We start from the raw sequence: 499,177 nt of genomic DNA on the forward strand, positions 1-499,177 counted from the left end.
GGTCATATTATACAGCATATCTGTGCTTATTGCTATTATTTCAGACAGGCGAGCGCGCACGCATCCATGCACTGATATATCATCGATAAATTGGACAGCCCCAAGATGAACTCTGAGTTACACCTACGACAAGAACCATACAAATACAGTTATAAAATATTGCGCAAATGTTTTTAATTTCTTTATAACTAGCTTAAGAATTGCATGAAATGATTCCTGGTAATAATATGTTCAAACTTTGTGTTTTTGAATGTCATCTGTTGTGTTTTATCTAACAATTGATTAAATCAAGTACTGAACATTTTCGGAAAGCAATATTCGAAGCGTTAGACTGAAATGTTAACATTAAATACAAAAATCTATTTTCCATCTTTTCCTGCATTTAATATATTTTTTTCTTCTGAAATGTTCGGGAAGGGAGATGGAGATTAATCTGTGGAAACATCTACGAACAAATTGAATTAGACCGAACATTTTAAAAACGGTCCAAAATATGCGCTTAGCATCCCCAAACTTACACCCCCCAAAAGTTTCAAACATTCCCCCAAGGGAAAAATACTGGACAAAGCCCTGGCGCTGGGGTACATGTCAGCTGCTCTCTCTCCATGGCTACGGTCTTTCCACAGTGACTGCACATGACAAAAATGAATGAGGAGCCAGAGGAAGAGGGAATACTTTATAGGGGTCTCACTTATCGCACAACACTTTAGCAACCTTGTGTACTGACGTCACGGGAGAAGGCATTTTATTTTTAGGATACATGCCTACATTGTTAGGCTAGGCTAGCTAGGTTAAGTTCTCATAGCCTAAATAATAATTTTTAATTGCATTTATGTTAATGGAACCTAACCTAACCTCGTAGGCATTCCTCGTCTGACGTCAGAACACAAGGTTGCAGAAATGAAGTGCGAACGGGCAGACACACTTTTATAGATCCTCTGTGAGGGTTTGCTCACCTCACAACTCCTTTGATCCACACTAGTAATATTATACTAGTCCTTCACGTAAAGTTCATTTCGTGCTTATCTCTCATCGCCATCTCCTTCCTTCGTCATCCTTACCTTTACTCACCCCCTTATCATTCGTCGCCTTCATTCTTATATTTGTTCGCCCTCTGTCTCTCGTCGCCCCCTTATCATTTGTCGGCTCCTATCTTTTGTCGTCCCTATTTTCATTATTTTAATCTTTGTTCGGCCTCTGTCTGTCGTTGCGTCCTATCTATCGACATCGTCGCCCTTATCTTTCGTCATTCTTATCTTTGTTCACCACCTTATCATTCGTCGCCTCCATCCTTCGTCATTCTTATCTTTGTTCGCCACCTTGCTCTTTTCGTCGCCCCCTTATCTTTCAACGCCTCTCATAACGGTAGTTCTTCGTAAAATACCACAATATTTGCTTTATTGCATTTCAAGCATGCATATTATTAAAGAAATAAAAAGACCCTTGAGGGTCTGTCGCCCCTCGGGTAAGTGGGCTATCTCTCCGCCCCCTCTATTCCTCTCTTCTATGTTTCTTAATTGACACTGTGTGTCAGGCCTCAGGCCCGTACCCAAGGGGGCCATGAACTATTTTAATGCGAACCTATAAAAAACTAAAAATAAAAAGACACGGACGGTTTTTCACATTTTGCAAGAATTTCAATTTTGTTCTTGCATAAATGAATGGGTTGTTTCTGGAAAGAGGTAGACTCCAGAATTCTGCACTGTAGTATATTTAGCAATTTTAGTTCATTTATGCAAAGTTACCAAACATCCAAATTTGGTCGGGACAGTTCACTATTTTTAATCCCTGTCCTGATTTTTTCGAACTGCATACTTGATGAGAAAATGTCCTTTTTTTTTGTTAATACACATTCAGACATGTTCTTCATTATAAGAATCATTCCTAATACAAGTCATTTAACTTATAAATATATATTACTTTGTAATCATAGATTATCTTTATTACAAATCAAATCAAAACATGGCTGTTCAATGGTGATGGTATAAGAAAATTGAAAACATTGTAAATTTGTGAATATTGTATTATTCAAATACTTTTGAGAATGGAATGTAAGCAATAAGCACCGAGCTGTACGCCAGGTGACAGCCTTTCTCTGCAAGCAACTGTATTTTTGATTGTCCGGTCAGAGAGAGAGAGAGAGTTGTTTTTTCCCGTTACTTTGATCCATAATATTGCAACACTACAATTGTACGTGCATCCAGATGCGATACTACCTTGGCGTTGGTGGTCACATCCAGGGTACGAATTCCCATGGCGGAGGGTGGATCTCACACCTTCCCACCAACGATCCTCTTCTATTAAAATTCAACCCCCCAATCAAAATTTTCCGAAGAGAAGAATTTGTGTTATAACAATAAAAATAAGCAATTAGTTTAGACTTCATGCATACTTTACTAAGAATAATATCAGAAACACATACAAAAAGCAGGGCCACCGTTAGGGGTGTGCGACGTGTGCCACCGCACAGGGCCTCGCGCTTCCAAATCAGCAGTGACGTGCGGTGACGTCGACACTTGGGGTAGCAATGAGTGGCATGCCCAACGGGTCATAACGCCCCCCCCCCCTTTAGGGCCCAGTATTCCTATAAAAAGAACGTCAAATACAGGAAAAATTGCAAAGTTAGGAATGACTTCAAAAAATTGTATACATAACTTCCACCCACTTTCGAAAATCAAAAACGATTTGATTTGACTACTGAGCCAGAGATGCTGGGTTTGAATCACGGCTTGGCAAAGGGTGATCTTTGTGTGTCCCTTGCGCGCTGTGGTAACCACTCCCCCACGGTTGGTTGATTTGATGTTTTAAGTCCACTTTATACACAGAAAGGCTAATCGGGACTAGACCTATAGTTTAATGTGGGATCCGAACCACTATATGCCTCCATCGGGTACAGATCCGGGACCACTTCCACTCCCCCACGGAGGTCGGCCGACAACAAACATGTGAGGAAGGCGCTAACCATTCGGATACGTGGCTATCGGTAAAACAAACTGCATTTCTCCTGAGTAGTAATTTTCAATTGAATTTTTGAAATACCATCTTTATATATGATTAACGTTTTTTCAAAAATTTTGCATTGCTTGATTTCCATAATTTCCCCATCTCACGATCTCGTTACTGAAGGATCCGGGCTCGAGCCCTGGCCTTTGCATGAGTGTTTCTTTGCAACCACTCTTCACCCGTTTAATTTAATCAACGTTCATCGTCATGGCAGAAATTAGGTAAAGCGATGGAAGAGAGAAGAAAATACAAATAATTTCCTCCCAGTGCATCTGGAGGGCACTGTGAAATCAGGAGCCTAGAATTCTCTGTTCATGATTGTCCCTCACGACTTTCCAAGCTCTTAGCTACTTATTCCGATTAAATCTATACAGCTAGAAAAAGCGATGGGTAACAAAACACAACTTTAAACAAACCATTTTTCTACTTTCTTCAATGATATTCATTTGGCTTTTTGAGTTTTGGGATACCTTTTTCATTTCTAATTTTCTCATTATTCACTGCAGGCAGAGTATAACACATAAGAACAAGAATGCACGCTCGTTGCGAATCCCGGCCTGAATTGTTCATTGTGAGGTCCCTTCATCAGTTTCATCATATCATCACTCATCCTCATTTTCGCGATAACCAAATGTGGCAGAAAAGCGAAGTAAAATAAACCAAACCAACAACAAGAATTAGAACGCGTGTTCTCTTGCCCAAATAAGTACATCTGTATTTATGATTGTTTAGCTTATCCATTTTTTTATTGGAGGCCAAGAGATTAGTATATTTTAAAAAAAACACTACTAATACGAGATCAAGAGAGAACGTGAGCAAATATTTGTTATTTAATCATTATATATTCCATATTTTTTAAAAAAGCATAAAATTTTGTCTGCACATAAGACGTTCCAATTGCATAAATGATAAAAGTACATCCCATATTATACATACATATTGTACAACGTGTAAAAAGTAGTGTAAATACAGAGGACAGAAGTACTGCAGAAAAATTTCCCCTTAGTTCTTTAGAGGATTTACAAAGGAAGCGAAGGGAATCCAATCCTCTATCTGTCCTATAGGAGATAGACTGGAGGACCTGAAAGCACAGGCTTTCAACCATTGCAGCGGGGGCGAGGGGTCAAGGGAAGTAGAGGCAGAAATCTTCCCTTTCCCTGTGAGGCGGAGAAAGAGCGAGCTAGGCCGCTGAACGCACCGAGGGACGAGAAGCCCGTGAAAAAAAGTGTTGCATATGACCTGTGGCTTCAACAAAAAATAAATATTGTGATTTAAAAATAATTAGAGATTTGAGATTGATTGATCTATCTCTGCTAGACTAGCTACTCCTCAGTGCACGTCACTGCAAATCAGATATTTCCTCATATTTTGTGCAAGCGCGATTCCACTCGAATAGAAGGAACAAAAATATAATTGTTGTGAAAAGAAAAATTGCGTCATAACAAAGTTGTATTTCTGGTAACGGGCAACTATGTCCCTTCTTGTCAATCTACCAGTGAAAATTTGCCGACAAGAATCAACGACCCATTTGTGACTCCAACTTTCCCTGATTTCCTGCCTAAACTCATTAATATCTTGATTAATTTTTGTGTGCTTACTAAAATAAATAGTGTGCTTTCATGTGCTAACGATGTGCAACCGTCCGAGATAAAATTTCATAATTTATTAATATGTGTCGATTTCCACTTGTACGTCTAATGTTCGACTGAGGACAGGCATCATAAAATGGTTATTTGTCTGGAACCTGAGGCCCAACAAAAATGAGGATGTGCCGCTCCGCGAAAAGACGAAAACAAGAATCGGCATCAAAGCCTTGAAGCTGGGTTCTTTACTACAACCTCTCGTGTTTACAACCGCAGCGGCAAAAGGAAACCGTCTACCGAGTGTCTAATAAATACTCCATTAGTTCAAAGCATGTAACGCTCTTGTTTTCGAGAATAATGGGTAGGGGTGCGGATTTGTAGTCAGCAAGAACCTCTGAATCAAATAGGCAAATAGGCACCCAAAGGATAAAAAATGCATTTCTCTGTTTTCTGGTCTGATCGTGGCGACGATGATAAATGGTGATTAGATGAAATTAGGATAATGAATCCCGGGTTCGATTCCCAGTACGAACTCTCAAAATTTCGGTGTTAACCCAGCATCGTAAGAACAATTAAGGAGCTACTTGAAAAGAAGCAGTAGCGGGCTCCAGTCTTAAAAGCCAGAAAATAGCGGCGATGGGATTCGATGCGCTCACTACGGATCACCCAAAGAAAAGCTGATTGGCAGACTGCGCTTCTTGCGCCACGGAGTTGTTTGTAGCAGCATTACTGTGAAGAATTTCGAGATTAAAGATTAGTTGAGTTCTTTTGCTTCACTCATATCATCTCATTTTTAAATTCCTACTATTCAGATATCTAATTCTCAAAAAATGTACTCGCTCGAATCCTGACGTGAGCTTGGATGTTACTTTGTGAGTGTCCCTTCTTCAATTCTATATAGGCCTAAGCGTCATTCATGCTCATCGTTACGATTTAACTAAAGAGGAAGAAAAGTGACGTAAAATAAGAAACGTAGGCATAAATATAGTTTCAGAACAGTCCCATCTGGTCCCATTGCTGGCACAATCAATAGTTTGCCTATCACTTTTATGCACTGAAATGTGACTGCAGTATTTAAGCAAACCTCAGTTTACAAGAATTCATTTTCATTGTGTTTTCATTTTAGCTTTTCTGCATGTATAATAATTTCCAGATTTTTTAGGCAAGCAATTCGCAATACAGGATTGACGTCAATCTTTTGTCTCTTATTTGGTGATATTCAAAGCACTTCAATTTGTAAATAGCGCTTGTAAAAAATGAACGGCAAATTTAGAATTTGCCACGTCAAATTTGCCTTCTCAATAATTTTTCGAAACTCCTTGTCGGAAGGAAACTTGGAAAACAACATCAGTTTTTTTAATATTGCGTTTACTGTACTTGGCGACAGTATTTATGTCTCAAACTTAGATATGAAATGAGAATCCTACAAAAATAAATGATAAGGAACACACGAATACAAGAAAAATTACACAAGGTTATTTCACTTTTTAATCAGGGGTGTACTGTGTTTTCTTTCGAGGCCATCCCTTCCTCTGACGTCAAACTTTACAACTTCATCCATTTCCAAAAAGGGGCTTCAGAAACAGGCCTCTCAAGGCAAGCGGTGTGCAGGTCAAAGGACATTGGGTTGGCATATTGCCCCCGAAGATGAATGATCTGGAGATATGAGTACTTTATTTTCATTGCCTCTCAAACCCTCCCAGGGAAGGAACGTTTCCAGATTTTGCCAAATATTACAACCACGCCGAAGTGTCAACAAATTTCAAGTCATTCTTGTTTGGCACAGCAAGTAGTGCGTGCGCGTGTGTAAAGTCAGAAGGGTGTCTTCGAGAAAATCTTGCTGCCTGTAAATGCAGTTTCCATTTCAAATTTCGCCACGATAGACGGAAATAATGTAGATACACTAGAGGTCAAGTGTTTTAGTGTTAGTGTTGATGATGATGATGGTGGTGTTACTGTGTGTGTTCGCGATAGTCCAAGTCCAGTGTTGATGATGATGATGGTGGTGTTACTGTGTGTGTTCGCGATAGTCCAAGTCGTATGTACCAGAGGTGGTGGGCTCGTCTGTGAACCAGGTGCCAAATGTAGGAACTAATTGTGAGGAGGAATATGTTTCATGTTCATCTTCTGAGCCAGTTGACAGATAGCTTTTGCTGTTAGATCCAAGTGAGTGGCCGTCAGTTTTAAACAGTTCCGAATTTGATTCAATCATTCAAAATAGTTCTATTCGCATCATAAATCATGATTACCCAATTAATGGTGATAATCGATACTTTTCACCTGGACATTATAAGCGTGTTATGCAAAATGGGGAAACTGTCGACAGAAGGTGGTTGGTGTACTCGAAGAAGAAAGATAAGATTTTCTGTTTTTGTTGTAAGCTGTTTGGGAAGAAGGGTGGGTGCATGCTCGCTAATGAAGGCTGCGGTGATTGGAGGCATTTAAGCTATCGACTACAAAACCATGAAATATCAGAAAGTCATATTCAACGCCTTATAAAATGGACCGAATGTGATTTTACACTGCAGAAAAACATAACCATTGATGAGTAACAGGGACTGTTGATTTCACAGGAAAAGGAGCACTAGCGTGAGATCTTCAAAAGAATACTGCATGTACTTAAGTATTTGGCAGAGCATAATCTTGCATTACGGGGCCTGGGGCATAAATTATTTGCGAGAAGTATAATTATTATTTTTATTTTTTATTTTTTAAAATGTTTGTTCCTTAGTCTGAAGTACAGGTGTCCCACAAAATCATAATGTAAACAGTATTACATGTTCATTTCGTTTTGATTCTGATGTACGTCGTTGCCTTATAATCAAGGGGTCCCGGGTTTGATACCAGGTGGAGGCAAATGGCACAGTGGTTCGGATCCCACTTTAAACTGTAGGTCCAGTCCCAATTAGCATATCTGGGCATAAAGTGAACTTAAAGTAACAAATCGATCACTCAATCAATCTCATGTACCCCTAGTACATATTTAATTGCAAAACTGGGAATGTTCAACTTCATATTGTTACTTTAAATAAAAAAGTAGCAATATTTAATCATATCCAATAACATAATTGATTTCTTTACTATTCATTGAATTTTGACACTAGTGTATTTGCATTGTTTCCATAAAATAATTATTATTTGATTCCGTAAGTAAACAAACAATATATATTAAGTATTTTTGATACAAATATTTGGAACACTATCTTGATGTAGTAGCTACTTTGTTTATGATTTCAGTAATTTTGGATATGTTTAATTATGTCAAAATAAGATACGATTGCAGGCTAAATCAGGTTAGTTACTTATTTGGAAGCACCAGCATCCTATAAACTTGTAAAAAAAAAACTCACACAAACTATTATTTTTATCTAGCGCGGTGTCGCCTGGAGCGCGGGGCCACGGGTGGACGCCCGAGTTGCCACACCCTGGGGCCGGCTCTTGCTGTCATGATCACCTTTCCTATTTATAGTGCGTTTTCTGGCAGAAATAATACATATCAACATCAAGGGTAAATTTACAATACTGCGAACACACAGGATAACATATTTTCTCTAGGGCTTGTATCGTTAAAACAAGGTCTCAATGAGCAGTCATTAAGAAAAGCTGGTTGCTAAATTTTAAATTTTATTAGTGCTAAAGGGCGATACTGCGAACGCGCGTTGTACTTAAAAATAGGTAATAATCAGTGGCGTGCCAAGGATTCTTGAAAGGAGGGGGTTAGGTATACATTTTTCTAGTAGTCAGCCCTCATTTTGCCATCTTTTCCTGCATTTGATGGATGTTCTTTTTTTTAGGAATACTGGTCCAAAGGGGGTGGGGGTTATAAACTCCACCAGCCCCCCTCGACCATAAGGAAAAAAACCTTCCGTCGAAAGCGTTCGCGCATCTTCCCTGCCGATATCGGTGCTCGGGGCAGTGTTGCCAGGCCAGACTTGAAAAATCGGGAGATTGTTCTTTGGGAAACCAGAAGAACTGCTACAAAATCCGATGATCTAATAGTAGCGGATGAACGACGTTCTCGGGGGCGGCATAGGCGTGCGCACTGGGGGGCAAGGGGACGTCCTCAGATTTTTTTCAGCGAGGGGGAAACAATGTATTTTTATCAGGCGAGTTAATTGAGGCATAATATCCCGTAATAATGTTGCCCTCTCAGAAAACGCCACTTGAGTTTGAAATTAGCACGTTCATACATCCCTCTTATTATAAAAGTGGATGTAAATTACTGTGACTGAAATCAACTCATACATCTGAAATAATAGGTAATAGGTGTCGACCATCTTTGCACTTCCTTCTGGACGTCCATGCTGCTATATAATTTTGTAGAAAATTAAATATTTAAGTATAGAATAATATATTAAGGATAGAAAATCAAGTATTTTCAAGCCGATGAAATTTGGAAGCAACTACGGGGGAGGTGGTGCATTACTTCCTTTGTAATTGAACTATGCCGCTTCGTTCTCTAGCAAATTTCTTGTTATTAACACTCACATACTTTATTCGTCAGTTATGCTGCCTCTATGTTGCTGCATTCAATATATATATATATGTATATATACACACACATACACACACATACATGCATACACACACACATGGACGTCCGCAGGATTTTTTCCAGGGAGGGGCAAGGAAGGTATTTTTTTCCAGGGGGGGGCCAACATGGCATATTTTCCCCAATAATAGTGTTCATCCCTCAAAAAACATTGTTTAAATTTGAATTTATCATGTTCATGCAATAATTAACCCACATTATTGTGGCTGAAATTAAATTATATGTGTGAAATATGTAATTTTTGGTTGACTTTCGTTTTCCAGGGGGGGGCCACGGCCCCCCCTTGCCCCCCCTTCCGGACGCCCATGCACACACACACACACACACACTTGTATAAAATAATTTGCCCACGCTACGAAGTCAGTGTTTCTACCTAGTAAGGCAAGGACGTTTCACTGTGGCTGTGTCACTTCATCCATTTTTCATTCATCCATATTGTCGTACTTACTCGTAGAGGCACAAAAGCGACGTAAAATAACTAAAATACAAATACATTTTGGGGTGTGGGATAAAATACAACCATCTAAAAATAGTAATGTAGTAATAGTAATAAAATAATAATAATGTCCTAGCACAATTGACTATCGTTTAGCATAATTTCACAGTTCAAACAGCACTTTTCATGGCTTGGTGGAGTTCCAGTCTATCTCTCCCCTCCATGTTCAAGTAAGATGAGTAGTAAACGTGTTTTTGAGCAGGCCGTTGGAGGTGCCATAGCAATAGTTTATTAAGGAATTCTCCCGAGAAATCAATAGGTCTGGCAACACTGACAATTGCCACGCCGAAGGTTCCTTCCCCCTGTCCTTTTCCCTACCCGCCAGCGCGATGAGGTTCTGCGCAGGTTTCTTTCCTTGTGGTTCCACTATAGTAATAATTACACAATTCTAATAACCAGGTTGGCGCTAGAGAAGAATTTTACGAGACACGGACGTTATCGATATTTTAACATTACATAACACAAAGGCCTCGCGTTCCCTAACGGCGGCCCTGCAACGAAGGAATAACAAAGAATAATGTCTGTGCGTGTGTGAATGTTGCATACATCTCTTGTTCTCTCTCTCTCTCTTTGTCTGCCTCTTTCTTTCTTTAGATCTGGTAATAGCATGCGGTTAAAACGCACTTCTATAGTCATAGACAGTGGCGGCTATTAGGGGAGCGAGGGATGCAGTTGCCCCCCCCCCACTTTTTGCCCCTTTTGCTACCGCACTATGCTAAACTTTATCTACCAAGATAAACTGAACTGATAAACTGTCCTTACCGCCGCCCCCCCCCCAGTTTTGGCACCTTGCCCCCCTATTTTGGAACCCAATCGCCGCCACTGGTCATAGATAAGATTTTATAATTATGTCAAAATGGACTAGTGAGGAACGGAGCCGTAGCTGCGAAGGGGTTGTCATAGTCACCCTAGGCCCCTGGAACACAGAAATTAGACCGACCTGCTATTTCTCCTCCATTTCTCACCTCTCGTCGGAAATAAAACATAGCACTTACAAGATAATGTAATAGGAAACTATTATTTTTTAATGTCTTCTCAAAGTCTCAGATCTTTAATTTGCAATCGAATTTGCAGATGTGATCAATACTACACACTGCTTGAATGAAGATGAGATAGGATGCACAGCCGACTGTCTTTTATTAGCCACATAGCTTGAATGCTAAATTTTATTTTCGTCGGATTCAACGGAAAAGATTAGGTACATAAAATTTCTTCATTGTCTAAGTATGCGAGCCTGATCTAGGCATGGGGTGTGGGCAAATTCGGTGCAGGGGGTGCGAAAATCTATTCTCGCCCTGGGCGCTGAAATCTCTAGTTACAGCTCTGATAAGGAAATATTTCCTTTCGAGAGACCATTAGCAGATTTACACCATTATAGAAACATACCATAATAAAAGTATGAAATTTTATTGACCATTATTTATAGAAAGCAATAATTAAATAAAATCTAACATTTATTAAAAACATTTCACCTATTGTCTAATTTCTCGACATTTTGAACCAGTTGTTAAAGGAATTAATTTACTAGTTTATAAATGTACCAAATTAATTTATTCATATAGGTTTAAACATATTAATTAATTATTTAATAATTGACATATACTTCATGGCAATAATACACACACACACACACACACACACACACACACACACTCACCCCCCCCCCCACACACACACACACCAGGGACGTAGCTAGGTTGATCAGTTCGGAGGGGCCCAAAACTTAAGATTTTTTTTATACCAAACCATTAAAAACTAACAAACTATTAATATATATACTATATATATATAGGCCTACATAAGTATATGTACAGTATGTATATATATATATATAAAATCTTGTTAGAAGATAACATTATTTTCTCCTGTAGCCCCAAAAACTTCTAGACAGTCTTTAAAAATCCATGTATTTTCTCTTATGTCAGATTTTTGAGACACCAAGAACAATGTCATTAGTCGTTACTCCTTAGATTTGTAAATTTGCTCGAAGAAAATTGAGAAGTAGAGAAAACCCTCTTCCGTCAGTTTAAATATAAAAACATGCTGGAATCAGGTGCACAAGTATGACAACGGCGCGAAAATGAAATGTTTGAGTAAATAGTTCAAGATAGGCATCCCATGTATATTGTTTATACCAGAATAGAATCCGGCGGCCTTTAGTGCAAGGCGACACCCTTAACCACTATTCTATGGGACATGCACGAGTCTTTTGTGGCGTCGTACACGTTGGAGAATGATGACGACATATAAGAAATTTAATGAACACATGTAATTTCTTAAAAGTAATCTTCTTTGCGTGTGCAAAATTGAATATACGATGGCAATAGAAACAACAAAATTCCCGCACGCTCAAATTATTGCGATCTAGTCTTTCAAGGTTCGATCCCTGGTAGAAACTCCAAAATTTCTGCGATGACCTAACATCGTGAGGACAATTGAGAAGCTACTTGAAATCAATATGTAAGCGAATTCCACTCTCAAAACTAGACGGAACTCGATGTGATGACCACGCGTCAACGAATGGAAAAAACACTTCGGAGGCTTTGTCCTTCAAAATTAATTTTACTGAATAACTGTAGTTTTCTTTAGAGGACCTAAACATGGCTTTTTTGCACAGTACAATGTTGTTTTCTTTCACCCTACTTTTATAGTTTTTCATTCAAAATGATTCCACTCCCGAAGCATGAGCATGACGCACTACGAAACCAGAGGTCCAAGGTTTGGACCTTGGACAGGTGTGGTTGCATCATGTCTCTCGCATCGCTATTCCTTCGGATCATCATTCAATCTCATCGTCGCATTTAACCCAAGAGGTAGAAAAGCGGCGTAAAATAACGAAATAGAAATTAATGATTGACTTGGTTCACTTTACTTCACTTTTCTGACACTTTTTGACTAATCGTGAAGATGAGAATGAGTTAAGATTAACTTGATGAAAGGACCATCACAAAGAAGACACATTCTCAGGCCGGGAATCGAACCCGGGACATTCTGCTTCGTAGCGTAACCTGCTAACCACTCCACCACGGAGTTGTCGGCCCAAATAGAAATGAAAATTAGAAAATGCCGTCTTGGATTTGCAGGAACAGAGTTCACCAGCAAGGGCAAATAATTTTCGCTCCCACTAGGACAGGCAAATAACAGAAAATGCTTGATAAGTAATTTGGCTCTCCATATTTCATGATATTATTATGTAAGTAACTGTTATTTGCTATATAACTTTGGATTAATTTTATTTGTATGTCTAGTCAACTTTCCCGCCTAAGCAGCAGCCACAGCGTCTGTATTTGCGGGTGGAGGCCAGGGTTGTTAAAGGTTCAGGAATTTTAAATAAATTCAATTCCGGTCCAGGAGAGAAAGTTAGCAAGTGTAAATGGGTTCTGGACCGTAAGGAACCTCTTCGTCTGTAACGTTTTCAATTCGGTCCATGAATTTTTTTCTAGATGAATTTAATTTCGGTCCAGGAACCTTATTTCCTGAAGAATGTAAATACGGTCAACGAACATTTTTTTCCGGATCAGTTTAAATAGGGTCAAAGTTCCATGTTGAAATTAAATAATTCGCAACTTGGTACGAATTTAGATTGTGCGAGAGAAAAGGTTCCGGTCCTATAACGGAATCCTATAGATCAAATTCGAATGTATGCGATCCCTAATATTTAACAATCCCAGGGTTGTTAATGGTCCAGGTATTGTAAATAAATTCATTTCACATCCGGGAGAGAAAATCAGCAAGTGTAAATGGGTTCTAGGCCTCAATTCGGTTCAGGAAACTTTTCTCCGTATGAATTTAAATACGGTGCAGGAACTCTTTTTTCGGTAAAATTTAAATACGGTCCAGGAACCTTGTTTTGCGGCTGAATTTAAACACTGTCCAAGAACCTTTTTTCCAGGATCAATTAAAATTCGGTGCAGCAATATTTTCCGGATCAATATAAATACGATCCAGTAACCTTTTTTTAATGGAACAATACACTACTAGGACAGAATTTAAATTATGCGAGAAAAAAGGTTCCGGTCCTGCAACGGAACCCAATAAAACCCATGAAAGTTATGGATAGATGGACCTTTCACAACCCTGGTGGAGGCTAAATAAACAAAAATCAGAAAATATGCAGAATTTTGAAACATAATTATTTCTAGAGCATGCACACTACTATATAAAGTTGACTACATACCTCGTTTCCTTCCTTAATTGAAATGTGACTTGTTCTTCATCACATGTGAGATCAACCACCCTGGGAGTCAAACCCGGTCTCCTGTGTGGTGGTCGGACACCAATTTAGAAAGTCAATGTGTTGGACATTTGGTCGATCAGTCGATCCTACTTCAATGTTTTCGAGAGGAAAACGAACTGGCAGCTTTACACTCGAAATTTCACTTCGCCTACCCCCGTGGCGGAGTGGTTAGCACATCGTGCTACGATGCCAGGTGTGCCGGGTTCGAATTCCGGACTGAGCATGGGCGTTTGTTGTGTCCATTGATCAATTTAATCATACTCGTATCATCACTCATCCCCATCTTCGCAATTAGCCGAATGTGGCAGAAGAGCAAAGTAATATGAACCAAATCAATCGAAATTTCACTCGCAATGCATAAAAGTGAGATCTCAAGCACTCCGTGATCCTACCGGAATCTCACGTTTACAGAAGCTAACTATGAAACCATTTTTTGGATCAAACTGTTCTTCGAACTAGCTGACAGTCATCAATTGTCGACCAGTAGGGCAAAAAGAAGCAGATGTTTCTTGAAAATGAGTGGAAAGTTACCAAGGAAGGATATAAAGTCGATAGATTACAAAGGCTTATTATGGCCTTTCCCTTCATTGCAGGTTATGAGCACATATGTGGGAACCTGAAGGAACCGCGATATCTTTGTCATTCATCTCCCGCCAGAAAAGGGATAAACAGTAGAATTTTTCTCTTGCAATTTGAAAAACCTATGTCCATGTTGAACCATAAAGTAATTAACTCAGGAAGTCCTAGCTTCGGCGCGGCCGATAACCAGAGCCAGATGAAGAGAAGATTTTGTGGGAAGGGGTGACCTGGCTTAGGCCCCCTGGTGTGCATGGAGGGAAAATGTGTTTTCAAAATGTCCCCGACTTCCCAGAAAGGGGCGGACCATAAAATTACTGCATTTCCTACCAATGCATCCGTTTGTGTTCAACCAAAGTGTATGTCACCATAGGATCCGAGCTCTTCGAGTTCTGTCGGTTGCGGGACTTCTTGACTCTTTTGTCAACATGGTGCCAATCAGAGTTTCTTTCTGTGAAGGTCGTTGCACCTACGAATCGGCTCTTCAGCTTGAGTGGAAAAAGACATGTTGTACGGAGGAAATTTGCACCGGAAAAATTACCTTCTTAAATACGATGAAACCTGTAAAACATCCACAGATATTTATTCGAGGTGGTCGCTTTGACAAAACATCAATACTCTCAAAATTCTACGAACGGACTGTGTAAAACATTGCAATACTCCAAAAACTGAACCTGCTCTGCAACACAAGGAAAATGCCTCATTTAGCAATCAATGTGCCTTTGTTAAGTTGGTAAGTTCAGTATGGCACTACATTTTAAATAATGCTGATGGAATAAATCAATAAAGTTTGTTAAATGACAACGACTCCTTACCACAAGAATATAATTATTCTTTACGGATATCCCCTATAACGGTTGGGGGTTCGACGTGCTGACCCCACGTCACCCCATTACTGGTTAAAGATCTCCACACCTCTAGGTAGGATTGTGGGAGGGACTGGCAGTCTGGAGATAGACCAAGGCCCTTCCAAGTGTCACGTGCCAGTCCCGACGACACAATGAGAAATGCAAGGAAGAAATGTTTCCCGAGAGCGACGACAGATGGCAGAACGCCATATAAAGAAGAGCAGAGTTCATTGTAGAAACTTGGAGCGGAGAAGAGCGATTATACAGTGCGATCGAAAAGTCCCCGCACTCATACTTTGAAAATATGCTACGAGGTCAGTAGGCAACATGAGTTGGCAACGTTGTTAGTAGTGACTGGTATGACCTTGAAGAATGCGATAACGTCCCGGGAGAGCTGCACTGCTATTACAGTCAGTGGTGTGAGTCATTATTGTGCAGTCGGTCGACAATGCCTTTTAAGCGAGCGCAGCGAATCGCTTTGTTAGAAGCATATTTTGAGTGTAAGACATACAGAGGTTGTGTGGAGAAATGGAGACGTCTATTCCCTGATGATCCGGTGCCAGGAAAAAGTGCAGTGTATGATCTTGTTCGCCGATTTCGTGAAACAGGCTCAGTGCATGACCGACAACGAAGTGGAAGACCCAAGGTCGTCACACACGAATTCCTAGAGAACGTGAGTCAGCGAATGGTGCAATCTCCAAGAAAATCTATACGACGTTTGTCACAAGAAGTTGGAGTATCATATGGATCCACACAGAAGGCACTGAAAGTAGCCAAGTTTCACCCATATCGTGTGAAAGTCGTCCAGGAGCTGAAAGCGTTAGATAAAGATAAGCGTATCAAGTACTGCCGGTGGTTCCGTGCTCTCACACGCAACAATGTGGCCATTCTCGATAAAACTTTTTTTACCGACGAAGCATGGTTTCATTTCAGTGGATACATCAACTCACAAAACACCCGAATGTGGGCAACTGTAAACCCACATGCCCTGCATGAAGTACCGTTACACTCTGCAAAGGTCGGTGTCTGGCGTGCCATTTCGCGACGAAGGATTGTTGGACCCCTGTTCTTTGATGGATGGCGATGTGTACAGGGATTTGGTGCAACAATTTGTGGCTATGTTGGAAGAGGATGAGCGTGAATGTTGGTTCCAACAAGATGGGGCAACGTGCCATACTGCAAACGACACAATGGCTATGTTGCGCGAGTTTTTTGGGAACCGCATCATCTCCAAAAATTTGTGGCCCCCTCGTTCCCCCGATCTCACGTCCCCCGATTTCTTTCTTCGGGGGTTCCTGAAAGAAAGAGTATATACACACAACCCTCGCACATTGGATGAACTCCGACAAGCAATTTCTGACACTATTGCTGCAATTCCAGCGGAAACATTGAGGAAGGTGTGTAAGCGTGTAGACATGTGTTTACAGGAACATGGCGGCCATTTTCAACACTTCCTATGAACTGGAAACCAAACACTACTTTGCAATGTCCATAGAGAGTGCAGCATAACCTCCATTGTGTGTTTATGTGATTATGTTCTGTTTGTGTTGCGTTATGTTTGTGTTTTGGAAACTTTTTCCTCATGCGCTTAAAGTTATATGTCATCTTGTTTGTGTTTTACCGACCGTTGCCATTACAGTATAACAGTTGGGCTGAAAAGTTCGTAGGCTGACTCATAGATGGCGTTACTAGAATTAAATCCATGTGATTTTTAGTTAGTACTAACCTTCAAAAGATACGTGTATAAATTTCACAGTTGCCGGATAATTAGTTCGTGAGATATAGCATTGTGAGTGAAGCAGCTTTTGTTATTGTGAAAAAAAGGATAAAAAAGAATTTCGTGTGTTAATAAAGCATTGCTTTTTGGCGAAAAAAAATACAGTTGAAGCCAAGGCTTGGCTTGATAAACATTATTCGGACTCTGCACCAGGAAAATCAACCGTTGAGAAGTGGTTTGCTAAATTTAAACGAGGCGAAATGAGCATCGAAGACGATGCCCGCAGTGGACGCCCCAAAGAGGCTGTTACCAACGAAAACATAAAAAAAGTCCACAAAATAATTTTAAATGATCGTAAAGTGAAGTTGATCGAGATAGCTGAGACTTTAAAAATATCAAAGGAACGTGTTGGACATATTGTGCATGAATATTTGAACATGCGAAAGCTGTGTGCAAAATGGGTGCCGCGCGTGCTCACAATCGATCAAAAGCAACAACGTTTTGATGATTCGGAGCAATGTTTAGCGATATTCAACCGTAATAAACACGAATTTTTCCGTCAATATATTACAATGGATGAAACATGGCTCCATAACTACACTCCAGAGTCCAATCGACAGTCAGCCGAGTGGACTGAACGTGATGAACCGAATCCAAAGCGTGGAAAGACGCAACAGTCGGCTGGTTCATACGAACCAAAAATACCTAAAATAATAACAATAATAATAATAATAATTTACTTCAAAATTACAAAAATGTATTTACTTGTTCTTGTTTAAATTTTCGATTCTTCGAAAAGTTTGTTAAGTGATTGAGTTGAGTTAGTGTTTTTAAGTCCACTTTATGCACAGTAAGGCTAATCGGGACTGGACCTACAGTTTAAAGTAAGATCCGGACCACTGTGTACCTCCACCCATGTATCGAACCCGGGACCCCTCGATTACAAGGCATCAACGCTATCACTGCGCAATCGGGGAGGCATCGTTTGTTAAGGAGGATTCTCAAAATCGATCTTCACGATATCGAGAAAAATATGAGACTCGAGAAATCGTACAGTTTTTTAAGATAATTACTTTTAACACGTTGCGTGTTTTAGACTGTTTCAATAGTAGAATAGATATTTGGTGCGAATAATACTACTTACCCGGAGATATGAGGCATCCTGCCACCACTATATTTATTTAGCGTGTATTGTGCACTGATTCGGGACCAGTTGTAAGTGTTTGCATATATGTGGTTTATCGCTGCACAAGCGGTCGTTCTTCAATCTACTCAAGCTCGAAACATTCTTTGGACGCAACGGCAACACTCAACGCCCAACCCTGCCTGGTGTTGACCTGCGACTGCTAGGGGTGGAAAGACCGCTCCCTCAAAATTCCGAGAAACAAAGAAGTTCTAGGTTCCTACACTGACATCCACTATAGCTAGAACCAGGAAAACGAGAAAGAAATGTGGTTTTGGATTCGTGCCACTCAAATTAAGAACAGTGTTTCTAACTGAAAGGAAAAAAAATACTAAAAAACAATTTTGCAATATTTGTCATGAAAGTAAAATTTTCAGCAAATATAGAACAGTTTGCCTGGGCCAAGTGAACGTTTCGGGGGGCCAGTGCCCCCCGGCCCCCCTAACGACGTCCCTGACACAAACACACACACGGTTTCGGCTTGCCCCCCCCTCAAAAAAATCCTGGGTACGAGCCTGCTGTGTGTTATATTTATTTCCAACAGTGTAAATTATTTATCAATATATGAAAAAATAAAATAGGTCCTCGGTGAAAGTCGCCCCCTCAAGGGTCTTCCCTCTTTAATCTCCCCTTGCAGAGTGGCAGCTAGATGAGGGAGTGTTCCGGCGTCCCGTGAAAGTATTAAAAGCATTGTAAAATTAATATTATTTTAAGTTTGCAAAGAAACAGATATAACAAGTGTCTTGCTCGCTTCGCTAGCAATAGAGCGACGATTTGTATTTTGTATCTGCTATTTAGCGCCGCTTTTCTTCCGATTTCGGCTAATCGCGACGATGAGGATCAGGGAAGATTAATTTGCTGAAGGGACACTTTGAAAGAACACCCACGCACAGTGGGTGGTCCATTAATGGTCATTTGGACTCTCTAAATTTATCCTAACACCTCCTAAATACGACCTTGCGCTCCTCCCCCCCCCCGAAAATTCTGGATAAGCTATTGCCCCCATACCCACTTATATTTTTTTTCTCTCGACGCCACTACTGTCGGAAACATTTCCATCACTCTGGTCGATAACCCGAGAGCATCTCATCATTCGTAGCTAGAAAAGCGTCAAATTTATTTCATGTCAGCTGTTTATGTAATGTTATTCTGTCTGTAGTAAAGAGGTCAAAGTAGGAATTTTGGTTAAGAAGATGGTACACATTTCAAAGGTATTTCGAGTTCTTGGATATTAGAGTGTTCTTGAAGAGATGCAAGAAAAGAAATAGGAAAGATTCGAAGTAAAAGCGAGGCTTTAGGGTAGAACACCCTCATAAACAAAGAAAGAAAAAAATACTTTCGACAAATCAATCAATACAGTCTCTGAGCTCAGCAACCGGTGGTCCGTTAACTTCTCAAAACGTCCAACGGATGGCTCTGGGGTAGCATGTGTGTTTTGTGTACAGAAGCGTGGCGGACGGAAGTAGCTTTCAAATTTGTCCGTTTGTTGTGCCGAAGCGTACATCCAGTTTACGCTTGTCGCATTGTGAAGACGCGAAGTAGTGTAAGCGAGTGCTGAGTAATTTTTCGATGAATGTTACTTGCTTTGTTTTGTATTGTTGTGTAAGTAGTGTCGGTGAATTCGCAGTTTGATGTAAGAATGTCAAGTTCTATTATATGGTTCACAAGTCGTAGCTAGCGAGTACGTACAGGGGGAGTCGGGCGTCTCGAATATGGAAGTGGATATGAAATTCTCGCTTTTTTCTTCGTATGTTCCGTTCGTGGAAGCCATTATCGGGTAAACAACGCGCAGAGCAGAGTTGTGAAACTGAAACGCCTAAGATTTTGCGAAATGTTATGAACGTGCATCTGTTCGGCTCGTGTGTGTGTGTTTGTGAGAGAAACTTTTAAGTGAACAATATACATGTTCGGCGTGGAGTGAGGTATGGTATCACCATCAAAAAATCGAAAAGCGAAGCCGATAAGGAAAGCAACTAATGCAAGAAATGCTACGCGGCCGCAGAGAGGTAAAGCTCTTTTGTAGAACCTGTTGTTACCTCTGTATGTGTGTTAAAATGGACAAGGGGCGTGGACATTATATAGTCCACTACTACAATATCAAAGATGTTTACCTCTTATCCACTGGTAAACCTCTCTCACAGCAGGCTACACATACACTGCATCATTTAATAAGAATGCCCAGAATATGTGTTAGTCATAGCAAACAGGATAGGTATAATTTCAAGACATGTCGTAGTTACCATTTTACAGGCATGCATTCAATCATCAGATCGAAATGATTGTCCAGTTTACTATTATAGCCACACACAATGCTTTTTACCACATAAAATTATGCACATGAAAGTTAATATCATAAAAGGAATGTAGGGAAGCCACCAGGAATGTGATTGAACTTTGACAGCTTTACGAAGTATATTTAACCATTTACTGATTAACTGACAGTTTTTTATGTAACACAACATTTATTTCATGTGGTGGAAACCACAAATAACCCATGGTATTTGACTCAAAACTGTTACCATCGCTTTTCCAAATCCATGTATCCTGCAGCAGTTTCACTGGTTTTCTTAACAATATATTGTATGCGTACACGCATATCCCTCGTAAAAACATGCAGACATTCTAACAGTAACGGTTCCAATTGTTTTATGATTTTTTTCAAATTCTCCTAGCAGAAAGACTAATTATCGAAGAATTTGGGCAATCATTGTCACACGAAGTTTGAACCGTCCTTAAAGTTATGAGCACTCTTTGTATTTCGAAAAAAGTTATTTATGTTGAAAAAAACTTAAAAATTACCTTACGCATGGATGCACACTTCCCATGGACAATGAATTTTCTATTCATAGTGACTGTTAAGTATTGTAGACTAATGGGAATTAATGTAGAAGTAAATTGGAATCTTAGTAGAATGCATTTAAGGACTTTATTTTAATGCTAAGAGAACCAAACCTGGCCTGCCTAACCTAACTAGGAAAGCATATATTGAACAAAATCTTAAGTAATTGGGAAAACCCTGCAAACATGTTAAAATTGCATTCATAGCATGATGAAATTGCAATGAATCATAAGAAACTTGGCCCATTCTAACAGTATTGATCCTAACAACATGAAATTACTAAGAACACCAGTAAATGTAACACTTCTACCAAAATAAACCTGATCTCATTTAAGAGAAAATCATTGTCAAAAAATATACGTAATTACCTTGAAAATATGTATTTCCCGGTACGTAGTTGTAGGCATAGAAAGGATATTCATGATTGCGTTAATATCCTTGAGACCAGAGGTCATCAAATGAACTACAAATAACATATGATATGGCCACCATAAGTAAAAACCCTCCTATCTTGGACCACTTTCACCATTTTATTTGTAAAAATGGGTTGTACTGTGTGGCCAGAATTAAATTTGCCCTAGTCAGAGCCTGTTTGAAGCATCTAATTGTGGTAAAACATGGTAGAGAGGCACAGTGAACCACACCCTGGGAAAGGCTTCGTGAGACCATTGATAAGGCTGTCTTACACTTCCAAAGCTTCATTCACGTTGAAAGGGCGCACATTGAACTTCTGTACCGACATAAACTCAAATTACTGGTTACCTCCTGGTGGTGAAAATTAGAACTTTTTTTTCATCAGCATTCACTTCCCCATTGTCTCCATCACCTCTCTACCAAGTTTCGCTGCAATCTGATGCTTCCAAAGTGCGACTTTAATTGTGTCCACCCACAATTAATAAAATGGAAAATGCTAATGCCACCCTAACCTAAGAAAATCATTTAATATTGCCATCAGCATCAGAGTCAACACTCTCAATGAAATAAAGTTGGTCATATCTATAATAAAACCATAGTCAAGAAATATACATACATACCTAGAAAATGTGTACTACTTTAATACTTTTTTATTCATAAAACAATAAAAATATAAAAAACAATAGATTTCAATATTTTTTTGGGAACGACTGAAGATGACCGGGCCCCTCTCCGATTTTCTTCATATTTGGCATACTCACTAATTGAGGCCTCCTAATCACGAAACTGAAGTTAAAAGTAGTCGGAAACGTCTAGAAATTGCAAAATAAGGCGTTAGTTTTCGGAATGGAAACCGCCATTTTTCGTGAAATTTTTTGTTTCACAAGCAAATATATATATTCCTGATACTACCACGACACCAAATTTTAACTATGTTTGCCTAACCTAACCACATGTCAATGGTTCGCAATTATTTTGCAATTTCTATGCGTTTCCAACAAGTTTTAACTTCAGATTCGTCATTAGCAGGTCTCAATTAGTAAGTATGCAAAATATGAAGAAAATCGGAGAGGGGTCCGGTCATCTTAAGTCCTACCTTTTTTTGTAATATACAATTTGTTGTGGTACGTGGAAGCCACAAATTACCGTGATCACAATAGTACCACATGAGACCACACATTACATCACTATAACACATCTCTGCAAGCTAAAGGCCACAGAAAACATTCGTAAGCAAGGATAGATAATTACAGGATGCCTGGTTTTCATGGTACCCGAAAACTTTCACCTGGCACTTGAATTTTTAAATTCAGTTCTAAAAACATAAGAAAATTTCCATTACTATTTTCTTAAATGAGTACAGTGCATGTTTTTGTTATTTGTGTTTTTCGTGTATTATTAAATCATGCCATTATAAATTTTTCCACTGTTGCAAGCTGAGTTTTGATATATGCAGCGATATGGTTGAGTCGGCTATATAATAGAATAGTATTTTTATTTTCTACTAAGCGAGTTTCAGCCTAAGACTGCTCTCCCACCTAACTCAGGACTAGGTATTACAAAGTAGGATTACATGTGATGGGTATTAAACAAAATGGTTTAGAATAAATGAAATACATGAAAAACTTAATTTTTGGGGGTTTAGCCATATGAGGAGTGACTTAATCATTCTTTGAGTAAGTATGGTATGATATTTTTTCTTTGAAGTGTTTGATTGAGGTAGCATATTGTATAGTTATTCATACTGTTACTGGTAGAGCCATGTTTAGAGCTGTTTAGGCCACTGTTGTGCACAAATTAATTACTTTTAATCCAATTATGGATTCCCTCTTCATAAACAACATAATCTTAATGAACCATGCAAAATTTTCCACTTTCTAGGAGGTTCAAAAGGTCAAGGGTATCATAAATGGTACAATATAAAACCATTATTTTATTAAAACACATCACTGCAAGCTAAAAGCAACAGAAAACATTCATATTTAACGATCTTCATACATAACACTTTTAAAAAAAAAATCTCGCATGTGTACACAAGCACTGTTATGCTCACTTGATGAAAGGAGATTTCCACTCTCATCCATATTCTAAACACACGTTTTTCATGCTCATGAAAAACTTGTAAAACTCTATGCACAATCAGAACTTCTGTCTCATATGCATTTCATAGTGAGTGGCCATCTGTTGGCTGTTGCCTATAAAGTGGACTAGTTCTACCATCTGTTTGATTGTATTTTATAGAATGGAATTCAGTTCCCTTTACATAACATGATGTTTAGAATTCTAAATGTTCTTGAATTAGTACTGTACAAAAAGAGACAAGAGTGAAGAATGTGTAGACAACTAAAATTAACTGTTTAAATGCATTATAGGTAAATCATTTACTAACTTACAATAACACATCGCATGTGGCATAAAAGAACATAAATATTCCACAACACTATGGGCATCAAAGCAGTTTAGTATCGTAGTTGAGTTGTAAACATGGAAAGGTTACAGTTTTCTATCAAGATAAATATAATTTTCTTGTATGGTGACAATGAATTCCAACACTATCTTTAGCTTTTTATCATGCACTAGAGAGTAAAAGATTGAGCATGGCATATTGGTATCGCTGTTGCTTTGTAATCAAGAGGTCCTGAGATTGATTCCACTTCAAACTGTAGGTCTAGTCTCAATTAGCCTACTTGTACACAAAATGGACTTAAAACTAACTTTTGGTTTTGAGAGCAAACAAATGGGTAAATTTTTTATATCGGACAAATGGATTTCTTCAAATTTACAGGAGAAATTATTACCGAATGCAGTTTCTTTATAGTTGTGGAAGTTCAGGGAAGTGTTTTCTCTCATCGTTCATTGAATGTTGCCGGTAAATCATCTATTTTTCGATATAAATGTGTGACTGATGCATGAAAGCTGTTGCATCAATTTCCTTCCAGCCGGATGTTGCCTGTGTGTGACGTAATCACGGTCAATGCCGGTCAGTGTTTCCAAACATGTGTTTTTGTAACCGAAGAAGGTACGTTTCCGAAATGGTCTGGGGGCCTGTGTGTCAATGGTTCGTGGGGCTATGTGAGAATGGTGAGTGGGGTATGCATTTTTTTCTAAACCAATTTTTAACTATTGTAACCTAAATGTTACCCAACCTAACCTTACCGGAAATGGTTCGTGGGGCTACATAGGTATTTTTGGGTGCAGTGGGGTGGAAACACTGCATGCCGAGTACGGTAGTGAAACTGTGACTGCCATTTTGCATGTTACCGAAGGCAAAAAGAAACTAAGAAAACTTACTTGATATGTTGCAAATAGAGCTTATTTCCGTGAAATAAGCGAAATGCCACCTTCAACAATGTTTCTCAATGCAGAATACGTAAGTACGAATATTCAAATTAAATGAACTAGCAAATTTCAGCCTTTTGTCCGATATAAGAAATTTACCAAAAATTGGTTTCTAACATTATTATTGAAAGCTAGTCTTGACTCTCGGTGCATTTTTACACACAGGTGTCACTACTAATACTGCAAATGTATGTGTTTTTTTATTCTTTACAGGGAAGAATCTACATCTATTGGCCAATAAAAAGTTTTATTTGGATCTAAGAAGTTACAGTGTTTCTACCAAGCTTGCTGGAAGAATTGAGAATCTGGGAGGTGTAAGTAGAGTTTTTGACTGCCTAGTTTGCTGTTTTATTTGTGGTGGTTGTACATGTATTCAACATTATTTGTTGAGTACTATTATTTGAATAAAATTTAACATGTGTAGAAAAAAAAAATGACTGAAATGACTTTATCCAATATTTAACACAAGATCACTGGTGCCCGAGTTGGGTTTATTAGGGCAAAAGGGTTCTCGCCACTTTGTGCTGAGTTACGTGGGCACTGTTGCCAATACACCCATGTTGTCTGACCACGCAAGCTCTTTCCATGCTGCTGATGGAAATGGTGATGTTTTCATCCACCTTCTGCCAGTTAGGGACCTGCGTACCTATTTTTCTTTGTTCCCTTCTTGGCATGTGGTAGGAAGAATGGGTTGAGGTAACTGGAAAGAAGCCCACCGTTGGTGCATGACGCTCCTTGTCCCACCTTGCACATCATTTGCTGCAAGGTCCTGTAGCTTTGTTTAAAGTGTCAATTTCAATTTCTTCAGAGTGTTATCCTTCCCAAGGATTTATCGTCCATGTTTGGTGGTGATGACAATGTTTTTGCACATTCACCATCTCCCTTGTTTCTGATCAGAAACCGAAAACCTTCTAGAGGCACAAATAACACTAGTGCCACAACAAACAAATCTTCCACATCATACACTTATTCCATTTTGAGCCCTAACATACAGAGGCCATTGATCATTTCAATAGGGGTGCAGTGAGGTTTGTCAACAGCTGACACAGTCCCTTACTGTCATCTGTTATTTTGGTGGGAAGCTAGTAGAGTTGTACCTTTTGCCCTACAGTTTTCATTTCTTCACTCTTAAGTGATACAGGTGTTTTTTTCTTCTTTAAAGTGGAATTACTAATGTTGATTTTATATCTGATGTTATCACCTGCAACAGTAAATTGGGAATCTAGAATTTTGACAGTTTTTTTTAAAAAAAATAGAGCAGACTGTCTGGTCTTTCCACACAGGTAAGATCCAGACATAAATGAAACCTTTGGACAACTACATAAATGTAGCAGGGGATTACGTGCATGAAATAAATGTTTTTCCACTCCAATAAATGCACTCTTACTTCATATGCCAAAATTCCCAGTTTCATTTGACGTGACTTGTTTATTACTTAAGTCTTTCGCACACCTGCAGATAACATCGTGCCATTTCTAATGTATAGAGCCCGGAACTTTATCTATCTTCTATACATATATATATAAATGGACGTATGTGTGTGGGTGTGTGTATATGTTTGTTGCGGCATAACTGTCGAACGCCTGGAGCAATTTCAACCAAACTTGGTACACATATCACTTGCTATCTGGAAAGAATAATTTTGGGGTAAGACACCCCTGTCACCCCTATGGGTGGTATGGGAAGGGGTGACATGTAAAAATAATCCAAAACCACCGATATTAAATTCCGCACAATGCAGACCAGCACAACAATAGTGTTTCTCGGGTTGTCTAACATGCAGGCTGTGTTGTGAAAACGACCGATATTAGTGTGCAGTTCAACTTCAAGTTCATCACCTATCGGCATGGGGGGTGAGAGGGGGTGAAAAATAAAATGCCACAAATGACCTAGATTAGTGTCGAATCCATAGTCTCCAAGCTAATTGGTGACATTCACGATGAAATAAAATTAGTTACATTTTATACTATAGTTAGAATTCATTATTTTCCTGGCTAATAGAAGATTGGGATAAATAAATACCCGGGCAATGCCAGGTGATCAGCTAGTGTCCTATAAGACTATAAAATATGTATATAATTATGTCATAAAAAATTAAAATATGTCAGTAAAATGCAGAAATATTCCTCATAAAGCCAAAAATATGGACAAGAGTACTTTCGAATTTATTGTTATACAGGAAGTTAGTATCTTTCAAGGAAGATCAGCTATGGTGGGGTATTAAGGGAAGTCAGAATCCCTTTAACTGAAGAATGTAGGGGAAAATACTGAAAATATTGTAAGGTTCATTATAGGGGCTGTATGTACCGAATGTGGTTTAACTTATTTTGACTCATTGTTGTGAGAAGGGGAAAAGGCAAAGAAATGAAAACAATTGAAACTTGATTACGGTGATTGCTATGAAAGCACAATAATGTTTGCATGGCTATCATTGTCGGCGGGATAAAAGAAAGGGGGAGGGGTTTTATTGTTCTATATGAGGGTCACTATTTATATTTTGAGCCTTGGCAACACTGATTGAAGTTAGGCACGATTTGACGTTTGCATGGAATCGTCTGGCATTATTGACCATAACATACTTCAAATGATTTGTCAATAGCTTCATTTGTGTTGTTTATGTTGCCTTGGAGATTGCGCGACAACAATAAAATGGAATTAACTCGTGAACATTTTCGTGCGATGATTTTTTATGATTTTCGACGTGGATTATCAAGACAAGAGTGCATCAATCAACTTACTTCCACATTTGGCGATGAAGCCCCATCCTTTGCCACTGTGAAACGCTGGTATAACGAATTTAATCGTGGCCGCCATTCGGTCACCAATGAGATTCGCGAAGGTCATCCAAAATCAGTTGTTGTTCAAGAAAACATTGATGCTGAGCAAAACGTAATACTGCAAGATCGTCATGTGACATACTGTGAGATTGGGGCAACCATAGGCATTAGTTCCACCAGCATATATAAAATATTACATCATCATTTAGCTGTGAGAAAGGTATGTTCTCGTTGGATGCCACACAATTTGACAAAAACTCAAAAAGACGCTCACATCAATTGGTGCAAACAAATGCTCAATAAATACAATCGTGGTGCTTCAAAATACGTATATAAGATTGTAACAGGTGACGAATCATGGATATATGTATATGAGCCGGAAGGTAAACAGCAGTCGACTGTATGGGTGTTTCAAGATGAACCCAATCCAACAAAAGTTGTTCGCGCTCGAATCACATCGAAACAAATGGTCGCCTGTTTTTTCGGGAAAACTGGTCATGCGGCAACTGTGCCTTTAGAGGAATGTAGAACGGTCAAGTCTGAATGGTACACAACAATTTGTTTGCCAGAGGTCTTCAGTCAAATACGGAAAACAAACAAACGCCGTCGGATCATTCTTCATCAAGACAATGCCAACTGTCACACATCTCGTCTAACAACCGACTTTGTGAACAGTCAAAAAATCGAATTGATGGGTCATCTGCCGTACAGTCCTGATTGGCACCCAATGACTTCTTCTTGTTCCCGAATGTCAAGAATAAATTGCGTGGACAACGATTTTCGTCGGCGGAAGACGCCGTTGATGCGTTCAAAAACCATATTATGGAGGTGTCTCAAGAAGATTGGAAAAAATGCTTTGACAAATGGTTCGAACGAATGCAAAAGTGTATTGACCATAAAGGAGAATACTTCGAAAAACAATAAAGCAGTTTTCAATGCCAAATTCCTGTTTTTATATTGTAAGGCTCAAAATATAAATAGTGACCCTCGTACTAGTTGGTAAGAAAAAACTGCGTCTGATTTTAATTTCTTTGTCCATAATTTCCTTAACCTGCCATCGATAATATAAGATATCCATTGGGCTAAAGGTACAAAAAATAAATTATAAAATAACCAATTATATGCAAGACAATTACGAAATTGTACAGAAATATGTTGTAAAAACGTGAAATTGGTCAAAATATACCTATCTAGTTCGTCCATTTAGGCTGATTTTCATCAGATACGATATATTTTCGTACGTAAAGATCTCACCTCGGTGTTCCACCTGATGCCAAATAAAAAATATGTTATAACATACAGTGCACGGGCCCTACTGATGTAGTATTGTAGTATACAGTTTGTAGTATTTGCTGGGATACTTGAGATAATCCCAACCCTACTTTGGCTACAGAAAGTGCTAGTGCTGTTATTCTGATTGAAATAGATTTAATGTAACCAATGTTATATGTCCGTAAGACCTTTCTGGAAAATTAGTATGGCATGTCCAACGTTACTCTTGGGACCATCAGAGACAATTTTTCAATTGTCATAAAATTCACCACTCGAATACCATAAGACTTGAATAAATTTTATATATTCTCATTTAGCGTAGTTTTTTTCCCTCTAATATCAAAACACTTGTGCTAAAAAAAATCTTTGTGACCAGAAGTCCAACTTGAAATCCTGTGAATTTTACAGTGATATTTTAATGATATTTTATAGAAGCAACACTGATTTTTCTTGTATATAAAGATAGAAGGTGAAATCATTTGTAACTGTACGTTACTATTGTGGCAATTTGAGCACTTCCCTTGATGGTAAGTTTTAGGCTAATGTATTTTGAAAACAAAGCTAGCCATTGATGTGTTGCTTTGATAAGAATGTAACCATGGGAAGGGGATACAAAATTAAATATATGATGTGGCTATATGACCAACAGTGTTGTCATCTCAGTTTATTTTTCTTACAAATCTAACTTGGATAGTTTCATTTGCACTTTCAAATCTACATTCAGAACAACACTAATTTACACCAGAAACTGAAGAAAAAAGGTGTTGCATACATTGTCACCAAATACCATATATCTCCCAAGAGAATAGAAGTTGCAGATTTGTACAGAAGTAGATTTTACATAATGCATACATAAGGGAATGTAGATATAGTAGGGCCACTAAGTTTACTTTCCACTGTTAACTTCCTCATTTTCTTTTCTTTGTTCTCTGAATATTTTACCAATAGGAAACATGGTTGACCCATTACTTTCTTTTTCGTTATGTGCTTGCATATAAATACACTGGGAAACTGTTCAGAATGTTTATATTTATTTTTGCAAATTTCATAAGAGAAAGACGAATTATCGCAGAATATGGAAATGATTGTGAAAGTAAATTTGAAGCTTGGTGAAGTAATTAGTACTGTGTAGAGTTTGAAAAGTGTTATTTAAAATATACCTTATACAAGTATCCTCACTTTCCAATTGTTTATTGTCATCTTGATTAGATACAAGTTTGAAGGAGCATCTTGCTTGACACCATCAACAATGAGGTGAGCTGTTGAAAGCACTTTGGGATATTATTGCAGTACTAAGAGCCCTAAACCTGACCTGCCTCGTTTAGTACTAATGTTTAGTGATCCGAACTTATATTGGTCAAATCATCATTTGACTATATTTTGGATTCATGTTAGTCAAATCATTGACCATTAACATGGTGTATGATTAATTTATTACCAAGCAGGAAAAAAATGATGATTTTGAAAAGGCAAGAGTACACAAACCTTATTTAAGAGAGATGTGTCCAGCCTTTGTGATCTTATAAGGTCGCCACTCTAGGGTCATGATAAAATTCAAGTATAATTCCCGGTGTTCAAGGCGAACTTTCCAAATATCCAAGGGTACAAGCAGATGCTTTCTCTATTTCAACAACCCTTCTGAAATTTGAAGACTTCACACCTAGAAGCTGGCTAGTGCTAGAGGCCATCTGCCTTCTTGCATTGCTAGAACTCTAGCTTGAGCTACAAGAAACTGGAATAATCCCAAATTTGTTAGTGCCATTGATGTTCAATAGAGAATTATTCAAATGCCTGTACATACAATATGTAATATGTATTGTAATTTGTGTAAATACAAAGTGACTGGCCAATTCTGGAACAAACCCTCACGAATGAGAAATTGTTTTGGAATGTATAACAATGACACTTTGCATTTGCAATATGAGATATACCACATTAAAGTCTGCCCAGCCAGAGAACGGACATGAGGAAACCCAGACTTACCGCCTCCAGTTAAATGGGGGGGGGGGGGTAAGCAATGTTGCTACATGCCTGACTTTTGTCCAGGCGTACAAGACACCTCTTCCTGTCAACACGCCCCTTCACTCGCATTACTATTCTGCATTGCGGAACATTTCCTAAGGTGAAATAATGAATTTCTAACGGAAATAATGTCTATTTCTTACATTAACGAGTACTTACTGTTGTTGCCTAGTTCCCACAAACCATCCACGGGTAGCCCCCAAAACCATTGATGTTAGCCCAAAAATTCACGATAGCCTCACGGGGATGAGGTATGCCTACTAGGTTAGGTTAGGTTCTAGTAGCATTCCTTTTGTTCAATTTAGCATATATGGACAACATTGGCTTGTAGCAGCAGCAATATCGCGTATTGTGCTCTCGTGCAGAAAGCAAATGGCGGCAGCAGCAATAGCGCATCGGATATAGATTAAAATGGATCAAAACTACATTCCCGAACATCAACAACGCTACAGAAAATGATTTGCGTAAGTACTTTCTCCTGTAAATTTGAAGAAATCTGTTTCCCTTATACTATAATGTTACTGGGAAGTTTCGTAAGAAGGGGGAAAATTCAGAGAGAGAGAGACACATCTTGTGTTGCGGGGGAAGGGGGTTAGGTGTGTCAGTGTATGTGTGTGTACACACAACTCTATTTTGAGGTCTGAAAGATATTTTTATTGGCATTGTAAGGCAAATTTCAGTCAGTCAGAATCACTGAGGCTGCATAGTCTTCCTTCTGTGGTGTACTTTGCAGCATGCCAAAGCCAGCAGTGACTGCCTTAGTTTGCTTCTGAAAAACTTCATGCTTCAGACATAACTACATTAAGTGCAATGGCGAAATAGCATGGGAGAGGAAGAATTCCGCGATTAAGTACAATGGAAGTGAGAGGCACAAAGGGAAGAAAAGTAAAGCAGGTGAAACAAAATGGAAAGAAGACAATATCTTCCTTTAGAAGTGCATTTTGTGTAGGAAGTTTTGTGAGTGAATTCTGCGAACATTTACTACGATGTGTGGAAAACCATGTTATTGTAAATTGAAAGGAGTATTTATAAAACAGTTTTTGAAACTTTTATTTTGTTAAGAGTAAAAAGCTGGAAATATGATTGTGTTCAAAGATTTTGGGTGATATCCTTCAATAAACATTTCTAATTTTCTAAATGCAAGAAATTTGGTCATTTCTCAGAAATGTAAGTCTTAAATTTATATTTTTTTGTCATTAACACTAAAATTTGCTTCAAGTTTCCTGAACTAAAGCAATGTGAAAATTTTATGCATAGAAGGAACAATAAAAATGCATGTAAAATAACACCGATTTTCAATTAATAAAATCGAATTTTGCCTCGAACTGCAAAAAATAACAACGAAATTTAGGGAAAAATAAAACTAAAACTTCACGTCCCTACTAATTACTCATTGGTGTCACTTGGGATTTGCTTTTCCATATAGCTTCTGTAATGCTAATTTAGTTCTGACAGATAGCAACAAGGTGGACTGAAAGATATTGGTGGAAATTGTAACACTGTATCCCTGGTTTTTATAAGAATGTCAGCTGATAGCAAAATATGAGGTTGATTGTTTTTTAAAAAAATATGAAGAAGCTATATGAATTGAGGTCTCCAACAGAGATCATGTGGCTTGCCAACCATAGATCTGTGCATGCTCAGTTTGCAATCTTCTGTACTTACATTGTTGAATCACAGGTGACAGGCTATCCTCTTGGTGACATAAATTATTATTTTTGCTCAGTGGGTGGATTCTACTTTGAGCACGGTTTTTGCTCAATTTCAATATTTAAAGTTAACAAGAATTGATTGATTGATTGATTGATTTAGTTTATTTTACTTCGCGTTTTGTGCCTGTTGGCTAATTTGCGAAGATGGGGATGAGTGATGAAATTGATGAATAGACATTCACAAACAACCAAGCCCGACCAGGATTCGAACCCGGGACCCTTGGCGTCGCAGCGCGATATGCTAACCACTCGGCCACAGGGTCGGGCTTAACAAGAATTAATGTTGTCTTTTTCGATTTACACCAGTTGAATTGTAATATGCAAATGACTACGGTCTGAACTGCTTTCTAGGAATAGCAAATAAAATTTTGGTTTATTATGGTTTCAACGCAACTATAAAAGGGCAGGAGCATATAAGAAGTTGAGAAAGCAGGATGGTGTAGTCCAATCAGTGTAATAGCTGACCATCACATGAACTTTCTAGTTTGAATCCCGAACAGCTTTTAGAGAAGAAAAAAAAACACATTAGAATAGCAACTGTAGCTATCTCCACGAAAATAGTCCAGTCAAGGTCACACATTTTCGAAGTTTCTCCTTGCCACCTCCGGGGTTGCCCCACTTCATCTAAGCTGCTCAGTTGATACTTCGTGCTTTGTACGTATGCGGTTGATTGAATCTTTGTTGGTGTATTGTGTAAGGGTTATTTGGTTTTGAATTCATTATGAATGCCATTTAGGAGCAGCATGCTTGCTATATGTGGTGGAAGTGATGGTTGTGTATGTGCCTGCCGACATTAAAAGACAAAGTAAGATAACCATTGGAAACGTTTACAAGTTTTTCAGAAATCTTGCAAATAACGAAGAAGCAAGAAAGTACATCAACTTTGCACAAGTACAAAAACTGAGGCGGAAGCTTGCGGGATTTCTGAAAAGTCTGTACAACGTATCAGCAGTACTTTTACGGAGGCTCGAGGTGTGAACATTGTCCACCAAGGAAGAGTTAATAAACAGGAACAGAAAAACACCGAATTGGACGATTTTATCATGTTTTCTTTATTTTCAACATCATATCCTAACTGAACCGAACCTAACCTTGCGTGAATGGTTTGTGGATCAATTCTCGCTTAAAAACCTTCTGTGAATAGTTTGTTCGGCATTTTTCAGTTAATAAGTTTGGAAACACTGCATATCAGCTGACGATAGACAACGTGAGTCAAGATTTGCCCGCCATATTGTGTGTAACGAAAGTGAATTAGCAACGAACACTAAATACTTGTAATGTGAAAAATTACGTTTTTTTCAGTGTAAAAAGCAAAATCCCACGTTCAAAAATGTTCCGCTATGCGTAACAGGTAAGTACAAATGTAAATAATTAGGACATATACGAGTGAAATGTGTTTTCACTATACCATACTGTTACCCTATTTAAGTTTAAATTGCAGTGGTTAATAGGTTATGAATGTTGGTATTTCTTTCGAGATATCAACCTTTGGCTTGCAGCTAGATATTAGTATTATGGTTCCATTATATTTCTTCTGTACTTACTTATGTTAACGAATGGAGATATCAAAGTTCAAAAAATCCTTTGCAACATAATCAAGTGAAGCAGTCCCACTGAAAACAATCTTTATCAATCTTTATCATTACTGGTATTCAACAATGTTATCATCCTGATTAGGTGCCAATTAAGTAGCCCTTCCCCCATGCACACACACATATTGGGTTTTCACTCAATCAGTCAATGACCCCCGACCCCTTTAATCCATATTGTGGAACTCCAGGTTGGGCAACACTGATTAACTATGTACAGTCAGTGGCAAACATAATGGTCAGTAAATTGTCCACAGCTATTTTCACTACTTTTTAATACTACATCCTGTGTTGTTTTAAGGAATGAAACTACGTTGGTTCGTAGGAGACATTGTTCTCTGCTTATTGATGTCTTTATTTCAATTCATTGTCATCACATTGTGTAATTCAGACCGAATGAAAATGGTGGTGGACAATTCGCCTACTGTTTCTTTCGCCGTTGGGTGTACCTGGCACGTATTCAGGGCAATATTTGCTTACAAACAATTTGTTTAGAAGTTACGTTTGTATTTATTGCAAGTGGAAATTTACCTCTGCGTGGACGTTCACATGTTTATTGATTGGTAATTGATGACTGGGGAGAGTTGCGTGTAGTGATCTAGACAGGAAACATTAATTTGTGTCCGAGACGATGTAATCGGGAAGCGGCGAATAGTTACGTAATACAAACGCATGCACATTTTGAACTCTTTTTAATAACACGTGCACATTTTGAACTCTTTGAATAAGTTAAAACCGGAAGAAAACGAAGTTCGTAGGGCTAGTCAAGTCTATTCGATCCGTTTATTCACAATTTGTGCCGTGTTTTTCCCCTTGAAATGTTATGAGATACAAAGCTTGAGAAAGCAACTAAAGAAATATTTTCTCGCACAAGCAGAACTATTGCTTGTAATCGACTTTATTTGAAATTAATAATATATATTCATTTCTATTGTAATTACGAAGTTTGTGCATGTACATAACCTTAAAAAACATAGTAACTTGTTTTTTGACATGTTAAAGGAAATTTGTTTCAATTTTTTAACATAAATGGAGGAGCCTGTAATATAAATTTAATAAACCTTCTGTGCTATCTAGTTGTTTCTTCATTCTGACATGTTTGTGTTGTTGAATATCACTGTTATTGATTTCCTTGCACTGTACGTACATGATAGAAAAAGGGATCCGCAACAGGTTTTAATTTTATTAATAGTTTCCGTAATGCTCGAATGTTCATGATTAAATAAGTGGACGTTTTAAAAAGAGGATACTTGTTCACAATGCCAGCTTTAGCAAATAGCCTAGTACTATAAACAAACCTAGCGTTACATATAACTTGTTTGGGAGACGATATCGTGGCATGGAAAGGCACGAGCAGACGCCTCCCATCGGCGTTCCTTTCTTTCACCGCCATTAGTCGAGTCCACTACAAACGATTACCCTGCCCTCTTGAGTTAACTTTACGGTATTATTGGTGGGAGAATGAGCCATTTTGTCGGAGTTGTAGTGTAGTAAAACATAAAATTGATTAATTTGTAAGTAAATTGTTTGTGATGTGCGTGCTAATTTTACAGTTATGTGTTAGGAAATATATTTTTTTTTAGAAAGTGTATCATTCGCGCGGCCTTTTTCTGAATGTGTAGTGATTTAGAACGAGTGAGAACGAATTAGACATCGGTAAAGCCCTGCTGGTTTCTTACATGGCTGTAGTGAAAACGGTAGGAAGCGAAGCTTCAATTTCAGGGTGGTGATTAGTGTTTGTGAGTGTTCGTTATTAATGATGAGAGCTTTGCGTAATTTATTATTTGCCTTTTAGTCTGAAAGAACGAAGGTAAGTGTGACCAAGTAAGTGAAATAAATTACCCTGTAGCTGTGACATTTTAGGTCACTGGCCCAGATGTTTTGCTACGTGGGGAGTAACAGATATGAATCCAGCGAGAAAAGAAATTATTACGACGGTGTAGTCATTGTAATGCATACGAAGTGAAGTAGATGTATGGTTTAGGTTTTTTATTTCTAGATTGCTTTTGATTATCGTTAGTGTTGGAAGTTACTAGTCAATGAAGAGTGGACCATAAAGTGTAGTTGAAGAGGTACATGAAATGCCATATTTGATTTGTTGACGTTCTTGGTTTTATTTAAATGTTAGGTTATTTATTTTTAAAATTATGACTAAGAATTTATTTCTCTTTTGTCCAGTTCGATGAACATTTTTTTTATCATTGAGAATTACCGTGTGTTTTTAATACTATGGGGAACTTGTCATAAGTCAACCTTATTTTGATCAATTTATGCATAAAATTTGTATTTAGCAAATTAGTCTGTATTTACACCAGAGCTTTCCACACTCATACACACACTTGCTTTTACTATTTTTTCCTAAATTGATACGTTACTGTGAGATGTCCACTTGATACTCCGCCAGTTTGTTTCTGTATATAGGATGTTTGCAAGAGATATCTTATAGTTCAACCTACGCAATTGGGTTGCGTTAAGCCATAATTTCTATATCTTCATCCAATGCAATCTATATTTCATTCCTATCAATGAAGATGTAAACACTTCTAACCTGTATACAGAGTGTGAAAAATCTGTGTATCAATATACACTAAAATATGCAACATATTACTAAATTGATTGAACCTGAATGATTAAATGTTAAGTATCCCCGAAACTTCTGAAATTCCTTTATTTTTCTTCATTTTTACATTGGTACTTATGTATTTTGCATTCCTAAGGATTCTTGAAGGTGCCATTTCACTTTTTTCACGCAAATAATCTAAATTTTCGACATATCGAGTAATTCTTGTTTGTTTGTTTTCGCTTGCGTTACACGCAATAGGGTGGAAAAATCTTGACTAGTGTTGTCGATGATCAGTGGTTATGCAGTGTTGCAACCTTCTTCATCAAAAAATACCTACTTTCGTGTTACTGATTTTGTATTTTTTTCCAGGTTTGAAAACCCCACGAACCATGCACAGCCTGGTTAGGTTAGGCAAACATAGTTAAAATTGTCATCTTCAAAATTGTTAAAAACATTCATAAATAGCCCCACAAACCATGCACAGCAAGGTTCGGTTAGGTTAGACAAACACATTTAAAATTGTCGTCTTCAAAATTGTTAAAAACATTCATAAATATCCCCAAAAACCATGCACGGCAACGTTAGGTTCGGTTAGGTTAGGCAAACATAGTTAAAATTGTCATGTTCTTGCAAAAAAAAACTGATTGGGTGGAAACACTGACCGGGGGCTACATTATCGAGCGCATGCAGCATTTGGTTCATGTAGTAGAAGGACATAGATGCAACAGCTTTCGTGTATCGGAGACACATTAATCTTCTAAAATACATGATTTACCAGGCGATATAAATTAAGCGATGGGTAATAACACTTCCATGACCTTTCAAAAGTGTACGGAAAGTCAGTTCGGTAAGTACTTTCTCCTGTAAAATTGAAGAAATGCGTATCGGGGATACTTGAATTTTACCAACTTATATTTTGTTACAATATGTGCTCATTGGCAAAACATTTAACTGATATCCCCACGAACCATCTTCAGTAAGGTTAGGGTAAGAATGGATCTCGAATTTCGTTAATATTTGGTATATTAACTACTTTTGACCTTCTAATCAGTACATTATGCATGGGTAGCCCCACAAACAATTTTCAGTTAGGTTAGGCAAGCTTTGTTAAAATTTTGTTCTAAAACAATGTGATACAGCTGTAAAAAAATAATAGCATATTGGCTTCTTTCCCTATTTCCACATGATTTTTTTTAACATCAGATTCGTGATTAGAAGGCCAAATTTAGTTAGTATACCAAAAATTAATGAAATTGGAGACATTCTCTATATTCTTCATTCGCTCCCAAATTTCTACATGAAGTGAGATGTATTAGACATCAATGGATCTGTACACATGTAACAGTCATTTATACAGACTGCCTTTCACGATCAAATCGTCCGCAGAGCGGCGGCTAGTGCACCTGGCAACAAGAGCTCATCTGCTGGAAAACTTGGTGCAACATCCACCTAACTGGAAGCTGTATGTAATGAAATAAGATCGTACAATTACATTGACAGTTACAATTAAAATAAAAGGCGTTGGAAATGTTCTCCTCCTGTATCCACACATGTACGGTATCTTTTTAGGAAATTTTCACTAACACGTATCAGTTTCTCTTCCGAAATTGCTTCAACTTTTCTCCTGATATTTCTTTCAATTCTTCTTATGTATGGCTTCAGGTTTAAAAGCTTGGTAGCTCGTCACGCAGACGACTTAACAATGTCAGTTTCTCATGCAAGGCAGCGGGGACTTTTTTAGGATTATGTTCCAATTGTGCTCCAATGTCATCTTGTTTCTCCTCAGTAAGCACACGTAGTTTCACCCTTTGTTTCTAATCGAGAAAAAACCCTTCTTGTTCAATTTCTTTTTGTAATTATTTTACACCAAATGACTCAGTTGAGTGTCCAGTGGACATTATAGATAATTTATATTAGCTCTGTAAATGAAAGCAAAGAAGTAGGATGATCTAATACTACTAATACACCTCTACCAATGATTTTTGTCTGTAGCTGTAGTGCAAACACATTCCCCATCTGAAATGAATAATTTTATGACTTAAGAAGTAGGCAACATAGTGTTACAAATATTTTTGTTTTTCGCACATTACTTTTCTTTTTGAAGAACCCATTAAATAGTGATGGTTACTGCCTCCATATGAGGTTTATTAAATTGTTTTCCATGCTATATCATGAATATCTGCCATGCCTGTTTTTTGATTCAACATTCAGCTATATTTTCATTTGTTTATAAAAACATGGGCAATATCATTAATATGTAGTACAATGAGATAAATTTTATCGCATTACTCTTTCTACGGTATTTTTTTTATTAAAACAGAATAAATTGTTTATTCCTGTGTGTGATGTTTTGTCTTTCTGTTCGTTGTTAATGAATTTAACTTTTCATTTCTAATTTAAAGCTTGCATTGTATTTGTGATTCACTATGCATTGTTTTAGTATCAAAAATTAAAATTTCTTTTTCAGGTTATAGAAAATGCATTAAAGAAGGAAGTGAACTATTTTGTCACAGATCGTGTGAAATTGGAAGAGTGTAGTCAAAACTTAAAAGGGAATTCATTGCGATGCCGAGCATCTACATCCAGTTGCAGTGTGACATCTGCTGTTCCTCCATTGACTCTTGATATTCCAGGAGATCAATTGGAGGCAGCAAAAACTGTAAGTGTATTAGAATATGTTACTTTTTTTTACTAAGTTTCTAGTAAATTTTTTTTCATAGATCTTGTGTTTGTATATTTTTAAAGATATTCGAATGGTGTGTCCGAAAAGTAACTGTGCAGTGGAAATGTTGAAGTGAAATTTGAAGTTGTACTTACGGCAGTGCAGTTTTCTCTATATGAGGTGCTGGAAATGTCCTCCTCCGACCTACACGATGCTGCATATTGTTAAACACTTTATGGAGAGTTGCTGGAGTTATCTGTCCAATGTTCTGGGTAATGGCTCTCTGCAGCTCCGCTAGTGTGTGAGGATGGTTCTCGTATACCCGTCCCTTGAGTGAACCCCACAGGAAAAAATCAGGGGGAGTGAGGTTTGGAGACCTAGCAGACCAGAGTCCATGGGAAATTATGCACTGAAAAATTCTTCCAAAAAATGGAGTGATGCCCCAGCTGTGTGTGCAAATGCGGGCAGCAATATCCATCCTGAGTAACGCCATCTGGGACTCACATCATCGTACTAGTCTATCTCACTCTCCCAGTGCAATGTCTTTCCCAATCTATTACATGTTCTTCTTTTATTTTTATTCACTGCACAGTTACTTTTCGGAAATGCTGTACTATTGACCTTCAGTACTACTAACTTTGATTTGCTATGAACTATTTGTGTCGTCATTTATTTTACAAATAGATTACATAAGCTCACACTAAAAATTAATTTACAATGCTGTTAAGGGGGGGGGGGTGTACTTTTTTGATCATGTAAGATTATATTAAATTGCGAGAGAACATGTCGAAAATAACTATCAGTCGCAATCCTAACGTAATAACATAAAGTTATAGCTGCTGTTGTGGAATGTTTTGTTGATTGCTATATTCACTTGTGCGATGCCTTCGGGGTGTTCTGCTTTATGGTGAGGTAACAGACGTACTTTACTTCATACTAACACATTTTCGTGAGCTACAAGTAACTGAAAACCTTTATAAACACCCTAATAGTCATAAATCATGCAAAATATTTCCCTATCTTGAGGTGGTACAGAGGGTCAAGGGTACTTGTCCTGATTTTTAAAATTTTCCATGCTGACAAAAAGTTTTTAGATCTTGCACACCTCTGGAAGTATCAGATGAATGTTTTCCAGTTTGCATAGCAAAGCTGTTTTACAGCATAGAATGTTAATGTAGAGTAGCATTTGTAGCAATATAGTTTCCAGAGATCATTTGAATGCTTTAAAATTAAGGTAATGATGGTTATAAAGCTCATTATTATAATGGGATATGTAATCAGATCTCTCTCTCTCCTTCTCTTTTTAGCTGAAGGCTTCACCTGATGCAATGCTTGAAAGGACTTGTCAAAAGAAAGAGAAGAATAAGGTTGATGTTCTTGATCTAGCTAAACAGTGGGGCATACGTATCTGCCCTTTAGACAAGGTACGAATTGTGCATGGTGGATTTATCAGGAATGAAGTGTAAGGCATTGTCTAAATGTTATTTTGAAATGCTTTCGTGAGATATTAGTTTAGGTGTTGTTTTTTCTCATATGCATTATATTCTTCCTTTGAATTGCAATATGTTAACATCTTTGGAGAGAGGAAAGGAGCGGTGGAACTTCTTGTCTGAGTTTATTTAATCGTAGTTTTGCAACTGGATAATGCATATTTCTACAGCAGTGAGTGAAGTGATTGTAAGTTATATGATTTTTTTTGTGTTGCTCTTGAATTGTTGTTTAGATAAACAAAATAAAAAAAACACCTATGTATCTATGGAATTATTACAGTATATTATTTTTTGTCACTATGAACACAGTTTCTGTCTGATAACTCATAGTATTTAGATTTTAGTACTGAGAAAATTCATCACACTTCTTTCAGAGTTTTCTGATATACATTCCTTTGGAGAAAAGTTTTTATATTTTTTTTTTTACAAATAATCCAATTATTGCTTTTTCTGTCCACACACACTGTCCAACTTTTCTTTGATCATGTATAGTTGCAATTTCAATGCTTTCAAGATTTGCAGTAAGGATGCTGTTCAGCAACTTTAGTATAAGTTAAAAAACATATTTGAAAACGTCATATGATGCAATTTTTTTTAACAACATTTATTTGTTTTGTGATGCCGCAATGTAAGGTTTTGAGAAATAAGAAATGAAGTAAACTATTTGTTTGGGGGGAGGTGGTTTGGTGCATGAATGAACACCTCCCCGGGTGGAATTTTCAAATAGATTGTATTATTTTCTTTAGATGAAATTAAAACTGAAGTTCCTTTCATTTAGGTGCTGAAGTGGCTTGAAAAAGTGGAAGGTTTATGCTTCAAGAAATCTGCACACTCCAAGAACTCTACAAAAAGCACAAGTATAAAAGAGCCCTTCATCAAATTTGAGGCTTGTAACAAGTAAGTAAACACTCCTAGAAGCTTACTGTAGTGTTTGTTATAGTGAGGGCATTTCATTTGGATTGGGGGGGGGGGGGGTAAAAACATTAAAATGAATATACAATGTTCAAACTAACTTCACTTGATCTTTTCACATAAATGGAAAAAAAGCTCATTTCCTTTTATATTGGCTTTTCATCTTTTAAAATATATTTGTATATTCATATTACTAACAGATATTTTATTTCCAAAGGGAACAAACAAGTGATATGTTAATGAAAACTTTTTACATCATGTGTTGGAAACATTCTTGTTAAATAACACGCAAAACACATTAACAGCACAATACGAGACAATTTGAAAGTTTGAGCTTTCGACTTCATCTCGGAGTCATCATAAGGGCTGGTCTAGAGACTGCGTAGAAGATGCGGTTCAGATTCGGATAAAACTACTAGTTTTCTGCTGGAGGACACAGTGTTGCAACAACAACTTCAGGGAAAAACAACCAGTAGCTTCATCCGAATGTGAACTGCATCTTCTTCGTCATCTCTACCAACTCTTATGATAGACTCCGAGATGGAGTTGAAAGCTCTGACAATTTTTATATCGTGCTGTTAATGTGTTTTGTGTGTGGTTTAACAAGTAATATGTTGTTGAAAATTTACATATGTGCAGAGGGTATGTTTTTTAATTTGGGTTTTAACCATATGAGGCAATGTACTGTATCATTATTTGATCCACCTTCATATATACCAAACCATGCATGCTCTTATTTGTCAGTACTGCACTTTCGTTTATGCTAGACTATACTGCTTGTACTGATGTCAAATGTGTCTTAATATCCTCTGTTCCAAAAAGTGAGATGAGAGGAATGCTTGTGATGAACTTGACAATAAATGTTAGTTTAATCTCAAAAGGGTTGTTTTACAAGTGTTTTGGGGTCATCCATAACTTGTCATTGATTGAGTTGGATTATTTTATTTCGCTTTTCTGACACTTTTTGGCTAACCGTGAAGATGAACATGAGTGATATAATGAAATTGATGAAGGGACACTAACAAAGAACATGCATGTCCAGGCTGGGATTCGAAACCCTGCTGGTGTCGTAGTGCATTTTACTAACCACTCCGCACGGTGGTCAACCCCATATCTTTATCATGTCCAGGTGATAAAAGTGTTCTTAAAATCAATCTATAATGGAATACTCTATTGTAATTTTGGCAGCACATGTTCATTTATGTTCTACCTAGTTAAAGAGGCCAGAAAAACGTATGAGTAATTCTTATTTCTTTTCTAGGCATTACCAACCTGCATATAAGGAACTGCAGTGTTGGCCAACTATAAATCTGTACGGTTGTCCTGCTTCATCGCCATTTGCCACATCAAGGAACACTGCTGAAGGATCCCCTAAGGAAAAAAATGCCACCTCTCCTCCCTCTTCCAGAGTTCTCCAAAAACTTCATAAAACAAGGTTGGCACATTTTGCATGTGCATGACATGTTATCCAGATTAAATTGTTTGTATATTTAGCCCAATGATCGATCATGTGTTATGTGTAAGCCTCGTAAATTGATGAAAAATCACATTTTTTTCTGAGCCTTTTAGACTATACTAAACTGGACAGTAAACGATTTGCTTTCAGTTAGAACCAGAAAACATTTGTTTTATTGTGAATTTTCTGGCCTCGAGGTTATTTTCTTTTTTAAAATAATTTTTGATGTTTCTTTTTGCTCTTTCTCTGTTGATTCATGGATTTTAAATTCATTTTCTAGAATAACTTGCATATTTAAATTTGTTAACATGGACCTTTTAGCAAGTATGCCATTAATTGAAGAAATGGTCAATTCTGTGTGATCCTGCCTGTTGATAATTATTTGCAACTTCTGTAACATAGGCTTCTTTGAAGTTGCGCATTAAAAATGTTCAAATGCAGAAGATAAGTACTCTGCTTTTTTAAAAAAATCTTTTAGGCATTGCAGTTTTACACCATCTGCCATGCTGTCTGCAACTGCACACCAGGGTTGTCTTACCAATATGTGTTTGATTATATTGTCAAATTAGATCAGCCACAGCTGTTTTACTGCATGTGTTCTTGTACATCATCTGTTGCAGTGTTTCTTAAATAATGTATTTACCAGGGTTGAAGCAACACCACTTTCAACTGTTAACAATACCAATACTCGTGGGTTCCCATCACTGGGGGCCACTCTGTGACCTTATAATGGGATGTTTCATGGACATATGTTACACAGGGTGTTTCATTTGCCTTTTATGGAACAGTCTGGGAAATTGACTCTCTTGCTGAAAGAAATGTTTTTGTAGTAGTGCAGCAAAAGTAGGTTTTTGAACAAAAGAAAAAGGTCAAGGAAAAAAATTTAGCCAGCACCACCTTTTTATTTGTGTTAAATTAATTCATTGTTATAACTGTAGCATTATTCAAACTAAAAATAAATGTCTGATGAAGGGAGACTGTGTTCTTCCGAAACGTGACATGCAAGAAAAATTATGCACATATTTATGGTGAATGAATACAGGGGAACCTCGATTTTAGGACCAAGTTGAAAAAACTAAAATACGGTTTTGGTGGAGAATGAGTGTGCACCTACACAGGATTTGTAGCCTGAGAAATAAATGAAAATAATGCCTCACAATTAGTTTCCAACATAAAACTGTCATGAACAGGCATAGGCCAGGTGACCTACAAATTAAAATACTAGTTTAAAATCAGAATGAACATATTATTTTCCTGTAGTTTACGGTTATTACAAGCATAAGAAAACAGTTTTTCTTTGTGACGTTTCAGGAGAACACACGCTCCTTTCATCAGACATTTATTTTCATTTCAAAATGAAAATAAATGTCTGATGAAAGGAGCGTGTGTTCTCCTGAAACGTCACAAAGAAAAACTGTTTTCTTATGCTTGTAATAACCGTAAACTACAGGAAAATAATTCTATAATGCAAGCAATGCGTACATACAAGAAAAAGAAAAACCAGAATGAACATGTAATGTTAGGTATATTTGGCAGAAAAGTGTCCTAAAATAATAAAGCAAATTATGGGAACAAAATCACAGAAAAGAAAAATAACACCGAAAAATAGAAGTCCTTAAATATAGTGTATGCTACCAAAATACACCATTCAGTGGCCCTGTGTGAAGGGACCCCTGTTAATCCCCACTGATACCTGTAGTTGAATTTAACAGTTTACATTTGGCAACACTGATATTTTGTTGTTTTTCTTTTCAGAATGACACGGAAAGCTAAGGGAAGACTGAACAACTGTGAAGATAATTTAGCAGGACTCCAAAACAAGAGTGGATATTGTGAGATTTGCAAAACCAAATATTCTAATATAGATAAGCATGTAAAGAGTGATGTGCACTTGAATTTTGTTAGGAATGAGAAGAACTTCCTTTCAATTGATCATCTAATTAAAGAGGGACCAAATATTGAATCATTCATGAAAATGAATGGTGCAAAGGATTTCAGGTGAGTTGTTTTATTTTTAAATGACAAAGTCATTCCTGCATTTAATGAAAATTTTATTCAAGAATAAGAATGAAAAAGTGAAATTCTGTAAATCTGAAAATTTAAATGTATTTCAAACTTGTGAAATCTGATCTAAAAACACCAATTTGATGTAATCAAGGGGGTCCTGAATTCAGTACCTCGTGGAGGCACATTGCACAATAGTTCAGATCCCATTTTAAAGTGTACGTCTAGTCCCAATTAGCCTCTGTCTGCATAAAGTGGACTTAAGACAAACACTAATTTGAAGTGGAAATGTTTTAACTTTCCTCCCCTAAATGTGCAATAAAAATCACATATTTATTTAATCATTCAATTGGGGACACATTTTCGGAAAAACCTTTTTATACTGTTTGATGTGTTATAAACAATAGCCCAATTACATTGAGAATGCTTTGTCATAATCAATGTAATTGATGTTTGAAAGAAGCCAGTTTTGTTAACTTTGAGTTATATTTTGTTAAATGAATAGTTTTCGACATATATTTTGTTAAATGAATAGTTTTCGACATAATTCCAAGGCCCACAGGCTAGAATCGATTAGTCACAATATTTTGTCCTGTTATAAATTTTTCTGTCATTTAAAAAGTTTATCACAGGTGGGAATCTTACAAATGTAAGGAATGTAGATTTCCAAAGTGTTTGAACTGTGTTTTTCCTTTCAGGACTATGTTTATAGAAATGTAATATTTTGTATACCACAGGAACTGTATTTATTGAACGTTAAAGCTTGTATATGTAAACACTAAGGAGGCCAATTTTAGTCTTGCACTTAATATTCATTTGCACCTGCACTGTTTGATGTTTTAGTGCACACCTTGTGTGTTATAACATCATAAAGAAAAATGGTTATTATCAGTTCTTACTCTCCTCAGTGGGTGCCAGTTGTTTGGAACTAGACGCTCTCCTCGAGGGTCAAAAGTTAACAGAACTTGGTCCGTAGATAATTCATTGCTCTGGACTGATGCACGTCTCTTTGAGGAAAGCAATGAGGATTTATCCAAACGAGTTCTATCAGAAGGTCATACAAGACGGCCAAATTTGCGATACTCTGTAGACGAAAGACATATGAAGGGACGAAAATATAGCACTGAGGTAGTGTAAAATTTCTTACATGCTGCTTTGTTGTGTAACGAAAGCAGAGCTGCTTCCGCATTAATATTTGTCAGTTGGAATCCGGATGAGAATGGGAGGAAATGTGACTGATTTTTTTGCTGACATTCATGAAACAACTTATATTTGTGATGTATAAGTGTTTTGTGTGTTAATTTTGCCTTGGTGCTGAGCATACACACATTTTTTAAACTTCAGTTAAGTAGGCACACCTGGCAGACCATGCTAGAAATTTAAAGTATGGCCATTTTGAAAATTGAAAATAGAGGAAAATGTTTGTGACGTTTTAATCACATAGCGTACACAGTGATGATGTACATGGGAAACTGTTCCAAATGTCCAAATACACATTTGATGCACAAGTATCATTTTGTACTGATGCTCAATGCTAGTGGGAGATTGGCAAGTAGTACTATTGTATTACGGTCATCCATCCATCCATAGTTTTTTTTTCTGTCATACTTGATTTGAACTGAGTCAAACACTACCTGTGGAGCAGGAAAATGTATGAGGAGTCATCGAATTTCTTGGTATCTCCTGGTACTTGAAGATGTGGATTTGTTTGAAATGTTTGGTAAGGGAAGCAGTTGGTTAAAAAGTGTCGAACAATTCTTAATTTTTTCTTAAATTGGTACTTGATTCCAAGCAATCAATATTTACTGCAGACGAGGTTTCAACTATTCACTCTGAACTAGCATCAGTGTCATTAATAATGGTTGCAATGTACATGATAATGGTGATTTTTGTCCAACAATAATATCAATGGAATAACAAAACAGGCAAACTGATAAAAATTTCTCTCTGGATTTTTCCTGTAAACAATGCATTCCCAAACTTTATGTACTTGTATAAAAGTTTAGCCTTTGAAAGAAACATATGTAAATAAACTGCGAGCTTAATGTTTCTGCATATCAAAGCAAAGTGGTTGGAAAATCATCTATAGTAGTGCGAATAATTCCATAGTTCCATAGTATGCTTGCTCTTATTGATGCCACAATTCCATGTCATCTTATCTATCACATAAACATGAAGGAAAGAGGAAGACAAGATGCCATGGGTTTGCAGTATCAGTTTTAAGAAGTACAGGGAGTATGAAAGGACGTTTTTATCGCTTAAGTTCACATAGCATTATCATCTTTATCAGGGTGTCTACCAGCCAAGAAGAAATACAGAAATCAATGGGTAGGTCAAGAAGTAGAAGAATAATTTTTGCTATCATAATGATTGATTTAGTTTATTTTACTTTGCTTTTGCGCCACTTTTAGCTAATTGCGAACATGAGGATGAATGGCAATAAGAGGAAAGATCTCAAGCATATATGGGCAACACAACACAATCCCCACAGAATATTATAATGTCTGCTAGCCCAGACACCAGAGCTTCGCTAGTCCAGGGTGGACTATGTGGAAAGGAGGTTGATGTTTGGCTGCAAGGGTCACCCCTTAAAACTGGCTATCACAATAATGATGAGCTGAATTACTCTTATTCTTAATTTATGGTAATTCGAGCTGTTGAATGAGTCATAGCTCCTATCATATGCAAGTTTTCCCTGACAGTTTGACTTCTTGGAAACCTAAAATTGTATTGAGTTGTGGTTAGGATTTGTTCAGAAGAATTTCATTCTTGTATGTGTAACAGTTCGTAAAAATATTTTTAAAAATTGGTATAACGATTTCCCCATCCAGGATGAAGTCTGAAGCATTTATTTTTACATGCAGTAATAGATAAAGCAACTGTAATTCTCTTGTTAAAGTACAGCATACTGACGTTTTAGTAGGGTTTTACATTAATTAAAAAATATTTATTTTCTTAATTTACTAATTTCCAGCTTTACCTAAGTAGGGGCCGGTTAAATAAAGGTTAAGAAAAACTAAAAAGTCAAGAATTTGGGATTTGTTATTTTGGTAGACATCCTGTTTATATTTGATGTGAAAGTAAACATAATATTTACGTGAATTTCGTCAGTTTCCCTTTTCATGTGCCTTTGTTACAGTTGTTGTACAAAAACATCATTGTTATTTGTATTGTAACTATTGTTTATGAGATTTTGTGTGAGGATCTTGACACATTAGCAATAATAATGTTGCATACTGATTAATTTCAATTTTAAACTATTAAGAAGTGACCATGATAACATCCATAGTTTGAGCTAGGATCTCGTAAGGGAGTAGATGCTTTATCATTAAGTGTAAAATGAGCCTGAGCCAGTTTTACTACAAACTGGCAAAATTGTTTTTAGTGAACTGTTTGAATGAAAATTGAATTTTTTTTTTCGTCAGTGAAATTATTGAGTAGGCCTTCGGCTGTTCTGTATTGTTCAACTTTATGCAAAATAGTAGGAACTGCTATCAGTATGAAGTAGCGTATGAATATAGTCAGTAATTTTTTTTCATGCATCAGTTCTGTCATTCCTTTTATTTTTTAACATTCTTCTTATTCATTTTTTTCTAAGAATTGTTATTTATGCATCGTTGATTGGAGAACGACATCTGTATTTAACATGCTCTTTCTGTGCATTTAATTCAGTATATTCCTTTCTTGGTATTTAATGGTGTACTGCATTTATCAATCAATTTGTATTTGGAAGAAAACGTCACATCCATTTCCCTGTCAAAGAAAATTAACAGTAGCCTTTTGTCTTATACTGATTCACGTTGATGGAAATTTAATGACTACATTTTCGTGGCTTGTAGACTGTAGGAATGAGTACATTTCTTCCTATTCTGCGTCTTCTAGTTATTTTAACAGCGGTAATAGTAGAAATATTGATTTGCATGAGTAATGAACAACATTAATTTTTGGTGATCTTTCATTTTGCATGAATTTTGGAAGGAAACTGCTGTTTCTCTTATGCCTTCAAAGAGTCTAGTGTACTGCCATGTGAGTTGCAGATAAGTAATTTGAGTTCACAATGTGTGTGTTTAAGTAACATTAGCAGTGTAGTGAATTTTTACATTGTAGAATATCATAGTTTTAATTATAATGTAAGTTTTGTAATAATTATATCTTTATTGTTTATGAATGCATATTATTGCAACTTTATTTTTTTTCTGTCAGGTGAAATATGGTTGTTTTTTCCTGATTTTTTTTATCACTGCATTACTACAAAGTACAATGTATTGTATACCTGAACATTATGATTGTTTCAAATTAAATATTCAGTGCTGCATGTAAACAATCTTTTGAAAACTTGTAGCTCATGTTAGTGTACAGACGACACCTATACTGCAATTATGAGTTTCTGAACAGAGTAACGTGCCTTTCTGGATAAGAGGCAATTTTTTAATAGTACATGGAGCGATATTGTGACTATACTAGGTTGCTGTAACTGCCGGTGCTCACGCAGTATAGAAAAGACATTTTAAACTTAGTGCTAATAACATTGCATTTTAAAAAAATTGTGAAAGAAGAAATCATATGCTATTTTTTAAATTTAGGTAGTTAATACATGGAAAGCATTTTGCTGTTTGGTTGTCATATGCCTTCTGCTATCATCCTATGTGCCTGCATCCCAGAACACCATGGTGAGATTCGAACCTGGTGGGAAAAGTGGCAAGTGCAATGGGTTTCTCAATTGGTTTTGTACACAGCCTAAATTCGCATATACCGTATTTACTCGTGTATAATGCGCACTTTTTTTCCAAAATTTTTGCCCCCAAAAACTGTGGTGCGTATTATGCACGGAATAATTCAGACAGCCAACATGAAATCGTACAGGGTCGTTCCATGATTTTGGGGCACTTGCATTGATTTTTCATGTTTACGGAACCCTATCATGTTATATATCGTGGTAAAGTTTGAAACCTGCAGTTTCTGAATATGGAAACAGTATTCCACACAAGATAACACTAATGTGAAATGCAGTTGAAATAAGTTCATCAAAAAATTAAACGTTCTGATTTTTATGGTACTTTGGATGAAAGAAAAGATAAGGAGAAAGGTAATAAAAATTAAAATGTATTACTGCTCAAATAATATGACACATATGGAGTGTGTAAATTCCTTAATGGAAGAAATCTTGTGCTGCTAACTGCCTATTTGGAAGGTCCTGAATGTGCCTCGTATAAATGTTGCATTAGTCACGGAAAGAAAAAGTATATATTTTGAAAGAGAAAGAATGAGCAATTGAATAGGTATGACGTCATTCACTCTTGATCAGCATAGCAACAGCTTTACGACCTACAACTAAGAAAGCCATTTCTTGAAAATGGATTGTACCGTGCATTAAATTAGATATATAATTTTTTGTCACTTTACCCATGAAAAACCAGGGTGCGCATTATACACACGTAAATACGGTAAAAGCATAAAAATTTACAATGGAAACTTTGAACAAATATTCACTGATTGAATTTTAGGATTCATTATAATTCATATTTTATTACATTTAGGTAGTTAATACATGGAAAGCATTTTGCTGTTTGGTTGTCATATGCCTTCTGCTATCATCCTATGTGCCTGCATCCCAGAACACCATGGTGAGATTCGAACCTGGTGGGAAAAGTGGCAAGTGCAATGGGTTTCTCAATTGGTTTTGTACACAGCCTAAATTCGCATATACCGTATTTACTCGTGTATAATGCGCACTTTTTTTCCAAAATTTTTGCCCCCAAAAACTGTGGTGCGTATTATGCACGGAATAATTCAGACAGCCAACATGAAATCGTACAGGGTCGTTCCATGATTTTGGGGCACTTGCATTGATTTTTCATGTTTACGGAACCCTATCATGTTATATATCGTGGTAAAGTTTGAAACCTGCAGTTTCTGAATATGGAAACAGTATTCCACACAAGATAACACTAATGTGAAATGCAGTTGAAATAAGTTCATCAAAAAATTAAACGTTCTGATTTTTATGGTACTTTGGATGAAAGAAAAGATAAGGAGAAAGGTAATAAAAATTAAAATGTATTACTGCTCAAATAATATGACACATATGGAGTGTGTAAATTCCTTAATGGAAGAAATCTTGTGCTGCTAACTGCCTATTTGGAAGGTCCTGAATGTGCCTCGTATAAATGTTGCATTAGTCACGGAAAGAAAAAGTATATATTTTGAAAGAGAAAGAATGAGCAATTGAATAGGTATGACGTCATTCACTCTTGATCAGCATAGCAACAGCTTTACGACCTACAACTAAGAAAGCCATTTCTTGAAAATGGATTGTACCGTGCATTAAATTAGATATATAATTTTTTGTCACTTTACCCATGAAAAACCAGGGTGCGCATTATACACACGTAAATACGGTAAAAGCATAAAAATTTACAATGGAAACTTTGAACAAATATTCACTGATTGAATTTTAGGATTCATTATAATTCATATTTTATTACATTTAGGTAGTTAATACATGGAAAGCATTTTGCTGTTTGGTTGTCATATGCCTTCTGCTATCATCCTATGTGCCTGCATCCCAGAACACCATGGTGAGATTCGAACCTGGTGGGAAAAGTGGCAAGTGCAATGGGTTTCTCAATTGGTTTTGTACACAGCCTAAATTCGCATATACCGTATTTACTCGTGTATAATGCGCACTTTTTTTCCAAAATTTTTGCCCCCAAAAACTGTGGTGCGTATTATGCACGGAATAATTCAGACAGCCAACATGAAATCGTACAGGGTCGTTCCATGATTTTGGGGCACTTGCATTGATTTTTCATGTTTACGGAACCCTATCATGTTATATATCGTGGTAAAGTTTGAAACCTGCAGTTTCTGAATATGGAAACAGTATTCCACACAAGATAACACTAATGTGAAATGCAGTTGAAATAAGTTCATCAAAAAATTAAACGTTCTGATTTTTATGGTACTTTGGATGAAAGAAAAGATAAGGAGAAAGGTAATAAAAATTAAAATGTATTACTGCTCAAATAATATGACACATATGGAGTGTGTAAATTCCTTAATGGAAGAAATCTTGTGCTGCTAACTGCCTATTTGGAAGGTCCTGAATGTGCCTCGTATAAATGTTGCATTAGTCACGGAAAGAAAAAGTATATATTTTGAAAGAGAAAGAATGAGCAATTGAATAGGTATGACGTCATTCACTCTTGATCAGCATAGCAACAGCTTTACGACCTACAACTAAGAAAGCCATTTCTTGAAAATGGATTGTACCGTGCATTAAATTAGATATATAATTTTTTGTCACTTTACCCATGAAAAACCAGGGTGCGCATTATACACACGTAAATACGGTAAAAGCATAAAAATTTACAATGGAAACTTTGAACAAATATTCACTGATTGAATTTTAGGATTCATTATAATTCATATTTTATTACATTTTTCTACATCTCTACATTTTATTATTTTAAAAGCATAGCTTGAACATTACTGCATGAGAATCACCTTCAAGTTCTTCTGTACCCTTAAGGACATCTTATGATTATGTGCTGTCAATGCACACGTGTGTTTCTGAGGATAGTTTTGGACTATGCCAGGGGGATTCCCAAATCCCCTCTGTTTTTTGTATCAAGTATTTTGTAAAACCTTTTCTAATATTTTAACACCACATAGCATAGAGAGCCCAACTTCCAATTGAAAGATGTTAATCTCTTTGTTGTACGCGCTCTTATTGTGTATAGTATGAATTCACTGATTCAATTATCAAAATTACCGAAGGATTTTTGAATACCAACTTATTTGTTGGAAGAGAATCTATTTCTTACAAATCAAACATGACACTTGTACTTTCCTCCGAAACCATAAACATTGTGATTGACAACTAGGTGGGCATAACCATATTAATGTGTTGAGATGTGGTTATGTAAATATAGTTCTCGCACACACATGCAAGAGAATGCATTTGAAATTGATCTGTATCTAGTGTGTGTGAACTATAGTTTCAGTGATCAAATTTTACCCAATACTACTGATACTGAAACCTATGGTACCAGCTTATATTAATATTATAGCAGTACCAAAAACAATATTGAATAAGAAGAAAGTTACGTAATTTTTCACGAAAACAAATTTAGATTTGTAATTAATAAACATCATACATGAATTTTGTTTTTATAATTATGATGATAAACGAAGAAATGATGAGAATGTGAAAGTAAGTTGCGAACAATGTATAGAAATATCAAGTTTGTAATTTTATATGCAATTTTATTTGTCATTATTGATAGATTGATAATCTTCTGACGTCTTCTGTGATAGTGTAGTTGTAATAATATCACATTGTAATCAAGGGTCCCAAGTTCAATACCCAATAGAGGCACATACTACGTAGTTTGGATCCATCATCAAACTGTAGGACCAGTGCAAATTAGCCTATCTGTGCATAACTCTTATGTCATCATCATCCTTTGCAGTTTCCTGCCTCTGGCTGGATCAGCATAGAAGTCAAGCTTCTCCATTTTTTCCTTGTCTTCCACCACTCCTCTTTTTCCAGTGTGTTCCAACCTTGATCCCTTCTCCGTAACTCTGTGTATCTCATTAAGAGTTTGTCCAAGCTTTCGATTCCATCTCTGAATCATCATCAGGTCTGGTCGAGAAATGGCAAAGGGGACGTGGTTGAGGTTTTGCTGATGCTGCTCGAAGAATAGAAAGCTTTGACAAATTCTTAAAATGTCTTTTATCATGCTGTTTGTGTGTTTTGCGTTTTTAACAAGTATGTTGCCAGAGCATGACGTAAGAAGTTTTTACTGTCATATCTGTGTATCTCTTACCACAGTTTGTTGTATCAGGACCAGAGGAATGTAACTTCAAACGTGCCGTTTCCAGTTTTGTTTAAATAAGCTCCTCTTAAGAGCTTCTCTATTTGGATTCTAATCGTTAGCGGCAAGGTGGAGTCAAATACAGACTCCTTTAAGAATGGACATATTCCTAAGAATACATTATTTCCTCTCATGTAAGTTTGACAAATTGAACTAACATCCCTCTGGTTCTCACAATTTATCACGAGTCTTTTTGTGTAACAAACTTGTGTTTTTACGTTGAAATGTTCAGTGTAATAATTCGAATTAATGCATTTTTCGTTCATATAATTACACTGTGTATTCTGTTACAGATTCATTGCAATGGAGTTAGACATCATCAGCCCACTCAATTGAGACCAGAGAAAGAGGAGCCAGTATCAGAGCCAGTGTTGTGTAAAACTTTTCAGTCGACTGCCAAGGACGAAGAATTATCACGAAACGTTTGCATTTCTTCAGGTCATCAGCTGCGTTCCAGACACGTGTCTGCTAGGTTGGAACGTGAAGAAAATAATAGTACCATCACTGGTCATCGGCTACGACATGGCCGGTACTCGTTAGGTGCACTTTGTGAAAGGAATCTACAAAATTATCAGCTTAGAGAACCTGTTAAGTGTGAAATGGTGTTAAGAGATCGTTCCAAATACGAATACGTAATGGGTAGGAATGAGTCAAGCGAAGAGGAGAATTTTTCGGATGAAATAGAAGAAGGGAAGCAAATGGGAAGTAACAAGTTGCAGAACTGCAATTCTCACGAGAGAAATGGTACTCATTTGAAAACCAGCAGCCATACCATCAAGAAAAAACGATTGTCGGTAGAAGAAAAGTTTCTTGAAGACAATAAGGATTACTACAAGGTGGAGGTACTGGCAGCAAAGTTGCGTTCAAGTGGTTATTTTTTAAGCCAGAGGGAGAGAGAACTTGCAAGACAAGCTGAATGCGAGCAGGATGAGCTAAGCATAAACGATGACTCAAACCTGGTATCAAATATAAGATGCAACGGAGGATTCACGGAGGTGGACAAAGCTGAAGTGAAACCTAAAAGATCAAGGCGGTCAGAATTATCCGTGTTGAGCGATGAAGCTGAAAGTTTCATGTTTGGGGAACCAGTGAAAAGGGACACTTCATCAGACTCTTCAAATAGCGAGTGTGAATATTCCCAGTACGTAAGTAACAAAAAAGTCAGTGAAACTCTGAACAATTCTCCAATAGGTGATTGTGACAGAACAAAGCCAGTTAGAATCGTACACGACGAGGAGTCTTGTAGCTCAAGTAAGTGTCTTCGTGGAAACAAGTGTAACAACACCAACTGCGAATGTGATTCTTTGCACAATGATTCCTCTTGCGCCGATGATCACGGGGTCGAGAAGCAAGGCGATCGGCAGCAAACCGGAACCAAAAAGAGAAGAAGAACTCAAGCAGAAGCATTCATCCGTGATAACTTGGACTATTACAAATTTCAACTTTCAGAGTCCCGACTACGCTTCCACGATGGGGTTCAGGTTGAAGATAGATTTGAAAACATGCATCTGGATGGAAGTGATGCCCATCCTCTCGAAAGGAAAGATGTTCCAAATCCTATGGATATAAAGGAGGAAGAGGGGGAGAGGGAGGGGAACGACAGTGGTGAAATCTCAGCCAAGGTAGAAGAGTTGCAATTTTCTTTCGAAAGTATTCCACAGAGTGAACCATGGTATCAAACATATCAAAGACAGGATGAAGGTGAGGAATTCTACATTTCCCTGAGTGAGTCTTGTTTCTATAAACCCTTTTTGTTACCATATGAAATGCCAGTAGACACATTCCTAGTTCCCAACAGAGCAATGGGTAAGCGTTTAGCATTTCAAAAGAAGTCTAAACAAGATATATTTTCTAAAACTCCAAGGAAGTCTCCCCGATGTCATGCATCAACTTTGGCTATCTTGTCAAGCTTGATGAAGGATGAAAAGGAAATTCCTGCATGCACAAGTAAAAAAGATATTCCCAGGACTGCAACCAAAAAGGAAGCTTCCGAGTTAGCAGACGAGAATGAAATGTGCGATTCTACAGATTCTAAAGAAAGTAACTGTGTTGCGGAAAGTATGGAAGATGGAATGCTACTAATAAGTGCAGCCAAAACTGAAGTAAATTCTATTAACTCTGATTTCAGGTCAGATTCTGATAATGAAATAAATCAAATTGCTCACAGTATAGATACCCTGTTCAAGAATACGTGTGGAAGTGAAGATACCAATCCAGTATTTGCAAAGCCTGCAAGAGGAAGGGGTAGAAAAAGGAGGGAGAAGAAGAAATCTTCAGATAGCAATTCTGGGAGTGAATCAAAAATTGAAGACGTTGATCCCGAACTTTATGCCGAAGTGCAAAATGGCAATACATTAAATTCTGCAGATTTTCCTAAAATTGATAGAGTTCCATGTCCTGATGTTCTTTCATTGCTTAACTTTTCTCACTGCCAGTGTGTTGACAGAATTGCAAGTATGGTAGCATCAGGTTGTTCAAGCTGTGATACTAATTTAGAATCAAATTCAGAGTGTGCCTCAACGTGTGATACAGTTTCGGAAGCAGATTCAAGAAGATTTGGCAGAAGGAAGGATGGGAAGAAACGAAAAATAAATATGACAGGTTGGCCTCGCAACAAGCCAAAGAAAAAGAAAAAATGCGATGGCCATATTGAAGCTTCTTCAGTTCCAGAAAAGATTGCTAAGAAACCTGGGAGTGAAGGCGAGAATAGTGGTAAGAAGTGCGTCATAGATGGACCAAGTGAAAACTCGCCAGAAAGTCAGGGTAAAAGTTCACCTATTACTTTAAAGTACAGAGTAAGAAGTGGTGTTGTATACACCTCAAAAAAGAACATAAAGATTTCCCCAATATACCATGGTAGGTTTTCACCCCGTACGTCAGTGTGTGAAGGTTTGCCCCGCACCAAACTGAGGAGAAAGAAAAGTTGTGATAGTGTGGCGAGTACTTCCGTGAAGAAAAGTGAAACTGATAATATTTCAGAAAGTATTTTACGGAATAGATCTGTGAAGAAGGTTTGGTGTCGAAAGAAGTTAAGGAGACACAAATATTACACCAAAAGTTCCACAACTGGTAGTAGTAAGTGCAGTGACAATCTGTCGGTGGACGAGAGTAATAATACATCTAGTTCGTCAAAGTGTGCGATGAAGAGTGATCCTTCGAGTGCAGAAGTTGAGTGGAAGTCGAAGGGTAGTAGCGAAACCGAGGAAGCTTTACCTAAAACTCGTAGTTACAGAATGGTGTGTAGGTCTGAAAGTAAAAACAGTCTGAAACTTGTAATAAGGTCAACAACTGCTGATGTTAAAGATCAGAAGTGCAAGATTACCAAAAAGAAAATTGAAACGAGTGATAGCAGATCGAGTGAAGGAAACGAGCTTCAGTCAGAAATAAAATCTATCAAAGTGAGACTTAAATCGCATAAAAACTGTAGTGGAAAATCGGAATGTAGATCTAGTACAGGGGAGTGTAGATTAAACACAAGACAGAGTGACAGGTTTCTGAGGGATGGTAGAAGAACTAGTAGGGATTTGTATAGTGATTCACAGGGTAAGTATAGTGGTAAGTTCGATAGGACCTCAAGGACAAGTATCGACTCTGCATCAAGTTTAGAATATCAGCCATGTGTTCGTGTCGAAAAAATCCCCGACTTGGGAAGAGATTTATATTCCATGAAAGGTGTGCATTTAAGTAAAGGTCGCCGTGGTATTTCTAAGAATTCAGGCAATAAGAAGACTGGTAAAAGGTATACTAGTGCTTGCGGTGATATTAAAAAAAAATCTTCCATAAACAAATTGAAGAACTTCAAAAGAAGGGCTTCTCCTCGCAAAGGTAACTCTCAACTTATTGCAAGGTGGGAAGTTTGGCCAACAAGTCCAAGTTGATCTCGGCTCTCCTGTTCATTGTTAATACGTTTAAATTATATCCAATAGAGCATATGTTTTTGTATAATCATATCGTTTCCACCAGATTGTTTTTGTAGCATATATTTAATTTAGGTTATTATGAATAATCTTGAAAGGGTTGCTACGAATCTGCCTCAAGCTTATTGTCAAGATATGTTTATTTTCCTTCAAACACCATTTGATTTTGTATTCTGTCATGATTTTCTTCACTGTATATGAAAATAACTTTATAAAGAATATGGAAACAAGAAGTATTTATCCTATTTTTGAGAATGATTTACTTCCATTAACTTTTGCAAATCCATCTGTTCAAAGAATGAACCATCCATTATCATGTAAATAGTGTCTATTGTTTAAAACTAGCCTTGGAACTTGAAAAATAAAACTGAAATATTTGTATACTTTCATTATGTTTTCATTTATATATGGCAGACTATGAAAATGGCTAAAATATGGGATTAGATCTAGTAGTCACCTTGCTAATCATATTTGACAGTGATTGAATATTGCAAACTGTAAGAAATAGATTTATAGTGACAAGATTTTGTAAAGAACACTAACGATATGATTATCAGTGCATGTCATCAGAGGAATCTGATGGACTTTTTCAGGGTTGCTATAAATCTGGAAAACAGGGAATTTGTCTTCTCGGAAATGTCTGGGAATTTTGCATATCGTCTGCAATTTGCATGCATTTTGGTGTCTGCAAGAGAAAAGGTTTGGATTTGGGTCTTGTGATTCCACTCCCAAAAAAGATTCAGTTAAGAAACTTGTTTCTTTCATTCTTATGATTCTCAGTCTTGTGCAAAATTATCAGGGTGTGGCCCACTTGAAAAAATCTCATTTTAAAACCCAGTGGGTTTTTCATTAACTTTGGTATTTCAGTGATTTCTGAATGAATGTCATAGAGGTGTATACTAATGAAGATTGCATTTTAGATTCCTAGAATGCGATCAGAACTGTCATTATAACTGGAGATTAATTCTGCTATCTAAAATGCACAACACTTATAATATTGATATGAAGTAGAATGAAATATCAGAGCGAAGTACACCAATTACATAGGCCTATATAAAGCTGTAGATGTAAGCTGTAAATAAAAGTCACTGAAGTCAGTTTCTCTGTAACTACTATCGTTGAGGCTCTAGCGTGAATTGTTAAATGAAGAAAGCTAAGCAAATGAAAATATGTTGCTTTCAGTCGCCATATGAAATATAGTCTAATAAATAAAAGTCACTGAACTCAGATCTGAAGTCAGTTTCTTTGGATCTACTATCGGGGAATACTATCTATACTATTGCTATTTTATTGTGCTTGTGACTGAAGATAATAATAGTACACACGTGCAATTGATCTCTTGATGCTTCTGACAAAAGTCCTAATGTATCTTATATCGTAATGTATCTATTATTGATACAACATCTGCCAATATCAATTCAAACATACAAACTTGCTATCCACAGAGGTAACCAGGAAATCATAAGAGAATAGAGGATAAAAGATAAAAATTACTATGGTTTAGCAGTTTTTTGTGGTCTGCTAGTGGGTGTGCCGGGCGGAGAAGTGCAGTGGGTAGATTGAGCGGCAATTACAAATGTGAATTATATTACATGTATTCACATTTTATTTATAAAAGCTCGACTAAACCCAAAAACATTTTTTTTTTCAAACCCTGAAAATTAGTTTCACTTTTATAATACTAGATTGTAGAATGAATATCAAAGTAAAATATGAATCCATGATAAAGGTTGTGCGAATTACTCACAAGTTAAATATATATATAGTATTAACTTATGTTTTGCGAGTATCGAGGTAACTCCTGCGATGTTTCGGGGTGCAACTGCTCCCTTCCTCAGGCTGCTCACGTTAAGGTTATGTATAAATCATAACCACCTCGAACTCTCCATATGTTCAGGATATAGGATTGGTAAAAGGTGTATGGTTAAAAAACAGTAAAAATCTAAAACCCATAATAGGTACACATCAAACTATCATGCCGTTTTCCCAATTAGAAACTGCTCCTTGGAATGTTAAAACTGTGATTAGCCACGGTCCGCGCGTGGTGCAATACACCTATAATGGGTTTTAGATTTTTACTGTTTTTTTAACCATACACCTTTTACCAATCCTATATCCTGAACCTATGGCAAGTTGGACGTGGTTATGATTTATACATAACCTAAACGTGAGCAGCCTGAGGAAGGGAGCAGTTGCGCTCCGAAACGTCTCGGGAGTTCCCTCGATGCTCGCAAAACGTAAGTTAATATTATATATATAACAGTAAAACTTGCAGTCCAGATACTGTATTTACTCATGTATAATGCACACTTTTATCCAAAATGTTTGCCCCCAAAAACTGTGGTGCGTATTATGCACGGAATAATTCAGATAACCAACATGAAACCGTACAGGTTCATTTCACGATTTTGGGACACTTGCATTTATTTTTCATGTTTACGGAACCCTATCATGTTATATATCGTTGTAAAGCTTGAATCCTTCAGTTTATGAATATGGAAACAGTATTCCATACAAGATAACGACACTAATGTGAAATGCGGTTGAAGTAAGTTAATCGAAAAATGAAGAAACGTTCTGATTTTTATGGTACTTTGGATGAAAGAAAACATAAGGAACAGATGATAAAAATTAAATTGTATTACTGGCTAAATAATATGACATACATGGAGTGTGTAAATTCCTTAATGGAAGAAATCTTGTGCTGCTAACTGCTATTTGGAAGGTTCTGAATGTGCCTCGTATAAATGTTACATTAGTCACGGAAAGAAAAAGTATATATTTTGAAAAAGAAGAAATGAACAATTGAATATGTATGACGTCATTCACTCTTGATCAGCATAGCAACAGATTCACAACCTACAACTAAGAAAGCCATTTGAAACTGGATTGTACTGCACATTATACCGTGCGTCCATTTCGATCTGCAGCCGAGAGATCGGGAGAAGCGTGGCGGGCGGCACTGACGGAGATGCCGACATTTGCGGCCTGAAATGCCCGCTTATTTTTATGGACATATGCAGACATTTATATAAATATTGCAAAACGAGCACTAACCTGTGTTATAAGAGTATGGTTTTAATTTTAGTAGCTTAGTGACTGTATGTGCCGATGATTTTGACACGCCCACCTCTTGTGAAACACGGTGTAGAGGTTTGTTTGGAGAACGTTCTAACGCTGCACCAATATCATCGAGTTTTGCTTCGGTTAGAATCCGTCGTTTTTGCTTAGGTGTTTTAAAATTTAACGATACAGTTTCTCGTAATTTAAGGACAAGATGTCTAACCGTATCTCTGTGTGGAGTTGAAACGCATGGGAATTTCTGTACAAATTACCTACATACGTCTCGACACGAGTTTGTTTTCACGTAGGTACGTGTCATACATAAAAAAATCTTTGTTCTAACGTGAATCTTGCGGCTGGCATTCCAATCGTCTCACTGACACGTCACACACACACACTACAATAACACAAACAAGTAACTGCAAGTAACCAAGAATAACACTCTTGCGCACAGTACGAAATTAACACGCTCTTGGTTTACATTGCTCGCCACTATATTTACAACTCTGTCTTCATCTAGTCGCGAAGGAACAAAAAACTCGAGCTCGGAGATTTCGGATTGCAAGGAAGCTCACGAACACTATTGACTTTTAACGGTTTCTTCTACAGCGTAATCTTGATACAGTGTTGCACATTCAAAACCTCCAAACGATCCCCATCGGCACAAAACTCTTTCAAGGATATAAACTTAAGCAGGACGTTACTGGTCAAAACTATGATTAAAATGTTTTATTATCTGTGGCTCTTAACATCGTTTCTAAAGCGTATTTTTTTGTGTATATAAGAGCAGAACTTGGATGAATTACAGAAGAACTTTTGCGTGTTATAACACAGGTTAGTGATCGTTTTGCAATATTTATATAAATGTCTGCATATGTCTATAAAAATAAGCGGGCATTACGTGCCGCAAATGTCGGCATCTCCGTCAGCGCCGCCCGCCACGCTTCTCCCGATCTCTCGGCTGCAGATCGAAATGAACGCACAGTATAAGAGATATAATTTTTTGTCACTTTTACCTATCCAAAACCAGAGTGCGCATTATACACGCACGCGCACTGTACACACGTAAATACGGTATCTAATTGATAACTAAAGTACATTGACAGTATGATCATAATTATCGGAAAGGTTGGTGAAGATGATGTTACCGTCTACTATTTTATACATCTCAGCCTTGGCATTTCCTATAGAATTCCTACAAGCAACAAAAATTTCTCCAGATGCTTTGTACTTATAAATCTAAGCAAAGGAGCAGCATTTTCTAACACTATAAATCTGCTAGAAAATGAAAAATTGTGTTTGATTTATGAAGATTGTTGTTTATGAACTTTTCTGTTGTTTTTATATTGGAGAAATCTGTTATCGTGAAATAATGTACCTCCATTACATTAGCCTGAGGGCTAGATGCACGTGATTGTAGCACCCAATACATTTGAGGCCATTGTAATTTTACATTTTATTCTTCGAATTTTCACATTGTAGAATGAAATTTGTGAAAGTGAATATTCATACTAATTAATGGATTATATATTTAATTTTTTAAAAAAAACAAGGTTTAAAAGCAAAAATGATGATGATAAACATGTCTGGATAAAAAAATGAGAAATGAAGTCATTCTACAAATGAATTTTCTTGCAAGAAAAATGTGGAAAATTACAACACTGTGCAAGCAATCGGTCAGTTTATCCAACCATATTTAACACTGCACTCAGGCCTGTATGTGTAGTTGGCATGCATCAGGATGTATCTGAGTGAATGCCTATCATTCCATATAAAATAGTCTGAGAAAATTCTTGTTTGAGTTTGACTACTCTACTTAAATATGTACTTTTATTTTTTTGGTATGTTTTTCACCTGATATGGTGGTAGTTTAACCCACAATCGTTCACTTTCCATTTTAATTACCATTTTAACAGTATTTAAAATATTGGTGTGTGGTGCTCTCTAGCTGGCTTTCAGTGTGTCAAGTCACGAGTGATGTGATCAATTCTAATGAGATAATGTAAACAGCAGTATGGAAGGAGCGTTGTTGGAGAGAGCGCAGAGCTCACCTGTGACCGATGAAGTTACATTTTTTTATTTAAATTTCTGCATTATTTAGTCAATAAGTCTATGCTGTTTGTAGCGAGTTTACATACCTATATGTATTTGTCGTGTTAATATAATATGCGGAAAGTGTCCAAGTAATTTTATGTTGTATCAGATTTGTGAAGCACAGATGGAACTGCTCAAGAGTTCTTAAGGGTAGATTTGAAGAACATGCACATTATGTTAGCACTGGGAGTTTATTCACTTCGAGGATGTATTACGCTGTTTGGAAGCAATTGCATATTTTGAAACAAAAATGTAATAAAGAAGAAGGGATATAATAAACAGGCCATTAAAAGTAGTATAAAGAATACATTTCAAAAATGTAAAATGCAACGAAATATGTCTGAAAAGCAAGGGTGAGCTTTATGCTAAATGGAATTCGATTGTACAATCATCCATGCCACTGAACTGTTATGACCCTGTAAACTTTTAATGGTGTTTTTGCATGCCGTTGCCTTCTTAATAGTGCACTGTCTGTCACCTTCTAATCAAACGTCTTAGGTTTTATTGCCAGTGCAAGGACTTGACATGGTGGTTTGGCCCAATAATGATAATGAACAATTCAGAAGTATCAAGCCCCATATATACTTACGTTATTACATCACATTAATACATTAGTATTACATTCTACAGTGTGTCCCATTTGCTATTTGGTGATAACATTGACAAGACATCGTAACAATACATAATCTGTACAAAGCTCATTCTGTGAGGATGGGAGGGAATGGGTGTGTGGGGTCAGGCTGTTGGCAATGTGCCAAGCTTCCAAACAAACACATGTCCGAAATTCAGTCCTTTATCGGCGACACTCATTTCGAAGTGATTTTGGCCACTGCGATTGCCTGATCTTACACTGCAGATTACTACTTTTGGGGCTATCTGAAAGGGTGAGTGTACTGAAGCGAACCACATTCAGTGCAATTCAACATGTGCCCTGACCTTCCAAAAATCTGGGAGGTCATGTTCAGTGTGGAGGCGAATGGTGGCCATTGCCAGCACATATTGTGATATCACTTGAGTTTCTCACAGACTAAGTAATTTACAATGAACATTTCTTTGCCATGTGAAGTAGTAAGTGGGACACCCTCTATATACGAGGGACATTCCAAAAGTTAGTTTCGTCATTTTTTTTTCACAGGGAAGCTGTATTACAAAGCGAGAAAACACATTGCCATGACAAAAGACAATCTTCCCTGAATTCACGATGGAAGGAGCAAGAGCAGAGGAGCGATGGCTTATGCGCAGAGTGCCGAAGAATAGAGATAAGCAGCAGACTGACGTGCCCAAGCTCATTCGAGTGCAAACCAGTATGGCAGAATTACGTGTGCTGGAAACTTGGTCGCAAATGGAAGTATATGCTGTCGTGTTCTATGAATGGCCACATGGGACTAGTGTTTCAGATATTCATCGACGCCTACAGACCATCTATGGAGACTACGTCATGTCCCGTCAGATGGTTGCGTGCTGGTGTTCAATGTTCAATGAAGGAAGGCAGTGTGTGGAAGATGAAGACTGATCTGGGCACCCTTCCATGTCCACGACTGTAACAAACTTAGTTTTCTTTCAATATCTTTTTCTTTTCCACCTTTTTCCTGCGTTTGAAGTCGGCACTATCGGGATGTCACTTCGGAAGCAACAGGCTGTGAAGAACTTCCTTAAATCGCTGGGCACAGATTTTTACCAGGAGCGGTTTCTTGAAATTGATTTCACGGTACAACAAATGTATCAATGTCGGTGGCGACTATGTGGAAAAATAGCCAAAAGATTGTATTTTGTTATGACATTCTATACTTCTGTTTGTAATAAAGCTTCCCTGTGAAAAAAAAAAATGACGAAACTTACTTTCGGAACGTCCCTCGTAGATTGCTGGATTGATGTCTAAAATTCTACTTTGACTTGATTATGTAGCTCATAGTTTTGCTTATTCTCGGGGAATAGCGATGCAGAAGCTGTTAAAGCTCTAAAGGTTTTGCTGACTTCCATGGTCATAAAAGCCAATATTAAACAGCAATGTTTTTAATAGTTTGCATAACCACTGCTTTATATGACAAATTGATACAAGGTTACTTTTGAAGCAGTTTTGCTTCTTGATCACCAGATTTTTTCAAGTTTACACTACCAAGATATACAGTACATACATACACACAATATAACTTTGCCAGTTAATAATTTGTGTGTTTGTGATCTTGTTACTGTAAGCTTGAAGAATTTTGTGAGAAAAAGGGGAGAACCTCACTACAGGAATAAAAAAGAAAAATTAATAACATTTTAACCCATTTTTGCCCAAATTATTTTTTGTTTGAAATTTCTTATAGCCTTTAATTTTTTTGTAATTTGTATGAAATTATCAAAAAATCTTACTTTTTATTTTTTTAATTAACATAAATTATGTTATAGCATGTCAATAGTGGGCATGAACACCACCATTAATTTTTTATTACGTAACATGATAAAATTTTGCGAAGTTCGTATAGATATTTGGCAAAAATTATAGGTAAATGTAATATATTTTAGATTTTTACAGAGTTTACATTGACCTTCTATCATATTTAGGCATATTTCAGTGATTTAGAATAATATGTCTTACTTTTGTGGCAGGCATATCAAATCCATGACTCCCAGTTCTTGCATTGTATTTCCAGTTGATGCATCTTGATAAGGCTTTTGTTGAACAAGATATCTTGGACACGTTGATAATACTCATACAAATGGGTTTTCCATGGATATGCCGCTTGGCACCATGCCTACCATTTACCAGTGGCGTGCGGTGACATTTAAACGAGGGTACGCAACATGGGCCAACCGAAATGAATTATGGGAGCCAGAAACCCCCCCCCCCCCTTCCCTGGCCATCATGTTATTCAGAAAATAACTTTTTTCTACAATTTTATAATGGGAAATTTCTCATCCTTGTACCAATATCCAAATGTAATGAGGTAAAATATATGTATGATATTTTATATTCTCAAATATATTCTTATAGTAGAGTACAACAATTCAACTTCGATTATTTGCTTTATGCAGTGCGATGAACATTGAACGGGAAGGAAATGGCACAATCATTTTCCGTCCTTTCAAATTTCATGTAATAAATTTGATAAATCTCAGTATCCTCTACTATTTCACACCTTTCGCAGAGGAAACCAACGAATAAGGCCAACAATAAAGTTTCACTGTTTTTATACACAGTCAGTCACTCTGTAGAGATATTTTTTCTTCTTCTCAAAAATCAAAATGCCTAATATACTGCTTACCATCCTTCACAACTCCTGCCTGAAACAATCTTTCCAAATCAGGAACAGACTTCCATTTCGGATTGTTTACACTTTTTTTCGTAAATTCCGAAAATCCCTTCTCCAGTATGTCATCAATAACTCCCGGTCCCCCTATTTTATCACTTCACAGCACCGACAAACCTCCCACGGTACGTTGTGTCCGGTCCGCAATGCCCGAAAACCATGCGTTCTTGTGGACGAATGAATCGGAGTTGCCAGTCGCCAAAGTATTTTGTAGAAGGGAGATAATTAAGGACAAGTAGAAAATACGTTAGCATACATCCCAGAACACTTCAAAAGTTAAACTACCGTACATCACTTTGCAATGTCAGGTGGGAGGGGGGGGGGGGGGCTCATTCTAATCCCATTGTAAGCATTGTGTTTTATTATGTTTTTCTTTTATCATGCATTCATATCGTTGGGTCAACAATCAACACCCATGCTATGGAACTCAAAAGGAAATGTTGATCCCGAAAGGAGATAAACAGATACTCTCATACTCTGAGAATTGTGCGAAACTTGCAAATTGTTCACATATTTTCCCCTCGACACAGTGACAGTCCATTCTGGTCCTCACCTCCCTATACGAAAAAAAAAACCCTTGCTAGTGTAACTTTAACCTCACATAAATATTTTATATGTGATAGTTTACACGTATATTAAATATGATCTTCCACCACTACATATTCTTGCCCTCCTCTCTGATTCCTGTATCACTTTTTATAATGTATTTTTATTGCAACCCAACAGTGATCTATCTACGCGTGGCTGCTAAATGCTAGTAAGCTAAGCATTCCAGAAAAAAAATATGTTGACTACTGTCAACACTGCATACGCTGTCAAAATCTTGGGTACCCTCGATGCTTAGAACCAGGAAAGAAGTGGGAGAGAGGGTAAGCGCGGGCAGACCCAAACACGTGGTCGGGGCTGATATGAGCCAATGGGGTTACCTTCCGAATTTCTAGGGTACCAAGCAGAAGAAACAGCGTCTTTCTGCGGAAATCAGCAGGAACGCGGATTGGGTGGGTGCCGAAGTCACAATCGGGATCATTCGGGACTGCCTTCAGGAAGGCAGCAGCGTGTTCGTGCGGAAATCGGAATTTCTTGCAGTGGAACTGCTTTTGGAGCTATAATTGTTGAATTTTCATGTTCGGGGAAGACGAAAAAATGCTTATTTTTTCTTACTGTGTTGTGGGTACGCAGTGCGTACCTTGCGTATCCTGAATGCACGCCGCTGCCATTTACTCATCGATCGATGGTGCAGTTGTAGTGTCATTGCCTTGTTATCAAGGGGTCCCAGGGTTTGATACCTGGTGGAGGCACATAGTGGTAGGTCCAGTCCTGATTAGCCTTAGTGTGAATAAAGTGGACTTAAAAAAAACAACTTAATATGTATAACCTGGAAGAAACTGGAGCTAGCGCTTATTTATCATGGATCAAACTTGTCTTATCTTTCCAAAGCGATCAATGCCAAGCTTTGAATTATCACAGAAATATGTTTTGGAGAACTTATTCAAGGCAATACCTTTGCATTGCATTTGAAACGCCTATTGATACATATATTCCAACTTCAAATTGTGTCACATGAGACACTGAAGTAAATACAACAGTAGAATAGCTTCTAAGAAATGTCTGATTCACCATGTCTCAAATGCACTATTCCATCTTCAATAATTTTGTAGCAAATTAACACAGCACCTGTCCAAAATTGTTTTGCCAGATAGTTTGTTTACAATTCACAGGGATCATCGCACAGAACAACATTCTGTTCCACAGTCAATCTGAAAAAACCTATCGTAACACAGACAAGAACAAAAAGAATGCCCGTTCTTGCTTACTGTCAACTGACAGAATTTTGAAGTCTTACATGTAGGACATTACAAACTCTACAAGAAAGTAGCATAATTAAGTTCCAATAATAATAGGAAATGCAGCTGTAGCACACAATGGAAGCAAGTGGAGAATTAAATCACTGCTCAATTGTAGAGGTTGGTGCAGGTAAATCTTGGAAAGCCCCACGTCGTCATCAACGTGTCTACCATCTGTGAGGGGCCTTTTTTTTTTTTTTTTTTTTTTTTTTTTTTTTTTTTTTTGAGAGGGAGACAAGGCTATTTGCACCTTACAGCCTTGTGCTGGAGAACCAACATAATACGTATAAGCAGCATGTAACAGATCTCAGAATTAGTGAAAACTGTCACAAGTCAGGTGTAGGTTTGAATCCTGGGTATACATGTGCTTCATCCTCATTGTCATGATTAACCTAGTGTTATAAAAGGGACAAAAAATAATGAAAGCCCAAATGGCAACACACAGTAGTTGTGCGCATGTGTAGAAAGTCCGAACACAGAGATAATTGTTTATAAAATAGAAAAGTGAAGTAAAAAATACAATTTACTTGTGTGTTAAAGATATACGTGGAGGAAACTGGCAAGCTGGTTAAGAGTGGATTGGTCATGCCCAAGATAGGGATAGGCAGACAACATTTCACCCGAGGAATGCTGTTTTGTCGTATCTCCATTTTTCATCTGAGATGAGTTGATGACGTTATCGTGTTCCGAATCGACGTATCTGCTTGTCAGGTGGTGTGAATTATCAACAATAATACAACGTTTATGTAAATATTGTAGTGTATTCGAAATTCACATAAGTCTAGCATTAATTAGCTCTCTTGAGAATTTGGTTCAAATGGATATACGACAAAGTAGTATTTAGCCGGCAATGTTTAACTACAGGAATAAACCTTCGAGTTTAGGAATGCCAGGGCATGTCAGCTGCAATCGACAGAATCCTACAAAGTTCGTTGAAGTCCACTTAATAGGGTTCATTGGGATTCTGACTTTTAACTTCCCTGGAAATCGCACATAGGAACCCGTAATTATAAGAATATAATGTTAACCACAATGCTATTGCGAAGGGCGACAGAGTCCTGCCTTGAAGGGTGTATCAACAGCTGTAAATGTACTACCTAGAACTGCACTAAATGCAAAGGGTTGTAATAGTGACAATATTTAATAGAATGCAACTGTTGTGGGAAGTGGCGTGAAACATATATGTCGGATTTGCCATTGTACATCACTATTTTTAACAACTAGATATTTCAGGAAAGATACAGGAAACTGAGGAGGTGCAAGAATAGATACTACTTGTATTATACAGTCACAGACACGTATGGGTTGTAACTGCACCATTGATTGATTGTAAATGTCACATGTTTTAAAACTGCTTTTATCTACAAATGAAAGTTGTTAGCATTTGAGATGATATCCGAATTACAGAACAGTTGCAATTTTTTTATAATTATTCTTAAAAGCTAAATGAAATGGATGCGAATTATTCAGAAGGGACACAAGATTATTTTTGTTATGAACCTTTAGTAACCTTTCATTTGAAATCGAATTTTCTGTTTCTGTTCATACCAATCTAAATTGCTAGAATAGTTACAGGAATTCAATTGATAAGAACAGATAGAGAGAACTCAATTTGTCTTGAGACTGCTTGTACCATATTGGCCGTATTAGTGTTAGTATCGGAAAGTATCAGTAGCAATTTATTTACCGAAACCGACCGATACTTATACGGCCTTTTGATTTTTACCAGTTCTGCAAAAATGCCTTCTGGCAATTTTGCGAAGCCTAACTATCCTAGAAATTATGTAAAATTCTGAGTTTCTTTTAAATTTGCACCAGTTTTGGATGAAGATAGCTGAATATTGTGATAACATGTCATTTAATATTTTGACAATTTTAAAGCACAAATCTTGGCAAATTGATGCATATAATTAATTAGAGTGGAATACTTACAAATATTAATCAATATTCTGAACAACTGTTAATTATTACAATTGTTAAGTATCGGTTCAAAGTTGTATCGGATCAGCCATACACTCAGGAGTGTAAATGTCTTGAGCATTTTTGTGTGTCCTGATGAAGTAAATTTTCCGTTCACTTCATTTCGTACAGTTTTAAATTATGTAAGAATTATTGCGATTTTTAAAAACATGCTGTTTATTTTAAATCGTTTTCTGTTTGTTATGATAATAGGGTTTAATTTTAGAGTACGCATGTCTCAGGTAAGGTTTCTTTGATTTATGAACTTTTATTTCGATTTTGATTCCGTGTTCGATACGCGAACTATTTTTTTTTTTTCAGATCTTATTACTTAATCGTGATAAGTGGTAGACTTTCGATCTTGTTAGCCAAGTACCTACGTTCGAGTCCCGATCTGAGCATGGGTATTCTTGTCACTGTTCCTTCATCAATTTCAGCTAATCATCACTCATCATCATGATTAGCAAGAAATTACATAGTTGTTTAGGAGAGGATCATGTTTCATCCATTTCATTAGGATATAAATATATATTATGTTGCACATATTTCAGCATATTACTGGGAAACTCAACAAACATGATAGTGTTTGTTTCATGATCAGGGAAAATATGGGTTGTCACCCCTACCTCCCCCCCTGCAACTTTTTCACCCCCTAATTTTTGTCCTCTCATTACTAACCTTGTCTACAAAGGGGAAGTAAACTGTCTTGGCCCCCCAGTTCTCTCATCCAATTGCTTTTTCAGATGGCAGGTGTTGTGTGAAGTTGCATGAACCATATCTCAGATTTACTCTTTTACATAACTATTCTTAACAATTAGATGTTTGAGAAAAGATAGCAAACACAAAAGATGCAAGAATAGATCTGTATCTACAATTTGTATAATAGTCACGGCCACTTACAGGTTGTAACCGCACTATTGATTGATTGTCAATGCCTCATGATTCAAAAATGATATTATCTACAAAGAATAGTTGTTTGCAGTTGGAAGGATGTGTGAACTATGGAACAGAGTTGCTGTGTTTATGAAAAAGTTCTTGAAAACTAACTGAAACAAAGATGTGAATTATTCAGACTCAAAACTACTTTTGTTATGAACCTTAAGTACAAATCGAGTTCTCTGTTTCTGTTCATACCAATCTAATTTACTAGAATAGTTACAGGAATTAAATTGTTAAGTATTGCCGTACCAGTTCAGTATCGTAAAGTATCAGCAAGAATTAATTTACTGAAATTGGCCGGTACTTATACAGCCTTTTAATTTTTTACAGGCTCCGCAAAAATGTCACATGACAATTTCGCGAAGCCTAATTATTCTAGACATTATGCAAGATTCCAATATTTTTGTTTTAAATTGCACTAGTTTTGTTTGTAGAAAAGTGAATTTTGTGATACCATGTCATTTAATATTCTGACGTAATTTTAATACACAATTCTTGGTAAATTGATGCATATAATTAATTAGTGGAATACTTACAAATATTAATCATATTCTGATCAACTGTTAATTATTACAATTGTTAAGAATCGGCTCAGCTATACACTAAGGAGTGTAAATATCTGAGCATTTTGCAATGCATAACCGCTGTTAGAAAGAAGGAAAGAAAGGAAAAGCCTATTATTCCTCTCTCCCTCTATTATCGTCTCATTTCTTTCTCTCCATTCTCTTTCTTACTTTCTCTTTCTCTTTGCTGTCTTTTGATGAAGTAAATTTTCCGTTCGTCATCCAGTACAGTTTTAAATTATGTAAGAATTATGATTTTTTAAGATATGCTATTCTTAACAACTAGATATTTGAGAAAAGATACAGGAAACAGAGAAGATGCAAGAATAGATCTGTACTATTTGTATTACACATTCATGGATACCTATGTTTTGTAACCGCACCATTGATTGATTATCAATACCTCATGATTAAAAAATGATTTTATCTACAAACAATAGTGGTTTGCAATTTTAAGGATATGTGAATTATGGAACAGAATTGCTGTTTTTACATATTATTCTTAAAAAGTAACTTAAACAAAGATGCGAATTATTCAGACACAAAACTACTATTGTTATGAACCTTAAGTACAAATCGAGTTCTCTCTTTCTGTTAATATCAATCTATTTTAGTAGAATAGTTACAGGAATTAGATTGTTAAGAACAAATAAAGAGAACTCAATTAGACGTAAGACAGTTTGTACCATTTGGGCCGTACCAGTTCAGTATCTGAAAGTATCGGAAAGAATTAATTTACCGAAACCGACCGATACTTATATGGCCTTATAATCTTTTACCGGCACGTGACAATTTCGCGAAGCCTAATTATCCTAGAAATTATTCAAAATTAGGACAAATACGACAAAATAGTACTTAGCAGGCAATGTTTAGCTACTGCAATAAACCTTTCAGTTTAGGAATGCCAGGGAGTGTCTGCGGAATTTACAGAATCCTGGAAAGTTCGATTAAGTCCACTTGATAGGTCATAATTGTTCTTAAAAGCTAACTGAAAGGAATACAAATTATTCAGAAGGGACACAAGATTATTTTTTTATGAACCTTAAGTAACCTTTAATTTCAAATCTACTTCTCTGTTTCTCTTCATATCAATCTAATTTACCAGAATAGTTACAGGAATTAAATTGATAAGAACAGATAGAGAGAACTCAATTTGTCGGAAGATAATTTGTACAGCATCCGCTGTATCGGTTCAGTATCGGAAAGTATCGGTAGGAAACTATTCACCAATACTTATACGGCCTTTAAATCTTATACAGGCTCCGCAAAATTGCCACGTGACAATTTCACGGAGCCTAATTATTCTAGAAATTATGCAAAATTCCAAGTTTCTTTTTAATTTGCATCAGTTTTGTTTGTAGAAAAGTGAATTCTTTGATACTATGTCATTTAATATTCTGACGTAATTTTAATACACCATTCGTGGTAAATTGATGCATATAATTAATTAGTGGAATACTTAGATATTAATCATATTTTGAACAACTGTTAATTATTAGTATTGTTAAGTATCGACTCAGCCAAACACTAAGGAGTGTAAATAACTCATCATTTTCGCAATGCATATCCGCTGTGTCCTCATGAAATAAATTTTCCGTTCACATCATCCCTTACAGTGTTAAATTATGTAAAAATTATTATGATCTTTTTGAAAAATGCTATTTAGTTTAAATCGTTTTCTGTTTGTCATGCTAATAAGACCATAATTTTACTTTTAGAATGCACATATCTCAAGTAAAGTTCCTTTGATTTATCAAAGTTAATCTGATTTTGATTCCGTGTTGGGTTGGATACGTGAACTATTATTTTATCAGACCTTATTATTACTTAATCGTGATAAGTGATTTCGATTTCTTTACCCAAGTACCTGTGTTGGAGTCTCGGTCTGAGCATAGGCATTCTTTTGTCACGGTTCCTTCATCAATTTTAGCTAATCATCAATCATCCTCATCGTGAAGATCAGCAAAAAAATTACATGAATGTTTTAAAAGGAGAGAATCATGTTTTATCCAAATCATAAAGATATGATTATATATTTATGTGGCACATATTTCAACATACTAGTAGGAACCGCAACAAACATGATGGTATTTGTTTCATCATCAGGGAAAATGTGCGCAGTTGCACCCCTCCCACCGCCAATTTTCCCCTCACTATGTTCTCTTGGTTTGAGTTGGTGTTTTAAGTCCACTTTATGCACAGTAAGGATAATCGGGACTGGACCTACAGTTTAAAGTGGAATCCGAACCACTGTGTACCTCCACCGGGTATCGAACCCGGGACCCACTATGTTCTCTTATTAGTAACCTTGTCTACAAAGGGAACGGCCGCTCCCCCAGTTCTGATGACACAGAAAATTGCTATTTCAGATTGCATTTGTTGTGAGAAGTTTCATGAACCATGTCAGATTTACTCTTTATACAAAACTATTTTTAACAACTAGATATTTGAGAAAAGATACAGGAAACACAGAAGATGCAAGAATAGATCTGTACTATTTGTATTTACACATTCACAGACACTTATGGGTTGTAGCCGCACCTTTGATTGATTATCAAAACCGGTGAGGTGCGGTGATGTTGACACTTGGGGTAGCAATCAGTGGCGTGCCCAAGGGAGGTTCGTGTGGGTCATAATCCCCCTCCCCCCATTAGGGCCCAGTATTCCTAAAAATAGAACGTAAAGGAAAGGATGGCAAAATGAGGAAGGACTACTGAAGAGAAGCACGTGTTAATCCCACTCACTTTCGAAAATCCAAAACATGTTGATTTGACTATTAAGCCAGAGATCCCGGGTTCGAATCCCGACGTGGGCGTTATTTGTGTTTGTCCCTTCATCAATTTTATTGTACCATCTTGACGATTAGCCAAAAGTGTAGGAAATAAGAAGTAAAACAAACCAAATCAAACAATCAATCAATGATTTGATTTATGCTACTTAGCGTCGCTGTCACATTCGGTTAATCGCGAAGATGGAACAATACACTTAATGAAGAGAGAAACACAAAAAACACTCAAGTTCGGGGTTCGAACCCGGAACTCCTGGTGTCATAGCGTGCAGTGATAACCACTCCCCCACGGTTGGTTGATTTGGTGTTTAAGTCCACTTTATGTACATAAAAGGTAATCGGGACTGGACCCACAGTTTAAAGTGGGATCCGAACCACTATGTGCCTCCACCTGCTACCGATCCGGGACCACTTGCACTCCCCCACGAAGGTCGGCCGACAACAAAGATGAGTGGAAAGCTCTTAACTATTCGGATACGTGGGTATCGGTAAAGCAAAAACTGTGTATTTACTCTGTGGTACGTAAATTTCAATTGGATTTTTGATACACCATATTTGTATATGATTAACGTTTTTCCAAAAAAATTGCATTGCTTGATTTCCCTAATTTCTCCATCTCACGAACTCCTTACTGAAAGACCCGGGCTCGAGCCCTGGCCTGTGAAAGAGTGTTTCTTTGTAATCACTCTTCATCCGTTTAATTTAATCAATGTTCATCGTCATGGCAGAATTGAGGTAAAGTGATGGAAAAGCAACGCTAAGGAAAGGGGGGAAAATACAAATAATTTCCACCCCGTGCATCTGCAGGGCACTGTGCAATCAGGAGTCCAAGAGTTCTCTGTTTATGATTGTCCCTCGTGACTTCCATAAGCTCATTAGCTACTTATCGCGATTAAATCTATACAGTTAGTAAAAGCGAAGGGAGGTGGCAAAAAATCAATATATTAGAGGAGATAAACAGGTAACAAAACACACTTTTTTCTTCTTTCTTCAATAATATTCATTTGACTTTTGAGTTCTGGGATACATTTTTCATTCCAACTTATTTCATTATTCGCTGCAGAGTACAACACATATGAACAAGAATGCGCGCTCGTCACGGGTTCGTATCCCGACCTGAATTGTACTTTGTGAGGTCCCTTCATCAATTTAATTATATTATCACATCCTCATTTTCGCGATAACCAAATGTGGCAGAAAGGTGAAGTAAAATAAACCAAACCAACAACAACAATTAGAACGCACGTTTTCTTGCCCAAATTAATACATCCGTATTTATGACTGTTTAGCTTACCCATTTTTGTTATTGAAGGCCAAATTATTAGTATATTTAAATAAAACACTACTAAAACGAGAGCGAGAGATAGCGTGAGCAAATATTTGTTATTTAATCATTATATATTCCATATTTGAAAAAAAAAAAGGAAAGAAACCATAACATTTTTGTCTGCACATAATACAAGTACGTTCCCATTCATATACAAATAAAACTACATCCCATATTATACATACATATTGTACAAAGTTTAAAAGGTTGTGTAAATACAGAAAACATAGTACTCCAGACAATTTTCCCCTGAGTTCTTTAGAGGATTTACAAAGGAATCGAAGGGAAATCAATCAATCCCCTATCTGTCCTATAGGAGATAAACTGGAGGACCTGAAACCACGGGCGTTCAACCATTGGAGCGGGGGGCGAGGGGGCAAGGGAGGTACAAGCAGAAATCTTCCCTTTCCCTTCGGGGGGTTGTCTATACCTGGATCTGGTAAGGTGGAAGGACATCCAGCCTTGCCAGCTGATCACATCGAGGAACAAGAAGCGCGTGTAAATAAGTGTTGCATGTGAACTGAGGCTTTAAGATAATAAATATTGTGATTTGAAAATAATTAGAGACATGAGATTGATTGATCTATCTCTGCTAGACTAGCTACTCCGCAGTGCACGTCACTGATCAAAACGTCATGATTCAAAAATGATTTTATCTACAAACAATAATGGTTTGCAGTTGGAAGGGTAGCTATGTCAATTATGGAGCAGAGTTGCTGTTTTTACATAATAGTTTTTAAAAAGTAACTTAAACAAAGATGGGAATTATTCAGACACAAAACTATTTTTGTTATGAACCTTAAGTACAAATCGAGTTCTCTGTTTCTGTTCATAGCAATCTAATTTACTAGAATACTTACAGGAATTAGATTGTTAAGAACAAAAAGAGAGAACTCAATTAGACGTAAGACAGTTTGTACCGTTTGGGCCGTACCAGTTCAGTATCTGAAAGTATCGGCAGGAATTTATTTACCGAGACCGACCGATACTTATATGGCCTTATGATCTTTTACCGGCTTCGCAAAATTGTCACGTGATAATTTCGCGAAGCCTAATTATCCTAGAAATTATTCAAAATTCGGACAAATACGACAAAATAGTACTTAGCCGGCGATGTTTAGCTTCTGCAATAAACCTTCCAGTTTAGGAATGCCAGAAGAAATCTACAGAATCTTGCCAAGTTCGTTTAAGTGAAATTAATAGGACATAATTGTTCCTTAAAGCTAAATGAAAAGTATGTAAATTATTCTGAAGGGAGACAAGTTTATTTTGTTATGAACCTTAAGTAAAAAAATAAAATGTAAAGTGCTCCCCGGTGCTTAGCACCACGCCATGGAGGCGTATGCCGGGTGGGGGTTAACGCCCCACACTTTCTTGATCCAGTCGTGAGTGGAGGTGATGTGATCAGCATTACCCCCCAGGTCATTCGACACTGGGTCATAAGTAATCTTTAATTTCAAATCGAGTTCTCTGTTTCTGTTCATAGCAATCTAATTTACTAGAATACTTACAGGAATTAGATTGTTAAGAACAAAAAGAGAGAACTCAATTAGACGTAAGACAGTTTGTACCAATTTGGTCGTACCAGTTCAGTATCTGAAAGTATCGGCAGGAATTTATTTACCGAAACCGACTGATACTTATACGGCCTTATAATATTTTACCGGCTCCGCAAAATTGTCACGTGACAATTTCGCGAAGCCTAATTATCCTAGAAATTTTTCAAAATTCGGACAAATACGACAAAATAGTACTTAGCAGGCGATGTTTAGCTTCTGCAATAAACATTCCAGTTTAGGAATGCCAGAAGAAATCTACAGAATCCTGCCCAAGTTCGTTTAAGTCCACTTAATAGGACATAATTGTTCCTTAAAGCTAAATGAAACGTATGCAAATTATTCAGAAGGGAGACAAGTTTATTTTTTTTATGAACCTTAAGTAAAAGGAAGGTAAAGTGGTCCCCTGTGCTTAACACCACGCCATGGAGGCGAAGGGGGGAGGGGGGTAACACCCCACACTTTCTTGAACCGGTCGTGAGTCGGAATGATGTGATCAGCATCACGGCCCTGACCGCCTTTACCCCCATTGTTTCCCTCAGGTACCCATGTCAATCGGCGCTGGGTCATAAGTAATCTTTAATTTCAAATCGAGTTCTCTGTTTCTGTTCATATCAATCTAATTTACTAGAATAGTTACAGGAATTAGATTGTTAGGAACAAATAGAGAGTACTCAATTAGACGTAAGACAGTTTGTACCAATTTGGTCGTACCAGTTCAGTATCGGCAGGAATTTATTTACCGAAACAGACTGATACTTATACGGCCTTATATTCTTTTACCGGCTCCGCAAAAATATCACGTGACAACTTCGGGAAGCCAAATTATTCTAGAAATTATGCAAAATTACAAGTTTCTTTTTAATTTGCACCAGTTTTGTTTGTAGAAAAGTGAATTATTTGATACTATGTTATTTAATATTCTGACGTAATTTTAATACACCATTCGTGGTAAATTGATGCATATAATTAATTAGTGGAATACTTACAGATATTAATTATATTCTGAACAACTGTTAATTATTAGTATTGTTAAGTATCGACTCAGCCACACCCTAAGGAGTGTAAATAACTCATCATTTTCGCAATGCATATCCGCTGTGTCCTCATGAAATAAATTTTCCGTTCACATCATCCCATACAGTGTTAAATTATGTAAAAATTATTATGATCTTTTTGAAAAATGCTATTTAGTTTAAATCGTTTTCTGTTTGTCATGCTAATAAGACCATAATCTTTACTTTTAGAATGCACATATCTCAAGTAAAGTTCCTTTGATTTATCAAAGTTAATCTGATTTTGATTCCGTGTTGGGTTGGATACGTGAACTACTATTTTATCAGACCTTATTATTACTTAATTGTGATAAGTGATTTCGATTTCTTTACCCAAGTACCTGTGTTGGAGTCTCGGTCTGAGCATAGAAATTCTTTTGTCACGGTTCCTTCATCAATTTTAGCTAATCATCAATCATCCTCATCGTGAAGATCAGCAAAAAAATTACATGAATGTTTTAGAAGGAGAGAATCACGTTTTATCCAAATCATAAAGATATGATTATATATTTATGTGGCACATATTTCAACATACTAGTAGGAACCGCAACCAACATGATGGTATTTGTTTCATCATTCAGGGAAAATGTGCGCAGTTGTATCCCTCCCACCACCAATTTTCCCCTCACTATATTCTTTTATTAGTAACCTTGTCTACAAAGGGAACGGCCGCTCCCCCAGTTCTGATGACACAGAAAATTGCTATTTCAGATTGCATTTGTTGTGAGAAGTTTCATGAACCTTGTCAGATTTACTCTTTATACAAAACTATTTTTAACAACTAGATATTTGAAAAAAGATACAGGAAACACAGACGATGCAAGAATAGATCTGTACAATTTGTATTTACACATTCACAGACACTTATGGGTTGTAGCCGCACCTTTGATTGATTATCAATACCAGTGACGTGCGGTGGTGTTGACACTTGGGGTAGCAATCAGTGGCGTGCCCAAGGGAGGTTTGTGTGGGTCATAATCCCCTCCCCCCATTAGGGCCCAGTATTCCTAAAAATAGAACGTCAAAGAAAGGAAAGGATATCAAAATGAGGACGGACTACTGAAAAGAAGCACGTGTTAATCCCACTCACTTTCGAAAATCCAAAACATGTTGATTTGACTATTAATCCAGAGATCCCGGATTCAAATCCCGACGTGGGCGTGGGTGTTATTTGTGTTTGTCCCTTCATCAATTTTATTGTACCATCTTGACGATTAGCCAATAGTGTAGGAAATAAGAAGTAAAACAAACCAAATCAAACAATCAATCAATGATTTGATTTATGTTACTTAGCGTCGCTGTCACATTCGGTTAATCGCGAAGATGGAACAATACAATTAATGAAGAGACAAACACAAAAAACACCCAAAATCGGGGTTCGAACCCGGAATTCCTGGTGTCATAGCGTGCTGTGATAACCACTCCCCCGCGGTTGGTTGATTTGGTGTTTAAGTCCACTTTATGTACATAAAAGTTAATCGGGACTGGACCCACAGTTTAAAGTGGGATCCGAACCACTATGTGCCTCCACCTGGTACCGATCCGGGACCACTTGCACTCCCCCACGAAGGTCGGCCGACAACAAAGATAAGTGGAAAACTCTAACTATTCGGATACGTGGGTATCGGTAAAGCAAACTGTGTATTTACTCGGTGGTACGTAAATTTCAATTGGATTTTTGATACATCATATTTGTATATGATTAACGTTTTTCCAAAAAAATTGCATTGCTTGATTTCCCTAATTTCTCCATCTCACGATCTCGTTACTGAAAGACCCGGGCTCGAGCCCTGGCCTGTGAAAGAGTGTTTCTTTGTAATCACTCTTCATCCGTTTAATTTAATCAATGTTCATCGTCATGGCAGAATTGAGGTAAAGTGATGGAAAAGCAACGCTAAGGAAAGGGGGGAAAATACAAATAATTTCCACCCCGTGCATCTGCAGGGCACTGTGAAATCAGGAGTCCAAGAGTTCTCTGTTTATGATTGTCCCTCGTGACTTCCATAAGCTCATTAGCTACTTATCGCGATTAAATCTATACAGTTAGTAAAAGCGAAGGGAGGTGGCAAAAATCAATATATTAGAGGAGATAAACAGGTAACAAAACACACTTTTTTCTTCTTTCTTCAATAATATTCATTTGACTTTTGAGTTCTGCGATACATTTTTCATTCCAAATTATTTCATTATTCGCTGCAGAGTACAACACATATGAACAAGAATGCGCGCTCGTCATGGGTTCGAATCCCGACCTGAATTGTTCTTTGTGAGGTCCCTTCATCAATTTAATTATATTATCACTCATCCTCATTTTCGCGATAACCAAATGTGGCAGAAAGGTGAAGTAAAATAAACCAAACCAACAACAACAATTAGAACGCACGTTTTCTTGCCCAAATTAATACATCCGTATTTATGACTGTTTAGCTTACCCATTTTTGTTATTGGAGGCCAAATTATTAGTATATTTAAATAAAACACTACTAAAACGAGGGCGAGAGATAGCGTGAGCAAATATTTGTTATTTAATCATTATATATTCCATATTTGAAAAAAAAGGAAAGAAACCATAACATTTTTGTCTGCACATAATACAAGTACGTTCCCATTCATATACAAATAAAACCACATCCCATATTATACATACATATTGTACAAAGTTTAAAAGGTTGTGTAAATACAGAGGACATAGTACTCCAGAAAATTTTCCCCTGAGTTCTTTAGAGGATTTACAAAGGAATCTAAGGGAAACCAATCCCCTATCTGTCCTATAGGAGATAAACTGGAGGACCTGAAACCACGGGCGTTCAACCATTGGAGCGGGGGGCGAGGGGGCAAGGGAGGTACAAGCAGAAATCTTCCCTTTCCCTTCGGGGGGTTGTCTATACCTGGATCTGGTAAGGTGGAAGGACATCCAGCCTTGCCAGCTGATCACATCGAGGAACAAGAAGCGCGTGTAAATAAGTGTTGCATGTGAACTGAGGCTTTAAGATAATAAATATTGTGATTTGAAAATAATTAGAGACATGAGATTGATTGATCTATCTCTGCTAGACTAGCTACTCCGCAGTGCACGTCACTGATCAAAACGTCATGATTCAAAAATGATTTTATCTACAAACAATAATGGTTTGCAGTTGGAAGGGTAGCTATGTCAATTATGGAGCAGAGTTGCTGTTTTTACATAATAGTTTTTAAAAAGTAACTTAAACAAAGATGGGAATTATTCAGACACAAAACTATTTTTGTTATGAACCTTAAGTACAAATCGAGTTCTCTGTTTCTGTTCATAGCAATCTAATTTACTAGAATACTTACAGGAATTAGATTGTTAAGAACAAAAAGAGAGAACTCAATTAGACGTAAGACAGTTTGTACCGTTTGGGCCGTACCAGTTCAGTATCTGAAAGTATCGGCAGGAATTTATTTACCGAGACCGACCGATACTTATATGGCCTTATAATCTTTTACCGGCACGTGACAATTTCGCGAAGCCTAATTATCCTAGAAATTATTCAAAATTCGGACAAATACGACAAAATAGTACTTAGCCGGCGATGTTTAGCTTCTGCAATAAACCTTCCAGTTTAGGAATGCCAGAAGAAATCTACAGAATCTTGCCAAGTTCGTTTAAGTAAAATTAATAGGACATAATTGTTCCTTAAAGCTAAATGAAAAGTATGCAAATTATTCAGAAGGGAGACAAGATTATTTTTTTATGAACCTTAAGTAAAAAAAATGTAAAGTGTTCCCCTGTGCTTAGCACCACGCCATGGAAGCGTATGCCAGGTTGGGGTTAACGCCCCACACTTTCTTGATCCAGTCGTGACTGGAGGTGATGTGATCAGCATTACCCCCCAGGTCATTCGACACTGGGTCATAAGTAATCTTTAATTTCAAATCGAGTTCTCTGTTTCTGTTCATATGAATCTAATTTACTAGAATAGTTACAGGAATTGGATTGTTATGAACAAATAGAGAGAACTCAATTAGACGTAAGACAGTTTGTACCAATTTGGTCGTACCAGTTCAGTATCTGAAAGTATCGGCAGGAATTTATTTACCGAAACCGACCGATACTTATACGGCCTTATAATCTTTTACCGGCTCCGCAAAGTGTCACTTGACAATTTCGCGAAGCCTATTTATCCTGGAAATTATTCGAAATTCGGACAAATACGACAAAATAGTACTTAGCCGGCGATGTTTAGCTACTGCAATAAACCTTCGAGCATAGTGATGCGAGGACGTATCAGCGAAAATTACCGAATCCTGCAAATTTCGTTTAAGTCCACTTAATAGGATGTAATTGTTTTTAAAAGCTAAATGAAAGGAATACAAATTATTCAGAAGGGACACAAGTTATTTTTTTTATGAACCTTAATGAACCTTGCATTTCAAATTGAGTTCTCTGTTTCTGTTCATATCGATCTAATTTACTAGAAGAGTTACAGGATTTAAATTGATAAGAACGGATAGAGAGAACTTTGTCGCAAGATCATTTATACAGCATCCGCCGTACCATTTCCGTTTCGGTATGATATTATTTACCGAAACCGACCGATACTTAAACGGCCTTTAAATCTTTTACGTACTCCGCAAAAATGCAACGTGACATAATCGCGAAGTCTAATTTTTTAGCAGGCTATCGTACTTATTTAGAAAGTTGCCATCATGAATAAATGTGTGTATTGTATTTTACATTGACTATTTACTATTTTTTATTTACATTTTTTTGAAAATATTTTTGTATCGTACATTGTCTTTATTATTATTATTATTATTATTATTATTATTATTATTTGACCAAGTATGTGGCCTCCAGAATGTATTACATAAAAATATATAGCCAAATCAAGAAGGAACGTGGATCTCATCTCTTAATCTGCTTTCATCGTCAAGATTATGGAAATATACAGGAAAGAGAGAAGACGCGAGACAAACTCTCTATTGCGGACACTGTTACGAATTTTAATCACATTGTAAGAACAGCTGAGGCACACTCATATTGTGCATGTTTCTTCATATCGCTCTCTGTTGAAATTATAATACAATTTTCGAACTAGTGCAATTTGAAGCCATCATGCACGCGCGTTGTCTGCAGGCAGCAGATGATTCTCACCGAACAAACCAGCCTCCTGGCCCGTGCGTTTGGTGAATCTCGTTCTTGCACGAGACGCACGGAAAGAGACTTTTGGGGCAGCATAATGAACCTCACGAAAGCACTTATAGGACGGCCAGTTACCATAATTCGTTTAACACATTAAACTCGTGCGACTTTCGGAACGGGCTATTTGTTTGTAGACTCTGCTTCAAAATTGAATTTTGATGTAATGCTAATTTTGATGTAATAGGTATCACCGAATCGTGGCCAAAGCCCGGGATAAGTAGTAACGTTGTGGAACTTCATGGTTACGAAATAGTAAGGAAAGATCGAACTCGATGCAACAGGGGTGGAATCTGCTTTTATATCAAAGAAAATATTCGATGGAAAATAATAGAAATTGACAATTTTGTTAAAACTAGACGAACAAATCGAAATATTAGTAGTCGAAATTTGTTGCAATAAAGAGAAAGTAGCTGTTGTGTTGGTATACAGGCCGCCAAACATATCTTATACCACATTTAATAATTTGCACGATGTATTACAATTTACATTCGTAAACTACTACCATTATATTTGTATCGGCGATGTAAACGCAGATTTTTGAAAACCTAAAGAACCGGATACAAAATTACTGTCGGGTATAATTAAAGAACTAAACGGCATTCAAATTGTAAAAAGCCAAAGCGGAAAACTGCCACGTCGGAGTCCCCAATAGACGATATAATCTGTTCTAAAAAGACAAAGGTTTTATACATAAATCAACAGTCATTGCCAGGTATATCTGTTCATGATACAGTGTATGCAGTATTTGAAGTTTATAATAGTGTAAAAAAATCGAAAACGAAATTTGTCCGTTACCGTGACTTCAAACAACTAGATATCAGCAAATTCAATGAGGATGCAAAAAAATTCAGCCTGGGAGGATATAGAAGGATGTGAGGACGTAAACAGCCAGGTCGAAATGATAAACGATGAAATACTATTGCTGGCGAACAAACACATCCCTGTTAAAACGCGCAGAGTGACAAAGCCTCCCGCGCCATGGATGAACAATACCGTTCGTGAATTTTGGAAGCTTAGGGACTACTATCATTTGAAATACGTAAACACCGGCGATAACGATAGCCTTCTTAGCTACAAATACTTTAAAAACAAAGCTAAAAAGATAGTGCGAAATAGCAAGTTTCACTATTATAAATCTGCAATCGATAAGAACATAAATAATGCGAAAGAAATGTGGGCGAACCTGCGTAAACCTGGCCTAATAGGTAGCAAATATGTTAGTCAAGATATTCCCGAAAAAATACTAGATCCAAATAGCATTAATGATATTTTATACAAGCTTCGCAAAGTGAAGCGGACCAGGATGGCCTGGAAAAAATTTGCAAAACATTTTTGACCCTCAAACCCCTAAATTCATTTACCTTTACTAGAGTGACATCTCAAGACATACGGAAGGCATTCAGCAGGATACGTAGTAAAGCATGTGGAGACGATGGCATAAACTTAACCATTTTAAAATTATTACTTCCATTTTGCCTAAAAGCTATAACAGTCATAATAAATAACTCCCTAGCACAGGGTATCTTCCCAGAAGCGTGGAAAAAGGCAATCGTTTTACCGCTCGCAAAATGCAAGCCTGTTAGAAATGTGAATGACTTGCGCCCAATAAATATACTGCCCATAATGTCGAAAATTTTATAGCGTATTGTACACGAGCAGCTATTCACACACGTAACAGCTACATCTAGTTTTCCAAAGCATCAATCTGGTTTTCGGCGAAATCACAGCACCACAACAGCCATTCTGATGTACAGTGTCTCTCAAAAGTTTTAGGACAACGACATTTTAAACTAGGCAACCCAATTTACACAAGGCGTTGGTGGGTTGCGTGTAGAGTTAGGCTCAATTTCAGGGTTGCCACATGCACAATAGATATTTATAAAGTACGCGAAAGGAATAAAAACAAGTAATATTGTATAAAATTATGAAAAATATCACTATTATACCGCAAGTGGCAAAATTCTTTCTGAAAGAAAAGAAAAAGGTTTCTTAGTATTTCATCGCTGATGAGTCTACAGAAAGGAGAAAAGGTGAGAGAAAACGAAAGGTGACAAAGGAGAGGAGAAAGAGAAAGCGAAAGGAGAAGAGGAAAAGTAGAGGAGAGAAGAAAGAGAGGATAAACGAGGAGAGGAGATGTAGTGAGGAGAATGGAAAAAGATTCTAGGAGAGATGAGGAAAATGGAGCAAAGAAGAGAGAAGAGGAGACGAGAGGAGGAGAGTGGAGAGTAAAGTAAAGGAGAGAAAAAGATAAGAACGAAAAGAAGAGGAGAAGAGTGCAGTGGAGTCGGAAATCTAAGACAGGAGAGGAGATACGAGAAGTGGAGATGAGTGGGATGGAGATAAGATGCGAGAAAAGTAGGGAAGGCGATATGAGATAAAAGCAGAGCGAGCAGAAGGAGGGGAGAGGAGAAGGAGAAGAGAAGAACAGAAGGGACTGAAGAGAAGAGGTAGTTGCAGAAAATATCGTCTCAGCGCCAAGAATTGATGCATTGGTGAAATTATCGACATGAAACATTCAATAACATTTTGAAATGTATTGGAGAATGTTTTAGATCGGTTCGAAATGCATTTTGGCTTAGTGAAGAGCAAGGTAAAATGTTCCATGTAAGATCTTTGATTTTACCTGCGATTATACCACTAAAAACATGAATGTAATTTGAATATTTATAAGAATTATCCAATTTTTGTCCACTTCTCGGTTCGTTGAAATGGAGATTTTGTAATTTAATATTTCCCCTCCCCCATCGTTAATTCCAAACTGAATCATTCCGTTTCACACGGCGTGGACAATGAACACAATGGGATAGGTCTAAAACTTACGAAAATTTTCTGCCACCGGAAGGGTTTGAACCTACGACCATCAGATTGACAGTCCTGAACGGTAAACACTACCCTACAAGCTTTCGCTCCTGAAAGTGAGTAGAAGGAGCTGACCAATGTGAAATGTAGATGAAACTCTCCTCCTACATGTAATGTGCAAACAATACTTGTGAGTAACAAAGAAAACGAAGGTAGTACGACTCGGCGAAAACATTTAATGGAGAATTGCACATGATGAAAACTTTTCATTCGATATTTGCGGAGGTATCCTTGTATTGAACTCGAGTGGGAAAAGGGGTAAAATTAGTATGTCCTGGATTGCCACGAATTGTAACAAAGAAAAACGAAGGTAGTACGACTCGGCGAAAACATTTAATGGAGAATTGCACATGATGAAAACTTTTCATTCGATATTTGCGGAGGTATCCTTGCATTGAACTCGAGTGGGAAAAGGGGTAGAATTAGTATGTCCTGAATTGCCACAAATATAAATAGTTATTTCATTAATATTTTTTAATGTCTTTGAAGCAGTACACAATTATAGTTAGAGTATCATAATTCACGATCTTATACATGAAAATATCCCTTTGAATGTGTGTCAATTCATTTATTTGTTTATTTTTTTTATAAATTCCATATGCAGAACAATGTAGCCACTATACACTGCTATTACAAATAATGTTACCATGCTCTTGTTTATAATAAAAAGATAATTAAAAAAAAGAACACCTAGTATGGAGGATCGAATGCTTTCAACCAATACACTACGCCCTTTGTTTCCCTTGAAGCAACAATTCTTAATTATTCTGTCGCGTCAATATTGTAAACGTTATCCTGCAAAAAGAAGTTCAATACTCTGATATAGCTCTGTACATCTAGAATTACTCTATACACATGCATTTGAAATTTAACTCTGAATTTATTTCTTCGTTGTTAGTATATCTAAGCTTGTGAATATACTTTATTTGTAATTTTATAACGTTTACATGAACATCTACGAAATAGTTCCTTATAATAACCTCCGGTTGACCAAAAGGTAAAAAAAAAAAGGTAAAGTGTTCCCCTGTGCATAGCACCACCACGCCATGAAGGCGTATAGGGGGTGTGGGGGTAACGCCCCACACTTTCTTGATCCGGTCGTGAGTGGGGGTGATGTGATCAGCATCACGCCCCTGACCGCCTTTACCCCCCAGGTACCCATGTTATTCGACGCTGGGTGGGCGCCGGGGCCGCTTCCACCGTTAGAAAAGTTCCCGGATTTGAACCGGCCCGGGATCGAACCCGGGACCTTTAGCATGGTAGTCAGACGCGTTACCGACTGAGCCACCGCGACCTCCGGTTGACCAAGTTGCCAATATAAACAAATAGAATACAGATTGTCTTCGAGCTAACATTGTTAAAAACGAGCGGATACATGTATTACTATCCCAATACTTATTCAATAAGATTTCTTGTTTGTCAGAAATTATGACTTAAACTATTGCATGTTGAGCTAGTGCCCACCTCTGATGAAATCTATCATTCTTCAGATTCTCTTTCAAATTCGACTCTGGTCACTTGTAACTTGCTGGGTGCAGACACCAGAAGCACCAGACGCACAAGAAGCGGCCTTGAAGAGCGTGAGTGAGTCACTTTGAATGCGAGCAAGCTACGCTATCAAGCTTGTCTGCCTTTGAAAACCAAGTCATTTTTTTTCACCGTTTCCGAACGCGATTGCTATTGTAGAATTATATATTCTCTCCAAAGAGCACGAAAGCAAATTTGACCAATATTCTCCCGTCGTTTAAAACCAAATATTATCTATTAAACGAAAAGTTCACGATTGTCAATAAACGGTTTAACCTATCTCAGCATAGGTTCGATCCCGTGTTCAGTCTCCGGGAATATTCGGTCTGTGTATAGGGCCGGTGGCAACCCACTATCGTGAGGAAATTGGGAAATTCCTTTCGCGTACTTTATAAATATCTATTGTGCATGTGGCAACCCTGAAATTGAGCCTAACTCTACACGCAACCCACCAACGCCTTGTGTAAATTGGGTTGCCTAGTTTAAAATGTCGTTGTCCTAAAACTTTTGAGAGACACTGTACAAGAAGCTATCGATGAAAGCAAAATCACCTTACTTGTATGCCTTGATTTCTCAAAAGCATTCGATTGCTAAATTACACAGCGTTGGGGTTAACGGCATAACCCATGATTGGTTTGCATCGTACCTTTCTGGCAGGAAGCAGCGTGTACAAATCAGAGGCAAAAATAACTGTTCCTCTGGGTGGTTAAGCATTCGAAATGGAGTTCCCCAAGGCAGCATTCTTGGACCTCTCCTTTTCTCCATTTATGTAATGGACTTACATAAGAGCCTCTCGCATGCGCAGTATCACCAATATGCTGATGATACTCAGATATACATACATACAAGGATAGAAGAGTTCTCAAATGCTGCATCACAACTACAGAAAGACCTGAACGCCATAAGTGAATGGGCACAAACTAACTTACTAAAATTAAACCCAACCAAGTCAAAATTTGTCATAATGGGAACGAAATTTCTGGTAAAAAAAATAAATAGCTTCAATAAAGGCGATTTTATTATTATTATTATTATTATTATTATTATTATTATTATTATTATTATTATTATTATTGAAGTTATTAGCAATTGGAAAGTACGTTCCACATTTGGTTGCTCTACACATCGTTGTCTGACGACTGCTCGAGTACAAATTAAAACTCACTATTATCTAGTATGTATTTCCTGGCAGTTGCGATTAAAGCAATAGTACAAAAGATTATTATAAGTAGTGTCGTTTTATCCATGTTACCGTGTTTACCAACTTTTTCGTACATGTTTATAGTTTTAGCTCTAACATACGGATATTTGCTCATTATATGTTATACAAACTATTAAAAGAATTCAAGTAAATTATTTAAGGAACTTAAAGACTGGTTTATGTACGCCACTGGTCGTTTTCCATCGCATCCTTCTGACGACCGGGTATCCTCCCCGATTGTAGGTGTGAGGGCGAGGAAGCCGCTGCAAACAGCGTTGGCGAGAGAAAACTGCTTGTTCAACCTGGGGCGCGTCAAGTATCAGCGACGCTCGCTGAGCAAGATTTTCGATCGTTGAGCAGACAGAACACTTGACTTGACGCTGTGTGCTCATTGATAATCTGTGATCAATGTGGCTGCGTCGAGTGGACAACCTTGAAAAGCTGTTAATTATGGAAATACTGGTAGTTGATGTGGACACAAGACTGTCCCAATTTTCATTTTCACACCGTTGCACAACTTTCCAAAACTACTGTGCCTATTTAGAATAAACAACACTTTAATACAAATTACAAAAACTGGAATTACCTTCCGTTTCTGTTCCTTGAACTTCCTCTGTAATTACACTATATCGCAAGCAGTTCATCATAAATATTTCCTCATTGGCCACCAGCCCGCCATCCTCGCACAGTTTTCTTCTTCTTGCCTTTGCGTCACGAGATCGAAACACAAAAACGCTACATTCTGTGGCGAGTAAGGTTGAAGTTCGCTCAACCATCAAGTGAGCAGCGCTCGCGGAGCAACGCTTATTTGGCAGTCAAGTCGCTGAGCGCTCAGTTAGTTGATGCGTCTTTGCTGTACGTGCCGCGCTCGGCGAAGACAGTGTTGCTCCATGAAAGGAAATTTTCCTTGATACGGGAAATATAAGTCCAATTTTAGGTAAAAAAGAAAAAAAAAAGGGGTCGGGGGAGAAAATTTGAAGTTGTAGGACTTCTTTTTTTGTTTTACTTGTCTTCATTCTGTTTTATTGCTATTACATCTAATCAATCTGGATGGTAGTGTAATAAATATACACAACAAGAATTTCTGCGATAAACCGGGTCAAATTGTCAGAATACGCCACTAATTATTATTATTATATAATAATAACGCGTCTGACTACCATGCTAAAGATTCCGGGTTCGATCCCCGGCCGGTTCAAATCCGGGAACTTTTCTAACGGTGGAAGCGGCCCCGGCGCTCACCCAGCGTCGAATAACATGGGTACCTGGGGGAAACCCTGGGGTGTAAAGGCGGTCAGGGACGTGATGCTGATCACATCACCCCCCCTCACGACCGGATCAAGAAAGTGTGGGGCGTTACCCCCACACTCCCTATACGCCTTCATGGCGTGGTGCTATGCACAGGGGAACACTTTACCTTTTTTTACTTTTTTTTATTATTAAGTACATGCGGGACAGTCTCCGCCCGGCTTTTCCTCCCGAGTCAGTGTTGCCAACTTAGCTCTCTTGGAGCCAGATCTGACTTTTTCGTGCACTCGCGTGCCGGTGAACTGGGGCGCCCGCCCCCGTGCCTCTCTATGATACCATTACTGGTTCCGACCCACATAGACCAACTTATGCCATGGTTATACATTTTGCACGTCACGTGATATTGTTATATTGGCTGCGTCGCCCCATCCCCTCTTATATCCCCAGCTACTTTTTTTTTTATAGCGCCGTGTTGACGTGAAATTGGCTCGTATTGTTATCAGGGAATCCTTTATTTTCGATTTCGTACGACCATGAGATGGGTGATTCCGCCGGATCTAGATGGTGAAAACTAAGAATAAATTGTCATCAATTTAGAGTTAACCGTAGTAGCAGCAGGGTCGGCGCCAGAATTTTTCGACCGGGTGGGCAGAAGCTGCATATTGATAAATTAGGGTGGGCAGTACAAACGTAAGGCATTAGGTGAGTTTGACCAACACGTATGCCCCTCCCCCTTCTCTCAATCGAGATTTCCCTCTTACCTAGTGTAGAAAGCGATTTGGACACAAGGAATTCATCAAACCTAATCATCGTATCTTTTTTTACAGATCATTTGGGCTTTAAGTGTGACCTTTTCGAACACACTCTAATGTCAACCTCCCTCCTGAATAGTACACCTTGGACAGTGGCGTGCCCAAGGGGGTGGGGGTTATACCAGAAAAACTGTACATAACCCCTCCCTTTCAAACATCCTGGGCACGCCACTGACCCTGGAAACTGTATTCTTATAGGCATATGAATCTGACGCCTGTAACCGCAGTCTTTGTGTCTCCTTGCGTGTTTGTGTTCGTCCCTTCATGATGTTCATCTAATTACTATTCAACCTTACCGTCACCATTGGCCAAAACTAGCAGAAAATCGACTTGAAATATAACAGTGAGTCAAATCAGTCTTGATTACTTTCTACAAATAGAGTATCAACAGTTCATAGCACTTCGAAAGTTGAGGTAGTAATTTCAACTCCACAATGCTTCATTTTTTATCAAAACAGATAACTCCACGAACAACGACGTGGTTTTATCTAAATCTCAAATATTTTTGTCCGTACGTGAAAAAAGTATTTAAATCTCAGGCCAATTCATGGGTGTCCGGAAGGCACGGCCCCCTGGAAAATGGGTCTTACCATAAACTTATACATTGCACACATATATTTCATTTCATTCACAGTAATTTATGTTAATTATTGGAAAGGTGCTGCAGGAACATGATAACTTCCATTTTAATAAGTGCGTTTTTGAGGGCAGCACTATTATCGGGGGTAATATGTTTCGTTTGCCTCCCCTATAACAAGTTAACCATGTTTGTCCGTCCCTGGAAAAAAATACTGCGGACGTCCATGGGCCAGTCATAATAATAGTGTAATCCACTTCTTAAATGGACGCATCTTATGTTATGATAAAATGATACGGTTGACAGAGTTCTTTCTGTATATCGTCTCTCCGATCACATAATGCACACTCGTTAGGATTACAGTTTAAAATGAAGATCTAGTGAGAATTAGCCTATTTGAGCATGTGGACTTTTTTATTATTATTTAATTTGGCTGCCTCATTATAGGTGTCTCTGACACCCTCGAGTCAAGGTTTCTTTCCACCTCTTTCTTCATCTTCTTTGAAATTCATGCAAGGCAATCACAAGAACTGCATAACTGATAGTGAAAATGTATATGTTGGAGGAGAACTTGTAAATAGTGCTAGCCAGTTCAGTAATTCTATAGATTTTTTTCCAAACCTACAAAACTGTTACATTAAAAATTGGCCACCACGGTATGGTAGTGATTGTGATTACTCGTTATTAATTAGAACAAATTAAAAATTGTAATTTTAGAAAGATTGCATTATTTGAAAATGACAGTTATGTAAAGAAAGAACTGTGATAGAATATAGAAAGTGATCAAATTACCCACGGAGTCATTATCGCAGTTCGTTAGTGTTGCCCACGAGACGAGACGAGACGAGACTTTGGTCTGTCTCGTCCCGTCTCGTGAAAATGCCGTATCGTCTCGAAAACATACGTTTGTCTCGTCCCGTGTCTCGTCTCGAAGGGTTCTGTTCCGTTCCGTATCGTCTCGTCCCGTCTCGTTTTGTCTCGTCTCGTCTCGTAAAAGTAATGCAGGATATTATGCCAACAAAAGTAAAAACTGGAAGACTTCACAAAATATTATTCCCGAAAGTGGGTAAAACCTTAAAATATTTTGTTCACTGTATAGTGAGAATAAATAAGGTTCTTTCACCATAATGACGTTAATCTAATATATATAAATGGATGTATGTGTGCGTGTGTGTGTGTTTATGTTTGTGTTTGTTCCGGCATAACTCTCGAACGCCTGAAGCGATTTCAACCAAACTTGATACACGTATCACTTGCAATCTCGAAAGAAATACTGGGGGGGGGGGGGGGGGGGTTAAGACATCCCTGGAGGTAGGGGTGGGGCGGGGGTGACATGTAAAAATAATCGAAAACGACCGATATTAGTGTGGAATCCATAGTTTTCGGGGTCTCTAAGATGAATAGCGACACTCCTAATGTCGTTCAACTCCAAGTTCATCACCTATCGGGATGGAGGTTGAGAGGGGGTGAAAATTAAAATGTCAAAAATTACCAAGATTAGTGTCGAATCTATAGTTTTTGGAGTCTCTAAGCTAAGGTGACATTAACGATGACCAAACTTAGTACACATATGAACTATACTCTGGAAAGAAAAACTGTGGGGGTAAGACACCCCTGGTACCCCTAGGGTCGTGGGTGGGAAGGGGTGACATTTAAAAAGAATCGAAAACGGCCGATATTAGTGTGAAACCTATAGTTTCCGGGGTCGATAAGATGAATAGGGACACTCCCAATGCCGTACAACCCCAAGACACCCCTTCTACCCCTGGGGTGGGGGTGGGAAGGGGTGACATGTAAAAATAATCGAAAACGACCGATGTTAGTGTGGAATCCATAGTTTTCAGGGTCGCTAAGATGAATAGTGACACTCCCAATGCCGTTCAACCCCAAGACACCCCTGGTACCCCTAGGGGTGGCTGTGTGAAGGTGGTGACATGTAAAACGACCGATATTAGTGTGGAATTTATAGTTTTCGGGGTCACTAAGATGAATAGTGACACTCTCAATGTCGTTCAACTACAAGACACCCCTGGCGCTCCTAGGGGTGGGGTGGAAAGGGGGTGACATGTAAAAATAATAAAAAAACGGCCGATATTAGTGTGAAACCTATAGTTTCCGGGGTCGATAAGATGAATAGGGACACTCCCAATGCCGTACAACCCCAAGACACCCCTTCTACCCCTGGGGTGGGGGTGGGAAGGGGTGACATGTAAAAATAATCGAAAACGACCGATGTTAGTGTGGAATCCATAGTTTTCAGGGTCGCTAAGATGAATAGTGACACTCCCAATGCCGTTCAACCCCAAGACACCCCTGGTACCCCTAGGGGTGGCTGTGTGAAGGTGGTGACATGTAAAACGACCGATATTAGTGTGGAATTTATAGTTTTCGGGGTCACTAAGATGAATAGTGACACTCTCAATGTCGTTCAACTACAAGACACCCCTGGCGCTCCTAGGGGTGGGGTGGAAAGGGGGTGACATGTAAAAATAATAAAAAAACGACCGATATTAGTGTGGAATCAATAGTTTTCAGGGTCGCTAAGATGAATAGTGACACTCCCAATGCCGTTCAACTCTAAGTTCATTTTACACTATTGTTAGAATTCAATGTTTTCCTGTTTAATAGAAGATTGGGATAAATAAATACCCGAGCAACGACGGGCAATCAGCTAGTAGAGGAAAAGGTCTAAATATGGGCCCCCTTTTTATGTTGTCATTTTAGAAGGGAAAAAATAATATTTCAAGCACCTGCCTTTAAAATTCATCAGCATTAGACCTCAACATTAGACCTCATGCCATAGCCCATATTTAGACCATCACGCTGTTTTTCTTCTTCAATTTATTATCGATCTCTGTGGTACATATTTCACAAACAAATCATGGCATTATAAAAGCCCACATTTGTTTTATGTACCGCTAATATCTAACCTATACAAAGCGGATGAGAATTCAGAAAACGTTGAGTGAAAACATACCTGCAAAAAGTTTTCGGAGGTCGCAATTCTATAACAGCGTCCAAGGCCGAAACTAACCACCACTTTCTCTTGCGAATTGGCGCCGCAACATTTGTCTTTGACAGATAACCAGTTCCAACAGCCTCTGCCAGGCTGCAGCACCCGGGAGCGCTGATAACTCTAAAACCCATATTTAAATTTTCGCCCATACTTAGACCTTCTCCTCTATTTAATATAATGTTTGTTAATTACCAATAGGTAGAGAATGAAATCTACTTTGTTGTTTTTCTGCCTTCACTCAACTCTCTTATCCATCGTACACTAAGGGAGTTTTCAGAACGAAGCAACAAGCGACAGGCGACAAGCCGCATTGGGAGTTTGCACCGAAGTTATGATCAACACGGGCCCCTTCCTTATATAGGTAAATATTCACCCCATAGTATGCACTACCAACTTACCAACTAACAGACCGAGGCTACACTATGCACGATATTAAGTTTCAGCGATAAAGAACACGAACAGCTTGTCGGGTTACTTCGGTTCGGGAGGTCACATTTACTGAGTGTTCGATTCCAAGCGGTTGCTTGTTGCTTCTCGCCTGTCGCTTTGGTCTGCAAGCTCCCTTGAGGGAGCGTCCAGAACGAAGTGACAAGCGACATGCTAGTTCACACGTGACACAGGTAACTTCAGTTTATTAGCATTCACAGTCCGAGGCAACATGACGCACGGTATTCAGAAAACTGTCTAATCGACAATCGATCCCGAACAGTTTGTTGCGTCGCTTGGGTTGCAAAGTTTCATGTAAGGGAGAGTTCAAACCGAAGCGACACGCGACACATGCTGCTTGGGAACTAGCCCATCAACAGCAGTATTGCATCGTCTCGTCCCGTCCCGTGTCTCGTCTCGAAAACGAGACGAGACAGGTGGTCAGTCTCATCTCGTCTCGAATTTTGAAACGCCTGTCCCGTCTCGTGTCTCGTCTCGTGGGCAACACTACAGTTCGTTATGACGCCAGGGGTCCCGGGTTCGAATCCCAGTCTGAGCATGGGTGTTTTTGTGAGTGTACCTTCATCATCATCATTCATACTCATCATTGCGATTAAGGCAAAGAAGTTTTTTTTCTTGATTGTTTATTACTTTCATCAGGTCGAGATTTATGTGGAGGGCCGGTGCTGCTCCCATCTATGCACAGTTTCAGTTAGTCTATAGGCCTTTAGCTCAAGTCATGCCAGATGGTTAGTTATACTTTTTAAAATTCCACATTCCTAATATATTTTTCTTATATGGCTGATTTCAAAGCAATTTTTCTCCATTGAAAGCTGGGAGCTGTAACCCTCCAAATCCTCCTAAATCCTGATGAACTCTTGATCATATACACCCTACCTCATAATTGTGATTTATGAATATCCAATAAAACTTACTAAGCCTGTTGATTGCTTCTAGTCATAGCAGTGTTCATTAGATTACATTTTAAAAAAGAGTTATGAGAGTCCCTTTAGCTTTCCAATGTCAAAATTAAGGAAGTAGAAAGAAAATCTTAAATTAATTTCATTCAACAAAATATTTTCTCTAATATTCGTAAACTTACTTACTTAGAGAAAAGTTTGCCAGAGACAGCAAAGCTTGTTATGGGATGAATTGAAACTTGTGAACTTTCTAGTATGTACAATATTCGCAAGTAAAATATTCATTGAGTGAGGACCAGCCTATACTTACAGAACCGTTTACAATTCCCTAATTTTATATATGTATTGAATTTAATTGGCTGGGCACAGGAATTTTTGGGTGGGCGCTTGCCCACCCGTGCTCACCCCTGTCGTCGTTCCTGAAAAACAGCGCCCCACCCCTTTGACAACTAACATTACTCTAGGAAGCATTTCGTAAATCTAGCTCCTTGAAAGTCAGTTTTAACTCCCTTTGAGGTGAAATTTAGCTCTTCTATGCACACCAGGTTTGGCAACACTGCCAGGAGGCAAGGAGAAATGCAATGGGCATATGGGAGTATTTTTTGATTTGTTATCTTGGGAATATCAAACTTCCGATGGAATAGGAAATGATATCAGCGGGAAGAGGGCAGTTTGAAGAAGTGATTGCCCAGCAGAAAAGTCGAAACTCCCATTTGATTAGCCGTAACTTGATGTTGAAGTTGATTCCCCCAAAAGAATACATGGGATTCCGAAAATTCTTATTCGTCATATATTTTACAGGTCGTATCTAGCTTAATAATCAACTTTGAAAAACGCTTCGACCTGCCACATGTGGAGAAATTCATACTCTCTTGTACCCCAACGTTTTTCTTCAGTAGCATTGCCCATTCCGACGATATTCAAATAAATGCACACATGGTGCGTAACTGTATCTCCTCGCCTTAAGTTATTATTACAAACAAATCAACACAACCCAAATGAAGACATCACACCTCACTGTGCACTAAATCTAGGAAGAACATAACAATATCGATTAATCTTAAGTACAGTATGAGAACACGATTGTGCAAGAATTGAATGGATAATTGAATATTATCACACTTTTTCAAATAGTCTCATTACGTCTATGGAACTATGACTTACCTCGAAACGAGGAATAAACGTGTACACATTTCTTGGCCAATCTAACTGATACCATGGTAAGCCTTATTTGCTCTCAATATTGTTGTCATTCTTCCATTTAACTCGATTGTTGCTAATCTTCGAACAGCTGCGATGTAAAAATCAGTACTGGAGTTCTCAGGAAGGGTTGATGTGGTTAAGGCAGGGCTGGATTTGTAATGATGAATCAAAAAGTAACGGCAACTTTCAGTCCCATGAACTGGAATACAGGAAAGTTGATGGCTGCCCTAGGAATGCAGGGGACCCTGGGCGCGTATTTAACAAGCCCTGCAGAACCAGAGGTATATGCATGGGCGGAGTTTGAGCTTTTGCTTTGGGGGGGGGGGGGCAGACTCTGGGAGAAGCATATCATATTATAAACTAGCGGACATTCAATAACCCTCAGGTATTGAATATCCCCTAGTTTATAAGGGGTCCGGGGGCCTTTCGCCGGAAAAAAAACAACAACTTAAAAACACTGAGTTCTAGGCCTTTTAGATTTGAAAATGTTAAATTTCCTCGCTTAAGTAAACAAATATTAATTAGTATATTGGTTGTCAGTTTTAAAAGAAGCAAAATAGCACGATTATTTCATTTTGCATTTTATTAATTTTTTATTGATACAATACTCGTATTACTTTAAAAGAAGTTACGGTACAATAGTAAGCTTCAGAATTTTTAGAAAAAATCATTTTACATTTTTCTTTCTTCAAACTGTACACATCACTCAAATCTTCTAAGACCCGCTATTGCGGAGCAATTACCGCACATGCCATCATGCCAAACGTCAAGATTTGCGGTATGGCTTCATAACAAAAATGTAGGGTGACCATACATACTCTCTTTAAGAGTATTGTACTCTTTTTAGAGGTTCATATACTCTATACTCTTTTCAATTTGCAAAAATCTACAAATATATCTACTATTTTCCTTGCTATTTAATTTCATTCATTATTTTACGCGTGAAAATGCGTTAAAATCCACTGAAAGAAAGGAAACAATGGTGGGTAAATGGAGGTCAGTACAGGCTGAGTCAAATTTAAAAGTGATTGTGCCCCTTATAAAATTCTTGTTTACTCTGCCTGGTACAAATGTTGATTGTGAGAGACTCTTCAGTGTTATTAAAACTTATTGGCGAGAGGAAAAAGTACACTCCTGGTGTCAACACTTGAACAAGTAATGAAAGTGAAATTCAATGTGGACATGACCTGTAAAGAGTTTGGACTGGCAATAAAGGACGACTTGAACATACTGAAGACAGCAAAATCATCCCAGAAGTATGAATGATGGTGCCAATTGGTGAGGAAGTATTTGTAATTAGCTAATTACATTAGACCCATAAATAATTTGAATCTGTAGAGGTAGGCCTATTTTATAGGGGCTATAATAGAAGCAATAACAAATAGCCACCCTTATTTTAGTTTTCTTTTTATGTTTTGTGCATGCGCACCTTCAACCTATAGATTATACTCTTTTTGGTCAACAAATATCTGGTCACCCTACAAAAATGTAGTAACTGAACCAGTGGCGAAGGGTCCTAAGAGGCCCGGAGGCCGGGCCTACCCTAATATATTTGTCTATTACGGATTATTTTATTACTTATAAATTTCATTAATCGACGCTTGATAAAAGAAATCTGAAATTCTAGGTCTTCCGATAACTACAGCAAGTTTGCAATCCTGCCTGGAACCGTATCTGCGCATTCAGCGAGGCCTGCCTGAGAGTGCCTCAGCTGGTCCCATAACAACCTATGTGATTCGTGCGGGAAAACATAATTCCAGGGGCGCGTTCGCCTGTAACGTGAACTGAGAGGCCGGCCTCTTTTCTCTCTCTCACCCTCTCTCCCTGACTTCCGAAGAGTGCCGATCGTGTACGAGCGCGTGACGAAGCAGGCAGTGGACGCACCACAGAGCTTGTTGAAGCAGCGTTTCCATGGAAGATTAGAGCTGTGCCGGGAGGGGAGCACACTCAGCTGCTAACATGTAGCGAAAATGTGTTGCTAACACCTCGAAACTGGTCTCCTAACCTGTCAAAGTAGGCATTATTAGAATTCTATCTGCAAATAATGCATGAAAGTTGGTTACCAGTGTTAAGTTTGGTGGTTTCAGCTCTTTTGATGAACCGCTTTTCGCGAAGTGTTAGCTGCTGGATGTTCCCCACACCAATCTCGATTCAGAACGGGAAAGTATTTTATTTCTTTGAGGAAAGGGATATTGAAGCGAAATTTCCTTTCATGATTAGTGACATAACTGAAAACGCGCTACTTTTAAAATGGGGCCAAGTACAATGCAAACGCAGACCTATAGGGAAAATCCATGTTACTGACATTTTCTGGTCGGTGTGTTACACAGAAAGGTGTCCGTGTTCTCATTTAGCATTCCATCATTTTCTAAATCATATTATATTTTTTAAAAGAAGTCGCGTGTTGAAGAAGAATTATATGCATAAAAGAATTAAAAAGATATAATTGATTGATAGATTTAGTTTATGTTACTTGGCTTTCTGCCATTTTTATCTAATTGGGAAGATGAGAATGAGCGATAATATGATGACATTGACGAAGGGACACTCACAAAGAACACCTATGCCCAGGTGGGGATTCGAACCTGAGGCCCTTGTCGTAGCGCGGTGTTATAACCAATCCGCCGCGGAGGTCAGCATTAAAAAGAAATAAACGCTAAGTGACGATCAAGTGATCCATTTCTTTAGTGCGAGAAACATTTACAATACTGTTATTGAAGTAGCAAATAATTTTTACAAGCAGCTTTAATATAACAAATGTAAGAGGGCTAGGGCCTGACAGAACGGATTTTTCATTTGGTGACGCGTGGCCAGAACATCCGAGTCCCATCGTCATTGTTTTCTGACCTTCGAGAGAGAAGCGCCTTTATTCTCAGATATCTAATCGAGACTAGATTAAAGTAGAATCTGAACCAATGCCTCCAGGGGGAATCGAACCTTCTACTTCTTGATTATAAGGCGAGAGCGTTAAGCACTACATTATCTGTACAATCACTATCCCAACTTTTTCGAACAGCAGTAGACGAGATTCAGGCAATATGTTATATTTTATTTTCTAGGGGCTTTTCTTTAACATACTACTGTTAAAAAAAATTACATCTTCCACTCACCCCCCCCCCCAATCCCTGCTTCGTCCTGTGCCTACCCTTCCAGAGACAGCACGCTTCGCCACTGAACTGAACTTAATCATATGTTATTTTTTAAGTTGGAGGGGCAGCCCCCCCCCCTGGCCTCTCCAGAACTCCGCCTATAGGTATGTGCCGTCAACATTGTGTTTTCGAGCAACTCAACATTTTGAATTACTACGAAAACAGAATTTATTGCAGGTAGCTGGCGCTCTATGAACTTCAGTTGGCCAAAGGGTTACGCTCCTTTTCATTTCGTTATCATCCAGTTCATTACACCGCAAAAGAACTTCATTTTTCATCATATCTTTTCTGTCAACTGCGCAAAGAATTTGTACATATGAAAAATTACAGCTATTTCCAGATGACACAACATTGTCATTAAATTTATGCGACGTTACCCTCATTTTACACTATACTAACAACAAACGTACAGTTGTTGTAACGAAAGCTAAGTGGTGGGTATATCCTTGCAGACGACAAAGAACTTGGCCGCGAACTTGGCGGCGGTGCGAATCCTGACGTCACATGAAACCCACCTATTGGCTGTGCGCACCGGAAGTGTTTATGTTCTGTTTCCGTCGTTCCTTGCTTGTTTACAGCATAAGTAAAAAATCAGACTCGTGGTAATCAAATTGTCGAAATTATGTTATAATGATGCTATCATTGCTGGATCCTTATTAATTAATTTAATTAGACCGGGTAGCGTCGCCGCCTTGTAATCAAGGGGTCCCGGGTTAGATACCCGGTGGAGGCACAAGTGGTTCGGATCCCACTTTAAACTGTAGGTCCAGTCCCGATTAGCCTTACTGTGCATGAAGTGGACTTAAAACACCAATTCAACAACAACAATTAGACCGGGGTTTGAAGACGCAAGATGCGTCCAACCATTTGGGGAGGGGGAAGGGAAGATGTTTTTGTGATGGAAGTTTGACTGCATAAACAATAATAACCTAATACTACTAATGCTAATAGTGACTCATAGACAGGGCCGGCGGAAGGGGGAGGGGCGAAACATGACACTGCCCAGAGCGGCATATTTTCAGGGCGGCAAATTTGAAGAGAAGAAGAAAATAAGCCTATTGAATTGATTGATTGATTGATATGTTGTTTTAAGTCCACTTTATGCACAGTAAGGCTAATTGGGACTGGACCTACAGTTTAAAGTGGGATCCGAACCACGTGTGCCTCCACCGGGTATCGAACCCGGGACCCCTTGATTAAAAGGCGACGACGCTACCACTGCGCCATCGGGGAGGCCATAAGCCTATTGAAAACCTGAAAGTTGTAATGTATTATAATTATTACATAACTTGAAAGTTAATATATGTCAACCCACCGTTTCGAAGGAACATATCAGTAGTCACTTTAAAACCACCGAGTGCCACAAGGTGGGAGAGCAGATTTGATGCCTTAACTCCGGTGAGATATTAAGTGGAAGAGGTCTATGATGCGCTCCTTCAAATAATTGGCGACAATGAAAGTGTCCAAATGGTCGCATACGAGGCTCAGTGTATTGCAAACCAGTTGTGTGGCTTTACATTCCTTTGCTCACTAGTTGTCTGGTATGACTTTTTACTCCACGTAATGTAATGTGCAAATGTCTTCAAAACATTAATCTACGCTGTGTTAGATGCTGTTAGATGATTTCTTGCAAACATATCAGCGCTTTGAAAAAAAGCAGGAGTGATGAAAAATTTCAAAGTTTCTTAGACGCCACTTGGCAGTCTGGCAGGGGCTAAGCTTAGGGGGGCGGCGACCTGTGAGACCCGGTTGATGAGAAAGAATTGGCATCGAATATTGATATAGATGACCCAAAGATAGGCAACACTGTGCAGGGCTGAAATCGAAAGAAGCAGCAGTTTCGATGAAACTGTTGAAGATCCCCCAAAACGGTACAAAGTTGATTTTTATTACCAGGTCATAGACGATTATTTTAGCTCTAAGAGCAGCTAAGCTAAGCTATGAGCAGCTTAAACGTCATAGTGAATTTTTCAATTTCTTCTATGATATTAGTAAGCATAAAGACATGCTATCTTATCTTTTGTCTGAAAAGTGTAGAAAACTTGACGGAATGTTAACACATGAAGGCTACTGAATTAAAATACGAACTAAAAGTGTTTTCGGCTATAATAAATCATTTATACCAAAGGAGACCTTAAACTGATAAAGGGTCATGATTTTGCACCTAATGTGAGGTAGAACTTCGAATTTATGAACTTTGTCGGTAACCATGGCAAGTGGCGAAATTTTTTTTTCTCTTTTTTTAATTAAGGCTAATAAAAATAATATCTTTGGTCAATCATGTCTGAAACACGCATGTTTCCATTTTATGCAAGATAGCATTATACGAAAGAGAATATTACATGCAAAGGTAAAGTTTCCTGTGCATATAGCACCATGTCATGAAGACACATTTAGGGGATGTAGGGGTAGAGCCACACACATTCTCGATCTCTGCCATTTTGGAGGTGATGTGATCAGCACCACTCTCCGGCCACCTTTACCTCCCAAGGTTGCCCTCAGGTACCTATTAGATTGAGGCTGGGTGAAACCTAGAGCCGCTTTATGCAGGGACAACGCAGGAAAGAATTCAGACCTTAGATCATCCACGCGGGAGATCCGGGAATATTATATGTAATTCTTTTAAAAATCCAATCGTATATCACAGACCTAATATAAAATTAGTTTCGCATTTTTTAAAGTTTAACTGTGGTCGAGCGAGATCGGAACAAGTCTCATGATGGGGGGTGGGGGCGTTCGAAAGGGAGCGGCATCTGCCACCACCGCCCAGGGAGGCAAAATGACTAGCGCCGGCCCTCCTCATAGATTCAAGCAAACTTACGATTTCAGTGCTGGGGATTGAATGTTGGTATTGACCCAGCATCGCAAGGTCAATTGGAATCTACTAGAAATAAATTAAGCGGAGATGTGACTTGACTCATTAGAATAACTCAACCCTCAAAATATTATCTACTATTGCACAGCACGGAGTTTGCTTTTGGGGCTTTCCACGAGAAGTGGTTCCTACTCCACGTAAATAACAAAATTAATTACTATGGAAATTATTAGTCTTTAATTGCATTATGGTTGTTTGTGAATGCATATAATTTGCACATTTCACCAATAAAAGTTACTAGCGTCTGCAGCCTACATGCTTCACAGACAAATGGAGTCAAAATTTGCTACATTTTTAAACCGTCACACACGTAAAGCACTTTTGTCAATGCTTTTCATGTATTCAGCAAGCCATCATAATTTGTTAGCAGATACGACAAAGTACTTCATGATTCTATGAAATCCGTTCATTATGAATGTTTTAATACAATCTCATGTCTATACCCTGTCCCAGCTAACTGTGGAGCAAGGCAGCGCACATAGCGTCAGAGAAGCGAGGGAAATTGAGTGGCCAGAGCGAAGGAGTACACGCTGCTGGGAAGGCAGTCGCTTTCCCCCACTCCACGCAATTCCCGGGTTTCGGCACCATCTAAGATTACTAAGTTCCGTTCCCTCTCACGTGGAGCCGTCTCGCGTCACTACTTGCGCAGAGACTTTTTATCGTTTGCCTGCTCCACGGTTAGCTGGGACAGAGTATAGAACCTTAACGTTTGTGACACGTAACGCTGGAATGACCTTTATAATATCAGTGGACCTCAATAATATTAATCATAATTTTAACAATTCTATTTTCTTTCGCAGTGGTTGCTCAAGATAAAATTTTCACCTTGGCGAAGTGGAATTTTAGTTGCAACCCATGAGTTTCGACTCCGAGCCCTTACTTTTCACCACCCCTCAATAAAAAAATATGACCATGTTGTAGGAAGATTTACGGTTTTGACTAGAATATATGTTAGCCTGATTTTTTAAATACCGTATGTGTTATTGTTAAAGAATACGTGGTATATTGTATGTACGTATGTATTTATTTAATACCTGCATAAAACTTTAAAAAGAACATAGCGTAATAGGCCTCTAAGGGCAGGGGCCTGTCAGAGCGGCTTTTTCATTGGGGGACGAGTGGTCAGAGCATTGAGTTCTATCGCAGCTGTTTTCTGGCTTGCGATACCACCTCGCTACTTTTTATTTTCAAGTAGATCCCCAATTGCTCAATCAATCCTTAGTTCGCTATTATATGAATAGATTATGCAATCAATAATATGTGGTTTGCTTATATTCAATGTACATACATGATGTCAATGGGATGCGACATAAGATTGATTGATTGATTTGGTGTTTTAAGTCCACTTTATGCACACTAAGGCTAATTGGAACTGGACATACAGTTTAAAGTGGGATCCGAACCACAAAGGCCGACCACCGGGTATCGAACCCGGGACCCATTGATTACAAGGCAACGACGCTACCACTGCGCCATCGGGGAGGCCCTGCGAGATAATTACACATCAAGATAGATATAGTATGTCGAACTTTGGAGACGAAAGTATCTCTTTATTATTACATTATGGAAATATTATTTTCTTAAACTAATATTTTTCTATATATTAAGGCATTTATTTTTGTCATCCCCTTTATCACCTCATGGAATGATTTTTTTCTGGAGAGTGTTTTCTCATGTTAGTAATGCGTGTGTTATAAGCGAATGAAGCATTGTAAACATGTGCGCCTTTATTTCATATAGTCACTATTAGTGGAGGTGGACCGGTCCTGTGCCACCAATTGAGACTCATTTTGCCAAATGAGGCACGTAAGGCAACCAAATGAGGCTCGCAGTGTTGCCAACCCACCCCATGGAAATTTCACCTTACAATGTTTTACATGCTAATCTAACCTACAACTAGTGAATTGGCAACGCTGATACAATCTATGCTGTATATTCTAGTTTGCTGTAGCCTTCTATGCTGGGTATTCTAGCTTCTTGCAATCTTGTATGCTGTAGCTTTGCGAGGGATCCTGGTGGAGACTGGATGATGTCACATGTCGATGCCATTTTGATAATCTCACAAGCTTGATCCATCGAGACGACGCTTGGAGCCGATGTCGAGAGAGAAAGAAGGGCGAAAATGACAAACTACTTTGTCTGGTTACGGAGAAAGGGCTATTTTGAGTGATTAAAGTTTCGGGAGTTGGACCAAACACACCTCCCCGTTGAACTTGGGGCCACCAAACTTGGTATACGTACTCTACATTACCAAAATCGACAAGTTGTGCCTAACAGTACCCAAAGGGGAGATTATTCGATTTATTTCTCACTGTTTTCGAGATATTTGCAATTTTAGTTGTTTTTTTTAACACTGGACTTGGAAAATTTTCAGAAGGGGTAAATTTGGTTCCATGACGACCCATGCCAATTTTTTTTGGTAGGGGAGGACAGAGGACATCGATACAATACTAACGCACCAAACCTGAGCTCTTTGCGGCCACCCGTTCGAAAATTACGAGTGATTCAATTTTCGGGGGTTGGTCCAAATCCCCCTCCCCCTTGAACTTAGGACCACCAAACTTGGTATACGTACGCTACGTCACCAAAATCGACAAGTGGTACCATGTGGGGAGATTATTCGATTTATTTTCGCCCTATCTCTCACTGTTTTCGAGATATTTGCAATTTTAGTTTTTTTTAACACTGGACTCGGAAATTTTTCAGAGGAGATAAGTTTGGTTCTATGACAACCTATGCCAATTTAGTCAGGGGATGAAAAGGGATATTGAGACATGACCAACGTACCAAACCCGAGGTCTCTACGGTCATATGTTAGGAGGTTATGTTATGACTTATATAAAAAAAATTGACATGGAAAATTTTTGCAAAACACGCACACCGTTTCAGCTTACTATAATCCTATTACCATGAGACTAATCCTAGAAGCCACATGCATGGCTGTTCTTCGTATCGCATATATATCGAAGAGTGTGGATGTTCTGCGGCAGCGCTCTTCGTTGGATTACTTACAAGAGTAAGCTATTGCACATTTTGCAACAAGTTATGTGAGTCATCACACCTATTGCGAAACATTTTTCAACGTAACATGGTGAGTCATCACACCTATTGTGCAACAAGTTATTACGTAATGTGGTGAATCATACCTAATGTGGCGTCTTCTGATTGGCTGAAAAAATCCCACCATATTGCGCAACACATTGCAACTACAGAGTGTCCGAAAAGTCACGCAACCCGGTGTTTACGACCGTATAACGGAATAGCGAAATGGAATGAGAAGAAACACTTTCTGCCAAGAGATTGCCCTGTATATTTTGAAAATTTAGAAAGACAAACATATGTAAGAACATGCATGTTTTAATAACAAATAAGCAAAGTGTTGCCAAAGGCGGAATTTTTATTTTTGCAAATCGTGTGTATTGATGCACAGAACTCACTGAGGTAAATTATTGCAACATTTCACAATACCAACGAACAATTTGGATGGCCATCTATTGAATTTGACAGAAAAAGAACTTTGACGAAGTTTCAAAAACATTGCACAAGGGAATAAATGGGCTCTTCCAAAAATCGATGTTTTCACAATATTTCGAGGACACTGGCAATACTGTTGCTGTCAAGTGTTACTAACAGACGTGTTTCACCTTAGGCTATCACACTAAGGCACGTTTAACGACAAAGGAGAAAGTTGGTTATTCTCGAACATAAGCAATAAATTACATACACCTTGCAACCCTGAAATGTGGGTATCCCTACAAATTAAAGCAAATGTTCAAAGTGTCCACTTTTGTCTCAAAGAATAACAGTCCCACAATACGAAGTCGCGATATTCCACACCATACACCGATTTTTGGACAGTGCAAGGTAGTTCATGCAACTGATGTGAGTTTTCTGTCGCCCAATGCCTGGAATTTTGGTTGTTGACATACCCATCCAATTGAAACCAGGCTACGTCGCTAAAAAAAACTTTATTCAGTACATTGACACCATTTTGTCGAACGAATGATTGAAACCAATGACAGTAATCCAACCGTGTCGGGACATCCACCGCTTTCAATTCATGAACAACACGAACTCTATACGGGTAAAATGTCAATTTCCGTATAGCCTTGTGATCAGGTGACTTGCGTAAGTCCAATTCTGAGGCGAGCTTCCGAACAGACTTTTGTGGCGACTTCACCATTCTTTGTTCAACACCTGCAGAACATCAGCTCCTAACACAGAAGGGTGCCCTGAACGTTGCCTGTCATGTATTGACCCAGTTTGGCGAAACCTTTGCACAAGACGAAAGATTGACGACTTATCTGGAGAGGGGGTAGTCGGAAACTTGGCACTAAATGTTTCTCTTACGCCAGAATATGACGATGTTCGGATATATTCTTCAACAATAAACACTCTTTCCTGTGTAGAATATGGCATTTTGAAAACACACACACGACATCAGCATAAGTAGACACAATCTGGAATGCCGTTCGCGGCAAACAGCAACCACCTAAGGCACAGAAAACGTACGAAGGGTTGTACGCAACGCGGAAACCAGTTCACCCAGCGAGGTCTCTGCTGACGAGTCTCCCGAAAGCTGTGTGCTCCAACTTCCTGTCGGCATCGTGACGTGCATCGAGATCTGTGTATGCGTTGTAGGCGATGTTGTGAGCCTTGCATGCAGCATCCAGCGAATTCACACACCCTTGTCTCCTCTCTCCAGTCGCTGTTCGAGTGTGGTACCCGGACCGCAGTGCTGGTAACTGGGCAGGTGCTTCTCGAAGGGCAGCTTGTTGATAATGTCGTTCACGAGACCTCGACCACGTTCCAAAATTTCGGAGGCAGGGTGTTGATGATCTTGATGAGATACCCTATGCCTTTGCTGTCGTTTACAATGAAGTTGGCTAGCTTGGAGCTGCTCATGTCAACGATGCCCACCTTCTCGTTGTGGAAATTACGGTTGCCAGCATTCTCTTCGCCTGCAATGATCAGCAAACGGTGCACGAGCTTCCTCACATCCTCCACCCATACAAACTCCTTGGGCAGAGTATTGTAGAGTTTGACACCGCTGCCCGTTTTGATCTAGTTCCATATTGCCTTGATGAGGTTATTCTACTTTTCACCGCTGCTGGATTTGACGCGATTCTGCGTAGCGTCGTTGTTTTGGTACAGGGCGTCCGTCATGATCAAAATTGCCGTCTAACTTTCATAATCCTCGTCCGTGTAATCTTTGGGTTGCTTTTGAGTGATGAGCTTCCACTGTCCTACTGTGCCGGGATAACTGTTCCAGCTGTTCTTCTCGCTGAAATTGATTTCTACATCGTCACCCTCGAACGTGACTCGTTTTTTCGATCTTCCAAACTACGCCCTCGTTGGGTTCCACGCTCGGATACAATCTGAACACTTCGTCTTTGTCGAATTTCCTGGTGCTCAGGTAATCTCTCGCCAACGGATCCAGCTCGACTAGCTTTTCCGAAGAGGCTGCCTAGAGCCTGACATCTCACCGGCGGTGCGAGGTCGAACGGAGTAGTGTGAATGCTGGATATCGGCGTGGGTACGGTATAATTTTGAGCGGCAAGCGGTACAAGATCGTTGATCAACCCTTTGTTTTGCTCGGTGACATCTTTGATTTCTTTACCGAGTTCGCCGATGGCATCGATGATAGGTTGGTCCTGGCGTATTTTATCTTCGTAAATTCCACGATTCTCTGATTTCCACCCCTCGAAGCGTTCTGCCAGGTAGTCACGTAGCTTCAAGTTGTCGTCAGCAAGTTTTCGTTTCGTCATCGTTTGGACGTTACGTTATTTTATATGACGTTGCAACCTTCGTGAAGTCGTTGATTTTATTCCTGTATTTTTCATCGTTCGGTTTCCTCGTCATGTCGATCGTCACAAATCCAAAGTCGTCCCGGTTCCAGCACGACGCGCAGAATTTCGAATATTAATTGTAGCTCAAATCTCCACCCACGTAGTCGTCATGCACGTGCTTGGGGTTAGTGGCATTCTCACGAAACACGCACAGAACGTTGGCGTTGTCCCGAATTACTGTTTGGGAATCTTGTAGAAGGTCCGTACCCCTGTGGCGACCCTGGGTGAAGAAGGTGCGTATCTCGTTCTGGTTTTCCAGGATCACATCGTCAATAACCACTACCGAATTTTCGAGGCAGCAGTCCAGCGGTATCACTTCAGAAGCGAATGTGGCTATGCCCAGTCCCTCGTACAGTTTCGCTATCTGCCGGTACTTGGGTTGATCTAAACTTTTAGAGAAAATGTACAGGTGCCTGTTCTTCCAATCCAACCGGTTTGGCGCGAGCAGAAAGTTGTCCACATCTTCCCGCATCCCGAAGGTCCAAAGACGAAGCAGCAGATCGCCTTTTTTCCTAGAGCGTTCCGAGGAGGAATCGGGCAATCGCCTCACCACGTCCCACGCACTGGTCACACGATCACCTCATCCGCGTCGATCCAGCTTCTTTCCTCGAGTCCCAGCAACTTGTAACGACCCTGCTTGGTCGCCATTTACTCATTATTAGACCCTGCGTGGTCGCTATATTCTTTTTAATGTTATCAATTATTGTCATTTACATTGTTCAACGTGTTGTTTAGAATAGCAGAGTCCTGCGAGGCTCATTATTAATTGTATTGTCTGAATGCACACAGTTTTAGTTTATATTGTCACGTGCATCTAGTGATTTTCCCACTAGTGATTTCTCAAGGTCAAAACCTTGATATTCCTGAGTACGAAGGTTGCAATATGTAAAAAAATGAGTTAGCAACGCGTACTTGTAGTAAAAATTTTCACCACCCATGCGCCACCGCGACTATAAAACCCAGCGCAGCGAGGCCGGAGTTCAGTTGGCTCCCGGATGTCAACTGGCAAACATCTTGGGAAAAACCGGCCATCCAGCCAGAAGCCTAGCAGCCATCCCAGAAGGAAGGAAGGAAGGAGGAAGAAAGAAGAAGAAGAGCCTAGCAGCAACCTAACTACCCAGTCTAGGTGCCAGGTTCTACCTGCCTGGCTTGTCTAGGAGCACCTAGACCTCCTTCCTAACCTGCCGCCCTTGTACAGGAGACACCGGTCGGCTTGCCGATTCCTAGCTAACGCCGGGGGTGTCGCGGCATCCTTTAATCCTTTACCCAGCGCCCGCTTGTCGGAGGTGCCGGCTGGCTACGGCCAGTTCCTAGCTGTGGTTGGGGGTACCGCGCACATACTACTTTCTCTTACAGGGGAGCCCGTGACGTCAGCAGCGAACAGCGCCCTAAATAAAATTAGGTCCCTATACTCCCCCTGGCGCCTCACTGCGAGGAATAAATTGAATGATCCCTTCCCCCCTTTTGAATCCAGAAGTGGTGAATGCACGTGTATGGTAAATGTAAATGCACTTAAGTGATAAAGGTTAAAGACTAGTGTGCTAACAGACTTTCTTACGATAAGGTTATAATAAACATTTATATATATATAAAGCTGTTGTTCACGTTTTACCCAGCAAGCCCTGAGATATCTAGAATCTGTGTTCAACGACTGGTAAGAAGTTAGCATTGATGGGTAGACTTTTGCCGTCCTCCTAATTGAAGTGTTTAGAGTGTGGTGACTTTGTGTAGGTGGACGGGACGTTGCAAAAGTATTTGGCGCCCAACGTGGGGCTCGACAGAACTGTGCAATTAAGTGAAGTCAACCCAACCGTGCATTAAAGGGACTGTCCAGTGAAAGTGAAAGTGTGGACTGTATTAAACATGGACCAAGAATTTACTGGTATGAACCTGAGAAGTAGAGGGAGGAAGACCATGGATTCAGAGTCTGGATTTGGTTGCTGTGAAGAACTGGGAGAAGAGGCAGCGTATTTCCAGTGTTGCCAGTGTCAGCGCCAAATTCACTGGAGCTGTGATGGAAAAGAAGTGGCTACCTTCCCCGCTGTAGGAGTTAAATGCCAGACGTGTGAATCTGTTCCGCAGATTCAAGTAGCGGAGACCGCAACACAAGAACCAAGTCCGCTGACCAATCCTCCATCAGACCATTGGTTATTCGAATGGCTGACGAAAGATAGGGAAGACAGAAAGAAGGAGAGACTTGAAGAAGAAATACGCCGAGAGAAAGAGAGATTTGAAGACGAAGAGCGCAGAAAGAAAGAGAAACAGGAAGAAGAGAAAGTGCGCAAAAGAGAGGCAGTTCAGGCTGAAAAGCTGAGAAAAAAGGAACTGATAGAACTTAGATCCCTAATAGAGTTTCATGAAGAGAAAAGGGAGCTTGAGAAACGAGAGATTGAAGAGAAAAGGGAGCTAGAAAGAAGAGAAATTGAGGAGAAAAGGGAAAAAGACTTTGAAACTCTCCGAGCTTTAATTGAGAGCCTAGAGGAAATAAGAAAGAAAGAAAAAGAGGAAGAAGAAGCCAAAAGACAAAGAGAAAAAGAGGAAGAAGAAGAGAAGCGTAGGAATGAACTGCAAGCCCTCTTTGCCCAGCAGAGGACTGACATAGAAGGTCTTAAGGCCGGAGTAGAAAGTATTCAAATTACTTCTCAGCAAGATATAGTAAAGGTTGAGGAAAGATTAAAAGGAGTACTTCAGGAAAAACTGGAACCATTATCTCAGTGGCGCGGACAAGTAGAGATTACAGTGGAGTCCATTGAGAAAGCTGTCCAAAATTTGGGAGAGAAGACCGAATCCATCGAGAAAGTCGTGCAGGAACAGAAGGAAGTGATGGAGTCAATGACCTCAACTCTGCGGAAGGACGTAGAGCAGGCAGCTGAAGAGAAGGTGAATTCTCTTAGGGTAGAGACAAGGAAGCTTGAAGTATCTCTGCGAAGAGAAATGCAAGATCAGACAGGAACGTTTGTCCAGAGGGTAAGCGAACTTCAGGTTCAGTTCCAAAGATTGAATGTTCAGCCAGAACCCACTCCAGATGTTCATTCCAGCCCTTTTACTCCGGATAGAGATCTGAATCCGGATGCTACTCCTTATGAGCCGCCCAGGTTAGCTGAGAAACCTCTATTCGCTGCCAACAGAATGAAGGCTGACGGAAGAAAGAGGCCTCGATACGATGATACTTCAGATGGATCGCCACCTAGAAGAAGGCCAGATTTTAAGATGCCTAGAATGGCGGATATTGCCCACATTCCTAAATTTAAAGGCGACATTGAGGCTCAGTCCGCTGAAAAATATCTTCGGGAGCTCAACGTTAGCTTTGAACTTATGCAGGTACCCGAACATTATAGGCTAGAGTTGCTTCCTAGAGTCTTCACTGATAAAGCTGAACACTGGCTTGCAGGAAATATTGATAGTTTCGTGAATTATGCTGACTTCTGCGCCAGGTTCAAAGAAGAATTCGCTTCTGAGAAGGCGAGACAACGGCAGCTAACCGCTGTGAGAAACAGGAGATATTCCAGACTTGTCCACGAAAGTATGGAGAGCTTTGCCTGGAGCGTTTATGCGGCCTATAGAAACCTGAGTGATAACTTTAATGAGGGAGAAGTACTTAATTTGATCATCGGACAACTTCCTTATAGAATGCGAAACCTTTGTTTAGCACATGCGCCTAGAACGGTAGATGACCTAACTCATTTCCTGAAGGATTTTGAAATCTATGATGAGCCAGATGCATGGAGGAACAAAGATGAACCGAAGGGAAAAGAACAGAATCCCTCAAGGAATTATAAAGTCCGGAACATAGAAACGAGGTCAGAAGGTAATTATCAGCGCCCTCAACTTTTCACTAATGAAAGAGGAGGCAGGCGTGATTTTAGAAGAAACTCTTTCCGACCTTACCAAAACCAAAGACGTAGATCTCCTGACCCAATAAGTATCCGTGAGGGTAGAAGTAGCCCTGGTCCTCCGAGACGACGATTTACGGCTGAGCAGAATGAGATTCGCGGACCTCCATCTCCTAGACAAAACATTACATCGGAGCAGGAGGAGGCCGTAGAAACAGCGCGGGAGTTTCATCAAAATCAAAGGTCCCAGTCTAGCCAGACAAACTAGGACCTTGTTTAAATGCTTCGTTCCTGTTTAGGCAAGGGACTTCGATGGAGCGGCCCAAATTAATAGATAAAGATGTCCAAGAGTTACTAGTAAATTTCCAGCTAACAGAAACTGAAGAGACTATTTTACAAAAGGAATTGAAGTCTGCAAGGGAATCCAAAATTAGATACAGATCTCCAGTGGTGAAAGCTAAATTAATGGACTTTACAGTGACCTGTGTGATTGATACTGGAAGTGAATGCTCGATCCTTAATTATTCAATCTGGACTAAGTTAGTGGATAAGATACCTGGAATACAGATCCAGAAAGTACCAGAGGTGCGATTGGTAGATTTCTCTGGAAGTCATAAGAAGCGTGTATGTGGAAGCAGGCGTGTGGAATTAGAAATTGGTGGTTTAAATTTCAGTACTGAGGTTTTCATCTTAAAAGGATTTGGAACTGATCTTCTGTTAGGAATGCCTTTCTTGAAACAGCACGAGGCTGAAATCAACTTCAGGAAAAATATGGTAACGCTGTCGTTCGGAAAAACTTCTGAGCAGAGAGAGGGGAATCCTTTAAATATTGATATAGTGCGGTATATCCAAAGAATCCAAGATGAAGAAGTGGATTGGATGTATAAACCCACTGACCTCAGAGAGAAGGTCGAAACGATAAATATTTTGCTCGATTCCCAGAAGCAGGAGTTATTCAGTATGCTGCTGCAGTATCTAGAGGTATTCTCGGAGAAACCAGGAACCATGGAAAGTGCTGAATGCGAGATCGTACTGAAAAGTTCTGAACCAGTTTACCGCCACCCATACCCTGTACCGCTTTCTAAAAGAAAAGCTTTGGAAAAGGAATTAGATCTCTGGAAAGCTTGGAATATCATCCAACCATCTGTGTCTCCGTATCTGAACCCATTATTAGTGGTCGACAAGCCTGACGGAAGTGTACGGCCTTGTCTGGATTTTCGTCAACTGAATGCAATCATGGTGGTCCATAAGAGCTCCGTTCCACCAATTGACGAATCTTTACAACGATTCCGAGGATCACGATACTTCACTAGTTTGGATCTGGCCTCAGGTTACTTGCAGATTCCCCTAAGAGCAGAGTGTAGAAAATATACAGCCTTTTCCTACAAAGGTCGTCAATATGAATTCCTAAAAATGCCCTATGGCTTATCGAATGCAGTTTCTACTTTTGTATCTGTTATGCACCGTGTGTTTGGACCTGAGACTGAAAGTTATTTAACGGTGTATATTGATGATCTCCTTATTTTTGATTCGGATTTTCCAACTCATTTAACACACGTAGAAGAAGTTCTTCGCAGACTGGAAGAAGTCGGTCTCAAGGTGAAATTAAGAAAATGTAATTTTGTGAAAGGAGAGCTAGTGTATCTCGGACATTTAATCTCTGGTGATCAGATCAAGGTAGATCCAAAGAAGAATGAAGCCATTCTAAGGTTCCCTCGCCCTAATAGTAAAAAGGACGTTAGAAAATTTTTAGGACTAGCAAACTGGAGAAGAAAATTCATAAAGAACTTCTCTGTGAAGACTGAACCTCTGGTGCAGCTGCTTTCCAAAGCTACCAAATGGAATTGGAGTCCAGCTCAAGAAGAAGCTTTTTCTCAGTTAAAAGAAGAATTGGTAAGTACTCCAGCGTTAGTGCAGCCGGATCTAGATAAAGAGTTCTGTATTCAGAGCGATGCCTCAACTAAAGGTTTAGGATGCATCCTATTTCAAGAGCAAGGAGAAGATAAAGCTGTTGTTCAGTATGCTAGTCGAAAATTGAAGAACAATGAAAAGCATTATTCAATTCATGAGCTAGAATGTTTGGCCATTTTATTTGGAGTGAATAAGTTTGAAATTTATTTGAAGGGTAGACATTTCAAGATTTATACTGACCACCGTGGATTAGTATGGCTACAAAACTCTAAGAACTGGAATTGCCGTCTTACTAGATGGTCCCTCAGATTGCAGTCCTACTCTTTCGAGATTATTTACATCCAAGGAAAAGAAAACTTAGTACCTGACGTGCTTAGCAGATATCCAGCGGAAGATGAAGATGTGGAACCAGAAACCAGAAATTTCCATGTGAACTACATCTGGCAGGAGCGAGATGAAATAGAGGAGGTGGAAAGTTGGATAGAAGCTCAAGAAGCTGATGACTTTTGCCGGCCTGTCATCAAAATCCTAGAACAAAAGGAAGAGCAAGATTCGCCTGCAGAAACAAAAGTTAAGAAGTTGTACCAAAGGTATGGTAATCTTTTGTTTAGGAAGAGTTCTGGAGATGAAGTAACGTGGAAGTTGTGTGTTCCAGATAAGTTCAAGGAGAAAGTTAAGAAAGAAAATCACGACGAGCAGGGACATTTCGGCCTAGCCAAAACCTTAAGCCGAATTAAGACCCGTTATTTTTGGCCAAAATTGAAGGCAGATGTAGTTAAGCATGTCAGAGATTGCCTCACGTGTGCTAAGACTAAGATGGATAAATTAGGAATTCTTAAGGACAAGCTGCACATAAATCAGAAGGATCCTCACCAGCTGCTGTCCATAGATTTAATTGGAAAGTTACCTTCATCTCAGGGATACCAATACATCTTGTCCCTGGTAGACGTTGGTACAAAGTTTATCTCAGTTTATCCCTTACGGCGAGGGACTGCAAGAGAAATAATAAATATAATGGAGAGAGGATACTTTTCCCACTTTCCAAAAGTTAAGGCCATATTGTCAGACAGGGGTACCCAGTTTACTTCAGGACTATGGAAAGACTACCTTGACCAGAAAGGCATAAGATATTTCTTCACGACCGCCTACCACCCAAGCAGTAATACAATCGAAAGGATGAATCAAGAAATTGTAAGGTTACTCAGATTGTTCTGCCATCGTGAACATCAAAGTTGGTCTAAATTTTTAACTGAAATCTGTTGGCTACTCAATAATTCGGTATCTGAAGCCACCGGCTATGCTCCTTCAGAATTATTCTTCAACAGACCCGTTCCTAACGAAGTCCTTGATCATTTCAACTGGCCTATCAACGAAGTAGACCCGCAAATCTCCAACTGGAATCAAAAGCTGTTTCTAGCCAAGTCCAAAGAGCGCTCTAGAAATATCAAACGCAAATTTAAGACTAAAGGCCATGCGCTCGAGCTGCACGAAGACGACTTGGTTCTTGTTCGAAATCATAAGCTTAGTTCGAGGAAGAATAGAACAATAGCTAAGCTCTTCGAAGTGTATATTGGACCTTATTTAGCCACTGATCTTCGCAACAACACAGCAATGCTAGTTCACCCCAGGACCAGGCAACCCATCGACCGAGTCAACTTCGACAACCTTCGCCTCTACAGGTGTTCATCGGAGCGAAGAAGAGAAGTGGTAGGGGAAGAAGATGACCTAGTGACTAATGTGTAGGAGAAACAGATTCTTATTACTGTAATTTTTTCTATTGAATTTTAAATCAATGTTTCATGAAAATTTTTCATAAATTTTAAGATTTAAATTTCTTCAAAATTTTCGCCCGAGGAAGGGGCATATGTAACGACCCTGCTTGGTCGCCATTTACTCATTATTAGACCCTGCGTGGTCGCTATATTCTTTTTAATGTTATCAATTATTGTCATTTACATTGTTCAACGTGTTGTTTAGAATAGCAGAGTCCTGCGAGGCTCATTATTAATTGTATTGTCTGAATGCACACAGTTTTAGTTTATATTGTCACGTGCATCTAGTGATTTTCCCACTAGTGATTTCTCAAGGTCAAAACCTTGATATTCCTGAGTACGAAGGTTGCAATATGTAAAAAAATGAGTTAGCAACTCGTACTTGTAGTAAAAATTTTCACCACCCATGCGCCACCGCGACTATAAAACCCAGCGCAGCGAGGCCGGAGTTCAGTTGGCTCCCGGATGTCAACTGGCAAACATCTTGGGAAAAACCGGCCATCCAGCCAGAAGCCTAGCAGCCATCCCAGAAGGAAGGAAGGAAGGAGGAAGAAAGAAGAAGAAGAGCCTAGCAGCAACCTAACTACCCAGTCTAGGTGCCAGGTTCTACCTGCCTGGCTTGTCTAGGAGCACCTAGACCTCCTTCCTAACCTGCCGCCCTTGTACAGGAGACACCGGTCGGCTTGCCGATTCCTAGCTAACGCCGGGGGTGTCGCGGCATCCTTTAATCCTTTACCCAGCGCCCGCTTGTCGGAGGTGCCGGCTGGCTACGGCCAGTTCCTAGCTGTGGTTGGGGGTACCGCGCACATACTACTTTCTCTTACAGGGGAGCCCGTGACGTCAGCAGCGAACAGCGCCCTAAATAAAATTAGGTCCCTATACTCCCCCTGGCGCCTCACTGCGAGGAATAAATTGAATGATCCCTTCCCCCCTTTTGAATCCAGAAGTGGTGAATGCACGTGTATGGTAAATGTAAATGCACTTAAGTGATAAAGGTTAAAGACTAGTGTGCTAACAGACTTTCTTACGATAAGGTTATAATAAACATTTATATATATATAAAGCTGTTGTTCACGTTTTACCCAGCAAGCCCTGAGATATCTAGAATCTGTGTTCAACGACTGGTAAGAAGTTAGCATTGATGGGTAGACTTTTGCCGTCCTCCTAATTGAAGTGTTTAGAGTGTGGTGACTTTGTGTAGGTGGACGGGACGTTGCAAACTTCTCTCCTTTCCTGCGCAGGACCTGCCCGATGACGTACGCGTCCCGATGTCTCGTCTTCGAGAGCTGTTCCTCGTAGAATCGCTCTTTCAAGATTTCGTTGCGAGCATCCTTTATTAGATACGTGTGCCTTGTTCCCGGCATGACCCGAAACATGGTGACGAGTTCCGTGCTCCAGTTTCTGGTGAAGCCCTCTCAAACGTGTGCTTGAACTTGCTGATCCTCACCTGGTCTCCTACTTTGTATTTTGGTTTCTTGGTAGTAGGTCGGTACTTGGGACAGTAAACAGTGGAGATCAATCGCATCTCATCGGACTTGGTAACGTTGGCAGGTTTCATGCGTATCGTACGGTGGACCGAGTTGTAGTCGTTCACAAGTTCCTGCAGCACTTCGACCCACTTCTAGTTAACCTGAAGCGTGAATTGTTTCCACATGTGCTGTTTCAAAGTTCGATTGAAGCGTTCTACAATGCTGGCCTTTAGGTCGCTGAAGGTCGAATAATTCTGGATACCATGTTTTTGAACAAACTGTTGGAATATCGAGTTGTAAAATTCCTTTCCGTTGCCCGTTTGCAGGTAGCATGGTAATCTAGCACCTTGCTCAAAAAGAGATTTGAATGCTTCTGTAACGCACGCACCGGTTTTGGCTTTCAGCGGCAGAGCCCATGCGTATTTGCAAAATGTATCTATGACGGTCAGGAGGTACTTGTGACCCTTGTTGACTTTGTGCAAGTTCTTCAAATTACCTCTGCTCATTTCGACGAGGTCCGCCTGCCACAGGTCGTCGATGCCCTTGGTAACCACTGGCAAGCGTTCGTATTTGCGACTTGCAGGTTTGTGCAGCTCGTCCACGATAGCTTACCTAGACATTGAGTGAAAGATTTCGTCGGAAGGAAAATATTATGGACAACGGGTTATTCTCGGGGTACAATTGTTTGACTTCGAAGAATAGTCTGTCTCCACTTTCGACGTCAAAAACAGATAATTGTTCATCCTCGTGTATTTTATATTTGTTGGTCGCGTCGTCCCAATATGCAATGGGTATTTGGAGAGCTCTGAATACCCCATCCTTTCTTTGCATGGTGAAGTGCAGCACTTCTGGTTACTTTCCATTTTTCCAGTATCTAAATTTCAGAAACCGAAGAGTACCGTCGAGGAAAAATTCGTCAGATTGAGTGTGAGAGTAAAATTTGTAAATGTTACCGGCGCGTTCGAACGTCCAAGGCCCTCGAACATTCGGAACACTTTGAAGCCTAACAATCTCGACGGAGAACAATTGACGCGAGTCTGAATCGTCCAATATGTTCAGCACCGGTTCCAGGTGTTCCCCGATGGTGCGAACAACCTCGTCGTAACCGGGTTTGATCTTCACGTCGACGTACAGTTGCTTGAATTGTTCTTTCAAATCATGAAGCTTGGTGCCAAAGTCGGCCAAGGCCGATTCCTGGTTCGCTTCGACTGCACCAATCTGGAGCTTGACATTCGCGATAATCTGTTGCAAGTTTTCCACAAGCCTTAACTTGGAACTTTGGGTTGCGAGGTCGTGAACTTGGGTCCTGATCTCAGAAATATTGATTTGTTTATGTACTATGGAATAGCGTCTTTTGTTTCTTTTAATTTTTACTAAAAGTGTATTACAAATCATTTATGATTAACATTACTGATATCAAATACCAGAATGGAAATTTCGATTCTTCCACCAATGAATTTGTTAAATTCAAGTCAAACATTCCAGCCAAGTTTAAACAAACATGGCAAACAAGCGCCCTGATACGTTGTTTCCAAATAGTAAATCGCGTTTCCCAGCACATTTCATTCAATGCTTCATTTTGATTTAGTGCTCACACCATCGTGATCTTAAAGTCTAACTACAAAACAAGCTCAGATCAGTATTTACGTATATGGGAGGTGGAGGGACCGGGATAGCAAGATCGTAACCACCCCTTCTCTCTTTCCTGATACAATTATTCTAGTTAGATCAAGTCATGTCAGAAGGCTATTTATTTGTAATATCGTTCACCATATTTCAAATATATCGTTCGTGGTACTTTTATGAACCTTAAAGTTTAAACATCCAAAGCCCCTTCCAAGTGCGGACTTGAGCAAAATGCACAGCTTCATTTCCGTTCTGGTAACTTGATATCTGTGTACCTGTTAAACTGTATCATGGTGTATAATATCTATCAGATGTGAAAACTGTCGTTGAAAAAACGTACGTACATGAAAGCAGGGGTGCCCACAGGTGGATTTCATGACACGCCAGCGTCATGGGAATTTTTTTGGGGGACAAAATTTTATACCAATTCTATGTATCTTCACACAAAAATGGGGGGATCGTATCGTTTGCTTGACTTGTTATTGATTGTTAGTTTTGGTTATAATGTATAGTTTTTCTACCTACCTGTGGGTGATCGCGGCAATAGGGTTGAAATGAAACACCACCTCTTATGTTTTTAGAATCGGTTTGGATGGAAGGGGGGCGTGGTATTCGCATTAATACAAGGTTAGTCGAGCAGACAAACTGTGCACAATAAGGTTGACTAACAATGGCAGTGAGCCTAAAGTATCTAAATTAAACATATATTGCTTAAATATGTCTGTATTATACAGTGACGCAACTACAGGGGGGCAGGGGGTCATTCCCCCCTCCCCAACCTTCGACGGAAGTCAATTCTAGGGTATCAAGAGGGGACAAACATTGACGACCAAGGGCACCTGCAGGGGGCACAGAGGAGCAATTATCCCTTCGATTTCAAATTTTATGCAAATAAAAATTCATTTTGTAAAATTTTCTTCCTTGCTTCGCTCGCATTATCTGCTTTTTTCGTTTTCGACAAGTTCAGGGCTGTAGGCAACTAGGGGCTGCGGGAGTCGGCCATGGGCGCCGAGTGATCTAAAAAAAAAAAGTTGTAAAAGAGAGAATGCCATGACTTCCAGCGAAATTATTTGCGCCCTATTAAATAAATATTGTTTTCAATTGCAAAAATTGGATCTAAAAATTTTCTTGCTCTCTTCGCTCGCATTCTGCTTGTTTTCTGTAATGTAATGCATTTAAATAATATGTGTTGTATATTTGTATTGAATATAAGTTTTGAATATGTGCACAATTTAGTATTAGCTTGTTGCACATGTATTTTCTATTTTATGTCGCTCCATGTTGCATATGTTGTAGCTACATGAAAGTTACACATGTATCTTCGGAATGCATTTATGATTCATTTTCTGCCATTCAAAAATACAGTTTGTGTGCTTGATTTCCAATATTAGCTAATGTGAAATTGACGGTGTTAAAAAAAAATTTCAAATCGTTTGTTCCAAACAAATGCTTTAGCACAGACTTCTACCCCGTTCTTGCGTAATTTATGAGGATAATAACGTCTTTGATACTACTACTAGTACTACTACTACCACCACCACTAGTGTAGTAGTAGTAGTAGTAGTAGTAGTAGTAGTAGTAGTAGTAGTAGTAGTCGTCGTCGTCGTATGAAAGACGTTTTGTCCTCAGTAGTAGTAGTCGTAGTAATAATAAAGCCATTATTATTATTATTATTATTATTATTATTATTATTATTATTATTATTATAGGTACGTTTATCCTGGTACTTGTCCTGGTTTCAGATACAGTACTGAACGACGTTTTTATATTGAAACTGGAGAAACATCAACAATGAAACAAAATCAACACAAAATTACCCCAAAAAATAAAAAAGTTATACATAATTTGCTAGCGATTGTGGAAACCAAGGTTATTAGAATTATACAGGGTGTCCCACGAACGGCGCAACTGGGAATTAAGAGTGGCGTTACTTTGTAATCGAAACCTGTACATACATAAGTCATACACCAAATGTTAGCCCTGTCCAAGTAGATATTTTTAAACATAGAAACGACAAACGGGGTGCAGTGTTGTTCATGCAGTGTTGCCAAATGTAAGTGAAAGTGTAAATTTATTTTTCCACAAAGCATGGAAAATTGCATGTCAAACATTCGTACGGAAATTTGGACGTCAATTTCCACCTTGGGTAGGTGGACTATTTCGCCATCTATAGTTCAGAGAAGAAAACCGATCGTTTTCGCGTATAGCCAATCCTGAAATGCCTCGTAAAGGCGTACCGGTCCAAATGGGTGTTTTAAAAAAAATATGAGGTACAGTGGCAACACTGTTGATGTGTGAAGGCAACAAAAAGGTGTGTTTAGTGATGGTCTATGACATGGAAATACTGGAAACAGGAAAAAAAGAAAATGAAAATTATGGTGAAAAAAGTGTTACTTACCTACTCCTGGCAACCATGCAATGCGCGTAACAGCCAGTGTAGCTTTACAAAGATGTTGAAAATGACAACCATTTTCCCTGAGGCATTCATCAACACGTTTTATCATGTTGGAAGCAACTTTATGTAAGGTTGATTGGTTTATATTGTTAATGGCTGTGTAAATGTTTATTTTTAGATCATCAAGTGTTCTTGGGTCATTAATGTAAACTGTTTGTTTCAAATAACCCCACAGAAAAAATCTGGAGACGTCAGATCCGGGGAGCGACTGGGCCATAAGTTTTTGCTTATAATGTGATCGCCAAAAAACTCGGCCAACATGTCTAAAGTTTCATTAGACGTGTGACATGTTGCGGAGTCTTGTTGAAACCAACAATCACGTTCATCACGTTCCAACAGAGAAATAAACTGTGATAAGGTCACGATAAACTATTCCGTCAACTGTTGTGTTGAAAAAGAATGGACCGATTATTTTTTTTCCGCGAAATCGCGCACCACACACCGATCTTTTGTGGATGAAGTGATTGTTCATGTAACAAATGGGGATTGTTACTTGACCAGTGTCGAGAATTTTGACTGTGACATATCCATTAAGTGGAACCATGCTTCATCCGTGAAAAAAAACTTATCCAAAATATTCACACCATTGTCTCTAATAAAATTTCTAAACCACTGGCAGTATCTTACACGTTCACCTTTGTCTGCTTCCTTCAGTTCTTGCACAGCCTGTACCTTATATGCACGTAGGTGCAATTGTTTTAACGCTCGGTGAGTTGTTGTTTTTGATACAGCTGACTGTGCAGCAAGTTTACGAACAGATTTCCTGGGAGATTGTGATATTCTCTGCTCCACATCCTACAGCACACCTTGTGTCAAAACTGGTGGTTGTCTGTAGTAGGGTTTGTCATTAACTGATCCTGTTTCACGAAATCTGGAAACAAGTCGATATATCGTCGAATTTTCTGGAACACTGTTATTCGGATATTTCTCGCGAAACACAGTTTTTACACTAGCGTACGATTTTCAGGGGCAGAATTAAACGTGGGCCTAATTTTGAGGGGGCAGAATAAAGTTGGGCCTAATTTTGAGGGGCAGAATTAAACTTGGGCCAAATTTTCAGGGGCAGAATTAAACTTGGGCCTAATTTTGAGGAGGCAGAATTAAACTTGGGCCTAATTTTGAGGGGGCAAAGTCAAACCTGGTGCTTAACTTTGGGGAAAGAGACTCGAAAAGTTTTCCATCCGATAAAAACATCGTCCAGGATTACTTGTTAAATAACTGAGATGTTTGCAAAATCACAAATATTACTCTCTATTACTTTGCTCCTCAGGTCTCCTAACTTGTAAATTTTAATAAACACTAATTTTTTGGGGGGTGCAAGTGCCCCCTTGCCCCCGATAAGTTACACCTATGGTGGGGGCCATCTTTCCATAAACTTTTGATTATGTTCCTATTAAATGTATGGAGGAAATTATTGAACTTCTACTAAAAATGCCATAGATGGTAGAATACTGGTGATAATTATATAGCCTACTCAAAATTGCATAAACGAGGCTTGTTACAACATTCAAGGTATTTGTAAAATTAAAATAATATGAAACGTGCAATTTAATAATTGCAAGACTAAAGGCGAGAGTACAGTACCCTATATTATTGTATTTTATTTTCTTGTTGATATTGTTTGTGTTAATTGTCAATTGGTATACTCTTATAATAACTTTAATAATGCTGCTAATAAAGCTAAAAATGAAACATTTATGGAAAAGTGAATACCGCGCGGTTGATATTGAGCAATAAAGTCTTCTTCTGTAGCTGTTTATATCCACAGCAGCGGCGTAGTGTCCACGTAAGGCTTGTAAGTCCACCTTACAAGCTGAAATTATTGAAGAAAACGTATTTCATTCCCGTATTTATCGCTTGAATACACATAGCGATATCAGACTTCAAGTAGAACTTTTAACGAAACAATTGAGGACTTGTTTTGATTCGAGTTGTTTCTCTGTAAGGCCTCTTGAGAGGACTTACGTGCGGGTGAATGGAAGAAATGATTTGGACTCGCCCATGGCGGGTGTGTTTGCTTATCAACCAATGACAGGGCGCCCCGATTGTGACGCACTGTAATGCGCATTACGAGTGGATGCTATCTGGCGAGATTTCTGTCCCCGCTGCGTCTGTTTGCACGGTCAGAAGAGAACCAAGAAAATCGACTCCCGTGTTGTTTCAACAATGCTTGACGGGAGGTGTAGCTAACAAAACGGGTGTCATTTTAAATGTGTAAACTAACTATTAAGTTCACAAAGAGATGGTTTAATGTTGGATATTACCTTCATTAGAAGCAGCGAAGTTAAAGATAAAAGAGGAATGTCTGGCAATTCTAGATCCGGCAGCGCCCGCAAAGTTAGGCGCGTGCATCCCAGTTGCCCGTAATGTTAAAAGCATGCACGTAATACTTAGCGTTATGATTTACAGATATTTTTTTACCTTTTCCTTTGACTATGTTGCTTGATATGCTTTTCAAAATGTGCGCAAATATCGTAACCATGATAAGGAGTAATATTTTCGAATGCATTTGCATTTGCAAATTGTATCTTACGCATTTTCCACAAATGGCTTTTTAGTGAAAGAAAAAGCATAATAAGAATAAAAATATGACATGGCCTTTCCAGAAGAAGAGTTTGTGTGCTTAACTAAGCTGTATGCGAAATTTGTCAATTGCTACCAGTTGAAAGTTGAGCTACAGGTAATTTATTCTGAAGCCGAATATCGAGTAATGAGTGTGTTTGAACTTCATGAGTACCTGCGTACTACCCATTTGAATGAAGCTGTTGAACAAGTGTACAAACTAACAGAATTGTTCGTCACTGTTCCTGCCTCAAGCTCGTGGGTGGAAAAGTAGTTTTCTGCACTGAAGAGGATTCACACATTTCAACGCAGCACACAGACTCGGGGAAGGAAATCTGACTTGGGACTTATATCCATTGAAAAGGAGCTGCTAAAGACATTGACCAGAAACTCCCGATTCTAGGACGACGTGATGGAGGTGTTCAGACTAAAGGATCGTCGGATCGAGTTACAGTATAAATGAGAATTTTCATTAAGTAATACATACATATGCTATTATTGTTAACATAGAGTGTGTGCATTTTATGTTTGAAATTGAGTATGCCCATGCATGACTTACATTCAAATAGATTCTATTTAGTTAAGATATCTTTGGGTTTTCTTTATCCAATATTCAGATCAGGTTTATCTAAGGAAGCCTTACACCTTTCATAGAATCACGCTACGCCACTGATCCACAGTATGTGTGTGCTTCCAGTGGCGTATACTCTGGGTCATCTAGGTAATCGCAGATGACCGGCTATATTTCTTTTTTTAAAAAAATATACATTTCTTCGCAATATTCTTCCAAATAATTTCCATGCATACATTTCTTTACCTCCAGCGCGCGAATGCTTCCAACCGTTTGCCGCCGAATGTCCGGGAACCTTTCTCCAGCCTGTGGCATGACGTTAGGGAATCTCACCCTGACGTCATTCCACCCGCTTCATTTACAACCCTTGGCGAGGAGAGAGGAAAGAGGTGGAGGAAACATCAGGCGCGGTGATTCCTTGGCCAGGGTAACCTCCTTCTGGTGAGAGTCACCGGTCTCAACCCCCAGAGCCTTTACCTTTCCCTCCGCTTGCGACCATTGAGACCTCCTACAACCCGCCTCCACAATTCCCTTCCTAAGGCTTTTGTGTCGTCGCTAAACATAGAAGCTGTGTTTTTTATGGCAGGGACATTTCTCAGGAACGGGAATTTTGGGTTCACAAATTGCCTTCTGTAAGGGAAATAGGGAAAACATACCCGGTAGGGTGCGAAGAACAGGAAAATATGAATAACATGAGCAAACAAATTCTACGCTAATTTTCAATTTACATTTGCTTCTGTCTTGCTGATTTCTGTTACTTGAACATAAATTTATCAAAAGTAAAAAGCTTAAATATTGAAGATGAAGCAAACTAAATTAAAATTCAAAGCTTAAGCAATTAAAGCACCTATATGCTGACTCACCCCAATCTTGTATTTACAAAAACAGTGATTGTTTCTTCTCTCTAATCTTCAAAAGCAGCGAGAGTACTTCTTTCACGGAACTGAATATTTTTTAAAGTGAAAGATATCAGAAATAAATTATATATATATATATATATATATATATATATATATTAGTTAATTTAAGTTGCTATTCCGCCTCTTCAGATTAATAGTGATGAAGATGAACGAATTAAACATATAAGGAACAAAACACATGAGGCACGTAGCCAGGTGGAGAACTCGGGGGCTGAAACCCCCTTCCCCGAAATCCTACATACAACTAATTTAAAAAGTGTATAGTGGTAATAATATGAGCCTCCCCGATGGCACAGTGGTAGTGTCTTCGCCTTGTAATCAAGGGGTCCTGGGTTCGATAACCGGTGGAGGCTCATAGTGGTTTGGATCCCACTTTAAACTGTAGGTACAGTTCCGATTAGCCTTACTGTGCATAAAGTGGACTTAAAACAACAATTCAAGTATAGTGGTAATTAATTTTACTTCATTCGCAGGATTAAACACATTTCATACTACCCTGTAATAATCTAAGATTCATCTTCAGGACTTCTACCCCCACTTTTTCAACTTTATGTTGCGGCTACTAATAAGGGATGAATACCCTCCGTCCCCACCCCCACCCCGAAATAAAATTATGGCTCGGGCCTGCAACGATTCGAACTGTCATCGCAGGGAATTTCGAGCTCGGAAAGGGAATTGTTTTATCATTCATAGGGAATTTCATTCTGAGCCAGGAACACAACAACAGAAGTTTGGTGCGTGAAACTGAATGCGTGTGGTCGTTGGCTCTGTGCTGTGCTTGGTTTTTATTATTTATTTAGGTGTTAGTGTTTGTCGTGATAGTGCTGTGTTAAAGGATAGTTGATGTGATAGATGATTTGCTGGTGAAACCTTTTGAAACGAGATCATTTTATGAGAAGTTGCAAATTGTTAATACAGGTAGGCAAGCCAGTGCCATCGCTTTAACTTACTTCAATATACAAAGACAAAAATCGGGAATATGTGAGGCATTTTTCGCAAGCAAATTATGACAAAACACCATGGTTGACATGAAGTACAAGTGTTAATAAGCTTTTTGTTTGGCGTGCTTACTCTTCGGGGTTGAAAAGAATGTATGGACGCGTGGCGGATACTGTAACCTAAACAATCTTTGCAACGCATGTGCCAAACATGAAAAATCAAACAGCCACATAACTTCCATTGTTAAGCTGCAATCTTTCGCACGGTCCTGGAGTAAGTTGAATTTTGCACTTAAATTAATATTGAGGGCTTTCATTTCACTAGTGCACGTCATTCATTTTATATTTCACAGCCTGTTTTTTTATAGCTTTATAATACTGTCTTGTTTTATTATTTGAAATTCTACACGTATATTAAACTGCAATAACGAGAATTAATTGATGGTGGTCGCAGCAATAAGACAAACATTCCCAGGCAATATTCATAAATCCGATATAGATCCTGACATAAATTGCACAGAAACGTTTGGGGTTTGAAGATCAAGGGTTGGAGATTACCCACTCGTTAGAACCAGCATACGCCACTGTGTGCTTCATGATATCTAACTCCGCTCAGAGTTTTACTTCTTACTTAAATTGCGACAAGGTGCCTAATATCAGTGACGTGCACTGAGGAGTAGCTAGTCTAGCAGAGATAGATCAATAAATCTCACATCTCGAATTATATTCAATTCACAATATTTATTGTCTTGTTAAAACCACAGTTCATATGCAACACTTTCTTTTCCACGCGCTTCTCGTCTATCCGTCGGATCCGCGGGCAAAGCTGGCTGGATACCCTAGCTCGCTCTTCTTCCGCCTGACCAGTTTCCAGGTAGAAACGGCCGACCGAAGGAAAGAGGAAGATTTCTACCTCTACCTCCCTTGCCCCCTCGCCCCCCGCTAAAATGGTTGAAAGCCCAGGCTTTCAGGTCCCCTAGTCTATCTCCTATAGGACAGATAGGGGATTGGTTTCTCATAGAATTTTTTTGTAAATCCTCTAAAGAACTCGGGGTAAAATTTTGTGCAGTACTTATGTTCTCTGTATTTACACAACCTTTTACACGTTGTAGAATATGTACGTATGTATAATATGGGATGTAGTTTTATTATTTATGAAATGGGAACGTGTTATGTGCAGACAATAATGTTATGTTTTCTTTCTTTTTTTTCAAATATGGAACATATAATGATTAAATTACAAATATGTGCTCAGGCTCTCTCTCACTCGTTTTAGTAGTTTTATTTAAATATACTACTCTTGGCCTCCAACAGTCATAAGTACGGATGTATTTATTTGGGCAAGAGAACGCGTCTTCATATTATTGTTGGTTTGGTTTATTTTACCTCGCTTTTCTGACACATTTGGTTGTCGCGAAAATGAGGATGAGTGATGATATGATGAAATTGATGAAGGGACATCATATGAACAATCCAGGCCAGAATTCGAATCCGTGATGAGTGCGCATTCTTGTCCTTTGTGTTGCACTGAATAATGAAATAATTTGGAATGAAAAATGTATCTCAGAACTCAAAAAGTGAAATGAATATCATTGAAGAAACTGCAAAAAAGTGTGTTGTTTTGTTACCTGTTTTCAGTGGCGATTTCTCTGGGTGTGTAAGTCGTGTGTCAACGGCCAAAGGAAAATGAAATAAAGAAGAAAGTATCTGTACTTTTATAAATTACGATTTTGAGCGTTTTTCTTCAATTGTCAGTCACGAGCGCCCGGTAGATTTCGAACGCGGCGCAGCGCGCAGTGGTTTTCAGGCAGGCAGATCGGTCCGTGAAGGGCAGGGCGTTGCGAGGAAATCCAACGTCTTACCACTGCCAAAACATAGCATGACCGCGCATGCGCACCCTGCCACCCACCAGCATGGTTACCTTCTCAAGGCGTTGTATTTGTTCCCAACGATTTGGCTTTTATTCGCCCCGCGTTCCGCGTTGTTTTGCTCGTGATTGTTGTGCATTATTTTTTAAACGTGTTGTGTGAAGTGATGTGATTATTTTAAGATGGAGAATAGTGAAAGTGTTGTGCAAAAGTATTTAAATAATTTATTTTCTTCGCTTTCGTATTCAGAGAAGAAACAAGTGATTGACAATAGTCGACTATGTTCGAATCTCACGATGTCAACATGTGTTAAAGGAAAAAGTTGTGCTGGAAAAGGTTTTGAGAGACATTTTCGAAAAGAACTCGATGAAATTTCAGACTGGCTTTGCGGGTGTGATGTGGTGAATAAATTTTACTGTTGGACATGTTTATTATTCTAGACTAAAAAAGGTGTTGGGAATTATCAAGGGTATGCGGATTTGAATCATCTCAATACTGCAGTGAGAAAACACAGCGAGTCTGAATTGCATCTTTATAATAAAGTTTCTTTAAATTTAGTAGTTTTGTTGCCACCCCTACTAGAATTGACGTTCTTTTGGATACTCAACGAAAAGCTGAAATAGAGCTACACAATGAAAAAGTAAAAGAGAACAGGGAAATATTAAAGAGGTTGATTAACGCCGTCTGCTATTTAGCAAAGCAAGAACTGCCATTCCGAGGCCATGAGGAAAATGCAGCATCTCTAAATAAGGGCAATTACATGGAATTCCTTATTGCAAGTGCCGAGTTTGATCCCTCATTAAAATAACATTTATTAAATTCTACAGTTTTTCGCGGTACTTCGGCAGGCATTCAAAATGATTTAATAAATCTGAGAGATGAAATCTACAATGAAATTCAAAACACAGACTTTGTGGCTATCATGGTCGATGAAACATCAGACATTAGCAAAAAATCTCAGGTGTCAACAGTGTTACGTTTTTTCTCGGCCTCACAGAAAAAAGTCATTGAAAGATTTCTTGGATTTCATGACATGAGCGCCGATAAAACTGCAGGAGCTCTTTTTAGTCACGTGACTGAAATAATGGATAAATATAAGTGTGGGAATAAATTAATTGCCCAGACATACGATGGGTATTCTGTAATGAGTGGTCATTTGAATGGACTTTAAAGTAAATTTTTGGAAAATTATCCGAAAGCTTTTTATACGCATTGTTATGTTCATGTAATGAACTTGGTGCTGCAACAATCGTTAGAATGTAACGAAGAGCTTAAGGTGTTCTTTTGTGGTCTCAAATCACTTAAATCTCATTCTCCAAAGACAGTGACGTGCACTGAGGAGTAGCTAGTCTAGCAGAGATAGATCAATCAATCTCACATCTCGAATTATATTCAAATCACAATGTTTATTGTCTTGTTAAAGCCACCACAGCTCATACGCAACACTTTCTTTTCCACGCGCTTCTCGTCCATCGGTGTTCTCCGCGGGCAAATCAGGCTGGATACCCTAGCTCGCTCTTCTTCAGCCAGGCCAGTTTCCAGGTAGAAACGGCCGGCCCAAGGAAAAGGAAGATTTCTACCTCTAGTTCCCTTGCCCTCACGCCCCCCGCTGCAATGGTTGAAAGCCCAGGCTTTCAGGTCCCCCAGTCTATCTCCTATAGGACAGATAGGGGATTGGTTTCTCATAATTTTTTTGTAAATCCTCTAAAGAACACAGGGTAAAATTTTCTGCAGTACTTATGTTCTCTGTATTTACACAACCTTTTACACGTTGTACAATATGTGCGTATGTATAATATGGGATGTAGTTTTATTATTTATAAAATAGGAACGTGTTATGTGCAGACAATAATGTTATGCTTTCTTTCTTTTTTTCTTTTTCAAATATGGAATATATAATGATTAAATTACAAATATGTGCTCAGGCACTCTCTGACTCTCGTTTCAGTAGTGTTTTATTTAAATATACTAATATATTGGCCTGTAACAGTCATAAATACGGATGTATTTATTTGAGCAAGAGAACGCGTGTTCATATTGTTGTTGGTTTGGTTTATTTTACTTCGCTTTTCTGCCACATTTGGTTATCGCGAAAATGAGGATTGAGTGATGATATGATGAAATTGGTGAAGGGACCTCATATGAACAATCCAGGCCAGGATTCGAACCCGTGATGAGTGCGCATTCTTGTCCTATGTGTTGCAGTGAATAATGAAATAATTTGGAATGAAAAATGTATCTCAGAACTCAAAAAGTCAAATGAATATCATTGAAGAAACTACAAAAAAGTGTGTTGTGTTTTGTTTCCTGTCACCAAATCAACCAAGCGCGGGGGAGTGGTTATCACAGCGCGCTACGGCACCAGGCGTTCCGGGTTCGAACCCCGACCCTGGCATGGGTGTTCCCTGTGCTCGTCCCTTAATCAGTTTCATCGTATCATCTTCACAATTAACCAAATGTGACAAAAAAGCGACGCTAAGTAACAAAAATGAAATCAAATCATTGATTGATTGCTCAAATTGGTTTATTTTACTTCGCTTTTCCGCCACCTTTGGTACAGTGTCTCTCAAAAGTTTTAGGACAACGACATTTTAAACTAGGCAACCCAATTTACACAAGGCGTTGGTGGGTTGCGTGTAGAGTAAGGCTCAATTTCAGGGTTGCCACATGCACAATAGATATTTATAAAATACGCGAAAGAAATAAAAAACAAGTATTATTGTATAAAATTATTAAAAATATCACTATTATATCGCAAGTGACAGAATTCTTTCTCAAAGAAAAAAAATAGGTTCTCTAGTATTTCATCGTTGATGAGTCTACAGAAAGGAAATGAGGTGAGAGAAAACGAGAGGTGACAAAGAACAGGAGAAAGAGAAAGCGAAAGCAGAAGAGGAAAAGTAGAGGAGAGAAGAAAGAGAGGATGGACGAGGTGAGGAGATGTAGTGAGGAGAATGGAAAAAGATTATAGGAGAAATGAGGAAAATGGAGCAAAGAAGAGAAAAGAGGAGGAAAACGAGATGAGAGAAGAGGAGACGAGAAGAGGGGAGTGGAGAGTAGAGTAAAGGAGAGAAGAACGAAAAGAAGAGAAGAAGAGTGCAGTGGAGTCGGAAATCTAAGACAGGAAAAGAGATACGAGGAGTGGAGATGAGTGGGATGGAGATAAGATGTGAGAAAAGCAGGAAAGGCGATATCAGATAAAAGCAGAGCAGAAGGAGGGAAGAGAAGAAGGAGAAGAGAAGAGCAGAAGGGACTGAAGAGAAGAGGTAGTTGCAGAAAATATCGTCTCAGCGTCAAGAATTGATGCATTGGTCAAATTATCGACATGAAACATTCAATAACATTTTGTAATGTATTGGAGAATGTATTAGATCTTTTCGAAATGCCTTTTCGCTTAGTTCAGAGCAAGGTAAAATCTTCCATGTAAGATCTTTGATTTTATCTGCGATTACATCACTAAAAATATGAATGTAATTTATAAGAATTATCCAATTTTTGTCCACTTCTCGGTTCGTTGAAATTGAGATTTTGTAATTTAATATTCCCCCCCCCCCTCCATCGTTAATTCCTAACTGAATCATTCAGTTTCACACGGCGTGGACATTGAACACAATGGGATAGGTCTAAAACTTACGAAAATTTTCTGCCACCGGAAGGGTTTGAACCTACGACCATCAGATTGACAGTCCTGAACGGTAAGCACTACCCTACAAGCTTTCGCTCCTGAAAGTAAGTAGAAGGAGCTGACCAATGTGAAATGTAGATGCAACTCTCCTTCTACATGTAATGTGCAAACAATACTTGTTTGTAACAAAGAAAACGAAGGTAGTACGACTCGGCGAAAACATTTAATGGAGAATGACACATGATGAGAACTTTTCATTCGATATTTGCGGAGGTATCCTTGCATTAAACTCGAGTGGGAAAAGGGGTAAAATTAGTATGTCCTGAATTGCCACAAATATAAATAGTTATTTCATTAATATTTGTTAATGTCTTTGAAGCAGTACTCAATTATCGTTAGAGTATCATAATTCACGATCTTATACATAAAAATATCCCTTTGAACGTGTCAATTCATTTATTTGTTTATTCTTTTCATAAATTCCATGTGCCGAACAATGTAGCCACTATACACTGCTATTACAAATAATGTTACCATGCTCTTGTTTAATAGAAGGGGATTTAAGAAAAGGATGAGAAAATTACCTAGTATGGAGGATCGAACCTGGGACCGCAACCAATGCTTTCAAGAACTCTAACCAATACACTACGCCCTTTGTTTCCCTTGGAGCAACAGTTCTTAATTATTCTGTCGCGTCAATATTGTAAAGGTTATCCTGTAAAAAGAAGTCCAATACTCTGATATAGCTCTGTACTTCTAGAATTACTCTATACACATGCATTTGAAATTTAACTCTGAATTTATTTCTTCGTTGTTAGTATATCTAAGCTTGTGAATATACTTTATTTGTAATTTTATAACGGTTACATGAACATCTACGAAATAGTTCCTTATAGTAACCTCCCGTTGACCAAGTTGCCAATATAAACAAATGGAATACAGATTGTCTTCGAGCTTACATTGTTAAAAAGGAGCGGATACACGTATTACTACCCTAATACTTATTCAATAAGGTTTCTTGTTTGTTAGAAATTATCACTTAAACTATTGCATGTTGAGCTAGTGTCCATCTAGCCACCTCTGATGAAATCTATCATTCTTCAGATTCTCTTTAAAATTCGACTCTGGTCACTTGTAACATGCTTGGTGCAGACACTGTGCATCAACGCAAGTGTTTTGCGAAAAGAAGCGGCCTTGAATAGCGTGAGTGAGTCACTTTGAACGCGAGCAAGCTACGCTACCAAGCTTGTCTGCCTTTGAAAACCAAGTCATTTTTTTTTACCGTTTCCGAACGCGATTGCTATTGTAGAAGTATATATTCTCTCAAAAGAGCAAGAAAGGAAATTCGACCAATGTTCTCCCGTCGTTTAAAACCAAGTATTATCTATTAAACGAAAAGTTCAGGATTGTCAATAAACCTACCTGAGCATAAGGTGGATTTAAATAATACATTTAATAGAAAGATTCTCCAAAATTTCTCTCCCACTGTCTACGTCAGGCTAGTGCCAAGGGGGGGGGGGCATGGGAGCCATGCCCCCTTGAATCCTGAAATATTTAAATGTGAACCTATCAATAACTACGAAAATAACATCGTCGATTTTAGAAATGTGTAAAAATTTCAATTTTGTTCTTACATAAATGAATCTGTTTCTTGCTCAAAAGACTTCAGTCTGCAATATTGGATGGTTTTAGTTTTATAATGCAAGGCTAGCAGACGTCCGATTCACCGATTTAGTCAGGACAGTGCGTTACTTTCAATCCCTGTACCAACATTTTCGAACTGCAATCGTGATGCGAGAATGTCTCTTTATTATTGTTTTTTTCTTAACTCACAATTAGACATGTTCAATATTGTAATAATAATTCCTAGTACGCAACATTTAATTTATAAATATATTATTTTCTAAACATAGAATTATCATGACTTTTCAATGGCTTGCACTATTTGAACCATTTTGTAATCTCTCTTTCTCTTATATATATATATATATATATATATATATATATATATATATATATATATATATATAAATTTGGGTCTGGCCCCTCCCTCAAATGCTTCGTACGGGCCTGGTTTACGTCAATGACAGAAATGCAAGCAATATTTTTATTTATTTTTAACCCAATTAAAGGAACGTGGAAGAATTCAAAAGATATAAGAAAGAGCGGAACGACTGTTGCTCTACTTTAAAAATTGTTGTTCTTCGAGGAAGAAAAATAAGAAGGATTTAGTCCAGCACCTTAACACAGTGTCCCACGAGTCTCTCTTGATTAATACTGTCAAATGTGAAGTGATTTTATGAATAAAATGTTCCGCCTGTTTATGTCTAACGCGTAGATTTGGTAGTTCGCAAACGGTGTCATTATTTCGTGTTACCTTACGCAACAGCAAATACATTTTATAAGACTGTTCTGAACAAGATTGTAATCAAGGGGTCCCGGGTTCGATACCCGGTAGAGGCACAAGTGGTTCGGATCCCACTTTAAACTGTAGGTCCAGTCCCGATTAGCCTTACTGTGCATAAAGTGGACTTAAAACAACATATCAATCAATCAATGTTCTGAACAAGAGACTTGCGTCAGTAAACAAGCATTTCGTCTGTTGTAGTATCACAGGAAAAGAATATCGTTCTGCAATGTTAAAACCTCTAGATATTTTCCATTAATAATGTCTAATCACAATAATAAGTTAGAAGAAATATCTCGCATTTTTACAAGTACGTACCAAAATTCTCATTTTTCTTCATCACTTCGAAAATAATTTCTCGAACATATCTGCTATACTACAAGAAAGCAATTCAAAATTAAAGTAAAAGTTCAACTACATGTATACCCAACAACATTTACAATATTGGAGGGAAAGAATACTTAAAAAGTGTTATTTTAATCGAAGATAAGGGCGTGGTGTAGTGGTTACAGTTCTCGATTGGCCTGCTAGCGATCCCAGGTTCGATCCCCCTTCTAGGGGTGGAGAGCATATTAACATTATTTGTAATAGCAGTGTATAGTGGCTACATTGTTCTGCATATGGAATTTATAAAAAAATAAAAAAATAAATGAATTGACACACATTCAAAGGGATATTTTCATTTATAAGATCGTAAATTATGATACTCTAACGATAATTGTGTACTGATTCAAAGACATTGATAAATATTAATGAAATAACTATATATATTTGTGGCAATTCAGGACATACTAATTTTACCCCTTTTCCCACTCGAGTTTAATGCAAGGATACCTCCGCAAATATCGAATGAAAAGTTCTCATCATGTGTCATTCTCCATTAAATGTTTTCGCCGAGTCGTACTACCTTCGTTTTCTTTGTTACAAACAAGTATTGTTTGCACATTACATGTAGAAGGAGAGTTGCATCTACATTTCACATTGGTCAGCTCCTTCTACTTACTTTCAGTAGCGAAAGCTTGTAGGGTAGTGCTTACCGTTCAGGACTGTCAATCTGATGGTCGTAGGTTCAAACCCTTCCGGTGGCAGAAAATTTTCGTAAGTTTTAGACCTATCCCATTGTGTTCAATGTCCACGCCGTGTGAAACTGAATGATTCAGTTAGGAATTAACGATGGCGGGGGGAGGGGAAATATTAAATTACAAAAAATCTCCATTTCAATGAACCGAGAATTGGACAAAAATTGGATAATTGTTATAAATATGAAAATTACATTCATGTTTTTAGTGGTATAATCGCAGGTAAAATGAAAGATCTTACATGGAAGATTTTACCTTGCTCTGAACTAAGCGAAAAGGCATTTCGAAAAGATCTAATACATTCTCCAATACATTACAAAATGTTATTGAATGTTTCATGTCGATAATTTGACCAATGCATCAATTCTTGACGCTGAGACGATATTTTCTGCAACTACCTCTTCTCTTCGGTCCCTTCTGCTCTTCTCTTCTCCTTCTTCTCTTCCCTCCTTCTGTTCTGCTTTTATCTGATATCGTCTTCCCTGCTTTTCTCACATCTTATGGCCATCCCACTCATCTCCACTCCTCGTATCTCTTTTCCTGTCTTAGATTTCCGACTCCACTGCACTCTTCTTCTCTTCTTTCCGTTCTTCTCTCCTTTACTCTACTCCCCACTCCCCTCTTCTCGTCTCCTCTTCTCCTCTTCTCTCTTCTCGTTTTCCTTCTCTTTTCTCTTCTTTGCTCCATTTTCCTCATCTCTCCTATAATCTTTTTCCATTCTCCTCACTACATCTCCTCTCCTCGTCCATCCTCTCTTTCTTCTCTCCTCTACTTTTCCTCTTCTGCTTTCGCTTTCTCTTTGTCCTGTTCTTTGTCACCTCTCGTTTTCTCTCACCTCATTTCCTTTCTGTAGACTCATCAGCGATGAAATACTAGAGAACTTATTTTTTTTCTTTGAGAAAGAATTTTATCACTTGCGATATAATAGTGAAATTTTTAATAATTTTATACAATAATACTTGTTTTTTATTTCTTTCGCGTATTTTATAAATATCTATTGTGCATGTGGCAACCCTGAAATTGAGCCTAACTCTACACGCAACCCACCAACGCCTTGTGTAAATTGGGTTGCCTAGGTTAAAATGTCGTTGTCCTAAAACTTTTGAGAGACACTGTACAACAAAATAGATGAAGGAACACACACAAAGAACACAAATGGCCAATCCGAGATTCGAACCCAGGATCTCTGGCTTAGAGTCAAATCAAATAGTTTTTTATTTTCGAATGTGGGTGGGGGTTACGTGTACTTTTTTCTAGTACTCATTCATAATTTTGCAATCTTTTCCTGTTATTGACATTCTTCTTTTTTGAAGGAATACTGGCCCTAAAGGGAGGAGGGGTGTGACTCACACCAACCCCCCCCCCTTGAGCACGCCACTGACTGCTACCCCAAGTGTCGACGTCACCGCACGTCACTGTCCAAAGAGGTTACACGAACTTTCTGCTTTCATGTCCAGAAAGCTCCCGTTATTAGCTCCTACCAGATGAAATTTTACCTCTAGGCTAGTGTGGACAGTCAATGACAACAGAGAAGCACTGCTTATGTTTTTTTGAACATGTTAGTGAAAGTGGAGACTTCGATCATTTGACTGCAATGACTCCAGAGGATTTTCTAGCTTCTTGAAGGACTTCGAAAATATATTTTTAAAAAAGGCTTTATCCAACTTGCTTGCCTTTTCAGACGTATTATTTAGTATATTGCAGTCTAAAAATGTTGATATTTTGTATTGCAGTAATAAAATAACTGAATTTCAACAACAGCTGAAAAAGGAAAGGGAGAATTTCGAAACACTATGGAATTCTGTAACTGGTGCAGTAGAAGAGGAAGAGCTTGTTGAAATGAAAAGGAGGCGACTGAACAACGAATCACAGAAAGACCACTGCCGGAGGCTTTACTTTGAAATCATTGATAATATCAGCAACCAGATAACAATTAGATTCGCATCATTTGAAAAATTACAATATTTTGATTTACTAAATCCCACAAAACTTGAATAAAACTTGAAGAAAAGAGAAAACTTTCCTCATCATCTCGTACATCAATTGTAGGAAATTTATGGCAGTGTGTTTAATTTAACCATACTGCAGAAGAATGAACTTTATGTTTGGTATGCTTCCACTGAAGGATCAGAGAAAACACCAATTGAGATTGTAAATTATCACGAATCTAGTGGGTGAGTTTACATAAATATATAAATTACCAGTGTTGATCGCAACAATTCCTTCCACGACGTCATCTGTCGAGAGATCGTTCTCATCACTGAAGAGGATCCACACATTCTGCCGATCTACTCAACCGGATGACGAATTTAAGTCTTATCTCCATCCAGAAAGATTTACTTTCTAAGCTGCGAGAAGGGGATAAATCCAAATTTTATGAGGCGGTGATCAGCGCATTTCTCTCTAAAGAAAGAACAATAGACTGGAATTCAAGTAACTAAGTAATGAGCAGTTGACTTTTCAAATTTTACTTTTTGGAAAGATAAATGAAGGGTAAGGGGAAAAACCGGGAATGTGCATTTTAGCGATTTTTCAATGAACGGGTCATTCTTATGTCCACGGTGTTTTTTTAGGGGTGATAGGAGTTCCACCAACCCCTCTGGTTGCAAACTCGTGCTTTAAAAATTAATTGTATGGCGAAGTATTGAACATATTAATTTTCTCCTTACCCTTCAAATGTATTAATACTTTAAATGAAGTATTTACTTCATCTAAAATAATTTATGTAATTTAATGTTTTTCTAAATATTTATAAATTTACACCAAAAAGGTACGGAGAAAATTTGTAATATTGGTTCATAGAAGTGAGAGGGGGAGGGGTTAACATTCCTTCTTTGCCAACGCCTGAAGTTCAGGGTCAGGAGACGCCACTGCCTGTTTTGTATCTGTTCAAAAAAGTGTACTTAAAACACCAAATCAACCAACCGTGGGGGAGTGGTTATCACAGCGCGCTACGACACCAGGAGTTCTGGGTTCGAACCCCGACCTGGGCATGGGTGTTATTTGTGTTTGTCCCTTCATTAATTTTATCGCATCATCTTCGCAATTAACCAAATGTGACAAAAAAGCGACGCTAAGTAACAAAAATGAAATCAAATCATTGATTGTTCGATTTGGTTTATTTTACTTCGCTTTTCCGCCACTTTTGGCTAATCGCGAAGATAAGATAAAATTGATGAAGGCACACACACAAAGAATACCCATGGCCAAGCCGAGATTCGAACCCAGGATCTCGGAGTCAAATCAAATAGTTTTTTATTTTTGAATGTGGTTGGGGGGTTACGTTTTTTAGTACTCATTCATCATTTTGCAATCTTTTCCTGTTATTGACATTCTTATTTTTTAGGAATACTGGGCCCTAACGGGGGGAGGGATGTGACCCACACCAGCCCCTCCTTGAGCTACACCAAGTGTCGACGTCACCGCACGTCATTGCCTAATATTTATTTATTTATTTATTGCAATTCCCAGTACAGCTGAAGCAATTTTAACCGGAAAATCACAACAGTAAAACAGTACCCTATTAGTGTTAAAAAGAACACACGTAACAAGATAAAATAAGATAAAATAAAATAAACAAATATAAACATAAACATAAATATAAACAGAAACAAGCCAAGACAGTACCAAGGTAAACAGATTACTTTCACAATGCATTACTTATTAACAATTTTTTCTAAGTTGGTGATAAAAGACGAATATGAACTGAAAATATCTACTTGGTTTGAGATGATATTGAATTGGTTTGGTAGCCTATGGAATAATGAACATTGTATGGTAGTCTGGGAGTTGCAGTGATATGATTGGTTTTAAAGCGTTTCGGCACAAATGCAAATATTCGAAATTGAGCTGAGAACACCCAGCTTCTCCCCCTTTATGGCGCTATCACTGGATGCGACGTCCATACACCAAGAAGGAATTGATAATCCAAAAAAATCTTGCCCTGAATATGCATTTTGCACGTGTAATCCCTGTACCCCCCCCCTTATTGCCTTCCCAGACACTTTTTTTTTTACAGAGTCATGGCTGATTTGAAGATGACACGACATTGATGGCCGGGAATCCTTTATTTTCGATTTCATACGACCAGCTGTGGATTTGAGGGGAGGGGGGTGGTTACTGCCCGATCTGGGCGGTGAAAACTAAGATTAAACTGACATCACTTTAAAGTTAATGGTAAACCAGCCTTCCCCCCACCCCCCTTGATAACTTGATCTCTGTACCTTTTATCGCTCTTTCGAAAATCTGGCACATTGAAAAGTTCTCTTAGTTTCTTTTAAAGTGTAACTTAGCTCTTTTATGTGGATCCGATTTGGTAACACTGTGTAGATCCATCAGTCCACGAAATTTTGTCTAACTTGTATTCGCGATTAAAATTAACCGATATGCCATCTGCCGGGATTTTCAGGAAGTACTCTAAGTAGGATACGTTGTGTTGAAGTCGTTTAAAGCATGGTGAATATGCGAGAAAGTAAGGTCTACTGTTCAGGTTTTTTTTTTTTTTGCTCTAAATAGTTTTATGGGTCAGAGCAAATTAAAAGTTTTCATGTGTTTCCACCCCGTGGAATCAACAAAATGAAATTTGTAAATAAATCAGGGAAAACGTAATTGACAGAAGATTGGTATGGAGGATATAACACTGTAATTCGGCAAGGAAATTACGAAGAATGCACGAGTCTGCTTACTTTATTTATCGAGAGATAAATATATATTTCCATGAAAGTAAAGTTTTAAATTGTACTTTATAAATAAAGCTTTTTTTTTCGAAAAATCATGAAGCATCTTAACCAATGCGTCCATGTATTACCGGTGTTACGTATGTGTGAAATTTGGAACAGGTGCAAGTCGATTAAGAGGGAAGATGAAAATAGTTTGAGAATGAATTAATGTCAAATGTAACCAGAAGAAAAGTGAATATGCTAATGTTACTGTTTCATTCAGTACGATGTCCTTTTTCAGTGAGTATAGCCTGGTCATGAAATCGTGAATATTATTATTAAACCAGCCTTTCTCTTCCGAGAAAGAACTGCAACGATATGTTCGCAATTTTCTCCTGTCCCAGCTTTTCAAGTACAGGTCAATTTCAATTCCTTTATTTTCAAATAATTTCCGAGAACCCCAGTTACATGACGTGCAGATGATACAGCACTGCTTTGGACAACCAGTGCGTATACATAGTTTCGTCTGCATTTTCCGTGTTATTTTTGCCTATCATAATTAAATGCTTCGTTCTCAGTACAGCTTCACGTTTGTTAGAGTACCTGGAATTCACATCGCATTCGCAATATTTAAAAATAATGCGTAATTTAAACGTTTTCTACCATACCAGTCATGACAACACGCTGCTCTTTTGTACTACTGCTGAATGTAAACAAAGATCTATCCTACTTAGAGCGGCCATATTGGAAGCGACACTAGCGCTCAGGTGGTAATTTTAATCGCGAATTGCTGAGATATCGATATTTGGCACAGACGAACAGACAGGCATGAGCATCCCCCTTTTTTCAGCTCTTATTGATTAGTGCTCTAACATATCGAGACAAAAATAGCAAGCTATTAAAAACAGTTTTTAAAAGCTCGTACTGGACCACACTCTGGGTCCACCCTAGGTGGGTTCGGGGCCTGGGGCATACAGTATTCGCGGGACGTATAACCAATTTTTCGGGAAGTCTGAAGAAATCAGTTTCTTGTTCATTAGCCTTAAATACATGTATCCTATATAATCATAATGGAAACATTATTACATTTACTTTATATATTTCGCATTATTATCTAAGACCAATAAGCAGAACATTAGTGTTGCCCACGAGACGAGACTTTGGTCTGTCTCGTCTCGTCTCGTGAAAATGCTGTCTCGTCTCGAAAATATTCGTTTGTCCCGTCTCGTGTCCCGTCTCGAAGGGTTCTGTCCCGTCTCGTCTCGTCCCGTCTCGTTTTGTCTCGTCTCGTCTCGTAAAATTGATCCGGGATATCATGCCAACAAATGTCAAAAGTAGCAGAAACACAATATTTTTCCGGAAAGTGGGATAATGCTCCAAATAGTTTACCCATTGCGTGGTGAGAATAAATAAAGTTCATTAATCATGAAGACATTAATATTAAAAATGCAGATTTTTTGTTACTGATTGCTACGTATCTTATGAAATCTACCTTGTGTTTTTTCTCGCTTCCATACAACTGTCTATCCTTTTGAAATGTTTTCCCCTAGACCATCTTTCTATCTGAATGTCGAACTTTCGTGCACTATGAAAATTTACTTTCTTTCTTTAAATTCTAAATTATTATTATTATTACATGAAATGTTACAAAGACGGTACAAGAATGGTAATATAACAACACGAATATTAGCTAATATCTAGCTTACGTGTAGTTAAGATCGCCAAAATGTGCATAAAAACAGCTGTCCTGGCAAGAAAATTAATGTTAAAAAAAGGTGAGGAATTGAATATATGCTGAATAATTAAAAAAGGATGTTAAATCCAGTTGAAGAAAAAGAAAGTTCCTAATTAATATTTCTGTACATAAATCTTCATTGATACTGTCATGCAAAGCTGTGTGGTCGCAATAGAATCCTTGTTCGGCAGGAATAAGTAACCCTCGATTATGCTAAACAAATATATTTCTTGTTAAGCTAGAGCAAGACCCCAGGCGGATGCAAGAAGCCATTCCTGCAAAAGTGTATGTTTCACGAAGCGAAGAAACGTGACAAAACCACCACGTATGGAAGGCAAACCTGCATTTATTTTATATCGCACATTTTCAGATCCGTGTCTCCTGAAGTTATAAAAATCCAAACTTCAATGACTTTTTTAGACATGCTACAGTTGAAAAAAATATGTTTAGATGCACCAAAAGTGCATAATTATCAGATTATGCATATAACGTGTTATTGGAATCAACCTATTTGTGTAAATTGGATGCCTCCCCGATGGCGTAGTAATAACGCCGAGGTCTTGTAATTAAGGGTCCTCGCGTTCGATACCCAATGGAGGCACAAAGTGGATCGGATCGCACTTTAAACTGTAGGTCGGTTCGCAATTTAGCCTATTTGTAAATCAAGTGGACTTAAAAAAAAATACAATATCAACGTTAAGAATATTAGAATCGACTAATTCAACCGCAGGTAAGTCAAATTTCACATATCCCTCTTCATCCTTGTTCATAGACTTCCTTTAAAACTCTTGTGCATGTGTGTTGCATCCCACCAAATGTGAGAATTGTGAAGAGTTATTCTTTCCCTGTACTGCGTTCTTTCTTTTCATAAGAGTAAGGCTGAATTCTCGTTTTATCTGAACTTTTAAAAAACGTGCAAAATACTTCTCTATCTTTAAACAACCACCCTTTCTCATGTATGTGTAAAATAATCCCACTCTGTCTCAGAAAACCTCTTCCTATGATCAAATGACGGAAACAACTCTCAACTTTCAACAATTATACATTTATGCTTAAATTTCCTATCATTTATACAAACAGTAGCACATATCATGTTCTTTGGTGCAACACTGTCAACAGCTTATGTTACTTTACTCGTCCTTATAAATTTACTTCCAACCAGTGACGGCGCCAGGGAAATGTGCGGGAGGCAGGGGGGGGGGGCGGAAGGGGGCAACAAAATATTGTTGGGGTGCAGTCACATTAAAACGCCCGAAAACACTACATATATAACATATATAACATATATATACATATATAATAATAGTTATAATAATAATAATAATTATTATTATTATATGCATGTATGATGTTTTGTGTTTGTCCCTTGTTTAGAGTGGACGTTTACATTTTCTTGATTACGAGTTTATCTCCATATGATTCTATTTAATAAAGGCATTAATTCTTTTTTATTCGTAAGTTGCGTTGTCTCGAGTGGCCTATTTCAGTATTGGAAGACATTAATAATTTTATAATTCATCGTCTTTCATGAGATGAAACTACTGAAAATATTCAAGTTATAAAGATAATAATATAAATGACGAAAAAATGTGCTTCGAAGAGTTTAATTTCTTGCAAAATGAACGTGACCTTGGAAGAAATTAATCTTCTTAAGTATTAGAAACAATGAAAGTCATTTAGTGAAGTGCAATTCTCCTGTAGGAGAATTCTGCACTATGTGCTTCGGAGAACACATTGCCCACCTTTGGTACGTCCAGGACTTGACATTTCTTCTCAATGGCAAGGAGAGCCAAATGAGACAGTTTGCATCCAGCATCCTGTTTCGAGCAAGGCTTTCAAATATTTTAAGGACGAAACGGTTCTTTCACATCACACGCTGCATTGGAAACTGGAATTGTTACAGAGAATACAACTAGAGTGTGAACCTTGTGAAATTCCAATTTATATTTTCCTAGGATTTCAAAGAAATCCATTAAGTGGAGTATTTCAGTGCCATCTTCGTAACGCAGAAGAGTTTTGGGCAAAATTTGTGTTTCACATTTCAGGGAAATGTTATCACAGGATAAAAAATCTGAAAAAGAAATATTCTGACCCTGGCATTACTTTCTCTTGCTCTACCACTCCAACGTACGTCTGTGCTACACAATTACAGGCACCTATTGAGTTCTATGGAAGAAGTTCTTCGACTTTGATATGTACGAGAAAGAGCGAACCTGCCCGCGATGTGTTTTGAATCGAATTTTAAGTGTAATTTGCATTTTAAGGTTCAAGTTCAATACATTTCCGAATGATATCCCCTCATTTTGACTTCAAGAGTATCGAAGAAACTCCCTTTGTTAAGGTTTGCCTCAGGCTCATCATCTCGAAATTCAAGTCCCTGAATAGTAAGAAACCGCGATGAAAACACAACAACTGACATGTAGTGTCGGTTTTTCTCTGATCACCTTTGGTCCCGGGTTTAAAGTGGAGGCACTTTAAACTGTAGGCCCAGTCCCGATTAGCCATTATGTGCATAAAGTGGACTTAAAACACCAAATCAACCAACCAGCCAAATCTTGAATCAACATTGAATGTATTTTACTAATTAGCTTTGTCACTAACGATCCACGATTAGAATAATCTGCCCGTACTACAGATGACGTTTTGTGGTCCTCAAAATATCAGTTATGTTTTAAAACCATCCACATTCAACGCTTTCTCCTACTTCTTAAAACTGGTTAAAACTTAAGTTAATCGCGACGATTACAGGACGTAAATGAATGAGAAATCACCTATGCCCAGGTCAGCGCTGGAATCTTGAGCGAAAGTCGCACACACACATTCGAATATATACTAAGTCAAGTTGGTATTATAAGCAGGAAAGTGTTATCATGCAGAATACACCACTTTGAAAAGGTGAAAATTGTCATATTCTTATAAATGAACTCTCTTATTATTCGATATTTAATTATCTTCAGTTAGGGGGCACGGGGGGGCGAAGTGTCTGACTTGGGGCGCCCCCTGCCCCCAACCCTCTAATAACTTCACTGCTGATAACCCCAGCTTCGAAATGGAAGCTTTCGTGTCGGCGAATAATACAAAGGAATTGTTTATCTTACAAGGGGTTCACTGTCCTTCTTTCATTCAAAGTCTGCCGTTTTCCATTTCTCTCAGCTTTTCCTAGCAGCTGAAAAGAATCCTATATAAGTGTCCCTCGTATTATTGTTCCTGCAAAACTTCCTGTCGGCAAGCAAAGGAAATTACAGAATTTTTATTGCCCCTCCCTTGCATCAACCTTCTCCTAGGTCTGGATTTATGGCACTTACCCGCTACTGCAGGTCAACATCGCTCCTGAAGCAACGGTGTCCATTGTTCAAAGCGAAACCTCTGTCAGTGGCGAGCGGCGAAAAATAGTCTCGGAATACACCCTGGCCGTAACCAGGCAGGGGGTGCGCTGAGCTCCCCCCCCCTCCCTGACATTGCTGTCAGCTTCCCTCTGAAGTTTGATAAAAAACTACTTTGGGAAATTTGTTTGGTAACGAGTGAAAATGTAGACAGTAGATACTACATGTATTTTGCTCAAAAACTTGACTAAATTCACAGAATAAAAAGAACAGATACAACATTCGTTCATCTGATTTACAGAAAGGCTAATCAGGACTGGACCCACAGTTTAAAGTGGGGTCCAAATCACTATGTGCCTTCACCGGGTATCATACCCGGGACCCCTTGATTACAAGGCGACGACGCTATCACTGTACCATCAGGGAGTCCCCTCATAGAACAAAGTTTCCAAGGAATAGTATTCTCCTTAAATAAAAATAAAAGCATTGGAAATAATCTTCAAACGGACGTAAAATAATCGAATCCAACCACCTGTGGAATGCCTCAGGGAAACAACAAGAATTTTCTCAAAAAAGACATTTCCGAAATTTCCATAACATTCTAATAATTTCGCAACCCGTGCAAATAATCATGTGGTAAAATCTTGTCATGGTTCCCTGTAAACAATAAAATCACCAAATTAGTTCTTTCCAAATTTCCCGTATTTTCTCCTCCTCTTTAGCTCTCAGCTGCTCGGAGTGGGATAATGAAAGATTATTTGTTCCTAATTATCTCCTTCTCTTACTCTTGCTAATATCTTGGATTCCCTAATAACATTCCCAACAACTCCTCATCAATTTGTACTGCCATGTTTCGTACAATACTCGAAGGTAGAATTCTGTGTACGGTGTCAAGTGGATACAGTGACAGAGAAACGAAAATCGGAAGCGGAGGTAAAGCAAGGATATGTTCTCTCACCCCTGCTCTTCACTCTCTATATATATTATATAGTGGCGTATATAAAGAGTGAACAAGCCGACATCCCCAAAGTGGGGACGACAAGGGTACCGGCGCTCCTGTTCGCAGATGACATGGTTCTGATCTCGGAGACAAATACCGGCCTACAAAGGGCTCTGGACGGGTTGGAAAAATACAGCAGAATCCAAACTGCAAGTAAATCTCACAAAAACAAAAATTATGGTGTTCAAAAACGGATATGTATATGGAAAAGACGAAAGGTGGACTTTCAGAGGGCAAGAATTAGAAAGGGTAAAAGTAATGAAATACTTGGGACCAGTTCTCATTATGGCAGGGACATGGACAAGACATATGCAAACGGTACAAGGAAAGACTGGGGCAATAACAAATGAAATAATGCGGACAGTATGGAAATTGGAGAAATACGATATACATTTTGTGGAAAAACTGTATCGTACATTATTAATCGGGTCAATAGGGTACGGGAGGGAGATATGAGGAGCAAAGGGAGGCCATGTACTAAACAGAATCCAATGCACTTTTTTCAAGAGGGCTTTGCATATCAGCATGGGCACTGCAAACTGCGGCGTACTACGGGAACTTGGACTGGTCAGGGAGCATACGTGGGATATGTTGAGAAGGGTTAAATACTGGGCGACATAATATCGAGAAGGGAGAACTTGGTAAAATGGCAAGCGCTGATGCAACGGGTACAAGGGGAGGAAATGGGAACATGGGCGAAAGAGACCAGAGGCAAACTATGCGAAATTGGACTGGGATGGATATGGGAAGGGGGACACGTCGATCAGGGGACATTGCAATTAGTGAAACAAAGATTAGAGGATATAGATAGGCAGGAAATAATAGCGGAATGTGAAACTAAGAGATCGCTCGAACTCCAAAGAAGGGGAGTTCCGGGAATGGGGACAAGTAGCGTACATCAAGAAGGTGAGCATGGTGGCAAGAAAGTGGTTGACATGGATGAGGCTGGGGGATGGAGACACAATACAATAAAAAACGAGGAAGGGAGATATAAATGCGTATTACGCAATGGTAATGATAGGCCAGAACATTTATTCTTATGTCAGGACACGCGCGTTCTGCAGGAGGAGAAGCTACACAACATAAGCTTGGAGAGAGTGTTCGAATCAATTGTAGTGCAAAGGAGCATGGAACTATTGGAAAAAGTTAGGGTGTATTTACAAACATTTAGGGACAAAAGAAGTGCTGTAAAGAGACGGATAAGGAAGAGGAATAAGTGTTAATTTACCAGAACTGCTATGTTAACATCTATACGGAATGTAACGGATAGTGTAGTCTGTAGGGAATCATAGTTATGTAATAAGAATAGATGTAGTGCGCACAGCCTATGGCTCGCACACGAGATGAGAAATAAATACTTATACTATGTTTTTCCTACTTCCTAATAACATTCACTTCTGTATAACCTTTGATGTAAAAATTAAATAATAATAATAATAATAATAATAATAATAATAATAAACCCTATCAGTCGGTCCGTTTATCTCTCCAACCTATAGAGCTGAGACTATGTTTACAAGATAAATCTCGGACTCAGATACTCCACGATGTTTTGGCCCTTCTCTACCTGCCCTTTTACTTGATGTTATTCAGAATTGTTTTAGTATCTGGAGTGCCATCGTAACATAAAATTATTAATCTGGAATAACTTTTTTAAAAAATGGGTAGTTTTGCTGTGTTTCGAAAGAATATTGAAAATAAGTTTAGGTATTCAATTCATTCATTACTCTCTCTAGAATAGTTTTCTTTTGACTTAATACACGCTTATCAACGTTTCTAATTTAAATACTTTATTCCAAGCAAACAAGTATTTGCAAGTGATTAAATATTTTGCTTTTATTTTTTCGGGACATTCGAGACGAGACGAGACTTTTCAAAAGCTGTCCCGTCCCGTCTCGTGTCTCGTCTCGAAAACGAGACGAGACAGACATTCCGTCTCGTCCCGTCTCGAATTTCAAAAGGTTTATCCCGTCTCGTGTCTCGTCTCGTTTTCGAGACGAGACACGAGACGGGACGGGACATGTCCCGTCCCGTGAGCAACACTACAGAACATGTTCAAGTTTAAAATTGAGAATTATGGGAGGCTAAGAAAAGTTTCTAAGTTATTGTGTCTTTTCATTTCCGATGTGTCCTTGGTGCGATGTTAATTATATTTAATTTTAAAACTGTTTGTGTTCAATATCAAACTATTATTGACGCTGTAGTGAATTTACATTGTTTCATGTAAAATATTATTTTCACATCATGATTTAATTCTAAACGAACAGTTCATATTAATGACTTTTAATTGAAATATTTGAACACGATTTTCTGTAGGTAGTACTTCTTGTAGGATATGATTTCAGTAGTTTGGACATTTCTAAGTTTGTCTAACAATCCAAAAGTCAGGAAAAAGCAGCATATTTGCCTAATTGAAAGCATCAACTTCAAACTTGTAATAAACCATACACAATTATCTTTATCTGGCGCCCCCCCCCCCCAGAAGAGTGGAACCCCGTACGGCTGTCTGAGTTGCCCCTCCCCAGGGCCGGACTGGCAACACTGGAGGTGGTATGATCAGTACCACGCTTCGGCCACCTTTATCCTCGGGGTTGCCTCAAGGCCCTTATTGATTGGAGGCTGCCGAGCTGCTTTATACAGCGATATTATGTAAAAAGAATCGCATGAGATCGCCTACCCAGACAAGAATCGAGATCTCCTTATGGCAGTCTACAGACTGAACCAGCAATAATCACATTATTTAATGTCATTTTTCCGATGCTTCCCTCATTTCTTCAAACACAGCATTGTGGTATTTTTATCAAACTAATGTGACAAATCATTGGTCTCAATTCTTATACGCCGGCTTATTATGTCTTATTCATCTTAATATGATGCTTAGCTTTAATTAATTATCTGATATGGAATTAATGTTGAGTTTGTATTGCAAACAAGAAATAAATCAACTATAACTTAGAGTTCATGCGCGTGGTCCTCTTGTATTTTCTCCATCCTCCTCTATGAAAAATTAAGAGGTGAATAATGTGAGACGTTGAAAAAATTCTGATGGAAAGAAAGATACTCAATATCGATTCTTATCTTCTAAATGAAACTCTGATAAGGAAAATAATTGATTAAGCTTCAAATTATTTACTTTATAAGTTATAAGCACTTTTTCTCTACCACTTGCTATTCGTAATGGAATCGAAATGTTTCATATGCGTTCATAATCGCTGATCTGTTCCGTAACTACACCGAGAATCGAAACCAGGATGATTTACCTACGTGGTGACAACCGTAACCAACATCAGATCCTTGAACAAGGAAATAAAATGTGAATATTTTCATCTTGTCTCGTGTGTTTGAGTGGTATGGTGATTACTTTTTTCTTGTTATGTGTAAAATTTCCAAACAGGAAGTCAGTCCTGTATGCAACATAAATTAGTTTCTTACGAAACGGGTAGTACTGGATTGAAAGATCGAAGGTGCATAAAGTAAGTATTATGCTGAAATAAAGCTGTATCATCGAGTCGAACAGTTAACCTTGAAGAAGAGATTTTAATTAAAGTGATTGTGAATTGTGTAGAGGCAATTCAAATATATACATGTAAACATCTCAACCAACTAGGACCGTCATCTGCATTTACTTGCTCTGGACACGGTTCCTTCTTTTAACCAATAAGAAAACGAAACGATGAGCACGTGATATCAAGAGACCCGCTGAGAACAGCAGAAGATCGTAAGTGACAAGACGTGCGTGAAAGTATCTTGGCAGCACAAGCAGAGTAGTAGAGTAGTTGTGTAGAGACAAGAGTGCTCGTGTACGTTAATGGCTGTGTAATATTGTTTGAATGTGTCATTTTAACGACATATCATTCTGCATTTTTCGCGAAACATATTTCTGTACAACACATGACAAAATGTCGGGACAGGGATCACAACGGGTACGAAAATCCTCTCCCTGCCCTTCTAAGCAAGGCCCTATGAGAGCTACGCTTCCTATGTCTTCATTGATGAGACAAGGGAGTAATATAAGAAAGAGTAAAAGCAACAGCCCAACCATATCTCCGCCATCTGCTTGGAAATCAAGGACTTCTCCAGATGCTACTTTATCAGGTCAAAGGAGTCCGGGTTCTTTAAGCTATAGAGGTATGAGGGACATTTTTATCCTTAAATTTGTCGAATCTTGGTTTGGGGTTAGCTGACTGTCTATAGCAGTTTGTGATCCTGAAGAACAATAGAAGCCTTCACTTCAAGTTGTAAATAATGCAACTAAAATCCTTCTCGTCAAGTTTAATTGCATATTAAGAATGGGAGTTGAGAATGTAGTACATGACATCGAAAGTGGTAGGAAACCAAGGTCATGGCTACAAAAAATAGTCGTATGTAAAGTGCATGCATTTATATAGTTTTAAGTTGTATCAAAATACTGGGAGCTTCAAACGTAACTGTATTAGAATGATGGTGGTTTGTGAACTTTTGCTGTGCTGAATGCAAGAACCAATACTTGAATCGCTTGCTTGTCTCGACCGGTAAACTTCATCTCTTAATGACAGTTAATTGAAATAATTAACGATACACAGCTGATAACTGTAGCAGATAACGATATTTATCAGTGAACTATTATTTGGTATTTTGCGATCATAGAAGTAAAAGTAAAATAACATGTGAAGAAAAAGTCATGCTCCAACATGATCTCTTCGACTTGTATTACTGATTACCAAAGTAGGAAATTGACCCGAGAAGTCAAAAATGGTTTGGAAGTAATTGAATTCGCATATCTGGAATCAAGTAGGTCCGATCATTTTTTAAAGTCCATTTTTTTATACAGTAGTGTAGTTAGGGACTCAAAATTTTAAGCCAGTTTAAATGATAAAAATAGCAATTTAAATACTATCAATAATAAATGCTTGGGCCAAATTGCTGAAGCTACTTCAAATCTATAATAAATCATTCTTTGCATATTGACTCATTTGCCTTATTGTGCATTGTATTCTAATTTTATAATTTTCAGTATGTAATCTTAATTAAGGAAGTGAAATGAAAAGCAGCTTAAGGTGTTTAGAGTAACTCACATGACAGTAAATGCAAGGAAGTTCATAGCCTAGTAAGTTTTCTTCTATCAGATTGCATAAGATCTTTCAGACTTGAAATTTAGCATTGTGAATTCTACATAAATTGCTAATACATATCAAGCAAACATAGCAGGATTAGGAGCAAATTTACAATACCGGAAGTATCTCCAAATCTTTTCATATTTGGTATACTAAGTAATTTTGGCCTCGTAATCACGAATCTGGAGTTAAACTGTGAGGGTCACATCAGGAATTTGGAAAATAAGCCGAATTAATTGGTTTTCGGTTAAGTTTTTTGGAGCTATATGTGCATTGTTTTACGAACTAAATTTTAACTATGCTTGCCTAACCTAATCTAACCTTACCAAAAGTGGTTCCTGGGGATATCAGAGAATGGTTTGATGGCCAATTGCGGGCACATACATTAACGAAATGTTAGTTTTGTAGCACTAGAGCGGAACGTTATTTTACAACTTGTACACGTGCATGTACAATTTCTACATGTCACCCACAAATTTTAACAGCAGATACATCATCAGGACTCTATATTTAGTGAGTATAAGAAGTAGGAAAGAATTTGGAGATACTTCCGGTATTGTAAATTCTTACCCAGGATTTTTATGGATTTTAATATTTCTCAATAAAAATTTGGAAACAAAGTTCCATTTTTAAGACAGACTGATGACTGTAAATTTATAATAATAAATGCACTCTGTGGAGACTTAAAATGTTTTGAAAAAAATAATAAAAATTGTGCTTACAGTTATCACTAATGAGAATTCTGAATAATAGTAGTCAATAAGTATTAAGTAATGACCATGAATCAGTGAATAATAAACTAGGATTGTGAGGAAGTATTCTTGACTTCACATTTGATTTGTTCCATTCTGAATCCTATTGTTAGTGGTGGTTTAAAGTATATTTAAGGACTTCAAGCTTCATTGTAAACAATTCAGAAATCTGTTTCGAATAACCATATATCAGGTATTCAAAGTGGAAGTGTATTAATGAAATTTGAAATAACAACATGCTGCACTTCTTTGAACAAAGCACCTGATTATGGAGTGTCTAATGAATGTGTGTTGGAGCTTTGTGATTGTGGTGAATTTTAACTCTCAATGATCCTGTGGATAAATCACGTGTTTTCATTACAAAATTTTCACATGGTGGCAATTTTTCCGAAAGTAGAAAAATAGTAGGATGTTCCAATTGTGAAGTGTTTATCATCTGTAGTAATAATATCTATGTTAACAGAACAACCATGTTCTGTATTATCCTGCATCTGACAAATAATGTCTTTATCACCAATGTATACTGAATAATGAATATATTCTGTTGTGAGTGCTTTACAGTAAAAATAAATATTCTCCTTTGCAATTTGAACATTTAAACATTATAATAATTGTTTCCAGCGACTGGTATGCAAACATTTTTGGATGGAGGCCCAAAAAAAGTTTTTCTGTGGGATTGCTCGTGGAACTTGACTATGTTAATTCAGGCCTATCTGAAAACTGCCATGTTCATTGAATAAGGGTACAACATGAAGCTTATGATTCTTTATTTTGTTCATTGCTCTTTGATACTGAATTAAATAACACGCTTGTGTTGAAATATCTGGTTATGTCAAAGTACTACCAGCATTGGAATTTCAGAATTGAATTTAAATGCGGTCATACCCTATTTTTTATCATAAACTTAAAATTCAGGGTATTGCAGTTCTGAATTAGTCAGTGGCATTACAGTTCATATTTTATGGTTTCCTGCAAACATGGAATAGCAGATATCAAAATAGAACAAGTTAGAGATTCTTAATGTTTCTTCAGAATTGCAAGACCTTGTCGATAATTGACTACAAGTAAAGAATAATGCAACATGCATATGTATTGATTATGCTAGATGTGTGGACTGAAGTATAATGCTTAGCTAGTACCTCCTCCCCAGCCACAATGGACAAGAAAGTAACTTTTATCCTTCCCCAAATATGAAAACCCCCTCTTCATATTCACTTATTTAGTATGTGATCTTTCGTAATTTTACACAAACATTCAAAAAATACTATTAGGAGAAATTGTTTAAGGATAGTAAATGCTCCTGTGTTGGACTTTGAGGGGGGTGGGAACTCAACTCTTGACTGCACCATGCCAAGATTTAATGGAAAGTCACTCGCATTGACCTACTGACCCTTGCAGTGATGAATATATTGAAGCAAATGTTCATTTCAGTTGTGGGTGTTGAACTGCAGTTCAACCATGGTTCTGTTGACCTAGCATCTATTAGAAAGTAATAGCTGTGATGCAATTAGTTTCACTGATCATGTGTTATTCAATAGAACACCATTTGGAAGGATTGAATCCTCAAAAGGTTGGAATTTGCTTAGCCATTTTTTTCAGTATAACATGGAACATACTTTTTTTTTAGACTGACTGACTATCATGAAACAAAAAAAATATATATATATATCATATCAAAATACTAGTCATACACTGGAAAAGATAAACTGTTTCGACAAAAATGCCCACCGAGCTTCAAAATGGAAGAATAATGAACCACAAAATTGCCCAAATAATGGTGACACTAACTCGTGTACCCTATGAGACATGGTCATCTGCAAGTAAGTTAATTTGACCTTTCAGATGAGACTCGCATGCCAAGGAGCCAGTACCTCCCTATTTTATTTATATGTTTGGTTCCATGGTAGCTCAGTCGTTAGTGTCTGACTACCATGTGAGAAAGACTTGGGTTCGATCCTCGGTGGGGGAGAACTGGGATTTTTTCACCTCAAGTGGCTCTGGCACCCACCCAGCATTGTATAAAGTGGGTACCTGGAGGAAACTTGGGGGCAGCCAGGCGCATGAAAGTGTGGGGCCCAAACTCCACACCCCCTATACACCTTCATGGCATGGTGCAAAGCACAGGAGAGCACTTTACTTTACTGGGAATCCACTTGTCCTCCTGCCCACAATAATAATAATCACTGAGTTGTGAAGATCTTTGTGTCGCTCATTCACTCATACAATAGAGCTGTTACGTAGAAATTTTCAGCAAAAAATGCAGGGTCGACCAGGACTTAAATGGCACGGTATGCCAGAGACCCGGGTTCAAGTCCTGGTCGAGCCTGCATTTTTCGCTGAAAATTTCTACGTACTACTACTTCTGTGTGTGCCTAATCTACAATAGAGCTGCTGCTGTTTTGTTGACATGTCTTCCAGGTTCGCTGACAGTAAGCAACAAGAGTAAGGCTTTTTATTTAGTTTCTAAAATCATTTTTTTACATGAGTAGCACTATCTGTAGAATTTCTCGGATTGTATAAAATTTCAGGAACAAAGAGAGAACATTGCAAGGCTCGTACTCCTCTGGCCTCCCTTTAACTGCAGGGTGACAGCAACACCACTCTTGCATTGTAACAATACCTATGCTTCAGTTAGCCCTATTGTGCCTCTGCAAATGACCCATTAGCATTGTGTGGTGAAAGATAATACATTCAGTTGCGTCTGTATAATTGTACATGACATTGAAATATTAACCTGTTCTTGATTATTGCTATGTTATAATTAAGAGGCATTTTAAAGTTCAATATATGCCCAGGAAAGGTCAATTGAAACTTGACTCAGTTTAAAGTGTAATCCAAAATCACTGTGCCATGTCTCCAATAGAAGTTGAGCACCGGAGCTCTTGATGAATCATTACACCTTCAACATTGCGGAGGCCTTGGCTAAAGTAGTGTTTAAGCAGGCATCTTTAGTTTCTTTACTGTGTTTAAATGCCATTTCATACACTGCTTTTGATCCCAAAATGTGCTCAATTTCTGTACTTATATCTTGATCTCGTATTCACCATAACTATGTCACTGCTCATGTTTTCCCCAAGTTCGTCCACAACAAAATAAAACATGTCATTGATGTCTGCTTCAAACAGTATAGTCATGATGTTTCTGGTGGGGCCCAGTCTTCAACAACAACAACAAAATATAGTATGTTGGAAAATTGTTAGAGGAAATCAATTACAAAATAACTTTCAGTACACCTTCACTGTGTATATTAATTGTAGTTACTGTATTCATAATGTACTACTCGTGAACTAACCATTAATACAATTGGATTGTTTGAAATTATGCAGTTTAGGCCTCCTTTAGATGAATGCAGTTTCTTTGACATTCTTAAGTTATGATCTAATTCTACTGTGCAAAGTGAAGAAATCTTATAACATTTTGATGCCATGTAATATTTCATAGAATTGGTCCTAATTTTCTTATCATCTTGCATAACATAACTAATCGGTAGAGAGGCATGCATATTTCGTTTTTGACGGCAACACAAGATGTGAAGTAATACGCTGTAATGTTAGTTTTACATTTGTCTGAAATGTATGGGGGCATTTTCCTACCATGTTTTGTCATGAAGTGATGTAAGATAAACTCTTAAACATGAAATTTAGAGTTTATTTACTGAAGTGACACCTGAAGTCTAAATTATCCTGTGAGTTATGTAAATTACAGATAGTTGATTAATAATAAAAGTAAAGTAAAGTGCTCCCCTGTGCATAGCGCCAAGCCATGAAGGCGTATAGTGGGTGTGGGGGTAACGCCGCACACTTTCTTGATCTGGTCGTGAGTGGGGGTGATGTGATCAGCATCACGCCCCTGACTGCCTTTACCCCCCAGGGTTTCCCCCAGGTACCCATATTATTTGACGCTGGGGCCGCTTCCATCATTAGAAAAGTTCCCGGATTTGAACCGGCCGGGGATCAAACCCGGGACCTTTAGCATGGTAGTCAGACGCGTTACCGACTGAGCCACCGCGGCCACCTATGGAAAGGAAATGTTTATTTCGTGCAATGAATGTGGTTTTGAAAGTCAGATTGGAGACTTTATTCACCATTGAAACACCAAAGTGCCATTGTATATACTGCTTTTTATCCTGAAATGGGCCTAGTTTTTGTACCGAAATATTGATCTCTTATTTACCACAAATATGTGGCTCTGCTAATCAGAAGAGAGCTCCACTCTGGCCCCCGTGGTGGAGTGGTTAGTGCATCGTGCTACGATTCCAAGGGTCTCGGGTTCGAATCCCGACCTGGGCATGGATATTTACAAGTGTCCATTCATCAATTTCATTATATCATCACTCATCCCAATCTTCACCAAACTAGCCAAAAGTGGCACAAAAAAGCGAAGTAAAATAAACCAAATCAATCAATCAGAATAGAGCTCCACTTCACAGGAGTAGATATAATGACAGCTGAGTGTGATGTACACAGTATATCACATCACATTTTTGAAAGCCAATAACTATTCAACTGATGAGAAACATTTTCTACAAAATGGTTTCAGGTAGAAATTAATGGTACTGCTTAAGTATATACTTTATAGTGCATACAGTATGCATGTGGAAGAATACATTAGCTGTTTCAATTGAAAACCGTTAGAGTTTGAGTTTGCACAATATCTCACGAATTAAATAACCATTTACCCTTCTAAATTACATCTCTTCCTCTTTAAATTGATTAATTATTAGATGAAAACTGCATAACTTGGTATGCTTTTTGCGCTGTATATATTATTTATTATTTTCTGCATACCTTTCATCACAGTCACAAATGCTAACCGAATTGTTACATGAAATGCTTCCGTGTAGAGTATTGTCTGCTCTCAAAAATGCTGTAAGATTTTTGGAAACATTTATGCTATGAAAAATGTTTAAAGGAAATGCTTCTGTCTAAAGCAGCTCCTGCAGTGGTATGTCTTGGCTTTCTTGAAACACTCGGGACATTTCAGACCAGGTGGCAAGCCACATAGACCCTTACAACATGTAACATTCACTGTGACTGGAGACTACAAAACAGAGCGAATGTCGATGTCTGAAGCTTGTCATGTCAATTTGGTATGAAAGATTGCAAGTAAATGTTGTTGCTTGTTTCTTTAGTCTGAAAACTTCCAGACACTTCATCTGTTGTGGTCTAAGACCTCCTACACAGTTCTTACATTTAGCCCTTGAAGGCATTCTTCACCACAGTTTTAAATGACAAAGGGTGGATTTAAATCTCTTAATGGTGATCTGTAGTACACAGAATTGTGGTCTAAATTTATTTGTTGCAATGAAGAAGTTTTTGCATCAGATTAGTTGGCTACTCCAATTGTAATTCTTCCCCATTGTTGGTTACCCCCACACCCCCTATACGCCTTCATGGCGTGGTGCTATGCACAGGGGAGCACTTTACCTTTTTACCCCATTGTTGGTTGCTTGCAAATTGAAATTTTCCAGATGTGTGCTGTATGTTTCACAGTCTTTTGTAAATAACTTTAATTCCTTTATCCATATTTCTAACAATGTGGCAAAATTTTGAGAGAGGCAGTGGGTGAATTTAGCCAATGCTTTGCTATATCCATCTGATTCTTCATAATCAAACTGTTAGAGAGGAAGAAAACACACAGTAATCCAATATCTTCCAGTGTTTGCTTAAGAAAAACAGAATGAGAGAAATGTGCATTTTATCAAGTATTGGATCCCATTGATTCCTATAATATGTCGTACAAAACATCAGTGAAATACAATATATGTAAATGTGATAACTACACCTTAACATTTGTTTGTACAAAGTTGGTTTTATTTACCAAATTGTTGGACCCGAAGCTCAACATGCTGTCTAGATACTGGGAGTGAGTGTGTTCATTAATATTAGATAAATTTGCACTGAAATTTAAGTTAAAAATACAGGCTTGACAAGGACTCAAACATGGATCTCTGACATACAATGCCGTTGCTCTACCAACTGAGCTACCAAGCTAACTGTATTTTTGTATGCAACATTGTGGTACGACTGACAATTCCAACAGGAAAAGCAGTTAAAATTAAAAATCAGGTGAAACCGGGCAGCTTGTCAGCTGTGTTGATGGAGGGAAATTTCCCAGTATGCCAGACAGGTTCAAGTACTGGTCGAGCCTGCATTTTTCGTTAAATTTTCTATGTAGTACACCTCTTGTATCTGCCAAACCTTATGGTTGATACTTTAGTTTTGAATGTTAATACAAGTATTGTGCAAGGTTGACCAAGACTTTTATTTCTAGGAAATATAAAATATAGTACCACAAGCACCAGACTATACCAGTTTTTCAAAGTATTCCCCTGAGCATCCATGCACCAATGCCATCATTGTGGCAGTTCCTTGATTCCTGTGGCTAGATGGCAATTGACTGTTGTTGTAGCCACTGCATTACATCTTTTCTCTTTGCTCCATCTGTCTTCAATTTATTTCCTTTCATATGCTCTTTAATTAACTCAAACAAATATGATAATCACCAAGGGCTATGTACGTAGTGTATGAGCATGCAGCACAATTTCCCAGTGCATTTCGGCAAGAGTTGTTGCTGCCAAATTGTCTGTGTGGTGCCATGCATTGTCATGGTGAAGAATGACATTTGCTGACAACATGCCCGGTCTTTTCTTGAGAATGGCATTACGTATGACACCCTTCATAAATATGCAGTAATACTGGGCATTAATCATGACTTTTTCCCCCCCAAAAAATCCACGTAAATAACAAATAATACCTTGTATATCCCAGTTGGATGTGTCCATGTGGTTCATTCGTCAGCAACTATCCTTTACCAAACTGATGACAGCATTTGTACACTCTTGCCTGTGACATTGCCTGCTCCCCATATGGTGCTTGCAATATTCTCAAAATTTCAGTTGGCTTCAGGTTCTCCTTCACAAGGAATTTGATCATAACACCGCTGCTCTACAGCTACAGAGACAATACTTGCCACCATTTTTACTGGCACTACTTACAACTATATCGGGGCATGCAATAACATGAAGGTACATCCTCTGGCAATTTTATCCAGCTATTTACCACTTTTTTATTTGCAAATGTCTGTCAACATTGAACGACCCTTGTACATACATAAATACTGTGAAATCTCTGTTATACATTTTTAATGGCACTAGCTAAAGTGAAATCTGCAAGAAAATTATAATCTTTTGCCTCACTTGGACCAGAAAACTTAATTGTATCAAGTGGTAAACATGTAAAACCCAGGAACGTAAAATTGGGGTTTTACTTCAAAATATATTTTTATCCCAGGCCATTTTTCAAAAGAATTTGGAATATTTCTGCAATCATTACAGATATTTTTAGAATTTGGATTGTGAAAAAAAATTGTGCATTTTTGTTTTGTTTTTTATTACATATAATTCCAATCATTCTCATCAACAGTAAATAACATGGTAGATGTGAGTTCTCATTTATTACACTGTTTGTTAGACTTTTGTTAGACTTTTTGGAGCGAATGAAGAATATAGATTATATATAGAATATATTTTGTTAATTTTTGTATACTAAATAAATTAGGCCTTCTAATCATGAATCTGTTGTTAAAATGCGGGGGTCACGTGTGGAAATAGGGGGAAAAGCCGATGTAAGTGGAATTTTTTTTTACAGCTGTATCACATTGTTTTAGGAACAAAATTTTAACTAAGCTTATCTGACCTGACCTAACCTAACCTAAACTTACCGGAAATGGTTCTTGGGGCTATCCATGAATGGTTTGTGGGGCTATCTGTGAATGGTTTGTGGGGCTATCTGTGAATGGTTTGTGGGGCTATCTGTGAATGGTTTGTGGGGCTATCCGTGAATGGTTTGTGGGGCTATCTGTGAATGGTTTGTGGGGCTATCTGTGAATGGTTTGTGGGGCTATCCGTGAATGGTTTGTGGGGCTATCCGTGAATGGTTTGTGGGGCTATCCGTGAATGGTTTGTGGGGCTATCTATGAATGGTTTGTGGGGCTATCTATGAATGGTTTGTGGGGCTATCTGTGAATGGTTTGTGGGGCTATCCGTGAATGGTTTGTGGGGCTACCCATGCATAATGTACTGATTAGAAGGCCAAAAGTAGTTAATATACCAAATTTAAACAAAATTCGAGATCCTTTCTTACCCTAACGTTACTGAAAATGGTTTGTGGGGATATCAGTTAAATGTTTGCGAATGAGCACATATTGTAACAAAATATAAGTTTTGTAGCACTAACTTCCTCACTGTGCAAGATGCCATTTTTGTAGAAGAACACTCGAACACCGTTGCCAAACACCCCTAATCAAAGTTCGTCCTCTGTTCCGCCATGCTTCAACGATTAATGATCTTCAAGTAACAAAGCAACAATTAATGCTCTGCAAGTAACAAAGGAACAGTGTGGCAATGCTGTAGACAGTGCTACAAATGATGCAAAGATGGTTCCTATGTTTCTGTATGGAGGATGATCGCGGTAATGAAGAACGTAATTTTGCAACATATTTAGTTGTAAGTGTACAATTTTTTCACGTGACCCCCAAATCTTAACTCCAGATATGTTACCAGGACTGCATATTTAGTGAGTATAAGAAGTAGGGAAGAAATTGGAGACATTCTCTGTATTCTTCATTCTTACAGTCTTTTTTTGTTCTTGTATGCTAGAGTTGAACAATGATCAAAATAGATAAATGTACTTGTACTTAATTTTTCACTTGTACTTATATTTCTTTTTTTTTTATCTTGTAGCAAAGTCGAAAACGTTGAACTCGAGGCAAAGTAGCAGTTACAGCAGTGTGAGCTGCATTCGAAGAACTGCATCACTTGATACCATATATGTAAAAGGCCAGTGGCCAAGGGAAAGTTTTTACATGTACTGTGGTCAACTTTTGGTTGACAAATATACTCAGGTATGGCTTAGCAATCTTTAGGTATGCCTGCAGTAAATATTTATTTCAAATATATATGAACAAACTACTTACAAAGTTGTTTTACTGTAGTAAACGTAGAGTTTTACAGGTTTAAAGTTTTCAGAGTTTTACAAGTTACCTTAAAAGCAGCAGTTTGCTTCCGGAAAAATTGTGCCATTTTGTTATTTTTATGAATATAGAGCTGTTATAATATGCAGTTTCTCTTTCAAAGCTATACTTCAAATTCAAAGTCTTTATTTCTGTGCGCGAGGTTCATCCTGAGGCTGTTCTGCCACCTAGCCCGTGTCATGGAGCACTTTTAAGCTTAATTTCTGATGTAGTAATAGAGTACAATATAAAATTTACGATTTTGCAACAGATTCCTACTATTAATCATAGCCTATATTTGTTATGCATATAATATGGCTAAAATCATAGATATAAAAATAGTGAAAATTACATAAAAATGGTGGCCGCGGTGGCTCAGTTGGTAACGTGTCTGACTACCATGCTCAAGGTCCCGGGTTCGATCCCCGGCCTTTTCTAACGTTGAAAGTGGCTCCGGCGCCCACCCAGCATCAAATGACATGGGTACCTGGGGGAAACCCTGGGGGGTAAAGGCGGTCAGGGGCGTGATGCTGATCACATCACCCCCACTCACGACCGGATCAAGAAAGTGTGGGGCGTTACACCCACACCCCCTATATGCCTTCATGGCATGGTGCTAAGCACAGGGGAGCACTTTACCTTTTTTTTTACATAAAAATGAAGAAAATGAGTTCATGGAGTAATAATCGAGGTGAAATAACCATTCACGTTCTAATTTTATATTAGATAGGTAGAACATTAGTTACCTGGGTCAGCAAATTTTATATTGGTACTGTATACGATGTTGGCAAAAAATTTCATATTTGTCCATCCTTAGCTGCTTTATCATCTTAAGTGTCTGTCTGTGACTCGATTCATGAGCTTTTAGTGCATCAGTATGTATTGGGTGTACAACAACCACTGTACGTAAATTATTTTGAGCCTATTATCTTGTGAAGGAAGAGCAGTGCACTGCTGTTTGAGATTGTGAACCTATGTGTCAATTCCCATTATCATATGATAATAGATCAATTTTGACTGGCTGACCCCAGTGGCGGGGGGGGGTTAGCACATTGTGCTACAATGCCAGGGGTCCCAGATTCGAATCTCGGCCTGGCCATGGATGTTTGTGAGTATCCATTCATCAATTTCATGATGTCATCACTCATTCCCATCTTCGCAAATTAGCCAAAAGTGGGACAAAAAGCGAAGTAAAATAAAGCAAATCAATCAATCAATTTCGACTATGATGCTCTGGCAAGTAGAGGCCTGGACCTGGTCAGACGGACAGGTTTACCAGTTATACCTTCTTCACTTGAGTAAGTCACACTCACCCATGCCAAACTCATGCGCACTGTTCTCATGAATATTCTGGGACCATTTTCTACATCTATAATGTATATTTTTTTTACTTACGTTGCTTTGAGAGACAGAATCTTCTTTGCTGACTTTGTGTTAGTCATCCTCAGTGGTCGGGTTAGAAGGGAGACCCAGGTTCAATACTATCCTGATTAATGCTGTGTACATTTGTTTTAATTATAATATTTACTAATGAGATCAATTTAAGTTAATGATCTAAGATATAGTTACTCATTTACAACCAAGTTTATCTACTAATGTGACGTGATTAATACTTTCCTGATATGTTCTATTTGCTGATAGTATATGGATGACTTTTATTTCATTGTGCATGGTCTCAGTTAAGGTAGACGGACAGTAGTTGTTTTATAGTGTTATTTGTACTGGTCTAATTTACCTTGCAGACACCTGAAGAATGGTTAGCTGAGCCAAAGAAATCCCATAGGTACCTGGAATCATGTGGAACTGAAGATAAACTGGACAAGTACATAAGACATAGGTACGTTTTTTGCCTCACTCTTAATTGCCTTTTAGCAAACATCCATGGCAGAGTGTTTAGCACTTCATGCTATGATGCCAGGGGTCCCGGGGTTCGAATCTCAGCCTGCGTAGGTGTGTTCTTGAGTGTCCATTGACTTCATCATATCACCATTCATCCTCATCTTCACGATTAGCCAAAAGTGGGAGAAAAGCAATGCTAAATAACAAAAGAATTCAAATATGTCATATTGATCCCACCAAAAAAGAGTTGTGTGTCACAGAGCTTTCCCAGCAATGAATGATGATGATTGAATTGGTGAGCTAGGTTCAACCCTTTTCCAATTGGACATGCAGTTTGTTAGTCCTGGTTCCTTTTGAAGTGCATGTCTCTTGAGCAAAATTCTTAAAATTTTTACATTACCATATGCATACTTGTAGTGGCAACATATATGAGAAAGAGACATGAAAGAAGATACATACATGGAATCATTTACAATCCTTCAATGTAATCTCCTGCTGCTGTGTGAACATGTTTCCAAACATCTAGCAGTCGTTGGATGCCATTGATAGCTCCCGTTCGTGCCAGTGTGTGCAGAGACTGCCCTGTGGCTGTGATGATGCTCGGGACGTCTGAAAAGCGTTTCCTCCTCAGCGGTTCCTTCATCTTGGGAATCAAATCAAAGTCACAGGGACTGATGTCAGGAGAATAAGGTGGGTGCTCCAACACCTCCCAACCTCATTGTTGCAGTACGTACTGCACCACTTGTGCTGTATGACATCGTGGAGAATGATGGGTCCTGATTGCAGGAGATGTGGTCTTTTGCCCCTAAGAGCAGGGCGCAAATGGTCACGAAGCTAACTGACCTGATAGTCTGCATTCACTGTGACACCTTGTCTATATATCTCGTCAGTGGCAATAATGCGAGCAAGGAATGAGTTACCTTCCAATCACCAAGGTGCATGCTTGCCCATTCCCATCTGTGCCATTGCTGAACTGCAGAACTTCTGTGCCATTGCCATTCAGGATATGCAGTGCCAATTTTGCCGATAACTTACGCAGACCGAGGTCCTGAGTTAGCATCTGGTATATAGAGGATGGTGAAATCTTCAGTTTATTTGCTAATTCACTACATGTCCAATGCCGTTCATTCTCCAGCAATGTTCAAAGTGCATCAAGGTGGTGTGGATCTGTTGCCATGCGAGGATACCTGCCACCATGTTCTTTCGCAAGCGATTCACTACCACTTTCAAATTCCTTGGCCCATCTTGTAACGGTACATGGTCCCCATATGCCTCACGTAAGCCCTTGTGAATTTGCCATGCATTCCTTCCACATGCAACCTGAAATTTGATGAATATTCGCTGTTCTTCACGCGGGAACATTGTTCAGGGCGGTATTATACACTCGCTTCACTTTAATGTCTTCAAACTACCACACGACAGTACTATTCAGCACCAAACACCTAGACACGATCCGTAGTACAAGACTAAACAAGACCCGATCGTCATTTGTCCCAGCGACAACTGGCAAGTGTATACCAACAGTGTTGCCACTACAAGAAAAATGGCCCTCATATAATGATGGCAGTAGTAGAAGTGAAGGTTTTATGATCTTATTTTGGTCATCATGATGATTGTCAGCAGGTATTTTGAGAAGTGCTAGTTCAAAACATTCAGGGTTAAACAGGTTAAAAACTAGAATCCTGACTAACTTTTGTCATTCACATCATACTAACTGTTGATGGTCTGCATATTAGCCCACACCTCTATGCCAGGTAAATGTTCCTGAAGAAGATCATAGTATACATTAAATGAAAGCAATAAAGTTACACACACAGTAATCAAGCAGTTGGATTGTGGTGCTGATCACACACCTACACTATGGCTGATATCTACACAGGTGCCCCTTCATAGCACAGTAGATTGCTAGGAGATGATATCTTTTTAGTCTTTGTGCAGTTTTTAACAACTAACTTATATTACATGCCTTATTATGGTGAATAGATATTTGGTATGTCAGTAATTGCCATGGTTTGCCCCATTAATAGACAAATCATTTCATACTGTTGTGTGGTTTTTAGCATACCCAGCTGTGACATTGGAAAAAACCCTTTATAACATATATGTTGTAAATGTTCTGGCCAAGGTTGCTTTTTACTCTGTAGCCAAGAAGTCTAAGGTTAGTTTTCACTCAGTGGCTTTTTTCTTACAGTTCACAATAGGGCCTTCGCCCCAGTAGGGTGTGGGTGGATGAGTTTTAAATATCTGGGTTCCTACTCTTAAAGGGGAGAGTCAAGTTCAGCATACAGTTGGAGAGAGCAGTGTGGCTAGTTTTTGCTTGTTAGTGCCATTACTCCCGTATGATTAACTGTGGAAGAGGGTTAGTGCTATGTTAAATTCCCATAGCACTAATTAAACATACAACACTTGATGAGAGAGAGGACTGCATCCAGACTCCTGTGTGATAAATTGCGGGAGTGGGTTATCGCTATGATATATAGTGTGCTCGTAGAACAACATCCATAATAGTGCATTTCTTGTAATCTAGAAAGAGAGAACCTAGAGCATGATGTACTGGAAGTTTGTATAAATGGAGAAGGGGAGAAACATGTAAATAAATTGTTCGTTATACTCCGTGAACTGTCATTGTGTAATTCGGATAGGTTGTATGTGCATGCTAATCAGCAAGGCCTCCCCGATGCTGCAGTGGCGGCGTTATTGCCTTGTAATCAAGGTGTTCGATACCTGGTGTACTCACATAGTGGTTCAGATCCCACTTTAAACTGTAGGTCCAGTTCCGATTAGCCTTACTATGCATAAAATGGACTTCAAACACCAAATCAATCAATCATGCTAATCACTAAGGAGTGTAAAGTATGTTGATGGTTCGACTACATATTAGAAACCCCTAGATAAAAAATAAACTGCCAGCCTGGATCATGTAAATCAGATATAAAGTAGTGTTAAGCTGATACCAATGCTGATGTTTTGGTATCAGGGTATCGGTAACCATCAGCTGAACTTTTTCTACAGATACCATTGTTCTTGAGTCGCTAGATCTGCGGCCAAGAGCACCATTTGTTCTTTTCAAGAAAAGTTGGTTCACCCTTCCTTGTGACAAGTTGGAAGGCCAGCACAAGAAGTTCTGTAGTTTTCCGAACAAATCTCCCCCCCCCCCCCCCTCTCCTGGAAAGCAGATGATTGATAAGATCAAAGGCATAGACAAAGTGAAAGCTGTGACCAAATTTCTCGAAGGTATGCATGGAAATAAAAGAAATCATCCATTTCCAATTCCTGCTTGCACAAAAATAGAGATTGTGGTAGTTGGTAATACTATGGAGTCACCGTACGGCAGTATCTGGATGCAACTTTTCGAAGGATCTGGTTCAGTAGAGAAGGGCCAATCCCGTGGCCTGCAAGGTGTCCCGACTTATTTCCTGTCAGTTTTGATGTGTGGGGTACATGAAGGCCTTAGTTTACGCAACATCAGTGCTTTCCGTGGAAAATCTCAAACAAAGAATCATTGATGGGACTGAAGAAATGCGACGCTCTTTCACTTGAAGAGTAACTAGAACAGAAGTAAGGAAGAAGGTTCGGGCATGGATTCGACACAGAGGAAAACATTTTGAGAAAGACTTGTTAACTAAATCCATTATTGCCATACAAACGTTCTTTCATTTCATTGTTCTTTCAATTTCCACTTCCGCTCTACTTGTCCCGTTGTTATTAAACTTTTTTCCAGATTTTTTAATTTCTTGTGAACATTATAATATGTCGTCGGACAGCTGATAAAACAAGGAAGTTTTTCTCGTGGTTTGTACGCTTAGTGTCTTATTGATATTTTGAGATTTTTGCTGTTTTTTGGTAAGCAATTTCATTGAAAATTTAAACATCGAGTACGTTTTGACCTGCTCTTTGAAAATGTTCGGCGCTTTTGATTGTTTTACTGTTCATAAAACATTGTCAACATGTTGGCATGACATACAAATTAAAACAAGTTGAATTCGATCAGCACTTTTTTCTTATTTTAATTTTGAACCTGGAAATCGGGAGTTTTTCATCAAAATCTAATAAATGTGGAATATCTCGAAAATGGACCGACTTGATATAAGGTACATTAGTGTTAAATTTGTTGCAAATTCGCTATACTATCATGCCTTCAGAGGAATACGTCGAATTTGAGGTAACTGTGTATTTTTACGTCGCTTTTCTCCCTCTCCGGTTAACCCAAACAACAAGAATAAATAGTGTTTACATGAAATTAAAGAAGAGACACAATCCACCGATTTTTTGGTGTAATTGCAACATTTAAAAAGTCTTGCAACATTTCAAAAACCAATTTCTTTGCATCCTCTGGGTCTAGAGAGAAGTTCACATGAAAAAAAAAATAGCAAATACCACACGACATTGTAGTGTTATACTGCTACATAAGAATAATTTGGAAGTTATTTAAAGTCATTAAAGAAATGTGATGTAATGAGTTAACTCAGTTAACTAGCCTTTGTTGTTTTAAATTGGAATTATACAAGTATCGGCATCAGAATCGGTGAAAGTATCAGCATTGGTTCAAAGTTGTACCGGCTCAGCCCTAATATAAAGCAATACAATAAGAGTTAAAAGTAGTTTTACTGGTGGTAATTTTTCAGAATTATTTTTTTTATACCAGTTATCTTTAAAGTAGTCAATTGTTAGTACAGAGTTCTGATGAAAAATTATCTTTCCATATGCTACAGGTTAACTGGATTGCTTGAACAGTAATGGGCTACATAGCAATAATTTATTCTAATAACATAGCAATAATTTATTCTAATAACATAGCAATACTTTATTCTAACAACAAAACTACTTTCTAATGCTATTTGTTTCCCCTTCATTCCAGATTACAGAGAACAAACAAGGAAAATAGTAGGGAGCGTACAGCTTTAATGCAGCCAAATCCTGTGCATGGTGACCACTCAGTTTTATCTAGCTCACAAATTACTTCACTATGTACTCCCACGTCCTCACATCCAAAAGGTATTCCCATTCCCAACATTCCAAAGCCTTTAGTGCCTCGCATGAGGAATTCAATAGAAGGTTTGAATCAGGAAATCGAGAGGCTAGTTTTGAAAGGGGCCTCTTCACAGGATGTCGACAGAGAAGAAGAAAAGGTAATAGGGTACAAAAGTTACTTTTTTGTCTGTATATTAGATCTGTGTTACATGATATCTTACTCTTTTAGTAAAGGGTAAAGCTGAGCAGAATTTAAAATTTAGTCCCTGTAGTAAGAAGCTGTTCAATGAGGAATGTGGGTTAAATTTTGTTTTGAGTTGGGCAGTACCATATATAGGGCTTAGAAGTTGATAAAAAATCATTTTTTTTTTTCCTGAGCTTTGGAAACAATGCTAAACCTGGTATCAGTCAATTTCCCTTCATTTGAAACCAGAAAACATTTTGCATTTTTCAGTACTTTTTTCAGTTTTTATTGCATTTTTCTTCAGTTTTGAGGGCCTCCCCCATGGTGCAGTGGTTGCGTCATTGCTTTGTAATCAAGGGGTCCTGGGTTCGATACCCGGTGGAGGCACAAGTAGTTCGGATCCCACTTTAAACTGTAGGTCCAGTCCCGATTAGCCTTACTGTGCATAAAGTGGACTTAAAACACCAACTCAAACCAAACTCTTCAGTTTTGAGGTTTATGTTGCTCTTTCCCTGTTGTTTCGTGAATTTTAAATAATTTGGTGTAATAAGTTACATATATTTAAATTTCCTGGCATGATCTCTTTTAGCAAGTTTGCTATTATTCGAAAATATGTACAATGGTAAAGCACATTATTTTTAACTGGAATCTTTGTCAATGGATTAAATAATTATTTGTGGTAAATTTATTTTCCTGCAGCAAATTTAAAATAGTTTTTGTGAAGCCTACGTTGGGGTCTCCTTCGTGACCAGTATTATCGCTTTAATCTGTGGTTTTAAACAGAGATTGGTCAGAACAAAATAAAATATAAAAATATAATCTACTGTACTCGAAACACAACTGTATCGTTCAAGTCCCACTCTGAAAGGAGGTGGATGACTTGCACAGAAAAATCTCGTGATGTATTTTATGTAACCTTGAAGTAAAAAAAAAACACAGTAGCACTTATTTGTTTTCCCCCTTTGCTTCATTAGTTTGAACCACCAAACAAAGGATTTTGTAGAATTATTCAACCACTTTCTTGTAATTTATGAAATATTAATGTTTTGATTTTTAAGAGCGAATATTATTTTTAGGTCATTTTTTCAACATTTTTTACATCAACAACCTTCGTAACCATATATATGGGATAATATCAATTTAAATTTTTCAAATACCTGCAAGTGTCTGTGCATCTTGCAGGTTCCACAAAGTGCAATAAATCACTGCAAATTGCCTATTTTACATTTTGAATTAAGAGTGGATTTCATGAGAATATTACAGCCATTTCAAGCTATGTGAACCTGCATATTTTAAAGCCAAACTCTTGTAGATTGATGTGAAAAAGTTGCAGTGCCATTTTTTTATTGACATTTATGAATATTCTAAACCATAAATCTTTTCAGTGTTCAAGTATCAGTTGAAATCGGTAAGAGTATTGTCATTAATATTGTAGTAACCCTGGAAGCAATGTCTATGAAATCTTATCCATCCAGGAGGTACAGAGACGAGACTTTTGTTTGTTTCATCCAGGCACTATGTAACAAAGAGCACAAGTATTCTCCCCCCCTTCCCTCTCCATCCGTCTGTGCCAAAAACAAATTACATTCAGTGTTATGTAAAGGAAACTAGTTTTTAACATCTCTACCTCTTTTAGGTTATTTGTATCTGAATATGAATGAATGATAAAATGTGTGCCCATTTTGGTGTGTACCTCATTTTGTCTTTGTTGCTTATCTTTAATTTGTGAACCGGTGTGTGTATGTGGTGTCATTCTGATAGTGCCTTTTTTTGGGTTTTTACTTACAGGAAGCTTTCGAGTAGATCAACATTAGTGCATTTGGGGAAAAAAAGTTTCAACACTATAAATATACTGTATTTACTTGACCACCTTGTGAATAAGCTGCATCCTTGTATTGTAATCAAGATGTTATTGTTAATTGAGGCAGCTGTGAGTTTTGTCACTGCATTTCACATGCAACAATTCATACAATAAAATTTATTTCACTCATTTTATTAACTAATGTTAAATGGCATAAATACAAGCAAGGCTGATTCATGATATAAGATGATAATGTTTCTTCAGCACTTTGCCTTCAGTTGGCTATGCCCATGTAAGCTGCATAATCATTTTCTACCACATTTCCAGTAAAAAAAGTGCATGGGGTTCTAGAATAAATATGGCATGCCTGTTGAACTGTTATTCTGGTTACGGTTGTGATCTAGGAGAAATGCCTGTAGAGTGTCAAAATGTTGAGAAAATAAACATAAACATTTCAACTAAACTTGTGGGAACAACATTGCAGAGGTTAATATTTTTAGTGTATGTAGTTGTAATGTTCATGTTTTCTCTTTCATATTCTGATTTATATTTCTTTTCTCAGACATGTCAGCCAACTCCTGAGGGGCATAGGGCACCATTAGCGGATCTCCTCAGGTCAACTCGGTCAGTCAATACACAAACGCCAGGTGCTGGTCGGGACTTCACGGAAAGCTCACAATCCTCAGGTTTGTCACATATACCGAGTTAACATTTTAACGAATCAACATAATTATAGATGTACAGTCTGTACAGATGTACAGAGCTGTACGAATGTGAGAAAAATATTCCTATCTGAGACCACTGACAAACCCATGTCTCCAGTGTGGTTGAATGTACTACCAACTAGATCACCTGACTGTAGTCAAAAAAATTACAAATCATAATAAAAAAAGGGGAGGGTCTGGTTGAAGAATAGATGAGTAGTTTTCATTTTATGCCAGGATTAACACAAAAAGAAATAGAAGAATTTCAGAGGCATAGACGTCTGTCTGCCTGTTGAACCACATTATGACTTCTTCTTTCTTCGAAGCATTTCCCACCGAGATGTTTCTTTGGTGACATTTGTGGTGAGGACCCGAACATTGTTGTGAAGCAGACAGACACCATGTGCCAACATTCCCCTCCTTTTTGGCCTCTCAATGCCATTCCAAGGTCTGACAAAAAGCAGTAGCATTAATTGTTGTGCCAGGAGAATGCCTTGTATGTCCAAAAAAACAAGTCCTGTTTTTTTTTTTATTGAAGCATGTGGTGGTAATCCCAGTTCATTTCCATTAATAGTGGTTCAGACACTGATCTCAGTCCTCTGCATGGCACATGAGAAAGTTCAGTGCAGAGCCCATCCATTTCATTTTGTTTCTGTCCATTAACATTTTGGATACCCAGCATGCATTGTACCCTGTGGTCTTAAACACTTTGATAACGAGGTCCAATTCTCTTATTGTCAAATGCAGATTTGTGAAAATTTCTTCAATTTTGTGAAGGTTATCAGAGATAGCTGACCACCCCTTTCTTTATCTTGAACACCAGCCATGTCTCCTGAGAACTCGGTGCCAGTTCGTCACATTTTGTTGGTTCATAATGTACCCATAAACATCAACAATTTTTTATGTGAATTTCTACGGATGCTAGACTTTTGCATTGAGAAAGTGTATGATGGAATGCATCGTGCGTTTGGTAGGATTGTGGATTGGTGCTGCCATTTCAAACATACACTTGTTACTTGGTGTATAGATCGACCACAAGGAAAAAACCTTGGGATGAGAAGTCCCCGTGCAGCTTTCCCTTCTTTCCTCCACCTCGGGCCATAAGGAAGCATGGTCCACTCTACCCCTCTCCTACTTGCGGGGGTACGGTGCACAGGAGTCTCGGGTCTGCGCAGGTTATTTTGCTCGTGGTTCCACTATAGCATTGCCGAACAAACATGCAGAGAAAGTATAAGGGTTGAGGTCAAAGCCAGTGTGGCCACATTGGAAAACAAAAATTTCCCTTTGATCTACGTGGGATGTATCTACTTTTTGGATATGCCTCATAATGCTTACTCATTCATTTATTTACTCATTAATAAAACTGCAAACATTATTAATGGTAAATGTGGGAAGATTGCATAACTGTGTGACATGCATACTGTATGCATACCCAGTACTGTATGGTATTGCGATGACATACAGCATACCGGGACAAGCTTCAAGGAATTTTAGGGTGCCAATGAGTCTCTAACCTGTGTATATCTTGAACTGCACATGCTACGTTGAAAATCCAAGCACTTTAGATTGCAACTTGCCTATTTCCAACAATTTTCCCCCGTTTCTTTTTCGCTATGTGCACTAATAACAGAGTTGCTCATGGGAACGGACTTCGAATTACCTTATATTTCTAAGAACTATGAATATAAATATCGGCTTCATGTACGGTTCAAACAATATTGTGTGTATATTTAATTTTCCATTTCTGTTATACTTTTACTTTTGAATTATATTAATTTGACTATCAAAATATGTTAGCATGCTTTACCTAACCTACCATAACCAAACCTAAATCTATCGTAACTCCGGATCCCATTGGCATCCCTTTTTTAAATTTTACAGTTTTGGAGTAAAAATGTAGGTAGGACATAATTTTTTGAAAGAAATTAAGACTCATTTTTGAGAAAATGCCTACCAAAATTTTGATTACACCACCTGCAATTGTTTTTAACTCTGACAGATTGCCATCTGAATCACTTCTATAGATGCCCTGATTGCCCAAATATTGCAATTTAAAGTTAACAAGATGTTGAAAAAATTGTCAAAATCATACATTTTGCACCCCTGTAATTTCGGAAATACAAAATACCGTATATGGATCTGCAATTTTGCAAATTATCCTATCTCAGGTGGCCTGTTCAAATTCCAAACTAACCAAAATATGTGAGGTTGAAAAGTGCTTCTTCATTGGTTGACTTCACATGGAATGAGCCAAATGCATTACTCATGACTTCATGGAATGTTAACCATTTTGTATTTGAGTGAATCCTGCAATAACTTCATGTTGGTACATATTTATATTTTTTTATAGGACCCCCATCTCGTGAATCGGTTTCTCCACCTATACCTGGGATAATGGACACTTCACGACCTCCCAGTGATTTACAAGGTACAGTAGTGATATGCAGACTATGCATTTAATGTTTACAATGCAAGAGAACAAATGCAATGAGATAAATTTACTAGCTTTTATTTGTATTTTTGAATTTTTTTCAGCCACTGGATATATTATTCCAAATTTTAAAAAATCTTTAATTTACTGCACTTCTTAAACCAGTTGCATAGCCCACCAGCTGTAAATACGTGGCATGGGAAGAAGGTAAGAAGTGAACAGGGGAAGAATTTTTTTAAATGGAAAAAAATATCTTGAGCAAACCAACACGAGGTTTGAGCTCTTATGCTTTTACTTTATTGTATCACTTGTTTCATTCCTATCTTCATTTTGTCTGAAGTTTTCGCAATTCACATCTTAACAATTTATTTGATATACTCTGTCCTGGTATTGCCATTCTATTCTTCCTGGATGATCTATTTCTGCAGGCTTCTCTTGCAATGTGAATGTCTCAAAACATTTTAGTTTGTTTCTCTGTCCATTGGATTTTTAACATTCTCTTCTAGCATCAGATTTTGATGGCTACCTTTCAGCTGTCTTACGTTTTGCATCTCTATACTTTGCTCCAGGCAAATGCCTTTAGGAACCTCTTCGCTGTTTCTGTGTTCCTGGAGGTTGTCCTTTAGTGGATGGAGTCTCGCATGCTTGGAAAGCCTCTGCAGACGGGATTTTTTCAAGCGCATGCTATCAAACGTGCCACAAATTACAAAAAAATCGTAGTTTGGGAAGTAATGGTAGAGAGATGAAATTAGTTTTGTTTTCTTTCTTAAATACAAAGATTTTAGTGGAGGTAAAATTGTGCCTCCCAATAATTAGTGTTAAAAGAAGAAGAAAACTGACACTTAAAAAAATTGACAAATGGGTCATTCCACATCAAATCAATGCAAAAAACTAAGATTTTGACACCCACCAACTCAGATTTCAATCAGATTTATAGTTGAAAGAAACCCCTAAATTTTTTTCACTCTTATCTCAAACGGTTTTCATTTTACAGCACTTTGAAATGTCATTAAATCAGCGTTGTCTCACTCTTGAGACGCTCAACACAAGATACCCTTGCTTACATTTTATTTCTTTTCTCCTTAACCAATGATCAGATCTCTTTGAAATTTTACACGAAGTTCAATGAAATAATGAGGATTTCAGAAAAAAAAACATCAGCACTCAAATATTTTACAAATGCTTATAAAAAGACTAATAATGGACTTGTAGCCTAATTTTTGTAGTGGAAAAACTAGGTTACGAAATCCGAATTTTCATCATGTGGGTATGATGGAACCAAAACAGGGTGGTGAGAGACCTGGAAAACCGAGAAAAGTCGGGGAATTTGAGGTGTCAAAACAAGTCAGGGAAATGTCTGGGAATTTTGTCGTGACTAACTTTTTTTTTTTCTTCTTCCCTCCATCTTTCGTTATGGAACAGGAAATCTTATTGCTAAGTTTCGGCCTCACACTTTTAGGTCTCTTTTATGCACAACACAACCACGGTGCCAGAAACTAGTGTTGGCAGGAGGAGGGAGAGGGGGAGTGAGAGAGAGAGAGAGAGAGAGAGAGATAAATTTCCGGAGGGGCAGAAAAATGTGTCAAGCCTCTAAATATTACATGGAAAATGCATTGAATTATCATTTTTTCTTGTCCGTATGGGAGTAGTAAGGAGACAGAACTGTCAACAGATGGAGGGGATGGGAGCGGGTGGCGCCGTCCGATAGTTGTTGGACATCGTAGTAAGGCATTTTGTTGGACAAACTGAAGGAACATGGAAACAAATAGGCTCCATTGATACATACGATTTTTGTCGAATATCGCCACCCGACAAAGTATCTCACTACAACATGGTGACAGAAATTGCATGCATGGCACTGGTATGGAATTGATTCTTGTTGGATGTCTTCGGACTGCAACATCTAACAAAAATCGCATGCATAAAGAAGATGATCTTTAGACTTTGGACTGCAAATATGCTGCTGGAATTGTATTCCTCTTCTGGCTCGCTTCACCTTATTTAATGTAGCAGTGCTTACGAAGGTTTTCTTTTCATCATCCTGACGTATTACTAGTTTCGCACAAGTTAACATACGTTTACAATGACATTGCACTATTCTTAGATATCAAGAGCCTCCCCAATGGCGCAGTGGTAGCGTCGTCGCCTTGTAATCAAGGGGTCCCGGGTTCGATACCCGGTGGAGGTACAAGTGGTTCGGATCCCACTTTAAACTGTAGGTCCAGTCCCGATTAGCCTTACTGTGCATACAGTGGACTTAAAACACCAATTCAATCAATCAAACAATCTTAGATATCGAAGAATCCAACAAAACTGGATATATATATTGAATACTATCACGAAAAAATGAAACATAATTTTAAAAATGTTCAAGTGACCAGTGCTGGACTATTTGGTACGGATTGACCCTGAAATTTTACGCAATGTCCAAAAAACGTAAAATTTTTATTAGGAGTAAAAAAACCAAAAATTTTATTTTGTGTAGAGAAAGAGCATGTCTCTGCAATGATTTTCAGAATTGAAAGCTTTTCGTTCCATCATACCCACATGATGAAAATTCACATTTTCGTAACCTAGTTTTTCCACCACAAAAATTAGGCTACAAGTCCATTATTAGTTTTTTTATAGGCATTTGTAAAAAATTTTGAGTGCTGATGTATTTTTTCAATGAAATCCTCATTATTTCATTGAACTTTGTGTAAAATTTCAAAGAGATCTGATCATTGGTTAAGGAGAAAAGAAATAAAATGTAAGCAAGGGTATCTTGTGTCGAGCGTCTCAAGAATGACAGACAACACTGATTTATTGACATTTCAAAGTGCTGTAAGATGAAAACCGTTTGAGATAGAGTTTCATTGAACCATAAAGGAAGAGTGTGTATACCAAATTTCATCGAAATCGGAGTTTGTGGGTGACATGACCTCGTTGAAATGGCGTAGAATGACCCAAATGGCATGCCCCTGTGCCTTCCCCCCCACCTCCAATAGGCCAAAGTGAATGAAAAAATATACTATGTAGTAGTTGTACATTCCCGCAACCATGCAAAGTTTCGTTGAGAATAGACTGATTAATAATATATAAGAGTGGCAGTTTTGTTAGCTTTCAGAATAATTTCCAGAACTTTGCTTCTAGCATCTGCTCTATGGACCAAATTCAGAGGAAAGCACGACAAAAGATCACCCTTTGAGGAATGTAATGTCTGTGTCCCATAAACATATGGTGTTTGAAAATTTTGAACTTTGGGCCTTTGCCCCTGCATCCCTCCTTGACCATTATTTGTCACATATTGCTTAAATTGTTGCTTTTTACTCATTATTACATGTAAAATTTAAATTTTTAAAAAAAATACAGTGGTTGAGGAGTTATAGCCCTTTTCCTAAAATGTAAACCACAGTAAAAAAGTGGAAGAAAATGACTTTTTTAAACGCCCTTGTTAATAATAGTAACAATGGATATATTGTTTTGTCATTCAAATATGTAATACCTTTAGAGGTATGCACTCCAAACATTGCTAACACCGATTTTATCTGGCTGGTAACTTGAGAACACTTGTTCGAATCACATGGCCAGGATAGCTAAATTCCTATCCGAAAGGTTCGAAGTAAACAGTTTCCATAGCAGATATATCATATGCAATTGGAAGGTAGTTGCCGTCTGACCGGGCACCAAGCAGGCCGCCGACTGGCGCACAAGGGACAGAAAAATGCACTGTATAATTTTGATTTTTCTTATAAAAAAATAATTATTTGTTAATCATTAGTTAATGTAACCATTAGATAGTTAAAACTCAATTTCTTCAGTTTTCCTTTTCATAATTACTAGAGACCGGATGTTTAGGCACTAAAAACATATAAAATAGGCAGGCAAATAAGCACTTATAATTTTCAAAATAGGCAGTAAAATAGGCAATAAAAAGGCAATGAAATTTAACTCAAAATAATGAAGATAGACACAAAAAGAAATAGGTGTTTAAATAATATAAAGACGTACTTGTGCATTCTTTATAGTTGCTTAAAAGAAACCAGGAGCTCATCATTAGAGACAGAAGTCCAATGTTGTACTTAATAAATCACGCAAACAGGAGTCACGTCAGCCCAAATTTTTTATTGTATAATGGCTACACACAATAGTCTGACAAAAGAAATTGTTGCCTACTTCAAACCAGTACGCAAATTATTTAAATATACACTTTATCACTGCATACAGGGTTATTTCAGTTAAAAAATTTACACTGTATATTCCACACAGCAGTTCGAACTGAGAAACTGTTTAAATGCATTTCAAGTTTGTACTGTACGGTTTGGCAGTCTCTGAATAAGAAGCACTAATTGCGGTACAAGGTATTTCTTCAGGTGATCAACCGACAAGTTATGTCTGCGATCGGACAACACATTTTTTAGAATTGAAAAAGATCTTTCAACCTCCACAGATGTTACCGGAGCATACTTAAAGCACGCGAGAACATGTGGATCTAACTCAGTTTGTATATTTTCAGCTTTCAGAACTTGTTGAATTGCCCTTAATTTGTCCAAGTTCTTATTAGCTGCAAAATAACTCGCTAACTGTTATTTTTAAATTTCTTGGAAGCATCGGAAACTAATCCTGGGAACAGGAAATTGTATGCACAGAGTTCAGTCATGTCCCAATTTTAAAGAAGATGCTTAAAATAGGCAATATCTGGCATTTATGAAATAATATAGGCAATATCGTATGAAATAGGCAAAATAGGCAAAATTAAATTGGCTTTAAATGAAGCTAATCCCTCCCCCCTGGCCTTCGCAACATTCGTTTTCATCATATATCTAACAGGAAAGAATAGGCATTTTGCCTAACATCCGGTCTCTAATAATTACGTTTAACGTGTGAAGTGTACGTGGAACTCTAAGAATGGTGTTTTGGTAAAATACAGTGACCTTCTTACATTAATTGCCCAAATGATGGTCTGGAAAATTTTTGTTCTTTTTCTGGAAAAGTCAGGGAATTTTGTTTTATGAAATTGAAGACACCTTGTTGTAATAATATGCATTAAATATTAATCAGGAATTATACTTTTCGTCAATTGGATCTATCATCCCTTTTGTTATTCAGTAAATATTTAATTTATCTTTTTGACATTAATTTTCCCTGCCAGGACAGCTGTTTTTGTACAAATTTTGCTGACCTTAACTACATGTAAAATATATAATATATAATCTCTATTCTTATACTGTCTTTTTACCTATTCATGTAATAATAAGCATGCAGTATTAATTAATTTACATAATACAATGAATAGACTTGTTAACATATTAATTTAAACCTTTATATTATCATTTCTGATTCACTTGGTTCAGACCTTTCTCCTTCCTGAAATATATTTCTAGATATGTGCCTGGAGACCAACTATTATCAGTAAGCATATTTGAAACTATACTTTCTATTCATATTTTGGGAAATGAGAGATGTAGTAAATTATCACAGAGAAACTTAGTACTCATGTTTTCCACGAAGCTGTTTTAGTTTGTTCCATTCATTTCAGTGGCTATTGCCTCCATCCTTGTTAGAAGTTTTTTTGCTAGGTGCACTGTCGAGGCAATCTAGGAACAAAAAACAACAGAAACCTGCCAAGCAACAATGCAACAAAACAAACTAAAAGCAGCTTCGCGGAAAACATAAGTACTAAGTTTCTGTAATTATACTTTCTATTATTGATACTAGTGCGTTGGTACTTGCTTGAACCTAATATTGGGTGTTATGATTCTTCAGTAGGAAGCCGTAGTCCTTCACCAGACCAAGAACCAGGAAAACTAGGAACTTCTCCTCATATTAACAAATTTCTAGCCCGGGAACCTCCTGATGGATGCGAGAAAGTAAACCTAAAATTTGTGGAAGAGACAAGGTAATATGTTTTGCATAGTTTGATATTATTGAATTTATCCTGAATCGTGTTCGCCTTTCATATTTCCAGGAGAATGGAGAATGTGGCAAGCCAAGTATACCGGAAACACGTTCTTCTTTAGACAGTGGTGGATCCAGAAGTTTAACAGTTGGGAAGGGTGAATTTCAGTTGGGTACCTCATTTCACTGACAGTCAGGTGTAACATACACTTGCATTTTTTTGTGTGAACAATACTGTTGACAGGAACAAAGCTGACTTCCATTTTCCAGACATTACAATATTGTCTTCCAAGTTGGGAAGGGTGAATTTCAGTTGGGTACCTCATTTCACTGACAGTCAGGTGTAACATACACTTGCATTTTTTTGTGTGAACAATACTGTTGACAGGAACAAAGCTGACTTCCATTTTCCAGACATTACAATATTGTCTTCCAAGAATAGGGTTTCAGGGCTGGAATAGATATTTTATCACAGTTCCATTGCCACAGTAAACTGAACTGTAAGATGAAAAGTAATGTGAATAAATGGAGACAAAAACTTTTTCTCTCAAGGGGTCTCTGGTTCGATCCCCATTTGAGGCACATTGGTACGGATCCATATTTAGAGTGCAAGTCCAATTTCGATCAGCCTAATGTGAGCATAAAGTGGACTTTGATCAAACTTTAATTAATTGATTGATTGATTTAGTTTATTTCATTTTGCGTTTTGTGCCTCTTGGCTAATTTGCGAAGATGAGGATGAGTGATGAAATGATGAAATTGATGAATGGACATTCACAAACAACCAAGCCCGAGCAGGATTTGAACCCGGGACCCTTGGCATCGCAGCGTGATGTGCTAACCACTCGGCCACAGGATCCGGCTTGATCAAACTTTAAAAAAATATGTTCTATACATATTAAACTTGGTGATAAAAGACAAAAAACATTTGAGTCTTCAAAAATATTAGGCATAATAATATATCCAAATCGTGGCAGTTGGGAGGGGTGATCGCACCTATTGCCCACTCCATAGATCTGCATCTGTCTATAGGGTATATTGTTATATATTGATAAAAGCATTAGCTTATTGTTATAGAGCGATCGCAAACCAAAAAACCTTTGGGCATATACCTTCCTGAATCTGCCCCCCTCCTCCAGGTGCAAGTACAATGCACAGGACATGGGATTCTGCGCAGGTTCTTTTACTTGCGGTTCAAGTATAAGGTAAAGTGTGATTATTTGACAGCAAAGAGATGATGTCCGAAGCATTATCTCCAACATCACTCTGGACTTTGATACTGGTGTGCTCTGCAATTCTTGTATTATTTGGATGTTATTTTGCTGGATTTGTTGTCTGTTTATCATTCATTGTCATTGGTACAATTCATATTGAAAAATAGCAATATAAGATTTTTTTCAGTATTTTTCTTATATTACATCTCATTCATTTGCAGCCAATGTTGCATAAAAGCATAACAGCTCATTTTTCTTATTATTTATGATGATTATCTGACATTTGGATAATTGCATTAACATTAACAAAGAACATCCCTGCCCAGTCTGGGACCTTTGGTGGTGAGATTGAAAATCAGTCGTTTAATGTGCTTGTCAACGGAGATGGTATAATATAGGGTTTCAAAAAGCACTTGACAACATAATGGAAAAGCAGTAAATTAGATCTTCTTTGTATCTGATCAGTGCTGTGATTGATGCATATTGAATTGTTCGACTTTCAACCACTATTTTGTTTTTTTTGTTTCTGTTTGTACCGAAGTTTCAGTGACTCCATCCTCAGGGTGATGGATGTATTTGTCTCTAACTTGTCATCTCTCAGTAGTCCCCAAACACATCCAGTGTGTGTCAATATGAATGATTATAGTGTAAGCTGTAATATAACAGAGTGCCTGGGATGATTATTATTTATTTATGTCATCGTGTGGTTTTGGTAAGACTTGTTTTTTTATATAAACTGCCAGGGATGATTTTTTTTGCTGTGGCCCAGAGGTTTTTCACCTGAAGAAGTCGACTTAATAATACATATACTATAAACATTTTAATAAAATATGAAAGCTTGCAACTGAAACATATAGGGACAACTTTTATATAATTGCAGTTATGTTGTTAGCTGTAAGGGGGATTTCATACCGAAGCGCGACATGTTGTTTCGGAACGAGCCAGTCAACAACGTTTTTACACCGTAGCAGTGAGAGACCGCACAGGCCTGCGTTCAGGCAGTAAAATCCTCAACGACACATGTTATTTGTCGCTTCGGTGTGAAATCTTCCTAATAGAATTAGGAAAATGTTTCGGAATTCATAATGATTAATTGTAGGTGTAATTTTTTTAATTTGTTTTTGTAGGAGACCAATGATTGATCTGAGTAAGATAGACTACTGCCCCCTCAAGCCTTGTGTAAAATTTGAATTGAAACCAAGTCTAGGCTCTGCCTTTTATCCATTACCAAAGACTTTAGTAATAGAAGATGGAAGGACCAGTCCTGCCATCGATTCAGGTGAAACTAAAGACTTGCCTTTAATGGCAGGAACCTCATTTGGTGACGCTGTGGACCGCAGCAGTGAAGCAACAGATATGTAGTGTTTGTGTTACTTGCCTTAACTTTTTTTTTAAACAAATTAACCTACAGCTTTATTATTTTGATGTTTTAAAGAAAATGCTTATCTGATGTTCCCTTCTGTTCCATAGCATTTGTCATTTTGATAAGTTAGGTTATAGAAGTAAGCATTTGTATTTTATTTTCTTCTCCTGTCTTGTAAAATATATATTTTCCCCCTTTTTTGTTCATAGGATATGTAATCATAGGTGTATTATATAAGGTAAAGATGTGTTTTGACAGAAAAACCCACTTATAATTTGAAAACAAAAATAACTTGTTGAATATAAATGTTCTTACAGGAACTTTTGTTCCTAAATTACAGTGTGATCCACTTGAGATGTCGCAAAAAGAAACAGAAACATTGCAGACAAGAATCCACAGTTCTTGGTAATATGTAGGAGGGACACCACTTTTTCCGTAAATCAGTACACATTGCTGGTAACGCTTTGTCATTATCCATATGTGGCACAGTTCATATTTTGCAGACAAGTTGCTCCATTTCTGAGTGATCTGTGCACAGGCCACGGTGATCTTTTGTTGGATATCAGCTATATTCTGTGGTCTATGTCCGTACACAAAATTACAAAAATCCACACATGGAGAAGTTTCGAAGTGTCAAGTCCAGGGAATTTACTGCCATGTTTACCTCTCATGAGGTAGCATTGCAACACAGCAGAACCGACTATAGACCCTCTCTTCACCCTACAGGGACATCCTTCCAGCTCGGAGATAGTATATATGTTACCTGTTTGTATACAATTGGTTTTGTTTTTCTAATATCTCAAACAGATCACCTGATAGATCTTTATTATTGAGTCAAACATATAATGAAAGCTTCGTTGTTCAGAATCAGGTTTTAGAGTAACCTGAGGTTCCGAATGAATAGATAATGCTCAATTCAACAATGTGAACAATTAAATAATGTTAAGGCAGATGTTAAAATGGTACACATTTTGTTCCAACAGAATTTGCTAATTTGGAAACTATTTCTCAACTCTTATGAGAATATTCTGTTAAAGAAGCCTGCACTGCAAGGGAAGGCACATTCATTAGATACTATAGTATCCAAAAAGATAATTGAAGGAACAAAAATTAGGCACCAACAAAGTAGCCCATTGTAGCCTTTTGCAGGTGTAGTACAGGTGCACCTCAGTGGCAACCTAGTGCAAGGCATTTCCATTCAACCAAGTACACTCAGTGTTGGGTAGTTTTTTAGTAGAATAACATTACAGATTTGTCAGATTATGTTGTTGCAGATCTCCTGCTTTTACATAATTCATGAGAAATATTTCTGAAAATAAAAACATTCCTGTTCATGAAGAGTTATTTAAATAATAATAATTAGAATGGGCAGATTATAAATAATTTAAGAAACAAGAATAAAGATTTTGATCTTTATTTCACATTTTTTAAATCTTGTTTTCCTTCATGGTTTCCTTTTTCTGTTTTCTTCTTTTTTTATTTCATCATCTTGCATGTCATTTCATAAGCATGTAGTTTCCTTGAATCTGTAGCCATATTTTTTTACAAAAAAACTGCAGTACACCACACTGTACCATCTAGTTCTCTTCACTGTTTGGCTTTCTTTGCACACTCTTGTGTCTAATTGGTTACAGAGTGCAACACTGTTGTCTGCACCATTTGCACTATGTTCAGGAGCTTGCACAAACAGCCTGACACTGGGATGCACCTACACTACACATAGTGTCAGAAAGTGCAGCTAGATTGAGCTAATGTAGGCAACACAGTGTTGTTATCTCTGGAGCAAGTGAATGAAAACAAGTCTCTGTGCAAGTAGTGATGCAAGATGGCTCCACCAATTAACACGTGAGAGGGAATGGGATTGCATGGAGGGGGAAGTGACTGCTGTTACCAGCCTTCACAGCAGTGTATACTGCTCTGCTCTGCACTCTCGATCCCCCCCCCCCCCTCCTTTCTGCCACTATGCACTGCCTTGCTCCAGAGATAATAGGGACAGAGTATAGACACGTGATAGTCAAAGAGTACATCAAATTAAGAAGGACTAGCGAGTAGCATTGATCACATCACTGAATAAGCTCTGGTCAGAAGACATGCTCACCTCTATACTGCAATTTAAATAAAAGTTGATGCAACAAATGTGACATACATATAAACTGCCGGAGGCATCAGAGTTGAATCTGGATCCTCCGGAATCCTGAAAGTCTTGTTCAGTGCATCATTGCCGAAAGGCAAATTACCACATATTAAAGCTCCGGAATACAGCAGATCAGGGTATAGCTGTTTTCTGTCTTGCCTTATGAGAAGCAGTTTTTTTTTCCTCTTGACCTTTCTGCTGGTATAGATATTGGAAGACTCAATACTGATGACTCCTGACTCATTGCTACTTCAAAAGTAACTCAGAATTCAACTGAAGATCTTGCTGACTGAGCACATATTGCAAGAGCGGTTTGTTTTATCTGATCTGAAATTTCGGTTCTTTCAAGTCAGCTTCTTTCTGTGCAGCAACACAGCTCTGAATGACAGTCATGTTGAGCATCTTATCTATAAAATAGATATCTGGCTTCTTCAAACTCCAGGCCTTGTATCAATCCCTTCACGTCTACGTTGTCAGAAAGTCCTTCACCTCGTGAACTTAAACCATGTTTCGCTGGCACTCCATGATGGAAATAATTTATGGTGACCTGTAAAAATTATGAATACCAAGACATCACACCCCCTCGACCTGGGAAGAAGAAATATTAATGTAGAAGCAGATAACCTAACCTGTCCATGGTTAGTGTTAATGCTATGAGGGTCATCCAGAAAAAAATGAATATTTTGGTGTAAAATACAATCGACAAATAATGTTTGGTTTGATTTGGTTTGAGTTGGTGTTTTAAGTCCACTTTATGCACAGTAAGGCTAATCGGGACTGGACCTACATTTTAAAGTGGGATCCGAACCACTTGTGCCTCCACCGGGTATCGAACCCGGGACCCCTCGATTACAAGGCAATGACGCTGCCACTGTGCCATGGGGGGGAGGCCCGACAAATGATGTATCCAAACAATTTATGTCATTGTACTCAATCGTCGTTGAACTCGGTTTCCGCCAATATTTCAACCATGTAGTGACAGCAGCATCTTTGAGTTCATCTGCTGTGGCAAAGTGCTTTCCGGAAAAAGTTTGAGCCAACCATCAAGGTGATTCTGATGTGTATCCATACATGTATAGTATCTAGCTGTGAGCCTTAAACATGTGTGACAAAATTGAGAATCCTGCTAAGTGTGATAAGGTTTCTGAATGCGAGAAAAAGTTCGTACCAGTGACATTCATGAGCAAATAACGGAAGTATATGGTAATAACATGATGAATACCACTTTGCCACAGCTGATGAACTCAAAACACTATGTCACTACATGGTTGAATACATTGGCAGCAACCGAGTACAATGATGGTATCGTCAAACTAGTATCACGCTAAGATAAATACTTAAATGGTTATGGCAAATACTGTATTTACATGTGTGTAATGCACATGCTTGTAAAGGGTTTTCCAATAAGGGCGGGTCGATGTTGAAATGGAATAAAACAAGCTGTGTGTGAGGTATGAACGAAATTCTTTTTTTATTTGAAAGACCCATATATGCCATTATGTATGGAATATTACATCATTCAAATGTCCGCCGTGGCTTCTCACGGTGGCACGTATCCGAGTGGTCCAATTTTTAATGACTCTGACACATAGATATGGCTGAATTTGAGTGATGGCCTGGGTGATGTTGACTTTAAGGGCATCGGTCGATTGCAGCTTATTGGCATAAACTTGCGACTTCAGGAAACCCCACAAGAAAAAGTCTAGCAGGGTCAAATCGCACGATCTTGTTGGCCAATTCACGTCACCTCTGCGAGAGATAACCATACCCTCAAATCGTTCATGCAGAATGTCCATCGTGGCGTCCGCTGTGTGGCACGTAGCGCCGTCCTGTTGGAACCACATGTCGTCTACGTCCATATCTTTCAATTTGGGCCAAGAGAAATCGGTTATCATCGTTCTGTAGCGGTCGCCGTTGACGGTGATGGCCTCACCAACGTCGTTTTCAAAAAAGTACGGACCAATGATGCCGTAGGCCCAAAATCTGCACCAAACAGTAACTTTTTGTGGATGCAATGCCACCTGGTGAACCTGGTGTGGGTTGGCGTCGTCCCATATACGGCAATTTTGCTTATTAACATAGCCATTCATCCAAAAATGCACCTCGTCGCTAAACATGATTTTTCGGCCAAAATTGGGGTACTCTTCCAAACGCTCTGAAGCCCAGTCAGCGAACAAACGGCGTTGTCTATGGTCATTAACTTTGAGCTCCTGGGTCAGTTGGATCTTGTACGGGTGTAGGCCCAAGTCCCAACGCAAAATTTGCCAAGTTGAAATCTGCGAAAGGCCGAGTTCTTGTGCGAGGCGAGGAATTGACTGCCTCGGGTTCTCCTGCACACTTTCACAGACCGCGGCGATGTTCTCAGCCGATCTGGCATTCCTTTGACGTACGGGTGTTGGCTGATTGTTTACCGAACCGGTCGTCTTGAATTTGGCCACCAAATGTTGGAGAGTCAACTTTGAAGAGCCACCATGTCTGCCATAAAATGGGTGCAACGCACGCACTAACGAACACTCATTTTGATAATAAAGTTTTATAATTTGGATGCGCTGCTCAATCGTGTAACTTGTCATGGTGATTTGGCATCAGTGCCTGAAAAAGAAACAGCAGATTAGACAAACGCCACCAAAAAAACATGGCCGCCACAGGCTGCCAACATCGACCCACCCTTATTGGAAGACCCTTTATAATGTGCACCCTTGTTTTTTATTCGAAAAAGTGACAAAAAAAATATATCTCGTATATAATTTACAGTACGATCCCAGTTCAAGAAATTGCTTTTTTATTAGTAGTTTGTAAAGCTGTTGCTATACCGATCAAGAGTGAATGACGTCATCCCTATTCAATGAGTCACTTGTTGGTATGTGGACCAAGACGAGAATATCCTTTTGTGTAAAAGTCACCAACCCATGCCACTACCCCCCTCTCCCTCCCCTGTGTTTTGCATCCCAAAGTTTTCACTGTTTACCACCTTCGTTATTCTGTAATAGTAGAAAGTGAGATCAAAATTACCTTATGGATTTCCAGTACCCAGAAAGTTATTTTCTATTATTTATCGCCCAACAAATACTGCTGATGTCCATCCTATGTGATGGGAGGTGCATGCTCGAATTCTGCCAGAAGGGCACTACTTTTCTTGGTGTCACAGAAGATTGCATTACAAAGTGAAAAATCGTGGGAAATGGCCTTTAAACTTTTATATGTGGTTTTGCTCATTCCTTCTTTACTGTTTCTAAAACAACTTCAAAGTATATGCTTTTTCCATGATTAACGTAACATTTATATGAGGCACATTCAGGACCCTCAAAGTAGTAGTTAGCAGCACAAGAATTCTTCCATTAGGCATTTACACACTCCATATATGTCATATTATTTGGCCAGTAATACATTTTTTTTTTTTCTTATCTTTTGTTTTATCCAAAGTACCATAAAAAGCAGAACGTTCCTTCATTTTGTAATGAGCTTATTTCAACCGCATTGCACATTAGTGTCTCATCCATTCCATCTTGAATGGAATACTGTTGCCATATTCAGAAACTGCAGAATTTAAGGGTTCCAACGATATATAACATGATAGGGATTCGTAAACATGAAAAATCAATGCAAGTGTCATAAAATCATGAATGACCCTGTATGTTTTCATGTTGGCTGTTCGAATTATTCTGTGCATAATATGCACCACAGTTTTTGGGGACAAAAATTTTGAAAAAAAGTGTTCATTATACATGAGTAAATATGGTATGTAGTTTCTGTACCATTCATTTTTTGCACACATCATTTGTCATTTCCACCAAAACGTTCCCTTTTTTCTGGATAACCCTCGTATTTACACTAAGATTTGTAAAAATGTATTGTCCACTCCTGTTCACATAAAATGGCACATTTTAAAGGGATGAACTCTCTACTATGTGCCACTTTGTGAACAGGAGTGTACATCAAATACTAGATAGAATTGGATGTTATCCTCGACTGTGCATGATAAAATTCTGCTATTGTGAACATTTGCAGACAAGGAGGGGAGAGTCTCATTAGCTAGTGATAGATAACAATGAGCCCTAAGATTGATTCTTGTTTAGATTTGATTGTGTTGATTCTTGTTTGGATTTGATTGTGTATTTTTGATTCAATATCAGTTTCTGATCTGTGGAGGTTAATTCACTTTTCATGATTATCTGATATATATATATATTTTTGGTAACATTATCGTATGGGTAAAACGGATTCCTTCAAATTTCCTTCAAATTTACAGGAGAAAGTACTTACGGAAATCATTTTCTTGAACGTTTTGGAAGTTCCTGAATGTAGATTTGATCCATTTTAATGTGAATTCGTTTTGTTTTCTGCGAAAATCTCTGTCCGACACGCTGTTTCTGCTCCCGCCATTTGCTTTTTGCATGAGAGTGCAATGTTCCGTGTCTTAAGACGATGCAACCCCGTAGCCAGTGTTTCAGCCTCGCCGTGTTTTCACTGTCGAGTTCGGAACAAGCCATTTTACCGAATGGGTGTCACTTATCGCACAACATTGTAGCAACATTGTGTTTGGACGTCACAGGAGAGAGCTGTTTTTACAATTTTTCTTTGTATTTATGCTAATGGAACCTAACCTAACAGGCCTAACCTAACCACGTAGGCATTCCTCGTCTGACGTCAATATTCAAGGTTGCAAGATTGTTGTGCGTAAAGGAAGAGAATTAACGAATTACGAAAGAAAAATGGTTCCGACCCAAATGAGTGTCACTTATCGCACAACATTGTAGCAACATTGTGTTCTGACGTGACAGGAAATATCTTTTTCATGTTAGGCAATACAAGCTAATGCGTCTCTTAGCGAAAATAATAATTTTTCTTTGTATCTACGCTAATGGAACCTAACCTAACAGGCCTAACCTAACCACGTAGGCATTCCTCGTCTGACGTCAATATTCAAGGTTGCAAGATGGTTGTGCGTAAAGGAAGAGCATTAACAAATTTCGAAAGAAAGATGGTTCCAACCAGAATTGGTGTCACTTATCGCACAACACTCTAGCAACATTGTGTTCTGATGTCACAGGAGAGACCTTTTTCATGTTAGGCAATACAAAGGTAACGCGTCTGTTAGCGAAAATATTATTTTTTCTTCGTATTTATGCTAATGGAACCTAACCTAACAGGCCTAACCTAACCACGTAGGCATTCCTCGTCTGACGTCAATATTCAAGGTTGCAAGAGTGTTGTGCGTAAAGGAAGAGCATTAACGAATTGCGAAAGAAAGATGGTTCCGAATTGCTGTGTATGGACAATGAACGTGGTAAATCGCAAGGTTATTTTACAAGTTCTACACGTAAATGCGACGTATTAGCATAATTTCAAATAGGGGCACGAAAGTAGATATTTTCCGGTGAACGAGGTTGCACCACTGCATAAATCGACAAAACACTCTCAGAACGCCCCCTAAACCTGTATGCTATGACGGCCATAATGTGTTACAGATTCGAAACAACAAGTAACAGTAAGTACTCGTAAATAGAGAAAATAAACATTATCTTAGTTAGAAATGCATTATTTCGCCTTAAGAAATGTTCCGCAACACGTTAGCAATGTAAAGAAGTCCGAAATATATGATTCGTAGGTGTTTCACCCATACGATAATAGTACCATATTTTTTTCATTTTTTTATAATGTTATAGTACAGGTGATGGTTCTCTTGTAAGTGGGTTTTTCTGTATTTTTCACTTTTCTTTTAAACTTGGATGTACATCGGCTAATAGGAAAAGAATCATAGTACCTTTACTTGAGTTTTTAAAGGAAATGTGTAAATATATGAATATTTTAATACATATTAAGAGAATTTTGATTTCATTTTATGTCTGATTGTTCATGAGATAAGCCAGATAATGTGTAGGATCAATGGTGATAGTTTTAGCAGTTTATCAATATTGACATGATATTTGAAAAGTTCAAAACTTTAAGCTTCAGCCATGGTAGTTGTTCTGTTACATCTTTCCCAAACTGTATGTCAGATGTTATGGCAATATATGACTGCAGTGATCTCCCCTTTTTATATATAGCATAGCAACACTCCTGAAACATTTTATTTTTATTTTTCACTCTCCTTTACTGCAAATTGCAATGTGTGTTGATGTTTGTGTAGCAAGATGATTAGCAGAAAATGTCCAAGACTTATCGCACATGTTACTTATATGTGTATGTTTCAATTACAAATTAGGAAAGGCATATTTCAATTACAGAAAACTAAATTTCGAGTTGACATCTTTGATGTGTAATCATGAGCCATTTCGTTTTACTTCTAAAAAAAAAACATAGTTGGAACCTTGTGTGCATTTACATGAGCCAAGTTTTGTTTTAAATAAGTAAGCTATGTATAAGTTGCAGCCACAGTAGATGTACGATATATAAGCTACGGACATTACTTAAGAACCAAAATTTCAACTTAACATAGCACAAAGTAAGAAACAGGGAAACTTTTGAATGCTATGCATGTATGTGTATTATATGGGTTCATGTAAATTATGATACTTTCATTATTAGATGCAAAACCTAGAATTTCATGCTTTGAAAGAAATGTACAATTTTGAACTTAGGTGTGTTGTAATAGAAAAATATTGTAGGGTATGAATTTTTTTTCCACCACTGTGATCAATTCAGAATAATCTCTGCAACAATAAAATAAGCATTTCCCTTCCTCTTCCTAATGCTCAATACTTTTTTATACTTTTTCTCGTACAGGATATTATCTACGTACACTCCTTTTCACTTGCAAACATGTGACTTGTCACTTTATCTGAACAGGAGTGCACTAGTAATTGGTAAATAAACATTGAGTATATTTTTCTTTCCATCACTTTGAACAACATCTGTTTTATCATAAGGACAAATCGGTGCTTCCTGTTATAAGAACTGCTGTAATTTCTTGTTTACAATATGGATGGTGGATGATATTGTACAACTTAAAATTTGTTACCATATTTTTTGGCCCATAAGATGCATGCTTAATTTTGAGATCAAAATTTAGAATAAAAATTGTGTCGCACTTTATTCTCGACTAACTTAACGGACAAGGAATGTTATTTTCTGCATTGGTGGTGACGGATATCTCTTTCTGCTGCCCTATTTCTGTGCTCTTTTGGATATTGCATAACTTGTAATTTAGATGTGACCAATGGCATGCCCAGGATTTTTGAAAGGGGGTTACGCATTTTTATATTATTTACGTCTGGTTCGATCCCCGGCCGGTTCAAATCCGGGAACTTTTCTAAGGATGGAAGCGGCCCCGGCGCCCACCCAGCGTCGAATAACATTGGTACCTGGGGGGTAAAGGCGGTCAGGGGCGTAATGCTGATCACATCACCCCCACTCACGACCGGATCAAGAAAGTGTGGGGCGTTACACCCACACCCCCTATACACCTTCATGGTGTGGTGCTATGCACAGGGGAGCACTTTACCTTTTTTTTTTTTACCTTTTGTGCTATGGTGAAGCTGGTTGTAAACAGAGTAAAGAACCTTGAAAATTTATTTTTTAAAATATAGTGTCTTCAAAGGATAAATTTAAATCTTTCGAAAATGAAATTTGAAAATAAAATCTAGCTTGGTTATTAATGAGACTCAAAAATTCTATGATTATATTAAGTTGTGGCAGCATTTGTGGCAAATGTAACCTTGTCACCTGGTCAGTGAGAAAAGAGAAATTTTCTTGACGCATTAATTCTTTTCTCACGAGTTCACAAACACTTTATGCACATAAACACACCATTAATTTGTCTTTTGTATAGTGGGAATTTTCTTTTTGCCATTCATATTCTCTGTATTTTTATAACTTCAAATGTTTAGTTCCAGCTTTTTTTTTTTGGTCAGATTGCAATTTTTCTTTTAAGTCAAAATTTTATACTTTCACATTTTTCGCACAAATTTTCATTTACATCACAATATTTCAACTTGATCCACCACCTGTTGAAATTTGAGGTTTGCAATCATGTGTGGTTATTCATCATCAAATACAACCAAATGAATGCTCAATACAGTCAAAAATGTGATTATGAATGAGAATTTGTTGTGAGAATGTGATATTGCTACAGTTTGGAAAAGCAAATAATTGTTCTGAATCTAGTATCAACCTCTGAAGCTATTCAGAACTATTTACTCATTGTAACATTTTTTTTTCATTGAGAAAAGTTAATGGACTGGTTTCAAAGATAGGATATCTCGTATTTATAAAAAAATTAGTTATTCTTACATATGGAGTTTTCATATTACTCATCTAATTTCAATGCTGAACTAATGTATTGAAAGAAAATCGCTCATATTTGTTTTTGATATGATAGTTGAGGACATCATTCATGTCGCTGCTATGCCTTTAAGTAGTGTGGAACAAACATGGACGCACATGTGCATGGTCAAAGTTGTGCTTATTCTATTTCAAAGCTTGCATTCATACCTTATACTCACAAGCAAGTCTGAATAATGTGTCTCAGCGTAACATGTAGTGTATAAGTAGGAGATAGACAATATATTCTTTAATTTTGTAATGAGTGTCAAAGTTTGTCCTTTGAATTATTATGTTATGGCTGCATTGAACTTGTATACTGTTTACTCCCTTGCCAAGGTGTTCTGTTTCATATTTTCTTTCGTTTTAGCAAAAAGGAATGGAAGTGTGTGAAGGATAAATTATCTTAAATATCACATGTTCAACAACGTTGTATTTTCCATAGTTATATTCAGTGTGGTATTTGAAACAAAATCCATTGGGGGGAGCAGATTTGAATGACTCCTCTTGAAGCATTGAGATATTGTATAAAATGTGTATATACCGCCAGTACCAAACCTTAACACCTAGAGAGGAGGGGAACATCCCCTTCTTCAAATACCACCCTGGTTATATTCTTGTAATACAAGTTTAATTTTATTGTATTGATTAGTGACAATTTTGTATCTAGATTGTGCATTCTTAATAAAAAAACAACTTTACTAACGGTTATTAGTATAAAGAAGAGGTATGTTAGCTATCATTTAGGTAGCTATGTATACTGGTATTAGTTTATTGCCAATTTTAACAAAAAAGATGACATAGTCGAGTATACTATACAGTGTATTGATAATGCAAATAGATAAATGCATTGCTCTTGTTTAAAATTTACCTAGCCAGTCCTTCTATACATACATGTGTGCCATGTTTGTTAGTATTAAGTGGTTTAACTGCTATGTTTTGAATATTGTATGTCTTACGCAAAGACTAATGTACAGCTTAGAAAATATGCAGGGCATTTTTTAACGTGCAGAAGAATTTTAGCTCAAAATCTGATAAATTTTTACCCTCCTAAAACTTCTTCCTCGTTTTTTTAATGGTGTGAACAGGTCATACCGATTATGTAATGTTAACATTAGATCCCGTACAATGGTCGTATCTGATAGTGAAATGCAAAACATAAATCCCCATGTTCCCTCTTCCGTCCTAAGTAATGGTATAAAAAGAATTCATTTATTTTACTTTCTGTGAAAAGAAGCAGCAACAAATAGTTACTGTAACATTGATGCCACTTCTCGGAAGCAGATGAGGCATCCGTAATAGGTAAAGACTGATATTGTATCTGAACAAGGTGTACCTGCAGATGTTGGACTTTTTTTTTTTTTTTTCACATCCTTTTTTAAGAGTATGATGTTAAGTATGAATGAAGACAGAATTTTCTATTGTAAAAATGTATAATAAAGTCAAGAAATATGAATATAATAATCAGCCGTAATTTACTAGAGCATGGAAGGATTGGTAGCTAATATGGCCATGGATTGTTATAGAAATTGTCTATTTTTTGTTTTTTATGTCCGCATGTAAATTATAACAAGTACCGTATTTGCCAGTGTATAACACACCCCCCATTTTTTTACACATTTTTGAGCAAAAAGTTTTATCACTGAATTTATAATTAATTTACAGTATTTCAAATATAAAATAATATATAGGTCTACTTTCAACAGGTAACTTATATAATCTAACTAGGAAAGAATACATTCTAATCTTCGTCACACACACCACAAGGAAGCAAGAAAAATCATCTAACTAAAGGAAAATTTTATAGCATTTTGTATGTTGGGACCATCAAGATTGAATGTATAATGCAGGAAAATGTAATATCTGGGAACGTAAAATTGGGTTTTCACTAATAAAAAACTGAGTATCGGCATATAAGACGCACCCTGTTGTTCAGACCTATTTTTAAAGAGAAAAAGTGCATCTTACGGTATATTTTAATAATGTGGCATAGTTTGGGTAAAAGTCCTATTCATTTGTAAGAGGAAATAATTAGGATGTCCCCCTCAAAATAATTATCCTATACACAGCAGAAAAACTCTCAAATATTTTCTAAGCGCTCTTGGTACATGAAAATTTTCTTTAATATACTTTGAATAGAATCATATTCATGTGAGAATCAAGGACTTTAGTTCTGTTGTTCGCCAAGAAAATCAATATGATATAAATCACAGTTCACTGGTTATTTAAGATTGGTTGCTAGTTTTTAATTTACAAAAACAATATTTTTGATCAGTTGTGCGGATGTTATCTTCTAATGAAGATATAAAACCTAGCGCAGGCTTTTCCACTAGTGTATATTGTAGTGACTTGCAGGCATCCAGCCAACCAGCTTGGTTTCTATCAAAATATTACCCAGTGCCACAGTGCAATAATCACTTCAGCAGAGAAGTGCATTGTTGTTTCAAATGTGGCATTTCTCTTAAGTAATTAATTTTGATCATCTCTGGGAACAAAGTGCATGTTTATTACTTTCATTTTATTATAAATGTATTTGTAATAATACTGGTGTATCATTTTGGTACAGATAAGTCATTTTTCTCTATTTTATTATGTTTTATGCTGACCTGTGAGCATTAAAACATATTAACCCAGAAAATTTAGGTGGAATGTATATCATGAAGTTAATCTTGAGTTATGTTAAAGAATGGTTTTACGTTGTTATTTTATTGAATTTCATTTGACTGTAATATTAGCTACCAATACCTGTAAATATTGTACTAGTAATTTCCATATCAATGCAAACTCAGTTTTCCTTCCAAGAATTTATATTATCATATATTTTATGTTTAATCAATTATAATTATTAATAATATATGAATGAAAAATGCAGTGTGGTGAAGGAATTCATTAATATTTCCACTCTGTAATTGAAAATGCATTGAGCTTTTTTGAACATGTTTAATTTCAGTGCATAGGTGTAGTATAAATTTGCTAATTTTACTTGAATACCTCGTGAGTAATATATTTTATTACTATTTGTAACAGCCAACATTGCCATCAGCAGGAAAGTAGGAAACTAAGCAACTGGTGTAAATGAAAGTAAATAAGGTGCAAATTGATCCTTTTGGAATTTTGGGTATGTTACATAGTGGTTGCCATAAAATTGTACACAAAAATGATAAAATTAAATTTTTGCAGATCATTTCAATAGAATTCTGCCTTCATTTTGTGAGCACCAGTCAGATAGGGAAGTTTATACAAAGGAAATTATTGCATGAGAGAATACTAAAAGAAAAAAAAATGAATGAACACTGATCTCAAAGTATGTGAATGTGTGTGCATGTTGAATGTTAGTTACTATTTGTATGAAATGAAGCTTGAGCATATCCATAAATTAAAAAAAAAAAATAGAAAATATATTGGTGGTGTGATTTTTTTTTCATAGATTGAATGAATGACAATACAGTTACCTGTTTGGAATGCAGGTATTAAATTCTACATGAGGATCCTGTTGTAAGTTAGTTGGTATTTTATTCAAATTAATGCAATAATATGGAAACAAATGAATCTGCATTCCCAAAGTACTTTCTTTTGCAAAGTCATGAGGTGCAAAGAAAACATAGAACTATTTTCCTATTGTAATTTATTTTCAGTACTATATTCAAATGATGTAGATTGTGAATTGTAACTTCCTTACCAAAGCATTCTGTATTTCCATTGAGATTTTTCTGGATCCAAATTAACAGTTCATAAATAAATATTTCCTTTCTTGATGGTAAGTCTGATTTTTTAAATATCTCCTATTTTTTTTAATTCACTGGTGCAGAAAAGGATGATTCCCTTTTTCAAAGAGTTTGGGAGAATAAAAAATAGTTTAATTATTATTTTTATTACACATTACTTTCTGTACTTCTGTGGAATAGATTATTGTATAACCCCCTTTTTTTCCTCAAATTTAATTTTTGTGTTAAGAGAAAGATTGTACAATTAATGTTCTAACCTGGTTTAAACTCATTGTAAATGCCAAATAGAATACACACTATCTACCAAAAAGCATTTAACAGAGTGGCTACTCGCAGGGAATCCCATTGAATTTATACATATTTGATAATGCCCTGAGGCAAGTTTCTTACAGTTTAGCTTTAATTTTTATCGAAGGAAAAGAAAAAGCGGTGTGGAAAACAAAACAGATTTATCTCAATCGATTTGGTTTGTTAGTGTCTTTGCACTACAATCTATCCGACATTCGGAAGATTATTGAAAGATAAGATATCTTGAAGTAGATTAGGTAAATTTGAAAATCTTATACAATTAACAATTTAACGTAGATTACTACATCCTGTAACATTTGTGAAGTGTTTGTAGATGTATTTCTAATCTGAGTATGCCAAATGGCAAATTTAAACTGCACATCTTAAATTAAATATACAGTGTGTTTAAAAAGAATATCATTACAGATTTAAATATCTCTGTAACTACATAGTGAAGGTAAAGGAAACCAGACAGGTGTAATCCTCAACTCAATAAGATTTATGCCTAAAAAGGTTTGTGGATGTCACAAATGATTGTTCACAAGTGTTCAAAACACCGCCTCTGACATGGTACATGTCAAGTCTAGTCCTGCTCCTGTCAAACACACTCCAGCATGTCTGTGGTAACAGTCTGCAGTGCGGCGGTGATTGATTCTCTACTGGAGTTCCTCTAGGCTTGTAGGAAGAGGGGGAGACATAGAAGAGGCCTTTCACGTAGCCCCAAAGAAAAATTAGAAGGGGTCAGGTCTGGTGAGAGTGGCAGCCATTTCAAAAGCACGTTATTTTCATCTATAGCATGCCCAATCCATCACCCTGGCAGTCTCTCATTGAGATACGCCTGCACAGTGAGGAGGTGCCCTATCCTGTTACAAAATGAAGTGTTCATGTTCGTTTGCAATGAGTGTATTCATGAGCCAGGTCTGAAGCATTTGCAGATAATCATCGCAGGTCACATTTCCCGCAAAGAAAAACTGTTCATGAAGATGGTTCTTGGAGATTGCACAGAAGACTGCCAATTTTGGCGAGTCTCTCAGTTGCTAGTGTGTGGCATGAGGATTTTCTTAGCCCCAAATGCGAACATTATGCTTGTTGACTTTGCCTTTGTGTGGAATGTAGCCTCATCACTAAAAACAAGACATGTATCAAAGTTGTCTTCATACCACATTACACATTGACTTTTGAGGTGTTTGTACACATACTGTTAAATTTTCAGACCATTTGCACGAGAATTTGGTAATGTTATTAGATTACAAAATATCAAATTTTTTGAAACACCCGGTATATATATACTATTCAATTGAATTAGAATTTTTGGACACATTGAAATCACATAGACCCTTTGTATTGTTCATATATAGAGCATTCCCTGACATTCGCTATGAGACTTGGCGGCAAGCAGCCCAGCTTCAGCGCTTGTCTTTCCCGGTGAATGGGTCCGCGACAGTCTGTAGAGTCTGCTATTGAAATTAGTTTTCATATTGTGTACTAACCTTGACTTCAGATGATGTCCCTCTGCTGCAACACATTCCTGGCATCTCCGAAGGAAATTCGTATTTACATGCGCAAGTTCATCTACTGTAATTCTCCCGATTTCTCGACAATACTATCTTTTAACTCACGGATGGTGTGCGGATTGTCTTTTTTAGATTTCCCCATTTTTCTTTCCACTTTTATTTATTTATTCAGAACTGACCACGTTACTCTAAACTTTTTTACGAGGTTTAATATGTGGACGGGAGCACCAGGAAATTTCGTTGCAAAACGTCATCGCACTTCTCCGAATTCCTCTTTCCAAAGTAACACACTACAAGATAAATCCTTTGTTGTAATGTAAACTTTTGTGGTGCCATGTTAAGCCACAATCTTCAACACACGAACACAACACAACACAACTTCCAAGGGAGGATTATACTGGCGTCAGTCTGCAACGTCAACAGAAAGGGAAAGAGCGAAAAAAAACACTGTAGTGTGCATCTGCTGCGGACCCCGTTCGCCGGGAAAGACGAGCGCTGACACCGGGCTGCTTGCCGCCGAGTCTCGTATCGAATGTCAGGGAATGCTCTGTATTTGCATATGTGTGGGTGGTGAGAGGCAGTAATACGTAAGGTTGAAATAGAGAAAACAACTGCTTGTATACTCTTGAATTTTTAGAAAGTTCGCCTTGAAAACTACGAATTATACTTTAATTTTATGATGGTCCTAGAGTGGCCACCCTGATAGGCACCCTGTGACTGTAGGTTATTTGACTCATTTGGCTGTCATATGTCTGATATGTGTCGGTAATCAAGAGAACCAAATGGCATGTGGTTCAGAGCTGTCTGCACCACATACACAGTTTGACAAGTTTTTGGAGTAGGAATATCTAGACAACCACTACTTGCTGTTGCTGGCATCGTGGAGCAGGGAACAACTGCCCATTTCAGGATACTGAGGTCAGAAACAGTCTGTTCTTTCATAATCATTCAGATAGTAACATCCAATTACAGTTTCACCTTCTGGGACAAATATATGATGAATGATGACTTTGCTGTCATAAAAAATCACATTGTCTTCACCTTTGATTTTTTGTAGCTGCATTTTTTTTTGCCTCCTGGTAAATTTAGAAACTTCTTTTCTGCAATTTGTAGTTTCGTAACGAAAATACTTGTGTTTCACCCTCCACAACAATGGAACTCAAGAAATATTTTTCTTTAAACAGTTTTCAGAATGTCTTCATGATACTTGATGTTCACTTGCTACTCTATAATTCCCAGCATGCCCATCGCAAGTTCAGGAGATGCTGCCAGGTTGTAGATTATGGACCACACTACACCATGAATACATTACAGATAGAATACATGGGACAATATACAATGTCTCATTACTTAATTGCTAGACTGTGTAGGATTCCACCTTGGTGGATTATCCATCAGGGCAATAGCCACTAAGTTAAATGTGTCCATTTCCATTGGCACATTGCAAACAGAGGCCATATCACCTCTGATATTCAGGCAGAGCAGCTGCACAAAATCCCTATATCAAGATGATTAATAAAGCTCGGAGGCTCAAGTGGTGTTCGGACCGTCGGAACTGGATGCTAGCAGTGGCAGTCTGTTTTTTCGAGTGATGGGTCAAGGTTCACTCTCTTTCAGTGTGACGTATGAGCATGGAGGCTACCCAGAGTACATGATCTACTGGAGCGCATAGTGTCCACAAGAATTGTGTAGTGATGGCATTATGGCAAGGGGGGTTTTCACATACTGTGGTGTGGAACCACCGGTGGTTGATCATGGCAGTATAGACTCTCAGTTGTACTGTACAATTGTAAACAATGAGGTGTTCCCAACATTGTGGCATTTTTATGGAATGGAACCCTGTTCCAGGGTTGGCAATTTTTTTAAAGAGAAATAAAACTTTTTTTGTTTTAAATGTTTTAAACAAACCGAAAAAACAACTTTTAAAACATAATGCCAAGAAGACTTATTTTCTAAGAATAATGATTAATAAGGGATCTGTTAATCATCCAATGATTGACTGTGTTCCTATTATAAAGTAAACTCTTAAGCTTCTTAAAATGCACATTTATGTTAGTCCTAAATCTCGCATGTAGGCTGTTCAAGAAGCTTCAACTAATCCACAGTTGCCAGGTCCCAGCGAGTCCACGTGGTAGCTACTCTCGTTTTTTTTTTCTTTCTTTAATACAACATTTTATCGGAATGCATTGACATTAACAACAATGTGCACATTTTGCAGGATGTTAAGTGAGGAACAATATGGATTCATCCATGTAGTAGTCAATTTTAGAAATATTTTAAACACCTGTAAAAAAAAAAAAAAAAAAAAAAAAGCAGCCAAGTGTTTTAAACGTGACCCACGGGTATTCATTATGATATGTTTCTTTGTTAATCTTAATTCAATATACTGGGTGAGTCTGTTAAAAGATGCCTCGCGGAAAATGTGCTCCTTGCATGTAGGCAACCGTGGTACACCGAATCAAAGAGCGGGGTAGAGAACAGTCCAGGATATCGGCGCCAAGCAGTTTAGACAACTTGACGTAAACGTAAATGAATGTAATGAATGTAAATACATGTGTGACAACAACCTACCTAGAGGAGGTGCTGGAAATGTCCTCTGTTGACCTCGAGGCACGTGCAGACGTGTGTTCTGAAAAGCATGGGCAAGGACATCCTGCGGGATGGCCTGGATAGCTGTGATATAATGTTGTTCTGGAGTTCTTTGAGTGTGCGAGGGTTGTTGCTATACACCTGTCCCTTTAGAGCTCGCCACAAGAAGAAATCACAGGGTGATAAATCTGGAGAACGAGGTGGCCAAGGTTGGTTCGTGCCACGGCTGATGATGCAATCAGTCGGGAACACTGACTCAATGCACGTGATCGTTGTGCATACTGTATGCACCGTGGCTCCATCCTGCTCATCCTCAGTCAGTTGTTAACAAACACGTTGAATATGTTACTGATGTAACGAGCCGAGTTCACAGTCCCATGGAAGAACACGTGGATGATGCGGCGTGACGACACAACACACCAGAAACCAAGTTTCTGGGCGTGCTGTGGAACCTCCATGAACACTTGTGGATTGTTCGGTGTTCTGGGAGTTTATGTAGCCTGACAGATGGAACCATGCTTCATCGGAAATGAACAAGCACCTTCAGAGCAATATTGGACAGAAACCGCTCGCAAAACTGCATGCGAGCTGCCTTGTCCATATTCCACACCTGATGCATGCAAGTTCAAGTCCTGCTTCAGGATCCGCATAGCGGTTGTCTGGGACACCTGCAACTGTTGTGCCAAACGCCGAGATGATTTTCGTGGACTGCATATCATTAGCTGCGGTGCGTCGCCCACCTTTGCCTCAGAGCGGACAGTCTTTGGACGGACTTTTGGCCTATTCAGTACGGATCCGGTTTCCCGCCATTTTGCAATCAGTTTTGCATTACTGATTTGGTTGGGGCCTTCTCGGGAACTCCATTCACTGTGAACTCCGTCGTAAACAAATCTGCACACTGTTTCCAAGAATCGAAGCGTACATACATCTGAACAACAAAGATACGCTCCTGCACCGTTAACACCATGCTGACCCACCGAAGCACACTCACAACTTTCCTCGCCACTCAACTGCCTCTCGATCACTACTAGACACTTTCTTCTCAATCCCCCTCTATGTCATGTTGTCGAAACTGCTTGGCACCGATATCCTGGACTGTTCTCTACCCTGCTCTTCTCTTCGGTGTACCAGGGTTACCTACATGCAAGGAGCACATTTTCCACGGGGCCTCTTTTAACACACACCCAGTACATTTTCAGCCACTGAATTCAGATTTCTATGCACAGTAAACAAAATGACGCGCATTGAATGAAAAGGCAAAGTTACAAAACACTCAAATAACCACAAACTATTAATATCAAGTATCAAAATGTGTTTTAAACAAGTCTGAAAAAAACATGTTTAAAGCACTTTGTTTTAAACATTTGTTAAAAAAAGCCGTGTGTTTTAAATGTTTAAAACACTTGTTTTAAACACGCCTGCCAGGTGCCATGTTGCAGCTGCCACTTTGCGGTGGAATGAAGCTGCAATGTTCAACGCTTGGATTGGCCTACCCACTGCCCTGACCTCAATCCCATCAAACACCTTTGGGACGAGATGGACCGACGCGTGAGGTCTCTGGAGATGTTAATTGTCCACCTGTCTGAAATTTTGCAAGAGGAATGGCAGAACATTCCAGAGAACCTCCTCCACAAGGTAGTCAAGAGTATGTCTCGGAGGGTAACTTCTGTTATAGCAGCAAAGGTGTGACACACAAGTGATTTATTCATGTAGGGTCTTTTGTCCTTCATGGAGGGTGGGCGTTTAATGCCTAAATTTAATTCTTGATTTCAAGTTTATCTCCATACGATTAGTTTTACTAAAGGCATTAGTTCTTTTTATTCGTGGAAACTGCTGTAATTGTTTCTAGTGGACTATTTCAGTTAGTATTGGGAGACAGAAAATGTTCGAAAATAGTTTTCCTATTTATAATTTCATAATTCATTGTCTTTCTTGAGATGAAACAATTGATATAATAATTCAAATTACAAGATAATAATATAAATGACGAAAATCAAATGTTTCGAGGAGTAATTTTCTTGCAAATAAGCATCACGGAAGAAAATAATTTTCTTAAGTAGTAGAAGGAACGAACGTCTTAGTGGCGTGCAATTCTTCTATTCGTGTTTGATTCAGAGAATGCATTAACCACCTTTAGAGTATGCGTTCAAGACTTTACCTTGCCCAGGCCGAGATTCGAACCCAGGACCCCTGGATCTCTATAATGTTAACATACGAATAACCAGTAAAAGGAATGACAGCGATTCCAATTATGGATGCAGAACTGATTAAGTAAAATAATCAAGTCTCATCATTTTCTGCTGAGTGTTCAAATAAAATTCGCAAGATACTTCGCTAAAGCGTGGGTCTCAGATTATACCTCGGATCCTATTTGCTATAAAGTATACTCTTGCACCACTATAGACTTTGTGCTGGGATCTCCAAACCGTCGATCCACTGCTTGAGGAGTTTGGCTTAGACTGCAGATAAGAGTGGCGATATTTGAGTGAAACTTTATCAGAAATATCTGCTTTTGCCAATAGATGGTCACCTGCACAACTCGCTTCAATATCTGTGACAAACTATTCACCCAACCTAACAAATATTGTGGATGAAAGTGAGTGTCATCCTTCTCATTAACATGGTAAGAAGCAAGATGATAATGATGAGGGGCAAGTTATTAAATTTGGCTGTTTTTGTGAGAAAAGTATTTGCACGTTTTGAACTCTCTTTAAGAAATGACGGCCTCTGTATGTTACAGAGAAATTGAAATAATTATTTTAAAAGCTTTGGTTTAATTTTTATTTAGAGTTTCTATTCTGCAACTTTTGGCTAACGGCAACGATGAGGATGAGTGAGTGATATCCAGTGGCGTAGCATAGACATTTCGGGTGGGAACGCCAAGTCCGAAGGAAGAGTCGGCCCTTTCTTGCTTAATAATTTTCTTATGGTATTAGTCGCCACAGGTATTATTTGCCTTAATTAAGCTGGGTTTTCAATAAAACATCATCATTATATGTTCTAGCTAGAAAATTAGATGCCTCACTATGCCACAGATGTTTTGAACTCTGGTGTTCTATACCTTTTTTTATATCTTTCTGCATGACGCAAGTCATTAAAAACCTACCTGAATCACAAGCGTCTCTGCACAACAGTAGACGTCATTGTTGTGGGCGATCCAACTACTGATTGATTTGGTTTATTTTACTTCGCTTTTCTACCACTTTTGGTTAATTGCGAATATGAATATGAGTGATGATATTGATAAAGGGACACTGACAAAGAACACCCGTGCTCACGCCGGGATTCGAACCAGGGACCTCTGTCGTCTTGGCGCACTGTGAAAAGCCGAGTGGATGATCCAAATATCGTACACTCTACTGACGCAACAGTGCCGATTAGTAATTCAGACCGCATCTTGAGAATGCTGATAAACATTTTAAAATAATTTTCTCCAGAGACCATTCGATGTTAAGAGTTTTCAAATGAATGCTAAACATTTCCATTCACACAATATTAAGTAGTTAGATAATAACGAAAAAATACAATAAGAAAATAATAGTTTTGCGGGTTAAGTGGTAGAGCAGCCACAGGCTGAATTTCTACCACGAGGACTTCACCAACTTATTTGACAAAAACTGTGTTGATCTTTTAGTTTCTAATACACATCGCTGTTCGTGCGATAAATTATACAATGCAGTGGCCATTAAGAAGCAGTATATTTGAGATTGGTAAAGTTACGTCAGTCTATATTGCGTATTGTAGCATCACATAGCACGAGTTGCAGGAGCGCAAAGAGCGAAGAACCGGGTAGGAATTCTGCCGCTGTCGTCTGCTTCAGAAGGCAGGAAGGGTCACATGAACCAATCACGGTAGACCTCTCGTACGCTGGTGTAAGAGAGCCCATTTACGCGCGTGCTGTAGAAATAGAAGCTTTCCCTCCATAAAGGCAGTAAGAAATATAGGAGTCCTGTACGCCGAACCTGCTCGGCGTCCGGCCGGAAAAGGCATTGAAAAGAGATGCTAGAACGAGTGTTGAGAGTGGAGCGTTGCAAGCGGACCTCGAAAAATAACCATTATAATGCCATGAACGTCAAACATATATGAAATTAGTGACGTTTTACTTTATAATCACAGCATTTAAGCATTTTTGAAATTTTAAATCTGGGAACGCCGGGCGTACGGGCGTACTATAACGCTACGCCACTGGTGATATCATAAAACTGATGAAGGGTAACTCGCAAAGAAAACTGTTATAATTAATCCTTCCCTTTCTAATGCTCACAATCCCCCCAAAATAATATTCCTATTGACCCTAACAATAGGAACCCTCCTTTCTATTTCTGGAAAAGTTCGGTATATCGGAAACACATTAAAATCGGATATTTTGTGTTTCGCATGGTTCGTACTTACCAATTGTGTATTGCGGAACATAGTTCAAGGTGCCATTATGCTTTTTACACGAAAAACAAACGCAATTTTTCACATACAGAGTGATTTTTTGATTCCTTTCTTCGCTTCCGTAACACACTTATGGCGGCCACATCTTGACTCACGTTGTAGGTATGCAGTGTTTCCAACCTTCTTCACCGAAAAATACCTACTATCGTGTTCGTCACCGCTGGAAATTGTACATAAGCACGGGTAGCTGACGGATAGCCCCACGAACCATTATGCACGGTAGCTGACGGATATCCCCACAAACCATTTCCGATAAGGTTAGGTTAGCTTTGGTTAGGTTAGGCAAGCATAGTGAGAAAAAGGGGTTGGAAACACTGACAGGGGATTACGTCATGAAACGTACGCAGCATGCAGTTCACGTAGTGAAAGCAATGGTAATTGTGCGTCGGTGAGATATTTCTCTCGAAAAATACATGAATTCCCGGTCAAATATATTCCACGATGAAAGAAAATACCTCGACGAACGTTGGAAAGCTTGCAGAAACTCATTTCAGTAAGTAGTTTCTCCTGTAAAAATGAAGAAATGTGTTTCCGATAGCTATACCGAACTGTTACCAAATAAATTATAACCTCCAACCAAAAAAATAAAATATAGCCTAATAAAAATCTAAACTCATGTTCATGCCGGGATTCGAACTCGAGGTCCCTAGCGTCTTTGTGCTGTAACAAATCATTACATATATCTTAAAGTTTTTATAAACCAGCAGAGGATCGTAAAAACTCAATCCACACTTGGTAGCTCGTCGTGTATTTTCAAATGTGGGAAGTAGCTCAATGGGTCGGTGAGTTTTGAGACCTCTGCTCTACACAAATAGGAACACCTTCATTAAATGAATGATTTATTTTATTACAAAGAACAAAGGTTCCTTAATGACTAAATGTGGAATGAAACCAACTGGCTCCTTTACTTCCACCCCGTCTCCGCATCGCAGAATTTGCTGAACCCATTGATTTCGCATCTCTATTTTCAAATCGCAATATTTATTGTCTAGTCGAAGCCACAGTTCATAAGCGACAGCAAGCATTTTTTTTTATACTTGCACGCACGCCAGTAAGAAGGTTGTGCCAGACAGTCAGGCGGACTCTGAAGTTCGTACACTAACCTCACTTTGTACTCCGAAGCAGTTTGTTTCTTTATACAGCACATTTGCAGAAGATACAATTCAATCTACATGTATCAATATACGCTGTATAAAACACACCTTACTACTAACTTCGTTGACACTGTACAAAAGCAGCTCCAGTGTGCGAATTTTCTTTTTCCTGTCAACTTGTCAATGCGGTTTCATTTCTTGCTCTCTGATTGGCTGTTGGAAAGTTACGGTGCTGTGATTGTGAGAATGTCTTATTTCCTATTTTTAGCGCAAATTTGCTGCTTTCTAATCTAATCTAACCTTACGTAACCTACAGCGCAAACAAGATATTCTCACAATCACAGCACCGTAACTTTCCAACAGCCAATCAAAGAGCAATAAATGAAACCGCATTCACAAGTTGACTGGAAAAAGAAAATGCGCTAGGCGTGCATTGCTATCTTTTCAACATATTCTGTTATTTTTAGTGCTCGTGTTAGTAATAAAACATTATAATGAAAAACAGACGCTATTCTACGGGCTTCTAAGTTCTAACCCCTCTGTACGATCAGCAGTCAGGCCTGAAGGAGCTACTCTAGCGGGTTTCGGATAGTCTGACGTGGCAATGAAACGAAAGATTCCAGCTCGAAATGGGCCGGAGCAGACCCGAACAGCGTTCCGGTTCGTGAAAATCTGATACCTTCGCGTTTCGTCCCGTCAGAAATGGCAACGGACCATTTCGGTTCATTCCATTTATTTTAGACATTTCACTACATTTTTCTTTTCAGTGTGAACTAAATTGTTAATACTCTTTATACATGTTACAGCCATATAAACTTTCCTTCTTCGTGAAGATGGGTTGTCGCGAGAGGGCTTAGCAGATGGCGTCTATGTTGCCTTTTGTGCGTAGTGGTTCTAGTTTTTACTTTCTATTTTATTTGTTAATTGTTATTATTTGTCGTGTCTTGTGGATTGGATTGTTCTGACAGAGGTACTCATGCATAAGATCTTTACGAAAATTCGGGTTCTCTATTTTTAGATCATTCTTTTTTTATTTCATACTTTCGTCTATTATATTTGCCCTGTTTAAGGGGATGAGGACCAATTTCCCCGAGGTCTTTCTCTCTGCGGCACCTGGGGGCACTGTTGCCAACTTAGTTCTTTTGGAGCCAGATCTGGCTCTTTCGTGCGCACTCGTTTGGATATGAACTGTGGCGCCCGCCCCTGTGCCCCACTATGATGCCATCACTGGCTCGGTCCACGTATGCTAACTTTTTCCATGAGTATCCCCTCTTACCTTCCCAGCTACTTTTACATAGCGCCCTGGCTGAGGTGAAGATGACATAATATTGTTATCCGGGAATGTGATGGGTGATGCACCCAGATCTAGACGGTGAAAACTAAGAATAGATTGTCATCACTTTAAAGTTAATGGTAATAGCAGCGCCCCTACCCCTCTGACACCTAAAATTACCCTAGGAGGCACTTTATACGAGGGGATGCTGATAAGTCCTTAGCTTTCATAAAAAAAAAGACAAAGTTAAAGTTTTATGAAGGATTTATTCAACATACTCTCCCTTCAATTCGATGCATTTGTTACTGACACCCTGCAGTTTGTTTAGGTCGTCTACAAAAAATTCTTTAGGTTGGGTGTCAAACCATGCATTTACAGCTACAATTGCGTCAGAAATGTTGCTGAATTTTTGTCCCTTCAAGTGTTTCTTTAAATTTGGGAATAGGTGGTAGTCCGATGAGGCCAGGTCAGGTGAATAGGGTGGGTGATCCCAGGTTTCAAACCCTAATGTAACCAATTTTTGCATTGCAACATTGCTCTTGTGAGGGGATGCGTTGTCGTGAAGGTAGACAACTTTTCGAGACAACTTTCCACGGCGTTTTTTCTTCAGCTCTGAGTGAAACCTGTCTAGTAATGAAGCATAGTAAGCCCCATGAAAAATGCAAGGAACAAATGTTTTCCGAGAGCGACGATAGATGGCAGCACGCTATATAAGGCAGAGCAGAGTTCATTGTAGAAACTAGGAGCGGAGAAGAGTGATTATATATATATATATTATAGTAAATGCAAAATACATAAAGGAAGAGTATAAAAATTATAGAAGAAGTGAATAAAATGTTGTAAATAGCCAATTAAGATAATTAAGAATATGATCGTATATGAAACAATCAGGAAAGTTAATAAGCGAGCAAATGAATTCAGAGATGTATCTCCTTTTTGATCCTAGTGATTAAAATTTGATTTAATACCTCTGATGAGGAGAACATCGTCAGCTTTTGTGTTCGTCCGTCCCTCGGTGGCGCTGTGTCAAATTAGACGCCCGGAAGCACTTATGGTTGCGCTCCTTATTAGACGCACTGGGCCATAGGCTGCGCTTGCTGTTAGCGATCCTGGGCTATCCCCCTTTTGGTCGTTACATAGGAGGTGGCGCTACTGTCAGTTTAGACGCCCCTAATCTTTCTATAAGTATAGCTTGTGTCGTTTGTATAATGCCAAAGAAGCGGGGAAAGCGAGCGCATATATGTAATAAATAAGATTACTCTTTAAAAGGAAAGACAATAAATTAGAAGAAAGAAAATAAGAATAAGACTTTTCTATTTTCCCTAATCAAAGATAGAAAAGAAGAGGAAGCCTTTTCCCTAATCAAAGATAGGAAAGAAGAGAAGCCTTTTACCAAAATAGAAGGAAGAAAAGAAGAAGAAGCCTTTTCCCAAATCAAAGATAGGAAAGAAGAAGAAGCCTTTTACCAAAATAGAAGGAAGAAAAGAAGAAGAAGCCTTTTTCCCAAAATTGTGAGAAAAAAGAAGAAGAAGATTTCCTTTCAATTATACATACATATATATATATATATATATATATATATATATATATATATATATATAGAAATAGAAGCTTTCCCTCCATAAAGGCAGTAAGAAATATAGGAGTCCTGTACGCCGAACCTGCTCGGCGTCCGGCCGGAAAAGGCATTGAAAAGAGATGCTAGAACGAGTGTTGAGAGTGGAGCGTTGCAAGCGGATCTCGAAAAATAACCATTATAATGCCATGAACGTCAAACATATATGAAATTAGTCACGTTTTACTTTATAATCACAGCATTTAAGCATTTTTGAAATTTTAAATCTGGGAACGCCGGGCGTACGGGCGTACTATAACGCTACGCCACTGGTGATATCATAAAACTGATGAAGGGTAACTCGCAAAGAAAACTGTTATAATTAATCCTTCCCTTTCTAATGCTCACAATCCCCACAAAATAATATTCCTATTGACCCTAACAATAGGAACCCTCCTTTCTATTTCTGGAAAAGTTCGGTATATCGGAAACACATTAAAATCGGATATTTTGTGTTTCGCATGGTTAATACTTACCAATTGTGTATTGCGGAACATAGTTCAAGGTGCCATTATGCTTTTTACACGAAAAACAAACGCAATTTTTTCACATACGGAGTGATTTTTTGATTCCTTTCTTCGCTTCCGTAACACACTTATGGCGGCCACATCTTGACTCACGTTGTAGGTATGCAGTGTTTCCAACCTTCTTCACCGAAAAATACTTACTATCGTGTTCGTCACCGCTGGAAATTGTACATAAGCACGGGTAGCTGACGGATAGCCCCACGAACCATTATGCACGGTAGCTGACGGATATCCCCACAAACCATTTCCGATAAGGTTAGGTTAGATTTGGTTAGGTTAGGCAAGCATAGTGAGAAAAAGGGGTTGGAAACACTGACAGGGGATTACGTCATCAAACGTACGCAGCATGCAGTTCACGTAGTGAAAGCAATGGTAATTGTGCGTCGGTGAGATATTTCTCTCGAAAAATACATGAATTCCCGGTCAAATATATTCCACGATGAAAGAAAATACCTCGACGAACGTTGGAAAGCTTGCAGAAACTCATTTCAGTAAGTAGTTTCTCCTGTAAAAATGAAGAAATGTGTTTCCGATAGCTATACCGAACTGTTACCAAATAAATTATAACCTCCAACCAAAAAAATATAATATAGCCTAATAAAAATCTAAACTCATGTTCATGCCGAGATTCGAACTCGAGGTCCCTAGCGTCTTTGTGCTGTAACAAATCATTACATATATCTTAAAGTTTTTATAAACCAGCAGAGGATCGTAAAAACTCAATCCACACTTGGTAGCTCGTCGTGTATTTTCAAATGTGGGAAGTAGCTCAATGGGTCGGTGAGTTTTGAGACCTCTGCTCTACACAAATAGGAACACCTTCATTAAATGAATGATTTCTTTTATTACAAAGAACAAAGGTTCCTTAATGACTGAATGTGGAATGAAACCAACTGGCCCCTTTACTTCCACCCCGTCTCCGCATCGCAGAATTTGCTGAACCCAGTGATTTCACATCTCTATTTTCAAATCGCAATATTTATTGTCTAGTCGAAGCCACAGTTCATAAGCTACAGCAAGCATTTTTTTTTTGTATACTTGCACGCACGCCAGTAAGAAGGTTGTGTCAGACAGTCAGGCGGACTCTGAAGTTCGTACACTAACCTCACTTTGTACTCCGAAGCAGTTTGTTTCTTTATACAGCACATTTGCAGAAGATACAATTCAATCTACATGTATCAATATACGCTGTATAAAACACACCTTACTACTAACTTCGTTGACACTGTACAAAAGCAGCTCCAGTGTGCGAATTTTCTTTTTCCTGTCAACTTGTCAATGCGGTTTCATTTCTTGCTCTCTGATTGGCTGTTGGAAAGTTACGGTGCTGTGATTGTGAGAATGTCTTATTTCCTATTTTTAGCGCAAATTTGCTGCTTTCTAATCTAATCTAACCTTACGTAACCTACAGCGCAAACAAGATATTCTCACAATCACAGCACCGTAACTTTCCAACAGCCAATCAGAGAGCAATAAATGAAACCGCATTCACAAGTTGACTGGAAAAAGAAAATGCGCTAGGCGTGCATTGCTATCTTTTCAACATATTCTGTTATTTTTAGTGCTCGTGTTAGTAATAACATTATAATGAAAAACAGACGCTATTCTACGGGCTTCTAAGTTCTAACCCCTCTGTACGATCAGCAGTCAGGCCTGAAGGAGCTACTCTAGCGGGTTTCGGATAGTCTGACGTGGCAATGAAACGAAAGATTCCAGCTCGAAATGGGCCGGAGCAGACCCGAACAGCGTTCCGGTTCGTGAAAATCTGATACCTTCGCGTTTCGTCCCGTCAGAAATGGCAACGGACCATTTCGGTTCATTCCATTTATTTTAGACATTTCACTACATTTTTCTTTTCAGTGTGAACTAAATTGTTAATACTCTTTATACATATTACAGCCATATAAACTTTCCTTCTTCGTGAAGATGGGTTGTCGCGAGAGGGCTTAGCAGATGGCGTCTATGTTGCCTTTTGTGCGTAGTGGTTCTAGTTTTTACTTTCTATTTTATTTGTTAATTGTTATTATTTGTCGTGTCTTGTGGATTGGATTGTTCTGACAGAGGTACTCATGCATAAGATCTTTACGAAAATTCGGGTTCTCTATTTTTAGATCATTCTTTTTTTATTTCATACTTTCGTCTATTATATTTGCCCTGTTTAAGGGGATGAGGACCAATTTCCCCGAGGTCTTTCTCTCTGCGGCACCTGGGGGCACTGTTGCCAACTTAGTTCTTTTGGAGCCAGATCTGGCTCTTTCGTGCGCACTCGTTTGGATATGAACTGTGGCGCCCGCCCCTGTGCCCCACTATGATGCCATCACTGGCTCGGTCCACGTATGCTAACTTTTTCCATGAGTATCCCCTCTTACCTTCCCAGCTACTTTTACATAGCGCCCTGGCTGAGGTGAAGATGACATAATATTGTTATCCGGGAATGTGATGGGTGATGCACCCAGATCTAGACGGTGAAAACTAAGAATAGATTGTCATCACTTTAAAGTTAATGGTAATAGCAGCGCCCCTACCCCTCTGACACCTAAAATTACCCTAGGAGGCACTTTATACGAGGGGCTGCTGATAAGTCCTTAGCTTTCATAAAAAAAAAGACGAAGTTAAAGTTTTATGAAAGATTTATTCAACATACTCTCCCTTCAATTCGATGCATTTGTTACTGACGCCCTGCAGTTTTTTTAGGTCGTCTACAAAAAATTCTTTAGGTTGGGTGTCAAACCATGCATTTACAGCTACAATTGCGTCAGAAATGTTGCTGAATTTTTGTCCCTTCAAGTGTTTCTTTAAATTTGGGAATAGGTGGTAGTCCGATGAGGCCAGGTCAGGTGAATAGGGTGGGTGATCCCAGGTTTCAAACCCTAATGTAACCAATTTTTGCATTGCAACATTGCTCTTGTGAGGGGATGCGTTGTCGTGAAGGTAGACAACTTTTCGAGACAACTTTCCACGGCGTTTTTTCTTCAGCTCTGAGTGAAACCTGTCTAGTAATGAAGCATAGTAAGCCCCATGAAAAATGCAAGGAACAAATGTTTTCCGAGAGCGACGATACATGGCAGCACGCTATATAAGGAAGAGCAGAGTTCATTGTAGAAACTAGGAGCGGAGAAGAGTGATTATATATATATATTATAGTAAATGCAAAATACATAAAGGAAGAGTATAAAAATTATAGAAGAAGTGAATAAAATGTTGTAAATAGCCAATTAAGATAATTAAGAATATGATCGTATATGAAACAATCAGGAAAGTTAATAAGCGAGCAAATGAATTCAGAGATGTATCTCCTTTTTGATCCTAGTGATTAAAATTTGATTTAATACCTCTGATGAGGAGAACATCGTCAGCTTTTGTGTTCGTCCGTCCCTCGGTGGCGCTGTGTCAAATTAGACGCCCGGAAGCACTTATGGTTGCGCTCCTTATTAGACGCACTGGGCCATAGGCAGCGCTTGCTGTTAGCGATCCTGGGCTATCCCCCTTTTGGTCGTTACGTAGGAGGTGGCGCTACTGTCAGTTTAGACGCCCCTAATCTTTCTATAAGTATAGCTTGTGTCGTTTGTATAATGCCAAAGAAGCGGGGAAAGCGAGCGCATATATGTAATAAATAAGATTACTCTTTAAAAGGAAAGACAATAAATTAGAAGAAAGAAAATAAGAATAAGACTTTTCTATTTTCCCTAATCAAAGATAGAAAAGAAGAGGAAGCCTTTTCCCTAATCAAATATAGGAAAGAAGAGAAGCCTTTTACCAAAATAGAAGGAAGAAAAGAAGAAGAAGCCTTTTCCCAAATCAAAGATAGGAAAGAAGAAGAAGCCTTTTACCAAAATAGAAGGAAGAAAAGAAGAAGAAGCCTTTTTCCCAAAATTGTGAGAAAAAAGAAGAAGAAGATTTCCTTTCAATTATACATACATATATATATATATATATATATATATATATATATATATATATATATATATATATATATATATAGAAATAGAAGCTTTCCCTCCATAAAGGCAGTAAGAAATATAGGAGTCCTGTACGCCGAACCTGCTCGGCGTCCGGCCGGAAAAGGCATTGAAAAGAGATGCTAGAACGAGTGTTGAGAGTGGAGCGTTGCAAGCGGACCTCGAAAAATAACCATTATAATGCCATGAACGTCAAACATATATGAAATTAGTCACGTTTTACTTTATAATCACAGCATTTAAGCATTTTTGAAATTTTAAATCTGGGAACGCCGGGCGTACGGGCGTACTATAACGCTACGCTACTGGTGATATCATAAAACTGATGAAGGGTAACTCGCAAAGAAAACTGTTATAATTAATCCTTCCCTTTCTAATGCTCACAATCCCCCCAAAATAATATTCCTATTGACCCTAACAATAGGAACCCTCCTTTCTATTTCTGGAAAAGTTCGGTATATCGGAAACACATTAAAATCGGATATTTTGTGTTTCGCATGGTTCGTACTTACCAATTGTGTATTGCGGAACATAGTTCAAGGTGCCATTATGCTTTTTACACGAAAAACAAACGCAATTTTTCACATACAGAGTGATTTTTTGATTCCTTTCTTCGCTTCCGTAACACACTTATGGCGGCCACATCTTGACTCACGTTGTAGGTATGCAGTGTTTCCAACCTTCTTCACCGAAAAATACCTACTATCGTGTTCGTCACCGCTGGAAATTGTACATAAGCACGGGTAGCTGACGGATAGCCCCACGAACCATTATGCACGGTAGCTGACGGATATCCCCACAAACCATTTCCGATAAGGTTAGGTTAGATTTGGTTAGGTTAGGCAAGCATAGTGAGAAAAAGGGGTTGGAAACACTGACAGGGGATTACGTCATGAAACGTACGCAGCATGCAGTTCACGTAGTGAAAGCAATGGTAATTGTGCGTCGGTGAGATATTTCTCTCGAAAAATACATGAATTCCCGGTCAAATATATTCCACGATGAAAGAAAATACCTCGACGAACGTTGGAAAGCTTGCAGAAACTCATTTCAGTAAGTAGTTTCTCCTGTAAAAATGAAGAAATGTGTTTCCGATAGCTATACCGAACTGTTACCAAATAAATTATAACCTCCAACCAAAAAAATAAAATATAGCCTAATAAAAATCTAAACTCATGTTCATGCCGGGATTCGAACTCGAGGTCCCTAGCGTCTTTGTGCTGTAACAAATCATTACATATATCTTAAAGTTTTTATAAACCAGCAGAGGATCGTAAAAACTCAATCCACACTTGGTAGCTCGTCGTGTATTTTCAAATGTGGGAAGTAGCTCAATGGGTCGGTGAGTTTTGAGACCTCTGCTCTACACAAATAGGAACACCTTCATTAAATGAATGATTTATTTTATTACAAAGAACAAAGGTTCCTTAATGACTAAATGTGGAATGAAACCAACTGGCTCCTTTACTTCCACCCCGTCTCCGCATCGCAGAATTTGCTGAACCCAGTGATTTCGCATCTCTATTTTCAAATCGCAATATTTATTGTCTAGTCGAAGCCACAGTTCATAAGCGACAGCAAGCATTTTTTTTTATACTTGCACGCACGCCAGTAAGAAGGTTGTGCCAGACAGTCAGGCGGACTCTGAAGTTCGTACACTAACCTCACTTTGTACTCCGAAGCAGTTTGTTTCTTTATACAGCACATTTGCAGAAGATACAATTCAATCTACATGTATCAATATACGCTGTATAAAACACACCTTACTACTAACTTCGTTGACACTGTACAAAAGCAGCTCCAGTGTGCGAATTTTCTTTTTCCTGTCAACTTGTCAATGCGGTTTCATTTCTTGCTCTCTGATTGGCTGTTGGAAAGTTACGGTGCTGTGATTGTGAGAATGTCTTATTTCCTATTTTTAGCGCAAATTTGCTGCTTTCTAATCTAATCTAACCTTACGTAACCTACAGCGCAAACAAGATATTCTCACAATCACAGCACCGTAACTTTCCAACAGCCAATCAGAGAGCAATAAATGAAACCGCATTCACAAGTTGACTGGAAAAAGAAAATGCGCTAGGCGTGCATTGCTATCTTTTCAACATATTCTGTTATTTTTAGTGCTCGTGTTAGTAATAAAACATTATAATGAAAAACAGACGCTATTCTACGGGCTTCTAAGTTCTAACCCCTCTGTACGATCAGCAGTCAGGCCTGAAGGAGCTACTCTAGCGGGTTTCGGATAGTCTGACGTGGCAATGAAACGAAAGATTCCAGCTCGAAATGGGCCGAGCAGACCCGAACAGCGTTCCGGTTCGTGAAAATCTGATACCTTCGCGTTTCGTCCCGTCAGAAATGGCAACGGACCATTTCGGTTCATTCCATTTATTTTAGACATTTCACTACATTTTTCTTTTCAGTGTGAACTAAATTGTTAATACTCTTTATACATGTTACAGCCATATAAACTTTCCTTCTTCGTGAAGATGGGTTGTCGCGAGAGGGCTTAGCAGATGGCGTCTATGTTGCCTTTTGTGCGTAGTGGTTCTAGTTTTTACTTTCTATTTTATTTGTTAATTGTTATTATTTGTCGTGTCTTGTGGATTGGATTGTTCTGACAGAGGTACTCATGCATAAGATCTTTACGAAAATTCGGGTTCTCTTTTTTTAGATTATTCTTTTTTATTTCATACTTTCGTCTATTATATTTGCCCTGTTTAAGGGGATGAGGACCAATTTCCCCGAGGTCTTTCTCTCTGCGGCACCTGGGGGCACTGTTGCCAACTTAGTTCTTTTCGAGCCAGATCTGGCTCTTTCGTGCGCACTTGTTTGGATATGAACTGTGGCACCCGACCCTCTGCCCCACTATGATGCCATCACTGGCTCGGTCCACATATGCCAACTTTTGCCATGAGTATCCCCTCTTACCTTCCCAGCTACTTTTACATAGCGCCCTGGCTGAGGTGAAGATGACATAATATTGTTATCCGGGAATGTGATGGGTGATGCACCCAGATCTAGACGGTGAAAATTAAGAATAAATTGTCATCACGTTAAAGGTAATGGTAATAGCAGCGCCCCTACCCCTCTGACACCTAAAATTACCCTAGGAGGCACTTTATACGAGGGGCTGCTGATAAGTCCTTAGCTTTCATAAAAAAAAAGACAAAGTTAAAGTTTTATGAAGGATTTATTCAACATACTCTCCCTTCAATTCGATGCATTTGTTACTGACACCCTGCAGTTTGTTTAGGTCGTCTACAAAAAATTCTTTAGGTTGGGTGTCAAACCATGCATTTACAGCTACAATTGCGTCAGAAATGTTGCTGATTTTTTGTCCCTTCAAGTGTTTCTTTAAATTTGGGAATAGGTGGTAGTCCGATGAGGCCAGGTCAGGTGAATAGGGTGGGTGATCCCAGGTTTCAAACCCTAATGTAACCAATTTTTGCATTGCAACATTGCTCTTGTGAGGGGATGCGTTGTCGTGAAGGTAGACAACTTTTCGAGACAACTTTCCACGGCGTTTTTTCTTCAGCTCTGAGTGAAGCCTGTCTAGTAATGAAGCATAGTAAGCCCCATGAAAAATGCAAGGAACAAATGTCTACCGAGAGCGACGATAGATGGCAGCACGCTATATAAGGAAGAGCAGAGTTCATTGTAGAAACTAGGAGCGGAGAAGAGTGATTATATATATTATAGTAAATGCAAAATACATAAAGGAAGAGTATAAAAATTAGAGAAGAAGTGAATAAAATGTTGTAAATAGCCAATTAAGATAATTAAGAATATGATCGTATATGAAACAATCAGGAAAGTTAATAAGCGAGCAAATGAATTCAGAGATGTATCTCCTTTTTGATCCTAGTGATTAAAATTTGATTTAATACCTCTGATGAGGAGAACATCGTCAGCTTTTGTGTTCGTCCGTCCCTCGGTGGCGCTCTGTCAAATTAGACGCCCGGAAGCACTTATGGTTGCGCTCCTTATTAGACGCACTGGGCCATAGGCAGCGCTTGCTGTTAGCGATCCTGGGCTATCCCCCTTTTGGTCGTTACATAGGAGGTGGCGCTACTGTCAGTTTAGACGCCCCTAATCTTTCTCTCAGTATAGCTTGTGTCGTTTGTATAATGCCAAAGAAGCGGGGAAAGCGAGCGCATATATGTAATAAATAAGATTACTCTTTAAAAGGAAAGACAATAAATTAGAAGAAAGAAAATAAGAATAAGACTTTTCTATTTTCCCTAATCAAAGATAGAAAAGAAGAGGAAGCCTTTTCCCTAATCAAAGATAGAAAAGAAGAGAAGCCTTTTACCAAAATAGAAGGAAGAAAAGAAGAAGAAGCCTTTTCCCAAATCAAAGATAGGAAAGAAGAAGAAGCCTTTTACCAAAATAGAAGGAAGAAAAGAAGAAGAAGCCTTTTTCCCAAAATTGTGAGAAAAAAGAAGAAGAAGATTTCCTTTCAATTATACACTTATATATATATATATATAAGAAGAATATAACCGACGTAAATTTGGAATCAGCATATATATATATTTCAATGTATATACAAGCTTCGCTATATATTTTCTCTGTATTGTGTACAGTTTTCAGAATATAGATCCGCATTTAACTATATCCTCTTGGCTATAAAACGCTTTCTTATTTGGAATTCTCGAATAAAGAACCTATCCCCTCAGATTAAGATATATATCTGTAGCCGTGGTATAAGTTTATTTTAAGAAGTGCACTAGAGGGACGTTGCATAGTGTGGGTGATCCAAGGTTTCAAACCCTAACGTAGCCAATTTTTGCAAAATTGCAAAATTGCTCTTGTGAGGGGACGCGTTGTCGTGAAGGTAGACAACTTTCCGAGACAACTTTCAACGGCGTTTTTTCTTCGGCTCTGAGTGAAGCCTGTCCAGTAATGAAGCATAGTAAGCCCCGGAAATGGTGTGACCTGGTTGTAGATAACAAAGATTACCCCATCTGTATCCCAAAAAACACTGGCAAGAACCTTTGCACTTGATTTTTGAACACGGAACTTTTTTGGTCTCGGTGAACCACTTTTGATTGGTATTTTGTCTCTGAATCATACAAATAGATCCGTGTTTCATCCTCCGTGACCAAACGTTCCACAAAATTATTGCCGTCCTGCTCAAAACGTCTCTGGAAGCAAGCACCCTTGCATGCTTTTGGTCGGCATGCAAACATTTCGGCACCCACTTGGCCAACAGTTTTGTCATGTGAAGATGATGATGAATAGTAACTCCAACGCTTTCACGGGATATGCCTAGGTCCTCTGCTATCTTTTTAGCAGAAATTCGTCAATCTGCGAGAATCATTTCATGCACCTGTTCAATTGTTTGGGCGCAATCAGTATGGAACGTCTCCCACGGCGGGGTTCATCTTCAGTGACAAAATGCCCTGTCCTAAATTTGACAATCCAGTTCTTAACAGTAGTATAGCACGGGGCTTGGTTCCCCATTGTTTGTAGCATCTCATCATATATGTTTTTTGCAGACTTTCCCTGAAGAAAGAGGAACTTAGTCATCTCAGCTAATCACCTAAAAAAGAAATAGTTCCATTAGTACCACTGATTTGATTTTTGGTAACAAACATATAGAAACATGTAGATTTCAATCAAATAAAGAATTCTTAAAATTGTAAAAGAGAAGGGGGCAAATCTAAGGACTTATCAGCACCCCCTCGTACATGGACGTCCGCAGGATTTTTTCCAGGGAGGAGCAAAGTAGATATTTTTTTCCAGGGGGGCAAACAAGGCACATTTTCCCCAAAAATAGTGCTTTTTCCCTAAAACAACATTGCTTAATTTTGAATTTATGGTGTTCGTGCAATAATTAACACATATTATTGTGGCTAAAATTAAATTATATATATATTTATATATAAAATTTTTGGTTGACTTTCATTTTCCAGGAGGCCACGCCCCCCTTGCCCCCCCTTCGGGACGCCCATGCCCTCGTACACTCTTCGTTCACCTATACTAAACGCAACTTCAACTGGCGGCTGGAAAACAGCGATCAGTTGAATTTTCTTCGACTGAGATCGTTGGGTCCACCACATGTTGCCAAATGTACTGTAAAGCGAGAAAGAGCCTTCTCGGGCAACGGTATTGTCAGCACCAGAAATCAGCGGAGATTTATGGTACAACTGCACACGTGCTCCTGAACTATGAACTTTCCGGAAGAACCACCCACAGGTCGGAAAGCAGGCGGACACAGTCATTTAAAGACAACTGGCAAAATAGAAGTACGCTTGGCAACGTTGCTTCGGGAGAGCGATGTGATCCCTTCAGCTTTTACTTCGCAACTGACTTTGTTGACACCCACCGGACCACACGCCCCGAAAATTATTGGGGGAAAGAAAGCGCCAGAAATAACCATCACGGTCAACCGACAGTTGGAGTTGCGATCAGTATAGCTTCTTTTAAGGTGAAATGTAGCTCTTTTATGCCCATCAGGTTTGGCAACACTGCCAGGATGGCCGTTGGAGGCAAGGAGAAATGCATTACTCTTATGGGAGCATTATTTTATTCGTTCTCTCCGGAATATCAAACATTCAATGACGTAGAAAAGTTCATGGACGGAAAAAGGACACGTTGCACAATGTCTTAGTCGTCGGAAAAGTCGAAACTCCAATTTGATTAGTCCTAACTTGAAGTTGATTTCCCGTAAGGAATACATGTAAGTCTGTAAATACTTGCTGATCATGTTTTTCAAGCATCGTGTCTAGCTTAATAATCACCTTAAAAAACAGCTTCCGCTTGCAACATGGAGTGAAATTCAGACTCTCTTGCATAGTCAAGGGCTGTTTTAGAAGCAGTGCCCATTCCGACGATATTGAAATAAATGCACAAGTGGTGCGAAATTGTCACTCTTCCCCTTAACCTAAAGGTTTAACCTTTACTCGTATTATGGTAGATTTTTCGACCATGCAGCTGATTACAAAATTCCTGTTTTTTATTATCTTGATACTTTTCTGTTATGTCGGAAACACTTACAGTGGGTTAAACGAAGCTTTGGAACGTCATGTGGATGCACCCCCCCCCCCCACCGCGACTCCAAATTTACGTATGGAAGATGGCGCGAATTTTACATTTGTACACTTATTTGACAAAAAATGTTATAACTCGTAGACTATTTGACCAATCTACTTGGGTAACTTTCGATTTTCAGCTAAAACATCAGGGCATGCAACCGTGCAGAAATTAAAACGCCAAAGCCAATAAGAGGGGTTGGGTGGGCCGCGGCCCCCAACTTTCAATGAAAAAAACATTAAAATGGTGAGTTTGCCCCCTCTTCCCCCGCGATTTTGAGAAGAGGACGCAAACTTTAGCCTTATTTTCAAAGAATGGTCCTTTCTTAACCGAATGAAAGTCATTTCATGTTCCTAGGTGCATTACAGTATCGAATATGTGAAACAAACTCCCCATTTTTATGATTTTGTTCATTGAAAGTTGGGGGGCGCGAGCCTCCCAACCCCTCTTATTGACTTTGGCGTTTTGATTTCTGCACGGTTGCATGCCCTGATGTTTTAGCTGCAAAACAAAAGTTACCCGAAGTAGATTCGTCAAATAGTCTACGAATTATAATATTTTTTTGTCAAATAAGTGTACGAATTTAAATTTCGCGCCAAAGGCCTCGGCGTAACCGAAAAAATGTTATAACTCGTAGATTATTTGACCAATCTACTTGGGTAACTCTTGTTTTGCAGCTAAAACATCAGGGCATGCAACCGTGCAGAAATAAAAACGCCAAAGCCAATAAGAGGGGTTGGCTGGGCCGCGGTCCCAACTTTCAATGAAAAAATGGGGAGTTTGCCCCCTCTTCCACCGCTATTTTGGGAAGGGGACGCAAATTTAGCCTTATTTTAAAATAATGGTCCTTTCTTAACCGAATGAAAGTCATTTCATGTTCCTGGGTGCCTTATATTATCGAAAATGTGAAACAAACTCCCCATTTTTATAATTTTTTTCATTCAAAGTTGTGGGCCGCGGCCCACCCAATTCCTCTTATTGGCTTTGCCGTTTTGATTTCTGCACGGATGCATGCCCTGATGTTTTAGCTGCAAAACAAAAGTTACGCGAAGCAGATTGCTCAAATAGTCTACGAGTTATAACATTTTTTGTCAAATAAGTGTACGAATTTAAAATTCGCGTCAAAGGCCTCGGCGAAACCGGGGATATTTTCTGACGAACCACTCGGCAGAGTAAAGGATAATGTTGGCAAACATTTATCCGGCAGCTGATTACAATTCACGATTTACCTTTGTTTAAATTTTAACAAAGGTAGAAAATTCCAGAAGACTCGTGTCCAATGTATTTTATATTATTTGATGTTTATGTAAATGTTTTAATTATTATAATTGAATGGATGAGAGAAAGAAGGTAAAGTTTCCACATTTTGGTCATTTTTTGCTGAGATAGCCACTTTTTTAGCAGCAGCTAGTAGGAAATATCATTGAGGGGAGGAAGGAAAACATTCCTGGAATGTTTGCCTTTTAGCTCTCTCTCAGCACCGAAAAGGAGCAGCCAACATTTAAGTGTTGAAAATCAACAAATAAACAACTTTAACCAATGGTGGCCTACTCTGTTTAAGAAGAGCACTAAAAGCTATTTATGTATCCGGAATAACAAACAAAAAAAAATATGTATCATTGAAAATGGTTTTATTGTTTTTCAAAATATTCTCCATGATGATCGATGCACTTTTGCATACGTTTGAACCAATTCTCATAGCACTTTGTCCATTCCGATTGAGGTATCTCGAAAACATGCATTTTGAACGCATCAATCGCTTCTTCTGGCGTCGAAAATCGTTGATCACGTAGCTTATTCTTCACGTACGTGAACAAAAAGAAATCATTGGGTGCTAAATCAGGGCTATACGGCGGATGACCCATCAATTCAATGTTTTCACCGGTCAAATACTGAGTTGTGTGAACCGATGTGTGAGAACTCGCATTGTCATGATCCTGAGTCGCTGGTTGTTTTTTTTCTGATTTCCCCAAAGACTTCTGGCAAACAAATGGTTGTGCACCATTCAGAATTGACGGTTCTACGATTCTCTAGTGGCATTGAAGCCACATGTCCTTTTTTCCCAAGAAAACAGGCGACCATTTGCTTCAAAGTGCTTCTTGCAGGAACAACTTTTGTTGGGTTTGGCTCATCTTGGAACACCCACACCGTCGACTGCTGTTTGCTTTCGGGCTCATATGCATAAATCCAAGATTCGTCACCTGTGTTGATGTTATACACGGCTTTTGAAGCACCACGATTGTATTTTGTGAGTATTTGTTTGCACCAATCGACACGATCCATTTTTTGAGCGATTGTCAAATTATGCGGGATCCAACGCGAACAAATCTTCTTCAGGGCTAAATGTTCATGCAATATCTTATGTATGTTAGTCATACTAATGCCCAGGGATGCCTCAATCTCACGATATGTCACATGACGATCTTGCATTATCAGTGCTCGCACAGCATCAATGTTTTCTGGCACAACAACAGCTTTTGGACGGCCTTGTTTAGATTCATCCCTGAGCGAACGACGGCCACGATTGAATTCACTAAACCAGTGATATACAGCGCTTTTAGATGGTGCTTCATCGCCAAAAGTCGAAGTGAGTTGATCGATGCACTGTTGTTGAGATAATCCACGTCGAAAGTCGTAGAAAATCATTGCTCGAAAATGTTCTCGAGTTAATTCCATTGTTGGCCTCCGATGAAATTTTGAAGTCCCTGTAACAAAAAAAAAATGGCATCCGTAAGCACAACGTTCTGGGTACATACACCATAGAAATGTCCAACTTTACGATGGATATATTAGATGTTACCTAGCAACATTAGTGTCGCCAGTTCCGGATACATAAATAACAACCTATGTAAGTGTTTCAAATTAGCAAGTACAGACATCTCATGTAAAGAGAAGATGAAAAAGGATATGTGACAGCACATGAGTTTATAGACCACTAGGAGAAGTATTTAAGCCCTACATAGACGGTGAAATTTTGCTTCCTTATACTAATGTTAATGGTGGGAAAGTTCCAATAAACAGTAATAATTTTTAAAAAATGAGAATGTGGCTAAAATTGTGCATTAAGTACAAGACGACTGCAAAGAGTTGTATGACATCATTTTATCATGGCCTACATCCAGGCCCGTAGCTAGAATTGATCTCCAGGGGGGCTCAAGGGTTATCAGGGGGGCTTTGTAAACCAAGTCCATTTTTTTTTAAAAAAATATCAAATGAAGGTAAATTATGTGTGTGTGTGGGGGGGGGCGCTCATTCATTTATAAATATCATATACTACACAAATACTACATTTTTCTACATCTTTTAAAACATCTCTTGAAGTATTAATTGACTGATACTGAAATTATCCCTTACACACCCCATACTATTTTAGATGATACAGATATATATATATCACACACAAAAAACGCACAATATTTAATCACAGTGCCTACAGTATATTCCACCCCCGGCCGAAGCAATTAAACTCCCCTTCCTTCTCAAAACTTGGGAGCTGTTGTTGACCTTTGGCGCAGATGCTGAATGAGGGAACTTGCATGATGACATCAAAGTCACACATTTCTGTCTAAACGTGAGGTTGCAACAGGGTCAGTGAAGGTACAGAAAGAAGCTCCCCTATGAAAGAACTTTCTGAAGTCTAGAGAATATTCTAAATACTTGCAGCTACTTCTGCTCATAAACAAAATGAGCGAATGTAATAAGTTAGATACTGTTCATATTCTGTGGATTTATCCTTAAAGTTGTGAGTTGTCTACATTTTCACTCTTCAATGCAAACAAATTATGCAAAATAGTTTACCTAATGTAAAGGGAGGCTGATGGCAGTTCCAGGGGAAAGGCTGAGCATATGATGAACATTCTGATCAGTGGCGTAGTGGCCGCCCCCCGGGGGTGGGGGCGAGGTGTAGGGCCTCCACGGTGTTCTCCTTCTGATGCTGAAATTTTGATTAATCCCAAAAATTCAACCGATAATATCGCTTATAAAAAAATCGATTTATGAAAAACTTGTAGGACAACAATGACACAATTCAAATAGGAAAGTCTTTGAGACGAATACTGATTGTAAGGACGAGTTTTTTTTTCTTTCTTTCTGTCGGTGAACTTAGAACATGTATCAACAAAGTTCATTGTAATGTACGAGTGAAAGACACCACAAATAACTTCACGACTCAGTGTTCATCATCATTATTATTTTTAAAATTGTAGGATGTGATCGAGTTTCCGGTAGAATGTAGTAAGATGATGGCTGCGATGATAAGCATATGGGCCCGGGGAACTTGACATGAGGGTCCTCCGAAATGTTGAATAAACTTATTTGCTCGCAGATGTTCATCGATAGACAAAGATATACATTGTTTGTCGTAGGCTTGTAGAATGTAAATGGGTATCGTTACAATTATGATTAACCCCGTAGGAGAAGCACTTGCTCAACTTTTGCCACTTCTATTATTTTTGAGTGTGGAATTTAAAATAGAGCTTTCCGCCAATTATTTCGAAGGGGCCCCAAGCCTTTTCATTGTTCAAGTAAGGACCATAGGCGTGCGCAGACCCTCTGAGTAGGGGGGTGGGGGCAAAAGCCTTGATGAAAGTTCGGTCTGAGAAAGAAAAACCGCATTTCATTTCACTGCTTTTTTGTGTTGATGGGTATGGAATAGGGCCATATATGTATAGTATGTGTCCAGACCCGTAAAAAATCATATTAGAAGAATTCAAACTTCTGTGGCACCAATGTTCGTTGCCCCTTCTTTTATTTACCTTCTCTGTGGTTCAGACTATTTATTTTACATATAGCTAAACATGATTTCATACAGCAGATTACAAGCAATACAGAAAATTTATTAATTTCCAACAGTGACGACGATTAGGGCGACGTGGGGGCAGTTGCCCCCACATTGTTTTGTCTCTTAATGCTAAGCCTTGTCTACCAAGAAAAAGTGAACTGTCCTTGCTCCCCCTCCCCACTTTTGTCACCCAATCGCCGATACTCATTTCCAATGTATAGGAAATTTATTCTGCATAAACATAGAGTTAAGGAATAAAGTGTGTCGGGGTGTTAATAACAATATATTTGCTAGAGGACCAAGTCAGATAGTTCAATTTCACCTTCCTCCCCCTCCGTAGCTGCTTGGAACTTTCGTCGACTTCAAAATGCTTAATTTTGTAAAAAGCATAATATTGTTTAATAACGGTGATAAGATTCCTTTACACTAAATTTCAAAGTGAGAGTATTTGGGGGGCATCTGCCCCCTCTTGCCCCCTCTTGCGCACGCCTAGGCCTATGGTTGGAACTAAAAAAGATTCTCGCATAGTCCACACCTGACACACGTTATTCTCAATTTTTAGCTATAATTTGACAATGTAGTTGATTTTTCTTGTAACTGTTAAACACTTCAGAGGGTCCCAAAAACCCAGTAGAAAGTGAGACCCAGAGGGCAGTTATTACCTTGCCCTGAGGGCCAGTAGCCTTTCCTGTCGCAAAGGGTACATTATTTTGGGAGATTTTGTGAAATTCATTTTCTCCAGTTTTGAAAATTTTGTGGATATTTCTGTCGAACCAATTATTTACCAGTGTGGTATGATTTTATTATGATCTACAGTGCTCGAAGTGAAAATTCCATTTTAAAAACAGTTTTTTTCATGAAAAAAATCCAAGAAAGGCATGTTCAGAAGTATCGTTAAAAATATGATTAATAATATCGGAGTCCATTAACATTAAAATTAAACTCCGTGTCCCTGTGGCAGGGTTGGCGGAAGGGGGCGGGGGCGAACCGTGCCTATTGAAAACTTGAAAGTTATAATATTATATTATATTATATAACTTGGAAGTTAATATATGCCAACCCACCGTTTTCAAGGAACATATCAGCAGTCTCACTTTAAAACCACTGACTGCCACAAGGTGGGAAAGCAGATTCGATGCCTTAACTCCGTTGAGATATCCAGTGGGAGAGGTCTATGATGCGCTCTTTCAAATAATTGGCGACAATAAAACTGTCCAAATGGTCGCACACGCTCAGTGTATTGCAAACCAGTTGTGTGGCTTTACATTCCTTTGCTCACTAGTTATCTGGTATGACTTTTTACTCCACGTAATGTAATGTGCAAATGTCTTCAAAACATTACTCTACGATGTGCTAGATGCTGTTAGATGATTTCTTGCAAACATATCAGCGCTTTGAAAAAAGCAGTAGTGATGAAAAATTTCAAAGTTTCTTAGACGCCACTTGGCAGCCTGGCAAGGCCTCCCTTCATCCACTCGTGGAGGCGTCGGGGTGCGGCGACCTATGAGTCCCGGTCGATGAGAAAGAATTGGCATCCAATTTAGATATAGATGATCCAAAGATAGGCAACACTGTACAGGGCCGAAATCGAAAGAAGAAGCTGTTTCAGTATGATAAAACTGTTGAAGACCCACAAAAACGGTACAAAGTTGATTTTTATTTCCAGGTCGTACACGATTATTTTAGCTCTAAGAGAAAGATTTGAGCAGCTTAATCATCACAGTGAATTTTCAATTTATTTTATGAAATTAGTAAGCATAAAAAAATGCCATCTAATCTTTTCTCTGAAAAGTAACGAAAACTTGCCAGAATGTTAACACATGAAGGCTACTGAATTAAAAGATGAACTAAAAGTGATTTGGGCTATAATAAAACAATTACACCCATTGAGACCTTAAACTGATAAAGGGTCATGATTTTGCACCTAATGTGAGTGTAGAACTTCCGAATTTATTAATTTTGTTGGTAACCGTGGCAAGTGGCGAACGAAGTTTTCTTTTTTTAAAATTAATGCTAATAAAAATACTATCTTCGGTCAATCATGTCTGAATCATGCTTGTTTCCATTTTATGCAAGATAGAATTATACGAAAAAAAATATTACATGCAAAGGTAAAGTTCACCTTGCATGTAACGCAATGCCATGAAGGTACATTTAGAGGATGTGGGGAGTAGGGCCACACACATTCTCGATCTCGGCTATTTTGGAGGTAATGTGATCAGAAGAACTCTCCGACCGCATTTACTTCCCAGGGTTGCCTCCAGGTACCCATTAATTTGAGGCTGGCTGAACCCCAGAGCCGCTTTATGCGGGGACAACGCAGGAAAAAACTCATACTTTAGATCACCCACGCGGGAGATCCAGGGATATTACATGTAATTCTTTTAAAAATCCATTCATGTATCACAGATCTACAACGGCAAACATATGAAGTCAAGCCTTAATTTCTTTCCTAATACTTGTTACATTTAAGAGAGAGAGAGAGAGTTTTCATAAAATATAATAATTGTATGAAATTTGTGTCGCATTTTTTAAAGTTTAACTGTGGTCGAGCGAGATATCCTTTTGTGCTTAATAGTATCGAAATGGCGTAACAAGTATTATTATTTTATAATTTGATTCTTTAGTTAGGAATATATTGATTTCAATTTTACGTTGCTGCGTAATGACGATGGGGGGGGGGGTCGAATGGGAGTCCAGGGCGGCAAAATTACTAGCGCCGGCCCTGCCCTGTGGTAACTATATTTTGGGGGCCAAGTCCTTCCGCTCGCTCGGCAATTCATTGAGTGACCTTGTGATGCCGACTGAGCGACTTTTTTGTTGAATCTTTAGCTAGCGAAGCCAAGGATGGCCTTTTGGCGCTAAAGCCCTATCCACCTCAAAATCCCAAATAGGAGTGTTAATTATCATTTAAACAATTCCTCAAATAGTACTATTTTAAAAAATATATGTGTATGTGCATATGTAACCTATTTGTTTTCAAACGAAAAATACAAAAGATGATGCATTAAATATTTGGCCGCATGAAATTCCCCTCCTCCTGGAAGAGAAAATCCTGTCTGCGTCACTGCGGGGAAGCAAAGTAAATGTTTCCAATATCCTCTCCCAGTTATTTATCAGAGATTCATATCCTGATATAGTTTCCAGGAGCTACTACACTGATCTTTATGTCGATAACAAAAACTTGGAATGTAGGGTGTTCGGGGCATAAATTAATTTATTGTTCACCCAACGGCTAAAGAAACGGTAGGCAAATTGTTCATCACAATTTTATTTCAGTTCGAATTCATTGGAATTGAAATAAAAACGACAACAAGTAGAGGCTAAGACCTGCTTCGAATCAACAAAATTCCATTCCTTTAAGCAACGCAGGATGTAGAATAAAAAAAAAAAACAATAATGAAAATACCGATGGACAACTTGCCTACTATTATCTTTGCCGTTGACGGTACAACTCGGTTGGGGAAGGGGGAGCGACTATCTAACATCCGTCCGTCCATCAATCCAGCATTGCCAATGTTATATATATGTACATTATAGTATTGTCGTTAATTTTTTTCACTTAGGCCCCGAATATTTTACTTGCGGGGGAGGGGGGCACAAAAAGTTGCTTTACGCCACTGATTCTGATAGTGACTAGCAGTACTGTAGAGAATACTTTTCAATTCATTCCGTTCATGTTGCAGGGTCACCACTATTTGAAGAAAATGTTGCGTTCCTTAAAAATTTATTATCGAGAATTGTTAATGTAAATATATTATTTGTCAAAATACTTATCTTGCATTCATGGCAGTTACGGCGCTAGGGAAAAGTGACTGAGGGGGCGAGAAAATATTTTGGGGTTACATTAAAACGCCCGAAAACACTATATATGTGTGTAATAATAATAATTATTAATAATATTACATTCATGTGTGGTATTTTGTGTTTGTCCTTTATTCAGAGTGGACGTTTACTGCGTAAATTTAGTTCTTGATTACGAGTTTATCTCCATATGAATCGTTTCAATAAAGGGATTAATTATTTATTTATTCGTGGGAACTGCCGTAAGTTACGTTGTTTCTAGTAGCCTATTTCAGTATTGGAAGGCAGGTAGAAAATGGAATAAAATAGGTTCCCCATTTATAATTTTATAATTCATCGTCTTTCTTGAGATGAAACTATTGATATAAATATTCAAGTTATAAGATAATAATATAAATGACGAAAGAAATGTTTCGAAGAGTTTGATTTTCTTGAAAATAAACATGACGTTGGAAGAAATTAATTTTCTTAAGTATTAGAAACAACAAAAGTCACTTAATGAAGTGTAATTCTCCTACATAAGAGTTCTGCTATATGTGCTTTGGAGAACACATTGACCACCTTAGGTACAGTGGGATCCATAAGTATTACCAAGCAAATTGTCCATCACCACGTTTACTTCCTTTGTTTTATGAAATGAGAGCTTCAAGAACTGACACAACACACCAAACAATCTGCTTACAACCTCTGAACCAGTATACGTAAAATACATTCCTTAAAAATACGTAGGATGAAGATAAAAACCAACTAGAATAGTCATGGACAATTTGCTGAGCAATACTTATGGATCCCACTGTACGTCCAAGACTTGACATTCCTTCTTCGCAATAGCAAAGACAGCCAAATGACGCAGCTGGCATCCAGCATCCTGTTTCGAGCATGGCTTGTCAAAGGTTTCAAAGGTTCTTTCACATGCTGCATTGAAAATTGGGATTGTTACAGAGAATAGAGTGTGAACCTTGTGAAATGCCAATTTGTACTTCCCTAGGATATCGAAGAAATCCATTAAGTGGACTACTTTCGTTCCATCTTCGTAACGCTGAAGAATTTTGGGCAAAATCTGCATTTCACCTTTCAGGGAAATGATATCACAGGAATAAAAATCTGAAAAAGATTACAGTTGTTTCATAATTCAAGAAATATTCTGACCCTGGTGCACCTCTTACTCTACCACTCCACTCCAATACATGTTTGTGCTACACAATTACAGGCATGAGGCATCTATGGAGTTCTTGGAAATAAGTTCTTAGATTTTGACATGTGCAAAGAACGAACCTGCATCTAATGATTGAAGGACGGCAAATCCTAAAAAGTGTTCTTTTACCTGCCCGCGAGCGAATTCTTTTTCCAGTCAACTTGTGAATGCAGGTTTATTTCTTGCTCTCTGATTGGCTGTTGGAAAGTTACGGTGATCTAATTATGAGAATATCTTATTTCCTATTTTCAGCGCAAATTTTCTGCTAACCTAACCTAACCTAACCTGACGTACAGCGCAAATAAGATATTCTCACAATCAGAGCACCGTAACTTTACAACAGCCAATCAGAGAACAAAAAATGAACCTGCATTCACAAGTTGACTGGAAAGAGAAAAAGCGCCGCGATACAAATATCTGCCCTGTTCCTTTCTCGAAATGTCTTTTGTTTCATCTGACATCAGTGCGAATACCTTAATTTCTTCCACTTCTTGGCTTGTTTCGCTGAGAATAAGTGTGAACATTGCGCAGATTAATTTGCTTTGAATCAAATTTTGAGTGTCATTTGCATTTTTTAAGGTTCAAGTTCAATACATGTCCGAATAATATTGCCTCATTTCAAGAAATTCCATGTTAAGGCTTGCCTCAGACTCATCATCATCTCGAAAAGCAAGTCCCTGAATAGTAAGAAACAGTGATCCGTCCACAACAAGCCTCCCCAATGGCGCAGTGGTAGCGTCGTTGCCTTGTAATCAAGGGGTCCCGGGTTCGATACCCGGTGAAGGCACATAGTTGTTCGGATCCCACTATAAACTGTAGGTCCAATCCCGATTAGCCTTACTGTGCACAAAGTGGACTTAAAACACCAAACCAAACTAAACTATCCACATCAACTGACTTGTAGTGTCGGTTTTTTTGAATCACCTCTGAATCACTAATAAGCGTTCTCACTAACGATCCACTATTAGAATAATTTGTCCAATTTGCCTGGGCGCACCGCACCCTACCCTATCCTACAGGCCGATCGCCGTGATGGAGTGGTTAACACCTTATTTCGAATCCCTGCCTGGGCATGGGTGTTCTTTGTGAGTCTCCTTTCATGGATTTCATCATATCATCACTGAACTTCACCTCCGCGATTAGTCAAAAGTGGAAGAAAAGCGACGCTAAATAAAAATCAAATCAAATCAAACCCTACACACTGCACAAGCACGAAAACCTGTGCACGTAGCAGTTATCACGTTCTCCGCTAGATGGCTGGAACATCGAGGTTATTGAGAACCATTAGATATAATTTAAGCGGACCCTGTGCGAGGTTAGCTCGTCATTTTGCCGCTTGGGGTGTTGCAGTCAGTTGGCAGTCGAGCCGAGTGCGTGTTGTTGATTCTGCATGTGCACGAGTCGAGATGGTGGCGGAGGAGACTCTTGTCTAGCGAGTTCCTGCAGGCAAAGTTAGCAGGAGAGGAAACAAGGGGTTGAGAGTGAACAAAACAAACCATTACAGTCGGTGCCCTTTTAACGACACTGAGTGATATATGTAGTGCTGGAGAGTGATATTTTTATGTGTTTGGTGTGGGAGTGAAGGTGCGGACAGGTTACGAGCAAACCATTTTTTTACTCGTTGGGGCTGTAGTGTGTGGAGGCTTCATAAACATCCGAAGAAGTGGGTGATTTATAAAAGAAACGAGGTATGTACTCGTCGCGATGAGCTAGCTGTTGATGTGAGAAAGTGCTTTTCTGTGTGTTTCATAGAGGTCATTGTGTGTAGGCAGTAGGAAAAGTGGGCGTGTGAATGTGTGTATGTATGTAATTAGATTTTTTGACAAAGTGATTTTTCAACATTAATATCCAGGAGGAGCCTCATTGTGGATTAATTATAAGGTAAGTTGCAACATAACTTTTTGCATATTTCGTGTTATTAATTAATTATCTGTCTGATACGTTACAATTTCTTCCCCTTGCTAGCGAAAGTGCAATGTGCGTGAACTCCCGATTTGCAACATGTGAATGTTTGTTTCGTGGGAGGACGGAATACACTACTAATGGCGATATTGGCTGGATGTTTCAAGTGTGCGTCAAATAGAAACACATCTCCCCCACCCACCCTCTTTTCGGTCGGCTGCTTTTTTACCTCGAGGCAGCCTCGCCCCAACCGATCCGCGCATTGAGCCGGTTGGAAGGTGCCCGGAGCCTTGTCTTCATCACGCGCCCCTTGGGGGGGAAAAAAAAAAGTATAAATAATTGTTGAAGGGCGAAGCAGGAAAAAGAGAATTGAATATTGGCCGCATGCGTGAATCTCAAGTATCGCCTTGCGCATGGGAGCCCTTTCCTTTTTGTAGTGAGGGGTGAGAGTAGTGGAATAACTGCCAAGTTAGTTCTTAAACTTTCCGCTATTCGCTCATTGTCCCAAGTTTTTATTTATACATGCTTCATTGAAGTTCATTACGTACTAATATAAACAGTTACTGTAAACTACAGTATATCTACGTATAAGTTCACCACAGAGATAATGTTCAATTGCATAAATCTTGGTTCAACAAGGAATCGAACACGAGAATCAAGCTTTCTGTACGTCTGTTGTTCACCCCTTATCTTGAGTATGTTCAATGCGTTTCTCATATCTTTCAGTTGCCAGAAATTACAAATATGATAAGAGTAAACAAAACAACGTAAAAAATAGTTTTGATAGAAGATTGTTGCACAAATAAACCACCCCTTTCCTGCCAAACCGTAACCGATGTTCACGGTATATGTATGCATGAATGTCGCCAGAATATTTTGTCTGGGCAATCCATTGAACTGTATATAAACAAATAATATTTCAGTCATAGTGTTGTTTATTTTGTGTGACGTCTCACATAAAACTAATTTTTTGTGAATTGTGAAACCATTTATTTCATCCTTTGGTTTAAATGGTAGAATATGAAAACATAAACTGGTTTTTGCATTTTACACTATTTTTTTTTCAATTAAATACATTTTTCAATTCGTTATTCGGTTTCAATATTAGCTAACTGAACTTTATTTCCGTTACAAATAATAAAAATAACAAGCTTTCTGATTTTTGGAGGGGGGAGGGTCGATGGACCTTCTCGACCGCCCCTCCCGAAGCCCATCATAAGGAAAGTTAAATGGGTGAGACCTTTGAACGTTGATATAGTAGAAATGATGATAAAGATAAACAATTATTAAAAGTTCATAACTTACTTTATTGACAAAATATTACATTTGAGGGAGGCTACTACGTCATACACCAGATGAATATATGGCACAAATACTGCTATTATTTATTTCTTCGTAATGAAATGCGTAACTATTCTATTTTACTATTAACTTTTACGCCCCCTTCATTTAAGAAAAAAGTTTGGGAGTTGGGCAGGAATTTTAGTGATGAAGTTTTTTTTATCTGTGTCCTCATAAAAAAATCTAATTTTTGGAATTTCTGAAAACTCGTGACACCATTTCTTCCTGCGTCAATTTTTCGACTAAACTTGCTTTTTCCTTTGTTGGAATTCTGCTATCGTCTATCAAGATAGTAATAAGGTTTAAGCTTTTTTCTGATTTGAAATATGAGTAATGCTAATTTCTAAGGAGAACTACAACTGACCGGTTCGCTGGCACCCCCTCCAGCAGAAGGGGTGCCTATTGATCGCACCATATATTCTTTCCCTGAGCAATAACTTTTTACAGTAGTCTATATGTATTCCTATTTTTCTAGCGCCGATGTGGAAAACACTATGAATACCCCTTCCATCCTTCTGCCCTGACTGGCCCTTCTATACTTTCCATCTTCCTCTAAAAGTAATAGTAATAAACATGTTAGCCTATATATTTACGGTTTTCAGAATGAAAAATAAGTGCCTTGTTTTTTAAAATACTGTATGTTACTGTTGAAGAACACATTTATTGTAGGTATGTGTTTATTTAATACCTACATAATGACATCAAAATAACAGTAATCTCTTAGCTTAAATTGCTACATGATTTTGCAATACTGTTATGCGGCAGTAACTTCAATTTATTCTTGTCAACAATAAATCCAACACTAAACACAAATCTATACTTGAACGTTATTACCCATGTTTTCACGCGTCGCATTGTGCAATCTTTGCGGCAGTAGATACAGAAGATACATTGCAACAGTATGAATCACATTTTCGAATGTTGACGGGAGTGGCGCAACTACAAGGGGGGGGGGGCATTGCCCCCAACCTTCGACAGGTGTCAATTCTAGGGGGGCAATGTGATTATTTTCTGTAATGTATTTAAATAATATGTGTTGTATATATGTATTGAACAAAGTCTGAATACGTACACAATTTAGTGTTAGCATGTTGCATATGTATATTTTATGTCGCACCATGTTGCATATGTGTAAAACATATCTTGTACATTCAAGTTATACATGTTATGTACAAAAAGAACTATGTTCAGAATGCATTTATCATTCATTTTTTCATTTTCTGTCTTTCAAAAATACAGTTTGTGTACTTGTTTTCCATTATTAGCTAGTTAAATTGAACGTGTTAAAAAAATTCAAATCGTTTGTTCCAAACGAAATCTTTATTACCGACTTCTACCCTCTTTTTGCGTAATTTATCAGAATAATCACGTATTTGATACTACTACTACCACCACCACTAATAATAATAATAATAATAATGTCATTATTATTGTTTGGTACGTTTATCCTGGTACTCCCCCCCAGACAAAAATTCGTGGTTGCGCCTCTGGTGACTGCATGAGGGGAAAAAGCAGTTTGTAGTCTCAGCCTCCATATTGTCGAGTGTATAGGAATACGCAGTTGTCAATTTTGTTACAGACTTGCTGTACTCGTCGAATGACTATTGTCAAGAGGTATTTTAGGATGAAAATGGACAGTTCTCGACAATGCTGGTTCTCGGGTGAAAATCATAGATTCAAAGCAGCAATAAGTGAATCGAGTTATGGCACAAATATTTGCCGACGAAAGTACTCTTCTACACTTTATAATGGGTAATTTTCACGATACTGTTGCCGTGAAGTGCATCGAGGTCGTGTTGGTGCCACATCTGTGCAAATTTCCTGTCGGCATTTTCCCCGTCTTGCAGAATCAAAGACAGAACATTCAGGAAAAATCCAAGGATTGGCAAATGTCCCCCCCCCCCTTGCTCTTATGTGGCGGCGCCTGTGCCCCGTAAAGACGTTTTCTACAGCAGGTTACAAATGTAGGAGGTAAATAATGCTTGACTTCATTGGCGGGACAAAGGTCACTCAAGTATGTTTTGCAATGCCTGATCCTACAGGCAGTCTTCTAATACTAAAGGCAGCTGGGATTTTTTACATCCCACCTGTTCCACTGTCACCATGTTGAACCATGCAACCCTTCGTCCCACTTATCGCAAGTTTCAAGAAAGCTCAGGTAACAATATCCACCTCAATGCTGCCTGCAGGTAGTGCATTCAGGAAGTGAGTCAGGGTCTGCACGTGTGCTGGTGCAGATGGCATGTGTGTATATACCTGCAAGATTTATAGTTTCTCTGATACCAAAGCTTGAGTCCAAAGTTTTGCACTCCACCAACGCCGACATGCCGATTGTTGAGCTTTTTGCATTTTCGATTTTGCTGATTGGGGAAATTCTTATTCTTTTCGAAGGGATGAACTGTGAATTACACCGGGTAGAATAGAGAATCCACTGACCTGAAGAGCCAGGGAATTGTGTAAAGTATTAAAAAAAACCTGGAAAATGAAATTAGACAGGCTTTTTATTAGTGTAACTTTTGAAAATATTTTATTTTCCTTCATTTACTTACATTGTTGGTGTGGTTTGATTTAATTTTTGTTATTTAGCGTCGCTTTTCTGCCACTTTTGACATGGCGAAGATGAGGATGAGTGGTATGATAAGATTGATGAAGGGACCCATGAAGTTGTAGCGCAGTGTGCTAACCATTTCACTACGAAGGTCGGCTACAGAAATGCTGGACAAACCTTATCAATTTGATTAGCATGCGAAGTTGAATTTTAAGATTTATTTATTAGCAGGGTGCATAAAAATCATGATTTTTATGATTTAAATCGGATTTAAAATCATTTAAATCACAATTTGTGATTTTGAAAAAGAATCGAGCATAAAATTGCTTGTATGTTTTTCGGTACAGTGCATGCAGATATATGTTTCTTTCTATGTGAAAGGCGGATCAATTGATCGTCACAGGTGAATCTTGATATTCCACTGCGGTTTCTCCACATAAGAACTGAAAACTAAAGTTCTACCATATTTCAAAATTGTAAGCTTTGGTCAACTACAGAGCATTCCCTGACATTCGCTACGAGACTCGGCGGCAAGCGGCCCGGCGTCAGAGCTTGTCTTTCCCGGTGAACGGGGTCTGCGACAGTCGCACGCTACAGTCTGTTGTTTTTTTTCGCTCTCCCAGCCTTCGCTCTCTTTCCCTTTCTGTTGACGTTGCAGACTGACGCCAGTATAATCCTCCCTCGGAAGTTGTGTTGTGGTGTGTCGTGTCCGTGTGTTGAAGATTGTGGCTTAATATGGCACCACAAAAGTTTACATTACAATAAAGGATTTATCGAGTGTTACCTCGGAAAGACGAATTGTGGAGAAGTGCGACGACGTTTTGCAACGAAATTTTCGTACTGTTCCCGCTCCACACAGGACTACTATATTAGTAACAGGGTCAGTTCTGAATAAAAGTGGAAATAAAAATGGAGAAATCTAAAAAATAAAGTATACAAAGACAATCCGCACACCATCCGTGAGTTAAAAGAGAGTATTGTACGAGAAATCGGGAGAATTACAGTAGACGAACTTGGGAGATGCCAGAAATGTGTTGCAGCAGAGGGACACATCATTTTCAACACCTTCTGTAGTCAAGGTTAGTACACAATATGAAAACTAATTTTAATAGCCGACTCTAGCGACTGTCGCAGACCCGTTCACCGGGAAAGACAAGCGCTGATGCCGGGCAGCTTGCCGCCGAGTCTCGTAGCGAATGTCAGGGAATGCTATGTATACTGCATCAATGAATGCAAACGTTTTGTATAAAAAATTTAAAAAAAATTTCTTTTTGTTTCTTGGACGTAAATTCTAATTATTTCTGTTAAAAGTCCATTTATAACATAATTTAAGAAAGATTGCCTGAAAAAACCACTGACTTGCACTACATCCATTATTTTGACAGTGGCGCCCCCCCACTTTTCGCCACTTTTGCCCCCGTACTATGCTAAACCTTATCTACAAAGGAAAAGGTACTGTCTTTGTCCCCCCCCCCCAATTTTGGCACCTTGCCCCCCTGGTTTTGGAAGCCAATCGCCGCCACTGATTTTGAATATTATAAACTTTACTAATCCTTTTTTTTTTTTTTTCAAATTTTCTCAAACTGTATACAATCATAAAACCTTACAAGTGTTTAAAGTAATAATTTACATTTTCTGAAGAAAAAAAAAGCATTTTGACTTTTTGTTCGAGGTGGGATTTTCTGAGAAAACTCACGTGGGGAAAACTGGGCTGGACCCACCCGGGCCAACTCTGGCTTCAGTTTTCGTCTTGATCGGCCTTTTGGTAGTGGTTTTTCATTAAATAAAGAATATTTATTTTCTTAATTGCTAATTTTCAACTTTACCTAAGCAGAGGTCGCATAAATAAAGGTTAAGAACGAAAAAAAGGACAAAGAAATAGATTTTTTATTTTGTTAGACCCCTTTGAAAGATTTAGATATATCGAAGTCGATGTTGTCGATATCGACATTATCGGTATTGACGTCGATATTTTCCATACTCGATGTATCGACTCTGTATCGATTATTGCACAGACCTAATCTAACTGTATGAATGGGCGACGATAATGAAATGTGTATCAATAACACGGATGCATTTTGCTCTGTGTTTCTTTGGCTTGAAGCATGCACCTACTTTAGTTCGCAGACCAAATAAAGTTGCGGATAAGAGCAGAATAATTGTTAACGCAGCATGCTGAAACGCAACTCCTGTTTTCCTTTCGTGAATTGATTTTCCACGTTTGAAATCCGCAGGAGCTGTTTTTGTGAGAGAAGCAAATTGTGCCGTGTATGGCGTACGTGGTTGGAATGGGAAAAGAGGCGAATCGTGCAGCTGGGAGAGGCGAGGTCTTGTGTGGGAGAATGGACCAGCGCCACCGTGTCTCCACATCAGAACATGAGAAGTGGTAGGGGGAAGGAGAGCTATTGTTTACGAAGATGGTCCTCATCGCAATGGCTTGAGAGGACGCGTAAAGGTGGATCGGAAAGTTAAAGCAAGATTTCTTAGTTCCTGCCGGCAGGTATTATTTTGTATTAATCAATGTTTCTCAATCACGGTTGTTAAAAGGTCAAGGAATTTTAAATAAATTCAATTCCCGTCCGGGAAAGAGAATCAGCAAGTGTAAGTGGGTTCTAGGCCGTAAATAACCTTTTCATATTTAAGGTATTTCATTACGGTTCAGGAACCTTTTTAGCGGATGAATTTAAACACGGTCCACGAACATTTTTTTCCGGATGAATTTACACACGGTCCAGGAACATTTTTTCCGGACCAATTTAAATACGATCCAGGAACCTTTTTTTCCGAATGAATTTTTACACGGTCCAGGAACATTTTTCCGGATGAATTTACACAGGACCCAGGAACATTTTTTCCGGATGAATTTACACAGGGCTCAGGAACATTTTTTCCGGATGAATTTACACAGGGCTCAGGAACATTTTTTCCGGATGAATTTACACAGAGCCCAGGAACATTTTTTCCGGATGAATTTACACACGGTCCAGGAACATTTTTTCCGGATGAATTTACACAGGGTCCAGGAACATTTTTCCGGATGAATTTACACAGTGTCCAGGAAACTTTTTTTCTGGATGAATTTAAAGACTGCTCCGGATCAGTTTAAATACGGTCCAAGTTTCGTATTGAAATGAAACAATACGCAACTTGTACCGAATTTAAATTGTACGAGAAAAAAGGATCCTGTCCTGTCGTGGAACCAAATATAACTAATTAAAATATATGAGTTCCTGGATCTTGAACAACTCTCTTCTCAACGTTTGTGATCCCGCTGTTCGGTAAAATAGTTTTTTTTAAATCTCACCAATTTTACCCGTATATAGCTAATTTTTTTTTAACTTTACACGTTGATTACAGGTAGGTATCTAGAAATAGGTTTCGGGGGGAGGGGGGCGGTCTGAACCAAGTGTCTCAGGAATAATAATAATAATGTTTAAATTAAAATAATTATATTAAATATAATTAATACTAATTATAATACATAAATTAATATTATATTATTTTTACACGAAAAGGTAAAAAGACTGTATAAGAATAGAGATATAACAGCGCATATTCATTACGTAGCTTACCTGTAGTTAAGATCGGAATAATTTACATAAGAACAAGTGCCCTGGGAATGAAATTAATGTCAAATAGATGAAGAATTGAATATTTATCGAATAACAAAAATTATGTTGCATGTAGTTGGAGAAAAGTAAGTTTCTGATTAATATTTTATGCATATTGAGTAGTACTGTACACAAATCTTCTTTGTAATGTCATTCAAAGCCGTATGATCCCAATATAATCCTTACCTTCTAAAAAGTTCAGAGGAAATTAATAAACATCGTTTATGCAACAAATGCTAATATTTTCATTACTTAATTTTAGTACTTTTTTTGGGGGGGTCCACGTACATCATTCCTGTCCTTCAAAGCCGTATAATCCTTGTCTTCCAATAAGTTCAGACGAAATTATACAACAAAGGATAAAATAATATATTTTTCATTATTTAATTTTAGTACTTGATGAATCTTTCGGGGGGATGGGTTCGGACCCCCTGGCCCCCCTAAATACGTCCTTGGTTGATTACTATGTACCTTTGAAATTTAATATTAATAAATATATTATGGAGTAATCATAGAATGTAATAGTTCGATTATGTCGAAGGATGTTGACAAAATATAAAATTTGGTTTATTAAATTAGTTGACTATTAATGGATCTAATGGAATCTTTTAGTTTCCTCTGGCCAGGATCATTAAATTTATTTTGTAAGTGGTAATTTCATTGGCGTGTTCCATTACGAACACCAAAAAATTCCAATTAATAAGAATATTTGTACTTTACTAAATTTCTTAATGAAAATTGCCCGTCCGTCAACATCCAAATTTGGAGGCGGGAAACAACGCTCCCCGGTTAGAACGTTGGATTGCTCACCGCCACTGTCCTGTTATCGGAGTGGAATTCGAAACCTTGAAGAATGGACATGTTTCCAGGTGGCTACCAGCTCGGGCTGCAAGTCGCTCCACAATTGCCGCATTAACTCGAGGAGGTCCCCACGGTTGCAATTCACATTTGGAAATTGAACGGGCGACAGTCCCTTCTCAGTGGCTTTGATTTCTCACCCGACTTTCAAGTGGTTGCCAGCTCGGGCTGCAAGTCGCAAACTACAGAAGAAACTCTCGCTGCATGGTATAATTGACAGCAGGGCCCGGTACCGCTTAGGTCTGCCTATTTAATGTACACGAGAGGCTGCTTCTCACTGTAAAACTGGAATTTTTATGCCATACTGAAGGATTTAGATAGGTCGGAAACGATGATATCGATATTGTCGGTCATGTTTATGTCGATATTGTCGGTATCGATGCCAATATTTTCGATATTTGAAATATCGGCTTGATATCGATTATCGCATAGCCCTAATCTAACGGTATGCATTGCTTTGATTGATTTTACTTCGCTTTTCTGCCACTTGACTAATCGCGATGATGATAATGAGTGATGATATGATGAAATTGATGAAGGGACACTCAAGAAGAACACCCATGCTCAGACCGTTATTCGAACCCAGGCCCCTGGCGGACTCCTTATTGCTGGTGAACGAAAGGCTTTTTTCAGGGGTTGACAGCACTGGCTGCAAGTAGCAAACTCTCGCGGCCCTGTATTATTGACGCCAGGCCCGGCGGTTGAGAAACGCTGATATTAATATATGCAATCGAACAAGCATGCATCTTTTAACACTAGACTGATTTGTGGTACTGCTGAGAGCACTTTACTGTTTGGCACCCAGGAGATGTGCTATAGAGCGACCACAAACAAATGAACCGTCGGCTAAAATTCTTCGCACACCTTTCGATCCGTTCAGCTCGAGTCATAAGGAAGGCCAAATGCACTATGTGGGTCTATCAGGCGCCATCTTTGAATGTGTGTTATTCGAGAAACTCATGGGCCTCCCCGATGGTGCAGTGGTAGTGTAGTCGCATGATAATCAAGGTGTCCCGGGTTCGATTATCGGTGGAGGCACATAGTGGTTTGGATTCCACTTTAAACCGTAGGTCCATCCTGATTAGCCTTAATGTGCATAAAATGGACTTAAAACACCAACTCAGTCAATCAATCGAGACACTCATACCAGTGAGAATGCACAATTGGTTGGTCAAGATGGTAATTTTTATAATTAATGAACAACGACACCTCTATAAACGAAAGAGCATTAATTTAAAATTATTACGTTCTTTGTGAGTTTTAGTGATTGATAAAAATATTACGTGTGTGACACTCGTGCAATAACTGTTTACTTTTTCTTAATAATGATGATAATTTTTATGATTATTGTATAATCAACAAAGGAAGCAGTGATTCAATAAGAAAATTGTTTCTTGAATTTTTATGATAAGAAAAAGTGTGGGCTTATGAGGCTCCCATCAAGTAACTACGTTTCTCGTACGGCACGGGTAAGCTAGGGTTAAAACTTCAATGAACTTGGTGGACAACAAGAACAACAAAAGAAGCTCATAATATCCCTTCTTCTCTATCCCTTTTTTAGCGGCACACCCTGTCTAAAATGCATCACGTGGTATTGCAAGGCTGCTTCACAAGCAGTGACACTTTCGGCCGAACGGATGTCCCTTAGACATAGAGGAAGCGTGTGTCCTGAATGCAGACAAGGGATTTTATATCAAGCGTATTCCCTCGTTACGAATATTAAATGCAGGATTTGCGCATGCGCACGCATGTTAGATCGTGTGTAGGCGGTCGGGTTTCGTACACATTGAAATCTCACCTATAATGCAAAAAGCCAGATTAAAAGTACCATAAAACGGAAAGTTTTGCTTTATCGAAGAAGTATAAAGCTTCCATCTATATAGCTGTCTTGGAGAAGCGCCATCTTTATGTGTAATTGTAATTTATTCGATGAATGATGAGTAGGGGAAATTGCTGAGTGCCTGATCACTTAGAGGAGCACGCATTCTGAAGCGATCAGTGTTGCCACCTGAACAGAAATTTCCTTTCTGCAGAGAAATTCGGATCGAATTTTAAGCAAGAAGGGAAATTTGATGAAAAATGTCAAGATTTCATAGAAATTTAGACATCAGACTCTATATTTGCACTGTAACTTTCATACGTGTGAACAAGGGTGGGTCCAAAGAAAATAGCTACCACCACCACTAATGCTACTGCTGGTACTTTATTATTTTATGATTTTTTTTTCAAATGAAGAGAAAATTGTGTGAAAAACTGAAATTTTGCCCTTAGCTTGTGGCAACACTGAAACCTAGTTCGTGTGTGTACCACTGAACGTGCTGTCATGGAGGAGGCTGTTGATAAGCGCCGTCCAGTTCGAAGTATCCTTCATGTCATGTCACTGTCGACTGACGTACTCCGTGGGGAGCTCATGGGGCTACAGCCCCTCCTGAATTTTTTAGAAAAGCACAATTTTGCAATGAGAACAGTAAAGAACTCTGGTAAAACCAATGTGTAAATGTGAACTCCCCTTAAAATGACCTCCCATTACCATTTGTCCCCCCTTGAAAAAAATCCTGCGTAAGCCAGTGCCTCTCTCCACGACACCCCGAAATAGGCCGACCCCTGTTGCGGAGTGGTTAGCACATCACGCTACGACGCCGGGTTCGAATCCCTGCCTGGACATGGGTGATCTTTGTGAATGTTCCTTCATCAGTTTCACCATATTATCACTCATCCTCATCTTCACGACTAGTCAAAGTATCAGAAGAGCATATTAGCATAGTACAGTCAACGGCAAAGATAATGGTAGGCAAATTGTCCACCGCTATTTTTCATCACTTTTTTATTCTACATCCTGTGTTGTTTTAAGGAATGAAACTATGTTGGTTTGAAGCAGGCATTGTTCTCTGCTTATTGACGTCATTATTTCAATCATTGCCATCATCACATTGTGTAATTCAGACCGAATGAAAATGGTGATGGACAATTCGCCTACTGTTTCTTTTGCCGTTGGGTGTACTATTAGTATTGTAACACAAAAGATGGCGCTGGATGTTTTGGAACCCGAAAGATTCTTCTTAGCGAAGCACTCATGCTTTCTACACTAGTTGGCTAACAATCTATAACCAAACATTAGAATATAAAGTACCTCCAATCTTAGACTACATTAGCCAAACTGACATAGAAGATCAAAACTACTGAACTCGCACATACAATATTATTTTGTATGTCAATATAAAATAATGTTCTTACTAACCACTCGTAGCTATAGGTTAGTCAGTAACAATATTATCAAATTATATAATTGTGTCTAGAATTGACGTTGTGATTCAAAAACAGCATTCTACTCTTTTACATTTGCATTTTCATCGTCCTCAAATATACACAAGCGTAATAATCACATTTCTTTGGAACTTTTTTTTTGGGCAGAATCCTACAGCACTTTTAGCATACAAACATAAACGAACATATTCTGAACATTCAAAATATAACTTCGAAAACAAAATGCTCTTTTCTCTTGTTGCAAGCGGAAGTTTATCTCTTCTTCATGAAAGGGAAGGGCATTCTCTCAGTTTTTTTCAGAACATGATAAGCTCAATAACAAAGTTCAAACCTTCATGGTTATCTGTTTAATTTATTGAGATATTTCGGTATTTCCTCGGCAGATGGTACCACTAGTAAGAGCAATTTACTCTCTGGATATTTATATCTCTCTTTATAATTCCGCTTTCCATAAATACTTTTACTTTCGACTCCTGATTAGGACTATAAGAAATTTACTCTTCTGAGAATTCTGTGTGTAATGTATGTTATTAATCATCTTTTCAAGTATTGGCTCCCGATTATCGAGGAATGAGAGCATGTACTTTCTTATCGCATTAACTATATGGTTGATTGATGGAGTTGGTGTTTCAAGCCCACTTTATGCACAGCAAGGCTAATCGGGGCTGGAACTACAATTTAAAGTGAGATCCGAACCACTATGTGCCTCCACCGAGTATCAAACCCGGGACCCCTTGATTACAAGGCGACGACGCTACCACTGCGCCATCAGGCAGTTTACGAAGGGGAGGGAGTGGACACGCAAGGCATTTCCCCCTTAAAAACTGCGTCAAGTTGAAAATGTGTATGAAATTTATAATTTTAGCCTGATATTCATATTCAGGGAGGGTAACGCCCACCTTCCCCTCCTGAAGACGCCCATTACTGTGCTTGTACCAATGTGAAATTGGGTGATACATAAGAAGGGCATGGTTGAGATATCCGTACTTAAATCAGAAATTAGTGTTTTGAAAGATCTGTTTTCTTTGGCCAACGTTCTCTGTAATGTATTCAGGTATGGTTTATTCGTTCTAATATTTGTATGTTATTATTTTGGATAAGAGATACAAAAGTGTTCTGTTTCGAGAGTTCGGAGCGTCGAAGCGAGTAGAAGGGGTGAAAAGTGCCTAACAAGAAAACAAAATGACAGAAAATTGTTGTCCCCGTAGTTCCAAGACTTGAACGTGTGTCACAAAGAAGTGATACGGGCGACGTTTAAAAGTACTCAAGAGGGGTGGGCTCCAGTCCCAAGACGATTCATTTCACTGTTTTGACGTCGGATCCGATTGACCCATGCTCCACCTTTGGAGGTAATAACGTTTTGCTCGTAAGGGCCTGATTTAGAAGTTGCAAAGTTCGAGAAACTATAGGTATACAACCACGCAGCACAGATTCACTTTTAGGTTGCGACTGAAATTTATTTCATCTGTCGGAAAACTATTGCAATTTTAGTACTCTGGGAACAAACTGTACCCAATAATAGCAAGGGAGCCCTTTGGAGTGTGAAGACTCCTGGATGTAGAAATATAAGCCAGCGTATGATGCTGGCATGACAGTGTTTCCATACAGAACTATAAAATTTGGTATGTGTTCTAGAGAAATTAAATGACCGTGAATCTGTAGCACATGGCAACATACATACATTATAGAGAATGTCGTTATTCGATTAATTGTTTTTTTATATTATGGGTACATCAGCACGTGGGCTATTTTACCCGCCATTCAATGCGGTGAAAAGGGGATTTCCTTAAAGAAAACAAAATTTAGTACAGACCGCCCCCCACCCTAACAAAGAAATAAAACAACTGTTAAAATTTCCTTATTTAGTTTTTAAGACAAATTCATTCATTCATTACTTAACAAGAGATAAAATTTATACTATCTCTGAGGACTAAGTTAAAAACTGAGGCCTTAAAGAGACTGTCAGGCTCTGTCCGAAAGGTACAAAGTACAGACGTGAAGTATGGCCATGACGGAAGTAACGTCACTTAATACAGTTCGAAAGCGCCAAGAACAGAAGTACGCAAGTGCACAGCTCGCAGTACAGATGGTTGCTGACTAGGTCACGTGATTTCCACACTCTTTGTTCATTTGTTTAAAATCACTGAGTAGAAAGCCAGGTTAAATATATGTTATGGGCCAGCAAGTTGTTGGTTATAGTTCTTCTAATGTTTGGAAATGTATGTGTAAGAATATTTGAAAATGCTATGTGATTTCTGTGGTGAGAAACAAAGTGTTTAAAACGCAGCGAAAACAACGAGTACTCTACTGATCGTATTTGGCGCTGCAGTCGAAGTGCAATTCGAAAGACTTTCATTTCCAGTCCACGACTTCAAGACCGTGCTGCAAGACCGTACTCGGAGGATGCTCGCTTCAAGTATGGTCTGCACCTTTCGGACAAGGCCTCAGCACTCCTGAGGACAAACACAGGGCAACACAACTCCACAGAGGATTATCCTGGCCTTGGGTCTACGTGCCAGAGTCAGGTTGAATTGTAAATAAATTCAATTCCGGTCCGAGAGAGAAAATCAGCGAGCGTAAAGAACCTTTTTACGTTAAAAGTATTTCAATTAGGTCCCATAGCCTTTTTTTCTGGACCAAGTTCGGTTTTGAAATACAATTTGGTCCGAATTGAATTGTGCGTTACGGAACCCAATAGAACCCTTTAGAATTTATGGCTACTTGGACCTTTAAGAACCCTGACCCGAGATTCGGCCTGCAAGAAGGAGCCACCAGAGCGACGACGTGGAAGTGAGGTTGACTTTTCTGTACCTTACCAGAAGGTTGCTCCTTACACCCTCGTTTTTTTAAAAAAATAATTCGAGACATCCACAAGTTGGGAAAATTTGTCGGGTCTTTGGAGACACCCTGTAGAATATGTTCAGGTTTTTCAATATGCGTATGCAAGGGTGCCCATCCCCCCCAAAGCCTATGACGCACTCCCCCCAAAAGGTAGAACACTCCCCCCGCCCCTTTTATGCTGAACTACGAGTATTTACTCAAATTATTTTGGTCAGACTAGATTTGCGGAACAATATAATATAGACTTTTACTTTAGGTATTGTTTAGAACAGACAATTACTTGTGAAAGTTCGGCCCCCTGTCCTTTGTTTTATCCGGCCCTCTGGATTAATCCTTCAAATCTCTCCTTTCACCTCACCCTGGGCGCCAAGCGAGCAGATTATATTTGCGCCGGAATTACGAAAGGGGGGTTTCACATAACAATTTATATATTTTAGTCCCTGGTTCGTTTACACATGTACAGCAAGCGAATAAACAACTGGTTTTAAATGGACAGTACCGTAGTTCTTGGAATCATAACATTTCTAGTAGGATATATTGGTTTATTATACGTTGTTATATATATACATATTTACATACTGCTTCCATGTGTGCATTTACATAATCAACCAATTTCCTTAATTCAACATAATTGCGCACCTATGGCTTACACCATTGGCACTTCCTTTACCGCAGGTTAGCATAACTATCTCTGCGGGCCTACCCTCAGCTTAAACGATATTCCGTTCATTACAATGCGTTTCCTTATGCCTTCACTCTTTCTTTTGGGCATCAATTATTCAATACGGAAATATCCACATATTCAAAGCTTTTTCTAAAAGGGGACTTGGGACAGCAACAGGGGTTGGCTTACACCAAATCCTACATTATTAACTATATCCAGTCTAGCCACCATAAGTGGACTAAACTTGAGGAGACGTTCCTCTTTCGTCGATCAATGGGAAACACTGTTTTTTGCTAAAGCCCACTGGCCTTTTTTATAGTCGGGGTAAACGTCCGTGGACGTGGACCCCGTAGAGTTAGAAAATTCCACTGTACGGTCTTTTGAAAGACACGTGGTTCCCTCAACCGGGGAGATAAAAAACAGGGGAATCTAATATCCAGTAAAGCACAATCCAATAAGCACATACACTTACATGCAATAATAACAAAGTACACTCATGGGGACATATTACTTAACCCTACACCTTGTAGCTGGCCAGCAATTAATTAATACAATATACCAAAACCAGTAATGGTCAATCCGACCATTACATACTGTACATGTATATTGTATATTACTTTCACTTTGATTGAAATAATATTTTACATAAATGATAACTTCTGACGTAGCAAAGTAGTTGCAGCAAACTTATTGATAGTTTTCTCACTTTGCACCACTTTTAAATATCGGACTTACAGGATGGAATTAAGATAGACAATAACCAGTCATCAGCCATACACGAACGCAGTCTGCTACAGCTTATCTTTTTTTGTGTGTTTTTTTTTGTTGCCGGAAATGGATGAACTCGCGTACTAAATACCCACAGTGCAATGGGCAGATGACGTCGAATTAAATACCATCCATTTCTTCCATTCTTCTCAATCCCATCTTACCCGTCGCGATTAATCACAAGGTGGAAAAGCGACGTTAAATAACTGAAGATGATTAATGTTTCCCATTGCAAAGCTACAGAAACACTTTACAATCAAATCATCTGAACAGGAAGGATCTGAAATCATCCGATATTGAAAGTGAATTTCGCATGTCGGAAGTCCCGAGCCAACTCCGACTCGGTTACACCCCTCCCCCCCGTGCTCTTTCCAAACCGATTCTAAAGGCATAAGAGGTGCTGTTTCATTTCAACCCTATCGCCGCGATCACCCACAGGTAGGTAGAAAATCTGTACAGAATAACCATAACGAAAAATCAATAAGAAGTCAATCTAACGAAACGATCCCTCTCATTTTTGTGGGAAGATATATAGAATTGGTAGCTAAACTATAAAATTGTGGCGCAATGAATCCCCCCCTGTGCGTATGTGAGGTAGTGTATGGCAGGCGCGTGCATGCAGATGTGCGCAGGAACTTTGTATGGAGATTCAACTACTGAAAGAAAACCTTTTTAATGCACTTATGAATACGAAAATTAAAGGTAATAATTTCACAGCTGTTGCCCTATTTTCATTGCATTCTGACCTCGTAACCCACCCTCCTCATTGCGCCCATTGTGCGCACGTGCTCTATGTAATATATGCTTACTGTGAGAGTGCGCAACATATGACAGTCGTGTGGGTTACCCTTTCCATGTGACCTAATTTAATGTGGGATGAGCATCAAGAGAAGTAATCGCAGAGCCGACATGTAACAAAAAGGACAAAGCTTTTTTTAAATTATTATTATTCAACTGAAAATATCACGTTTCAAGCCGGAATGGTTCTGCACAGGCGTCCATTTGGCGAGTACACATTTGTGGTTAAATATGACTGATTGTTTGGACACAGCCTTTTTTATTTATACTCTCTTGCAGCTATGAGATTGGATTTACCCGTGCGTAAAGCTCACCTTTAATTTAACCGTGCAGAATGGATACCTGCGCAGGACGGAAAAAAGAGCACCTAGTCTGCTGAATACAAGTACAAAAATTCTGGAAAATTCGGACAGTCGTGTTATCACTAGGGAACGGAACTTTGTGCTAAAAAACCTCAGAAATATTTATTTTTTATGTGTCATAAATGTTGAAAATATGTGATAAAGACAGGAAAATATGTGACAAAAAAAAAAATTGGTAAAAAAAATATTACATGCATTTTAAACACCTGAAATCAGTTTCTAAATGCTTACCTCTTAGTGAGCTATTTCTTGGAAGAGTTGCAGTGGATGACCATAGTTTTTTATTTCTTCCAAATTCTCCATTGTAAATCTGTGACGATTATCTATAAAAAGCATCTTATATCCACATCAGAAGATACAATTCTTGCATATTTCAAGCACGAAATGTCAGTAACGCTGAAGTTTTACAAAACTTCCTCTTCATCTACTTAACCTTCCAAAACACTTGCAATTTGACACAAAGTTTGAAAACCTTGGTTTTTCCCAAAAATGTCTGTACATTTAGACATTAGCACTTGTGCGTTAGATCCAGTGTTGGTAATATTTTCTCCCAATAGGATCGTAGGCGAGGCACCAGAAGTTTGCCAGCGAGCGTGTTCAAAGACAAAACAAACCTAGCACTCTCGATATGAAAGATATGAAAGAATAAACATTTCGAGGATTTCGATGAGCAATTTTATGTATTTAAAATGAAAATTTGCAAAATATGTATTTACATACGGAAAACTGGAAAATGTGTGTTTTTATGTAAAATAAAATTTGCTGTGTTGACATATAAGGCTATGATCAGCATTTTGGCAAAAACGAGGGGTCTATCTTATCGCAGAAAAAAACATTTATGTACCTAAAGTTCCGTTCGCTAGTTATCACCACTCCAATGTTTTCATTGCATGTAGTTTTAACAAGGAAAGTGCACATGGTTGTGTACACGCCCATGTGCTTGTGTTGCGCGTCTGCCAAATAATATTATTTTGTGTACGTTGCATGATGTTATCACGTAGGAGAAATATTAGTGGAAGTAAAAATTTTGGGACTTATTTCGACTCTTTTTATGGTGGTCATTTCCTTATTTGGATTTTAAAGGGTTACCATTTTTCAAGACACCCAAATGTCAACCTCCCTTCCACATCCTACACCCTTGCAGGCTAGCGAGGCTTTGCCGTCTGGACTCACAGCCAGTGTATGTTGTTCCTCCATCCATCTCATCTTTTCACCATTCATCTTCATCTTCGCTATTCGCTAAAAGTGGCAGAAAAGCGAAGTAAAATGAATCTTATCCTTCCTTCCTTTCTTTATTTCCCTTGGAAAGAGGAGACAAAAGACGATGTTTGTGGTATGTGATAGCTCCAGGGATACACAAGAAAAAGATAGTGTGAGTGAAAGGGGGGAGAGGGATGGAGAGGAAAAATAAGATAAAGAGATAACTTAGTTGGTTGATTTAGTCCACTTTATGCACAGTAAGGCTAATCGGGACTGGACCTACAGTTTAAAGTGGAATCCGAACCACTATGTGCCTCCACCGGGTATCGAACCCGGGACCCCTTGATTACAAGGCGACGACGCTACCAAAGATATAACTTAAGAAGAGAGGGTAACAATAGAGTTAGTGCTAGAAAAGGTGAAGGTGCCAGTAAAAGGATAGGCACAACGGAAAGATTGGCAGAATAGAGGACAGAGAGAGAGAGACAAAATACAGACTAAGAAAGTCAAAACAAATATAGCCTACTCATATTTCAGAGTTGATTAAACTTACCTTAAAGTAAATTAAATTTAAGGCATTTTTGATATACCATCAGATTTTCTTTTGTTTGCCAAGTTACACTTAACACTTTCAGATACAACTAAAATGACTCGAAGAGTACCTGTAACTAACGAAACTAATACAAAAGCGTTAAGAAACCATAAGAAGTGAAAGTGAATGCAGAATGAGAGAGAGAGAGTGAGCACAAGAGAAAAGTAAGAAAATACAAAAGCGAGAAATTGCCAGCAAAGGAAGAAAGGGAGAGAGATCGCAATAGCAAATGAATAAGCCTACCAGAAGGAAGGGAATGTAGAAGGGAAAATAGGAAAATTCAAAGCGAAGCGAGAAAGAGCGAGGGAGAGATATCAATGACAGGGAAAAAGGATCACAATATAAATGAAGCAGAGTGCAAAAGAGTAAAATAGGTAAATACAAAGAGAGAGAGAGAGATTACAATGAATGCGAGTGCAAAGGAAGAGAGGAATACAAAAGAGAAAGATAGGAAATTGCAGCGATAGAGAGAGAGAGAGAGAGCAATATCAAATGAATAAGGCTACCAGACGGAAGAATGTAGTGTAAAAGAGAAAAACAGGAAAATACAAAGCGAGAAAGAAAGAGAGAGAAAGAGAGAGATGGGAATAGAAAATTAAAGAGACCTCAAAAGCAAAAAATATACAAGGTACATTCAATAAATAACCGGATATATATATATATATATATATATATATATATATATATATATATATATATATATATATTTACAGAATCTATGAATCGAATGGAATACAACACATGATAATTATTCAACGTAGTCCCCCTCTAGTTCAATGCACCTGCGTAACCAGTCATGCACTGCTGACTGGACTTCCTAATCATCCTCGAACCTTGAGCCACTAAGAGCGTCTTTAAGTGGGCCAAAAATGTGATAATCAGAAGGTGCCAGATCCGGGAAATGTGGGGGGTCGCAAAAACGTAGTCCCCCTCTAGTTCAATGCACCTGCGCCATCGCTTCACAAGCCTCCCAATTCCACGTGCAAAGAATTCTTTTGGGCATGTGCGTAACCAGTCATGCACTGCTGACTGGACTTCCTCATCATCCTCGAACCTTGAGCCACTAAGAGCGTCTTTAAGTGGGCCAAAAATGTGATAATCAGAAGGTGCCAGATCCGGGAAATATGGGGGGTCGCAAAAGCTCCCCGCACACATCCATTCGCCTGTCTTTCATTTCATTTCATTTCTGGTGTCAAATGTTTTGGAACCCACCTCGCACACACTTTCTTGAACATCAGTACGTCATGAACAGTATGGTTGGTTGATCCGACACTAACGTTCATCTTTGATGCAATCTTAGCTACTCACCGTAATACGCCTGTTTTCCCTTATCAACTCGTCAACTCTCGCAATGATTTATCCGTGACTGCAGAGACAGAGCGTCCTGGACGTAGCGAACCTTGAACACTTGTTACACCCTGTTTGAACTTCTCTGCCCACTCGTACACTTGTGTTCGACTCAAACAGCTTTCACCATATTGCATATTCGATTGGTTTCAACCCTTCAGCTAACAGAAATCTAATGACACTTCGCTGCTCCAAGTTGGTGCAAACCTGCAAGGGTGCCGCCATCTTGTTTAACTGATTCCCATCACCCTGTTCGCGAAGTAGGCGTGCCAAGCCCATCTGTTAATAGTTCTAGGACGCCACCACAAAATAACAAAAAAACACCAAACATGGTCGTATTTTCGATTTTTTTATACAACTTTTCCGATTATATATTGTATAAATACAAAGTAAGAGAGTGCAAGCCGAAGCGAAACGTAGATAGAAATGGTAACAAGAAACGAGAGAGAGAGAGGGAGAGAGAGAGAGAGAGAGAGAGAGAGAGAGAGAGAGAGAGAGAATAAACGAGCTAGCTATATTTGGTAAAAAGATGGATTTAGTTATTGGACGCAATCTCGACCTTCTACCTTGTATGGCATTGGGAGTTTCCTGAGCACCTTCAGGCGAAATATTAAAAACACAACACCTTACATAGCGGTAACTTACTCCTTCCGGTCTCACGCTGTAACCTCGAAATGTTAATACATGTTTTATCTCTCGTTCAGGGTACCTATTGACTCAGGGGAGAGTTGGTTAAGAACCGTTTATGCTGCTGTGCCTTTCTCCGCCCCGTCCTCAAGGGACGAGTAGAATGCTGGGAGAAATTGAAACGTACAACGGCGCATAAATATTTAAGTCTGGACCGAGGAGATTCCAGATTAAGGATCCAGGGAGGCCAGATGAAAACCGTTTCACAAGGATCTAGGCAATTGATTCCTGTTGCAAGGTACAGTAGCAGCCTGCAATAAAGGAAACTCACTTTTTTTCACTTTTGGCTAAAGATGAAAGTGAATGGTGATAAGTAGACCTCGGATAATTATGCAAATGCATATTTAAGAATTTTTAACTAAAAATGCATATTTCATATGCAGGTGCATATTTGTATGAAAATAAGTTGATGTGCATATTTTTGTACCCACAACCAACACCGAGCATATACTGTATTTATTTTTCTTCTCCTCAATTCTCTTCTCTTTTCTTTATCTTTTCTCTGTCATTCTTCTTTCCTTTTTCCTGGATTGTATGAAATGTATTGTTTCATTTAACGCAGAACCATATTAATTGAAAAAGATCTGTGTAGCGAATGAGCATTCAGAATAATGCATATTCATTGCCTGGCATGTAATCTTTCATAGTTTCTAATATAGAGCATAGCATTTATAAATTAAACAGGTTTTTAAAGTGCATATTTAAGTGCAATGCATTCCAGGGTGTACGAAGTGAGGGTAACATTTGGCTGCCTTCCGAAAGGGTCATCCCTTACACCCCTCGGTGTATCCGTGTGTGGGTGCGCGGGCGTGTGTGTAGAATATACAACAATATACGAACGTAAGATTCCGTGTAGCCGAATGATTAGCGATATCGCTTTTGGCACGAGGTGTCCCGAGTTCGATTCGCGATTGGAACTCCAAAATTTTGATGTTGACCAAGTATCGTGAGAATTGCCGTATACAGGGTGTTTTAAAAGTCCTTCAGGATTCTAAAAACCTATAACTTTTAAACTAATAGGTTTGTAATAACGGAATATTGTTTGTTACACAGAGGAAACTTGGAAATTAATGTTTGATGTGATTTGGTTCAGAGCCAGATCTCCAGCTGGGCACCGTTCACATCGGAACACTTGCAATCTTCGTTTGTATCAGAGAATTGCGTTCTGACGGTGCTCGTCTGGAATGTTGTGAATCACATCACATATATTGAAGTTCAGGTCGGTTTCTGTGCATACACCTGGGTCTTGACATGTCCCCACAGTCAGTAATCGCAAGGCGTGAGGTCTGGTGACCTTGCGGGCCAAGGTGTCGGTCCTCCGTATACAGAGAAATTACTTCATTTTTTTTAAAGAAAGAGAAATTGCGCAATGCAGCAACTATGTGATACTATATTTCTGCGCGCAAGATTGCTTCGCAGCTGCCATTCGAACAACCAATAGCATTTCTCACAAGCGCGTGTGTTTGTTTACATTTGCTTAGTTATTGCAGCGGACAGAGACTGTCTATTCCGTTTCGAAGGGACTGGACTCGATTTTTGCAAGGGCATCTGGAACTCCTCTCAAAATTCGTAACTCATACATACGATCATATTGTCTTGAAGTATATGGTTCACTACTTTTCCATTGTTTTTTTGTTTTAATTCCACTTTATGCATAAATAGTGTATTCGGGACTGGACCTACAGATTGAAGTAGGATCCGATCCACAATGCGCCACCACCGGGTATTGAACCCGGGACCCCTTGATTAAAATGTGCGAAGTTACCACTACGCCATCGGGGTTCCAGTGAAAAACGCAATTCGAATTTACTTCTTCTATACAAGGGGTCCCAGGTTCGATACCCGGGGGAAGCAGATAGTGGTTCGGATCCACTTTAAACTGTAGGTCCAGTCCCGATTAGCCTTACTGTGCATAAAGTGGACTTAAAACACAAACTCAATCAATCACTTCTTCTATATAGGCGCACCTTCACGCTTTCAAAGTAACTAAAAGCTGAACGAGAAAATTCCCTACCTACTTCCCCGCGATGGTCTATTTGGTAGGGCGTCTGACTGGCACGCGGGAGATCCGGGTTCGTTTCTCGCGGTGGGTGATCTAAGGGGATTACCCAGCCTCAAATCAATGGGTACCTGGGGGCAACCCTGGAGGGTAAAGGCGGCTGTAGCGTGGTGCTGATCACATCACCTCCTGATGGCGTAGTGGTAACGCCGTCGCCTTGTAATCAAAGGGTCCCGGGTTCGATACCCGGTGGAGGCACATAGCGGTTCGGATCCCACTTTAAACTGTAGGTCCGTCCAGTCCCGATTAGCCTTACTGTGCATAAAAGTGGACTTAAACAATACTCACAATAACCTACCTCCATATGCATTTTGTTCAATTGGAAAACTGGTCACATTATTGACCCACACCCAGATTTATCCTATCAACAATTGGGCTCTAGCAGTATGGCTACCGCGACCAAACTGACCACAAATAACAATGGAGCAGCTTTTCCAATATGCGTATGTTGCATTATCACCACGTGCAGCCTCTCTTGGGATTCTCTTTCTGCCTGTTCCCGTGTTACGCTCCTTGCATACCAAATCGTGGGTTCACAACATAAGACTTTCCAGTCACGGACGTTCCTTGAATGGCGGGTATTGCATAGCAATCAGAAAAGAGTTTCATGCCCGCTTTTCACGAATATCGCAGATGGCATCTCAACCGACAACTTCCTGACCCCGCTCTGTCTCTCCGTTCGGGGCGAAATGCAACAACCCTTTCTTCCTTGGGAAGGTGCATTCTTTCTTTGACGTCATTGTCGAACCTGACTGGTGATTGGTTTGATTTCGCATTTCTGCCACTTCTGACTAATCGCGAAGATGAGAATGAGTGATGATGTGATGGAATTGATGAAGGGACAAGCAAGGAACACCGATGCCTAGGCTGGAACCCGGAACCTTTGGTATCGTAGCGCGGTGTAATGAACATTCTGCCACGGACGCTGGCGTGACTGGTGGGTGAGAAGCAGTGCTCGGAAATTGCTATATATATACCGTATATACGAGGGCAGGTGTTTTTCAACCTCCGGTGGACCATAAAAATAAGACAAGTGTAAGTAACAAAATGAATTTATTACCAAAAGTTACGTACATACCTGGTTACTTTTCGACATAATCGTCAAGATATAGGCATTTGTCATATCGCGGGACGTGCTTTCCGATCCCCTCTGCGAAGAACGTTGACGTAATAGGAAGTGCTCCGCAGCGATCTGCGCATATCGGGACTTAACTTGTCGGGCTATATCAGGAACGGGGGAGGTACTGAAGTGCGCAGGTTACATTATCCCCTCCCTAGTGTGAAACGGTAGAATAAACGTCTTACGCCGAAAAGAAAGTGAATTTTTATCCTCAATTTAGCAAAAATGTACCGCCAGGATCACAGATATCCAGGTTGAGCGTTATTACCTTGCTAGGAAGAGAACGAACGCGACCGTCTCGTGAACTAGAATGGGCAGTCGTAAGTAAGACGTATTTTGATACACTTTGAAAGATGCATTTGCTCCGCTGGAAGAAAGACGTTAAGGATTTTTGACTTTCTTAATTCTTCCCCAAGGGTAAAAAGTCACGGCACGCCACGGCATGCCCTAGTGGGGCATCCCGACACAGCGGTTGGGAGTTACTGGTTTAAACTACCAAAATAGTGGTGTGCATTCGAATACTTTCACAAAAATCGTGATTATTTTGTCTTGTATTTAAAATTCAAGCGTATATTTTAAGATAGTAATCTTATAGGTCATTTTGAAAATGTTGGGATCATCAACTTCCGGGCTGTAGTGAGACGATGCCGTTAATCCTGATATTTTGCTTACCTCTTATATTCAAGGCGAGAGAGTATCTATTTTTCATCGGTGAAGCTATTGTAAACAAAACCACGTGACATTTGAGAAATAGTTCTGGTCTTCTGATGTTATTTTACTCATGAATATATTGGCCGTAGCTGTACTCATAAGGTCCCAACGTCGTTGACATGGCTTTATCACGCGTTAACTATTCCTACTCGGAAGATTACTGCACATCTGCCATTGGAATAACTAATGGACCACATCAGCGGCGACGTCACAGCAAACGACTGAGCAGGATCTCAGTCCAAACAAATGTGACACGTGGTTTTCTTCAAAATCATTGAATTTTTCCAGCAGTTATGAAACAAAATTGTGATGTGTACCGTACATCCATGTAAATTATATGATTTCGAAGCATACGTCGCTATATTTCATATACCTTACAGAGCATAAGGTAAAGAATAACTGAAGTAAGGAAATCATGCATTTTTAAAGAATATCAAGCTATTTTGTTTCCGAATACAGCCGAAGCTCAACCGAACCACACCGCGTTCACAGTCAGTGATATTGCCGATATGAAATCTTGGAGTTCATCAAGCTCACATGACTGTAGCGCCGACGCCTATTGGCTTCCGTTTCGGTTCTGAAGCCGGTTGGACCATTCACTGTACTCGATCCTAATTAATTTATTCTTTTTCATTCTCTTCTGTAAGGTATGTGTAATATATCGACGTATTCGTCGAAATCTCACCTTTACTTTGATGTACGATACGCATCACAACTTTGTTTCATAACTGCTGTCACAATCATTAAAGCTACCCCTTCCGATGGAAAATTCAATGCTTTTGAATATGCTATAACCACGTGACTACTTTGTTTGGACTCAATTTTGCAGCGTGACGTGTCACTAATATGGTCCATAGGATTTCTCACGAGCCACGTGTGTTTGTTCACATTGACTTTGTTCTTGCAATGGACAAGGTATACACCCTTTCCTTATTGACCGTCGTTAAAATACTGTAGTATTTGTTTAAAAATGGGAATATCTAACCAGGTTTAATTTTGTGATATAACCAATACATTTGTCACGGGTGTTACTTTTTTTAATTGTAATGTTAGTGTGACTTAATTTCCTTTCTCAATTGTAACAGAACTAGTACATCAGTATCTTCCTGCAGTCACATGAATTACACCTTGCTAGAGAAATTTAAAGAAATATCCTGTCACGGGTGTTACCGAATTTGTGAACTGTCTTTGCATGTAGGAAAGTTCGAAATAAAGGAAAACTCTGGTCCTTAAATTAACCTTACGCATTGGAATGTTATGTTATCTATAAAGAACAAAGTAAATCCTTAGCGTTTTATCAACGTTTTTACCTTTGATAATATTAAAAACAAAATATCCTTTGTGTTTTATACTTGCTTGTCACACTTTTTACTAAAGCTGAGCCGATACCGATACTTTCACCGATTCCCACCGATACCGATGCTTGAAAATTATAACATAAAATTTTTCAAAAACATTCTAATTATATGCATCAATTTTCCAAGATTTTTCCTTTAATATATTCAAGAATTACATCAGTATATTAAATTATATGTTATATCACATAAAACTGGCGCAAAATAAAAAGAAACCTCGAATTTTGCATAATTTCCAGGATAATTAGACTACTCGAAAATGTCGCTCAGCATTTTTGCGGAACACTTTGAAAGGCCAAAATGCCTGGAAAGTATCTATCGGTCGTTATCGGTAAGTAAATTGCAACCGATCCTTTCATCGGTATCGGCTCTGCCCTAGTTTTTACTAACGATCTACAAATTCAGGTTCGATACCAAATAGACATGGTAAAAACAAAAGTGAAACGGTAAACTCGTTGAATCCAATCCATACATGGTAAAAACAAAAGAGAAACTATAAACTCGTTGAATCCATACATGGTAAAAACAAAAGTGAAACTATAAATTCGTTGAATCCATACATGGTAAAAACAAAAGTAAAACTATATACTCGTTGAATCCATACATGTTAAAAATAAAAGTGAAACGATAAACTCGTTGAATCCAATCCATACATGGTAAAAACAAAAGAGAAACTATAAATTCGTTGAATCCATACATGGTAAAAACAAAAGTGAAACTATAAATTCGTTGAATCCATACATGGTAAAAACAAAAGTAAAACTATATACTCGTTGAATCCATACATGGTAAAAATAAAAGTGAAACGATAAACTCGTTGAATCCAATCCATACATGGTAAAAACAAAAGTAAAACTATATACTCGTTGAATCCATACATGGTAAAAACAAAAGTGATTGAATTCATACATGGTAAAAATAAAAGTGATACGATAAACTCGTTGAATTCATACATGGTAAAAACAAAAGTGAAACGATAAACTCGTTGAATCCAATTCATACATGGTATAAACAAAAGTGAAACGATAAACTCGTTGAATCCATACATTTTGATATCTTTTAAAGGTGTTAAACCTAAAACATCTGGTTAATTAAGAAATTTTTCCCACATTCGGACTTTTCCTGGATTTGCCGGACAGTGAAATTCGATGACAGTGAATTTCAGCGTCGGTGAAGGTGATTTAATCTTTCGGTAGTGGCTTAACCAGGGTTTCTGAATCCGCGCTTTCGATATTATGGGTCAGTGGGCCAGTGCCGTTCTTCCTTTCATGCTCTTACCTGGCCATGATTAAGTAATGGGGGACTGAGGCGACTGTTTTCTGCGATCGGAGCGTAGGAAGGAGAGGAAGTGCAACCGGGTCTTGGAGGCGCCACTGTCGGGTGTGGCGCTCCAACTCCGGTGTCGATATTTATCATTCCGAGCCGAGATGGCGTGGAAATTTCCAGAACCTGTTTTCCGAACAGGTATGCAAAAAAACCTACTCTGCATCCTTTTACACAGTCACGGATGAGAAACCTTTTTTTCTCTTTTTTTTTAATGCAAGCCTTTATGCTTTAGTGCCTACGTTTCTATTATTGTCCTCCTAATGGATGAGGTTATTAGTTGTTGTTGCTAACCCCATTTTGTTCTCAGATAGGCTAATCGAAAGTGGATAAACTGTTTAAAATGAGATGCACTGTATAGAGTATATCCACCAAGGATCGAACCCGGAACCCTTGATTGCAAGGGGTAATCTCTCTTAATACACCAACAGTATCTCTTAATATGTTCGCACTCCATTATCTTCATCATGGTGAAATCTTTCACCGTTCTACTCAGTTGTGTCATCAACCTTCACTAGAAAGTTGTCTAAATGGGAATGCAATATATGTAACTTGAGACTGATGTTGCATCCCAATTTTTGGAAGTTTGTGAAAATTGTTACAACCATTTCCCTGTTTTCGGAATGTTGTTGCTTTCCGGAAAATTTGTAACTATATATACATCCACGAAACTCACCCATGTCTGCTTTTCAACATGTTGTCATTCTAGATTAAATATGTTAATCTTTTGTTAACTTTCATACAAATACACCTTTCACATTGGCATATAGGATACTGTGTGAAATTTCTGCACTGGAAGTTCTGCCGACAGTTTAAATTGGGATTCGAACCAGTGTTCAAAGTGCTGAGGATCGAACCCGGGATCACTTGATTGCAAAGCGACAGCGTTGGTACGTCATCAGAGAGGCCCCGGTCTAACCGGGGCTGGACCTGCAGTTTGAAATAGGATCTGCATCACTGTGCAATGTGGCTCCACCACGGATCGAACCCGGAACCCCTTGATTACAAGGTGAAGACGTTACCACTAGGCCATTGGGAAGCACTTTTTACACCAATGAACATTCAATATCAACAATATTAACGTAAGTTCAATCGTTGTATTTGTATACTTCTTCAATCCGTGTTACTTCAAATAATCGGGACTGGGTGATGTGTCTATACCAGAAACCACATGTGTCTTCGATGTGCAAATTCTTGTAAGACAGTGGTGTATTCTCCATGTTGCCTCGTTTACCGCCTGTAAACACATACATATTTGTATACATTTAGCTTGAACATATCGATACATTTCTCATTATATATTATGCAAACTATTAAAACAAACTGTTAAACCCGAATTTAAGTAAATTATTTAAATAACTTACAAGGGAGGTTGTCTAAGTGTCCCCCTCCGATTTCCATGAAACTTGGCAGGTGTATAAAGGGGGCCCTATGCTCCCTGTTTCTTCCTATTTCATATTTACGTGGTTTCGGTGTCAGATCCCCACTTCAATTTTTCCTCATCTTGACATTTGAGGGGGGGGGGGAGTTGCCCCATAGAACAGTTTTTTAGCTGAAACACAAGAATACGTATTTCTTCCTTTGGGCCTCTCTATACACCTGCCAAGTTTCATGGAAATCGGAGGGGGACACTTAGATAACCTCCCTTGTTAGTCTGTTTATGTAGCCACTGATCATTCTCCATGTCACCCTTCATGACGACCGACTTTCCTACCTGATTGTACGCGGGGAGGGTGAGGAAGCCGAAGAAAAAGAGAGTGTGGCCTTTGTGGCCAGTTCCACTGCTGGAAACAGCGTTGGCGGGAGAAAACTGCTTGCCCTTCCTCTTTCTGTGCCGCGCTTGGCAGTCAGTGTTGCTACACAAAGGGAAATTTCCCTTGGCGACAGGAAATCAGGTGTAATTTTCTGTGAAAATGGAAATTTCATGAAAAATGTATAGAAATTGTCGAAAAATTCTCGGACTCCTCTTTTTGTTGTGCGTGCTTACCTGCGCCAGTGTTTTATTTCTATTATATCTAATTCATATAGATAAAGGTAAAAGGTAAAGTTCCCATTGCATACAGCACCGTGCCATGAAGGCACATTTAGGGAATGGGGGGGGGGGGGTAGGGCCTCGCACATCTCGACCTCGGCCATTTTGGAGGTGATGTGATCAGCACCACGCTCCGGGCGCCTTTATTTCCCAGGGTTGCCCCCAGGTACCTATTGATTTGAGGCTGGGTGAGCCCCGGAGCCGCTTAACGCTGGGACAAAGAAAATCGACCTTAGATCACCCACGCCGGGAATCGAACCCGTGCCTTTCGCGTGACAGTCAGACGTCGTACTGACTAGACCACCGAGGCTACAATTCATCTAGATAGGGGTGTGTATAATAAATAATATAAATAAAAATTGATCCGGTAAACTGGGTCAGGAAATGCCACTGTTTTAAGGACAACCAACCACGTGGACAGTGATCCTTGTCGAGATTGTAAACTTCGAGATTGTAAACTACACACGGTCCGAATTTCTGTAAAACTGTCCGAAACTATATATTGTCTTCTGGTATGAAAGAGGAAGCAATGCATAGAAACAGCTTGAGCAGTTGCGAAGGCTGCAACGTTACGTGTGAATTTCAACTCTCAACAAAGAGTACATGCACTTGTTCTTGTAATGTACAGGCACATCTACGTTTTTATTGCTGTGTTCTTGCGCAAGTCTTCCTCCACAAGAAAACACGCAGCTGCAACGTAATATTTAAACTTTCTTGTACCCAGGTACCTGGACTGACACGTATTGTTGGTCGTAGAAGTGAGTTACTGATTTACTGTTGTTCGTAGCATTGCATAAGTAGCTGATAATTCGCAGCTTCTAGCTTCTGGTGTTGCGATAGCAAGTATCACATTCAGGTACTCAAATCAAAATTCTAAAATAAAAAGTGTTGTCTTGCTGTTGTATGCTCAGGTTGATACAAATTATATTCCTTCTAGAGTCACCACTTTCGCTCCCTCGTTGTCGTTCGTGGACCTACACTTTAAAGTGGGATCCGAACCACTATGAGCCTACACCGGGAATCGAACCCGGGACCCCTTGATTACAAGGCGACGACGTACCACTACGCCCCGTGACAATAAACGTGGACACATATATCCGCCTTGGAAGTTTCAGCCCACAATCATCTGTTTCATTTTCATATATCATTGTGTATTAGCAAGATCGATTAGACTATATTTTAACATGGAGATAATGACTATTTTTATTTAAGTTTCAATTTCACGCGTCTTTCACTTCGCGGTCCATATTTGAGGGCCAACTACCTCAGACCAATTACGGTTGTCCACGTGTACTACCGGGTTTTGAATGTGTACCGCTTGTTTTGCTGGAGCGAATAAGCACTCAAATCCATACGCTACCTAGCGTCACCCATGAGAACTATTTGGCGCTCGAACGAAATCCTCTTGTCTCTGCAGTACTCTAATTTCTGCATTGCCACAGACATTCTATTCGAAAATTTAGTGATGAGACATGCTTCTCTACCCAAGAGAAAGAACCTCTGTAGCGCTGTCGTCGTATTTTCAATCCTAATCGAGCGATGGGAGCGTGTTCTTCCACACAACGTCGCCGGTCTGCGTGGAAACTTATACGGGCTTCGATTAAGGCACACTCGTGGTATCAATCTGTAGTGATCGAGGTGTGGGCTGGGGGACGAATCCTGTCAGAATGGGCAGCCGCCGGATGTAGGGGTTATTGCCATTTTTATTATTATTGTTTAACATGTATAAATTCAGGATGTTTGTACCATTTGGCTAACCATTTGAGGAGATGAGGGATGGAAAATAAGAGGGAATGTGCGTGGGCTTTGTCGAAGGTACCACCTCTGCATTCGCCACTAATGTCTGAGGAAATGAGCGGAACGACGGAGTATTTGCACTGTACCCACTGTTTGGTTATTTAACGCCTCTTTTATATATCTTTGGGTTAATATCAACGATAAAATATAATAATATTGGAGCATGACTTTTCATTGTTCAGGGCAGGGTTGTCCATAATTTCTAATGGGTTCCGTAACAGAACCAGGACCTTTTTTCTCGCACAATTTAAATTCGGTCCAAGTTGCGTATTGTTTTATTTCAATGCCGAACTTGGCCGGTATTTAAATTGATCTGGAAAAAAGGTCCCGGGACCGAATTGGAATACTTTCAAAATAAAAAAGGTCCTTTATGGTCCAGAACCAATTAATTTCCTCTGTTGATTTTCTCTCCGGACCGGAATGGAATTTGTTTACAAATCCTGGACCTTTATCAACCCTGGTACAGGGTGGCTCTATAAAAAAAGGCAATCAAAATACTGACCACTACATGCTTTCGGTTGCATTTTTTTTGGGCCACCTTATATTTGTTGCTTCATTTTTCCATCATTCATCCTCATACTTGCGTTAATCCAGAGATGAAGAAAAATGTCTCGAGAAGTCAAAGTTTAAGACCGTTTTATGCACAGACAAGCCATTCTGGCAGCACAAGCCTGCGTTCTATTGGTGAAATCCTCGACCGACATTTGTCGTGTGAATTCTCCCTTAGGCCAGCCGCACACCGGATCCGACAAGACGCGACGAGTAATTTTTGTTGCAAACCAACAATGGGAACGTTCAACATGGGCCTCGCATCGGACGAAACATTTGACTCGAGTCACGTTGCGACGGTTTGCGACAAAACAGTAAAGGCACGGAGAATTTGGTTTCGCGGGAGCGCAATACGACAAAACGCTCTGCGCATGTGTGAATCCAATCTCTTCAGCCCACCGACTGCATGTTACTCACCACTTTATCGTTTGACACAGGGCGTACACGGTCAAAAATGGAGCTTGATTACAAAATGTATAGTAAATTGTATAAGAAAAACAATCTTCAGGTTAATTTGATATTTATTGCTCGAATAACTGTGTGCTTGCAGTTCTCAAATTAAAGTCTTTCCTTTTTTTGCAGGGTGTTCATCTGCTGCTGGATTCATCTATTCTCTTTTGACAGGAGATAAATTAATATTATAACAAAAATAACTAGAAATGCAATGTGAGACAAAGTTACGCAATTGATTACTCATTTCCTGACAAAAAAAATGTGTTTCCAAAGTTTCAACGGCTTTACTGAAATTTCATGTTTTCACGTATATATGTAAGTGATTTTCTTCTTATGCAACATATTTAGATTTTGTACAATCAAAATATGAAAAGTAAATTATCATATTTACATATAAAGTGCGGTAGCTCAGTCGTTAGGGCGTCTGACTACCATGTGAGAGACCCCTGCAGGGGAGAACCGGGACTTTTTAACCTGTTCAAGCGGTTCCGGCGCCCACCCAGTGTCGTATAAAGTGGGTAGCTGGAGGAAACTGGGGGGTAAAGGCGGCCAGGGGCGTGGTGCTGATCACATCACCCCCAGCTCGGCCGAGATCAAGAAAGTGTGGGTCCCTAACCGGGGCGTGGTGCAAAGCACAGGGGAGCACTTTGCGTTTTTACATATAAATTGTCAAAACGGTAGGGGGATATAGATATCCCTGGTAGTAATGAAAATTAACTTGTTGCCAGGAATAATTAGCTCCTAGGGGGTTGGGTATCCCTGATCCCCCTTCCCCGTTAACTCTCACGCACTGTTGTGTTACACCCTTCCCAGCTTCATCTTTGTTAGCAATTTGTAAAGTTATATTGTCATGAAACACTGTCATCAAAGTAATCAAAACCTCTTTTTTCCTCTCGTTCTTGTATGAACAACACAAGACTCGTCGTGTCGCTTTGTGACTCGCCTCGTAGTGTTGCGTCGCATCGTGTCGTATCCGGTGTGCGGCTGGCCTTAGGGAGCTTTCAGACAGAAGCGACAGGCGAGAAACAAGAGACTGGTGTCCCTTGGAACGGAACCCTCAGTAATCAGTGCAAATTTTAGAACCGAAGTGAGACAAGCTGATCGGGCCGCTCGGACTAGGACGTTTTTCTCAATACCGTACATCGTGTCGCATTTGTGTATTGTTCGCGCATGCGGGATGAATGTTTTCCTTTATACTCTGTCGCGGGAATCTGTGGAGCAAGACCGCACATAATGGTAGAGAAGGGGAGACAGCGATTGGACGGGGCGAAGCAGTAGCTGCAGCCGCATTTTCCTCTTAATGCACTTATCTACCTTCTCACGTATTCATTGGTCGAGCACTCTTGAGTCACTACTTGCACAGAGACTTGTTTTCGTTCGCTTGCTCGAGAGGTTCCTGGGCACAGAACTGATCGAAACCCCCCCGTATCGCTTCGTCCGGAAAGCTCACCTAAACTCCCTTTAGACGAAAGCATTTTTCTTAACATTTGTGCCATGACCAAAAAGCTACCGTGTAAAGTAAGAAATCGTATGGCATTTCCATGGCATTTCTTAAGGATAGGCTCGGTGCGTATCATTTTTCGTAGCGTAACCAATCGGAAGCGACCTCTAGGCCACGAGCGCAGTTGTAATGGCGGCCGCGTGAGATGTAAGCAACGTATCAGTTCACATTTTTAAAACACGATAATTATTCAACCGAGAGGAATTACGCTTCGTATTAAATGATTTTAGGTAGAGAAGAATGGCGCTGATGAAATATATACTTTACAACGTTTACTGTACATGTATGGAATAATAGTTTAGTTTTTCAATTGTAAACATCGTGCACTCGCCATCTATGGTGTAACTCGATGGGCCTATCGTGCTGTATGTATCATACAATGTATTCTTAAGATTTTTGGAAGCATTTACATAGCATTTATGCTAGTAAAAATGTTAAAGGAAATGCTTTCGTCTAAAGCCGGCTTTAGGGATGAAGTTTTGCAAATACTTTCACATACTTTTGCAACAGTATTTCCCGGTCACGTACCTAACTCAGGAAAAACCAACAAATCGTTATTAAAACATCATAACTTGTAGAGATAGGAGGAGTGGCAGCGTGTCAGCCATGCGAAACTGCCGACTTTGGCCGTTTCTACCCGAGGCCAACAGAGCACAGCGTGGGCCTGTTGAGCTCTTCATTGATATATCAAAACTGATAACAGGAAGAGAAATCTATTCTGCTCTGAGCATATGAGTTCCCTTTCCCCGTTGTTCCGTGACGCAACGTCTCTCTTGAAGGAGTGGGAAGCAGTGTTATTGTTCCATTACTCTTAACGCGTTCCTACTCCAGACGAGTTTTCGTTTTCTGGCGCAACGGGCGTGTGGGCTGACACATTCAACTCTTGCCCTTTCAACTGACTGACTGACTAGGCTGCTCGTCCTTGCCTGGCACGCTGCCAGCCTTGCCTTGCCGCGATACAAGGCGAATGTATGTAATTAGTATAGGTATATTGGAACAAATTGTCTGTTTCGGGAGTTCGAGTATTGGAAAACTAATTTGCATCGGGACTTGTTGTACAGTGTGTTGGCGCATGAGGCGCAGAAGGCGAGAGTGATTTAGAGTGAGTTATCATGAGATTTTTTTTGCTTCATTTTTGCTACTCCAGTGGCGTAGTGAAAACGTCGTCGGATTACACAAACTGTACGTCCAGTCCCGATTAGCCTTCTGTGCATAAAGTAGACTTAATAACTCAAACTCAAGCTCCTTGATTTTTCTTTCCCCCCTTTCCTTTCTTTCGCAGTTATTTTTTGTATTTACTTTTATATTTATGTTATTTCCTCTTCACTCTCCTCTTCCCTTTCTTTTCTCTTTCCTTTTCTTCCTATTTCTGTTTGGTTCCTTTTCTTAATTTATCTTTTCTAATATTCTTTCTTTACCTCTCTTTCTGTAATTTTATTCCCCTTTGTTCTCTTTTGTTTTCCTTCATTTTCTTTCTTTCCGCTCGCTTTTATTTCCTCCCCCTTTCTATTTATTTTTGCTTCCTTCCTCTTTCTATTCCGTTTTGTTTGATTTTTACCTTCTATTTCTTTTGTTTCCTCCTTCTATGTATTCCCTTATGTTTCCTCTCTTTTTTATTGCCACAGCGACTTAATTGGGTCCGTTATATTCTTTCCTTTGAACAACAGTGCACTTATAATGCTTGAAATGGAAAACATTAGCGGCGGGAGGGGGGGGAATTGCTTTCATATATTTACATGTATTGTGGTCGGATTTTTTCCGCCCTTGTCCCCGCATAAAGCGGCGCTGGGGCTCACCCAGCCTCAAATCAATGGGTACCTGGGGGGTTAAAGGCGGCCGGAGCGTATTGCTGATCACATCACATCCAAAATGGCCGAGATCTAGAATATGTGGGGTCCTATCCCCATACACACTGCTATATGCACGGGAACTTTTACCTTTACCTTACGTCTGGGTATATGTGTGTATGTCTAGGAGCCGCGGTGTGAAGTCAGTACTGCGCCTAACTGCCACGCAAGAGACCTTGGTTCGATTTTTTGATAACTCAGCCGGTTCGTGACAATGAGGGTGAGTGGTGATAAGATGAAGATGATGAAACAGATAATCACATATGAACGACACAAAATAAACCTCCACAGGATTTTATTGGCTGTCGGTTCAGGCGCCAAAGCCTCGTTAGTCTACAAGTGCGCAGTCCACGGTGTACTAGACAGCAGTGGCGGCTGGCGGTCTGAACCTATGGGTGTGCACCAAACTGTATTCTCGATCATGGAGACTAAACGTGTTAAACAATTTTTATGCAAGAAAATCAACTATGAGGTAAGAATTAAAAAACAAATAAATAAAATAACACTGGCTGCATGTAGAAACGCTGGTGAATCATGCAAGCAAATGGAAGGTGAAGTGGCTTGAAAGCATTTGGTGTCTTGAAAGAGATGTCATTCATCGAATTAGTATAATAAAATTAATCGCATTACAGACTTGTTTGGGTGTGCACGCGAGACTGTGCAAATAGGCAGAGACCGCCACTGCTAGACAGACAACTAAATGCATCAAATTATTTGATGCACCAAAGCGTGTTTCGTTAGCCTTCGCCAAGAGTCAGGTTTACAGTTTGATGCATTCTGTATATTGTTTGTACAGGTGACACCAAAGTGCATAGATTTCTATGTCGAGCTTTAATGCATCAATGTATTTTTTTTGCATCTCCCTGCTCCTGATGCAATAAAACATTTGCTCTGAGCCTCAGACTTTATGCATTTTTTGTTTCAAAAACTCAGTTCTGTTCAAAACTGATGCATTTATTTGTACGCAGATGAGAGGTTAAAATCTTGGTGTTGCATTTCATAATAAATTGATGTGGATATAGAGTGAGTGTCTTGACATTTTGATGCCTGGATTTTTTGTGCTAGGTAATTTTGGTGCTAGTCCAATTTGGTGCAAGCAACACACATCTTTGTGTAAAAAAAATAATGAATAAAATTATGTTCTGATTTCTATTTATTACGTTCCTTACATACAGGCAATGTTACATGGTAAAATTATGGGCAACACACATAATCCGGTAACCATATGTGGAAAGTAGCATGGGTCGTGTAAAGAAAATGTCTGCGGGTTAAAAATAGAATGGAAATATATTTCGGGGCAGAAGAGGCATTGTATAATTTTAAAAATATGCCCACGAATTGGCGTTCTCCTGTGATGAGCTGTCGTTCTGACGTCAAATACCGAACCTATTTTCAAAGCGACAAAGAGGAAATTAATTATTCTGCTGTGACATTACTACCAGACATCGGAGGAAGTTCTACAGAGTTGCATGTGCCAATCTAAATTGAATTCTGTTTTTATTATTATTATTATTATTATTATTATTATTATTATTATTATTATTATTATTATTATTATTTCAGTTTTGCGTACTTTTATAAATTGGTGTAATGGTGTATACATCATTCGTCATATAAGTGTATGTGCGTGTATATGCATTTATACATACCTAGACTTTATATAAAACATATTCGTACACTTTGAATTTTCTAAATAATTGGATTGATTTGTTGTTTTAAGTCCATTTTATGCACAGTAAGGCTAATCGGGATTGGACCTACAGTTTAAAGTGGGATCCGAACCACTATGTGCCTCCACCGGAAATCGAACCCGGGACCCCTTGATTAAAAGACGACGACGCTACCACTGCGCCATCGGGGGGGGGGGCGAATTTTCTAAATAAATTAGCGTTCTAACAGTACCTTCGAGTTCAGTGACATTGAACACTATTAATATGGTTCAAACAGTATTGTGATGTTATAGTTTCAATTATTTGCCTAGTGAAAATTTCTGAATATCTGTAAAATTTCACATAAATGGGATGCAAAAAGTGTTCTTTTCACTTACTATGGATCTCATATATAGTGCAATGACTAGCACTGTCGTCTTGTAATAAAAGGGTTCCGGGTTCGATTGCTTGTGGAGGCACATTGCACCTTGGTTCGGATTCCACTTTAAATTGCAGGCCCAGTCCTGATTAATCTATATGAACATTATATTGATTAAGCCAACTTTTTTTTTTACACCCTGTCATTACGTATAGTAATGAATTGAAATATTTGTATCAGTACCATAATCTGTCCCGGGAATCTCTGGAGCAAGGGAATGAAAACGAGTCTGCGTGAGTAGTGACGCGAGACGGATCTACCAATGAACACGTGAGAGGGAATGGGATTTTGTGGAGGGGGAAAGCGACTGCAGTTACCAGCATTCGCAACAGTGTGTTCTCCTTCGCTCCACCCACGCAGTTTCCTCTCTTCTCTGCAGCAATGCGCGGCCATGCTCTATACATGCCTCGGATACAGTGCAATTACAGTGAACTCTCTCTAATTCGAACTCCATGGGAACACGAAAAACTCGAATTGTCCAAAATTTGAATTAACAAAAAATTAAAGATAATTTCAAGGAAAATAAACTTCTGTTCGAATTAACGTGTTGACACTCGCTATAGTTGAAGAGCCGTATCTTTGCGGGTGACTTTGGTTGCTCCACGCGGAGAGAGAGAGAGAGAGAGAGAGAGAGAGAGAGAGAGAGGAGGGGAGGTTGGGAATGGGGGGATTCTACTTCTGATGTCTGTGGAGGCGATTTTCCTCCTTTGTCTTTTAAGATATCGATGTTTCTCTTTTGAAACTTTGAATTGTAAGGAAGCGATGTTCCTCCTTTGTGTTCTGAGGGGGCGATGTTCCCCCTTTGTGTTCTGAGGAGGGGGATTTTCTACTTTGCTTACTAAACAGGCAAAGTTCCTCGTCTGTCTTCGAAGGAGACGAATTTTCTCCTTTGCGTTCTGACGAGGCGATGTTCCTCCTTTGTCTTCTAAGGATGCAATGTTCCTCCTTTGTTTCTAAGGACCCGATGTCTCTCCTTTGTGTTCTGAGGAGGCGATGTTCCTCATCTGTGTTCTAGGGAGGCGATGTTCCTCATCTGTGTTCTAGGGAGGCGATGTTCCTAATTTGTGTTGTATTGAGGCGATGTTCCTCCTTTGTGTTCTAAGGAGGCGATAATTCTCCTTTGTGTTCTAAGGAGACAATTGTCCTCCTTTGTGTTCTAAGGATGCGATGTTTCTCCTCTGTGTTTTAAGGATGCGATGTTTCTCCTCTGTGTTCTAAGGATACGATATTTCTCCTCTGTGTTCTAAGGAGGCAATGTTCCTCCTGTTTGCTTTAAGGAGGAGATGTTCTTCTTTTGTCGTCTAAGGCGATGTTCCTCCTTTGTATTCTAAGGAGGCGCTGTTCCTCCTTTGTGTTCTAAGGAGACGATGTTCCTCCTTTGTGTTCTAAGGAGGCAATGTTCCTCCTGTTTGCTTTAAGGAGGAGATGTTCTTCTTTTGTCGTTTATGGCGCTGTTCCTCTTGTGTGTTCTAAGGAGACGATGTTCCTCCTTTGTGTTCTAAGGAGGCAATGTTCCTCCTGTTTGCTTTAAGGAGGAGATGTTCTTTTTTTGTCGTCTAAGGCGATGTTCCTCCTTTGTATTCTAAGGAGGCGCTGTTCCTCCTTTGTGTTCTAAGGAGACGATGTTCCTCCTTTGTGTTCTAATGAGGCGCTGTTCCTCCTTTGTGTTCTAAGGAAGCAATGTTTCTCCTTTGTGCTTTTAGGATTCGATGTTTCTCTTCTGTGTTCTAATGATGCAATGTCTCTCCTCTGTGTTCTGAGAAGGCGATGTTCCTCCTTGGTGCTCTAAGGAGGCGGGCGATGTTCCTGCTTTGCGTTTTAGGAGGCGACGTTTCTCCTCTGCGTTCTAGGGATGCGATGTTCCTCCTACGCGTTCTATGGAGGCGATGTTTCTTCTTTCTTCTTTGAGTTCTAATGTTCCTCCTTCGTCTTCAGTGGAGGCGAAGTTCTTCCTTTGTCGTCTAAGGCGATGTTTCTCCTTTTTCGACATGTCTCTCCACTGATGTCCGAGGCGGCGATATTTTCCCGTGATATCGTTTCACAAAAACCTTCAACAAATCTATTATAACAGGTGACAGAAAAATAAGTTTCATGCGCCCCTACTAGAGACCGCCGTTAATCCGCCACTAGGAACAATGCAAGACACAAGCTCAATGACTCCGAAAGCTGTCTAGCCGAGGAAAGAATATCGGTCGATTTTGCTGCTTGCTTTTTCTCCCTTTTATCAGTTCAAGAGATTCACTAAGCTATTCCCCACCAATTGTGCGCCTACCGAGCGTCTCAAACACAACGCACCTACCTGCCCATCTATTGATCGTTACGGCGTTTGGCTCTCTGCCAAGAGTTGGGCGAGCACCCCACCGGCGTTGTTTTCCACCGGCTGAAACAGGGAGCTGAATCAAACATGTGTTTTGCAGGCAGTATAAGCCGAGCCGCGCATCAGATCCATCTACTCGGGGTGTGTTTGTGGGACAGATAATGCCCCGTCCCGGCTACAAAGGTGGCGAGATAGCAGCCAGTCAGGTGATAACAAGATAACACCGCTCCTGGTGACGTGAGTTTGCAAATTTTGTTTTGATACGCGATGAAAGGGGACTCCTCCACTTTGCGACTGCTTTTTGTAGGCAACGCGTTGATGGAATTAGAGGAATTGAAAGCAGAAGGTATTCTTCACCAACACTCGGGGTGCCTACCAGTCTGGAAAATCCGGGAGAAGCCAGGAAATGTATTTTTTCCTCGATAAGTCATGAAAATGTCACGGAAATTTACTGTGTTTCTGAGAATAAGCTAACTAACTCTCTAGCCTTCTTAAACCCGAAGGTTCATGGCTGCAGCAATACAGGCCTTCCATCTGTCCCTATCTTGAGCAAGATATACTCTTTTCCATATCTACCGATTTCCTTTAGATCCATCTCAACGTTGTCCCTCCATCTTCGTCCTGGCCTTCCTACAGGTCTCTTACCATCAGGTTTCATAACAAGAATCCTGTAAACCCCTCTTTCCTCTCCCATTCGTGCCACATGGCCTGAAAAGAAGAACAATTTTTAATTTGTTGTGGACAAACTGTAGTACAGTTTGATATGTAGAGTATTTCCGGCAGCTACAACAAAAATTGCATGTTAACTATGCCAGTGTCATGTTTTGAAGTATATTCAACTAGTTAATTGTCTGTCTTGACATTTACCAGTTTATTGTTACAATTTTTGGGTTGTTTTTCCTTGATATTAGGATTAATACATATATTTTCAAATTTTTCTATAATTATGATTTTTTATAGAAAGGATTTATTTGTTTGTAATTAGTCAATTTGCAGCAAGTATTACGTAAGAGTTCGCAATTGATGGCCTTATCCAGTAGTGAATTTCTGTTCAGTTTTCCTTGTTATTGGTTTTACATTAAGTTTAATTCCAAGTGTGTCGTTTAGCTAAAATGTAGTGCCCTTCTTACACAAAGGTGTAAATACATGAAATGCCCTAATGACTTGGTCTGTAAAGTTTTAGTTCTTGGGTCTGGAAAAGTCGGGGAATTTTGTTTTTACGAAATTGTAGACACCTTGACACTGTATGTGCATACATTATTAAAAATATCATGAAAGAAAATCGTATAAAATCCTCAAAAATGGCGTTTAATGTCTGAAGAATTTTAAAAATCCTCATTAAATCAGACATGTACACACAATTGCGATTTCACAGTATTGTGAGTAGCAAAATCACACCTCATTTTTAACTTAAGGCGACCAGATTTTAAAACAAGACGGGACATTTTGATATTTTCAAAATGTACTCATTTTAATACAAGAAAAAAGAAGTTTCGTCATACATACTTATGCTTGAAAACGAACTAAATATATAAATACTGTATAAGGAACTTACATAATACGGTGACATGCACTGCACTCCAATCAAGCAGTCCTTTAGAATTAGAAGTCATTCGTCGATACGTTGCCGAAGAATGGATCTTCTTCAGTACATCTTTCTTTTCAAATAACACTTTCTAAAAGTTTACATACTTGTGATTAAAGTTCACCTTATTAATCAACATTGCTTTCAAAGTTTGTACTGAAAGATCGTTCTTGCTACTTGTCCACAAACCATTCATGTTTGAAAACACTCATTGAGTGGGGGCATTAATTCCAGGTAAACAGAGAAGGAACTCCAATCTTTAAGACCATTTAGAGTATGGCACATTGTTGACATGGAAATGTGATATATATTTCTACTTAACAATACCATAGTTCATAGTAATAGTAGATAAGGTCTATTGTTGCAGTAAATCTATGCCGATAAGTCACTGTCACAAGAAAGGGATATTTTGGCGTCCCGTTGTACGTTAAAATAAATTGGGACAGACTCAAAAGTCCCGGCAAATACGGGACGTCTGGTTATCTTATTTTAACTTTACATTTATTTTTTATTAAATTTATTAATTTTCAAATTGCCAATTAAAAGCTTCCGATATTTAGCATTCCTTTTGTGACAAGAATCTTGTACTTACGGAGTACTGTAATACTTCCAACCTATTTAAATTGCTTCGATTTTCTGTGGAATTTGTTTGCATCACACATTGTTCTTATGTTACACAGTCTAAAATCAACGAGCTGGTACTTTCAGTTGTCATTATGTAGACTGTTGATTTTTGCAGCAGCACGCTAACGGATTTTGTTTCCAATTGAAAAGTTTTATTGGATAGTTTTTTTCCCCCTTGCACAGGGTTTCCCAAACTTTTTCGTTTCACGGCGCCCTTGGCGTTTCAAAATTTAGTTAAAAATAGTTAAAAAATAAACACACATTTCAAATTTAAAATCATTTTATTTGTAAAAAGTAGTAAATAAGCATATATTATTTGGAATGTGTCATTTTAGTGAAAATATTGGAACATTTCCTGGCGCCCCTCTAAGCCAACAACGCCACCCCAGGGCGCCGCGGCGCACACTTTGGGAACCACTGCAGCAGAAACTGTTGGGTCTCCTCCACCCTCTATTTTGCACATTTTGAATAAAGAAAGAGGACAACGTGTGATCATGTGACCCGTTTTTCTATCTCTTCAGAATTCGAACCCCGCTGCACAGTGCTTCGGACTCCTCTTAAATTTCAACCTCACTTCTACGTACAGACGGGATCAAATGAAATGTACTTCCCATTTCCTACCAACTCAGAAGCGAGTTGGAAACTCTTCATTGCTCCTGTATAGATAAGAAAGTGGGGGAGGGCAGTAGCAGACAAGGCCAGCACGCAAACTTGTTTCCAGCAAGCTTTCTGTTGGAGTCTTGGCAGTTTGTGGAAGGATTTTGTGTTCCTACCATCCCCCCCCCCCCTCGCCTCTCTCTCTCTCTCTTTGGATTGAGAAACAGGGTGCTACGATTATGCGATGAAATACGGTAATATATAACGATGAAGCTTTATTTGAAGATGATAATAATAATAATAACCCATGGCGCAACAGTCCGTGAGGGCCAGGTCCTACCTACCGACTGCCGGCCTCACTTCCACCTGCCGAGGTGGGAATTATGGGGTGACGTGTGGTCAGCAAGACAAGTCTTCAGTCGTTGTAGGTTTCCGTGACCGCGTCACGCTACTCATTTGTAGCTCCCCAATTTCCTCACGACGGTGGATGGCCACCGGTCCAATACACAAGACCAGGTGTCCCGGGTTTGAATCCCGGCCTGAGCATGGATGTTTCTGAGTGTCCATTCATCAATTTCATTATATCATCACTCTTCCCCATCTTCGCAAATTAGCCAAAAGTGGCACAAAAAGCGAAGTGAAATAAAAGCAAATCAATCAATCAATTGTTAGGGCAGAACCATATATCACACAATACAGGTGAAATTGTTGTTGGTTGACGTAAATTTTTAATATGCCTAAACTCTTAAAATACTCTAATATCAGGTTTTCTGTTGCAATTATTATTTCAATTTTGAGGGTCTTCATGACCGAGTGCTTTGCATACTGCTCTATGAAACCGGATACCCTATGTTCAATTGATTGATTGATTTGCTTTATTTTAATTCGCTTCTGGTGCCACTTTTGGTTAAACGCGACGATGAGGATGGTCGATGAAATGATGAAATTAATGAAGCGACACTCACAATGAACACAATGCCAAGGCCGGTCATTAAGCAAGCTGTGCTAACCACTCTACCACGGAGGCCGGAATCCTTTTTAATGTATAGGAAAAATCGTTCTTTGACATCGAACTAAGAACAGTTAATATGCGTCACCTCGGAGTTATTATATTTTAAATTTCGAACAATCAATTGAGATTTATTCCTAACCATTCTTTTGCCTACATCAAAACTTCCACACAATAAGATCAATTACACTAAGGACAACAGCGTTAGAGTCTATGCAAACGATGATGACGGAAAATAATTCACATGATTATAGTGGGGCGTAAGGGGGTGTTTCTTCCACGTAGTGCACCCAATAGTCAACCTCACTTCCACGTAGTACACCCTGGACTGCGGACTAACGAGGCTCTGGCGACTGGCCCCATAGCCAATATAATTTTGTTTGTGTTGTCTTGTGTTTTGTCCTTACTTGTGCTGAGTGCTCCTTTACAGCCTCAGCTTTTAACGAAAGTCAGAAGATTTTAATATTTTATGATTTTAGTTATGCAACGTTAGAGTTGTTATGTGTAACGATAAGGGGCTGGACCCCGTATAATGTGACGGGTGCAAAATAGCCTTGGTGCTGACGCACCCAAAATGTTAAATTCAAATCAAATCAAACATGATTATAGTGATGCATTACATCAGTGAAACATTAATTTTCGGTCATGGTGATAAATTGAAAAACGCAGGGACACAATGACCGATTTATTTATTTATTTTATTTCGCTTTTCTTCCACTTTTGGGTAATGAATGGTGTGTTAAGATGAAAGTTGTGAAAGGACAACTAAAAACGTAGATGGATAGCACACAGTCTAAACCCCACAGACCATTATACTGACCTTATATCTAGACGCCAGATCCTCGTTAGTGTGCAAAATGCACTCCATGGTCACAATGACGTAAGCATTCGTAAAATTGATTTGTATATTGTTTTTATTATTATCATTATTTTCGAAAAAAGCAAGCCAAACTATTGGGCATTATGTGATATGCTCATTACTTCTCAGGAACACTTGCGGCCTTCAGCCAGTTTTATCCTTAAACAAAATTGCGGGTTAGGATGTTAACCGACACTTCCAAGACAATATCCAAAGAATACTGTCACATACGCGAAATTTAAAACATTTTTATTTTCTCGTTTTTACTACATCCCTGGGGAGTAAAAACGGGTGGAGCGTGATGCTGATCATTGACCTCCAAAATGGCCGAACTCGAGAATTTGCGGCGCCCTACTGACACATCCCCTAAATGTGCCTTCATGGCACGGTTCTATACGGACGCGGAACTTTACCTTACCTTTACTACTACTAACTACTCATGCCATGAATTTTTGTATTTTTGATCCTTCAGTATGTCTCCATTGATAACCTGGTTCATACCCAGTCACAACAGCGATTAGTCAATGCAATAAAATACGTCAAACTTAAAATGAAACAGGTGTTGGCGCGCACACACACACACGCATACAAACACAAACACAAGGAGAGAGAGAGGCAGAGAGACAGGGGGGGGGGGGGGTAGGAACACAAAATCCTTCCACAAACTGCCAAGACTCCAACAGAAAGCTTGCTGGAAACAAGTTTGCGTGCTGGCCTTGTCTGCTACTGCCCTCCCCCACTTTCTTATCTATACAGGAGCAATGAAGAGTTTCCAACTCGCTTCTGAGTTGGTAGGAAATGGGAAGTACATTTCATTTGATCCCGTCTGTACTACACCCCGCGGTACCTACCTGTATATATACATATAGGCTAACAAGGTTCTGGCGGCTGGACCAACAGCCTTGAATAATCCTGTTATGAGTATTGTGTTGCTCTGTTATGTCCTTACCTCAGCTGAGCGCCCCTTTACAGCCTCAGCTTTTATTAAGGCCAGTGGCGTGCCCAAGATTTTCGAAAAGGGAGGGATGTGCTTATACTTATTTTTAGTAGTCTGACCAAATTTTGCCATCTCTTCCTGCCTTTGACGTTTTTTTAGTAGGAATATTGGGGCAAAGGGGGTTGTGGCACATACCAACCCCACCTTGGACACGTCACCGATCATGAGTATGGAGATTTGAGTCCTAAAACATATTGCTTTTAGTTATGTGAAGGGTGCAACTAGCCTAAAGGGCCTCCCCTATGGCGTAGTGGTAGCGTCGTCGCCTTGTAGTCTAGGAGTCCCGGGTTCGATACCCGATGGAAGCACACAGTGGTTCGGATCCCACTTTAAACTGTAGTCCAGTCCCGATTAGCCTTACTGTGCATAAAGTGGACTTAAAATACCAACTCAATCAATCAATCAATCAAACAACAAGCCTAAGTAGTGACGCAACCAAAATTTTTAATGTGAATCAATAAACCCACTTTAAACTGTAGGCCCAGTTCCGATTAGCCTATCTAAGCAAGCGATCGTTCTTTAGCATTATAGTGTTGCAAATAAGTAAATAAGAATTTAAAAATAAAGTATCATGCAATTGAGTATGCTGTCATTTTAAATGCCATGTGAATTCTTCCGTAAATCATTACTGTATCAATGAAGTTTGGATGTTAAAGTTTCTTACTTCGTATACCTGTTTGTGTTCAGCACACAAGTGCCTGTAATTGGCTCAAGAGGTCAATTAACCTTTTTGCACTTTAGCCTTTCATAATTAACGGAAATTATACGAGAAAATATTTGCAAAGTCAAACCCTTTGAAGTCTGCTGAACGACTTCTCTTTAAATTTGAACACTGGCGCTGCTCGTTCGACTCTCAGTGTCTTGTTACAATAAAGCGAAAAGGGCCGCCTCTTTGTGCGTCTCGTTGCCTTTTTGATGCCGCTTCTGCACCATTGTTCACTCGCGGGGGAGCGTGGGCCCCCGCACCTCTAAATGGATGTCGTGGGAGGGACAAATCGACGAGAAAATTCATTTGAATTATGTCCCGATGATTGAAGGAAAGGGGTAAATGAGATGTTGGGGCTAGCGCTGACAGCTGCAGTCAGACGCTGAAAATATCATGGCAGTGTATTTGTAAACAGAGAGGCCTGAAAGTGATAATGGCTACTGTAATGTTTTTTTTAAAGAGGATATCATGAAGCACACTGTAAAGCCCTGTTTCCATTACCACAAATTTGCCGCGCAACATTACGCGGGGCATGCGACGCGGCATGTGCCAAGCATTTGTTGAAATTGAAACTGGCTGCAACATGCCGCGGCGCAAGTGCCGGGGACAAAATTGCCCCAAACTATTTTGACGCACAACATGCACCGCGGACAATAGAAACAGCCTGCAGCAAGTTCCTGGACGACGCAACGACAAGCACGTGCTCGCTGTTCCGATTGAAGCAGTGTCACGACACAACGTCCTGTTATTTGAGTGTAGTTGTACGTGAGTGTTTGTTGTGTGGACAATATGGAGTGGTCGAAAGATATAGTGGTAAAACTTATAGAGGAATATGAACAGGAGTCAGTGTTGTGGAATGTCACCAATACGCGCCTGCCGTAACCACAAAACTCGCCATAGCTGTATTGTTCATCTATACACAAGTTAAATCACCATCAAATTATTACAATACAAGAGAAGATACACTGAACTGAACTACTCTAAAGCACTGCACACGCTACACTGCGATCCTGCACTCCAGTGTTGTTGCGGCAGAAGTAGTTTTGAATTGGAAACAGTGCACTAAATGACGCGCAACATGCGCCGGGGGAAGAGACTCGAAAAGTTTTCCATCCCATAAAACCAGCGTCCAGGATTATTTGCTAACGTTTGCGAAATAACAAATATTACTCTTTATTACTTTGCTCTTCAGGTACCCTTACTTGTAAATTTCTAATAAATCCGAAAATTTTGGTGGGGCGAGAGCCCCCTCCAAGTTACACCTATGATTCCAGCCATAGCATAGAGGCAACATGAATCCCCCTTCGCAGACGTCCAATTTTTAAAAAATAACAGACAGACTTAAATTTTAACTGCAGAATGTTATAACTTTTCGGTAATTAACATTGTACATAGTCTACAGCTTAATAAACATATTAAATGACCACACACTCATTTTCAAGTTTCTTCTGCTAGGCCAAGGTTGTTGTATAAAATAGAAAACTCCAGGTGTGCATGGTAGTGATTCACTTGTCCCAATAATTATTCTTCCATTTCTTACTCATATTTATAATTAAATTGTTTTGTACATTCTGAAACACTTTCTCTTGTTTCCCCAGTGTTCATTCACAGAAACTGGGTTTCGCGGTGGAAAGAATGGCAGTTTTGACAGTTGTACTTTACCGTGTGAAAAAAGACGCGACAATTCTTGTTAACAATCTCACAGGAAGGAGAAAATGTGAATCAACTTTCTAAATGAGTTTACCTTCGCTCCCATTACCACACGTAATCACTTAAGCTGAAAGTACTATATTTGCAACTTAAAAATATTCGTGTGTTTTTGTTCATTACTATTATTATCTGGAACGAAGGTTTTCATGTTCCCTATTCTATGCATCACTAATCCATCTATCATTCCCATTCATTTACTTCATAGAAAAGTAAATTCACACACAACCTATTGGATCAGAGTAATACATCCGTGTGTCTCCCGACAATATCATAAAATTGGACGACGTAAACACTCCCTCCCTTCCGACAGATAAGAAAATACAAAGTTTTATAACAATATGCATTCCGTATGTTTATCAGTGCCGGATCTACAAGCTACAAAACTCTGCAGTGGGGTGGGGGGCGGAGACGAAGTAAACCTTTAGGGGGCCCTCAGCCATTGACATAGTAGAGGGTTCGTATATCCGTATGTAGAAAATAAACGTAGGTACTCAAACTAAGGGGTACAGAAACGAATACAATATACTCAGATAAAGTTATAGTTCCCTGTGCATACAGCACCGTGCCATGAAGGCACATTTAGGGCATGAGAAGGGGGGGGGGGTAGGGCCCCACATATTTTCGATGTAGACCATCTTGGGAGGTGATGTGATCAGCACCACGCTGCGGCCGCCTTTAACAACCCCCCCCTCCCCCACGGTATCAAGGGATGGGATGCTCGCTTTAGACGAAAGCATTTTTCTTAACATACATGCCACGACCAAAATGCTACCGTGTTTTCTTATGACATTTCTCAAGGATAGGATCGGTTCTAATTCCGTAGCATAGCCAATCAGAAGCGACCTCTAGGTTACGAGTGCAGATGTAATGGCGGCAGCGTGAGATGTAAACAATATAGTATCACTTCACATTTTTAAAACCCAATAATTATTCAACCGAGAGGAATATGGTTTCCTATTAAAATGTTTTAGGTACAAGGCAATGGCGCTGCTTAAATACACACTGTGTAACGTATACACTGATTTTTCCAAAGCCGTTGGCACTGTAGATCATGATGTGCTACTAAGTAAATTGGGCACTTTCAACTTTTCCCTTCCCCTCAGGAAACATATGGCTTCATATTTAATGAATAGAAAACAATATGTTTCGTATATAGTCCACACATCCAGGGATATTTTTTTGTACGTTCCGGAATACCTCAAGGGTCCAACATAGGACCTCTTCTATTTCTTCTATTAATCAACGACTTAACAGAACATTTGATTAATTCTAGGAAACTGTTATTTGCGGACGACCTGAAATTCTTTCAAAGAATAAAAAAGTATTGAAGACTGTGTTTGTCTACAACAAGACATAAATAGATTGAGTGCGTGGTGCTTGTGCAACGGTCTTTCTTTGAATGCAGCAAAATGTTATTCCGTTACTTATTCTAAACAAAGAACGGTCTTAAATTTTCAATATAAACTTAATAATACCAATCTAAAAAAATCTGAAACGGCAAAGGATTATATTTTGACTCTGAGCTAACTTTCACTCACCATATTAACAAAGTAATAAGCGACGCTTACAAACTTATGGGGTTCATAATTAGAATGGGCATAGTTTTCCGAGACACCCAAACACTTAAGGTGTACGCTCAAAACTTGAATTCGGGTTTGTTGTATGTGCAGACTACAAAAATGAGCGAGTACAATAGGAAATGTTACGTTACATGAAGTATAAACTTCAAGGTACTTATCCCAGATTTGGTTCGTACAGTAATCTAATAGACGAGCTCCGAATACACAGGCTTGACGATCGAAGGACAGTCCGCGACGTGCTGCTGCTGTGGAAAATATATAATGGAAAACTTCGCTCTCCTCTTTGGATCTCACAATTTAAGTTACGCGTTCCTAACAATAAGACGCGACCTAATCATGAAACATTTTTTGTGAATCGAGCGCGAACAAACATTGTCAACAAATCCCCTATCTGGAGAATGAGTGTTCTCTACAATGACTTAGAAAAGCGTTAACAAAAATATTGATTTATTCTGTATGTCTTACATGCAATTTAAAAACGCTGTAATGAAAACACAATCAAATAGCGCTCACTGAAGCATGTATGAAAACCTGTATCTCTGATCCATTATGTAACATGAACTCTCTAACTGGGCGTCAGCCAGATAAATAAATAAATACAATACACGTATGGAAGAATATTTCAGTTTCAGTTGTAAACACCGTGCACTCATTATAGATGGTGTAATAACTCGACGTGCCTTTCGTGCTGTATATATTACACATTGTAATCGCAAGAGCTAACCGAAATGTTCCATGAAATGCTTCCGTGTAAAGTACTATCCCAAGATTTTTGGAAGCATTTATGCTATGTTAAAGGAAATGCTTCCGGTTTAAAGCGGGTCTTAAAATCCGAAATTATCTGAATCCAAATCCATAATTATTTATCTAAACGTAGGAACACCGGCAATAAAAATGATACACATACTTCCTGATATGCTGACTTCCCGCATGGCGTCATGGGCGTCCGGAAGGGGGGGGGGGCAAGGGTGGGGCCACGGCCCCCCCTGGAAAATGAATGTGTACCTAAAAATTATATAATTCACACATAATTTCATTTCAATCACAGTAATTTATGTTAATTATTATAAATTCGTTGAAGAAACATGATAATTTCAGACTGAAAGTGTTTTTTGAGGGGGCATCACTATTTTGGAGGGAAATATGTGTCCTTTGCCCCCCCTGGAAAAAAATTGCCTTGCTTGCCCCTCCCTGGAAAAATCCTCCGGACGTCCATGCATGGCCTTATGTGTGAAGTGAACTTTAACTCCCGCAAAGTTAGGCAACACGTGTATTTCGGGATGTAGTGGTCTCAGTTTTACTGCTGGTGACTGTACGTTGCTGGCTGTAGATTACGCAATCTATTTATAATTACAAGGTGCAGCCGCCTTGCCTTGTAGAAGATGGAAACTTGTGCTTCTTGAGCCAACAACAAAGACAATCGGCCACAGAGGAGCCGAAGGTCGTGCGCCAAACTCATTTTCCAGAGTCATCAAACTGTACGGAGCGACTACCGCTTCCCACGGCGTGGGCGAACCCCATTGTTGCTCCTAGTCATTAGCATTCCGGTTCCCACCCGGAGCTTATCTTTTTGCCAGCCAAGAAGATCCGGGCTCGGTGCTGCGCCGCAAGCCAATATGTTTGTCACGAAGGCGAAGTCCTCCCTTTTGCGTCCAGGAACTGAGGCAACTTTCTCCCGGTATAGCGTACAGGGTGGCTTCATTTCTCATGTCCCCGTCAGTGCGGGGAACCGGTGAATAGTTCCACCAATGCTGGCGAAATTTCAGTTCCAAGATCCTCAAGGGCAGGAGCGTATATTCCAGGCTAGCTAAGCTATTTTCGAAGCCTGAAGCCTAGAAAGTAAAATACTGAAGAAAAATCAATTAGAAACTGTGAATAAACTCGATTTCAATAAGATGATAATGGCGATTCTGAAGTTGGCAACCTGAATTCTTAAGAGTTGGCAACCTGAATTCTTAAGAGTTGGCAACCTGAATTCTTAAGAGTTGGCAACCTGAATCCTTAGGAGTTGGAAACCTGAATCCTTAGGGGTTGTAAACCTGAATCCCTAGAGGTTGGCAACCTGAATCCCTAGAGGTTGGCAACCTGACTACCGTTGGGATGGCAAAGTGGCTTCCTTGAAGACGTCAAGAATGAGCCTATAGTCTTCTCCCTTCCTCCATAGCCTAGGACCAGGTGTCATGCTGAGCTAGTCCAGGTTTTAGACTCAGCATACGCCACTGCCTGGTGGATACGTATCACACATCAGTGGTTCGGAACCCACTCAAACTGAAGGTCCAGTCCCCAATCAGATGTGTTCACCATCCGGAGGGCGAACCTCATGAGGACGTACACCACCCTCACCCTCCGGAAGATTTATAAGGGTGAGGGAGGTCGAGGGCTTGGACCGGGACATGAGGGTGAGGCGTGTGGGGGTAAGTGTGACACGTTCTTTTAAGCAAAGAACATGATTTAACTAAAAGAGCAAATAATAAGTTCATATAAAAGACTCGAAAGCATTCACGTGATGCCTCTCAGGGTATGGGTTAATATCTCTCTGTTAGTTCGTCAAATGAAAATCAAAGTTAAGTTTGCACTAAGAAAAAGGAAGTCTATTTTACTTCTTTGCAAACTAAATACTTATGTGCCTAACATATAATCCATTTCACTCAAAGAAATTAAACTTCTTATAATTCAACTTGATCACTGTATTCAAAAACCGAGCCCGAACTTCAAAGTCAAGACAAAACACACTCGTAATTTCCATGGCAACAGCTCTTAACAAGATAAGTATATACAGGTTAGTCACTATCCTGACATTATCAGTGATAGGTAAATTACAGAAATTAAGATTAAACAACAATAAACATTTGTACAAGAGAAAAGATAATTAATAACAATAAATATTAGTGCAATGGGAAAGGACGTGTCAAGTGCAAGGTCAAGTATTGAGGTGAAGTAGCTTGATTTAAAATTAACACCTCTAGTCCAGGAAATTTCTCCACAAATCTGTGTTTCAGTTCCATAGAAGAAAACCTTTAGTAGACATCTTGATTTTGGTGCGATTTTGTTTAGGCGCGGTTCTTAATCAATTCCATCGAATCAACTTTCATTCTGGAGTGTAAGGGGTGAAGACACCCAACTTCCCTCCAAAGTAGTACACCCTGAGCGTCCCCTATGACGTAACATCATCGCCTTGTAATCAAGGGGTTCCGGGTTCCATACTTGCAACTTTAAACTGTAGATCCAGTCTCGATTAGCCTACCTGTACGTAAAGTAGACTTGAAAACCACACACAAAACTTACTACATCCTGGACTGCATTTTGCGGACTAGTGAGGCTATGGCATATGTATTCACAGCGTTTGTATTACTCCGTGGGGCTCGCGTTGTGTCGTTATGTTTGTGATTGTCCATTCATCCATCTCATTAACATTCATTCTTATCTTTGCAATTAGTCAAAATTGGCAGAAAAGCGAAGTAAAATTAATTAAGTCCATCAGCTTGCATTCTCATCGACACGATTAGCAATGTGCTGGATGCAGCGCTAAATAAGACAAAAGACAAATACAATACAAATGTATAGTTTGGATGATCAAATTTTCCTGAAAAATTGGTATTTTCCGACAGCGTGTCTACCGAAAGTAACATCTCCTTAGCTTTACTGAACACTATATTGATATATATTGAAGTGCCAATCACTCAAGGCCACCCCTAAAATCGTTGATCATAATCGAGAATATCGCTTGCCTTGTAATGCAGCTATAGTATAAAAACTTCACATTTACCTCATTAAAGCGCCAAACACGCATCCTAGCAACGCATGATTGCGAGCGAAGCAAGCAAGAAAATTTTTACATCCTTTTCTTTGCAGGCTTTTAAGAATATTAATTTAATGGGGTGTCAATACTTTCTTACGATCCCGAGATATTTAGTTTTTTCCAGCTTCTCTTTTGGCACGTTCGGGGTCGAAAACGTATGAATAACATATCTTTAAATACAGTCTCCAAAATTTAATGTTCGAACTATCTCTCCCTTCACAATCTAAGATTTAACACTTCGTCAAGAGCTTCCTCTCTCCTCATTAAAATATAATACTCAATCCTACCACCAAAATTTCCATGCCAATTTTAGACTTACTGCTGATATTGAAGAATGGATATTGCCTCCTCCAAAATATTAATTCTCAGTCTCCACACCAGAATTTCCGCAACAATCTACGACAATACTAATACGCAAGAATTGGATACCCCCCTCAATTTAATTCTCAATCCCCTCTAACTAAAATACCCGCCATAATCTAAGACCTAGAGTTGGATACTGTCCGCCCCAACATTTAACTCATTCAGAATCCCCCCTTTCGAATCCACGTGTCAATTAAGGCCTAATGTTATGCAAAAGTTGAATATCCCTCCCTCCTTCCATAATACCCTTAAACACTTTCATTTCTTCATATAATACTTTAAATATGGTGCATTTAAGGAGTAAAATTTTTACATATATTTTGGAAAAATATAAAAATGTTGAATTTTATATTATTTGAAGGGAACAAATCCCCCCAAAAAATCTCGATAGCGCAATCTGCGCCATAATCCTCCCCTGTGGGCACCCCTGCATGCAGCAACACTTACAACACTGCTTTCACTGAAACATGAAAACTCTCGGTTGCAAGACGAGAAAACACGATCGCTCAGGTCAGATATTGGAAAGTCATTGCTTCTAAACTGGGTGTCAGGGTAGGAACAGAGCACTTCGATGTTTCTCGGAAATTTTAAGGAGTGGCCTTCTCCCCCGCTCGTAAGTCATCAGCATGAGGGTCGGGTGTCATTGGGACGGCCGCGTTGGTTGCAAGCAGTATATCCAGCTCAAGTAGTTTGTATCCAAATTAAAGAGCGACACTTTTACAACAGTAAACACACACATACAAGCAGTTACCACAGTACCAAATCAGACAGAGCGCAACACACCGCCAAATGAGGATAATAATGGCGGGGAAGCCTGTGCAGATTATCATATCTCCGAGCAAGTAGTAGTATTCGCACCAAATAACCACTGATTGATTGATTGGCTTTATTTTGAATTCGCTTTTTATGCAATTTTTGGCTAATTTGCGAAGATGGGATGAGTGATGACATGATGAAATTGATGAATGGACACTCACAAACATCCATACGCATGCCGGGATTTGGACCCGGTCCCTGGTGTCGTAGCGCGATGTGCTAACCACTCCGCCACGGGAACCGGCACCAAATAACCAAATAAAAATAGGAACGTACCACTATAGAACTCTCAACATGTTAATAGTAATTATCTTCATAAATTTTCCGATATGATTTCTTAGGTTCAGAGTCATTTTATCCGATTTCGTGAAGACCAACCATAAAAAAATTAAATTCTGAACATATGTAAATACAGTTTTTTATAACTTTTTTGTTATTGTTGCCATTTTTGGCTCCTACGTTTGTATACATCGTCCCTGAAATACGCCACTGAAAAGGCGTGTGGGGTTGCACATATATTCGAGCTTCTAAAGAATAATTATGTTCTTATGGCATGGAGTCGTTGTTATTTAAAGTCAGTGGCGTGTCCAAGGAAGGTAGGGTTGGTGGGGGTTATAACTCCCTCCCCCATTAGTCCAGTATTCCTAAAAGGAACGTCGGAAGCGGGAAAAGTCGTCAAAATGAGGGCTGAATACTAAACAAAGTATATCCCCCCCCCAACACACACACACACACACTTTAAGAAAAAACGGGACACGACACTGTTTAAAGTATCATTAATTTTATTCATTTAAAATAGGAAGAAAATATTATTATATTATAATACAATTATTGAAAAACTAGCGCCGTACTAAACTTATAAACTTAACAAAAGTACACTGATTACTTTCCTTAATTTAGCGAGGCATACGCGTATTATCTTCGTTGCAGAGCAGTTTCAGCTTTTGGAGTATTCTAATGTTTTACACAGTGCAGTCGAAGAAACTTGAGAATAGTGATGTTTATCATGGAGCGTCACACTCCGAATAAACATCTGTGGATGTTTTACAGTGAATATATTGGATATACTGCAAGTTTCTTCGTATTTGCGATGGTTATTGTCCTCCGTATAATGTGTCATTGCTATGTGTTGACGAGTCTTTGAGGATGGCGACAAAACTCCGTTCCAGAGGTGGCAATACTTGCAGGAAGGAACGAACTTTCCGCAGAGCTCTACAGAGTTGCCAATTGTCTAAGCAGCTTCGCCCATCGGTAGTCAGAGTGCGTTTTTGTGTAAAAATATTGGCTATTAATAAGTGCGGCTTGTTATAGCTAATTCTTGTGTAATTTTTCTGCAGAATTGTTTGGTGAAGGTGATATGCAATAAGAGGAACCGGCACATTTTTATTATTTGAGTGCGCGTGTTTGTTTGATTGTTTATGTTTGTGTTTGTGTACTGTGGCCTGGACTGAAATTTGTGTTCTCGTGTAATATAATATAGGCAATGGAGCCAACATCACCTGAGTGCTATAAACAGGGGACGAGGAAACGTGTGTTAAAGGGCGGGGAAAGAAACATAATCTTAAATGTATATTCTTATTTTCGCTCACAAATAACAAACAATTCACCTACTTCCGTAAGAACTGCAGTACAAATGACAGCTGATGCAACTGGTGTTAGCCCTTCCACAGTGTTTCAAATAAAAAAGGAATTTCTCGATAAGGAAGGCAAGTTAGACACCCCTAACAAGAAAAGACCAAGAGACCAGCGTAAAACACGGCTGGACAATTACGACAGTTTTGCTCGCGGAGCAATAAGAAGACATGTGCACGCTTTTTTCAAAGAAAATAAACTGCCAACACTGAATAAAATTCTCCATGTCCTAAAAAAAGACGACCAACTTCCGTCGATATCGAGAAGTACACTATATCGTCTCTTAAAAGACGTTGGCTTCAAATTTGTTAAGCACAAAAGGGAGTCAATGCTAATTGACAGGGAAGATATTATAGCGTGGAGGCACAGATATCTTCGTGCAATTAGGCGTTTCAGAAACGAAGGCCGAAAGATCATATACACCGATGAAACTTGGGCAAACAGAGGCCATACCAAATCCAAGAGGTGGGTGGACTCCAAAGTTACGTCTGCGGCCCAAGCATGGCGTGAAGGTCTCTCGGTAGGAGCAAAAGCGCCCACGGGGAAGGGCGAGAGGGTGATATTGGTCCATGCTGGATCCGAAGATGGTTTTGTTCCGGGGGCAAAGTTGATTTTCCGGGGGAAAAGGGGGAACAAAAACAGCGATTATCATTCCGAAATGGATTCGCATGTGTTCGAACGTTATTTCACGGAAAGGCTGTTACCTAATATCCCCCCCCAATTCTGTAATAGTGATGGATAATGCACCGTATCATAGTGTCAGGGCGGAGAAAATTCCCACAAAGAGCAGCACCAAAAAAGACATTCAAAATTGGTTTACCGAGAAAGGGATTTCGTGGGAAGCACACATGAACAAATTTGAATTGTGCGAAATTTTAGACAACGAGAAAATTAAATACATGAACAATTATAAATTGGACTTATTAGCTAAAGCTGCTGGTCACGAAGTTCTTCGCTTGCCCCCATACCACTGCGAGCTCAATCCCATAGAATACGTTTGGAGTTCCGTGAAGAACCACGTCGCCATGGAAAATGCTAAATTCAAATTGGACGAAGTAGAGCAGTTAATGGAAGAAGGAATAGAAAAAGTGAGCATTGAACAGTGGCGAAGAGATGTGGAGAAAGTAAAGCAAACCCCGAGGAAAGAATGTGGGAAGCTGATGGGCTGATTGAGCGTGTGCATGATACAGTTATCATTAATTTGGATACAGATAACGAAAGTAGTGAAGGAAGTGACAGTGACGACTTGGGAGTGTCAACATTAGCAGACGACGATTAAGAACTTCATTTTGGTGAGTACAATGTAGCTATTTATTTATATTCTGCACATTTCATAATATATAAATAATTATGTCAACCGATACGCTCGCTAATAATACGTGCTGCCGGACACTAAATTAATGCAAGCTATAAAAATTTACAAAACTCTCCCACATCGATAATATCGCAAAGTTTTGGCTCAAATCAATAGACGTAATAACAAAAAACGAGGGAGGGTGATGCACAAGTTATGAGTGGAAGCAATAGGTTGAGTCTGCTTTAACTATTTATCGTCGTCGATACGTATATATGTTTTAACAAAGATTTTTGTTTGTCGATGTTATTATATCGCTATGCTGATAATGATGAAATAGACAATAGGAAAGCATGAAAGTACTATTCACTGTTCTGTATTCATACACATCAGTGCAGGACCGAGGTGGGTGCGAGACCCAGGGCATGCAATATACGCAGGGCCTATAACCAAAATTTTCCAGGTCTGAGAAAATCAAACATTTTTTTCTCCCTAGTATGAAGTACAGGTGTCCTACATAATCGCAATACAAAAATTATCATAATTAATACAAAATTTATATATATTTCGTATTATTACCTAAGCTGCAATAAACAGAACTTGTTGGAGGTTTAACCCAAAAATTATAGTGGACTAATTAAAGTTTCTAAATTATTGTTTCTATTCCTTTCAAATGTTCCCCTGGGGCGCAAAACTGGATGTGTTCAATAGCAAACTATTATTTTAACTATCCAAGTGACAATTTTTAATCATATTCAATAATATTCTCCAGCATGATTCTCCTTTGTTTACTTCTCATTAAATTTTTATGCTGTTGTGAATTTACAGGGTCTTGTGTATAAAAAATATTTCCACTCCATGATTTCATTCGACGTATAATTAAACGAATTCTGTATATTAACTACTTTTAGCTGAAATATTTGAACATGATTTTCATACAGTACTTAGTTTAGAATGTGATTTCAGTAATTTGGGATATTTTTAAGTATGTCAAAAGCATGCACGTGAAGTTAGGAGAAATCGGGTTAATTTGTTAAATTGCAAGCACCAGTGTCCCATAAACTCGTAATAAACAGTGAGCAAACAAATATTTTACTTAGCGCGGGCCCCCATAAAGCGCGGAGCCTCGGGTGAGTGCCCGAGTTGCCCCTCCCAAGGGGTATCTCTTAATCATGTACCTTTACAATGCACCATACGGTACATGAAAGGGTATTGAAACTCTGCATTATAATCCTTAGACTCATTCTATTTATTATTATTTTAAATTGTAATAGCGCTTGATTTTAAAACGTGTTAATTACACTCTTATAAACAACAGATTGGGAGTTACACAAGATTACCATACGTTAGCATTGGTATTTAAACAAAATAAAGACGAGACTTTGAATGTTAGCAACTTGACTCGGTACTTGACGGCGGAATATAATCTTTCAAAAACTAATAAAGACATCAATCGACACTATAAATATTTACCGGTAACCTTCAGTAACTTTTTTCGTGTTGTTTGCATGTGTGTGCGTGCGCGCGAGAGAGAGACAGAGATGTACTGAGTATAACTGATCTGTACTTAGCCAACTCTGAACGAGCTGAGTTAGCGGTTAAAATTACTCTCTTAATCAAAGTTATAAATAAAGAAAAATAAATGTAAACAAATTACACGTGTCTTCCTTTTTTTCTTCTTTCGGAGTATTGACGGTAGAAGTAACCGCGCTGCGGCAAAGCGGTAGGCGATGACGGCAACGTCGCAACTCTGATTGGCACCGTGTTCGCAACTCCCCTCCAAGAAGCAGGATGCACGACGGAACTCGAAGTGCTCGGTTCCTACGCTGACACCAACTTTAAGCGAGCTCCCGATTGCTGGCAATTTAGTCGTGATGGATCAAGCGCTGTCATTTATCATTTGCCACCGGTGCCCGTGGCCCAGCCGCGGTTCGCCAACAATTCGAGCAGTTCCGCAACGATTCGGCGCTCTGCACGATCGTTACTCGCGATGAGCTGTCGAAAGACCGAAGATCCCTCGGGCGATTCTGCCACTTGGGAGCGTTCGAACCACGATCCAAGAACTTGTCGATGTTGGTCAGCATGCGAAAAACTGTACACACACTCAAGCCAAATGTGCCACTTTCACCATCGCAAATTGCAGCGAGTTTTAAGAGGATTGTGTAAATTGAAACGTTTATACTAGCTGAAGCGATAAGGAGTTTCGTTTTTCGGCACCAATCAGTAGCGGGTTTTGCCTATTCGCACGTGCACACCCAAATAAATCTGTAATGCATCTTGTTATTACGTGGGCTGTAAATTTAAAAGTGGCAACACTGTCAGGAAAAGGTGCATATGCTATCAGGCAGTGAGCATTGTCAGTTAGGACTCATGCCCATGTGTGGAGTACCAAAAGTGCTCGGTAGACCGAGTTCTGTTGTGTCTGTAGGAGATTGAAATGAGCACGATTTTGTGTACTGCCCTGAAACATGTTTACAAAGGTAGAACAGTGATTGTGGATCAAAATGAACGAGAACGTCATCAAGACTTGCACGAAGCTTGTAGCAACAATAGCTAGCCGTATCTGATGGTTATATATGGGTAAATGCATTTCTTGAGGAGGTTTGGTTGTGCCAGTGAGAACAACCTGAACAGGAGGAATATTGGTTCCCTACATTATCACCATTGTGCCAGGGTCCACTCTCCAGAGGGTCGTTTTCACGTTCAGAAGACACAATGGGCTCTTATGGGCAATACTTTTCTTATGGGAAATACGAGCGCGCTGTTGTGAAATTTCTCGATTTACAAATTTAGCTTACGTAAAATAGGTACCTGCAGTTTTTCAGGAAATTTTGTAGAGAATACGATGGTGAGCACAAAAAAGTGTTAACTTGTTTACATATTTTTAAATAAATTAAAAACGCAAATTTTCTGTGAAAACAAAATTTTTACATTGTTTTCATTCCTAACGTTGAAACATGCCGTAAAATTGAAGCATTCATTATGAAAAAAATTGACACGGTTTTCTAATTGTCATAGGTGATGGTGGTGCTCAGAATTTATCAATACTTTAAAGCATATTCGCATTAAAAAATATTCAAATAAAGTATGTGGAGATTTTTTATATTCGTGCAGTAGAAAATGTTGTCGCTGGCAATTTTTTATTCTGTAATTCCAAGTAAAAACTTCCAGCGACAAAGTTGTGAAGAAAATAATGAAATTATTTTTTATAAGCACTCAAAGGTTCCCAGAAATATTACTTCCATGCATTTGGAGTTTTTTTTTTTTTTTTTTTAACCCGAACCGCGCGCGAAGTAAGGGGACGTTGTCTGGCCATCTTGAGCCGACTCACCGCAGCATTCCGGCTAATCACCACCAAGTTTTCGAGTTATTTTATTTCCATTCAGTAAAAATATTAACTTCATTCAGTTTGTTATAATAGAATTGCAATTACTTTAATTTAATAATTGACAATTATTTTCAATGCTGCTGTTGTGAGCAACATTAGTGCTGTCGCAAATACACGTTGTTTTTGTTTACATTACTGTCGACATTAATACTGAAATGAAGATCACCTTTCAGTTTCCAACGTACACATAAATTCATAGACAATAATGAATTTATATATGTAACACATTACCATATCTCAATGTTATTCTATGAAATAATTATAGAGAAAGGCGAATGAATATTAAATGTGCCTGTGTATTAAATTAAATCTAATGGGAAAATGACATGCTAATGAACTGTAATGTTCACAGTATAATATTAATATTAATAATTACATATAATTATCATTTTATAAATTATGTAACACCTACATTGTGAAGGAAGCTCATCATTTCCCGGCGACATGAGCTAGCGCTGTATTGGCAACACTGTACGGTTTCTCCATAAGCGCCGTTGTGTCTTCTGAACGTGAAAACGACTCTAGATTGGGAATAATTTCACATATTGTAACTCAAGAAAAAGGTAAAAAAGAAACCTGGTAACGATAACTTTAATTCGTTTATTATTAAAATGTTAGTGTATTTTTTTATTTTATTTTAATTCCACTTTCGAGTGCCTATGCGTACAACACTTAACACAAATCTATTTTACACAGAAAAGCCTAGACTAGAGATTTAAAAAAAAATCGCTCTTCACAGACTTCTGACTCAATACAACGACCTCCCATCAAGTGCTGATGTATTTTCCACAGAGTACGTCTTTCAGTCTACCATCAGAACATAGGCTGCTATAGCTCTTTTCAGTTCTTACGGCGGGCGCTTTAGAAGCTGGCAGGGGAAATGGGGAGCGGGAAAGCGACCAATCCAGCGCGATGAGAAACGTAGCGGCCAGTAGAACGAGTTTCACGTAGTGCTTTCTCCGGCCGCGTCGTGTCTCTCGGCGCCACTGCTGTTGTCTGGTTGGTCTGTTGCGTAATCCCCGCTCCCCACTTCCCTTGGCAGAACTAGGACCGGCCGCCGTAAGAACTGAAAAGGGCTATAAATAATACTAAATTGTGCTATCTTGATTTATTTTTGTGTTATTTTTACTGTTGTTCTTTTCATTGTTGATGATTTCAGTGTAAAAAAGCCAAGAACCTCGTTAATCCGGACCCCGATAAGCCGGACTTCGCTTAATCCGGACAGACAAAAGGCTATTAAAAAAAAGCAGAATGCAAGGTTTTAAATGTGGCTACAAGTCAAAAAGATAACTTCCCAAAGAAAAGGCAGTCAACCACTGATGAAATTCTGTTTCCCGCAGACTTTGTACTGTACTGTATACAGGGTGGCGACAGACCTGGAAAACCGGGAAAAAGTCAGGGAATTTGAGGTGTCAAAAAAAGTCAGGGAAATGTCAGGGAATTTCGTCTTCATTGATTTTTTTTTGATTTTTTATTTTTTTTATTTAAAGATATCGGTATGGAACTCTGCACGGGAACAGGAAATCTCGTTCGTAAGTTTCGGCCTCAACTTTTAGGCCCCTTTTATGCGCAACACAATCACGGCGCCAGAAACCAGTGATGGCAGGAGGAGAGAGAGAGAGAGAGAGGGAAATTACTCTCGTTCGGTCTTCTCGGCGGGAATTTTAAATTCGAACACTCTTTGGAGGAAAATTGTTATAACTCGGGCACTATGGGAGCAATCTACTTCGGATAACTTTTGTTTTGCAGCTAAAACATCAGCGCATGCAACCGTGTACAATTCAATACGCCGGACCGAGGAAGGGGGCTTGGGGGCACGGCCCCCGAATTTCAATGAAAAAAAAACGTAAAAATCTGTACTTTGCCCCTTCTTGCCTCGCTATTTTGGGGAGAGGTCGCGAACTAGTATTCTTTTCAAAGAATGGACATTTCTCAAGAGAATGAAACATATTTCATGTTCTTGTGTGCCATACAAGTTGAATAATAAGTCAAAATGTGATTATTTTTTTTTACGAAAAATAGGTAATTTGCATTTTTGGAGGAAAATTGTTATAACTCGGGCACCATGGGAGCAATCTACTTCGGATAAGTTTTGTTTTTCGGATAAAACATCAGAGCATGCAACCGTGCAAAATTCAGAACGCCGGACCGAGGAAGGGGGCTTGGGTGCACGTCCCCCGAATTTCAATGAAAAAAAATCTGGAATTTGCCCCCTCTTCTCCCACTATTTTGGGGATAAGGCGCAAATTTTAGTATTCCTTTCAAAGAATGGACATTTCTCAAGAGAATGAAACATATTTTATGTTCTTTGGTGCCATACAAGTCGAATAATAAGCCAAAATGTTTTTGTTTTTTTTTGTTACGAAAAATAGGTAATTTGCATTTTTGGAGGAAAATTGTTACAACTTGGGCACTATCGGAGCAATCTACTTCGGATAAGTTTTGTTTTTCAGCTAAAACATCAGAGCATGCAACCGTGTACAATTCAGAACGCCGAACCGAGGAAGGGTTTGGGGGGCGCGACCACTGAATTTCAATTTTAAAAAAAAACATAAAAATCTGGAGTTGCCCCTCTTCTCCCGCTATTTTGGGGAGAAGGTGCAAACCTTAGTATTCTCTTCAAGGAATGGACGTTTCCAAAGAGATTGATTGAAACATGTTTCATGTTCCTGGGTGCCATACAAGTTGAATAATGAGCCAAAATGTGAAACTGTTCGGAAATGTGGCATTGATATGTTGTGGAGAGGGGGAGAGGTTGGTCATCAATATGAATTTCCCAGGCTTGCTCCAGACCTGTGTCAGAGTTCCACCCAAATATAAGAGTATGAAGGTCCAAAAAGCACATTCATTTCAAAATCAGCACGATGATACCATACGTTATAAAAATTGGCAAGTGCATGCACGCAACCTCAAATTTACTGCAACACTAGTATTGCAATGAAATTAACGTCACTCTCTGTCCTGTCTGTTTGAACTCGTGAGAGATGGTCATTAATCTCTCACTGAGTAAGGTTAATGTCCAATATTATGAAATAATATACTAATAATAAATACGTAAATATTTTAATATATTTACTCGAATCATTCAATCATAAAAGCAAATCACTTTCTTCAAGAATTGACTTTTCTCTGCCAGCCCTGCTAAATTTTCCCTTTCCATCTACTGCTTTATACAAGGGGTGGCCAGAAAGTAATTTCCGATTAGTAGGGAACCGTAAACGCCAAAACCGTGAAAACTGCTAATTTGCTGCAAAGTTACGTTGAGGAATGTGCAGTGATGTTTGGACACATTTTTGGCCTTTCGAAATATCGAAATAATGCGAATTTGGCATAAAATGCGAATTATTGGCGTTTTTAGCAATTTTTTTTAAAGAAATGTACTAAAACAACAAAACATTCTTGTCTTTTCTAGGCCATGTTTGTGTACATAGAACATGCAAGTTTTCCAACATTTTACTCAAGAGTAAACTATAGTTATACTTATACGTACATGAAATAATTCCGACAGCCACATTAAATCATGTATTTCCAACGATTTTTTCAACATCTATCAAAACCATTTGCATCACAGAGCAAAGTGGCAGGGTTCTAACAGGAGATCGAGTGCGTATCTACCGTCACACGAGAGCCACATCTTCGTATTTGTCGCACGAGATATGTTTTGAATTACCAAGCTAAGTGCGCACCATCGGCATTTGTCGAGCGAGTAATAATGGAGCTCAGTCATTAGGGCATCTGACTACTATGCGAGAGACCCGGGGTCGATCCCCTGCAAGGGAGAACCGGGATGTTTTCCACCTATTCAAACTGCTTCGGCACCCACCCAGCATCATATGAAGCTGGTACCTTGAGGATACTTTGAGGGATAAATGTAGCCAGGAGCGTGGTGCTGATCACATCACCCCCACCTTCGACCGTGATCAAGAAAGTGTGGGACCCTAACTCCACACCCCTATACACCTTCATGGAAAAGTGCAGGGGAGCACTTTACTTTTACTTCCTCAAAAATCTGTTCCAACATATCAAACTGTCACGAAAGTATGTAGACCATGTGACCTACAATTTGAAATAATAGTTTAAGAGCACAATGGAGTATTAAGTTTCGGTATATCTGGCAGATAAATGTTCTAAAACAAAAACGCGAATTTTGGGAAACGTAACACTAAGAAGTGAAAAAAAAAGATAATGCCAATTTTTGGTGCCATAATATATCGGTATCTGTCACGTGAGATTGATTGATTTTAATTTTTTGGGTGCGTCGCCACTTATGGTCATTATGCACCCTTCAGTATATACGGGGAAAATTCCATTATCTAAAATTCTTACCTTAAAATTTAAAAAGGGGTATGGAAAATAACTTTCCCAAAATAACTTTCAAGATATCAAACTCTCACGAAGAGACGTAAGCCATGTGACTTACAATTTGAAACAGTAGTTTCAAAACACCATGAAGGTATAATTTCAGATATTTGCCAGAAAATGCGCTAAAATGAAAATTTGAATTTTGGGAAAAATAACACCGTATAGTAAAGAGTAAAAAAATAAGAAAATACACCAATTTGAAAAAAAATAACAAAATATCAAAGAGTCTGCCGATTAGGTATAAATAAAACAAGAATATCAGTTGTAATTTATTGCATTAGTAACAGTGAGTCATAACCTAATTTTCGGCATAATCACCACCGTTTTTCTGGCATTTGTCGTAGCATGGCACTAAATTTTGTATGTCCATGGTATTTGTGTCTGACAGCAAAGATTGGAACTATCTCTACCGCAGTGTAGCTGTCAAATCCTTGCCCTGCCAGAAACCTCTTCACTTAAGCATATAGATGAAAGTCGGTACATTAAAGGCCAGGGCTGTTCTCTCACCTGAAGTGATGCAAAGTGCTGTGTATATACACCATTGGAGCTTTTTTCAGGATGCCCCTCGTATATGAACTTTCATAAACTTTTATGATTAGTGTTTTCCTGTTTAAATGTGTGGTTAGCTAAATCAGGTACCTATACATTGCAATTCTATAAATTCCTTGCGTTAAATTTCTAATACCTACATACCCTTTTCATCAGCATTAATGGTATAACTGCATGTTGTCAGTTTCACAGTACTTCACTTGGATATACTGTACTGAAGCAGAAATCCCATTGATAATGTAAGGAAATATGACACTTGAGTTTGATCGATTCAATTGTTTCACTTATATGCAAGAGTTAAGTTGTTTGCTTTACAGAGAAAAGAGAAGTATCTTTATGCATTGAAAAATGAGTCCGGACTCATGGTTTTTGCAAGCAGAGGGCTCCAAACCTCAGTGAAAATATTAATATATAATACCGAGAATGTATAAGGAGACTGATAAATTACAAATTGTATTTCTTAATCAATCTCTCTTCACTCTTATCTCATTTTGTCGTAACTTTAAAAATAATGAAGTATTTTGTTTTAAACTTACTGCGTATGACAAAATTCCGTAATCCTTCCGTAGCTTGTGAATTGTAATAATTTTTCAAATTCACTATTTTGCAGTTTGAATTCAAATCATAGAGAATAGAGAAAATAAGTCAATTTCATAGAAGATGATATTGGTACTTAACAAAACCATACGGGGATCTGTATGAGTTTATTATTTCCATTTGCAAAAACATCGATTTTGTTTAGTTTGTAATTGTCAGGGAAAAATGTAAATTTTGTCCTGGAAAACCTGGAAAAGTCAGGGAATTTCATTTCTGCTTGTTTGTAGCCACCCTGTGTATAGTGTATTTAGGCCTATGCCCTTTCAATACACCATAATACACGTGTTTTGTTGCTGTAAACGGAGTTTTAATGCACTTTCTACTGTTTTCTTAGGTTATTTCAGTTAATCCGGACTTTCGATAAACCGGTCAACTTATCCCCACCCACATTAGTCCGGATTACGAGGTTTTACTGTAGATGGGTAGAGGTCGGTATCAGAACGATTTCAACCAGAAAACATGAGTACACGCACAAGATCGCACAAAAACATTGTAGCCTGTCTACCTTGTGACGAAACATGAGATGCAGTGTTGCAGACACTTCTGGGTTGAAACAATCTCTCTGGAAACTAATGGTATCGTTACCCAGAAGTGTCCTTGACTATACCAGGAATTTCAGGAAATGTAAATCAAGCTGCTAAAGCAAATCTCCTCCTGTTGTTTTCATCAAAATTCAACGTGAAATTGCATAGAAATGAGGCGAGAGTTTGTTTTTAGCACATACAGACTCTAAATAGTTTACGAGATAACTGACAAGAACGCAACCCGAAGGAAGTAAAATAGACGGAGAACGTGTAGGCGGTGCATGCTAATATATTCATATATTTTTTTGATGTTCAGAAATTTCATTCTCTGAACTGGGAAACAGTTGACCCAACCAGGCTTCTTATGTAATCGCTAATTAAATATGCATGAGGCGGGCTGGGATTTGAAGATTTCGTTTTAGTTTTCCAGTTGGAAGTTTCGTGAGAGGTTGCCAACTCATTACGACTGTCAGTCAGTGTTGCCACAGTGCAGGAAACTTCAGGCTAAATGTTAGGTAAATTTTATGAAAAATATCAACTTTCAATTTAACCTCGGAGCTTGGCAACACATTAAGACTGTCAGTCCGTGGTGCTACATGAGGTGGAATTTCCCTCAGCACAGGAAAATACATGCCAAATTTTAGCTGAAAAGTACATTTTATGAATTACAGGAGAATCGAAAGTTTCAATTTGCTCTGGGAACTTGCCAACTCATTACAACTGTTAGTCAGTGTGGCCACATAAGGAAAATTTCCCCAGCGCAGGGAAATCCAGGTTAAATTTCAGGTGAAAAGGGAAGTTTTATGAAAAATATCAAAATTTCTAATTTGACTTGTGAGCAATCAACATCTTTGCATTATTCAACTTCTCAAAATTATTGTAATAACACAGTTAATGATAACCAAATGTTAACTGTTGTCGTTAAATTGTCGTAATTAGAGAGTGCAATTGGATATCATTAATGATAGAATGTGTATGCCCATGTCCTGCTGAAAGGACATTTGTATGCAGTCCGCCGTCCTGCTGTCAGAACGCACCTCTCTAATGGAAAAACGAAGAATCTGTCCTTTCGGAAGGACGCAAACCTTGCAGCATTACGTGATAAGATTGAGAGTGTGCTATACTCTTGTCTCTGTAAACTGTGGAGCAAGAACGCGCATAACAGCAGAGGAGTGGAGAAAGCGAGTGAGCGGAGTTGGTGGAGTTTCCCCTCCCCTTCATTGGTCGAGTCCCACTTGCGCAGATGACTTGTTTTGGTTGGCTTGCTCCACAGATTCCCGGGACAGAGGGTTGGTCGAAATGGAGAGAAATTGTACAAAAAAAGAGAAACTATTATTTTATTAACATGTGGAAGTGATTGCACCCTAACATAAATTTGTAGAAAATGTGAAAACCGTACAAGTAATGCAAACATTAAAAAATGCCAAAGAAGAAATTGAGCAGAAGGATGCATTTGTCAAGGTTTCAATACACTTTCATGCTGTCATAGGGGTACATGGTGTTCAATACAGTTTCTACCAGTTCGAGGATTGCACGAGACGGTTTTAACTGCCGTTTATGCACAGATAAACTAATTGGGACTGGGCCTATAGTTTAAAGTGGAATCCGAACCAATATGTGCCCCCACCGGGTATCGAACGCGGGACCCTTTGATTACAAGACGACGTCGTTACCATTCCGTCTCCGTGGCGGAGTGGTTGGCACAGCGCACTACGACGCCGGGAGTTCCCGGTGGGAATCCCGGCATCCTCATCTTCGCGATTAGCCAAAAGTGGCAGAAAAGCGAAGCAAAATAAATCATACACCATCGGAGAGGCACAAGCAAGACATCATGTATCAATGGGCGTTGCGAGAGGAGGGTAGAAGAGGTATCTAACTCCCCATGGAAAGTGATTATCAGGACTAAATTACATGTTCCATGCAAGGAATTTAATTTGAACTGCAAAATATTACCTTAATTGTCTATTACGTGGTACTGATTAGTACATAATCCTCTCTAAAGCAAGTCCAGAATTCCACATTAATCATTTTTTGGAAGAGCGAGAAAACGTTTTGGGAAAATTATTCCTCTCTTGCCTATTTCTGGTAAATATCATGCGGACGACTATGTATGTACCCAGATATTTTTTTGTGGATCCTGGAGTAAATCAATATTTTTCGTTGAAAGAGAATCCTTTGGAATATTCTCTTTTCGTCCCCTTTCTTTTTACTTAATTTAGGTTAAGGACCACCGACAAGGCGAATGGCGTTAGATGAATATTGACGAAGGGGAGAATGTCAAAGCAACATTCGCACCCTAACTATGACTATCCCCGATGGCGCAATGAGAGCGTCGGTCTCCTGTAATCAAGGGGTACCGGGTTCGATACCCGGTGGAGGCACATAGGGGTTCGGATCCCACATTGAACTGTAGGTCCAGTCCCGATTAGCCTTACTGTGCACAAAGTGGACTTAAAACCTCAACTCAACCAACCTAAGTGGGACTTGAATCCAGATTATTCTGTGACAATCGTCAGTCAAATGTTCGACCCACTCCCCCGCCGAGATGATTTGTTAATCTTTGCACATACTTATTTACATTCTCCTTTGTAACACAAATTATTTATTAGTTTTATTCCCAGCTAGGGGCCGGCTCCTGTGGCGGAGTGGTTAGCACATCGGGCTACGACGCCAGGGGTCCCGGGTTCGAATCCTGGCCTTAGCATGGATATTTGTGAGTGTCCATTTATCATATCATCACTCATCCCCATCTTCACAAATTAGCCAAAAGTGGCACAAAGAACGAAGTAAAATAAAGCAAGCAAATCAAATCAAAATCCCATCTAGGGAAAATGCTGCTGTGTGATGTACCTGTGTTTTTACTTGAGTTTTGTGCTCAGATACGCTAATCGGTACTGGACCTCCAGTCAGGAGCGTCTCAAGATAAAAGTTTCACCCTGGCGATATGGAATTTTTGGGATCCTCCCCCGATTTCTATCTTGTCACCACCTAACTTTCTACCCTGGTGCCCCTGCATTCCATCACCCCTTAAGAAATATGACCATGTTACATATATACTATTTTCTTTCTTTCAAGACAGAGCCCGCTACTTCTTTTCATGTAACTCCCAATTGTCCTCACGACGCTGGATCAACACCGAAATCTTGGGCAAAGGAACCGGGACCACTCGTACCAAAGGAGAGAACGCTAACCATTAGGCTATGGGGAGCCCCATACGTAATACCTACACTTAGTGACGCCAAAATAACAGTAATAGCTTATATTCCTACACTTTTTTTTTTGCTAGTTATGTTATGCAGTAGTAATTTCAATTAATCCAACCCTTTTAAAAACATATAAGTTTATATAATCAGAAGATGTTTTGCTGCTACTCAAGGGGAAGGCTCCGGTTTGGCGGCGCCCCGGGTGCCCAAAGTGCCCCTGCCTACAGTTTAACTTGGAATCCAAACTAACTACGTTCCCTCACAGGAAATCTAATCCTTAATTACGTAGCGACAGCGTTAGCTACAACCACTATCGTACACCAAATTGATGCACTACACTATTGGTACATCAATTGAAACAGTTAAACGTGCAATTTTGGTTCTCTCTCTCTCTCTCTCACACATACATACATATATATATATATAAGTGGGTACCTGGAGGAAATCTGGGGGTTAAAGGCGGCCAGGGGCCACATCACTCCAACGTCCGGCCGTGAACCAGAAATTGTGGGGCCCTAACCCCACACCCCCTATACGCCTTCATGGCGTGGTGCATAGCACAGTGGAGCACTTTACCATATATATATATATATATATATACAGGTTGTCATTTTAGTGGCGCCCACGGGCCACAGATTCGTATAGAGGAGATCAAAACAACTTTTCTCAGTAACATTTTTCTCGTTGGTGCGTCGATTCGAGGCTACAGCCGTTCAAAAAAGACCGTTTTGCCACCTGGATGCTGGCAACCAGACACAACATTTGATCGTATCTGTGACGTCATTTCCTGCGGCGAAACAGCGCACGGCAGTGTTGCAAGGAACACACAAATTTTGTGAAAAATGACAAACTACCAACCACATTATTAACTGTAAAACGAAGCGAGAAACGCGTCCAGTACACCGAACATCATAGCCTACCAGTCAGCAGTCATCTCGTGGAAGGGTAAGTTAACCAACGATATGAGAAATGGTAAAAAAACGTATTCATAATGAAGTGTCAATATCGGATTTTGTCTGAGCCTACATGTCAAATATCAACAATAATAAATTTTATTGGACTTACAGCTTGCATGTGGCTGTTTACGCCCAGCTACATGTCAATTACGAACGTATATTTGCAAATCTCGTTGCAAGGTTGATATCTACAGGTTTGTGTCAAGATGCCTTGTGGTACTTTTGTGCTGATAACGGAAGTATCGGAGGTTCACGTTGTTACATTACGGCTAAAACCCGTACAACCACAGTAACAATCTAATGATGAATCAGTAGCGAATATACTGCCCTGTTCACAGTTGCAAACTATTACATGTGTATCCGGTGCATAGATAAACACAGTCGTTGGAGAGCTTGTTTCACTACTACTTATATCCCTCTATTTTCGACCATTTTTGCCACTTGCCTCATAATGTCCTGAATATACATTATATTATTTGTTGCTTACCTTTTGAATTTTGAGTTCTTTCATTTCTATTTTGTCATCTGTTGAGCGTGTCACAGACAACTAGTATCAGAAGGACGAAGTGGATAGACTAAATTGTAGATGCCAACTTAGTAACTAGATTTGCAAATATTTGACATGTAAACTGAGACAAGATTCGATATGACCACTTCCATTTGAATTCCATTTAATTTCTACCATTTATCGTATCGTTTGTTTACTTCCTGTTAGGTTACAGAACGTGTTTTCTCGTTTTGTTTTACGATACATAATGTGGCTGATTATAGCCATGTCATTTTTCCCTGGAATACATCGCTTCAAGACGGGATATGGCGTCACAAATACAATCAAATATTATGTGTGGTTGCCAGGATTCAGGCGGCAAAACGGGCTTTTTTGAACGACTGTAGCGCCGAAATGATACACCAACGAGCAAAATGTTAATGAGAAAAGTTGTTTGTTTTGATGTCCTCTATACATTTCCGTGGTCTGTGTCGTTATCACACCCTGTATATATAGGTCCGCCCATAAAGAAACCGAACTGTCAAAGAAGAAGAACCAAACCAAATGAAGAGATACCTTATTCTGGCAACATTGCAAAGACCTATATCTAAACTTTCAGTCGTTTAGACGTTTAACCACGCAGCAACTGTCAGACATGCTTCATATCAGCAAATAAATCAATCAGTGGTATTACATGGAAGTGCTTGGTCGACTCAGAAACAGGGTGAAGCGGGCCTCTGTGATTCTGGCCAAAGGTTTTTGTTACACGATAATGATCGGCCTCATACCGCATGTCTGTACAACAATACCTTGCTAAAGAGTCAGTAACAGTGATCAATCACCCTCCATATTCTCCGGACTTATCGCCTGCTGATTTTTTCCTTTTTCCCAAGCTTAAGATGGCTATGTAAGGGCGAAGATTTGACGACGTCGCGGACATTAAATTGAATGTTGCGCGTATTTTACGAACACTTACTGTCAATGACTATCAACAATGTTTCCAAGACCTGTACAAACGCTGGTCAAAGTGTATTGCATCCTCTGGTGATTATTTTGAAGGTGATAAAGTCATTTGAAGGTAATTACTTGTTTTTTTTTTCCTAAAAAGGAAAAAGTAGATCGGTTTCTTTATGGGCGGACCTTGTACACGTGTATGTATGTATGTATGTATGTATGTATGTATGTATATATATATATATATATATATATATATATATATATATATATATATATATATAGGCAGAGTTGTAGAGTTATGCATTTTGTAATTGTAGAGAGCTTAATTATGTGCTATGTTTCCCATTATCAATAATTTAACACAATTTTTTTCTGCTTGCAGGTAAGCAAATGGCCATGACAAACACCTGGCTGATACTTATGCACACATGCATATACTAGAAGCATTATTGAAGGTAGGAAAATAGAATATTGTTCATCAAGGTTATTATTTGGGTTACCTGTTGCCTGGTTTGCTGGACATTTGCTTCAGTGCCTGCCATGTGTAGCAGTAAAATCATGTTTGTATTAAAATTGGTGGGTGCTTTGGCGCGTATGGTCCTTGTTGCACCCTACTAAGTGTACTAGGGAAACACTCACTTACCTAGAACCCTTACTTTAAAGTTAAAAAGGGTTGCAAAACAGCCCCTTGAGAAGGGTTAAGAGTACAGGATGTAAAGGGACCTACAGGAACAAACACAACAGATTAGGAAAGGTAAGGATATTCTAAAAAGTTCCTCAGAAACAGTGTAAAAAGGCGCTCTCATTTTCTAGAACACTGTCATTATCTCCCAACATGCATAACAAATCGTTGAGAAGGTTAAAAATCTGTCTGAGGTAAAATGATCCTGTCAGAAATGCTTCTTCATACGGAACATCAGCTGGAAAAGGTACCTTTGATGTCAAGAAATCAACAGGTAGGTCAAGAAAGTCAAGAAATTATGCTTGTGGTCAAGAATTTCTGCTATTTTTTTTACAGTACAGTACCCCCCCCCCCCGAGTTACCATAAACCTTTAAGTAACTTGAATTTTACGTAAATCGAATTTGTAAATTGCTTAAGTGTAACTTCGTAAGAAACTGCAATATTTATTATTATATGTATGTGTATTATTTACACAGTATTATTTTATAAATGAAACATCATACAACAGTATTTACTCGGATATAAACTATAAAATTATGAAAAATATATAAAAGAATATAAATACAAACTGAAATCATACTTTTGAAATAATGAAATGTATACTTACAGTTATTACGTAACTGCGAAATTACGTAAGTCGCGTATTACGTAAGCCGGGGAGTATATTGAATTTACATTGTTATATGAATGTACTGGGATTTGATAAAATTGAATATTTGGAAATCTAAAATTGTATTATTGAGTTGTGGTTAATGCGTCAATATATTAAAGTACTGTGGCCATTTCCCATCCAGAATGAAGTCTTGAGACATTCTTTTTTATACGAATTAATAATTAAAGCAACTCTAAATCTCTTGTTAAAGTACAGCTTCAATTTTCATCTTAACCGGCCTGTGATAGGGGTTTTACATTGAATAAAAATATATATTTTCTTAAATTGCAACATTACCTAAATAGGGGGCGATTAAATACATGTTAAGGAAAAAGGTCAAGAAAATGTCACGGAAAAGTCAAGAATTTTGGATTTGTTATTTTGGTAGACACCCTGAATTTCTTTCCGTGCAAGTTTATTTTGAGGCACATAAAACGCATCAATAGCACTTTATGCACATTAATATGAAATAAGATTTGGTATTTTTGCTCTGGTTATCATTCGAAGTGCAATACCACATACAGTTAAAATGCTTAATTAAATACCCGAGCACTACCAATATGCAAATGAAGTAAAGTAAGTATTTATATTGAGATCCGTAGATTGTGAAGCTGATCAGCTATAAGACTTTCTTGTGAAAATGTTGACCAAAATCGATATATTACATTTGAGAAAATTTACTGTAGTGATGCGAAGTACGCACTTAAAAATTTAATCATCTTTGTCCGAATATTCTACGCCGCTATCATTGATTTCGTTATCTGATGCGACGATTAAGCGATGAAAGGTTATAAACCAATTTTTTGTACTGGAAAAAAAACAACAGGGTACGACAATTATACTGTGAAATACTAGAACTTTTTTTTCCGCAATGTAAACTAAATTTGCACGCATCGGTGGAAAGTAGGAAGGGAACACACGTGCGTGGGAAAAAGGAGTGAAGCTTTCCAAAAGATAAGGTTGCGCGTGATATGTCGGAAGGTGCACGTGAATTCTGTCGCTTAACGGGTAATTTTCATCTGTGGCAATCTCCAGCAGGTTAAATGAGAGGAGACAGCTAGTTCCTGTGTTTGTATTTCGTACAGGACAATGTGTTTTGTTTTTTTCTCCAACATGTATTCCCACGCTGTGTTTAGAAAGGCTTTGTTCACGTTCTGGGTAAAAGGGGGATGTTTTTAATTTCGCGCACGCTATGTTTTCCATTAAGAGAAAGATCTTCACAGAAACATCATCAGCAAAAAAGTTTTAATTTGATTCTTACTTAGCGTCGCTTTCTGCTACTTGTATTAGCTAATCGCGACGATGAGGATGAGTGATGATTAGGGGGTGGGTTTTTGCATATTTGCATGTTTTTCCCGTTGGTAAAAATTCATATGCTTTCAATGATTTTATTCATTTCACTTGATTGGGATTGCGTATTATGTGCATATTGGAAGAAATTTATTGAAATCGTTTATTTCAAGTTTGTCTCTTCCATTTTGTTGTTTCCTATGTAAAGAATAACCTTTCTAGTTGGATCAAGGACATCCAGTAAATGGAAACTACAATTATTGCAAGGATAGAAAACTAGAGTGCGCGTCAAATCACCTGCATATGGCGATAGCTAGGGACATTGAATTTTCGCGATGCGCGAAATCGCGAAATGTGAAAAAAGATGCAATTTTGAACATTCTACACGTAACTACACCCCCAATGATGAAATATGCACGAGTTTTATTCGCGAAGTAATGCGAAATGTGTGCTTTTCCGCGAAATAACCGTGAAATATCGTCAAATTAAGTAGAAAACACGCAAAAACCGGCAATCGAGGCAAACTGTCGATTTGTAACGAAACGTTTGCCTAAAGTTTCCTACCACTTGGAGCTGAAGAACGTTTTATCTTCGATCACATCAGGAAGACGCTGCAAATTGGGATTTCCCATCCACATAATCTCAGTTCGAAAACTTCGCTCCCTGTCAAGCTGCATTCCTTTCTTCCCCCGAATATGCAATTTAGAAATGAAGTCATTTTGTGTTGATGTTTTATTTTTGGTTGGACAGCTAAGTACTTGTGTATGTGTACAGTATATAAAAATGAAGTAGTTTATCAATTTATAGCTCTTTTGTATGTTGTTTCCTCTCATGATGAAAAACTGTGTGCCAATTTTTTTTTTTTTCCATCGCTGGTATATAATGCTGATCTAACATTTTATTTACCGCTCTCCTCAGTTTTTATTTATCATAAATTTGTCTCCCTAGCGATAGCCAATCGTAGAGCACTGCAGCGGTGCCATGTCGAAATCTCACACAGAGATTATTTAGCGAGGTGAAACAGGTTCTGAACTAGGCAACGCCGCACGTCTGTGATTCGCTGGTGCTGTTCCACCGTTCAAGGCCATATGCAAGAGATTTGACGCACACTCTAGGCCCTCCATCCATAGTCTCATAGACGTACGTAGCCACGAAACTATTGAGAATATCCAGACAACCGAGAACGCTAACCACACGAAGATTCATGTGATTTCTCTAGGAGTCCCAAGCAATTGTAATTTTTCAGATTTTTATATCTTATAGCGGTTTTCGAAAGGAGAGGAAATTTGAAAACAACTGCCCTGGCGCGGGCCAAAGATCCAGCCAAGCCTTAAGTCAATTTATGCACAGATAGGCTAATCAAGACTGGACCTACAGTTTAAAGTGGGATCCGAACCACTATGGACCTTCACTATGATTAGTGATGATATGATGGAATTGTAGAAAGGAAACTCGCAAAGAACACCCATGCCCAAGCTGGGATTCAAACCCGTGACCCCTGGCGTCGAAGCGCGGTGTGATAACTAGACCTCGGATTTTTAGGTTCTAAAAAGTGTGCTTTTAGGTTCCTAAAATAGGTTCTAAAATCCTAAAATAGGTTCTAAAATCCTAAAATAGGTTCTAAAAATTCTAAAATAGGTCCTAAGAATCTAACGTTAGGCTCGGAAAATCCTGAAGCAGGTTAAAAAAAAACAACTTAGTTCACAATTCTTGAAAAATGCTGAATAGGTATAGTCAGAGACAATGAAAATCGGACACTTATATCCTGAAATACGCACTATCGTGCATAACGTTGTGTGTGTTGCCTAACAATACGGCGATGGCAGAACTTACCATTGGAAATTTGCTATTAAAATCCACTCTTCGCCGTATAGTTAGGCAACAATGTAGCCTCCCCGATGGCGTGCGGAGTGGTAGCGTCGTCGCCTGCAATCAAGGTGTTCCGGGTTCGATACCCGGTGGAGGCACATGGTGGTTCGGATCCCAATTTAAACTGTAGGTCCAGTCCCGATTAGCCTTACTGTGGATAAAGTGGACTTAAAACAACAACTCAATCAATCAATAGTTAGGCAACAATCTTTTTCCATGTTATCCACCGTCAAACTGCGCAATTTTGTGTGTGAGGATCATCTTTATCTGTGAGGATCATCTTATATGCTGAAAATAATCTTTTAACAAACTTCAATGCTGAAATGTTAGTCTGCAAGGCGTGAATGTCAAAAAGCACCAAAGTGACGAGAAACTGAGCAAGACCACACAGATCAGACCACTTTGGATTGTGCAGGTAACAGTGGTATCGGATATTTTGCTTTGTTTAGAGCTTTGAAAAATCACCATCCACTTGGAGGAAGGGAAATCGACAGAGAGTAAGTTTCAAACACGTTCGTCATTGAAATTTTTCGTGACCAAACAAGGCAAATGCATCTGTGTGACATAAAAATCCTGTAGAACCTTCCAAAATATATAGAAACCTAAAAAAAAGGCTTGATTTAGGCGCATAAACCTAAAATAGGTTCTAACAAGCAAAATAGTTTTTTAGGCGCTATAAAACTTCATCAGTTGTTGCGTTTTTTAACAAAACGCTGACATAACTTATTATTTCTTACATACCTGTAGAGGAAGAAATAGGTTAAAATCCTAAAATCCGAGGCACGTTATAACCACTCCGCCACGGAGGTCCGTTCATCAGCAAAAAGTGAATGCGGAGGAGGTGGTGTTTCGAGGATACTTTGAAGGGAACAGTCTTATCTACGATAATAACAATTCGTTGTCCAGCAGCCTGTGATGGCCAGTGATATCCCAATTCGGGAACTGCCCAATGAGGAACTGTGACGAAAGTCCTCATATTTGGGTGTTCCCAAACCAACCCTTTGACGAGAGCTCCTTTAACTCGTAGGGTTTCTAGAGTTCGATCGCCTGTGGAGGCACATTGCAAAGTTGGTTTTCTACCACAGTCACTAGAAACCTTTGTTTGAGTTTAACTTTTTAAGTACACTTTATGTACATATAGCCTAATCAGGACTGGACCTACAGTTTAAAGCTTCTTCACCGGACACAGATTAGAAGGCAATGACGTTACCACTGCGCCATCGGGGAGGACCTTTGTACAATCACGGACATTTCTGTGTTCTATTTATTTGAATAAAATTGTTTCAACCCAGAAGTGTCCGTGTGCCCGTGACTGCACTACCCATTGGTCCGTATATTACAAATAATGGATCTGATAAATAATTGTACTACTATATTTATATAGATCTGCAGCGGGACCTCGAAGTCTGTATAGCCACCAGCATGAAAACTGTATGTCTATTTGAACATAAAGTAGACTTAAACCAACTTTGAAATGTCATTGGAATATTTTACATCGGTATTATTTGTATATTATTATTATTATTATTATTATTATTATCATTATTCTAGGGCTGAGCAGATACCGATGTATCGGATCGGTATCGGAAAGTATCCGTTGAAATTTATTTACCGATACCAGCCGATACCTTTTGGTCTTTCATGGGGTCGGTAAAAATGCCGCGAGATACTTTTCGCGAAGTCTAATTTTACTGGAAATTATGGAAAATCCGAGGTTTTTGTTTTTATTTTTCACCAGTTTTGCATCGAAATCTGGATTTTATGATTACATAAAATTAATATTCTGATGTGATTATTGAATATTTTCAAGCAAAATTCTTGCTAAATGGGTGCATATATTTGGAATTCAACAAAAAATATTTTGTAAAGATTTAATTATTATAATTTTCGACTATCGGTATCGGTGGGAATCGGAAAGCGCGGTTGCACTCATACCGTTCTTTTGCCGGGGTAGTTTTTCGCCCACCCCGACAGCTTGGTTTTCACACGCACCGACACAATCGGTAAGAAAAAGCTGTTTAATCTGTGAAATTATGCTAAATCCAGGATCTAATTAATAATAACAATGAATTATTATTATTATTGATAATTAGTAATAGTAATTTATTATTATTTTAATTTTTAGGATGATTGTAATTTTAAGTTATGCATATATTTTTCGAGATGAGTTCAACATTGAAGCTAGAGGATGTTTGAGATTATTCGTCGACTAGAAAGCGGAACATTTGTTTCATTTGTGTCCCCAACAAAGAAAAGATGAAGAAGAGAGGCTGAGGTTGGAAAGGCATGTACCTAGACCGGAAACAAGACCTGGATGTCATTTTATTTTTAATTTCTCAAAATATCGTTCTTTGAAGCGAATTTCTCCTTCCCAGAGGAACAAGTTTGCAAATTATGTTAGATTTTCCCATTATGCAATCGCAGACTGGTAGGTGTGAACGAAACTCATATTGTGCTAGGTTTAGCATCATTATGCTAGTGTTGGCATCGTTGCCCTGCTTCAGAACAACTTCCAACTAAATTTTATGGCTTGGGTCTGTCTTCTCTTTTTCATTGCCCGAGGCGCAGGTGGCTGGTTCCGACTCTCGATGTGTCGAGGGGAGCTCCGGACGTAAAGTCGAATTACTTTCGGAACATCTCCAGCGGACTGCGCGAGTCTGTCTAGCGAGCCTAGTGGGCGTGTAGAACCTGAGCAAGGGGCTTAGCGATAGGTTCTGGGTTGAGATGACGTCAGCGGCTCGCATGGTTGATTGGCTGCTTCGAGAGTTGTGACTCGTTCCGAAGCTTCAAATGCATAACAGCCAAAGATGTTACGGAAATAATCTCCTACTGCACCCACCATTGAAAGGTCCCTCCAGGAAATTTGTCGTGTCGGGCTATATGTGCGCCTGTCCCATGTAGCCCCGTTGTTTCTTGGTGCACTCGATATCGAGGTAGGGGTTGGAGTCGATGTTATCGGTGTGTGTGCAAACGCGCTAAGAGTATCAGCATAGTAAGGGTATCGGTTAAAGGTGGTATCAGTTTAGCCTTATTAGTATTAACAATACACCATCTCTCAAGTGCATGCAAGTAAGTACGTGGATGGAAGCAAGGGGTGTGTGAACAAGATGTAGCCAAAATATCTTGTCGATGTATGGAACCAAGTCCTGTAAAAAAATCTTCCGAGATGATTTTGATCCCCTCATTTTGCAACCTCAGACGCCCTTAGGGTAATAACGATCCATAAAAACTGCTAAAAGCCTACTGCAACTCTTGGGAAGTGACGAAACACCACACCTTAATAGCCTCTGTGAATGACAAGTGGTTGTATCTTTAATGCTTGCCGCATAAATGCGTCTAATGGCGATAACTGGCCGGCGTAGGTTGCAGCCAGAGCAGACAATATAAGGCTCGTTATTGCTACGGAAGAACCAATCTAGGAGGAGAGTTAATACCACGGAAGATCGAATTAAGTGTCTGCACTCTGTTCCGGCTTCCCTTGAGGAAGCGAACGAAAGAAAGTCTCTGCGCAAGTTGTCGACCGATAAACGCGCGAGAGGGAAAGTGAGTGCATGGAGGGGAAAACGCGGCTGCAGTGAAAGAAAACAAGTCTCTGTGCAAGTAGTGGCTCGAAAGGGCTCGACCAATAAACGCGCGGGAGGGAATGTGAGTGCATGCAGGGGAAAACGCGGCTGCAACTACACCCGGTCTCGGGAATATTTGGAGCTAAGGAACTAGAGCAAGTCTGCGCAAGTAGTGACTCAAGAGGGCTCGGCCAATGAACAAGTGCGAGGGAACTTGATTGCATGTACAGGTCTTTGCAGTAGCGTGTACTTCTTCGCTCCGCTCACTCCCTTTCTCCCCTTTCTACCGTTAGGAATACAGTATACGACAGGAAACAAACGAAACCCGGTCAAGTTTATTCCGACCTAGGAGTCTGTGGAGCAAGGCAGCCAATCACGGCAGAGAAAGAAGAAAGCGAGTGGGTGGAGCAAAGCAGTGCACGCTGCCGCTGCAGCCGCATTCTCCCCTCCATGCACTCACTTATCCTCTCGCGCGTTCATTGGTCGAGCCCTTTCGAGCCACTACTTGCGCAGAGACTTGTCTTCTTTCACAGCAGTCGCGTTTTCCCCTCCTTGCACTCACTTCCTCCCTCACGCGTTCATTGATTGAGCCACTATTTGTGCAGATGTTTGTTTTTCATTCGCTTGCTTCACTCATTTCTGGAACGGAGTATAGTTGCCATGGGCAAAGGACTCTACCAATGAAAGCAAGAAAGGGGAGGTGTGTGCATGGAAGGGAAAACGCGGCTGCAACTTCACTCTGTCTCGGGAATCTCTGGAGCAAATGAACGCAAACAAGCGCAAGTAGTGACTCGAGAGAGCTCGACCACTGCTTTGCTCTGCGCAATCGTTTTCTCCCCTTCTCTACCGTTATGGGCGGCCTTGCTCCACAGATTCCCGAGACAGAGTACAGTTGCGGTGTTCAGCAAATCGGGGATCTTGGAGGAGGGACAATATTCGATTCCATGCGGTTTGTTACAAGACACCGTCGCGTTAATTACTTTCTGTTAGCGGCTTAATTGTCGGCGCTGTTCTTCCCAATTTGATTGCTTATGGGAGGAAACTGAAGAGTTTAGCGGCTTCTTGTTAATAATCATATGCAGCCACCACCTGTTAACTACACTAAAGGAAGGCCTTCTTTTGAGTCTTCTCCACCTTAGCTTAGCTAGCGAGCTGGGAGCACTTTCGGAAGATTGACGCGGTTGTAACGTTGTCACCTTGTAATCGAGAGGTCCCGGGTTCGATGGAGGCACATTGTAACGGTATCGAGACGAGACTTGGCAGTGTCTCGGTCTCGTTCCGAATTTTGAATGCCTGGCTCGTTTTCGATCACGTCTCTTGTCTCGAAGTGTCAGTCTCGATCTTGTCTATGCGTCGTTTTTTGTCTCGAAATACCGGGTGATCCGTTTGAGATGTCAGAAAAGTAAACCGTTGTGAACAATAGGTAAATGTACGTATCTCTGAGCAGTTTGTTGTAATATATGCAGAATGGTTGTAAGTTTTGAGTGAGTGCAGGTTTACAGACTTCAGTCATGTGGCTGTACTAGTGTGCATATAACACTCGAAAATTTCACATCCCATACAATACATTGTGCGCTGTTGTGGCGTGACCAATATCTTTATCTACCATGAACACTGGCGCCACGCGGCTGAAGTCTGTAAACCTGCACTCACTCAAAACCTACATCCTTTCTGCATACAATACAACAAACTGCTCAGAGATACGTACATTAACCTATTGTTCACAACGGTTTACTTTTCTGACATCTCAAACGGATCGCCCGATATATAGTATGAACAACATATACATCACCGCACAACATTCACTGAGTATATATTTTCTAGTTGAGCTGGTAATATTCGTGAATATTTATTATTAATTTTCCCATTAATTTTTTAAATTGTTTTTTTGTTCTCCGGGGATATTTAACCATCAAGGAAGAACATTAATATTTATTAGTACATTTTCAATAAAGGACTCGGCTGACCTATACCAGCGAAGCATTTTGAATAACCAATATATTCCAAATTCTAAAAAATTACATTCATTCTAGAGCATTCACGTGCAGGGGTGCCTATCCCCCCCAAATTAAAATTTTCGGAATACGGAATATTAATGGTTAAATAATGAAGTTAGTCTCAAATGTATTGCTCTCCGTAATGCATTATCAGACAGAGGTATAAGACTTGTCTTAATTGATTTTGTTTTAAATACAGGAACAATTGTTTTGAGGGAAGGGGACGAGCATATTTGAGAGACAATTTATGTAATTTTTGCTGTTTGTTTATTGTGAGATGGATGAATTGGATATGTAATGTATTTTAATAATATATGTTGTATATTATATGCATTAAATATACTTTGAATACGTACACAATCTAGTGTCCACGTCGCTCCACGTTGCATATTATGGGAAACGTATATCGTGCTTGAAAGTTATGTTAATGTAAAAAATAATTATATTTGGAATGCATTTATCAAGCATTTTCTGTCTCAAAAATAGTTTGTGCGTCCATTATTAATGTGAAAGTGAACGTGTTGAAAAAATAATTAAAATAGTTTGTTCGAACACAAATGCTTTAGCACCAACTTCTACCCCCTTTCGGCATAATTTACAAGGGTAGTAACGTCTTGGATACTACTACTACTACTAATAACAATGTTGGTACCAGGTTCAAATCCCTGCTTGTGCATGGATGTTTGTGAGTGTCCATTTATCAATTTCATCATATCACTCATCCCCATCTTCGCAAATTAGTCAAAATTGGCATAAGAAGCGAAGTAAAATAAAGCAAATCAATAATAATAATGTTATGATAATGACATTATTATTAACACTATTATTATTATTATTATTACTAGTATTAGTACGTTTATCCTGGCACTTTCTCCCCGCCCGCTCAGACAAAAATTCCTGGTTGCGCCTCTGATTGTAAATAGAAACTCGGCACCTTAAATTAAATATTTTAATTATATTACGTATACCGTTTAATTGAATTAGAATTTTTGGATGTTGGAATCACATAGATCTTTTATATTATTAAGATATTTGTGTGTGGATTTTGAGAGGCGGTAATACGTAAGGTTGAGAAAACATCTGCTTGAATTTTTGAAAACAGGGAATTATACTTGAATTTTATCAAGGTCCTAGAGTAGCCACCCTGCCTACACACATGTTCTGGCCCCGATAGCGTTCTTAGCTGCAGGTCCGGAAAATTGAAGGGAACGAAATTTAGGCCCTCTACCTTACTTTCACTAAACGATTTTCGAAGACTGATTTTTTTTTGTCCGTGGTTGGGCCTACATGAAAAAGTTCTGGCAGGCGCCACCGCTGCAGCGCTCTGGTTAGAGATATGGGAAAGTTTAATGGCGCTCCTGCCTCTACTGAACGGCACTGGGGTTCGATTTTCGATCACGATCCTGATTTTTGGTGTTGACTTAGGATCCTGAGGAGAATTGGATGGGAACTTTGGGAAAAGAAATGACAGAAATCGGTGTTGGAAGTTTGGAGCTGACGACACCGAGATTCGGTGTCCGTGTTTACTCCCAATGTTTCCAAAGTTACTTTTTGAAAGTGACTGTTCACAGTTACTTGGTTTAAAAAGTAAGAGTTACAGTTACTCAATTTAGAGAGTAATTCTTTTACAGTTACTTTCTGCTCGGAATTTTCTTGTAAACAAATTACATACAATCGGTGATCATTACTTCTAATAAAGTCAATTTATCACCGGCTGAATACTATTTTGTCGTATGTATTTGCACTAACTTCTCATGAGAACCGATTAAATTTTGACTTACGTGGATTTGAAATACTTACTACAAGATTTGCACAAACATTTTATTATAGTTGATAATTCATACCACCTGACAACCAGATATTATCTTGCCTCGGAACGTGATGCATCATCATGTACAGAACACAATAACGTGATCAACACCACTTGGACGAAAAGTGGATATACGACAAAGCAGCATTCAGCCGGTGATATGCAGACTTACGTTTGCTTTATTTCTTTCTGGAACATGTGTAGGGTGTCCCACTACAGCTACACTACAGCCACATTACTGAAACCTGCAACAAATAAACTTAGTTAGTTTTCCAACATTTTGGCACCACTTTCACAACTCTACATTGCGTATAGCGGATATGAATAAAGTTTGTAATCAGGGAAAGATTTCTGGGACACCCGGTATTATTAAAAAAAAACATAAAATGATGGGCCAAGGATAATATGTTGGAATCCCGGCATGTGCGTCCTTGACGAGTGTCCCCTTCATCAATTTCATCATGCTCATCGTCGCGATTAGTCAAAAGTGGCAGAGAACCAACGTAAAATAACCAAATTCAATCAATCCAGCTGGGTAGTACATATTTTTAGTCAATGGAATACGATAGTCAATCGAAAGGCAATTCCGACATCCGATCCTTGGTTTTTCGAGAACCAGAATAATTTTTGTTTTCTTTTTGCGAATTTTTATCACTGTAATGTTAGTGAATTAGGGAAACAAAGGACTTTGAAGGAAGCATCTTTGTGTTAATCTTCTTCGTGCCAAAGGAAAAGATTTTTTTGCATTGGTTAGTTTTTGGATCCCGCGGGGCATATGAAAAACGTCTGTTCCAGCAAACAATTATCGTTCGCTTAAGTCAGTTTTATTTTTTTCTCTTAACTTGTTACTTGTTAGTGACGTTGCTTTGCTTTGTGTTTCGTGACGAGTGGGCGTGGCCCTTTATTACTGGGATTTTTCTCTGCTGTTGGAAGTGGAACTGTGTGATGTTCATATTTTAAAGGCAAATTTGTTCGGTGTGCTTTCATAACAATGGACTCTTTTGTTTCTAAAAATAGTCTTATTTGCTCTGCTTGAGAGTAAGGGGAAAGGGGAGGATTGTGTGTGTGTGTGTAAGCAAAGTAAGTATATAATATAGTTGAGAAAGTAGCGCAGTCTTCCCTCCCGAAGCTGAAAAAAGAGGGTCGTGGGCGGTCCCAACTCTGACGTCACTCACGGGACAGAACTGACGCTGTCACTGACCTTTCTGCTTGTTATAGGATCTGCATTTGTGTGAGGGAACGTGAAAGTGCCTTGTGTTTCCTTTTTCTGTAGTTCTTGTGTGATAGTGGAGAATTTTTTTGCAACAACAATAACATTTCAGGAAAATGCCGCGCAATTGTGCTGTTGCTTTGTGCCCGAACAACGCAAGAAATACAGTAGGTGTAAGAGCAGGCACGAAAGTTTTCGGTTTAAACTAGATAAAATGAGGATTTTGGTTTCTTGTGGTGTGAAATAAGATAATGTGACGATAATTTAAGGAGAGAAATAATTATCGAGGCAAGACGGAGAATGTTCGTAATCCTGTTATTGATAATGGCACGCACCCAAAGTGGGGTATAGGGGGCTTGACCCCCCCCCTCTCCAGGATTTTTTTCAGTTTACATTAGATAAAATTAGGCTTTCGGTTTCTTCAATAATGTAACAATAATTTAAGCAGAGAAATAATTATCGAGGCAAGATGGAGAATGTTCTACAACATTTTTATTGTTAATAGCACGTATCCAAGGTGGGAATCCTCGAGCCCCCCCACCCCTTCAGGATTTTTTTTTCTGTTTACACTAGATAAAATTAGGATTTCGGCTTCTTGAATGTGATGATAATTTGAGAGAAATAATTATCGAGAAAAGACTGAGAATGTTCTATAATCCTGTTATTGTTACTAGCGCGTATCCAAGGTGGGGATCAGGTGGCTCGAGCCCCATCAGGAATTTTTTCAGTTTACACGATTAAAAATTAATTTTTATCTTCTTGAATAATATGACGATAATTTAAGGAGAGAAATACTTATCAAGGTAAGACGGAGAATGTTCTATAACCCTGTTGTTGATAATATTGCACGTAAACTTTTCTTGCGCTTTGTCGTAGCGAACTTGAGCTCTATGTAGAGACTTGTCAGCATTTGGAAGCAGCACAACAAAGGTAGCTCCACACGTATGGTGATTCGTTGTAATTTCTAATCTCTGGAAGACGCGAGAGGGAATGTTCTTGAATAAGAGGAGTCGAACTACTGGCAGTATTTATGAATCGTTTATCTGCGGAACATTCTAGAATATAATGAGGATATAAATATGCGTTCATTAGAACCATTCGTAAATAGATATTCTTTGACCGGACCGTGGATCCAATGAGAAAAATGGCGTTGTCTCTGACGTCATTTCCTTTTAAGCGTTCAATTCGAGGACTTGTTCATGATGTATTTGATCGTGTACAAGGCGCTTTACTTCAGTCTCCAATACGAAATGATAAAAACTTCTGGTGACTTGATTTTAAAAAATGTGTCCGAGATAACGAGTGGCGTTCCCAGGATTTTCGGAAAGGAGAGTGGTTACGCATACTATTTTTGGTGGTCAGTCCTCATTTTTCCATCTTTTCCTGTCTTTGACGTTCATTTTTTAAAAGGAATACTGGGTCAAATGGGGCTATGGCCCCACCAACCCTCCCTTGGGCACGTCACTGGAGATAAATGAGTAAGCATTTAATCATATTGGGAGACGAAACATTAGATGTGTTGGGAAAGGAAGAGTTTTCACTGTGCATTAATTATTTCGCGACCCAACTGTATTCTAGAAGACTTCCTTTGTTTCGTGCCGATGTGTGACAAGACTGCGGAAGCTGTGACAGACCATTTGAATACTTGCGAGTACTTAAGCCTGAATATAAACAATTTGGTGGGTTTCTGCTTTTAGAAGAGCTGCAGACATGGGAGGACAAGACATATTAGTGGTGTTCATGCTCGAATCAGAGAGAAATGTTCGAGAACTGTCTGTGTCCAGTTCGCAGCCCACGCCCACAGTTTGAATCTCGCGTTGTCGAGTGGATTGTCCATCTCGTGCATGTGTAACAGCTTCGTAAAAACACTTCTGGTACACAGATGGTTTGATGTCTGATCAGAAGAAATGGAAAAACACACATGCTGAGATGGTTCCTGCACACAAAGTTAGAGCATGGAAACAGAGGAGTCAAGTGGTAAAAAAAAGGCCCGATTTCACGTTCAAAGTGTAAGAGGTTAGATCCTGTTAACACCAAAACAGCGACAGTGTGCTCATCGCATTTTCTGGATGCCGATTACGAACGGAACTTAAAAGCAGAACTGCTGAGCATTACCTGTAGACCGCAGCTTAATAAAAACTCTGTACCATGTTTAAATTTGCCTGGTTGTGTGGTAAATTGTACTATTGTAGTAGTGTTCAACAGCCAAATGACATAATTGATCGAAGTGGACGTGCCAATAAACGTCAGATTCGAAAGCGAGCAGTGGAAAGACTTGAAGAGTTGTCTCCTCGCAAAAGAATTTGCATGGCCTATAAATCAAAGACTTTGAGTACTGGAAATATACCCAATATGCTATGCCCAATCTTCAACAAAATAGTGAGTTGGAAACTCTGAAAAAGAAATTAAAATGTGCTGAAGAACAAATGAAGAAACTGCAGACGCTACAGGAAAAGTGCTAACTTTTGCATTATGAAACATGAAGTTGTAATGTCTCGGCCCCAGTGATTTATCCTCCAACTTCGCTCTAACACCCAACACAATTTTTTAAAAAGGACAACTTTGTGGTCATTTTGGCTCTAAATATACATTTTCACCCCCATAAACACACGAACTTACACCAAACAAATAGAAAATTCTGAACAAACCTCTGCTCCACCTCCGAGCGGCTTTCCCGCTTTTTATTACATGTTAATTCTATTGATAGTTAACCTTCAGCGACACAGTTTACTAGATATAGTCTGCTCTATACATATACATTTACTTACACACACACACACACTCCAGAACATTCATTCGATTTTTAAAACAAATTTATTTCCGAAAACACGGAAGAAGTGTGAATTCCTATGCCGTTGCTGGTGCTCGTCTTTGAGATGTCCCGTGGCTGACGTCATCCGTGGAGGTTTACGAATGGTTCCGAACTTTTCCGAACGCCAGACTGCACCTCCCTGTGTGTAAGGGTAATAAATGTAAATTAGGTTGCATCAAACATAACTTTTGTTTTAATTTCAGTGTAGAATGTGATTGAATTAAGTATTTCAATTCATCCGAATAACTTACCTACCTATGTTTTTTTTTGTTTTTGTAAGATACACGATTTCGTATTTTAACCATTTTCTTTCACCTGGTCATTGGTTGACTAACATAGCCCTCCGGAATCGAACCTGGAGCTTAACTTTGAGGGGACAGAATCAGAAAGATTTTAAGGTCATAAAAATATCATCCAGGATAATTTTAATAAATAACTGTTACATTTGCAAAATCATAAGAAATACTCGTTACTTTGCTCCTCAGATTCCAACAGGTTACTCTCATAAACCTGAAAATTTGTGGAGGCAAATGCCCGCACCTCTTGCCCCCGGCAAGTTACGCCTATAACATTATCTACGAGATATTGTAGTTTAGAGAAAATGATGTTAATTTGTAAAATACCTGTTTTTGAGAGTATTGAACTGAACCATGTATGAAGGTGAAGCGAGCTGTGAGCCCAAACTGTACTTTGTGTGACGAATGTACTTTGATTCGATTTGATTTAGTTTATTTTACTTCGCGTTTTGTGCCTCTTGGCTAATTTGCGAAGATGGGGATGAGTGATGAAATGATGAAATTGATGAATTCACAAACAACCAAGCCCGACCGGGATTCGAACCCGGGACCCTTGGCGTCGCAGCGCGATGTGCTAACCACTCGGCCACAGGGTCGGGCGACGAATGTTCTGTAATGAGTTAACTAGAAATGACGATATAAGAAAATCTATACCCGCTTCATCCAACTACCGACATACACTATTCCATATTCATACTACATGTATTACTGCATTTGCCTTCTTGTGTTCAATATAGTCGACGCGCTAGCTTCGTTAACGACCGCCTGGCTTTGGAGTCCACGGAGCTGCAACAATCACATTCTATGCATCTACTCTACGCCACCTTGTCCCTTCCCCGCACTAGCACCTTTACACGATCTCCGCATTGAAGTTGCAAAGTACGGCAACAGCGTATCCGCAGTCATGTGACTGAGACTCCACGTGGAGTAGACGAGCAGAATGACAGCTGCGCCCATTGGCTGAAGGATGTGTGTGATTGGACGAAAACAACTCGCCCGCTGTTTATCCCCACCCACGTTCGTGGCGGCGGCTCTCTTCAGATCTTGGACGTTAAGCAAGTAAACGCGTGGACTATACCAATGGTTTTCCGTTCATTTGTATTCTGTTCGTTTTGTGCTCTTTATTTTTAAATCTTGACAATGCGTCTTTTATTCTAATATTCGGGTCAAGAATAGAGTATGCAAGCTAAAGGTTTCGTGGTGAAATCCATTGCATGTTTTAAATATACTCCCATCACTTCATGCGATCTTGAACGCAGTTTTTCAATATCAGTGGTGGCGATTAGGTGGGCGAGGGGGCAGTTGCCCCCCACCGGGGCGATTAGGGGGGCGAGGGGGGGCAGTTGCCCATCACTTTTCGCAACTTTTGCCCCTGCACTATGCTAAACCTTATCTACAAAGGGAAATATACTATCTTTGCCCCCCCCCTTTCAGTTTTGGCACCTTGCCTCCGGTTTTGGAGCACAATCGCCGCCACTGGTCAATATTAATCTGTCTTTATGGAGATTCACGTTTAGCCTATAATGTTATGTAAGCGTGATGCATTTTATTTAGCTAGGTGAGCAGTTTGATTAATGAAAATAGCCATTTTTCACAATTGTAAGTCCATATCTAATTCCAATTTTTGATTGAAATAACTAAATAGATTTTCATATCTAATACTCTTTTGGCACGTGTAAATTCGTTCGCAGATTCTAATGTTTAGAAAACAAACAAACAAGAACCTTCGTTTGCGAGAACGTGAGTCGAGGGCACTCAACGTCTTATCGTGTTTTTTTCCTGGTGTTCTTCGTCGTGTTTGTCTTCTTTCCCACTACGGGTCATCCGTTGGACCTCAACGGTTCTTGCTGCACCTTCGATGGTGCTCTATAAGGAAGAGGGGCAAAGTAGTGAAATGCTCCTGTACACACAACCCTACCATTAGTTCTAGAGAGCGTAGGTACAGTGTAAAACTTTAGTACGGCCTCACTGAGACCGCACCTTTTACAAACAAAACAAACAAAAACTGATATTGAATTGGAAACACTGCATCGTCAATGCCGAAACTCTATGCAAGATAAGGAAGAGCTGCACAGGTGTCAGTCGTGAACACCACACAGAAGAGAATGTTAACCATGAGTCATCAAGGAATTAGCACAGCGTTTCTTTCTGTGGTCATTCGGGCTCAGAAGAAATATTTGTTGTCCATTTTGAGCTCTCAAGAAATCAGATTCTGAGCTGGCGATTTATTTCCTTCATTAATGAAAATAGGTTGTTATTTTTCGTTTTTCTCTCTCTCTTTTGTTATTGTGGTTATCATTAGCTCTAAAACAAATAAAAAAAGAAAACGAGCAAAGAAGGTCGTTTCTTTCGGCACGTGACAGGCATGTGGTAACTTTGCTATTTTTACGACCATATTATTTTATATCCCTTTTGTTTAATTTCAACGATAAGCACGAATGTTGGAGTGACTAGAAAAAATGAACGACCACAATAAGCTCTTAAATATTACCCAAGGTTCGAACATAAGAGGCCGGCCTCAGTGGCAGAGTGGTTATCACATCGCGCTACTACGCCAGGGGTCCCGCATTCGGTTCCTGGCCTGGGCATGGATTTGTGAGTGTCCATTCATCAATTTCATCATATCTTCACTCATCCCCATATTTGCAACTTAGCCAAAAGTGGCACAAAAAGCGAAGTAAAATAAACAAATCAATCAATCGAACATAGGGTCTCCGGTTTCATAGAGCAGTATGCAAAGCACTCGGTCGACCCTCAAATTGAAATAATTCTTGCAACAGAAAACATGATATTTGAGTATTTTAAGAGTTTAAGCAAATCAACATACAATTGTTTCACCTGTATTGTGTGATATATGATTCTGCCCTAATAATTGAACGTGCTCTTGCCATAATAGTTACACATTTTCGTCTTGCAACACACAACCTCGACTCGGCACGGTATGTGCATTTCCTTGCCCCTTTTCTGTATTTTTTCTATTTAGGATATAATATGTCGCCTGTTTGCCTCTTGGTTAATCCGTGGCGATGAGGATGAATGACCAATTGATAACATGGATGTGATGATGCAAACATACATCCATGTTTTAATCATGGTTCGAACTTGAGATCTCTGTCTTCAAAGCACGTTACAATTTGCACTCAAGCAAATTGTATAAACAAAGACACAAAATATTTCTATGTCTAAGTTATAAGAAAATGAGGAAAAGTCAGTTTTACTCGTTCGTTTTAACTTTTACAGTAAGACATTACACGGAATGGACATATAGTCTGGTATTCTACAAAAACTACGCCAATAAATAATGCGTGTGCGCATCATCATACGTATATACATATTTTGTGTGAACTGAGCAATGTTGTGATCTCACCACTGAAGTTCCCAATTTCAAATCCCAGCCTCACATTAAGGGGGGAGGGAGGTTCTTTATCAGCATCGGTTCATCAATTGCATCTAATCATCACTCATCCTCATCGTCGTGACTAGCCATAAATATCAGAAAAGCGACGCTAAATGACAAAAATACAAACACAATACAGTGCATTGAGTCAGGATTTGCGCATTTTGTATTTATATTTGTTTCCTTCTATATGAAGTCACTTTTCTCTCATTTGCCTAATTGCAACAATCAGGATGAAGCATGATAAGATACATTTACGGTGGAACTGTCACAAAGTAACACGTATGCTCAAGTCGGAACTCAAATTCGGATTCCTGATGGCAAGATTGCTAATGGACCGCTCAAAGAACTCGGCCACCGAGGAGCTAATGTGACTATTTGCAATGTTCTTGGCATTTTGTTTCGCTTGGATTCATCACAAAATGATGCCGCAGGCATTGAAAGGGGTTAATCAATCAGAACGTTGACATATTCCATTCACAATAGACCAAAACTAGGTCAATAAAATGTAAACGTTTTCATCTCACAGCTAAAATTAAACCACAAGCAATGACAGCACCAGAGAAAAATGAGTGAAGAGGCAGAGATTTCGTGGATATTTTCTAAGGGCAGATACATTTAGTAGACATCTAATTAACACACACAAAATCACATTTATGCTAAAATTGCATTTATGTATCCAGCTTTCTTGTTTTTTAAGGGGTTGCTTGCTCTTTACTCCTGGTGCCTTGACTCACCACAGGCTCGTGATCTACCTGTCCTATGCAAGGATTACTTGCAAGTAAGTTGTGAAATCGTGGCCCTATTCAACGGGTTATAGCGATGCTGGCAAACGAGAGGCATCACTACACAGAGATCGCTCTGTGTATTTGTGAAGTCTTCACGAACAGTGCCGGTTGTGCTGCGTAGTTACTGCGAGAAAATGCCGTGCCGGTTGTGCTGCGTAGTTACTGCGAGAAAATGCCGTATACATCTGACGTAACCCGTGGCCGTATTATTGGAATGCACGAATGTGGACGAACAGTTGCACAAATCGCCGCATCCCTTGGACAAGACAAGAAATGCGTGAGACGCTGGATTCGGCGTTTTCAAGAGGAAGGGGAAGAAGGTTTGAAGACTCGAAAAAAATCAGGACGCCCAAAAGTTATTACAGCCGAGCAAGAAGCCGCTATGCTGGAGCTTCTTAGAAACAATCCGTTTACTCCCGCTACAACGGTCGCTCGCCAACTCCATCTCTCGTGCTCCGCTATAACAGTGAGAAGACGGTTACATTCCTTGGGAATTCATCACAGAGTTCCAGCTAGGAAAGAAGAGCTGAAAGAAGTCCATCGCGACGGTCGGCTTGGATTCGCACTACAATATTTGCCCATGCCCAGTGATTTTTGGAATACCGTGATATGGACGGATGAAAAGGTATTTTCCTCCGACGCAGATGGGCAACTTTATCTGTGGCGGCCACAGAAGATGCGGCACGATCCACGTTACGTTCTCACTCGCAGGAGAAGTGGAAGGGTGTCGGTGGCATTTTGGGCGTGGGTGAGTGCAGCGGGTGCGGGAGAAATGGTGCAAATCTCATCCCACATGAATTCCGAGGAATACGTCGATGTTCTTGAAGAATGCATGCTACCAACTGTGCGTGCTGTATATTCCCGCGAGGACATGCCAGTGATAAACTTTGTGCACGACAACAGCAGCATCCACACATCAAAGTTAACACGAAGTTGGCTTTCGGATCATCCTGACATCCATCCTATTGACTGGCCAGCTAAATCACCAGACTTGAACCCGATAGAAAATATTTGGGCAATCATGGTTCGAGAGTGGCAACCTGCAGGCGAACGCACAAGAGAACAGTTAGCTGCACATGTTCATGATGTATGGCGCAGCATCCAAAATCGGCCGTCCATCTGTCAAAGACTGGTGAATTCCATGCCAAGACGACTTCATGAAGTCATCGAGAATAATGGTTGGTGGACTCATTATTAAGCATAAATCAGTATGCGAGGGTTCTTATCCTGGCATTTTATATTGCTTGGAACGTGAAGAATTTTTAATGCTTCTCGGAGGAAAGAAAATATTTATTTTGTAAATTTCCATTGTGAACTACTTTCCGTGGCAAAAGCACAGGAAAGCTTAATTTTTTTGTAAAGTTTTGTTTGTCAAGTTTTGTTAAGTTTTGTAAAGTTCGAAAACAACGTTTGATTTTGTATGTTTTGTGAATAATTTTGCTCCTTAAAAGACAGGAAAAACTGTAAAATTTGTATTAACACTTGTTTTTGGAGATGAACGTTCTATTTGGAATATTTTTAATTTAACTACTGTTAACTAAGAGATAAAACGTTATTTGAAAACAACATTTGATTTTGCATATATTAATTATGATCTACTTCCCCTTTATACACACAAGAAAACTACGTTTTTACGTTTTCTTGTCTTTTGTTTTGGTTTTCTTTTGAGCAAGAAATTTTCTTGCACATTTTAACAATGAATCTGTTTAGGAATTTTAGCTTTGCTGGCGACGTATTTCGAACAGATATTCCCGTTTTGTTTGTTTGAGTTGGTGTTTTAAGTCCACTTCATGCACAGTAAGGCTAATTAGAACTGCACCTACAGTTTAAAGTAGGATCCGAACCACTATTTGCCTCCACGTGGTATCGAACCCGGGATCACTTGATTACAAGGCGACGACGTTAGCACTGCGCCATCGGGGAGGCCTCTCGTTTATCATCACGGTTAATTCTATGTTAGCGTCGTATCGAATTAACCTGGCTGATAATCCGAGAACACTTGTTGTTCAAATTTATCTCTTTCTCCATTACACACAGGAAATGTTATGATTATTACGTTATGGTTTGTTTAGAAAATCTAATCTTATATTTCTAAAGAGGGGTTGCTTTCCTATTGCCAGTCGATTATCAAACACCACGATATATAATCCTTGCGATCCTTACAAGCTTTTATCCCATATTCACTACGGTTCTGCCAATGAGTGAGAAAGGATTAGACCCATCCTCTGGAAAGTGAGTATTATGCGAATATTACGTATTTCATAAATACGTAGTTTTACTTTTAATAGAACTGCAATGAATTAATTATTACAAGACATGCACATACACTCACACAGAGCACGGGTATCGCCGCCTGCCTCAACAGGAAAATCATTTCCATGACCTTAAACATTTGTTACATTTGTTGAGAGAAATCCATACCCTGTTAGGTTATAAGTAAACGTCGACCTAGTTGATGTCCCAGGGACCCTTCTTTGCACGAAAATCACACCTGTGTCCACAGGATTTACGACCGAACGCTTACTAAAGTAATAGAAATGTGCATCCCCATTTCCATTAATCGTTCACTCTTCGTATATTTTGAGGTCAGCTAATTCAAACATACTACCCTAAGACAGCTACACTCTGAAAAAATGACTGCAATATCAACAAAGTAATTACTGTATTTTATATATTTTATATTGGGTAATGGAATATTTATCACTTCAGCTTCTTATTTATGTTTGATTTGGTTTATTTTACTTCGCTTTTCTGCCACTATAAACGCGACGATGAGGATGCGCGATGAAATGATGAAATTGATGAAGGGACACTCACAATGAACACCGAATGAACACAATGCCAAGGCCGGTGTTTAAGCAAAGTGTGCTAACCACTCTGCCGCAGAGGCCGGAATCCTTTTTAATTAGGAAAAATCGTTCCTTGACAGCGAACTCAGAACAGTTACTATACGTCACGTCGGAGTTATATTTTAAATTTCGGACAATCAATTGGGATTTACTCTTAACCATTATTTTGCCTACATCAAAACTTCCACACAGTTACGATCGATTACACTAAGGACAACAGCGTTATAGTCTATAATCTATGCTTTAAGGAATGATTAAGCACACTATAATAAAATAATATAACGGAAAATAATTCACATGACTATAGTGATGCATTACATTAATTTTCGATCAGGAAGAAATATTGCAAAAAGGCAGGGACACAATGACCAATTGATTTTTTTATTTTACTTCGCTTTTCTTTCACTTTTGAGTAATCATATAGATGAGGATGAAGGCGTGTTAAGATGAACTTTGTGAAAGAGCAATCACAAACGTGTGGATAGGACACAGCCCAAACCCCACAGACCATTACTGGCCTTGTGTCTAGACGCCAGATCCTCGTTAGTCTGCAAAATACAGTCCATGGTCACTATGACGTAAGCATTCGTAGAATATATTTGTAGGCCTTCCCGATGGCGCAGTGGTAGCGTTGTCGCCTTGTAATCAAGAGGTCTCGGGTTCGATTCCCGGTGGAGGAACATAGTGGTTCGGATCCCACTATAAACTGTAGGTCCAGTCCCGATTAGCCTTTCTGTTCATAAAGTGGACTTAAAACACCAAATCAATCAATACATAAATTTGTATATCTTTTTTTTCTTCTTCGAGAAACGCGAGCTAAGCTTTTGCGCATTCTGTGATATGTTCATCACTTGTCAGGAACCACTCGCAGCCTTCAACTTGTTTATCCTTAACAAAAACTGCTGGTTAGGATGTTAACAGATACTTCCAAGACAATATCCAAAGAATACTGTCACATACGCAGAATGTGAAAAATTTCTACTACAACCGTGACGAATAAAGGCGGCTGGAGCATGGTGCTGATCATATCACCTCCAAAATGGCCGAGGTCGAGAATATGCGGGGCTCTACTACTAAATGTGCCTTCATAGCTAATAGCAATTAGTCGATGCAATAATAATACGTCAAACTTAAAAAGAAACAGGTGTCGGCGTGTGCGTGTGCGCACGCACACAGAGAGAGAGAGAGAGAGAGAGAGAGAGAGAGAGAGGGGGGGGGGGGTAGAAACACAAAATTCTTCCACAAACTGCCCAGATAATGCCTGACAAGACTCCAACAGAAAGCTTTCCGGAAACAAGTTTACGTGCGCATAGGGTAGTGATGGCCTTGTCTGCAACTGCCTTCCCCCACTTTCTTATCCAATACAGGATTAATGAAGTGTTTCCAACTACCTTGCAATCTAACTAAGAGGAGGGAGATCTTTTTTAAAAGTTCGCCAGTGTACAAATCGTTCCAGGAGGCTCTTGCACTGAGCATTTAATTTGGACACAATGGTTTTCCATTTGCAAAAGACATTTTAACGCCGCCTCCTGCGTCTTCCAAGAGACGTCCGGTGCAATGTCCCAGCAAGATCGGGCTGTGTGTGTGCTGTTGTGGTAATTAGGGTTGTTAGTTCGGCTTGTTCCTGCGGACGTAATTTAATTACCGTCGTGCACAATGCTCTCTCTCTCCCCCCCCCCCACTCGCGACCTCTTCTTCACTATTTCTCAGCTGCCTCTGTGCCGTACCGTCTTCTATTTACCCAATTTCCACTTCACTAGTACATGAGCGCTTGATCTCATGGGAGCAGTACACAGAATCCAAAACGTGTCGTTGGATAAACATGCTCACTCCAGTATCACATTAATGTGTATAAACTTGACAGGTACCTCTCTCCGAAGGCCACTTTTCTGCCATAAATAACAAGGAGTCACCTATACGATGGCCGCTTCTCTCTGATAACAATCTTGACAAAATATGGAACAACGAAAATTAAATTTATTTTGCTTTTCAGACTACGATCCCAAAATAAAATAATATTCAGAGACGAGTTCTGTTAATTAAAGGATAAATTAGGATTCTTATTTACAAATTATAGAAAGCCGAAAGTGCAAATTTCCAAATTATTACCGTAGCAACGGATCAACAATCTCCAGGTATATAAAGAGCAAAATTTGCATTGTACGACCGAGACGTATCGGCTTTTCACACGTATGTTACCAGCCACTCGTCCCGCCGACTGGGGTTTTACTCATTAGTTAAAGAGAACGACGTCTGAGTATTTTTACGGAAACCCAACTAGGACCTTTCGTTTGGTCATCATCAGTACAGTCGGCAATTATGGTGACTCCGCTGATAAAAGATTCTGCTTAAATTACAGGATTCTGCTGCATCAGCATATAAGGTCATACACCCAGACAGTGATTTCCTGTTGAAGAGTGGTATTGCACAGCTGGTGACGTCGGAGATAAGAACACAGATTAGAAACTGCTGTAATGAAACACATTGATCTGTTCCGGCCTGTATCAAGTTTTGGCAACGGACAAGGTGTTAACCTTCAGCCTTCAAATCAAGTCCGTTATGAAAGATAACGAACGATACCTGTGGGTCGAAAGGAGCCAGACACGGGCACGTGAAAAAACTACTAACTATGCATTTTTGATGCAGTAAAATATGCATAGAAATGCAAGAAAGGAGCTAATACAGAAGGTCGTTTCACGTCCATGGTAACAAAGTTAGAACCCACCTCACCTTAAGAAAAACCGTGATGTCACGAGCGGTGGTGCTCCACGTGATAACCCTGTCTTGGAGCAATATCCCTGCAGTGGAGTTTCCATTGGAGGAGACTGCGTTGAAGAACACATTGGTCCAAATCATCATATTGCTCCTGACAAGCTTTCCAAAGACCCTCAATTTTGCGGGGCCGTCTGCTTCCCAAGGCTCGTTTCAGCAACGGAAACCCACAAAAATCCATGAAAGAGGCATCGTGGGATTTTACAGGGATGTCTGTAAAGGGGATTGCATGAATGCCCGTTTCACGTGCCATCAGATCCATGTATGCCTGCGTGGACTTTGCAGTATGACTGGAAGCCTTGTCCTGGTGGATGACAACACGAGATGTGTCGCTGCCATAGAGAGAAGGAATATCATGGCTGTAAAGTGGCTCCAAAATATTCGTCTGGTAATAGGCTGCATTTATTTTAGCCTTTTTTTCCACTTTGCGCAGTGAAAGTTTGCCGTTATGGCAGTAACCACCAACAACCATGAACCCGCGTGGAAAACATTCAGCACATTCACGTACCCACTCAGATCGACCTCTTGCATCACGTGGACGATAGTAGATGGCCCTTTTTTACCACAACCCGACAGATACACCTTTCTTCCTCTAGGGACACCACATACTTCCAGCGGTCCCCTGCCAGATGGAGTTCGTAGAGCTTCCGACTGTTGGTCTTTCTCTCCTGGACATGTGAGGCACGCAACTTATGAACTTGAGCCTAGTGCTTCCGCACAAGTTGTAAATCTTGGGCTATGATGCGATTTACAGTTGCAGGGAAACATTTCACTGCCTGTGCAATCACTCTTTGCGTTGCAGGGTGTTCACATCGCACCAAGGATCTCACTTTCCGCACAACATCGGAGGAACGCTTGGGCTTCCGATATATCCGAGGCCCACTTTGATTGGTTCCAGCAACAGGTACAGTGCAAGCTTTATGGCGATTCAACACTGCATTGATGCCCTTCTTTGACGCATGGAATGCTTTCATGTGGCACTGTTTAATTATCTGGCTATAACTATAACCAACGTCGGAAAGGGCACAGATGTACCCCTCCGAAAAGACTGGAATTTTTGGTGCCATATAAACACTCACTCGCACACCAACCATCGTCTTGGCAAGTCAACACACAGTACTTTCGTCCTACTGGCTCTGGCTGCTCTGTGTTGTGCCTACGTGCTGCTCCTTGGTGATCGAAATCGTTACCATCAACGTGAAACAACCTTCTGTATATTGGTGTGATGCATGAAAAATTCATCAGTTGAGAAGATTAACAATAGGAGTTGGAATAATGGAAATAGAAGTTTAAGCGTCACGGTGGTAAAAGTTATTTTTGTTTATGGAAAATACAGGTTAAAGATATGATTTGATCAATGAGAAACAGAGGTAGCCTACCAAATGGGCTATAGATGGCGCACTATTGCTAGATGTAACACGGCAACTTTCGGAAAAGTACCCAAACGAAGTTTTGCAACAATATAACTTTAAAAAATGGAAATAATTAAGGAACATAAAAATTAATATTGTTCGCTGTTATTTTCTTTTTTCATTTTGTAACAAATTGTTATAATCAAGTATTTTCCTGGAAAAAGTTCGATCCAGTATTTCAAATACGATTCGATAATTAAACTTTTATTGCCTGTTGTGTAGAAAGTTGCGACAGGATGATAAATTTTGAAATACGTATATATTATAATTGTACTCGTGGGTGGAAATGAAAATTGCATTTCAGATTCGAATAAGTTTGTAGTAAGTTAAATTTGCAGACCTGTGTAATTGATAGACTATGCTTGGTGAAGCGCCAGAAAACACACTCATACGTACTTATCCTTGCCCGGTCCAGCTACTGCGCTGTTGCGCGGTACGAAATAAGGATTCCTTGGTTCGAATCTTTGAGTAAGCTGTGGACATTTCAATATGTTTATTCCTACATCAATTTCTGCTCACCTTTCATCCTCGTCGTAGCGATTAACATGTGGTGGAAGAAGAGTGGGGTAAAGTAACAAAACTGTTAACTTGTTCCCAAAATGTTTTGATTTTTTTCAATTTTGGCGGCCTCCCCGGCAGCGTAGTGATAACGTTGTCGACTTGTAATCAAGGGTCCCGGGTTCAATATCCGGCGGAGAAAAAAAAGGGAAAGATATCCCCTGTGCAACGCACCGTGCCATGAAGGCACAGGTAAGTGCCCAAAAAATTGTCGTGCTTGGATCTCCATAAACTAATTCAATCAGTCAATAATGGATCTTGATCAACGCTACTCAACACCCCCCCCCCTTCCTTTTACCCTCCCAAGATTACTCCCAGACACTAGCATATGCAGGATTGTTTTTCGGGGGGTCTGGAATTGTAAAGGTGAATTTTACATAGCTCCATTCTAGCAAGGTTGAGATACGCTATAAAATATTTTTTAAGGACCATTTTTAACCTCCGTTTTAAAAAGCTGTTCAAAGGCGAAAAAATTATAATCGGTGGATATTTTAAGGCTAGTTTGCATTTACCACTGGTTTTTCACGAGTTCGTTACGATTTTCATTTGAAAATTTTAATTTTCTTAATTTCGGCCTCCTCGCCGATAGCGTAGTGGTAACGTCGTCGCCTTGTAATCAAAGGGTCCCGGATTCGTTACCTGGTGGAGGTTGGCTTCCCTGATGGCGTAGTGGTAACGTCATCGCATTGTAATGAAGGGCTCCCGGGTTCGACATCCGGTGGATCCACATGGCACAGTGGTTCGGATCCTATTGTAAAGTGTAGGTCTAGTCCCGATTAGCCTTTCTGTACATTAAGTAGACTTAAAACAACAATTGAAGCACGGTGGAGGCACAGTCATGGAAAAAAATTACTACCCCCCCAATGAAGCCTTAATACCAGTAGTCTTATGGGGAATGTATTTCTTTCCGTGACTGTACATAGTGGTTTGGATTCCACTTTAAATGTAGGTCCAGTCCCAATTAGCGTTTTTGTGCATAAAGTGGACTTCAAACTAAAACTCAAAATTTGAAGACGGGTTGTAGCCTTCTCAGCTCCCTCCTGCATACGCCAGTGCCCCCAGGAGTTCATTAATGAGAGGCTGGGTGAGCTTCAGAGCCGCTTTATTTGAGGATGTCGTCGGAAGAATTTCCACCCGGGAATCGGGTCTACCCGATGGCGAAGTGGTATCATCGTCGCCTTGTAATCAAGGGGTCCCGGGTTCGATATCCGGTGGAGGCACATAGTGATTCGGATTCCACTTTAAAACTGTAGGTTCAGTTCCGATTAGCCTTACTGTGCATAAAGTGAACTTAAAACACCAAATCAATCAAATCCACCCGGGAATCGAACTCGGGTCTCCCGCTTGGCAGCCAGACTTTCTACCGGCTGGACCTAACCGACTGCAAATAATCAAAATGCAAATATAATTTTGCATCCCACATAATTCTCTCAAATCCTTCATGATACTCTTAATCTTCAAGAGCATTTTCAGTGTCACGTGTTTCCTGCGTCGTGTCCTTAATACTTGCCGTGTCGTCACGAACTTCCCGTAATAGTAAGGTCGGTCTGTTAATAATCCGATTACAGCGCTTGTGTGTTCTGCGCACTTGTCGCTTGATGTGGTGTAATTTGCCGGGACGATCGCGGAGGGAATTAGTTTTTGGCCGTTGATTGGAGCAGCCCGCGGTCGGCAGGTGGGTTTGCGTGACGTCCGCTTGTAAAGAAGCCAGGCTGGGATGGTTTGAGGAAGGACGGGAGGGATGCCACACCCAACAATGCATACACTTTTATGCTCACTTTTTTTGGGCCAAGATTTAGTGTTCGAATTGAAGTAAAAGCAGGCAGGAAAATTGACCCCTCTGTGGACTGTGGCGTCGCCTTAGCATTTCGTTCGGGTGGACCGAAAAGTGTTCAGGTGACATTTGCTTCTTTTTGTTGTCATCGTGGCTAAGATCAGTGGACTTCCAGAAGGGGGGAGGCGAAGAAGAGGGCACGCCCAGTGTTGCCACAAGGCAAAGTGTTGTCCAAGTGGCAAAATTTCCCTTTTTGGATCAATTTTCCCTTTACCTAAGCAAATCATACAATAGTAGTACTAAGTATTAATAGTAGTAGTAGTAGTAGCAGTAGCTGTAATTATTATTATTATTATTATTAGTGCTGGTGGTGGAAGCAGTAGTAGTAACATTTCCGTTAGTCCATGTCCGTGTGAATAAAAAAAAATGTTAAATTTTTCACATACATGTCAGTTTCATCGCTTCCTGATCAGATGTCGCAGGTTTGGATCTTGATCAGGAATCTATATAATCCTTAATCCTCATCGTCACTATTATCCGAAGGTGCAGAAAAGCTATGTACTTAACAGAAATATAAATTGATACAGGCTATATTCAAGGGAGCAGAAAAAAGAACAGAAAAAATGAAAATGTGAATATGAAACTGGAACGTAACATATACTGTAATAATGTAGGCAGATGTCTTAAAATTTCCCCTGAAATTGTGGCATTTTTCATCGAAATTCCCTTTTCCCTTTTGGCTAAAATTTGGGTCGAATTTCCCTGCAAAAGGGAAGTTTCCCTACATGTGGCAACACTGGGCACGCCCCCCTGGAAAATGCATATATTTTACACATAATTTAATTTGTCACAGCGATTTCTGTTAATCATTATAAAGGCGTTGAAGAAACATGATAATTTGAGTCTAATGCAGTGTTTTTTTTGAGGGAGCATCATTATTATAGCGAAAAATATACCTCCATTGCCCCCCCCTGGGAAAAAATTACCTTGCTGCCCCCCCTTGGAAAAAAATCTTCCGGACGCCCATGCTAAGATCTATATTTACCCCCTTTGAGATTGTCCTTTCATCTTATCCCTACTCATCCTAATCTTCGCGATTAACCGAAACTATTCGAAATAAAATCAAATAAATTAATGTACCTTCTGTTTTTTGCCTTCTCTCTCTCTCTCTCCCTCTTCGCGCACACACGCACGCGCGCACACTCACACGCAAAAAACCTCTGTTTCTCTTTCTTTTCCTGTTTCCCTTTCTCACTTTTCTGAAAATTGATCTCTCTCCTTTTTTCTGTCTTTCTATCTACTTAGGTAAGGGTTCGTGAGTTCCCCATGAACATTGCATCGTGTCATTAGGGCACATTGGATGTTGAGGTTGGGCCCCACACATTCGCGATCTCGCCAATTTTTCATGTAATGTGATCAGCATCACGCTCCGGCACCTTTACCCCCAGGGTTGCTCCCAAGTTCCCATTTATGTGAGGCTGGGTGAACCCCAAAGCATCTTTTATGCAGGAAGAATTCAGACCTTAGATCACTCACTCCGGGAATCGAAGCCGGGTCCACCACGTGACAGTTACACGCCTTACAGACTGGACCCCGCTGCTTATTTCTTCCTTAATTTCTTTCTTTATACTTCGTTTCTCTACCTTCGTACTTTCTGTACAGTTATCGTATTTTGTCCATAAACCTCTCTCTCTGTCCTTATCCCCTCCACATACACTCTGTCTCGTCTATCACTGGAGCAAGGTCGCGCAGAGCAGCAGAGAGGGTTGAGTGGGCAGAGCGAAGCAGTGCTGCGAAGGCTGGTAACTGCAGTCGCTTCCCCCCTCCAAACAATCCCATTCCCTCTCACGAGTTCATTGGTCGAGCCCCTAGAAGTCACCACTTGCGCAGAGTTTTCGTTCGCTTGCTCCAGAGACACCCGGGACAGAGTATATATTGTTCTTGCCCTGCTCTAAATGATTCTGAAGATTTCCTCCGTAAACTATTTTGGTGTCTTGACTCGCATGATGCCGCGGTGCTTCAGTCGTTGTCGACATCCGTGGTGGAGTTGTCAGCACAGTGCGTTACGAGGCAAGGGGTCCTGGGTTTGAATTTAGGTCAAGATATGAACCAGTGAGCTATCGCACTTTGGTATACTTATTATCAATTATATTCAGCATCAGAAGTTAATTTTGAGATGGTATAACAACTGGTATATGAATTATATACATAAAAAAAATGCTTTGTGAAAACACGTAGGCGACATAAAAGAAAGGCCTCGGCCATATTTATCAGTACGATGTTCTGGCCACTTTTATTCCCATGGTTCTCCAGATACCTATTTATTGGATGCTGAGTGATCCCCATAATCTTTTCATGCAATCGCAGTGTTTAAAGAAAAATCACAGATGTTGGGAATCGTACCTAGTAGATCAACATCGTGACAGTCAGACGCCGTACCGACCTTTTTTTTTTATATAAACGTAAACAGTTAATATATAGGCTTTCTTATCACTGTATTTCAATTTTATGTGACTTATTTGCCTTGTTCGTTCTACTGTTTTTATCACGAACGACACAAACATCATGTTACCCTGAATTCGACACTATAGTCGAGAAGATTATGTCCAATGTTCTCCTTTTGTTTTCTGTTCTATTTTCTTATTCATTCTCTCTCTATCTCTTCCTCGTTTCTTTATTTCTTGTTCTCTTCATTTCCTTCTTGCTCTCTCGTTCCTTTGTTGTCCTCTTTTTTCTCTTTCTGTCTGTCATCTTTTTGCCTTTCATCTATCTTTCCCTTCTCTGTTACTTCATTATTACTTTTTCTCTCCTCTCTCTTTATTTCTCTTTCTCCTCTCTGTCACCTTTTTATTTCAATTTCTCTCCTATCTCTCTTTATTTCTTTTTCTCTTGTCACCTCTTTATTTCAATTTCTCTCCTCTCTCTCTTTTCTCTTTCTCTTCTGTCACCTCTTTATTTATATATTCTCCTGTCGCATCTTTATTTCTATTTCTCTTCTCATCCTTTACTTCTCTTTCCTCTGTTGCTTTTTATTTATATTTTTCTCCTGTCGCCTATTTATTTCTATTTCTCTTCCCACCCTCTACTTCTCTTTCACTTCTTTATTTCTATTCCTTTCCTATCTTTATTTCTATTTTTCTCTGTCACCTTCTTATTTCTATTTCTCTCCTCTCTATCTATTTCTCTTTCTCTGTTGCTTATTTTTTTCCTGTCGCTTCTTTATTTCAATTTCTCTTCTCACTCTCTACTTCTTTCACTTCTTTATTTTCCTTTCTCTTCGTTTTTTATTTTTCTCTCTCCCCTTCTTCCACTGTCTGTTTTCGTTGATTTTCTTCCTTTGTTTCATTCTCTGTCGTTTCTTTCATGCCTTTATTCTCTCCCCTCTTAAACCTTTTCCTTCTGATGTCTCCACATGTATATCTATCTCACTTGAGGACACTACTTTTTTGATTTTGACTCTACTTGCAAAATGTTCTGTGTGCAGTCAGTGAGTGAAGAAACTTGAGCCTCTGGGTTGGGTTAAGACTCTTAGGAAATGCAAACACCAACAAGGGCTAGGTAAGCATTCACGAACGCGGGATGTTGTCACAAGGACATTACAATAAGGAAAAACAAAACTTGGTGATGTGGACCAGGAAAATGGAGAAGCCATAAACACAAACAAGAGAGTGGGTGGACAGAGATAAGAGATAGTGGCCTTGATTGGACTACGTGCTGTTGTCGAAGAGCTGGAACGTGACAAGGCGAAAAAGCAAATGCGTTTATCTTTTGTTCTGCTTACAATTTTCGTGTTTGCGTTCGTGCCTTGCCCTGCACGCCAGCAAAGGCCCTTCCGAGAGTTTGAAGTAGGACAAGAAGTTTTCCAGTTGGGCAAGAAATTGCAGATGGGAACACGATAGAGGAATACATAGTTTAACTTGACGCAATCAAATGGCGTCATTTATATTGTTATGTATTGCTTTCCTTCGCTTATCGCCCACGTAACTCGAGACCCTTGACGTCGTAACGCGCTGTGCTAACCACTCCGTCGCAGAGATTGGCTGGTCGACTTCCTATCTTGACACCCAAGTTCCTTGGATCAAGTCCCTGCCTGGTTTTCTTTGCGACTGCCTTTTCATAAGTTTCACCTAATCATCACTCATCCTCATCTTCGCGATTAGCGATTAATGACAGAGAAATGGCAGGCAATGGACAATACTGCATATGCGACAGTTTGAGTTTGTTCTTAGTTCATTGAACATCTCAGGTTCGAATCCCAGCCTGAGCATGGGAGTTCTTTGTGAGTGTCCCTTCATCAAGTTTATCATATCATCACTCATCCTCGCGTTTAGCCAAAAGTGAGGGAACATCGACGTAAAATAGTAATTCAATCAGTCCATTGAACATAAATGTGAATTAATTACAATAGTTATTTATGGAATAATATACTGTGCTCATGATGTGAACGTACACAGCTCCTATTCTTTGGGGCACAGAGTCGCGTAGAAACAGTAAATGAGTGGAAATATTCCTTGTCCAGATCACCTGCCCCGGGATTCGAACTCGGGTCTTCCGTATGGTAGCCATATGCTCTACCAACTGATATGATAATACGAGTAATGATAATAATAATAATAATAAAAAAAAAGTGAAGTACTCCCCTGTGCTTTGCACCACGCCATGAAGGCGTATAGGGGATGTGGAGTTAGGGTCCCACACTTTGTTGACCACGGACCAAGGTGGGGGGGTGATGGGATTAGCACGACGGCCCTGGCCGCCTTTACCCTCCCCCCAGAGTTTCCTCCGGGTACCCACTTTATACGAGGCTGGGTGGGCGCTGGAGCCTCTTGAACAGATGGAAAAAATCCCGGTCACCCCTCGGAGATCGAACCCGGGTCTTTCTCATGGTAGTTAGACGCCCTAACGTCTGAGCTACCGCGGCTCAATAATAATAATAATAATACCAATAATATAGATTATCTAAATTTTGCAACACTGATCCAAGGTATTCCTATTTATGAGTTGCAAAACAATTATCTTAATTTATCTTACCCAGGATAAATCCCTGAAAACAGCCCAATCCATCTGTGTGGAGGAACTTGAAACCCTTTTGTTTTCTGACACTAAGTCTCTGAAGAAACCAGGCACTTCCATTTCTTCCACGGATCATTAAAGAATTTCACACTGTGAAGCTAAAGGATATAGTGTCCTTTCTTTATTTGAAAGAAAAGCATTTCACCGCCAAGCGGCAACTCCACAAGTAATTTTGTGAAGCAGCGACACCTGTTTTCTTCTCGTTGCACCTGCACGCCGTGAGATCTGATAGATCCTTTGATAAAAAAAATCACAGAAAGCAGTAAGACCGGGCAGGTGTTTTCGCCGGCTAAGAAAAGTGGCCTTCCTGATTATGTGTGGTCTCAACTATACCTGCAGGGCACATGTCGCGTGGGCCCAACAATGCTTTCTCATCCTGTCCATGTAGGGCGTATGGAATTGTAGAATTTGTGGCAACGTGAAGCGTAAACTTGAACAACCGCAATTGAAGGGTCAGAAGAACAAAGGCAGATAAGTCAACGCTCGTTAAACTCCAGAAAAATGTAATTTTAATCGCATAACGTAACATGTAAATGACAATGTAGAAAAGGCATACGCTTTGGTCAATGGAAGTGTCAGATGTATGCAGTGGCGCAGGAACGGGGGGTACTTGTACCGCCCAAATTTTTGAAGGTGGGTACAGTACCCCCCCCCCCCTAAACCGTGGATCTGAGTTGTACCCCATGTACAACCCTAAAATAGTTTGAAAGATTCAAGGTGCTGCTGTAAAGAGAACCTATTTTCTAATAGCTCTACAAAGTTTGTATTGTTTACAAACAAAAAGGAAAAAAATCGAACCACCTATTCTTGTATGTTGTAATACTATAAGTTAGTTCATTTCATCTGTGCTCTTTGAAACCATTTTGAGGAGATGAGAATTGTTTAAAATGAGTGCGAGAGAAGGAATAAGATAAAGTTTAGTTCAGGAAATCATGCTGCTGGTTAATGCCTATTTTTGTAGTCTGTTTTTTGATTTGATTTAGTTTATTTTACTTCGCGTTTTGTGCCTCTTGGCTAATTTGCGAAGATGTGGATGAGTGATGAAATGATGAAACTGATGAATGGACATTCACAAACAACCAAGCCCGACCGGGATTCGAACCCGGGACCCTTGGCGTCGCAGCGCGATGTGCTAACCACTCGGCCACAGGGTCGGGCTTTTTGCAGTCTGTGTATGTGAGTGTGGGGAGTACACTTTTCTAAAGTAGTACTCTCCTGATTTATAAGATATATATCTGCATCTTGACGAGAATAAATCGTGCCAACATTAATATACAAAGTAAGCATTTTACACTGTGGAGTGAACATTTCCTCTCATGTAAGTTCACATGTCACCTTTCTCTGTGACTTTTAGTACAAATGGATCTAACTGGTGTGGTTAATCATACCTGCAAGTAATGTTTCCTTGTTCTTTTTTTTTTTTTTTTTTTTTGTAGAAAGGTATTGAAACTTCCGATAAGTTTGACGATAAAAATGATAATATTCAAAGTTAAATTCATCTTGATAATTTTACGTTCGTATTTGATTTTTATATTTTGTTAATTAACACAAACTGTTATTATTTTTTCTCCGATCCATGAGAAAAGGTGGCGGTAGGAGAAGGTAGGAGAAGGTCTAAATATGGGCGAAGGTTTAAATATGGGTTTTGGAGTTATCAGCGGTCCCGGGTGCTGCAACCTGGTAGAAGCTATTGGAACTGGTTATCTGTCAAGGACAAAGGTTGCGGCGCCAATTCGCAAGAGAAAGTGGTGGTTAGTTTCGGCCTTGGACGCTGTTATAGAATTTTGACCTCCGAAAACTTTTTGCAGGTATTTTTTAACTCCGCGTTTTCTGAATTCTCATCTGCTTTGTATAGGTTTTGATATTAGCGGTACACAAAACAAATGTGGGCTTTTATAATGCCTTAATATGTACTACAGAAAGCGAAAATAAATTATAGAAGAAAAACAGCGTGATGGTCTAAATATGGGCTATGACATGAGATCAATGTTGAGATCACATTTTCAACAAATATTTGGATGTTTTTCTTAATTTCGATTTTTCCCATTCCGCGTGATTTTCAAAACAACGGATTATTTATAAATATGAGTTTTATAATGTTTTACGATAAATGACTATTTTTTTAAAAAAAATTAATTGCTTTTTGTGATATTGCCACTAGTAGCCCATATTTAGACCACAATTTTAAAATACATCATTTTACCATTTTTTGGAAATTGCTTTTTTTTTAAAAAAAAAATTTGAGACCTTCTATACTTTAGCATGCTATTACATTTTAGTATACAGGGTGACTGGTAATTAGATGTATTCCCTGAAAGGGATTAAAGTAGAGACAATTTGCAATAAATTTGACCATATGATACCCCATCCGAAAATTAGTAGTTTTCGAGATAATCGAATTTCTATTGTTTTTTTTTAAAATGACAATTTTCCACATAAAAAGATGAATTGAGAAAATACTTCTCATTGTATGGAACTTATTTCGGCGTTTTCTGATAGCTAACAAATAAGTGGTTCGTTGAAAAAAAAAGTTTTTCCCAAATAACAATCACATGTAAGTAACGGGTGGGTCTAAACTTACAAGTGGTGATAAAAAAATCCAATCTTAGTTTACTTGGCAACGTATTAATAACAAAAATGGTATGACACGAAGCGTACAAATTACTTAAATTACTTCCTCGTGACATCTGTTATCCAACAAGCTACAAATGTTGCTAACATTCACATTTGTGTACAAGAAATAATACTTCATTCATCTTCATGTAAATGGAATCAATGAACAATACAATTAAAGAACATTACACGTCTTGCGCAAAGTGGGCACCTCCGTTAGGAATGCAGACACGCAGGTTTTTGCGGACATTTGGTCTCTTAACTCGTGATGTGATGGTGTCCTTGATGTGTTGACCAGCTGTTAAGATCCTCTCCCTGAGCTCTTCTTGCGAGTTTACCGGTGTCTTGTCATGTGGCTCCAAATGTAAAAGTCGCAAGGCGTCAAATCGATCGGGGGATCGAGCTGGGAAGTCATCATGATGATAAATCATGTCACGTCATGTAGCTAGAGGCACATCCTCCAACAACATTGTCATCCCCGTTCCTCAAAAAATGTTCATAAGTAATGCCATTTAAGATTTGGGGTAGGAAAAATGGCTCGATCAAATGATTGTTGATGACGCCCATTCATACTTCTGCCTGGGCGTGCGACAGTGGCTGGATGAATATTACCCAAAGAAATGGATTGGCCGACACGGCCCGATTCCCTGGCCGGCTCGATCCCCCGATTTGTCGGATTGCGACTTTTACATTTGGAGCCACATGAAAGACTTAGTTTACAAGACACCGGTAAACTCGCAAGAAGAGCTCAGCGAGAGGATCTTAACAGCTGGTCAACTCATCAAGGACACCATCACATCACGAGTTAAGAGACCAAATGTCCGTAAAAACCTCCGTGCCTGCATTCGTAACGGAGGTGCCCACTTTGCGCAAGACGTGTAATGTTCTTTAATTTTATTGTTCATTGATTCCATTCACATGAAGATGAATGAAGTATTATTTCTTGTACACAAATGTGAATGTTAGCAACATTTGTACCTTGTTGGATAGCAGATGACACAAGGAAGTAATTTAAGTAATTTGTACGCTTCGTGTCATACCATTTTTGTTATTAATACGTTGCCAAGTAAACTAAGATTGGATTTTTTTATCACCACTTGTAAGTTTAGACCCACCCGTTACTTACATGTGATTGTTATTTGGGAAAAACTTTTTTTTTCAACGAACCACTTATTTGTTAGCTATCAGAAAACGCCGAAATAAGTTCCATACAATGAGAAGTATTTTCTCAATTCATCTTTTTATGTGGAAAATTGTCATTTTTTAAAAAAAAACAATAGAAATACGATTATCTCGAAAACTACTAATTTTCGGACGGGGTATCATATGGTCAAATTTATTGCAAATTGTCTCTACTTTAACCCCTTTCAGGGAATACATCTAATTACCAGTTACCCTATATATTTCATAGATATGCATTTTAAAGGCAGGTGCTTGATATATTAATTTTTTTCCTCCCAAAATGACAAAATAAAAAGGGGGGGGCGTATTTAGACCTTTTCCTCTATACTTTGGATACTGTCATTAAAAAAACACTGCTTGGTTAAAACTTATTAATGATATATGAAAGTATCCCAAATTGATTGATTCGTTTGGTTTATTTTACTTCGCTTTTCTGCCAGTTTTGGCTAATCGTGAGGATGAGTGATGATACGATGAAATTGATTAAGGGACACTCGCAAAGAACACTCATTCCCATGCCAGGATTCGAATCCGGGACCCCTGGCATCTCGTAGCGCTATGTGTTAACCACTCCGCCACAGAGGTCGGCATATCCGAAATTGTTAAAGCAAGGAGTAAAATTACTGTTTTCGAGCAACTCAACATTTTAAATTACAGCGCTTGAACAAACCTTAGAGGGAAACAGAGACGATAATGGCAGCGACTTAGAAATCTTAGTTAATCTGTATTGGATGTAAATATTTCAAGTAGAATCCGAACCACTACTAAATACGAAAACAAATTGATTCCAGGTAGCTGGGTCAAGTAAATAAACACATGTGAACTAGAGTTGGCCAAAGGTTTAGGCCCCTTTTCATTTCGCTATCGTCCAGTTTATATGGATCTACACCGCAAAACTTCGCTTTTTCTCCATATCTTTTTCTGTCGACTGCGCAAAGAGCTTGAGCACATGAAAATTATCGCTATTTCCAGATGGCACAACATATGCATTGTTACCGACATTTTACACAGTACTAACAACAAAGTTACAGTTGACGCGGATGTAACGAACGCTACTTGGTGGGTATTTCCTTGCAGACTGCAAAGAACTTGGCCGCGGACATGGCGCGGTGCGAATCCTGACGTCACATATAAGTGGACTATCTTACTTTGTTCTCCAGCAAATTACTTGTTATTAAGACTCGCACATTTTATTCGTTAGGTATTACATCTATGTGGTGCAGAATAAATTGGTCACACATTGAAAATGAATAAATTCTGTGTAGTTGTTTTGAATCTGCTGTATGAAATCATGTCTACATGCAAATTAGTCTGAATCACAGACAAGGAAAATAAAGGTGAAGGGGAACAGGGCTGTTTGTGCCGCAGAAGCTGGAATTCCTCTAACAGAGTGATTCCGGACACACTGTTTTGAACCCACCAATACAATAAAACAGTGAGCTGGAATGAGGTTTTTCTTTTTCCGACTGAACTTTCATCCAGGCTTTTGCCTTCCTTAACCCTTAACCAGGCGCACCTCTTTCATCACCTTAAGTAGGCCCGTGGGGGTAAATTTGACCCCCAAATATAAAATATTACAAGGGTTGGATAAAAAGTAATGGCAACACTGGCATAATTGCTACTTGACTGTATTGGCAGAGAAGCACGTGTTACATTCCTTCAATGTAATCGCCCCCCCCCCCATCTCTACGACCTTCTGCCACACGTACGGAAAGCGTCGTACACCGTCAGCGCGTCCATCTCTGTCGATGTCCCGCAGTGACCGCCCTATAGCACGTATGATGGCTTCGCGCGTGTCGTAGTGCTTCCCGCCCAGTGGTTCCTTCATTGTGGCAAAAAGGTCGTAATCACACGGTCTCATACCGGTGAATACGGCGGATGTTCCAGTACCTCCCACTACCAGTGATGCAGGAGCGCCGTCACAGTGTTCGCAGTGTGACACTTTGCATTGTCAAGCAGGAGATGGGACACCGTGCCAGAACGTGCCGTCGCTTCCTTCTTAATGCGAGACGAAGGTGGTGTTGCAAGAAGGTGCAGTAGTAGGCTGCGTTGATCGTCTGCCTAAGAGACGTTGTTCTTCTTGCCTAAACATATTGTTAGGGCGCTTGCACTCTCGTCCTCTGCTTCAGAGCACTGCTGTTTTTGACCGAATAACATACAATCGCACCCCACTCACTATACTTCCTCGTCTGACATTCCTTTATCAACCACGAAACGGATGTGGCGCTGTGACTCACCCCTTTCACGGGACAGCAGTGTTGCCATTACTTTTTATCCAACCCTTGTATTTGTAATCAAGTAAGATACATTTGCACCAAAAATACTTTTATACGATTAAATTGACTATTTTCAAGAACTTATAGTAGTTTTTGAATATAGAAAATTGGTGCAATTAATTAAAAAAAATGGACAGACATTGCATTTTCAACATTTCAAAACCCTTTCTTGCAATAGTTAAATCAAATGGTAATAATGAGGAAAGTATGGAATAATTTTTTGTAGGGTTTCAATAATATCAATTTTCAAAATCTCAATTGTTTTACTCAACTAACTAAACGAGACCATTGTATTATTTTTTTGATCATATATTATCTCAAATAAACTTGTCTTGTTTTTAAAAACTTCATCTTCATCGGCAAATTTGGCATTTCTTTCCCTTACAGAATATCCTCGTATAATTTCCTACGTACGTATTGGTATTTTCCACAATGATTCTCACAGTAGTGTCATCTATGAAAAGTAAAAATCCTCGATAGCAGATTTGGCAGTTTTTGCAGTTGGAAGTGATCCAAGAAGATGTAAAACAATGTTCATACTTCTTTTGTGAATATTCGAACATGAGCAGAGAGCTTCTTTCCATCGAGTTATTTTGTCTTTTCCCAGGAAATAAGTTTCATCTTTATCCGGGATATCATTCGCATCATCATAATTTGTCTTAGAATTAGTATAATGTTCTCACTCAGTAACATGATATTCTACATCATGATCTGATGTGGAGTCAATTATTCATCTTGAAGCACTTCAGATGAACTAGGTTCGAAATGTCCTCCAACAGCCCCAGCTATCTTTCATACTACGAGCTTTTGAACGATTTCTTAGAGAAATTAAACATTCACATTAAAACACGGTCACAACACAGGATCAAGTAAAAATTGTTAAAATATTTCACTCACGAAGCACAGTAAGCGAAAGTTCTAAAAAACATGAACAACAAAGGATCACATACGTAACTAGGTGCGTGGGGATAAATTTGACCCCCATCAACAAATATACCCCCGCGCGCCTAGTTAAGGGTTAATCAGAGGGTATGCGCACGCCTATGCGTGATACCAGCTCACGGCAGGGAAAGGTCGTGGGGGGGGGGGGTCCTAGGTATGGCTGGACAAAAACTGTTCCTTTAAAGATTTAAATTTCCTCTCCTTCACTAACAAAACAGGCAGTTTTCTAATTTTCCTCTTCTTTCGAAAAACTCTTATGATATTCCAAAATATGAACATTTTCTCTTCTTTCGAAAAACTGTTATGTTGTTCCAAAATATGAAAATTTTCTCTTCTTTCGAAAAACTGTTATGATATTCCAAAATATGAAAATTTTCTCTTTCGAAAAACTGTTATGATATTCCAAAATATGAAAATTTTCTCTTCTTTCGACAAACTGTTATGATATTCCAAAATATGAAAATTTTCTCTTCTTTCGAAAAACTGTTATGATATTCCAAAATATGAAAACTTTCTGTTCTCTCGAAAAACTGTTATATTCCAAAATATGAAAATTTTCCTCTTTCGAAAAACTGTTATGATATTCCAAAATATGAAAATTTTCTTTTCTTTCGAAAAACTGTTATGATATTCCAAAATATGAAAAATTACATGTGCTTGGAATTCCTTCTAGACTATTCACGTGAATGTTCGTGTGCTTCATTCGTGTCTAAGTTTATGATACTATTGAGAATATGTAGGCAACGGCGAAAGCAAACACACGATGCTTCACGTGAATTCTCTAGAAGCAATTCTAAGCATATGTCATTTCTCATAATTTGAAATACCGCAGCACCTTTTCGAAGGGAGAGACTATTTCGAAAAGAGCTGCCCTGGAGCCTGCCTAAGATCCAGCTGAGCTGTAAGTGTAGTATCTATACCCTACTTACAGGCATGTATCTATAAATATATTTAGGGATGGGGGGAGGGTCTGTACTAACTGTTTCAGAAATAACTGTTTCGAATCCCGGCCTGGGCATGGATGTTTGTGAGAGAGTGTCCATTCATCAATTTCATCATATCATCACTCATCCCCATCTTCGCAAATTAGCCAAAAGTGGCACAAAAGACGAAGTAAAATAAAGCAAGACAATCAATCAATCAAAAAAAAATGGTTCCACACTTGAAAGTTCCAAAATTTAACTTTTATATGAAAGGTCAACCAACAAAAACTTTATGACTAAAATTGCCCTCTAACTAACAAATCCAGGAAATTAAATTACAAATTTCTCCAGAGATGGCAACATCTTCATAAGATTTTTACATATACTTTACATATTCACACACAATTACTCGTAAATAAAAGTGTAACAAGTTCAACAATGCGTTCAGCATTTATATGCTACCTAAAATAAAATGACTCAAGTTTTCAAATTTTACGTTATTAAAAAATAACTTCTTGAAAGGTCCAATCTCCCGCGAGCATATTATGAAGATAATGTTTTATTACACGACCTTCGTTTTTTAATGTACTTTTAAAACACACTCATACTTGTACTCATTGGAAGAATAAAGTTTTTTCCCTTAATTCCAAATTACTAAGTTAAAACATTTATAAACAAATATCATATCAATGTGAAGTCACATGAAGTGACAGAACGACAGTGTTGAAATATGCAGATATTAAACAACAGAACAAGAACAATGTCTATATTAGGATGCGTAATGTAGGCTGTGGAAAAGCTAATTTGTAGTCACTAGAGTCATCAAACAGTTGGACTGAAACTGTAAGTTACAAGACTGTGGACAAGTAACAGGCGATTAGTCCGTGACAAACATGAAACTTATAAAATGATTTACTAAACTTCACAAAATTAAATGTAGAGTATTACATTTTGTGTTTATATTATAAAATATTGAAACAAAAAAATGTTATTGCTCGTTTTTAACATCGGGAAATTAATTTTTATTTCATGTTATGTTTAATATGTACCCGTCGGTGAATTAAATTTATCTGAAGCCAATAATTGTAAATGAGTTTCCGAAATATTACGATCCTCACACCAACACAGCGCACTGTAAAAGCGTAATATTTAGTTTTCTGACCTAATCGTCCTTTTTGTTATTAATTCAGAATGCTGACTTCACTTCCAAGAACATTTCAAAATACGTAAATAACATTGATAAACGTTAAATCCAAACTTTACAGTTCTACATAATCTACCTTTATTTTTCAAATTAGTTGAAATTGTATCAAACATTTGAATCTTTCTCTGAATCCTTGAAAAATTCTCAGTGTTCATATATAGTTAATTGCTATGTAATAAAACTTACGTGTTCGAGTTCCGTATTTAAGATAATTTTCGAAAATTTAACGTACAGGAGGATTGGATAAGAGAAAGATTGGAATTCATTTTAAATAATTATAATTGTTAATCTTACTATGAAATAATTTACACGACCTGTTTTTCGAATTACTTGCTCATTCGTCTATGTATTTCCCTAAAACATTTGACCTCACCAGCCTTTTTAGCATCGCAGATTCAGGCCTGTAGTATTTCGAAGGCTCGTTTATTGCTTATAAAGAAGAGAGCATCTTACATCAGGAAATGCTCATTGTGTACTCCATTTCGTGTGTTCAGTTTCTGGCATAGCTTCCTATCTGCATAGTGCAACACTAGCGCATAGATTTGGAATTCGTCTCATGGATAAATTCTCTTCATACCGTCGTTTCGTCATCACGAGTAAACAACGGATTGACCCAACCTTATACTTCTAATAACCTTGCTGGTAATGATCAGCAAAACATCCTATTAAAATGGATAATAAACCTTTATCAAGAATCGGATTACAGTTTCACGCATTTCTAAAGATTGATTTGGTTTATTTTACTTCGCTTTCCTTCCACTTGTGGCAAATGGCGAAGACGAAGGTGAGTGATGATATGATGAAAATGGTGAAGGGACATTCACAAGGAACACCAGGCCGGGATTCGAACTAGGGACACCTGGCGTCATAGCGCGCTCTGTGGTCTGTTGTCGCTGAAGGTAACGCAAGTGCCCGTGCTCTATTGTAATGCATCATCTGATGCATTTTTCGTCCAAATTTCTCTACAGTCTTGATGCATTTGTTTGTTTCAGGTTATGCAATTTCATGTGTGTGTGTATATTCTGGGCAACCTCAATCCACTGTTGACCAGCGTGACCTATTTCCTTTAGGTCCATCTTAATATTGTCATTCCATCGTCGTCTTGGCCTTCCCATAGGTCTCTTACCATCAGGTTACCCAACAACAATCTCCTCTCCCATCCGTGCCACATGCCCACCCCACCGAAGTCTTCTTGAGAAATTATTTTAATAATATCAGGAGATGAATATAGTTTATTCAGTTCAGTATTGTGAAAATATTCTCCACTCACCTATTTTTCCATTTCTCTCACGTGCGAATTCTTAAGATTTTATTTTCAAAAACTTTTCCTATAAGGGACCACGCTTCACATCCTCACAAAATAAGAGGCGTAATACATAAGTGCCTTGTTTATTTTAACCTTTCGATTCATTAATATTAGTTGAGAAGTTAAAGGTTTTGGCATTACAGAAAGGGAGCCACGCTCTAGACCCGGGTTCGAATTCCGGCTTGGGTGATCTAACGAGGAAATTTTCTGGCCTACATTAAGTGACTCTAGGGTTCACCCAACCTCAAACCTGGAGGGTAACGGAGGTCGGAGTGTCGTGTTGATCATGTCACCTCCAGAAATGACAGAGATCGAGAATGTGTGGTGCCCAAGGGGTGTTGGTGGGGTTCATAACCCTCCCTTTGGCCAAGTATTTGAAAAACAGAAAACATCAAAGCAGGAAAAGAATGGAAACATGAGGGTTGACTGCTAAAGAAAAACAAAGTATAATTATACGCCCCCCTTTCCAAAATCCTGGGAACGCCACTGGGCCCTCCCTACCTCCCCATCCACCGTATATGGGCCTTCATGAGTGACACGGTACAATATGCACGGGGAACAATACCTTAAGCCCCTATCACACGGAACTGGATTTCTAGTTGGAATGCCCTAGTTGGCGATGAACTGACTTTCTGGCTAGTAATCATGGCCGCCTGGCTGACTGCTTGACTGGTTTTGAGGAATAGAACATGTTCTAATTGCTACTAACTTCTTCGACTAGATTCTGTGGAACAGCCAATCAGAGCAAAGTTTGGCCATGTGAAGATATTCTGTGAATTTGTAAAGTAGCCTTTTTTTGTCTGTGGCTTCCGAGTGCATACAACACGAAAGGCATGTTTACAATTGAAAAAGCTAAAATATTCTTCCATACGTGTATAGTAAACGTTGTAAAGTATGTATTTTATCAGCGCCGTTCTTCTCTACCTAAAAGCATTTAATGCGATGCGATATTCCTCTCGGTTGGATAGTTATCGTATTTTAAAAGTGTGAAGTGATACGTTGTTTACATCTCGCGCGGCGCCATTATGGGAACGAAAGACTATCGACAAGTACGGTATAACAAGTACCGTGTGAGGCGAAAACTAGCAAATGGGTAGCCAGTCCAGCGTCAACTAGAGCATTCCAACTAGAAATCAAGTTCCGTGTGATAGGGGCTTTACTTTAAAAGAGAGAGAGAGAAAGAGAGAGTGTGTTCGCGCCCGTGATCCAACAAGAAACACTCTTCTTGTTTCGGACGCTGTTTGTAGCATTTCCAGGAAGGTTAATGATGCTGTAGATAGACTAGTATACAATAAGAACACTCAATTACATAGAACTGATGTATTCGTTGCCAAAAATACATTCTTTGCAGCCAGCCTGCAATACATCTTACATCGCGTCGCTTCTCTTCCTCACAGACTATTAACACCTTTTTAACTAGACACTATTGTCCAGAGAATATTCTGGCAGCCATCTTGGCTCCAAATGTACGCGCCCGTGATCCAACAGGAAGCACACTTCTGGTTTCGGACGCTGTTTGTAGCATTTCCAGGAAGTTTAATGATGCTGTAGGTAGACTAAAACACATAATAAAGACACTCAATTACATAGAACTGATGTATTCGTTGCATAATATACAGTACTTTCAGCCAGCCTGCAATACATCTTACATCGCGAGTAGTATAAAATATGATATTATAAACTCGAGAAAGTATGACCCCCCTCAGGCAGATTTGGCTACACTTAAAACTAGCTCAACATGCCCATATGAGTTTTTTGCTCAAGTGTGGCACCCTGTCTAATCCAAGATTTTTGTAAAAATGCCCTCGGGAATTTCCCGTGAAAGTATGACCCCCCTCAGATTGATTTGGCTACACTTACAAAAGCCACATCTGTGAGATTGTTGTCCATAAGCTTGTTAAAAATATGCCCCTCTTGATATTTTTTTTGGATACACTTAAAACTAAGCCGTTGCATCATGTTGTACAACAAATTATTACCCAATATTATGCAACAAATTATGATGCAAGAGTTTTTGCATTATGTTGTGCAACAAATTATGATGCAAGAGCTTTTGCATTATGTTGTGCAACAAATTATGATGCAAGAGTTTTTGCATCATGTTGTGCAACAAATTATGATGCAAGAGCTATTGCATTACATATCAGTTAATATTGTGAGAGTGGCTGAGGAGTACAGATGTGTTGTTGCATTGCTCCTCATACAGGTTTGATATTTGACACATTTTGCTTGTTTGTTGTAATCCACTCATATTTAGAGTCAGGTTTATATCTGCCCCAATTTGTTATATATGATATATGGTATTAGGTTATTGCTTTTCTAGGACATGCCTGTGTAGACATGTATTTGTGCTAGGGCAGTGCTTCTGTACTTATTCTATCTTTGTGCATGTAGGCTATCAGCTTTATACAACCTGTCATAGGTTTATTAAGTATAGAGTTTTGATTTGAATCCCAAGAAATTTTATATCAATACCAAAGCCAAAAATATTAATACACACACACACACACACACTAAATATACAAAACACACTGCTGAACCCAACTGATATTTTTTATTAAGCATAGAATTTTGATTTGAATCCCAAGAAATATATATAATAAACCAACAACAAAAATGCCAAATCAAAAACATTGTAATCAATGCAATAAGAATATATCCAGCCCCAATTGGGCTAAACACCAAAGGAATTGTAATCCAGACAAATATAGAACACCCACAAAAATATGCCCTAAATGCCATAGAAAATATAGCATGGAATATTTCACATATAAACATAAGGGTACTTGTTCTGCACAGTCATCAACATTGCCCCCCACAACCATCTACATCTGGTCTGAAAAGGAAGCATGAAACACCTGTTAATGCTAGACCGGCAAAGCAGCCACGCTATGCACCACCTATCCATAGCAGTTTTAATGGCCAATTAAGGGATCACTGTTTTAAATCAGAGCCAAGATGTGACATTAAGAATTTTTTGAACAGTATAAATCCTGATGTGCAGGCAATTCTAAATGCACAAACTGGCTCTTATAAGCTGTCCCTCAAATTGTTTACACAATATAAGAAGCCAAATGGCACAAAATTTACACAGCCCCACATAACAGAAACTGTACCTGTATACTCAAATACAAATTCAGACAAAATAATAAGCAGTTTGATAGATCAATTGAATATTAAACACACTGAATTTGCAACAAAAGAGTCAGGATGGAGCCTATGCGGTTCTTCACATAAGCTCTATGTTAATATTTCTGAATTCAGCCCATTACAAGGATCTACATATCTGCCATTACCTGCCAATATTAAAAACAAAATAGCCGTGGTTAATATAGAAAATAATAATGAGAAATGCTTTTTGTGGTGTATTTTAGCTGCTTTGTTTCCAGTTTTAAGGCATCCTGAGAGAATAAGTTATTATAAACAACATGAACATGATTTTGATGAAGCAATGGAGGGTTTAGAATATCCAATGTCTGTTCAGAATATTGATAAATTTGAAAAAAAGGCCAGGGATATCAATGATAAACAATTATCTATTAATGTTTTTATTTGTTCTACTGGCCGTGGCAATTGCTTGATAGCACCTCTCAGAATCAGTACACTTGATGATGATTCTGCTGTTACGATTGATCTGCTCTTAATTGAAGGGGATGACACATATCATTACACTCTGATACATAATCTTGAAGCTTTAGTCAGAAAACAATTAGACAAATCTAAGACAATATTAAAGTTGTGCAGAAGATGTTTAACTGTATTTGATGGTAAAAAAATAATAAATGGGGTTTGTAAAGTGAATACAGAAATTGCTAAAAACAAGTTAATTGAGCATCTGAAATACTGTGGCAATCATAAACCTGTTCATATGGTGATGCCAAATCCAAGTGAAAATGCCAAATTCAAAAAATTTGAAGCCTTGTTGGAACACCCAGCATATATAGTCTGTGATTTTGAATCATTCTGCAGCCCAGATCCTGATGAATCTTCAATTACACCATACCAGTTACATGAACCTTCTAGTTTTTATTATGTTGTTGTACAGGATGGTGTTGTTAGTAAAGAATATTTATACATGGGACCAGATGCCATCAAAGAATTTGCACATAGAATAGAAAATGAGTGCCATAACATAGCATCTAATGTCTTATTAAAATCAAAACCCATGTTGCCTTTAACAGAGAAACAGAATGAAGATTTCAACAATGCAGAAAAATGCCCGGTATGTGATTCTGAATTTTCAGATATAAATATCAAGGTACATCACCATTCCCATACAGATGGTAAATTCTTAATGGCCCTGTGTAATAGCTGTAATATTAAGATCCAGAGACCAAAATTTGTCCCCATATTTTGCCATGGAGCATCCAATTATGATTTCCATAATTTGATCAGGTACGAGGGGTTTGACAAGCAGAATTTAAATATAGTTATTAGAATTATTTAGCAAAATAATTAAAGTTAATGGTGTTTCTATTCACTTAAGATTTCTTGATTCCTACAGAATTTTATCGGCTAGCCTGGCTACACTGGCCACTCAATTATCTGATGATCAATTCAAAATCACTTGTGCTTTGTTTCCAAATCAGGACCTGAAATTAATTAGGCGGAAGGGTGTATATCCATATGATTATGGTACAGATTTTTCTAAATTTGATGAGTGTGCTCTGCCACCACAAGAAGAGTTTTACAGCAAAATCAGAGGATCTGGAATCACTGATGATGATTATCACCATGCCCAATTGATATGGAACAATTTAAAATGCAAGTCATTTGGTGATTATCACAAGGCATATTTAAAACTTGATGTGACCCTCTTAGCTGATATACTGCAGGCATTCGGAAAATCTTCCATGCAAAATTATAAGCTGGATCCAATATATTTTTACAGTGCGCCAGGCTTAGCATGGTCTGCAATGTTTTTGAACACTAAAATGCAATAGGATCTGATCCAAGATCAGGATATGTATCTGTTTATGGAGCAATGTATAAGAGGGGGCATGGTGCAATGCTCTCAGAGATATGCCAGAGCAAATAACAAATATATTCCTGATTATGATCCAGCACTGCCATCAAATTATATACTGTATGTAGATGCCAACAGCCTGTATGGTTATGCTATGATGGATAAACTGCCGTATGCAGGGCTTGAGTGGGTTGAAGATTTCAATATTGAAGATCTTAAGGATTTTGATGACAGTAACTATGCCCTGTTCTTAGAGGTCGATCTGACAATTCCTGATAATTTACACAACACATTTTCTGATCTGCCCCCAATTCCTGAGGTTCAGTGCTCACCTGGCTCTAAACAAAAGAAATTGATGATGACTCTGGAGCCAAAACAGGATTATGTCATATATTACAAAAACCTCCAGTTCCTGATGAATCATGGTGTTCAAGTGAGCAAAGTTGGAAAAGTTTTGAGGTTCAGGCACTCAAGATGGTTGAAGCCATATATTGATACAAACACAGAGCTTCGAACATCTGCAATGAGCCAATTTGATAAGACCTTGTTTAAATTGATGGTCAATTCTGTGTATGGCAAAAGAATAGAAAATGTCAGAAAACATATTGATGTTAAAATAATTACTGACCCCAGCCGGAGCAAAAAATTGATTGCAAAGCCTAATTTCAACTACAGAAGAATTTATGATGAAAATATGGCACTTTTTAATATGAAAAAAAAACAAAGATTAAGTTTGATAAGCCTATTTATGTAGGGGCTGTAATATTGGAATTGGCCAAATTACACATGTTAAAATTGTATTATGATGTGTTGAAGCCTTTTTATGGTGATTGTGTAAAATTGATGTACATGGACACAGATCGTTTTGTTCTTGATATTCAAACAGAAGATGTTTATCAAGATATAGCACAGCCTGAATTGTTTAAATATTTTGATACCAGTGAACATACAGAGATTCAACACCACAACAAAAAGATGCCTGGCAAGTTAAAAGATGAGACACTTGGTGATGTTATTGTGGCATTTGCTGGGTTAAGGGCCAGTTTTGAAACATGTAGTGGTGTTGTTGCGAAAAAAGCCAAGGGCATTGGCAGAGTGACTGTAGACAAAGAGCTTGAATTTGAAGATTACAAAAATTGCCTCAAATCATGTAGCACAATCAGAACATCAGAATCCAGAATTCAGAGTGTGGATCACTTGTTGACTAGCAATATTGTAAGAAAAGTGGCTCTGGACCCACATGATAATAAGAGATGCATTTTATCTTGTGGCATACATACTTTACCATGGGGTCATTGTGATTTGAAAAATGGCAATCAATGTCCAATTACAGAGCATGATTTGAAATAAATAAACATGCCTATGAACTTATTTGGGTTCAAAAAACAGGCTATTATGGACCTGCCAACACCACAAGCCTCTTCTGATATAATATCTAAACTAAGTGCTTTGTTAATTATTCATCTGAACAGCATACTTACAGATATTGATGATGAAACAGGTAAAACATTGTACATATTTAACAATAATTTAAATCATTACCAATTACCTGTAGGTGGTCAATTACAATTTATTACAACCCCTGAGGGTAATGTCAAGATTTCAATAGGGAAAAATATTTATAGAATTAAGCACTCAAACATGATTTCTGGCACTGTTTATACTGTTTCTGCTGGTGACTGCTTATATATTGAGGTCCCGGGATCCTATGACAAGCTTATACCTTTTTTTATAGAATTAAGAATTAGATATTCAATAATAAATAACCGCTAAAACAAAAATGCCTAATGATATATTTGGCCATACAAGACATGAAGATCACAGTGATGAGATTCTGATGCTTGATGTCAGAGTCAAGAAATTAAGAAGTGATTTACAAGCTTTAAAAACCACACTCAATGCCAGTCTTCAACTAGAAATTACAAATTTGCAATCACAATGCATTTACCCTCTTCTTAAAATTGATTCTGAACTCAAATTATTGCTTCAGAAATATACTGATTTGACCACATTGGATAATTTTCAAAGTTTAGAAGAAGCTGTAGCAGCTCTTCAAGCCAAATTTAAGACCCAGGCCACCAACTCTGAGCAATTGAAACAACAATTGGAAGAGCAGATTAATAATGTCCAGGCACAGCTCCAAACAATTGTCAAAAGCATAAAATCACAAGAAGATTTTGATCTAGTGATTTCCACTCTAAAAGAACAGATTCAATCATTACAGATACCTAATCTGGACTCCTTGAACAATGCCATAGCCGAGGTTAAAGAAAAAATTGAGACACTTGAAAATTTTATGAACAACTTGCCATCTTCTGATGCTTTGAGTGCAATAACTCGGAGTGTTGCCAACATTAAGCTGCAACTTGAAACATATGAAGATTTTGGAAATTATTCAAAGTACCATAACCCATCTTGAGGGTACAATAGCAGCAGTGCAAACTGATTTGACAAATGTACAAGAATCTCTAGAATCTCGCTTGCCTGGTATTGTAGACACACTTGTCAGTGTCCAGCAACAGATTACAAAGCTTGAAAACCTCATCACTGAATCTGAGCTATCTCATTTTCATCACTTGATCGATGATATCCAAACAAAGCTTGAAATTTTACAACAATCAACACCCACTCAGGCAGATATAGCCCTGCTCCAAAATGCTATGCAAAATGTGGCTGATGCTTCTGAATTAAATGATGTGAAATTGGCACTTGAATCTTTGCAAAATACTGTATCAAATCTGCCTACATCACAGGAACTTAAAAATATTAAGAGGGCAGTGAATCGCATATTGAAATCAGAAGATATTAAGAATATCCAGACAGAGATCAAACAACTTACTCAGACAGTGGCCACTCTACCAACCAATCAACATATTAATGAACTGCATGCCCTGTTTGAGGATATCAGAAGACAAGTCCATGATCTTACTGCTCAAAATTCAAAATTGGCAGTTGTTGAAAATTTACAGCAAATTGTAGCCAACAGCTAGGGACCATGGAATCCAATCAAGCAAATGCTCTGTCTGTTTTTGCCACGCAGCTACAAGAGATTGTGCAACAATACAAGAAACTTGTTGTGGACATAAAGATCAAGCCAGGCCATGATGATGTTGTTAGGACCATCAATGAGCACCTTGAATCTGTAACAAGTAGATTGCTTACAGCAGAAAAAGAAATAACAGGCATAATCGAGAATCCTAAACATACAGTAATTCTTGAATTGTACAGCATCCCCAACAAAGAATATGATTCACCATTTACACCAGGTGGCAAAATATATATGCTGTCCCCTGCACAATTTTATTACCAGTTTTTTGTTGACACACTGAGACCAATCAAGATCAAATATTGGCTACAACCACAGGCACACCACTACCCTACCTTATCAATAACAAATGCTGATTACAAAGCAAAAATCACCAGTGTAGAGTTAGAGGATTTTACAGATCCAAATACATTAGAAACATCTTATGCTGAAGATGATGGCACTCTGGAATTTTATATACAAATAGGAGACAAATTATATTTAGAAAATCCTGTAGTATCAGCTGCTGAACACCCTATAGTTGCAATATTCTTGTTTACATATTATGTCTAGACAAATTATTGTTGATGAATTACACAGACAAGCCAGACATAATTATAAGAGACTGCCAGTAGTTGCAAAAGGCATAGATGATTTATGGCAGTGCGACTTGGTGGAAATGGCAAGTGGACAGCTGAAAAACTTAGACAAAATCAACAAGGGCTACAAGTATCTACTCACTGTCATAGATACATTTTCAAAATTTGCCTGGGCTGTGCCACTCAAATCCAAGACTGGAGCATGTGTTACAGAAGCCTTCAGGACAATCATCAATCAGAGTGGAAGATCACCGCGCTATTTGCAAACAGATAATGGCAAAGAATTCTATAATTCTGTGTTCCAACAATTTATTAAAAGCCAGTCAATACAACATTACTCGATTTACAGTGATCTCAAGGCCTCAATTGTAGAGAGATTCAACAAAACCCTAAAAAATCATGTGTATAAACAATTTACCCTGCAAGGTAATTATAAATGGCTTAATATTCTTCCAGAACTTCTACATAAATATAACAACTCGGTCCATTCCACAATCAACATGAAACCCTCTGAAGTAACTTCATCTGATGAGCAAAAATTGATCAGGACTGTTTATTATCCTAGATACCAGCCAACAACAAGAAAAGCCAAATACAAGGTGGGTGATCAAGTAAGAATCAGCAAATATAAGCACTTATTCAAAAGAGGCTTTACAAGAAACTGGAGCACTGAATTATTTACAGTGGTTCAAATTAAACCTGGGACCCTTAACACATATATAATAAAGGACCACCGAGAAGAAATTCTCAAAGGCAGGTTATATGAAGAAGAACTCACCAAAACTAAACAGCCTGACACATATCTCATAGAAAAAATCATCCGCAGAAAAGGCAACAAGTTATTTGTCAAATGGCTAGGTCTCCCAGAACACAGCTGGATCGAGGCAAACAAAGTGATAATATGAGCACCTGGGATGTTATAAAAAGGCTGCCAGAACCTGAACAGCAGAATAAGAGAAATGGAAAATTGCTGCCTGATAATATTAGGTGTCTTATTGAGGCATTTGTGTTTGATTGATTTGGGAACTGATTGGAACTGGATTGTGGGAACTGATGACTAGGAAAAGGCCTGGCAGCTATACAGATCAAGATTATGAGCATTACAAAGAAATATTAATAAAATCAGATGCTCTATACCAGAACAATGATCCCACACAAAAAAGAGTCAAGTCTAGCAGTGGAGCAAAATACAACAACTTAATCAAGCCCATATGGTCACAGATCAAGACAGGCAGTGGAATCAAACAATACAACACCCTGCCTAAAGAATTTGTGTGGGTTGATGATGTCAGGAAACTTGTAGATAGGTTGTTGGTGATAGCTGGGGAGGAAAATGCTGGCAACCACAATTTTTGCAATGAAAAGGTTGGAATTATTGACATGATAAGCACCAAATTGTCTAATTTTATAGTGAATGACACTAAGGGGATTGGATATCTTATAAAAATTATTAATACTCTACCACCTAAATTTTGGAATATTTCTGAGGGTCGGGGGCTTGTTAATGATATTATAAACAAGCTGCCATTTGAACTACACATTCCAGGCTATCAGTATTGTGGTCCAGGCACAAAATTGGACCATAGATTAAACAGAGGTGATCCTGGTGTTAATCCTCTAGATGCTGCTTGTAGAGACCATGACATAGCATACAACACACATTCTGATCTTGACAAGAGACATGTTGCAGACAAGAAATTAGAAGAGGCTGCATTTGGTAGATTTGTAAGAAAGATGCTTCTTTAAGTGAAAAAATAGCAGCATTGGGGACTACCATAGCTATGAACACCAAACAAAAACTGGGGTGGGGTTTGTGAATATGTATATATAATAAACCTACAATGAAGGCCAAGGGTGTTATTTATCAGATACCTTATGCAGGTCTTAAATCTCTTAAAACTATTGATAGTCTTTTAACCAAAAAGCAGCGCAAGAAAAAAAGCTCTTGTCTTGGCAAGGGCCATGGTATGAAATTATTACTTAGTACCCCCCAATTAAAAAAATTACAGCAATCTAGAAAAAAATCACATGTGGGTGGATTTATATTTACTATCCCGGCCATCTTAGCAGCACTTGGGGCTGTTGGGAGCTTGGCTGGGGGATCAGCTGCCATAGCAAAAACAGTAATAGATGCCAAGAAGAATAGGGCAGAATTAGATGAAATAAAACGCCATAACCTGGCCATGGAGAAACAAGGCAAAGGTGTTAAGAGAGCCATGAATAAGTTTAAAAAAAACAAGAGCCGCTTACAAACCAAGATATTGAAGCTTTAATCAAGCCACTGGGCATCAAAAATTTTAGAGGTGTGTACATGTCTGATTCTTTGCCAGAGCAACCACTCAACAAAGAGTGTGGCATAGTTAATTTGGATAAGTACAAAAATCAGGGCACTCACTGGATCTGTTATCTTAAATATTTAAAAAATGAGGCATTTGTGTTTGATTGATTTGGAGGTATTCCACCTGAAAATTTAGTAAAATATCTAAAATCAGCTAATCTTTATTACAATAATGCCCGTGTTCAAAATTTCAAAGATGTTAATTGTGGACATTTGTGTTTATCTGTTCTTAGATATATGTCTCAAATAAATAAACCATCAGTTGAAAATTTTCAAAAGGCCCTGTGGTATCTGAAACATCATGGGGGTATTCCATCTCACCAGCCAAAATTCAATATTGAAACTTAGATTACATGATGATATAGTGTATCCCAAAACAATAGCTCTCAGAGCATTTTATGGCATGTACTTGATCCCTAATATTACACACCACAACAACACAATTGCAGTAGGGGATCAAAAAATTGTTATCACTCCAGGGCAATATAATCTATCTACTCTAAATGCTCAATTACCCAGAGGTATAGTATTAACTCAAAATTCTGTCACTCACAGAGTAGAGATTGTATCTGCTACAGAGACAGTGGATCTGGGTACTATAGGAGAGCTGTTAGGCTTTGAGAACAACACAAAACTTGAACCGGCCATCAAACACACTGCTATTAATATACCTAAATTCTTAGCCATAGAGACTCTGAATATTCACTGTAATGTGGCCGAGGGTATGATCACCAAATCAAATAGCATAGGCACTCACAAACAAACTGGCATTATTGCAACATTTAAACCTAATTCTGAATTTATGGAGCCCATCATCTACACTCCATCCCCAACATTATATTTTCCTGTGTGCCATAATAGAATAGATTACATTGAGTTGATGGTCACTAATGAAAAAGAAGAATTAGTTGATTTTGCTGGAGCCACAACAACTGCAATCATAGAAATTAATATTTAAATAAAAATACATACAAAAAAAATGGAAAATATTGAGAGTTATGAGCTACAATCATTCCCCCCAAACAGGAGGACCTTTGCAAATGTAAATCAACCCAACACAGAGATTGAGGTTGATCTTGATGTAGGGGATGGCTTTATACACCCCCACAGAGCAGATCTATACATCAAATTTGATGTTGTAAAGCTCGATGGTACAGATTATCCGGCAAATTCAAATATAAGATTGGTAGACAATTTTGTGCCCCATCTGTTCTCTGAAATTGAGATCAGAAAACATGGTGTTGTTATAAACAGAGTAGATTATCCCGGCATTACCTCCACAGCTTTGGCCACACTGAAATTATCCAAAACCGAGGCTTCTTACTACAAAATAGGTGGATTTGAGGCTGGTGATAAAATTATATCTAAGAGCCACACAGTGCTGTTCCCCATGCGCCTGTTGCCAGGATTCTTCTCAGATTACAAAGATATTATGTGGAAGGGTGGTTTAAGAATCACATTTAGAAGAGCTGCCAATGATAATAATGCTTTGATGAGGTACAGTACATTAAACTCTACAGGGGAAGCTCTGCCTAATACCCTACCTGATGAAGGCAAATGCATTATTCAGACTATGGAGCTAAGAATCCCGGTTGTTGAGTATGAAGCCAGTTATGCTCTTAAATACAAAGCTGATATCCTAAAAAATCCACAGGTTCCTTTACAATTTTATACATATCAATGTGTACAGAAACCTGCCACTGGTACTTATTATGAGTTTGATGCTACTAATTCATTCTCCAGTATACAATATGACATGCCGGATTTTGTGGTGGTACTGTTTCAGACTGGAAGACACAATAATCAGGAAAAAAATTCAATTAAATTTGATAACTGCAACATCAAGAACATATATCTTAAAAATGGCAGAAATGAGGTATTCCCCAGAGAAAATTATAATTTAGACATGTCCAAGGATGATTTCCTTAAATTATATGAAGCATTTACAGCATACAAAAGGGTCACTACTGGCAATACTGACATGTATTACACACCAGATGAATTCAAAGCACAGAGACCCATGTTTGTCATCAACACCTCAAAAAGGAAACAAGTTGTGGTTAATGACAGGACAAACATTAAAATTATCTGTGAATTCCACGATACACTCCCTGATGACACCATATGTAGTGTTATTCTCATAGGTGAAAAATCATATGTTTATGATGTAAGAAATGAGAGAGTCACAGAGCAATTCTAGAAGAATTATATTATCTTAATACTAAATATACAAGTTGAGCCTGGTGCCCAATTGAACTTAAACCGGAAGTGGACCGGAAGTAAATATGTGTGGCTGGGTGTGGGTGTGTGTGGGTGGGTGTATCTTAGCTTAGTTTTAGGTGTGGGCAAAAAAAATATCAAGAGGGGCATATTTTTGACAAGCTTATGGACAAAAATCTGGCAGATGCAGCTTTTGTAAGTGTAGGCAAATCAATCTGAGGGGGGTCATACTTTCACAGAAAATTCCCGAGGGCATTTTTACAAAAATCTTGGATTAGACAGGGTGCCACACTTGAGCAAAAAACTCATATGGGCATGTTGAGCTAGTTGTAAGTGTAGGCAAATCAATCTGAGGGGGGTCATACTTTCTCGAGTTTATAATATCATATTTTATATTACTATCGCGTCGCTTCTCTTCCTCACAGACTATTCACACCTTTTTAACTAGACACTATTGTCCAGAGAATATTCTGGCGACCATCTTGACTCCAAATGTGCAAGGTACTGAACAGAGAGAAAATAACCGACGTTCGTGGTGGAGCGGTTAGTTCAGATCGTTAGAACGACAGGGATCCCAGGTTCGAATACCGGCGTAGGCATGGATGTTCCTTATGAGTGTCCGTTCATCATATCATCACTTATCCTCATCTTCGCAATTAGCCAAAAGTGTCAGAAAAGAGAAGTAAAATGAACCAATCAATCTTCCGTCACTATCAATAGATACATACGATGAATTCTTATGCCTGTCCGGACCCTTGCTCTATGCCTGCACCTGTTCTGAATCCCAAAGGCCAATTTTCTGCAGACCGTTTCTAGTTAAGCCTTCTGTACTGAACATTGAGCACTCAATCTGGTGGAGGTTTCGTGTTATGCAGAGCTGGAATATATCATCGCACTGACAGGACGGTTATTGATCTAACACTGGGCTGTTAGGAGTTTCAATGCAAGCAGGCGGTGGACGAATTCAGCTACGTTATTAGAGTGAGCGCTGAGCACTAGTCTCGGTGGCGACGGGAAAACACAGAAGTGTCGAATCGTGCAACGTAATTGGATACTTATGTGATTAGAAAATCAATTGGTTCAAATTCGAGTCAGGTTGAGAACTAAAACCATTGTTGGAATTGCTGGTGCATTCCTATACAGGGTTGTTAAAGGTCCCAAGAATTTTAAATAAATCCGGATGAATTTAAATACTGTACAGGAACCTTTTTTGTCCGGATGAATTTAAATGCGCTCCAGGAACTCTTTTTCAATGAAACAATACGCAACTTGCACAGAATTTAAATTGTGGGAGAAAAAGAGGTTCCTGTCCTGCAGCGGAACCCAGTAGAACCCCATTCAAATTTATGGTTTCCTGGATCTTATCAACCCAGTTCCTATTAAACCTCTACGGCTGAGGAATGGTAGTAACGTGCTTCTGCAGTCTCATCGGACTTAATTTAACTACATATGATAGATCAGGGCTCAATTTAAAAAAAACAAAAACATTAGTGTTGTGACTCTCTTCTACATTCACAAATAATTAATATTTACTTTATTTCTATTGCGTACAAGTTTATAAAATTAACAGGGAACTATTGAGATTAAGAACGCTGTATCATTGTCGATATTTGTTTTAAGTTGTTGATTTCGATTCGTTTTTGTTATATGTAAGAAGATTGACTTAAAAATGTGTTAAAAATCGAAAATAAGTTTATATCAAATGTTATAAAGTGAATTAATATTTTGGAAGTTGAGTTGTGTTGCTTAATTCTTGCAATGTAAGTATAATAACATTATGAAAACCAATTGAGCGCTGAGGACTTGCAATTTAATTCTAAAATTGTGTTAGTCTGCTCATCCTTCGCGTACAATATATATTCAGTGTGAAGTATCGTTGCATTGTTTTTATTAATGTTATAACTTATTGCCTCTGAACATTCCCCACGGGAAGTTTGATATCCTCCCCCTGAGTAAAGTGGGTGGATTCCACCGGTATGAAACGTTACTGTTGATTGGCTCGTTTGTTCCCAATTTCCTTTAGGAAACTTTCAGACCGAAGCGACACGCGACAGATGTCGAAACGAACCCTGAAATTCTTGATTGCAAGGTTTGGAATCGAGGAGTTCAGGGTTCGATTCTCACTGGAGACACGTGACAAAGGGTTTCGCATTTCTCTTTAAACTGCAGGCAAAGTCTCGTTAGCTCATCTCAAGAAGTCCTCTTTATGCTCAGATACAAGAATAAGCTATTAGGGTGTCCTCCTCACATGGAGATACTGACTACGTCAAGTGGTCGGCTCAATCTCGCCATCGCAGATGTCGTATTAGAGACCCAGCATGATCTTGTATGCCCCATCCATTGAAACATAATTCTTCATCGTCACGATTAGCCTGAATGTGAAGAAAGCTGCGTCAAATAATAAAAATACAAATACCAATCTTTCACTACATCCATGTACTTTTTCTTCCATAGTGTTTTTAGTTCATTTACTCATTTTATTAATATTATTACTTTAATTTCAGATTTTCCTTATCATTCTTCATTTTATTCCTTCTTGTATGACTTTGACACGTTCTTTCAGTGAAAGGAACATTATTTAACTAAAGCACAATAAAAATGATCACTCGTAGCATTCACGTAATGCCTCTTGTTTTGGGTAATAATATCTCCGTTCGTTGTCAAATAAAAATCAGTCAAGTTTTCACTAAGAGAAGAGAAGTATATTTTACTTCTTAGCAAAATAAATTCTTATGTGCATAAAATCCATTTCAATCAAAGAAATAACAGATTCGTACAATTCAACTTGACCACTCTTTAAAACTCCAAGTAAAGAAAAAACACCATCGTAATTCCCAATTCAACAGCTCATACAAGATATGTACATAAAGATCAGTCACTATCCTGACATTATCAGTGATAGGTCTAAATATTAAATACCACAAGAATCACAAAATAAATAACAGATAACAATAAACGTTTGTACAACGCGAAAGGTAATTAGGAAATAACAATACATATTAGTGCAATGGGAAATGACGTGCCAACTTTACATGTATCCTTGTCTGTCTATTGATTGATTGACTTGTTTTGTGTTACTTCGCTATTCTGACACTTTTGGCTAATCGCGAGGATGAGGTGGAGTACTGATTTGATGATGAGAGGACTCTCACAAAGAACACCCACTCCCAGGTCGGAATTCGAACGGGACCTCTGACGTTGTAGAGCACTATGCTAACTACTCCACCACGGAGGTAGGATTATACTTACCTGTGATTGGCTAGTTGCTTAAAGCGCGTAGCAGAAACGTTTACCACTGTATGATTAAGCTATTTCAAACACGAACATCTATTCAACGCATCTCTTAAATTTCTCATTTCTACACAACCACAAATCTTCTTACGGTTCTTCCTTGGAAGTATATTCAACAGAATTTCCATGTCTTGTAACTGTAATTAGTACCTTTGTGCTGCGTGGGAGAAAGGACAATACTAAGCATTGTTCTTCAAATCATTACTGCAGTACACTTTTTATATGAATAATAATGCTTGCTTATTCATAGCGGTGCTCAAACTTTATCGTTACGACAAAATTTCCTGGTGCCTGTGAGTGCACAATGGTGATGAATTATAATTTTTCGTTGCTGTTCTCTTGAACTGAGCGCCGACTTGGGAATTAGGATCGGGGTGGGGGTGGCAGACATCGTGAAATATGACCTGCGAAACCACAGCGGACATTACAACGGAAATGGGCTTATCAACTTTCCCACTATCGCAAGTACATGGTAATGTTTACATCAAGTTGCACTTTTGTTTTTTTTTTCACCCGGAAGCATTATTTATTAAACAATGTTGTACATTGTGTATTATTCCTCATCGGCGAATGCTTTGTAGTGTGCAGAACAGTGGTGGGATTTCTATACGTATTACTAAGTCCCCACTTTTATACCACTTGTATTTCCCATTATTTTCAATGCAAACGTTTTTGAAAAGGTATGCAGAAGGTAGTTGAAGAGTCAGTCAGAATACATATTCATTGCAGAAACATTACATTGGAAATGTATATAACATTACAACAAGATAATGTTTAGAAAAGAGTACAAGCAGGGTGCGAAATCATTGAAGACGGGTCGGAAAGGGGGGCGGGGGGTCGATCTTAATCTACAAACCCTCACAAACGTATACATAAATTATACGATATACATATTTATTATGTTATGTTATTAAAAGTGAAAATGAATTACTAAATTAAAAATATACAGTGCGTTTCTAAATCTGAATGATAATAATTCGTTCCATGAGCAATAAACATAATCATTGATTGAATATCCCATGAAATACATTCAAACACATCCTTAAGTTTTTTTTTTTTTTTTTTTTTTTTTTTTTTGTGTAACGGTTTCAGTAGTTCTAAATTCTCCCGCCAGGTGCCAGGCGGACCAATTGTAAAATGGCTGCCAGTGGTGAGGAAAAAGCATTTTGAGAGAGTAGGTCGGTTGTGAGCGTGCAATGTCAGTTTAGTACGCGGTTTCACGAAGATTCACCACCAAAGAACTCGATTAGATCCATCGCATTAGCGCAGCGGTGCAAATTATTGATGAGAACATGGTGAAACGTGACTGGATGGAGTTAGATTGCTGTATTGACATGTGCAGAGTGCAGAGTAACAAACATTGAGCATTTGAGAGTTAATTTCGCGATAACCATTGGTACTCAAACCTGAACAGTTATATTACGTGGTCTCCCAGATGGCGCAGTGGTAGCGTCGTCACCTTGTAATCAAGAGGTCTCGAGTTCGATACCCGGTGGTGGCACATGACACAGTGGTTCGGATCCCACTTTAAACCGTAGGCCAAGTCCCGATTAGCCTTACTGTGCATATAGTGAACTTAAACCACGAGCTCAAAAGTTATATTACATGTGTGTGAAGTTGAATCTTGTTTTGACAATTTATGAATAAATTATAACTGGTTAAAATCGTTCACATAATTTTGAAACACTATGTATTATTATTAATTACATGAAATATATTAATTTTTCTTACTTTTATATATATCAGATATCATAAAGTAGCATTAATCTAATTCCTTTACTAACTGGTCAAAAATGATAATAAATTATGAAATAGTTGAAGTGGTTGTAAGTTTTTATTTAGTTTTTGCTTCATGTTCATATAAATCAATTAGATTTCATAGTTATTTTTATTGTGCATATGGATGTAGATTTATTAATGATCTCTTGAGATAGAGAAAGCATTCAACACTTACAAGCACACTACTTTCTGTGTTTTACGATATTAAAGTATATTTGAAATTAAAAGTAATTGCTTACCTTTTGTTATAACAAAAACTCCCCCCGGAAATTTTTGGTGGGGGGATTTTTGATGCCAAGATTTTTGCTGGGGAAAAATCCCCCCGTCCCCCCAGGATTTCGAAAGTTCCCTAACGCCCCTATAAAATGTAAAGGAATTATGCTGGGTACAATTGTTGATGAAACAGGTTAGACCCAGGTGGAACCATAGTTGTGTGTGTCAAGTGCATACCGCATACCTTGGAGCTCAAGTTTAAAGAAAAATAAACTGATCAGACCCTTTGAGAGTCATAGAGCAGATTCGGAGGGGCATGTTATTCTAATGGGGCAATAAAAACTCGTGGAGTACGGTAGGAAAATGTCGCTCGGATCCCAATCTTTGTGTGGGGTATTTTTAGGTCGATGGGCTCCCCATTGGGGGTGACTTACTTTATTCTAAAACAAATAAATAAAAAAAGAGGGGATTTTTCCAAATTTTGGACTAGGCTAGTGATCCTTCGGGGACTGTAACACTGTCGCATTGTAATCAAGTAGTTCCGGGTTTGATACCGCGGAGGCGCATTGCGCACTGGTTCGAATCCCACATTAAATTAGGCTCTAGTCTTCTCCAGACCCTTCGAGTTTGTTTTTGAGGTCCACTTTGTGCACTGATAGGCTAATTGGGTCTGGGCTTACAGTTTAAAGTGGGATCCGAACCACTATGTGCCTCCACTGGTCGACGATGACACCTTGATTACAAGGCGACGACGTTACCACTGCGCCATCGTAGAGCCTCCATATCCTCTGTACCGATCCTTGGCGTCAATTACACACGGCCGCGATAGGTTCTGAACTTTGCGACTTGCAGCCAGAGCTGCTAACCACATGGAATGATGGCTTTCGTTGGGGTTTCCACTCCAATAAACCAAATGCTTTCGTGACAGTGGTGGTGAGTCATCAAACAATCTAACCCCAGGGGCACTAGCCTCCAAATTTGGAGGTTGATGGACGGACACCACGGTCAATTCAGTTTGCGCAGTAATTTTCATTAACTAATATTGTATAACACCACCTCAGCGGTGCTGGGATCGCATCTGGGTGGCGTTAGCTCATAGCTACTCGCTTAGGTTTAGCCTTAATCTTCATCAGGAGAAGTACCTAGATAAGTGTTTAACTATACAACTCTTAAATGAATGGCGACGCACAAATTGATGGAACCGACAGGGACATAATTATTGAAAGGAATAACCTGTCTCGTACTTGAAGAGTTGATCGCTAATCCTCCTATGTTCACTCACACACCCCAGTCTCCTCCTCCAACTCTTGAACTTCGAGTCCGTGTCACTTGCGCCGAGGGTTCTTATCGGTTCATTTCCGCCGCGACTCAAGACCTTCCTTGGTGGGTGGTCCCACAATCCGGAGTGTCATTACCGCCGCGCGCACGTGTGTCTATGACGTTGCCCAGCTTGAGCTGTGTTTATCTTCGATTGAAAATGAAGGTGATTGGTAAATGAATGTAAGATGAAAGTATGTATGAGGAATCAACTTTGGGAAATTAGTATTTATGTAAAACTGAGACTTGTAAGAGACGACAAGATGGCTGAGAATATGAAAATATCAATACATCGAAATGGACAAATGTGTTGATTGTGTTCTTTCGAAGTACAGAAACTCGGGCGATCTTCGAGGATGATTTCGAGCATTTGCATACCTACAAGAATTCAAATAAAGTTTGTACTGTTCTTGTGCAAGTGTATCGAAATATTGTGTTTATATATACGTAGCTATTACTTATATAATGTTTGCAAAAAATAACACTGTATTTACAATGTTTTTTTTTACGATTAACGATGATTAATATTTAATTGGCTGATGCTGATTTATGTATTTTGTGTTGATACAAGTAATCCTGTGTAACTTCTTTTGAAATAAGTAAATAAAAGTCGTATTTGACTCTTTGGATAGGTTTAACATTTCAGTGTAAACACAGCTGTGCAACGTCATAAACATACGTTTGATTTTATGTTTTAAGTCCACTTTATGCACTATGCACCATGTGGCCATAAACACACGTGCGCGCGGCGGTGATGACACTCTGGATTGTGGGAAAACCAGCCGAGGAAGGTCTTGACATATGTCACGGCGGAAATGAACCGATAAGAAGCCACAGTGCAAACAACACGACACCTTGAACTTCTCCCTTATCCTCTCGCTCCCAAAGTCAAACACCGACACCCCCTTCTACCTCTCACCTCCGATCTCCTTTCCTCCGTACCCCCTTCTTTTCTCCCCACTTCCTTTTTACAACTCATGATACTGGAAATGTATACTGCTGTCGTAAACGCATTCTTCGTATATCCTGCCTTCTACGAAGTCCAGGGTAGCTCAGGAATGTGAGGTACACTACGACACCCCACCGACCAAAAAAAAAAATCTGTTGAATTTTTGATAGGAAAATGCTTGTCGTTTTTGCCGATCCAGTCCCAAAGAAGTTACTTTATTACAGAAGAAATAAGACACCAAGAAAAAAGATACCAACTCCATACAAATAAAACATATACGATATATTGAAGTTAAGTAAAAATATTCTGATGGATTGGAAATTTTCGGTCTCCGAAATCGAACATACCAATGAGAAACAGCACTTACCAAATTAATTTAATTATGTTGGTCAGAGGAAACATATTAATTAACATATCATTTTTTAACCTTTTGTTTACCAGCTATCTATATACTCGACAAGGTCGTAGTTTTTGCGTCATAATGTCGATATTTTTATTTGGAGTTACGATTTGGTTTTTATATACCGTGCGTCCATTTCGATCTGCAGCCGAGAGATCGGGAGAAGCGTGGCGGGCGGCGCTGGCGGAGATGCCGACATTTGCGGCCTGAAATTCCCGCTTATTTTTATGGACATATGCAGATATTTATGTAAATATTGCAAAACGAGCACTAACCTGTGTTATAAGAGTATGGTTTTAATTTTAGTAGCTTAGTGGCTGTATGTGCTGATGATTTTGACACTCCCATCTCCTGTGAAACACGGCGTAGAGGTTTGTTTCGATAACTTTCTAACGCTGCCCCAATTTCATCGAGTTCATCGAGGAAGCTCACTAAAACCATTGACTTTTAATGGTTTCGTCTGCAGCGTAATCTTGATACAGTGTTGCACATTCGAAACCTCCAAACGATCCCCATCGACACGAAACTCTTTCAAGGATATAAACTTAAGCAGGACGCTGCTGGTCAAAACTATGATTAAAATGTTTTATTATCTGTGACTCTTATCGTCACTTCTAAAGCGTATTTTTTTGTGTATATAATTGCAGAACTTGGATGAATTACAGATGATGAATTATAACCCAGGTTAGTGCTCGTTTTGCAATATTTATATAAATGTCTGGATATGTCCGTAAAAATAAGCGAGCATTACAGGCCGCAAATGTCGGCATCTCCGCCAGCGCCGCCCGCCACGCTTCTCCCGATCTCTCGGCTGCAGATCGAAATGGACGCACGGTATTATTGTTAACACATATATTGCACCGTAAGGACTCTTGCACGTCTTCTTCTTCCATAAAAAGGCGGGAAAATGGCTGCTTTCTTTGTGGCGGCTTCTTCTCAAGAAAGAAAGCATTGTGCCCATCAAAGACCGGAATTTTTGTTCCACTACAATAGTTCCAATAGTGCAGTTGATCCTCAATTTGAAAATAGTGTGCTGCGATCATTTCCATGTGTATGTTGACATTGTCCTGTACTTTGTTGTCCAGGGGCGGAAGGGGTTAAGGGGCATTTTTCTTCAGTCATCTAAATGAAACTGCATTTTGCTAAAAATTGGTTCCTGTTTCAGCGTGCTTACCTGGCAAAATGGGCGCGGTAAACAAAGGGAGAATTAGCAAGCTATTTATGAATAAAAGTGTTGTGACCGGCGCATCGACTTTTAAAAACAACAAATTTACCGGTTCGCGAACTAACAAAGGTTGAGAACCACTGCTCTATCCCATATGAAGGAGGTCTGTCTCATTTTGTAGTTGTTGACATTATTAGTATTCCATTATTTGTATTTTGATGGTAAGAAGTGGCTGTTAGCGATGAATCCTAGAACAAGCCTCACTACTAACTCTCTAGCCTTCTTAAACCCGAAGGTTCATGGCTGCAGCAACACAGGCCTTCCATTTGTCCCTATCTTGAGCAAGATCTATATACTCTTTTCCATCCCTAGCGATTTCCTTTAGGTCTATCTCAACGTTATCTATGAACAAGCGTCAAAACTCATTAATAGAACTTTCAAGGCTAGGGGAACGAGAAAAGAGAAATTGAGTTCCACTGTTCTCCGATAAAGCATCCCAAAAACTGCAATCTCCCCATGGAATCGTAATCGCTTTATGGCATGCAGAAAGAAGACCAGAAGTTTATAGTTACGAGTATATCAATAAAGGGCTCCTCAACGACACATCTGGACGTCACAACCAGGAAAACTTTCCATTCTGCCGAGGTCGTGGCGGTCTTTTATTCCTGGCAGCAAGTTCGGCGATTCCTCCCTGACCTAGACGAAATGTTTGAAGGTCAGGCGGGGGGACCCAGACCCTCCGCTCCACTGCGGCAGCCAAGGAGCTTCCCGAAGCGATCGATCGGACGCCTAATGTATTCTGGCTGGCTGGCTGTGGCGCCTCCCACGCCTCGACGTTGCCAAATTTCCATTTCCGGGATCCCACTCAGCGTGTTTGTAGATGGTTTGTAGCGCGGGAGGGGGCATTCGCAAACGTCGAACTTTCCTCAGCGTTACAATCGTGATTTCTTCGTTAAGTGCCAAGTTGCCTGTAATATTCCTGTTAGAAATATTTTTTCAATTACACACACACAGAGGACTGAATGACTGAATTTTTAAGTTAACTTTATGCACAGATCGGGACTGGACCTATAGTTTAAAGTTTAAAATTTACCTCCACCGGATATCGAACCCTGGACCACACACACAGGACATGTACTATGTAGAAATATCAGAGAGAGATGCAGCCTCGACCAGGACTCGAAACCGGGTCTCCACAATTTTACACAGATAATACAGCGACAGCGAGAAATCAGGCAATACCAGGGCTGGCTCGGTAGCTCAGTTGGTAGAGAAATATCACAGTGTGCTATTGACCCAGGTTATAGTCCTGGTCAAGCCTGCATTAACCAAATGTGGCCGCAAATTTAAATCAATCAATAAACCAATCAAGTCGCCAACCAAAATTTCAGTATTAAATAAAAATATGACCTTGGATTTCCACCTGTTTTTGTTTTTTTATTATTTGCTTCTTATAGAAGGTAAAATCATTCTACCAGAAAACATTCGTTATTCTCAATTCTCGCGCACACACAGACAGAGAGAGGGAGGAAGGGAGAGAGAGAGCGAGAGCGTGCCTGCGCGCGTGTGTGTTTGTGTAAGACAGAGAAGGGTGTAAGATTGTCGAAAACATATTTCATACTTGCTTCCGAATCACTCTGTATAGTGGAACCACAAGGAAAGAAACCTGCGCAGACCCGCGACTTCTGTGCACCGTACTCCGCCCGGAGGGGAGGGTGGAAGAGTGGGTCATGCTTCCTTATGGCCCGAGCTGAACGGAGGAAGGGAAAGCTGCGCGGGGACTTTTCGTCCAAGGTTTTTTCCTTGTGGTCGCTCTATACCTGCACTTAGAATCGAACCAGGGACCCCTTAGTTAGAAGGCGACGACGTTTACCACTACACCATTCGGGGAGTCCCGGTTTCATTGGATCTTTGGGCAGGCACATAAGAATTAGTAAGTCAATAAACGATGATAGAGGGGTTGCCACTTCCCTACTCTATATCCGCCACTACTGAGTTACAGGGACCTCACCCTCCGAAGACTGGTGAGGGTGAGGACGAGAGCGAGCCGTAAGGTGAGGGAGGTTGAAGGAAAATGAGCATCTCAGCTGCTCGTACTTCACCCTTACAAAGGAAAGCCGTAAATATCAGACACAATTCTCAATATTTAAAATATTGGAGTTTAACATGTGTTAAGACTTTTATTTTCGAGGAAATTACATGGATTCTTTGCCCTCGTAAACGGTATTGATGAAGTATAAGATCCAGAACTCACGGAAGTAGTTCGATATTCTATGGACAAAAACACTTGGAGGCACATTGAAAACTAAATTTTTCCAAGTTGTTTGGATCTGAATAAATGCTTATGCAACTCGCAGTGTTGTAGAGAAATTCAGGTGCTATATACTGCAGGGGTTCGAGAAAATAAATTGTTGCGTGCATCTACGAGGCGTGGACAGAATATAACTTTCAAGTTAAGGTATGGTCCCGAGATCAAGACAACCATTGGTCCAACTTAAAATTTGATCACTGTGCGATTGATTGATATGGTGTTTTAAGTGCACTTTATGCACAGAAAGGCTAATCGGGACTGGACCTACAGTTTTAAAGTGGGATCCGAACCACTATGTGCCTCCACCGGGTATCGAACCCTCCCGGGACCCCTTGATTATAAAGCGAGGACGGATCACTGTGCGAGTTGTACCAACAAAAAGAGATAATATTTTTTGTTTTATATATTTTTTATGAGTTATTTCGAGATTCGAACCGACAACTAGATGATATCGACAATACTTCTTACTTGCGAGGCGAGAACGAGACTGGAGTGTATATGTCGAAACGAGACAGACATTAGATACTCGATAACGACATAGGCTTCTTCATTCACGAGACGATACAAAACCCGTCTCATCTCGTCACCGGATTCAAATACATTTGGAGGGGGTAAGCAAGATTAGCTTAAACTATATTATTTATATCTATCCTTTTAGACATTTTGCAAGTGGTCAGAAAGTGCCCTTTCAAATGGAGTCTTTGCTCTTCACCGTCTCTAAAAATTCACTTTCTGTCAAGATCCAACTGTTACATTTTCTCTCCCAGGATATACCACAGTTTCAGGAGTCACAAATTTAGTGAGTCTGTCATATACCGTACATAATGCACCCCATTTTTGGGGAGGTGTAAGTGTGACCTGAGAAGACGCTCAAGCCCCAACCTCACTTCCACGTAGTACATCCCGGTAACTGCTTCTTGCAGCCCAACGAGGCTCTGGCGGCTGCATCTACGACCAGCTTAATCTGTGGTTTCGTATTATCCTGTGTTTGTACTTACGCGTGCCGAGTGCGCCTTTAACTAGATATGGAGATTGTCCTCAGAGATAGTGTAACTTTAGTTGTTGTTAGTAGTCTATTGGGTTTAACAATTTATTTAGGGAATTTATAGCAGACTTATTTTCTTTTCTTGTTAATGCCCTGCCCTGTTTTGTCCTATTGTGTGACTGGGAAAATAGCCTATGTGCTGATTTGCCCATAAGTTACAAATGAAAGAATCAATCAAACAATCTCTCTCTCTCTCACACACACACACACATTAGTATATACACTGGTCAAAAAAATTAGCGGAGCAAGCAAGAAATCCCAAAACCAAAGTTGGTAAGTCAAAAGTAGCAATGTATTTTGATTAGGTGAGTGTGTCCTCAACCAGTACAATACATGTCTATTGAGTCATTAGCACAACAGAGTTCTAGGGGTGATTTTTGCAAGGTACTGTACAAAACCAGGAGAACAGCACGGTGATAAGACAACAGAAATGGACAGATACGCAACAGATCCATACCTCTAATAAGGCGTGTGGTAGCCATGAACTGCTATGACAGCTGCACATCTGTTTTGCATGGAACCAATAAGGTTATCAACGACAGCCTGCGGGATATTCACCCATTCCTCCAGAAGGGCCATTTCCAACTGTTGCAGAATTGTAGGCGGCGCTGGCCTAGCAGCAATGCGTCTTCCGAGTGTGTCCCACACATGTTCAATGAGATTCAAGTCTGGGGAGGACGCTGGCCATACCATTCGTTCGATACCCTCATCCCGTAGCATGGTGTCAATCAGACGTGCTCGGTGAGGTCGGGCATTATCGTCCACAAAAATGAAACGATCACAGATATCTGCAGCCATTGGGACAACATGAGGCCTGAGGATCTTATCCCGGTACCGTAAGGCTGTCAAAGTACCGTTCCGGATAATGTGCAGGGGGGTACGTCGACCAACACTGATCCCTGCCCATACCATTAAGCCACCGCCACCATACTGAGACACTTCGCGCACATGTGCGGGATAATTGCGAGTCCCACGTTCCCTCCAGATGAGAATACGTCGATTATCTGACTGGAGACTGAAACGCGACTCATCCGAGAAGAGAACTGAACTCCACTCTCCATGTCCCCACTCACGATGTTCCACAGCCCACTGTCTGCGGGCCCTACGGTGTTGGGCATTCAGAGGGACACACACCATTGGTCTTCTTGCATAAAGACCCCTTTCCCGCAGGCGATTTCGTACAGTTTGGCCCGAGACTCTTCGTCCTGTTGCCAAAACGAGGCCACGGTGCAAGTCAGTTGCAGTTTGCTGCCTATTCCTGCGAGCCGACAATGCTAAGTACCGGTCTTCCCTAATTGTTGTTGACCGTGGGCGACCTTGCCCAGGCCTCCTTCGTACTGTACCTGTCTGTTGAAATCGTGTTCACAACCTGGAAATGACACTGCGTGACACACCAAGGGCTGCAGCCACCTCACGTTGTGTTTGCCCTGCTTCCATCCTCCCAATGGCTCTCCATGCGCTAGATTCCCCTAAATCGTGTTGTTCTGCCATCGTTCCTATTCAACACTACTCAACTGAATCCCACCTGCACTTACGGTCTGCCAGCACCAAACAACCGGTGTTCCCAAGTGACCTCGTGATTGCTCCTCATATCACAAATTATGCCACGTGCCTTATGGTGTCACTAGAGAGCTCTGCATGCTGATGATTCATCACAGATGAATTGTACTGGTTGAGGACACACTCACTTCATCAACATACATTGCTACTTTTGACTTTCCAACTTTGGTTTTGGGATTTCTTGCTTGCTCCCCTAATTGTTTTGACCAGTGTATATATAGTATGTCTCATAAGTAATAGCGCAAACTCACGGAGGTGATAATAGAAGCAAAAAAGTCTCAGTAAACATGGGTCCGCAAACGAGCCGTTTTCAAGATAATCGCGAATGTGTGGTTACAAGCCGCCACTGACTTCATTATTCCTTGCGCGGTCCGAGGTTTGCTCTTTGTTTACAAAACAACATTTCCGAGAGGTGGCGTTGAAATCAAACAGGATGGATACAATCAGTACAGAGAATTATACATGCTTGTGACCAATTTCGAAATGAACCGGGGGTATTGGAAAGTATTTTACCAACTAGGACGACGTTTACAAACAATGAAGTCAGTGGTGGCTTGTAACCACACATTCGCAATTATCTCGAAAACGGCTCGTTTGCGGACCCATGTTTACTGAGACTGTTTTGCTTCTATTATCGTGTACTTTCACCTGTGTCAGTATGCGCTATTACTTATGAGACACCCTGTATATATATATATATATATATGTATGTATGTATGTATGTATGTGTGTGTGTGTGTGTGTGTGTGTGTGTGTATAAAATACAAATTACTTCATTTTTTGTTTAAACTAGTAGAATATTTAAAACACGAAAATATATCTAAGATATACAATTGTTGTCAAAACCCCACGTTTGCACCAAATGAAAGATAAGCTATAGCTCTGTTCCAGTCTTAAGGCGGACGACCTACATGCTGGCAATGGAAGTGGGGAGCGGGGAAGCGACGAATCCAGCGAGATAAAAAACGCAGCAGCCTGTAACGAGGTAGGGGTTACAAGCACCTTCTCCCCTCGACGTCGTAACTGTGGGCGCCACCGCTGTTGTCTGGTTGGTCTGCTGCTTATTACCCGCTCCGCACGTCCCTTGCCAGCATGTAGGTCGCCCGCCGTAATAGTAGACAGGACCTATAGAAGAAATGTTCCTAACTGATAAGTGTGAGGCACCAACTTCCAAGAACACTACCTTCTTTTTATTATAGAATCTAATTCCAATTTCAATTGAATTTCATACGTTCGTAGAACTGCCGACGTAATCCACAGATTCTCAACTTTTATTTGCTAGCGTTACTTTTTTTGCGACAGAATTTTTAATGGAGAAACTATTTTCCTGTTCTCAGGGAGAGATTTGCAATGTCCTTCATGGTTGATTTTCTTCTTTTCAGGATCTTGGATTTCAATCTACCTGCGAGGAGAAACGTTGCAGGTAAGTGGAAATAAAATTAGAGAAGAAAATCGATAGGAGCACGCCAAAGAGGAGAATTGCATGACATTGCATTCGATTTGAATGATCACCCGACAATTCGTGACGTCATTTTCTAGACGAGTTCTTTGACTGGAGAGAATGTAGGGTCAGTGTGGTTCAACCTGCGGAGAGAAGGATTTTTTTGCTTGTCCAGGGACTTTGTATAGAGAATATTGAAGAGAAGGGATATGTACATTTTGTTCTTTTTTTGCTGTCAAAGGTTTTTATGTTGCGATTTTTGTTAAGTATTGGCATTTGCGAGTAATTTTCTTACTTGTTTTTGTGCAAATAAAAAAAAATTCTGAGCAAAATAAAGTTTCCGCCTATCTCCTTCATAAGCATCTCTGGAAACCCTAAAAACGCGGAGGTGGTAGTGAGGGGATTGTGACGCCGTGCGGGAAATACCACATCCGCCGGGACTGGGGTTGCAGAGTGGTTATCAGAGCGCGCTACGACCCCATGGATCCCTGGTTCGAATCCTGCCCTAATATGTTTTTCTTATTGAGTGTCCCTTCATCATTTTTTTTCACTTCATCACTCATCGTCGCGATTATCCAAAACTTGAAGAAAAGCGACGGTAATAACACAAATAAATACAGGGTGATTCAAAAAGGACTTTACGACTTTGAAAAGAATATATAAATTTATCCTGATAACTTACAGAGTCGGTTGAGGTGCCATTGCAAAGCAAAACACATCAAGTTTTGATTCACGTAGTCCATTAGTACCGAACTTACCCACCAGTAGCGCTATCAGCATTGTTCTTGAAAATGGCTACTTTTACTGGTGCGGAACGTGCTCGCTGTGTGTTTTGGTTTCACGAGATGCAATCAGCAACTGCAGTGCAACGTAAGTTTCGTACAGAGTATAGTAAGGTGCCTCCTAGTAGGCCTACAATTTACTCTTGGCACCAAACCTTCGTTGAGACTGGTTGCATGGCCACCTAGCTCCCCAGATTTGACCCCGCTAGATTTTTTCTTGTGGGGTTTCATTAAAGATCGGGTTTTTTGTACCTCCTTTACCTGCTGATCATGCTGAGTTGAGACTTGGAATTAACGCCGCCGCTGCTGCAGAACTGACGCCTGACTTACTGGTGAAAGTCTGGAATGAAATAGACTTCAGGTGGGATGTATGCCGCATTACAAATGGTAACAACATCGACCCAACATGAATGTTGTATGACAAACATGTTGTGTTTTGCTTTGCAATGGCACCTCAAGCGACTCTAAGTTATCTGAATAAATTTAAATATGCTTTCAAAGTTGTAAAATCCTTTTTGACTGGGATTTTATGTATCTTTTCTGTCAATTTTGGCCAATGATGAAGTGGGTATTACATGAAACTGAGAAGGGATACTCACAAACAAACACTTGTGTTGTGTTTGTGAGTCTATCCGATCGATTACCGATGGTTAAACTTCAGTTACATATTTCCTGATACGCTAATATATGTCATTGTAGGTTGCATTCATTTTCCCACATCTCGAGAATTTCTTTATGAATTATTTCTCTATTGAGTGCTGTCATGTGGTCGTCAGTAATAATCTCCTGTAGTCGAATGCATTGGCCTCCGAAGGTTCCGGGTTCGACTCCCCACGGAGCATGGATGTTCTGTTCATCAATTTTATCTATTCAGACTCAGATGACTGAGGGAAACAACGTTGTGAGATACCTCCTAAACTCCTTTTCCGGAATGTCTGGAGTAAGAGAACGCGAACGCGTCTTGGGCGCATGTCGCGGGTGTCTGTCTCGTCCAATGAACACGCGAAGGGGAGGGGTCGCGCTGGAGGGGGCGATTCGACTGGCCATTTGTGGTCCAGTAGTTCTGTAAAAGATGACAGCTCGCAAGCCTACTTGTCCTTCCACCTATTCTGGCCCCGCCCACAAGTTTTCGCCTCTGCGCGTCGCTATTCCAGACATTCCGGAAAAGTTGCATACATGCAGTTTCATTGATTGCATTAAGGGAGCTTTCATAACGAGTCGGCAAGCTACACATGACGCTTGGCAACGAACCAGTCAACAGCAACAGATGTAGCGACTTTCATCTGTTCTTACATCTCAAGTCTTTCCTTGGCGGTCAACACTTCAACAATGACGACGAGCTGAAAGAAACTGTTTCCAACTGGTTGAAGACACAGGCGGCAAATTTCTATGAAGAAGGTATACAAAAACTTGTGCCACGCTATGACAAATGCCTGCAAAATTTCGGCAGTTATGTGGAAAAGTAGTTTAAGAGTTGTAGAATTTTGTGCAATAAATAACTTTTCTGTATCTGTACACAATTTAATTTTATTACCAAACGGAACTTACTTTCTGGACGTGCCTTGTATGTTAAAGTATTAGAAAGTAGTCTGGTAAAATATGTGAATTTCGCTTTATCAAAATGAGAGTGAGACTTGGATCTGGAAACAAAAACGTGAAAGAAACTGAAGTTACCCTCAGTATGAGCATAATTGTCGTCGTACAAACCCACAGGTCAATTGGCAGGACGTTCTGTTGGTTCAGGACATTGACGTTTACAAGCTTTGACGTCACCGGTTTCTGTTTGGAGAACGCTTCCAGATTATTTATGCACGATTTACTGCGCATCCCAAACAATCGCTTTCCGAATGGTGCGAGAATTAGGAACGCATGAATTCTCGTATTAATCCACTGGAATCGACAACATCTCTCGGATATTGCCATTCCTAGAAACATTCTTCGAACCTGATAACGTTATATTTTCCTTTTCTGCTAACGTTTAGTTTCCTAAAGTGATGTCAAAGAGGACTACTAAAAACGAGCTAAATTAGACATGAAATCAGTTGTAAGGTTCGATATCGAAGTGCAGCAACCTCTCCAAGAGATGATTATGAAGGGTGTGGCGCGAGAATAATACCCGGTGAAGACACATTGCACAGTGGCTTGGATCCCACTTTAAACTGTAGATGAGTCGTTCTGTGCATAAAATGGACTTAACAACAATAACTCAAATTCAAAACTCAATTCAAGGATTCCTGGGTTCGATCCCTGGTGGAGGCCGTTCAGAATGATTCGAATCCCATTTTACAGTGTAAACTCCGTACCAGCTAACTGTAGACCGGGCGAACGAGAACAAGTCTCTGCGCAAGTAGTGACGCGAGACGGCTCCACCAATGAACAGTGAGAGAAACGGAATTGCGTAATGGGCAACGGGACTTACCCGATTTCCTCCTTCTCTCTGTAAGCGTTGCAAACTTTTGATGTTGGGAATACCGTACGCACATGGCAAACGGACCGTATTTTTGTCTACAGGTCCGTACGATTGGTTTAAGAATTTCTTAGGGAAATATTAGGGATAAAACTGCAAGAGCAAATTAGACAAGCCGTGCATTTAGCGTCCGTACATGTACGGTCAGGACCGTACTGTTGGCAACGTTGCGCATTCAGCACTCGGTTTTCTTCCTCCTCTGCCGATATGCGCGGCCCTGCTCTACAGTTAGCTGGGACAAGGTATAGATTCAGTCTCGATTAGCCTATCTGAGTGCACTTAAAACGAACTTTCAAACATACATCTCAAAGATGGAAAGATCATCTAACACTCGGCATAAACATGTATTCAAAACCCCACACAGCGCATAGATAGATTAATCATTTCGCCCTGAATTTTAATTTTCTCCTTTAAGGCTTGAGGCTTTGGAGACGTTCCAACCCAAGCCCCTCACTTACGCAGAAAGGAAGAAGTCGCAGAATGAAAAACCTACATGTAAAGCAAGGGCCTTATCTCTCGGGAAATAACATGAAGAGTGGGAGACTGCTTACCAGGTCGCGTGGGAGTGCACGTCTAGTTTGTCTTGCTGCTCGCCCAGTTGGAGGGGTATAATTTATTTCTGCGAGCCTCCAAAGGATTTCTCCTGCTTATATCGGCGTCGGGAGACACACACGTGTGTGTGTGTGTGAGCAGGCGAGTGTGGAGGAACGGAGACAGGAAAAAATGTTGAAAGACAAAGTTAACTGTGATTTCTGTGAATGTGTAGGACGAGGTGATTCGTCATCAAAGAACAGGAAATCGAAGTTCTTTTTCTGTTCCTTTTCGTAAGCTTCTGAAATTCGCTACGAACAGCTGATTCCAATTAGAAGTTTTTTGTTTTGTCATTTAGCAAGGTTGTTGGCCAACAATTGTTGCATGTATTGTACCTTTCACAATGACAAAAGTATTACTCGTACAGAACCAAAGCAGGAACCTGAACAGATAGCAAATGTACTCTAAGTACATGTGTTTGTGCACACATGCCATAAAGGCATATGGGGTGATGTGGAGGTAGAGCTCCACGTATTCTTGATCTCGGCCATAGTTTGGATGATGCGAACAGCCGTCTTTACCCCCAGGGTTGCCCCCAGGTACCCATTTACGAGGCTGGTTGGCCCTCACAGCCGCGCAGAAACAGGGAAATGAGTGAAAAATTCCTGGTCCACATCATCTGCCCCGGGATTCGAACCAGAGTCTTCCGCCTGGTGGTCTAACAACTAAGCGGTAGTATCCTTCGTAATTCACTATTTCCTCAGTTTTCACTATTTCTCTATATTCAAATTTCGGACAAACACAAACATTCATGTCCTAACGGGAATCGAACCCGGGACCTCTGCCGTCGTAGCGCGCTGCGTTGACCACTCCGTCCTGGTGGTAGATATTCAAGATGACGTATATGTTAAATAAATTTCCTTCAACGTAGAAAGCGCTGGGAGGTGAAATATGCATCATGTCGCGGAAAATTGCAGTCAAAACCGATCACCTCAGTGAATGAAATCTGGAAACGTACGTGCGATGATTTTAAGTGCAGCATTTTCTTTCAAACATCCTGAGAGGGAGTAATATAAAAAATTAACGGAGGAGGCTTTCGTTGTTTAAAAGTTTATCTAGACAAAAGCACTTGGTCAGTAATGAATGTACTTTCCCCGCGTTTTCCCCCATTGACGTCTACATTATTCGTTGTTTCATTTATAGCTTTGCGTTGCTCCTTTTCATCCTTCTATACAGCGGTTATACTCTTGGTCGACTTTTTCCGCTATGCTCGTCTGCCCCATAGAATCCTTGTCTTTCCTTCCACACAACACAGCTTCCTTTTTCTGCCGCATCTTCCTGGGTGCTTGGTCCGCTCTGCGTCTAATCTTTGACAGGCCTTCGTAATGGGACCAGACGATGGGAGCTCTGTACAGAAAAGGTCTTGCCGTTGTTGAGCAAACTTTCTCAGGCTACTAATCACCCTGTCGGGATTCATTTCTGCATTTACAGAACATCCATGCGTTCCGACATTTTTCGGTAGTGTTGCCAACCCAGCCCTTCTTCAGACAGATCTTGCTCTTTTGATCTACAGCTCGGTTCCAAGGAATTTTTAGTTTTCCAGTTCTAGCCCTTTTAGGGAACACTGCATTTGTTTCATTGCGAGGAAATACACCACGAATAGCCTGGTGTTCTTTTTTGTTTTTCAATAGTACGCTTTTTGATTTGGTTTGATTTTCATTCTTGTTACTTAGCGTCGCGTTGCTTTCACTTTTGACTAATCGCAACAATGAGGATGAGTGATTACAATGATGAAACTGACAAAGAGACACTCACAAACACCACCCATGACCAGGTCAGGTTTCGAATCCGGGACCTCTAGTATCCTAGCGCGCTGTGCTAACCATTCGTTTGTCGCAGTGCCTACACTCTGTCCCGGGAATCTCTGGAGCAAGCGAACGAAAACAAGCCCTCTATGCGTGTAGAACTCGTGGGGAAACGTGGCCGCAGCTACCAGCCGTTTGCAGCTGCGCGCACTGCTTTGCTCCGCCCACTCGTTTTCCCCCAGTTCTACCGTTATGTGCAACCTTGCTTCAAAGATTCCCCAAAAAAAGTGTATAAATATTTTTTTGTTAATTTTCCGCGACCGGTACATTGACCTAATTTTCAGATGAGCGGGAAACAAAGCAGCTTTCTGCAAGCCAAATGGCCTCTGTTTGAGAGTCTGCACATCTAGCTGCTAACACTAAAACTAAAACTACTTGAAAAGAGCTCTAAACCTGGCGCCCTTAACCTATTTACAATTCTGCTTAGTTCGGTATGATTTTACAATACCGGACAATTCCCCGATTTCTTTCATATTTTGCATACTCACTAATTTAGACCTCTTAATCTGCAGTTAAAATTTTGCGCTCAGGTGTGGAACTTGCAAAATAACGTGTAGAAGGTTGCGATTTTACAATACCAAAAGAAGTCATAATTTCGTTAATAATTCGAACACTCAATAATTAAGGAGTCCTGATGACGTATCTGCAGTTAAGATGTGGTGGTCACGTGTAGAAATTGTAAATTAACGTGTAGAAGTTGCAAAATAACGTTGTGAATAACCACGCTGATTCTCGATACATAAACAACGATGGGAGCCATTTTTCTCATATGAACAAGTGACTTTCGCAATTCGTTACGTTGCGTTCAGTACACAAGGTTGCTAAAGTGTTGTGCGATAAGTGAGACCCTCAGTTTTTCATGTCAGGAAGATGGCGTTTTTTTAAAGGAAGGAAGTAATGTCCATTTTTCCGTAAGTTTTGCTTTGGAAAAAGCCATTTTTTTAGTTTCTTTCGGTTGGGTAAATATTAATAATACGGGGGCATTCGTTCATATTTCGCATACTCACTAATTTAGGACACTTGATCACGGTTCTGTGGTTGAAATTTGTCGCTCAAGTCCTATGAAACTGACATTTTTTTAAGGTGCCTGGTCACAATTAGCATTAAACCCCTCTAACGATGCACGGGTAGCCTCACGAACCATTCTCGGATAGCCCCACAAACCATTCATGGATAGCCCCACAAACCATGCACGGCAAGGTTATGTTAGGTTAAGTTAGGCAAACATAGTTAAAATTTGGAGTCGTAGTAATATCAGGAATATATATTTCGTTCTTGAAGTGTTCGAAACCCAAAATCTTGTGATAAATATTGAGCAATTGTGCATTATTTTGCAAGTTCTACACGTGAGCGCCAAATTCTAACTGCAGATTCGTGATTAGTAGTCCTAAATTATTGAGTATGCGAAATATGAACGAAATCCAGGAATTGTCCGGTATTGTAAAATCGCTCCCTTAGTTCTAATAATGCATATGTTGAGGTTAGGAGGGCCAGCTTTTTAGCTCTTTGGAATTAGTTTTAGTGTTAGCACCTGGAAGTGCCCCGCACCATACCATTTTTCGAGCCAAGAATCCTAGTTTGCTGTGATCGCACCTCCTCGGAAGGATTTTCAGCTCTACTTTAGACGCAACTAAGCTGATCAAGTTGGCAACACTGATTTTCAGATATAGGGAAGGCAACGTTCTCCGACGTTGCGGTGCTAACCACCAGCTACAGCGCCTAGGCCTTGCACTCACATCAACGAAACGGAAATTCCAGAAGATTACGTTCCAGCTTCCTTCCAGAATGCCTTTTCCTGGTGCCGTGGGAATCGTCATTAGCATATGAGTAACGGTCTTTTAAAAAATGCGGAACAAGTAGGTTTATTAAAAGCCTGATGTGATAACCTTATGCAACTTGCCAAAGCCGCTCTTTAAAATGCATGATAAGGCACTTCTTGCCCTTGTCTGCCTTGTCAACAGCAAGAGAATGCACTGGGAAGATTACGTAATGGGAGTAATTGGTGTGACATGGTCGTCTTTTCTTGCTCATTTCCTCCCATGTATGATACCGTAGTGTGTAAACGTAAAACGGTATCTCACCAACTCATGCTTCTGCCTTGAGATCGAGTGGGCCTGTTATTCTACCGGTGATCATTTTGAACTTGTAAGGGTACTAGAAAAAATGTACTGCGTATTAATGGCCATTACATAATTAATGTCAGCCGGCCCCCGTGGCGGAGTGGTTAGCACATCGCGCTACGACGCCAGGGGTCCCAGGTTCGAATCCTGACCTGGGCATGGATGTTTGTGAGTGTCCATTCATCAATTTCATCATATCATCACTCATCCCCATCTTCGCAAATTAGCCAAAAGTGGCCCTAAAAGCGAAGCAAAATAAAGCAAATCAATCAATCAATCATAATTAATGGCCGAGTTTTTAGAAATATATTGATTAATCGTACTCAGGCCGGGGCATGGGTGTTCTTTGTGTGTATATCCCTTCATCAATTTCATCATATCGCCACTCATCTTCATCGTCGCGATTAATCAAATGTGGTAGAAAAACGACGTTAAATAACAAGAAACAATCAATCAACCACGAAGACATTGATTAATTTTACTTCGCTTTTCTGCCGCTTTCGGGCTAATCGCGATAATAATAATAATAAATTTTCTTGATTAATCTAGCGAGGTTCACCCAAGGGCTGCTCTGCCACCTAACCCTTGTCAATATGATAATAGATATAAGATGAGATACACTGCGTATGGAGCAGTATGCTAAATGTAAAATAATACACAGATACAAAGGACAATAGTAATAATAATACAATAATGCAATTTCATATAGTGAGTGGCTAGATACCTTCAGTATGTGCCCCGACTCTGTTCCATTAACAGCAGACCTTTTACTTTACTTTTGAAATGTAATGGTTTGTTTACACTTGCGATGTTTGCAGGCAATGCATTCCATGCTGTGGTTGGGAGCCGAAAAGGTGAAATATGATTTGTAGGCAGGGGTGCCCATCCCCCTTCCCCAAGGCCCATGACGCACTAAACTAAGCCAAAAGGCATTTCGAACCGATCTAATACATTCTCCAATACATTTCAAAATGTTATTGAATGTTTCATGTCGATAATTTAACCAATGCATCAATTCTTGACGCTGAGACGATATTTTCTGCAACGACCTCTTCTCTTCAGTCCCTTCTGTTCTTCTCTTCTCCTTCTCTCCCCTCCTTCTGCTCTGCTTTTATCTCATATCGCCTTCCCTACTTTTCTCGCATCTTATCTCCATCCCACTGATCTCCATGCCTCGTATCTCCTCTCCTGTCTTAGAGTTCCTACTCCACTGCACTCTTCTCGTCGTCTTTTCGTTCTTCTCTTTTATCTCCATTACTCTACTCTCCACTCCACTCCACTCCCCTCCCCTCTTCTCGTCTCCTCTTCTCTCATCTCGTTTTCCTTCTCTTTTCTCTGATTTGCTCCATTTTCCTCATCTCTCCTAGAATCTTTTTCCATTCTCCTCACTACATCTCCTCGTCTATCCTCACTTTCTTCTCTCCTCTACTTTTCCTCTTCTCCTTTCGCTTTCTCTTTCTCCTGTCCTTTGTCACCTCTCGTTTTATCTCACCTCTTTTCCTTTCTGTAGACTCATCAGCGATGAAATATTAAAAACAAAATTCTTTGAGAAAGAATTTTGTCACTTGCGATATAATAGTGATATTTTTAATAATTTTATACAATAATACTTGTTATTATTTCTTTCGCGTATTTTGTAAATATCTAATGTGCATGTGGCAACCCTGAAATTGAGCGTAACTCTACACGCAACCCACGAACGCTTTGTGTAAATTGGGTTGCCTAGTTTAAAATGTCGTTGTCCTAAAACTTTTGAGAGACACTGTACAACGTCTTCATTTTAGCAGTCTATGACATTATTGCCAAGATTTTGTTCAACAGACAGTACATTGTAATTACGATGTGCATACATACAAATATTCGTTTTGTGGATAATTTTGCATGGTTTAGAAATTAGAAGGTGCTACATTTCCGGTGTTTTTCTCTTGCGGAGATATGTTACAGTGACGAAATTAGTGATTTTGCACATGATAATTAAGAATATTAATGACATCAATATGGGATATTTATTATATTCGATGATTCACCATATGTGGAACGTACGGAATGCTCCGTGAAATGCTGATATGCTGCTCAAAACATGTAATGTATATTTTTAACAACTTAATAACATATTGCTTTACTTAGGAAAAATACACTAGCGAATACAATTTGAGCAATGAAGTTATTACCCCCCTGTTTGTAGGCCGTGTTAGAATGATGGGAAAAATCGAAATTGTTCCGCTTGTGGGTAACATACTGATGGATTTCCCTACGGGAATGCATTTTCTCGAACAGGTACAGCGGTTTACCTTCTGTCAGCGGATGAAACACAGATAATGCAACTTCCTTCTGTTTGCCATGGTATTATGATTATTATTTAAAAATGGAAATATATGATCAGATCTTCTTGCTTGAGAAATGTATCGGAAGCACGCATTTTGCACCATTTGTATTTTTTTACTGAGCTTTTGCGAGACTTGAGGGCCGTAAACATAATCACAATAGTCGGAACATTTGGTACATTAATGCTTTGATGTGTCTTAGCGTGCATTCCGCAGGGAGGAAATCACGGAAACGATTCAGATTCCTGAGTGTTCCATAAGCTTTCCTACATTGCGTCTTTACATGTTCTGTCCAATCAAAAATTTCGTAAAAAATCAGACCAAGATTTTTAGCAGTGTTATTCCTGACAATGGGCAAATTGTCAGGCGATAATAAGAATGAATGGTGATAAGATGAATGAAAGGACAATCACGAACACACACGTGGACAGCACGCAACACAAATCACACAAAAGGATTATGCCTGTACTGTAAGCCCAGACGTCAGAGTTTCGTTGACCTGAAACATTGCAATTATCAGGGTATATAGGAGGAAGGGATGTTGACTTTGGGGTGCTTTCTCAAAAGGCACCAGGGGTCAGGGGGCCCTGGACATTACACTGTAATTCTTAGTATTAAGTACACTAAATAGTTTATTTGTTAGTTTTTTAAGTTTGCAAATATTTATGATGTCATAGACAACTAGTATCAGATGGACAAATAGACTAACCTTCATGTGCCAGAACCTAAAAATATGGTACAAACTGAGAGACTTATCAACAAGCTAAATATACCATATCAACGGGATAATAGTGGTAGAAAAATGTCGAGAATAATTGTAATACGTGGTTTAAAGTTTATAAATTGCTGTTAGGTATTTATCCAAAAATAAACCTTATATTAAGGTGAAATGGTAAGTTTTGTTTACCACAACCTGTGATTACTGAAGTATTTTGCCAACGACATTAGGAGCGAAGGGTAAATTCTTGAGTTGACTGAAAGGTACGTAACACGTGGGTGTTCTTTGCGAGTATTCATTCACCAATTTCATCATCACTCTACCTCATCTTAGCAATTATCAGAAAGTGGCAGAAAAGCGAAATGAAATAAACCAAATCTATCAATTCATCAATGATGCACACAACTGGAATGTTTTTGTAGTAGTACACATCCATCTTTAAAACCGAACCGCGCCTCACGACATGCTTGAATGATTTCGTTTATTTTACTTCGAGTTTCTGCCACTTTTTGGTAATTGGTAAGATTGATTGATTGATTTGGTGTTTTAAGTCTATTTTATGCACAGTAAGGCCAATCGGGACTGGACCTACAGTTTAAAATGGAATCCGAACCACTTGTTCCTCCACCGGGTATCGAACCCGGGACCCCTTGATTACAAGCCGACGACGCTACCAGGTAATTGGTAAGATCAGGTAGAGTGATGATATGATGAAATTGATGAATTGACACTCACAAAGAACACCCATGCACAGGCCGTGATTCGAACGCGCGACCCCCTAACGTCGGAGCGTGCAGTGCTAACCACTTCGCCACGCTTCACGACATGGAGAGCGTTGAAGGATACCACAATCGTTTTTGAAAGCTACATCGTGCTTGTAAAGCCCTGAATTAGTGGCAGTCTTGTTTTCTGATTACGAGAAGGGGCTCTGTGGAATAGGCACCTCCATCACCTGACCTCATCCCCATGGACTTTTACACATGGGGAATTCTGAAAGCTGAAATGTAGGCTCTGAAAATCTGGAATGTGAATTATCTCTAGGAAAGGAAAACCTCTGCAAAGTGTACAAGGGATATTCACATTTAGAATATAATTCATTCAAATCAACATGTAGAAACGTTAGAGGAAGCGTGTTGTGACTGGCGGATAAGTGCAGCTTTTCATCAGTTCTACCATTGTGTACAAAACTTTAGATTCACCCTGTATTTTCATCCGTAATTACATGTGACGTGTGCCTGCTATTAACACCGCCTTTTTTTATCCACTGTTCATTGATTATGGGATTGCCGTGTGGGGAAAATAGATTGCACATCTCATTTACAGACGTCACTCGTACCGTTATTTGTCCCGAATTTAAAGGAACGTCGTTCGTGGTTCGATACCGTGGTGTGTAATTTCCCCAGACCATTACACGGTGCGTTATTTCATATCAATGTTCCAGATCCTGTGGGCTCGGTTTTCCGATTGAAATTGCAACGGTTGGTTTATGTGATGGCCTTGTTTTAGTGGGGAAACGGCGGTCGTGATTGATAGCATTATATCCGTGGTTTGACATTTGAGGTTGCGAAAGGATTCCCATTTCTGCATCGTGCATGGCCTGACAGATACACGGTGCTATACCCGGTGAATATATACATTTGTCACTTGGCCATTAGTACCCGATGGTATCATTCTTTGTGCGGATTCGGTTGGGTGTATAATTGAGGATTTGTCCGCTATAGCATGTTACATTATTTTCTCTCTCTTAACAAGTGGATTTTTTATTTTTATTTTTTGCACATTGTTTACGTCTTTATTCGATTGTGTGAGTTTGTTCTTAAGTCCACTTTACTCACAAAGGCTAATCGGGACTGGAGCTACAGTTTAAAGTTAGATCCGAACCACTGTAAAATGTGCCTCCACTGGGTATTGGACCCGAATCCCCTTCATTAGAAGAACAATAATATGCCATGATTGTTCACATGTAATGTAACTCGGCAGGAAAAAGGTATATATAGACACTTGACACCTCCTGTAGAAGTTACGTGAGACCTTAGCTTTAGGAAAAGCCTAATGTTAATCTAGGGTGCACCTTCCTCCCCCTCGCTGCCTCGTTATCCGAAAACTACAAAGAGTTGTGACATTGGTTCGAATACTAATCAAGGCATCTTGTCCCATCTTCTTTTTATTCTCATCGGTGCGATTAACCGAAAAAAGAAGAAATATCATTCATTCTTATCATCGGTATTGAAGCAGCAATGTAGAAAACTGACGCAAGGCAACGAAAGTTCACGGTGAGGCAAGAGTCAGTTGATTTTATTGAATAGCCACCATGGTCACCAGACCTTGCATCCCTGGATTGTTACTTGTGGGAAACGCATTGTGTACGCTAAATCCCAAATCACCCCACCACACTAGCAGGCGTTTTATGCAACACGTAAGATAACTAGTTTTGACTTTATATATATATATTTTACCAAGGATAATATCGCAAACAAATGAACGAAGAATAATGTCGGTATGTCTGTGTGATTGTGAGTGTTGCATGCTGCCCCCCCCCCATCTCCCCCTATCTCTTTCAAGAGACTATTAACACCATTACACCAATAACAATATATGCACTATAAAACATGAATGCAAGCCGGGGCCTCCCCGATGGCGCAGTGGTAGCATCGTTGCCTTGTAATCAAAGGGTCCGGGTTCGATACCCGGTGAAGTGGTTCGGATCCCACTTTAAACTGTAGGTCCAGTCCCGATTAGCCTTACTGTGCATAAAGTGGACTTAAAACAACTCAAACAAACAAACAAGAATACAAACCAAATTTAAGCCTGGAATCTAATTAGTTTATATCAAAAGAAAGCAAGAAGTGAATAATATACGTAATAAAACCATTTCAACTATTTTATAATTTATTGACATCTTTAACCAATTGGTAAAGGAATTAGTTTTCTACTGAACAAATACACTCATCAAAAAAAGTTAAGCATATTTTCAGTTTACCCACCAATGCCGAATTTTGATGTTTCATTTATGTTTAGATAGTAGGTGCTCATATGGAGGGCACGAGGGGAACATTACAATGAATCATTATCAGTAGAACGTCACCAACAGCTTGGAGGTTCAGCTCCATCTGGGCAGGTATCATGTTCGGCCACCGTACATGACTGGTTCACTTTTACGGAAACTGACGGCCGCAGTGTACGAACACAACATTCTCAGACCCATAGTACATGGTTTTGCAGAGACTGTGGGAGATGGGTTTACTCTACAGGACAATAACGCTCGTCCACATCGTGCAGCATCTATGAATGGATACCTGGAGGGACGTGGGATCCACAGAATGAACTGGCCAGCGTCTTCCCCGGATATGAACAACATAGAGCATGCGTGGACCTTCCTTAAAAGAGCAATTTCCAACCGCCAACATCCACCATTAACGATTCAGGCCCTAAAAGATGCTGCTATCGAGGCGTGGGACCGTTTGCCTCAAGAAATGCTCAATGATTTTTTACTGAGCATGCCCCGTCGCATTTAAGAGTGCCTCAGGGTTGGTGGAGGACCAACACGTTATTGAATCATGTGAAACTGTCTTTAAAACTGTCTTTCATTTGTGATGTTCTAACTGAGGAGGTTCGTTACTTTGTTTGGGTTAGTCACATACGGAGTATTTTTCTTATCTTTTCATACTGGGTTTCAAGTTACCAAGAAGTGTACGTTTTTGTTGTATTTAATATTCTGAGTTTCACATGAAATAAAATGCTATCGGTTATTCCACCTTAACACAACAGAATCTGATATATGCTTAACTTTTTTTGATGAGTGTATCTTATGTAAAACAAATGAATTCCTTTGCATATAATTAATAATATAGCTATATATATATATATATATATATATATATATATATACATATATATAAATATTTAGTGCTTTACATTTATAAATATTTGGTTAGCACATCGCGCTACGACGCCAGGGGTCCCTGGTTTGAATCCCGGCCTGGTCATGGATGTTTGTGAGTGTCCATTCATCAATTTCATCATATCATCACTCATAACCATCTTCGCAAATTAGCCAAAAGTGGCACAAGAGCGAAGTAAAATAAAGGAAATCAATCAATCAAACATTTATAAATATGTAATCATAATTCATCATTTTGATCTCCCTCACCCCCACCAGTCGTCAATGACTTCCCACCCTGGACTGTAGTGGCACACACATGCAAACTAACAAAATCAACAATTACTCACGATTACTTGAAATGCTTGTTCAGCAAGGCAACAAGAAGCGATTTCTCGTGCCGTACCACGGGTGAAAGGTCTTGAAGTTGCATTCTTGGCCGGCCCGGAGGATTTGCTTCTACCATTGTGGCTCGGGTCACGTTCTTCGTGTCCACAGCGCTCACTCCTCTTAATGCCCACGCCACGGATTATCTCCGGGGGAATCTTACATATTAATGAGGAGGTTACATTTTTCCCCCCGTGGCATACCCATACGTAATTCCGACACACCTTTCGGTCCCACCTGTTGGAAAACGCTGTACTGCACGCAGCCTTCTGCTTCACACCGCCCCCATCTTCGAATTAATAAAGACGGCATTTTTACTTTCTCAAGCTAGCATGGGAATCGAGCATTCAGTTCTTTCTGACTGTCCGTGCTTTCTTGTTAGGAATGGTATCGAAACGAGACGGGACTTAGTCTGGAGTTGTGATTACCTGCTCGTCCTAGCTGTCGTCTCGAAAGGATGATTATAAATTACTAAGAAAATTTCAATTTGTTGCGATTCCCTGTCTTTATCACTAAATAATATTACTGTTACTACACTCGCGGAGATCACAAGATGTTCCAGCCTACTCTGAGGCCACCTCAGACGTGGGATGCACTTTAAGGCTTTTTATAGAAAGTATCACAAGCTTACACGGTCAGGAATGCATAAAACTTCCGCTGATTTTAATTCCCCACAAACTGTATTCACAAATAAAATTCTGGTTCGAGATATAGCTATATTAATCTTGAAAATCTTTGCTTCATTACACTAGCAATATCATACATTTTAAATCAACTTACATTCATTCATTCATTTCGACTCTGTCAGACAAAATACTGTCGACTTCGGCCAACGTTCCTGTTCCTTGTAGGATTTTGCTTTTCAGTTCTTGTGTAATGTCAATGAGATATGCGACACTCATTTGTAAATAAATCCTGAATCAACTTCTTTTTATTTTTGGCTCACACCGCGTATTTTTGAGATTTCTAGCCAAAGTTGCTGAGTTCAGGTACTATACTATTATATATGTTCCAAACTGTTGATGAGTATCTTCCACTTTTGACTTGTTGAGTGTTGTTGTCCATTCTACTTTGCGAGGTGTCTTGGATTGAAATTATCGTGAGGGTCGTGGCTGTTTAGATTGTAAACCTATGCTTTCAAGCGAAACTATAAAGTATCCAAATAACTGCAGAACGATGTTCAGATATTAATGTAGATATCTTAAGTGTTGTAAGTTTTTATATAAAGAGTCTCGGTGTTGTTGCCTTAAGTGACATTCGAAAAATAAATGGTTGAGTGTTTGGATAGCTTCTCCGCATTGACAGGAAGTTGATGGCACAATCTTTAAACGAGGCAAATGTTGGTTTACTGATACGTACATGGCCTTGTAAGCAACACTGCCTGTTCTCGACAAAGCCTGCAAGACGCTCAATGCGTCAGTGAGGATTAGGGAGTGGGTAAATCCTGAATCAACTTACATCAACCATCAAATCAATAATTCACATCACCTAGCAATCGGAACTATAACTTTTAGGGTTAGTCAGTAAACATTGGAACAGGTTACAAAATTGCGTTAAACAAATTATGACCTCCTACTATGAAACAAATATTTCTTTTTACATTTAACATATTGAACATTGTATTTTACAATTATACAAGGTGTAACAAAGTATAAATAAAAAATAACTAAGTACCCATGTTTAGTTTGTTGTCTTTTGTTGAAGAATTTTATTTGCACACTTGCGATGAGTCGATTTACTCTGGCTTCTCGTATAAGCGTCTCTCACTCGATTCACGTCTTCGGAGACCGGTAGGCTGCAGCACCTTTCCTATGTTCAACATCTTTTGTATCCTTAAATTGCTGATACCAACGTTTTATGAAGGAGGATTCCGCTTGCACTGTAAGCCAAAAAAGGTATTTGAACAGTTTTAGCAGATTTTGTTTCATGGAACCAAAAGAACGCACACAGCTCTCTCTCTCTTGCACGGTAGTCATATTGGTACTGAGGTCCCCTACCTTGCCACCATGGCGCCACACGTACGTTCGGTCGATGTCGATTCAAACTCTTACTGCTGCTCTATTTGCAAGAAAAGAAAGGTGTATAGTTTTTTTTTAAAAAAAAAAAATCATGTATCAAATGCGCTCAATAATTTAGAACCACCCTGTATATATTATGATCAACATATGCTGTCACGGTATCTAGTGACATGTGAAACGCAGTTCGATAAAAATTATTTTTTTGTTTATTGATTCATTTGATGCACAAACATGAAAGTGTGAGGTTTGATTTTATTTTGTGAATAAATTTGTATCGAAGCCAGACATCGGGAGTTGGGGACAGGTTTTTCTTGAGTGACAGCGGAACTGTCTTTTCGGCTTAGGACGTGACATGTTTGCACCGACACGGAGATGCCAAAGGATTATTTTCGCCGCTACCGGGTTCGAGTCGCAGCAGGCGTTCGAACCCATGTTCACGGATGACCAGGAAAAACCAGCTGGAGCTCAAGCTTGCAACGATCGACGACGCGCACTTGACCGCGTTTCAAGACAATGGAGAGAGGTCATTTCCATCCCTCTGAAACAGAAGCCAAGCCACGAGAGCGTCCCTTTCAACGGAAGAATTCGAATCTCTTATATATAGGCAGTACTATGATCCCACACACAGTTTTTACCCGGATTTCATAGAGAGAGCATCTCCGCGCTACACTCTCGCGTGAGTATTGTTTGTGTCCGTGAACTTTGTTTCCTTACGTATCGTGAGCGAATTGCAGATAGAGTTACCAGTGTGCGCCTTATTTTGGTGAAGATTACGCGGTGATTTGTTTTTGCCAAGCGTGGACTACATAATGATGGAGGGCTAGAGAAGATAGAGAAGGGAGCCGTCGCTCCCCCTGACGCCTGCAACGACGCCGAAGCCAGTCAGCCAACGCCAAAGACGACACCAAAGCCAAACACTGCCCAAAGCCCGAAGGACGTTTTCCAGCTCGACGTTCCAACTGAAGCCCGCTACCAGAGAGAGATGATTGCAGATCGACGTCCCATTGATACCCGACACTAGAGATTCCGAACCGACGCGTGACCACGTACACCCGACGCTAGTGACAAGAGGAAAGCCCGAAGTACTAAGGAGGTGCAAGTACAACAGATCGTCGCAATTATTCTTCGTCGCGATCGACCTTGGAGGACAATTTCGCCACAAAGGAACCGTGTGCAAGTCCCGCGTCCAGGAGAGATGAATGACCACGCCATGTAGCAGAGTCTGGTACAGTATACTTCAGAGGGTCTCATGTACATGTAAACGTGCGTCGTTAGTATCAACACCGTACAGTTAACGCCGAAGTCTCACTTATTCGCAAAGTTACTCAGGAAAAACCTAAACCTAACCCCACGTCTGATAATTTTTGGTATTGTTATAAAAAAGGGTAATTTCAGGTTCAGATGTGCTAATTTAATTGTCGGCATTCAGCGTTAGAAGCTCCATTTCATTTCTTTAATATTTAGTATAAATTGTCAAAGTGTGCTCCATTTTTTGTGTAACCGACCGCCCCGTCGCGCCATTTATTTGTCAATACTTGACTGATGAGTCCTTTTTCATGGTGGAAAGCGTAGTTTTTTTATTGCAAGGTCGTGTGCGTGAAATAGTATTATTTGTGGCATAGTGGTTTTTAAGGTAATTTTTGCTCGCGCCGACGATTGATTAGTGTATTCCGGCAGCTGGAGCCAATTAAGTTTTGCATCACTATGTAATTGAGTAGTTGTTATCATTGGACGAGAGAGGCTGATGTGTAATGCCCCCGTCCGAGAAACTGGTAATATGTTGTGCTTACGACTAGATGCATACGTTCATTCGAACGAAAGATTTAACCACGCCGACCCAATTGTCTTAGTTAACCGCTTTCCGAGGGCTGGCACTTAAGTTAATTTAAAAGAGCACAGGAGCTGGCAGACAAATGCCCTAAATTCACAGTAAGGTTTAAAATTAAAAGGGGTGATATGTTAATGAGATCCGTGATTTGTATCCATACTTCACATGTAAAAATACCTCATGTGTGTGAAAGAGAGATAGAGTGAATGTTGTGAGAGTGGGGAGGATTTGTAAACAGTTGTTGATTGCAATATTTTTTTTGTTGTTACAATATATATTCACTTTTTTACCGTTCGTCAGTGTTGTTAGTTGACGTTTTTCAGGTACCGGATATTATGCTATTAGTGTGTTATGAATGTTCGAATCTACATATCGAAGGTAAACAAAACAGTGTAACATTTCAAGGTATTAATCTCCGCCTCGCAATAGTATGACAATAAACGACCGTCTCAGTACCGAACTTGATAACTGGACCGTGAGTCACGACCGGTTTCCCGTACACATAACGACGTTTGGCCCCGTGCCGGGGTATGATTGACACGTCATTTCGGGGGCCGTGAGTGCACTCGTTACATTTGGCGCCCGAACAGGGACGGCAACTTTTGTCATGTCTTTCCAGGAAAACCAGGTTGCGAGAGCGGTAGAAATTTCATTGTTGTATACGTCATGCATAAAATTCTTGTGTTAGGTTCCTGGTTATTTGTGTGTTTTTCGTTTTGTATTTCGAGGGTTATTTTCATGTATTTGTCGTATGTTCACGTGTAAGGTCACGTTTTTGGGCGTAATTAGTAACAATAGGGCAGATATTTTTTTCGGCGAAAGCAGCAAGGGCAGCTGCATAGGGCATTTTTTATGTACTTTTTGTGTACTATTTTTTGGTTATTGGCGTAATTTATGGCATCAGGCTGAGTTGCGGGATAAGGGATTCCCGACGGACCTCCTTTTTCTTTTTATGTATCGATTTGTAATTCACATTTTGTGTGAGCTCGCGTAAGTTTGCTTAACTGTTCCAAAGTGCGACAGAAGATTGAGCAGATAATTAACGAAAGGCCTTCATGAGATTAAGAAATCGTCGTATAGACTGTTTGAACAAGAGTGACGTCATGATGGTTTGCGAGGCTTGTGGAAAGGAATTTGCTGATTTCGAAATCGACAGCGAGGGGGCCAGACCGGCTTGTCCCCAGTGCAAGGGCCCGTTGGAAATGGAAAGGGAGATACCAAGTGCCCAAGGGGGTACATCGTCACGTGCGGACAGCGACCACAGCAAGGAAGAAGATGACGTAGGAAGTGGCAGTGGTGCCAACCAATTCCAGCTGGTCCTCCAGATGCTCCAAGGAATGGAAACCAGGATGCAAGGAATGGAAACCAGGATGCAGACCGAGATGCGGACCAACATGCAAGGAATGGAAACCAGGATGCAAGCCAACATCCAGGGATTGGAAACCAGAGTCCAAACCAACATCCAAGGATTGCAGGCTGAGGTGCAAGAGATGCAGACCGACGTACGAGGGATGGAAGAACGCCTCCAAGGGACGGTTCGCGCCTCCGGAGAAGAGGTGACACAACAGCTCCTTCAGACGATCCAAGAATCCGAGGCTCGAATCGAATCCAGGATCACCAGGACCGACGCTCGCATCGATGAACAGGAAGCCAAGGTGGCAACACTGGCGCAGAGCGTGCGTGAACAGGAAGGAGCTTTGCAACACATCGGCCAGCAGTGTGCACAGCTGGAGACGGCCTGCAATCGGAGCAACGATGCCCTCGAGCGACAAGTGCGGCGAGCAGCGAGCATAGCGGAAGGGAATTCCGACAAGATAAAGGAAATCGAGGATAAACTTCAACAATTGAACGTAGTTGACGTCCCGGGATCATCGCGAGAGCCGGCAGCTATGACGTCACCACAGCCAGCTGCGGTCCCCTCGTCTTCAAGGCGCGCGAGTGACGCAAGGCCGGCTACGCTTGTCAACGGAGGAAGCGAAGTGGAACCTGGAATACATCTTCCATCGCCGCGACCGTTCGAAGCCCAAACTTCAACCCGGGAAGATATACGGTCTGAACCAGCACCAACGAGAAGAGCTCTTTTCCCGCCGGAATATAAGAAACATTTCAAGAAGTTCTCCGGGGCCGACAGGATATTGCCGTCTGCCTTCATCGAGGAATTCGAAGCAACAGCGCGGGAGTTAGGACTTGCGGATGGGGAGCGATTACTCGTGCTGAAAGGCCTAATGCAAGATCGGGCAAAGAACTGGCTGGATCGGAATGAAAGACACTTTCATTCATACTCGGCGTTTAGGGAAGCGTTCCTGACACACTTTCAGCGCCCTATGCAAGTGGAAAGGATGCTCATCCAGCTGAGGAACGAGAGGTACGACAGGAACGGGGGACTTACTTTTTCGCAATATTTCTGGCGTAAGTTCAATGAGTTCCAAGCTCTCCAGCCACAGATGACCACGTCGGAGATAATTGCGGCCCTAATTTATCATTACCCGCAAGAGATAAGACGGCATCTCAACGGGGCGTGCGTTTTCGACGCAGAAGCTATGTCGCTCACGCTCGAGAACCTAAACCAGTGCGAAGAAGAACGCGAGAGGACGCGGAGTGACAGATGGAACAAAAGGAGACGACCGGAGGATGAAGGAAGCCGAGGAAATAAGCATCCACGCGTTCATCTGGTCCAGCAAAGATACGGTGGGCAGCAACACGCTCCAGGAGCCGAAGTAAGCCGTTTTCTAGACAATCCGCCTTCACCGCGACGAAGACGCCAGTGCCGAGGAAGGAGACGTCGAGGTGGACCGAGCCGTAGGTCGCCGGGTCACCATGGCAACAGCGACAACAACAACTTCTTCAACGGGCGGGTAAGCAACGGCTATTACCAACGTCATCCGGACAGTAGACCGGGGAGCCCGCGTTCTGACAACGAGAACACGAGGCGCGGCCAGATGGGGGTCCAGAGGAGCCCGACTAGGAATGCGAACGGCCCGGGTTCGAGACATGGATCACCGCAGCCGGGGCCGTCAAATTACCACCACGCGGGAAACCGTTAGGAGTCTCGCGTCAGGGCTCAGATGCGGGACAGACTGCACGCAACCCACCTAAATTCGAGCCAAATCACCCAGGAGAAAAAACCACGCCAATCCGGATTCGAGCTGCCTGGTTGGGCGAAGATATGCACGGCGATGAGGATGCGGAGGAGAAACGCGAGGACCATTGGCCTACGAGATCACCGTTAGTGGAGCTGCGAGTTGGAAACGAGGTGGTAACTGGACTTCTGGATACAGGATGCGAGGCAAGCCTTTGTTCCGAGGCAACATGGCGGCGAGTAACAGAAGGGGTACGCCGGCCACAACTTCGTCACCTACGAGATTTCAGACTCGTAGATTTCTCCGGGAAAGCGAGAGAGAAGCCGCTTGGACACACAGTTCTGCATGCGTCCATGAACGATCACCCTGTAGAAGTTGAAGTTTTGGTGGTCCAGTCTTTGTCTGTCGACTTGTTAATCGGGATGGATTTCCTCAGTCGATATGCCTCGGTCCTGAATATCGGCAAGCATTTCGTAACTCTGGCTAATCGCGACGAAGAGTTTGACGTCGAGTTCATGAAGCCCGGGGAAGGAGAAGAGAGCGGGTTCCAGCCAAACGTCGCATTGTGCACCGAGGTCAACCACCACGAGAAGCTTAAAGAGAAAGTGGATTCCACGGTAGCCTCCTGCGGAAGCCTCACCATAGGGGAGAAGAGAGTCTTCGCCGAACTATTGGAGGAAAATGCCGTCGTTCTCGCCGAGCTACCAGGGAGGTGTAACAAATACGTGCACGAAATCGTCGTTGAGGGAGAAAAACCGGTAGTCAGCAAACCTTACCCCATCGCTTTTACGCACCGCCCGGAAGTGCGTCGGCAATTGCAGCAGATGTTGGAATGGGGCGTCATAAGAAAGTCACGTGCGGTTCATGTAAATCCCCTCCTAGTTGTGAAAAAAAATGACGGTAGCCTTAGAATTTGTGGCGACTTCCGCGGATTGAACCAAAGGTGCAAGTTAGAGCGCGTCCGGACATTAAAATTACAAGACACCCTGCAGTTGTTCCACGACAAAAAGGTATTCTCTAAGATAGACATGCTGTCTGGATTTTGGCAAATATCTCTAACGGAAAAAAGCATGCCATACACCGCCTTCGGGTTTGAGGATAACCTGTATGAATTTACTGTTGTTCCTTTTGGCATATCAAACGGGGTACAGGCCTTCACGCACGCCATGGCGGAGGTACTAGGGGACGAAGTCAAAGATTTTTGCCTGTGGTACGTGGACGATATATTGTGCTTTTCGAGGGACGTGGCGGAACATTTTGAACATTTGAGCATCATCTTCACCAAGTTGCGAGAAGCGGGGATGACGATCAAGCTCGAAAAGTCGGCCTTTTTCCAATCAGAGGTGAAGTTTCTGGGACACGTGATAGATGAAAAAGGCGTGAGGCAAGATCCAGCGAAGTTCGAGACGATCCGGAAACTAGAAGCCCCCACGACCAGAAAAGGAGTGCAGCGTCTGCTGGGAATATTCACGTGGCACCGCCGCTTCGTTCCGAACTTCAGTGACATTGCGAGCCCACTCTTCGAACTTCTGAAGCAAGGGAAAAAATGGAAGTGGACAGCCGAACACCAAGGAGCCTTGGATAAGCTGAAGGACGCCGTCTGTGAGCAGCTTTACCTTTATCACGCCGACCTCTCGGACACGTTTTATGTGCAGAGCGACGCCTCGATTTCGGCTCTAGGGGCGGTCTTGTATCAGGAAAAAGAGGGGGAAAAACGGATCATCCAGTACGCCAGCCGCTCCCTGAGAGGGGCGGAAAGGAACTACTCCGTCGGCGAGCTCGAGTGTCTGGCGGTAGTTTGGGCACTAGAAATTTTTCATGTTTACCTGGCCGGAGGGCACTTCGTCGTAAGGACAGACCACCGTAACCTACAGTGGCTGCACCGCGCGAAGAACTGGAGCGGACGCCTCACGAGATGGAGTCATCACTTGCAGAAATATTCGTTTGATGTGGAATATGTGAAGGGGCGCGACAACGTAGTTCCAGACGCCTTGTCAAGATACGTCGAAGGAAAGGGACTAACCAAGGTGCGCGTGAATCTTATGCAATTTGATTCCCCGTACTTAACCATCTTCAGCCGTGAGCGATTCGTCGAAATGCAGCGCGAAGATGCCGAGACCGGGGAGTACTACCGTATCCTGGAGGGTCAGCAACCCGCCGAAGCCCGCCGCCAGCGACGCGTAAAGGAGCATTTCGTCATCTTGAACGGGATCCTATGCAAGGTAGACGTCCACAACCCCGAACGCCTGAGGCTGTGTGTTCCAACTGAAGCGAGGGAGAAAATCTTAGAAGAGGCGCACGACAAGTCGGGCCATTTCGGCGGGAAGAAGATGTGGAGGCATCTCGATCACCTCTATTTCTGGAGAGGGATGCGCAAGGATGCGAAGAGATGGGTTCGAGACTGCGTAATCTGCATGCAGACGAAACCTAACCGTGCGAAGGCGGCCAAGAATCCGACGTCGCTAGTGGCGGAAAAGCCGCGGGAGATAGTCTTCGCAGACTGCGTGGGACCGCTTCCAAAGAGCAGCGACGGAATGAGGTACATTTTCACCGTTATGGATGGATGCAGCCGTTTCCTCATGGCGTACCCTGTCCGGACAACCACGACGAAAGTACTACTACAGAAATTGACCGGCACCTACTTCGCACACATGGGGACCCCACGCTACGTGCTCACTGACCGAGGAGGCCAGTTTACGAGTAGCCTATGGAAGAAGACGTTGGAAGAGTATGCTGTCAAGCCCATATGGACACCGAGCTACCGACCGCAGGCGAATAAAGTAGAGCGCATGCATTGCGAGATGAATCGTCTGCTGCGAGTATTTTGTCACAAGCAGCATAACGAATGGAGCAAGCATATTCCATCTATTGTGCTCCTTCTCAACAACACGGAGTCAGACACCCTAGGTTTCGCGCCCGCAGAGCTTCAGTGGGGCAGCACGCAGCGAAGAGACGTAATCCGCCACTTCGGTCTCAAGGAGGGTAACCACGACCTAACGGCCGACCAAAAGGTCTTAATGGCCGTGGAAAGGACGAGGAAGACAAGACAAACAGCAAACGAGAAGAGGACACGAGACGGCGCAGGGGTTAAAGCAGGTGACCTCGCGTTCGTGAAAAATCACGGACTCAGCTCGCAAATCGAGGGAAAGATAAAGAAGCTGTTCTTTATGTACGACGGGCCGTATTTCTGTAAGAGCAAGCTAGCCACTAACATACTTGAACTGGTAGATTGCACAACCGGAAAGACGCTAGCGCCGCAACATACAGAGAACTGCAAAAGGTGGAACTGCTCCGACGAAAAGCGTCAAGAGTGGTTAGCGCGATATAAAAGCACAAGCGAGTCTTTGGTTTGAATTCTGATCAGGATGTGAGGTACATTTATCCTATTTTTGTGTAAATTTTTGAGCGTATAATATGTTGATTTATTATGTAAATTGGAGGTATCATTTATATCATGTGTTTTGTGTTATCGAACTGGTTTATTTTTTTGTACAGGGTGTTAAAAAATTTGTAGTCAAAATTTCATGCCCCTGAGTAGTGAAAATTTTATTCGCCTACAGAATTTTTTTTGATCGGAAGGAGGGCGAGAATGTCACGGTATCTAGTGACATGTGAAACGCAGTTCGATAAAAATTATTTTTTTGTTTATTGATTCATTTGATGCACAAACATGAAAGTGTGAGGTTTGATTTTATTTTGTGAATAAATTTGTATCGAAGCCAGACATCGGGAGTTGGGGACAGGTTTTTCTTGAGTGACAGCGGAACTGTCTTTTCGGCTTAGGACGTGACATGTTTGCACCGACACGGAGATGCCAAAGGATTATTTTCGCCGCTACCGGGTTCGAGTCGCAGCAGGCGTTCGAACCCATGTTCACGGATGACCAGGAAAAACCAGCTGGAGCTCAAGCTTGCAACGATCGACGACGCGCACTTGACCGCGTTTCAAGACAATGGAGAGAGGTCATTTCCATCCCTCTGAAACAGAAGCCAAGCCACGAGAGCGTCCCTTTCAACGGAAGAATTCGAATCTCTTATATATAGGCAGTACTATGATCCCACACACAGTTTTTACCCGGATTTCATAGAGAGAGCATCTCCGCGCTACACTCTCGCGTGAGTATTGTTTGTGTCCGTGAACTTTGTTTCCTTACGTATCGTGAGCGAATTGCAGATAGAGTTACCAGTGTGCGCCTTATTTTGGTGAAGATTACGCGGTGATTTGTTTTTGCCAAGCGTGGACTACATAATGATGGAGGGCTAGAGAAGATAGAGAAGGGAGCCGTCGCTCCCCCTGACGCCTGCAACGACGCCGAAGCCAGTCAGCCAACGCCAAAGACGACACCAAAGCCAAACACTGCCCAAAGCCCGAAGGACGTTTTCCAGCTCGACGTTCCAACTGAAGCCCGCTACCAGAGAGAGATGATTGCAGATCGACGTCCCATTGATACCCGACACTAGAGATTCCGAACCGACGCGTGACCACGTACACCCGACGCTAGTGACAAGAGGAAAGCCCGAAGTACTAAGGAGGTGCAAGTACAACAGATCGTCGCAATTATTCTTCGTCGCGATCGACCTTGGAGGACAATTTCGCCACAAAGGAACCGTGTGCAAGTCCCGCGTCCAGGAGAGATGAATGACCACGCCATGTAGCAGAGTCTGGTACAGTATACTTCAGAGGGTCTCATGTACATGTAAACGTGCGTCGTTAGTATCAACACCGTACAGTTAACGCCGAAGTCTCACTTATTCGCAAAGTTACTCAGGAAAAACCTAAACCTAACCCCACGTCTGATAATTTTTGGTATTGTTATAAAAAAGGGTAATTTCAGGTTCAGATGTGCTAATTTAATTGTCGGCATTCAGCGTTAGAAGCTCCATTTCATTTCTTTAATATTTAGTATAAATTGTCAAAGTGTGCTCCATTTTTTGTGTAACCGACCGCCCCGTCGCGCCATTTATTTGTCAATACTTGACTGATGAGTCCTTTTTCATGGTGGAAAGCGTAGTTTTTTTATTGCAAGGTCGTGTGCGTGAAATAGTATTATTTGTGGCATAGTGGTTTTTAAGGTAATTTTTGCTCGCGCCGACGATTGATTAGTGTATTCCGGCAGCTGGAGCCAATTAAGTTTTGCATCACTATGTAATTGAGTAGTTGTTATCATTGGACGAGAGAGGCTGATGTGTAATGCCCCCGTCCGAGAAACTGGTAATATGTTGTGCTTACGACTAGATGCATACGTTCATTCGAACGAAAGATTTAACCACGCCGACCCAATTGTCTTAGTTAACCGCTTTCCGAGGGCTGGCACTTAAGTTAATTTAAAAGAGCACAGGAGCTGGCAGACAAATGCCCTAAATTCACAGTAAGGTTTAAAATTAAAAGGGGTGATATGTTAATGAGATCCGTGATTTGTATCCATACTTCACATGTAAAAATACCTCATGTGTGTGAAAGAGAGATAGAGTGAATGTTGTGAGAGTGGGGAGGATTTGTAAACAGTTGTTGATTGCAATATTTTTTTTGTTGTTACAATATATATTCACTTTTTTACCGTTCGTCAGTGTTGTTAGTTGACGTTTTTCAGGTACCGGATATTATGCTATTAGTGTGTTATGAATGTTCGAATCTACATATCGAAGGTAAACAAAACAGTGTAACATTTCAAGGTATTAATCTCCGCCTCGCAATAGTATGACAATAAACGACCGTCTCAGTACCGAACTTGATAACTGGACCGTGAGTCACGACCGGTTTCCCGTACACATAACGACGTTTGGCCCCGTGCCGGGGTATGATTGACACGTCATTTCGGGGGCCGTGAGTGCACTCGTTACAATGCAGGGTGTCACCATGCAAACTTCACAGCGTATAGAACTCATTATGGAAATTCTGTAATACGTTTTTTTCTGCTCAACTGTCCCTGGTTCGATATCCGCTGGGGATACACAGTGGCTTGAATCCAATTTTAAACTGTAGCGTTACGAACTATGGTTCTGTCCCAGGGCTGGTCCCTGGAGATACAATTGGGGGCGTTAAAACCTTAGTCGTATCGGATTTCATCCTGTGTTAGAGGGTAGGACCCGTTCACCAACGGGCGGCGAATCAGAGGTAGAGCAGTTAAATTAAAGAGACACAAATTGAATAGGCAAGTCACTGAGTTTTATTTGGGTAGCATTACAATATATTATTAAGAGGGAGAAATTAGGGGCGAAAGGATTAGCACCATAAAGGGGCAGATACTTATCTCCGGATCGCCTTTACGCTGGAACGGTCGACTGGGCGCTGGTCCCGCTGGCTGGCCTGAGGTGTCTCGCCTCTGCACTGGCCCCTGCTTGGGCCCCCCAGCTTCTGGCCGGCCCTGGTAGTCGATTCTTCCCGTCCGGCACTGTCGCGCTCTTGCGAACCGATCTCAAACCTTGGCATTCTCCTTGGCTTCTCCTCCTGATGCAGGTAAAGATTTCTGATAAAAGCGAGAAATGTCGTCAAGTAGTGTTATACAAAATGGGTTATCTGTAAGTATCTTCAATAGGTGGGTTTCATGTGATGTCAGGATGCTCACATGTTTGCGGTCAATTTTATTTGTCGTTTGCAAGGAAATATCCACCACGTATCGTTCGTTACACCTCCATGAATTTCACGTTTGTTTTAAATCACGAATATCTGTGTTACTATCTTCCGCCCGCCTGCTCCAATTCCGTATGCTTACAAGAACCGGCCTCAATCATGGCTGCTCGAAGTCATACTTCGACAGTTTGTGACGTAGGTGAAACACAGCAGTTGCTTCAAACCTAATTGTATTTTTCTTTCTTGCTCTGTTTGTTGTATGAACTAACCACACGATTGTTTTTATTTTTTGTTAATATTTCGGAATATTTTGGACTTTCACTACTTTCCATTGCTGATACATTCGTTCTTTTTTCTGATAAGAGTATCTAACTGATCTCATAAAATCAGTAACATTGCTGCACACCTACGAATTTTGTCTAAATTCCACTAATCAACCTGACATCTTCCATCAGTAAATACTCTGATCGACCAACCTGCATGTACTTATTTAGATTTTGCGCTTAGATCTGGCAACATTGCACTCGGTTACCATGACAAACGGTGCTGCCATCTGTTATCGAAAAATTACCGCAAAATCACCTGTAGTACGGTCTTAACCCCTTTCATAGTGCCCTCGGGAGTTGGGAAATGCTTAGGATAGGTTTTCCGGGTGTGACCGGTAACGATAGCTTCTCTGTGCGTGAAGTCACTTCATCGTATCATAACTCACCGTTATCGTTGCTATTAGCCAAAGGTGGCAGAAAGCTGGCGCTAAATAACATAAATCAAATCGGAAAATCAAATTGTGCTCCTACTCTCAAATGCATCCCTTACTACTAATGCATAAACTGAGTAACAAGGTAATTTCACCTTTTCCTTTTTGAACGCAGTCAATTGCATAAAGACAATGCACAATTATTCAGTATTCACACCAACCGTTTTTTCTCGAACATGATGGAGTGTATTTTTATCGTTTCCATGCTTAAAAAAAGGTTTCCATAATCTAGCAGTCAGCGGTCGATGCACGTGGATGGCACCACTGATATCTTTCTTGTGTGCGAATCGCACTATCTGTTTTTGGGTGGTGGTCGGAAATTCCATGGTGATGATGAGACCCTCTCTTTGCCGTAGCTGCGAAAGAAACTCCCTAATGGAATTAAACCTTGCTAGAGGAAGCAACTTCTTGTCTGTGCTCAACTAAGCGACGCTCAGCGTTTCGGAAGCATTCCACGCAGCCCTTTATTGACCCCGTCTCCTTGGTACAATTTCGCAGCAATTGTTTTTCTCCTAGTTTTGGGTGCAGCTGTCTCTGGCGAAAATATCCCATGCGCGGATTGACAACAAACCCCCTTTCATTTCAATTTCTTGATGTTCATTTGATAAACTCTCTAAAGCTATATAGATGCTAATCTATCTCTGAATAGTTTCTACATTATATATGCAGGGTTCGAATTGTAGAAAATATTGGAGAAAGAATTGTCAGAACATTCGGTTGAATAAAATGTAGGGGAAAGAAATGTCATAGCTTTCGAACTGAAAAAAATATAGGGAAAATAAATGTCAGAATTTTCGAATTTTAGAAAATATAGGGGAAAGAAATGTCAGAATTTTTGAATTGAAGAAATCATAGGAGAAAGAAATGTCAGAATTTTCGAATTGTAGAAAATATTGGAGAAAGGATTGTCAGAACTTTCGATTCAAGAAAATGTAGGAGAAAGAAATGTCGTACTTTTCGAATTGAAGAAAATATAGGAGAAGGAAATATCAGATTTTTCGAATTTAAGAAAATAGTGGGGAAAGAAATGTCAGAATTTTTGAATTGAAGAAATTATTGGAGAAAGAAATGTCAGATTTTTCGAATTGTAGAAAATATTGGAGAAAGGATTGTCAGAATTTTCGAGTTGTAGAAGATATTGGAGAAAGAATTTTCAGAACTTTGTTTGAAGAAAATATAGGGGAAAGATATGTCAGAACTTTCTTACGAAGAAATTAGAGAACAAAGAAATGTCAATTTTCCAATTGAAGAAAATATAGGGCAAATAAATGTCAGAAGTTTTGAATTGGACAAAATATGGGAGAAAGAAATGTCGGAACTTTCTTTTTCCGATGCGAAATATCTTTTTCTCTCTCTAGTATTATGGTGAAGATGGAAATATACTAATGACATTGTATTTACATATTCTTCTTCATAGCGAGCAAAGCAGTATGATACGGCTTAACAACATCGGAGTGAATGCTGTTAGTTTTCCCTAACAGACGTGAATACTTTAACAGATCAAATTTTTGGCAGTCACCTTGCCACAAGAGGATCCGTGTTCGATTCCTGGCAGAGGAAGGTGGCGTGGTGGTTCGAACTTCCGATCCCACTTTACCCTGTAAGAACTATTGCTCTCTCCACGAAAATAGACCAGTCAAGATCGGAGCTTCCCTTTCCCTCTCCTGCGTTTACAACGTGTCACCGAGTCGAAAGTGAATATTAATTCTCCGTATCAGAGCTGTGTCAAATGCTACTGCTTAATTTCGCGGTTGCATTAACCTGGGGAAACGTCCAGAGTCAGCAGCTTTCCCAGCAGAATTCATCCCAGTTGCCCAGAGGCAGTACAATATCATTGGGCTGCGAGGTTTCCTGGGAATAACACTGACGTCGTGGTTCTATTTCTTAGCGTGGAAGGTCTCAAATTTCCGAGCACGTTCTCGTGCTGCTATTGGTGGGAATTTCGACTGGGTATCCCACTGAAACCATCTTCCTTCTTCCCGGATTGGATCCAAATTAAGTTCGTTGCTTCCCTGTGGCAGCCTTGATCCCATCGTGAAGTGAGTTGTAAGAGGATTTTAACCTCATTGTCACCGCAACGAATGATCTGGTTTATGTTCAAATTCCTCTTTCCTGAAGAGGTTAGGTCCATAACTAGTTTTTGGTTTGGTTTGATTTGTTATGTAGCGTTGCTTTTCTTCCATTCAGGCAAATCGCGACGATGAGGATAAGAACCTGGAAATCCTGGAAATGTCAGAGAAATTTACTGTTTCTGAAAAAAGAATCAACATTTTTGTAGTAGTATACTAAAAGTAGGTTTTTCAACAAAGAAAACTTGGACAAACTATATTACTTCATGCCAGTAGTTACAGTAGAAATTGTACTCTAGAAAAATGTCATGTTTTGAATTGATTTCATGTAGAAATGTACTACAGTAAGTGGCTATTAGAATTTCCGACTTTCTTGTTGCAATCTTTGAGTGGTGTTTGGTAGATATTAGAATTAATACAAATGTTACTATAATTATATATTATTGTTGCAATGATTATATATTGTTTTAATATAAAGGAATTGTTTGTTAACCAATCCTTTCATTATCACTTTTACATGTGAAGAGCATGATCTAGAATTTATTTGGTTAGGTTAGCTAAAATATAGTGACCTTCTTCCACACATGTTTATTAAATATATTGCACTAATGGCTGTAGTCTGAAAATTCTGGAAAAGTCAAGGATTTTTGTTTTCGGGAAGTGGTCGACACCATGTGGAAGATATGATGCAATTGAAGAAGTGACACAACGAATACCCGTGCATGGTTTTCGAACCTGTGACCTTGGCGGCATGCTGTGCCGTGCTGACCACTTCGCCAGGGAGCTCGGCTCTAGTTTTCTCCCGTGACTTTGTTTCTTTCTCTTCGCGTCGTCAAGTTTCAGATATAACATTTCTTTATGTAGAATTATGAACTTTTTACGAATGAACTCTTCCATTTCTTCACATCCGGATCCCACCTACCAACAGCAAATGCAACAACTTCTTTTACACAAAAGCCTCAAGGCTATCCCTAGAACAAAGGTCACTTCTCTAGGCTACAAACCAGGTACAATTCATTAAACGATCCTCCTGGCTTCCATCTATCCAAGCAGGCTTTCAGAACGGCGTACATGCAGCTGAAGAGCAATTAATATTTCTTGTGCCCTACTTGTTTTTGTTTTTATTTTTGTTATATATGTGTGTGTTTATGTGCCCGTGCTTCTCATTTGCTAATTTCTTTTTTTCTCTATTGATATCCTGATATAAAATGGATTTTATCTGTGTTCAGGATTTTTCAAATAAATAAATAAATAAAATGAATGAACATGTCTTACAATGGATCCGCAGTGGCCTTCTAATGCACATGCTTTTTTGTTCCGATTGCAACGCCATCTCTGACAGATTCTTAGAACTTTCCGAACAACCCTCGTATTCACAGAGCGTTTATTCAGAGGACAGAGATTGTAAATGTGTGCCTTAATGGCAAGTTGCATTGTGCAAGGGAAAGTTTATAAGCGTCTTAAAAGAAGTTCCAGTGCCATAGGCAGCATTATAATTACGTATTATTTTTGTTCATTTGCATTATATGCTAAATGCATTATATTTTAAACAGATGCATTCGTTTGAACGTTAAATGTCCAGTCTTCTTCCACACTTGAGTGGTTAATATTTTATTCTTCACACACAAATGTGATACATGACGTTGATCAATTCGAACATTGTTTTGTTATCACGAACTACTATCGTTCCTATATAATATAATCCGAGGTTCCTCCTGTTCCTAACCAGCTCCTAGCCTTTATTATTTGTACGCTGTGTGTTTTTCAATTGTTAGCTCATCGATCTAGTGACCATTTACAAAGTCTTTGCTTAAACCCGAGCTTATGAACAAAAATCATGAATGTGTGTTTGTGTGTGTGTGTGTGTGTGAGAGAGAGAGAGAAGGAAATGGTAGCTTTTGGGCAACGGGCCGTTGCAAACAGTATTTGTTTTTATGTGTTTGTGTATAATTATGAGTAATTAATTAAGTGTACGAGTGTGTTTGTTTGATCTGGCCAGATGGTAATTAGAGTTATTGTAATTTGTGAAGAGTCTGTATTCTCGGGTTTGTTCCATGGTTCAGTGTAGTTTGAAATAACCAATAGGATTTGAAGTTAACGCCTCCCCCATGCGACGAGGGAGTTAGTATAAATATGGCCTGTTTGACACGACAGTGTCAGTGCGTGTGAAACTGATAGCCAGAGGGCAAGTGACTTCGGCGGCCTCCCATCAGTTACAAACCATTCCGAGGCGGTTCTGTCGTGGGGCTCAAATTAGAGGAATATGTAAATAATGTAATTTAGAGAACAAATGAAAGAATCCCAGCCTTGTTTGTTGTGAATAAATGTATAAAATCGATTTCAGCAATCACCCTGCAATATTGATCCAGTAAGTTCTTTCCTAGGAATGGATTATTTGGTTCCGAGCGCTCTGGTGAGGAACGGGATGGGATTCCAGGACTGCGAGCCTATTTAGTTGTTTATTTGTTGTTGTTTTTTTTTTCATGGTACAAGCGACCCGGCAATGGTGGAGCGTTGCGCAACAGGAGAGACTGGATTACCAAGGGTCACGAGCCAGTACAGTTTGTTTAAGTATTATATACAGTACATACATGATTGGTTATGAGTACGTTGTTCCAAGCTCTGTGGCGAATGGTTAGCATCGCGAGCTATAACTGCGAGGGTCCTTAGGTTCGAATCACCGTTAAGGCGTGTTGTTTGTTTCCGCATCAGTTTCTTATCCATCCTCGTCGTCACGATTAACTTAAAACTGTACAGGAAAATATATAAATGAGTAGGGAACGGATTTATATGTAAATACATATATTGTGTACATCATGTGAAGATATGTATTTAGTACGTGTCTTTATATGATGCTAAAATCAATGTTATTTTGCGTTACGTTTGCGAATTGAGGTAAGTCAATCCGAAAAAGTCTATTTTTATACATGTTTATATATTTTACCTATTTTAGTTTAATTTATATGTAAGCAATTTCCATATTTTCAAACATTTTTCGACATATATTTCATATTTCATATTCATACATTTACTATATTTTACGTTCTTGTGTTAAGTACCAGAGGCTTTCCGTTCATCTGTATTCTGTTCGTTTATTTTAAATCGTAACAATAGACGATGCATCTGTTAGGTACTTAAACATTTTTGTCAACAATGGAGAATGAAAGCTCACGCTTTCGTGGGGAAATCCATGCCATATTTTAAATATATTCCAATGACCTCATTCGATATTGAACGCAGTTTGTCAATATACTTCTGCAGTGGCGGCGATTGAGTTCCAAAACTGGAGGAGGGCAGGGGCAAGGACAGTTTAGTATCCCTGGGTAGATAAGGTTTAGCATAGTGCGGGAAGAAAAGTGACAAAAAGTTGGGGCAGTTGCTCCCCATCGACCCTCCCTAATCGCCGCCACTGTACATCTATCCTTAGGGGCAGCATATGTGCCTTGGAAATTGGATGGTACATAAACTTATATATTACACACATATATTTCGTTTGTCTCGGTAATGTATGTTAATTATTGGAAGAGTGTTGCAGGAAGAAGTGTTTTTTGAGCGGCAACTATTATGGAGGAAAATATGCCTGGTTTGCCCCTGGAAGCATACCTTGCTTACCCCTCTTTAGAAAAAATCCTGCGAACGTCCATGGGTAACAGAAAGGGATTTACGTTTCAGTACCTGAAAGGAAGTGTGGTAATTAATAGTTTCAATTAATGTCTAGTGGGCAGCTTTCTTAATGAAAATTGCTACTTTTCACAATTGTTGAGTCCATATTTAATTCCATATTTTGATTAAAATAATTACATCTGAATGGCTTATTGCAGAAAGGGACCTGAGTCACTTTTGCACAATTCTGAGAAAAACAAGAAAAATCGTATAGCTAATATTGATAGTGTAAGAAAGAAATGTACCGCTGTTGGCTCAAATATTCAGCATAAAGAATAGTTAATTTTGCAACCCTCTATGCGGCCCCCCGCAGTATGCTGCTAGAGACAGTGGAGATGAAAAGGTTGTGACTCCGGTACCTTTCTGCAATAAAAGTGGAAACTTTGAGAAATAAGACGAGAAATATCCTACAGACGCCCTTTTGTCATTGCCACATAACCTAGGTTAGGTTAGGTTAGATGTTATATATGCCACAGAAAATTATAGATTTAGCAATAAATGACAGTGTATTGCACTTTCTGGACTTTATTGTCGGTGTTTGAAGTACAATAATGTACGAGCTCATACATGCATGTGTTATTCTACATCTGAGTCTATAACATTGCCGTGTGTAGTGGTCCACTGAAGAATATCTTCATAAAATCCTTTGACGTCGTCTGTACATACGACAAGGCAGTTCATATGTCCTTCAATTTAGTAAGCTTGATCGTCATATGTGCAACTGGGAACGTACGTGGCGTAGGAATTACAATTCTTGCACTTTTGGATTAATAGAAGGTGTGAGACGTCATACCTTTGATGAATTTGGAAACCTGGACAGTACCCTTATGTTCAACACAGTATTCAAAGTAATGATACTTGGAAATCTGAAAATACTGCCTATTCTTGTAGGAACACATGGTAGTTTTCACAGATGCCCCTTTTGTTTTGTAGACATGAGGTCACCACGTTGCGAAACCAATAATGTTACTGGTGTCAATAAGTTTGACAGTATTTTTACCGCCCCGAGCTGTATAGTTCGTACAACGTATATATACGGCTAAGTTTATTGCAGAAAAGGACCCGAGTCAGTGACTTAGGTACCTTTCTGCATTAAAGTACACTTTTCACTGTGCATTTTCTTGGCTATAGTCTCGTGTGACACGTCCTTTCTGCACTAAAAGATGTCTGTAACTAGGAAAATAAAAAAAATACCATTAACTCCGATACCTCAAAAATGTGACTCAGGTCCCTTTCTGCAATAAGCCATTCATCTGTATTTACACCGAAAACTTTTTAGTACATATAAGTGAGAAGAAATTGAAACAAAATATTCCACTTGAATATATAGTACTAGTCTACCAGCTGCAGATTCGAAAACAAATTCAGTTCCACATCTGAAATTCGCTCACCGATCGATGCAATTGCATTTAATATCCCTGCTCCACATTCAAATCACGGAAAGGAAAAACCGATAAAATCACGTGATCGCCGGGCTTTATTTCGGTGGGAGTGTGTGTGTTTGTGTGTGGGTGTTGCGGTTTCATGCTGTGCAGAAATATGAACCAGATCTACAAACGGTTTAGAGGTTAACGTGGTAAACCGCTTAGCTATAGTCCATGAGGCATAACTTGGCCGGTCACAGTTATTTGTCGCAGGTTTGTTTCCCGGCATCGTTGCCAATCTCGTTATAAGTAAAAATGCTGTTTTACAGTATCCTAAATGCTGCTAATGGTGCATTGTTCTTAACGCGATTTATGCATCCACTTTTGGAGGTTTGAACTTGCGTTAAGTAATATTGCCAATTGCTCCTTAAAATTGATTGCAGTGGTTCAATCAATGAATTGAGGTTAAACATTGTACTTGAAAATGCTTGAGAAAATTCCATGACTATACCATGTTACGTTCCTTTTGACAGTTGTTACCCTTGTTCTTTCTGTCGGGCTTAAGACTCTTCAGACCTTCGCTGAAGCCATCTCTGGATCATGGAAACACTGAACACCATAGATGGGTTTGACTGTTTATTTGCGAAAAATTTAATACAGTTCGTAGCAATACGGGATTGTTGAGTAAACCACAATTTTGAAGTTTGGAATTAATAAGTTTATGTTCAGAGTTTTCTAAATCCTGTTCTACAGGCGGTCTACGAAGTTAAACCCGTTCTACACAAGTTGTCTTCTTCCTATTCAACACAGGAAGAGTTAATGCAAAAACCTGTTCAACACAGGTTGTCTTCTTCCTATTCAACACAGGAGGAGTAAAGCTAAAACCTATTCAACACAGAAGAGTAGTCCCTATAGCCTGTTCTACACAGGTAATCTCGTTCCTATTCAACACAGGAAGTGCTGCTGTATACCCAAAATTTTCGCTTTTTTACTTAAGGGTTTACTCTCCAACCCCCGGCGATTACATATTTTTCATATCATAATACAGTTTCATCCTTTTATTTTTTTTTATACATATGTTCATTTATCATTATACAATTTTAAAAGTTGAGTTTCTTTCTTTTATCTTACTTCACAAAGAGTAAAATTTATAATTTACAAGTTACAGCGTGCATCTGGTTGTATACAGGTTAAACGCTCTCTTCATCTGAGCGCTGATTGGCGGAACATTAAATGCGTAATACAGCCGCGTTACATTTTTCAACATTTTGCATAAGAATAAAGCCGTAACAAATACAACCGTAACAATCAACAGCGGTCCGTTTGTTTTATTTGTGACCGCAACTTTACACATCCCAAAGTTATCTTTTATATTTTTCCTGTACGTAGATGGAAGCACAGTAAATAATCAAGTAACATGTCGAGGCAGAAAATTATTTGTGTAATGCTTACATGGATTAATTCATATTTATTGAATCCTAAAAGAAGAAACTAGCTTCTTATTAATATACTTGTCACAAATTACAGATATATACGAAGGAGGTGAAAACCATAGTGTCCCATTAATGAATATTATGATTGGTAAGACATAGGCACTTTGTCCTGTGGTTGTGTTCATGGTACATATTGTTCTCTTCGTGTGGGAATTACATTTTGCCGTAGAACTTTGAATGTTCATATGTGTGTATGCCGTCGTAGGCTGTTGGAATGCATGCAGCTTGCATGTTCAGCAATAATATTTTGAAGGGTGTAAGGGGTGGCCCTTTTCGAAGACACCCAAAGACTCCCTTCCACTTAGTGCACTGCGGGTTGCATTTTGCAGACTAGCAAGTCTCTGACGTTGGCCACTGGTGTAAGCAGAATTTCTTTTCGGATGGGGCTGGAGTTCTAAGATGGATATTACGTAGCTGTGTTCTAAGGGGAGGAGGGCGAGATACACAATAAATGATTTTGTAATTACTATTTTTAGTCTTTGTTTTAAAAGTTTTTCAAAGACAAAAATCGTAATTGAGTTTTATTTTAGGGGGTTTGCAGTTACCACATTGTTTTTTCCCGAGTTTTGCTTTCATTTGAACATTTTGATTGTCTCAAATTGTCGGGAGGAGGTGTAGCCATCAACTCCCGCTTGCGTACACCGCTGTCTGTGGGATTGTGCTGGGTGCTGTCCTTGTGATTTTTCCTTTCAACCATTTCATCTTATCACCACTCATCCTCATCAGCGCGATTAGCCAAAAGTGGCAGAAAATCGAAGTAAAAGGAACTAAATCAATCATCAGTATTAGTGTTGCCCACGAGACGAGACTTTGGCCTGTCTCGTCTCGTGGAAATGCTGTGAAATGCTGTCTCGTCTCGAAAATATTAGTTTGTCTCGGGACACATGATCAATCTCGTCTCGTCTCGAATTTTTAAAAGCCTGTCCCGTCTCGTCCCGTGGGCAACACTAATCAGTATGTGTGGCATTAGTGAATCCAATCCAAATAAAAACATTTACACATACGAGTATTACCCAATGCAGAAAACTTTGTTTCTCCAAAAGTTGTGTTGGGCGGAAGAAACTGCATGCTTTTATAAAAAATTTAGATTCTGGATAGAAATTCCTTCCGTCCGATTTCCAAGTTGTTTGTTACACTGTGCAACCACCTTTGACCTTCCAGGAAAGAATCCGGATAAGCTTCTACACGGAGCGGAAGGAAATTGCTTTCCTTCCTAACCCGTATTCCCAGCTACCTGGAGACTAGGAGGAGGAAGAAGGAGATTGTTTATTTTCCTAATCCAAACTTTTGTTTCGGGGACCCCTGAGACGCGATGCTGAGAATTTGATCCTAATAATCGCCACCGGATCTTCCTTGGATGTTTTTTTTTCGTTCTCGTTTCTCTTCTTGCCATTTTAAGTATTACGAAAAGTATTGATAGTATTATATTAGAACGAACAAAAAATATTCTAGCAATCCTTTACTACCTTTATTAGACACTTAAATAAGTCGACCTCGGGACTCTAATGCAGAGCTTCTCTGTTAACTAATAGGACACGATGCGAAAGAGTCAAATATTCCCCGTATTTGTGACAGGTTCGTCTTCAAGATTATATATTTTTCTGTAATCATTGTTAATACAAATAAAGTATAACTACTTTACATATTTCACGAAACTTTAGTAATGATATTACCACACTCAACAAACATTTCCGTAGTAGGTTCATGTATACAGAAACAGAAAAATATATATTTACATGTAATTTTCATTTTCTTAATCAACTGTTTAAATATTTTACAGGACCGTTTCCCAGAAAGAGCATTATTACAAAGAAATACATTTTTATGTGTATGGTGCCAAAAAACTATACAAGGAACTTTAAGAACGTTTTGTAAAAAAATATTTTTTAAATAAAAATCATGTTTTTTATCTACCCTGCATTCGTATCAACACTCATTTGCTTCGACGTTTTAGTTTAGCTTAGGTAATCCGTACTCAGAATTTAATGTGACGGGGGAGGGGGGGGGATTGAACCTGGTACTTCATCTCGTAGTGGAATGATACAGCTTAATTAGTAATAATAGTTTCCACACCAATATACACATGATCCATGCATAACAAAATACTTATGTGGGTTTACACGTAACCCCCCTCCCCCACGGACACCACGCCACTGTGCAGGCAGTAAAAATATCGAAGAACTCCCTCGAAAATGAACGTAGAGACACAGGACTTGTTTTCCCGAGATAGGCACGTGGTGGAGTACCAGCTCATACACAGTTTGTCATAGGTCACTTGAGAATGGTCACGAAATCCCACGACAGTACGCCACTGTGGCCGAATTTTATACTTTTATCCCACGCAATTTTAGTGTTTGTTCATCGATTCATTGAATTAGGTTATACCCGTCGGTTTTCTACCACTTTTGGCTAATCGCGAAGATGAGGATGAGTGATGGTATGATGAAATTGATGATCGAACACTCGCAAAGAACACTCATGCTCAGTCATATACGGTGGTTAGTTAATGAAATACCTTTAACTATTTTGTGTATGTGCGTATCCAGTTTTGCTCTCTGTGGGATGCCTTGTTCAGCTATGATTTATTCTAAGGATTTAATTTTTGTATATATTTTTTTGTATCACCCCCTTAGCGTGCGAGATGAAGCATATCTTATTTTGTTTGTTTATTCCGTCATTATTTAACTCCATCGTGACGATTAACTTTGAAAGTTAGAGAAGCCGTTTCTTTAGAAGGGTTCCACTGAACTGGGCTTATCGATCACTCGGAGGATTAGGGTGGATGTAAACGGAACATACCTCTATCAATTCCAACTGGCGGCAGGGAAACAACGAATCAGCGATCAGTTGAATTCTCTTCGACTGACCTCGGGCATTTTCGAGACACGAGGCACCGGAAGTTCCTGGAGGGACAAAACAAATGAGCGTCGGGTACACAGCATGTTGCCAAACGTTCTGTAAAACGGTGGGAGAGGGAGAGTTGATTAGCGCCGTTACTGAATAAAAGATATACAGTAGTACACAAAGCACGAACATTAGTTCACAAAGCACGAACATTAGTTCACAAAGTACAAACATTAGCTCACAAAGCACGAACATTAGTTCAGAAGCCCAAACAATAGTTCAGAAAGCCCAAACATTAGTTCAGAAAGCCCAAACAATAGTTCACATGGCCCAAACAATAGTTCACATGGCCCAAACAATAGTTCACATGGCCCAAACAATAGTTCACATGGCCCAAACAATAGTTCACAAAGCCCGAACATTAGTTCACAAAGCACAAAACATTAGTTCATAAAGCACAAAACATTAGCTCATAAAGCACAAAACATTAGCTCATAAAGCACAAAACATTAGCTCACAAAGCACAAAACATTAGCTCACAAAGCACAAAACATTAGCTCACAAAGCACGAACATTACTTAACAAAACGCCCAAACACTGCACAAACAAGCCAATAAATACAACTGACAAAAGCAAACGTACGCTTGGCAACGTTGTAACGGAAGAGCGATGTTACCCCTACATCTTTTACTTCGCAACTGAGGTTGTTGACACTCATCGAGCCACACCCCCCGAAGACGATTGGTGGACAGATGGAGCAATGTAGCAAAAAGTAGGGCAGCCGGCAGTTGGACCCGCGATCAGTATAATCGGCTATAGGACGAATGCATTGAAGTAACTAAATTATAAAGATTTGTGCTAACGAAGAGTTTTATTCCATGGTTCCCTAAGAGTCTCCTCCACAAAGATTTCGAGAAAACGATAACGCGAAAAGTTATTTATATGACCCGAGAATATGGGTAATGATGTTAGATTTACGAGAGCGTGTCCAGACCTTTCTCTACCAAGTTGAAACGTTATTTCCTGATTAGCTTTTCCGTTTGAAAATGGCGAATCCTTTTTTACGGCGACATAAATCGCCGAAAGAGCTAGCGAAAAGGGGACGTCGAGTGTAGAAATCTTGTTCGGAAATTAGATTTCTCCGTTCCTTGTCGTGAACAGCAGCCCCTCCTCCCTCCTGGCGTTTCACCAAGTCTTGCTCCGCTGTAGATCGCGAGCAGTGAGATAATGGACTGAGGACTGAAGCCAGAATCAACCTACGTCCTCGACAAGGCATATAACTTGACGGCGAAAGTAGTCGTCCTGGGTTCGAAACCACGATATCCTTAAGATTGATTGATTTAATTGAAAATTTTGGATGCCTCAGCACTTAGGCTATTTTGCACCCGTCACATGATATGGAGTCCAACTCCTAAAACATAACTAATAACACAATGTAATGTCGGAGACTAAAATATTCTGACTTAAGTTAAAAGCTGAGGCTGTAAACGGTCCCTCAGCACAAACAACGACAAAACCCAGGACAACACCCACAGAGTCCTATGAAGATTATGCTGGCTGTAGGTTGTTACCCTGCCCCCGTGTCAGGGCAACAGTGTTTTTTTCTCTTATTGAAATAATTATTAATATGTTAATTAATTAGGTAATTACTTGTATAAACATATATGTGTTATTAGTGTAAATCAATTTATTATGCATTTTTAGGTTCATATTATTCCATGTATAAATACCATGTAGCTCTCTGTTCTTGCTTCGTGTTTCGAACGTTCAAAGAAAAGGCGGGCAGTTTAGCTGTAAAGATTAAAAATTTTGAAAGAAGGGCGGTTGGCAACAGACGCCAACCAAACGTATATAAACTCCCAGATGAGAGTAGGGGAGGTCGGCTGTTGGAACTGAGACTTGGAAGGGAGAGGCTGTTTTTGCTTCGGTTAGCTAGGACCGGAGGACAGGTCTCCCGAAACGGATGCTGTAAGAGATTGGATTGCCAGGCAAGCTAGTGCCTTGGTGTCCAGTTTACAGGTAAAAAGGTAGTTTGTACTGGATGTTATTTTGAAGTAATTACGGTGCGCCGGGCAGCCTAGTGCCTTGTCACCGTGAAGGTTGAGAAATGTACACGTCGGGCGGCCTAGCGCCTGTTAAGACGTTTCTTGGAGTAACGCGAGTCTACCTTGTGACAAGCGTACTTCAGATGTAATTCATAAAATGTAAAGCATCCAGGTACAAACAATAGAGATTTTCCAACATCAAAATTAGAGTTTTGGTCCGATAAATAATTAGAGAAATGAACGTTCGGAAACGACATGTATATACTTTAAATTTTACGTTAATTAAACTATAGAAAATATCCAAAATTTCCGTTTATAATTTCACAAATGCTGGACAAGGTAATTTATCCCCCTATAGCAATAAGGTTTCGCAAAGGTTATCCGTTGTCTCTTGTAGTTAATTATATAATTATGTTGACTTGTAGCAACCCACGTGCATTGTCGTACAAAGAAAGATACCCCTAGACAAATCAGAGCCGAGTACGAAGTGCACAGAACCTCGAGTACGGAGGTAAAGTGTGGGGGGGGGGGCAGACTAGTAACAAGGTTCAGACACCAGAGCCTCGTTAGTATGCAAAATGCTGTCCAGGGTGTACTACATGAAAGTGAGGTTGACAATTGGATGTACACTCACCTCAATTAGCACTCTGGTAGTTTGTTTCGTTATACAGCATATTTGCAGAAGATACAATTCAATCTACAGGTGTATCAATTTACGCTGTATAAAACACACCTTACTACTAACTTCGTTGACCCTGTACTACGTGGAAGCTATCCTTTGAGTGGTAAAAAATAGCACTGCCATTTTGTTTGGTGTGCTACGAAGACGGTCAGAGCTCTTGGATACGAATTCTAGGATGCCCATGTACTTCTTCTGTCATCTATTTTGTCAGTTCATTTATGCTCATCGCTGTTATATTTCCTAACCTTCTGAAGAACACTGTTAAGATGGTTTTTCTTCTTTCTCAAGAGAGAAAGTGGTCCCGGGTTCGAATCCAGGCCTGGGCATGGATGTTCTTTGTGACTGTTCCCCTTCATCAATTTCACTACCCATCCTTATCGTCGTAGTTAGCCAAAAGTGGCAGAATAGCGACGATAAATGAGTAAAATCATATCAAATCGTCGCCTCGATGAACTTAAAAAAAATAAGAAATCGCAAGACAAAAAGAAAGCATGCACACACTTTGCCGATTGGGACGATCAACAACTGAAGAGGCTAGTAGTTAGATTGTCAGAATGTCCACTCTATGCTTAGTAAGACGGGACTGGACCTACAGTTCAAAAAGGAATCCGAACCCCTTTGGAATATGTCTGCAACTCCATACCCTTTGATAACAAGGTGACATCGCTAGCAATACGCCATCTGTACGCTTAAGAGCTTAGGATTTTCGATTACCCTATCTGTGCATAAGGTGGACTTGAAACAACAATTCAAACATTATTTCTTCTGTCACGATTACAGTGCCACACTCCACTGTTAATCTTCAGTCAGTAGACTAGCTTTCTCCCTGCACGAGCATCCAGAGGTCCCGGCCCCCGGGTTCGATTCCAGCCATGGTTGTTCTTTATGACTGTCCCTTCAGCAATTTCATCATATCATCCCTAATCTTTATCGTCGCGATTAGCCAACGGTGTCAGAAAAGCGACGTAAAATAGCCCAATTCAATCAATCAACCTGCGCGAACGCAACGAAGCCTCCCATCTTCTTAAACCCCACAGTACCGCTGCTCCCTCTGTATTTCACTCGTGCATGCGAGCGTGCTATTTAACAAATACGGTGCGTTGATCAGGCCCTTTTTAGCTTGTATTTTTTTTACATTTAGCCGGAATGTCTCCCCTACAAACTTTCATTCCAAAGAGAACGAGTTTATTTTTCTCTCGGAGACGAGACTCGAAGGAAAAACTGTGTGTTTATGCTTATAATGATGTTACGATGTAGTAACGACTTAGACCCTTTCATATTTGACGGGCTGTATAACTTAAATGCGTGCCGCTTGAGTTTACTCTTGCCCAATTATGTTTAGTGTATTTGTCACCATTGTCTGCACAGCTGTGTTTGTACAAGCTCCTGGTTCTACAGTGCAATTCAATTGGTATGTTTGTTGAGGGCCTGTTTAAAGTTGTCATGAAGGGGCGCTTTTGTGTTGACCGGCCTTCCCGTAAGAAAAATCTTTCCGTAAAGAGACGGTATATTTCTATTTCTTCTTTTTCGGATACTACTTTTCTACAGAAATTGCCGTTCTAATTGGAACGTAGTATTCGAAGGAAAGAGAGAGAAACTAAACAAGTTATAAACACGTTCGGCGATTGCATTTGGTCGAGGAGCTAGAATGTAATTGGCGAGGGGTTCGGATATCATCGGCGAATGAATTTGGTGGAGAGTTTCGGATCAGGGTTGTTAAAGGTCCAGGAACCCATAACTTCTAATGGGTTCTATTGGGTTCCGCTGCAGGACTGGAACCTTTTTCTCGCACAATTTAAATTCGGTCCAAGTTGCGTATTGTTTCATTGAAAAAATGTTCCTGAACCGAATTGAAATTCATTCTGGAAAAAAAGGTTATTGGACCAAATTTAAATTCATCCGGAAAAAGGGTTCCTGGACCGAATCTAAATTGATCCGGAGAAAAGGTTCCTGGACCGAATAGAAATACTTTACAGATAAAAAGGTTCTTTACGGTCCAGAACCCATTTACGCTTTCTGATTTTCTCTTCTGGACCGGAATTGAATTTATTTAAAATTCCTAGACCTTTTAACAACCCTGGTTCGGATATCATCGGTGAATTTTTTCGTGGAAGGGTTCGGATATGATCGGCGAGGGAATTTGGTGAAGGGGTCCGGATATGATCGGCGAATTTATTTGATGGAGGGCTTCGGATATCATGAATTATATCAAGTGGAAGGCATTTCCCTAAAATCTTATGGGACAGAAATGCTTGTTGTTTGGACATGGATATTATACTACGTTGACAAAGGATCGGAAGATTTGATTGATTGAGTTGGTGTTTTAAGTCCACTTTATGCACAGTAAGGCTACTTGGGACTGGACCTACAGTTTAAAGTGGGATCCGAACCACAATGTGCCTGCACCGGGTATCGAACCCGGGACCCCGTGATTACAAGGCTACTACGCTACCACTGCGCCATCAGGGAGGCTCAACGAAAGGATCGGAAGAGAATTGAAAAATGAGAAGATGGGTGAAGGCATTGAAGGGTTGGGAAGACACGAAGGGGGAGTAGTTCAGAAAATAGGCGAATGCATGCGGATGTGTTTGGAGGGGTTCCGAAAATCGGCAAATGTATTTCAGGGTGTTCTAAAGATCGCCGAATGCATTGAGAGAGGTTCAGATGATCGGTGAATGCCTTTGGTGCATTTTTTGAATTTCTGAATTAGAAGAATGGGGCAACAGAAAAATACTTCGATTGGGAATTAGGTCACTTTTGCGTTATAAATGTTGTTCATTTTAGTTTGCTTCTCGCTACTCGGGCTGTGGCTGCTGTTGTCAGTATGCCTGCTGGCCCTTCCTTTATGTACTTCCCTTTTATTCTATTGTAAGCAATTAACACACACACTAGTATTATAACTTACAAAGAATGCAAGTAAATTGATTGCAAGGATTTTATTTGCCCAGAAGAATTTGCAATTTGTCTTGAATATCTCGGATATTTCTACGTCCCCGATCCTCGAGGAATCTATTCCGCATGCATTCCAGCCTGCTGTGGCGGCTTCAGTATGACTCCCTGCCGGGGGAGACTTGATCGACGACCCATGAACCATCTTAACTGCTGAACCAACAAACTACCGCAGTTAATGAGCCTAGGAATGGCCTGTCAGCTAGGTTAAGCCTGCGTGCGCTGCGGAGACCAATAAAAGAGGACTTCGCTTAGTCTGACACGAAGCTCTAATTCTATTCCCTACTTACAAGTATTCAATATTCTGAACGTTCCAAAACTTCTCCCTATCAAATTTATTTTTAATTCTGATTTTCATGTGAAGTTCTGATTAGCAAGCTCTGATTTTATGAAGTTCTCAGAAAGCATCGTTTTTGGTTCCGGGACCACAGGTCTTATTTACCCCGTGTATATAACGTGCTTGTTACAAACTCGTGCGCACACACACATAATGCACCACTGATGACTTAATACTTCTCTTTCTTTACCTCACTTATCTTTACAGTATACATATTAATCAATTCAATGTAATATATTATCATTGTATAATCTTTATTGTATTATCATAATCATTACGTGTTTTTTTATCTTTGTTTTTATTCAATTATTGTATCTATGACAAGGGTTGGTTGGCTCATGAGGCTGCAACACGCCTGCTTAAATATAGACCATTCTATTCTATTCTATAATACGTGCCCCTTGTTACGTGCAGCTTGTTAATTATGTCCCTCATTTCAGTTCACTACACAACACAGCACATATCATTCACAAAAATACAATCCACTCACTACTGTATTCACACACTGCCTCTAAATAAATTCCACGCACCAGGACAACTCGACGCGATCTAGACTAGAACTGGTCTTTGTTATTTCGGTAATTTTTAGATGCACTCATAAACTATTCCCGCTCAGCCAACAATTTTCTACTCCCACTATATCTCTAGTTGTTTGAAGGTCAACGACCTCTTTTTCAACTCCTCTGCAAGCGTTCAATGATGTTCTTGTCCCTGCCATATGACACACTTTCCCCTTGCCTGCGATAATTTGGCTTCAAAATTCCCCATTCCTGGGAAAATTACATGCTGCAAAAAATTGGTTTACAACATTGACCCAGACTGTTGAGGAAGTTCAGAGGGTTTTTCCCCCGCCATATGCAACCTTGTTCTCTCTCCTGTAACAGTTTGGCTCCACAATTCCCAGATCTTGGGGAAATTACATGCTGGGAAAAAATGGTTTGCAACATTGATCGGGGCCCTGTCAAGCTTGCCCGTCACCCACGTGGAGTTGTCCGCCGGCGCTGGGCCAGCCGTCTCGAGAATTGAAAGAAAGCGGGCAATGTTTCCAACTCCTCTAAGAAATCATGTTCATCTTCATATTGCATTTTCTGATTTATATATTTTTTTTCTGTATTTTATTTACAGTCTGGGCTTCGCAGATAGCCTAGATAGCCCCGAATATACGCCTCTGGTCTAACTGGACATAAAGTGTACTTAAAACACCAACTCAACTCAACGTATGTAAAAGGCTTTACTTTTAAGAGACAAGTGTCTGCTATTGCCGCATGGAGCGCTAACATCGCGTGCAACGTGAGTCACTTGTTAACAAGATGGCGGACAAGCCTGCGAGTACAAACGTAGAACAGTATACTGTGATGAAATTTCTTGTACACGAAAAACCGAATGAAATTTACAGAAGAATGGATAAAAAGTGGAAAATTTGTGTTCATATGTCTTTGAACTAGACTGTACTAATCACGACGCGAATGATTGACATAAACAAGTGCCACCCTACGGCAGTGAACCGCGAATATGAACCATTCCTTAATATGAGAAATGAACGGAACTTTTGAAGAATAATGGTTGAGGGGACCCGTTTCCGTAAAACTCGTGAAGATCTCATCAACTGAAGGAGCAGAACGACCTACCAATATTATATGGAACTGACATCAATTACTGGTGGATCTTCATCTCGCAGACCGAACGCAAATAGCCTTGCTTCGATTTTAAATTTAATTTTCCCCGTTCAATTAGACGTAACGAACGGTACTTGAAGATCTGAACTCGACTCTCTCTGATCGCGATCACTTTTCCTATCCGCCTACAGAGGTGCCGAGTTTCCATCTCGTTTTACGTTTTTTGCTGATTCTGTGAACGCAGGGGCGACCTTTCTTTATGTCAACCAACTCCACACCTACAACGTCTTCCATCCCCTCCCACCTGATGTCGCTATATTGGGCAATCGCTAGCTGACGTCACCTTCTTAGGTTATTTCAGTACAGTTCATTTCTTTTGTTGCCCACTAATTGCATCTCGACAGACGGCGTCGGCCGGGAAATTGCCAATAATTCTCTTCTGAAGATCGTCTCTATCTTAATTTCGCATGTTTGTATTTCCACTCGTCTTGCTTAATTTTGCAGACAACGTGGCTGCTAACTGAGACGATGCAGATCTTGAAGCTCGTGCATCCGCGCAGGTAAATCCAAAGGATGAGTACGCTACAAAACGTACCTACCACCTTGGCGACTACCTGCGAAGGGTCTTCTAATGAGTCTTAAAATATTTCCGATGCGACAAAACGTACCACTTGATGGGACGGCATCAAAAATCATTTACCGAAATTACGATTTTCTCTGGTTTTCCTCATTTCCATCACACTTTATCCAGGCTTTGGACAGGCCCACACTGTTATTGGAATTTCCGCGTTTTGCAACCAACTATTCACAAAGCAATCAAAGAAAAGAGTTAGCTTCTCTGATTCTGGGGCTTCAGAGTGTATTTCCAGCCATCCATTATAAACTTCCTCCCTCTTTAAGAAGGCCAAAGCGGCACGCATGCGTATATGCAAACGGATTTCCTCATTCTCTCGATACTCGACCGAACCTAACCTAACCTAAGAGATCAAAGTCGTAATGACTAATGAGCTAAAACGAATAACCTAGCTGGGTGCTGGAAAGCGCACCGTGTTGTAATGTCTGCCATGTCAAGGGCAAGTTCAAGCGTTTTTCGTGAAGTGGTACGTTTTGTCGCGGAGTAAATATTTTGAAGTTATTGGTGGATCCTTCACAGGTAGCTGTTTATCTGAGTGGTACGTTTCGTCGCGAAAACCCAAGTGGTACGTTTTGTCGCTGGTACGTTTTCTCGGGACACCCCAAGGATATATCATTCCCCTGAGACGGATTCTTATTGGTGTATGTTTGTCGATACTACGAGGGTCTGCACAGTGCGCTACGGCGGCAGGGACCTCCCAGATGGCATAGATCCACCATACTTTCTGAGAACTCGGAAAACATGCGAACTACAGGTTTCCCCGTAACTTTCACTAGCAACCCTAGCGCTACTGGGCCCGTTCCAGGGTTTCAGATCGATTGGTGGATCTATAACATGATCGCCTTGTAATAAAGGGGTCCCGGGTTCGATACCCGGTGGAGACATACAGTGGTTTGGATCCCACTTTAAATTGCAGATTCAGTCCCAATTAGCATATCTGTGCATAAAAGTGGACTCTAAAAAATCTCTAACGACAACGGGGGCGGGGTTGTTAAAGGTCCAAAACCCAAAAATCTGTAGGGTTCCGCAGGAGGACCGGAACATTTTTCTGTCGCACAATTTAAATTTTACCAAATAATTCAAATTGTTCAAGTTCGAATTAAAAAGCGTGCGCTGTATAAACAATTATGATGAGCTGTTAAAAATTGTCAAATACTTTATTGACCATATTGCTGATAAAATGCTTGTACTTTTTATATATTTTAAATCTCTGTAATGTTCTAATACCTGGATTGATGCTGCTACTTATTCAAGCAGTTCCTCTCTATTTTTCACAATTGGGCCGTTGTGTTCTGCCTGACAAGATTGAGAAGTACCTGCCTCCCTTCCATTTATCTTGCAACAGCTGATTCATCAATCAAAATGTCAGCGGGAGATTTGAATCCGGAGTGACAAATGAGCAACTCCCACGTTAAGCAAAGAACGCTTGGGAAACAATGGCGGGGACATCTTGTCCAGGAACCTCCCTTCCCGTCCGGGCAGAGGGAGAGAGCCAGTGATGTTCCTGGCCCAGAGGGAAATTTTCCTGACGTATTTCCTTTTCGAACTTAAAATTCCCTTTTTTATATATTATAAAGAAAAAGCTTGTCGCGAGATTTCCATCTATGAGAGAGTACGAACGATTTTAAAGGATGTTAATCAAATAAAGCACCAAATTAAGCGATTTGTGAATATTTTTATGGAAGTCTCTCACAAAGGATTAGATTGACAAGGTATTTGAGGTTGGATACAGTGCTCGAAGTGAAGGGGAATGCAGGAGGAATGGTATCTCTCCAGTTAGCAAACTTTCGCAAAGCATCCCCCCGGCCGTCTCATTTGACCATGCTAAGCCATAGGAGCATCCTCCCAGATAAACTCAAGGCTCGACCAATCATCCTCCACCTTACATTTCCTCTTTCAAGCGCATGATCTTATTCTTAGACTATGTACTTAACAGTGCCGTATACTGAGTCAAAAATCTGGGCTATCTCACTATGTCACAAGGTCCTAGGCTATGAATAGAAATAATATACCAACTCCTAAGAAATCAGGTAGCCAACTCATAAGAAATCAGGTAGCCAACTCATAAGAAATCAGGTAGCCAACTCATAAGAAATCAGGTAGCCAACTCATAAGAAATCAGGTTGCCAACTCATAAGAAATCAGGTTGCCAACTCATAAGAAATCAGGTAGTCAACTCATAAGAAATCAGGTAGCCAACTCATAAGAAATCAGGTAGCCAACTCATAAGAAATCAGGTTGCCAACTCATAAGAAATCAGGTAGCCAACTCCTAAGAAATCAGGTTGCCGACTCATAAGAAATCAGGTTGCCGACTCATAAGAAATCAGGTTGCCGACTCATAGGAAATCAGGTTGCCGACTCATAGGAAATCAGGTAGCCGACTCATAGGAAATCAGGTAGCCGACTCATAGGAATCAGGTAGCCGACTCATAGGAAATCAGGTTGCCGACTCATAAGAAATCAGGTAGCCAACTAATAGGAAATCAGGTAGCCAACTAATAGGAAATCAGGTTGCCAACTCATAAGAAATCAGGTAGCCAACTCATAAGAAATCAGGTTGCCAACTCATAGGAAATCAGGTAGCCAACTCACTAGAAATCAGGTTGCCAACTCCAGAATCAGCATCATCATCTCACTGATATGAATAATTTTATTTACAATTTCTGATCAATTTTTCTCCTGTATTTTATTCTCTGGACTTCAGGCTTCGCAGATAGCCTAGCTAGTAGCCTAGAATGTACGCTCCTGGTACTTAATTTATTTCCTTTTTATTAATAATAACCTGTGGCGCAATAACCCGTGAGGCCCAGGCCTATCAACTACCAGTCCCACTCCCATCTGCCGAGGTTGGAGATCATGCACTCAGTACGGGGTGACGTGTGGTCGACACGACAAACCCCCAGTCGTTGTTGTATATTTTCATTTTCCATGACCAGGTTACGCTACTCATTCATAGCTCCTTAATGTCCTCACGATGGTGGCTGGCCACCGGTCCTATACACAGGCAGAAGAATTGTTATGCTTTCCCCAGGACGCTCGAACCTGCGTGCGTCCCGTAGCCGGACCCCAAAGCATAAAGCCTTGGACCGCACAGCCACGGTGCGGGACTTTATTGGACATTATACAGGGTGTCTATAAAGTCACTTAATATTTCTGAATGAACAGGATTTATGGTACAAAATACAATATGTACTGAAACATATACTATCACAGTAGGACACGAAATAAGAACTCAATGTGACCACTCCTCACATATGCCAACAATCCACCACAGCCCGAAACACCTTCTCCAACATAGCTGGTGTAATCTCAGCAAGTGCGGCCGTAATGCGTTGTTTCAACTGGGCTATGCTGTGGATCCTCGCCCCGTTCACCTTAGACTTAATAAACCCTCAAATGAAAAAGTCTAATGGGGTTACAAGAGGGAGGGGGCAACTCCCCGTTGCGAGACACGACCAATCCATCCACCGGTGAAAACTTCGTTTAGGTGATCACGAACGACGATGGCAATATGGGGTGGTGCCCCATCCTGTTGGTGCATAGTAAGAAGCTTGGTGTGCCCCAATCCACCGTGCTATGAGCCACAGTTGGTAGATGCTGGGATTATGGATACTGAGTCGCGTGGTCGATGCGGTGGGGCTACGTGTGATCGCGTCCTGTACATTTTCCACAATTTTTGGTGTTATGGCTGGCCTACCAGGACGTTCTTCATCCTCAACACTACCTGTTCGCTTGAATTTGTTGACCAGGTTCTTAATAGCCAGCCTGGTGAGGCCTGGTTTTCTGAAATTCGGAGTGAAGTCCGTCCGCACCTGTTCATACGTCATTCCACGCAGACAAGCACAAACAACGGCTATTCTCTCTTCTATAGAGTATATTTTATCAGATCACTTTGAAAGAAGAAAAGATTTGTCATTAGTTCATTGAAATGTTAAGTGACTTTATAGACACACTTTATTATTAAAATTTGCTTTACCTTGAGGGTTCACTATTAATTAAACCTGTAACTCGAAAGTTCTTACAATTTTCATTAAATGAGCTGAGTTCAGATAACGAAAATATTATATTTAAAGCACTTATACTCCACTAGAATATAAAGAAACAGAAGCAACCTTGAGTTAGAAATGAGCAATTATTTCCCTCTGCACATTTTTGGATGTTTCTCCCTTTTCCCCTTTTCTGTAATTTTCTGCTCCAGAATTCCCCGCCCCTGGGGAAAATTCCCTCCTGTCACTGGACAGAGCGTGGTTTGAAGGATGGTCCACGACAAGACAAGGAACGCTCCAGAGATCAAGAAGAAAAGAGGAACCCAAGTTAGTCTCTCGAAGGCGTTATGCACCATCGCACCTGTCATTGAGGATGTTAATTCCAGACGACCTGGAGGAAAAGTAGGAGTCTCCAGAGAGGTCCTGGAAGACAAAGGGTTCACTTGAGGGAGAAAAGGTCCGTGGGCAGTTAATCCCGCCTCTGGGCCCTTCTGGAACGGATCTCCAGAAGAGAGAAAAGGGAAGAGAGTTAAGTCGACTCCCTTCGAGACAATCTGATTACGACCGCCCACTGATATATATCCTGGGGAAACCTTCTCGTGAATCGATTACTGCGACCTGTACGTGTTCTCTCCCTCTCGGAACTTCTCTCGATAACTTTTTCCCTCCCATCGAAACTCGAGGACCACTTTGTTCTGCGGGTTCCGGAGAAAAGGAGGAAGAGGTTAAATGAAGACAGTCTGCTAGTTCAAGTTTTCTCAATGCCTTTATCGTTGGGGTAACAACTTAAGCTTGGAATTAATAGTTGAGCAGTCACCATCTCAGTACATACATGCTGTCACAAACTATATGACATTCATTAATGTGAATCTTGAAAGAACTGTGGATGCAATACTGTACGCGATTCGTCATTGAGTTTCGAATTCTTTCGAACACCCCCGGTTCATTTCCGAATTGGTCACAAGCTTGTACAATTCTCTGTACCGATTGTATCCATCCTGTTTGATTACAACGCCATCTCTCGGAAATGATCTGTAAACAAAGAGCAAACCTCGGAACGCGCAAGGAGTAAAGCACTCGGTGTTTACAAAATGCAATCAGTGACGGCTTCTAACCACACATTCGCACACATTATTAGCATTTTATCAACTAGGACGACGTTTACAAACAATGAAGTCAGTGGCGTCTTGTAACCACACATTGGGTAGTAGAACAACAGCAGGCTGAATCTCGCCCTTTAATAAAGGAAAATTGAAATTTGCAATTATCTCGAAAACGGATCATTTGCGGACCCATGTTTAATGAGACTTTTTTGCTTCTATTATCGTGTACTTTCAACTGTGTCAGTTTGCGCTATTACTTATGATACACCCTGTATACTCTGTCCCAGGAGTCTGTAGAGCAAGTGAACGAAAACAAGTCGTCTGGCGGAAGTAGTGACTCGAAAGGATTCGACCAATTATGGCGTGAGAGGGAAAGGGATTGCATGGAGGGGGCAACACGAATGCAGCTACCAGCAGTTTGTAGCAGTGCGCACTGTTTTGCTCCGCTCACTTGCTTTCTCATCTTCTCTACCGTTATGCGCAGCGTTGGTCCACAGACTCCTTAGACAGATCATTATGTGTCGCGTAACATGTTCTACTACTGGTCATGTCTCTACATGATTCAGCGTGACATTCTTTCCTTCCAATTCAATTCTCGTTGATAATATGTGAGCACCCCTCGTACCCATTTATTCGTCATTGGACCATGGCAACAATGCTTTTAACTTTATTAATCGTACTTTTGTTTGTGCAAACCAAGGGATTAAATACATCTAGTTATGTCGGACAAGCTCATTATTATAAGCTCAACAGCGCAACAAGCGTTTCTATCGATTATTCCGATCCAAACAATGTTCTTCCATTATTTTGCGATTTGTATTTCTGGGATGAATTATTCGTCCGTGTAGGTTGGATAAAACGTGAGTTCGTGAAATTGATGCTCTATTCCTATGTTGTAGCGAGAAACTCTATTTTCCAGAGAACACACGTAAAAATTCGATTCATTCTGCGATACTTTACTTTTAGGCATTTTCATATCTCCCTTCTTTCTGTTATACTTTTCTACTAGGCATTTTCATACCTTCCTTCTTTCTGCGATACTCTTGTTTAAGGCATTTTCATACCTCTTCTTTCTGCAATACTTTTATAGGAATTTTCAACCCTTTCCTTGTTTCTGCGATACTTTTGTTTTAGGCATTTTCATAACTTTCTTCTTTCTGCGATACTTTTATTTTAGGAATTTTCATACCTCCCTTCTTTCTCTCTCTCTGCAGCTGTGTAATTTATTAAATTTCTCGATTTGGTGTTTGGTGTTTTTAGTTCTCTTTATGCACAGTAAGGCTAATCGGGATTGGACCTACAGTTTTATCTTCATGTTCTTATTCTGTAGTACGTTAGTAATATATAAAATACAATGTCAATTATATACCTAGATGTAATGTATACAGACTAAATTAATTACATAAAATTATTTAATCCCTGAAATTCAACATATTATTTTTCCAACATTATTTTTTCCTTTTAAACAGCGTGCATCTTCCTCAATATTTTTATGTGTCTCTGATAACAAATTTTGTAACTAAACGCCTGTGTAAAAACGTAAGAACTATTCACGCTTCAAGTTATGTGTTTTGTGTGTGGCAACAATGAAAATATGTTTGTTATTCTCAAATTTCCATCCACTGTACATGCATGTGATTGATGGTGACTATGCTGATGAAGTTTACTTTGCTATGCTCTTTTGCTTTTTTGGTGAGAGATGGAGGGACAATCACAAACGCACAAGAACAACACACAACCAAATCCCATGGGGATTGTACTGCCCATAGGCCCAGACGCCAGAGACTCGTTAGTCTGCAAAATGCAGTCCATCGTGTACTACGTGGAAGTGTATCTTCGAAAGGGTCATCTAGTTACATCCCGCTACATGCATGTTATAGGGGAGAGTTGCCGAAATTGGACCAGTTGGTACTATTTGCCTTGTGCATCAAAAACAAGACACAGAAAAAGAACGAAATTGTAGGTATGAGAAGTACAAACTATTAGCTTTCACTTCATGTATGTATTTCAACAAAAAAATGCAGGAACCAACATAATAAGGTACATAAACGAAAGTAGTGACATCGGTCCATTATAGGCAACTGGTTTCATAACTTGGACCACAGGTTGCTTAGGTTGGATCGCTCACAAAAGGCATGTACGTATGTATGTCTACGGTATCTAGACACCTGCAGCACTCGCTGCACACGCCATTGTGGTATTTACTCCACATTCGCCGCTTGTAACAGCACCTACCTGTGATTTTCCTTTCTTTGTTACAATTTTGGTGGACATTTCTGGACTGTGGTGAAACCTGACTCATCCACGTTGAATATTCGGTCAGCTGTAAAACCAAACAAACCATACCTTCTACTACACTCGTTCAAGCCACAGTCCCCATTATTGTATGCTGCTAGAGCCATTTGCAATTCCATCTCTGTCCACTGCCCATACTTTCCCCCGGTCCAAGTTAGGAAATACGTGGTGGTCCAACTTAGGAAATTATACCCAGTTAATAAAAATATGACGCTACACGAACATACGCAACTAAACCATAGTTTTGCCACATGTAGTTAGTGGTTAATGAATGGCACTTATATAATATACTACAGGGCATTTGATTACTAACCCCTAGTCTACACAAGAGCTTAAGATCCGAAGCACAATAATTGCAACACGAACAATGGAAACACAATAACAGCACTCCTGTAGTTAGTGGTTAATGAATGGCACTTATATAATATACTACAGGACATTTGGTTACTAACCCCTAGTCTACACAAGAGCTTAAGATCCGAAGGACAATAATTGCAACACGAACAATGGAAACACAATAACAGCACTCCTACTTCGTCGAACGTCTCTAGTTGACTGACCATCAGTCATTTGTACAGGGCTCTGACGCCAACCAGTAGCGCCAACTCATCTGTTTCAAATACTCAGGCAAAACAAAGTTGGTCCAACTTAGGCAACGGTCCAATTTTGGCAACTCTCCCCTATACCGAGGTATAGTCTACAGTTTTCATGATCATAATATACACATAACATCGATACTGGCCATAATCGTTTTTATTAGCAAACGTTCACAATAAGAGAACTTAAATGTCGGACACTATGTCTTCATTGTCAAAATCGTTATTCCAAGTGTGGAAAAAGCAATTCTTAGACCTAAATTGTAAACTTTTTCGTGGTGCAGAATATAATGGGCAGGTTTGTCGACCTGTAAGAAGGTGCGCAAAGATCCATCGCGGGTTGCTAGCATTGTATCCACTCGGGGATTCGATTATGTCAGTGATCTAAACTGCGTAATGTTTTATTTTTCTCAACCACATGTGCTTCAAAAGACCTGTATCCTTCCATTGTATCTATATAACCCCCTCCCTGTGTTGTGTGTGTGTGTGTGTGTGTGTGTGTGTGTGTGTGTGTGTGTGTATATCAGCCACTATGTCGCCAGTTGGAGTAACCTCCATGTTACCCACATAAATGTAAACGCATTGAAACAAAAAAAATGCATAAGGTTTGTACATAAAAGTAAACGAATTTAGCTGAACCAAAAAACAATGCATAAGGTCTGTACATAAAAGTAAACGCATTTAGCTGAAACAAAAACAATGCATAAGGTCTGTACATAAAAGTAAACGGATTTAGCTGAAACAAAAAAATGCATAAGGTCTGTACATAAAAGTAAACGCATTTAGCTGAAACAGAAAAAATGCATAAGGTCTGTACATAAAAGTAAACTCATTTAGCTGAAACAGAAAAAATGCATAAGGTCTGTACATAAAAGTAAACTCATTTAGCTGAAACAGAAAAAATGCATAAGGTCTGTACATAAAAGTAAACTCATTTAGCTGAAACAGAAAAAATGCATAAGGTCTGTACATAAAAGTAAACGCATTTATCTGAAACAAAAAACAATGCATAAGGTCTGTACATAAAAGTAAACTCATTTAGCTGAAACAGAAAAAATGCATAAGGTCTGTAGCTCAGATCAAATATTTAGGTGCATCAACAGGAAAGATGCAGGAAGGTGAATAAAAATGCTTTAATTCATGCATTAAAGTATAGCTCGACATAGAAATAAATACTCTCTTGCATCCAGTGATTTATCCACACACTCCCAGCAACTCCTTAACACACACGGGAAATTTCCTCAACACTTTGGCGTTATTCAGAACTTTGGCGTCAGACCCATAGCGACGGGGGCTGAAGCCTAGGATACATTGCACAGACGGCGCCATGCAATGAATATGCGACGGAGAATTTTACGCTTAGCAGAGATAAGCGAAGAAGGAAATCATGCACGGTGTTACTTGACCCTTGTTTCAGTGGTGTATGCTGAGTCTTAAGACCTGGACTAGCTCACCATGACACCTGGTTCTAGGCTATGGAGGAAGGGAGAAGACTAGGTACATTCTTGACGTCTTGAAAAAGCCACGTTGCCACCATCCCAACTGTAGTCAGGTTGCAAACTTATAAAAAATTCATGTTGCCAACTTTTAAGAATTCAGGTTGCCAACTCCTAAGAATTCAGGTTGCCAACTTTAGAATCGCCATTATCTTATTTTTGAAATCAGGTTAGTTCACAATTTCTAATAGATTTCTCTTCAGTATTTTACTTTCTAGGCTTCAGGCTTCGCAGATAGCCTAGTTAGCCTGTAATATAGGCTCCTGCCTTGTTTCCATTGAAGATTTTTAATTGAAGAAATGCCCCCTAGATACTCCTTGAGAGTGGGGCTCACCACTTGAAAATAGATGTTCTATTGCTGCTTCTCGATGGCGCAGCCTGCGCCATAATACCCCCCCCCCTTCCCGCTGCTGATACATAAGAAATTTTAGTGGAAATTATTTTCAGAATCCACAAACGATGCACACAGAGAGAATTGTTCTGTATATGAATCAACCTTAGTATTTTCAGAATTTGAAGGGGGGGTCCGGACCTCCTGGACCCACTCCCTGAATACGCCCTTGCCGATCGTCTTTTGTCCCAGCGACAACTGACAAGCGTATACCAACTGTGTTGCCACTACCAGAAAAATAGCCCTCGTATATCTATGTTTTGTGTATCGTTATACTTTGGTTTTTGTGGATTAGTTAACTGAATGGGATGGAGGTCACGTATGCTGTGTTCTTGTGTTGAAGAAAAAAGAAGGACTTGAAGGTGTCATCCTCTTTCGGATAGCATTGAGGCAAACTTACACCCACTTCAAAATGACCTGAAGGTCACGACTGCCAATCTCTTATAGTTGAAGAATTTGCCCTTTGACCTTAAAGGTTTCTGAGGCTTTCTACGTGCCGAGATATCACATATCAAATATCTTGAGTCTTTTGTTCCGGAAAGGAGGTTCCATGTGCAAACTGCTCTCAGTGCTGATACTATGTTCCAATTTTCCCATCTTCTGGTATTAATCTGTTGCTAACTTTCCTATTCTTTACATTCTCCCATTTTGAATTACCTTTTCCTTAATTATGTTCTTCAGTTTTCATCCTTCCTCTCGCTCTACTGTTTAATTATTTCATATTTCTATCTGTCGGCCTCTGTGGTGGAGTAGATAGCATAGCGTGCTACCACGCCAGAGGTCCCGAGTTTGAATCCCGACATGGGTGTTTTCGTGAGTGTCCCTTCATCAATTCCAGCATGACCCATCCTCACATTCGCGATTAGCCAAAAGTGCCAGAAAAGCGGCGTAAAGTAACCTATTTCTATCTTAATTTTCAAATGAAAATTATTTGTAACTTGTCTTTGTATATTCTGAGTCATATTATCGGAATTATTTGAGTTTGAATGTTTGAACGATCTGTTTGAACTCGCTAATTATTTTTACGCTTAACATGAATTTTTACCACCAATGCCATTATATGGCCTATATCAAACCATTCACCTAGTTGAACCCCCTATGCAGATAGATAGGTTTAACTCCCAGGCATGTAGAAATTTATTTCGGTCGGCGGGTGGAGAGGGCGAACCAAGTCTCACAACAAATAATAATTTAAATGTTAAATTAAAGTAATAATTATATTCAAAACAACAAAAGTTTATTAATTAAAGTATGTAAATTAATTGAAAGGCTCGGGTGTAATACTTGGTAAGTGACATTTTGGTCATTTTTGAGTTCATTAAGGAAAAAGGTTATTAGAAGCTATACTGTAGATAAATTGTTTTCGTGTTGTGCTTACCAGTTTCAGAATGCTTCACTGAGTCCAGTGCAAATTGTATGACATGGCAATTTCACTAGAAAATTGAAGGATGTCACTCGAGCCCTTCAATTAATATTGTATTGGGTAAATTTCTCGTATCGGACAAACGGATTTATTCAAATTTACAGGAGAAATTACTTACCGAATGCAGTTTCTTTATAGTTGTGGAAGTTCGGGGAAGTGTTTTCTCGCATCGTTCATTGAATTTTGCCGGTAAATCATCTTTTTTTCTATATAAATGTGTGACCGATGCACGAAAGCTGTTGCATCCATTTCCTTTCAGCCGGATGTTGCCTGTGTGTGATGACGTAATCACGGGTCAGTGTTTCCAAACACGTGTTTTGTAACCGAAGAAGGTACGTTTCCTCAAATTGTTTGTGGGGCTATGTGTCAATGGTTCATGGGGCTAAGCGAGAATGGTGTGTGGGGCTACGCATTTTTTTTTCTAAACCAATTTTTAACTATTGTAACCTAAACGTGACCCAACCTAACCTAACCTTACCGGAAATGTTTCGTGGGGCTATGTGTGAATGGTTCGTGGGGCTATGCGTCAATGGTTTGTGGGGCTACGTAGGTATTTTTGGGTGCAGTGGGTGGAAACATTGCATGTCGAGTACGGTAGTGAAACTGTGACCGCCATTTTGCGTGTTACCGAAGGCAATAAGAAACGAAGAAAACTTATTCGATATGTCGCAAATAGAGCTTATTTCCGTCAAATAAGCGAAATTCCAGCTTCAACAATGTTTCTCAATGCAGCAAATTTCAGCCGTTTGTCCGATATAAGAAATTTACCTTGTATTGTTACATGAATAGGTAAAAATACGGTATTAGAGTATATATATATATATATAACATTATTAAACCCGAAGGTTTATGGCTGCAGCAACACAAGTCTTCCATCTGTTCCTGTCCTGTGCAAGATCAATTCATTTCTACTCGCTCGCTCTCTTTCTTTCTTAATCTTTTCCAATCCTTACCGACTTCCTTTAGGTATAGCTCAATGTAATAGCAGCACGTATTCATTATCTAACATATATGTGTAGTAAAGCTCACCAAATTTTAAATGAGTGCCCTGGCAAGGAAATTAATGTCAAATAGATAAAGAATTAAATATTTATTGAATAGCAGAAAAGGATGCTAGATCCAGTTGACGAAAAGTAAAGTTCCTGATTAATATTTTATGCATATTATTATAAGTATTAAAGTGCGCGTCAAATCTCCTGCATATGGCGATAGCCAATAGGAGCGCACTGCAGCGGTGCCATGTCGAAATCTCATACGGAAAAGAGACAGCGTGGTTGAGCGAAACGCCTTGTCACGGAACTAGGCAACGCCGCACGTCTGTGATTCGCTGGTGCTGTTCAGCAGTTCAAGGCCATATGCAGGAGATTTGACGCGCACAATAGTGTGCATAAATCTTCTTTGGTACTGTCCTTCAAAGCCGTATGATCACAATGTAATCCTTGCCTTCCAATAAGTTCGAATTATCGATTATACAACCAATGCTAAACAAGTATATTTTCATTATTTAATTGTATTTCTTGGTAAGTCTTTCGGGGAGGGGGTGCAGATCGCCTGCCTGGACCCTCCTAAATACGTCCTTGAAAAACCCCTCCATCTTGAAGATGAGCGGGTATACTTGTTCGGCCGTCACAATATTTCCCGCTATATTTTGTTTTACTTTTGTTGTTGCCTCGCATGTGTTATCAGAGTTTGGTCCCAGTTGAGGGTCTCCCTTTTTGGACAACACCAGAGCAACCTTGCGTTCTGTCGTCACCGAGGAATGCTTTTATTGTTAAGTTAGGCTAGCTAGGTGTAGTTCTCTTAGTATAAATAATACTTTTCAGTGTATTTACGGTAAGAGAACCAAACCTAACAACGTAGGCATTCCTCGTGTGACGTCAGAACGCAAAATTTGCTCTAGTGTTGTGCGATAAGGGAGACCCCCCCCTGTTGAAAGCGAACTACCCCCCATTTAGCCTGGTTTATCAGCTGGAGTCATTCTTCTATAAATTCCGCACGCCACAACTCTAGGCTCGCTAGTCAGGCGAGGGACAAAAGGCTGTTTCACGATTCCAGATGGTTTGCTGATACACACAGATTCGTGCTCGGCGAGTTCGCTTCGGTGCAGGCTTCAGCAGGATCAAAGTGGAAAAGGCCCACGTCGTTGTTCGCTCGCGTGCTGTGAGGATACTCCGCTCTCCTCGTATCTACGAGGATCGCATCAAAGGAAGTGAGTGCATGAGAGACTTGTTGTTGTGTGTTGTAGGCCCTGGATGAGTTTCACCCAAAGTCTGTGGCACGATAGCATTTTGAAGGACATCATCTGTCGGAAGGCTTAGTGGACAGTGCATGATTTTGCATTAAGGTCCATGGCCAGTTCATGAGATTAATTGAACAGAGTCTGTCCCTGTAGTCTGTTGAGCAACGTAGCTCATAACAGTATACTATACTCTGTCCCGGGCATCTCTGGAGCAAGGCCGCGCATAGCGGCAGAGAAGGGTCAGAGCGAAGCAGTACACGGTGCTGCAAAGGCTGGTAACTGCAGTCGCTTTCACCCCTCCACGTAATCCTGTTCCCTCTCACGTGTTTAGTTTATTGGTAGAGCAGTCTCGCGTCATTACTTGCGCAGATACTTGTTTTCGTTCACTTGCTCCAAAGATAGTTGGGGAAAGGGTATAGGGAAGGAGAGAAAGCGAGTGGACGGAGCGAAGCAGTCGCGTCCCTGCAATCCCTTTCTGTCACGCATTCATTGTTCGAGCTCCTTCGAGTAGGGTTACCAGACGTCCGGTTTTTCCCGGACATGCCCTACATTTTAGCCTTATGTCCGGCGTCCGGGAGGAATTCGAAAAATATCATAAATGTCCTACATTTTGAGCGTCACATATTATTAATTAGGAAAGTAGGTAACAGAAAAAAGCATGCAACTTACAAGTCTATGGACTGCGCTTCCAAACTCAATTTATTTTGATTCAGTCATTGCCCAAAAAAGGACAGAGAGTTTGTCCTGCTATTAAACAAACTGGAAAACGGAAGCAATTAATGAAGAAAGTTTTGGAACCACTTTCTGATAACGTCACTGTTCAATTCCTGAGCAGAATTTGTTGGCTTAGGGTTTATACTGATGGAAAAAAGTGTTACTCATCCTTATTCAGTATTCAATATAATTTGATTGTAAAGCAGGGGTATAGAGAACAAAGTTATTCAGTCTGCTAGTCAAGAAAGTCACGGAAGTCAAGAAAAAGTAAAGAAATCAACAAGTAGGTCAAGAAGTCAATAAAAAGGCAATAAATTATTCTTGTGGTCAAGAGGTTTTGCTATTGATTGGTCGATTTAGTTATTTTACTTCACTCTTTTTTCTGTCTCTTTGGCTAATCGCGAAGATGAGGATGAATGGTGATAAGATAAGATGGATGAACTGACAGTCACATACATATAGGGGCAATCGACACAAGCCCACCTAAGATTATACTGGCTATGAGTCCAGACGCCAAAGCCTCGCTTGTCTGCCAAACACAGTTCAGAATGCATTAATACGAGATAGCAGATCTAATTATTCTCTTCTTAAATTCAGCTTCAGTTTTTATCTTAACTGGCTCTTCGGTAGGGGTTTTCATTAAATAAATATTTATTTTCTTAATTACTAATTTCCAATTTTACCTAAGTCGAGGTCGAATAAATAAACGTTAAGAAGAACGGAAAAAGTCTAGAAAAGTCCAAAAAAAAGTCAAGAATGCTGGATGTGTTATTTTGGTAGACACCCTGTTATTGAACTAAAAACTACCCAAGATGAAACTTCTGGAACCATTTTAGATTACGATAATTGCTGAATATTTGTTTGCCATTACAGGTCATAATTCAAATGTTGAGAGAGTACTACTTTCATTACCACCAGCACAACAGACTCACGAGAGAATTATTTTTTCATAAAGCCTGTAAAATGTTTGGTACTGGCCCCTATAATTTCAAAGAGTTTGACTGTTCACTCTAACATAAATATAGTTAGACTAAACCTAAAATTTTGATAAAAATTGTCTTCTCTTAGAAGTACCACTTAAATCATGTAGTAAGAAATGATTGATTAGTATGATTGCAAGTTTTGAAATTTTGCATTTAAAAATTCATTAAGAATTAATGTTTTTCAAACTGAAAAGTGTAATTTTTCAACTACTTTCTAACGTGTTGTATAGAAATATGTATTATTTACAGAGAATGTTTTGTGTCCTACATTTTAGGACACCGTGTCCTACATTTCCCTTACAGCGATCTGGTAACCCTACCTTCGAGTCCCTACTTGAGCAGAGGACTTGTTTTCATTCATTTGCTCCAGAGATTCCTAGTACAGTGTATCGGAAGAGTAGAAACTGCTGTCTATTCTCCCCAGTGAATGGCAACGATGCAGTAAATGATGGGGATGTTAATACGTGTAATGGTAGCAGGGTTCCATCAGCTTCCTTTCCCCCTGGGAAAATCCATATGGAGAACCACGTGAGGAAGTCGTTACGTGTATTCCCGTCTCATTTAGCAATGTTGTTTTATCTTCGAATGTTCGAATGTCGTGAAAAAAAGATCACTAGATTGACGACGAATGGGAGAGGAAAGAGGAGTTTACAGGATTCTTGTTGGGAAACCTGATGGTAAGAGACCTGTGGGAAGGCCAAGACGAAGATGGAGGGACAACGTTGAGGTGGACCTAAGGGAAATCGGTAGGGATGGAAAAGAGTATATAGAACTTGCTCAAGATAGGGAAAGATGGAAGGCCTGTGTTGCTGCAGCCATGAACCTTCGGGTTTAAGAAGGCTAGAGAGTTAGTTAGTTAGATTGACGACATAAACAACGCTAGGAAGCCAGAGGTCCAGGTTCGAACCCTGTTCAAACACGGGCGATTCATTACATTTGTCCCGTCACCAGTATCATCATGCAGTGCAAAGGGTGACTATTTCATTAGACACCCAAATGTCAACTTCTGTTCGACATAGTACACCCTTGACTGCATTTGGCAGACTAACAAGGCTCTGGCGTCTTGACTTGTGTTTTTGATTGATTTGATTGTGTTCATTTCGCTACCACTTTTGGCTAATCGCAAAGATGAGTGATATTGATGAAGGGACACTTGCAAAGATCACTAATGCCCAGGCATGGATTCGAAACAGAGATCGCTGGCGTCGTATTGCTGACCATTCCACCATGGAAGTCGGCTTGTATGTTTCTGATTGTTCCTTCATTTTATCACCATTTATGCTCATCTTCACTTCCATCTCATCTTCCAAAAGAAGCAAGAAAGCGAAGTAAAATACAGGGTGTCCATAAAGTTCTGCAGGAAACTAAAACTCTATAACTTTTTAACTATTACGTTTAAGAATACATTTTGGGGGGTGAGAAGAAGGGAAGTTTAAAGTTTTGTTCTGGCACACTGCTCCATGACGCTTGCACTGGTAATAACGTGGTAACGTGCCTTAAGATGGCGTCCATCCAGGAAAAGGCACAGTGTGTGCTGTGGTTTGCGGAGTTAAACATCTTGCGTTTCAGTGCGGAGAAAGTTTGCAAACAACGTATGGGAAACCACCCCCAGCAGACATAAGTATCAAGAGATGGTATGAAAAGTTGAAGGCAACGGGAAGTGCGACAGATTTGCCACGAAGTGGAAGGCCAGGATCGAGTGACGATGTGATTCAGACAGTGCAGGACAGCGTGAGCTGGAGTCCAATGAAATCGCTTAAACGAAGATCCTTGAAACTGGGAATACCGAAGTCAACGTTACACAAGATCGTATGCAAGAACGTGAAGGCCCGGCCCTACAAGTTAAAATTTGCCAGTTTCTTAACGAACAATTTCAGGAGAGATGGATTGACCGAAGAGGACCCACATCTTGGCCTGCAAGATCACCAGACTTGACACCTTGTGATTACTGGCTGCGGGGACATGTAAAGACCGAGGTGTATTCACAGAAACCAACTAATCTGGACGACCTGAAGGACAAAATAAGTGATGTGATTCTGAATATCCCAGACGAGCACCGTCAGCACGCAATTCTTGGTTTCGCAAAAAGACTGAAACAGTGTTTGGACGTGAATGGTGCACAATGGGAAGTTTGGCGATGTACCTTAACAAGCAGAAAAAACTTTGAACCTTGCTGTAAGTACACGGAAAATGTTTTGTTAATGAACTTAATAGTTTTCAAGTTACAGAGTTTTAGTTTCCTGCAGGACTTTCATTCGCCAATTTCATCATGCATCCTCATCGTCGTGAATAAACCAAGATAAGAGAAGTGACGTGAAATAACCAAAACAGAATAGATTATGCATTTATTAGTGTTTACGCTCATTGCAAACAATGTACTTTCAGTGTAAATGCATCCGTACGCAATCTCAAGGCTCCTTCCTCCGCAGCCCCCCGTGCAGTATCATCATCCATCGACGAGCACATTTTCCCTTCCATTGTGAACAAATGCGCGTTTGTTTCTGGACGTGTGAAAATTCTAACATTGATCCCGTCCGGAATTGTTTCGTCACTACGGAAACGAGCCGGGATTGGCTAATTAGGAGAGGGGGGGGGGAAGGAAAGTCTCATCGGAAGCAATTAAAAATGGCTACATTGCATGTGAAGGTGCCCCAAATATCTTCTGGAAAAATATTCAGTGGATGAAGTGAGAGGGTGAGTGAGAGAGTAACAAGTTGTCATCGAATTTCTCTTCTTCCAATTGTTTACGCTTCGTTAAACGTCTCAAATAAAGGCACCGGATGCAAGTTTCAGATATTCACGTCCTAATAAGCACCCCCTTCCCTGGGGATCGGTCTCCACTGCCCCTAGTAGAGCTGACAGCCCGATCGATTCGCTACCGTTATTTATAAAATTGATATTACTTGAGGCTGTTTCCCGCAATTTAGGTTATTTCTTCTTTCTAATTTGCTTTCATTATCTTGGGAGACTTTAATTATAAAATTGCTGTCAGTTCGGTAATAAATATCGCAGCAAGAAAGGGTGGGATCTCGTTGCCCCGGCAAAGGTCTCCTCAGTCGAGACACAATACAGAGTGAGCGTAAAAGAAATAGACAGTTCCAAAGTTTTACAGATACAAGAGTTTTAATAACATGGTTGGAAGAGTATGTCCTGAAGTTTATATGGCTAAGTTACACATGTTATATGTGTGACCCTTTAGTAACACGATATATATCAAAGCGGTAGTCCAGTTCTCCTCTCCCACGACTTTTTTCTTTGCGTAGACAACCAGTTTCCTCAAATGTCTTGCTCCAATCGTAGGTGGACTGCCTTGTGGGTGCGGTTTGTTTGCCATACCGTGTTCTGTACGACAGTAACATGTAAATTCAGGCGCACAGAAAGCTTTTTTTTCCACCTGGCTAGCGGCCATATTGCTCGACTGACGTCAAGGGCGCTCACGTGGTGCTGACGTCAGGAAATCAAAACTAAAACTGGATGTTTCAAACTTGAAGACTTTCTCTATGAAAGAGTACTAAATGCTTCCTGATAAAATAAACAGTTTTCGATTTATAAAGCGTTTAATCTGTATTTCTTTTAGGATCACCCTATATATCTTTGCATGGGAAAGGAGAGGATATGATTGTTGGAAAGGCTCATTGACGCTACTTATACTTTGTTATGTATGTAAAATTTGGTCTTCCCGATAGCGTAATAGTTAACACTTGAGGGCACCGTGGCTCGGATTCAACTCTTATATTCTAAACTAAAATTGTTGTAGTATTCTTGACAATCTTAGGCGTATGTCAGTAATATGTCTTAAAAATATTGATTGAATTGAAATTTTTGGGTGGGGCAGCACTTCGGTAATTTGAACCCGTCACATTATACAGGGTCAAGCTCCTTACCATAACGAAAATCAAATGTGTTTCTGAGGACTAGAATCTCTTTACTTAGGCTAAATGTTGGAACTGTACAGGGGCGCTCAACGCATATGAGGTAAACGCAGGACAACACATAGTCCTACATGGGATTATACAGATTTTCTTAGCCTATAGCTTGGATTTTAAATTAAACAAAGTAGTTTTTTTTGTGTTAAACTTTTATTGATACTTGTAAGTTTTATGTCCTCAACTTTTAAAATAACATCCAATAAATGACCACCATTCGAATTGATGCACATTTGGGCTCTTTTTATTGCGTTGGTGGTGTTGGATAGAATCTGTGTGGAAATGTTTTCAATGTCATGCTGAATATTGTCCTTTAGTTGCTGTAACGTCTCTGGCTTTTTCACATAAACCAATGACTTCAAATATCCCCAAAGAAAAAAAATCTCGAGCGGTCAAATCGGGGGACCTGGCCGGCCATGGCAAATCACTAAAACGGGATATTGCTCTGCACGGAAAAGTGTCACGCAAAATTGTCACCATTTTTCCACGTTCTTTTGGGGTATACTTATTCATTTTCGCACACAATAAATTTCGTGAGTATCTCCTATTTAACTGACAAAACACTACTGATATAAACAACAAGATGTCAAAATAAAGGTCAGTTCAAATAGGATGGTGACTTTTGCGCCACCCTATTGCAGGTCCAGGCTCCAGAGCCTCGTTGGTCTGCACAAGTGCAGTTTAGGTTAGGTTGATGCTGGAGAGTCTACAGCGAACGTAACCCCTTTTCCCGTCTTGAAAAGAAATTCCGGAAAATTCCACATCACTAAAAGTAATATATTTTTGGATTCAGGGAATTTCGGGATTTACACCTCACTGGGTAGCCTGTGACTAAGCAGGCTAAAGTCAAATCTATTGTTTCACTTTTTCTTGTCAGTTGCTAAACTAACGTTGAAAAAGAGAATTTAAAAATAGTGGCTCATGGTATTTGGATCACACTATAAACTGTAGTTTTATTCTTGATTATCCTATCTGCGTACAAGGGGGTGACACGGTCGTGCCAGAGTGAACCATATGATATTATTAATAGTCATAAGAATATATTTATCTCAATACAAAATTGAGAATGAGCAACATGAGACTATATTGTGGTATACGCGTGATACCTCCCAGGGCACGGGAAAACATTAAGATTTGCAGTAAATAGACAGAAAAACACAGAACTTACGTTTTAACATATGAATTCAGAATTTATTTATCTTGATTATGCAATTTAAAAAGAACCAAAGTTGAACATCATAACAAAACTCACAAAAAGAAATCACAGTAACAGCACAATCTCTCTCTCTCATGCACTTCCATTAATCTCGTAACTTCCATCCAAGATTCATATCTATCAGGCGGGATGGTGTACTTCAACAGTCTGTTCATACGTCCGGGAAGGACATGTCAGTGGATTAGATGTAGCTTGATAGCTTGCAGTAACGAAGTTCCCAATTTGTACATGTACGAGCAAATTTCTCACTGGAGCTAAAACGTCAGCTATTCTATGTAATAATCCTTCATTTGTTGCTGGTGAATTTATGTTAGTAATTTCAATTTCAATTGCAAATGTAATTTGCATCATTTAGCATGTATGTGTCTGTGCACGTCTATGTGCTCAAAGTGTGCGAATTTCAAATTCGTTGCTTCGAAGGTAATTGTTGTTTATCTACCTCTTATGGGTATATATGTCCTGGGAAGTTAATTTGTGATGTATGTGTTGCGGATTGTAATTATTTGGGTCTAGGTTTTTAGGCACTACAAACATGAAAGATGTTTATTTTTTATATGCTAAAAAAATGTGAAAGACATGTAGTAAAAATAAAATATGTGGCAACATTTTGAAATTATGTACCTATGTTGGCATATTTACATATTACTGTAACTTGACGCTCCCTCTTAAGACTGGACTGGACCTTTAGCCGACATCAGAACAGCTGTTTCCCAATTTTCCTCTCCTTGCGAAAAACCACTGGTTTTTTTTTCAAAATCTGAAAAGATACATATTTTTAGAATTCCTACTAGAGCATTCACGTGAATCTTAATGTGGTTTCCTTTCGCTGTTTTCTAGATATTCTTAAGTGTGTACGTAATCCTATTAAACTACAGTAAAACCTCGTTAATCCGGACTAATGGGGGAATAAGTTGACCGGTTTAACGGAAGCCCGGATTAACTGAAATAACCTAAAATAACAGTAGAAAGTGCATTAAAACTCCGTTTGTAGCAACAAAACACGTTTATTATGGTACAATGTCTGCGGGAACAGAATTTCATCAGTGGTTGACTGCCTTTTCTTTGGGAAGTTCTCTTGTTGACTTCTAGCAACATTTAAAACCTTTGAATTTTGCTCCCCCCCCCCTCTTTTGCCTGTCCGGATTAAGCGAAGTCCGGCTTATCGCGGTCCGGATAAACGAGGTTTTACTGTATTGAGAATATCTAGACAGTAGTGAAAGCAAATGACACAAAAGTTCACTTTAATGCTCTAGAAGTAATTCTAAGGATTTCAGATTTTGGAATATAGTAAGACGAAAATTCTCTCGGACTGTGCCGTTTTCTCAGTACCGTGCATCATGTCGCCTCAGTTTGTTGTTCGCGTATGCGCAGTCAATGCTTCACTCCAACAAGTTACGTATATTTAGACTCTAGAAGAGAGTTCAACCGGAGGCCTTACAGCATGTTTGAACCTCTAATTTGTCGATGTAATAAAGTATCGATATGTACAATGTTTTAAGATTTAAACACAACGTTCTTCTCGTATCAAGTTTTTTTGGTGCAGTTACCGGCGGTAATTTGCCATCAACATCGTGTAAAGAGGTGCTGTTTTGGCCATTTAGGACGTGACTGATTTTATTTGAAAAATCCAGCACCACTTTAGTCCATGTACTCTAGTGCAGTGTTTCTCAACCGCTGGGCCGTGACCGACCCGGTACCAGGTCCACGTATCAACTATGCTGAGCTGAGAAAAGTTCTGCTAAAAGCGGTTGTCAAATAACATAATCCCAATTTCACATTTGAGTTGCGAGTTTTCGTTTTTTAAAGTTCATTTACTTCACAAATGGATTAACCAGGATTGGATCTACAGTTTAAAGTTGGATCCGCGCCACTATGTGCCTCCACCGGGTATCGAACCCGGGATCACTTAATTACAAGGAGACGTCGTTAGCACTTCGTCATTCATATTTTTATATTTGTCAACAATCCTACACGTAACCAAAGTATTATTGCTCTTTATGATTTTGCAATAGGGTATAAGTTGATTTATGTATAACATAACATCTTAAATACCATAAAGGTATTTAGGAGGAAAATTCTTGGGATCCGGGCAATGAGTATGTACGGGACATGGTTTCACAAAGGTTGATAGCCATTTCTCTATTGTTTAGGTCTTCGCTTTATCCAGGCTGGAAAGCGTATACAGTTTGAGGTGAGTGCATATTACATGTATTTCTCCGTTTTCTCATGCACAACGTGCCTCTCATGAGTTTCAATAACTTGTACAAATTTTACAACGTAATTTACATTAACAATGGCTCTTGTTACGTATTTCTCGAGTGACTAATAAACAGATTAATCCAATTATATTTGCGAACTTAGCAAAGAAACAAGTGTCGCTTGCCGCGTGTCGCGTGCAGCTTTTCTCTTCGGTGAGAAATCTCCCGTATATGTACAGAGGAACCGGTAATAGTAAATTTTCTCACGGAATATGCCCCAGCCTTTCTGGCTTTGGTTTCGAATGGACCTACTGAAATTTTTTGAGCTTTGCTTTGAATCCACTTTATGACAGGATAGACTGATAAGGACTTTACCTGGGTATCGAACCTTAAATTCATTGATTACAAGGCGCGCAAATGACCTCTACGCCATTTGGGGAGGCGTATTGTAATTGTCAAGTTGTTGATTGATTGATTGAATTTAATTTACTTCGCTTTTCTGCCAGTTTTGATTAATAGCGAAGATGACTACGACGCCAGAGGTCCCGGGTTCGAATCCCGGTCTCGACATGGCTGTTCGTTGTGAATGTCCCTTCAATTTCATCATATCGACACTCATCCTCATCTTCGCAATTCGCCAAAAATGGCAGAAAAGCGAGGTAAAATCAATAAATCTATCAATTAATTGCGAAGATGAGGGTGAGTGATGATGTATCTGATGAAGAGAGACTCGCAAAGAGCACCCATGCTGAGGCCGGGATTCGAACCCGGGACCTGTGGCGTCGTAGGGCGCTGTGTTAACCACTCCGTCATGGAATTCGGGAATCATATCGGCCTCATAGTTAAACAAAATAAAAAAGACACAAATTACTTTCGATGATAAGGCATGGACCAATATTGCCTGAGCAAGGAAACTCTTGGTGAAAAGGAAAGTTGTCGAGATAGAATTACATTGCCGGCAGGCGCCTGCTTGTTTAATAATGGCTGTGAAGAATGGACGGTGCTTGGTGAACGTTAGAATTAGAGAAAGCCCTTTCGGGGTGAATGGTCCAGCGCGGAAAGCAATTTCCAAAGGGAATAAATACAGCCATTTGTAATTCTGGAGCCGTTATTCTCACTTTTATTGCACGGACTGGGCGAGGTTCCCCCCCCCCCCTGGTGCTGATCTTTCGGCGGGGGGGTTATTGGCTGCTGCCACCACCGCCTGGGCCTGAATTCCGCTCAATTTCCCAGAGTTCGGCGCCGAATTGGCCGTTTCGCTCGCTATTCCTGCCCTCCTTGCCCGTTACAAGGGGCAATTCATTAATTGTATTGGGCTATGAATATATTTTTGCTGAGTTCAGGTTGTTTTAGTAACCCTTGTCACAGAATAATGAAGTGATGTTCTCCTTATATCATTTTCAATATGTAAGGCCAGGATATGGCCGCAATTTAAAGCTGGTGGTGAAAAAGTGAAAGACCACTTACAGAACTGCAAATCGCAAGGGTTCTTGTTCATATTAAAGAATAGAATATTAGTGACGTCACCGCACGTCTTCCTTGAGAATATCTGTACTCTATCGTTGTTAATTTTTTATTCTGTTCATTCATAAATATTTTCCGCTGATAAAACTTGATTTTAAGAGAAAAAAAGCGATAAGTGTGCTACTGTCATATCAAATCATTGCGTAAACATAGTATTCCTGAAGTTTTTTCTTCAAAAATTGACTGTGACGTTTTACAAAAATGCTTAAAATATTGCACGATTGTTGCTGCTGTTGTTATCAAAAAGGTGCAATTCACAACAATTCGAAATATCGATTGTCATATTTCATCATTTGGAAAACTGATCCGTACTGTCATGCTGAGACTTCATATTGAAAGAAAAGTTACATTTGAATATCAATAGAATGTGACTTAAAGTTAGGACAAACATAATTTTGTGAGCTCCCTTCCTATGTTATTAATATTAAAAGGACACGTAGACAGTGTATTAGGTGTGAGGGAACACATGTGAATTTGAAATTACTTGATAATAAACGAAGATTTAATATTGAAACTATTCAGCAAGTATACAATGCTTGTAAGAAAGTCTGAAACGCATAAACCTGCGCAGTAACTTCCCGCACATGCGCAGAAGCTCTAGATGGGAGGAGCCGTGCCTCATACGTCAGAGGATACGCCAAGACAGCTTTTTTTCGAATTTTCTACTTTCGAAAAACGGCTATCCAATTCCAAATTCTCTGAAATTACATATCCGTAGAATTCTGCTTTCGTTGTCTAGATATTCGCAATGCTTTCGTGGCTACGTTAGTCTATTAATCTTTGATAATATCTAGAAAACGGCGAAAGTAAACCACACGATGATTTACGTGAATGCTCTAGACCAGTGGTTCTCAAACTGTGCTACGCGTAGCCCCAGGGGTACATGAACGACTTGAAGGGTATACGCGATCAGCTGGGAAGAGAAATGTCGAGGATACCCACACCACAACATTTGTGCTGCAGGTGTGTAGAGCAGATTTCATAGCTTTAACACTCAACAGGAAAATTAGGCTGATTTCGTCACTGACACACTTATTTTTGTTTCATATGTTTTGAAATGAAATACTCGTTCGAAATCCATGTAGGCCTATAATAGACTAAATTTGGAGCCGAATCGGGGCTGAAAATTTCAAGTGCACAACCAGACATGAAGAAACTATGTCAGGCTTTCCAGGCACATCCTTCTCATTAGACACTGTGAGGATTACAAAAAAACTCCAAAGTTGTGCATGACAGTATGTTTACCAACTTATTTTTAAACTTTACTTTTTTCAATAACTGGAAAAATATGTGAAAATTAATGTTTCTTTGCATACTTCTTAGCATACATTTGTTTCACATTTTAACTTTTGTAACTGATCATAAAAATTGTATACGTAGAAACACCCAATAAAATAATATAAGTAGGATTCTGGTGTTGATTTGTTTACCATCTTTCCACATACAGCCCGAATGCCATTTTGTTCTATTGCAGATGCACGTCTCCAACATATCAAAAGGACCTCCCCAATGGCGCAGTGGTAGCGTCGTCGCCTTGTAATCAAGGGGTCCCGGGTTCGATACCCGGTAGAGGCACATAGTGGTTCGGATCCCACTTTAAAATGTAGGTCCGGTCCCGATTAACCTTACTGTGCACAAAGTGGACTCAAAACACCAACTCAATCAATCAATCAAGCCGACATATCAAAAACGGCCCGCCAATGAGGCAGCCAAGAAAATTCCCAAAAACCAACTATTCGAAGAATCCTATGGGCAAGATACGACTAAAGGCTACAATGAGAAAAAAGTTTAAGAATCATATAAAGCGGTTTTTGGAAAGGCGTGGAAAATTCGGAGATAGCTTCGCTGGCGTCGGACAAAGGCCCATCCTAGCCTTAATGCGCGTATAACAAACAAAACAGAGATGATGTGAACATAAGACTTTCTTCCGTAACACGTTCCTACGTAGTTGAAATTTCCACTTCCATAACAATGCATTAAACCCTTAATCTCTTGCTAATGAGGGAACCAGTAATGGCGCAAGCTTTTCCTCTCGAAACACAAAAAAATACCAGGGTAGATAATAACTGGAATTTCGTTGACGCAAATAGTACCAATTTGTCCAGGAAGTGCTGCTTTGGGCTGTCATTATTTCGTCTTCGCAGCCACGCTCCATATAATTACGTGTTTCGTTTCGTGCCTAAAATAAATAGCGAGATATTCACTAATAATAGTTTTTTTTTGTTTTGTTTTTTAATACTGGTATGCATTTTATAAATTTGAACAATATGGACATTGAATGACGGATGAAATGAACAAGGAAATGCATAGCGAGAATAGATACAACAATATATATTTTCTTGGGAAGTTCAGGAAAAATTGTGGGCTTAAAATTTCAATATTTCTTCTTGGAGTAGTTTATTTCGAAACATTTTTACGAATAGTTTTGCAGAGAATTTAGCATTGACTGCAAGTAATTTTACAAATTATTTTCGACTTGCAGTATTTCTCCTCGGGTCTTTTTTGTTCCGTTGTAACTTCTACAAAATATGTACACATATTTTTGGTTACAAATAATATTAATTTGTTAAAGAAGTAACTTAAAATCAGCAATTTCGACAGTATTGTATTCTTCTCAAATTACGTAGAATAGATGTTTTTTTTAAAACTTTTTGCAAACATATGGGGTGATGCTTCCACGTAGTACACCCTGGACTGCATTTTGCAGACTAGCGAGGCTCTGGCGTCAGTATAATCTTTGTAGGACTGTGTGTGTGTTGTCCTGTGTTTTTATCATTATATGTGCTGAGTGCCTTTTTACAGCCTCAGTTTTTAACCAAGGTAAGAATATTTCAATCCTCAGAAACGTGTTTTACTTTTGTTATGATAAGGGACTGGGCCCGTGTAGTGTGATGGGTTCAAAATAGCCTAAGTGCTGACGCACCTACATTTTTGAATTCTAATTCAAACATGAGTCTCATACAATCTAGCCTCTACGTCATTCAATGCACTTTAATACAAACAATTTTCGCCAGAAAGTTAATGTGGTCTCTACGTAAAGTTGAAAAGAAAATTAGCCCTGCATTTGAAAATAATGACCGGTCGCTCGAGAAGTTCAAGAATCATCGACCTTTTTGAAGTGTGAGGTTAAGGTCGATAAGAACCCCCCCGCGAGGTGCAGGTGATTTACGGCTGGATTCGCCACAGAGTCACGGAAGATTAAGTGTTGCATTCTACAACTTGATAAGCCAAAGGGAAATGCTTGGCTCAAGGTTAACGACCAAGGGTCAGTAAATAGTCTCGTCATTTATTTTGCAAGATAATGTGGAGATGAGTTGATTCGTGTTTTTTTTTTTGACCTCCGAGTGATTTTCCGTTGTTCTTCACCTCCTTTCCCCCACTACTTTCTTAAAGTTATTTTTAATGGACATAAATTTTGTTTTAGTATGACGTCTTCTTTCAATGCTATTCTTGTGTGATAATTTCCTTCATATGCATTTGCTTTCGTCTGTTTGGTTAACCTTTGTCCATAATGTGGTAATTTCCTTGAAATGCCTTCAAAAAATGCTTCATAATGCCTTCTTAAAGCCGAAGGTTTATGACTGCAGAAACATAAGCCTTGCATCTGTTCCTATCCTGGGCAAGATCAATCCAATATTTTCCTTCCTTACCGATTGCTTTAGGTCCATCTCACCGTTATCCCTCCATCTGTTTCTTGGCCTTCCTAAGGTCTCTTACCATCAGCAATCCTGTAAACTCTCCTTTCATCCATTCGTGACACATGGCCTGCCCATCTAAGTCTTTTTGATTTAATTATTCTAAGAATATCCGCTAAAAGTACACCATAACATAAATTTTGTCGAAAGGATAGTCGTCAAAAATAGTTCCCGGAAAACTGCTTAGTAATATTGATGATCAGGTGCTTTCTTAATTGTGAAATCAGTTCTGCTGTTCTTTTTTCCCTTAAGTAGTTTTTGGTGAATAAGCGTTATTTCTTAGTTCTTTAAAATTTCAGTTTTCAATTAATGAAAATGTTCATAATATAGATGAATATTTGCTTTAACAAGCGTGCGTACATCCTCTGACTAGGAGGGTAATATCATTGATGAAAGTTCAGTCGGGGAAAGAAAAACTACGTTGCATCTCGCTGTTAAACAAGTCTATTAATGAGTACAAAACAGGGGCTTATCTAGGCCCAGACCCCCCCTAAAAATCCCATTTCTGTGCACATTTAGTGTCAATTTAGGTGTACACGTCATGCCTTTGACGTGGAAGTGAAACTCATATCTACTCCATGTACAGGAAACCAAATCTAAAAAAATCACAGCCCTTCATAAACTAAATGTTTCACTACACGCTTGCGAATTGAATGGACATAGATTTCAAATCTGGATAGAATAATGAAACACTGTTGGCCCAGCATTCGAATGGACTTCCGCAACCTTACGAAAGATATCCTAGTGTTAGTTCAGCTGGTACAAGAGTTTAAGCACAAATAAGGGTATATACCCTTGTCTGGGGGTTTTAGTCACCTCTTCTTTGTCAGCGACACAACCAGTTACAACAGAAATAATGCCCCTCTCGGTTGCTTTTATCGGCTTAAAAATACGTCAACTTTTTAGAAGTATAGTATTGTTTATTAACAATGGTCAAAACACTCTACACTGAATTTCTAGTGAATATATTACGGGGATCCCCTTGCCCCCCTCACTTGTGCGCACCATAATTCGTCAATTATTATCATTTATGTCGGTTTATCTTCTATCTATCTTCTTTATATATATTATTATATATATAAAAATGTATGTATGTGTGTGTGTGTGTGTGTGTTTGTTCCGGCATAACTCTCGAACGCCTGGCACAATTTCAACCAAACTTGGTACACATATCACTTGCAACCTGGAGAGAAATAATGTTGGGGTAAGACACCCCTCGCACCCCTAGGGGAAGGGGGGGAAGGGGACATAAAATAGTACTCTGTTGCCTGCCATGTTTCGCGTGTCAGATTCTGCAAGTTATGCTTCCCGCTAAACAGCACGGCGAGTTTAGTTGCCTATACAGAAGGTGAGAGGGTGAAAAGTGACCTAGATTAGTGTCGAATCCATAGTTTTCGGAGTCACTAAGCTAATTTGTGACTATACTTACAATTCATTATTTTCCTGTCTAATAGAAGATTGGGATAAATTAATACCCGTGCAATGCCGGGTAATCAGCTAGTCTTAAATATATTTATTTGGTTATCTTATTTTAGTTTTATAGGAGTTGCACTTCTTTTTTTTAATTGCTTTTTTAATGACCAAGAAGTCATTTTTTTAGTAGTTTATCTCATATTAATAATGTTGCTGGGGTTGCAATGAAATATATGAAGTATATGATTGTTAGTACTCGTGGCGGAGTGGTTAGAATAGCGCGTTACGACGCCACAGGCCCAGGGTTCGAATCCTGGCCTGGGGATGGGTGTTATTCGTGAGGGTTCCTTCATCAATTTCATCATATGATCACTCATCCTCATCTTCGCGATTAACAAAAGTGACAGAAAAGCAAAGTAAAATCAAACCAATCAATATTTTCCATTACATCTGTATTCAGGAGAAAGTTGTCAAACAAACCTGTATTAATTTAAGATGGGTAAGAACTCTTGAAGTTCGAAATTTTCGTGTGTGTCTGTGCGAAGTAAGTTAAGATACAGATATTTGCAGCAACTTGTTCTTGCCTCACTTACAAGCCTGTCGCATTAATTAAAGTATTTTCGTTGTCTATAGAAATGCTGCAATTATTCTTAAGAGCCCTTTTTGTAAATTACTGGGTAATGGTCTTGTTGTTAACAAAGACATCTCTTTAAACAGTTTTACCCCATGTTCATTTCAGATATGCTCACTGTCCATTTCAAGGTAAGCATGTAAATTATGTGCCAGTTACACGTTATTAAACACATCTGCATATATTCTCTATGAATATATTTGGCTGTGTCGGTGTTGTAGCTGTCAAGCACAGTTCCCAATGTGAAGCAGTACATTCAACAGATGGAACTGCAACTTCTTCAACCGTTTATACATTATAGACTCAGTCTTTTGACAGCGAGAATTATAAGTTCCTGTCACTAGGCTGCTCCACTGTTTGTGATTCAAGTGATGTCATCTCTTGCGTGGCTATCGCGTTTCAAGCTCACGTTGCAAATAGCCACTTTAACTGCAGAGGAAAGTTGTCCAGATTTGATAATTTCATCAGCGGGTTTTCAATCTTTTCTGTTACGTTATTTACCTTCAGCTCTGAAACGTTTGCCATGAGTTAATGTTCATTATGACATCTATTGTTCTTATGATTTACTGTATATGGATAACTATACAGGGTGTTTCCGTGACCTTGTTCCAAACTTGCAGGGTGGATGGTGACTGACCCAAGTACCAATATGGGATAAGGAACCTCTGTCCGGAAATGCACCATTAAAAAGTTATGAAGCAAAACTATTTGGGGGCATCTTATGTCAGTGAAATAAGACAAGTGAATGATGCTGCTTGTAGATTTAAGACCGACGTTAGTACAGTGTACCGTAAAGTGCTTTTCGGGACGGAAAACTGTTTACTTGCTTCTCTTGTACTCATCTCACCACCTATCACTTTATCAATTGCACCTTTCAACGTACTGTCTCGGAATGTTTACGCCACGCTTCCCTCACAAAGAACTACTAACACGTGGCACAACAGTGTTGCTATCCTGTTCCGAAAATAGTGATCATCCATTGCGGTTTTAGCTGGTGCTCCATTTCTCCACACGTCTTTCATGTGACATACTCAAAATATGCTTCCAACATACACGATACACATCACAGTTTAGTTTAACAACTGCTAACAACTGCTGTCACAATTCTTAAAGTTTTACCCCTTGCCATGTCCGTAGCGAGGATTTTATTTCGGGAGGAGGGGCAATTATCAGCAGCCGACATCTAAAGGTGAGAAAAAGGGGGCTAGAAGCCCTGAAGATGAATTTCTTAGTATATTACAAAATTATTATCTAACCACTATACCCTATTTAAAATAGATATTTTTGAAATTTTGGGGGAGGGGCTTCAGCCCCTTTATCTCTCCCCCTGACTACGTGATTGCCTCTTGCAATGGAAAACCAGATGAGTAAAAAAAAAACACGTGAATTTTTTTTTGGGGCTCAATCTTGAGCGTGACGTCACGCTAATATGGTCCATTGTAGGCTCTTGAGGAGACTCAATTCAAGAGACGCACGATCGGTGCACAAGTGTGCATGTTAGCGTACCATTACATTTCCAACAGTCTGCCGAGAGGGTACTGTCCCAACTCAGTTCAGGAACTGACATTTTCACGTACAATGTTCCCAATCAAGAACCGCTGCCTCGGGAGGGAAGGGAGGAGAGAGAGGTAAGGGTCGGCTTTTGTGAGTTTCTTATCGTTGCTGCACGCACGTTAGCCTGAAATACTGCGTATACAGGGTGTATCATAAGTAATAGCGCAAACTGACACAGTTGAAAGTACACGATAATAGAAGCAAAAAAGTCTCGGTAAACATGGGTCCGCAAACGAGCCGTTTTCGAGATAATTGCGAATGTGTGGTTACAAGCTACCACTGACTTCATTGTTTGTAAACGTCGTCCTAGTTGTTAAAATGCTAATAATGTGCGCGAATGTGTGGTTAGAAGCCGTCACTGATTGCATTTTGTAAACACAAAGTGCTTTACTCCTTGCGCGTTCCGAGGTTTGCTCTTTGTTTACAAAACAGAACATTTCTAGAGGTGGCGTTGTAATCAAACAGGATGGATACAATCAGTACAGAGAATTGTACATGCTTCTGACCAATTCGGAAATGAACCGGGCGTGTTCGAAAGAATTCGAAACTCAATGCGGAATCAGTATTGCATCCAGATGCAAGGACTACACTTTGAACACCTCCTTTAACAGGTACGAGTGTACAGTAATTGTAACATGTAACATACTAACGTTTGTTAAAGTAAATAGAATGTCCAATAAAGGCAATGAGATGTCCAATGACTTTTCTTACTGTATTATTATCATTTTACCAACTAGGACGACGTTTACAAATAATGAAGTCAGTGGTAGCTTGTAACCACACATTCGCAATGATCTCGGAAATGGCTCGTTTGCGGACCCATGTTTACTGAGACTTTTTTACTTCTATTATCGTGTACTTTCAACTGTGTCAGTTTGCGCTATTACTTATGATACACCCTGTTATATATATCCATTTGCAGAAAAGTACTCTGCTTTACGGGGAGTTTTTTTATTTCCTCTAATATATTTTGAGTATATTACAAATCTTTTTCTTGTAGGTTATAGGTTAGCAGTTACACAGGTGTGCGTAATATCAAATATTTCCAACGCCAATTCAGCCTCCCCCGAGGCAATTAGTAGGACGTCCTGAGTTGGGAAGAGATTTCACTGAAATATCCAACTGGTATTGAGCTGTTCCTGAAATGGCATTGTTTTCATGGCAATTTCCGTAGTTCCTGAATCGGGAATAAATCGCCGAGAATAGAAACCAGTCGACCATCCCGAGCTGACAAGCTAAGAACTCAATTTCAAACCGCTAGTAGGTGACAATTTGCCCATAACAATGCGGCACGTGCTTTTGGGGTAATTACATCGAGCGTGTTGTTCCATCTTAATTTGTATGAAATTGGTGAGAACGTGACGGAGCGAGAGACGAAACTTAATTTTTATCTTTAATGTCCGAAGAAGAGTCCACGCACACCACTTTCTTGGAGTCCTTTCAGTCTCTAGCCTCTCGAGGAGGCAATTTGCCCACCACCACCCGCCGTCCCTTGCGGGGACCGGCAGCGCTGGAATTAAAATTCTTGAGCGACAGTGTCTCCTGAAATCCAATTTCTCTGGGTGGATTTTTGAGAGTTTCCAAACTCTCAAGATATACAGTATTTGAGGAGAGAATCTAAGGAAGTTGGAATATCCAGATCCACATTATTCGAGCCTTAACCAGATGCGATGCAAAAGTGAACGCAGAATGGCATTTGTCCCGTAATTTTGTTGTTCTGAACCAATTGTAGCGCGGAAGTGAAGGAAGGATGTCGGTCCTACTAAAATGTTCTTGTTCTTACCAATTGTAGCGCGGAAGTGAACGCAGAATGCCATATGTCCCGTAATTTTCTTGTTAACCAATTGTAGCGCAGAATGTAATTTGTCCCGTGATTTTCCTGTTCTTATCAATTGTATCGCGAAAGTGAATGCAGAATGTCATTTCTCCCGTGATTTTCTTGTTCTTAAACAATTGTAGCACGGAAGTGAACTCAGAATATCATTTGTCCCGTAATTTTCTTGTTATTAACCATTTCAAAGTGTGAATTGCGTTTTGAATAATACTGTGTTTTGTTTTAGCTGTATTTAATATTAGGCCAGCTTTTCTCGACTCTGGTCTCGAATTTTTGGACTGGTAAATAACAAATAAATAAATAAATAAATAATAATAACAATCGTGCCTTGGCATGGAGACAAAATCTCGAACCCGATCATCGTGCAAATGATGTAATCGTCACCACGCTTCGTCCGTTTATAACCCCCTTTCGCAGGCTTGCTCTCACCAGTGAACCCCAAAGCCGGGGGGGGGGGGGGTTGGGGGTTATTGTTGGGAAAGTTTCCATCCGATCCCGTGGTGTCCCACATGCTAATTTTTCTATATTATAAGTACCCATAGAGTATTTGCGAGTGTTATCGATTCCGTGGCCTTATTCTCTGGACTTTGCAATCGTATCCTTCGGACCGCACGAAGGCAAGCGAAAAAATATGAAATTCCAAAAATAGATCCCGGTTATGAAATCTTCCCCAAGTTCGTCGGCCAATGCTTCGGACGCCCTGATTGTCTAACCTAGAATCCTATTCAGACACTAGGCGTCGGAATAAGGCGGAGGGGGATTCCCCCACGTTCAGTGTGTTGAGACCACGCCTCTGCCGGCCAGGCGACGCCGTGAGATGTTATTGATCCAGCTCTACAAATGGGACGGGATTTTCCTCAAGGTTCAGGGGGGAGGGTTTGTTTGTAGTTACGCGGGTGGAACAGAACTTTTTTTTTCTCCCGGAAAAGGCAAACTGGCAGAAAATCTTAACTGAGGTTGCGTTTCTTTTCCGTGGCGAGATAACTGTATTACACTCTCACGTCTGTCAATACTCTCTAGATCTCCAGATTTCTGGATGAGATACACTCTGTTTGATCAATTATACACACAAGAAATCGAACCTGTGACCTCTTGAATACAAGGATCCTCTACATCTTTGGCTTGACAAAAGTTACATTGTTTATCTGAAATATGCCACGTTACGGAGAATGGCGCTGAAAGTCTTAAATTATCGAAAAAAAAGAAATTAAAGAAGAATGCTAGAACAAGCGATTCCCAATGGGGCTGTTCAGGCAATGCAAATTGCAGATGGCAGCGCGTGGGGCTGAGATATTCGATTGTTCTCCCATTTAAATGCATCGAGAATTCCATGCGAGACGTGCTGTGTTATTAAATTAGACGCTTAATTTGATTTTCATCTGAGAATTTTTGACAATGAAAAAGTGGAGGAAAGTGAGAAATATGTTGAATACAAAGAAGCCTTTTATCGAGAGTTCCCGAGTTCGATACCAGTGGAGGCTTACAGTGGTTCGAATCAACTTTAAACTGTAGGCCCAGTCCCGATTAGTCTATCTGACACCCAACATCCGTTATGTTATCATGGCGTTATTTGTAGGTTGGCGAATTTTAGCCCTGTAAGGGACTATTCCTCAGTCTCTGCGTAAATCGTTTTGTGTAGTCATTTGTCATGGCTGATGTGTCCTGTTACGAATAATGTCCCCTGCAACTGTTGGAGGGGGGGGGGACATCCCTAAAGTGTACTTAAAACAAAAACTCCAACTCCAGTCATGCTAATTTCACCCCCATGCACAAGCGCGGACACGTTGAAAGTGGAGGCACATAGTGGTTTCGGATCCTACTATAAACTGTAGGTCCAGTCCCGATTAGCCTTACTGTAAACTAAGTGGACTTAAAACACCAAATCAAATCAAATTAAAATATAAAATTAAAGTGGAATCATCATGCACTAAGGATGCCAGATAGCCGTTTTCCTGGAAAATTATTAAATTACAGGTTTGAAGAGGGAAAAAAATAATTAGGAAGGTCATATCGCCTATGAAATGATCAATTTTTGTAGTCGCAAGACGGGCTTTGGTTACTCGGACCTGCAAGTGGAAGATGATGATGATTATGAATTTCCATTCTTGATATGTGTGTTTCATAAAATGAATCATGACATAACACTTTCCTCTCTCGTTAGTGTTAATCGCAACGACGAAGCCGGACCCCGTGGCTGAGTGGTTAGCACATCGCGCTGCGACGCCAGGAGTCCCGGGTTCAAATCCCGCTCGGACATGGTTGTTTCTAAATGTCCATTCATCAATTTTATCATTTCATCACTCATCCCCATCTTCGCAAATTAGCCAAGAGGCACAAACCGCGAAGTAAAATAAGACAAATCAATCAATCGCAACGACGAAGATGAAAGATCACTAGATGAAATAGATGATAGAACAAAGTTTACATACCGTACTGACGAAATGGCGTATCGCTGCATGCATGAATATATGCATAATGCATCTTTTTTATTCGTTGCTAAAATGTGACAAAAATATATATTTTTTTAGGAACGAACTTTATAAATGAGTTTCCTGAAGATTTGAAAAAAGTCACATCCTTTCGTTTGTTTAGGAACTAATTGTAATTTTCGAAATTAAAAATTTGCGACTGAATTAGACCATTTTCATTGCACAAAAAGTTAGCGAGCTACCTATTCCTGGTTTCGCTTTGTCATTTTTCTAATTTTGTCGGAATTTCTTCTTCATCAAAAGAGCTCGCTTTCCAACATGGCTTTGTAGTGTTGTTACAAGGGGGTAAAAGCTGAGACAGTTCGGTACACATGTCCACACGCAATTTTTGCGTTTTTTGCACGGCGTTCGAAAGTTGGTTCATTACGCTTAAAAAAGGAACATATCGAGCTCCACCAACATTGTTTGCGTTTGCAGCCAACCGTGGAAAACTGTTTCCCGAGTTACAAATTTCGCGGCTTCGTCACCCGACGAATGTTAAATGTCAAACAGGGTGCAAGTGATGAACGAGTGTGTCTGCTCGTTGCAGACATATACGTACGGGAGTCCGTGGAATTGGAAACAGTGTGACATTTATTTAAAAGCGAGACAGAACAAGTTATCTAATTCGGAAGAGCACATTCACTGAAATGCACGCAACCTAGAAATACATATATGTATTTTTCCTCCACACAGGAAAGTAAACTTGTGAGCTGGAGCAAGAAATGCATAAAGTTCAAATCAAATGTTTAATTGCATCATATGATGCACTTTGGCCTTTATATACGATATGCAAAAATGCACCAAAATGTAAACATGATCATCCTGCATTTAGTTTTGTGTGTGTGTGTTTGCCGTCGCCTTTCTGAAACTTTTGACCGACCATGTCGATGAGCATGAATGGTGATCAGATTAAATTGATGAAAGGACATTCGTAAAGTTAAACCTAGACAAGAAATAGTGGAGATCGTTTCTGATCGAGTTGCGTCATTGCAAAAAAATTCAACGAATTTGATCCAGACAGACTACAAAGTGGAGTAAGAAATTTCGCGAAATGTGCACAGTTGCTACCATCTTCTGTCGTTCGAACTGTAACGAAAAGCATTTTGGGTTAAACTTACCAGAAATGGAGCGTATCATCTTGTTTCTCGTGAAATTGTAACCATTTTGATATGCCATAACAATTTTTCCATTCAAAAATAAAAAAAAAATAAAGTTAAATTCAATGTGGATACATGCAACTCAGCGGTATCGGACAAGGTTTTGCACGATTCCTGGTAATGAAGGAAGAGTTCGTGAGATTCCTGGCTATCGAGCAGGTTTTGGGTGATTCCTGGCTATCGAGCAAGTTTTGTGTGATTCCTGACAATCGAGCAAGTTTTGTGTGATTCCTGACAATCGAGCAAGTTTTGTGTGGTTCCTGGCAATCGAGCAAGCTTGCGTGTGATTCCTGGCAATCCTGCAAGGTTTTGTGTGATTCCTGGCAATCCTGCAAGCTTGCGTGTGATTGCTGGCAATCCTGCAAGGTTTTGTGTGATTGCTGGCAATCCTGCAAGGTTTTGTGTGATTGCTGGCAATCCTGCAAGGTTTTGTGTGATTCCTGGCAATCCTGCAAGGTTTTGTGTGATTCCTGGCAATCCTGCAAGGTTTTGTGTGATTCCTGGCAATCCTGCAAGGTTTTGTGTGATTCCTGGCAATCCTGCAAGGTTTTGTGTGATTCCTGGCAATCCTGCAAGGTTTTGTGTGATTCCTGGCAATCCTGCAAGGTTTTGTGTCATTCCTGGCAATCGAGCAAGGTTTTGTGTCATTCCTGGCAATCGAGCAAGGTTTTGTGTCATTCCTGGCAATCGAGCAAGGCTTTGGTGTCATTCCTGGCAATCGAGCAGGCTTTGGTGTCATTCCTGGCAATCGAGCAGGCTTTGGTGTCATTCCTGGCAATCGAGCAAGCTTTGGTGTCATTCCTGGCAATCGAGCAAGCTTTGGTGTCATTCCTGGCAATCGAGCAAGCTTTTGTGTCATTCCTGGCAATCGAGCAAGCTTTTGTGTCATTTACGGTAATCGAGCAAGTTCTATGTGTTTCCTGGCAATCAAGCAAGCTTTTTTGTCTGATTCCTGGCAATCGAGCAAGTTTTTGAGTGTTTCTCTTATCAGACGAAAATTTCGGCAATCAAAGAATAATGTTTTAGCTACCAGCGTGCGACGTTAAGAAGCTATGGGTTGTAGGTTTGAATCCTGGGTAAAGGAATGGAAATTTCATTTCTTTGTTCCTTCTCGTATCTCCTTCTCCCGTCTTGTAAGCGGGTTGGATAAATCAGCAGAAAGAGTTTTAAAAGCGATCTAAAATTGCCAAAAATACAAACGCCACGGCTGAGAAATCCCAGAAACTTTTCTGCAATCTTATCACCTGAAGCTATATGATGCATCATCCTCCGGAAACGCCCGGTTGACGTGCCAAGCAGCTGCCTAGAGATGCAACAGGCGAAACCTCATTTCGCAGTGCGTGCCCACGTGGTTCGTGGAAGCCCACCGCGACGTCTGTTGTGCCGCGGGGTCCAAGATCTTTATGATGCGTCACTCGGGAAGAATGTGCACGGGCGTAGCATATGATTATTTTCGTTGTCGTTGAATAATTAGAGCTGTCTGGAGGAAGGAAAACAGAGGTTTGTTTTCAGGGCCTTCTTGTCTGGCTCATTGTTGCCACGTGGAGGGATATCACGGGCCAGGGCCGTATTTAGGATCTGTAGACCCCTAGGCTGAAACTGTGGTGCGGGCCATACCGGGGAAATTTTTTTTGAAAATAATATTTCAATTCAAAATAATATTTTAATTTTAAAAATAACATATTGTAATTGTGGTCGCGCTGGTTCAGTAACGCGTCTGACTACCATGCTCAAGGTCCCGGGTTCGATCCCCGGCCGGTTCAAATCCGGGAACTTTTCTAACGTTGGAAGCGGCCCCTGCGCCCACCCAGCGTCGAATGACATGGGTACCTGGGGGATAAAGGCGGTCAGGGGCGTGATACTGATCACATCACCCCCCCTCATGACCGGATCAAGAAAGTGTGGGACGTTACCCCCACACCCTCCTATACGCCTTCATGGCGTGGTGATAAGCACAGGGGAGAACTTTACCTTTTTTTACCTTTTTTACATATTGTAATTTTAAGTAAACATTTTTAAAAAAATTGAAAATATTATTTCAATTGAAAATAATATTTTAATTTTAGAAATAACATATTGTAATTTTAAGTAAACATGTTAGGCCAATGCAAGACAGAAAAAAAAGGAATGTAACAAGAAGCAAATTTTACTTATATTTAATTCAAATACAGTACTTTCCCAAACAATCAGACTTAAAATGAAAGTGTCAATAATTGGTTTGCGCCTACACTTCATACTAATGACGCTACTTATTATATTTTCATAAATTAGTTGTCTTAAAATATCACTTTCAAATGCTCAGCCTGTCTTCTAACATGGAGATTCGAAGCCCTTTTTGATCAACTTCAATTTTGAAGATGACCTTTCTCCACTGCTGTTTGTGACCATAAGTGACAGGTACATTCTTAGAACGACCTCGATATTAGGAAAACAATGTGTGACTTTTTTTCTAGGAGGAGTTTATACATCCACCTCTCCTGACTATGACTTTTTCCTTTTCCTCCTCATCTTTTTGAAACTCGTGGTAAAAACCCTTGAACTGAATCAGTCTTATTTCCCAATTGATTGTCTAAGTCATTGCTATATGATTCTACTATATTTTGAGCTGTTGCAATTATCTCTCCTAAGTGTATCCAACTTGTTGAGAAACCCAAAACGTGTATCACTAACAACTAGTTTGTATGGCTCAAGCCTCTGCCGCGATGAAGATTCAAATTGATCTATGACAGGAAGGAAACTCTGTATTAGAATTTTTTCTGATGCGGTCATCTCAACTTCTGGTGCTGCTTGGACACAGTCAAGCTCTCGGTGTGTTTTACTTTCACTCTCATACTCAGTGCAATAAGCTAACTCAGCAGCTTTCACCTCATATTCTTCAAAGCTATCCCGTTTTGTTCCTATGAAGCTTGTTAGCGATGTCAGTGCTGACGCGGCTGTGTCCACGTCCAATCTAGGATTCTGCAGAGTTTCACTAGTTTTGTGCTTTAATCAAACTGTTCAAATATTTTATAGAGCCGTTTACCAGAAAAAAAAACTTTTTATTTAAAAATATATATGTACATGGATGGTGCCAAAAACCTTGCAAGCAACTTTAAGCGTATTTTTTTTTTAAAAAAAATAAGAAAATCGATTTGAATCATAAATGTCCGATTTAAATAAAAAAGATGATCAAAAATTATTTTTTAAAGTAAAGAGTACGATTTTGATCCAGCCTGCTTGGGTTGCATTAACCCGTGGCTCAACAGCCCTTGAAGGGCCTTGGCCTATCTCCCGACAGCCAGTCTCCCTGCCACAATCCTACCTAGAGGTGTGGAGATCAACAACCGGTAATGGGGTGACGTGGGGTCAGCACGTCGAACCCTCTGCCGTTACAGGAGAGTACCGAAACCCGGTTACGCTACTCACAGCTACCCAATTTCCTCACGATGGTGGGTTACCACTGGTTCTATACGCAGGCCGAGAACCTAGAGACTGAACTCAGACGGACTCGAACTCATGCCATCGGAGTCCAAAGCACAGCGCCTTAGACCGCACGGCCACGGCATTGATTGAGCACATAAATGGAAGGTTGTGTTCATCTTCCTGGGCATTCTGCAGAGTTTGCCGTCGGGAAACCAAGGGTTATTGAGACAAGCTTTGTGATTCCCTGGGGAGTGGTTGCTCCTTCCTGGAAACAGTCAGCGAAGATGGTTTAGGACAGCTACATCCGCAGTTGAAATAGCATCTGTCCCCTCCATAACTCGCAAATTCGAAAGCTGTTTCAAATTGAGTTCTCTCTTCACACCGACACCTGCTGCTAGGATCAGAGAGTCCTTGACAATTCTGGAACTGCAAGATATTCAACTCCACGCAGATATTTTGCACCGTCGACTCCATCAGTAATTCAAAGGCTACATATCCTGTTGCAGAATTCTTTGTTGCGATAATTTCCATACTGGCAAAACTGCGTAACGGCGACATTGGGTGAAACCCTCAAAGGCGTATTAACACTATAAAATGCCTCATAGCAGGTGAACCATTTTGCGTCTCAATTTTCCCCTTTCCGTGGTGGTCCTGTCGGTAGGCCGTCTGTCACGCAGGTAATACGATTTTTTTTTCTGATTTCTGGCCATATAGAAACTTTTTTTTTTCTAGCATCTGTTAATCAGGCAACCTTTTGTTTGATTTGCAGACTTGTCTCACAAGGTAAACTTTAGTTTGGGCCAAATTGTGTCTCAGGCTAACTAATGCCTGCTTTCTGTTCCGTTTCAAGGAAGGTTTTTTTGTTTTTTGTTTTTTTAATATATGTGTGTGATTTATGTTACTCAAGCGGTAATCGGGCAAGGTTTTTGCACGATATCTTATACTTAAGTAACTTGTGTGTGATTCCTGGTAATCAAACAAGTTTTGTGTGATTCCCGCTAATCAAACGAGTTTTGTGGGTAACGACCGCCATGTTAGGCAGATTTAAGTTGTATATTGGCATTTATCTTATTCGTATACTTTCAAGTTAAGAACTTGTATTAAATTATTTATACTTAATTGTTTTTATAATTCATGTATATATTTACGTTTTATCTTATGTTATAATATTATTCGCGTATTTTTGCAATATTTATTCAGAATTTATAGGCTAATAATTATCCCAAATAATATATGCAACGTTTTCATTGTTTTTCAAGCACAAGTTAAATACATCTCTTCTTAATATCGATTTTTGTTCATACAAGATTGAAGTAATTTATCTTCGTTATAAACTAAATCTTTATTTAATCATTTTTATGTGCAAGGGGAAATATGATTTATTTGATAAAATCAATTTAGTTATTTCTATATAGTTCAATATTGTAATATTATAGCAAAGTATTTCTCCCTTGTTTTCAATAAAATATCGTATTCCTATTGTCTGTTTATTTTAGGAGTGGCGATGTAAAAACTTCCACATTGGCATTTTTAATTGTTGCCAACCCTAACTTTAGCTTACTATCGCTAATTAACATTGATGAGTTATATAAACTATCAGTTTTTCTTGTGTTATTTTATGTTATGAGTTTATATTGTAAGTTAGAACAATCTGTTATACTGCGCCTCGCGCTTGAGGTAGGGACTTGAGGTCTTGCTATTAACTGTGAAGGCGGTGCGCGGACTCTCGTGTTAAATAAATTGCTTATCACTGCCTGCGAGCGTGCATGACCCAACAAATTATAACTTTTAACTTGTGCGAATCAGTATGTACGCGCGCGATTCGTGATTAAAGATTTTGGACATTTTAATTATAAAGTATTTGGAAGTTTATTTACTGTCACGTGTCGCAATTCGGTGGTTTCCTTCCTGGAGGAAGGGTGGATCGTCTTAATCCCGATCCCTGGGTGAGAACTGGTGCTCCCAACTGACCAGCCGGAGCTAGGAGCGGTGTGTTGCCTGCCAATTCGGATCTCCATACCCTGGAGTTACGAGTGGTGGCACGTTGCATTGCATGTGTGATACCAGCTAATCGATCGGCTTTTGCGAGATTCCCGCTAATCGGACGTGTCGTGTGTGATTTCTCGTAATCGAGCAGGTTTTGTGCGATTTCTCGTAATCGAGCAGGTTTTGTGCGATTTCTCGTAATCGAGTAAGTTTTTGTGTGATACCTGGCAATCGAGCAAGTTTTTGTGTGATACCTGGCAATCGAGCAAGTTTTTGTGTGATTCGTGGCAATCGAGCAAGTTTTTGTGTGATTCGTGGCAATCGAGCAAGTTTTTGTGTGATTCGTGGCAATCGAGCAAGTTTTTGTGTGATTCATGCCAATCGAGCAAGTTTTGTGCGATTCCTGCCAATCGAGCAAGTTTTTGTGCGATTCCTGCCAATCAAACAAGGCTTTTTTGTGCCTCCTGATGGCGTAGTGGTAACGTCGTCGCCGTGCAATATAGAGTTCCCGGCTTCGATACCCGATTGAGGCTCATTTTACAGTATGTTAGTGGTTCAGATCCCACAAACTGTAAATCCAGTCCCGATTAGCTTCGCTGTGCATAAAGTGAACTCAAGAACAAAACTCTCAAACGAACGTCTCTGATTTCCAAAAAGTAAACAATGTTTATCTGATTACTCCCTTCAATCATTCGTAAGCAAACCAACCTTCCTTTTTCTTTCCTGGTAGAACAACATGCCTCTTCTAACAGGTTACCGCCAAGCAAACAGTCCTGGGGAGGAAAAAAACGTTTAACTGATAACTTATAAGTAACTTAATGATGGTTATTGGTTTTGTAAGCAACAGGTTTCCGCAAATTGAACTCGAGCAAATAGACTGATGAAAATAACATTGTATAAGAGCAGTATGTTTACTTTTGTGTGGATATTATCCTGAGCGGGGGAAATTGTACCGAACTACAAATTGTACTCCGTACATTACAAGTGTTACTCTGGCCCAGCTAACAAGGATGAAATAATATTGCAGCCATAAAACTCGCACAGGGGTTGCGTTAAAAGCATTATCTGTATGAAAGAGAAACATAAACGTTTTTATGTGGCTCTCGCTGTTAATCAATATATGTTTGTTGAGAGGTTTGTGTAAAAACCTGTAATGGCCTCAGCGCCATTCAGCCGTTATGGGAATAACAGGCGAGTGCTTGAGGGAACGTTGTAAAGATTTGCAAGTAGTCTATTCGGAAGGTTGCTCCCGGCACTTCCAGCAGTACTAAATTTATACTGCACTGTCCTCGAAATATGCACAAAGCGTGTATTTACTCGGGTTGTACAGAAAGGTTGTTTTCAGACTTGCTGATCGTGCTTTGATTCTAAGCACCTCAGTGTCCAACAGTGTACTAATGGGAAAAGAAAGTTACATTTAAAAAATAATACTTTTTTGAACTTTGAAAACATTAAAATTATATAATTGTGAACCAGGAGCATATATTCTAGGCTAGCTAGGCTACCTGCGAAACTTGAAGTCTAGAAAATAAAATACAGGAGAAAAAACTCTATCAGGAATTGTAAACAAAATTATTCATATCAGTGAGATGATGTTGATCGTGATTTTGGAATTGGCAATCTGATTTCTTATGAGTTGCCAACCTGATTTCTTAGGAGTTGCCATCCTGAGTTCTTAGGAGTTGCCAACCTGGTTTCCTATGAGTTGGCAACCTGGTTTCCTATGAGTTGGCAACCTGGTTTCCTATGAGTTGGCAACCTGGTTTCGTATGAGTTGCCAGCCTGGTTTCCTATGAGTTGCCAGCCTGGTTTCCTATGAGTTGCCAACCTGATTTCCTATGAGTTGCCAACCTGATTTCCTATGAGTTGCCAACCTGATTTCCTATGAGTTGCCAACCTGATTTCCTATGAGTTGCCAACCTGATTTCCTATGAGTTGCCAACCTGATTTCCTATGAGTTGCCAACCTGATTTCCTATGAGTTGCCAACCTGGTTTCCTATGAGTTGCCAACCTGGTTTCCTATGAGTTGCCAACCTGATTTCTTAGGAGTTGCCAACCTGATTTCTTAGGAGTTGCCAACCTGATTTCTTAGGAGTTGCCAACCTGATTTCTTAGGAGTTGCCAACCTGATTTCTTAGGAGTTGCCAACCTGATTTCTTAGGAGTTGGTAAATTTATTTCTATTCATAGCCTAGGACCACGTGACGTAGTGAGATAGCCCAGATCTTGGACTCAGTATACGCCACTGTTGTGAACACGGGTATACAGGGGCGGGTTAGGGGTCGAGCTCGTCGCAGTGGGGGACGCCAAAACGGCCGTCCCCCTTGAGTAACGGAAAAAACCTTATTTTTGATTACATATGCGATTACATTTCTTTTAAAGAGAGTTGAATTTGTGTAGACAAGAATTAATTGAAGTTACTGCTGCATAACATAGTAAGGTTACTGCAAAATCATGTAGCAGTTTAAGCTAAGAGAGAACTGTTACTTTGATGTCATTATGTAAGTAGTAAATGAACACGTACCTACAATAAACGTGTTATTTAACAGTAACATTTAAAGTATTTAAAAATATATAAGGCTATTATTTTTCAGCATTAAAAACGTAAATATGTAACACGGCCATGTTTTTATTGGAGCAAAATTGAAAGTAGGGTAACCAGGGTAGACAGTAGAGGGCGACAAAATTTCACCTCGGCCGGATGAACAAGGTAATTGAGCCTCTCCTGCCTGTGGACAATTTGCTACGCAATATATATTTAACATTTCTTCAAGTGTTTGGACTGTCAATATATAAGGAAAAATCAATAACATCCTGACGACTTGTTATGAAAAAGAAAACAAAAGTTACTTCTGTCAACAAGAAATTTTATTGATATCACCATTTACTTCTAATTCCATATGTAACGTTTTATGTACATAAGAAATAACTTCAGTATCTCCTCTGAAGCTATCTGTGATAATATTTGCTTCAGGCAACAACATAGCCTTTGAGCTAGCAATAATATTCCTCGGCAACCTTAAAACTGGAATTCCATGTAATATGTAATAAATATTATCATACATACATATAATATTTTGGAAACGTGTAGTAACAAATTGCTTATAAGTGTGGTATAAATAAGGATTTCGAATGTTTGTAAAAGCTTAGCAACTATGGTTATTGTTGAAACAGTGCTCCAATTGTTCTTCCCAGTATCACGTTTTCATGGAAATGAACATTAAATTGAAATCCGGCTTATTTCACGATATAGGAAGCAAATATTCCTCTGCTGATCACGAGCCAGCAAAGGAATATTCGTTTACTATCAACAAAACTAATAATTATTATAATCAGTGCTTCAGACGAGGGATCGTTTCATGTACTGCAGTTGAGTAAGTACGTAATTTATATATCAGTAATTAAAAAGCGTATGCTAGTATTAGTTTATTCAATAAACTTGTATTTTTGTTACTTAGCGTTGCTTTCGTGCCACTTTTGGATAATTGCGACGATGAATAATGATACGATGAAATTGATGAAGAGACCAGAAGTGGTCATTTTCGTTCAACCACCCTCACACGCCCTCACCCGCACGACTCGGCCTCGCCCTCACCCCTACAAGTCTTCGGAGGGTGAATGTGAGGTCTGCCCTAATGAGGTCGCTCTCCGGAGGGAGACCACCTCTGGCAGAGACACTCAGAAAGCACACCCATGTCCAGGGCGGGATATGAATCCGGGAAATTCGGTGGTGAGAGAAATGTCGACCACCTATTAGCTTTACTCAGTATAAATGTTATTGTAAATTTATTAAACTTCAACTTCTGTCCAGGTAAGTTAATTGAGAATAGCCATATATTTTGATATCACCGCTTGGCCCCTCTTGGGATCGACTTCAGTTTTTTCACCCTAGATTGTCGTGTACCCTTCGTTGAAAATGATGCGTACTGATATATTTCAACATATTTCTTTCGCGTTTTGAGTTCTGTATATCCAGTTCCGATTCCATCTTGCCTACGAATGTTTACACCCTACAAGATGTAAATTATCTTCAGCTGGATTAGTATTTGACATGATTACGATCAGGGGTGTCTCTTTCCGAAGACACCCAAATTTCAATCACCCTTCCACATAGTACACCCTGGACTGCGTTTTGCACTCTAAGCGAGTCTGGCGTCTCGGCTCACAGACAGTATAATGCTCTGTGGGGCTTGTCTTATAATAACAATAATATAATAATTCCTTTATTTATCGGGCGAGGTTCAGCCGTAGGCTGCTAACCCTTGTCATGAGCTACACAAGAAAATATATGGTTGGTTGGTTGATGTGGTGTTTTAAGTCCACTTTTGCACAGTAATGCTAATCGGGACTGGATCTACAGTTTAAAGTGGAATCCGAACCACTTGTGCCTCCACCGGGTATCGAACCCGGGACCCAAGAAAATATATGTATATGTAATATAATATGATGATATATGAATGCAGATGGAAAGCTTGATTACACTAAAGAGAGATAAAGAATTTTACATTGCCTACAATTACGAATATTCTCATTACAGTAATATTAGTCGTAAGATAATATAAATGTGAAAGAAAATTAAAAAATACAAATGTAAGAAGAAAAAAAAATAAATGTGAATGTTAACATAAGGTTGCCTTTAAGTAAATAATAATAATAATAATATTTGAAGATAGTAAAAAATTCCAATAGTTACAATTATAGAATGAGTGTTTTGTCTTGTGTCGTTTGTATATGATGAGGATGAATGGTGATGATATTGATGAAGCGACAATCACAAAAAACATTTATGCCTAGGCCGGGATTCGAACCCGGCCCCCCCTGGCGTCTTAGCACGTTGTGATTACCACTCCTCCACGAAGGTCGGCTAAAAGGAAATCGAAACGGAGGTTGGCGATATCAATTCGCAAGATGCATTTACAATACTGTTCTTAAAATACATATATATCTTGACTTGACCAATGTGGGCACCCAGTGTGGATCCTTTAATGTGGCATCGATCTCTGATCCTCAGAATGGACTATCAGGGTCATAACCCGACCTGGATATTGAGGTCATGTGACGTCACGCCTCGCCTCCCACAATTCAACTTTTTCACGCGAGCTTGTAATTCAAAGCAGGTTAGGTCGGATCAGGTCACGCCACCCTAATCGGCGAAGGTCATCTCTCCCTCTGTAATATGAGGGGAGGGAAGGTGGGAGGGAGAAGGATCCTAAATCATTGCTCAGTGATCGTAAAATATAAGTAGTTACGGTGGAAGGTAATTTATCAATCTATGGAGAAAAAACTGTGCCTCGTAAAAGCATGTCCCGCTGTATCGTTTGTCCTTACAAAACGGAGGTTCGCAATCTTTAGGGATCGGATTTTTGTCTTATTTGCCTATTTCTTGCCTTCATGTGTCGGGTCTAAAATTCTTCAACGTTCAAAGGGAGAATGTGCAGGTGTATGAGTGAGAGTCGATGCCCAGACCCCTGGATGAAAAGGCAATAGTACAGTGTGACACAGAAAAACTGGAACTTTTGAAAAACCCACCAGACACCCAGTGGCGTGCGGTGCTAAATAAGGCAGGGGAACAGGTGCCCCCTCCCTTCCCATACCTGTTGTAATATAATACAGTAGACCAAGTAAAATTCAACCCTTGTTAAAATGAACCAAATAAACATACGATACATATGTTACAAATTGTCAGAAGTGACACACATGAAGCACGTTAAAATTATGACAATACCAATGTTAAATCAAATATGATATAATGGAAAGAAAACATTAAACAAAATTGTTCATGCGCGACAAATAAAGGCAATTTATGAGTGATCAGAGAAAAAGTGTTTTGTCGAAACTTGTTTCACCTCTCTACTTGTAGATTAAGTTGACTTTTTTTGTAGTAGAGTTGAGCATTCTTGGAATTCAAACGTCCTCAATGCAATAATGGCAATCAGATGGCCGAGTTTTTTTCATGACGTTCGCTAGATTTGTAGAAATTGTGACAAAACCCCAACTGTTCCAAACTCCCTTCTCGGAAACAAACAAGAACAATAATAATTTGCCACTGGAAGAGTATCGAGTTAATCATTTTACAGAGTTGTAATAACTTGTTTGAAAATGCCTTGTGTACGATTTCGTTTTTATTTCGGTTAGGATAGGTGTTGGTTTGCTGTCGTTTCTGTAAAGTTCAATGAACTAAAATCTTTCGTGTTCAGCCTGTCGATCATACAACATTAGCAACCCTACGCTCGCAACATACATTCGCTTTCTTGTCCTGCCGCTGCGTGCGTCTTGGGGCTGTTGGAACAGGTGGACGCGAGCTGTTCCCTCGGAAGCTATTTTGCAGCATTTAGCCAAGGCATTTAGCAGACGCTTAGACTGCAGAAGATTTTTCCAGTTCGTTATGACTGGCAGACGCAATTTAGAAATGAGATTAGAAAACTATAGACTTACTACACTCAAAACTATCACTACGACGCAATTAAAGTTTAGCACATAGCAAAAACTCGAAGAAAAACTAATTCGCTATGTCTCTCGTAGGGAACCGCAAGAGAGTTCAGCTTCCGTGCCACCATGGGGATCGTTTAACTTCGCGCGTGGTCGGAAATACTCGGCGTCAGACAGAGGGTGGGACGACGAGGGTAGGTGAAGTAAACAAACGTCCAGTCACGGTGAAAGTTTTTCTTCGACGTGTTGATTTCGGAAGAAAGAAGTGTTCTTATTATGTTATTATAGATAATTTAAATAGCTAAAAAGGGCAATAAGTAGAAGGTAACAGCCTGTTCCCTCTGTTCCATGGAGGGACCCAAAAAAACATATATTGCCAGAAATTGAACTGTTACAACTTGCCATTTAAGATACAGTAATCCACAGTATCACTTTTTGGAGATGGAGCCCTTGGCTAGCTCTGCATTCTTGCAATCTGCCATTGAGGTCCCTCATTGATCGCTGCAACATGTCAGGTGGGATGGTACGAATTTCGTAATTAATTCGTTGCTTCAATCCATCCCTTGTTCTTGGCCGAGACGTGTACACCTGACTCTTAAGGTTGCCCCACAAGAAGAAATCACATATGGACAAATCCGGGGATCTTGGTGGCCAGGGAATGTCACCAAATCGAGATGTAATACGATTACCAAACAATTCTCGCATAGTTGTCATGGACTGCCTTGAGTGTGCGCTGTCGCACCACCCTGTTGAAACCAGGCTTCGTGAAGGTGTGGGAACCTGTTAAATGCAGGTGCAGCAAAAGTTTTCAGCATCTCAACATACCGCTCCGAATTGACAGTCACTGTGCTCTGTTCTTCATTTTCGAAAACGTAAGATCCGATGACCCCGTGTAACGAAACTGCACACCATACCGTCACCTTGCGTGTTTCGAGGGTACACTACCATGACGCCCCACACTGAAAAAACGTCTGAACTCCCTCTGCGCAACTCGCAAACTATCATTGCTTTGTAAAACCTTTTTATGGCGAAAGCGGGATGTTGACCGTTCCACTGATCCATGACTACTAAATGGCAAGGTTGTCTGTTGTTCAAGATACCGTTATGCAGTGCTGCCAACCACGCATTGTTGCCAGCTACGCTTTTCAAAAGTTCTCGTTTTTCTGTGTCACCCTGTATTAATTACTTTTTTCCATTATAAATAACGTTATCAAATGTTACGATACGACACTGAAATTGTTAACTGGAAAATTTTTGTAACATGGGGAAAAAACTAAATTTGGCACTTCCTACTGCGTGTCTTCTATGGAAGCTAAGGTGAAACGATTTTCGTGGAATATTTGATTTGTTTTATTTAGCGTCGCTTTTCAGCCTCTTTTGACCAATCGCGACGATGAGTATTGATGTGATGAAATTGATGAAGAGAGAGAGAACACTCACGCCCAGGCCGGAAGAAAGAGTTATGCTTATGACGTGGTTGTGTGTTGTTCAAGATACAATGAAAAAACTTATGTAGTTTTTCGTATATTTGTAATTCAGTAACAATTTTCGCGCATTGGTTCTTGTTCAGAAATACGATAACTTAATTTCACATTGGGATTTTCTCATTTCTAAAATAGAACCTAACCGACCTCCCTGGCAGAGTGGTCATCACAGCCCGCAACAACGCCAGGGGTCCCGTGTTCGAATCCCGGCCCGGACATTGGTGTTCTTCAGGAGAGTGTCTTCAACAATTTCATCATATAGTCATTCATCTGCGTCGTCGCGATTAGCCAAAAGTGGAAGAAAAGCGACGTAAAAGAACATAATCCAATCCATTCAACAATATAACATAATGTTAAAGTATGATTTTTTTTTACTTCTCCCAAATGTAACCTAATTTTCCACTGGGATTCTCACTTCTTTAAAAAATCTAATGTAATTTCATACGCGGTTTTCCAGTTGTAATATTCATAAATGCAAATTCTGATAACGTTTGTTCAGATTTATTCGGTTTCATGCTTGAATCTCTATTAACCCTATAGAATTGCAGGGTTGTTTGTATATGTAACTGGCTTGCGACAATTTTGCTTGTAATGCGATGTCATATGCCTTTACATGTGTCTTGTTGAGGGGTATGTATTCTTCTGCACGTGCGTGATTCTCCTTCGTTTGTTGATGTTCTTCCCTTTCAGGTGTTGCTTCAGGCACATGTCCAACGATAATTTGGCAGAAAAAGTCTTCGGGCGCTGTTTACGTCTGTGGACAGAAGCAAATGTCATGTACGGTTAAGTAGAGGCTAACTTGCGCCAGAACTAAAGTTAATTGTGCGTTTCAACCACGTTACTTGCGTAAAAACTGGCGAAATTGTTCACTTTATCGGAAATCTGTGGTTTTGGTAGATTTGATATTGCCAATGACCCCCTCTCTCTCCACACATGCATTGCTATTTACAGAATGAATGACATGTAAAACATTTACGTCATTGTAGCTTATCAGTATTGGTTCATTCATACTGAATTGTTTGGACTTTTAATTGCTATACTTGTTGTGTGTGTATATACAATATATATATATATATATAACGTTTCAGAAACTGGCATGGGTATCGCCAGAAATTTTTGTAGAGTGTCAGTCAGACCATGACAAAACTTGAATAGTAGAAATAGTAAAAATAATTAATATGCAATAATAACGATTATAAAGTAACGAAAAGAATTTTATTCCAAATTCATCATCATTATTATTATTATTATTATTATTGTATCCTTGGGGAGACTTACTTTTCTACTTTATCCACTGATGAGTGAATAGCTAGTAAAATCATTTTTCATTTTTTAAAAAAATTCATACAATCTGTGTACTGAAATCAATTGAGTTATTGACTGTTACTCACACCATTCAAGAAAAAAGCTTAAGAGTTGTGTGTAAATTTTAGTCACGACCTTTCACTTTTTAATGAAAATATAACCTCTATTATACACTCAATGTCTTCGATCTAACGCAATTTATGCTTTGCTTATTCTGTTCGAATACTTACTAACTGAACTTTATTTGTAACTTGAAATGAAGAATGCCAATTTTCAGGGTTGGTCAGGGTTCCTGATGTCTAAGGGAATTGGTTCTGTCTCAGTTTTCAGTTTTTTTAGTTACGTGCGTACAAGTATTATCTAATCTGCAGCTAGATTTATGTCAGTCGTTCCCTAAATGAGCGCGCGCGCACATGTGTGCGAGTGTGTAATATTAATTTCACCTTACACCTCATGTCAGCGTAGGGTTAACTTAATTTAACATTTCCTATCATCTGATATTTTCTTCCCTGGATCCTTTCCCCGTTATTCCTTCCAGATCGTCTTTTTAGCAGGCAGTTCCTTCTTAGTCAGTACCCAGGCAATTTATTTTTCCTTTCTTGATCACTTCCAGCATTGCTTCTCTTCACCAACTCTTACCAACACAGTTTTATTTCTTTCTTTGACCATTTCACATGCTCCATTCTTCACCATCGGTATATTCCTAAAGCTTCTAGTCGCTTTTCTTCACTTCTTCGTAGTGTCCAGATTGATTACTCCACTCAACACACTCCACACAAAACACACTTCTTTTCCGTCTCCTATTCTCACTTTTGACTTCCTAACTGCAGCTCATGTCACTACTTAGGCCTATAATTAGACTCCGGATTTTTATGTAATATCAAAGTACAAAATAAGTACATAAATATGTTACAATGATTGATAAAATATGTACCTAAATATGTCTTATCAAATGGATATGTAGCTAAATATGTAAAAAAAAACATTAAAAATGTTGACCAAAGCAAAATTTATTGTACCAAAAAAAAATTACACTATACACGTAACGTTTCCACCCTCTAACAGGGTCTTCTTCAGAAGAAGATTCACAATCAATCTTCATGAATCTTCTTCTGAAGAAGACCCTGTTAGAAGATGGAAACGTTACGTGTTTAGTGTTTTTTTTATACAATAAATTTTGCGTGGGTTCAGTATTTTTAATGTTTCTCTAATATGGAAACAAGGCTTAACAATGTTGCTAAATATGTGGTATCAAAGAATATGTAATATAAATAATAATCGAGTATAAAAGCAGTTTCAAGAATTCTGCTAGATCTTATTTTATTTGGACATATTCAACATCATTTTAAGGACATAAGTTGTTCAAATTAAATTTTGTATCAAATTTATAAACTCAGAAAAGCACAGTAATGCGTACATATTTAAGAAACCAATTTTGTCAATTATTAATTACTTTTCACATCGCAAATTATTGTAGAATATGTAAATATGTAAGAGAGCTCTTCGTAAATTTCCAAACAAATTGTACAAAAAAAAGCGCCTACAGAAAGAACAATCGAATGAAAATAAATACATAGCTACTTTTGTACTTATTGTACGAGGGAACATATTGTGTCAATAGCTACATACAGGAAAGTTGTTTTCTTGTTCACCAATGCCAAGTTTTCTTGGTGCTTTGCCTAAACCTAAAAGCGAAACGAATATATGTAACCGGGGAAGGAGGAGAATTTTTTTTTCAGCCTGTCGTTCGGCTTTGCAGCCAATTTTAGGTGTTCCAGAGATCGAAAATATAGGTAAAAGGATCAAAATAGTAAAAAAAAAAAATACTGAAATACGTTATTTTATTTAAAATAAGTTAGCAAATATGTAATATCCTGGCAAATATGTAAAAATATGTAACATAAAACTTATGCAAAATCATGTCAGTTACATAATTCGTTTACATTTTCATGTTCAAGGTATGTACCTATAGAATGGAATAGAATATGTTAATTACATACAAGTCCGTGCTTTACTTATGATACACGAATTTGTTATAGGACAAATATTAATACATGTGAGGTTCAATGATCAAGATTTCAATTTTTCTGTGTACGTGACTAACGAACATTGAAATAGCCAGTTGGATAGATATTTTGTGGCCGCGTTGCAAAGGATGGTTTCGAAACATGTGACGAGCACAATAATTACAATGTTGTGATGAGTTTCTAATGAGGATTTATGAACGTACATGTTGTGTTATGTTGAGTTATGATGAGTTTGTAATGTGAATTTATGAACGTACGTGTTCAAAATGAAACATATGACTATCGAATATAGTAAACAGTTTGTAAAAAGTGATGTACCATATCGAAGTTAAAAATACAAGAAATATTAATATTGAAATCTAGTTTTATGTTGATACAAATGTGTAGGTTTCAATAATTTGGCGACCCAGGTTCCAGGATTCGGATTAGTAAGTGTTTAGCTATATGTTTTTCTTAATAATATAGTTAAATAATGACAGATAAAGGGAAAAGATCAACACGAAAAGGACAAACTATTGATGAAAGCTTGATTTCTGACAATGCGGAAATCAATGTTGAAAATTTCGGTTGTTGTAAGGATCCAGATAAGAATGCTAAGTGTATAACTTGTCGCAAATGTGGAAAGTTATATCACCATAAATGTCTACAGTTAGCAGCGTTACATTCCAGTAATTCTGATACATTTGATCAGTACTTGTGCAAAGTATGCGATCCGATGTTTGGCCAGCATGGGACTGAACACAATAAAGATACTAATTTCAATGCATTATTGGAGACAATAATTCATAAAATGGATGACGTTCAGTTGCAGTTTACAAACAGCCAATCGCAGATAAAACAGCATGATTTAAAGGGACATTTCGGCTATTTTAAAATTTACGATTTTTGTAAAAGGTTTTATTATTGGCCTAAAATGCGTAAAAGTATTAAGGACTATTTAAGAAACTGTCTTTCATGTGCAAGGGATAAGCAATGCACCTTTAAAATTTCAAAGGAAGAATTACATGTGTATTCAACCAAACCTCACTACTTACTTTCAGCCGACTTAATTGGTCCATTACCTTTGTCTAAAGGTTTCCAACATATATTAGTCATTGTAGATGTAATGAGTAAATTTGTGATGGTTTATTGTCTTCGACGTGCAACCTCAAAGGAAATAATTAACAAGTTTGGAATTTACTTTAATCATTACCCAAAGTGTAAGGTAATTCTCACCGACAATGGTTCGCAATTTAAGTCAACTGAATTTAAAAGTTATTTGGATTCTGTGAGTGTTAAACACGTGTTAACTTCACCATATGCACCTTTTGCCAATCCTGTCGAACGTTACAATAAAGAGCTGGTGAGACTATTGAGAATGTTTTGTAAGTATAACCATAAACTTTGGTTTAATTATGTGAATATTGTCGTTCATCTATTGAATAATTCAAAATCGGAAACAACCGGTTTCACACCATCTGAACTTTTTATGCATGTTGATTATCACGATGAAATAATAGACAAAATAAGTTGGCCAGATGACTTGAAACATTTACCCTGGAAGACAAAGTGTATAATGGCTGAAGCAAATATAAAACAGAAAAACCAAAAGATTAAAAGGGATTTTAATGAACCTAAGCATCCGATAAAGTCTGGTGACCTGGTTCTTGTTAGAAACCATCTTAAAAGCAAAGCTATTAGTGATAGCATTCACAAATTTTTCAGCTTGTATGTTGGTCCTTATCAAGTCAAGGAAGTTAAGAATAACCAAGCACATTTAATATCATTGTCGACGCCAGCAAAGGAACAAAAGCAGAACTTAACAAATCTTAAACTTTTCAATTGTACAGAAGAAAAGAGAAGTGAGCTATTGAAAGCAAACAATGTGTAACCCAAATGATTTTTGTGTATAATGTTGTGTTTATTTTCTGTGATCTCAATGAAATATTTGTGTATATTTATGAAAGTCATAAATTTTGCTTCTTTGTATAAAGAGAATATGACAAAGAAAATTACCTAAATTATGTATGAATGGCATGCTTGAACACAAATATTTGTATTGCATTAGTTATTGTAGAAAGCACTGTGTAATCGTGCCCCTTTTATTGTAAATTTTCTTCATGTTCGACAATTTAATGTATATTGATTAATTGTCTCACGCAGAAAATGTTTCCTAAGAGAGGGGATTATATTGTGACGAGCACAATAGTTACAATGTTGTGATGAGTTTGTAATGAGGATTTATGAACGTACATGTTGTGTTATGTTGAGTTATGATGAGTTTGTAATGTGAATTTATGAACGTACGTGTTCAAAATGAAACATATGACTATCGAATATAGTAAACAGTTTGTAAAAAGTGATGTACCATATCGAAGTTAAAAATACAAGAAATATTAATATTGAAATCTAGTTTTATGTTGATACAAATGTGTAGGTTTCAATGTACAATTCAGAGGATATGTGTTCAATAAATAATGAATCTCAACGGAAAGATCTACAAGTACAAAGTCTAATGCAAGATTTGAATAACGTATTTTCTGGAAATTCTATTGAGCCGATTAAACATTTTAAGGCTAATATTTCAATGAAAGAGAGTTTTCGTTACCAATTTGTCCAAAACCTTAGATGTTCCTTACAATTTACTGCTTTTTTCAAGCAGGATTTTTTTAAACAGAAATGATTATTTTTATAAATTGTTTATTCAAGAATATGTAGTTTAATTTTATCATAATCCACACGTTTTCCTTGGCTTCGTATATTCAGGTTAGAACCAAAATAGTCGCAGATTATCGAGTATTATTTTTTACTATGGAAATCGATTTTTCATTTGTACAACGACTTTTAGTTTTCACTCACTTCACTGAACTTAGGTGACAACACTTTACTTCGTATATGATTTATAATGTTTACCTACAGTGCAATTGTAGTATGAATGATGAGTGGATCAAATTGAAGAAGAGAGATTCATAAAGATAGGCCCATGCCCAGGCTGGGATTCGAACCTGATACCTTCGGTATCTAGATACTATTGATTTTATGACTGTATCGAAATAAGAATATGAAGATTTTTTTTAGTATCTTTCAAAAATTGTTATTTTTTGTTTATTATAGATTATATTATATTCATATTTATTATTTGTTTATAGATCGAGAAAGTGTGAATTACTTGAAAAAATTGGTTCACAATTTAGATTCTAGTGCAAAAGGTTACAGTGGAAATACCAAATATTCCATTGTTAGAGGAATCTGTTTACATGTCCAAGCCTGAAAGCTACCAGCAGTGGCGGCGATTAAGGGGGGCAAGCGAGGAGGGCAGTTGCCCCCCACACTCTTCGCCTCTTTTGCCTTCGCACTATGCTAAACCTTATATACAAAGGGAAATATACTGTCTTTACCCACCCCCTTTAGGTTTGGTACCCAATCGCCGCCACTGGCTACCAGTAATGTTTTCACACAGTGCAGTCAGTTTTGTTCATATGGAGAGAGATAAACGCGCCATTAGCAGTGCTCTTCGACCCAGAAAAAAAATAGCTGTATGTCAAATGTTTACGACTGTTCGTTGCAAGGTTAGAGCATGCATTGAATTAACGAAACAATTCAGGTGTGCTTTTATGTCAACAATCCCCTTTTAACTCTAAATGCGCCATTCGCTTGGTAAACGTGCGTGTGCCAGTGGTTCATTTTACACTTGCAGGGAATTGATTTTTGCAATTTGATGCAAATGGTGAAAAATATTCAGCATCGGTGGACGAATCAGCAAACATGTTAACCGTAACAGTGGATTTCTGCTTGGAAACGATTGGTACGTTTCTCTGCCCCCTTCCTTCGATGACATAAAAAAGAAACTGAGATACTGTTACTCATTTTAAAAGTTACTGAAGTTTGTTTACAGTTACTTTCTGCAAGGGGTCCAGGGTTCGAATCCCGCTATGCGCATGGATGTTCTTTGTGTCATCAATTACATCATATCATCACTCATCCTCATCTTTGCGATTAGTCAAAAGTGACAGAAGTGCGAAGTAAAATAATGAAATTTAATCAATTAATACATATCCCCCTCTCTATAAGAACCTTTCAGGCATTATTTTTTTGCCTAGAGGCAACTATTTAAATTTACATCTTCATGGAATCAACGAAAAACTCTTGAATTTGTTTTCTCTTTGCAGGCATTGCAAACCACGCGAGAGAAGAACTGAAGTTGAAGACTGGAATTGGAGACATCATCACAAAGTAAGCAGACAAAAAAAATTGTGTGCACAAATATAATTTAATTAGTATTTTTAGTGCATAATCTGGTGATTACGTCAGGTCATGATGCGGTCCGATGCACAGATAGGCTAAATCGTGAGTGTTTAAATTGAGATCGGAACCACTATGTTCAGAAACTGGAAGGGAATGTCTTCACGTACACAATAATGAACGTTAGTAAATTCTACCTTTTTCAAACAAATGGAAAGGTACTATATCAAATTTGTTCTAGTTTACCAGAATAGACAATTAACGGAAACCATATCATTAGATTTATTGCTATTATTATTATTATTATTATTATCAACAAACAATGTTAAATATAACGCACATTTCAAAGTATGTGCAATACATTGAAATTCACGAATCAAAAATAAAATAATATAGACAAATATATAAATACCTAATTATTACTAATTCTTTCACTAACTTCTAATTAATTACATAATACTAATTACAATGAAACTCTATTAATCGACTTCTAATTGATTATATTCTATATATATATTAACAAAATTAATGACCGTTCTGGCTCCCAGAATGGGTAAGCATTAATCCAAATGTGTAAAATCTAACAAACAATATTGTACTACCACGTATTTATTATTATTGTATTATATATTGCATATTTTGAATAATAAACAGAAAAGAAAAGAGAAAATAGCCGGGGGAACAGTTGAAATTCACAGAAACTGACGTCCTGGTTTATTTAAAGGCACCAGGACAGTAAGCGCATACCCTCGAATGTATGCGGGTGGAGGCGAGCTTACTTCGGGAGTCCCCCCCCCCCTTTTCAAGTCCACCGCGTATCGAACTCGGGACTCCTCTACAAGTGTAGAGAATAGGATAAGCTGAAGTTATATTCCACAAGGTATTTATTGTTGTTTTATCAGGAAGCTACTGTGAAGCTTGTCAGTGAAATGGTGTTTTGTGATGTGGTTCTTGTTTCATGTTATTGCTTATAGGCTACTTCTGATTCTATGTAGATGCATTATGTGCAACAGGCCCACCACACGCAACTGTTGACTCTCTTGTTTTCCTTGCCCTTTCAGGCATTCCCCACTTTCCCAGAAAGAGATAGTAACTCTTTCTCTTTCGGACCACTCTTTCATCGTACAATCTTCCTACCGAGGGTAGAGATGATATGGTTCATATTTTTTTCTGATAATGAGTTGTGGGAGGAGTCTTGGGGTCTCTCAATACTGTATTTTCCTTTGTCGTTACACTTTCTGGAATTACGCTGCCTTCTGGCTTAGGTACACAAGTAGATCAAGGTAACAAGCCCCAGAAGAAGTAAACCCATCCAGTCCCTGCACACAAATGTCCAAACCAGAAATGCCTCTTTTTTAAAACCTTCAGTAGCGCTTTTTTCAAGTATCCATAGCAACAGATATTACCATCCCTGCTTGTCTGTAATGTCGTTTTAAGTGTTTGGCATATAGTACTTCTTCAATGTGCCGATTTTACTTTTCTCAGGTAGACTTTTCATTTTTCCAACTGTTTTTGATCCTTGTTGGGAGATGACAGTGTCTTAACATTTGTTTTTAGCACAAGCAAAAACGTTTGTGGCTGTGATTGGGGGTCTTGGGAGCTGTAAAGAGCGAGAATAGATTGTGTTACTTGCCTGGCCCCCCCACACTTTACCTCCGCACTCGAGGTTTGGTGCACTTCGTACTCGGCTCTGATTTGTCTAGGGGTATCTTTCTTTGTACGACAATGCACGTGGGTTGCTACAAGTCAACATAATTATATAATTCACTACAAGAGACAACGGATAACCTTTGCGAAACCTTTATTACGATAGGGGATAAATTACCTTGTCCAGCTTTTGTGAAATTAAAAACTGAAATTTTGGATATTTTCTATAGTTTAATTAACGTAAAATTCGAAGTATATACAAGTCGTATCCGAACGTTCATTTCTCTAATTATTTATCGGGCCAAAACTCTAATTTTGATGTTGGAATCTCTATTGTTTGTACCTGGATGCTTTACATTTCATGAATTACATCTGAAGTACGCTTGTCACAAGGTAGACTCGCGTTACTCCAAGCAACGTCTTAACAGGCGCTAGGTCGCCCGACGTGTACATTTCTCAACCTCCACGGTGACAAGGCACTAGGCTGCCCGGCGCACCGTAATTACTTCAAAATAACATCCAGTACAACTACCTTTTTACCTGTAAACTGGACACCAAGGCACTAGCTTGCCCGGCAATCCAATCTCTTACAGCATCCGTTTCGGGAGATCTGTCCTCCGGTCCTAGCTAACCGAAGCAAAAACAGCCTCTCCCTTCCAAGTCTCAGTGCCAACAGCCGACCTCCGCTACTCTCATCTGGGAGTTTATATACGTTTTGTTGGCGTCTGTTGCCAACGGCCCTTCTTTCAAAATTTTTAAGCCCGCCTTTCTTTTGAACGTTCGAAACACGAAGAAAGAACAGAGCTACATGGTATTTATACATGGAATAATACGAACCTAAAAAATGCATAATAAATTGATTTACACTAATCACACATACATATTTTTATACACGTAATTACCTAATTAATTAACATATTAATAAATATTACAATAAGGAAAAAAAACACTGTTGCCCTGACACGGGTGTAGGGTAACAATTGCAATGCATTCGGAAATGTTTTCAGAGAGCCACTTACAAGGAAGGTTATCTAAGTGTCCCCCTCCGATTTCCATGAAACTTGGCAGGTGTATAGAGGGGCCCAAAGGAAGAAATACGTGTTTTTGTGTTTCAGCCAAAAAAGTGTTTTAGGGGGCAAAACCTCCCCTCAAATATCAAGATGAGGACAAATTGAAGTGGGGATCTGACCCCGAAACCACGTAAATATGGCAGGTTTCATAGAAATCGGAGGGGCACACAGGGGTCAGACCCCACTTCAATTTGTCCTCATCTTGACATTTGGGGGGGGGGGATGGAAGGTGGTTGCCCCCCTGGAACATTTTTTTAAGCCGAAACAAAGAAACACGTATTTCTTCCTTTGGGCCCCTCTATACACCTGCCAAGTTTCATGGAAATCTGAGGGGGGACACTTGGATAACCTCCCTTGTTAGAAAAAGCACAGGAGAAAAACACACATGCACTGTAAGAAAAGTTAAAAAATATATACGTAAAATATAAACACACACATAACAAAAATACTGAAAATGCAATATGGTAAATGAGTTTTCCGATTTACGGGCTCTCAGCATATATAGCCTGTGGCCATTCCTTTATTCGTCATGTTCGTTTTTTTTACTGTACGGATTCTCTACATATTCTTGATCCAGTCTCTTTGTCTCTCTTTTTTTTGGCCTAAAATAGATCTCTGCATTACTAAGTTAAGTACAAATGTACAAAGTTTAAAATAAATCATAAAAAAAAACGCAAGAGAGATACGGTTGAGAACACAACATCCTCAGTTCGCCGCAACCGAATTGCGCACACTTTAGATCCAGAATTGCGCACAAATCTCACTGACCTGTTTTGCGCACAACGTTGCCACTCTGCTATCTTTAAAGTCTGTACACAAATCTGTTTTTTTTTTCTTTAGACAAGAAGAGAGAGAGAGAGAAATTAGAAATAAAATAGTAAATCTCTTAAGGATTAAATAAAAAATATAATTTGATTAGTAAATGTAGCAATTCAAGATAGGTGAGGTTAGGCAAAACACAGCAAAAAAACACGTGCAAGTCCACACACACACACACACACAAACAAACGCAACAGAAGTGAGAACGGCTTGAGAACATTTTACATCTGACAACATCGCCTCATTTTTTTGTGCGCAATACTGTACATTGTGACAGCTTGTCAACAGCTTATCAGATACCACTGATAAAACCGGAAAAGTGTGCGCAATCCGGCTCTAGCCCCTCAGTTTAGTGTTGTATTTGGTAATTATTTCCTTAATTTTAGACACACCATTCTTAGCAGAATAACTTACTGAACTTGATAAAGTAAATTGTGATCTGAATACACAGTATTAGTGTGATATCCGGATTATCCCTTGTATCCGAAACAAATATAGGATAATTTGAAATCCGGATATTGTAGCCATCCCTAGTTTAAATGTTCGCCACGGCTCTGGAAATAATTAATGATTTGGTTTATTTCGCTTTTCCCACTTTTTGGGTAATCGCTAAGATGAGGATGAGTGATGATATTGATGAAGTTACACCCACAAAGGTCACCTATGCCCAGGCCGGGATTCGAACCCGGGATTCGTCATGACGCGCTGTGCTAACCACTCCGCCACGGAGATGGACTAGTGAGAGTCGGAATAATGAATCTTGGGCTGCTTGGTTGCATACATACCGGGTAGAACACGCGCATGCTGCCATGGCTTTAAGCACAGAAAAGAGATTTTTTTTAAAAAAAATATTTCATTTTTACTATACGTACAGCCACTTGCAATAAAAATGGGACATCTGTATCCTGAAATACTGGCTTCCCTGCAAGGTGTTATGTGTGTTGTCTAACTCGACGGCGGTTGGCCAATTTCAGTTGGAACTTTTCAATGGGAAGTTCTGCTATCGCCTCAGAGTTAGACAACACACACAACACACTGCTGGGAAGCCAGCATTTCAGGATCTACGTGTCCCATTTTTATTGCCCATAACCGTACATTCAATGGGCTTTAGGGGTCGTGGCAGAGGCGTAGAAAGTTGTTGAAAATTGCGGTTGTACCGCTGCTGCTAAATCCCCCGGAGCGCGTGTGCATTTCCTTTGACCTTCCGACAAGTATCCCCCCCCCCTCCCCGCGTTCCCAGGAGTACAGGCCAGGATCCGGCTTCATCCAAGTTCCACCCTGATTGGGACTAATCCGCCACCAATCCCAAGGGATCGAGTTTCAAACACGCTGATCAACGAGAGGAATAGCTCGAGGAGTTTTCTCCACTTTTGCAAATGCGCGCGCTCTGGTGGATGTTTTCGAAATGGCGGAATCGATTATGCTTTGTGGCTGTTAAGGTGGGAGGGGAGGGGGAGCTGCTAAATGTAAATGACTGTTGATACAAATGGGAGCTGTAAATAGTGAGGAAAGATTGCAATGCATTCGGAAATGTTTTCAGAGAACCACTTGAAACGTTAATCATTGTCTAGCATTTGAGTTACGATAAATCGTCAGTGGTTGGATTGGAATCAGGCACTGTTAAATTGTAGGTACATTGGAATTTCAAATTGGTTTATTGCATTTTTAGTATTTGGCTATTTGGCGTTTTTTTCTTTCTAAACTAACAATATTGATAAAGATATTGCTAAAGTACACGAGAGAACAAACGCAAAGAAACATTCTACAGAGCTATGACTAAACTCAGCAACGCAAGCATGTAAAGTGCAAGGTGAACACTTGGAGATCGCGTAATGTGGAAGGAGGACACTTGGAGATCGCGTAATGTGGAAGGAGGACACTTGGAGATCGCGTAATGTGAAAGGAGGACACTTGGAGATCGCGTAAAGTCGAAGGTGGATACTAGGAAATGGCGTAAATTGAATGATGAATAATTGACCAATACTACAGCAAACTAGCCTGACCCAAAAGAGGACTACTAACATCAAAAATATATAATTATTAAAGCGTATTGTAATTTATTATTTTTTTCTAGATGGCGTAAAGCGGAAGGTTGTTCCTTGGAGGTGGCGTAAATTGAATGGTGGATACTTGGAGATGGCGTAGATTGAATGTTGGATGCTTGGAAATGGGACAAATTTAAATACGGTCCAGGAATCTTTTTTTTTTGAACGAATTTAAATTCATCCAGGTACCTTTTTTCCAGGATCAATTTAAATACGGTTCAGGAACCTTTTTTCCGAATGAGTTTAAATAGGGTCCAACTTTCGTATTGAAATGAAACAATACGCAACATGGATCGAATTTTAAATTGTGCGAGAAAAAAGGTTCCGGTCCAATAGAATATATGGGTTCTTGGACCTTCCAACAACCCTGCTTCTCATTACGGACCTGACGAAAAACAATTATCCACTTGTGAGCATGAAAGATTAATCCAGGTGTTGGCTGTCTCCAGTATCTAAGGAACAAGGCCGTGCATAACGGTAGAAATGGGCGAAACGCAAACGCTGCAGTCACCCCTCTCCATGTAGCCCCATTCTCTCACGCACGTTCCTTCCCTTGGTTGAGACCTCTCGAGTCACTACTTGCGCAGATACTTGTTTTCGTTCGCTTTCTTGTTACCTTCGTTGAAAAAATAACGTTTGAGTAGCCATCCCAAATCTTAGGGCAACCAAGTGACGAACGAAATTCTTTAGGGTCACAACACGGTTGGCGCCGGCACCAGAAAAGTTTGGCGTAAATTGAAAGGTGGACACTTGGAGATGGCGTAAATTGAAAGGTAAACACTTGGAGATGACGTAAATTGAGAGGTGGGCACTTGGAGATGGCGTAAACTGAGAGGTGGACACTTGTAGATGGCGTAAATTGAGAGGTCGCTGTGCTTTGGACTCCGACTACGGGAAGGCATGGATTCGAGTCCACCTGGCTTCAGTCTCTGGATTCTCGGCCTGTGTATAGGGCCGGTGGCAACCCACCACGGTGAGGAAATTGGGGAGCTACGAGTGAGTAACGTAAACCGGTCTCTGATATCTCCTATAACGGCTGAGGCGTCTCCTGAACGCATGCGGTGCATGTTGCGCATGCGTCAATTGTGGGGAAAAAAAGACAGCTTGCTCTGCGACGACATTAATGAGCATTTGTACATTCTAATTTCTTCATATAGGAGAAGTACTTATTTTACACGTGAGCGCTCAACTAAGATTATATTATATTTCTTGGATCTGTAGTGACGCATGCGTCAATTGTGGGAAAAGAATTATTACTTTCTTTCACTTCAGATCCAAGAAATGTAATATAAGCTTGGTTGAGCGCTCTCGTGTAAAATAAATACTTCTCCTATATGAAGAAATTAGAATGTAGAAATGTTCATTAATGTCGTCGCAGAGCAAGCTGTCCTTTTTCCCACAATTGACGCATGCGCAGCATGCACCCCATCCGTTCAGAAGACGCCTCTGGGCTAAGGGTTCGACGTGGTGACCCCACGTCACCCCATTAACGGTTGAAGATCTCCCACACTTCTAAGTAGGATTGTGGGAGGGAGACTGTCATTGTGGGAGGGGATATAGGCCAAGGCCCTTCGAGGGCTGTCGCGCCATGGGTTATTAAGCGAGAGGAGGGAGTGATCAATCAAAGAAGAAAACAAATGATTGGTACTATCTATCAATCAGAGCCGCATGATTCCAATCTAATCCTTGTCTTCCAGTAAGTGCCTGGACATGTATGTTTGTGATTGTCCCTTCATCAGTTGCATCATCATCAGTCATTCTCATATTCGTGGTTAGCCAAAAGGGAAGTAAAATAAACCAAATCAATCGATCAATCTCGATTAAACAACAAATACTAAACAAGCATATTTTTATTATTTCATTTTAGACATAAAACTCTTTGTGGTATCTCTTCTGTCTCCTACACTCAACCATGAACAGGGGTTCTCTTGTCATCATCACCGCTTTTCCCACTTTTGACAGCATCAATTATCTTTCTGCGTCAATATCATTATCTCTAGTTGAAATTCACCATGTCAATGAAAAGAGAAAACTGAAAGTATTCGAAGGTCGCTCACGCTGCCCTTCCAAACATTTTGATATCGCGCTTCCGGTGCATCCTTTCGTTAAATACCAATCTAGCTACCCCCTGGTGGACATAAATATAGTCACGATTTAATTAGCGGATTGTCCGGCAAGGAATTACTTTGAAGTGCCGAACCCCGATCACGTTTGTTCTGGAATTGAAAATGCTAATTAGTGACTCGGGAGACCAAACGTTAGTAATGAATTCGCTGTTCGCGTTTGTTGAATATCATCAGGTCTTTGTTGGGTGTCGTTGGCGGAACTCACTAAAGGTTAAATGTATCAAGGTCGTTTTCATAATGTTGTAACGAAATTTTGACGGACGTTTGAAGCAAGGTGGTTTGATTTAAATCAAGATTTCAATTGGTGTTTTTTTTTTATAAATCACTGATTTAAATAACTTTAAAGAAATAATTTATATAGAATAATGTACATAGGGAATTTGTACATATCAGAATCACTTTTGGTGAAAATGCATTAATCTCGTAATCAGTGAATGGTGTTTAATAGGCTCTAAGAATGCAAACAAAATGTACCGGGTGGTCCAAAAGTCCCGGAACGGTCAAATATCGTTAGAAATACACATCGAATCGGAAAACGTGTTTAATAAGTGAAAGAAAGCTATGCAATGATACCACACTTGATTCCCCGCACCCCCAGGGCGGGGGGCAACTGTGAAATTTGAAATGGAAACCCCCATTTTGTATTGTAGAATCGGATTCTACGTAATCAAGTGTGATATCATTGAATAGCTTTCTTTCACTTATTAAACACGTATTTTTTCGTTTTCCGATTCGATGTGTATTTCTAATGATATTTGACCGTTCCAGGACTTTTGGACCACCCGGTATGTACTAATGGGATGAAGCTCACAGGAAAGGAATTGTAATGTGTAAAATGTAAACACACTTCAAATTTCGCTTGATTTAAAAATCAATAATTTTAATAAGGAAAAGTAGCAAAAAATTGTGCTGAATAATATTCAAGATAATAATCATGCTGTAAATAATGTCATTATCATTAAGCTGTAAATAAACATGGCAGCTAATAGTTTGCAAACTATTGTTAAAGAAATCACCAAAATTGAGCTACAAAGGCTAAAAAAATATTTGTTTAAATTACAATTATATAGTACATCCAGAATGTTTTATTTTCATTGGAAAAACGTTACTGAGAATAATATGCTTTCCATTAACATACTCGACAAACATTTCGACAGTAGGTTCATATAGTATACAGTATCGGAAATAGAAAAATGTATATTTACATATAAGATTTTATTTGCTTTAATCAAATTGTTCAATTACTTTACAAGGCTGTTTACCAGGAAAAGAATCCTTTCTACATAAAATATATATGTTCAATGTACGGTGCCAAAAACTATACAAGCAATTTTAAACGTACTTCTTTTTTAAAAAAATAGGTTAACTGGTTTGATTTGATTTGGTTATTTAGGGATTATTTTGTCTTAGTTATGAAATATAGATGAATAAAATGAATGTGTGTGTGTGTGTGTGTGAACTTATGAAAATGCAATTTTCTTGCTTCATGATGATTAGTTCGGCTCATTGGGGATTGCTTTCAATTGTGTCAGATGTTTTGAGTGGCGAACTGCTCGTTCTAATGAGCATTACACGAGAAAGTATGAAACAATAATTGAACAAATTGTTAGTTGACGACAGTTAGCTCTCTTTAATGAATTTCAATTCCAAACTTCAAAAATAGTCTCCTTGTGAAGTGATACACTGATTACAACGTACTATCCACTTTTCAGAGGAACCATCGAAGCCCTACTTTGTTGGAAACAGGGAATGCCCCGTGTCAGAACTTGGGATGGCCAAAGGGATCCGGATCCGAGAGTTTCGTATCTCAATCCCATTATAATATTACCACACCTTAAAAGGTATTATGATCTTCGATTAAAAAGAAATTTTTCATTAGTCCTACAAGATTGTTTTAAGTGTTGTTCCTAAAATACTTTGCTACGCATCGGCTAACACACTGGTGCACAAAAATAATCTTACTTGTTTAACATAAAATGTCAGAGGTGATTTTGTAAATGCCATTGAAACGAATATGTATTCATTCGAATGTATTGGAAATTGAAACACACATAAATGTGGGACATTCCATTCCAGGATGAAACCTTTAACACATCTAACAAGATAGAAATGTTATTAAAAAATTATACAATTGTTCTACAGTTACAGTTTTAAAAATTAAAATAAAACATTATAATATGTGCAGTGTTATATAATTACAAAGTGTATGACTAAATGTATTAATTACAAATCGCGCACGCTCTCTCTATTTGTATATATATATATATGTGTGTGTGTGTGTGTGTGTGTGTGTATTATATATGTATATTAGCAGGTAACAATATGTTATAAACACATTCTTACTTTCCAAAGAAGCGCTCATGTGGGATGGCCAAACGGATCCGGATCCGAAAAAATTTAGGATCCGGATCCTAAGGATCTGGAACCAACCGGATCCTGATTTCGGATCCGCGAGGATCCGGATCTGGCCATCCCTGGTCAGAACCTTCTTTGACAGCACACTAGAAACGGCATTGCTTAACTTGCTGTCTGGTTGAAAATCGCGTCCACGGAAAACAAAAAAGCAAGCACTCACTCACTCTCCTCTCCTCTCTCACTCTCTTTCGTCTCTCTCTCTCTGCTTTTACATGCTGCTTTAGTACACCCAAGTAACTGCTTCTTGCAGGACAACGAGCATTTGGCTCCTAGATCTATGGTCAGGATTAATCATTTATGAAGTTGTGTTGTCCTTATGTGTGCTGAGTGCCCCTTTTCATCCTGAGCTTTTAATAAGTAAGGAGATTTTATCCTCAGAGACAGTTTAGTTTTTGTTCTTGTTAAGTACTGAGTGAATAATTTAGTTTTAAAAAATTGAGTAAGAAAGTTTTTAACACACATATTTTCTTGTTAGAGGTCTATCCTTAATTTTGTTTTAGTTAAAGGGATCTCCGTATCGCGTAACGGGCAACAGTACCCCTGTGCGTGTGCTCTACACAAGGGAAAGAACCTTGGGCCAAAAGTTTCCGCGCACCTTCCCCTCCATCAGTTCAACTCTGCCACTCCGGCCCTTGCTGATGCCCCCATATTATGAAAATCAGTCAAAGCACCAGCGTAGTCTGCGCAGTGACTGTACGAACCACTTGAGCATAATTCCAATTTTGTCAAAGTAAATCTGCTTGCCATGCGCTGCTATAGCTTGAAATCAAGCTGCGTAGCAGAGACGAATGGCTGCCTCTCGCTTCAACTTATATCCTTGCCTGTTGCGTTTAGGAAAATGTCTTTCTACTCCTCGCCTGCTTATTCCTCGCGCCATCAACTCGTTACTCCAAAACCTTACGGAACCGTTCCAGGGATCCCCGTGGATTCATTGATGATGTAAACGAACTTACACGGTTGCCATTGGCAACGGGGCATCAGGACGCTAGTGTTGCTCCATCCGCAACTTTTTTAAAACCCTCCCTAAGAGGATTAGTGGCACGGCATTGCCGAAGCGACTGCCGAGTAGGCAATAAGTGTTCGTCGACTTGGGCACCCCCCACCCCCAAAGACCCCCTTCTTAAGACGGATCGCCCTTAAATGGTTTTGTAATGTTTCCAGATCCAAGCTCTTTTCAACCCTTGGTAGGATTTCACGGTGCTGCTGGACGGGTAATTGCTCTCGTACGAGGCAGACGATGATAAAACTTTAATTCTTTCTGGCGGTCGGGATTATCTCTTTATTTGTATCCCACCTCGCCCCTCTTGGAGATAAGCAGGAGTGGCGTGTTGATTCTGCCATTATCTTGAAGTGAGGCAACTTCAAGTGCTCAGGATGTTAGAGATTTTGTGCTTTCTGTGCTGTACCGGTCTTGCGGTAATTACTTAATGATATTACTTTTTCCCACAATTATTGCTAAGGAACGGATTATTCTTCCTTAGATGTTTTTTGCAGGTCGCATTACTATTATGAGCTACAATCTCAACGTTGAATAACAAAGGATGTGCTGCAGACCTACGGAAAAAGAAGGCAATGAAGTTAGACAGATGGCAGAAGTTCCCGCTGTTGCCACGTCGGAGCGAACCCCATGTATTCGGAGGTTTAAAAGAATGAAATATTTCGTTGTAGAGTTTGTATTTGTAATCCAAGTCATATAAACTGACAGTATTTGCTCGAAAGGTCAGGGATGACACAAAAGTGCCCCGGAGAGACGCTCTGACGCTCGACCTGAGCAACGCAGCCCGGTTGACGTTGCCACACAGTGCGCGGGAAGCAGCGGCTTTTGTCCCGCTCTCGCTTTGCTTTTCCCATATGTGGCAACAGCGCAATTCTGCCCAGCCGCCTATTTTCATGGCCATGCGTCTAGATGGTTTGCGCAGGTAGCTTTACTATTGTGAGCTACAACCTCAACGGTGACTAACATAGGATTTGCCCGGTATCACATTAAGTCAACCAGCATCTCCTTCAGTCAATGGTGACTGGCACAATGTATAATGTTAAACACAGTATATACTATCATTTAATTATTTCCGTATAAATGTAGCATATGTAGATTCGATCTACACCTATGTATATCTGACTCTGTTATTCAATGCGTATATTAGAGATTCTCTTATATACATGTCTTAATAACCTGGACATGCATCACAGGGGAAAGTTCCTACACAGCAAGCATAAGGAAAAAAGATGAAAATTCATCGAAGATCTCTGACTCTGGAGAAAATAATATTAATCTTGGAAGCCTTTCTACAATTTCACTATCAAAATCATATATTTAATCACCTTACATCATCCTCCTAGTAAAAAAAACTAATTTCTCCTGGCAACGGAAACAGGAACTTTCAGGTTTGTCAATAATCATTCGACTGAAATACATAATTGCGTCAAAACACATTTGACGTCATAATGTAACAAAAGTATTGCTTTTAATATTTAAGATTGTAAACGTCGCGTTATTGTATCTTATGGAAATGTAACAAACGTACGGAAACAAGAAGATATAGTGATAGATATTGTCATGGGAGTGGAGAAAGGGTAGGAGATCGTACTTTCATAATCCATAACAAAATAAAAGCATTCCAGCAAAATGACCAAAGAAAAATGACGCAGCTCGAAAAATTGAGTGTAAAATGCAGAAATAGCTCCGTCAACTTGGAGTGCAACAAGATCGAAAATGAATGAGAGTTTAGTACAAGTTTTGTACACGCCGTAGAAAGTTTTGTAATGTCTCAGGTCAAGAGAAATTCAAAATTGAAAAGTTCCATTTCAAGTTGAGTCTCAGTGCAACATTAGCATACACATTCACAATTGGGCATTATTTTATAATGTGTATTTTATTATACAAAGTACTTTGTATAATCTCTACGATACAGGGATAATATTAGATAGAATCGTGAAAAATCAGCCATGATGATATGAGATTGATTGTTCGAAATGGGAGAAGCTATTGGTTTGTAGCAACAGCTTATTTCTGAGCGTACACCATTACTCGCTGATCCTGGATTATTGAAGATTTCAAGTACCAACCATTCTTTTATAGATTGCTGAGTATGCTAACAAACGTTTGGCGAAATGTTGGGTTTTCAGTTGTTCTACTTTTGTTTTATCCACTCTGTTCGGTACAGGTTGAGTTGTTCGTAATTGATATGAGGCTGTGTTCTGTCATGTCGAAGTTCAAGAATAGCTTGATCTGGCCGTCAATTCATCTGCAACTCAAAAATACCACAGTCGTGGGATGAAATTCATTTATAATGAAATCTGAATAGGAGAATTACGAGAAATGTAAAAGCTTTCGCCTAGTGGAT

The 499,177-nt window shown here is 39.3% G+C and overlaps 2 protein-coding genes and 1 long non-coding RNA gene across 7 annotated transcripts; all 3 read left to right on the forward strand.

Moving 5' to 3' along the window:
• Window positions 1–19,633: 19,633 nt before the first annotated feature.
• On the forward strand, window positions 19,634–58,426 carry LOC145986373 (uncharacterized). Of its 5 annotated transcripts, XM_083120291.1 has the most exons (9): window positions 19,634–20,201; window positions 25,001–25,101; window positions 39,190–39,381; window positions 40,692–40,808; window positions 41,653–41,771; window positions 43,048–43,221; window positions 44,998–45,240; window positions 46,155–46,374; window positions 54,419–58,426. In XM_083120291.1, exons 1-9 carry the CDS (start codon window positions 20,120–20,122, stop codon window positions 58,001–58,003), a joined length of 4,833 nt encoding a protein of 1,610 aa, XP_082976417.1. In that variant the 5' UTR covers window positions 19,634–20,119; the 3' UTR covers window positions 58,004–58,426. The 5 variants fall into 5 exon arrangements, with proteins under 5 accessions (XP_082976417.1, XP_082976418.1, XP_082976420.1 ...); XM_083120292.1 differs by lacking the exon at window positions 40,692–40,808; XM_083120294.1 differs by lacking the exons at window positions 19,634–20,201; window positions 25,001–25,101 and adding an exon at window positions 35,571–35,673.
• A 92,422-nt stretch (window positions 58,427–150,848) lies between these two features.
• Window positions 150,849–183,398, forward strand: LOC145987093 (protein FAM117B-like). The gene is made up of 8 exons (XM_083121565.1): window positions 150,849–151,238; window positions 161,699–161,859; window positions 163,710–163,804; window positions 168,665–168,935; window positions 171,325–171,448; window positions 173,817–173,894; window positions 179,643–179,775; window positions 182,116–183,398. The coding sequence occupies exons 1-8, from the start codon at window positions 150,941–150,943 to the stop codon at window positions 182,348–182,350; spliced, it is 1,395 nt and encodes a 464-aa protein (XP_082977691.1). The 5' UTR covers window positions 150,849–150,940; the 3' UTR covers window positions 182,351–183,398.
• A 48,558-nt stretch (window positions 183,399–231,956) lies between these two features.
• LOC145987094 (uncharacterized) lies at window positions 231,957–485,704 on the forward strand. The gene is made up of 3 exons (XR_014441617.1): window positions 231,957–232,469; window positions 378,929–378,969; window positions 485,639–485,704. It is a non-coding gene; the product is annotated as an uncharacterized LOC145987094 (long non-coding RNA).
• The last annotated feature ends 13,473 nt before the right edge of the window (window positions 485,705–499,177 follow it).

This window comes from Lepisma saccharinum, chromosome 4, assembly GCF_977018435.1.
Source record: "Lepisma saccharinum chromosome 4, izLepSacc3.1, whole genome shotgun sequence".
Lineage (NCBI taxonomy): Eukaryota > Metazoa > Arthropoda > Insecta > Zygentoma > Lepismatidae > Lepisma > Lepisma saccharinum.

Coding starts and splice junctions, on each gene's coding strand:
- LOC145986373 (XM_083120291.1), top strand. CDS start 20,120: ATGGTATCACCATCAAAAAATCGAAAAGCGAAGCCGATAAGGAAAGCA. Junction 25,102..39,189: donor GAATTGAGAATCTGGGAGGT/GTAAGTAGAGTT, acceptor TTTCTTTTTCAG/GTTATAGAAAATGCATTAAA. Junction 39,382..40,691: donor AATTGGAGGCAGCAAAAACT/GTAAGTGTATTA, acceptor TTCTCTTTTTAG/CTGAAGGCTTCACCTGATGC.
- LOC145987093 (XM_083121565.1), top strand. CDS start 150,941: ATGTGTCATTTTAACGACATATCATTCTGCATTTTTCGCGAAACATAT. Junction 161,860..163,709: donor TGGTTGACAAATATACTCAG/GTATGGCTTAGC, acceptor TTTACCTTGCAG/ACACCTGAAGAATGGTTAGC. Junction 163,805..168,664: donor GACAAGTACATAAGACATAG/GTACGTTTTTTG, acceptor CCTTCATTCCAG/ATTACAGAGAACAAACAAGG.